This window comes from Ictalurus furcatus, chromosome 8 (genome assembly GCF_023375685.1).
Source record: "Ictalurus furcatus strain D&B chromosome 8, Billie_1.0, whole genome shotgun sequence".
NCBI lineage: Eukaryota > Metazoa > Chordata > Actinopteri > Siluriformes > Ictaluridae > Ictalurus > Ictalurus furcatus.
In genome coordinates this window covers 10451748-11028463 of record NC_071262.1, presented here as the reverse complement: position 1 = coordinate 11028463, position 576716 = coordinate 10451748, and the positions used below count along the sequence as shown (strand labels likewise).

At 39.6% G+C, this 576716-nt stretch overlaps 7 protein-coding genes across 11 annotated transcripts; 2 read left to right on the top strand and 5 right to left on the bottom strand.

Moving 5' to 3' along the window:
- Positions 1 to 27398: 27398 nt before the first annotated feature.
- On the bottom strand, positions 27399 to 37571 carry LOC128611325 (cytochrome P450 4V2). The gene is made up of 11 exons (XM_053630722.1): positions 37301 to 37571; positions 37079 to 37191; positions 36741 to 36826; positions 35213 to 35403; positions 34981 to 35050; positions 33823 to 33949; positions 31505 to 31675; positions 31322 to 31424; positions 30662 to 30796; positions 29128 to 29307; positions 27399 to 28415 (listed from the first exon to the last, which is right to left on the bottom strand). Exons 1-11 carry the CDS (start codon positions 37491 to 37493, stop codon positions 28252 to 28254), a joined length of 1533 nt encoding a protein of 510 aa, XP_053486697.1. The 5' UTR covers positions 37494 to 37571; the 3' UTR covers positions 27399 to 28251.
- A 669-nt stretch (positions 37572 to 38240) lies between these two features.
- fam149a (family with sequence similarity 149 member A) lies at positions 38241 to 68148 on the bottom strand. The gene is made up of 15 exons (XM_053630721.1): positions 67539 to 68148; positions 58766 to 58858; positions 58460 to 58592; positions 56913 to 57055; positions 54214 to 54339; positions 52110 to 52277; positions 49355 to 49539; positions 48694 to 48845; positions 48493 to 48587; positions 47820 to 47987; positions 45753 to 45876; positions 45361 to 45480; positions 43732 to 43828; positions 43089 to 43247; positions 38241 to 38625 (listed from the first exon to the last, which is right to left on the bottom strand). Exons 1-15 carry the CDS (start codon positions 67727 to 67729, stop codon positions 38549 to 38551), a joined length of 2031 nt encoding a protein of 676 aa, XP_053486696.1. The 5' UTR covers positions 67730 to 68148; the 3' UTR covers positions 38241 to 38548.
- Positions 68149 to 104943: 36795 nt separating this feature from the next.
- Positions 104944 to 155722, top strand: sorbs2b (sorbin and SH3 domain containing 2b). Its single transcript, XM_053630715.1, has 28 exons — positions 104944 to 105238; positions 109069 to 109210; positions 121897 to 121950; positions 123286 to 123381; positions 124664 to 124690; positions 124838 to 124962; positions 127081 to 127404; positions 128529 to 128670; positions 129341 to 129495; positions 129867 to 129933; positions 130642 to 130692; positions 130950 to 131151; positions 131417 to 131531; positions 133628 to 133711; positions 134260 to 134301; positions 135824 to 135873; positions 136735 to 136937; positions 139721 to 139806; positions 143160 to 143206; positions 143346 to 143460; positions 143559 to 143687; positions 145005 to 145190; positions 147418 to 148230; positions 148408 to 148593; positions 150818 to 150931; positions 152077 to 152114; positions 152310 to 152416; positions 152781 to 155722. The coding sequence occupies exons 2-28, from the start codon at positions 109204 to 109206 to the stop codon at positions 152840 to 152842; spliced, it is 3627 nt and encodes a 1208-aa protein (XP_053486690.1). The 5' UTR covers positions 104944 to 105238; positions 109069 to 109203; the 3' UTR covers positions 152843 to 155722.
- A 3413-nt stretch (positions 155723 to 159135) lies between these two features.
- Positions 159136 to 170170, top strand: pdlim3b (PDZ and LIM domain 3b). Of its 3 annotated transcripts, none has more exons than XM_053630716.1 (8): positions 159136 to 159379; positions 163903 to 164054; positions 164421 to 164505; positions 166791 to 166978; positions 167788 to 167979; positions 168221 to 168348; positions 168856 to 168967; positions 169143 to 170170. In XM_053630716.1, the coding sequence occupies exons 1-8, from the start codon at positions 159287 to 159289 to the stop codon at positions 169330 to 169332; spliced, it is 1140 nt and encodes a 379-aa protein (XP_053486691.1). In that variant the 5' UTR covers positions 159136 to 159286; the 3' UTR covers positions 169333 to 170170. The 3 variants fall into 3 exon arrangements, with proteins under 3 accessions (XP_053486691.1, XP_053486692.1, XP_053486693.1); XM_053630717.1 differs by lacking the exon at positions 166791 to 166978 and adding an exon at positions 167420 to 167487 and having other exon boundaries at positions 159137 to 159379; XM_053630718.1 differs by lacking the exon at positions 167788 to 167979 and having other exon boundaries at positions 159137 to 159379.
- A 180-nt stretch (positions 170171 to 170350) lies between these two features.
- On the bottom strand, positions 170351 to 174655 carry c8h4orf47 (chromosome 8 C4orf47 homolog). 2 transcript variants are annotated; one of them, XM_053630719.1, is made up of 8 exons: positions 174514 to 174655; positions 174188 to 174322; positions 173775 to 173994; positions 172961 to 173098; positions 172505 to 172580; positions 172211 to 172393; positions 171949 to 172127; positions 170351 to 170567 (listed from the first exon to the last, which is right to left on the bottom strand). In XM_053630719.1, the coding sequence occupies exons 2-8, from the start codon at positions 174279 to 174281 to the stop codon at positions 170516 to 170518; spliced, it is 942 nt and encodes a 313-aa protein (XP_053486694.1). In that variant the 5' UTR covers positions 174282 to 174322; positions 174514 to 174655; the 3' UTR covers positions 170351 to 170515. The 2 variants fall into 2 exon arrangements, with proteins under 2 accessions (XP_053486694.1, XP_053486695.1); XM_053630720.1 differs by having other exon boundaries at positions 174188 to 174309.
- An 835-nt stretch (positions 174656 to 175490) lies between these two features.
- Positions 175491 to 182684, bottom strand: tstd1 (thiosulfate sulfurtransferase like domain containing 1). Of its 2 annotated transcripts, XR_008386627.1 has the most exons (7): positions 182531 to 182684; positions 181256 to 181381; positions 179622 to 179784; positions 178546 to 179230; positions 178221 to 178320; positions 175999 to 176127; positions 175491 to 175910 (listed from the first exon to the last, which is right to left on the bottom strand). XR_008386627.1 is itself a non-coding variant. In XM_053631655.1 (4 exons), the coding sequence occupies exons 1-4, from the start codon at positions 182541 to 182543 to the stop codon at positions 179176 to 179178; spliced, it is 357 nt and encodes a 118-aa protein (XP_053487630.1). In that variant the 5' UTR covers positions 182544 to 182684; the 3' UTR covers positions 178359 to 179175. The 2 variants fall into 2 exon arrangements, 1 of the variants encoding a protein (XP_053487630.1); XM_053631655.1 differs by lacking the exons at positions 175491 to 175910; positions 175999 to 176127; positions 178221 to 178320 and having other exon boundaries at positions 178359 to 179230.
- A 2113-nt stretch (positions 182685 to 184797) lies between these two features.
- On the bottom strand, positions 184798 to 437057 carry tenm2a (teneurin transmembrane protein 2a). The gene is made up of 29 exons (XM_053630714.1): positions 436572 to 437057; positions 412317 to 412589; positions 277392 to 277601; positions 257690 to 257924; positions 243278 to 243516; positions 225097 to 225222; positions 222299 to 222504; positions 221756 to 221951; positions 219343 to 219444; positions 213002 to 213196; positions 210030 to 210230; positions 208480 to 208665; positions 203084 to 203230; positions 200090 to 200300; positions 199793 to 199912; positions 199114 to 199375; positions 198427 to 198694; positions 196557 to 196700; positions 195901 to 196150; positions 195773 to 195793; positions 195438 to 195667; positions 193403 to 193557; positions 192238 to 193127; positions 191232 to 191407; positions 189672 to 189907; positions 189240 to 189536; positions 187384 to 189001; positions 187084 to 187214; positions 184798 to 186525 (listed from the first exon to the last, which is right to left on the bottom strand). Exons 1-29 carry the CDS (start codon positions 436897 to 436899, stop codon positions 185785 to 185787), a joined length of 8394 nt encoding a protein of 2797 aa, XP_053486689.1. The 5' UTR covers positions 436900 to 437057; the 3' UTR covers positions 184798 to 185784.
- Positions 437058 to 576716: the final 139659 nt, after the last annotated feature.

The window sequence follows — 576716 nt, the reverse complement described above, 5'->3', positions numbered from 1 at the left end:
TAACAAGTTAATAATTTAATTGGGTATTCTTAAACAAGTCCTGTTTAATCAGGGTTTAATAGTTAAAAAGAGCTGATGCGCTGACTTCCACGATTTTTTTCTGAGCTTGTCCTCACAAGTACCATTGCATTATGGGGATTTTTGACTCGCGTAGTGTCCATTAGTTGCATTCTGCGAAATCTCGCTGGAAGCAGTACGCTATCCGGGTATTTCTCGCTCACTGACAATTCGGATGTACTATACCTCTGGCATACTGCTCTTTGCCTAATGTGTAGCAGGGTAGTATGCCATTTCGGACGCAGCCCCGGTGTCTGTGTGGGTTTCTTCCCACTGTCCAAAAACATGCTAGTACAGGTGGATTGGCTATGCTAAATTCTCCCAGATATAATAAGATGTGAATAAGTGAGAATGTGTGTGTATGTGATGTCCTCCAGTGAACTGATGATCTATCCCCGACTTTTTACCACCATATTGAGATGCACATATCAGTATCAGTATAAATAATAAACAAATGGAATGGCAAACAAATTGGCAAACAAATGGAACATGACATTTCTAACATTTCTAAGACTGAACTGTCTGTCTTTGGCCTAGCTTTAGGTTTTGAAGCAGATGGCCGATTATACTTAATATTTCCTTTAAAAGATGCTATTGTTGTTATAACTCAAACAATTCTCTCAAGTATTAGTCAGAAATCAATCTCGCTCAGTCTGCATGAGTGCTTATTCATAATTATTTTCATGTTGAGTTTTCTTTGCCTTGCCTTGCCTTGCCTTGCCTCAGTCTAGTCCTTTGTTTTAGTTTTTCTAGTTTTTGGGTTCTTTTCCAGTCTTTGTTTAATAATAAAACAACTGAAAAATAAAGACTTTTGCAATTGCAACTGACATGGGATTTCGTGACCGTGAACGTGCCTTGCAGTAGGGCTCTTAAAAATGTATGAAACTTATGTATTTGGATGATTTATTAATATGCATCTGGACAAAAGAGGTTGTAGTTATGCCGTTTTCTGCTGCTGGAAACACTTGCACATCCCAATAAATAGAGCACATGCAAGATGAAGGCAGGAAACAGCTGTACACATGACGCTCTCTCAATTAGCTTGTGTATCATGACCTCTGGCATGTTTGCCTTTGGGACCAGCCCCATCATTTCACCAAACATGACATTCTTAGCTTCATCCTTATTTGTCTCTACCACTTTACCGCCTTTAACTCCCTTTAGGTATCTCTCTTTATTAATTTCTCTTCTTCCATGTTTTCAACCGAGCCGTATTTTGTATCTCTAGACACATCATTAGTGAGAACAAATACTGTGCACCCGGGCATCTTTGATAGAGTTCTGTGTGTGTGTGTGTGTGTGTGTGTGTGTGTGTAGAGTAGATTATTCATAAAGATGCCTCATTCACAGGCTGTGCTGTTACCACATGATTAACCTAATTAAATCTTAATTTAAATTGAAAATATAATATCCTTTCATGCATGTGGCTTTGGGACTGTATAATTCTGGATGCTTGCAAAACTGAAACCCATATAAGCACATCCTGCATAGTTCACCATATCTGCTTGTTTTAATACAAAATATTTTGTCATATTGAGACATGTTTGCTCCAGGACTACAGACTGATTCCACGCTCAGTGTCATTCCTATATTTGCTCTGTGTTACACTAATATCTTCTCCACTCCAATAAGCTGTCTCTAAAACAGCTCACAAAAGAGTTCTCACAAATGCATACTATCATTTGTCATCATACTTAATCTTCATTCAGAAGATCACATTTAAAAGATAAAAGAGTTGAATGAGTGTTTTAAGAGAATGATTGCTTGTGTAAGTTGTATTTTCAACAAGTATGTTACACAAGTTTATTTAACTGGAGGAATGACGGGACTAAATTCTGTCAAAAGCTGTTACACTATTAAAAATGACAACTGAAGACTGACCAGGGAATTCCTGTAAACCTAGGACTGGACTGGATATATGTTAATAATGTACACACCCTAGTTCAGAACTATACACCTACATAAACATATCATGGTGCCTAGCAGGCCCTCTCTAAGGTCGAAACATGCACATTGTGCAAAGCCTTGCATCACCATCCTGGCTCCAGTTATAAAGCTCACAATGGTTCAGTGCCATCATGAGCTTATTCCTTATGGCAAAGGCAAAGTTCTGCCTTTCCTCTTCTGTCAGTAAGTAGGATTGGGGAGGTCTTAATGCTGGTGCCAAAACGGATAGTTTTGGTTCTAAAATCAAATTTGCTGAGCTGTTGTCAAGTACTTGATGTATACTCATCTGTATTAAATGCACCAGATTTTAAACAAATAAAACGGTTACACTTGAGCCATTGTTCTGTTCATAGAATACCCTATTCAATGAATGCCCATTATGTTGCTTAGCAACTGTGGGAATACAAATGTAAAATCTCAGTATCTGAGGCTATCACCTCTTGCCTACTGTATGTTGGCTCTTAGTGCCCCTGTCCCATTCTTTGAATTGTTGGCCATTGCTCATGATCATCAATGCTTGAGTTAAGTGTAAATGCAATGCCCTAGGTGTGGACATTTATTTATTTATTTTTTATCTCTATGATAATGAAAGTTATGAGTCTGAGTTATATAGTTATGCTGATTGGATTAAGACTGGTGAAACTCCAGAGCCTGGGGCAAATTCCTATAACTGTTTACTTCCTTTGCATATATTGTTTAAGGCCATCACCTGAGTGCTTTGTCTCCACCTCTAAGCACTAACCCCTAAAATGTATATAAAACTACAATGCATAGCTCATTGCTTTAGACTTGATGACTCCAGTGCAACACAGCACATTCTGACCTGTAGCCTGATGCTCCTGATGTTCTACAATAAAGAATCCTGCTGAAGTTTTACCCGAGTCTCCTGGTCTTCACTTCTGAATTACTAACAGGTTCGGTGCCTTGACCCGGATAGAGTTTGACTGCTGACATCGATCCGACTGAAGTTACTCAAGCTCAACTACGATTTAGTGAGTGCCACTCTATCCAAAGAACCGCTACAGACCAGTACATGTGGTTATCCTCTGCAAAGTGTTCCTCTGTCTTACCGGAGATAAAAGATTTATCCTCTGTTTCATCAGGCAAGGTTAACAACAGTTGTTTGTGTTAACAAATTGGTTATCCTCTGCTTTGTCAGGGAGGTGTTAGAGGGTCCAGTTTTTGTCAGAGAAACACTGCAAAAATGTTTAAAAGAAATGCTAGACTTATTCCAACAACTGAGAAAGGTAGACTACTGTAGCTACCCCTTTTATGGTCGGACAATGAGTTCAAAGTCTTGTAAGGAGAACACATGGACTCCTAGCAGTAAGGGATTCAGTCAGACAGAATCTAAATAAAAAAAATATATAGTATTCATCCAGAGAAAACATGGTCACTGGAAGAATTCAAGGTGTTGGTTGCATGTATTAGGAAATAAAATACAAAAAGCATTATCTGTTGCCATAGAGAATTCAGCTTAGCTAAAGTTGTAGAGCAAACTCAGCATATTGCCGAACTAGAAGAGCAAAATAAAGAATTGCGAGCCAGAGTATCTTCCTTAACAAAGAAGCTGGGCCATAACAAATCATCAAACAAAGCTAATGAGAGATAAAATGTGCAGCCAGATAAGATTTTTCCTGATTTACAGATTTATTTAGAACTGAGGGCAATGATTTGTTTATCACTGACACTGTTGGACTAATTGATAAAACAGTTAGTGCTGTTGAAGTGTGTGGAGCAAGGAGAAAAGCTCAGGGTGGAACAGAAGAGACTGAAAATGTTCCCTCCAGATCTCCTAGTGTCCAGGTGCAAACAGTCATCAAAGCCCTTGGCCCTGAGACAATAGAGAGGCTCGCTCAGAAATTGCCATCGGCTCGTGCTAACTTTTCTGAGTTTAGGATAGCTTTAAGTAGCTTGAAGTCACCCAGCTAATGTCGTAGAATTTGACAGAGACAGAATTCATTGATTTTTAAACTGCTGTAAATAATTCTGAATTTTACCAGCAAAGATGAACTGATAGAAGGAGTTCTGACAGTGTTAAAGAACATTGTTGGACCAAAGGTAGACTGGTCAAGGGTCACTAGTGGTGTACAGAAGAAAGATGAAACTGTAAGTGAGTACACTGAAAGGTTTTGTCAAGTAGCTGCTGTATACTGTGGTATACTGTAGCTAACACTCCTGAGAAGGTACTAGATGATAATGGTCCACTCCGTACTTGGACTGATGACCTTTCATCAGAGTATAGAAATGCACTGCCCTTCATAAATGTCACATAACCCAATGAAACTCTGCGGAAAAACTTGGGCGGGTTGGCTACTTGGAAAAGACACTCTGATGTCAAAGCAAAGGTAAAGACTGCAGCAGCATCCTTTAAGGTAAATACAGAGAACAAACAAATGCACTAAGAAGGAGGGCAGATGTCATTACTGAGGTAAACCTGGTCATTGGATGAAAGAGTGTAGAAAAAACAAAAAGATATTAGGAGAAATTAACAGCATTACTCAGCTCCTACTCAGTCTCCTTACAACTCTGCAGCAGCCCCACCTCTCTACATTAAACTCGTGGGGCAACTTACTGAGCCACTAACTTTTAGGGCTTAGAGTGCTTATCTTTTCCTGCAGTTTACAACAAGGATGAAAGACTCTTTGTAAATAGAACAAAAGGAAGCTGACTGTCACTTCCTCCAATTGGACATTAAGGTTAAGTACGCTCACAGCCTTAAATGTTGTACTACAGCACAGTCCAGTCACTCACCCATCCTCTGTTATGATGTCTCCTATGATAGTCTGTTATGATTGTCTAAACACTAAACACAGGTTAAAATTCCAGCACTTCTACAAACTAACAGCTGAATCTTCAGATAATGAATACTTGCACATGTGCATTACGTGTTTTGTATTGCTGCACATGAAGAGTCAACATCAAGAGTGTCTGCTAAATGACTAAAGGTAAAGCTTAATGATTTTGATGTCTGTACCTGCTTTCATGAATCCTCACTCATTTTCTCAGTTGCATTGTATATTCAATCTAAATTCCTTTTAGCTGTGCAGGCAGGGATTAAATTAGGATTTAGGAGGTGGGGGCGTCCTACAATATAGGTACAGTACTGTTCAATTTCTGTGTTACTGGGTCAACAGCTCAACAAAAGAATTTAACCCCCTTTAAGGTCATCAGATTCATCTGGATTACAGATGACACTTTGATATTGTGTGATGTGTGATATATTATTTTAAAAGCCTGACCCACAAAACTAATTACAGTAATATTGGTTTTATGTAAGAGAATGTTCTCTGACAAAAAAACAAACAAAACGTACTAACTAGAAAAATGCGGACACAAGTGGCCTCTATCTGTGAATCATTAAAAAAGTTTACCTCTTCTGGATACATTCAAGTACCATTGACAACCTGTGAAGGTTTGTGGTCAGATCAGACATCAATTGAGATTCCTGGCCAAAATTCAAAATGCTATGTTTGTCGCAAACCTAACACTGCCCATTCTACAACAAATCCCATCCCAACATTAAAGCATGGAGGTGGCATAATCATGATGTGGGGGTGCTTTTCCATCCACAGCAGGGACTGAGCATCTTGTTAAAATTGAAGGATGGAAGGATGGTGCAAAATACGGGGAGATACTGCAAGACAACCTGCTTTAGTCTGCTAAAAAAACAAACAAAAAAACAACAACTAAAGCACGAAGCACAGAACAATCATTCCAAGCACAAGGCCAAAGCAACACAGGAGTAGTTTAACAACAAGAAGGTGACTATTCTACAATGGCCAAGTTAAAATCCAAATCTCAATACAGTTGAGAATCTGTGACTGTTGGAAAATTGCAGTCCACAAGTGTCATCCAATCGACCTGAAGCACCTACAGCAAATCTGCCAGGAATATCAGGCGAAAATCACTCACAAACAGATTGCAAAGCTGGTAGAAACTGGTAGGAGTCCCTCCAAAATTATTGGAACAGCAAGGCCAATTGTATTGTTTTCAATATACATTGAAGAACTTTGGGTTTGAGATCAAAAGATGAATATGAGATGATAGATCACAATTTCAGCTTCCATTTACATCTAGATGTGTTAAACAACTCAAAATATGTCACCTTTGGTGGAAGACCACCCAATTTATAGGTGTGCAAAAGTATAGGAACAGAGTGTCTTAAAGTAAAATAAAGTACTGTAAATAACACTTAATATTCGGTTGCATATCCCTTGCTTGCAATAACTACATAAAGCTGGTGACTCATTAACATCAATCACCAGACTGTTGCAGATCCAGTCTTTCTCCACACGTTAGCCTTTCCATCACTTCAGTAGAGGTTAATCTTGGTTCCAGAACTTTTGTGGTTCATCTCTGTATTTCTTTTGTGAAGGGAACTGTATGCAAGTGTTGTCATTAGTTTTCACCAAGATACATGGTCCCTTAAAGCCTTTATACTAAGAAAAAATAATACATTTTACTTAAATGATAAAAGTACTATATGCCATATTGTGGTTTACATTGTAGAGGTTTACACAGTATGTACTTGGTTGTGGACGTGTGAGTTTTATTTTGACAGTGTACGTATCTAATGGCTGTTATTTTGTAATCTTATAAGGAGAAGCCTTTGTTTTAATTGTTGGGTCTAAATGAAAGTATTCTTTCATGACTAGCATGTCTTATTTGCAGCGGTCATGTAAAGAGGCTGAGACAAATGCAATTGCAGGTCACTGGGCTGTAATGATGAACAGTTCAACAAATACAAGACGCAAGGCAGAATCAAAGTCATACAACAGGCAGAGATCAGCTGATTGGGCAAATAGGGTTTAGCTGGGCAAAGACAAAAAATGTGAATGAAGAAACTTAGCGTGGACAAACTAGAACAGCAAACATGGGGAACAGGCTTGGTATAGTCAGGTGGACAGAGATAAAACTGTATACTTTGCCACAAACAAAGAAATATGAGGGTATAAACAAACAATCTAATCAAGGGGCAAACTGAAAACAGGTGAGAATACTCAGGAAATATGCAGGAGACAAGAAATGACAATACAGAAGAGGAGACAGGACATGAACCAAAACAAAAACATACATGGAAGCATAAACAAACATGACAACACAGAGGAGTGTGCCGTAATGCCTCTTCTCGCAACGCTTGATGTGAGGGGGAATACATGACAGCAGCCATTCTCCCTAACCAGACCTTCCTGGGCATATTAGTTGTTCAGTTGACAGTTACAGTATTGTGAGTGTGTGTATTTTATATATATATATAATATATATATATATATATATATATATATATATATATATATATATATATATATAAAAACAACAACTATCGTTTACTAATCACACTCAAACCTTTACATAAACAACTTACCTAGAAAACAATGAAAAATGACTATAGTTTTATAGGTGCCACATTTCCTGTTTTTCAGAGATGTGTTTGTATTGTTACATACCACAGTTTGATCAAATAAGAAAATATCATAATTTTTTTTTTATTTTTCTTAAATGAATGAATGAATAAATAAATAAATAAATAAATAAAAAAGCCAGTGTTTATTGCTCTGAAGCCTAAATGAAAATCCTGTGCATATCTGCATGGACAGTGCCAATAAATTGCTATGTATTGTTGACTCAGCTAGCACTTGTCAATATACAAGAGGCAGTTTGTTAGTCGTCCATTTTACAACTTTTACAACACCCATCTGTCACTGTCTCAGAGAAACATAACCTCACTTTGCAGCTTTTCTTTCAGCATAAATTGGGTTTTTCCCCTGCAGGGCAGTGATGAAGATTAAAACTTGAATGTGCAGTCTGGTGGAAAAATGGCACAAAGAGAACTATGAGAAATTATTAGGATTTAATTTTATTTGTCTCACCTTGTTACTTCACTGTTATTGTTTTCTGATCTGAATTTACTGAAAAGAATAATGTTTTATTAGAAAGGTTTTTGCTGATGGTCTATGAAATAAAATAGCCTGAATGGTATATGAAATAAAAATCTGCTTATTAGATCAGGATTCTTCAACCTGTAAACCATCGACAGCCTTCAAAGAAATTATCTATAGTGTAGATCACTGCAACACATGTTTCCGTGACTTTCTTTTCTGAGTTGAGAATATTCACTGTAATTTTTATCCTGTGGTACACCAGTTTAATAAACATGACTGCTATACTATGTTTTTGTTAGGCTCCCACATGTTTCAGCATTAATCTAGGCCAATTAAATGGTCTGCATGTACAGTAAATGAGTTTCACAATCTTGCATCAGAAATTCGATTTTTGTTTAGAACAATGTAACAATTAGCATTAGACCTTCTTTCATGTTGAGTTGTGCATGTTGTACATACTTTATTGATGAACATTAAAATGCATTTTTGCAGCACAAAAGGATTGGTGTATTGAACTATTTGTGTTCAGTATTGATACACTTCATTCATTTGATACATGAATGTTCATAAACTGCTTACCTTCTTTATTCTCCAGAAACATTGTTGAATCATGCACATTTACAATTGCAGTAATTCTTACAACAATGGTATTTACTGTGAATATGTGAATGTGTAATTTATAAAAAGATTAGAAAACATGCAGGTGATACACATGACAGACTTAACTGAACATGAATATAAGCTTAGACCAAACAAAGTAGCGCAAGAGCAAACCAATTGGCCTTAAGACAAAAACAATCAGAAATGCACAAACATAGAGCAAATACAACCAATGGAAACCTGACCAATAGAAAAGGTATGCAGCCCTAGAGTTTTCAGGCAGATAAATACAATTTTTAGTATTTACAAATGGTGATTTTATAATGTCTGACATCTACTGTATAGCTACATTATGTACAGTACATGTACAGTATCTCACAAAAGTGAGTACACCCCTCACATTTTTGTAAATATTTGATTATATATTTTCATGTGACAACACTGAAGGAATGACAGTTTGCTGCAATGTAAAGTAGTGAGTGTACAGCTTGTGTAACAGTGTAAATTTGCTGTCTCCTCAAAATAACTCAACACACAGCCATTAATGTTTAAACCACTGGCAACAAAAGTGAGTAAATCCCTAAGTGAAAATGTCCAAATTGGGCCCAATTAGCCATTTTCCCTCCCCGGTGTCATGTGACTTGTTAGTGTTACAAGGTCTCAGGTGTGAATGGGGAGCAGGGGTGTTAAAGGGGGTGTCATCGCTCTCACACTCCCTCATATTGGTCACTGGAAGTTCAACATGGAACCTCATGGCAAAGAACTCTCTGCGGATCTGAAAAAAAGAATTGTTGCTCTACATAAAGATGGCCTAGGCTATAAGAAGATTGCCAAGACCCTGACACTGAGCTGCAGCACGGTGGCCAAGACCATACAGCGGTTTAACAGGACAGGTTCCACTCAGAACAGGCCTCACCATGGTCGACCAAAGAAGTTGAGTGCACGTGCTCACTTCATATGCAGAGGTTGTCTTTGGGAAATAGACATATGAGTGCTGCCAGCATTGCTGCAGAGGTTGAAGGTGTGGGGGGTCAGCCTGTCAGTGCTCAGACCATACGCCGCACACTGCATCAAATTGGTCTGCATGGCTGTCGTCCCAGAACGAAGCCCCTTCTAAAGATGATGCACAAGAAAGCCCCAAACAGTTTGCTGAAGACAAGCAGACTAAGGACATAGATTACTGGAACCATGTCCTGTGGTCTGATGACACCAAGATAAACTTATTTGGTTCAGATGGTGTCAAGCGAGTGTGGCAGCAACCAGGTGAGGAGAAAAAAAACAAGTGTGTCTTGCCTACAGTCAAGCATGGTAGTGAGAGTGTCATGTTCTGGGGCTGCATGAGTGCTGCCGGTACTGGGGAGCTACAGTTCATTGAGGGAACCATGAATGCCAACATGTACTGTGACATACTGAAGCAAAGCATGATCCCCTCCCTTCGGAGACTGGGCCGCAGGGCAGTATTCTAGCATAATAACAACCCCAAACACACCACCAAGATGACCACTGCCTTGCTAAAGGACTGGCCAAGCATGTCTCCAGACCTAAACCCTATTGAGCATCTGTGGGGTATCCTCAAACGGAAGGTGGAGGAGCACAAGGTCTCTAACCTCCACCAGCTCCGTGATGTCGTCATGGAGGAGTGGAAGAGGACTCCAGTGGCAACCTGTGAAGCTCTGGTGAACTCCATGCCCAAGAGGGTTAAGGTAGTGCTGGAAAATAATGATGGCCACACAAAATATTGACACTTTGGGCCCAATTTGGACATTTTCACTTCGGGGTGTACTCACTTTTGTTGCCAGCGGTTTAGACATTAATGGCTGTGTGTTGAGTTATTTTGAGGAGACAGCAAATTTACACTGTTACACAAGCTGTACACTCACTACTTTATATTGTAGCAAAGTGTCATTTCTTCAGTGTTGTCACATTAAAAGATATAATCAAATATTTACACAAATGTGAGGGGTGTACTCACTTTTGTGAGACACTGTATGTTTATGGGATTTATTTTCAAAGGATGACAAATCTGAGAAAGCAGACAACTAGTATAAATCCGGAATACACAAGGGCTGTTGGCTGTAATTTATTATTGAAACACTAATCACCATTATTCTCTTGCTTTTCATATCCAACTTCAACACCTTGACCTCACTCTTTGTAATTCAGAGTTAGATAGCAACAAAAGCGGCACTATCTCACATTTCTTATCTCTCACCATCCATTCCCTTTAAATCTACTCTGCTGTTCAGAGGATTATCTCTTCGACTCAGTCTTCACCCCTTACCTCCAAACTGACTGCTTGCCCCAAGTCATGCCTGTGGAATTAGTGTGGGAATGGCTTTGTGGAATGCCTATAAATTAACTGTGGGCATTTCCTTCTAAAATTTGACTGCTGTTCTGCAGACATAGACAGCAACTATACATTCACAGCGACAATTACTGTTATAATATGAAAAATATTGATTGAAATGGCCTATATTGCTAAGGACTGCATCACTGAAGTCAGTCTGTGTGGTGCAGAATATTTCATAGTTGAGAAACAGTATACTTACCAATATTATCTATGGGATCTAGGTATATAGTCATGAGGTCAGCCAAGAATCTTGATAGGCTGCATAAAATGTTATGACTGATGAAAGCTCCATATCTGAGGTATTAAATTAGGAATAATGATAAATGCAACTAGTGCATTTCCGCAATCCAGTACCAGGAACCTAGTATGTGCATTTTTGGGTTCTGTAAAGTACTACTGCAAGCTTGTTCCTCCCAGCACTGTGGCCTACCATACCTGACCAGGAAGGTCCAGCACAGTATGCAAACCTTGCATAGATACTCACGGTCTTTGAACCTTTCTACATTTTGTAATGGCTAACATTAGTAGGTGCAAATTATTTTTATTGAGACCAAAACTTAATTAAACAAACATTTGGTTACAACTGCCAGTCTTCTGGGATCAGCTTCTGAATCTTCTGGACAAATTTGCTCAAGCTCGGTCAGATTGGACAGAGGCAATTTGTGAAGAGGCAAGGTGAACAGCAATTTTCAGGTCTTCTAACAGATTGTCCATTGGATTGAAGTCTGGGCTTTGACTGGGTCATTCAAACACATTCAGCTTCTTTGTTTTGAACCACTCCAGTGTAACTTTGTCAGCTTGTTGTCATTGTCCAGTTGGAAGGTGAACTTTCACCGCAATCTCATTTCTCTTGCAGACTAGAACAAATTTTCTTCTAGGATTGCTGTGCTCCATCCATAATGCCCTTAGCTGTATAATTCAATTCAATGCAGTTTTATTTGTATAGCACTTTTAACAATGGACATTGTCCCAAAGAAGCTTTACAGAAATATATAAATTTAGGATATAGATTTTAAATATATGAATTTATGCATAATGAGCAAGCCAGAGGTGACGGTGGCAAGGAAAAAGTCTCTGAGACGATATAAGGAAGAAACCTTGAGACGAACCAAACTGAAAAGGGTACCCATCCTCTTCTAGGTATCAATGGATAGTGCAATTATAAATAAGTAAATCCCTTCTATAATTGTGCTAATACTACATCGTCAAAAAGTGCAGTTGTGTAAACAGGAAAATTTATTACAGTTTTTTTTTTTTTTTTTTTTTTTTTTTTTACACGAAGTCTGTCTTGTTGAACTTCTCCACTGTTCACTGATGGAGGCATGAGTGCAAAACTGTTTGTGGCAATTTTAGTCCTAGCGATCATAGATAGCATAACTCTTCATATGAATTGAGATCCAAAGCCATCTTATGGTTTTTAAGTGGTACCATCCTCAGTAATCTCTCAATGATCTTTAGGCTGCACCATCCTCAGCAGCAGCATGTGACTTCCAATTGATTAGAACTCCAACCAGAAGTAGGGCATCAGGATCAGGCAGTCAGGTCCGGAGAGCAGAAGTGGTCAGGAACACTGGTCTCTCTCATATGTAGCTCGACAGAAAGCGAGAAGGAGAGAGAGGGAAAGAGAGGTAGAGATTATTAGGTATGCTTATTGTCCCGTAATAAAACTGTATACCCAGTCCCTGCTTATTAAAAGAATCTTTTCACCGATCTTTAGCTTCAAGATTTTGTCTAGCCTCTCATATTTCATACTGACATTAGACTGCTTCAGTGACTGCTCCCTTGTGCCAGCAACAACAATAGAATGGAAAATAGGAATAAAAAGGTAATCAATTTAACATGCCCTTATTATAAAGGTAAGCAATTTAACCTCACACTTACCTAGTGCACCAGAGACTGAGATAGGGATTTAAAAAAATACTTTGCTTCCATTACTACACCATATGTCATACATTGCAAGGAGGGGAAGCAAAAAAATATTAACAGAAAATAACAGACAGCAGTGCTAAACAGAGCAGAAAAATAAGGGCATTGGCATCCCAAGAGAAACAGACAGTAAAGTACCAAAGATTAAAATCCTCCCATTCTCGCAACATCTCAGAAATCGATTAGACTGGAAGTAATGAAAGTCCATGGGAAGTCTTAGGATAAAGGCCTTTGCACTGTAGTTCCACAGGACCTTATTTATTTATTTATATTTTAGATCCTATTCATATCAACAAAAAAAGTGAGGGAATGACTGTTTTTAGCTGCTATGACATAAGCAGTGTTGGGTATATTAGTCAAAAAAAAAAAGTAATCCACTACAGATTACTAATTACTACTTTAAAATTGTAATCTGATTACATTACTGATTACTGCATGTAAAAAGTAATCAATTACTAAGTACTTTACTTTCACGTTGCTTTCAAAACCTGTCAAACCTACAAAAATACACTACAAAGTGAAAGTCATAGTTCTTTCAGTAATCTTAGCGCATGTCAATGTATGACATGATCAGAAAAAGTTGGATTTATCATTAAACTTGCCTCAGGTATTGTCGCTGTTTGTGGAACTACCAGACTGATGAAATATAAAACTTTTTTTAACTAGGCTAGTTTGGTGTCGCTAGCCAAGGGGAGGCACAACTAAACTATCATTGTATGGGTTTAGCTGATACAGAGCCATGCAAAGTATATTATCTTTCCTTATGCTCTGCTCATATCATGTTCATGTGAACTGGAACTCATATACAGTAGACATTTACACATCTTGTTTTCCTGCTCAGCATGAAAACCCTGAAAAAGGTTTTCCTGTAAACCTGTCTGATTGATCTCGTCTCCGTTCACTGAAAATATAAAATTACAACACCGCCGTCTTCTTTTACTGACGTTCAGTTAAATAGTGACAAACCTCTCCAAGTGGAGAATTATTGGGGGCTAAAGAAAAAATCTTCGGTGCAAAACGTGATTTATTTTCAAGATGCATTTTATATTGTTTTCGTAACAATAAATTTGTAATGCAAGTTATGTAATTTTATAGACATCAATAACTGTACTCGTATTACATAAATTGAAAATGTAATGCGTTACATTACTGCGTCATCAGAAAAACTACTGTAATTAGATTACAGTAACCCGTTTACACCCAGCTCTGAACATAAGTGATAACAGGAGCTAATTTGGACGTTTCATAGGTGCTGTACAGGATTACATGGAACTATCCACTTTATTCCTGAAACTTATACTGTAGAAATCATTAGGGATGAAACTTCCAGTAACTAGCACAAGTGACAGTAATAGCTGATGTTGGATGAAGTGAGGTTTGTGGTGGTTTTGATAAATTACTATTGTTTACTCTGCACCTTCTCTGTATTTTTACGGATAGTCAAAATTTCATTACAGAGTTTTGGGACAACTTGTGCCATTAACGGCTGTACTAGCAATCAGACTAAGCTATGAACATAGCACAGTCAAAACAGGAATGAGCCTATCAGCAATTGGGCAGTTTTTACTGTGTACTTAAATGAGAATGAACAAAGAAGAACATGGCTGAAGAATCTAAACATAAAGAGTACACCCAGAACTCTGTATGTGTGATCATTTCATTTATTATTTTTTTTTTGACAGTAAGCCAGCACAAAAAGAATCTGAATCCTATGCTGTGGCTAGGCTAGAGACGCTGGTGAAGAGACGATGAGTCATCTAGAACATTGATATGATGTTTCTTGAGCTTTCAGCGTAACAGAAATACTTGTAGAATGAGAATTTTTACATTGTGCTTTTATTTCCTCTACAGATGAAATAAATGTACAAACCAGTTTTGTTTGTGCACTGCATACTGATAACATTTATGTTAAATGTCAGAATCAACAGAATAAATGAAGAAGCTAAATATGCTACTGTAGGTTATCTGAGGCCATTGCTTTATATCGATCATCCTCCCATTCCACCACAAATGAAGTCATAGGAAAGACCAGGTTATAGAGTAGGAGGTTTGAAAAGATTGTGCACCCACATTATTTACTTTCCTAACCACCAAACACCATTACCACCTTTAGCATAACCGCTAGCTTTACTGGGGCCAACTGGATACCAACAAGTAATCATAAATTGTACCCATAATTGAAATAAGGAATCATGGGGCATAGGAATAAGGTGGATAAATGGGGAAAAAAGTATGATGTGTCATTCATTAATAAATAGAGAAATGTAAATCTTGGCAAATTACTGTAATACAAGAGGAATATAATTCTTTGGGATGAGCTTTTATAGGAAAATAATTAACTTTAAGAGTTGCATTATACAACTCTATTGTTGATTTTTCTGCAGCACATTCTGTTTTGTTTTATTCCTTACTTCATATTTAGCCTGAAGGCAAAATCATTGAAGGTATTACATACATTTAAAAGGTAACAGATAGAATGAAGTATCTAGTCCTTTTATACATCTGAGCAGAAAAAAAAGAACAACAACAAATACAGTAGCTTCTGGTCAGCCATTAGGTTACTGATGAGGTTTGCAATAAAATGGGGAAGCAACAATTAAATACAAATTTCTGCAGCAGCATAGAACAAGAACACAACATTTCTACTAAGAACCCTGATGCTACAGTATAAACACTCACACTGTCTGAACAGCTGTTACTTCCCTGGCCCTCAACATGAAATCATTAGCTCCAGTTGGAGAAAATGTAAATCAAGCATTTTAGTGGGTTTTAGTTTGATGACAGTTTGATGCATTAGTTTTAAATTCAAATGCATACATTGCATATTAGGGTTCATTCTGCATGTAACAGAGGACCACATGCACTATATGGCCAAAAGTCTGTGGACACTTGACCATCACACCTATGTGTGCTTTTTGAACATCCCATTCCATTAGTCCACCCTTGCTGTTATAATAATCTTCTAGGAAGGCTTTCCATTAGATATTGGTGCACGGCTGTGGGGATTTGCTCATTCAGCCACAAAAGCATTAGTGATATTAGGCACTGATGTCGGGTCAGGAAGCCTGGTGAGTTGTTGACATTCCAGTTCATCCGAAAGGTGTTCGAGGGATTAAAGTGGCAGGCCACTCCTTCCACTCAAACCTTGTTTTCATTTAGCTCATTTTGTGCACAGTGGCATTTTCATGCTGGAACATGTTTGAGCCCCTTAGTTCCAGTGAAGGGAAATTGTAATTCTACAGCATACAAGGCATACAATCTTTTGTGTGCTTTTAACTTTGTGGCAACAGTTTAGGGAAGGCCCACTCAGGTGTCTCCAAATCTTTGGCCATATAGTGTGTGACAAATCATACTTTGATGGTTGAATCATTTGGTCAATTTTATTAGCTGGAATTCAAGTGGAGTTTTTTTTGTCTTGTTTTTTGTCTACTGTGTGGAAATGATGCAGTGAATGTTTCTGAGAACATATCTGATTAGCAGCATAATGTGAAGTCACAAGACAAGTAATGAACTATAATGGTCTTACGGCAAAATGCCTGAACTAACAATTCTTCAAGTTTTTATGTGAAGTATACTGTGTGTATGTATATATCTATCTCTCTATATCGATATGTATATACACACATTATATATGTACACTACCGGTCAAAAGTTTGGAGACACTTGACAGAAATGTTTCTCATGATCTTAAAAATCTTTTGATCTAAAGGTGTATGATTAAAGGTTTGAAATTTGTGTTGTACACAAAAATATAATTGTACCAACATATTTGTTTCTTTCATTAAAAAAAACTAACATTTTATTTACAAAGTGTTTATTTATTTTTTTTTAATGGATGACTCGGAGAGAAATATTCTGAAAAGCATCTGTAAGTGTCCAGCATCGGTATGAACTCCTGTAATACTGTTTAAAAAGCATCTCAGGGGGATTCCTCAAGAAATCGGTTGAGAAAATACCAAGAATACATCTCTGGAAATTCTGGGCAAAAAAGGCCTAGTCTACTTTGAAGATGCTAAAATATTATGTTATTTTTTATTTAATTCCCAAAGCTCCATTTGTGTTATTATAGAGTTTTTATCACTTTATTATTATTCTAAAATGGGGGGGGGGAAAATAAAAATATAGAATGAGTGTGTCTAAATCAAAACATGGAGACCAGTCTCATTAATGGTGTCTCATGGAGACACATTTGGATTTGCAGTCTGGAATTAACCTTAACTGAATGCGAGTAAAATTAAATAATTTCTGTTGAAGATTCAAAGATTTATTTGTCACATGTGTGTCCATACTGTAGCATGTACAGAGGTGCAGTGAAATGGGAGCTGCCACATCCCATTTCACTGCACCTTTGTACCTGCTATGAAGTTGCTTCTGTAAGTTTTAATCATTGTACACTATTCTCAGGTAATTGTCTTGAGTTCTATTATAGTTGACAGATGATGCAGATGTGTTGCAATTCTGCTGATTTTTAATTTTTTAAAAAAAAAATTACAATAGTGCATCTGAATTGATTGTCAATTGATTATTGATACTTTTCTAAATAGTTTAAATGGAGCTCAGAATCTGACAAATGTATTTGCAAATGAATTTCTGAGACATTATTTATTTTTAAAAAATACTGTATAGCTTTCACTTCCTTGGCTTTTCCCAAGTCAGGTTGTGTGACAGAGGTGCGTTTTCTCAGCTCCAGCTCCTGCTCTGCCCTGTCTATATCAGGGTTTGCAATTGTTTTTGGTAAGTAGTTCAATCTTGAAACCAACCAGTGAGAGAGTAAATTAACAGCTTGACAATATGAGGAAAATCTATGGGACTCTTAAATATGCCAGAAGCTTAACTATTGATTTCAATACATGTTGCTATTGTAAACACCATGCTCCAGTCTGAGGTAAGGCACCTTTCTATATTGTACCGTAAATAAATATAACTTACTGAATGACAGACAATTAGATTGTTTGGATCTCTACTGCTAAAGCATGCTACATGACAGGTCCGACCTCAACACCTACCAATGAGAATAAATCAATGTGTAAAATGTGGGTTTAGTATTCATACAAATAATCTAAATCCAAGTTATTATTAGAAATTTTCATTTTCTGTAGCCTCGTAGGTCCCTAAATATTTGAAAATAAGAAAATCAGTTAAATCAGCAATGAGTAAATCTCAATTTATTGTCCATTTGTCAGAATAGCATACCTTTCTCAGCTTTAAAATGGGCATTTATTTTGAGTATGATTGATAACATCTTTCTTTTCAAATGATCTATAGACCGGCTGTATTGACCATGCATATCACTATCATTTATAAACCATAGTACAGCCATGGCCAAAAGTATTGGCAGGGTCATAAATTTTGTGTTTCGTAAAGTTTGCCGCTTCAGTTGTTGTCATGTTGATTTACATTGTTTCTAGATCATTGTGCAGAGTGATCAGATGCATTTTAAATAATTGCCAGCTTCACTGGCCAAAAAAAAAAAAAAAATGAACTATATAACAAAAACCCAAATTTCAGTCATTTTCCATACCACTTATTCTACACAGGGTTACTGGGAGTCTGGAGCCTATCCCAGGAAACTCGGGGCACGAGGCAGGGGACACCCTGCACGGGGTGCTAAATCATCACAGGGCACAACAGCACACACATGCACACAAACAACTGGCAGACAAGTTTTTGTGTTTCAACCCCCTTGGCGTTCTTATTTTGTAAAAAGATTGCTTCACGACAAGGATGAGCAAATATTGCAAACTATTTATTGATTATTACATTATAATGAAAATAATTAAAAACATCTTAAATCTTGTGTCTGATTTTTGTAACAAAACCCTGATGTTTACCAGACAAACTGTGGCATTTACACAAACATCAATAAGGTCCTGATTATCTTCCCAGGCTTTAAGCTAAAAAAAGTGACTGTAGGAAACAAGGGATGGGCACCTAATGTTAAAATTAAGTCAATGGACTTCTTTTAAAATCAGAGTGTGTGTCCATACAAGTGCATCTCAAAAAATTTGAATATCATGAAAATATCAAAATTTGAATAATTTTTCCGTAATTTAATTCAAAAAGGGAAACTTTCATATATTCTAGATTCATTACACATAAAGTGAAATATTTCAAGCCTTTTTTTTTTTAAATGTTGATGGTTACAGCTTACAGCTCATGGAAATCAAAAATCCAGTATCTCAAAATATAGGAATAAAGAATTTATAATACAGAAATGTCGACCTTCTGAAAAGCATGTTCATTTATGCACTCAGTACTTGGTCAGGGCTCCTTTTGTACTAATTACTACATGAATGCGGTGTGGCATGGAGGCAATCAGCCTGTGACACTGCTGAGGTGTTATGGAAGCTCAGGTTGCTTTGATAGCGGCCTTCAGCTCGTCTGTATTGTTGGGTCTGGTGTCTCTCAGAGATTCTCTATGGGGTTCAGGTCAGGCGAGTTGGCTGACCAATCAAGCACAGTAATACCATGGTCAGCAAACCAGTTACTAGTAGTTTTGGCACTGTGGGCAGGTGCCAAGTCCTGCTGGAAAAGGAAATCAGCAACTCCATAAAGCTTGTCAGCATATGGAAGCATGAAGTGATCTAAAATCTCCTGGTAGACGCTGCATTGACTCTCGACTTGAGTGGACCAACACCAGCAGATGACATGGCACCCCAAATCATCACTGACTGTGGAAACTTCACACTGGACTTCAAGCAACTTGGATTCTCTGCCTCTCCACTCTTCCTCCAACTCTGGGACGATGATTTCCAAATGAAATGCAAATTTTACTTTCCTCTTCCCCATGATTGTGCTTGTGTACTGAACCAGACTGAGAGATTAAAGGCTCAGGAAACCTTTGCAGGTGTTTTGAGTTAATTAGCTCATTAGAGCTCTTCTCAGGTTGACATTTCTGTATTATAAATTCTTTATTCTAATATTTTGAGACACTGGATTTTTGATTTTCATGAGCTGTAAGCCGTAGTCATCAAGATTAAAACAAAAGAAGTCTTGAAATATAACTTTTCCAAGGTATTAAATTTTTTTTTTTTAGATGCACCTGTACTCTAAGAACATCTAATCAGCCATGGGTATAAATTATAGAACTGTCTCAACATATGTAATAGATATATTGTAGTATTTTTGTGTGTTGCACCAATAAAAGCCTTTACCAATTTATTTGAAAATATTCAGAACACCACCCGAATAAGCCTGCAATCAATTTGGGAACATGTACACTTCACTACTTCTATTCAATGAGAAAGCCGGCCTTTAATTTGATTCGTATTGCTTTATTTAACTATCAAACGGTTTAAGACTGAATTCTCAAATCTAGACTAAGTTTACCAAAAATAAAAATAAAAGGTAAAGGTAAATAAAGTGTGCAAAATGGCAGGAGTTTGGTGCCAATAGATACTCTATAAAACGGGGTCTTATGCCAGGAGCAGAAATGAATTGCAATATAAAAGTTACTGCATGTTTGCTATTAACAGAAGTCATGACAGGTTTGTACAGTTTGGATTTTACAATAAGTCTTTATTGGTCACAGCACAGTAAAATTCTTCTCTTCGCATATCCCAGTATGCTAGGAAGTTGTGTTCAGAGCGCAGGGTCAGCCATGATACAGCACCCCTGGAGCAGCGGCAGTGGCGACAGTGGCAGCGCCAGGGCTTGAACCCCAGACCTTCCGATCAGTAACCCAGAGCCTTAACCGCCAAGCCACCACTGCCCCAGGAGGCTGAATTTGTATATTCCAGGACTTAATTTACTGTGCTTACATTTTCTATATAGAATAAGTGCAGCTTTGGAGAGGCCAAAGGCAGGCATAAAAACATGATCAACGGATTTAGCCAAGACAGAAAAAAAAAGCAGTAGCATGGGTTCAGTTTTAAAAGCTGAGCCCCACATCTAATTTATTTTCCCTTCTCTTTCAACAGTTCAGCGCCTTTGTTTTTGTATTCCCCCACTAAACCCACTGCCCTTTGGTAAAAAGGGTTGAAGTGCTAAAGGAAAATGCAAGATATACAGTAGCCTGGGAATGAAAGATAAAATACAGATTTTTTTGTGCTTAAGTGATGACATTTATATGTCATATTATTCACCACACTTCTTAACCAGGCCTGTGATTTCAAGAAGTGCAATGGTGTTTTTTACAGTTTACTATCATTTACCATGAGTCACACTAGTCCTCACTAGATATAGGAGATACCCGATATATACAATGCTGTGATTTCTTCTGTTTTTGTGTCTGATAAACTACATTGAATACTAAAACCCCAATTCCAAAATAGTTGGGATGCTGTGTAAAATGTAAATAAAAACAGAATGCAATGATTTGCAAATATCATAAACCCATATGTTATTCACAACAGAACATAGAAAACATATCAAATGTTTAAACTGAGTAAATGTACCATTTTAACAAAAAAATAAGGTCATTCTGAATTTGATGGACGCAACATGTCTCAAAAGTTTGGACGGTGGCAACAAAAGGCTGGAAAAGTAAGTGTTAATTGGCAACAGGTCAGTAACATGATTGGGCATAAAAAGAGTATCTTAGAGAGGCAGAGTCTTTCAGAAGTAAAAATGGGCAGAGGTTCACCAGTCTGCGAAAGACTGCGTCTACAATTTGTGCCACAATTATATACACATCTAATCATGAATATCTCATCTATGAATAGACTATGAATATTAATAGTCTATGAATATCTCATCATCTACAGTACATAATATCATCAAAAGATTCTGAGAATCTGGAGAAATCTCTGTTTACGAGGGACAAGGGTGAAAATCAATATTGCATGCTCGTGATCTTCGGGCACTGCAGTAAAAACAGTCATGATTCGGTAATGGAATCACTGCATGGGCTCAGAATTACATCCAGAACTCATTGTCTGTGAACACAGTTCGCCGTGCCATCCATAAATTCTGGTTACAGCTCCATCATGCAAAGAAGAAGACATATGTGAACATGATCCAGAAACACTGCAGTCTTCTCTGGGCCGAAGCTCATTTAAAATGGACTAAGGCAAAGTGGAAAACTGTTCTGTGGTCAGACGAATCGAAATTTGAAATTCTTTTTGGAAACCATGGACACCGTGTCCTCTAAACTAAAGAGGACTAAAGAGGAGAGGGACCATCCGGCTTTTTTATCAGCACTCAGTTCAAAAGCCTGCATCTCTGATGATATGGGGTTGCAGTAGTGACTATGGAATGGGCAGCTTGCACATCTGGATAGACACCATCAATGCAACTAATTAGGTTAATTGGCAACAGGTCAGCAACATGACTGGGTATAAAAAGAGTATCTTAGAGAGGAAGAGTCTCTCAAAAATAAAGATGGGATGGAATCTGGGTGGAAACATATGTTGCTCTCAAACCTTTCTGTATTGATGCTGCCTTGCTAGATGTGCACATTCTATTCTGTGCACACAAAATACAGTTTTGAAATTATAGTTATTTACTGAAGCAAAACAAGTTATCCAATATCAACTGGGCCTGTGTGCAAATCGATTTTTCCGTAGTTACTAATTCCACAAATCTATGAAACGGCATTCATATTGGGGTTCAAATGGACTAGACACAACAAGGTCTGATTACTGCAAACCCTGTTCAATCAAATCAGCAATTTAGAAAAAGTTTTTGCTGTTTATCACACAAATACTTTAGATCTTCCCTTTAAACTACATGAACGGATTAATGTATATATAGAAATTGTTCTGCTAAATATTAGTTTTAATTCTTATTAAAATAACAGTGTTAATAGCTAAGGTTAAGTCATGGCTGCAAAGCCTGTCAGTCTCCCTCTACTCCATATACTGATCCTAGTAAGTATTTTTCAGAAGAAGGGGATTTGATATCTTCCTTTATTTATTGGATAACATTGAGCTCTTTTTATACCAGGGCAGATGTAGGTACAGCCATGTGATGAGGCACACTCTTTGAAGAATGGCACACTTAATACCTGGTAATCTCCTGTGTCTGTCACTCACCTAAACCAAACACCACATGGTCACCTTCCCACCACACATCATTGACAGCTGTCACCATCATTTGTGCTTGTGTGTACTTGCCATACATGGGGAGACTTTGTTGTCATTTTGAAATGATCATAGTAACTGAGGATGTGCTACAACGACAGCGAGAACACCAAAACAACCAGGAACCTGGAAACATTACGGCTTTCAATAAGAGAGAATTTATTTTGGTTTGTTTGTTTTCAAAGACGTCTAATAATAGACAGAATATTATCTTCTCTATAATCCTTTGAGAGGGGGAAAAATATTAATCTTGCATATAGTGAGTCTAATAATTTCTTTCCTTGATTTTTACCATTCTTTTTTCTTCCTTGTGCGTGCAAACATTTTAGTCCTTAGTGTAAATGTCATCAGTTTGCCACCCTGTGAGATTCACACAATTGGTCTGTTCATTTCCAACTGTTCTTCGTTTCTACACTTGTTAACAGACACATATTACATGAACTCACTGGACAGTTTATTAGGAACACCGGAATACCCACACATTCATTCAATTAACCAATCAGTTATTCATGTAGCAGCAACATGATGCATGGGGTATGTCTCAACCAGCTCCCTAGTTCAGTAGTTAGGGCACTGATCAGCAAGTCGGCCATTTTAAGGGCTGTCTCAATATTCGCTCCCTAAAAAAATCCCACAATGCACAGCAAAAACCAGGGAGCATCAATGCTCACCATGTTCCCTTACTGGAAATGATGTCATATTTTCGGAAGCCTCTCAGTTCCAAAAAAAAAAAAAAAAAAAAAAAAAAAAAAAATGGGGGACGAACTCAGCCAACTCATGCTACAAATGTAAGTCTCTTGTTACTGTTGTAGATCTCAAATGATTACTTACATTAGAGATTTTTTTCATTTGACGTTCTATATATGGTTTGTTTGAGTCTAATGACTTAAGTGTTTAATGATTTAAAAAAAACAAAAAACAAAAAAAACCACACTAGCTTCCCTATGATCCTGTGTCACATATTATGACAGAAATACATGTGAATAATCTAACAAATTTACGAGACATATAAAACTTTAAATTTAAGTTTTATATGTAACTTAATATGTTTAAGTTTTTAATTTTTGGTGATGTAGTCATGTTGCCAGAAATTGAGTCATCAGTGTCCCACTGTGTAGTGAGCCAGGGTCCTTACCATTGCCCGAACTCATGCACACCACTGCTTCACTACATCCTGAACTAGGGAGCTACTTGGAGAAACACCCATGCACATGCAAGTAAAGAGCTTCAGTTAAGTTTCATATCAAATATCAGAAAACGAAAAAAAGAAAAAAAAAAGTGATGAGTTTTTTTTGGGCCAGACTGTCTTGGTTGAGTATTTCAGAAACTGTTGATTTCCTGGGAATTTTACACATAACAGTCTCTAGAGTTTACAGAAGAAGGTGCAAAAAATAAAACACACCCAGTGAGCAGCAGGAGGCAATGCCTTGTTGTTGATAGAAGTCAGAGAAGAATGACCAGACTGAATCTGAGGCTACATGGCATGCTACCAAAGCTGGACAGTTGAAGATCTTTTGTCTGGTCTTTTTCCAATCTTTTCCAACAACACTGGGCCCACTATAGCCTCAGATTGCTGCTCTTGGATAACAGGAGAGGAATCTGATGTGGCCTACGGTTTTGTAGCCCATTAACCTCGAGGTTCAATATTTTGTGCATTCTGAGATGCGTTTCTGCTCACCATGTTCGTAAAGAGTGGTTATGTCACATTACAAGCAAACATCTGTTTAAAGAGTTGAGAGATCTCTGACACGTCTGTGTTTTTAAAATAATAATCAGTTGCTACATATTGCAGATAAATTTCACAATTTAGAATGTAAACAGGTTTATTTATGTTGGTGCACATACAGTAGATCTTCTATACTTGTATGGGGGCAATATAAATAATGAACATCCACAAACCAAGGTTGTAAGAAATTGGATAATGCTTGTAAGGTTGCACTTGAAGTCTTATCCCTGTGCATGTGTCTCAGCTCTTGGGAGGAGATAAGGTGTGTGCATGTTTGAAAATTCTCCCTGTGTTAGTGGATTTTGGATGAAGACTGGAGACTGACGTGGTCACGGCCAAACTCGTTTAGAAAAAAAATATTCTCTCTTTATTGTGCCTTGTGTATCAGATTGTTGTCTTTTTGCAGGACACAACCACGTTTCATTTTTGACTTCTGGGATTTTTTTTTTTTAGATCGTACAGATTGTATCCCCCCCAAAAGCAAAGGGGGATGCACAGTTTTGCACTCAACTGTACACATGTACATATTTTTAAATAAGATCAAACAGAGTACAAATGGCACCAATCTTGTGTTTTTGCAACCTTTATGAAAAAGAGAAAGAAAATGATCTGACTTCATCTCTATATCTTTCCATTAGAAGCAGTTAAGATCACCTTAAGCCAGTTTTAACAGATTTTATTTTACCAGTTTTTCTATTCTATTGTGTATAGATAAAAAAAAAAAATTCACGTAGCCTCTAAGTGTCAGGTCTTTCCAAGAACTTCATTAATCTTTTGAGAATTGAGTTCAGGTTTAGCCCACGAACCAGGCCTGCCCTCTTCTCACTAAGCTGAACAGGGAGGTGACGAGGTGCAACACTGCCTCTGTGTGGAGGAGCTACAATGTGTGTGTTCCCTCAGCATCCTGAACCCTGGATGAAAGGTACAGAATGAGCAAGGCTACAGTAATTCTCTCTTCTGATATTCTATTAACTGCAGTTCTGTAGTAACACAGCAAAGCTGATTTAAAGGTTCTATTGGAATTCAGAAGAACTGATTTTGATATTTGAGTTGAGAGGAAACAAAATAATCTAGCATTGGAACTTGATGATGATGGTGATGATGATAGTAGCTCAAAGCAGATGTTTTTGATTTTGTGTTTATCTCTAGACAGTGACTAAGTTTACATGGACAGCGGTAATCTAATTATTGATCTTATTCTGAATAAGACGATATCCTGATTAAGGTGTTTACATGAGTCGCATTTAGAATATTCCTTTCATGTTCCCGTGTTACATGTTATAGAACGTAGAGGAATTAACTGCACACGTCATTACGTCCCCACGCCACGCCGTCCGACGTTCCCTCCAGAATTTCACGTATCGTACGGTTCGTTATGGTACCGTATACAGTTTTGCGTGTTTCATTTTTTAATTTTACGAAAGCTTCAAGTGCAGTTCATTATTTGTCATGCTGTACGTGCTAATAGACGACTGCTTGAAGCCGTGGGGTGCGTCCGAAACCGCATACTTACCTACTGTATAGTAGCCGAAATAAGTGTATTTCTCCTACCATACAGTAGGTAAGTGTGCAGTTTCGGATGCAGCCGTGCTCTCTTTTTGCCATCAAATGGTTGAGCACTGCCGTGTGTGTGTACGTGTCCTGTCGCAAAATGCGGTAAAAACTCCCACACGACATTAATAGTGTGATTAAGGTGTGTACATGTCTGTAATGCATGTCGATAATGCAACTAAAATAGGAATACTCCACATGTCTTAATTCCATTTGTGTTTACTTCAAGTATGACTTTAGTCAGGTTAAGGTCATCAATAATTGCTGTTTACCTGCTAGTTTCTTAATCAGAGTATCGTCTTAATCAGTTTAATATCGGATTATCATTGTCCATGTAAACTTGCTGACTGAAAATGGCTAACTTTATGCAATTTCCTTGTGCTCACCAGCTCTGATGAATATGCATTGAATTCTGAGCTGAGGTTTTATTGTACTGTTACCTTCAGTCAGTAACAGTGTTTAAACAGTTATGACTCACACTAAAGGACATATGTAACTATTCCATTGTAATCAACAGCAAAGGAATTATTGTGCTGAACTTGATTTTTCAAGATCTGTTGTATATTGCAATTTCCAACAAACAGGTGTTGAAGCATGCTTCAGCTTATTTAAAAAGTTTGGATCACACATTATGGAAAAACCCCTCTGACAATTTTTGTGGAATGATTTTCAGCTCAAAGAAATTCATAGTCAGGCATATGACCTTCACGGAATGATATGAAAATACACAGTGAATCATTTTATAATGAAATCCACATGGATAAAATGTTACGAATACTGGAAAATCTGCTATATTAAAGCAAAGATGAATATCAGGATGGAAGGTCACACACACACATTTTAAGTCCTTTTCTCCTGCAAGAGGTTTATTTTTTATCCACAGAAAGCCAATCTTGAAACTGGACCAAAAATGAAGCCTGCATGACTACATTGCCAAAAGCTGTATTGTTTGGATCATGCACAGCTCATCTAGGGAGGAGAGGAATTTGAGAAGTTAGCAGTTTGTTTAATAGTGAAACTATGCAGGAAGTCATTTCAAGAAGTTATATCAGAGCTAACACGCTGATTTGCCAGAGTTTATATGGTACCTATGACTTTAGTCGGGTCAGTGGTGGCTCAGTGGTTAAGATGTCGGACAACTGATCGGAAGGTCGTGAATTCAAATCCTAGCACTGTCAAGCTACTACTGATGGGCCCTTGAGCAAGGCCCTTAACCCTCATATGCTATAAATATGACATAAATGTAAGTCACTCTGAATAATGGCATCTGCCAAATGCTGTAAATGTAATGTAATGTACCTAATAAAAAGGTATGTTAGGATAAAATAAATACACAGAGTTGACAGTTTATTCTGCACTAGGTCAGTGTACATAAAAGAAATCATACATTTACATTAACACGGATGGTCAGGAAACATCTCAGGAAACATCAGGAATATCACATAAAACATTTGCGAATGAAGCACCCTTTCCTTTCCATGTGAACAAAATTGTAACTTCTGGGGAAACTGGTGCATCTCGCTCTCTGCCATTTTTACTTTTCTGAGGCGATTATCCAATCACATGATTTGTTGAGGCAAAGTCACATGACTTTTTGGATGCGCATCGAGGAAACCTATTCAGTAAATGTGTTTCCATCGTAGTTTATGCGCAGGTCTTCGTAATAAAAAATTTAAATAAATTATCAACCTTAACTGAGCGCAGTAAGCTTATGTGCATTTTGGAGATTTTATTCACAGCTGGAGTTTCCATCCCAGCGTTTTTTTTCTTTTTTTTACCTTAATAGTAATATTTTGTTTTATGAATTATGATCAGCTTATCCATTCAATATGTTGGCAGATCATTTTATGTACCTTAAGACAATGATTCAAAGTAGCAATCGTTATTGATGCAGTTTGTTTTTATTTTTTTTTTAAATATCTTGTTAACTAATGTATATACAGTGTGCTACAGAAAAGAGCAAATATCTCTCACTGTATGATATTTAAGGCATGGAAAACTGTAGGTTTCTACTGGATGCACGGGAACACACAAAGTAGTGACTCAAAGTCTACAGTTTGAGTACAAGAGAATTCCTATGCCATACATGTGTGTGTGCTGACTGTAATGTACCACAAATGACAGCCAATATCTCTCTGCCCCATACCTGAAGAACTACATACATTGCATGCAAGACGTGACTTGGGTTTAGTTGGCCCTCTTGTCTAGTCGGATCCAGATGCCCTTCTCTGGACGGAGGATGAGCTCCCCCAGGGGTCTCAGCTCTTCACGACTCTGACACGCCTGCACTTCAAAGTGACGTAACACTGTGGCAAGAACTACCTTCTCTTCCATCATAGCAAATCGCTGGCCTGGAGTTACACAAACACACAGAGACAGAGAGAGAGAGAGAGAGAGAGAGAGAGAGAGAGAGAGAGAGAGAGAGAGAGAGAGAGAGAGAAATATCTGTCATGTACTACAATTCTACATCACATTATATACCACATTATATTCTACCTCACATTATATCTTTGTATTCTGATTTTCAATTCAGTGCTGGAAGGCAGCAGACAGAGGGCTGCAACGATTAATCTCCGAAGGCATATCACATTCTTTTACACACTCTCTCTCCTCTCTTTTGCACATGCAGTGATGCTCCCTTTTGAGTGGCCAGTGGGCAGGAACTGCCAGCACCACTTGAGAGACACTCTGTCTCAGTCAACAGTGGAAGACAGGTCTGTGCTCTCTGGAGATAAATGCAGGAGGAAAGTTAGCAATTCCTCTGTTGTAGCCGGTCATGCTAAATGGGTGATTGATTCTGGGTGGAGTATAGCTGCGGGTCCATGAATTGCAATGTAATGGTACTGGGACACCATATCATAACAAGTGGGCTTGCTAATATAATGTGACCTGCCTGATAAAACAAAATAACCCTGACCCAGAAATTTAGCACCCCGAAGTTTTTCACTTCTTCACTAAGAGTTGTGGAAGTGGTTTACAAAGTTATGGGTCACAGGCTGTTTTGGTGTGATTGGAATGGTGTGCGATTGTTTTATGCTTCAGCATCTTTCTTTTGTCTCTTACCAATGCAGTTTCGAGCACCAGCGGAGAACGGGATGTATGCATACGGGTGTCTTCCTGTGCTGTTCTCTGGAAGGAAGCGCTCTGGTCTAAACTCCTCAGGCTCCGGAAAGAAACGAGGATCGCGATGGAGAGCATATGGGATGATCACAGCATTTACTCCTTCTGGAACTTTGAAACCATCTGCGGAAAAATAGTAGTTTTTTACAACGATCATTTTTGTAATTAATGATTAGTGACCAATTTTTTTTGTCTGTCCTCCAGTGTCGATGTAAATCCAAGGGTGATCAGGCTTTTTCTGTGGCCAGACCCAAACTTTGGAATAGTCTCCGATTTCATGTGAGGTCTGCTCCATCATTAGCTATTTTTCCTGACCCCTTCTGTTCTCCGGACCTGCCTGATCCATCCTGATGCCCTACTTCTGGTTGTAGTTCTCATCAATTGGAAGTTACATGCTGTTGCTGAGGATGTCCCCACATGGTGCAGCCTAAAGATCATTGAGATTACTGAGGATGGTACCACTTAATACCATAAAGATAGCTTTGGTCCTCAATTCATATGAACAGTTATGCTATGATGGTTCAGGACTACAATTGCTATGATAGCTTCAGGATTGCAGTTGCCACAAACAATTTTGCCCTTAAGTCTCCAACAATGGAGACGTTCAACAAAACATACTTCATGTAAAAAAAAAAAGAAAAAAAAAAAACTGTAATGAATTTCCTGGTTACCCAATTGCACTATTTGACCATGTAGTATTAGCACAATTATAGAAAGGATTTACTTATTTATAATTGCACTAGCCGGTGTCACCCAGATGATGATGGGTTCCCTTTTAAGCCTGGTTCCTCTCAAGGTTTCTTCCTTATATCGTCTCAGAGACTTTTTCCTTGCCAGAATCACCTCTGACTTGCTCATTAGGGATAAATTCAGATATATAAAATCTATATCCTGAATTTATATATTTCTGTAAAGCTGCTTTGGGACAATGTCCATTGTTAAAAGCGCTAGACAAATAAAATTGAATTGGAATTTTTTAACCTTCCCTTAAATCATATTTTTATTCTTTAGCTTTTGAAAATGTCTAGATGTTCTTGTTTTTATTGGTTTACTTTTCCTATTGTACAGCACTTCAGATCAACATGTTTAAATGTGCTTTAAAAATATGTTGGTTGATTGATTGAACAATCAGTCTTTGATTTAAAAAAAAAACAAAAAACAAAAAAAAAAAAAAAGCAGCGAACAGTATGTCACAATGAGTAATTCCGTCATGAATCCCTGAAAAGTTTTCTCTCTGTTTTCGACATTTTCAACAACAGTGCTCATTAAGTGCGTTATCTTTCAGTTGTAATTCCATTTAGTTTCACACAGAATGTGATGTAACTGAAGCAGCTGAAAGTTTTCATTCAGGAAGGTGAAAAGATTGTAGCCGCTTAGAATCATCTGCTGTTTCACTGAGATACAAATAGTGGCAGTGACTTCGATGAGCCACGTTTTGGTGCACCAAATGACATGATGACAATGTGCTGTAACCTACTTATTGTACAATCCTCACAGATGCTACGCGCAAACAGCGGCACTGCAGGGAAGATTCGCAGACTTTCCTTGATCACACACTCCAGGTAGCGCAGTCTTTTTAGATCCTCCACTCCCACATGGCGCTGTGATGAACCTGTCCGACAGTGCAGAGAGAGAAAGAGGGGAAGAGGGGTAAGTACGAGATTTCTCATAGCCACATTTACCAATTAGTATGGTTTTCTGTCTACAGAAAAAAATTTTAAAGTGACATTTGAAATAAAAGCTGCATAATATTTTTTTAATGTGAAATTTTATAGTTTATTTTACAGTTTATTATATTCACATTATTTGGACCTGGGATTAGCAAGGCAAAATGTGTTAAAATGATTGTTCTTAATATTTAGTCTTAAATATTAAACAAAAGTTGGTCCCTGTCACATTTCATCTCTTATTTACACTCTTTCCTTCAGCATGTGAAGGGGACTTGCAAGTCACTACCATAAATATTGTTTTTATTGCTAATAATGATTTGTTCAATTATTAGTAATAAAAAAACAACAATTAAACAGTTAACACATACTTTCCATCAACATGTGAATGGGTTTTCTGTATTAACTACCACGAATATTGTTTTGACAGCTAATAATGGAACAGAACATGACGGTATAAGTGGTGTTACCAAACACCTCCTGTAGCTCTGCCTGTACTTTCTTCTGGACTTCTGGATGAGAGCCGATCAGATGTAAGGCCCAGTTCATGGAAGCTGCTGTGGTGTCGTGCCCCTATTAAAGATGCCATAAAAGGCTGGTATCAGGCACACGCTTGTCCACTTCTGGTGTAGTGTAGTGTATTTTGCTCCCACCTCAAACATGAAGGTGTCCACTTCCTCCTGAATGTCCTCATGGCTCAGCACAGCACCAGCATCATCTTTGGCTTTTAACAGCATGTCCAAGAAGGCCCTTCTCTTTCTTGAGCCACGGTCTGAATCATTGTCAGATCCTTCACTCGCATGCTCTGCTCTCTCTTTGATCACCTTCCAAACACAAACAGCATGAAAGACTCAAACACACGGAGACTTTGGGTAAAAGTCCATCAGCTATATTTTCCATCAAATGGTTTACTGTTTTGGCTCCAAGCTGTGGGTGCTTAAAATAAATAAATAAACAAATAAATGCAATAAAGAGTAGGATCTACCAAAAAAACAACTTTTTTTTTTAATTTATCATGTACTTTTGGCATTTTATTGTATTAATGAATTGCTGACATTTATTATTTGAGAATGCTTTATGTCAATGATATATGACTGCATCATTTGTAGTTTGAGTGTGTTGCAATAGGTGTAAAACTGGGCAGCACAATTTCCTCCAAGAGCTTCAGTTAACGTTCACATCAAGCATCAGAATGAAGAAAATGTGTGATCTGTGACTTTGATCGTGGAATGAATATCGGTACCAGAAGAGCTGGTTTGAATATTTCAAAAACTACAGATCTCCTGGGAGTGAGTGAGTGAATGAGTGAGTGACAGTTCTGTGGGTGGTAACGTCTTGTTGATAAGATAAGGAAAATGGCCAGATTGGTTCAAGCTGCAGGAAGGATATAGTAACTCAAATAATCACTCTTTACAACCGTGGTGAGCAAAAAAAAATCATCTCAGCATTCACAAAAACATTGAACCTTGAGGTGTATGGGCTACAACAGCAGAAGTTAAAAGAAAGAAAGGACAGCACACTGCTATAACGCTCTCACAAACAGCTAATAATAAATAGGGAAAGACAATCTTTTGACCATAATAGCCTTCGTCAGGCAGTAAAAACATTTTAATTCTGAAAATCTTAAAGTACACACCTGACAATGGGTGTGGATTCCACATTGGATTCCACTCCTGTCAGCCAAGAACAAGCATCTGATGTTATTATGGGCAGAGGCTTACCCAAACTGGACAGTTGATCACCTGGTCTTTTTCTAGTCATCAACTGTCTAGTTTTGGTGAGTCTGTGAGCTCAGACCAGTCTGATCATTCTTCTCTGATCTCTCATGTTTCAGGTGTTTCAGCCTGCATACAGAATGTTTTTTTGCAGCAATCTGTGTAAACTGTGTGCGCGAAAATCCCTGGAGATCAGCAATTTGAAATGAAATACTCAAACCAGCCTATCTGGCACCATACGATGATCAAAAATAATTTTTATCCCCCATTCTGATCTTTGATCTCAACATTAACTGACACTCATAACTTATACCTGCATGATTTTACTCACTGCCCTGCTGCCACATGATTGGCTGATTGGACAACTGCATAAATGAGCAGTTGTACAGGTATTCCGTTAAAAGTAACCGGTGAGTGTATATCCCAAACACATGCTGGTATTTGGTTTTGCAACTCCATCGCTTGGGCTTACATGGCTGCTTCTGAAACAGGCTCACTAATCTTTATTGAAGATATAACTCATAATGGTAAGAGCAGAATAAATTCAGAAGTGTACAAGAATATTTTGTCTGCCAATTTACAGAGAAATGCATCCAAATGAATCAGGAGGAACTTCATCATGCAGCAAAAAATGATCCAAAAAATACTGCCAACTCAACAAAGGACTTCATCAGGTGGGAAAAGTAGAAGGCTTTAAACTGGCCAAGTCAATTACCAGACCTTAACTCAATTGAGCATGCATTTCACCTCTTGAAGAGGAGACTAAAGAGAGAAACCTCGGCTGCAAATATCACCTGAAACATGCTGTGTTAAAAGCATCACAAAAGAAGAGGAGGTCAATGGTGAGGTCAATGACTTGCAGACTTGATGCAGTTATTGTAAGCAAGTGATATGCATCCAAATACCAAGTGTTATTTACTTTCAGACTTATTTGTTCCTACTTCTTTTAAAAATAGGGTGGTCTGATACAAAAGGTTCTATCTGTTATGTTGTTCAACACATCTAGATTTAAATACCAGGAAATAAAAGTTAAAATCCTAAACTCTCGTCTCATATCAATCTTTTGATCTGAAACCTAAATGTCTTTGGTGTAGAACACAAACAAATGAATTGGCTTTGTCATTGCAATAGTTTTGGAGGGGACTGTATATTAAATGATCTTCAGCACAATCATTTAATTACTAAGGGCCATACAAAATATATGGATCAAAATGCTCACGCCTTAAGGTTAATAAAAAATGAGAAAAGTTACTTACACCTGCAGTGAAGGAGTGTAAAATCTTGAGTCTCTTTGCATGCTCTTTACCCTCTCCTAACACGTTATAAATCCAGTCAGGCCACCACCACGGTGCTCTCTGTCTCCGAGTGATGATGTCACTCATCCTGCAGGAAGGTTAAGGGAAGTTTTGATTACATTGTACAGAGTGTAAATATATTCCCCCCACTGCATGGCATAAATTTTCCGCAGCATAATTCAATGACCAGTCACAAACACCATGTCCGAGTACTAATCCTGCAGGCCAGTCTTCCATTTACTCACTTCCTGAAATATCCGGACTTTCACACACATACATTAAGCAGTCTTGCTTGTGTGATTCCATGAGCTCTTGTGTGTGAGATCTTTGCTGTTATTCATAGCCAAGTACAAGTATTTTAGTATTGCTTAATCTAGCCTTTCTGATGATCACTGTTTGTCTGTTTTTAAATTTGTCTGTGTCTGCTTGACTGCATTGTGGTTTTCAATAAACACCCTGCACTTGCATAGAGTTTGCTGCATCATACTTGACAAGTACAGTTTACGATGTGGCCTTGTGACCTCTTTAGTTTTTTTTTTTTATAATAAAAAATAAAAATTTTATTTGGTGTATGCTCAAATACTTAATTTAGTTTTGCTTATTCAGTCACACTGACATATACGTTTAACTGATTTGTTTAATAGGAAATGACTATAGAGGCTTGTTTGTGATTATTATGTTTTAGCAAGGCTTAACCTGAACCAAAAGCAAAAAAAATTATCACTAATATATGAAAATTCTACATATGTTGTACATTTCTACATATTATAAATTCTACATATTGTAAAGTTAGACCTACAGAGGTCCCTAAATAAGAGCTACAAAAACAGCAGCCTCCCTTTATTCTAGCCATTCAAAGGGACCACTATAGGACTACCACTGAACAGATATCACCGTAGTGCATAATACATTAATACCAGCGCAACACACACTACACTGTTACTACAGTCAGTGTCATGATGGGAATGATATACCACTCAAATGACAGCTGGACATTGGTGGTCCATTTCCAGTGAGTAGAGGGGGTAAGAAACAGACAATAATTTCATTTCATCATCCTACAAAACACACTATATAGTAGATGTACCCATTTATGCATATATGAATATAAATACTTACTTATACACCGTCTGGACATATTCAGAGTCAGCATTACTCTGTGCATAGATACTTTTGCCCATTGCAGTTTCTGTTTTGTGAGGAAAATCAGAGAAAATTAAAATTGCTGCATAGATCTATCTGCATAGACAGATGTATCTCTCAAGTTCCCAATTACCCAAGTGTTAAATTTCAAAGAATACTGGTGATTCGAAGGTATTGAAATGGCAGGCAGTGGAAAGAAAATACCAACCACATATAATGTCCAAGGCACAGAGTGTAATGTAGCTGAAGCAGTTAAATGGTTCTCCGCCTACATGTTTCAGCATCTTCTGGGTCAAAATATCACTCTGCTCATTCATGACCTCCAGGAAGTCAGTGAGAATAGAAAAGTGAAATGTCGGGGTCAGCATTTTGCGTCGACTGCGCCACTTGTCTCCCGTACTGCAATGTGTGGGAGGCAAATCATGAATTCCACATAGATTCGCTTTCTGGAATATTTGAATAATGTTTTTTAATGCTTGTAGAGAACTGCTGTCAAAAGCATTCTTGGCATTTCAGTCGTGACTATACAAAGCTGCCAAGTTATATAAGAAGAGTAAACATTTTATATCACTTCTCAGTACTTATCACCTCAAAGTCTTAGTACTGGAATTCCCTAGAGTTCATTTTGTGGTCCAGTCTTCTCTTTGTATACCAGACATCTGACATAAGTGGTCAAATCTCATTGCTTCTTCCAAAACTGCTACTCTGACGACACACAACTTGGGTCTTCAACTAGGAAGAATTGTCTGAAAGGCAGTCGGAGGTCTTCTGAAAGACCAATAATCTGAAACTCAACATTCACAAAACTGAAGCAATTTAGAAATCCTCTATGTGGGACCTATCAATCATCTCTGACACCCTTGGCTAAATATCTGTGTGTGGATGGACTCAACCTCTCCAATCACATCAAATCAACAGATCCTATTGATTTGTCTTTACAATACCAGAAGAATATGACCTTTTCTGTCTAGGGATTCTCATACTAACTCCAGTCCTCCAATTTCCAGACCTAACGACCGCAACTTGCTACTTGTTGGACGCCCTTCATATGTCATAAATCCTCTCAATGCATTTAGAATGCAGCTGCTTGCCTGGCTCAGAACTTCCCCAAATTCTGTCATAAGACTGAAGCCCCCTTCTCCCACTGGTGACCTGCTGCAGGAAAGATTTAATTTAAAACGGTTGTCCTCACATTCCAGGCATCAAAAGGGCTATGCACCTTTATCTATGCAGTGGTTCAAAACTACATACCTGCACACCAACTCAGATCTTCAAACTCTGTGCAACTGAAAAATCCATCTCTGAGGTCACATCCTGCTCATAACAAAAAACTCACTGCTTCAGTATCCTGCTTCTCACTGGAATAACTTTCTCTCCACTTTGACTAGGCCCACTGTTTCTTCATAAAGTCTAAACAATATCTAAGATAATCTTTCTTTTGCTCCTGCACATACTTTGTATTGGTTGTCTTTTGTAATATCACGGTTTTCTGAACGTTGTGTACTGAAGTTTAAAATTCACACAGGCATTACACACTCTAACCATTTGTTTTTGCCTAGATGATTCTAGCACTTGTACAAACCAGCATTAGTCTCAGCATTAGCGGATCTGGATCAGAGCATCGGTAAATTGACTTGAATGTAAAGCTATTAACTAAAAGAGCTTATGAACCCAAATGTCGAATCCAGCCTTAAATCCATGCAATTCACAGTAGACAGGTGGTTTTGTATCTGTACCTGGTGAGTAAACCTGTGCCAAGCCAGGGGTGCAGAAATCTGTAGGGATAAGATTTATCTAGATGCTTGGAATTGCCGAGGACCGCCTGGAGGGGAAAAAAAAAGAAAAGAAAAGAAAAAAGAAGCAACAAGAATTTAAACAAGAAGAAAAGAAATGTATTGCTTAAACAAGCCGTTAATAAACTGTTGACATTGTTACTAATTTTTAATGTGGAACAAATGCTGCAGTACTTGGCACTTTTCCAGCATCACAGAGTGACCATACTGTATGAACATGAATCATCACTTTCTGTTGCCAGAAGAGCAGGTATTGTGACTAATGGTTTAATTATACACACCTCAATTGTCTCTGCATGAAATAAAACAAGGAAGGGGATGGGTCCCACCCAGACCTTCACGAGAGGCCTGTGTCTGTTTTCATTAGTCCCCTCAACAATCTGGTTGAAAAATTCTTTAAACGACATACAGATATAAAATGCAATGCACCAATTCTACAAACACTGAAACTCTATTCAACAAGCAAAACATGATAAAATAACCACACGGTTACAACACCATACCTCCTGCATTAGCTTTGAACTGCAAAGCATTACCAATGAATGGGAAGGCATGCTCCATTCCTGGAATTGGTTTCATCTCCCTCCATTTATGTATGTAGCTTTTAATTGGAGAATATAACATACACATCAGAAGAATAAGCAGGACGATGGAAGTTATGCTCCCCAGGGTGTGTAATCCAAACAGAATTTCCATTCTGCAGTAATGGAATTGGCATCAGTGAATGTTCTGAAAAGGTAGATAAATCCCGCTCACATGAACTTCAACCTTAACTTTCACTGGTTCACAAACAAAGCCAAAGATTATCGGGTCATGCTAGTTTATTTACGGCCTCCAGTTAAATGATTGACAGGAGAAGAGCAACACATCACATATTGTGTTGCCATGCAATCGTCTCTTCAATCTGGATAATTGAAAAAGTGGTGCGTTTGTGTTTAACACAGCTAGTGTTTAACAACATGTGCTTTACTAACCATTTCACTGCTCAGCCAGGACAGAAACTGAGAAGAATAAAAATGCAGGAATATGGAGTACACTGCTACTATGCTTGCATATGAATGGTAAATATTGAAGTTACTGCAATTCATATTCTGGTAGAAACATCTGGTAGTAATATCACTGAAGGCTAACCGGGGACAAAATACAGAAAAATATATTTATGTGCGCAGGTATAGGTATTGTGTCAAAATCTTACTCAAACACATGAAAACATATTTTATTATACTCAAGTGAAATTATACTCAAGTGAAAATGTCAACACTTAAATGTAGTCTAGTATTTCAGATATAAAAAAAAGTCAAGTAAAAAGAAGTTTTCTTTTTTTATATAAATAAAATCAAAAGTTCAAGATCAATTCATATTAAGGTTAGAGCTGAAGCCTTACTAATAGACTACAAGTGAGCTGTTCAAATATCTCTAGGTAAAACAACATACAATACACAGTTCTATAAAAATAAATTTATTGGACTACATAACCATAGTCATTTTCACATATACATTGACTTAGCATTTAAGACAGGCATGTATTACAAAATCAGTGAACACAAATGCGAACACAGGTTAATTTTAAATATGGTCAGCATAATTGCTAACATTATACATTTCCAATGTATATAAAATATCTGGCCATAAAGCAACAAGTTCTGTTAGTGCAAATGCACTGTAAAGCACCAAATTATTTTATTCTTCCACACTGTTACAGTCGGAGATGAGATGCACTCTGCGGTGTCCTTCAACATTGTAAACATTGTTTAACTGTGTTGTGGCATTACCACATGAAACTTCTTCCTCCCATGTATTGGAAACCGATTCAATGCCTTCCGAGCTCCTGAGAAATGTTAAGATTGATTTGCATTTGTTACTGATAAATCAAAGAACAATGCACTGCTCTTGGTTTGTGTGTTTGTCCTTCAACTCTCCTCATTAAAACACATTAATTAAATCCCAGTAACTCAAACAAAACAATATTTCATCTTATGCATTATTCTAGAAAGTTTCTCATACTTAAAAGCCCCTCTTGTATTTTTGATTACTTACAATTTAGTTAGAAATAATGCACTGTATATATTATATCTATGGAGACAAAAATTCAGTTCTACTTGCCTCCTGCCTGAGCTAGGTTAAGCTAAAACAGCTAAGATCAGGATCACATTAGACAGGCCACATTACATTTTAATACGATTTTCTGATGCCACTAATACAACCGTGATAACAGTGCAATGCGTGGCTCTGTTGTCCAGCATACTGAATTGGAAATGAGACACAGTCTATGAAGTTGCAGAATATCAGCTTTAACTTGACATACTTACTTCAATATACTTTGGTATTGTGTGTCCTGCTACAAATCTTTCCACTGGGTTCAGTAACATTTACTTCAGAATTTATCTTACTGGTGGTCATCACAACATTAATGACAAGAGAACCTGTTCCACTTGAGTGGAATGAGTGGCGAGTTGGCATGGTGGTGCAGTGGGTAGCATTGCTACCTCACAGCTTGAGGGTACCCGACAAGGTTGGGATTGTGATAATACGCATGTTCGATTTTGCATGGAGATCCGTGGAACCTCTAACACCCACTTGAATGTTTAACAGTGAAGCAACCGAGACAAAAATCAGCACTTCCTGGTCCGATCCCAAGGATGACCTCCTCTTTAAAAAAAAAAAATAAACAAATAAATAAATAAAGAACGGGATGTTCCCTATAGCTGAGGGGACAGATCTTGCTACAAGGACAGAACCTTGGGATCTTATTCATGAGTGATGAGAGATTAACAAATGGATTGTGTTCACATCAGTAGTGTTGGAGTCTCTTTATCAGTCTTTAGAGATGAAGTTGGGTGTCAGATGAGGTTCTCCGTTTACCGGTCAATCTACGTGTCTGTACTCACCTATGGTCATGATCTAGGGGTAGTGAGTGAATTAATGAATGGTATACTATCCATGATAGGATGAAGAAGCAATCTTGGAGAGCCTTGGAGTAAAGCTGCTGCTCCATAGTATCGAAAGGAGCCAGACGACATGGTTCAGGGACCTTAAAAGGATGCCCCTGGTCAGCTCCCTCCCTAGAGCTGTATTAGGCATGTCCAACTGGACAGACACCGCAAGACAGACCCAGGACCAACAGGTGAGATATGTATCTCATGGTTTGGGAATATCTGGGGAGCCCTCAAGAGGAACTAGAGACTGTGGCTGTGGACAGAGAAGTCTGGGCTGACCTTCTCATTCTGTTTTTATACTGCAACCCCCAGCAGGAAAAGTGCAAGGACAATGAATGAATGAACATCCCAGAATTTACAGTTTTGTACGACTGCTATAACAATTTTTTCAATACTTTTAACAATTTTCCTAAACTCTTAATACAGTTAGCACAACATCTGTCTGTGTACAATTAACACATTTCTTGTTGCTTTAAAACAAAATGCATACAGTTAACACAAATTTAAAATGCTTGAACTTCTTTTAAACACAAGCTCAACCAAGACCAAACAATGGATTTTTACTGCCAAGTTTACAAATGCTTTCACACTGCATGTCAGAACAGATAACATGTTCTAAACCTAACTTATAGGGTAAAGTCAAAATGAACAGCTGTTCATATGGTGAACTGAAACACAAATATATCCCCTGTATTTTACTCGATTGCTACTGAGAAACAGCTGATTGAAGTTATGCAAAAAGATCAATCACAGCCGATTCCCATCTAGGAAACACACTCAGGTGTTGAGGATTTTTCAATCGCATGACCATATGGTATATAGTAAAAGAGGAACTCTTTGGGTTGATCTTGTGTGGAAAAGGAACAATATAGAGCAACACAAAGAAAGGAAGAAAAATGCCTCAACAAGCGAGAGGAAGACGAGTACCAGGACAAGGGAGACCACTGGGCGGCTGTGGCTCAGGTGGTAGAGCGGGTTGTCCACTAATTGTAGGGTTGGCGGGTTTGATTCCCGGCCCACATGACTCCACATACCGAAGTGTCCTTGGGTGAGACACTGAACCCAAAGTTGCTCTCGATGGCAAGTTAGCGCCTTGCATGGCAGCTCTGCTACCATTGGTGTGTGAATGGGTGAATGAGGTGTAAAGCGCTTTGGATAAAAGCGCTATATAAGTGCAGACCATTTACTAATGTCTGGACGAGGATAAGATAGAGGGAGAGGAGTTAGAATGCGTGGTGGCTCCCAAAGAAGGGAAAGAGCTAGGGTAACTGATGAAACCACAGGCTATCATACAGAGAGGCTGGTGAACGAGTACAGCTAAATCTCAACTGGGGCACACTGGGATTTTTCAAGAAATTAACAGGTAGGATCTTGTATAAGGGCTCCTCCTACTGCAAAGTGTAAATACAGTAATTTTACCATGTATTACTGTACAGTGACCGTATGCCTCCGGTCTCTAATATGTAACTGTATTTTGTCTCTCTAAGGATTCAACGTCTACCTCCCTCAGGGGGCTGAGGAAAGCTCCTAAATGAAGAACAGGAACTTGCTATTGTCAACATATTGATTGTTGACAATGAAATAAAACTGAAGGACATTCAGTCCAGAGTTGTAGAGGACAACCTTGTCTTTGGGAACATTGCAGCAATCAGCATAACATCCATTTCTCGGACTCTAGCTAAACACAGAGTCCGAATGAAACAACTATATAAAAGTTCCTTTTGAAAGGAACGCTGAGGTCATCAAAGAACTCAGTCGCCAATACGTCCAGGTAAGGTCATGCAATACAGTCATTACTATACTATACATAGTGTGTTTTGCAGTAAACTACTCTATAAACCTGGAGTACAATAGGACATACAGTAGGTAATACAGCAAAGCATTTACACACAACATGTCTGATTACTTTCAGAGAATCATGGAGTTGGAGGCCAATGTCCCATATCAAATGATCTATTTTGACGAGGATGGCTTCAACTTGTCGAAAAAGCATTGTTGCGGAAAAAACATAATTGGCAAAAGGGCTGCAGTTACCATGCCGGGCCAGAGAGGAGCCAACATCACCATGTGTGCCGCATAAATGTGAGACTGGCCCCTTCTCCAGTTTTTAGAAGACCTGTACGAAAGACAGGTGCCAGAGGCAGAAAGGGGACAAGTGGGAGACCACTTGCCAATATATATGACCACATGGGATAATGTGGCATTCCACCATTCCCATGCAGTCACAGCCTGGTTTGATGCCCATCCGAAGATGATGTCCCTTTTCCTTGCCCCTTACTACCTTTTCCTCAACCCTATTGAGGAGTTGTTCTCAGCCTGGAGATGGAAGGTTTTTGACCATCGTCCACAATACCAAATGTCCCCCCTAGATGAAATGGATGCTGCATGCCAAGACATCACAGCTGAACACTGCCAGGGGTGGATAAGGCATGCCAAGAGATTCTTCCCAAGATGCCTTGCCAGAGATGATATCAGGTGTGATGTGGATGAGAACATATGGCCAAATGCAGAATACTGGGTAGATTAGAAGATGACTTTTTTTTTAATTATTATTATTCTGTGGCTTTTCCTGTTTGTATATTTTGTATTTTCGCATAATAAATGGAAGCTATATTGCATATTTATGTTATCTTGCAGTAATGTCCTGTTGCAAATAGAGCCTTTACTGCAGCAATTCTGTCTCGGTCTTCTCCCCCCCCAATTCATGTTTTGCATTGAATTTATGCAGCAAAAGAAACAAAATGCATGCATTTGCTAAACCCGACAAAACAAAAATGTAGAGAGGCTTCAAAAGAAACTGCAGTGCAAAGCACAATCTATGATCAATACAATACAGCATACTGTCTATTGTATAAGGGCAGACCTGACGCATATAAAATAACGCGGTATCTGTAATTCCATCTAATGTTAGTGCTTTTATGACATTGTACTATGATTGACTAAATTTTCCTGTTGGAAGAGAACATGTATTAGTGTTTTGGAAGAATTATTTGATTTTGAGACATGTTTGCAGTGTTTTGGTAGACATGGTGTATTGTTTTAGTGTATTATTGTATTTTGAAAATTACTGTTTGAGTTTAGTTTACAATGTGTGGATTTTGAGCATGTAATGAACCGTTTTGAAAATTGTGTGTTGGTGTGTTAAGAGTTTAGGAAAATTGTTAAAAGTATTTTTAAAAAATTGTCGATCATAAAAAATTGTCTGCAAATATAGTCCGTCTGCATCGTTTCATTTCAAATCCAGAGTGCTGTATTAGAAAAACAGAAACCTAACTGCCAGTGTCCAAAGATATGTTGCTTAAGCATAAATAATATTGAATAAACTCATTCATAATTATTATTGCTTTATATTTACCCACTGATCCAAGTACAGTTATGTTCCCCCCTTCCCCATCAGAGGAAGAGAGAAGATGTGTGCGTCTCTTTGGTGGTGTGGCACAGTCAGAAAAGCCATTTGCTGTAGAAGAAGTGATGCCCATGCTGAAGCCTGTTACACCCATAGGTGTGCCTTCACCTAAGACACAAATTCAACATACAATTTAGTAACACATGAGACACAAACAAAACTCAGCTCACAATGACCATACATACACATCTACCAAGTAATAATAGTTACTTATGAGTTATATGTAATAATGAGCATGTAATAATAACCCCCCCACCCAAGAATCAGAATTTCAGCTTTCATTTCCTGATATTTACACCTAGGTGTGTTAAACAACTTAGAGCATGACACCTTTAGTGGCAGACCACCTAATTTTAAGTGAGCAAAAGTATTGGAACAAAGTCTTACTGTCTGATCTATCATCTTAGTCATCTTTTGAGCTCAAAACCAAATGTCTTCATTGTACAGAAAAAAAAATAATGAGTTGGCTCGCCATTCCAATACTTTTGGAGGGGACTATATGTAATATTAATGGTCAGAAACAAGTAAGATTAATGTGTGCGAGTGTGAGATAGGCTACATGTGTGTTACTGTTACACACATGCATAATCACCTGTTTTGGAGATGATTCCAGTGAAAAGGCTTTTCCCGGTCCTCATACTAAAGGAAAAATCCATGGCTGTGTAAGAACTTTTCATCGGTGTGTCTGACTGCAGAATGTAACAAGACATGAATTACACCAGACCTTTTAAATTTTACCCTCCACATACAACACCTGCTATAACATTCCTATCTTTATCTATGAAGTTGAGTGATCCCTGCTCATGCAAGGCTGTTATGATTGGGCATTAGGAATTGACAAAGGGGGAGCTGTCTTTAATTTAAAATACCTTCCCAATAAAATATATGGTAAATGTTTGTGGATAATATGCACTTTTGAAAATCCCATTCCAGACTTAGTCCCCCCTTTGCTGTTATAATATCCTCCACTCTTTTTAGAAAGGCTTCCCACTAGATTTTGAAACATAGCTGTGGAGATTTTTCCATTCATTACATTTATGTCACATTCATACATCTGAGCAATTGTGGGCAAAGGGCCTTGCTCAAGGGCCCAACAGTTACAGATTGGCAGTGCTGGGGTTTGAACTCACAACCTTCTGAGAAGTAGACCAACGCCTTAACCACTGAGCTATCACTCCCCTACATGCCCATTCAGCCACAAAAGCATTAGCGAGGTCAGGCACTAATGTGCCTGGGCAAGGAGGTCGGGGTCAGTGTTCCAGTTCATCCCAAAGGTGTTCAGTGGGGTTGAGGTCAGGGTTCTGTGCAGGCCACTTGTGCATGCAACTTCCATTCTTCCACTCCAACCTTGGGAAACCATGTATTTATGGACCTCGCTTTGTGCACAGGGGCATTGTCATGGAACAGGTTTGGACCCCTTAGTTACAGTGAAGACAAACTGTAATGGTATGGCATACAAAAACATTCTAGATAATTGTGTGCTACCAACTTTGCAGCAACAGCTTGGAGAAAACCCACATATGGGTGCGATGGTCAGGTGTCCACAAATGTTAGGCCATATAGTGTAACAGCAGAATAAGCACTCCCAATTCTACATCTCTCTACAGGTCTGCATACCAGCAGGTCTCACAGGGCATTATGAAGTCTGATTTAACTAAAATTGTTGTTAAACTGCTTTCAAAACGAACATTCCATAATCCTAGTCCAAACATATTCAAATCCAGTTTCACTAGCACTTCAGGTGTTTTTGTGCTTCAAACATCTGAAATTTTTCAAAAATTGTCTATTACTATGGGTGCAGGTAGCACAGGAGAGCAAAAGTCCCCAACTTTGATTTACGTGAAGGAAGCAGAACCGAGCGCCAGCATTTCTATGTGCATGTTTTTTTTCTTCTTGTCATGTTTCATTGTAATTTGTACCTTAGTAAAGGTGTTGGGCCACCACAAGCATGGAATGATATGGCATCCACAGTCACCGCAACTCTGAGCAAATATATACTTATTAGAGATTTTGGAGTCACATGATAAAAGTGCTCTCTATTGCAATCATCAAAACCCACATGAGGGAATATATTTTGGAAGAATGGTGTTTTTCACTCCAGTTCAGTTCCAGATTATTGTGCCAAATGCATTAAAGTTGTATTGGTGGCTCATGATGGCCCAATACCTTATAAGTCACTCCATCAGTGAGCTCTACAAACGGCTCCTTTAAGGACTCTTACTCTGAACATGTGGTTGGTGTTGGGGCGGGATAGGGACTCCAGCAGTAGGGTGGGCTCTTTCAGTGGTGGAAGGTTGGACACTGTGTGCACTGCACCACCTCTCATGATCCGACCCCTGAGCTAAAAATGGTGAAGGACATATCACACTGCCATTCATTCAGTTTCATAAACATCACTATGCATTGAACCATGAAAAAAAAGGGGAAGTAAACATACAGAGTAACCAGAGTTATGAATCAACGTTACATAAAATATATGCAAATTAGTTCTTTTTGCAGCCTCAAAAGAGACATGTACTACATTGTGTAAATAGTAGATGTGTATGTCACAACATTATATAAAAATCAATCAAAAAGCAATTGGATCAGGCCACCTGTGACAATGTATGTTACCTGTGTATGTCTGAGAGCAGGAATGTTACAATCTTGCTCGGCAGAGTCGGCTTGGATGAGAGGAAGTCTGTGGTTCTGAACTGCACTCACAGGTGGGGTGAGCAGGTCCTCAGCCACAGTGGATCTACAGCACAAACACAGTCAACAACTAACAGAGGTATGATAACTCCTGATATGTCTGCAAATGCTCCGAGCTAGCTCTTCAGTCATTCCAGAGGTCTACAAATAAAACAGTTTCACAATTAATAAGGTTGGTTTAGGGGCAAATTTAATAAGCATTGTCTGTGAATACAGAGATACTCAGAAGACCTTCTAGTGTGTAAATCTTGTTATATTGTTTTAAATTTGCATTATGTATTAAATCCGCATTTGACATGAAAAAAAATCCTTTTTTAAAAATGGTTTTAAACACACTGACAAAAAAGGGAATAAAGGCATAAATACAGTGCCATCCACTAATATTGACTCCCTTGGTAAATATGAGCATAGAAGGCTGTGAGAAATTGTCTTTATTGTTATCCATTTGATCTTTTGTTAAAAAAAATACATTAAAAAAAATATAAATAAATCACAAATACTTAGCGCTCATGGATATCAAAAGAATTTCAAACAACAGGTTTATTTTTAAAAAAAATCTTTGTTAAATGTGTGCGCAACAATTATTGTCACTCCTATGAATTCGTATAAGAAAAATATATTTTGTATATTCCATTGATATTTCCATTTTTTAGTACACCTGGGTAAGCCAGGAAATTGTTCACCCATGACTTCCTGTTTCACAGGGGTATAAATATGAGGTAACACATAGGCCAAATTCCCTTGGTCATTATTCATAACAATGGGTAAGACCAAGGAATATAGCTGTGATGTGTAGCAAAAGGTTGTTAAGCTTCACAAAATGGGAAGTGGCTATAAGAAAATAGCACAAGCATTGAAAATGCCCATTTCCACCATCAGGGCAATAATTAAGAAGTTCCAGTCAACTGGAAATGTTATGAATCAACCTGGAAGAGGACGTGTGTCTATATTCTCTCAACGCACTGTGAAGAGTATGGTTCGAGTGGCCAAAAAGTCTCCAAGGATCACAGCTGGAGAATTGAAGTTAGTTGCATCTTGGGGTCAGAAAGCCTCCAAAACTACAATCCGAAGTCACCTACATCACCACAAGTTGTTTGGAAGGGTTTCAAGAAAAAAGCCCCTACTCTCATCCAAAAACAAACTCAAGAGTCTTCAGTTTTCCAGACACTACTGGAACTTCAAATGGGAACGGGTTATATGGACAGATGAAACCAAAATAGAGCTTTTTGGCAATGAACACCAGAGATGGCTTTGGCACAAACAGAGAGGTAGCCATATGGAAAAATATCTCATGCCCACGGTTAAATATAGTGGTGGCTCTTTAATGTTTTTCTGCCCGTGAATCTGGACAGTTTGTTAGGATACATGGCATCATGGACTGTAAAATATCAACAGATTAAATGAAAACCTGACTGCCTCTGCCAGAAAGCTTAAAATGAGCCGTGGTTGGATCTTCCAGCAGGACAATGATCCAAAACATTAATCAAAATTAACACAAAAATGGTTTACTGACCACAAAATCAACGTCCTGCCATGGCCATCCCAGTCCCCTGACTTGAAACCCATAGAAAACCTATGGGGTGAACTGAAAAGGACAGTCCACCAGCATGGACCTTGAAATGTGAAGGATCTGGAGAGATTCTGTATGGAGGAATGGTCTCAGATCCCTTGCCATGTATTCTCTGGATAAATCTCTGGTTTTGGATAAACCATGTTTTGGATATGTTTTCTTTGCAATTGTTTGATATCCATGAGACGAGAGTATTTTTGTGAATTCTTTTAGCACAATATCACAATGTTAAACAAAAACAGCCTTCTTTGCTCATATTAACCAAGGATGCCAATATTAGTGCAGGACACAGAACTGCCACAGCAATGGGTTTTTATTTGGTAACTTTAGTTCCCACTAACTAGCAAAATTAGATACTGTTGAGTATCATCTCGTTTTGTGAGGCAGCATCAGTGGGTAAATCTGGGATTATGACTAACAGCCTGGTTCCTCGCAGGGAGCTTTGTGCTGGGAAGTTATGACACAGAAGAGCTCTGCCATTGAGTTTGGGGAGAATCCGCTGGCCAGAGGGTTTGTGCGAGTGTGTACTCATTCCACTTTGGGCCTTCAGTGTGGCGAGTGTAGTGCTTCCGTCGTCTGAGTCACACCTTCAACAGAATCAACACAAAAGCAAAAAAACAAAAAATTGTTGGCAAAATGTAACTTTTGGTAACTGAATCAGAACCCCTTTGACTAAACCACATATAATAATGCATTTTTTTCCATTACCAGTTATGGATACCAAGATAATTAAGTGCAGCTAGATTTTGAGTGTGGTATACCAGACAGTATAATGAAATATGATCATCCCCTGATATTTTATATATTGTGAATGAAAAGAACATGTACATCATAGAAATAATAGAATACTGTAAATATTAGGAAGCACTCTGTCAGCATAGTTATAAAAGCATTACAGTCAGAGGTGTGTGTATATATATATATATATATATATATATATATAGATAGATAGATAGATAGATAGATATACACATATACATAAAAAATAGTGCAAATGATCAAAAGAAGAGCACTGCTCAACCAGTATTATATATCGGTTTTGCAAGTGCTGCAATGATTTTGTCTGAGATTTTGTAACTATATGAGACTTACAATGACCTTTCGCCATATCCCTGCTGTCTTTGTTGCAAAGGCTTTGCTTGGATTGTCATAACACCGTTTAAATTAGTCTTAAAGACATTTGAGTCCTAATCAAACACAAAATAAGAGAGTTTCATTTAGAAGCGCAGAACTGTATTGCTCAAATAACAGCATTCTGTATTTCTGTCTTGTGTTTTTGTTGTAGGTTGGTACCTGCCCATTATAGGTGTTTGTCCATAGAAACATGCTCCTGCTATTAGAGCCTCTGCTAGGAGAAATGTGGCTTCCTCTTGATGGGAGATGTGATGAAGGTTCACAGAAGATTTGGCTTGTACTCTCCATCATCCATCTCTGTGTTGCTCCGTCTGATGCCATAATAATGAAGGCAAGGGAAAAGTCTCGTAGTGATCTTAAGTACTAGCAAAATAGTAACTTAATTTAATTTATTTTTTAAAAAAATATATAGAACTATATTTAAAAAAAAAAAAAAAAAAAAAAAAAAAAAAAAAAAAGATACATCATAGGTCCAAAGAAGTTCAAACACACTGCTATATACGATATTCACTTTGCATGCATACATTACATCAGTCAAGATCACTTGGTCGTCTATATAATACTCTTGTTACACAGAGCCTTTGTAAATATTTAATCATGAGCCTAGTTTTCCTTAATTCCAAATAAATTACTTCATGCCTTCCATTTCTTTCTTTCTGTTCAGACTGTGTCTATTATTGCACCTTGGTACAAATATGAATTAAGGATTGCCTTCACAATGCTTCCTAAAATTTATGGGGGGGAAAAAAAAATAAAAATGATAGAAGAACTGGCATACAAATGTAAGCATCTCTGTCAGTATTAATTAAATTAGACCCACCAGAATGTTGCTTCTCCCAGTGTTTACGCAACAGCTCTTCCAGTAAGCTCACTACCTCCCGCCATACATCATCAAACAGTGAATCAGCCACAGCATCACGGATGCAGGCGTTGGGGGACACGCGGGGTATACCATCCCAGGAGGCAACAGCTGAAGCCTTCCTCTGATCCATTCCCTCATTTTCCCTAACATAAAAGAACCATGCACATCCTTATACACTTCATCCTCAATGTGTACACAATTCTCTACTGGTGTAATAAAATATGAAATAAATTTGGTCACTGAAACAGTGCTATTTAAGTGCTTATCTTTTTTTCTAGGCCAAAATTGTACTAAATATGAAGCAATATTAAAACTGATTTTTACATCATCAAATTTTATGAGTTTGGATCATTTTATATACAATTTATTTTATATAGTCATTGTAAAATTCCTGATATCTTTAACTATACAGACACCTGCCATCCCAGAGTGTAAAGGTTTTGTCTATGTCGAAAGCCAGAGGCCTCGGTCAATGTGACGTTTATTTCCATGTACATTCTGTGTGTGTGTATAAAAAAAATAATAATAATAATAATTAATTAAAAAAGTTCCGTGTAACCACAATGTCTTTTCTTTAGTCAATAACAACAATGCACTGAATGTACACTGAATGCATTCAAAACTATTATAGTTTGCTTTAATTACAGTAACTCTTTTGAGGGGAACACTACTGTTAAAAAAGTTCTTAAAAGAATTATGATTTGCAGGTAAAAAAAATATTTTCTCCAAATATTTTTTTTTATTGGATATTAGTAATTATTATCAAAAATTCACATTTTTACTGTAGCCACTGCTCATAATATTTGCTTCATGCAATATTTTCTGCCAATTCTATTAATGAATTAATTTTATTAGAATTAATTCTATCAATTCTATTACCCACCAATAATTCCGTACAGGGTTCCCACTCAAAGTCAAATGTAAAATTCCATGACTTTTCCCTGACTTTCCCTGACCAAAATCTTGAATTTCCATGACCTATTGTACGAAGAATGGTAAAATGTATTGCCTGGATACTGAGCAGAAATAAACTAACTATTTTAACCCATTAAATCTGTAAGCTCGATTTCCTGGTCAGCAGACATTTTCAGTGGAAAACTTAGTTTTCATTGCTTAAAAAGAACATATACTTATCTCATGACTAGTGTTTACATCTCAAACAAAATGGTCCTTATAAAACAAAATATATTTCTTTAATGGAAATAAAAATCCATCCATTTACAAGGTACCATAAGCCATTTTAAGTACATTACTACCCATAAAACCATGTCACATTCAGCAAATGAGCACACTGTTTTGTTTTGTTTTTAAAAAGAAAAGACTGATTTTATATTATCTATCTATCTCTCTCTCTCTCATATATATATATATATATATATATATATATATATATATATATATATATATATATATATATATGTCATATATTTGCAAAATTTATAAACAATATTCCCCGATATTCCTGGACTTCAACCCCAAAATGATACAATTCCCTGACTTTCCATGACTGGAATAGACTTTATTAAATTTCCATGACATTCCAGAAATTCCATGACCAGTGGGAACCCTGTCTGTATGTTGAATCATCAGGAAGCCTTTTTTTTTTTTTTTTTTTTTTTTTTTTTTTTTTTTTTAAAGTGTAGTCAACAGAACAGAAATCTGTGTGCCTGTATTTAATGTGGGGGGGGACTCTAGGAACATAAAGGCTTGTTCAATTTTCCCTGTGAAAGAACCCTTTATTAGGGGCCAAGCACAGAAGGTACATAGGCACCTATTGTATCAGTTAGTTTTCTTATTATTCTGCTTCTACCCCACTGGGAGCACCACCACTAGTACAAAAATTCACTTTTCAAATGGTTATAGTTGTTGAACACTGTCCTAGAGAAAAGAAATTGAATTAATCATATTACTCTCCACATGGTGACCGCAGTCCATATCTTAGATTAAGACTCCACCCATTACAGTTAACATTTTGAAATGTACAGTATTGAGGGTTTTTTTGCTACTTCTCTTTCAAATTTGGTCCAAGTCTTGCCATTATTGGCTCAGATAATCAGTGGACAGAGCCACACAAATCATTGAACATAATTTTGATATTCATACTATTCAAAAGTTATGATCCAGTATCTGTTAACATTCTAACTAATGCTTCTGTGTGCTTGTTCTTGCCTTGGAAGCTCTCCTCAACATCAAACCAAACTTGTGTTCTCTGTGTGGTGCACTAGAATAAACAACAAGCTTCAGTTCTAAAGTGCCTGTGGTCGATTCCCATGTGGTCTTCTAAAAAGTGTCTGTAATCTTGTGTCATTCAGTTCCTTTCTTTTGTGGTTCAGAATTTCAATAACCTTTCAACCTGTTGGCATGCAAATACATGCCTCTGTTATGTTCATTTCCTGTTCAACCTTATTCTCAGCTGTGCTTCTGAACCTATCTTTTATTCATTCATGTACATTCCATTTCTCCTCTTCATGTTCTTCAGGCTCTACATTATGCTTGCTGTGCCTTTCGTGCTTGGCCCCCTTAAACGCTGCTTGCAGCTTTTCTAAGGTTGTTATTGAGAACCTTACAAGATTCCATTTTAAGAAATGCATTTCTTATTTATTGTACTTACTGTTGCTCACTTAGTTATTTTCTACATAGTGCACAGTGAATGTATAAATAAGTCATACATAAATTGAATGTGGACAAACAGAAGATTCATTGTGTGGCTTACGTTTCTCTCCCATCATAAGCTAGAAACTCCTCTATCCTGCCCTCTACCGCATACATCTCCTCCTCTTGTGGGATAAGCAAGGATGATAGCTCTGAAATAGGTAACCCAGAGTGTACAGACTGACCAGACCAGGATCCTGGGGCTAGTCGGTAGCCCTCCACACATAGCCTGCAGAAAGGGAGGGGAAAAAAGAGGAAGGAGTATAAGACAAAGAATTAGTGAGGGGGAGAGAGAGAAAATAACTGATCATAAATGGGCCAGACTGATAAATGCAGCACTTATGGGCATTTTTACAGCAATCTCATCCCATTACTCCACAAAGCACTGTATATTTTAAATCAGGTGTGAAGCATTCTGCGAGAGGGCTGGTATGTGACGGTGCATGTAAAATAAAACATCATTTTTGTGCTGCACACTGATGAATGCATTCTAGTGAAGTAGAAAACAGCCCTGAAACCAATCAATAGCATGAATCCATGCATCAAGGGCTAACACATTAGAGGCCAGAAATGGAAAGAAAAGCAAAAGCAAAACAAACAAAGTACTTTTTAAAAAGTTTACTAGCTTCAGAAATTCTAAAGAAAATGATGAAGAAAAAAAAAATATATCACCACACAAGACAACAGTTAAGGGCATACAGTGGTAAAGATATTGAGGTATTACAACCCCAATTGTGAAACAGTTGGGAAAGTACGGAAAATGGAGAGAGAGAGAGAGAGAGAGGGGGGAAAAAAAAAAAAAAAAAGCCACACAACAAGAAGGGTCATTTGAAAATTCAATTCACCCTGTACTATATTGAAACACATTATTAACATTATTTTATATTTTACTTTGTGAATTTAATTTATTTTTGAAAATATACACTCATTTGAAATCTGATGACTGCAATGCACTTTAAAAAAGTTGGGACAGTTGACTGTTTAAGACAGTGACGTCTGAGGGATCAGAGATCACGCGCATTCACAAGTGGTTTACCCCAACACATGCAAACTACATGACCAAAAGCTTTGATGGCATACATGCAATGTAACCTTTCCACTCCATAGTGCTGGTTCTGAGATAACAACTACAACAAAACTACAAAATTATTCATTCACTTTTAACTTGCATAAATTATGGGCAAATTGTCAAATTTATTTATATAAAAAATAAATGAATATTTAAATAAATACATAAATAATTTTTTTTTAAAAAGACTGAATGTAGAACTTCACACCACAAGATATCTGTGGCAAGCTCTCAAAGCACTGAAATGTCCAGAGGGGATGGATATCTTGGGTAGGCTGTGTTCTTTATCTGGTCACTTCCCGCTCTGTCACACGTGCGTTCCTTATCCATCTGTCTTATCTGTCTGTTGTTGGCCTTGTGCCTACCGGAGCCAGTCATCATTACTCTCCGCTATCAGAAACTCCCACAGAGCTGGTCATCACTCTCATTCTCTCAAACACGGAACATCACTCTTCAACTGGGACTCTAATAAGCCTTCTACACTGGAATGTAATACCAGTCAATTAGCACTGCTTCTTTCATTATGAACTGCTTAAGCATAATTTGCTCATAAAGATTAAACATTCATACCATGAAACATTATATCCTTGGCTTATTTTATGCAATACATGACTTTTATATAGACAAAAGTTTATTATGAGAAATATATGTTTTAATTTAAGATGTATTCAAAATCATGACATTACTCGAGTTTATTTATTAACTCACACCTGCTATCAGAAAGATTTTCAAGCATGTTAAGGGATTTTGTGCATCTATTTTCAGATACATGTATTCTCCTAATAAATGAGACAGTAATAAATAATGGATTTTTTTTATAAATATGTAATAAAAATTATTATTTAAGTAGTTTTTCTTTAGTAACCAGTTTGATTTGGTCAGGGTTATGGTGGATCCAGAGCCTATCACAGTAACACTCAGTTCAAGATAGGAAAACCTGTCAATCTATCAAAGGGGACACACACACACACAAAATTAGTCTTAATCAGACTAATTTAGGTGTGCTGTCAGCAAACGTGTTGTGACACAAAGCTTTGTGTTACATAATAACAGTCGGTTCTAGTGTGTGTGGACTGGAAGATAAGTAAGAGCTTACTCGCTGTGGTTGTCTCTTGGATCCAGGCATGGAGGTGATGATGCTGCAGTCCTAGTGCTAGTGGGTGTCCAGTGCACATATTGAATTCCCTCTTGCTTTGGAGGCGCCAGTTGATTGCCTAAAATCCTGGAGCATCACCACACACAGTTTGCTTACCTATCCATTTCTAGTTATTTTTTCTGTTACATGAAAATGTTGAAGGATAATACAATTCAACATAGACATTTAAATATGATACACTATTTCAATCAAAAAAAAAGTAAATAAAAAAAAAATTTAATTTTAAAAAAATGTGCATTTCTACAATCTAGAATACACTCTCATTAAGGAATCTGCACATGTAAGATACACACACACTGTAAGATACACACACAGTGTCATGCAAAAGTTTGGGCATCCCTTGTCAAAATTTCTGTTACTGTGAATATATAATTTCAAAAGCCAAATGTTTTTGGCACCCTGTATGTTCAATACTAATAAGTAACACCGCTTTTGGCAAGTATCAAAGCTGTAAATGCTTTTTCCTGTCAGGTAAGAGTCTTTCCATTCTTGTTTGGGGGACTTTTGCCCATTTTTCTTTGCAAAAGGCTTCTAGTTCTGTGAGATTCTTGAGGCGTCTTGCATGCACTGATCTTAATCAGTTCACAGGACTTGCATCAGGCTTGTTAAGATGTTCCTTTGAATTTGTGGTTAGGAAAATTCAACCCCCCCGATTAATCTTTCATGAAGGTAATATTTGTGCATATTTCAGAACAGTGCACCACCATGCCAAAGTCTGCTAAGTCTTCCTGAAAGCATTTTGCAGGCAAACAGAGGTTTTGATTTGCCTTTCTAGCAATCACACGAGCAGCTCCCTGAAAGTTTTCTTGGTCTTCCAGACCTCAAAAAAAACATAGACCTCCAAAATTCCTGTTAACTGTGATTTCTTAATTACATTACAAACTAAGGAAATGGCAACTTAAACACTTCGCTGTCTTCTTATAGCCTTCTCCTGCTTTGTGGGCATCAATTATTTACATTTTCAGAATGCTAGGCAGCTTCTTAGAGGAGCCCATTGCTGCGGATTGTTGGGACAAAGCTTTAATTAGCATTAGAAATTAGCATCACCTAGACTTTCCTAACGATGATTGTGAACAATCCATAAATGTAATGAGTTAATTAAGGATTTAAGAGACCTTGGTAAAAGTTATCCGAGAGCTCAAATCTCTTGGGGTGCCCAAACTTTTGCATGGTGCTCCTTTCCTTTTTTTTATTAACACTAAATTTGTGTAAAAATTTATATATATATATATATATATATATATATATATATATATATATATATATATATACACACACACACACACACACACATACATTCACATACATACACACACACAAAGAATGTTTCCTCTTTAACTTCATGACTCAATCAACTATTCACAGTAACAGAATTTTTGACTAAGGGTGCCCAAACTTTTGCATGCTACTGTGTGTGTGTATAATATATGATGCAGTAGGTGATTTTTTTAAATAAATACTTTTGTAAATAATAAATAATTACATGTGCTATTTTTATTTATTTATTTTAATTTGTAATTATTTAAATATAATAATTAAATGATCAGCACCCCCACAATAAACACAATGTGGACTGGTCTCTTTAATGCAGACCACACATTTTCTTTCATTCATTCATCTACATTAACTGCTTCATGGCATTATCCTTTGGACAGTGGGAAGAAACCAGAAAACCTGGAGGAAACCCACATGGACATGGGAAGAACTCCACACAGACGGTCACCGGAGGTCAGAATCGAACCCAGCGTTTAGTTTGTGTCCCAATACCATTTCTGTGCTGATTTGGAAGCATGTTTGAGGTCATTGTACTATAGACTATAGACAGGGCTAAACCTCCTGGCAGTGGCATCCAGGTTTGGAGCTAAAATATTGTAGTAGTTAGCAGAATTTATAATACGATCCATCTTCATAAAAAAAATCTTCCTAGATCACCTGCCACAAAACAGACCCAAAGCACCAATGATCTGACCTAGTATACTACAGTGGGTGTCTGTGATATAGTGGGATTTGTTCTTGTTTGCTGAACACAAACAAGAACATGTCAATAGTGTGCATGGCCGACACGTTTGATTTTGATCTCATTGTAATTCCAGTAATGCTTGGTGAAGTTCAATCACTGTATTTTCTGGGTTGCTCTGAAGAAAGGCTTTTTAATTCATTCTTTCTGAGCAGCTTGCTGTGGCATGAGTAGTTTAGAACTACAGCCTCAGGCTGTATTAATGCCTCAGGAATCAACAAAAACTTTCAGCTATTCTTTAATGGTATTTTAAACTGCGTCTGTTTTTATATCCATTACCTAACGTGCAGGTTAAGAACCAATGGTCTCTTTATTACTGAAAACTCTTTGGTTTTCTCCATGATGATAGATGACAATTTGTTTACATTTATTTGAAATATTCTTTATGTAGGTCAGTGATTTTGACTTTTACTATTATTTGTTGTACCATTAATCAGTGTGTGTAATCTTTATATTATAAAATCATTTTGACAAATCTCTTCAAGGGTGCCAATAATTCTGGAGTTGACTGTATTTCTCCCACTTCATTTCCAAGAACAGAACAGTAATCGCACTCTAAAGTCAGAAAGACACAAGCACATACAGGTGCTGAAGTACTGAGAACATGTAGATGGGTGTGTACCTGAGGTGGGGGGAGTGCGTGTTCCACTCCTCACACTCCTTGCGTAGAGACTCAGATTTACTGCACATTTTACCTTCATACAGCAGTTCATCCAGGGCGCTAAAGAGCTGCCGTACATGCTGAGTATTTTCCCGGTCAAATTCCTGCATGCATAGTGCAGAACATATCTCACACCACCACCCCGATGGACCAGTAACATGCTCATAGTCAGTTAATCATCAGTATATTGTGATAATCCCTACGCAATATGTTTTCTTCAGCTGAAAATATTGTTATTGCCCTTGTGTTCCATTTGGAAGACAAAGCGTGTCCAGTTTGGATGCCAGCATATGGACAGCTGTCTTCTATTTCAGCAGTGCATGTATTTTTCTTGGCAAAGGCAATCGTATAATTTTGCACTGGCAAGTGTTCCATGTTTGAGAAGCATGGCCAACAGAACTGGCTCTCTGTCTGCCTTTCAGTGACGTATGGGTGACAACAAATGATGGGTGACAAATGATGATTTCGAGGCCTGTGAATATTAACTGTGACTGTGTTAATAACAAACTTGTCGATTATCTAGAATGGCTGCATGCAAGTGTGCTCTAATCTATTAGACAAATCATTTATTTCACTCCTGACATGTATAGTCAGGTCCGTAAGTATTTGGACAGTGACACAATTTTGGTCGTTTTACCTCTGTGCACCAACACAATGGATTAATATGAAGCAATCGAGATGTGAATGAAGTGTAGACTTTTAGCTTTAAGTCAAAGGATGTAACAAAAAATATTTCATTAACCGTTTAGGAATTATAGCCATTTTCACCGGCTCAAAAGTAATTGGACAAGCTAACAATTATAAATTAAAATACATCATAAAAAAAATAATGTTAAAATATAATAATACAATGATTATTTTCTTGACTACTCCCTTGAATTAAGGCTGGATGTCTACACTTCAGTTAAATCTTGCTTGTTTCATTTCAAATCCACTGCGGTGGTGCACAGAAGCAACATTAGAAAAATTGTCGCTGTCCAAATACTTATGAACCCAACTGTAAATCCAGCTAATTAAAAGCATCAACCATGTGACTGATATATGGCAGAATCAAAACCACCCTATATTTTAGATCAGTGGTCACCAACCCTGTTGCTTCAGATCTACCTTCCTGCATGGTTCATCTCCAACCAAAATCTAAACACACCTGTTTTAGCTGATCAAGAACTTCTTAAGGAAATGATTAGGTGATCAGGTTTGTACGATTATGGTTGGAACTTCAGGAAGGTAGATCTCCAGGAACAGGGTTGGTGACCACTGTTTTAGATGATAACTAACAGCCTTTTGTACTTGAGTGTGTTTAATATGCATTTGAAATACATGCTACTTGAAACATGCTACTTGAAACAAATGTCAAGCATAAGCTTTCAGATCAAAATGGTGTCGTGATTCATTGCAGATTAGAGATACTTGATGGAGAGATGCTTTAGCCATTTTAGTTGGTTACATATTCACATACTAAACAGGGCTGGGATATACCGAGCAACAGATGGCATCAACATTCTTACATCGTATCTCCAGGAGTAGATGGAGCTGTGTTCGGTGGAGAAGCCTGTAGCGTAGCCAGCACTGCATGAACACGTTGTGAGAAGGCTGGCTGGGCTACAGTCACCAGTGGAGCTCTGAGAACACACCGAGACACTGAAACACAACAGAACCATAAAAGTCCCAATTACGCCACTGCTTGCTAGAGGATATTTATTTGGACATGAAGCTAAAACTGTACAACACTAGTCATGAAAGAAACACAATATGTCCTTCTTCTCCAGTGAAAGCTGAGAGAATGCAAGTCTATTTAGACATGGACAAATTACCTTTGGTCATTCGATAGGCCTCTGTTAGAACTTCTGGCGAGTTGGACAGGACCTGAACAACTGTATTTGTTTGGTTCTCTGAGAAGCTTTTTCCTAGAGCATAAAAAAATAAAAAATAAAAAATAAAAACACCGACAGGAACATAAATACATACAATGGATCAGTTTTATATCAAAGTGTAAAGTTAGTCATTGCTGTGGTAAAATTCCCGTCAGCTCAGAGTATAATTTTCCATTAAAAATATAAATTTATTGGAAATGAATTTGTAATGGGTTACAGTGTGCTGCTCCAAGTTTTCACTCTGATGAAGCTAGTCTTTCCTCAGCTGATTATTGTAAGTAATGAATAATTCAGATAGAACAAGAACAAAATACAAAAATGCAGGCATGCGACACATGGAGTGTCGCAAGCAAATGAAATCTTCTGACTTTTTCAAATTATAATAAAGAACATTAACATTAGATTTTAGCAGTAGGAAATAATCTGTAAACTGTATCTGTATTTAAAAAAGTCAAAATCTAAAATGTAATACCACACTAATCTCTCACACATTTGGAGAGAATAACACTTACATAAGAAATCACATTAAATAATGAATGTATGAAAAATAATTCCTCCAGATTTCCACAAACAAAGGGGCTCTGAAATTCAATAAATGCACCAACTTACCCAATAACAATGAGTCCTACATTCCTGCTGGACCACCCTGTCCTGTAGCAGTCTGTGTAAACGCGAGTGGGCAGAGAGCGCAAACTGGGTACTGAAGTAGAATACCCAAAACTACCCAACATTGCATTCATGGGTGCAACTCGTTATAGTGTCAAGGACCAGGATGGATTTACAGGCAGCATCCTCACCTGTGCATCCACATAAACCCTCAGACGCTGTAGGAGGATCTGTTTACCTGTCTGCTCTCTCAGCTTGAAAAGGTCAAAGCAAACCCCAGGGTTAAAAGACAGCCTCATCCAGCTCAGAAACTCATCTCTCTCTTTCAAATTCCTTCCTTTCCTGTCCCAGTCTTCACACATATCTATGGTCCATTAATGAACAATGCTCTTCCTTGTTGCTCTCATGGCTACTCTTCTGTACCACAGTTGATCCAGGCTTGGATAACTTGAGATGACTTTGTGGTTCTTGGGGAGTTTTCCTTTGTCCACTCTTTCTCCCTCCCTCCCTCCCTTTCAATCTTTCGGCCCTCCCGTTTTCCTTCTTTTTATTTATTTTTTTATTTGCATTCCCACATGACCCTAATACACTGCACTGAAATGCACATATGTGGTCTCTATTAGGGCTGGGAAATATGAGAAAAATATCATATAATACTTCAGGACATTTCTACAGTACATGATGCATAACACAAATTACAATTTGGCTAAAAAACTGTTTGCAAAACAGTAGCAAAATAAACAAAAACTGTTAAACTGACTTTGATGGTACTTTTCTTTAAAACCTACAAAGACAAAGAATACTTAAAAAAACACCAAATAAATTACATCAAAACAATTAATTTGTAATTATTAAAAACCTAAAAAACGATCTCAGAAAAGTGTACTGCATAATTTATCATTATATCGATATATCGCCCAGCCCTAGTCTCTACTGTCACATAAAATACCTGCTAAATTAGGTAATCCAAAATTTTAAAACTGATAAAGCAAATCTAATTTGCAGCATTGCACATGCAGCAAGATTTAAATCAAGATGTAGACAAAGCTGCAAACTAATTAAAATATTGGCAAATAAAATTTTGTTTTGTTTTTTTTTAAATCACAAAAATTGATGTACGCGTCTCTGTTGAAAGAACCACAGATGCAGTTCTGTTGAGTTTAAAGGGCTAAGGAATTCCAAAACCTGATAATACCAGAGTTTCACATTTCACATAGTCAAAACTTACACAGTGGGTCTCCCAAAAGAGTGTGCACAATTGTCTAAGGTTTCTGATAACCCTGCCATCGAGACATTGAGAGTTTGACTCTCGACATTGCTACTGCCATTCAAGAGAACATCATTTCACCCTATACTCAGTCAAAAATGGCTCCAAAATGTTCCTTTGGATGTTCACTCATTTTAGGATTTCCTTAATAAATAAATAAATAAATAAATAAAAATAAAATAAAATTATACCACCTTTTGCAAATTATCTACAGTGGTTGTTTAAATTAGCATCACACTAATGAAAGCGATTTTCTATACAAAATTTATAGGGGCATTCTTAATTAATTACACATTAAAGTTTTTGTTTTTTTTTTGGTTTGAGCCTCTGCAAGACCCTTTAAACGATCCACTTTAGAAAGTAACTATCTAAAGATCCCTTGAGAAACCCTTTTCTTATTGTCGAACAATGACAAACAGCCTGGGGAACCATATGTTGGCTGACTGCTGACAGCCTACAAAATTATTTAGCTATCTGCTGAACTTTCACACTAAAGTCCAACACAGAAGTAACATGGCAGCCAAGAAACAGTGAAAAGAAAACTAATTAGCAGAAGAGTTTTGGCTTTGGCGGGTGATGGAGACTGAAGAGAAACCTTTGGCACTGGTGACAGATCATGTTTCCCCTAGAGAGCAAACAGCAAATAATTTCAGCAGCTTGCTTGCCAGGCCTTTATGAAACATGCATGACCTTCATGAAAGCCACAGTAGGCAGCTGACTGATGTGGATTCAGTTTATCATCAACCTTTTACCACCAAAAACAAAGGTGTCGTTATTTAACAGAAAATACATGATGTAAAGTCACTGTTCATTTTCTTAGACATAGCTTTCACATGACTGAACGGAAGTAAATGGGTTAAATTTAGGTTCTTTTTGTGGGTGTAATGTGGGCCATTCTGGTTAGTAACTCCCAAGGGTCACATTTTGGCTCAGTATGTTCTGGAAAATGTCCTAACACTAGCACATCAATCTATTACTAATCTCACTTACCAGTTCATTCACCATTTGCACCAGCAAAGAATAAATGAGTAGAATTAAACAAGCAAGTGAATATTTTATCAAAAATGCTTTATGTTTAAGCATCCACCAATTACTCATTCTGATTAAATCAAAGCACATCCAGCCATGTTTTTCCCCCAGAGCTATGGCCCTTATTAACGACAGAAGACACTTTTTTTTAGCCTGAAATCACCAATCTGCATAATTCAGCAGCACTTAAAACACAAAACAATCTGTACCAATCATCATTGTACAAAAGCCCATATAAACGTGCAATAAGGGCAGTGACGGCTCAGTGGTTAAAACGCTGGACTACCGATCAGGTCATGAGTTCAAATCCCAGGCTGCCACTGCTGGTCCCTTGAGCAAGGCTCTTAACCCTCAACTGATCAGTTGTATAACATGAGATAAATGCAAGTCACTCTGGATAAGAGTGTCTGCCAAATTCCATAAATGTAAATATACACATACAAACCTCAAGCATTTAGATTTTTTTGCGTATACACTATATGACCAAAAGTATGTGAACACACCCATCACACCCTTATGAAGGCCTTCCTCAAATGGATGCCACAAAGTTAGTATGTCTTTGTATACTGTAGCATTACAATTTCCCATCACTGGAACCAAGAGCCCCAAACCTGTTCCAGCATGAAAATGCGCCTGTGCACAAAGCCAGATCCATAGATCCGGGCAGCTGGGGCTCAGGTGGTAGAGCGGGTTGTCCGCTAATTGTAGGGTTGGCGGTTCGATTCACGGCCCACGACTCCACATACCGAAGTGTCCTTGGGCAAGACACTGAACCTCAAGTTGCTCTCGATTGCAAGTTAGCACCTTGCAAGGTAGCTCTGCTACCACTGGTGTCTGTGTGTGAGAATGGGTGAATGAGACACAGTGTAAAGTGCTTTGGATAAAAGTGATATACAATTGCAGAACATTTACCATAAATACATGGCTTTTCTGGGTGAAATTACTTGAGTGCCCTGCACAAAGTCCAGACCTCAACCTCACTAAACACCTTTGGGATGAAATGAACACCAACCATGCGCCAGGCCTCCTCGCCTTACATCAATGCCTGGGGTGCTTCTCATTTCTTATTTCCTTTCTTCACATCATTCCTTGCATCTTAGCTCCACCCCCTTTGGATGTGAGAGAAGGATGAGATGTGAGGAGCGAAGAATCGAAGCAAGTCAAATGGAATATCCTCACTTTCTCAAGCGACGTCAATTAATGATGACTGTGCTCAGCTGGATGACGTCACTGCGCTTCAGGGGTCTGCCGTTATGCTTATTTTTTTGATGCGCTGTTATGTTGTTGGAGCTTGGTTAATAACATTCTTAATAAAGCTAAATGCACTGATTGTATGTGAAATGACATTCAACAATGAATTAATGAACAATACATAAATTATTGCATCTTTTGTGCAGCTTTACTTATCCAAACATGCCTTGATTCTTTACAACTCTCAATGTAAGCATATTAGGGCTGCAACTAACGATTATTTTCATAATTGATTAGTTGCCCAATTATTTGGGGGGGGGGGGGTGCAAACCTTCAGTACCATTTTTTTTCGTTTGATTAAAATAACATCCACAAACACAGACTTCAGACTAAAACTTTACACAACTATTTGTCCACAACAGAAAAGAACCCAATACATGCAGATACACACCAGAACATATATTATTAATTTAGGACTGCGGTTTAATTCAGTTCTTTTTGTGCATCCATAAAACATTATGCATAAATACTTGTATATAATGTAAACTAATATACAAGTTTATATTATATAATAGTACTTATGCATTACTTTTTATAAAAAGGTAATGTTGACAACAGTAAACTGAGGAAAGTCATCGTCGTTGACTCTGGGTATCTGCTAAAGCTAGCTGCGTCACATTACGTGCGTATGACGTCATGCGCCGTCGACTAGGAAGTGGCTTATATTTCTGGTTAGTAAAAAAAAAATAAAAAATGCTAGTGTTCCTTTTGAGATGACATTACCTTTCTAAAATCCACACACTAAATGGTAGAGTACACAGTGTATAGTGTAAGTGTATAGTACGCCATTTGGGACACAACTTTAGTATTTACTCTCCGAAACGTGTTTTCGGAACAGAAGTAACGTAATGAGTAAATCTCCCCCGTGCCGCGCGCAGACCAACTAATCGATAATGAGAGTCGTTGACAACGATTTTCATAATCGATTGTTATCGATTTTATCCATTAGTTGTTGCAGCTCTGTCTCTATCCCATTTTTACTTTATCTTCATTATACCATTAAATTATATAGCTTAGTTAACTTTAGATAAGTTTATTCCTTTATCTATTTTTTGTACCATACATATCAATAATACTCATGTGAGCAACATACCAGGCAACAAAATTGCAACTGTATTTAAATAATTTTATGATTTAAAAAAAAAAAAAAAACTTATTTGGGCACTGACTTAATAATGCTTCTTTATGTGGTTTTGTTAGATAACACACACTGTACTGAGCTTAGAGACAAGTGTGACCTACAGTGCTGTGAAAAAATATTTGCCCTGATTTCTTCTGTTTCTATGTATCCCTCATAGGGATGTCACGATACCAAAAATCTAGTAGTTGGGACCGATACCACCAAAAGTACACGATACTCAATACCAAGGTGTGGTATAAAAAAAAATTTTTTTTTAAATAATTAAACTCTTCTGGAGGACATCCTCCTCTGGCTGATACTGGCAAAGAGAGAGAGAGGGGGGTATTTTAGTTATCAAACACTGTCTGACAATGAGTGGAGGTGCACTCCTAAACGCGCGGGTGCATACACCATACACTCTGAATGCAAGCATTAGTTTAAATTCACTGATATGTTGGCAGGCCAAAAAGATTCATTAAAAGCATGAACATTTGAATAATTATTAGTGACATCAGGCTACATTTAGCTGGCAGGACCATGGCTGAATGGTGATGCATGGTGGCCCATTCGGAGGTAGTTTATAACACTGCAATGTGTTAGCATCGTTAACAAATAACTGGCTATCGCTAACATTACATGGAGCATAACGTTAGCTGGTTTCATGGCCACAATGCAGCTGCCTCAAACAAACATAATATAGGACCATTGTTAAGCTGAGTTAATCTTCTGTAGTTTTTCCCGTGTGCTTGTAGGAGTTATTCTTCTTCACCACTTGTGGACCGACTAAAACACTTGCACGTATTTGCTGCCCCCATCAGGTCCGGAAGAATTGCAACCTCGGTACCTCCATTAGAAATGGTTCCAACACTGGTGCAGAAAAACAAGTACCGTCACGTTTTAAGAATGTTGGCACCGACTTGGTACCGAAAGTATCGGTTCTCGTGACATCCCTAATCAGTCATACTAAATAGTTTTAGATCTTCAAACAAAATGCAACAAAACAAAGGGAACCTGAATAAATAATAAGTTTTTATTTTTTATTGAAGCAAAAAAAAAGTTATCAAAACACCTATCACCTATGTGAAAAACTAATTGCCCTCTTAAAATCTGGTTGTGCTACCATTAGCAGCAATAACTGCAACCAAATGCTTCAAATAACTGGAGATCAGTCTTTCACAGCACTGAGGTTCAATTTTGGCCCACTCTTCCTTACAGAACTGCTTTATTTCAGCCACACTGGAGGGTTTTCAGGCATGAACTGCCCATTTAAGGTCCTGCCACAGCATTTCAATTGGTTCCAGTCAAGACTTTGACTAGGCCACTCCAAAATTGCTGCTTCTTTTTTTTTTTTTTTAGATCATTGTCTTGCTGCATAATCCAGCTGCGCTTGAATTTCAACTTATGGACTGAAGACTGGACAGTCTCCTTTAGGATTTTCTGGTAGAGAGCAGAATTCATGTTTCCCTCAATTACTGTAAGTTGCCCAGGCCCTGAAGCAGTGAAGCATCCCCACACCATCACACGTCCACCACCATGCTGGACTGTAGGTATGATGTTCTTTTTGTGGAATTCTGTGATTGGTTTACACCAGATGTAACGGGACCCCAGTCTTCCAAACAGTTCCACTTTTGACTCCTCAATCCACAGAACATTCTCCCAAAAGGTTTGAGGATCATCAAGGTGTGTTTTGCAAAATTCAGAGGAGTCTTAATGTTCTTCTGGGTTAGCAGTGGTTTTCACATCGCCACGCTTCCATGGACGCCATTTTTTGCCCAGTGTCTTTCTGATAGTGGAGTCATGAACAGTGATCTTTACTGATTCGAGAGAGGGCTGTAGGTCCTTTAATGTTGTCCTTGGCTCTTTTGTGACTTCCAGGAGGAGTAATCATTGTGCCCTTGGAGGAATTTTGGAAGGTTGGCCACTTCTGGGTAGGTTCACTACTGTGCCGAGTTTTTCCATTTGGAGATAATGGCTCTCCCTGTGGTTGTTTGGAGTCCCAGACCCTTTGAAACAGCTTTGTAACCTTCCGAGACTGATAGATTTTAATCACCTTCTTCCTCATCATTTCTGGAATTTCTTTCAACTTTGGCATAGTGTGTTACTAGCGAAGACCTTTTAACCCAGTGGTTTTCAAAGTGGGGGCCGCCAGGGGGGCCTCAACAATTTGGTGTGAAAAATAAATTCTCACTCTCAGACAACCACACACACACACACACAATCAATTCCTAATGTAATGTAATGTAAAGATGTAAGGTGTAATTATTCATTTTAAAAAAGGGGATATATTCAGAAGTCTGTATTTTTAATGTGTTTTAAAGACATCTTGCAAAAGTGGGGCCTCGGTCAAATGTTAAAGCCATTTGGGGGGCCTTGCCCTGGAAAAGTTTGGGAACCCCATTTTAACCAACTTCATGCTGTTGAAAAAGTTCTATTTAAGTGTTGATTTGATTGAACAGGGTTTACAGTAATCAGGCCTAGTCCATCTGAACCCCATTATGAATGCAGTTTCATAGATTTGTGGAATTATTAACTTCGGGGGAAAATACATTTTCACACTATTTTCCTTCAATAAATAAACATTTAATAACTATATTGTGTGTTTAATCAGATTACCTTCGATTTATCTTAGATTTTGTTTGAATTTCTGAAACAATTTAGTATGAGAGATACACAAAAACAGAAGAAATCAGATATTTTTTCACAACACTGTATGTGATGGACATTGATCAATACAATGTATTATAAATAAGCAAACTTGATTTTGCAGTTATAACCACAGAATGCACAAGGAAATTCTAATAAAATGTACATACTTAAGATCAGTGCTATGAAGTATTTAATTTTATAAAAGATAGCCTAATTCAAGCTGATCAAATGTTATTATTTATCCTTGATTACTACATAACTTTAATTAAGCTCAAACAAGTGGCCTTGTGAAAAGATATGCATATTCTGCATCTTCAACAAATCAATTATATAGAAAATGAAAACTGAAGCCTGTCCATGTTTCCAAAGAAGGGCTAAAATTAGACCAAAGGCGAAACTAAATGCTGGTGTAGATGCAGCAATTAGATATGCTAGGCCCAAAGGAAAGACAATACTTGCACATTCACTGACATGAGGCTTGCATGTGTAGCACTGCCAAGGAAAAGTCTTGGTTGGTGACAATAACTACAATAAATAAAAATTACAATACATTTTGGTCTAAAAGATGCCGTGTAGCACTGCTTTTATTTTCTTTCCATCAGTTACGTCACAAGTCACTAATGACAAAACAAGTAGAGGTTAAAAAACAAAAAAACAAACAAACAAACAAACAAACAAATTAGTTGTTTAGCTTATTAGTTGTTTAGCACATTTAGTTCAACAGGATTCAACTAATAAAGCACTTAATACACCTGATTCTTCTTCATCATCTTTCGAAAGAAGTGTAGTCTTACCTTAGACTGCTGTCTTGGCTCGAGTTCATTGTGTCTGGCTCCTTCCTCATCTTTTTCCCCGGAAATGTCCGGCTAAGGTGCGACTGGTGCTTTTCCAGGTTGGAGACTGAACTTCTGGCCAACGAACCAAAGCACTTGGAGGCGACAGAGGCGCTCCGTGGCGCCGGGATGTGCTCCACGGTCACTTGCATTTAAAAAGTTTCTACATGTAAAGATCTGTGGTCATGAGCTGTAAGCCGACTGCCTCATACAGGCAAGGGAGAAAAAAGGTAGCTAATGACGCTTAAAGTCAAAACCTTCCCTCCATGCGTCACTGATTGAGTTCCTCAACGATCTCAATGTTTCTGTAGAGCTGAATATGGCTGTATCTGATTGGTTCTCATGGCTTCCGTTGCTTGTCTGTCAAGAAATGTCCCGCCCTAACTTTTACAAGTCGACACACACCATAAAAGCACTGTTGATGGGAGATTCGCGAGGGAATCGGTTCCTTTGAACCACCCATGTGAATCGATTCTTAAGTACTATTCAAAATAATAGGTCTTTTTGAACGAGTGAACAAACTGGTATCAGTCTGAAACTTGGAAGCCTAAGCATTCAATTTCCATACACACCCTGCTGGAAAAATAATGGTTTTAATGGTTAGCTATAATGGGAATTGTATTTGTTTTAATTGAAGTTATAATGGTTGCTGTGGGATTCTACTGGTAATTTGCTGCCTCCTGTTATGTAGAGAAGATACCATTAAGGACCAATAATGGGAAATGGTAACGGTTTTATAGCTGATTGTTTGTAATGTTATTTGTAGTGAAAACCTTTAGAATTTCTGATGGTTTTCACTGGTTTCTATTTTTTGATGGTTTCTATTTTTTTTCTCAGCAGGCACAACCGACGTCATAACTAGCAAACAGATGTTTTAGTAGCTTTGAGTTATGTGTATCTGCAGGTGTATGGAATCAAAAATTAAAATCAAAGATTTACATTTAAAAAAAAAAGTGTCATTGAATTCTTAATATTGTTTCAGTGTTCAGACGCAGTTCACATTTTAAAATTCAGATTTTCAAAAAAAAAAAATAATAATCAATTATCTATATACAAATATACTTGTTTCAGTGTTCACAAATTCAGACACAATAATAAATGTATTCGGGTTATTAAATTCGGCGCTCAAATTCAACCATTCAAAATCAGCTTGCAAAATTCAATGCGGGAAAAAAGTTTACGTTTTTTGTTTTCGGTTTAGTTCGGTTTGGTTGTTTTGGTTTGGTTTTGGTATGATTTTATTTAGTTGACATTTTTACCCCAGTTTTTCTTCCCAATGTTTTAGTCATTGCAAGCTTCCACCCACTAGCTAGGCCAGACACAGCAAAGTTATTCATTTGTATTCTTCCAATGCTCCAACACTGAGGCCTATTTGTTGGAGCATGTGTTGGATATACCAACAAATGTGCAGTGGTATTACATCAATAAAATGAGTCTATAAAATGTGTTTGCCGTTGCCCAGCTGGTCACAGCACAAACGTCATGGACAGACACACCACAAATCAAGGCGCTGGATGTCACTATGCTGTTTGGACTGAGCTCTCAGCATGGTCTTCTATGCTAAACCAGTCAATCAACCATCTAATGGTGTAAACTGCTCAGACCACAAAAAGTAAATTCCTAAAGGCTTTCATTCAGGCTTTTTTATTTAAATAAATAAATAAATAAATAACCTGGGGACAGAAGAAGAATTAAGAATTAATAATGCATGAAATGTGCTTATTCACTTAGTAGACACCAGGCCAATTATCAAACACAACTTTCAGCGAAAGCTTAGTATAATAACACAAATTAAAAGGTATGTTTCCACAATGTTTCCACATTGTTGGCAGCCATGAAATCCCAATTAACCCATTTTACACTGTATGTCCAGGATCCAGAGAGCTTATCATGTTGATAGTTTAAAAGTAATTGTTTTTAACAGGTGTATTATCAACTGTATTATAGCAGGCACACTGTAATGAATTTTTACAGCTATGGAGTACAAACTGTCCCTCTCCTGAAATATCTCACCCCTGAAGGATAATGAAAATGGAGTCAAGAGAGTGTGTGGTATCAGAGACAGCCACGTCCACTCTAGTTTTTTCTAGTCTCATAATTGTTTGTGTGTGTGTGTGTGTGTGTGTGTGTGTGTGTGTGTGTGTGTGTGTGTTAGATCAGTGTCTCATTACTGCTTCTCTTATACCTGTGCTTTTAAAAATAACTCTGCTGGTGTCATGTTGCTCAGAAGATAAAAAATCCTTCCAGGATTGAAATGAAACTTGATTTATATCGATTTAAAATTACAAATATAGTGCATTGTATTTTCAATTTGTTATGCATTTGTGCATGTTATTGTTCTTTTTATTATCTAAGAAAATTACAGTGTTTATTATTATATGTAGGCTTGTCTTGTTAATAGACATTGTAACAACCAGAAAATGATCTTTTTTCTCATTCTTTTTTCTTTATTTTCAGTGATACTTTGATATTGACTGATGACTGACTTGCTCTGAAAGTGCAACCACGTTACCCAAAAGACTGAAAGTAAAATATTTATTTAAAATAAATATTTTAAGTATAGATTTAGAATGTCATTAATTTCCTCACACCATGATCATGGATTCACTGTCATTTTGTATTTGCTAATTATATGGGGGAAAAAACAACATCTTAACTCTATTACTTATTTAGCAACAAATAAAAAACAAAAGACTGTTGCCTGAGATGGTTAAACATCTTTCAATGTTCATTCAATGTTGATGTTAATGTTCATTTACAAGGGTTAAATGGCACCCCTGTCATGGAAACCCCAGCATACACTGCAGTACAACTCTTGTAAAATGCACTATAATATTCAAATTATAATATGCAATAAAATATAATGAGGCCGTATTAAAAATACAGTACTTCCTCTGTCAGAATTTGAACAGCTCACAGTCCTCTCCAAGCCCATCTTATGGTGCAGAATGTCCTACTGACACACACGGAGTTCTTTTTAATTATACAGCTTCATGCTGATTTAGTTTTTAGCTCTTCCATCATTTAGAGTATAAAGCCTTAATGCCCTTTGAGAAAGCCAAGGCAAGAGTGACAGGGTAAGGAGGAGAATCCTTGGGTGAAACCAAGACTCAGAGGAGGTAAGCAAGAGGAACTGACTGTCTCTCCTATGCTTTTAATGTAGTACCTGCCTCATCATCTTCACCACTGGAATCAGTTAATCCAGGTTACACACAATTGAAAGGGTAAAATATAGTAATTTTACTCTAGGAAAATGTGACAGGTTGATCAGTCAACAGTCGATCAACAAAGAGAGAGTAGGAGTTTGTGGGCTACAGGATGACTGGATGATTTTTATAATAAAGGAGTTTCATGCATCATCACCCATTCTCTCTATGTTTTGTGTGTATATGTATGTAAAATAGTACTTGTGCAAAATATGTACTTGAGCATTGCATTCTTCTCATTGTTCTGGACCATCAGCTTAACACAATGCCTGTAATTGTATTTTACTATTAAGGTTTGTTTCAAATGTAATCTTTTCTATTAAGTGCTGTTACATATTTACTTGCATTTAAAATAGATGAAATGTATACAACTTTAGTGTGATTGGTGTAAAATACCAACACGTTCTCACTCCCAACTCATCACATGTGGACGCGTGGTCAGGACCCCTTGGCATCACTGCTTCTTGTGCCGCAGCCGTGTTCACCAGACGGGGGTCTCTCTGCCCTCCACCTCTCTGAAAAAATACTTTGTCTTGTGCTCCAGTTCGAGGAAGCCAGAATAGGATCGCTTGGGGTTCCAAGAGGTAAAGCCTCATCACCTGAGGAATCGCTCAGTAAGTGCTGGAGATCTTGTAGAAAACAGTCTTAAAATAGTATGGAGTATTCAAAAACAATACTTTTCTATTTCCTCCTATATACATATATATTTTTTCTTACAATATTAACGTGTACTCCATGGAGTGGCTTTGGCTGTGAAAGGTCCGGTATTCTGGCAAAGTTTAAAATGGAAACATTTATTTACATTCTAACCCACAGTCAGATATATGTACAGATACAAGGGCTACTGGATACGCGATAAAGTACACACCAACAGTCTCTGGAACAAAGGCCACCTCATAGGAAGTCTCAGGAGCATTGAACGGGGGGTCAGTGTTCCAAATGTGATCATAATATTCAAATTTCCAACTTGTCCCAAGGTTAGTGGTACATTTTTAGCTTGGTTACCAGCCTGAAATGGCGTAAGCTCACTCATTTAACTAGAGAGAAGACTAGTAGACTTTTTATTTCCCAAACCCTAATGTGGACAGTCCAATTACTGTTGGTTATCTGCCTAGAAAGTGTCATATAGATGGTGACAGCAAATAGGAATGCTTTTGAAAAAACAAGCTGTTTCAAACACAGCCTTGCCAAGACCAATAACTTGCATGAGATTTAGTGTTGTGGTAACCAGGCTAGAACATTTTACGGTTTTACCACAGTTTAAAAGGATTTTCAATGCATTCACTCTTTGCTAAGTATTACGTGAGTTTTCTGTATACCAAGCGTTTGTTTCTTGCCCTTGTTTATGCCCATTTGCCAATCGCCTGACCTATTGCCTGTTTTTTGACTACGCTATTGTCTCATGTTTTGGATTTGTCTACCTGCCTCTCTTTAATAACACTCTTATCTGCATTTGTATCCGTCCTAACATCCATTACGTTCAGTTACGTGACACCTCTGCAATGCAGGGGATGTCATCAGTGCCTCTTTGCAGGCATTGAAAGATATGCAGGCAAATAGTACATGGGATCAAACAAATAAAACAGATCCAACCACTGAAAGAAAGAGACAGAGAACAATGAGCAAGCAACTTGGTGATAGTGTTGTTCTGTCCACTATAGGTCAGGGTGATCACTCTGAGATACCTATACAATCTCTGAAAAGAGCTTTGCTTAACATTATTGACACAGCCATTGCTGAAATTGAAAACCGTTTCTCAAAGCGAAACCTTGACCTGATGAAGGCAGTGAATTGCCTTCATTCTCAGTCTAGATCTTTTTCTGGATTTGACAGGTCGGAGCCCCCTGCAGCTGCTTGCAGGTGCAAAATATGATGCTCTGAGATATGAAATTCTTGTGGCCAGGCCCATGTTAAGCAAAAAATTCACAGATGTTACACAGGTGGACCCCTCTAATATGTGCAAAGAGCTCAGTGGCTACAAGGAAGCATTTCCTGGGCTGCATACACTACACTATACTATACTTTTAAAATTTATATATATATATATATATATATATATATATATATATATATATATATATATATATATATATATATATATACATACATTTTAAAATTCAACAGTATTGATATATATAATATATAATATATATATATAATATTAGACAATTTTTTATATTACTTTAATCTTCAAATAGGCATTGGACAGTTTTTCACTAGTGTAGCTACTTCCTGTCATCATTTATCACCACGCACCTCGGTGTGATAGACACTGTTCACATGACGTCATGCAACTTCTGTTCTGACTCAAAGCAGTGTGTGGTTACTTTGTGAAAAGAGTCTATTAGGGATTTCTGCATACTTCTGGATTTTCACCTAATTTCCGCCCATTTCTGAAATCCCGCCTACTTGCGGTGTAAGTACGCGGGCTGCAGCAATACAGACTTGCTGTGACCGGGCTTTGGAATGTTTAAGTTTAAATCTTTGGAATTTTATTTTCAAAAAACTTTCAAACAAGCTCAAGATCACATATGCGACATTTACACTGCGATTATTTCTGCATCACTTGGATTATTCCTGCACCACCTCTGAGATTATTAATGTACCACCTCTGGGATTATTCCTGCAACACTTTGATTATTACTGCACCTCCTCTGGGATTATTCCTGCACCACCTCTGGGATTTTTCCTGCACCACCTCTGGGATTGTTCCTGCACCACCTCTGCAATTATTTCTGCACCACCTCTGGGATTATTCCTGCACCACCTCTGCATCGTCAACGATGAACTTCGTGGGAGAAGAGTTCCTTGGAGCTCCAGGAAGAAGACCCTCAGCCCGGATGGTGCAGACTGTACGACCCCTGGAACGGTGAGCTAGCTGTTAACATTAGCTTATTGCTGTTTGAGTATTATAGTAATAACGGTTACAACACTGCAGACAGTTTTAAGAGCCTTAAAACATACAAACACGCTTAAAATGTCATTAAATGTGTTAAAGTACAAGCAGTAAACTACAGGGAAACAAACAGGAAAGAGGAAAACAGTGTAAATGTTTTCAGAAATGTTAATGTGGGTAGAAATGAACCATTTGGCTAATGGTTTAAGATTCTTAATAGTTAGTCGAATGTTAGAGGGCTTGTTAGCACTTCTTTTGTGTTTGCTATATTGTTAGAAAAGTCTGATGTTTTTCTTAAAGTTTACTAAAAATTTACTAAAGTCTAATCGTTACGCTGATGAGGAATATGAGCTAAGCTAAGATTAGCTAGCCGGCTAGTTAGCATGGCTAGTGTTGCTAAATAATTGTTTTTCTGTGTTCAGGGTTTTTGTCTGATTTTTATCGGGCTGTAAACCATGAATAGAGACTCCGGAAAGTAATAACCGTGTTAAAACAGCTATAAATACTCACAATAACATGAAATGTGTAATAGCTTATCCCTTTGATAATTTAATTTTGCCATTGATTTTGCTTTGCTGTATTAAACCACATTGCAAATGTTTTTTTTAAACATTTAAGTGTTTTGTATCATTTTTATTTTCAGCACAACTTCAGCTTTAAGAATATTTTATTACTTTTTAAATATTACCGTAGATACTGTATTGATAAGTGCTTCCATAATACATAAAAAAGAAGAAGAAAAAAAACCACCCATAAAAAACTCACATTTTATTTAAAAAATTAAGAAAACAAGCTAAACAATTTTTTTTTCAATAATCTTTTTTTTTTTTCGACACCAGAAATGCAAAATATCAACTTTAGAAGTGAAAAACAAATAACTCTAGTGAGCTATTTTACAAATAAAACAGATTAGTCACAGAAGTTTTTTCAGTCTGGTCAGTCCTTCCTTTTTCAGAAACAAGAAACTGTAGTGAATTATTTACAAGTAAAACATTTTTTTTCCCAGTCTGTGCAGTCCACCATAAATTCAAAATATAAATTTTAAAAATGAGAAACAAGACACTGTAGTGAATTATTTACATTTTCTTTTTATCCACCTTTCAGCAGCATTCACAGGTCCTGCGTCCTTGTGTGGCCTCCATGCTTGTGTCTGTGGGGTTGGAAATGGCCACAGGCAAGTGCTGCACTGTCCGCTTGGTATTTCTGCTGGGACACCCAGTAATCTCTGTCCCACACAGCTGGGAAGGGAGCTCCTCCATAAAAACTTTGTGTGTCAGGGGGGTCAATCTCCCAGTGCAGAAGATACGTGTTTGTGTTGGCAATGTCCAGAAAGTGAAAAAAAGAGTGTCTGGTACCAACGAAATGTCTTATGTTGCGTGGTATAATATTGCAACAGTTTGTCATACAAGTCAACTCTATCCATATATCTGTTGTATGCTACAATTGCAGCAGGGCAGGGCACATTTTCCACAGTCCAGTTCTTCTCTGTTTTTGACGGTCCTTCGGACAGTATGCCCTGAGAATGCCTGGTAAATTGTAGAGCATATAGACACTTCTCCATCTGTGTCCATCCACTTCACAAAAAGAGAGGGTCCTCTCTGATCCATCTTGAGGGATCCCCTGGGGGATTTTTGGTGCAGAGCATTCTGCCTATTTTGGGGGAAGCCTTTCCGGTTGTCTCTATACAGTGGGGGAAATAAGTATTGAACATGACAGCATTGTTTTCAGTAAATATATTTCCAATGAGGCTATTCCCATGAAATTTTCACCAGGCTTGAATATTAACTCAAGAAATCCACACATTAAAGTTCATAAATGAAGTTATGTGTAATAAAATGGAATGACACAGGAGTATTGAACAGGAGTATTGAAGTATTGAACATGCTAACTGAAATTTATTTAATACTTAGTGGAGAAATGTTTGTTTGTAATGACAGCTTCAAGATGCTTCCTGTATGAAGAAATTAATCTGCCGCAGTATTCAGGTGTTACGGTACCTTGTGTGGAGACAAGCATGGGCGGTGCAATAACAGGAAGACGAGGATCAGGCTGAAGACGAAATCCGGAAAAAGATGAAGGTCAGGCAATCAGGCGAACAATCCAAACTGGGCAAGGCAGGGAATCGTAATCCAAAACAGGCAGTAAATCCGAGAATCAGGGAAATCCAACACAGAGACAACGGCTTGGTGAAATGTCAGAGTTACGACTGCTGAGCGTTTCCTTCGCAAATACCTTCACCTGACCTAAATACTCTGTGTGAGCGTGATTGAGTGCCGGTGTCTGCAATCAGAACTCCGGAGAATGCGAGCACGTGCGTGTATAGGAAGTGCAGTCCTCGGCGGCCATGTTTGTAGTTCGCGCTGCACTCTTGAAACTGTAGTCGCTAGTCCGCCGCGATGTGACAGAGCCCCCTCCCGAAGGGCTCACTCCAGGAGCCGAATCCCTTCAAGACCTCCTTCTCCTCCGCGGTCCTGGCTTTGCTGGGTGAGTGGCATGAAAGTCCCTACTCAGGCTTGGGTCCAGAATGTCCCAGGCCGGGATCCAGCACTGCTCCTCTATATCTGCCATATCCTTCCCAGTCCACCAGGTACTCTAGTTTACCTCTCCGATGCCTGGAGTTTAGGATGGTCTGGATGTGGTAAGCTGGTTGGCTGTTGATTTCCAACGGCTCCGGCGAGGAGTCACCCGGCACTGCCGTGGCTAATGGGTCCTGGATAACTGGTTTCAGGAGAGATACATGAAATGTTGGGGCGATGCGGCTGTGCCTGGGCAATTCTAGTCGGCACGTGACCTCATTAATCTGTTCCTTGATTTTGAAGGGGCCGATATACCTGGGGTTTAGTTTCCTACATGGGAATGGCTGTTTCAGGTCTTTCGTGGAGAGCCATACTCCGTCCCTGGGTTGGTAATTGGGATGATCCCTTCGGTGGCGATCCGCCTTTCATTTGGCGGTGCATGAAGCTTGCACTAGATGTTGGTGTGTGCGTTCCCAGACCTGCTGACTCCGGTGGAACCACTCATCTACCACTGGCGAGTCAGTGGGGTTGGTGTTCCAGGGGAATAAGGGTGGCTGGTAGCCCAAGACACACTAAAAAGGGGTGAGCTGTGTTGCCGAGTGTCGCAGGGAGTTCTGAGCATACTCCACCCATGAGAGGAATTGGCTCCAGTCCTCCAGGTTCATGGCACAGAAGGTCCAGAGGAACATTGAGATCTCTTGGTTAGCCCGCTCTACTTGTCCGTTAGCCTGGGGGCGGTAACCTGAGGTGAGACTAACTGTGACCCCCATCTACTCCATGAAGCTGGCCCAGACTCGTGACGTGAATTGCGGCCCCTATCGCTCACAATCTCTTCCAGGATCCCAAAGTACCTGAACACATGCTGGAACAGTAATTCGGTGGTGGCAAAGGCGGATGGGATGGCAGGAAGTGGGATGAGGCGCAGGGACTTTGAAAAGTGATCAATGATCACCAGAATCGTGGTTTCCCCTGTGAGTCCGGTAAGTCAGTGATAAAGTCAAGGGCTAGGTGGGACCATGGCCGTGCCGGGATGGGTAAGGGCTTGAGCTTACGGGCTGTCCATGTCCATGGTACCTTGGACTGGGCGCACGTAGGGCCACCAGTACTTCTCGGCCAATAACTGGTAGGTACGATGTATTCCTGGGTGGACCATTGCTAGTGCCGTGTGGGCCCAGGTGGTGAGCTCCAGTCGGTGTCGCTTTGGGACAAACTGGTGGGCATGCTGGCGGGATTTGCAACCTGGGGAGGCATGCTAGGGCTTGGTCCAGCACCTGTTCGATGGCGCTGACGATGCAGGAGGGGGGCAGGATATAATCACCGTGGTCCGCTCGGCTTTCCAGACAATGGAGCCGCGAGAGGGCGTCGGCCTTGGTGTTCTTCGCTCCTGGACGATAGGGCAAGGTAAACTGGAACCTGGACAAGAACAGGGACCAGCGGGCATGGCGAGGCGTGAGACGTTTGGCCGTCCGCAGGTACTCGAGGTTCTTATGGTCCGTGTAGATAACGACCGGGTGCCTGGCACCCTCCAGCCAGGGCCGGTTTGACTGCCAGGAGCTGTCAGTTCTCTACATCATAGTTGCATTCTGCTGGTGATAACTTGCGAGAGAATAACGCCACGGGGTGGAGCTTGGGCTTGTCCCTGAGCCTCTGTGACAGAATGGCCCCTACTCCTGCTTCCGAGGCATCAACCTCCACTATGAAGGGTCTGGAGAGATCTGGGTGCCTGAGGAGAGGAGCCGTTTTAAGGCACTCTCGAGCTTGTCCAGGACCTCCTGGGAGGCTGGGGTCAACACGAGCCGCCTTGGCTTACCCCGTAGGAGGGACGTTAGAGGGTGTGCTATGGTACTAAACCCTCGAATGACCCATTGGTAAAAATTTGCAAAGCCGAGGAACTGTTGTAACTCCTTGACGGTTCGAGGCGTGGGCCATTCCACCACCGATTGAACTTTATGTCGGTCCATGGTGACCCCCCTCAGGCTGATGACATTTCCCAGGAAGGAGATTGTGTGTTGGTGAAATTCAGACTTCTCACAGTCGTAGGGGCAGTGTGGTGGTAATCTGCTTGCTTTCTCCTTGCTGAATACCTCACTGAGGTCCTGATATTTGGGAGGAACCGAGACTGGGACGAGAGTCGTGGGGCTCTCCACTGTCGTGGCAGCCAAAGAGACAGTGGGGAAGTTCAGGCAGTTACTAAGGCAGTATGGTGACCACTGGGTAACCTGCTTGTCCACCCAAGAAACCTGGGGGTTGTGGAGCTCCAGCCAGGGCAGGCCTAGAATGATGGGGTGCCAGGCAGAGACAGTGATGTACAGGACTATGGTTTCGTGGTGTAGGTCACTAACTTGGAGTACCCAGGGCGCTGTACAGTGGAAGATGATTCCCCCGCCTATGGGAGACCCGTCGGTGGACTGAATCTGATGTGGCTGGAGCAGAGGGTGAACAGGAAGGCCGAGGTTCTGCGCAGTTTTCTGGTCTATGAAGTTGCCGGCAGCTCCTGAGTCGATCAGCACTGAAAGCACAATAGACAGCCTTGAATGTTCTATCTTGACAGGTAACACGAATACATGTGAGGTGTGTGCTTGGGTTTGACTCATCATTTGATGACGGGGTCGGCTGTCCGCACTCCCCTCGGCCTGGGTCACAGCTTCTTGAGGGGGCACTGACGGATGAGGTGGTTGCCTTCACCACAGTAGAAGCAGCGGGACTCACTCCGCCACCTCTCCCTCTCCTACTTGCAAAGGTCTGGCCTAGCTGCATGGGCTCCGCTGCGGCTGCTGGCTCGGGTGGCAGGGGACCCCACAGCATGGGGTGGTTGGTACAGCATAATTGGTCCAGCCAGATCGCAAGGTCAATGAGTGCATCGAGGGTGAGTTGTTCATTCCGACATGCCAACTCCTTCACCAACTCAGGATTCAGCCCCTGAAGGAACGCGGTCTCGAGGGCCGACTCGTTCCACCCGCTCCGTGCCGCGATGGTGCAGAACTCCACGTACTCCACCGTGTCATGCGAGCCTTGCGTGATCTTCATGAGCTCCTGGCTGGACTCAAATCTGTCAGGGGAATGATCGAAAGCACTCTGGAAGTGGGAAAGGAAGTCCGCAAGCGAGGGGCGGGTGCCGCCCCCTCGTTCCCACTCGGCCGTAGCCCAGAGCAGGGCACGTCCAGTTAGGCGCTCCATGAAGGATCCATGAAGGATCTTACGAACCTCCGGCATATCAGGGTAACTATCAAAAAACAGTGAACACTGGAGTAAGAAGCCCTTAAAGTGCTCCGGCTCCCCTACACACCTCTCCGGCATGGGAAGTGGCGGAAAGTGCGCAGCTGGTGGTGGCTGAACATGCACCGGCGCAGGGGGTGGAATGTGCGCAGGCCGCGGTAACGCGAAGGGGAGTGTGGGTTGCCCCATGCGCGTCAATTGCTCCCCTAAGCATGAGATTTGTTCTTGCTTCTGTTCTAAAATATAACGTTGCCATTCCGGGGCGCCCGCTGCCTCCATAAGAGGGCGAAGTAATCTGTTACGGTACCTTGTGTGGAGATAAGTGCGGTCGGTGTAATAACAGGAAGACGAGGATCAGGCTGAAGATGAAATCCGGAAACAGACTAAGGTCAGGTGATCGGGTGAACAATCCAAACTGGGCAAGGCAGGGAATCGTAATCTAAAACAGGCAGTAAATCCTAGAATCAGGGAAATCCAACACAGAGACAATGGCTTGGTGAAATGACAGAGTTACGACTGCTGAGCGTTTACTCCACAAACCTCCATTGTTCTTAGCCTGACCTAAATACTCTGTGTGAGCGTCTGTGATTGAGTGCAGGTGTCCGCAATCAGAACTCCGGAGAATGCGAGCACATGAGTGTATGGGAAGTGCAGTCCTCGGCAGCCATGTTTGTAGTTCGCGCTGCACTCTGGGAACTGTAGTCGCTAGTTCGCCGTGACGTAACATCAGGTGTGATTTCGGCTCATTCTCCTAAACATAGTCTTTAAATCTTTTTCAATTGGATTCAAGTCAGGTGATTGTCTGGGCCATACTAACACCTTGATTTTTTTTCTCTGAAACCAAGAGTTTCCTTTGCCGTATACTTTGGATCGTTGTTTGCTGGAGGGTCCACCCACGTCTCATCTTCATCATCCTGGTGGATGGCAGCAGATTCTTCTCAAGAATCTCCTGGTAAAGGGCTCCATTCATTGTTCCTTCAATCATATGAAGTCTGCTAGTACCATATGATGAAAAACAGCCCCACACCATAATGCTTCGACCTCCAAGCTTCACGGTTGGTATTGTGTTTTTAGGGTGATGTGCAGTGCCATTTCTTCTCCAAACATGGTGTGAAGTATGACAGCCAAAAAGTTCAATTTTGCGCTCGTCTGACCAGAGTACACTCTCCCAGTATTTCATAGGCTTGTCCAAATGAGTTGTATCAAACTTTAAACCAGCTTCAATATGCCTTTTCTTTAGTAATGGACTCTTGCGGGGTGAGCGAGAGCAGTGGAATGTATTGCCTATTGTTTTCTCTGTAACAATGGTACCTGCTGCCTCCAAATGTTTCTGGAGCTCTTTCCGAGTGGTCCTTGGCTCTTGGGCTTCTCTTCTGACTATTCTTCTGACTCCCTGGTCCGAGATCTTGTGAGGAGCTCCTGTGCGTGGCCAGTTGATGACAGAGTGATGTTGCTTCCACTTGCTGATAATGGCCCCAATGGTTCTTACTGGAGGATTCAGAAGTTTTGAAATACATCTGTATCCGATTCCATCAATGTTTCGCAGCAATAAGGTTGCGAAGGTCTTGGGAGAACTCTTTGCTTTTACCCATCATGAGATGTTTCTTGTGTGACACCTTGGTAAAGAAAAGCCTTTTTATAGACCATCAATTTATTAAACCAGCTTATATTAATTTTCACAGATAGAAGGTATGGCTACTTTCTAACTACTTACCGATTTCAGCTGGTTCCTTGCCTTACCTTGCCATGGAGAACTGCTTTTTTTTAGTGTGTTCAATACTTTTTTCCTGTGTCATTCCACTTTATTACACATAACTTTATTTATGGACTTATGGTCGGGTGTGCTGTGGATAAAAATGACATGAAATAAACAGGAGGGAGACCTAGTATGAGTAATATGTAATTTTATTGAAAATTCACAGGACTGGTTGGATTCACACTTTAAGATCTTTAAGAGTAACACACTATGATTTATTAGTCACAGAGAAATATAAGAGCTGAGGAGGGCAGGCTGAGAAACACACACACTCTCGTACAGTCAAGGGCAGGCGTGCAGACATAACACACACAAAGGCCCAACGCACACACATAACATTATGAGATAACAACATGAGACTAAGGTCTCTCTATAATTGTTTTCTCTCTCTCCCACTTTCAATCCTAATGGTAGTCAGAAAGTCCTCTTTCAAAATATAATGGTAGTCAGAAAGTCCTCTTTCAAAACATAATGGTAAATTTGATAAGCCTCTTTTTAAACATCATGGTAATGTAGATGAGCTCTGTTTTTAACTCTATTGGTATTGATATCATAGTCTTTCTAAAATATATTGGTTATCTACTGTGTAAATACAGTATAAATACTGGAGCTTGAGCTCCAGGTGTCAGATCACTTCTGAGAATTCTCATCGGTGTGGATCTCGTGTGGTGGAACGGAACCAATAAATCTGGACCCTTGCTTCTTCTCACTCACGGCTGGTGTCTTTTTTCTATCTCCAACTGGGTTTACAGATGTGAGTATTTGCTTCTATGTTGAATTTTAAGTGTCTTTGGGTGATAGGCTAAATTTGGGCCAGCATTTGGCACCCCAGATGGGACTGGGTTAAGATCTATATTGGTCTGTAATCTCTCCCGTGGGGCTTCACTCTCTAAGCAACAGATAGGCCGTGTAGGGGAAAAGGTATTGCAGATGCCTGTTATTTCAAAATTCTGTTTTAGTGATCTGCTGTTACAAGTGGGAAGCCCCGGGGTGGGAAGAAAGACTAAAGTTGGTCTCCAAAAGAACCTTGGGTGAGTGAGAAGAGGTAAGAGAAGTGTAAACCGATTGTAATTGTATAAGGGCTATGTATAAGGTTCATAAGACTGTTTAATGAAATTGTATGTGTTGTGTGAGTGAAAGTCCTGCAATACCGCTGGTTAAAAATTCCAGGGCTGGATAGGAAGCAGGTGGATATGAGGCTTCAAACCCCAGATACCGGCCACTCGAGGTGGCGGCTGCTTTGGTGGGGGACCCCTAATACCGCTGGTGAAAGATTCCAGGGCTGGATAGAGAGGGGTTAAATCTTGGGCCCAGGTCCGGGTCACGCAACTCGGGGAAAGGACCCGTCAAGAGAAGCGTGCCCGGTGTATGAATGTGTATTAACAAATGTGTGTGTGATAATATAAATAGGTGTAACAGTGTGTGAATATAATATTGGTGTGAGAGCTTGCATGCATGTGTGATAAACTCCAAAAATTAGTTTTGGAGATAAGTGAGAGTGAGAGTGTGTTCTTTTCTGTGCAGGCCTGCTTCTGTGTGAAAGGAAAAAAAAAAAAACCACACACACTATGTGTGTGCTCTTCAGATTTAGACGGGTAACACAGAACGTTGTGAGATATTTCTGCTTTTTCATTGAATGTTTTGAATTTGGTACAGACTTTGTGTGAGTCGGGTGGGACTGTTTGTATTATAATTACTTTGGTATCAATAACTGCTGTTTGAATGTTTTAAAAATTGGAGAGCAGTCAAGAACATTGTAAATATTTTAGACATCTGCCTGATTGCCCGTTGTGTAAATCATAACTTCTAGACCTGTAATATATAAAAACATATTCCCAGATTGTATGATCCAGGGAAAAAGGAAGACTGAAGGTGGAAAAAAGTGTGCATTTTCAGGCCCCAGAAGCCATTGTTGAGAAATGAGTGAGTCTGACGCTCGAAATGTGGAGGAGAAAGTCCATTGGGACCTTTCATTTATATTCCATAAATTAAGTTATAATAAAGGGTTTCTCTTTTATGACGTGTGAGCAGAAAGATAAAAAAGGAATAGTTTTCTGTAGGCCTAAAAGGAGGTCTTAGTCCAGATTATAGAATACATGGTTTGGTTTGTCATTCACACATACAGCCTTATAATCTCAATAGCTCAATTGTAGTTAGCTTGCTCTTTCAGCATCCTTTGGGCTGTGGATAGTCCTATGGGAGATAAAAAGTAGTCGACACAGAGTGTTTTTTGTCTATATTGCTCATTTCATTCAGTGCCTTGTCTATAAATCCTGCAGAGATGTTAGGTATAATATTTGTAGTATTTTAGTTACTATTGTTATACAACTTGAAGTTAGTAAGTTATAAAAAATTGTGTTCACAATTATGGTAATTAAGTACATAAGACTTAAATTCCTTTTAAATAATGTGGAAAAACTAGTTGGAACAACATGATTTTTATGAGTAATCAAGTTAAAAACTTGATTATTATATTATACAGATTATTAAATGAGTTTTAATTGAATACATTTGACTGTAGAGGAAAAGGTGATTTCTCCAACTCAGTGTGGTTCGTTGGCTGAAATTAATTTAAAGTTGTCATAACTCAAAAATGATTGGTGTTTTGCAAAACTGTCTGTGTGGTTCGCCTGAAAGGGTTTTATGTGTGTTTATTGTTTGTTTAGTATTATGGTGTTACTGTGCGTGTTCCAAGTTATGAGGGAGGGTCTCCATCCGGCCCGGCTCCTCAGTCTCCTGGCATGACACCAGACTGGATTGAGACCGTGTTGAGCGGATTGTATACAGTTCCATATTTAGGTTGTGTACACGGCTGGTCAGAAGCATGCGCGCCGGAGCTCCAAATCATTCTTTTAATTTTAATTTTAATTCCGTGTGTTTCCCTGTTTGGAAACTGAATGAAAGTGTTTTGAGCTCCATGATGACGTTCATCTAAACACAGAGCGCGCAAGAGAGGGAGAGAGCGCGTGTGAGAGATCTTTTTTTTTTCTTCTCCTTTTATCTTCCCCTTTTTACAATCCTTTAGTTATCAAACTTCACACTACACATTAAAGTCAAGGTGACTCAATATATATATATATATATATATATATATATATATATATATATATATATATATATATATATAAATGCTTAAACATATTTCTGTACAAATTAAAATCAATCAGTATTTTTTGATGTTATCAGTCCGGAGAGAATTTTACTGGCAGTTTATGTGTTGTGCCACTTTGTTTCTTCTGCATAGGCATATCGACATCTTTGCCTGACTAATGATAAAATTGATCAGCTGACATTTGAACCTGTTCCTTGTGAGTGATGTACTTAACAAATTAATAAAAACCTGAAAAGTAAAACAGACCCGAGGTTACAGTCTCTGCCTAACTCTGAGGCCAAATCACAAGGACCGAAGTGAGACATGTGCAATGTGGTCTGTATCAGGCTAGGTCACATCCTCCCTGTTGAGATAATGTTGAGCCTAAACATTTGGTTTTAGAGAGCACTGTACCTTCACAGCAGTATTAAATGTAGGTAAGTCAAATGAACTGACTCACTAACAAGAGCTGGAATAACCATAACTAATTTGTGTATCTGTGATTCCTATACGGGTACTTGTCTATACATTGTTAAGCAGTGTAAGTGTGAGTTCTTCTGGTGTGTGGTATTCATGTTGCATAATGATGAATAATTTCTTCATATTTTCTCTTTGAATGTTGGTTATGTCCAGTGATGAATAATTAGTAAGATCAGATGGCAGTAGTAGTCTGCACATTTTAAACTCTCTGTAAGGTGCTGTACGCCTGTTACAGATGTGATATCTGACTCCGTAATATTAGAATAAGGTGCTGATTACTTAATGTGGAATTCGGGTTTTGCAGGGAGTACGAGTATCTGGATTAGGCAGCCTTGCATAATGGTTCCTTTTGCTGACATGTTGTGCTGATGTGAGTTTGTAAGTTAGTTTAATTACAGTCTCTTTGCAACAGTGTAGTTTGAAGTGATTTGTTTCTTTTCCGAACCGTAGATGGTGAATAGAATAAAGTAGTTGTGTAAATATACAAATATATACATACATATATGCATTATACGGCGTGCTATGGATATGTCATACAAAGTATACGAGTTGCAATATTTAAATAATACAGAGCAGTGGTCACAAACTCGAGGAATGGAGCATATACTGCACAATCTGTGAAGTGGATTGATAAATCTTTATATGGTAGCTGTGACTGAGCTGTGACCTGGATGCAGGTGTGTGTGATCTGGGAATTGCAGTCCATGGCAGCCATGTTTGTGGACCGCAGTGCAGGATGGGAAATGTGGTTTGTGACATGAGTAGATTTAACACTACCTTAATATGGTCAAATACAGTTTAAATGAAATGGATACATTCATAGAAGGAATCTTATGCTTTTTCACAAATGGGCGCTCAGCCAAGGAAACAAATTGGTGGTAAATTGAAACAAAGCTCATAGATGATAAATTTTATTTTAGACTAAGTTAAATACATATTCACATTACTCCTAATTAGATACATTTAAATAAAGTGAACAAAATTTAAATGTCATGTATGAAGGGTCTGAGTGATATTTTGAGTGTGGTACAGTTATAAGTTAATAAGGGACAAAGGGGTGCATGCATGTCTACCATTTAGACTAAACACTATTGTTGTACACATAAAACCAAATTCACTAGGTTGTTTTGAATAAAAATTAGTGGGATAAAAGTGACTAGAGAACTGTAAATGCATGTCTAAATCTCAACCTCACTTACTCTATTTTTTAGTTCTGTATTATTGGGATTATCACTCGTTAACACAGATGGGATATTAACATGTTAGGTTAGTGTACATCACAAATAGTCCTAGACTAAAGGATTTTGTTTTTCATATTAAGAAAGGAAATCAGGAAGGGATAAGAATGAATCTTTGCCTATTGGGTTTGTATTTTTTAAAGTCAACAGACTAGAACTCTTTTACAGATTAACTAAACATGAGAGTAGAAGACCCCTTTATGAGAGGTGTTATTCCTTTGATTAGAGAAGTTGAGATTACTTCAATAATTTTTAAATGATTTGATAGACCAACATTATTTAATCTCTGCAGCAATATTTCATGATCCACTGTGTCGAAAGCTTTTGATAAATCGACAAACAGGGAAGTGCAGAAGGTACCGTGACATTGTTTTAGGACTTTCAAATGACCTTAGACTTTTTTGCAAACTGATAACATGTCAACGGTTCACTGAAAAGGCTTTCTAAAAGGGACATAGGACAGGAGGCTTTGGGATTGGACTGTAATGATCTAATATAGTGGGATTTCCCTGGTTTAATAATAATAAAAAAATAATAATAATAAAAAATTAATTAAAAAAAAAGCTGATTTCCAAATTTCTGGTATAACCCCGTTGTGTAATGAAAGATTAAAAAGATAAGTTAAAAGAGATGAAATAATATCAGCTGCTAAGTTTAGAAATACAGACTCCACACAATCAGGGCCTTGTGATTGATTCATATCGAACAATGTGTGTGCTCTGTAAACATCAGAAGTCTCCTCATTTTGAATGTTTAATGGCTTTCTGCATTATTAAAATCAGTATACAGTGAATCACTTGAAAAGTATTCACCATTTGTAATAGGCCTAGATCTGGGGCATAAATTGAACATTTAATGATGGGTTTTGCAGTTGTGTGTTCCCAGTTGTCTGTCTCCAGTTTCCAAATTGGACAGTGATGGTGGCATCCCTCATCCTGAACTTGGTAACATACCTGGCACATTATGGGCTACATAAGGTTGAAGCACGGCAAGTAAGATGTACACTGTATTAAGCTAAAGTGAAGTATAGTCATCCTGTGTCCTGTAAACAATATCCTCCATCCTCAGAAAAGGATGAAGGAGCATGCCCACTTAGTCTAGCATTATTACAGCAAGCTGTGATAACAACTGCGATAATTTCTGCAATACAACCTACCCAGTAACCAATGTTTAAGGCTGGAAGAGGATGGCATTTTACACAAAAGTTGCATAGTCAACTAACTAGTCATCCCAGTAGCTCCATTATTTATAGTATGTTGTATATAGAATATATATATATATATATATATATATATATATATATATATATATATATATATATATATATATATATATATATATAAGATGTCCCTACTGTAACCCATCCCATTCCACATGATATTATTATTGATCAGCACTTTTTCCAAGTGACTGCATGTGAGAGCTCAAGGCCTTTACTCCCCTTAACATTCCTAGATCAGTAGTACACCTGGGAGCGTCTCCTTCGGGGGCTGTGGGATCCCCTGCGGTGTACTCCTTTGTGGTCATAGACTCCCTTGCACGCTCCCAAGGCCGACAGGACATGATTGGGGTCATCCTCCGCCCCATAAAGCACAACAAATGTTCCTGGACGTTATCAAGTATGGTCTGCAGTGGATCACTGATTGCTCTCTACATGACAAAATCCTGAGATCTGGGTGTTCTTTGGACCAGCCTGACATTGAATGGACTTATGCTCTGCACCTGTGCTATGGCTGGCAAACGTCAACAAAGACTGTGTCTTACATGTGACTGAGGAGGGGGGGCACCGCTGGGGGGGTCCTGGCTCAGGAATGTGGGGCGCTTGCAGGGCTGTAGTTTATGTATTGAAAACATTGGATTTGGTAGCACAAGGATTGCCAGCACAGTGCGTGCCGCGGCTGGAGATGCTCTCTTAGTGCAGATCACTGGGAAAATTGCTCTCTCACACATCGATCTTACACTCATCACACCAGGTCATTACTATTTTGAAAGAACAGGATATGGGGATATGGGGTTAGTCTATGTGCCACCCAAAATGAAACTCTTAAACCTATTAGTGTGCTTAACACACCAACTGTAGTGTTGTATTTCCTAATTAATTCTGTGGAGCCAGTCTCTGAGAACACTCACGATTGCCTAGCCGAAATTCATTTTTCCTCGAGCTTAAAAGTCTGAAGTTTCAAGTCTGAAATTTCACAAACATTATGAGCACCCTGATCTGCCCAATTGGCTGAATTAAAAGCTATCACTACAGAGTGCAACCTGGTTAAGGGTAGAATTGCTAATATATAAATATATAGATAAATATTGACGTTTATGCCCATGGATTGTATCACCGGTTTGGAGTTGTGCGAATGCAGTGAGGTTTTAGAATAAGTTGGAACGCCACTTTAACATACCGAGCAAATAGTTAATTGAATTCTAATTGTACCTTCTGCACTTTGCACTGTATGTATTACAGATGCCCATGATTTTAACCAGTGTGCGAGGGGGAAGGTAGAGGAATGATCTCTGTACTTACAGGCAACGGTGGAGGATAATCTGAGTGTGAGATTTGTGCTCAAAAAATTTTTTTTTCTTGACCAGGGATAGGTCCTAGATCTGGCATACCATCTCAAGTTTAACGTAATTTGTGCTGATACTAAACATATTTCGGTAGATGCTCTACCTCTTGCACTAATGACCTATCACATGCAGACTAACAGCAATATGTATCTAACACCACATGAAATGCTTACGGGTCGACCCATGTCTGTGTCTGTTCCTTATGAAGGACTGCCACTGGAGTAATTGCAGATGGATCAAAAAACATATATGAGACAACTAACTGTTATGTATGAAGCTATCTATTCACAGGAAAAGAGCTGGGTGCATTGTTATGGGTGAGGCGTTACCGCCTCAACGGGGGGAGGTGTTCACCCGGAGGAGGGAGACCAGGAGCTGAAGCTGACTACAAGAACTACAAGGCAGCAGCTGACTACAAGAACATGCGACCCCCGATCCCCGAGGATGCTCGGTCCTCCAATGACGAGGTGGTGGGGAACACGTGAAGGTCCGATACGAAGCTGCTGTCAATGGGGGGTCTGCCCTCAAGAGAGAGAACTCTCGTCTATCGTAGAACTCTCAAGTCAATGGCAGACTAGGATGAGAAGATGTGATGATCCATACCCTGGGTGTAAGTGCTAGCCTAACCTCTCCCCAAAGGGTGGCTCTCTACAGTATGTAAAGTGCTTTAACTGAAGACAACCAGCATACAGAGAGATACTGCCAACAGAGACTGTCAAGTTGTATTGTTATAAAATGTTTGTGATATGACCCGTGACATGTGATGTGCAACAAAGTGTGACGCTCTCAGGCACGAGAAAAGTATAATGGTGCTGTCGAGCACATAGTGATGGCAGGGTGGGAATTTTTCCTCATAGGAGGTTTTTTCGCCCACCCCTGACTGCGAAGGATTGGGGTTTGTTTTTTTGGGGGGAAGCAAGACTCTGCAGGTCCCGACAAAGACAAAACTGTGGGCTGACAGGCCCAGTTGAGAAAGATAGGGACGTGTAGATCCAATCCTGATCAGTGTAGCATAGAAGTGGTTACTGTAAGGGACCCATTTGATTACGAGGATGAGCGCAGGAATTATGGCTTCGTTAGAGTAATCCTCCGACAGCTAGTGGGGGACGGCCATGGGGTGTGGCAGAACCAGTTTCTCCACAGATACCTGCTTAATTAAGGTAGTTTATGAGGCTTTATAGCCTCAGATGGGGGAATGTTGTGGATAAAAATGACATGAAATAAACAGGAGGGAGACGTAGTATGAATATGTAATTTTATTGAAAATTCACAGGACTGGTTGGATTCACACTTTAAGATCTTTAAGAGTAACACACTATGGTTTATTAGTCACAGAGAAATATAAGAGCTGAGGAGGGCAGGCTGAGAAACACACACACTCTCGTACAGTCAAGGGCAGGCGTGCAGACATAACACACACAAAGGCCCAACGCACACACATAACATTATGAGATAACAACATGAGACTAAGGTCTCTCTATAATTGTTTTCTCTCTCTCCCACTTTCAATCCTAATGGTAGTCAGAAAGTCCTCTTTCAAAATATAATGGTAAATTTGATAAGCCTCTTTTTAAACATCGTGGTAATGTAGATGAGCTCTGTTTTTAACTCTATTGGTATTGATATCATAGTCTTTCTAAAATATATTGGTTATCTACTGTGTAAATACAGTATAAATACTGGAGCTTGAGCTCCAGGTGTCAGATCACTTCTGAGAATTCTCATCGGTGTGGATCTCGTGTGGTGGAACGGAACCAATAAATCTGGACCCTTGCTTCTTCTCACTCACGGCTGGTGTCTTTTTTCTATCTCCAACTGGGTTTACAGATGTGAGTATTTGCTTCTATGTTGAATTTTAAGTGTCTTTGGATGATAGGCTAAATTGGGGCCAGCAGGTGTCTCCTTCTTCCTGTCGTTCACCACATCTTTTGTCTGGGTCACTCATGTGAATGCTCCATGAAATAGTTCTGAACCTATCCAACATCATAATTGTTGCTGAAAAACGTAATAGAGTAGATGCGGTTCTCTCCCTGATAATCTTGGATATGTTTTAGAGGAACCATTGCTGTATAGCTGACCAGACCAATGAATTTGTAAAACTTTTTTGCCCTTGTCCAGACTTCTCTTGGTCTAGCTGCCTGTTTGTTGGTATTTATTCAAAGTGTCTGCACAGAAGCCTTTGAAAAATATAGCTGAAAGAGGTCCAGTGGGGTGTAGTGCTCTGATGCATCAACCTGGACTCCAGGAGTTCTGTGTGGCTGAAACCGATGGAGTGTAGGTGCAACATCTGGGTCCCTTTCTGTTTTCCACGGCTGTGCTGTATTTAAGGCTGGCTGTGTTTGGCGTGAACGCTTTGTTGGTGCAATTTAGCAGTATCAGGTCTTTTTTCCTTCCTCTTCCCCAGAAGGTTGGGATATGGGGGTAAAGCTGAGCAAGTTTGTGGATCAGCACTGTAAAGATATATATTATAGATATATATTAGGGCTGTCAATGTTAACATGTTAACACATGCGATTAATCAAAAAAATTTAACTTGTTATTATTTTTTTTAACGCAAATTAATCATTTGACAATCAAGTTTGACTCCAACTTCTTTCTGTTATCACAGCGCGGATGGTTACCTAGCTTTGTGTGATTAGGGCATGGCAAACGCGAGTAATGATGACAGAGGAGACGGTGTTGAACGGCCAGTTTCGTTATAAAAAGCTTCCAGATGGAATTTTTGATAAAACCAAAGTTGTGTGCACGTTTTGCAGTGATGAACTGTCCTTCCACTGAAGCACGACAAGCTTGAAGTACTATCTTCGGGCGAAACACATTTTTGCTGATGTTAGCAAAGATGCTAGTGCTGAGACAGGGTCAACAAGCCGTGCTTGTCAAACAACTCTGGCGGAGTGTAGCCGAGGCAAGTTTGTCATCAAACCGACAACAGCAAAGCTAACTAGTGCAATGGCTAAATGGATTGCCATAGACTGCAGGCCCATCAACATAGTTCAGGACCGGGGGCTTCAAGACATCATTCAGCTCGCCACAGGCGACCCATCATACAAGCTACCTTCGAGGGGAACTATTGTTAGGAGAATACATGAACTGTGCGATGCTGAAAAAGCTACGAAAGTGAGGCAGTTGGCAGAAGGTACTTTTATTGCACTTATTGGAGACCACTGGACATCAGTAAGTAACCATCACTAGCTCGGTGTAACAGCACACATAATCGATGACAACTGGCAGCTGCACTCATTCACTTTAAGTAATATGATAGCCACTGCAAGGAGTCTACCATTCAAGCATGTGCTGTGTGTAGCGCATATGATACAAAGGATGATCACTGTGGCTTTACGGGACAGCAGATTTGACAGCATTTTAGCCAAAATAGTGCTGTAAAATAGTAGGACACTTCAGACACAGTCCCGCAAACACCGCAGAGCTGAAAGCTCAGCAAGCCTCTCATGGACTAATAGACGAGTCGCTCGTCAAGGATGTACCGATGTGCTGGAATTCAACTCTTAAAAAGATAAGGCGGATTAAACCCAACAAAGATCCACTGAAAGCAACGCTGGCACAGCAGAAGCACAACTTCGCCATGCTAACCTCAGCTGAATATGACAGGCTGGCAAAGTTGGAAACGGTGCTGGAGCCCTGCAGGTAATGTGATTTCTCTGTCTACTCCAATTTTACTGATAAAAATAAGTAATTTGTAAGTCATCTAGAAATAGTTTAAGGCCTATATCCTAAATAGATGCCATCTGAATGAAAACTGTAGTCATTAAGTCAATTGTGTGATGCTCTGTTTGAACTGTAGGTACATCACTGAGCTCCTAGGTGGTGAAAAGTATGTATCGTGCTTCGTGGTGCTACCTGCACTATGTCATCTCCTGTGTACAATGGAGGTCTCTGATGTTGACCCTGCCTACATAGCGCACTTCAAGGCTGCAATCACAAAGGACCTCAACGGGTGAAAGGAGAACTCAAACCTGTGGTGGTTAAAGCTCACAATCGCTCTAGATCCTAGGTTCAAAAACCTTAGGTGCTTGCCCAGAGCAGAGAGGGGAGAGGTGTGGCAAAAGCTGAGTGAGATGCTGAAGGATAGAGAACCTGCACCACAGACCTCTGGAGAAAAAGTGGAACCAGAGCCACCAAAGAAGAAGATGGCCCTCCTACTCATGGGATCAGAGTTGGATTCTGATGAAGAGGTACTGGCCACAGATAAATCTCTAGAGAGGTACAAGCAGAGCCCTGTGTCAGCATAGAAACATGCCCACTACAGTGGTGGTCATCACACGCAGGTACATATTGTAAGTTGGCCCATATTGCAAAAAGGAACTTGGCTATACCTGCCTCAACAGTGCCATGTGAGAGACTGTTCTCTTTGGCAGGCCACATTCTGCAGAAGAAGAGGTCAGCTCTATCATCTGAAAATGTGAACAAGCTAGTCTGCCTGATCAACTGGTTGAAAGAAGAGTAAACTGTATGATTGGTTGACAGGAGGCATGTTGCACAGATGCACACTCACTGAAGTAATTATCTTTAAACAAGAATGTAGAGATTGTTCACTCCATCTCTTCATAGACATTATGGCATTCCATTTCTAAAATAGGCCTACTTATTGTTGCATTCATTTGAGTTGATGACACTATGCAAAAAAAGTACAGGTAAGCTATTTGTGACTTTGTAGCAGACATTACTTTGTAACATTTGTTGGTTTCTGCTAAATATGTCTGCAGTTCAAATGGATACCTTAACAATTTAAGAGATTGTTATTGAACACTTGTTAAACATGTTAATGTTAATGGTTGCGATAATAAAACTGAAGAATCTGTTTCCTTAAACCAGTTTCTCATGCGTTTATTTATTTCAACACTGCACATTTACAAGGAAATCCTAGTATTTTAAATTTGCGATTAATCCTGATTAATCACAGCCCATGACTGTGATTAACTCGATTAATTTTTTTAATCGATTGACAGCGCACAGACACACACACACACACACACACACACACACATAATCAGGTTACACTCCAAGGGCATCTTTATCGCAAGACAGTAATGACAGACGCCTCCCTCACGGGCTGCGGCGTGGTCTTAGACAGCTGTCCAGCTCACGGTCTTTGGAGTGGCCTTCATCTGGAGTGGCATATAAATCACCTAGAAATTCGGGCCATATTTCTAGCACTGAAATTCTTTCTTCTTCAATTAAGAAGTCACTATGTGTTAGTTGTGACAGACAAGACAGCTGTGGTCTCATATATCAACCACCAGGGAGGGTTACGTTTGCACCCCCTGTTCAGGCAGGTGCAACTACTTCTTCTGTGGGCAGAGGGAAAGTTCTTGTCAGTGTGTTCAATGTACATTCCGGGCAACAGGAATGTATGGGCAGACATCCTGTTGAGGCAGGGACTGAGGCCCTGGGGTTGGAGGCTCCATCCACAAGTGGTGGAGTCCATATGGCGGAGGAGAAGCTTCGGCCAAGCAGAAATGGATGTGTTTGCCTCCCAGGAGATAACACACTGCCCGCTGTGGTTTGCCATTTCGGCCAGCCATGCCCCTATTGATGACCCTATCCTCTAACTTCGAGGTTTATGCGTGGTGTCAGGTGGCCCATCTGCAGACAACACATACATTCCTGTGACCTTTCTGTGGTACTGTCAGGTGCCCCATTTGAGCCCTTAGAGTCAGCCTCAGAGAAGCTTCTGACTCTTAAGGTAGCTCTTCTGCTACTAGGAAATCTACAAGCTCTCTCTGTTTCCCCTTCCTTCCTTGGCTTTGCTAGTGGATTAGCCAAGGCCTTCCTATATCCTAGGCCGGATTATATTCCTCAAGTGCTTACATCTGCTGCCCAGCCCGCAGTGTTGCCGGATTTCTGCCCTCCTCCATTCCTCACACTGGAACAAGAGAAATTGCACCTGCTGTGTCCTGTAAGGGCTCTCTGTACTTACGTCCACCGCTCTGGCTAGTGGCGTAAGTCAGAGCAGCTGCTGGTCTGCTTTGGTGGCTACAGTATGGGTGATGCTGTGTCGAAGCAGCGCATCTCTAATTGGATAGTGGAAGCAATCTCTATCGCTTATGAGGCGTACGGTCGCACTACGCCTCTAAGCATAAGGGCTCATTCCACTGGGGGGGGTTTCCTCCTCGAAGGCTTTGTCTAAAGGGTTACCCTTACAAGATGTGTGTGCTGTGGCAGGGTGGTCAATGACGCACACATTCATTCAATATTGCAGCCTGAATATACATTCCACCCCGGGCTTGAGTGTCTTGCAGTGACCCTCGGGCTCGGACCTTATGAACTGGCCATGCCCTCAGTATGACGGAGTGGGTATTCTCGTTCTCAGAGTGTAAGGCTCACGCAATGTTGAATTCCCTTTAAAAGGGAACATCTGGGTTACATATGTAACTCTGTTCCCTGAGAAGGGAACGAGATGTTGCATAGCTTTATCATACTGGGGCATGCCTGTGATTTGTGTCTTTGCTTCAGATAATAGAGGCGGACTATGCGGTTCACAGCTGCCGTTTTTATATCACGCGACGCATTTAATTGCCATGTCACCTGATCACAGCAGACCTATAAATAGACATGATGTTACACAAGCTTCAGATGTCGGTCACGAGCGAGGGCGCTTCGCACAGCATGAAGCTCACGCAATCCCTCGTTCCCTTCTCAGGGGACACAGGGTTACAACCCAGATGTTCTATAAAAGTCTATTGGACTACCCTGCATGTGGAAAATACTAATACAATGTATGCACTGGTGAATTATTTATATTAACATCTGTATTCTGTATGTCTGTGTCTTTGTGTTTGTGTGTGTGTGTGTGTGTGTCTGTCTGTCTGTCTGAACTCAGACCAGAGCTTGCGCCCCTCGTTTCTCCTAAATAACACTGCTGGAGAAGCACGCACCAAGTCCACTACAAAGCACAAGTCTGAAGCTCCCTCGGTAGGAGCTAAGGACATGAAAATGTAAAGCAAAATGAACTTTAGGCTTATGAGCTGGCTTTCAACACTCATGCCTTAGATTAATAGCTTGCACATTTGATTTCTGTGGATGGTCCTATATCGATAACCTAATCTATTATTGCACATCCCAATAACTTATATTTACATTTATGGCATTTGGCAGACGTCCTTATCCAGAGCGACTTACAGAAGTGCTTTGAAGTCTCTATCAATAAAAAAATTTTCACAGCCTTCTTTGCTCATATTGACAAACAATGCCAATATTAGTGGAGGGCACTGTTGCTGTGTGTGGCTTGTATAATTCCATTTAGCATAATTTAGTAGGGGCGGCTATGGTTCAGGTGGTAGAGCAGGTTGTAGAGTTGGCGGTTTGATTCCCCGGCCCATATGACTCCACATGCCAAAGTGTCCTTGGGAAAGACACTGAACCCCAAGTTGCTCCCAATGGCAAGTTAGCGCCTTGCTGGCAGCTCTGCTACCATTGGTGTGTGGGCGTGTGTGTGTGTGTGTGTGTGTGTGTGTGTGTGTGTGTGTGTGAATGGGTGAATGAGACACAGTGTAAAACACTTTGGAACTGCTAAGGTTAAAAAAGCGTTATATAAGTGCAAACCATTTACCATTACTAAAAATGAACGGTGTGAATTATGTAATTTTCAAGCTTGTTGAATTCGAGCTGCAAAGTAGGGAAAAACATGGACACCTACATTAACGCCTACATGTGCTTTGTTAACAACAAGCTAGCCAGCTAACATTACTGAACATGAGTGGATCATGTTTACTTTCAACAGTGAACTGTATGTGAAGTGAACTGTGCTATAGATTTAGTCAACTTATGTGTCAGTGTTGATTGATCTAAAGTAAAAGCTACTATAAACTCATTTAAAGTAATAAAGTGATATTTTATTCACTTGACTGTGTATTGCATTTAGTAAATTGTGTGAGCAGGCATGTTGACATGACGTCATGTGTTCAACTGGGGGCGGCATACTTATGTTGATAGGGGCATTTTCTTTGGGTTATGAGTTTAATTGAACACAGCAATAGACATGGAAAACCAAGAAATTCCAGTTTGTCTCGCATGAGTCTGTAGAAAGTCTTACTCACCACTAGGGTGAGCCACAGTATTGGAAACTGCAAATCAAAACCTTCATGCTGTAGAAGAGCCCAATAGAAGAGCTTCAATAGAAACTAGTAAAATAGTTATCTGATTTTGCTATTTTCAGTTAATTTAAACTATGCACATTTAAAAGACCACAAAGGCAAGAAAAAAATCTTAACTCACTTTGCATTATTAGGAATATATCCTAACACTGTAACAGCTGGTTACGTATGTTGGCCTGCTGCCAACATGTCTTGGGTGTGAAACAAACACACATGTCCTACAACACTGTGAACACGAGGCTACTCCTTACACAAATGTGCAACATATGTGCAAGTGATCCCTTCATCTGCCTGTCAAATTTGTTAGGCATTACACAGGCATTCATTAATTGCTTCCACAGCTGGGGTCTCAGAAGTGCCTGCAGGTGCAATAATTGTTTATATGCGTGCAGAATAAATCTAATGGATACCTTGAAATGTACATATTTGCTATAAGTCGTGAAAAAAAAGAAAAAAAGAAAAGATAAGTATGTAATATTTACAGCTGTCTGCATATATGGTTCAGTGCTATTGGTACTGTGTGTTTGTGTTTGTGATTGAAGTTGGCGCTGTTATATCTTAAACAACACAGATGTTATTAACATAAGAGTTATCAATGGACAAGAGTCATCCATCATAAAGGCTATAATATGAAATATAGCAAGCATTTAATTATAATAGTAATTATGCATTTAATTATTATTTAAATATGTAATATAGCTTGAATTTCTATAATTTGGATTAAAAATAATGTGAGATATGACAGTAATAACTGTACAAAAACATTACCTTGATTTGTCTTTGTACAAAACCTTTATTGACCTAAAATAAACAAATGACCCACATACGCCAGCGATATACAGATACGTCTGTTAGGGCCATGATAGGGAGCTCTTGTTTTTAAGGTGTCTTTAGTGGCAGGATTATTTATGAAAGCAGGTATAAATAGAGCAAGGAGATACAGTGTGATCAGGGTTGTGGGGTAAGGGCTGCGAATCCTGGGAGATGGAGAGATGAGAGAGCTGGCGTCACTTTGGGAGGGCCTGTGTTGAGAGGTATTAAAAGGTCATGTTGAAATTGATAGGGCCATAATTCAAGCCCCTCATCCAGACATCATCCAGCACTCTGTGGATGCCACATTACGTCTTTGTTAAACATAGGCAGTAACCATGAGAGGTGTGATGTAATCCAAATGAATCAGATGAGCTTAACTGCCCTCAAGCCAACATGATATATTATATATGAATAGATTTCTGATCATACTTGTATTTGGTTTTTGTTTCTTTTTTATTTCTTTTTTAGTACTGTGTATACAGTTTGGTAAGGACACATTATTTTAGTAAGGAAAATATTCATTAATCCATAGTGTAATTCCTGTAAATTCGTCTCATTCTGTTTAGTTTGTGTTGCACTGAATATTCATCAGTGGTGTTCATTTTTAATACATACTGTACAGTTCATAGCATACCAGTCACATCACAACTGACTAAAATGTTACTGTGAAAGCAAATTAATAGTTCTGGTGAACCTCCATGGTAATTGGGAAGAATTAATGCTTTTGAAGTATAGTGCTAGTAAAATGGATTATTCCTACTTGCACACACTGAGCACTTATAACCTTCACTGATATATTCAGTCAGCCTGCTTTGATTTAATACCGATTACCCAGCCTACCCCACTGCCTCTCAGCTCTGATTGGTCGACAGCTGTGCTAATCCCAGACAGCTTATCGTATTTGTATAACGTGAGACACAAAGAGCATGTTTGTTCCATTTGTTGGAAGGCTCTGTCTGATGCTGCATTGTATACGATGCTCCTCATAGCTGAAAACCAACTCATCTCCTGCTTGCACTCCAATCTGAGTCAGAACGCAGCATCATAGAGCAGCAATGGGCAATTAGGTCTGTGTGAACGCTTCTGGGAGCTTTGTCCTCAGCTGAAGGTTAAACACAAAGGAGATAGATTCCAGTGACACGGTGAAAAGGAGAAGACAAGCAGGCATCTCAGTTTGGATAGCTGGCAAAAGAGCACTTGGGGTGACAGACACGTGTTTGGGATAGCAGCAGAAGGGGCCGATATGATTCCCCATGCAGAGAAGATAACCAGAGGGCTTTGGATTTATCAGTGACTTTGGGTTTGTGTTCATTTGTGTGTCCCTGTGCCAGAACTAACAGCCCTTAATGATAATACACAGCCAGAATGCCTTCATACGAAGGTAAGTGTAAACATGTGGGATTTATTAGTTATTTGATTTTTTTCCCCCTTGTAATTGTATTATTTCTATTAATTAATTATATAATTAAGCATTCTAATAATTTGAATTACTTCATTGTAATTATCCACAATTTTCACAAGAAGCACAACAATTTAATAAAATGGCTACAAAGTTAAAGATAGTAGACTTCATTTAGAAAAAAAAAGATTGCAAATTTAATAGGAATCAATAAGAATTACTTATATAGCTTGTTTAAAAAAAACTATGGCTTGGATACAAGTTAATAAAACATCAAATTGAAATATAGAAATGTAAACATATAAATGAAAAATGTAAACACAATCAGCACAATGTTCATTAAGATATTCAGTGTACTCTAAATGCTGTTGCCTATATCCAGACACAGGGCCACATACTGGCTTTGTAATTTCTGAATTATTGTTCAGTTTAAAACTTAAAGGACTGCATGATACAACATCACTTGGTGGCACAGTTAAATGTTGTATAAGTCATTTGGCACTTTGACTTATACATTAGTCTTATATAGACAGCTGTGTTTTTAACATTTATATTTCTGGGCAACTTGATTTACATTTCAAAGTGACTATCATTCAAAGGTTCTCATTCCCTGTGCCAAGTTTAATCTTACACTGGAATCCAATACGTCTTTAAATAAGTTCTGGTTAATGGGTGTGAGTCAAGTGTAGTCATCAATAAACCATAGTATAATTATCTGCTGACTGTTAACGTCTGGTGATATGTGAACTGACTTAATGTGTGAGTACTGAATAATGTATGTTTTTGTGATATATGACTTTCATATATCATTCTACCAGCATGATGTAAATTGCTGTTTACAGGCAGGCTGTTGTGAGTGTAAACATATGAAATATAGAGAGAATGTGAGATGTTGTAATGTTGTGACATATTATTGGGCTACTAATGCCGGGCTAGACAGCATTTCCTCTATAAGACCAGGCAAATTGTGAGTTGCTAGAATTGTGAGTTGCTTTTGTGTGCAGGTGTAGTCCACAGTAACTATATACCTTCCCTTTGTGAAACTATCTGAACTGAATCAGCCCAATTTAATAATTAACTTAGGTTTGGAATGGTCTGATATCAAACATTGTGACCTATGGATTTTATGGTTTACATTAGGGCATTATACATTTATTGAAATTATTATCTGCACCAAAAAAGCTATACTCTACCAAAGCAGTAGATCACTATTAAGAAGCACTAATTTATAAGGAACAAGGCTACCTCTGTGTATTAGCCACATATCCTGTGTGTTTTATCCAGCTCTAAAGTGAGCTTTTCCCCCCCTGAACTTAGTGTTCCTTGAATAGCATTCCAGGGAACTGCTCACTGTTTCATCTTATTCACAGAACATGTGAAACAGAGGTTTTATTTATGCCACATTGACAAATCCCAAGCATGTTGACAAGCCATTAACCTGATTATTTACCCCGGCTGAACTGATAAAAAAAAATGTACAGAACACAAAACTATGTGCACTCTGACCTCTGGATATCATTTCTTTTTAATTGCGAATATGTCTTATATTTATTTTGAGTATATTTTAAATGGAAATACTATGTAGATACTGTAGTACTATGTACTATAGATTTCCATTGTGCTACACTCTGCAGGTAAAATTCACATTAGGGTCACACATGTCTTCAGCAATTTGTGCAGTTGCAAGAACATACTAATACCCATTTGACAACTAATAATGTTTGTGAAACTCAATAGCCTACCTGGATACAGTTACAAATTCACTTGGTCTAGTTTCCTGTTAACTCCAGGGCTTGGTGTGCCTTTGTGACCATTGTGCAAAAGGAGTATGGACAAATATGACCTGTTTTTCCCAGCCTGTGGCTCCAGAGCAACCGTGCTTGTCTCCTGTGTCATTGTACTCAAGTAAATTCCAGTTTCGACAAAGTGGGTGTGTTAGTGGGAAAATATAAAAGAAGAATGGCATGGAAGCCACCTCTTTAGTGAACAGAGACGTCTCTGTCCTCAGGTAAACCTATCCTTTTGGGGGTCCCCCAGCGATCAGGAGCGACAGGCCTTCATCGGGTCAGGGTAGCGATGGTTTCCTACACCTCTCATCAGAGATGCTTTTCTTACTATGTACTCCAAAGAACAATGAAAGGAATCCTGTTGGATGTGTTGGCTGATATTGTAGTTTTGGTAGCCTGTAGACATGGTGAAAGTGAACTTTAATGTGTTTCATTCCATAGTGTCTGTTTCAGTACAGATTGAAATATTAAGAATGTGCTCTATGTATCTGTGTCATTCCAAAAAATATAAGGACAAAAAAATCTCTTTAAAGCTGAAACTGCTAAAAGAATTTGGTTCAGTGGACATTTCCCTGACTGTTCTTCTAGAATTCAAGGACAGGATGGATTCCAGTACCTAAAAGACAACAGTCCTGCACAATTTCCCTGTTTAAAGACACCTGATTGACCAATTAATTACTAGTTTTAGCAGGTCTGTTAGACCAGGGAAACTGCGCTGGACAAAAGCCCTCCTGAGTCAGAGTCCTCTGTAATTGGCCATTACGTTTTGTGGCAACATTAAACTCGGTCAATCAGTTAAATGTATCTCTAATAGTTTGACTCGTTTGTGGGTTATTTCAGGACATCATTAAGTAGTATGTCTCAATTGGATAGAACAAATGTAGGGCATCATGCAAAAAATAATAAAAGCATACTATACATAGTGCTGGTAGTACTCTATATTTGGCTATAACAGTCATGGTGTTATTCACATAATAATGTCATGAGCGGCACACAAATAATACTTTGACAGTGTGTATAATACTGAGGTTTACTCCACCTACAGCTGGATCAAAATATCTCTGTTTATCCCTTTATATGTACGTGATATTACATAAGGCTACTGAGTTGGCCTATTAGTCTCTGCCAGTTGTTTGTGCTTGGCAGGAAATCCTAAAAAGAGAACAAATATTTCCTTTGAACCAGATTAACGGGTGGCATTCCTATGATCTTAAAGAGCTGAATAAAGCTTTTGAGCTGAATTCTGAACACTAAGTAAACATGCTCCGCTTTGGGGAAATAACTATTTTGATGGTTAACCGCTTAAACTCACAGGACCTGTTGGTTGGTGAGACTTGCATTCCTTACTCTTGTAACCACATACCTTTCCTATTAGTTTCAGCAACTGAATAATATAAATTAGTTACTATGCATAACTACTTTGAGGACTGATTGAAGCAGGTGTAATACATACATGAGGTAAATCTCAGCTTTTAAACTTTGTTATGCAAACCTTTAAATGTAAACAAGTGTGTTTCTAATACTGGCCATTATCCACCGCTTTCTTATCAGCAGTGTCTGGTCTTCTTATCAATTGTGGCTCTGTGTCTAAGATATAATTATGCCCCTCTTTGGTAGCACATGTAGTAAAGGGTTGTTGACAGTTCTGTTAAATTTAGATATGAATTTATCAGGCCCAGAGTGCTCCTTGGTGAAATTCTGTACACTTTGTATTTAGATGGTGTTCATAGTAAGCTAACACTATCCACTTATGTGGCTTTCATATATCATTATTTGTATATTGCACATGTGACAAAGTGTACAAAGAATTAATGTTTAACCTTAAAAACACAAACGTTCCATATTCGGCATTACGCCTAGGTCTAAGTATGTAATAGGAGTGCTTCTGATATAATATGTTAACTCTTACAGAAATGTCACATAAACTTCACATGTTAATAATCTCATGCTTTACATGTACATTTTAAAGATGGGATTTAGACATCTCACATGTCTTTTCACATATAGTGCCCTCCACTAATTATTTCCACTCTTGGAAAATATGAGCAAAGAAGGCTGTGAAAAAATGTCTTTATTGTTTAACCTTTTGATCTTTTGTTAAAGATTTTTCACAAACTCTGCTCTCATGGATATCAAGCAATTGCAAACAAAACACAGGTTTATATATATATATATATATATATAAAATTTGTTAAATATAGGTGTGCAACAATTATTGGCATCCTTTTTAGTCAATACTTTGTTCTACGTCCCTTTGCCAAGATAACAGCTCTGAGTCTTCTCCTATAATGCCTGATGAGGTTGGAGAATACATGGCAAGGAATCGGAGACCATTCCTCCATACAGAATCTCTCCAGATCCTTCAAATTTCCAGGTCCATGCTCGTGGACTCAAAAGGTTAAATAATAAAGGCAATTTTTCACAGCCTTCTTCGCTCATATTTACCAAAGATGCTAATATTAGTGGAGAGCACTGCACATGTAGTTTTTGTTTTTCCATGTGTTTTTTCACACAAGAAATTTATTTGCACATGTTACCTTTTCTGTTTCTGACATGCTGTTTATTCGTTTATTTTCACACGTCAGGCGTGGTGGTTTCATTTTTCATGTGCTCACATGCATGGTCTCTGTAAACTTTATAGGGTTTATCATATCAGAATTAATTTTTTTTCATCAGTCATCAAACAATCATTCATTAGTTTGGATGAACCAAGTAGTTACTTGTGTTTAGCCTATTAATATTTAATATCAATTTTGATGCAGGAAAAACACTGTAATAATAATATTAGGTTTGTATAAGTTCTCTTGGATATAAAAGCACAACACTTACCAAATTTATAAATCTAGATCCACTTGCTAGTCATTTTCATCAATAACAAGTCATTAGACAACCATTCCTGACTGTAAATGGGTTAAGTTGCTTGCATTTACATTAATATTTGCTATGGCTTTTGATGCAGGAACAAAATTGGAACAATAATATTAGAAATGTTAGGTAGAGCATTTTCGAACACAAAGGTAAAAACAATTTTAAGTTTTTATACCACAATTTATACCACAGTTATTTGTTGAATAACTCATATAAGATAAAAATGAAGAATAGATTGCATAAATGTGAAGTGAGGACTGGAATGCTGTACTGCATTTACATATTGCTGTTTCTGGGCACAAACACAAAGCCAGACAGGTATAAATTGGCTTGAGATCATTTTAGAAGCCATTGCTCATGCAGAAATTGCCCTAAACACAGCTCACAATTATACTGATTGTTTGATTGATTGATTGATTGATTGATTTATTGATTGAACTTTATCGTCCACCAAGGTGGAAATTCTTCTATGGAATATATTCTTCTGTCAGGAAGATCTCTCTCTCTCTCTCTCTCTCTCTCTCTCTCTCTCTCTCTCTCTCCAGAAATTTCAGAAAACTGTTGATTCCAAAATCCCAAAAGCTGTGTAAACCAAGCCATACTCAGTGCTTCATTCCCAAATCTGGTCCAAAGCAACTCATCTGGTGTGTTAAGACCAACACATGCATTTCTCTAATCCACATATAATACACAAATAATAATACACACATACATGCATGCATAAATGCATGCATCAACAAACAAGGAACTCCTTCTTATAATCTAAAGTCAATTTCAGCTATTATATGTATACATATAGAGGTCCTGTAATTTTATTGTACGCACAATTATTTATTTTTTCTATCTATGTATATCAATCAAACATATCTATTTATAGATTTTGTTCCCCCACAGTGTATAAGTCCTCTTATACACAACAGTGTACTAAAGAGCATTAGTTTTCCTCATTAACACTTAAGTCATTAGACAATCATTGATTACTTTGGATAGGACAAGTAGTTGCGTGTGTTTAGACTGAAAATGTTTATCGCTATACATTTTACACAGGAGAAAAAAAAATAAAACAAGAATCTTCGGAATTTTAGGGTAAATAAATAAACAAACAAACAAATAAACAAACTATTTTCTTGTGTGTGTGTAGGGGGGGGGGGGTCTCTTCAATATTAAAGCCCTCTCATGTAGTCTATAATACATTTGAACAATTTATAGAAACTTACTACAGACTACAGTACTAAAGAGCATAGCTGTAGCAAAACCCTCGAATAAGTAGTATTTTGGCATACTGCTTAGTAGGCTAGTCTCCAGTACGCATTCCTGTGTGCGGTGTCCTGCGCCATCTTCGAGCGCGCGACAAGCCAAGCACGCTGGTGGACGTCTCTATGGCAACCAGGATCCTCTTCACACCAATGAGAAGGTTCTTGAGTAGCGTTAAAGCCAGGCGGGGTCGCCATGCCGCCTCACTGATGCTCGTTTCTGCTTCTCAGCAGGAAAACACGCGGGAGACTGAATACTAATCAGGAGAAGGATGGTTCGGAGAGCTGTAGTCGGTTAGCTGTTAGCTCCAGCACCCTCACTTGTCCGTAAACGTGTTGAGTTCTAGTTACATATGCGCGCGACGCTGTCTGTATTTGCGTCTTTTTATGTGTGTCTGCCTGGAGGATATGGACCTGTGGGGTTACTCAGGCTCATTTTCTTTGGCTACACAGCTTATTTAAGGTAGGTAAAAACGAATCATGCACACCTGGCTATGCGCATAACGCATAATGCATGTGAATAATGTCAACACAAACAAAGTGAATTACTGACGCAGGACAATTTCAACAGCGCGTTCCGTTTATTCAGAATGGATATTTGTGTTGAACTCCAGCAGGCGGTTGTTTAAACATTAACCAACAGACGGTTGCTGAGCAGCTGTCATTAATGTGTAACACACCGTGTAGTTCATCCGGCTTACTGCAGGTTCAGGAGTCTTTAAAGCTCCAGCATCAAACTCGAAGGTAATGATACAGTCATGCAGCTGCGTGACGTCACGAGTGAGCTGCAGTGACAGCCGGCGGAGTTCATGACAACATAAAAACAAAGAAAACTGCTAGCAAAAGTTAACAGAAGAGAAATGCATGTTAATAGTGAACCATGCTCTCAGCTGACAAAAAAAGGTCCACAGGACCTTTCCTAAATGGCCTCCACGAAAGTCCTCCGAACATCCATGTGTAGGGTCCCCTTGAGGTCCTACAGACGTTCAAGAGGATGTTCACAGGACGCCCATCGGCCATTCGGGACGCTTAGGGGACTTTCGCTGAAATAAACACATTCAGTAGTGTTATGATTTGATATCCTCTGATGTCCTTGGAATGTCCACCAGCGAACGTTATAAACCAGACCTAAGTGGACGTTCGCAACGTCCGGGGGACGTCCCCTGTTTGCTGGGTTCATCCTGTGCTTCAGGGATTTCCTCCGGGTATGCCGATTTCCGCCCCCAGTCCAAAGACATGCATTGTAGGCTGATTGGCATTTCCAAATTGCCCGTAGTGTGTGAATGGGTGCGATTGTGCCCTGCGATGGGTTGTTGCTCCGTCCAGGGTGTCCCCTGCCTTGTTCCCAGAGTTCCCTGTGAATTGTCTCCAGGCTCCCTGTGACCCTGTGTAGGATAATTGGTTTGGAAAATGGATGGATGGCAAAAATAAAATTAAAAATTGTAGCAAAAGTTAACAGAAGAGAAAAGCATTTAAATAGTCAATGATGGGAACCCTGTTCTCCCTGTTACTGTGTGGGTTTCCTCCAGTTCTCCGAATTCTTCCCCTCTCAAAAACATACCGGTGGATTCGTTTCTCTAAATTGCCCTAGGTGTAAGAGAGAGAGAGTGTGTGGGTGTGAATGTGATGGACTGGGTGACGCAGGGTGTATTCCTTCTGCTTCATGCCCAGTGATTCAAGGAATGGCCTCCGGATTCCAGTCCGTACAGCATTTTGTCGAGGTTTTTTCAAAATGTGCAGAGTTCTTTGTGCTTTTTTTGCAGGAAAACTACTTGAATTGGCGAAATTGCTCTTGCACAAAACTTTTGCGCGGTCGTTTGCAGTGATATCTGTTGGTAAATGAGACCTTTTAGCTGTACTCATGTTTGACACACTTGAAAATGAATGCGCGTTGTGATGACGTCAAATGACCAAAATTACCTGCGGTAATTTTGAAAAAAATTCAAGCTCCTCAAAATATTATGGCATTTGCTTGATTTTACACTAATTTCTGCGATTTGCACAAACCTGGACGGGACTAGCATTCACTGCAACCCCAGCCTGGATACTGGCTAGTTGTAACTGAAGATAAATGAATAAATAATGTGAACCTGTGGCTGCCAAAGTGCTCTAACACTGTAAGACATTGTAACCAATGTAAGACATTTGTTTTTGCATTTAAATAAAAGCATGCAAAATCTCTATTCGTTGTTTTCAAAGAAAATTTTCATTGTGCTCAATAGGCAGTTTAGTAAAATAATTTTTTTTAGTTTGTTCCCACAGTGAGAATTAATAATAATAAATGTGTTTACACTGAAAAAGCAAAGCAGTTTTTTTTTCTTAAAGTGCACCTATTATGTTTTTTCAAATATTACCTTTCATGTGGTGTGTAATACAGCTGTTTGTAAATGTAAAACATCTGCAAAGTTTCAAAAATCAAAGCACACAACAAACGGAGTTATTGACTCCCAAAAGAAGGAACCGATTCTGAACAGCTGAAACGAGTCGTTCGTAATTCCAGACTTACTTCCTGTAAAAACCTATATAGGTTAGTAACAAAAAGCCCAGCCTCTGGTCTTCATTGGCTGCTCGCGAACAGACGGAGCTGAAACTCGTTATGGTAGTGGGCGTTTCCTTTTTGAAAAACGCTGACAGCAGTATACCAATCTCAACAGACTGGGACATCTGACCAATCAGAGCAGAGTATGCTCTCTGAAACGAGGAGATTAGAATGAATCCTTTAGAACGAGACGTTTTTGACACTAGGGGAAAAAAGGTAATTCTGAAATTTAAATTATGAGAACATTATAGTGTTTTTTGACCTTGGATGCATGTAAATCTGATGAGACCTTTGAGACCATTAAAACAAAATTAGGCACGTTTCAAAGCCATAAAAATGTTTTACTTTCTAAAGCACATAGCTGTAATTGCAGTATTGTAAAAGTTTAAAAAGTGACGTGTAAGAGGAGACACAATGTGCGATTCACTGACAAAATGCAAATCTGAATAAACAGCAGCAGATGTTTTGGGAGAACATATGAAGTTAATGTAGTGATGCAACACAAATGAGCCTTTTTTAGGAAACATTGTGGTTTTTATTGTAGCCATCAATATATTTGATAACAGGGTTAATATTTTAAATGCCATAATCATATCGGGTTGCATCTAGCATATGTTTATTGACCTTGTCGCTTTTTGAGCAACCAAACGAAACTAATGTTCTTCATGTGTCATGTGTGCATGTCCATTTTTGGAAAGAGGCATAGATGCGTATCAGAGCCTATCAGTATCAGTTTTAAGGGTTGGTCTGGCGTAACACTGCAGCCATCTTTGGTATGAGAATATGAGTGATGTTAGGTTTGCGGGGTGGTTTTCTTTGGCTCAGGTTTGTGCTGACACCTTCAGACGTGCTGCATTTCTGAGCACCTGGGTGATGCTTCCTAAACCTTCTATCTATTAGGTTTCCAGGTGACTAATCTCGAGTGTAAATAGTTTTCTTTCTTGTGCTACAAGCGGCTTAATACGACGTCATGCACCTTGTTATGAGGATCGATTCAAAATGGTAGTTTGATGCACATGTTCATGCTTTGAGACATATTCCTGAAGGAGTGTGTGTGCACTTGCTTTTTTTTCTTTTCGTCATTTTGTTCAACATTCCTCTGCAAACATCTGGAATTCATGTCAAATCTATGTAATATTGCAGGTATAATGAACGTATTTAAGTAGCATCATAAATTGTTTTGAAATTGATGCATAATGGAGTGTCCTTTGACTGAAGGTTGTTGCTTACATGATAAATGAGAACTGTCATCACAAACAAACTTTCCAAGCAAAAACCAGAGGTTTTCACTAGAGCTGAACACGGTTTCTCCCGAGGTTGTTTTTCCAAGTGTGAGCCCTTGACTTTGTTTGCTTTTTTCATATCTATATTTATGTTACATGCTTTTCCATGTTTGCTTCCTCAGAGGTTAAACTACTAGATAATGTGATCAGAAAAAGAAAAAAGAAAAAGCATACTTTTTTTTTTGGCTTAGGGGAAACTGTAACACTTCAGAGACAGTGATTGATTTTGGCTAACTTGCCAGTTAGCGTTAGTGTTTTCAGCTCGTACACAGCATGTGGCATGCCGAGGCCCCAGCCGAGCTCAGATGTTTGTCCTCCTTCTGTGCACTTTAAGTGTTGTCAGTTTCCCTTCCTGAGGCACGGAGTAACTTTCAAGCCTCCAGACATGCATGTCTCCATCTGAAAATAGCTCAAACCACAGGACTTGCGCTCTGGAGCGGGGGCTTACTTTCTCCCCTCTTCTGCCTCCAGAAACCTACCAGTTTAACGCTGAAAATCTCAGAGTCCTCCTGGGCTGAAGGCTGAAGAGGAAGAAGGGGAAGTGGAGATTGCTGCCTGGCGGCACAGATGTCTGTCAGCTCTAATGCATAACCTGGCTTGCTCTTAATGCCTGGTAAGGAGTGTGTCCTCTCTGCCTTTCATGCTTGATAAATTAGCATGTTTAAAGGAGGCTCAAAGGATTTATAACAGTCTTATCTTTACATTAGCTCCTATTTATATTCTGTCATGGAATGGGAAAGGGCACTTCTTCATGGACAAGGTCTAATATTTCTTATCTTGTGTATCTCCACATTTTTTTTTTTATATGAATACAATAATATTGTTAGTGTTGCTAATAGGGCTTTAACCTTTATTTGATTATATTATGTTTTGTATATGTAAAAAAAAAAAAAAAAAGATACAGTACATTTTTATCCAGAATAGTATTTTTAGATCAGGGCAGCGTGACTTAAACATTTAATTAACACCATTAATTTTTATTTATTTATATATATTTTTAGGTGACAGTTTTTGTTAAAAGGGTTATTTAGTCGGGATCTTTAAAATCTAGCTAAGTAAATCATGTATGAAAAAGCAGGGGAGTATTGGTACTACAGCTGTATTGGGATCATCCACATAAACATGCAGGTTGAACTGTACCAAAATGCATTTTAAAATATCTTCAGGACATCAGATGTTATGCATCCAGCTCCCCAAGCCACATTCCTTCCCAAAACATTACATAATAATGAGCGTGGTACATAACTACTGAACTATTGAAGTAGAAAGGAATGAGAGGAGGCTAATTCCACCTACACAGCAGGTTACCTGCAGCTCAGGCTGTGGTCACAAGCTATTAAGCCAGGGGTTCCCAACCATTTGGTCAAATAACCCCAAACCTTGACCACATTACATCTTCCGTATATCAGATTTACTATTTAGTACTTTCAATAAATGTTTTGGCATATTTTTGTGTTTTGTTTTCTTGACTTCTGTTGTTCTGCTGAGTCAGAGTCACTGGATGTTTTCGAGGAACTAGTGGCAGTAGATGGACAGAGAAATCGGAACATTTTATTGCTTATCTCCAACAAGAATTCCATGTGTTAGGGTAGTGAAAAAGACTACAACAGCATGTTCACTTTTAATTGAAATATTGCTTGTTTGGCTGCCACTCACAGTGACATTTCAGAATAGTTGCACATAAAATTCATCTTCATAGATAGTGACATTTGTAATATTAATTTATAAAACAAATTAATATGGCCAAAGAGGAGATTGCAATACTCACTACCCCATTTGTAATTCAAGAGACCCCACATGGGGTCACAACCCCTAGTTTGGAAACCTGTGTTAAGCAGATAGCCCCATGCCATTTTCATGTAGTCTGAAATGCACACAGTGAGAATGAGAAAGGGAATGATGCGTGCTAGTTGTTGTTGTAGCGAGTACTACACCATACGTCACTATGTGACCTTGTTAGAATATATCTGTATGTTGTATGCACTTGTTATTCACAGCACCTGGTGGTTAGGAGAGGAGAAATTGAGCAGTATCTGACTCCCCATTCCACCAAGTAAGATAATGTGCCTCTGATTTTTGACTGCTGGTAAGAGATACATGCAGTACTGCTTGATATTCTTTGAATGTTTGAATGTTGAATTCTTTGACTCATTATTAACATAAAAGCTCTCAAAACAAAGGTCAATTCTCCTGTAAAGGGTAAATTTCTAGTTAATAGTTAATTTTATTTCTAATCAATAGACTGTTGTTCTTAACCATTGGACTTTATTTATATATTTGCCACAAAGCACAGATCTGAAAGTGCCACTGTTCATGAATGTTAAGTGGTTTGTAGGTAGTTCTTCTGGTCTGTGTCTGCACTGGTGGTTCAATTTATTTCTCATGTATGACACCATGTCCGAGCTTTTCTCTCAGAGTTAAATAACACCAAACCAGAATAATGATAATTAGTTCAATGTGATGCGTGAGCTGTGAAGCATTTTGGGATTTTCTTCTACTATGTAAATGCCACAGTAATACTTTGGCACTGCGCCCAGGTATGTTGATGACTGCCCAAGTATACACATTTTATTGATTAATTCCTTCCAAGAAATTAACATTCCTTGTTCTTAATTTGGCAGAGCAACAGTAACTGATGAGCTGAGTCACCCACCACCCTCAGGCATGATGCATAATATATTTCAACATTTCCATGTTCTAATTGTTGGTGATTGAGTATGAGTTCAGCGCTAATGAACAAGCACTCGTTATAAACCCAAACCGCAGGTTCGACTCCCTCATGCTTGATGTTCCAGTGCCTATGGGTGAGAGGGGGAGGGAACTAAAAGTGGTTGATGCAAAAGAGTAAGTGTAAAAAAAATAGTCTTAGACTTTCTTAATTGCTATACCTGCAATATCTGTAAAATATATCTGTAAAAACAAACTAGGACATGCCCCCCCCGCCCCCCCACCCCCCTTCAGTCTGCTGATCTCCACCCAAGTATATTTCAGATATGTGGGAAACATTGAATTCTCTAAGCATTAATGAGTGTGACCTAATAAGATTAAAGAAAGGCAGTGCAGTCCCTCATAGCTAATAACACTAGTCTACACCTGATACAATACAAAATAATCCATAGAAATCATTACACAGGTCATAGGATGTATAGAAAATAAACAAGACGATTACATACATACCATATGGGATTGTGCACCACTTAAGCTCTTCTGGAAACAAATCACTGAGGAAATATCTTGTTTAACCATCACCAAGAAAACCATACTAACAAATTTGAATTCAAAGAACAATATTAATATCACACATTGGAAAAACCTAATAATCATGACAATGGAAAAACTCTCTGCCTGAATCACAAATAAAACTATGAAATGTAACTCTATTTGAACACCACTGATCACCTACATACACCAGCGAATCACCTTTCAATAGCCAACAGTACAGCTTCTACAGACCAACCACATAATTAAAGCCATACCACGCATCTCAAACAGGATGCTCACGTAAATAAACACACGTAAATGAACTAAACATACATGCATACAACATTCACAGAATCCAAAGTCGGTGTTATACATATTGATTAACTCAACTAACACTTCAAATATTTCTCTCTGCTCACCCTTCACACATTTTCCCCCAAACTCATCTCTATGATAAGTACCATATCCCAATTGCATCTACAGTCTTGTCTTGTCTACTACTCCGTCTTAATAACTGTCTTCTCAATGTCCTGCACCCACCACTCACCCATAATAACCTTTAAATACAATGTACAACACATCTGAAAACATGAATAAAATAAAATAAATAAAGTCTTAATGGTCCCCCAGAGTAAAGGAAGAAAGGAAAAAAAAATGCATGTGGGGAAAAAAGCAAGAAAGTCAGTGAAGTGGCACTATAGACTGAAGCCTTCCTAAAGCCAATCATGTATTAATCATGCTGTAACAGTCAAATAAAGGAATGTCCCTGTTAGAAACCTATGCTTGAAAATAATCACATGTGCTCATATTAACACTCACTATTTGATGATATAGATTGATCTTCTATTTCACATGCACGTGTTACAGTGTGAACATACGTGAGCATGTGATGTTACCCCAAGAAAGAATCTCGCAGACATCATTTCTCCTGCTCTGAATACCTTGCACGTTTGAGAGAAGTGCTTGATATGTGTTGAAATGTTTGCTTACTGCTCAGCAACTTTGTGCTGTTGATTTAGTTTGCTAAGTAGCTCAGTAGTACATATTGCATATTCTTATAAATTTTAATTATACCGTTGTCTGTCTGAATACTCGATTCTGATTGGCTGGAAGATGTGCGTTCAGTTCATATAATGCACAGTTAGTTCCAGTCAGTTTAATCACTGTTTTAAATTAATGCACTGCCTGTAAACAACTGTAAGCATAGTAACATTCTGTTACAGTAGCTAAACTCACAGCTACATTATTATTAGGGATGCGGCACAGACACAAGTAATTCACGCACAATCTCTCTCTCTCTCTCTCGCTTGCTAATAACTGTTTATTATAATTCATTCAAATAAATGTATTCATATTGCACTACTTTATCTCTGTGTATGATTTCGAGTGGGCAGAAATCTAGAGCTAACCATCCTTATATAAAATTAACTAACGAAAATTAACCATTATTTTTATCCTGTCCGTCAGGTTTTCACTGATTTTCACTGTGCATTACATGGTTTTTAACACACATGTATTATCCCTTAAGGAACTTAAAGCTCCTTGCTGTTGTCCTGTCATTGTTCTGTGTAAGCCCTGTATAAATGTAACCCCTGTTCTGTTATATATTTATGTGTAAATATTTCAAATAAATATTTCAAAAATGATCACAGCAGCATACTTTTAAATCGAATTATTTATTTTTCCATTCTTCTGGGATCTGTTCTCAAGTGGCAACTTTTCCCTCTAACATGATAACCACTTCATACAAACACTTCATACCCAGTAATAAACTTCTGGTTAATTTATTTCCTTAATAATGTTCCTCCACTTCCCAGAATCATTACCGTGGCCACAGTTACTAACTATGAGATGAGTCTGAAGCTGGCGATGTTTTGTTTATGAGGACAGGAGGACCCACAATAGCTTAAGTAGCCAAATAAGTGACTTTGCAGGTTCTCAGTAGGCTCCTTTTAATTCCCCAACCCTATTTATAAAGTTGCTTAAAAGAAATTTTATCTGTGAGTGCTGCAATCAGCATTCACCATGGCCCAAACATAGCTCCGTGTCGCGCCATGCTTTGAATTCCATACAGAAATAAATAACACTATCAGAGCCAAGCTTGACTTTTCTCAGAAGCTCTTGAACTCTGTGTGTGTGGCTGTGTGTGATTGAGGCAGATTGTCAAACTGAGGGAGGCTCAGTGACTTACACTCAAGCTGTTTGAATGTTAAGTGGCTGTCTCTGAGATTCCGAGGCTCTCCGCAGCATTGGCTAGTCCCCCTCGGCTCTTCACTAGCACCTGCCCACTCTGCCAGCTGGACCACTCAGGCTTGGCATGTATTCCCGCCTTTTCCTAGCCCAGCAGCCTAACAGTGCCCAGCTGGAGCCTGGTTCTCACTTTCTCACCCATCCCTGCAGACACCAGCCATAGAGATATTTGCACAAAATTTGCTGCATAATCAGTTGAGGGTTTGAATTCAGTCTCTATCTTAGGCAGCTGCATCAAGAGGCATGTAGTTTTCATGGTCACTTAACCCCAGCAGAGAGACTGCAGTGTGCCAGGCCACAAACACAACCATGCCTTATTTGGATATTTTCAGCTTGTGTCCTGTATTCTAATAATGTATTGATGAGCTGAAATAGTAGATCTAAGAATTTACAGCCTGTTACTTAAATTAAAACTTAACAGAGCAAAATGTCACTTTAATAAAAATTCTTGTTATGTTTATTTACACTGTCCAGAGAAAGGTACTATATGATATGGTACGATTTCGATTCGTAAGACAACCATTTGATGTTTGACAGTATCACTGAATCTGCTACAATATGATTTCACTTATTACCCACCAATCGATATGTGACCAGCTTTGTTCACAATCTGAATTAGCTGCTGTTCATTTGTGAATGATGCTTTACAGGTCTATTTTAAGTATCAGAGTTATGGGCTACATCACCTTGCTATCCTATTTTCAGGCTTCCTGTATCAGATTTTAAAAATAGATAGTTTTTGTACACTAATTGTCTGTCCTTTTTTTTTTTTTTATAATAATTTATCAAAAAATGGTTTATAATTATTATGCATAATAATCGGGTTATGATTGTTGCCTCGATTAATTTCAATCACTGCCTTTTAAATTGATGCATCAATCCAAATTGTCCAAATTGCTTTTCCAGGTGACACCACAGAAAAAAGTGATGTTCTAGCCAATAAACCATGTCACAACAAATATTTCTTTTAATATACTTTTGACTGAGAAGCTGCTTTTTAAAACCACACAGGCCATCTTGTGTCCTCACAAAAATGTTAATATAAATAGCTCAACTGCAAATCCCAGATGAGAAGAAGATTCTTCCTATTTTGGCTTTAGTAACATGGCAAGGATCCTGAGCTCTTTTTGGCTTTTGACAGAGAGCACAGTTTGGCACACTTTATTTTACATGTTTCATTTTACTGTGTTGTTTGAGAGGCAACACTTTCTCAGTGTAAATTTGTAGATTTTTTCATGAGGACGACCCAGGCAAGGAATTTGTTATAATAGCAGTACCAGGTAGGATTAGTTTGTGTTGCAGAGCATGTGATATGGCTAGGATGTGTTTATGAACAGTATAAGAAAAGTTTGGAAGTGATACAAGATGCACATTATGCATGATGTCTTATTCTGTGAAAATTTGTTCTTGTTATTTGTTGTCTGTATATTAGTAGTCTTAGTGATTACCAAGGTAGAGTCCATGTCTTACATATATATTTTCATATACAAACACTGTGGTAAATAACCATGTTTATGTAGAAACAATGATCAGTTCATGTTAAAATGTTGCAGAGCTTTAAGCTGTGAGAACCACCCTCGTGTGTGACTGGTATCTGAAGCTGGTGTGACATCATGCGTATTTATTGGCCTGCCGTGATCAGGTGACGTGGCAATTAAGAGCGTTGCATAATATAAAAGCAGAACCTGTGAACCATGCCGTCAGCCTCTATTATCTTCAGCGAGACTGCATGTTGGTCATTTGTGTAATGCTCGCAAAAGACTCATCATTTCTTCTCTATCTTTTCCAAAAAAAAGGAGAAAAATCTGTTTACTTTTCTGTCCCTTAAAAAAAAAGAGAGAGAGAAGTATGAGCGAGATAGAATTCAGGAAGTGTGTTACGCCTTGCTCCCGTTTCATCAAGGGGGGAGACACTTTCTGTGTGAAGTGTCTAGGGATGGAGCAAGCCAGGGCATCCCTCGAGAGGTCTAACTGTGTGCATTGTGAACGCCTTACAATTAGGCAGCTCCGCTCACTGCTTGCTTTCTTCTCGGGCTAAAGGAGTTGGGTTTCAGAACCTCGTGGATCAGGTCCTGTGGATCTCGTATGGATCTGGAAGAGGAGCTGGAGATGAGCTCTGCTCTATCACTTCTGGGTCCATCTCTCTGCCGGATTTGGGAACTTGCGTTGCGACTCCTCCTTCCGCTTTGGAAAGCCAAAAAATCCTCTCTGACTCCGAGGAGCTAGAGGTGTGTGCTAAAAACGGAGAGCAGCCCTCAAGCATATAAAGATCTGCTTGAAGTGATTACTAAGTCCTATGTGGCAATGGGTCTTGCTTGTGGGTCACTGCATGCAATAGCAGTTTTGCAGGCCTACCAAGCAGACCTGCTGAGTAAGCTCGACATACGGCAGCATTCAGCTCCGTCGTGTTAAGTTCGCCCGGGCATCCATGAGTGGAGCCTGGGCCAGCGTTAGTGTGAAGGAGACACAGAAGGCAAGTGTGTTGGCCCGCCTTGCCCTGCAGAGAGCCAGGGGATCTGGGCAGTCACAGTCGCAGCCTGCTAATAGGGCTGATCTGAAAATGGTCATAAAGGCCAAGCAGACAAAGGAGGAGTGTTCCTGAGGGGCTGGGGATTAATGTATCAGGGGACATGAGGTTGTTAGGGCAGTTAGTCCCCAGTACTACTATAGGGCCTCCCTAAGCCAAGGCTGTCCCAAGTTTTCAGTGTTCTCTGGTCAGCGAGCTGTCACAAGGTAACGAAAATCTGATGCTTTTTCTCCATGGGTTCTGTCTACCCTTCTTCCAATCAGGCTAGTTTTATCCCCTCACACCTTCACAAAGTGCATGGATTCTGGCTCCCTTGCGACTCCAGGGCATCCGTGTACTAAACTACCTGGATGACTGGTTAATTCTAGCACGATCCAGAGAACTGGTGATTCAACATTGAGATGTTGTTCTTACCCACATGAAGAGCTTGGGGCTCAGGTTGAACCTCAAGAAAACTATGCTTTCTCCAGTGCAGAGCACATCTTTTCTAGGGGTTATATAGGATTTTACTAGGATAAGGGCATTTCTATCTGCAACATGCATAGGCTCAATCAACATTGAGCAAGATAAAGATGGATCTGGGCATCCCCTCCAGTCTCTATGGGAGACTGTTGGGGCTTATGGCAGCAGCAGCCAACATCATACAGTTGGGCCTATTGCACATGAGACTGTTTCAGTGGTGGCTGAAAAATTGGGGGTTTTGTCCTAGGACGAAACCTCAGAGTAATCAGTGTCAGGCGGCAATGGCTACGTGCTCTGAGAATTTGGAGTTGTCCCCAGTTTCTAACCTTGGTCACACTCTAGGGGTGTGTCCTTATCGCAAGACGGTAATGACAGATGCCTCCCTCATGGGCTGAGGTGTGGTCTTAGACAGCTGTCCAGCTTGCGGTCTTTGGAGTGGCCCTCATCTGGAGGGCATATAAATTGCCTAGGAACGCGGGCTGTATTTCTAGCACCAAGAGGTCACCATGTGTTAGTTGTGACAGACAACGCAGTGGTGGTCTCATATATCAACCTCCAGGGAGGGTTACATTCACGCCCCCTGTTCAGGTAGGTGCAACAAATTCTTCTCTGGGCAGAGGGAAAGTTGTCAGTGAATTCAATGTACATTCCGGGCAAGCAGAATGTGGGGGCAGACATCCTGTCAAGGCAGGGGCTGAGGCTCCATCCTCAAGAGGAGACAACACACTGCCCTCTGTGGTTTGCCCTCACTCCTCCTGCACCACTGGGGCTGGACGCTATGATGCACACGTGGCCGAGGTCACATCTGTATGCTTTCCCCCCAATCGCTCTGCTCCCACAAGTTCTAGCGAGAGTTCGCCAAGACCATCTACGTCTGCTGCTAGTAGCAGCTTATTGGCCAGCTCAAACATGGTTCTTGAGATAATATCCCTGCTAGATGGCACTCCATGGGAGATTCCCGTTGCAGGGATCTACTGTCTCAGGCCGGAGGGCTGATTTATCACTCTTGGCCGGAACTATGGAAACTGTGGGTCCGGCCTCTGAGGGGCACCAGCTCATAGATTCTGGTCTCACGACTGAGGTTGTAGAGACCATGTTGAACACTAGAGCACCATCCACGAGGAAATTGTATGTGCTCAAGTGGCGACTTTTTGTCTCATGGTGTGAGGAACGTCAGCTAGACCAAGTGAACTGCACAATAGCTGCAGTCCTGGTGTTCTTTCAAGGAAGTTTCTCAGCAGGGTTGGCTCCTCCTACAATCAGGGTCTATGTGGCCGCCATTTCGGCCTCCCACGCCCCTATTGATGGAGCCTCTGTGGGGCAACTTTGAGGTTTATGCATGGTGTCAGGTGGCTGAGGCCCATCTGCAGACCACGCAAACCTTTCCGGGACCTTTCTGTGGTCCTGGAAGGTCTGTCAGGGGCCCCTTTTGAGCCCTTAGAGTCAGCCTCTGGGAAGCTTCTGACTCTAAAGGTAGCTCTTCTGCTGGCCCTGACATCTCTCAAGCAAGTAGGAAATCTACAAGCTCTCTCTGTTGCCCCTTCCTTCCTTGACTTTGCCTCTGGATTATCCAAGGCTTTTATATATCCTAGTTCAGAATATATTCATTAAGTGCCTACATCTGCTGCCCAGCCAGTAGTGTTGCAGGCTTTTCAGTCTTCACATCGGAACAAGTGAAATTGCACCTACTGTGTCCAGTAAGGGCTGTCCGTCCACCGCTCTGGCCAGTGGCGTAAGTCAGAGCAGCTGCTGGTCTGCTTCGGCGGTGACAGTAGGGGTGATGCTGTGTTGAACTTGTTAATCTCTAATTAGATAGTGGATGCAATCTCTATCTCTAATGAGGCTCTGGGCATAAGGGCTCATGCCACTAGGGGGGTCGCCTCCTCGACGGCTTTGTCCAAAGGGGTACCCTTACAGTATGTATGTTCTGGGGTGGTCTATGCCGCACATATTCATTTGCTATTACAACCTGTATATACGTTCCCACCTGGGCTTTAGTGTCTTGCAGTGACCCTCGGGCTTGGACCTTTTGAACAGGCCATGCCCTCAGTATGACGGAGTGGGTATTCTCGTTTCCACAGCGTAAAGCTCACACAACACTGAGTTCCCTTTGAAAGGGAACGTCTGGGTTACGCATGTAACCCTGTTCCCTGAGAAGGGAACGAGATGTTGTGTAGCTGTGTCATACTGGGGCATGCATGTGAACTGCATCTTCGCTTCAGCTAATAGAGGCTGACTGCATGGTTCACAGCTGCCGTTTTTTTTATCACGCGACACGCTTAATTGCCACGTCACCTGATCACGGCAGGCCTATAAATAGACATGATGTTACACAAGCTTCAGATATCGGCCACGTACGAGGGTGCTTCCCACAGCGTAAAGCTCACACGTCTCGTTCCCTTCTCAGGGAACAGGGTTACATGTGTAACCCAGAAAGTTTTGTGCAGGTTTTCAATTCGAATATATGAAATACCCAGCAATCTGCATGCTATTTTGTGTATGAGTGTGATTCTGTGTCTTTCCAAAGTGCATATAACTACTATTTAAGCCTGTGGCATGATAATTTATCCTAATCCCATCACAACCTATTGATCTATACTTTTGGTTGTCTATGGATATATATATATATATTTTTCCCCTACTCATAGTAAATGAAAATTAGTGTTAATGTATGAGCTTTAATGGTGCATGTTGTGATGTTGTAGATAGTGTGACATGTCACCATGAGGCATTTAGTCCTGTATCAACACTTAGCTGATTGTCAATGAGGTGTGAGGTATGACACTCACGCGTCTCCTGCCAAGAGCAATCAGGTCTGTGGGGTTCAGTTTCCTGTCTCTCCAATACATTGCAGCCATAAATCAGAGCTAAACATAAGCTGCTATCAACAAGAGACAATACTATTTACCCTTAGCCAGCTATGTTTACAATGCTTTCTGCTGTTTTAGCTCAGTAAGCTCAATGCATACTAAAGCCTGTCACAGTTATTACATACTTGTCTAATCCATTATTAGAGCTGTCTGGGATTATTTGATCTGATTGTGATTAACTGTTAGACTCCACAATTATGATTCCATCTATATCCATGTAGTCACTAAACATGTAAACAGACACTCTTTCTCAACTGATTTCCTGTGGCTGCACCATTATGTGGTAATCATTATTCTTAGTTTTGAGCTATGAACTATTTGTAACTGTGTTTTGGAATGTAACATTAGTATTTAGTGAAGTTGTAAAGTTGTTGTTTTTTCTTCCCTTTGTTGGCAGACTTTTACTGTTCGTAATTAGCTCTCGTGTGATTATTGTACTAGTGCTATAATTACATATATTTTAAGAAAGGCATAAAGTCATATAGTTAGTATAGGTCAGTTAAGTGTCAGACAAAAGTAGTTACACATTAAAATATCAACTTTAATATCCTACCAGCGTATTTGGTGTCATGTTTTCTCATGAGTTATTCAAGTGTTTAAAAGAAGCCACAGCTGAGGGCTTTAGTCCTGGTCATACATGTGGCTTCTTGGGTGACTGTCCTGTTCCCATCCCAGCTGTTCTGTCGCCACTAGTCTGCCCTCTTGAAACCCAACTCCATAATCTCCTCTTCATTTACTGCTGCCAGGCCATTACAACTTTTGATTTACCCCATGTCCGGCGGTGTGACAGGCAATGAGACAAATGTGTCCCCTGTGTATTTCAGCTTCGATTTATCGGCCACGCTGGTTAAAGATTTGTTTTGAGCTTGACACCCAAACTCTCTTTTAACTGGAGTAATAGGAGATGGTGCCATATTTTATTACGGGTCAAAAGAAATATATAGTGCTTCTCTTTAATCTGAGATTGGAAAGAGCACATGAATTTGTTATCTGGCAGGATTTAACTTGAAGCTTTGATGAGGATGGCCAGTAAATCATACATCACTGACTCTGCAGGATATCATCTTGTATAGCATTTGACCTCTAAGATAATATGTGATGTGCTGTTTCCTAGATAGACTGTCATGTTGGCCAGGTGCCTGGGTATACAAACATACAGGTGCACCTTGTCTTGAAGTGCTTACATATTGCTGTTTATTTATTAAGAATTACATAGGTAATAGAATAAAGTAATGAAATGACATCCCCACGTAGACTCTCCTAGAAATGTCCGGCTCATACCAAAATAAACTGGATATTTTAGGAACAGGGTCATAAGAGCTGTCAATCTGTCACCCAAAAGTGATCAATCTAGGACAAACGGAATTGGAGTAAAATTCTGTGAGGCTGCTCAGCTGGACAAGTGGCTATAGTGCTTGTTTTTCAGATATTCAGTCAGGTGTTAAGCTGTGACATGCCAAACGTAGTAATATGTTTCTTTCCCTGTGTGTGTGTGTGTGTGTGTGTGTGTGTGTGTGTGTGTGTGTGCGTGTATTTTGAAACTAGCTGCATGTTTCAAAGCACAAATGCTGGGCTTGTATTACCTTTCACATGGGATTGAACAGCCACACACGTAATGAGGACTTGCAGCCCCAAGTTGCACAGTCATGAAACTGGGAGGCTCACAAAGCTCTTTACATTATCTATACTTACTGTGTGGCTGGTACCAGGTTCTGGGTTACTGATCGGAAGATCAGGGGTTCAAGCCCCAGCACTGCCAAGCTGCCACTGTTGGGCTCTTGAGCAAGGCCCTTAACCCTCTCTGCTCCAGGGGCACCGTATCATGGCTGACCCTGCATTCTGACCTCAACCCCCTAACATGCTGGGATATGCGAAAAAAAAATTATTTCACTGTGCTGTTATGTATATGTGACCAATAGAGACTCATAATCATCATTTATTTGCTTATACGTTTTACAACAACACATTAATAGACTTTGTGGTTTTTCAGGACCGTGTGATTTTAAGACCACACTAGAGGAAGAGTTCTTCAACATGAATACAGGTATGATGAAGCCTTCATTAAGGCTGTTACTGTGAAAATGAATTGCTCAAGCGTTACCATTATTCCACAGCAAGTTAAGTTTTTATTATTTATTTATTTATTTAAATGTGGACCTTTGGCTTGATTTGCAAGTTTTATATAATCAAAATCCATGTGTAGCATCTGTAAAGAGTCTTTATTAAAAATATAATTACAGTATTTTAACTGTTATGTTAAAATAGGTTTCTCGGCTAAAGAGAAATGTTTTAGGGGGGAAATAAAACTGAGCAGTGTTATTCATTATTCAGATGCATAAATTCTTGGATGTTATTGGATGGATCACTTGATTCCTCAGTGAAACCGAGTGAAAGTGGTTCATTCCTCTGCCACCCATGTCATCATGTAGTGTCTTTGAGATTTGTGTCTGTAGCACGCTAATGTGCATTCATCTCAGGGTTTCTGTGAAGTGCTATACAATGCTCCTTGTTAATGTGCTGATTTTTTTTAATAAGAAAAGAAGATGCTAGATAACTATAGTGCTAGGCTGACACACTAACCCTTCTTGAGACACAGAACCACACATGGGATTCAGGAAGGAAACCACCAGGCACTGTCTGGCACTGTTAGCACCTCACCCTGGCTCTCTGCAAAACACTGTCTCACGCTGTTATACAGCTTCATTTTCTTCACACAGACTCAGACATAAATGTTGCTGAAGCACTGACATGTTGATTGTTCATAGTAGGGATGCAAAACAATTATAATTTAATTGTGATCATTAGTCAAGCATAATCAACTGTGATATTGATCAGGTTTTATCTATTTGCCTAGTGTTAGATAGCAGTGTTTATTGCCTTCGGTGCATTTAATTACAAACTCCCCATTCATATGATTTAACTGTCTGGTTAGAATGTAATTGTGTTCATGTCTGTAGAAGTTATTAACACGATAGCATGAGTATGAAGCAGGGTTATTTTGATTGAACGATTTATACATGTGAAGGGATCCAGCAGTATAATGTACAAGCATTCTAGCTATCATGCAGCCATATTTTAGGGGATCATAGCATTTTATTAGATTCTCTTGACAGCCGGGGATTTTATCAACAGCTAGTGAGCAGCAGTTTATTAAACTTGTGGACAGCATTTTAAAGTCTTTCGAAACATTTTAAGTCATTACTTATGTGTCACGTAATCAAATGCTTTGCATGCAGTTTCATTTGAAGAAATCATAACATGCTTGCATGGTTGCAATTTGTATTTTTTTTTTCATGATTGTGCCAGAAAGTGTTTTTGATGCATGTGCTTTGGCCCCGTGTGGGATATTTGTATGTGTGTGCTGCCACACTTCTCACAGACAGCGGAGGACGAGCTCACAAGAGCACCACGCTCTCACTCACTCTAACCCCTATGAAGAGAGTCCAGAGTTCCCCAAACCTATGTGGGCTTGCAGGTACTCCTTCTACCCGCTGCAAACTCACACACCCACTACTTCGCTGTACTACTAAGCAATAGATGTATATACAGTAGGATGAGTTTTCCCAAAGCACTATAACACAAAAATCTAAATACTCTCTATAATCTTTAAGCTGGACCAAGACTGGTTTAGAACTAAATTATTACTTGTTTATAATGGAGCAATTTCTCAATTCTGTCACCAGAAAAGAAATAAAAGTTAATAAGTGCATTGCTAAAGAGCTGCTGATCAAGCTGGCTCGACTGTTTATATAATTGATGTCTTTTGGTCCCGTACATGTAAGATCAGTGTTTGCATGTAAATTGACAACCTCTGGCCAAGAGTCAGTCTATGTTTAATCAGCAGGCAGGAATTCCTCTTCACTCGATAAGCATCATTCACTCCTGTCTCCTGCATCTCCCTCGCTCTCTCTGTCTCTCACTCCATCTAACCAGCACTCATGGTAGTTTGCTTTGGGTTTCAGTAGCTGCAACTGTTCCTCCCCATTACTTAAAAGGAAACAGACTTTCACAGGAGATGGATTGTTGCCATATTTGTGCCGCTCCATGGCAACAATTGTGTAGCCTGTTGCTTTTTTTTCCTCCCTGTTTTTGCAGCCTTATTCCATTTGGCGGTGACCCTTTTTGTTTGAACGGCTTTATCGACTATGACCTCACACACACAGTCTTCATTGTTTAATTATTCTGCCCGTGGGGCTACGAGACGAGTTAAAGGTAATGAATATGCTCAGTAGCTTTGCTTTAGGTGAAAGAAAAGTTATTAAGATAAAAAAAAAGTAAAAGTCGATAACAAATAACACACAAGTGTGTTTGTCTTTCAGACAGAGTTTCAATAATGTATGCGTATTTGGATGTGTGACCTCACCAAGAGTAAGGTCTTGGCTTGACTTTGTATTCTGATCTAAATATTTGTTTTACTTTACTTAGTTTTACTTGATCTGGAATAAGAGTGAAAACTCTCTTTCATCACTCCATGTAGTCCATCCAAATCTCTTCCTCTCTCATGTTCTCCTGTGAGCTGGAGCAGTGGTCTGGAATGCAGCCAGCAATTATATCTGATGAATCACACAATAGTCACACACAATGGACACTGATGAGTGTTATAGAGCTTTAGTCATCTGTGCAGGTGCTGTGTAGCTTCTAATGTTTGAAGACTGCAAAGCCATATTCAATACATGGTCAGGTACAGTAGAAGCTTTCCGTATTTCTTTTATAAGCATCTCAAACACTTAACTGCCTGTTTTCTTTTTATGGTTTAGGCACAGAATCTTCACTGACGGATTCGGGTAAACCATTTTAGCAATATTATTTTTAGAATCAATATTCATAGTCCTAGATTAGACAACAGTTATTTGATAATCATATTGTGATGGTTTATGTTAAATTAAAATGGAGCTTTTGGTGCTGTGTTTGTTTTGTGTGGAATGTTCTAGATATGTGGTGGCACTACACCGCTGGAGATACTCTAAGAAATGGCAACATGGCGACTTCCTCTTTGGCTGCTAAAGGATTCAGAAGTGTTAGGCCCAACCTGCAGGATAAAAAATCGCCCACACTGGTAGGTTAAGCTCCACTCTGTTTGGCTCATATATCAGGAAGTTGGTTTTTTTTTCCCCTTCCGCAGGACATGCTTGTGGAAATGCAGCGGACAAGCGTCACTAAATTTATTGTTCTCTGTTGGGCAAAGGTAGCAAACATGTATGTCTCAACTTGTTCCTAACACAGTGGTTAAATTTGTAGTGCTATTATTAATTGCTTTTTTGCTCTCAGTTACAGTTGCATGAGTGATAACTATGACTGAGTTGCCTATTGCTAAATTGCAAGTCTGGAATGATGAAGGGCCTTATTTTCATGATCATGGAGAGTAGGGTTGTGATGGTAGCACCGTTGGTGCAGACGGCAGCCTGGTGATGGGAGAAGAGGCATAGTTGTAAAATGGGGTTGACTTGAATGATGTATCATCAAAAGGTGTTAGAAATGCTACTTTGATATTTAATTCAATCAACTCTGTTCATTCCTTTTTGAAAAACTTTGTAATGATTAGAATTCATTTACAGATTTCATGTTAGTAGAAATAACCAGATGGAAGACTAATGTGTGAATAACAAATGCATTTTCTTGCTTTTCATGTGCTTTTGTGGCTGTTTGCACATGTGTGAACCTCTTAGAGATAGTGTTTATGTTGTCTAATTCCTTATCTCAATGATGGCAATAAATTTGGCCACTATGCTATTTAATTTGTGGGTTGTTTTAAAAAAATATATTTTTAGACATTTTATTGATCCTATAAAATACATTATGTTTTGACCATAAAATGGCAAATTAGCACAAAAATAGCTCATGTCTAAGCTGTGTGTTTTTATTTGTTATGGATAAAATAATTCAACTAGAGATTAAATAGTAACTAAATAATAATAATAATAATAATAATAATAATAAAATAATTATACCCACATTTTGATACTTGTATGTGATTAGAAGTAGAACACTATGATGTTCTGGATATTTTCCCACTATAAATGGACAGGTTTTTTTTTTTAACTTGAATTTCCTTGTGAATAAGTACATTTGGCTCATAATATATATATATATATATATATATATATATATATATATATATATATATATATATATTTTTTTTTTTTTTCTTCTGCTGTCTTATTTCTTGCTTGTTTGCATGTTTTTATGGCTATACAGGGCCTCGCTCCTCACAGAGAGAGCTCTCAGCTGCATCCTGCTGACTGTAATCCAGGAAAATTTAGCCTCCATAATTATCCCACACAATATGATGATGGCCCACTGCTCATAACACACAGCTCATTCTCCAGGGGAGCAATGTCTGCAAGCTCAGAGCAGAGCTCCAGAGGCAACCAATCCTCTGACTCCAACACCAATGACTCTAAACAGCCTCTCAGTTTTAGCAGTTTCCCCAGTGTATGTGGCCCTGAGAAACCTAGGATCCGTCCATCCCCCTTAGATCACCTTAACTCACACGCTCCAGTTAGGCAGAAAAAGAGACATGTAGCCTCTCTGTCCATATGCATCACACCACGGCATCAGACAGAAGCCAGATATACACAGACTCTGTCTCTCAGCCCCCATACTTCACCTAAAAGAAAGGACCCTCTGGATTCCAGAACAGTCTTTCACCCTTCACCGCCCCCTGCAGTCCAACAAGTGGTATTCATGTTTATATTCGTAGTTGCTATTTCATCAACATAATAGAACATAATGTCATTCAATCCTATCGTATCTTAGTATAAAAAAATCTGAAGTCTTTTGGATTTTGTTTTATTTATTTCATTTTGGTACTTGTTCACACAGCACTTACAAGGCATTTTCATATTCATAGTAATCATCATCTTTATTTTATGTTCATGGCATTTATTGCAAGTGCAAAATTATTACTGCTGAAATCTGATAGATTTACAATATAAAACCTCCATCATAGAAATGAAGACATCTTTCCTAAGGCTGTAATAATTATTAACCGATTGTTGTTCTGCAATGCAATGTTCTTTTACCCATCTAGCAATCAACTATCCCCCCCCCCCCCAAAGCAGATGGCATGACTCTCACAGCACTGTGTCATACATGGCAATCATCTCCATCAAACTGTTACTTTCTTCCACTGTTTAAGTCACTGAAGCTCACCTCCCACTCTCCTCTGTGTCAGGCCTACCCAGGACCACCACTGGCCTCCCACTCGCCCCATAACAGGCCAAGCTTCTCCACCGACTACACCTGCTCTAGGCCCTCTGACCACCATTCACATCCTCTTTCTCATGGGCTTGCCTATTCCAACTTGGATCCATATTCAGCTCCGAGTGGCTGCTCTTCTCGTGCTCAGAGCGTGTCTTCCATGGCCATGCTGGAGGAGCTGAGAACGTGTGGAATAGACTTGGAGGGAGGTTCTGAGACCTCTTCATCCACCCACTGCCAGCTGAGCAGTTACACTGACAACATGGCGATAGACGTCCCTACAGCTAGCTCTGCTAATGTAACTATTCCGCAGGGCTCAGATCTCTGAACAGCTCTCTCATTCTATTTTACCTTTCTGTATTTTCAATAGTGGACCTCAGGCTTTTACCTGCTCTGACTCCCAATGTCTAACGCTTCACTCGGTTGACCTAAGTGTTGACCAACATGCTCATGTTTCAAATATTTTCAACTTTACTACATTCTTAGTTTCCTCTGTTTTTTTCCCTCTCTTCTTGAATCCCTCCAGTTATGTTTTGTACTTTTTCCCACACTTTCCCTTTGACCTTTCTCTCCATCTCTTACTCTGTTTGATTGGTTAGTGCCCTCCCTCCATCCATTGCTCTTTCTCCCTCCCCATTCACTCTCTCCTGCCTTCTTTTATTTAGAATTCAAAGGCTTAATCCACAGACACCAACCACCCTGTGATTCACATTGACTGGTTTTACCGCCTTTGGCCTCTGGAATGTTTGTGTGTGGAACAATACTAATGATAGTCTAGTTCCAGGGCCACATTTACTTTTTCTCAGGACTCTGCTAACTGCATTTGCCTTTCATCTTCCCTTAATCTCATAGTTCACTCCAGTGCAAGGATTCTTAAGTGATAGCCTTTATAGAGAGACCTTTGGTTTGGGTACAGGATGAGATCATGGTGGAATTGTGATTGTGCCTAAACAATACCAGTGTCGGGGGAAATAGCTGTAGCAAAAGCATACCACACCCTGCTTCCTGTCTGTACTCTTATTCTTTGTCTTTAACACTTTGTCTTTATACTTTTGACGTAATTGTTTCCTGATTAAAGCCTTAATAACATATTAAATGTACTGCTCAAATCAATTTATTAAATGTTTTCATCTCCTGACTACGTTTTTTAAATTCAGCATTTCTTACACTGCTAATAGCATAGTGTTTTGTTTCTTCTTTCTTGAATCTAACATTGTCTTTAGTCACTCCACAGGGTTTTGCTACTCTGTGCTCTTTTGAAGTTTGTCTCAAACCTTCATATTTAGAACACACAATATGGATCAGTGATAAAAGTGCTATAGTGATGAATGCCTGTACATTGTGTTACATTAATACCATCTTTATTTATTTATTTATTTATTTATTTATTTATTTATTTTTACCCTTTTCTCTTTTACCAAGGGCCAAATGACTGTAAATGGAAGTGTAGGTGTGACTGCAGGCCTAAAGAGTCATCTCCAAAGACCCTTCTCCCCTTCCACGTACCCTTCTCTTCCCTCTTTCAGCCCTACTCTCACAGCCATGCAACAGGGCCGGAGCACTCGTGAGTACAAGCTAGAGACAAACTGGAATTTGCTAAAGTGATTAGAAATATGTTTATCCTTTTACCTTTAATCCCGAAAATCTGAAACTGATAACTTTTAAGCACATGAAAAGGTTTATCCGGTTAAAGAGAAAGTGTCTGCGGTTCTTATGTTTAGAAATGTATACAGCCAAATGCAACATCTACCACAAAGGAAAGGTGAATGAGTCGCCCCTCACACTTCTTGATAAGTCACTTGTGTGGCATGTCAAGCTGCTATGCATTCCTAATAAGTGTAAACATGCAGCCACAATTTAGTCCACTGACAGCACAAACGACGGTTCCTTGTTCAGTTCACGTCAGATGATCTCTCTAATCCCAAGCGGCAAGTGAGATCTGTGTTAGGAAGTGTTTGAAGGTAGATAAAAAGGGATTAACACAATTTACATACATATTGAGGCTGTATCAGAATAAGAGCCTATTCAAAACTCCAGGCAATGCACTCGTGTATGGAGACAGATTTAGAGATGGAGCATTGTGTTGGTGTTTGTGAATTTATTCTATTCATTTGATCTCTTGAGATGTACTCTAGGTTCCCAAATTTTATTAAGTAAAACTGTTGCATCGATTACTACTAATAGCATTCTTGAGAATGTGAACTTGTCCATCTGACCCCCCTTTCCCCCTCCAGCTGCTGAATCCATTTCCCCAGTCTATGCCACTGTGGGTTCAGTGACTTCTATGCATGCACCAGATGATGAGAGGAGAGATACAGTGGGAAAATCTTCCCATTACTCAGGCATTGGCCCTGTGGATGAGTCTGGAATTCCCATCGCCAGCAGGACTGTAAGCAGAGTTATGAACTTTGTGTTATCAGTCTTGTTGTGTTTGTACATCTATGTATAAATTGATATTATATAGTCAAACATCGATTTTGTACCCTTACATTATGAAAGTACAATTGTGTTGCCTCAAACATTCATATGAATCTAGTTTATGGGCCTAGAGTATTTGAGATTGGCTGTTTCTCATGTTTATCCTCAGGGAAGCAGGTGACAGCATTATTGAACAGCCAGACAGCAGTGTTAATTTCCTCATCTCAACATAATATTAGCATCTGTTTTTTTTCATCAGACTCACATTTTATCAGCAATTATTTTATTGAGTGCAGAGCAAGAACACCTGAGAAACTACTGTTTTGTTTGTTGTTAACTTAGACTGTGGACAAGCCAAAAGACTGGTACAAGACTATGTTCAAGCAGATTCACGTGGTGCATAAACCAGGTGGGATGAAATCTTTTACATAATTATATCCAATTATATCGATAATTATAATCAAATCCATATCATGAAACTTTTATAGTGTCACTTCCATAATATGCAAACATAAAGGAACTTCTGCCATTGTTACGTAGTATGTTCAATATACTGAAACTGCTCAGATTAGATACGTGTGTCCTCTGTCCACCCTTAGCATAATCAGTTACTTTATTGTTTTTCATGTGCAACAAATCTGTAATCCTTTCAATATTTTTAAAATATTCTCTGTGACCTTTATTACTTCTGTAATAAAGTGAGCAGTAGATGCATGGCTTTAGGTGATTCCCGGTATATGTAGGGCATTTGCTCTTGCCATGTGTTTATGGCTCAAGCGTTCTAAGATCAATCTGCAGATAGATGAATTGACGAGTTTTTTTAAACGGTGCGATATTAAAAGAGCTTCACTCAGCAGACTGTGGATTAGAGCTGAATCATTCCTGGAACCTGACTGCGCAGCCCCACTGGTAGAATGTTGTCCTGGGGATTACAGAGGTCAAAGGGACATGTGCACTGAGCAGGAATGACAACTGATCTCTATGCCTAACTAATTATGAGCTTTAAATTAGATTACATTAAGTCTCATAGTGCTGAAAAAATAGGACTATTTGCTTGAATAACACTATTAGGTTGTGACTAATTATTTTTATTTCTCTTTATAATCTGTTTTTACAGAGTTTGAATATTCTGGTTCCCGTACTGCCACTCAGCCTATTACGAATGATGGTGTGTGTCCTGTTCACTTTCTCTAGAATTACACAATTATAAGTAATTGTTCATGATTACCCAGAGGTACTGCTAACACATTTTGTAACTAATAATAAAGAGGAAATGGTACTTTTGTCCACAGCAAAATTCCCAGTGTTACATTAAAATATGCAGTTTAAAGTCCAGCTGGTGACAAATAAGCAATATAAAAATTAATTCAAGTTTGAATGTATTTGCAAATGGATTATTATTTTTACTATGGGCTGTTTTTACAGAGAAGCATAGTCCACCTAATAATCTCCAGGCACACCCTGCACCTAAGAGCAGTACATACAGACCCATAACCAAGAGCATCTCTGATAATGGCACATGTGGATTCAGACCATCCACCTCCTCTTCCCTGCCAAGTTCATCATCGGCTCAGCCAATGTCTCACAACCGTAATATCCACCAGAGTGGCAGCAGCACTCCGGACATGTGAGATCCAATTCCTTCTCTGTCTCATACGTACTGTTCAAAAGCATAGGTGGATTTGTCTAATGTAATGTTGAGCCTGATAGTAAGATTGAGCAGACTAAGACATAACTGTGTGTAGTCTCCACAGAGTATTATACATCTAGACATTGAAGTCTGAAGTAGATATAGCATACATACTGTAGTCGCCTGTCAGAGTCTCAGGCTTTTATGAAACTGTGGTTTTATATTATTTAAAAGCATTTTATTGCTTCTCTTACACTCTTAGGAATCAGTGGGGTCCTCAAGATAGAAAAGTGGATACTCGCAAATACAGAGCAGAGCCCAGGAGTATCTTTGACTACGAGCCAGGGAAATCCTCTATTCTAGATCAAGAGAAAGCAGTAAGTATACTCTGATTTTTTTTTATATCCCCATTTTATAATACTACAAACAGTTAAGATAGTGTTACCAGTTGTATTTGAAATGATTTCAGCTTCAGAAAAAAGAATGCATAGAGACAATACAGAGCTCACAAAGTGTTTAGTGTTTTGTATTCCTCTGGAAATTATAATAAACAATATTAATACAATGTGATCCTAGCAGGCATTGTTAAATAAATAACTTAAAATGTGTCATCGGTAGCAGAGACCATTATTAATGTTAATGTTACACCATCTTTTGATAGTCTAAGCTGTTAACATACAATAGCAAGTCTGTCTCAGAAATACATTTTCCATTATCTTGATAATGAGTATTCCTAGGGATACCTTCAATATTCCTTAGTTACATTGTTATTTATAGCACCAAGTAGGCCATGTAGTGGTTTCTTCACTCTCTGTAGTGTATGTTCAAATCATGAGCTGTTTGAGATTCACTAATGTGTAGATCATTTCCTGGAACACTGTCACTACTTAATAACTACTGATCAAAGATAAATGTATCCCTCAATCAAAGTTATAATATCCAGGGACTCAAGCCGGACGCACAAGATTAATACCTACATCCCTTATTGAAAATTTTGTTTACTATGTCATTGTTGCATGGCTACTGAAACCAGTACTGCTTTTAGACTGTATTTTTGAGTTCCCTGAAGGTCAACAGGCTATTGTTGATATAACATTATTGGTGTTATCTCATATGTGTTAGCTGATTTCAGTTTATTCACGCTGCCACCAATATCTACTATCAAGACATTATTGCCATCTACTGGATATATTTGGACCTGCAATAACATACAGTGGGGGAAATAAGTATTGGATGCGTCAACATTTTTTTCAGTAAATATATTTCCAATGAGGCTATTCACATGAAATTTTCACCAGACATCAGTATTAACTCAAGAAATCCGGAAATATAAAGAATTCAATATTGGGCCGTCCAGTGCTTATTTCGCCCACTGTATATACAGCAAAGTTTGGTTATTTATAAAATGTAAATATTACTGTTTTTTAGAGTGGTATTTCGGAACTCGTTTGGATGCACCAATGAGTATTCAAAGCCTGTAAAATGCTTACTTATTTTAAATGACTCCTAAATGATTATTTCTTAAAAAACTTTGTATAGGGTTTGTATTATTGGCAAATGATTGGCAAATTTCTAAGACAACTGTAATCTTCCAGAGTTTAGAATTTTGAAATGCAAAAGGAGGACATATTGTAGTTAGTTATTATGTGGTCTGACTAAAGCTGGGTTCACACTGTACGATTTTTGTCATGATTTGGTTGTCTGAGACAAATTTTGAGAATCCTAAAAGATTCCTATAATCCTAGGCCAAAATCTGTAGTCTTTGATCGCTAGTTTGACAGCCAATTAATGGTCATTGTGATCAAATTGTACTTCTGATTAAATTCTGGAAGTGTCAGAAGATTTGAGGCACAGTCCTGTAGTGTGGCTTCTTCTACTCCGTACGAGTCTTCTTGCGCGTGTCCGTTTTCGTGTCTTGACTGTCATACAGTCTGACATTAATGACAACTGAGATCTTACAGTGTGACATGGCTTACAGCGGGGATCATGTTGGTACAGTCTGACAAGCAACAGTCGCAAAGGACTATTAAAAATCGCACAGTGTGCACCCGACTGAGGTGGTGGGAAAAGGTCTGTTATTGCTCTCTGTTGGAATGGGAAGGGTAGTGCAGCTGACCATTTAACTGCAACACATCTTTTTAGCTGTATTATTTATTAATATTTAGGATGTTGTAGAAATAATGCACTTGCCTTAACAAATATTCATGTTTCACAGTTTCTGTCTTGTCAAAGCCATTCCTTATGTTGACACTTAGTCATTTTTATTTCTGTAGCACCTTTCTAGAACAGACATCACACACTGCTTAACATTCACAATATAAAAACAAAGAAGCATAAAAATAAAATAAAAACAAAGAGAAAAACAAAACAAAACAGAAAACATGCATGTAATTGCAGGCCATTACGCCTTTTCATTCCTGTTCCCTCTCTCATCCCTCTCCTCTTTCCCCACTTTTGTCTATTCTACAACCAGAAGAGTAACTTAACACCAGAAGAGCTAGCTTTAGAGAATGAGCCCTGGTATAAGTTCTTTGCAGAGCTGGAGTTTGGACGGCCGGTAAGTGGGGTGTAGTTGTGTGTGCTTGGTTTGATGCTGCTAGCATGGCACATACAGTACAGTGGGAAGCTTGTTGGCTTCCACAGTAGTTGCCTTACTGCTGTGGTCAGGTCTGGAATGACTGGTTGGAATGAGCAGAAGCATTTAGGGGAGCCTCTTGATAATGAGTGAAAATCAAGTGATCATTCAATTAACTGTAACTTGACCCGTTCTGCTCCAACCTTCCAACATTTTAGCCTTGTGTCTCAATGTGTCAGCAAGTGCCTCTGTTCTTCACACATCCAGCTCTGCGGTCTTTAGCTCATGCAAATGGCATGTTTGATTTTGAGACCACTTGCATGATTGCATATTGCTTTGGTGAAAGGTATAAGGGCTAATTGTAGTGACTAGTGATTGGTACTGTGTGTAGTGATGCTAATCGTGTGCTGGTGTGTAGTGGCATGACATCTGATTCTTCTACTACTGTCAGGTAACTGCTTCCTCCTCTTTTCCTTTCATTTCTGGCTCACCTTGACTCCTTCTGCTCCTTCTTCCTCCTCTGGGTCAAGCCTCCTAAAAAACGTCTGGATTATGATCCAATCCGTAATGAGGTAATGAGGGAGTGGGCAAGAGAATGAGTGATAAATAAATGAATGAAAAAAAATCGATGGGAAAATAAGTAGTAGTGCATGGAAAATCTATCACCCTATTGTTGGGAGATTGCAAGTTTGAATCCCAACGATGCTACAACTATTCGTGGCCGGGAGTCATTACTGTCAATCAGTGCAACTCTAACCAATTATAGGTGTCGGTGAGATCATGTATACAGCAGAGGGCAATTAGAGCTTTCCTCCAGGTTGTGTTAAGCTGCCCTGTGACGTAGCATGAGCGTTAGTTGGAAAAGATACAGTTGTTCCTCAAGGGAAGCACATGTCAACCTTTACCCGCCCTAGTTGGTAGCTGTCGTATGATATGGGAGAGATAGTTGATGGGAATGCACAGTGACCACAATTGTGTGAAAATGAGGTAAAAAATAAAAAAGGAAATGAGTAAGAGATGGATGGATTTCCGAATATGAGATAAAGCAAGCATACAGTAAGACTAAATATCAATTCATGTTACTTCATTTTTCATCACCTATTAATCATGCTCTGTCAAAAACATCTTTCTTTTTTGTTAAAACTATCTAATTAGAAACAAGATGTTATATAACAAATGGGCATTGGTTGTATGCACAAAAATGTCCCAGTGTACATGGTTCATGAGTTCCTGTGCTAGGTGTTTTGTTGTGAGACAAGAGAACTAGTTGTAGTATTTCAAGGATGTGGGCATGCTTCATTAAGTATCAAATTACATCCCATTTCACATAGGCTGTGTGGATAAAATTAGCCTGCTGCCACCTCTGTCATTTAAAAACTACTTAGCCCCTTTGTTAATGTTTCTGCTTATAGTATATTTACAACTCACATATGTGTGCAGATAAAGTAACCTTTCTGAGTAATCGTTTTCTTTATAATTAACAATTACATGAATACATCACCAATTACAGAGGAACATGAGATGATGGTAAGAGCTAGACCTTGCAAGATGGTGGATTGCAAAGATAGTGGGTGTTCACAATTACATTTATGTTTGGAAGACTGCTATAATGCCATGCAGAGAGCTACTTTGTAAAATTGTAGTGGGGTTCACGGTCCTATTAAGAGCTTGCCCTCGAGGTAGCTGTCACTTGCTCCTGTTATGTTGACTGGCCACAAATGTGTCACAGCAAGTGGACATTCCTGCCACCTCACAGAGGCTACTTTTAAAGCCTGTTAAAAAAAATAGATGACCAGCTCACACAGCTCCAGAGAATAACTCCAGTTGAGCCTTCTCAGAGCTTCAGTAGAAGGGAAAATGGTTATTTACTACAGCCATGTGCACAAGGAATTCCCTGCTTCATTTGATATCGAAACACTTGTAAGTGTTCTGCAAGCAGCTGAGCTTTTCTTCTCAAGCAAATGTGTAATTTGGGGAACGATGGCAAATATAGCATTTGGGGTAACTTGGTCAGCGTTAGTGTACTGGGAAATAATTGGATCTATAAGATTCTACAAGTAAAGGAATCCCTTTACTCTTTATTCTCTGTTTCAGACCTTTCTTTATCAGCCGTCTGCTGACAGAAGCTTTGAACGGCCTTCAAGGTAAGTTGTTTTCCCCATCTACTGTACAGCAGCCATTATTCATTAGAAATATTCATTAGAAATATGTCTATACTTTCACATTTAGTTATTCTGAATAATTGTTTGATTGTTTATGTACAGTAATTGTATGACTGTGGTCGATCTGAAAAAGCCTTGTCCTTGTGGACTAATAATCAATTAGTGTCCCCTGACCCTACCCTCTGATCTGGCCACAGCCTGTCCTCACTGTCCTTTTTTAACTGTATAGTAGTGTTTGGTTCTGATTTCATCGTAGTGTTCTTTTGAATCAGGATGTTTAATAGCCAAGATGTTTTATCTGGCTAGATTACCCTAATAGCTGTTGATTTCTATAATTCATCCTTCTGGTAGAGGCAGTTGATCTGTACTCAATATAATTAATATTGAACTGTTTCAATTGGGCTGATGTTTAGAGTGGAAATTATGAAATAGTTGTTTCAAAACACTAAAAACTGAAATGTTCTCATTATCATTTAAAAAGCTGCTTAATGGTTCATCTAAGGTACAAGTAATACTGAGAATAATTTACCTTGTATTGAAAATGGATTACAGTTCTATACATTTAAATGCAAAGAGTGAATTCTACAAATCCTGTGAAAACCGAAGCCCTACATTTTTATAACAGAAGACTGTAAAACAAATCACCGAAGACTTCTCAGTCTCCTATATACGTGTATTTATCAAATGGAAGAGTCTGATTTTGTGGCTGTTTGGGTGCCATCTGGATACATGGTCAATTTGCTAAGTGAAAATATTATATTCAAATCTCAAATACTCTACCACATTTGAAAATTAACTTATTTCATATATACTGTATGTGCCCTTTCCTCTTACCATTTTTAGTTCTGCCAGTGATAACAGGACAAGAAGGAAGTCAGAGCCTACAGCCACTCAGTCCCAGCCTCAAAGCTCACTAAGATCCACCCAGAGCATTGGAAAAACATCCGAGGTTCATGCTGCTCACCTTCCGGAACCAACCAGGACCAGCAGTACCCAAAGAAAGCCCTTTAACACCCCTTCCACTTCCTCCTTGTCCAGATCAAAAGGTAGACGTCACAGACAGTACTAGGCAAAAGTTTAAGCTTTCATTTTTGCCTCATGTCAGTACATTACAGAGACAGAATCTTAAAAAGTTGCTCTGATTGCATGAATCAGATTTATCATTTTTTGTTGGTCGCAGTTTTTCACTATTTCAGTCATATTTGATGTATAAAAATGAGCCTTATAGCAGAGTTTCTTTGTTGTGGGAAAATATTTTGAAAGTATAAAGTAGAAAATATTTAGTTTTTCTTCCATTTTGATAGATGTGCTGCTGTAGCAAGCTCAAATCCATTCTTCTCTGCTAAGGTCTTGTTAATGTCTTCTCTCATGTCTCTCTCTTGTCATGCTGCTCATGGTGGATATATAAAGGTGGGGATATTAGCACACTGCACTCAGCACATTTAAATGGTCAAAATCCGAGCCATGATACCTCATTTGAAGTAGTGGAATCATATGGAAATAATAACCAAAATGAGGACTTATTCATCCAAAATTCGAACAATGATACCTCACATGTTTCAGTAGCCACATTTCAAAATGATGACCAAAATGAAGACTCAATCATTCTATCTGCCTCAGAGGACTTAAAGAATGGCTGGCAATCAGAGCAAGAGAATCTGGAGCTCTCTCCTAAGCCCAGATCCTGGAGCTATGATGATCTCCTCTCTGAGGGTCAGGATAATGGAATGGGAAAATGGCCTGAAAGCATTGTCTCTGTGATGCAGAATGGAGAACAAAACGTTTTTTCCCACAGTGACAATAGGAATTCTGAGGAATGCAGAGAGCGTAGCCGACACTGCTCAGCCCATACTGCACCAGGTTTCCTCAAATTGTACAAGAATATGCACCACATCAACCGGCAAGAGCTTAACAATTCACGAGTTTGCTCTGTCAAAGCCAGGATTCAGAATTATGAGAGTGAGCAGCGCAAGGACCATTGCTTGAGCAACAATGGTACCAACAGTGAGATACCTCATGATATGGTGCACAATAGGATCTCTGAATTTGAGAGTCTAATCCAGAAATCCAAATCCATGCCAAACCTAGAGAGTGATTGGCAGAAAATAGGTCCTTCAAGAAGGATTACCAACCAAAATCGCAGCTACTCCATTGAGTCCTTGCTGGACGAAGAGCCACCAGCCAGAAATCCTCCACAGTCACAGCCACAGTACCACAAGATTCATGCTAATGTGCCAATTCACATCCAAGTGTCCAACAACCACATAAGATGCCCTAATGTCCAGCAAGATTTCTCAGACAGTGACCATGACGCCGCTGTGTCTGATGTTGGTGACTTAATTCAGAATGAGGGCTCATCCTACTGCAGTGAGAGTGACTTTGACCACTGCTCCTTCACATCCTCTGAGAGCTTCTGTGGATCAGGTCGTCATCATTGCTACAACAGGCAGCTAGTGGGCTCCTGCAAAGGCATGTGCCCAGCCTCCTTCACACGCTTTACTACCCTGATCAAACATGAGAGGGCTAAGAAAGACAAAAGTCATCAGCTGCAAATGGAGGAGTCTGACAGCAGCCTCAGCAAACTGGCCTTTCTGGTCAGCCCAGTGCCTTTTTGCAGAAAGAAGAGCTCCCACATTCCACAATCCAAGAGGTGCATGTACAAAGCTCTTGACTCAGCCCTGAAGGACATCTATGAACACATTTGCACTGAAAAACACAGGGGCAGTTTGCCAGAAAACAGCATCCTCCACAGGCTTCTGGCAGAGTTGTTAACTGAACTTCCTGAGAGGAAGTCCTCTCTTCAGACTCTGGACCAATCCAGTCCAGCCCAGGTTTCCTCTTGCAATGCCCTGCCTGATGGCATGTACATAGCGGACCAGCCAGAGTACTCCCATCCGGACTGCAGTGCCTCCTGCCACAACAACCAGAAGAATCATAATACTCCAAGATGCTCTCAAGGTGGATTCTGTTGATCAGTCACCAATGTTCCCATATTCTTTTTTGTGTTTGGGCTGTCATTCTTCCACCCACCTTCCATGCCCTGCACTCAAATGATTTACATGTTTTTGTGAATGTGTTTTGTGGTAGAAAATGTTTTGCCATTCTTCATTGGATGTCTTTTTGAACCATGATTTCACTGACATTTTTTTATTTGTATAATAATTGCTTGCAATATCTTTTCACTGGACCTGCTGTATATGTGGGCCTTTCCTGAAAAAATGGAAAAGTGTAGGTTGCAGTCTAAAACTCTCTATGTCAACCTACTACTGGATAGCCGACCTGTGATTGATTTCTATGTCTTGTGAAATGCATGATATATCTTTAATTTATTGGCACAAGGTATAGCGTTCCACAATCTTTAAATAAACCTAATGGACATGAAGTCCTGTTTACTTTTGAAAGTAGCCAAGAGCTTTTAAATCACTACTCCCCTGAGCAAAGAGCCATGCAAGCATTTGGCAGTGAGAAATCTTTGCCATGTGAGACTCGCATAAATACATTTGTTCCATGCAGGGGATCTGTTTCCAGTGCTAGATTATAAATCTGCCCGAGTTGACTGGTACAAGCCATTCAACAGAGATCAAATAGATTATAGCAATGGCTTTGCAGGAAGATCAGATTTCTGTGTATATTTTGTTGTTCTTTGTGTATTAGTGAATTAGCTTCTTTCTTTCAAACAATTTGTTATATTATTTCTGTGACTGTTCTGAATAAGCACACCATAACTTCACCACTCCATACATTCTGCATGGAATTGTAGTAGGTCTTCTGTCTGGAGGAACTGAATTTCTTCTTCTTCATTTTTTTTTTGCTCGTCTCTTCTCTCTAGATCAAGACACGGCCAGAGGTTACTCCTATCCTGACGTAGGCCGACAAACTCCACAGAGCAGGAGGCTTACACCTGAAGTCAGAGAGGTTAGTGGCTCAACAGCTCATCACTCTTTAGCATTAAAAAACAAAGCTCAGAAAACAAAAGTTTTAAAAGAAAAAAGAAAAAAAAAGCAAAACTATTCATAATATAATTGATGATCTAATGGATAATTTAATCTAATTTAATCTGTTATTTTAATTACTAAATAGAAAAGCTTTGAACTGAATAATCGAGCAGTTGTGGTATTACACTGTTTCACACACACACACGCACACACACACACACACACACTACTTATACAATATGAGCCAGTCTTCCCTTTGTTTCTCTAAAGTAAAGCTGATTGCATCCCAGGCAGGAAAGAGAATAAACAGCTGGTCATGCATGAGGAGTGATGAGGGACAAAACCAGTCCTTTAGACCATACTTATTAATAATTATTATACTATGTGCCATACATATTATTACACTGATCATGTAGTTCACTCCTTATGGGCATGTCTATGATGTTTTTAAATATCATCTATAAGAAATAATTGGAGGTTCCTTAAAAAAAGGAAGTAGTCTGGGGACCATCCTGGAGGATTTGGAGGTTTTGAAGGATAATTTCTGCCACTGATTTATTAGTAGGTTAGGTGAGCAAGGAATTCTATGTGACTTCTGTTTACTCAACAGTCGTGACCTGAGCCATGGCCTTATCTACGACCTTCTTAGAAATTCCACAGTTATAAAAAATAATAATCTCCATTTCCTTACTTTTCATAAAGTAAATATGTTTAAGTCTCAGGAACAATGCTTTGCTTGGGATGGGAGGAGATTTACTGTAAAGACTTCACTGACGTGTCCAAAAGGTTTTTCTCGAGTTTCTAACGTCAAACATTTGTAATATAAACTGGTTTCTACGGATCCCCCCTAATGTCAGGTAAGAAAAAAAAAATACAGCCATGTGTAAACCGTACCCTCAGTTTTGAAATCCGTACCCTCAGTTTTGTAATCCGTGCCCTCAAATTTGTAAACGTGCCCTCAGATTTGTAAACTGTACCCTCAGATTTGTAATCCGTGCCCTCGGTTTTGTAATCCGTGGCTTCAGATTTGTAATCTGTGCCCTCGGTTTTGTAATCCGTGCCCTCAGTTTTGTAATCCGTACCCTCAGATTTGTAATCCGTGCCCTCAGTTTTGTAAACTGTACCCTCAGATTTGTAAACCGCGCACTAAAGTTGGGTTTATATTGGACATTTGCTGTACATTCAAGCTTCTCTCTTCTATTTCTCAAGAAATAAACACACAAAAAGGACATACTGTGTATTGTCTTAATAATGTGTATTGAGTGGACATAGAACCAATACAACTGAATATATTTTTAAATTTGGTAAATGGCACACTTGTATAGCACTTTTATTCAAAGCGCATTACACTGTGTCTCATTCATCCATTCACACACACACCAATGGTAGCAGAGCTGCCATGCAAGGCGCTAACTTGCCATCAGGAGCAACTTGGGGTTCAGTGTCTTGCCCAAGGACACTTCGGCATGTGGAGTCATGTGGGCCGAGAATCGAACCCCCAACCCTATGATTAGTGGATAACCTGCTCTACCACCTGAGCCACAGCCGCCCCCATTTTCTCCCGTTAAAGCCCACGGAAGCCAATCTTTGGAAAACGCAGGTCATCAGCACGTTATAGTAATGAAGTCAGTAAGGGACCATATAAAAAGTGCATGACCTGGGCAACTGTATAAGATTCTACTAAGTTTATAGTCGTCTACTTCACAGGATATCTAACTTATTGCAGTGTTAGGATACAGTATGGATAAAGAATTAGTTTTTTTATAGCATATATATTATTAATGATATACCTTTTTTATTACAAATATAAACTTATTGTGCCATATAAAAATGTTATACAGTTTCCCAGGTCATGCACTTTTTAGATGGTCCCTTAGTGACCATTACTATAAAGTGCTGATAACCTGCGTTTCCCAAAGATCGGCTTCCGCAGGCTTTAACGGGAGAAAATTGAAAAATATATTCAGTTGTATTGGTTCTATGTCCACTCAATACACATTATTAAGACAATACACATTATGTCCTTTTTGTGTGTTTATTTCTTGAGAAATAGACGCTCGAATGTACAGCGAATGTCCAATATAAACCCAACTTTAATGTGGAGTGTGGTTTACAAATCTGAGGGCACGGATTACAAATCTGAGGGCACGGATTACAAAACTGAGGGCACGGATTACAAATCTGAGGGCACGGATTACAAAATTGAGGGCACGGATTACAAATCTGAGGGTATGGTTTACAAATCTGAGGGCACGGATTACAAAATTTAGGGTACGGTTTACAAATCTGAGGGCACAGTTTACACATGGCTGTATTTTTTTTTCTTACCTGACACTAGGGGGGCTCCATAGGTTTCACCTCCTACAGCCTCCGAAGCAATTTGCTTGCACAACTGATAAAGGAATTTTGTCCAAAACATCCTGATTCTCTGGAAACTTTGCATACCTTAAACAATGACTGTATCTACTGTTACAACTGAAGTACATAATGAAGGTTGTCTGGTTTTACCTGAGAAAACAGAAGCAAATGTAATAGTCAAAGTCTCCAGAAAAAACTGTAGCAGGTTCTCCTAGATCAGGGTGGGCAATCTTATCCGGAAAGGGCCGGTGTGGGTGCAGGTTTTCATTCCAACCAAGCAGAAGCCACACCTGAATCTATTGAAAGCCAAGATCTTCAGCAGAAATGTTCAGCAGAAATGTTCAGCAGAAATGTTCAACAGAAATGTTCAGTAGAAATGTTCAGCAGAAATGTACAGCAGAAATTTTCAATAAAAATGAAACTGAAAAAAAAAGAAAGAAAGAAAGCCAAGATCAACTGATTAAACAGGTGGAATCAGGTGTGCCTCCTGCTTGGTTGGAATGAAAACCTGCACCCACACGGGCCCTTTCCGGATAAGATTGCCCACCCCGTCCTAGATGCTTAAAACAACCAATCAGACAATATTCTCATAAAACTGTATTAAGTTCATCTGAGACAACCAATTAAAGCAAAGAGTCACACCAAAGATTGACTTTATTTAGTTCCGTGCTGTCTACTGCTATTTACAATAGATTTTCTTTTCATGTAGAAAATGTTTCATTTAATGTTGAATAATTTTGGAAGGCATCTTTGCCTAAGACTTGCACAGTTCTGTACATATAGAAAACTGAGCTTGTTATCCATTTATTCATTTTTTAAGTATATTATACAGTAACTGCAATGAAACTAATAGGCATGTAGTTACAGTGGGAGAGTGAGGAAAGTCTTTAAGGGGTTAAATTCTTAAGTCATGGATTACAGGAAATCTATTGTAATAGTAGACAGTTTAATCCCTGTACTTTTCTTATCACACAGAAACTGCCAGCCAGAGCAATATACGACTTCAAGGCACTGACAGCAAAGTAAGTAATGTTCAAAATTCTGTGCATTTACAAATTTCAGTTTACTTTTTGTTCAAGCAAATGATATTTTACAGTCATTGTGCCATAGTCATTCTTTAGCATAAAATAACTTTTTGTTTATCTTAAATGACCTGTACAGAGAGCTGTCATTCAATAAAGGGGAGATTGTGTACATCACCCGGAAGATAGATAATAACTGGTTTGAAGGAGAACACCATGGGAAAGTGGGAATCTTTCCTATCTCTTATGTGGAGGTTTGTGATATTCATGCATAGCTTGAGCCCATGTCAATACCGATTTTGATTTGTGCATGCTGATTAACTCTCTATGCTTTGTGTGTTGCTGTTGTCAGAAAATCTCTCCATCAGACAGACACCAGCCTGCAAGGCCTCCTCCTCCAACCCAGAGCACAGAAATTGGTGAAGCTGTGGCTCGCTACAACTTCAGCGCTGACACTAATGTGGAACTTTCCTTAAGAAAGGCAAGACTCAGTCAGTGTTGTAGAATATGGTGTTGCTGTTTGTTTTGCAGCTACAAAATATTGGAGATAACATGAATTCTCCTATGTACCAGATGTAAAACCTGTTTGTTTCTGCCAGGATGTTGGATTTTAAGCCTGTTGAAAACCTGTGGTCTGAAGTAAGGAGGGCAGGGTTAGGGTTAGACTATAACATCAAATATAAAGAATATAAAGTCGCTGCAAATGTCCTACCTGATTAGTGGAGTGTCTAAGATCCCTCTACAAGTGTATTCAATCTTTTAATTGGAAGAGGCTCAGTGCTGTTATTCTCTCCAGACAGGTCTTCACCAAATATTAGTTGTTCGATTGCAGCTCATTTTAAAGCCAATACAGAAATATGTTTATGCTACTTAACAAAAGTCCCAATATATTTAAGTCAGAAACATCATTCTTGCATTATGTTATGCATCTTATGTATAAATTTGATGCTAATTATTATGAAGGGTGTCAGTACTTCTGCAGTCGGTAGAATACATCTCTATAATATTACATTATGCACATGTAGTTACTATACACATGCTGTATTCAGCTATGTGTGTGTTGTGAGGAGAATTGGATTTCTACACATCCATATTCAAACCTCAGGTCTCAGAAGTTATGTGGGAGTTGCACATGGTGCAGGGTTTGCCAAAAAAGAGGTGTGTGACCTTGGACTTAAGCGAATTTTTCTTGTGTGATATGACTGTAAGCCAGGAGCACCACTGTAAATCCAGCACCACTGACAGATTAACATAACCACAATATAGAAAAAAAAACCTATGGAATGGCATTCAAGGACAATATTAAAAACATAAATATAACTATTAATTAATGAACTGAATAAAAAAGAAAACAACTACTTTTGAACATTTACTTAACATGTGCTGTAAATGTAGCAGATGATTGCTTGGTCATCTTATCCTTTAAATCATGGACACGTTTTATTTTTGGCAGGTGAGCTCATCAAATTATCCACAACACTGGCATTATTTTTTTTAATCCAAGCACTCAAAATAGTGACTGAAAATAAAGATTAAATATCCTACATCCCATGCACAAATGAACTGATGACAGATGATCTAAAATAATGTGCATAATCTAAATAATAGTCGAATGCTATAATAAGCTGCTGAATAATGGTGAATAATTTGAAGGTTTACCATCTTCTCCTTGTTTATCATTGTATTAGTTTTTCTTTTCATTTGTTTATTTTAACATTTTCTCATGCTTGTATATTACATAGTATTGTCTCCAACTCTAAATGCAATCTTAAGTGAAAATTGCCTCAAACTCTTTCAGGGTGAGCGTGTTATAGTGCTGCGCCAAGTGGACCAGAACTGGTTCGCAGGAAAGATCCCTGGGACAAACAAACAGGGCATATTTCCAGTGTCTTACGTCGACATAATCAAGAAATCTCCTACGAAAAGTCCTAGCCAGTCCACAGGAGTTGCACATAGTTCCTTCAGCGACCGAAATCACAGCAGGGTAAGTATGAGTGAACACTGCATATGGGCTATATATCTTGCTAGCTACAGTCCCCGCCAAAAGTATTGTAACAGCTAGGCCAATTCTCTTCTTTTCGCTATATACATGGAAGAAATGGAAGGTTTTAGACTGGCCAAGTCAATCACAAGACCTAATTGAGCATGCATTTCACCTCCTGAAGAGGAGACTGAAGGGAGAACCCCCCCAAAAACAAATAATGACTTAAAGAAGCTGCAGTACAAGCTTGGAAAAGCAACACAAATGAAAAAAATGCAACAGTTTGGTGATGTCAGTGGGTCATACAAGGTATATGCAACCAAATATTAAGTGTTATTTACTTTAATACTATCTGTTCCTATACTTTTGTGCAACAACATATTGGATGGTCTGCCACCCAAGTTTCTATGTTTTAAGTTGTTTAACAGATCTAGAAGTAAATGGAAGCTGAAATTCTCATCTATTGTCTCATATTCAGCTTTTGATTTCAAACCCAAATGTCTTCATTGTATAGTGAAAACAAGAGAACTGGCCTTGTTGTTCCAATACTTTCAGAGGGGACTGTATATAGATCAAGGTGTGGGAACATTCAAAACTATAAACTATAATTTTTCAGTTTGCATAAGAGAAATGCAGTGGCGATGGTCACAGTTCAAATGCCTAAGTAAATGTGACAAAAATAACACGTCACAAGGGTGATTCAGTAGGGTTCTTATGCCCTGGATTAATGGGACCTTGTCTGGCTGAGCGCCAAATACTTCATTACAGCCACCCTATGGACTAGCTCTGTGTTAACTGTCATTAACGTGAAATTGAATTGTAATGCTATCTGAAGCACGGAGCAGTAGACACTTGACCCTCTGCTCACATGACCCATGTTAAGACAGACCTAGCTTAGCCCAGATAAATTACCCAGCCTGTGCAATCATTATCTTAGGCTAATTATATGCTGCAAATGTCAAGTATTACTTCTGCATGTGCTGATTGGGCTGTTGTGTCCTTCAGTTTGCTGTTTCTAAAGAGAGAGGTGGAAGTGACATCTTGGGTACGCAATCTTCATGAATTGAGAGTACAAATTCAGAGTATACAGCATCTCAGATTTGGTGGCAAATTATATACATTTGTACCAGTGCAAAACACACTACCATATCAATGTCATTTCTGTGTTGAAAATGATTCATCATCCAAATAATATCTCAGTGGTTGTCCACCAGTGGTTCCTTTCAATTGATAGAGAGGATAAAGAGGTTCTGACAAATTGTACATAGCAGCAAATGGGCAGCAATCCATCAATCAATGTCCTGGAAATGCTCTACCATAAACCCATAACTGTTATTCCACAGATTTTGTGAAAAACAATGTAGCAGACAAACTACAGGGCAGGGAAATACTCAGGTCAGGCAATCATCAAACAGGCATAAGCTAGACATGACTAAATCAGTAAGCATAAAGCAGGCACTAATCAAGACAGGCAGATAACACATACTTGGCCTCATCACAGACATGATGCTGGAATGAGATTAAGCAAAGTAATGCTGATTATTTAAAGGGAGCAAACAGGTGTCATTAGTAAACTGGTGCAGTGGAGCTTGACTGGATAACATGTGAAGGTATCATGGGAGCTGTCTGGAACATTGAGATTTGCAGACATTTGTGGAATTTTGTGCTGGATTTTTATTATTGTTTTTATTTAGATAAACTTTTAAATAGAGGTTTATTTTTTATTTATTCTTTTACCCACAAAGCAAAGGGGATGCCTGGTGGTCATATTCTACACTGCACAATTTTTATGTACTTTTTATTTTTTTTATTTTGTCATCTACCTTTATTAATTGGACACCTACTATGTACAAACTGAGTTTTCAAAGGCAGTGTAGTTGTTTTTGTGTTAAGACTTACTTCTTTTTTTATTGTTGTTAAAATAGTAGGTAGTACATTAGCTAGAAAGGTTTCTCACAGGAAGCTAGAAACTATTGCACTTTTCTAAACTAATGCTGAAGGGCACCATGGTTTATTAATAATGATATAATGCGCCTGTAGTGCAGTGTAATCATCACAGGGCCAGGAGAGTCTGGTCTGGTGTATTGATATGCTTTTTTCCTCTCTGAATCCATGTTGTTTTCAGAAAACAAAGGTATGCTGTTTCATATTTCCTATTTTCCCATGTTACCTTTTCCTTCCTGCTTCTTTTTCAATCTATGCTTTCGCTTTCTCTCTCTGTTTTTCTAAGCCATCATCTGCACGCCTCATGACCTGCTCTCCCTTATCCACTCCCCGCCAGCACACCTCACCCTGCCTCAGCTCCCAGAGAGCAGCTCATCTGCAGGCAGTGACTGGCGAATGGCTCGCCCTCACCCTTGGTCGGTCTCCCTCAGGCACTCCTGCCCCTACACCTCCCCCTTTACCCTCTCATGTTCAGCTAGATTATGAAAGGCTGTACTCTCCTGCTGCCTCTACACTGGGCCCCTTCCCTTCCCTCACCCCCCCACTCAAAGAGGGTCACTTTGTTCCCATCAGCTCTCCGAAATCATACATGTCACCTGAGCCCAGTCCCTCACCTCAGGCCTACCTCACCTCAGCGTCCTTTACCCCGTCCCCCATCTCCCCCACTTTTGACTCCAGCCCCAAGTGTGGCAGCGTGATAGAAGTGAACACGAGTCTCAAGCCTGGTCCGCTTGAGAAAGAGCAACATTTTTCAGATAGGTGTGGCTTTGATAAGTTGGACTCATCCAGATCTTGCTGCCCAATTGACCTGGTTGTGTATGAGCCTGATGAACAACCCTCAAAGTTCCCCTTACCCTCCAGTGAAACTGAGGAGGATATCTGTGAAGAGCTTGTGTCCATCATCCAGGCCAGCCAGGCAAAGTACCCCACTGTGGAGAAAGCTGAGTTTCATAGGGAAGAGCTGACTGCTTCAGAGGATCTACCCAAACTGTTCATAGAGGAGGATCCAGGTGAAGACAACAGGGCTTATTCAGACTCCCAGTCATCAAATACCTTCACTCCAGTCCACCCGGTTTGTAGTGGGATGTCAGAACATGAGGTAGTGTTCGGTTTGGTTGTGTGATTTGGTTAGTGTGTCTATACTAATAAGAGTAGAAAGTATTCTTGACTAACTCATACTTACTTGGAATACATACTTCTCAGAGATTGCTAGATGCTGAATTTATTCACTTCTTCAATCTGCCCTGAATGTAAGTACATCATTTCTTCCTGTTAGCAGGCTGAAGTTACACAAAGCCCCCCTATGTGTCCGTCATCTCCTGTCTCTTCAAAGCCTTCGAGTGCCACGCCCCCTGCATCTCCCAGCTTCTCTTCCCCTACCCCCCACTCCACCCCTCCACTCCCCGGGGTGTCTCACTCCCCTCCTCCTTCCTCCAAACAGCTCCGCTCCCCCAAGGTCAAGGTAAAGAGGAGATGCTCGACAGTAACTTCCCTTAAAAACCCATCTCTACTCAAATAGTGTCTCTAACTCAGACAATAACAAGTTTAAAGTGTTAAAGATTAAAGTGTTGTGTCTGTATCCAGTCCTACGCAGTATATTGGAAGTAAATATATTGTTACTGGATGCAGCTGCCGTATGGTGTTTCTATACCATCAAAACAATTTCACAATACTCATCGCAAGTTTATAGTTTTCATTTTCATCTGTCTCATTCTTGGTTCAGCATGCCTCAGTGTCCCTTTATTGGCTTTACAGGCATGCTCCTTAAAACAGTGTCCACTGGCAAGGAAATAATGGCCATAGTGCGCAGAGCCTGTAGAGTATGATGAGATGGGCAGATGGATACATAGAGCCTATTCAGAGTTGGTGACAGGTCCAAAAGTGATGTCAGTATTTACACTGGTAAAGTTCCTGACATTCAGAGAAGGGTTATGCAGGTGCTTCCACTGATTTTCTGGGTGGCCCATTCAGATTATGCAAATGCCTGTGTGTAGTTCACGCCTCTGAGGTTTCCAGATTTTTCTTGTGTAGAGGTATCTGAGACAGGAGCTGCGTCCGAAACCACGTACTGTGACAGTACGTACTGCATTTGATGTAGTACCTCCAACCTTAAAGGGACCACCAAGATGCACATCAGGAAAGTTAACTGAATTAGCAGTTTAATGTGAGTAGTGTTAACAGGCTGAGGTAAATCCGTTACCGTTAGCTTGGATTGCTAAGGCATGATGGAGATCACAAAAAAAGGTTTCAAACACTGTGACAACTGTTTTCTTGTTTAAACCTTCAAAAAGTTAACAATTTCTTGTGGTATAGTTAAACAAGTCATGTTTAAACAATGTTTAAATGTTTATAAACAACATTAAACATTTAAACCAGCCGATGTGCCATCTTCTGCGATTTTTTTTTTCTTTTTCTGAGCACGTCCACACCAGTCCCGTTGCATTATATGATTTTTGACTTGCACAGTGTCCATCAAGCAGTACGCCATCCGGGTATTTCTCACCTACTGTTTCTCGCCTACTGATAATTCGGACATACTACCCCTCTGGGTACTGCTTTTCACCGAATGTATAGTAGGGTAGTACGTTGGAGGGATAGAAATTGTGGACTGAAGATACAAAGTAGACTGAAGAAATATTTAACAGCCATGTTAAAAGTTCACCACTAAACAGGTATTGTTAAATGTAATATAAAATGAAAAAGAAACCTCTAATAGGAGTCTAGTATATTGCTAATATATTGCTGCGTGAATAGTCCTAGTTGCAGCTGTCACATTAATCACTGAAAATTTCATTTGAATTTAAAATGTGGTTTCCAACTTCATTATTTGGCAGTTAAGAAAAACGTCAAACATAAAAAAGCCCTATATTTGTTTATATTGTGCGCTGACATCTACTTGTACAGTCAATTTAATGTAGCCAATCATAATGTGTTCACATTATGATGTTGAAGTCTTTACAAGATGTAGGCTATTTTATTGTACTTTTAATTAGAGATCAAATGAAAATAGTAATGAAATTATTTTATTCATGATTTTATCCTTAAAAATGAAGGGATGTTTGTATTAAATAATTCATAGTGTCATATTTATGTATTTAGTTTGGCCTCAAATGACATTCTATAGTTATTTTTAGTTTATTTACAGCTCAAAACTTGAATTTCAGCATGGCATATTATGGTTACATCAAACTGTCAGAGAGTGGCGCAGGACCTCATGCTGCTACTCACTCGAGTTGATATTGTGCAAGAAAAATGCGCTCAGAATTTCAGAATCTGAGACACGCCTCTGTTTTTGGCTTGTGCATCTCCTAAACAACTACTTAATAGGCCATATGTCTGTAGTTACTGCTGAGGTCTGAATACCTATGTGCACAATGTCAGCACTAACTGCTCACTATGTGTGCAGAACTGAATGTGTAAAGAAATAAATGTACACAGATTACTTCAGTCTCTGCATGCAAAATTGCGAATAACCACATAATGTACATAATGGCCATATACCAAAAATAGGTTCATTCTTTAATTTAAATTCGAATGCTTGGTTCATTTGTACGTAAAGTTTTCTAGTTAACCAAACCATTGCCCCTGCAATATGTACCGCATATTTCTCTTTCTGTTTATTTTTGTGTGGGTGGTGTGTGTGTGTCAACCCTGATGGAAGACTCTTCTGGCTCTGGTTCTTACAGCCTGTGTTAAGGCATGATGTTGTGGTTATCGGTAAGCCCCCCCGTAGCCCTGTGATGTCTAGGAGATCCTGTGGCTCGCCTGTTAAAGGGCAAAACTACTCACCAGCTCATAGGGTACGAAACCATGTGCACTTTGTGGAAATGGATCCAAGTTGTGTCTAAACCTACGCTAGTGTTTGTCATGTCAGACCATATACATGCTGTATACATGTTCTAATATATCTGTATGTTATCTAAAACTAATGCATTGTCTTGGTTATTTCTATGCATGACATTAACATTGGATTTATTTTTTTTTAAGAACATTGGGCACTGACACTGAATTTTGCATTCATGCATGATAAAGAAAGCTATGTCTAGAATTAATTACCCATCTGTTTCACTGTAATTTAAAGTAATAATAATAATAGTAATAACAATAATAATAAATCCTTAAATTTTATAGTGCTTTTCTAGGCACTCAAAGTGCTTTACATTGTATGGGGGGGGAGGGATCAACCTGGATGATGCAATGGCAGCCATAGTGCAAGTAAAAAAAAAAAATTTAAAATATTTAATCAGGAGCAAATAAGCAATTACGACTGCAACAGTACGTGTTTATTGTGCATGTTGTGTTTGTGTATGTAGATGTTGTTGCACAAGCATCACGATGGCTGTTTGGTCAGAAGCTGCGAGTGTGTGACCTGGATGTGTCTGCACATTACAAATAGCCTTTAGCTGAGCAGTTGAAATGTACATAAGGGACTCTTGTGCTGTGTAGTGAGATGAACAATGAGTACAAGTGCTTGGCCTACATGGGATTGCTTGTAGGAATGTCCAATGATTTTTCCTGTGTACACAGCTTAAGCAAGGTGTTCTCCCCAGAGCTAGACAAGTGGCTCATTCCCCCAAAGTCCAGCCACACAAGGGGAGTACAGTCCTCATTTTTGCGATCTCAGACACGACTGTGCGGAGGGTCAACTAGAAAAATCAGTGGATATGTTACCACAGTCTGGTGCAATGCTAAGAAACTATCCTTAGCCCCTAGTGGACCTCGATTTCATGTGTATATGAACTTTCAGTGGTGTTGTTCTTTTGTCGCTCCAAATTCATTTCAATGTGATGGAATGATTGGTTAATTCTGTGTGCTCATGTACACATTTAATCCAGGCAGACATTACTATATGAGTTACTGTGCGCTGGATACCTTTTTATAAGCTGGGCATATAATTCAATGAAGTATGCAACATTTTTATATCAGGCCTGGTTTTTTTTTTCAGCATCCAGCACGGGATCCTCTGGAAGATGGTGGAGAACCGTGAGTGTCTTATTATTTCATAATAATACCAAAGGATCCCCATTGTAAATCCATTTTGTTTATTTGTTGTTGTATTTGAAGTTGGATTGTGTTGTATCGCTTTAACATTGTAATTGCTAAACGATTAGTGTGAAAAACAGATGACATTGTCCTGTTCCACTCTGAGGATAACTGTTTGAATATATAAACCACCAGGTTTCAGGCCCTGTATAATTACATGCCACGCAATGAAGATGAGTTGGAACTGAAAGAAGGAGACATCGTGGATGTGATGGAGAAATGTGATGATGGCTGGTTTGTGGGTAAGTCTTCACCACATGGGGGCACTGTTCTCCAGGTAATATCTACTGGCTCAGGGTGTCCAGTCTTATCCGGATAGGGCCGGTGTGGGTGCAAGTTTTTATTTCAACCAAGCAGAAGCCACATCTCAGTCTAGTGAAAGCCAAAACAACTGGTTAAACAGGTGGAATCAGGTGTGGCTCCTGCTTGGATAGAATGAAAACCTGCACCCACACCGGCCCTTTCCGGATAACATTGGACACCCCTGATACGGCTTGAGAAGCTGCTCTTAAAAGAAATAGAATAACAGTCTAAACAAGATCTGGATCTACTATTCAAACTCTGTCCAACAAGGTCACTTCACACATTATTTTGTAATATTTTCAGGAACGTCCAGGAGGAGCAAGTTTTTTGGAAGCTTTCCTGGAAACTATGTGAAGAGGCTCTAAGCTGACCGTCTCTGTGCATTCGCCTCTGCTGATATGAAGCCGCAAAGAGTAGACGGAGAATGTCACCTATTTGTCAGCTTCATTATATTAACATCAGCCCAATACTGCATGAGAAAAGTGTGTGGAAACTAGTCTCATTGGTCTTGGAGTGAATTATTACACCTTGTAAGTTAGCTGAAGGACATGGAATCCCTCAGTTCTCAAGCAATCATACAGAAACATGGAATTGCATCAAAGACTTTAAAAGATGGCTTTTTGATTGCCTAAATTTTTAACATTATTTTTCATTAATGAAAATCAGCATACCTGCCTTTTTAGTAAAGTTGATGAATTTCAAAGGAAAGACAAACAAAGTGCCCTATTTATCTTTATTTATTGAGAGGCATATATATTTTTTATTGTTTTAGGGTACATCGGAAGGTTTAGAGATTAGACTAGAAATGCTCTGTTGTTTTGGAGATGAGGGCATGCCCCTGCTAATCTGAACCTACAGTCTGATCTAATCTACTGTACATCTAGATTGAACAGTATTGATGTGTCATGCTGAGTAGGATACTTCTCTACTGCATGCACATGCACAAACAACGTGATTCATAATAAACGCCCTCTGATTTTCTATAGTTTCTGTCCCTCCAGACATTCCTATAAATATCTAAAGGATTTTCTAAATGCTGATGGTATTTTTAGGGCAGAGAATGTCACATTTTATACAATGCAAACAAGTCATTAACATTGATTTTGTAGAATAACTGTGCATTGTGTAACAACTTAAGCACTGTAATGGTATAATTGAATTGAACCACAATATTGACTACTGCCTAACACTAATATTTAATGCCATATGATCATGCACACTGTAATCTCTTATTTATAATTCAACATGATATAGCTTATATGTAATATGACCATTTTAATATGTATGTATCTGAGTGAAAAGTGTATTTAAAAAAAAAAAAAAAGAAATCTATTATTTTAATTCATTAGACAGAAGTGTTATTCTCTTTCAAAATGATATATTTTGATACATTTTAATCTTCAGCATGTGTTTTGTTCAGGCTTTAAGATTGATTTAGGAAATAAACGTTTGCCCTCTATTTTTTCCCACAATTTGGTCTTGCCAAATTCCACCCACAAGCTCAGGCTTATATTTCTTCCCCTATCACATGACACCTACAGTAGCAACTGAGGAGGGTGTAGCAAACACATGCTTCCTCAGAGACACATGAAGCCTCCACATCTTTTCAATCTGCTACTCATGGAGTGTCACAGGGCAGCTTTACATACTTGGCGGAAAGCGCTATCTGCCCTGTTACGCATACATGAGCTCACAGATGGCTATGATTGCCTAGTGCCACTCTGATTGACAGGAGAGTCAGTAATGCCGTCTTTCCCACCTTGACTCCTGGCCACGGATGGCTGTGGCATCATAGGGACTAGAGTGCTCAATCTCCTGACGATCGAAAAAGCAAATGCTTTTCGGGAGCCCCCCAAAACATATACTTTGACTCAAGCACAAAAGTCATCCGAAAGCATTTGCATTATTGGGAGTGTTACTTTTATTTTTGCAGACTTAACTGTGTTGTCATACCGTTTGGTTTACCACCTTCTTCCAGTTTCACATTAATTCGTAAAACCATAACAATCAGTGCAAATTCATTCTAAAATCCACAAAATGTGTTCAGTGCCATAATAATGACACAGTTCTACTGTGGAGAGGAAGATACTTAGCACTAAACGGAGCAATAGCTTCATTATCACTGACCTCAACTAGTATTAAAGTCACCCAATAAACACTACAGTGATTTGTGTTGGTGTCTTAGTGACATGAGAACTGTGTGCTTATTTCAACTAGATCCCTAGTCTTCCATCTTTTAGTAGCAGGTCTAGCAAAGTGAGGTGGATTTATTTGCTATTCTCGTGTACTCGGTGAATAACTACCAAAATGTCCTTTATGCAATTCAATGTAGAATGTAACACAAAATTTCTATCTGTCCAGGAAATGAAGTGTCCACGTGTTAACTGTGTAAAAGATGGAAATGTATAGAAGAGTTGATCTTATGCAGGTAATATGACACTATGTTTAGACAGACTATGTGGTATATAAGATACAAATCAAAACATGAATCGAATCAATGTGATTTAATTATCCAGGCTTTCATCTTAAATTTTTGTCTTGCTAATACTGTTTAACTGAACACTTAACTGATTAAAGGTGCAGTATTTTTGCATACTGTGATTATCTGATGCTGACTAAATTCAATAAATCGGCGATGTAATTAGATGGTACCGCTTTACAGTATTGAGATGTCATATATGTACACTACAGGCCAAAACGTTTGAAAGCAACACCAGCAATGTAAAGCACAATCCTTTTTAAAGGATAAAAAAAAAAAAACTGTGTTTATTAACTTAGATCAAAAGAGTTGGCTGAATGCCTGCAGCAGTAGTGTACAACTGAGTGAATCGTAAATTTAAATGGTTTTAAATTCATCAAAAAAATACGCTCCTTTTTTAAAATGACTCCAGACCTCCTTTTATGAAGTTTCATCATGTACGTTGCTGGTATAACATTCCAAGCCTTTGTAAGTCCTTTATAAATCATTTTCTGACACATATTTTTTTTCTCATAAAAAAAAAAAAAAAAAAAAATCACAACTTGTTTCCACACTTTTGGCCTGTAGTATATATGTGTGTATGTATATACTGTAGTAAATATCACAGTGTCTTCCCATCTGTGCACAGTATATGCAGACATCCAGCAGGACATTATCTCTAAAAGCAATCTGTTAAACCCAAGGCCAATGTTTATTTTTTTATTTTATATTTCTTTCTTCTTTCTCTCTGTGGAATTGTACATTTAATAAACAGTCGCTAATGTAATCTAATTCTCAATGTGATTTCTTCACGTACAGTTTGAGCTCATACGAACAGCACTCTTGACATTGCTGAGCTACAGCTATTGGTGTTTCAGGTAGGGAAGTATTTAAAAGGAACTATGAAGTTTTGTGAACTTACCATTACAGCTTCATTAAAAATCACAGCCCAATGTTTTTTATCTGCTCAGGATGATTAGACAGCGCTGATATTAAGGGACTGTCTAGACAGAAACTGAATTTAAAAAATTGTAATTCAATTTTGTTTCCAAACAGAACCATTTCCAGTTCAATCCTTTATCCAGATTGAACAAATTAAAATGTTCTCTTATGTTCATATGTATTTTTTAGTTAGAGCTGCAGTCATGCATTACCACTGTCTGGTAGTGTTGAGCAGTGCTTTAAGCCCTGGCTATTAATATCCTCAGTCCTTCCTATAGTTGTCTATTCACCACCATGGCAACCCCATCAACAGAGAGTTGTGGGGAACAGCCTGGGTTTCCTCTTGCTGAGAAAGAATCAGAGGCATCTGTTGTCCTGATGGGGGATGCCAAAGCTTATATCCACACTTGGAGCTTTTTTACTGTAGGCTTTTTAATATGAAGCAAATCCTCCCAGCATTCTATTAATCACTCAGTAATGAAAGCTGAGAAGTGAGCTTTAACTGAGGCTCAATTGGAATATTGTGTTTTATTGAGTTCCAGTTTGCCAGGTTTCAGATGATTTTTTCAAGCATTCATATCAGTATCTCACTATGGGACATGCCCACTCCTGTTGTCGCCCAGAAGTAATATGGCAGACAAGATGTGTGCATTGCAGAGGCTGTACTTCCTTTTGTCTTATAACTCATGATGCAACGTCATCTATTTAGTCTAAACCTGTTCTCACTCTCTGATGATGAGCACAACATGTGGGTTAGCTAAACTGTTCATCAGAGAGAGTCAGTGAACACTGCCTGTACCAGTGTCATCTCACCAGAGAGCATTCATCTGGTTGCAGCTAGCCTGGCTTTAAACAGTAGCCTTAGTCAGCTTGTTACCACAATATGAAAGAAAAGCATGTTTGATGGAGAACATCTGTATCGAAAATCTTGAATACTCCATAGGATTTACTGTAGTTATAGTGCTGAGGTATTGAACATTTAGATGCTTTTGCTGAAAATGGTTCTATTGCTGGTAATGGTCTTAGCAGAGCATGTTCGTGACAGGGTTTTACTTAAACATAACCCTTCATTTATAGTTATCAGCATATTGCTGACCTCTTCAGCCCTTCGTATCATGGGATGTGCCTCATGAAAGAGCACTGTTCACAAAGAAGTATGGAAGTTGTTGTTTTGGCCTATTGCTACATGTGCATGCATGCCTATTCCACATGTCGATGGCCATGACCAGGGCCTTGTTTTGGGGAATATAGGTAGAGGCCATTTGCATTGCAGTGAGTTGGTCATTACTACCTATGTGAGATTTTATAAACTTGATGTGATTAAGCCCAGAAACAAACATGTCAGCTTGATCAGCTACATTTGGCATCAGTCTTCGAGATAAGACTGTACAGCTATTCAGTGGTTACAATATCTCATAACAAGATATCAAAACAAATGTTTAAAAGAGAACATTACATTTAACCCTGCTTCTCTGATAGCTACACTATATGGCTATGTGGACACCTGAACATCACACCGATATGTGGACCTTCCCCAAATTGTTGCTACAACGTTAGAAGCACTCAACTGTCTAGAATGTCTTTGTATGCTGTAGAATGTCTTTCCTTCCACTGGAGTTAAGAGGCTCAAATCTGTTACAGCATGACAATACCACTGTGCACAAAGCAAGGTCCATAAAGACATGGTTTAACAAGGTTGGGGTGAATGAACTTGAGTGGCTTGCACAGAGCCCTGACCTCAAACCCTTTGAATACCTTCGGGGTGCATTACGACTCCAACTGTGAACCAGGCCTTCTTGCCCAAGACTGAATAGAAGACCTTGCAGCATGCACGTCATGTCTTATTGCTTCTGGAGGACACCACAAGAGGGAAGTGTCCCATATTTAGATACGTTACTCATTTTATGAGAGAACCAGGGTTACAGTTGTTTGCTTATGGTAAATTTCCACTTGCAAGTTCAACACGCAACTTCCTACTCATTAAAGAACCACTCTGCAAGATCCTCATGGCAAAATCTGTCGAGTTGTTCTCTGGGAAATGTTCAGCAATGTTAAACTTAAATGTTCAACTGCAGCAGCGATGTTGCGTTTAGCTAAATAGGCGATGGCTTCATGAAGGTACTGACTTTTAATTCACCATAACCAATAACCAAATCTGTCAGTGGATATGTCACAAAACACTAAAAATATTTTACATAATGAGGAATGTAACTGTTTCATTAGCACCTTATGGAATTACAAAAAACACTTATCAGGGAAATAAAACTCCAAAAAGTTTTGTCCTAGTCCAGCATCATCCATTCTCATCAGAGAGAGACACTAGTTTAGTTCTGTAACCTGAAGGCTCAACCAAATAAGGAGTTGTTCAAGTCTGAAATACAATCAAGGAGATCTCTATTCATAAACAGAACAGCCACCCTTTAACATCTCATACATGACCCTCGCTTGCCGTAAAATACTGTACAGAGTGACGCTTGGTTTACTTTGTTGAAACTTGGGTTTCATTTGGTGAGCATATGATAAATCAATATTATAATATTATAAATCAGGGAGATTTCCACGGATAATATAATTTCAACAGATTAGACACACAAGCACGGCTTAAGATGAATGGCGAGTTAGACATCTTATGTGGTAGCTCCAGGCAGGAAACCACATAGACGATCATGCAGGAATGTTGAATAGGTAAAAAAAAAATACTAAAATGTCAGCACTGATCTTTGGTGCCATGTGATACCTGCATGATATTACTGTGGCATGCAGCCTTTGAAACAGGAGCTCATGGTTCGCTCTAGGTGATCCATTGACCGCCGTTACTAAATCAGAATTCGTGTCAGAGCAGTTTGAGCAGCTACCTAATTTCTGACACCTTCAAGCTTGCATCGAACAGCTGAGATGCTTTTGCCTGGTCTTCTCTGTAGTCCAAGTCTATGACTCATGTCATATCTTTGATATAGTGAGTGATGTGTACGTGATGTTCCTGTCAGATCTACACGGATGTCTGTCTGAGGGAGAGAAAAAAAAACTCTTGAGTAGACGGCTAGAGTGGCATATAGTAGAGTGAGAGATAGAGTAGGAGAGTGAGTGGATGAATAGAAAGATAAATTGGGAAAGGGGGGGGAGAGAGAGAGAGAGAAACATGCTCTATTGCACTACCTCAGACCTTCAGTTTGCTTCATGATCTCACTCTGAGAGGTGGGGCATCCTGGCATCCACCTCACACTCACTGACACACACATAAAAGGGATTTAGGCACAGGCACTGACTGCCAATCAGTGTTGGTGTGTCTAGATACAGAGGAACAGCTGATTCTTGCAGTTGTGCAGCTGCTGCTCCTGCTCCCCTTTGCTCGGGTAAAGAGCGAAAGACGAGAAAAAAAAAAGAGGAACAAGCAGAACGAAGTAGAGACATGCCGCAGAACGTGCTGCTGGACGGGCCTGCCCCATGGGGATTTCGACTGTGTGGTGGCAAAGATTTCAACCAACCTCTAACCATCACCAGGGTGAGTGATAATAAGCAGACACTTTGCTACAGTCTGGGCTTCATCACACACTCCAGCAGGGGTCAAGAGTCTTACAGAGATAGGAATGACTTAGAAGAGCTGGGCAGGAGAGGTACAGGCAGGAGAAATGTGTGGGTTGAACTGAAAAACAATACAGCTTTTCTCTTTAAGTCCTGGACAAGACACAACTGAGGATTGTCAAGTCAAAGGGCTGGAATGCATACGGAGTACGTAGATCTGAACCACACGAAGCATGAGTGCATATATTTATGTTGTGCATTTTATATATATACACTACTCGAACTAAAGATGATACACAACATCTACATTCTTTTATGGATCAACTGAATTTGTACTCACCAATTCAGGATCGAGTCATGTCTGTGGAATAGCAATATTTCACATTAGGGGAGTGATAATATACAGGATGGTGCTCGAAGTGGGACAAAATCTAAAATAGTTACACAGCATAGAAAAATATCATAAAGTATATGCAAGTTTGGATTATATTGAAAGAACAAAACAATCTACTAGTAGTTTCATCAGCCAAATAATAGAATATATGGACTGCAGTGTTATGTTAATTAATGTCATCTTCTTTGAACAAAGGTGTAAGCATAGACTTAAAAAATGGTTTTAAACCCTCTATGTTTCACATATGATACCTATAGAGTATAAATCATATGTTGTTGTGATTTCAGGTGATGAATCAGTCACGGATGGCTCCACTTTTTTATGAATATAAGCTTGTCTGGCTGGTTTTCATAACATCTGTTACACTGGAAATGCATGGATTGTCTACCCTCATGGTACTGCTAATTATAGGGTAGGACTATACTATCACTGCACCAAACTAATGCTGTCTCTCTCTCTCTCTCTCTCTCTCTCTCTCTCTCTCTCTCTCTCTCTAGCCTTGTGAGGACCTTCCTCTGACATCATAATTAATAATTAACTAATTAGCTACAGTAATAAACAATTAATGCTATGCCTATACCTAACCATAACCTTTACCTCAGTAACCAATTTATTTTTTTTTTAATAGTTTGGCTGATTAGTTTTTGTTAAAAAATAAATATATAAATAAATTATATATATATATATATATATATATATATATATATATATATATATATATATATATATATATATATATATATATTAAAAATTAAAAAATAAAATATAATTTTTTAAATTTAAATTTATTTATTTATTTATTATTTTTTTTAAAGCATTTTTTTCTCAACAAGGTCAAAACTGTCTGATATTCCTGTCCTATCTCTGGTAGGCATATTTGGTCCCCACTAAGTAATAAAACCATACCTGCCCCCCCACACCCAAACATACACATGTCTACAATTTGGCTCCAGAGGGCTTCTCCACACCTGTTGCTCAGTGATTTGTTGGTCCCTGAAGCCCACAGCTCCTTAGCCATCTGCTGAAGGAGGAAATTCAGGAAAGGTGGAAGGTTAACTAAGTGGCAGTAGATACAGTTACTTTGGGTGAAAGAAAACTTTATCCAGTTTGTTCGATTGAGGAATTTGGAGCTAATACTTAGATACAGCTCTGTATCTATAAAATGCCAACTATACGTCCTGCTACCGTCTAACCCCTCTTAGCATCCTGCAGTTGACAGACAGTTGCTGTTACTCGGTGCAGCTGGATCAGATGTTACATTCACTTTGTCTCAATTTAGTGTAAGTTGAATGGTTCTGATTAAAACTGTAACATAAAATTGGCTATTAGTACTGACCTTAGGTACCTGCAGTAAGTGGTGAAATCTGCATGCAGTTCCTTTCTCTATTATGTAACTTTGACGGACTTACTTTATCATGTATCGGGGTTACTTTATTATTATATCCCTATTTTATCATCAGTCAGGTGCTAATTTACAGTACCATAACAAAATGATAAAACTCTGAGTAGATTTGGAAACACTTTATAAGTGTATGAGGCTGTGTAAGCCTGTGTTCAACATGATAGAGCTTTATCCCTGAAGATAGCTGCAGTTTGGTACAATACATTCATAATATGTAAGACATAGTTCAGACCCATTCTGTTAAAACTCTCATCTCTTGTGACAGCTGGTGATTTTTTTTTATCCCTCCTACACAATGCACCATTCATAGACTTTTATGGACTAACAGTGTATGAAAACTGACCGTATAATGAATAGAATAATGCAAAGTGACTGTGGCAGCATGAGACCTGGTTTTCATTCAGTCTAGTTGTCCAAGTTTAGTTGAGTTCCACTGCTCTAGACTTTGTCTAGGGAATACTAATGATAGGTCTCTGGTTAAATCATAAATGAGAAGCCTTGTACAGTGGCCCAGTTGCAACATTTCATATAAATTGCATATAGTAATACTGGGGGGGGTTTACAAGTTTACAAACTTAAATTGTATCAGCATGTTTTAAATGTATCTAAATTAGAGAAAATCAGCAAGTAACCATAACATTATATTATGCAATAGCATAATACAGTCTGTTTCTGTCTGTGGTTGGTTGGACAGACGCGTTCAGCAGACAGAATTGGTGATGTCATTCTTTCAGTCTAATGCTTTTTCTTGCAGAATTTACTTCAGTCAAGTGGAAGATCAGATTCAAAGTAAACAGTATTCAGAAGTCTCGTTTAACATAATCGGTGATATAATACTATAATACAAATGAAAGACTCATTTACACAGCTGTGTTGCTTCTTTCCACAAAATACACCAAAAAAAAAAAACTCAATACTTAAGTGAGTTTTAACAATGATGCCTGTGTGATGACATCATGGCAAACTTCAGCTGTGAGTAGGCGGATATGTTTCTGCTGGTTTCTTCCCATGTCAACCTACATAAGCGAAATAAAGTGCAAGGAAAGAAAGAAAAGAATAAAAGAAAGAAAAGATATAACCACCATGAGTCCATGACAAATTCCTTCTCGTTTTTTTTCTCCTGCTGTAATATCATGCATTGACTCCAGTCATCATGATGGCATGGTTTAAAATGCAGTTTCAACATGTATCTCTTGCGCTGGACCTTTATGTTGTATTCCCCTCATCCTTTAAGTCTGAAGTCTGAAGTCTGAATACAGACAACAGGTGTTCTCTACAACCGAAATGGGCTTGTGTTTTTCTGTGATATTTACAGTCCAGCCTTGCTAGCAGCTGCTCTGTATCCTCATTTGCATCTGAGAAATCCGTGTTGGCCATTTGCTAGAGTGGTGTCATGGGCTCAATCTGATTTTCTGTGTTTGATCTAAAGTGCTGCTAATGCACATTTCTACAGGAATTATCTTCCATTTCAGCTAGCACAATAGTACCAGGTGTTTGCAATAAAACAAAGTGTCTAACAGACAACAGCCTATTTCCAATACAGCGAAGGCTCTGCTTATCACAGCCTATCTCATCAAAATCTTTGGTCTGGTGAGCAGATGGTGGTTCAATTCAATTCAATTTTATTTGTATAGTGGTTTTAACAATGGAGATTGTCTCAGAGCAGCTTTACAGAAACATATAAACACTGGATACAGATTTTAAGTGGGTAAATTTATCCCTATTGAGCAAGCCAGTGGTGATGGTGGCGAAGGAAAAACTCCCTAAGATGAAATGAGGAAGAAACCTTGAGAGGAACCAAACTCAGAAGGGATCCCATCCTCATCTGGGTAACAACGGATAGTGTGAAAGTAAAAGAAAGTTCATTATGGTTTTTATATGGAGTCTGTTTGTTGAACTAGTCCAGTGTTCACCAAAGGAGACTTGAGTGCAAAACTGCATGTGGTAAATGTAGTCCCATGTGGAATTGACATTCTCGCTGATCATTTTTATGTCAGGCTATATAACAGAGAATTCAACATGTTGTCAGTGAACATGCTAAATACACAAGAGTATGTATTGCACTGTTTTACTGGGATCTATCTTCAGCTTATAAATCAGGAGGCCAAAATTAAAACCTCAAAAATGTTTAAGACATTAACACCAACAACGAGAAACTAAAACCTCTGGTCTTTAATAGTTGCCACGGAATAATTTAAATTCCTCTGGGGAGAGAGATAGAGCTGAAAGATGATGGGGAGTAGGATCGTATCAGTCTAGATTAGTCACAGCCTCAGGTGGAAGACCAACACATCAAGCAAATGAGATAAATGTCTGCAGGGGGAGAAAAATACCTGGGAAATGAGTTGGTCAGGGAAAAGAAGAGTGAAGGATGAGACAAGTAAGGAATGATGTCAGGATCCAGTAATGAAGCAGAAACAGATCTACTGGAGTGCAGTGAATGCCAGAGAGGTTAGATCAGCGAGCCACCAATGGGCTGAGCTTTAGCCCCTCTGCTGGTGATACTACACTTCAATTGACACATGCAGCTCACTATTTATAGATGACTTTCTGCATGGAAGAGCCAAGTGATAACTCTAAAATATCATTCTGCTTATGAGTTGCTTCATAGAAACGCAGCCTAATTATGGCTTTTCCTGAGATTATTACCTGTATGATCACTGTGCAGCTTTACAACTGTTAAGTACACCATTAAACACTGTTTTAGGTGACTCCTGGAAGCAAGGCCTCGCTGGTCAATTTGTGCCCGGGAGACGTCATCCTGGCTATCGAAGGAGCCCCAACAGATGGAATGACTCACGCTGAGGCCCAGAACAAGATAAAAGACTCTACTAATCAGCTCTGCCTCAAAATAGAAAGGTTAGCATGATGAAGGCATTTCATAATTAAAGTAAATGGTTGTTTTTTAAAAGATAATACTTTAATAATACACTTTGATTCAGAGCTAAACTGAAGGTTTGTGTCAGTTTACAATCTGTATCTTTCCTGTCATTACTCCACACCTGTTTTATTGCATCATGTACTAAAAGGTAAGAAAATAAAGAAAAGATGATGATGGCTGATGTGTGATGGTATAGCCAGGGCATGTTAGATATAATAAAGACCTTGTTGCCCTATAGATGTTTTGCTGATACAGGTTATAACATGTCTTCAAAATGGATAATATTGTTTTATGTGGCACATTTTGTACCAGACTGGACGTATACTGTACTTTATGTCTTGCAGGCCTGAAACCAAACTCTGGTCCCCACAAGTCATGGAGGAGGGAAAAGCACACCCATTCAAAGTCAACCTGGAAGCAGAGCAACAAGTAAGATTCACAATGCAAGCAGCAAAGAGCCATATGTACAACCATGCGTTTCTGCTTTCACATAATGTAACAGAGGCTTCTCTGTGTATTTCTTCTTGAATGTTTAAGTGCATGAGAAACATTAAAGAGATTGACTGCCATCGCTCTGGTTTATTTGATGGAAGGCAGCATTCGTTGATTTGCGAGCAGTGTAGTCTTACTCTTGGTTAATAGGAATAACAATAAAATCTTTACTGCCTGGATATTTCCTTTAATCCTCGCTAACAATTTGCTTCTAGGCAAACCCAGACTTGTGTTGTGCACGCATGCTTTTTCAATCAATTTCTTTTTATAAACACTAATGTTCTCTCATTTTCACACTTTTATCATCTCTAAGCAAATCCTGACTCTTTTTGTCTTTTTGTCATGTCCCCTTTGATTTGTTTGGAAATTGTTTCATGACTAAGTCATAGATCAGGTAATTAGAAACTGGTGAAAAAATGAGACTCTTAAAAGAGAACATTATGTCTTTTTGGCTATCAACGCTACACCAACAAGACTGCCCACCTCAGTCTAATGGAATCCAGACATAGACCATTGTGTATTGTTAGCAGCATGTAAAACACACATGGACCATACAAATAGTATTTAGAATTTCAGTCTAGCTTATAGCTATGGCTAACTTAATTTTAGCAAGTACAGTCATGGGAAAAAAGAAAGTAAACCCTCTTCATTTCTGTTTTTATTTATGATTTTATTTATCAGGGCCTAAATTGTGTGGGCCTCATCAACATCTATAAGCAAACAAATATCCTTGGTTTCCAAACATGGTGCTGTGCATGATGACTAAACATCTCTATATTGCTCCAGAACTTTTGTGGTTTGTTCAGATTCAAAGTTATAAACCATAGTCATGATACCATATTCTTTTTGGAAAAAATGGGACTTTTTCCTAGCTCCACCCTACTGTACTTGTTCAGTCTTTTTCTGATTGTGCTGTCATGAACATAAACATTTAAGGTACTTACTGAGGCCTGTAGTCCAAAAGGTGTAGCTTGTTCTATCTGAGCACAAAACGGTATGTTCTTGGACTGAATTTGCTGGAACCCCGACTCCTGGGAAGATTACCAGCTGTCTTGAAGGCTCTTTTTTGTATACATTCCTTCTCAGTGTTGAATGGTGAATTTAAAATTGTTTGGAGATGGCCTTATAACCCTTCCCAGATTGATGAGCAGCAACAGTTGCTTCTCTGAGGCCATGGCTGATGTCCTTTCCTCTTGGCATGATATAGACACACACCTGAGTGCTCCAGAGCTTCAAACTACCAACACCAAAGTTCTGCTTTTGTACAGGTAGTCACACTTCTTGATGATTAACTAATTTGTGCATTTCATTAATAACACTTGGCTGCTAATTACTCTCTTAATGATTGTGTAAGTATGAAGGTTGTACTTATTTTTTCCCCACCTGGTTTCTAAATATTGGCTTACTTTTTTGAAAATTTAAAATGAAATATGTTGTATTTTTTTTTTTTTTTGGGTTGTTGTCACCTGAGGTTGTTTATTTGTTTATAGAAGTTGGCTATTATTTGGAACCTGATACATAAAAACAGGGAATACTTTCTTTTTCCCATAACTTTATCTCTTGTTGCTATAGCACTGATATAAGTTTTGCTTCATTTCCAACCATTAGAGAGAAATCAGATGAACTAGTTGTTAGGTAATAATAATCTAAACTTCACTAACAATGTTTTTTTTGTTTGTTTTTTTAACAAAATTTTGTGATAATACATGTTTTTACTAAAATGATTTAAATATGACTAAATATGATTTATTCCAAGTAAGACTAAATAAGAAAAAAATAGGTGTAACATTCACAATGATTCAGTGATTATTTATGCATCATCATTTCTAAGACATAAATGGTGGACAGATTAAGGGCAACAAAAAGTGAATGAGATAGGACAACACTGCGGGTAGCATAGCCACCTTATACTGTAGTGCCCTATGATTGGCCCATTGGCTTTGGTTCCACCATGACGACTAGGCTTAAACAGCTACTTAAGATAAACGAATGAATGAATGAGAGGTGTGTGAGCAGAATTAATGACTTGTGATGGGAGAAATATCAGTTCTGAAGTAGTTGTTATTCTATAAGTAGATTAAAATGCAAAACATGATCATGACTAACAGCATAAATTTAAAATAATAAAAGGAAACCGTGCACTGTGTTGTGATTTTGCCTCAAAAATGTATGGTCCATGTAATGCTTCAGCATGTAGTGTGTGTATGTGTCCAAACGTACAGGAGTTTAAGCCAATAGGCACAGGCCATAACAGAAGAGCACAGCCGTTTGTGGCTGCTGCCAACCTGGATGACAAAAGGCAGGTGGTGAGCTCTTCTTACAACAGTCCCATAGGCCTCTACTCTGAGGGCAACATCCATGATGCCCTGCATGGACAAATCCGTGGCCTGGTGCATGACAGGCCCAATGGGTGAGTGACAGTCTGAATATCAGCAGCTATAGAAAGAACCTCACTATTCTCTCTTCATCCTGGAGTAACCTGCTTGAACTCTAACACATGTCTGTGTAATAACACATCTTCTGTTGGGGCAGAAGTTCTCCTAGGTCCTGCTAGATAGCCGATGTCCATCCGATCCAGGTTTGCAGCAAATAAGCAATTCAGGGTGCATCAAATTTATGCTGTTTGGATTGAAGAGAGGAAAGTAAAACTAGAAAAAACGGAACTAAATTATTCTATTTCACACCAAAGTTATAGTTTTTGTTTACCCAGGTAGTTTCAACTGAGTTTGCTTAGTCCATCAATAGACCAGATCTCTTTATGAAAGAAATGTCAGACCTAGGAGGACTTCTGCTCCTGGCAACTTCTAACTGGCTCTCTAAACTCTCCATCCTCCCTTCTTATGTCTTGCAGGACCTTGGCTATTTTGAACACAAGTTTAATGTCAGGCCAAAGCCCTTCACACCTGGGGGTCAAAACAGGTTATTAGACTATTACTAGATTACAACATTCTCCTGTTTTTTTTTTTAATGAGAAACAACATAAAATTCAAACCTTGAATTCAACTGTAATCCAATGAAATCTGTCAAATTCAGACAGTGTATTATGTTGAACAACATATTTTCCTATAGATGTTAAAGTCTTCATTTGGACTTTTCTAACCTTCTTTTTTCATTATCTCCTGTCCTTTTGGTCCTTCTCCTCCCTGTCCTCCTTGCTGTCCCCTTTGACCAACACTATTTTCACCATGGCTTTCTATAACCCAAACTGTTCAACTTCAGAGATAACACATCTCAGAGGGTGACACCGAATGTATTTAAGGGGACTGCACCAGTTACTAATCGGAGTCAGATTGAAGCCCTGGCTCGGTCCACTCTGTATAATTCCCCCATTAACTTGTACTCAGATGCCAATCTATCAGAAGCTCTACAGCACACTCAGTTATCTGCTGTAGCTGATAAACCAGCAATCAGGTAACCCATGCTTGGTTAAACTTCCCATTATCTCAACTTAACCTACTCACACATCTACAATAAACATCATATTGATAAATATTAAAGGATATGCATTTTTTAATAATTATAATGATGTGTTTTGGTTCACTAACATGCCTGTAGTTAGTGTTTAGGACATGTATTATTGATGTAGATTATACTGCAGATGTCAACCCTACATGGAACATTAAGTGCGCTTTTGTCCTGTTTTTGTTCTCAGTGGAAAAGCCCTGACATCCATTGAGGATTCTGACGTGTACCGAATGTTGCAGGAGGATGATGAAACTCCTCATGAGCCTCGCCAGTCCGGCTCTTTCAAAGCCCTGCAGGACTACATAGAGAGTGACGGTCAGTTACCTGAACACATTTGACTGATAAAAAATGGATCATCTATAGTATCTTGTTGCTATTTTATATCTAGCATACCCTTACCTAAATGTGCAGCATGGTGGCACAGTGGATAGCATTGCTACCTTACAGCTCCAGGGTTCAATCCTGGTTCAATCCTGACCTAGGTTTACTGCCTGTGTAGGGCTTTGCATGGTCTCACTGTTCCTGTGTCGGTTTCCTCCCACTGTCCAAAACTATGCTAGTAGGTGGATTGGCTACTCTAAATTACCTGTGAATGTGTGTGCTTGTGCCCTGTGATGATCTGGGGTGAATTCCGGCCTCTTTCCCAGTGTTCAAGATCCACCATGTTCTTTACCAGGACAAAGTGCTTACTAAAGATGAATGAATGCTATAAATGAATGAACTAAATGTTGAGTACCACCTGAGTGTGGCAAAGATTGTCGTATTTTAAAAGACTTTTCTAAGAACACATTGTTCATAACAACTCACTGGACTTTTTGACAGGTACAAAGCCTATGGTAACCAGAAGTGTCAAAGCTCCAGTGACGAAGCCCCAAGCAGCCTCAGCCACGCTACAGAAACTGCCTCTTTGTGACAAATGTGGCAATGGCATTGTGTGAGTCTGGCCTCAAATATATGAATTCAATATGAATCCAACCTATTGTAAGAAACCACAGTGTAATACAAGGCTCTGTATAACCTCCAATCCCTCCACAGTACAGCACCCTTTTAAAATGTAATTCTAAGCTGTGATGTAAATTCTAATGTTAACTCATATGGCTGTTTGACAGGGGTACCGTGGTCAAAGCCCGGGACAAGTTCCGCCACCCTGCGTGTTTTGTGTGCTCCGACTGTGGCATGAACCTGAAGCAGAAAGGATACTTCTTTGTGGAGGGACAGCTGTATTGCGAGACTCATGCTCGGATCCGAATCAGACCTCCAGAGGGACATGACCTGGTCACCGTGTACCCTAACGCTTAAAAGACATTACAGCTCCAGTCTTCACTGCCTATTGATGCTGCAACCCATTGAAACATGTAGGAATGTTTATTAATTGTTGAACCAAGGTCTGGCGTGTCTGCTCTAAGGGAAATATTTACATTTTGTTGCTTGATGGGCTCTCTTTAGCGTAAAAGAGAATGCTTGCTTGACAGTTTCAGTACCTCAGTTAGGTACCAAATGAGAAACAGCAAGCGATCAAACATAGTCTCATTTTTGCAGTGCTGTTATGCTAGATTGACAAAACTGGTTCTTTCAGGTGTAACATCTTGATTGTTATTCCTTTAATGTATGAAAATTCTGATGACTTTTTTTAAAACAACTAATATTTCTTAACATTAACATTAACACTTTAATGTAATTGTCAATGTAAGAAAGAACAAAAACCCCACAATGTCCTTAAAAATAATCTCCCACCTGAAAGAACTAATAATTCTTTCAGGTGGGGTGGATAGTCATCTATTCTTGACTATTACTGTTTTATAATAAAGCTATTGGGATTTGTTTTTACCACTTCCTAACAATCAGTATACAGAGCATAGTTAATTTCAAATCTATACTAACTGCCCTTTAAACAACTGGTGGTGGCCAGCCCTCACATGGGATATTTAGCTACTAGGCCTGCTGCACTACATAGCTCTGTCCACAGGGTGGCAGTATTTCAGCTTTAATATGTTGTAATTAAAATCACCAAAACTTTTACAAAATAGTTCCTTTGGGTGTTTTTATTACATGACTGATGAAAGAGCATGCACTAAACAACAAACTTTGGGAAGGCAGGGTAATATTAACACTGTGTCTTCTAAATACAGCCTCAGCTTCCACGTACATGTTCTGCAAGTGAAAATATTCCAGGCATGTTCCAGTTATGGTATGCAATCTGTTTTGCAAATCTGACCACAGTGAGCTCTCTTGCCTTGCCCTGCTTTGTTGCCCTATCTTCTAAACCGACAACATACTGCAGAATATAATAATGATGAGAAGATAAAAGAAGTTTGTAAGAAATGTATGACAGGTATGGTTTACTTTTGTGCACCTCCAACCACAATAACATTCTCGTCTGGCATTAATGAAATTATACTTGCATCAGTACGTTGCTGGAAGATAGAATTCATCTTCAGATTTCCAATTGCATCATCAAATGGTTCAGGCCAGACATCGCCACTTAATATGCTAACACAGAGGGGACTTGATTGTAGTTGGTGGCATTCACAAACCTGCAAATAGAATAGTGAAAATGTCTTTAATTTATGATCCTGCCTTGGCTGACATCCTGCAAAGATCATGTTCGATAAGGAGCCAGTTTAACAAATGTGGTGGTAAAAGCAGTCAGTCTGCTTGAAGACGCCTAAAAGCTAGCCAGGTTTTCCTCACACAGTGAATGTTCTGCTTTTATCACGTTAGTTACATGTACTAATAAAACGTGCACAAGCCTAATCAATTCATACCAGATATCAGCTGTCAAAATGTCTGTGATGCTCCTGCGCTGCTGTCGCAATGGGATCTTTAAAGGTAATGCTTTTCAATTTAGGTTTAACCAAACTTTAAATTACTTTATACCACAGTGCTGGTGAATTCTTGAATCTGATTGGTCAGAAGGTGTTGATTAATTTTCTATAACAGCACCTCTGACAGCTGTTCTAGCTGCAATTCAAATCACATGTTTATGTTAATTCACAGTTTCTAATACTTATGTGACCCTCTCTATAGTAACAACTCATTCACAGGGACTAGTATAGCAGATACTCCACATAATCTAAGTCTAATAATAAGCAGATTTTTTAAAAATGTGGTGTTATATAACAAATAATAATGATTAATCTAAGTTTTCTGTAAGGAGACATTTATTTCACATTTATGAAACAGTTATAGAGGTGTTAGTGCTTTGTAAGGTCAGTAAGTTTTCAGCCACAGGAGAGTCTTTTCTTATGTGCTTTCTTGTTTCTCTGTAACACAGTAGGGTTTTTTTTATATTAGGCCTATTAAAGAGAGATAAAAAGACAGGCTGGTGAGAGAATGACTATTTATAGCTATTATAATGTAAGTGGTAACAGGAATTAACTTGACTCATGGAGGTTCCACAACATTACAAGTAATTATAATAGGTTAAAAAGCGCAATGTATCATTTATTAATAAATGTAAAAAAGCAGTGGTTAGCTGAGGTATGAAAGGAATAAAATTCACTCTGAGGTGGTAACGTTAACTCTTATTGCTTCTTCCTACAACAGCACGCTCTGTCACGTATTATTCCTTACATTTAGTTCTGGTTGAGATATACACAAACAGGAAAACCTTTCAGTTTAGGAGTTTGAAAAACTATATATAGTAATAGTAGAAAATGTCAAACTTTCATCATGTGAAGGGGTTTTCCAAGCAGATCCACACATACATATCTGGTATTTGCTTTTTCAACAGCTTATACAATACAATTTTCATATTAACATCAAAAAGAATGATCTTATTAATATGTTGTTATGACAAGCTGATTTCTATATGACAATACTGTAAGTATGCTTTGTCAGTTTATTTAAATTGTATGGTATAAGCTTAAATCATTCTTATTCTGCATATCATGCTTGTTTTAACAGGAGTCTTACCTGTTCACATTGAGAGAGATAATGCTCTTCACTGGAGTGCTCTTCGGGCCGGCCGATGGGTGGAAGATTTTCACCCCTTTATTTGCGCTCACTGAATCTGACTTCGGCTTCTTAATGACGTAAGGGTCTGTGGAATGGGACGGATATGGATCGAATGTTCCTGCTTTCATTCCTCCAATCTAACATGTGAAGAGAAAATAAATTAATCTATCACTAAAAAGAAATGTATTGGTGTTTAGAGCTTGCGTATAGCATGCCTTACCATTTTGCTAGGAGACGTTGGTTTGAAAGGCACAGCAAAGTGCGTCTTTTTTTCTTCTGCCATGTTTGAAAGTGCCAGAGGTTTATTAAGCTTGTAAGGATTGCTATCGAAACATTCCTTTGGATGAAGGTTCAAACGAAATGGCCCCCCTTTCATCTGAGTTTTGTGAGATGCCACCTCACGCTGGAAAACAGATTATCCCTCTTTCATTTGCAATGCAGAAGTATGGTGACCTGTACTCAAAATGCAACATTAGAGTTTTTTTGTTTTTCTTTAAATTTCATAATTGTATACCTTTAGCAGCTCTCTCACTCGGTCATAGGGTTCAGAAGAATACAATTCCAATTTGGATAGTGTGACATCTGGAAAGCTATTGAACAGATGGGAATATAACTCAGTCTCAGTTCCAGTTACTGTATGTCTGAATCGAAAGCTCTTTCCTCAGGCTCGATTGTAGTGGAATTAAAAATGGTTAAGCGAATTCCCCATGAGAGGAAATTCCCTAAGCAACAGTACTGATCTCTAACTCCCAGTCTTTCATTCTAAATCACATCCATGCGGTTATGAGATGAGTTAGATCAATAATGGATTGTGCCTGAGATATCCTCGAGAGGAAAAGTGTCATTCTAACAGCACATGGAGTCAAGACAACATAAGCACACTGAGATCAAGGAACTGTCTTTATATTAGTTCACTCACACACAAAAAAGTAAAAATCATGCCAGTAGGAATGACAAAGTCCTTACTGACCTATATCCACTCCCTTTCTTGGGTGGACTGGTGTATATGTTCTTGCCAGGGGATTTGTATGTCTTCTTGGGAATCTCCAAGGGACTCATAGCCTTAACTGGACCCCCGAGTGTTCCATAGTAACTGCCAATACCTGAGCTACACAGAAATAACAAATATACATGACTTATTTGGAAGGCACAGAAATAGTAAATTGCAGAAAAAACTGTCCAATAAGAGGATGTTTAGAGAAAAAAAAAACAACAAAACTTCACTATAGTTTAATATTCATTGGACCAAAATGCACCTGACACATCAGGGGTTTAATTCTTAAGTATTAATGTGTATTGTATTATGTGGTAGTGTGGTAGTATGAGAACATGGGCAGAGTGTGGTTTGTCCTCATTAAGATCATGACGATACCTTGGCTGGAGTTCAGTATTTGGGCCAGACTCCAGACCTGTAAGGCCCATGATGGAATGGAAATTCTGAGTGTTGGCTCTTCTCAGTGAAAATGAGATTACATCATATTGCCCTCTGTGGCCTCACATTCATGTCATGTGCCTAAGTACTACTTAGGGTAAACTTTTAATGAGTCTACCACCGTGTCATAATATATATTAAAATGTGTAAGATCCCATTTTGCATCAGTCTATGCCAAATGTGGCTGCTATAACATTTTTATCTAATGAAATGTCTCACGAAAATTGGAATGCAATAAGATCCTGTAAGTTACTTTGGTCTAATAGCGACATTATTATTCACTCTGCCCTCCAATCACTGTGAAATTCAAATGTACACTTTCTCAAAAGAAAATAAATACTGCATTTCTTACGATTTCTTTTCCCCACTGCTGGGCAAAAATGCCTTTGCTAAGTTCTTCTTCGCCTGCTGAATCTGGTACTGCCTTTGGATTTTGATACGGTCCGTCATTGCCTCGTTCTCAAAGATCCGCTTGAACTGAGTGTCAAAGTAGCCAGCCTGGAGTGCTGATTTCTTCTTTGGCCCACTCACCAACATCTGCTTGTTTTTATGTGCAGCTTCATTAAACGGACCTTTCCAGAAAATATATCAAAGGAATACACACCACGGTTCCTCTTAGAGAAACGATCAAACAAAGTTCAAATTCAGGTTTAAGATGATAAGAAAGATCACCATGTTAAATCCTATACAATTCCAGCACCAACAACACTGATCAGTATGTGATTTTCTTACAGTGGGATTTAGCGGTATAGTATTTAGACCTACGATAAGTAAAGGGTCTGTATTTGTCCCCTATGGAGATGTAGCCCATTTCCTTAAAGAGCCCAACTCGCTCCATGTCAGACTTTGCATCAGGCATGTTTGCATCAGGCTCCTGCAGGAACTTCCTGTAAGAAACAGCTATATAAATAGAAACATAATATTAACTATGTTTCTATACTATACTAAATATATCAAACATAGTAATTACATTTTTTTTTTAAATACTCCAGTTACACATTCAAGAAATTTGTCAATTTATTTGAAAACCCTGCCCCCAGACTACCAAACATTAAATACAAATGAATTCATTAGTTACTGTAATAACCTACCTTTAATATCCACGAGTCTTGTTCACCGCGTTACATAACTGGTTGGTAGTCTGGATTAAATTGTTGCTTGTGTGTTTTCGTGGTTGTTGAGGTATTTGTGTACGGTTGTCTCCTTGGTACCGAGTGTAAACTAACCGCTAACCATCACCCTGAGCTGAGCTGAGCTGTCACACCGGTCAGCTACTGTTAGCACTCACACAGCGGGGGGGGGGGGGGCGGGGGGGGGTACACACAATAACTAGCAATAACGCGAAAAGGGTTTTAGTTTATCACATGACATTAATACACGACTACAAGCTTTTCAAACACTTAGCCATGTAATACGGCAGGGCTGGTAGGAACTCTGGGTCTTATAGTGACACAGCGCTTTAACCCTTTCATGCTCTTGGACAGCCGATGTTTTCAGGAAAAAAAATTAATTGTAATCGCCTCCAAATCATTTGAGACCATCACTGCAATTAATCATAAATTATTATTCTTACTTCTGTTTCTCTCTTGATTGTTTCTCATTTGAATGTAGCATGTCTCTGGTATATCTTTACAAAGTTTTGACGCAAAATTAAAAATTATCTGGGAAAAAAAAAACATACATACATAAACACACACACACACACACACACACACACACACACACACGTATATATATATATATATATATATATATATATATATATATAAACATACATACATACATACATAAACACACACACACACATATATATATGTGTGTGTGTGTGTATTTATGTATGTATGTTTATATATATATATATATATATATATATATATATTTTTTTTTTTTTTGCCACATTCCACTAAAAAAATGTTATTTATTAAATATTTTTATTGAAGGTTATTTTTTTTAACCACAGAGATCAACATGCAACAGTGCTAAACTTTTGTACATTAAGAATATTGTCCAAAAATATATATATTTTCTATATTTTTTTTCACAAATTTTGGTCAATAAATGCTAACCATTTTTGTTTATAAACATATTGTAAGATTTTTATTTATTTACTTTTGCTGTTCTTAAATTCAGGTATACATTTTTATCATTTTTTCCCCCACATGGTATTTCAAATGGACATGGACAAATGGAATTTCTTTTTAATTCATATATATATGTATACACACATACAGTGATTTTGCTGTGTGTGTGTGTGTGTGTATATATATATATATATATATATGCATGCTACTCAACTTTATTGAAACTTTATTGAAAACCAGTCAACATGCACAGGGGAAACAAGATTGCATTGATCAAAAACAAATGTAACATTAACATTAACATTTCACACAAATGATAACAGTTGTTAGATTTGCTCCTGGTCTGTCTAACAGCTCTGATCAGCCGAACTCACACGCTTTAGGTCGTCCATGGTGACAGCGACCACCTGAAAAGAGAAAACACATGACGAAAAAAATGCTATTTGCATTCACTAAACTACCTGCATTCAGACTGATGGTTTTTGTGAAGTTTACGTTTTGATGTTGCGGGTCGTGATAGTCACAGATTTCCTCAGGGAAGGCGGCGCGGATCAGCTGCTTCACTTCAGCCGGATAAATGTACGTGGGTTTGTGCAGCTTGTCGCATCCAACACCGTGATGCAGCTGACAGCGGGACGGACACAAGTGTTTATTTAGGACAAAAGCAGCACTTTGGTGTTGGGAGATATAGCCAGAAGCACAGCTAGGTGCGGGATTTTAAGTTTAAACCCCTTGAATGTTTAATGACCGTTCCAAATGCTATTCGGGGTTAATGTAATACACATACAGCGCAGATAATTATATACAGGTGCATCTAAAAAACTAAAAGCTAAAAATTAAAAACTTTTTGTGGAAAAGTTCATTTTTTCCCCACAATTTAATTCAAAAAGTGAAGCTTTCATATATTCTAGATTCATTACACATAAAGTGAAATATTTCAAGCTTTTTTTGTTTTAATCTTCATGATTATGGCTTATATCTCATGGAATTCAAAAATCCAGTATCTCTAAATATTAGAATAAAGAATTTATAATACAGAAATGTCAAACCTGAGAAGAGCTCTAATCAGCTAATTAACTCAAAACACCTGCAAAGGTTTCCTGGGCCTTTAATCTCTCAGTCTGGTTCAGTACACAACCACAATCATGGGGAAGAGGAAAGTAAATCTTGCATTTCATCTGGAAATCAAGGTCCCAGAGTCTGGAGGAAGAGTGGAGAGGCACAGAATCCAAGTTGCTTGAAGTCCAGTGTGAAGTTTCTTACTGCTGGTGTTGGTCTACTGTGTTTTCTCAAGTCGAGAGTCAGTGCAATATCTACCAGGAGATTTTAGAGCACTTCATGCTTCCATCTGCTGACAAGCTATATGGAGATGCTGATTTCCTTTTCCAGCAGGACTTGGCACCTGCCCACAGTGCCAAAACTACTAGTAACTGGTTTGCTGACCATGGTATTACTGTGCTTGATTGGCCAGCCGACTCGCCTGACCTGAACCCCATAGAGAATCTCTGAGAGACACCAGACCCAACAATACAGACGAGCTGAAGGCCGCTATCAAAGCAACCTGGGCTTCCATAACACCTCAGCAGTGCCACAGGCTGATTGCCTCCATGCCACGCTGCATTCATGCAGTAATTCATGCAAAAGGAGCCCCGACCATGTACTGAGTGCATAAATGAACATACTTTTCAGAAGGTTGACATTTCTGTATTATATTCTGTATTTGATTTCCATGAACTGTAAGCTATAATCATCAAGATTTACAAAAAAAGGCTTGAAATATTTCACTTTATGTGTAATGAATCTAGAATATATGAAAGTTCCACTTTTTGAATTAAATTATGGAAAAAACCGAACTTTTCCACGATATTCTAAAATTTTATTGCACCTGTACATGTTAAATAACATTTTTCTGCGCAATAAATGCGATATAATGATGCTTATAAAGGTCAATCATTCAGGTCATCTTTACGATACCATGGCTGCGTCCCAAACCGCATACTTACCTATTATATAGTAGACAGTACGCCAAAGGGGTAGTATGTCCGAATTCTAAGTATGCGAGAACCAGTATGCGAGAAATACCCGAATAAATTTTTAACTTGTTTAAGATGTTTGTGTTTATAATGGCATCGAAGGTCACATGACAATGTCAACATGGCGGATGTAGTATGTCCGGGATTGAAGTCATAAATACACACACATACTGATTAATACGTACTGTCATAGTATGCGATTTCGGACGCAGCCCATATTTATCCGTCAATGGATTACTAACATTTCATTGGCTACCAGCTGCTATGGTGAGAAACAGAATTAACCAATCAGAATCATGGACTCTTGTTTCTGTGAGCTGGCTACACTCTGAGCGCAGGAGTATCCAGGTGACTGGCGGTTTACTTGCAGGTGGAAATAAATGTATATCTTCTTTGGTAAAATAAGATGTCCGTTTCCCCTGTTTCTAGTATGCTATTTTAATAATCACCAGAGGGATTGACATAACTGTATTTTCTCTCCTACGCCTATAAACGTTATTAATATTGCAGGAATCACCCAAAAGGCACGAGCGCGTCACAGTTCATCAATAAAAGTTTACATAACCTATAACGCTGTTTTTTTTATTATTATTATTAAAACATATCATCATCCCCGCTGAAATTAATTCCTAGTGAATATATATATGGATATAGAGCAAATAACCGTTGTCCTCGTTTTCTTACTAATCTCCGCTGGATGAGGCGGTAGGCTTTCCTCCGCCTGGCCGGGTCACCCTTCAGTCTGGACGCGGCGTGCAGTAATGGCGCCACCCAGAGAGGAACACTGTGTAGTGAGTACACAACCGACAACCACACCAAGCACACAGCAGGAAGGACGTGTTTAATTGATCTCATTGTCTTCACACAACTTACAAGAGGAAACAGTTACTAAATGACATTTTGGAGTGATGTTCATAACCGTGTGTGAATTTAATTAACGGTAAAACAGCGTCCAGTTTCGTAAATAAAATAAAAAGTGATTTGTGACATGGTCAAAGCATGTTATTACCTGAAAGAAGAACACAGAGCAAAGTAAATGTCCATCTTTCTGATGTCGGCCACTGTAACAATATAGATGAACAATCTACTTCACGAAAAGCAACATATAACCTGGTTACTTTTACAGGTTACAGTTTAACAGGCTAGACGTTTGTGCGCATGCGCACAACAACAACCGCACCGCGGTAGGAAAACAGATGAAAACATACAAAAAATAACGCTACAGTTAAAAACAAACAAACAAACAAACAAACAAACAAACAAACAAACAAAAAAAAACAACAACAAAGGCACTGGTCGTCTTGAACCCCATGATTTTTTTTTTTTTTTACAAAAATTAATTTGAACATTTGTATGGGTTTAGTACAATAGTACAAATTTTGCAATTACACGATTACAAATTCCTGAGTTATTCAAATTTAAAAATCTAATAAGTGAAATATATTTAGGTGTGTGTATATATATATATATATATATATATATATATATATATATATATATATATATATATTTAGATAAATATCTATATTATACAGTTTGACTGAGCTACACATGGTTGACAATCCTGTGAGAGGAACATTGTCCAAATGTCACTAAAACTACTCTATTAGATGTCCTGGAGCTGTGTGCGGAAGCAGCATCATTTGCCTTCCTTCTCTGACCATTCCTTGTAACCTCCTGCATAGTTCCGTGCACTGGAGAGAGAGAGAGAGAGAGAGAGAGAGAGAGAGAGAGCACACGCGCACACACACACACACACACACACACACACACACTGACTATATAAGTCAGGAAATTATCAGTCGAAACAAGGTTTTCCAGTATGACCCATGTTTCTATAAACACTGACAGTATTATAGTCCCTCCAGGATTTTGCGATCGCAGAAATCAAGGAAACTGCAACATTAGCAGGAGCTTGTAAATTTCACCAATTCAGTTTTCTGCAAAAAGCACAAAAAACTTTAAAAAAAACCCTCAGCAAAATCAAGCATTTTTGGCCGCAACAAACACACAAAAAAAATCACAAAATCCCGTATGGACTGTCCTTAGCTGCTAACACAATAACACATTTAATCCTGATCATACTTGGTGAAGCCGAGGCTTCTGGCTTTCTCTGTAGCAGTGTCTCCACGCCGTCCCATTTGGCAGTGAAACACCAGTTCATGGCTATCCAGAAGGGGCTTGGGGACACCGAATTTCTCTTGAAAAGCATGTTCATCCAAAGAGAATTCCTTTTCCACATTTTCCACTACAAGACACAGTAAGGACAATAAGGACATGGTATATAGTAATCATGGGTTAATAACAGTATCTTATTAAAAGACAAGTCCACCATGAAACACATTAAATATGCTTACACTGAAATATTTATGATATGCTTAGCTATTCTTGTACTAACGTTTTTTGGTTGATGCTGTATTTTGATTCATTTCTGTGAGAAGTTAGTGGTTGTGTGTCACACTGACTTCAAAGGGGGTGTTATGGGGATGTTTAATATAAAGAGCAAAAAAGAACAAGAGCTTCTTTTCTCATTCAGAATTTTCCAGTGACGTTCAGTGCCGTATTAATGGAAATATAACAGATGTAGGGGGAAGGTTAGAAGGTAAGAAGTAATAGGAAGGGAACAGTTGCAGAGACTTGGCTTGGCTAGTTAGTAGTTGAGATGAAAATTAATGACAGTTGACGTTTCAGAGCCTGATCATTTTTTTCTTCCCCCAAGCCATCAGATTCCTCAATACCCAGAGACTGGATCAACACCAACTCACACACACACACACGCACAGACACACACACACACACACACACACACACACACACACACTCAGCTGAACACCATTCCACTACTTCTGCATTTTTTGCACATTTCTTTCTTAAAGTCCCCGTAAAGTGCCTTGAAACAAACAGCATTATTCGATATGTTGACGTAATTTTCACTGAAACAGGAAGCCAGGGTGGGCCATATCGAGTGGCCCCTCCCCCTTTTTAAATAACCAGTAATATTTAGCTTACCTCACAGCCAGGGCTAAACCATACTTGACAGTTAGTACCATGGATTTTTATAATGTTGGGGACGGGACACTTCAGATTTTAGAGAGCATTTGATTGGACAGAAAATCTGTTGAGAAACTGAAGTGCATAATGATGTCATCAGGAGTGTTGGTCCGTATTGGTGGCATAGAGAGACTGCGAATTTTGTTATTGTTCTGGAGCACACCAGCTTATAGATATCCTTAAGGCTAACATATTCATATTAAAAGCCACGAAACTTACATTTTGAGTTCATGGTATTGACCACTTGCGTTCTTGCGGCTAGTTACTATGTTATGTTTATGCACCGTCCTTTACTGTGCCTCGTGTCCTCGTTTAGTAATCGCTGTACTGTCTTGTCTTTATGTAGTCCTGTGTATGTCTTTGTAGTCTTATTTAGCTATGTATTGTTTTATGTAGCACCATGGTCCTGGAGGAACGTTGTTTAGTTTCAGTGTACTGTACCAACTGTATATGGTTGAAATGACAATAAAGCCACTTGAACATGAAAACAGGTCAACATGTATGTGAAAGAAGAATAAAAAAATAGTCGATTCAGAAAACCATTACAAAATAAATCTTGGACACCTCTGTAGATCGGTATTAATTATAAAAGGTAACATTCCTTTAGTAATGAATTAATAACTGTGGTAGTACTGGGCAGTATTACAGTTTATTGCTCTGTAACTCACCTGGGACATGGATGGAGCCTGGGATGCATCCTCTGTCCACTTCATCTTTGGAGCGCACATCCACAAGCAGAAGGTCTTTACTTTTCTCTTTGAGGGATTTGAGATCGCTGTAGGAGATAACTTTATCTAGAAATATATTTTTAAAAAAGTGTCACATGCAGAGTCTTGCTTAGCTGCGAAACAGTGGTTCTCAAAGTGGGGTCTGCAAAGCATAGCCAAACGAGTCTGTGATTTTTTTTATTATTATTAATTTTTTTACAGTGGTAGAAATCACAAACTAGGCTACAATTATCAAAACTATTATTATATTCCTTATAGTTATTAGCCTTAATTCAATGTTCTTAACCCAAAACCTCAATAACTCATGAACAAGCATGTCTATAAAGAATGTATAAATGTATAAATAATCGGACCTAATGTGATGTAAATCCTCATTTGTAAGTCGCTTTGGATAAAAGCATCTGCTAAATGAATAAATGTAAATGTAATGTGTCCAAAATATTATTGTACACATTTGAACAATGAGTCTAATATTTGTTTAGTTGGATCATATTCATAAAATAAATCTGTACTTAAGGAGTCACCAGAATTTATTTTCACTTTACAGTTTTTATTTTTCACTTTACAGTTTTTTTTTGTTTTTTTTTCTTCCACTTTACAAACCCAAGCTCCTGCATGGCCAGCCTGAAAAACAGGAAACGCAGGCTCTTTGACGGGGACAATTTGTAAATACAGTAATATGCAGAAATCTACATTGTATTAAGAACACAATGGTTATTCTGGAGTATATCTAACTTTAAAGTGAGCAGTGTGTCATTCTGTAAAACAGTGATTTCACCATATCTATAAAACCCCAACTGGCAAAAACTGCAAGTCATTATGCTCTGACGTCACTAATCTTCAGGGATCACTTATAATATCAGAGAAAAACAACTGATGGAAAAAAACAATTACAGCAGTATAAATTCATCAAAGACTATAAAGACAAGAATAAAAAGTAACAAGGGCCATGATAACTGCAACATTTGTAGTCTAAATAAAATCACTAATGTGTACTAATTATGAACCTGAGCAGAGTTAAGGATACAGGCAGTGTTCCAAGGATACAGAAAGCTTTGATCTTATTCCTTAATCCCAAATCAGATATCACTGATAGTGCATAGCCGGTAATGCATAGCGCTAATGCAGTATTAGTCACGGTTTTACTTGACATAAGCATCGTGCTGTGTTGGTGAAAATAAAATGTAGTAGAAGTTGTAGAATGAATGTACTTACCTGTATTTGCCATGTTGACGGTTTAACCTGCTCGGTAAGCAAGAGTTACAGCACTGTACAACTACACTTCCTCGTTCTTGTATTCATATGCTGGTGGGCGTGGCATAAACGCGGGCCGTCCAATAGCCGTCTGCTTAATATTAATATTCAAAATAGACCTACCCCCTTACGCAACTTATATAGAAACTGAAAGTCACATACGACGGTTTAGGAGTCAACAATGAAACAAACAAATAAAAAAATACAAACAAACAAAAAACATGTAAAATAAATACAGGGCTTACATACTGTGTGTTTTTATTTTATTTTTATTGTTATAGTAGGCTAGGCGTATAATTCAGTCCATACAGGATTTCGTGTTTGACGCACGTGAAGAGGTCTTGTTGTGATGACATCACATGACGCGTCTTGGCACAAGTCTGCGGTAATTTTGAATAATTGCAAGCTCCTCTGAAAATTGTGGAGCTTGCTTGATTTTGAGTTAACTTCTGCGATCATAAAATCCTGGAGGGACTGGTATGGATACTGTGTCTGTGAAATGGAGCAAGAAATGATGTATACTCATGACCTGGTGTTATAATCATTTACACAGGCACCAAGTAAAATTAACTTTTTTTTGTGGTTAGCATGTTTGCCTCACACCGCTAGGGTTGGGGGTTCGATTCCCACTGCTGCCCTGTGTGGGCAGTTTGCATGTTCTCCCAGTGCTGCGGGGGTTTCCTCCGTGTACTCCGGTTTCCTCCCCCAGTCCAAAGACATGCATGGTAGGCTGATTGGCATGTCCAAAGTGTCCGTAATGCATGAGTGGGTGTGTGAATGTGTGTGATTGTGCCCTGTGATGGATTGGCACCCTGTCTAGGGTGTACCCTGACTTGTGCCTGATGTTCCCTGAGATAGGCTCCAGGTTTCCCGCGACCCTGAATGATAAGCGGTATAGAAGATGGATGGATGGATCCTATCTAATTACTGCGAAATGAATGCCTTTACTTCCCCCCCTTCAACAACTTTATCTTCACTTTATATTAACTGATCAGGTTTCAGGATTTGTGGTTGTTGCTCTTACTCTTTAATTTTGGAAAAGTCTTCCCTAATAACATACTGGATAGCTAAAGATATGGAGTATGTATATATATAGTACATTAAGTGTATGGTGTGTAGGGTGCTATTTGAGACAGCCTTACTGTCTTAAAAAAGTGACCTGTCATTATGCTAGACTTTTAAATGCTTTTGAAATGAATAAGACAATAAACATAGCTTATCAGGTTACAGAGAATCCAGAATGCGCAAACTCCTCTGTCCTGAAGACATGTTTTTAATGTGATAATAGTTTTAGATTTTATGGTACATCCCTGTGACTGAGTTGTTACTATGGAAATGATAGCATATTAGATTGAATGCATTAAAATAAATATTAATATTAACCATAATATTAATCATTCGGATTGCAGCTGACATTAGCATCAGAGCTGCTGTTATAGAAAATTAATTAACACCCTCTGACCAGTCAGATTTGAGAGTTCAGTGGCATTGTTCTATAATTAAATTGATATTTATTCCAGAACTTTTTGAAGGCTACACTTAGGCATGCATCACAATCAGATTGATTGATTGATTTGTTTGTTTCTTTATTTAGGTTACAGCTCTGTCATATCTTCAGAGTTGGAGTAATAAAAAAACCCCAACTTTTTCCAGTATTCAGAAATGCAACAGACAAATCAAACTCACATGAAGTAAACCTTTTATTGATAAGGTCTCAGAGAAGACTTGCTTAAGTGTACGAATCCCTCAATACTGATTTGGTACATAATGACATCCATAATGAGTCTCTTCACAGTGGATAGAATCCATTTCTACGGTTTTGGGTTCTAGTACAGCAACTTTGCATAAAAACAAACCTAATCAAACAAAACATCAAACTGGGGATCAATACTGTTTATCTGGAATATTGGAGTGCCACAAATCCTAGCGTCTTTATACCAGCTATAAGGTTTGCACATTACAAGCCACCTTTTATTAGAAATATAAAATGTGATATTATGAACAATATTCTACTGCATAAAGGAAAATCTATACACTGTACATAGACATATTTCGAAAAAAGCAAGTTTCACAGTTTTAAACTTTATTTAAAGTATAAACAATTTTGAACACTTTACATAAATTATTTTTGTCTATGACTAATTTGCTTAAGCAACTCAAAATTAATATAAAAACTTAATGAACATTTCTTACATATATTACAAAAGAAAATACTCTGTTTTCTTGGCTAAAAATGGTGACGTCTTCATGATTGTCATAGAGTACTAAGAATAATAAATACATAAATAAGAAGAATGAACATAAAATAAAAATGAATCATTTCTTACACTAGTTACAGTTAAGCAGGTAATCTTGATAGCATGAATGTTTGTTTCTTTTTTTTTTTCTTTTTTTTCTTTTCTCTCTGATGTTTCTGTACAGAAGTGCCCGGGTGAGAGTCTCACAAATCTACTGCAACTGAGATGTACAAAACTATCTCATCTAAAGTCCACTCGGAACATCAGTGTTATCTGACACACCACAGATATTATTCTAATCTTCCAGTGACAAAACAAAACTATGCTGGACATTGACCTTATGCAAATATAGCCATAATTTTTTCCTTGTTTAAAAAAAAAAATCAAACAGACAAACAGTTATCCTTTGTTGGGGTTCTGCTTTCATGAAGGAACATAAAGCAGTTTGTGGATGGGACTTGCCGCAGCCGCAGTTGGCAGTCCTGTTATTTAGAATATGAGGCCTGAGACTGATATGACTGATAATCCACTTTGTGGACATTGCTCAGTTTCAGCGTGGGGACTAGGCCTCTGTAACAACTCGTGAGAACCGTCCTCTCTGCAATCTGGATCACACAGGAACATATAGTACCATCTGGCACCAACATCCTCGCCGAACCCAAAAAATATGGGTAAAAATAGTATTTCTTTTTTAAAAAGGGGATTTTTTTTATATTAACAGCCGATCTGTTTTATTTTCAGTTATTTGCAGTGCACAAAAACAAAGACAAGTTCTTGCAAAGTATTTTTTGCCCATGGCAGTAATAATAATATTCTTTTTAAAAGTCCCTGCAGCGTTCAGAGAGTTACCCCTTAAGTTTATTTATTCTCCGTGGGTAAAGGAGATATAGGTAAAAGGAGAACCGGGGTGAGACAAAGAGTGATGCAGAGAAAGAGAGAATGAAGAATGCAGAAGATAAGAATGCGCTCATAGTTCTGTTACCTCTTGCCCATCTCATTCTGTCTGAGGAACTGGATGTTGGTGCTGCTGTCAGCCAGTTCAGGGTATTGCTCCACGGGTAGCACATAGTAACCATCATAGCCCTGAACTCTCCCTGTGGAGAGGAGCTGTTGCCTCTCACCCTCGGTCCACAGGCGGCTGCCTTCCTTACCATCCCGTGTCCTCTGCTGCTCTCGCAGCCAGGCACCTGCCAGTGCCCGCTGGCGTGCCAGCTCTAGCAGCCGGGCGCGTTCCTCATCCAGTGTATCCTGCGCCAGGCCATATCGCACGCTCAGGGACAATGCAGTCGACCGCAGCTCTACAGTGACGCCCCGCCGTGAACGTCCACTCACTGTAACATTGATACCAGCTCCCTCCAGCACCCTGCGCCCATTGCTGAGGCCCAGTGCCAGCAGGTCTGCATCAGCTGAGCCGATCTTCACAAAAAAGTGGCAGTCATGGCCATCCTGCACGTAATGCGTGCCCTCCAGGTAGATGGCGTTGTTGAGAACTAGAGCCACCTTACTGCTGTTGTCACTGGCTGTACTAGAGACACCCGTCACTACATGCCCCTCTTTCACAGCCAGCATCATGCCCCGCCCAATGATGGATGGCACTGTGCCAAACCAGTGACCTGGTTTATCACGCTTGTTCTGTCGATCTTTATTGAGCAGCTGACCCTCTAAAGCCATGAAGGCCTGGTTGTGTCTCTCAGCCTCCTGCTGAACTCCAGACATGAGCTGCAGGGAAAAGTACATGGCTGGAGTTTAATGGCAGTGCCCTTAAAGAATATGGATAATTACCACAGACAAGAATTCCAAACATCTAAGGACAGTGGTTAGGGCAGTCAAAGAAATATTTATGAGAAACATTTTGTAGTATGCTTTCATTACTTCATTAAAGGGTGTTTGCGCATTCATTTCTAAACCTGTTTAACTGATCATTTCAGAGATCATTTGTAGTTATCCCTTAGCAATGTAAGTAGTGCCTCATTTTCCAGCTGATCACATGTCAAAAAGTTAGAGAATACCTTAATATCCAAAATAACTTTCCTACTGTATTGATTTCATGTTTGCAGTTCGGTTACGGTTGTAGAGTTTGCATTATATAATCATTTATTGATGGAATTGTCATTATAAGTGAGTTTTGCTTTGGCAGGTTTTTACATATTTTTCTGAGTACATGGAAACTATTGTCAGTGTTAATATGCACTGAAGGTTATGTTTTCCTATCTAAAGCATTTTCCCCTCAAGAATATGATGATTATGTTTTACTGTGGCTTTAACTTGAAAACTCACCTGGCCATTTTCACACTCCTGACTGGCTTGTAGCTCATATGGTGGATCCACAAAGTATAATATATGTTTAGGAAAGCCAGGGATGATGTTACTGAGCTGGAAGCCGAACATCACCAACCAACTCTTTACATCTGAGCAAGAAAGATAAAAACCTTAAGTCACAGAAACCCACTTAAAAAGACAGTTTTTTCATTTGATATACTGATGTCAAAAGCTCAAATTCAATGAGTCTCATTAAATGGTCTCATTCTGTGTTACCTGCATCAGTCTATTCACCCTGCTGTAAGACCAGACACTTACCTGTGACATAATTCTTCACATCCAGCATATCGCTGAGAGGATTATTGTTCTTGAACATGTACAAGTTAAACGGAGCCAGGTCCTTGCTGATCTTCTGCCACATGGTATAATCAGGCGATGTCCATCTGGCAGCTAATACATCATAGTCCCTCTGTGTGAAGTGCACTAGCTTGGTCAGCGAATCATAGAGGCCACCGTGGAATCCGATTACCAGCTGGAACTCAGGATTGGAGTCGTGGTACACCTCGCCGTAGGCCGTGTACTGCACCTGCTTGATCATCTGCCCATTGCTGCTAAAGACGGCCAGTGGTGTTCCTGTGTTGTCCGAGGCGATATAGTACTCTTCACCGCTGCTCACCTCCATGGCGAACAGATGGCCTTGCAGGTCATAGTAGAGCGAAGTGATTTCTGAGCTTGAGTGGTTGAACACATGTGTGACTCGCACCGGGTTGTTCAGATCAGCGTAGAAAAACTGCAGGTGCTGGCCCAGGCTGTTCTTGGTAGAGACTCGTCGTCCGAGGCCATCGTAACGGTACTGCACACTCCATCCTCCTCCTACACGGCTGTAGGCTCTCACCAACTGTCCTTTGGAGTTATAGTCAAAGATGTCGGAGCCCCTCTGGCTGAGAAAGCCATCCTCGTCCAGCTTGTACTGCACATCTCCCAGGCGTGTGATTCGGTCACGTAGGTCGTAACGTAGTGGCATGAGACGGGCACTGTTGCCAGGGTTCAGTAGGTGCAGATTGCCATTGAGGTCATAGCTGTAGCGCCAGGTGGACCAGTCATTGACCTTGACCCCACTGAGCTGCCCATCACCATCATACTCATAGCGGTATTGTGTGGTATTGGCATATGGCCCAATCTTCAGCTCGCGTTTGATCACGCGACCCATGTTGTCATACTGCACTGTCATCCAGTACATGAGTGAGCGAAAGATTTCATACTGCACCTCTTTTATGCGGCCGTGTGCATCAAAGTGCTTGCTGAGTGTCATTACCGCGGTGGTGATGATCTGATTGATATCATAATAAATGACACCGAACTTGCCGAAATGCTCCACTTTGCCAGAAATCTCATCATAGCGGTACAGGTCCACAGGTAGTGGTGTCTCACTGATGACTGGCTTCATGCTTGCTATGCGGAAACTGTTGTCATGATAGGTGTAGTCAAAGCGGGCATTCACCATGCCTTCTTCAGAGAAGCGGTAGATCTGTTTGTCCACTAGGGGTCCCATCTTACGATATCTTATAGTGCAAGAGAAGCCTCCGCTCTGCAGATTGACCATCTTGAGTACACCAGATGTTTCATCATAGCCAAAAGTGACAGCAGTGCTATCATACAAAATCTCAGAGAGCTTGGCCAGTTTTCCATATTTGTAAAGGACACGACGTCCCGTACCCAGGAAGTATGTGGCCTGGGGGCGGCCATCTTCACTGAAGTCATAAATGATGGAGGCATTGCTTTCAGGGGGGTTATAAGTGTTTCGGATATAGCCGATGGAGACATGGGTAAACATCGTGTGCCGAGCCACGCTAGGCATGGTGACCGCAGTGATACGATCAGATGGATCAAACTCAAAGATGTACTGCCTCTGACTCTGCAGGAGCAGCACCATGGACTGTAAACAGAAAGAAATACATAAGATATTATCTTTATTGCAATCACTGATTATATAAATACCCAACTTTTTTGGAATTGGGGTTGAAATATGAAATCTCATAACACTATAGCAACCATTAGTAATACAAACAAATCCAGTATACAATACTACACATAGCATTAAAGCCATTTGCTGACATAGAGGTGATCTGAAATTGCATTGAAGGGATTTGAAATTGCCATGAATTGACAATTACCTTGTCCAGGTAGCTGTAGCTCCACACCTTGCCATCAACAAATGCGCGGGAGAGGATGCGTCCTTGTTGGTCAAACTCTGTCCTCTCACTCATACTGCCACGGTGCAGACCCACCAGCCGTCCCGTGGAGGAGTAGGACACGTTTACCACAGCCAGGCTACTGCTGGGCTGCCAAATAGCAGGTCTACCCTGAGCATCATAAGTGATCCTTAGTGTGAACTTCCTGTGGTCATCGTAAATCTTCTCTGTCCGTGTGTTCCTGTCAAAGTCGATGGAGAGCAGGTTGCGTCCGTGGGCCTGAAAAAGAGACGTCAGTGAAAGGTAATTTCCATGAAGGGACTCTGTTGCTGCGGACACAAGCCTCCGGACATAGCTGTCCACATCAATTGAGAATGTTTGATGAAATCCAAGCAATGCGTCATCTTTACTCACCCTTAGTTTCCTGCCAAACACTGTGACCTTGCCCTTGGTCAGCTCCTTGCGCAGTCGCCACTCTATGGAGTTGAGTCCATTGTCGGTGGGCAGGGTGATATTTCTGCGGCCGATGGTAGGGCTCACTGAACCGGCCAGAATGTGAGGTTCTGTGTGGTAGCTGATACCCATCCCATTAGCATAGATCACTCTCAGCGTGCCATTATTACACAGCTGGTAGCTGTTCCGTACTTGATCTGCAGAGGCCAACAGAGTACCACAGATTTAGAATAAAGTACATACAGTTGTAAATAGTACAAACTTTGTAATAGATTTTTTATTTTATGACTCCTACATTATCAAGTCAGTACAAAAACCATGTTAGACTTCCAAACATTAAATTTCGAATTAAATTAAATTTAAGCAAAATTAAATGTTACAGAAAAATGTTTGTATGTCAGTAAAGAAAGCAGCATATTATGTAAGAGACACTTTTCAGACACACAAAAAAAACCCACAATGAAAGCTGCTGGGTTTTGCTGCAAAAATAAGAAGTGAGTGCGACAGTCAGAAGTCTCCAGAAGAGCTGTGGCTGGTTCTGCAAGATGCTCAGTACAACTTACAGCTCATTTCCTTATAAAACTGCACTCATTGTACCAGAGACTACTATTTTTTTTTTTTTTTTTTTGTCACCCCAAATATTGACTTTGTTTCATTTACTACTGTTTATTGCTCTTTACAGCATTTTTTGAATGGAGAAACATTTAATTTCATTATTTTTGAAAGCATCTTTGCTCTACAGCATTTCTTTGCATGTGTCTAAGACTTTTGCACAGTACTGTAGGTATATATATATATATATATATATATATATATATATATATATATATATATATATATATATATCACAGCGATTAGAAATGCTCTTCATCTAACAGACTGAATGTTTTATAAATACCGATTTTCGCTTATCTGTTTTACTAAGTTCTACAGTAAATTAAGAGGTGGAAGTAGGGTTTTAATGAGAAATCTGTGTGAACAGATGTCGAGCAGGAAACATCTGGACATTTTAATGATTCTCAACTTCAGCTAGCTGAAAGTTCTCCTCTGGGCCGGCTCCTTAATTAAACTCGTACATGTTCCCTCTCCAGGCCCCTAGAATGCACACTAATGGTATTACTTTAGGCTCGGTCTCATCTGGTGTATGGGTCAGGGAAAAGGGGTCCAATTGTTCCTGTTCTCTAGTTGTGAATCTCTTACTTGTTACACACACACACTCTCACTCTCTCTTTCGCTCATTCACCCAAATCATATTTTGGTGTAACAGAGGCATAGGAGACAAATATACAATTTATACAGGACACATTTCGTACATTTTATGAATCTACATGCTGTAGAAAATTAATACCTCAGAAAATAGTCCCCATAGAATTCTGAGGATTTCTGAAGAATCTGCAAACCCTACAATCTTAACAGAGTTCATTAAAATAATAATAATAAAAAAAATTAAGATACAGCATGGAAATAAGGGCACGTTATCTGACAGACTTTAGTTTAATAAAACATTCTTAGTGCACACACCTTGTACTACAGTGTAGGATGCCTCTACCGATGAAAGATTGGTAATGACAGTGATGTCATCATCTCTGTTTGAGCTCTCGATGTCAATGTTAATGGATTTCTCAATCTCTCTGTGCAGGCTTGTCACCATTCCAGTCGGATAGGTCATATTGGTAAGTCTCCCCTCGCTATCATACCTGCAGGCACAACAAGAAGTTCACAAAACTAAACTTCACAAAAAAAACAAAAAACAACAAAACAAACAATTCTGAAATAAACAATGGAAACACAATCAAGTTCTGTGAGTTCTACGAGTTTCCCCATATAAATGCATCATTGCATCATTTGGGTCTGAATGATTTTTATCATCAGTAGCACAGCAGACAGTGTGTGAGTATGACAATTCTGTCACATGAAAGCAGGCAGCTGTTGCTCTCATGTGAACTTGTAGGGTAACATCTGAGATCAAAAGATTAGAAAGCGTCTCGTATGGAGTGGGTCTCTATATTGGCTGGCATGTCCCTAACCTTCTCTCTCACTTTTGTTTTCTTCATCTCTGTCTGGAATTCCATGGAAACCATGTTTAGAGCCTATCACAGATCTGTTCCAGACTAACTGATGCCTGTTTCAGTGAATGCAGTGGAGGGAACACATTCTCCTGGTTTAGCTTCTTCTTTTTAATTATTTATTTTTTTGCAGATGGGTGCATTTACATAGGCAGACAGCAGATGGAAGCAATGTTTCACATAATTCCCATTATGTAGGGATGATCCTGAATACAAATATTTACACATCCTGATTTCACACAGTCATCGGGGAATAGACACATCATGCAAACCTCCGCAACCCATTTTTATTCAGAGGAAATTGAATCTGAACCTTATTAAAATGCTGAGTTCTTGAGTGTGTCTTTCTAAACAGAATACTGAATAGAAAATTCACACTAAATGACTCTGTAGCATTACACACACAAACACACACTCTCTGTCTCTCTCTAACTCACTCACTCACTCACTCACTCACTTACTCGTAAAATGTGGTCCAGCCTGTCTCGTCAGCCTTACTGGCCAGCAGGCCTGTGCTGCCACTGTAGCTGAGCTGTACAATCTCCTGCTCGGCAGTGGAGATGGAGCGAAGGCTGCCTCCTACATCCATTCCCAGAGTTAACACCTTGTTATCAGGCAGTAGGTGGAGTCTAACTGTGCTAGCTCCACCCAGGCCACCACCCTCCCTGCGCACTAGCACAGTGTTGTTACAGTTATCCACGACAGCAGCAAGCTCTCCGTCAGGCGTGTAGCTAAAGTTGTAGAGACTCATTCCACTGACCAGACTGATGGTATGCAGGTGGAGTCCCTCCTCACTGAATACATAGAGCTCTTGTTCTCGTGGTGATGCCACCTCATATTGGCCAGCTGCGTTTGGGCCTGGGCGGTTGGCGTGCACAGCTCGAATGCGGATGTTGTTGAGATCAGCGATGTAGAGTGTGCCATCAGGAGCCACTGCTAGTGAGGTGGGGGCATTGAGGCTGGCATCGGTGGCATAGCCTTCATCGCCAGCAAAGCAGTTGCAGTTGACATCGTTCTTGCAGTCACACTCAGAGGTGGCACCAGCCAGCAATGAGATCTCTCCGTTGGCACTGACCTGGCGCACACGGTTGATTTTTTTCTCATCGCTCTCAGCAATGTACAGCACACCGGAATGGGAGACAGCGATGGCAGTGGCACTCTCCAGTGCTGAGTGGATAGCCAGCCTGCTGAGGGAATAGTCGATGCCTGGAACCTGGCAGTGCATGGGCCGCCCAGCTACAATGCTTACCTGATGGTTTTCAGTAATGCGTAGGATGACATTGTTCTCTAAAACGTACAAGGAATTGTCCATGGGGTTGACTGCCAGGTCAGTGGGCCACTCCAAACGCACCTAAGACAAAGTAGAAGTCATGGTACATATGCCAAATAGATACCCATTTTCAAGCATTATTCAAGACTCATGGTTACTAGCCTACCAATCAGAATTCATAGCATGTATTTTGGTCGAGCTTCTATAGAGCTGCCTTCTGACCAGCTAAAAGTAATTTAAGCTCCTACAGCTTGAGAACCTGGAGCCAGTTCAATACACAAAAGCATGGGCAAGAAAAAAAGGGAGGATTTGTGTGATCCCCTGAGCATGCAAGGATTATAGACTTCTTGGCGCACCTGGCTGACATCCATGCTGGCGTCACAGCTGAGCGGTCGTACAGCAGTGAGATCATTAGCTCCCAGCAGTGTGGAGATGATTCCATTCTGGTCCACCTTCCTGATCATGGTGGCATCCACAAAAAACATCAGCCCATTTTTGTCAACTGCAATACCTAAGACAGAGAGTGTAAAGAAGAGAAATAGTCTGCCAAGGAGTTTTGTTTTTCAAATGTGCCATCAGTCGTTTTAAATGTTCGACGCTCCTATCCCATTTCCTCTCCAGCAAATAATATCCGTCCATCAAATGTCACCTTCATCAGAGCACATCAGCTCATATACGGGGGCGGAAGATGACATTGAGACAATGAAAAACAAATAGAGGAACCTGTGTAGGTGTCTGTTGTATGGAGGTCAAAGCTACTTTTCAGCTGTACTGTGACTAAACTGAGAGGCAGAAAGACAGGGAGATAGAACCAAAGAGAGCAAATGCAGAGCACAGTAGATGCAAGAGTGCCTCTGCTGATGCTTCACTGCTCACAGTCATCTGGGAGTTAAGAATCAGGCCCTGTAGTCTGCTACCCTCTCTATTCATGATTCCATGTCAAAGATAAAAAAAAAGTGACAGTGTGACATTTCTGACAGTTTGGTGTCAAGTTTCTTTTCTTTTTTTTCCTCTCTTCATTCAGTTACCCAATGCACAGTTCAGGCCTCCATGGTTGCCATATTTTTCTTGTTAAGAGCTTTTGGGACAGGAGATTTTATTGGTTGTGTCTAGCATACCACCTTTCAGGACAAGCATTACAAAGTGTGGACTGACAAAGCAGATTGCATTATTTCCTCTGCTGTCAATATGCTGCAATATGATGTGCCAAGCAAGAGATGAAAAGCAAGAGCCAATACAAATACAGTTTACATTGAGTTAATATTGTGTAATATGCAAATGGGAAGAAAGCAATGATTCAAATAAACATCTAATAGCCGGATATATTAAGGCTGATATTGATATCAAGGATGAAAAGATCGTAGTTGGTAATCATGCAATCGCCGCAATTTTTCAAATTTGACAATATGGGTTCCACCCACGTTAAGTGGCTACAAGCCACTTAAAAGCTCTTGATACAGCACATCCTAATTTCTGCATGATGAACTAGAAATAGTTTCATATTTGGTAATGACAGTAGCATAAGGCAAGAAACAGGCAGAAGTGAAAATGCAATGGTTCATGAATCATTAATCGAATCATGAAAATAATCATTATTCATTTCTTATTCCATGTCTCAATGTAGTAAATGAGACATAACTTAATATGACAACAAGAAACTGAGGTCATGTGTTCGAGGTCATGTGAGCATTTATTTCACGCTTTCATTATTATTTTGAATTGTCATCATGAATAAATTAACCCCATGGTTTGGTTAATTTGCACAGTCCTCAAAAGAAAATGTGTCCATGGTTAAATGGATAAACTGTAGTCAGGTATGAGGTCTAAATCCGGATGTGCACAATATTCGGTGTTAACTCCTCACTATGCGCACATAGCTCAACTCTGAATATGGTACATGATGTATTAATATTAGAATGTATTTATATTAACTGTGATTCTTACCTGCGATTTAATCTTTCATATTTCACATTCAGTATTTTTTTTTTCCACTTTATGCTGTGTTGGATTGTATTCATTTTAAGACATTTTAAATTGTCCACTATTAGATGTTCAAATCAATAGGTATTCCATAAATATATTTAATACAAAAATGTAGCTCTCAGTGCTAGTTAAATGTTTAAAGCCCAAGCCCAAGCTGGAACAACGACTTATCCTAGAGAGACAGCAAAGACTATGAGGCTGCATTGGCTGGGGCCAGCTACTTTGATTCCTAACAGCAGACCTAAAAAATAATTAATAGCTTATGGTTGAATATTCAATTCCATTGAAACAGGTCTCTATTATACATGCTAGATGTCAAAGGCAAGAGAACCAAGACAAATCTAATATCACCTCTGCCTGCTGTGTAACTGAATTTACCTAGTTTCTCTTCTTTTCTTTTCTCTTTACCTTTTGGGCTCATAAGAGTAGCCTCCACAGCTTTTCCTCCATCCCCACACCGCTCGTCAAAGGGTAGACACTGCTCTCCTGTTCCTGCTACCACCTCAGCATTGTCAGCAAGAAGCCGACCCCCAGTGAGCGAACGCACTTTGTAAATTCTTCGAGAGTTTGTGTCGGAGATGAACAAAGCCCCTGTAACTGGGTCTACAGCCAGGAAGTACTTATGTGTTGGGTTGTTGCTACAGGAAATGATGAAGAGAGGGTCAACACCAGATTTAATTTTTATATATAATTCAAGAATCGACACTTAAGTTATTTAAGTTGGCGAAAAAGCCAAGGCTCACCTGTGACGAAAATCCTTATTTCTATAGGGCGGAAAAATGGAAGATAAGAAAATATAATTCTGACACGTACAACTACGGTGAATATTAGAAAGTATATGCAAGAAAAATATGAAATCCTCTTGTTATACCTGAGTTCTAGCACACGAGTAGTATTGAGAGATGGATACACCCTGCGCACAAAATTCAGGTCACCCACGTACAGGCTGCCATCAATACCCGCTGCCAGTGCGACTGGTGCCAACAGTTTATTCCCATCTGCCAATCCGTTACAGCTCGGACACGAGATACTCCGTCGACGCCCATTACCCATAATGCTGGTGATGACTGGGGGCTGTTGGCAAACAAAGACGTTCTCCCCACAGCCTTTATGAAGGATCCCTGGAATATAAAAGAAAGCAGAATGTGTAAAAATTTGATAGTAAAAAGAATAAAAAAAAAGTATTTTCAAAAAGTCAATTTCAATAAAAGCAGTTTATAAACTGCATTTTATAAGCTTTGCGTTTTCACTGCTGCAGCCACATTGTGAGACTGTGCATTAGGTTATTGATTGACTCAGGTTAGGGGGATTTCACTGCTACGCTCAGTTCTATCTGCAATTGAGCACTGTCAATCAGTGTCAGCCATAAATCTATTTTTATACTGCCAGAATTCAAAACCCATGCATTTATTTATCAGGTTAATTTATAGACCTAAGTACTACTCAAGATGTTAAAAACACAAGAGAATGCATGACAAGTAGGCATGATTGAACATGGGTAGAATTTGTACTAGAAAGAGGGCATACCACTGCGCAGGTTGAGGATGTGATGTTTGTCCAGAGACCATCCTCCAAGGTTAGAAGGCTCAAGTTCATACCCCTGCAGCGCAGCTGTCCTCTTCTCCCATAAGACCAGACTAGGACATGTCTCATACTCATAACCCACAGAGACTGCAAAGGGAGCAAAGTGGAGAGGAACATAGACAGTGCATGTCATTCAAAAGACATCAAACCCACATTTAACTGATTAAGTGTCAAGGCCCACATTAAAGATGAATCATTTGACAATGACATTAGCTGATAGATAACTCCAACAGTTCCAAATCTGAAGGAGGAGAACCAACATAACTACAAAAACTCAGAATTCATATAATGTAACCTTTATTTGACCAGGTAAAAGTCTTGGTGAAAAATAGAGACTTGGCCAAGAGTGCAGCATACAAGGTTTCTACAAGCAAACGGACAAAGCAAACACGCAATACGATCAACAAAGCATCATTTAACATTTGCTGTGGCTTTTTTCCAAATTTATGATGCAACTTGCAGAATTTTTTCTGCTTTTGTTTTGCAAAAAGCAATTCTACTTGAATTGGCTAAATTACAGTTGCATTAAATTGTTTTGCACCGTTTATTGCAGTGATATTTTTTGGTAAATGAGACCTTTTAGCTGTACTCGTATTCCACGCACGTGAATCAAAGAGGGTTTTGACGGAATGCACGCAGTGATGACATCACATGACATGTCTAGTCCCGAATCTGTGAAAAATCTCTAGTAATTTTGAAAAATTCCAAACGCCATTCACATGTTGTGGAGTTTGCTTGATTTTGCGTTAATTACTGCGATCGCAAAAATCAAGAAATCCTGGAAGGACTGATATCTTCTTACATCCTTAAAATCCTCATAGAACACATAGACTTGGGTCTCTCTACCCTCTCCGCATGGACCTGTCCAATTTTGCATGTAACAGGCGCATGTATTGCATGTTAATACTAATATAAAAAGAAGGCTTCCAGAACCCACTCCAGCTCCTCCATCGCAGTACTTCCGGCTTCTTGTTGAAACGATTACTATTGGTGCTTGGATAATGCCTCGTTCTCTGAAGACAGCCCACAGTCTACCTCACTCTGGCTCACAATGGACTATTTCCATTCATTTGCATTCACGTGTATCTGACTGCTCCTACTATACCTAATGTTCTTCTCCCTGACTGATTTTTAAAAAGTTTGGTATTCCCACAATATTGATCTGGATGCTGACATCACATTTTGAAACAACTTCAAAATATACTTTTTGTCTTTCTCACATAGATAAGACATATTCCTGTCATCATGTTGCTGTGTAACTATTTAACTATTGAACTTTCTTAAATATTTATGTAAATGATCACTTGCTTATTCAATCTGATAAAAATACATGTACAGCGTCAATTATTTTATGCATAAATGGAAATGCACCTCCACACATTGTAATAATGCGATGCCGGACCCAACTGCAAGATTTTTCATACATTAGTATAAATCTATTATAGAGTAAGACACATTTCTGTACTAGAAATTGCCAAGATACGGTATGTACTGTAGCTACAATGAGATGAAGAGAGAGGCAGCGTAAATAAAGCCAAGCAGATAAAGGGGGTGGAGTTGCTATCACACTGTTTGCACACACCAAATCAGACACATGCTCAGCAATTTCCTCCTAGCACTGACAGCAGCATGGATACCTGAAACCATTCCCCAAAGTCAGTGCTGACAGAGGCTATAGGCAGAGTGCTTCCTTATATCACACTGAATCCCTGGTTAACATGGCTGAGCGCCGATCTTCTTTATGTGTAAAAAAACTAATTGTGTGCCCATATTACATAGATATATTCAGAGGTATTTGAACCAGTTTACTCACCCACTGCCTCAGAAAGGCCATAGACTCGCTGGCCATAAGCATCTGTCTTATCCCATATGAAAGTGTAAGCTAGGTTGGGCGAGGCGTGGAACCATTTTTGGAAGAGGTGACCTTCCACAGCCACCATCAGGTGCACCTTGATCAGGCTGAGGGGCACCACCGCCTGTGTCATGGTGATCTTCAGCAGTGAGCGGTAGCCTGCTGCCCGTGAGCTCAGGTGACACAATTTCAGATTGGTGTTTGGTATTTCAATCAGTTCATGAAGAACCTGCAGAACATAAAGAACAAAAGGCCAGAGTTAGCAGGCCTTTTGTTAATAGAAATTGGTGGAAGAATTTCTCCCTCAGGGATAATGAAAAATAGATTAAGCTCGGCAAAAAGGGAAAAGTATGATGGAAAAGAAAACAAGATGGGATAAGGGAAAAAAAAGTTAAAAACTCCATCAGGTTCAGAAGTAGCTCGTTGATGCATACTCTAGTTAAAATGAAATACCCTGTAGTCTCTGCAATGTCAAAGGCTGCTACTCGAGAGAAGCCTGGTTAACTGAACAGCAATATAATATCTGAAAAAGTAAAGAGCTTTGACAGAGAAGGGCTCTGGCAGAAAAAAAAAAACCCAGCTTATATCCAGTTACCTTGGCAAAAAATAAAACATGACCCAGAACATTTTGAAGAACCTTGTTCTGACCTGAGTCTCGGGGATAATGGACCTTTCTCCGGGTCGAGAGCTAAAGAACGAGGACAGGGGTGAAGCCACCACAACTGGATCGGGCCTCACAAAGCCACTCAGGTCGCAGCCTGGGATTGTGTTCTCCTCTGTTTTCATCATGAGCGTGTCCATGGCATAGAAGCTGTTCCATGGTAGCCACACTGTGCGCTCTTGGCTCAGGAACGGCGCACGCTCGAAATGCAGCGTGAGAGAAGCGCCTCCGTTAGCGATGAGGTCAAAGCTGTTGGAAAGAGCCGAGAAGAGGAAAGCGTGGAGAAAGAAGAAAAACATAATTACTTGTGCTGTACACGTTATTGATGTCACTATTATACTCTAAATGATTTTACAAGTCAAAACAGCAGTTTTCTGGGGGGTATAATTAATTTCATTGATAAATTACAGCCATTTCAGCAGAAAAGCTCTGGGTTTACATGACTCCTAATGAATGTAATAAACATTTGTTCTGTATTTGTTTTTAATGCCGTGGTATACATCATCAGCACTTGAAGCTGTAATAAACAACAGCGTAGTAGGGGTTTAAAAAAATGTCATAAGTAAGCTAAACTCCTAACAATGAAGAGGGTGGGAGGAAAGTATTAAAACCAGTTAATGGTTGCTGATGGAGAAATTTGAATGTTAACGCTTCGAAGTCACTCACGTTCCATCCTGCCGTGTAAGGGTATATCCATAGTGAGGGTGCTTAACAAAAGACACGTTGACACCCACCAGGGGGGTTCCGTCTGTAGTCAGAACCTGGCCTCTTATCAGAGATGCCAGACTGAAAAAAAAAAGTGCATTTAACTGGTAAAACTTCTTTAAACAAGTTGCGAAAAAGAAAATATGAACAAAAAAAAAAAAAAAAAACACCTTCTATCCCTTGTAATAAGTCAAAATCAATCACATAGATGCCCTAGTGACACAATTCAATGCATTTAGAGTAAAGCTGTTGCTGTACCTGGCATTGAAAGGGTTTTCTCCTTGTATAATATGTGTGCTATCCCGGCCCACCAGCATGTTCACACGCTCATAGAAGGAGCGAACCTTCTGCACTGGCAGCTGGCTCTGCTGGATCACCTGCAATGGGTCTCGAGAACCACGACACAGTGGGCTGTTCTGACACGGGCTCTGGATACAGCAATCTGGGTCCATGCAGTCTGTCAGACCATCTACAGGAAGAGAGGAAAACCCAAAGAGTCGCAGGCATTATAATCATTTAATTTGTTCTTTGCTTTTACTTATCCTCTCTTTTAAAATATGAACTGATGCTAAGCAATAGCGCAAAAGCATTTTTTTTGTTCAGTTACTGCACCTTTATATTCCACCAAATTATCTGGTGTGTCCCTGATGTTTTTACTTAGCTAAATAAAGAGGATAGCTGAAATGATGCAAGCGCAAGCACTTTACATCTTCTATTCAGCAGTCCTTTTCTAAAGCCAAATTATTTTCTGTTGCTGTAGCTTAAAGAGAAAGGGAGAAGTGAGAATAAGAGAGGGAGAGAGAGAGAGAGAGAGAGAGAGAGAGCTAGAGAGAGAGAGAGAGAGAGAAAGGTGAATACATAAGGTGGGCCCAGAAAAAGGCACCTTGGGTCAGAGTAAGCATTTATCTCTTTAAATGCATCCCACTGAGACGAGCTGTCCATTCAAAGTCACTCTGACCCTTGAGTGGGTAGTCTTTCAAGGCCACCATACACACATAATACACACGTAGATAACACCGTGCTAGACCACAACCTACATGTAATGACATTAAATTTCCTGCTTGACCTATTTTACTAAAAGTGGAACCATAATAATAATAAAAAATGTCCAATCTGTAACTTTATGTGCTTGGTGCATATATATATATATATATATATATATATATATATATATATATATATATATATATATATATATATATGTGTGTGTGTGTGTGTGTGTGTGTGTGTGTGTGTTCAGGGCATCTCAGCCCAAGGGCAACAAGGTGAAATAAAAAGTGATTATAAATTAAGTTCTCGGTACAAATTGAACATCCAAGTGGTTTTAGTTTCTGACCCAGTCCTTCTACCATCTTTTATTCATACCTTCACACTTCTATGATTCACAGACAGAGGAATACAAGTGCAGGTCAAGATTAATTAAAAGCTACAAGCAAACAAGGCAGCAGGATTAGTAAATACTTTAAAACTGGAAAACATTAAACAAAAAAAAAGTCAGATGATCAGCTAACAGGCATAAAATGAGAAAAGGGGTATATGTTTATCTTGTGGCCAATGAGGTGAAATATTGAAAAACTGGAGAGCTTGGATTATCTCTCTGATGGCTACAAAACATGACTCTGGTCTGACTGGTTTCGGACTAGACAGCATGTAAGTTTTGAAGTTCTTGGAACCTGGATAATATGAAAATGGAGACCTTGAAAAGTGAAATGCCCATATAGCTTGTTGAGGTGTAAGGCATTTTTTGTAGCATTCAAGGTTCTTCAATGATCTATGTATATAGCGAATAAGTGTTTAACCCCCTCTAGCCGTTGAAGAGTATTGGTTTCACAGCCAATACTTCTCTATTAACAATTTTGTAATTCGTTCTGGCAGGTGCAGGTTTATGGGAAAGAAGGCGATAGGGTACATTTTGGTTAGGGACCCCTTGATGCTGGCAGAGAGCTCTGACCCCTTCTTCAGAAGCATCTACTTAATCCATGAAAGGTGTTAGGTCTTAGTGTTTTATAATACAGGGCAAGTGCACAAAGGTTTCTAATAAAACATTGGGAAAAGTTGGTGAAACCTAAAAATCTTTGGCGATTATGCAAAGCTAGTCATTCTGTGATAGCACATAGAGTTGTAGACTCCCTCTCTGTTGATGATATAACCCAGGGTTACAACTTGGGGTACATAGAGCTTGCACTTTCAGCCTTCACAAACAAATGACTTTCCATTAACCTCTGCAGCACTCTCTTTAATTCACTGGTGAATGTGTTCTTCTAGTGAAGTCATGCATATTAAGATATTTTGTATCCAAATCATGAGAAATCTGTTCAATAAATCTCTGTGGAGGACATTTATGAATACATTAAATATGGAAGAAATTTTAACCAAGCCATATAGCCTCACTGAATATTGATAGAGTTATTCACATCGTTACTAGAAACTATCTTCCATTCTTCTTCCTCTTGTATGTGAATCAGACTGTAGGAACTTGGGAGGTCTAGTTTCATGAATATGGTAGATACCTTCATTTGTTGTATTAGAATCTGCTGTCTTGGCATAGCTGATCTGTATGGGTTCAGGGCTTGAACATGTTTATGGGACTTGAAAAGGAGCATACTTTCTTCTACCAGGGAATAGTTTATCAAGATTAACTGCAAAGCCAATGAGAGAGTGCAAAGAAAAAAGACTGCCTCTATAGGCTCCTTCAGTGACTACATCCCTTTTAAGCCCTTGACAAAAAGTGATGATGAGAGCTGGGTTGCCCCACCACCTGCAGCCAGTGTTCTGAACTCCAAGGTGAACTCTGCCACTGTGTCCTGTTCCTGCATTCAAGTTAATAGGTGCTCATCTGCTTCTTTGCCCTTGGGTAACGTTTGAAGACAAAATAAGCTAACAAACAACCATATGAGCAGTGACAGCTTGCCATGAATCTATGTAACCTCCTGCATCCATTCTTGCAGTGAAGTCATCTGTCAGACAGAGGGATGCGAGCAATACACTATTACACAAGGTGAGAATCATGCTAGTGTAATTTGACTATTTAGTGAAGAGGCAAAGATGCCACACACACCTGCCATCATCCAGGCATGTTTAATTCCACTTAGTAATACTGCTTACAGTTTTAAAAATCGAAATGCAGACAATTTATTTATTTTTAATTGGGTATTTACTGCATTGCTGTAAAAAATGACTTGTGTGTGGGTTTTTTTTAATAGTTTGTAATGGTGAATGCCAGCTATGCTGGTTTGTTTGGCACTGTCTGACCTCCTTCATTGTCTTTGTTGTCTGCACAGGAGGTTTCCATGGCGACGTTGCACCCACTGCCCCTCCAGCCTGTCTTGCACTCACAGTGCCAGCTGTTCTGTCCCATTGTGCACTGCCCATTGCCACTGCACAGGTTAGGACAGCCGTCTGCAAAAGATGTAGGGCACAGGGAAAAGAAAAGAGGGAGGGACAGAGGGTACAGTCGGAGTAAGAGTAAAGTAAGCCACAAAATGGCAAAAGTTAATTCAGGTCACTGGTTGACATGTTCTATAGTGCCTATAGGGCATGCAGTAACATGCACACTCACACACATGCAATGAAGACAAACACACTTGCAGCACTCCCTCGAGTTCTTGTTGATTTGAGAATACTTGATAAGAACACGTATAGGAGCTCCCAGTGGGTTAATTTGGGGGAGATGATTAGATTCCCTTGGCTTGCGCACACAGCTCTCCATGTGCGAATGTGATTAGGAGAAGCTAGAGACAGATCAGATCAGATTAGAAGTCTTGTGTGTATCTAGGTGAGAGAGTGTGCATGGGTGAACTTGAGATAGTAGGCAGATTTAGCAAGAGAGATGAGTGGGAGCAAGGTGACAGAGTAGGTGAGAGCCTTGGGTTATGTGATGAGCTACATGTAAGAGTGGGAATACATTTGTGTGAGTGATTTTGTCAAATGTATGCCAGAGGCTGAGATATGCCTTAGAATTAAGTTTAGAGTTCCTACTTAATAACTTCATAAAGCATTTATAAGATATATATTTATAACTTCATAACATCTAAAACTGCAAATGGTGTTTCCATAGAGTCAGAAGAGATGCATTTTTTTTTTATTTGGAGAGTTTATAAACAAGTTAAAAATTTGTGTTTATATATTTGTTGGAATGGGAAATCAAAGACAGTAAAAGAAAGTGAAATAGCCGAGATATTTTCTTATTTTCTTTATAAAAGAATACCTGGAAAGGTCCAAAATTAAAGTGAAAACAAACCTGTCACAGCTGTTTCATATGAGGTCACCACATGTATTTGTGGATGCTCTGGGGAGAGGCTGTGTTTATGACTGATTGCTGAGCACACCATCCCATGAAAAGGGCAAACTCTGTATTCCTGCTCCTTTACCCGGCCATAATTAAGCACCCTGGAGTTGTGACCTGTCATTCCTTCGTAATCTGGCACTTTGATAATTAAAACAACAAATATTTTACCCAACAGTGACAAGATTAATGCTAGGAATCAAGTATTACCAATTATATTCTAATATACACCAAAATTTCAAGCATGGAGGAAACTGACGCTCAGTTTGTATTACTATAAGAGGATTATCTCATATGTCAGTGTGAGTTCAGCCATGCTTAGGCCAAAAGCCCCAAGATTAACCTTAAACAGTTAACACCTTAGCATGTCGGTGACTTCGCTGTTGGTCACCATGAAGATATGGCCTTTTGGAGCAGGACAGTATCTTTTATCATATGGTCATTAGTTCTGCCTGATTTAGCACAGGTGACATTTCAATGGAGATGGTGGTTAGGGAGGACGTCATGGGCAAAAGAGCATGAAAATCCTTGAATGCACTAAGGCCCATTTACCCTTCATGAATCAAATGCAATGCAGCTTTAATTAATACAATTTTCGACATCTGAAGTCCTTGAGATGCCACATTAACAGCCCACTATGCATAGATTGTCACACTATATTGAGTTGAGAGAAAAGTCAGTTAGAAATGATTGCTTTTTAAATTAAGTTGCCATTTTAGACCGCCAAATACTTATGAAGCACCAAGACAGCAGAATCTATAGTGGCCATTGATCGTTTTCGTTGGGCAGGACGGAGCACGGCCCCTCTTTTATGCCAAAGGCCAGTCAATTCTCCCCAGTGTACCTAAAATAAAGTGAGGCTTCACAAAGTATTAAGACACCAAGCTAAAGTAATGTGATTGGACATCATTGTAATCCCTTGAAAAAAGAGGTGAAATTGCCTTGGGTTATGGGTCAGTACACATTCTCAGAGAAGGAGAGATGAAGGTGGAGGGAAGGCAGAGAGAATCCCGTACATAGTTAGAAGACAGAAGGTCTATGAAGTACAGTATACTACACAATGCAGTTAAAGCAAAGGAAAGATAAGGAACGAAAGGACGGAAGGAAGGAAGGAAGGAAGGAAGGAAGGAAGGAAAGAAGAAGAAAACAAGTCTGAGAGCATGTGACAGTGCAAGAAACAGACCGGGAGGGAAAATCTGCTCTCCGCCACATTCCACAATCTGTTTGTGTGCAGCTCTATCCCCTTTAAAGGTCATAAAACTAAAGGTTAGATTCATAAATCCTTGAAACTATCCTTAGGATGGGACTGATAAAAATCAAATAGTGAGAGAACCTATAAAATACCCTCCAGTGGGACTGGCCTCAGCATCATAGTTTTACTACTACAAAGTCAAATTTCTCCCTGAACTTCTCCTAGACAGAAACTACTAGAAGGTTAGATGAGTGTTTTCACAAAGCTCAGATAGTCCACACAGATAATATCACATGGAAGAGAAGTATGAAGAAATGTACAGTATATCTGAGAGCTGTCTGAATTCATAAACACAGATATGAAACAATTCTGGGACAACTCATAAAATAATGGCACAATGTATGGGACATTGTAAATGATATGGCTTCTTGTTCAATTGCCTTAAACGTGTCAAATGTAAATCTAATTCCCGAGCTTTGACTGAACATTGATAGACAAATTGAGAAATGCACATTTGTCTCGCATGCGTCTTCATCCCCAGTGAGCATGGCTTACACATGTGGTCCAATCATGCATTTGATCAAGTGTAAACCACGTTCACCTGGAGTGCACCAGCATGTAAAGTCAATGTGCACACTGAACACGTTTCTGCAATCAGTCTTTTCACACTTTTTTTCTCTTCCTATCCTCTCATTTAATTTTTATTTCAATATATTTACAATTAAATGATAATGCATGATATTTTGGAAGAATATACCAGGAGGAATTCAGCACTGGGTTTTCTCCGTTCTCTAATTTAAATGTTAAAGGCCCCACTGATGCATCCTAATGGGGTGATTACTGAAAGTCCATCCTGCACCCCACAGTTGCTTCTAACACACTGCTGGAGTGCAACACCCTCCACAATCCCTCCATTAGTAGACACTGAGACAAAGTCATTACAATGTCTTGCTATGGCCCTGTGCCCTGCGAGCAAAAATATTACAGAAAAAAAATTCTGCACCATCTCCCTGCCCTCAAAACTCTGCACCACTGGCTCATGAAATTCAGCAATTACCTCAGGATCTGTGCTTTCCCTGTGCCTTTAACCTCAGCTATAGTCCACCAATTCCATCCTTTGCAAATCTGCTGCACATGTTCCAGCCCCACCTTAGTTTGTTTTCTCTAATTCAGTGCTTTTAGTTTGAGCTCTACTCTGCAGTGCAAATAGGGGGGAAAAAGGCTCCCATGTTCTTTTATGAGAGAACACTACAGCAGGTTCACAGACTGCTAAGAGTTCCTGAAGAGACACATCATCATGTTTGATTTGTATTACTCTGCCAGAGATGAACTCTCAGTGACCACTGAGTCCTTTCCTTGCACTTTGTCTTGTGATGGGTACCATGTGGAGATATATATGAATACTGGAAACCTGGAAACATTAACGGATAGGTAGAAACTACCCATTATCGATGTACCGGACCACTGGAGATTCACCAGTGGTTATTTGAGAGGCATGTGAAGTTTAAATTATAAACTAAAAGCTTAAATCCATTTGCATTAGAAAATCTCACACATCACAGAAAGACAGAGAATGAACTGAGGCTTTATAACCTTCGTGGTTATAATAAACTGGTACAAGAAAAAACACGGACGTGAAGAAACACACACACCTGCTCTACACAGCTAGGCGCTCTATTGTACACCACCAAACTCTAGTCTACAGGACACACTGTGGGAAGCACACAATCTCTACACAGCCAAGCTGTCAGGAGAAGTGCTTGCGGCCAGTGCTACGGTGCAGCTAGCACTAGGACATAGTGCGGACGAGGTACAATACCTTCTTTAGTCTCATCCCAATAGTCTGCAATAGAGAGAGCACGCAAAGAGGGGGGAACAAGAGGGCGAAGTGAGAGGCAGGAGACATGCACACATGCAGTTATTTTGGAATATACTGTATGAGAGATTTCTGAAGCGATGCTGCTTGGCTGTGAAAAGGGTTTAAGGGACCATATGTGGAACGTGATGGCTGACCATTACAGAGGAGGTATGATGACAATTGCCAAACAAGCTCTCTGAAAAACTGTAGGGGGGGATGAACTAAAATCAAGAGATGTTCAGACAGGTAAGTTTTCATTTGAGATACTTGTGTCATCCCTCAAGTGACAGACTCTCTTTCTCTCTCTGGCTCAGACATGTATGCACACATACACACTCGCATACAAAAGTACACTCACACCGAGACTTCTAGACACTGACAGAAAGACATGCTCATGCTCATAGATTTTTTTTATATCTATTTTTATGAGAGAGAAGCAGTAAGCTAAGCGGTAAGCTTCAGCGGTAAGCTAAAAGTGTGATCGTTTTCCGGGGAAGAGCTTTCACTTGCTGTTCTATTATGTGAGTCAACACACCTGTCTGTATTGTTTGGCATGTGAAATTATTCTCTCATTCAAACAAAACACAGTTCGAATGCTCCCCAATTCCTCGATCCACTATAATTCCTTCAACTGTTTTACCCCCAGTCCAAACTTTCAAACAGACTTGATCAAATACTCTCGTAAATACCACTGCCGACTTTGAAGTGTGTCTCATTATTGACATTAAAACGGCCCAAAGCAAACTCCCCTCAACATTCTGTATATCTTCCACTTTAAAACTCAGATATTCTGTGCTTATTATGTAGGTTTTCTGTGTAAGTCTCAAATTGGACTGTGTAATTGGGCTTTTTTTAATGTATTATTCCTTTTAATTTCATTAGAGTCCCATTCCTACATGTGTCTCCTACAGATCTCATCATGTATAAGGAAAAGTGAAAGACTCAACAGAATAACTTTTACTCCAGCTTCTCCAACAGCTAGAAAACCCAGAAAACCCAGAAAACCACTTTGAACCAGTGGTTTTCAATCTCAGATCTAGGGAAACCATTTCTGTTGTCAGTGCTCTTTCACCCTGTATCCAGACCACAATGGGCTTGCTATTGAGATGATGAGCTGCATTGGACAAGTGCAAAGACAGGAGTTCTTATGACTACAAAACATTGCTGTAGCTGATCACTTTTGTACTAAAGAAGGACATTGTCCCTCCCAATGCTCTGTTGCTTTGAATGAATGTGACAAGACAGGCAGGGTGTCTACTGAGAGTACTGGGTGTGTATAAATGGAAAGAGGGACACTCTGGCCATATACCTACCGATGGTGCAGTGCTCTCCATTCCATCCCTGGTGACACTCGCACTTGCCATCCTTGCAGGTGCCATGCTTTACACACAGGGGACTGCACACACGCTGATCACATGCCTCCCCTGTCCAGCCCTCTTCACAGCGGCATGAGCCACCCATACACACGCCGTGAGTCCCGCAGTCCACCGAGCACACCTCTGTAGACACATACCGGAGACGTGCTATATTTCTATTTTTAACAATAAGATACTTTGAACAACCACGAAGCAAAGCAATTTTCAGCTCATTATCAAATGATGATATTATCAGGTCTCTTGATGTTTACAAATTAAATATCAACACCATTTTTTCCCCCCAACCAGAATTATTTAAAAGGCAGCATCCAGCTAAATATCTCAACAATTTAATGACATATTATCACATATCCCATATCTGTGATAAAGTTGATCACAAGTTATAATGTCTCATTGCAGAAGCTGCTTAGACGTTCCGGTTCAGATCCTAATTAAGTTGCTGTGAATACTATGTCAGACTGGGGTACTTTAACATCCATGCAACATCCTGCGGAGTCCCACAAGGCTAAATCATGGGTCCCTTATTCCTTAATCTAAACATGCTGCCCCAAGCTAGTCGAATTAACAAATAGATTTGCTTTCATCAGTATGCAGTATGCAGCTCTATTTGGCTTTAGCACCAAATGCCTACAAGACAATCAGCTTCTTGTTTGATCACATTATCCAGTACAAGTTTGACCTACCAGTATCTGACCTCCCCAATAAATCTGCTCCTAAGTCAAATGTTCACAATGCTGCTGCCAGAATCCTCACATGCTTGAGAACAAGGCATCACGTTACACAAGCTCTTAAATCCTGTTGTTGTCTAACCATATCCTGATTTAAGAATTGATAGATGATTCTGGTATTAATTTCGAAAGCTATTCATATTCCTCGTGTCAACCAGCCCAAGAGAACCCATGTCACACCCCTCTTCATCTCCCTCCACTGGCTTCCTGTAGTCGCCCGTATCAAATTCAAGGCCTTGATGCTCACGTACAAGACCTTGTCTGGAACTGCACCGCCCTACCTCAACTCTCTCCTGAAGGGTTACGTTCCCTCACGCAATCTGCGATCGATCAACGACGGACGCTTAGTAGTACCTACTCAGCATGGCTCAAGGTACCATTCCAGAACTTTCAAACTAACTGTTCCTCAGTAGGGGAATAAACTTCCAACCTCAATCCGGACCTCAGAATCTGTCAACATCTTCAAAAAATAGCTAAATTCCCACAATTCCATGAACATGTAACCAACCCATAAAAAACAAAACACTGTGTTTCACTGTGTTTTAATTGCTCTGTAAAGCACTTTGTAAGCTTCATTTTTGTTAAGTGCCAAATAAGTCAGTATTACTATTCACAACTGCAATCCTAACACTGAAATAACCCTAAATTTGAGATAAAGTGTATAAACCTAATAAGAAAATAACATCAAAGGTGGCTCATATATTACTGACATCTTATTCAAGTGAAAAAAACCTTCAAAAGGAGTGAGATGGTACTGACCAGTGGAGCAGTCTGGGCCCATCCAGTTAGGGTCGCAGCTGCATAGGCCCGTGTCAGGAATAAAGGCACCATGACCGTGACACTGATCAGGGCATTGGGCTCTGGGCAGCTCACAGTGTGTTCCTCCCCAGCCTGGTTTACAGTGGCACTCACCACTCACACAAATACCATTATTCGAGCAGGAAGGGTCCAGGCAGTCCACTGCACACAAAACACACCGCACCAAGTGCTAATGTCATAAAAGAGAATTAACCATTAGATCGCGTCGCCATTACCAGAGGATTGATTTGGGAATTACAATAAATGATCCTAATACATGAACTGTATAAAGTAATAGTAGAATATATTTGAAGATTGTAAGTGAAAATCTAATATGCACATGAGAAAAGCGGAGACAGTGGACTTGAGTCCAGGGGGTTTGTGACAATAACAATCATACACACACACACACACACACACACACACACACACACACACAAAACCTTTCATCTGAGCATGAAAAATCAATATCCTCCACACTGAGGGTCTGTGAATGAGTCTTTCCTCTCAAATGCTTTTTTCCATTTCCCCCCTCTTTCCTTCCCCAATCTATCTCCTTCTCTAGTCTTTCGGAATCGTCTAGCCTGCTCTTTGCACACTAGCTTGGGATGTTCAAGAGAAAATGACATTAACTACTAAGCTGCCAAGGTGATTGGACTGCTTAAATAAAGTGAAAGCTATTTGACAAATGGGCTGCCCCTAGCCTCAGTTTGGGTGTAGGAGGTGATCCTCTCTGTACAACACTCTCTCACCCTTTACTTTCATACCACAAAGCCATTTGTGGAAGGCTGTTCTTTTTAGGCTGCAGAAATGGTGCATCACGTTTATTGATTTTTGTGCTTCTGCCACTCCAGATAAATTGTCTGAGCAACTATATTGTGATGAAAATCTGACATGAGGGAAGAAAGACAGAGAAAAAGGTGCTGTTAAAAAAGGAATAAGTGCCAACCTTGTACTCGAAACAAACTCCAGTTCTTTTCATCGCTGATGTGTTCTCTCTTTCTCTCGCTACCTGGCCTCCTCTGAACCCAGTATCACCTCTTACCTTCACCTATTTTTGTATGTAACCCTCTCTTGCACAATTTTCTTGTCGGAGTGAAAAACATACAACTCCTCGAGCTTCCACTCATCTCTCACCTCTCCAATCAAAAAACATTATTCTCATGAGAATATCTTTATTGAAGTAATACTGTATTCTGTCAAAACTAAGTGACATACTTGTAGAATATGTAAAACAATCACTGATCCCTTGGAGCTGTTTTGTGGCTATTGGTCCAAGTGTTCTTGTAAAGATTGTTGATGGCATGAGCATATAGTACTGTGAAAAAGTATCTGACATCATCTGTTTTTGTGTACATCTCATACTAAATAGGTTTAGATCTTCAACCGAAATACAACATAAAACAAAGCCAACCTGAGTAAACACACAATACAATTTTTATTATTATTATTTTTTTACTGAAGCAAAAAAAAAAAAAAAAAAAAATGTAACCAATGTCAATGTATCACCAATGTAAAAAACTAATTTCCTCTCTTTAATTGGGGCCTCCTTTAGCAGCAATAACTGCAAACAAATGCTTCCGATAACTGGAGATCAGTCTTTCACTTACTTCATAGGACTACTCCTATGCTCTGGATCATTGTCTTGCTGCATAATCCAGTTGCGCTTGAGTTTCAACTTATGGACTGTAGACCGGACATTTACCTTTAGGATTTTCTGGTAGAGAGAAGAATTCATGATTCCCTCAATTATTGCAAGTTGACCAGACCCTGAAGTAGCAAAGCATCCCCACACCATCACACTTCCACCACCATGCTTGACTATAGGTATCATGTTCTTTTTATTTAATTCTGTGTTTGGTCTATGCCAGTTGTAAAGGGACCCCATCTTCCAAATAGTTCCACTTTCTACTCATCAAACCACAGAACATTCTCCCAAAAGGTTTGAGGATCATCAAGGTGTTTTTGGCAAAATTCAGATGAGTCTTAATGTTCTTCTGGGTTAGCAGTGGTTTTCACATCGCCACGCTTCCATGGATGCCATTTTTGCCCAGTGTCTTTCTGATAGAGTAGTTCTGAACAGTGACCTTTGTTGATGCAAGAGAGGCCTGTAGGTCCTTTGATGTTGTGATTTGGTCTTTTGTGTCGTGCTGGATGAGTGGATGCTGAATTGTGCTCTTGGAGGAATTCTGGAAGGTCCGCCACTTCTGGGAAGGTTCACTACTGTGCAGAGTTTTTCCATTTGGAGATAATGGCATTGTGGTCCTTTGGAGTCCCAGAGCCTTTGAAATAGCTTTGTAACCCTTCCCAGACTGATGTATTTCAATTACCTTCTTCCTCATCATTTCTGGAATTTCTTTCAACTTTGGCATAATGTATTACTGTGTAAGTTTTAACCAACTTCATGCTGTTGAAAAGTTCTTTTTAAGTATTGATTTGATTGAACGGGGTTTGCAGTAATCAGGCCAAGTCCATCTGAAGCCCATTATGAATGCAGTTTTATAGATTTGGGGAATTAGTAAATATGGGGGCAAATTTTCACACAGGCCCAGTTGGTACTGGATAACTTTTTTGCTTCAATAAATAATGTTATCATTTAAAAACTGTTTGTTGTGTTTACTCAGGTTGCATTTGTTTTAATTTCTGAAACAATTTAGTATGAGATACACACAAAAATAGAGGAAATCAGGAATGGGTAAATACTTTTTCACAGCACTGTACATGCCAAGCAACACAGAAATGCTTATGGGAACACTAAAACAATGTTTAGACTCTGGATTTGTATACCCCAGTGAAAAATTGAGATATTCAGTCTCTGGATTTTTGAACCTTACTGAAAAATTTTACTATTTAAGAAAAAATTTCAAGTTTCTAAAAAAAAAAAAAAATACAAATAAAAATAGCATTTAAAACGTACACACACACATACATACCTTCAGCACAGTTCTCTCCCTTGTAACCCAGCGAACAGACACACGTGCCCTCCTTGCAGGTTCCATGGCCACCACACTGAGGATCAATGCACTGATTTATTGGAATATCACACTCTGGCCCCTTCCATCCACTGTAGCATGTACATGAGCCTTTATCATACTGTCCATTACCACTGCAGAGCACTGGACATGCAGCTGAGAGAGAGAGAGAGAGAGAGAGAGAGAGAGAGAGAGAGAGAGAGAGAGAGAGAGGGAATGAATTCACTGACACATGATGGATTTATAGTATTCTCCCAGACAAGTATGTTTAGTAAATCCCTGAAACACAATAAGTATTAAAAAAATCACAAGAAAACAAGATCTCTAGTTTGTGTAAGCAGTTTCCAAAGAGCTCACAGACCCCACTGATGACAGATGGAGAAAAATCCTTGATTGCAGAAAACGTGCCTGTGATTGCAGCGATGTAGAAACAGAGTATATGAGGAACAAAGAAATAATGGGCATGCACAACCTGCATACATGACAGGAGAAGAACAGCAGGGAACCATTCCAACACATTTTTTAATGGACCTGCTTATGATTGCGGCACAGATTTATTTTTAATTCATTCGTCTTTGTAATTATCTTCAGTAACCGATTATCCCAGTCAGGGTCACAGCAGATTCCAGGAGCACAGAGTGCAGGGGGCGCCATCCCATTACAGGCCACCCTGTTCAGGCCTGATGTCACAAAAACAATACACACAGACACACTGGGTGCTTCTCATTTCCTTTCCTCGCTTCCATTCCTTGCGTCTTAGCTCCACCCCCTTAAGATGCGAGAGAAGGATGAGATGTGAGGAGAGAAGAAGCGAAGCAAGTCAAATGGAATATCCTCACTCTCTCAAGCGTCAATTCAAAGCCATATCAATTAATGATGACTGTGCTCAGCTGGATGACCTCACTGCGCTTCAGGGGTCTGCCATTATTTTTTTTTGATGGAGCTTGGTTAATAACAACATTCTTAATAAAGCTAAATGCACTGATAGTATGTGAAATCTCTGGGTTATTCAACAATGAATTAATGAACAATACATAAATTATAACATCTTTTGTGTGGCTTTGCATATCCAAACATGCAAGGATCAATTCATTACAATACTCATTGTAGTCATATTATTATTAATTATATTTCATACAAAATTCCATCCCGTCATCAAAGGACTTTTTGTTTGAGATTGTGGCAGATGTAAAGGAGGAGGGGAATTTATACGTTCATCCAGTTTTTTGACAAGAAACACTTCCGCATAGGATACACCTGTGTATCCTCGCTCCAAGCTCCTCTGGACGCTTCCTCACTCCTTGTTCCTCACTTCCTCGTGGTGCAATTAGAGGATTGATATGTCCTTCAAGATGGTTGATGTCGATCAATTTCCGGGTCATGGGCTGGAGGACGGAGGAGCGAGGAAACAAGGAAGCATCAATTTGAGTATTGAGAAGCACCCACTCATTCACACCCAGTGGTAATTTAGCATCGCCAATTCACCTAGCAGCATCTCTTTAGAAGAAACCTGGTGTACCCAGAGAACATGCACAGAAACTCAGACAGTAAGTGTGGACCCTGTAGCCATGCTGCCTTTATTTTAATTTCCCCTTTTAAATTATTAAGTACAAAAATGGCAAAAATATACAACCATAATTACTTACTGGCGCCACTGGGGCTTTTTTATTGCTGAACTTTTCACTCATAAAACACAAACCAGTAGATTGTGATATAGATCTTAAACCTTTTATATCACAATAACTGCATTTTTCTAGTTCTTACAATGTGATTCGAGCTGACATTATTTATACATGTTTCTATATTACTGAGCTTTAGATAAAATCCATTTCATTGTAGCTAGCAGTCAAGTCCGCTTTTAATTATAACAAATAATAACTACATCAATTATAATCAACCACTAATCAATGCAAACTAAAAACCAACAAACAAATAAATAAGGCTATATGTCACAGGCCCCACTTTTGTAATGAATTCCCCATCTGAGCGTGTGCTGTGGGTCTCGATGTGCATTGTGGCTCCCAGCACAAACAGCACTGCTTCTTTGTTTTGTATTTAGTTTCGGTCATGTTTTGTTAGAATAGTCATGTGCTTTTGTTTACGTAATGTCATAGTACAAGTGCATTATTTTATGATTCAGTCTTGTCTCCACCCCTGCCCTCTGAATGGTAAGTCCCTTGATCGTTCTCACCTGTTTTCAGTTCATTCCTGATTAGTTTGTGTATTTTAGCCCTGATGCTTCATTACCTCAATGAGGAGTCTTATTGTGCATATTATGTCACCAAGCCTTGCAACAAAAAGCTTTAAGTCCATGCCTTGTTATGCTGTTTCCTGATTTCTGTTTGTTTCCTGGTTATAACTTATGCTCCTGTTTCTGTCATGGCCCCCAGGGACAACTCCATCTTTGGCCAATAGAGGGCACCCTGACTGCCTTTGCAGAACAACAACTTCTGTTGTCTCAGTCCATTTCGTATCTTAACTATTCTCATGTGTTTTCATTTTCCTGATTGATTGGTGCTCTATTTAAGATACCTGTTTTTCCTTCGCAGTTGTTGGAGCATTGATTCAAGTCAGGTCATGTTTGTGGTGGGCCTGTCATGGTTATTATTTTTAAGTATTTTGATTATTTAATACCTCTTTCTTAGGGTTTATTTTCTAGTTCCTATGTTTGACAACACTGGTTCCTAGTGTGTCTTTCCTCATGTGTGTTTCCCTGAGCCTGTTTCCCTGAGCCTGTTTCCCTGTTATCTGTCAATAAATCAAGAAGTTCTGCATTTGCTTCCGCCTCCATGGACTCACTTCATGAACGAATGCTCCATCCACTCATGGATGCAGCAGAACTCCAGTGCTGTGATGGGAGTGGGTGTCGCGGGGATACCTTAAGAGCCTGTTCATCAACAGTTGGGGGTGGTGGGATAGACTAGACCAAGAGCGGGTTTGTGCTCTGAGATGGATGCTCTCTGCTACCCTCCCATCCTGCCCCACTGAGATTATTGGCTCCCCCATCACCTCCACCAGCTGAGGATGGTGCTCGGCTTCCATGTTCCCCTGGGGACATCAATTGGCTTCCGGGTTCTGCTGAAGACATTGCCCTGTTTCCCTGTCTTGTTGAGGATGTCACTCTGCCTCTGTGTTCCACTGAGGACATTGCTCTGCTCCGTGGTCTTGTTATGGCCATTGACCCTGCCCTTCCCAGCTGGTGTAATTTCAAGTCCACCCACCCCTGTTGGTGGCACAGCACTGCTCTCTTGCTTGGCTGGCGACGTCTCGCTGCCTCCTGTCTCAGCTGGTGACGTCGCTCCTCCATCTCAGCTGGTGACGTCGCTCCTCCACAACCCAACCCCCGGGCCTTGTCATTGTTGCTGCTTCCCCCTCGGGCCTCACCGCTCATCGAGTCTCTTGGACTAGTGGCAACCTCAGGAGCCGCACCTTGGGGGATGGGATCTGTCGTGTCCCTCAGGGACAACTCCCTCTTTGGCCACTAGAGGGAACCCTGGCTGCCTTTGAATAATGCTTCTGTTGTCTCCTTCCATTTCATGTCTTAACCATTCTTGTGTGTTTTTCATTTTCCTGACTGGTGCTGTATTCATGTTGCCTGTTTTTCCTCCTCAGTTGCTGGAGCATTGATTCAAGTCGGGACATGTTTGTGTTGGTCCTCATTATTATTATTATTATTATTATTATTATTATTATGCACAGTATTTTGATTTGGTACCTTTCTTTTCTTAGTGTTTATTTTCTAGTTTCTATGTTTGACAATACTGGTTCCTAGTTTGTCTTTCCTGAGCCTGTTCCTGGTGTCAAATCAAGAAGTTCTGCATTTGCATCCGCCTCCATGGACTCACTTCATGACAGTTTACTATTCATGGATTACCTCAGTTTGTTTCTGCCTGTCAGTTCTTTGACCTACGCTACAGATATTGAGGATGATGTATTGATCTACCCAAATAAAACATGTGTTGAATATCTGCTCTTGCATCCCTCCTCATCTCACCACATCTAACATCACAGCTTTGAGAACAATGGGTCTAAAAAACCTGCACAAATAAAGTTTGCTCTATAATCTTTGAAGTCAGAATAATCTCTTGTTAACAGACAAAATTTGATAAGGCAATATGAAGCACACTGCTCTTGTGTGCGGATGACCATAATTGGTTGGGACTTGTGAATAGTGTGTATGTAAGCGAATATGAGTCTCTCACTAAGTGTCAGTGTGTGCTCATTAATGAGTTGTGATGGATGAGTGTAGGGATGTGAGAACAGCTGTGCTCATTGGTGGGGTTTTTTTGGTCTCATAAGTCTGCAACCATATAGAGTGAACTCCTTCCTTTCAAACACCCCTGACAACCCCCCCCCCAGCCCACCCCCCTACATACACACACACACACACAATGTATAGTGCAGTAGTACACCAGCCTGTTACAAGCTGTGGTGTTGAGATGGTTGCCTTTGGTGATGCCTTTGCAATTTACTTTAATGAATGCTTCTCAAGCATGTCCCCCAGTTGCATTTGACAACAGCTGACAATAGCAGATTCACCATCAGCAATGTGCCCCAAGTACATTACCCATAACCCTGCCTTAGATCTGTGCATCTCTCGCTGGTGTAATTTCTAACTTTTATTAGCGCATTTGGGGTGAAGGAGGAAGCCGATAGTGTCCGATGTTTTCAGCACGCACACACATGCAAATTTGCACAGATGGAGGGGAAAGAAGAGGAATAGAGATAAATAGATGTGTAGCTATGCAGTGAGAGAAGAAGGGAGGTCAGAGCTTAGAAAGGAGGAGAAGGGATGGCAGAAGGGTTAAGATGAAGAAAACTGTAATGAAACAAAATGTAATCTAACAGTGAGGTAACTAAACTATTAATCACAAGGCTCCCAGGTGAACAATGGGAGATATTGGCTTGCATGAACTCACATCCATCATCGCAATACCTTAGAGACGCCTGCGCGCGCAACCATACCCTCCCCTCTTTCCCGCAACACACACACACACACGCACATGCACAGAGAGACCCAGGGAGAGAGCTATGACTAAATACAAGAGCTATTTTTTAATACTGAAATGGGATGTGTTTATTTCGAGCAGCCTGTTTCAGTACACAAATTTTGTGAATGCACAGCAGAGATATTATCTAATAAGACTCTATTTTACTTGAACGTGCACAGTGCTACTCTGGAAGTTCCAAGGGTTGCAAGGGATGGGGCTAACACTTATCCCTGGGACATACAGTGAATTAAAAGCCTCTAATTTCAGGGGTTAGATTAGACAGGAGTGCACGTTGCAACCCCTAGACACATTTTATCTAATTGATGGATGCAGGCTATGCTACTAACCCCCATCCTTCCCCTGCTGATGTTCCAAGATCGTTCCAATCCCCAGTGTTTACAGCTATGTTTGGTGTGAGGCAAGAATAAAGTATGGATGGGACACCAATCCACCAAATTAGAGTATCAAATCCACCTATTGGCATATTTTTGAGAGTTGGTGGGAGGAAACCCACACAGACATGGGGAGAACATGCAAAACTCTGTGCACACAGTAACATGAGATCCGGATCAAACCGAGAACCTGAGAGCTGTGACCACCATCATGCTGACAATTTTCCCCAGAACAAGGTAACTGTTTATACAAAAGCAGTTGTTAACAGCTGTGTATAGATTTGATCATTGAAGCAAAGTGTGCACATTTTGCAGGTTTAAATGCTTTACTGTATCATGTGTCATTGCAAGAACATAATCAGGAAATATATTGATGCCAAAACGTACAAAACAAAACAAAACAAAACAAACAAAACATTGAGCACCTAAGCTCTGGACACACAACTGCAGTTTGTTAAATGAAACCCTTAGGAAAGAAAAGGATATAATATCAAAAACTTTACATTTACATGATACCAGTGTTGAGATCCCCAAATAATAACACCCATGAAAGAAGTACAGCTCCCCTAATTTCCTCACGCCGAAGGTGTTTTAATATAAGAAATATTTCAACAAGGTCTCCCACTCTTATTTATAGCCCAAATAAACAAAACAAACTCTCACTTCTTTTCTCCTTTTATGATCATCAGTGGCGTTTTCTACTTTATATCTCATCTCATGTTTTCCTCCTTTTCACTGTCTTGCTCATGACTTTGTTATCTCAGCCTTTTATAAAACCACTGGACACACTATTTCCTCAGCGCGTAACCTTCTTACTTCTTTGACTCTAGCATGTACCAGGGGATTGTAAGCTTTCCCCTGCCAGTCTTCATGTGTACACTTATGACAGAGGTCACACGTAAATTGGAAGGTCTCCTACCTTTCGAGCAGTCCATGCCATGGAAGCCGGGGAAGCAGTGACACACTCCTGACACACATTCGCCGTTTCCATGACAATTCCTTGGGCACTCTTGCACTGAGTCTGTGAAAGGGAGGACACTTGTCTGAGAAATGGTGGTTATGACAGGGAAGACGACTGAAACCTCAATAGTTGTGTGAAAGGAACCTCCTATTACACTGATCCTATTTTTTGTTCATCTTTCCAACCCTTCATCTCGACCTCGTCCTTCTCTAATCTTAAAATAGATGGAAACTGTTTAAAAAAAAAAATAAATTATGTTCCAAGGTCATTATATATATATATATATATATATATATATATATATATATATATATATATATATATAAAAGCTCTAGCTGAGTCCTTGGCAGAGCCCTCTTTGTTAAGTGAGCATTATTGAAAATTCGTGACATTGATAATATTCCACCAGACTGAACAAAAAGAAACATTAGTCACGTGTGTGCGTGTATCCTTCAGGCTTTGTACACTTATTATGATGGTGATTTGATGACTGATTTCCCTAGTGGGTATCAAATGTCATTTTAAGCCACTGCCAGTATGTGTCTGTGCTCTTGCACCCCAAGGGTCAACCAAACAAAGTGCCCAGGGCTGTAAAGTGGATTGGATTCTTTCTCTCTCTCTCTCTGTCTCTCTAGAGCCCTGCATCATTATTGTTACAACCAATTCAAACCTCAAAGCATTTAATTAGTCATGTTCAGCAGCACAACTGATGTGCATAATGTTAATTGGTGTGATATCACTTATTAAAGTTATCTGTTCATGTGTGAATAATATTTCTGTATGTGCAAGGTGTGCGTCTCACTCAAAGTTAAAAGGCTGTGAAGTATTTAATTTATTTAAATGCTTTACAATATCTTGGTATTAATGATGGAAAAAACGTGTCAGAGGCATGTTCCTTATGCCCAGACTGCACCCAAAACACAAGACATTCAATACATCTGGGCAGTGGTGGCTCAGTGGTTAAAGGCTCTGGGTTACGGATTAGAAGGTCAGGAGTTCAAGCCTCAAGACTGCCAAGCTGGGCCCCTGGGCACGGCCCTTAACCCTCAACTGCTCAGTTGTATGAATGAGATAAATGTAAGTCGCGCTGGATAAGGGCGTCTGCCAAATGTAAATGTAATCTTTTGTTTAAGGTTTTTCTCCATCTACCTTATTACATCTCTTCTGTTTAATCCTGACGCATGATCTTTGACTTTTACTCTCTGTTTATCCATATATACAACAATGTTTTATAAGACAGCGATCTGAATGGCATCTTATTTATTTATTTAAGTAAATATGATGACGTTTTCAGTGAGGAGATGTTTCATTTGCATTTTTGAAAGGAGTCTCTAGTGTCAGAGATTTGAAACCGTCAAGAGTTAAAGCTTCCGTTAAGTTCAGGACAGAGGGCTTCATGCTAACATTTAACAAATGACATTTTTTGTGTCTTATTAACTTAGTAACTTTTGTCCTGTTAACAAGAAAGAGAAAAAAAAAGAGAGGCTGGTGAGAGAACAACTGTTTACAGCTGCTACAATGTAAATCAGGGCTTCTCAAACATTCTGAAACAGGGAAATGAATGAAACGTACACATTCCATGTACAGATGTATTTTATGAATATAAATCAGACTATTAGGAATTTTCTGGCTAGTTATTGGAGCCATAGTGCTTTTTATTTTGTAAATTTCCATACACAGCACATGAGGTTCAAACTGACATTATTCATAAGACCTACCTGTTTTTGATTTTTGGATTAAATAATAATGATAATAATAATAAACATAATAGGTTTGCTGAAGGTGGGACATAATTTACACCAAAACAACAACAGCAACAAAACATTTTTAAAAAAGCATAGACACCCCCTGACTATGCTTCACAAACCATTTCACTTTCAGAACCACTGATGTAAGTGATAACAGGAACTTACTTGTAGACAGTCCACAAAATTAAATGTTACTATAAACAAATAAAATGTATGATGTGTCAAAAAAAAAAAAGAAAAGAAAAAAAAAAAGAATCATTGCCATGTTACTGATAGAAAAAGTATAATACACTTGAGTCATGCTGTTATTGGAAAATAATTCCTTACTCAATATTGCTAAACCCAAACAGCTGTATTCTATATTGACAGCTGTATTAGAGATTCCAGTCTCTGTAGCCTTAAATGACTGTGGAAAGGGTAGAAGAAAAAAAATATATATATAGAAGCACCCACCCTCTACCCCTTTGCTTTTGCTCTACTACTCTTCAAACCTCTCTGCACTCTCCAAATGGAAGTGAAAAACAACTCTGAGTGAATTTATTGGCCAGTGGGAGATAAAGGCACAGAGAGTGAGTGACATGCACGTGTGCGTGAGTGGATGTGAGTGCGAGAAGCCAACTGACCTAATATAGCTGTGCTGAAGGACACAGACTCTTTTTCCTTGCCGTCATTGTAAAAGGCCAGGTGCCATGTGCCTGGATCCAGATACTGCACGAACACGGCTTCGTTCAGCACCACTGTCTGGATACTGCGTCGCTCTCGCGGAGACTCCACCACGCTCCATTTCTCCTTCCCATCTAAGCGCTCCATATAGTCATACTACAGAGAGAGAGAGAGACCCAAAAAAATTCAAGCTGGGATCTATGGGTATATACAAGTGATGTACAGAAGTTTAAAAAAAATCAACACTGATCCCTAGATTAAAACCTTGAATCCTGTGTGTAACCTGGACATAGAGTACATATTTAATGAATCATTCTGTCCATGTCAACTTTTTATAATTGAGCCACTATGATTGGCTGTAGTGCAACCTACCTGAGCCAGATAACATACACACACTACATAAAACTGATCTGTATCCAAAAATCACAGAAAAAGCAATACCACTCAAACAAGGCAGATTCTCACTGTTTACACGCTGCAGGCAGTACACTAAATAAAATTACCTGCGCATGAGATGGGGGCAGGCCTTTGCGGATATACACCCCGAAAAGTGCATCTTTTCCCAGGGAAATGTTGAATTTGAGAAACTGGGGCTGGCTGAGATGAAGCAGGGATCTCCAGAACACGCCTGGTGGCACCTCCTGGGTCACGCGCCTGCCTACCTCCAGATTTCCTGTATCTATGCTGCTGTTTCGAAACACACCAGGCCCTAAGATGGACAGAAATGTGGAAAGATTAACCTCTCTCTCCTCCCTTATGGGAGGAGAATAGAGAATATCAAAGGACGCATTCTCTATTTCTCTCAGAAATAAAGCAATCTTAGCCTCAGAGCTGATTCAAAATGGATGAAAAAGAAACCGCTTCCTCCCAGTGCTGGGTTTCTGGAGCTCCACCTGACTGTACAGTGAAAAAAAAAAAAAAAAAAAAAGAAGCGAACTGTTAGAGAGTTGAAGAAAAAGAAAGAAAGGGGTTGATATTTTATTTAAAGTGATTTATTAAGTGATAGTTACATGGTGCATGTTTTGCCACTTTTTAATTTAGCATACAATCTGCCATGTTCTACTGTACAGAAGATCAGGGATGTATCATGCATGCAGTATCTTCAGCTAATACAGAGTGTCATCATTTAACCTAAGCAATAAACTCTAAGGCACCATGCTACTGTCTATAGTGTCACATTTCAAACTTTCAACATAGGCTGAAGGATATGTTTGTCAATATGGTACAACTAAGAGGAGATCATTTGTAGCTGCAAGATAAAGAAAGCCAAGAAAACGTATCAGTTTTAATGAATCCATAGGGATGATGTGAATTAGACCTCTGCAATACCCCCCTCTTCTAATAGCAGCTCCAGATAGGAAAAGCAGGAAATAGGAAATGACACACTCTGGCAACTACAATATCTGTCTCTCAGTCCCGCTCTCTCTCTCACTCACTCTTGTCCATCTCCTCCGAGACGCCATCAAAGTTTAAAGAGAGCTTCAACATGATAAGAGCATGTATATTCTCCAGCCTGAGGCCTGTAGTGCACGTCAACGAAACACAGTCCCTGTTTACCCTCCTAATGACACATGCTGTTATCCACTTCTGATTTAATGGAAAATGCTCATGTGCGCTCTCTCTCTCTCTCTCTCTCACACACACACACTCAATCTATCACTCTTTTTGTTGCTCCCAATGATGGTTGAGTGTAAATGGATGCAGAATACAGCCAACTCTTACTCTCTCTTTGGCTTATGTGTGAGGGAGAACACACACACACACACACACACACACACACACACACACACACAGTCCTGCTGTAATCAGGTCAGTTCGACGCAGGAGACCACTGGCCTGACAGAGTAAAGCTGTGAAAAATGGCAAAGGAATAAAGAACAATGAAAACACAATCAGGAAAAAGTGGCTATCACAAGAGTGGAGTGAGCCACTGCTCATTAATACAGGGCAGCGGAGAGCAGGGCGAGAAATGGAGCAACGGCGGGAGGAAAAATAAAGAGTTTTGTCGGGAAGAAGGAGACTCCTCTGGGATAGCTTGGTGGCGCTGCACTGAAAAAACAATAGTCCGCCTCTATTTCCTAGGAAAGTATTCTTTAGTTAGGGCACAGTCAAATAACAGACATAAAAGTTGGCTAGGAAAAAAGAAAACATAATAGCAGACATAAAAGTTGGCTAGAAAAAAAGAAAAGAAAAAAAAAAAGAACAAAAGTACACAACACTGCAACTGATTACCCTGAACAATAAGAAACATGAAAAGCCACAGTAATAGAGGAATATAGTAAAGCCCAGAGAAACACAGATGAAATACTGCATAGAGGAGAACAAAAGCATCGTTAAACAGCTGAGATCAATCAGAAATCAGACGAATAAGACATGCCTGAAATGCATATTCATAAAGCGCACATGTGCAGGTGTGAGTAAGCCTGATGCAACCGCGTTGAAAGGTGGAGATTTGAGGCTCTTGAAATGGAGTGCGTTTTTTTTCCCAGCCCACACTTCCAGAGGAGAGCACTTCCAACTCATCACACACTCACTCAGATAGCACTGTGTGGAGAGGGAGAATGAATGTAAAACTGAATAGAGGGGGGAAAGAGAGAGAGAGCGAGAGAGAAATTCGTGCTCAACACGGCTATGAAGTTAAGCGCTTGAAGATTATGATTGGGGAAACTGTTCTGCTGTCTTTTCGCATAAGAGGGAACGTACTGTGACGGAAAGTGTGTGAGAGTGTGTGAACTGCGAGAGAGAGGCTGCAAGACTGAGGTGCGATTATAGAGCGCAAGGTGAGTGAGTGTCTGTTTGACTAAATGCTAGAGCGACACTGTACTTGTCAATGTGCGACGTCTGTCAAGAACTTGGAGACATTTTCTAAGAGACTTGAAAGAGATTTTGAGATTATCTCAAGCATACTGTACCAACACACCTCTGTTCTTCTCAGACAACCTGCAGGAGTACCAGAGCTGCAGCTAAAGGAATTACATATGGAGAGAGACTTTTGCAAAGGCTTTTGTGTGCGAGGAAGAGTGGTCGAGAGAGGCAGTGGGAAGGCTTGAGAGAAAGAGAGAGAGAGGGAGAGAGAGGGAGAAAGAGATCTTCCTCAGTAGCTTCGCCAAAATGTTGTGTGGTTCAGATGAGAGTGTGAGAGAGCAGCAATCATTAACCCTCATTAATCATAACCAAAGGACATGTGCTGCTCTGTCAGAGAAGTCCAAATCTACAACATGTGGCGCTTGTTCCCACCTAAATGCTACCTCATTGAGTGTTTAGACCACAGTCCTGCCATTCCACAGACTGTGTTGCTTACCTCTGCCTCCAGAGGGCCCCGTGGTATCATCATTGGTGCCAGGCATTCCTGCTGTGCCCAAGCCATGGCTCAGTACGGGAGCTTCCACAGGCTTCAGCTGCCAGGTCAACCCCAACACGTTTAAAGCTGCGAGTATGAGGGAAAGAACAGAGCAAAAAAGACAAGGAAAGAAAAGTGTCAGTGAAAACAGGGCTGAGGACAAAAACGCCTACCCCAAGGGTGTCAGACTCCAGTCCTGGAGGGTTGCAGCACTGCAGAGTTGAGCTTTCTTTCTACCTCATTTAACATACTTGATTCAACACATAAGCTAATTCCCACAGCTTTCATGGTCTGAATTTGCTGTGTGTTAGAAGGCAAAGACAAATCTCTGTAGGACTGGATGCCGTCCAGGACGTGAGTTCGATACGCCTGCATCTACACCCATAGTTCTGGTGAGCATTTCATTTCGTTCCAAAGAATGGAAGGTGTACGTGAAAGATAAAAAGCAACATGAAGTGCACAGATTAATATCTGGAGGGATGCGAATCCGATCTCAGCGGAGACCGGATGACAAACACATGCGATGGTTGAATGAATTCTTGACAGAAACTTCTGATTATACATTTGGTGGGACTAATGGGAACGCTTTAAGTCTCTGTTCAGACTTAATTGCAATTGCTAACCATTTCTCTACCTATTTCAAATTCTCCCAGCACAGTCCTGGCTTTTGTATGCTCAGCTGTATGCATTTTTTTTTTTTTTGTATGCTCAGCTGTATCTTTCCCAATAGCTGACCACTAAACAAAAAACACTTAACTTTACATTGATTTATTTGAGTAATACATTTGCTATTTTCCACATTGCAGAAACTGACATCTTACCACGTGAAAATATCTCAAATGTAGTCAAATATATCTAGTATTTCCTTTTATAAGATTACAGTAACCCAAATATGAGAGTGTTAAAGCCATTTCGAGACAATTTTGCTCATTTTAAGCATCACATTTTCATATTCTATTATTCGTTCTAGAAATAAAGGCTTAAAATAAGCATTAAAATGATCTGCCAATAGAGCATGACCTTTTTGAAAACTTTCAAAATGGCTAGAAATAGAATCGATAATCTTATATTTGGTTTATGGTAATGTTACGATAGGAAATACTACATAAACCTGACTATATTCAATATATATATATATTTTTACTTGCTAAGATGTCTGGCTTTTTTAATGTGTTTTATACACATTAAGTCAACAGAATTCAGGAAGCAAGATATATCACTTTTCTGAGGGGGCAAGGTTGGCACCTGTGGCTTGGACAATGGTGGAAGCGATCTCGAACACATCTGATTCTCACCCATTTGGAAATCTTTGCAAATCTGTCTTTGTAAGCAGAATGACAATTATGACTCTCTGCTCTGTATTATTTTCCGCTTGCAGATGTTGGGAAAATAGACGGTAATTGGCACTTTTCACAAAATGCCTCAACGCTCGTATTTTTGTGGAGGAAATCAGGGACTGGTGGGAAAAAGCGAGAGAGAGAGAGAGAGAGAGAGAGAGGAGCAAAACAACAACCAAAGCTAAAAAGTATCTGAAAGACGGGAGATAAAAATAGACTTCCTCACACAACAAGAAACTTGAAGACACCTCTTTTTGTGTAAGAGCTGACACCATTTTGAGTACGCAGTAAGCGACAGGCAAAAAGCAGGCGGTTTCTCTTTCTACCCTTTCCTTCAGTTCTCACTCTGAAGCCATTTGATTTGTTTGAGGCCCGAGTTCAATCAGCGGCTCTGCATCTCCTCAGCTTCTTCTTTCAACTGCTGCCAAGTAACTTTAGCAGAAAGGCACGGAAAGACAAAGCTAACTTCCCTAAATGCGCCAAAGCGGCACGGAAAATAGACATACCGCCAGGCTTATTTGTGGGTCTTTGGTCTGAATTTCTGTCTCCAGCTCCTCCTCCTTAATTAAAGCAGACTTGCTTCGGAGAAAATGTCCTTCGGCATGTCGATCTTCTTTACTGTTGATATCATTCACAATAAAAGTTGACTCTCAAGACCACGAGCGACAGAAAACAGGATGAAAATTTCATTGCCAAATATCATCTCATTGGTCATGCCCAATGGAAATACAGGGATGCTCTACCAATCACTGAGACATATGATGTCTCCACTGACAAATCTGTACACTTTTTTATAGTGACTGGGTTAGCAGAGTAAGGTGAAAGATTAAACTATTTTCTTGTGAATCTTTTTCCGCCTATTTGCTCAGTCAGTCATTTCCTTTCACACACACACACACACACTCAAACGCATGCACACATCCACGCTCCAGCCCCATCTTCCCCGCAGTGATGGCGTGGATAGCAGGCTGTGTGTTAATGACTCCCGCCCCTTTGCTCACCTTCATTCTGCTTGCCTATCACACCTAAATCTCATCCCAGAAAATCAATTTTCTCTCTTGTCAAATTCCATCTCCCCTCTGTCTGTGCCTCAGAGAGAACAGCCCCCCTCCACCCCCCTACCGTCTTTCTCAGCTGAAGGAAAGAGCTGACACACATAGAGAGTGTGCAAATATACTGCGCTAGCTTTGTGCTTCTCACTTCTCTCTCGTTTCACTGATGCACCTTTCCTCTCTTTCTTTCATCCTTCATCCTCCATTTTTCCCCCCTCTCCTTCTCCTGTGTCGCTCCGTTATGCTGGTGTTCTGCTGAAGATTGCAGATATAGGTTAAATGGAAATTATATAACCAGCGGATGAATTAGGAAATGAATCAGTAACACACAATGAGCAGCATCTGTGGCGGCATAAAGAGATCAGACACAGAGAGATTAACTGCAGTTTAGACACTTTGGCTCTCTGTGCTAAGCTATATATATTTGTGTGTGTGTGTGTGTGTGTGTGTGTGTGTGTGTGTGTAATTGCTGTTTCAGTAGATGGCAGTGTTGAGTTGACGTCACACTGTGGAATGCAACAGGCGATTGTGAAAACAAGGAGTGAGTGAAAACGATGAAGAAAGAGAAAGCAAGGAAAAGAGTTTGAGGCACCCTTGTGTCATGCTATAACGCACATACCCTCAGATACACACACACACACACACACACACACACACACACACATATCCACACACACGCACAGATGTTTTATGGATAAATATAGATAGATAAATCGATCCTGTACATATTACACGGCACGCCTTAACTATAAAATGTATCCTGTTTAAAAATGAATAACTTGCACATTTTAGGTAATACTCCTGTATAATTCAGTGTGTATTATGCGTGTGTGTGTGTGTGTGTGTGTGTGTGTGTGTGTGTGTGTGTGTGTATTTGTTAAATGATACAGCAGCAGATGGGAGACTTTACGAGTGTTGACTGCGAGCCGAATCCTGCGGTTTACCGAGCACACTTGCCATCAAGGATGCGAGAGGGAGAAACGGATATGCCATGCGCGAGTGTGCGAGCGTGAGCGTGTGTGTATTTTGGCCGCACTGCTGTATGACACTGCCGTGCCAGGTGTTTGCATCTGGAGCATTCCAGAAAGACAAAGCCTGGCTGGATGGATGGCTATCTGGAAGTCTTTCCACAAGGTTACACTGGTCAGAGAGAGAGAGAGAGAGAGAGAGAGAGAGAGAGAGAGAGAGAGAGAGAGAGAGAGAGAGAGAGCACGCGTGAGATCGATGTGGAAAACGATAGAGAGATAGAGCTGTTTTGGTATTGTGTGGTTTAATACACGAGATAACAGAGAGGGCTGCTTCCTGGAGAAGGCAGTCATCCTTTAGAAAAGGGAGACCCAGAGGAACCGTCTGGCTATAGCTAGGGGTTTGTTTATTTATATACATATGTGTGTGTGTGTATGTGAGAAAGAAAGAATATGTGCATACTGAGTGCTGAGAAAATGCCCATCTGTGATTGAACTCCACCTGTCATCACCGGTTAGACCCCTATGTCCAGATCATGTATTCACAAAAATGCAAACACACCCAGGTGGCTGGTGGCTAATAGTGGAACAGGCCCATATGCCTGCGTCCAGTGCTGTTGTTGGCGGTCTGTTTCTATGCTGATGAGAGAAAATCGTGTGCTAGAGGATCCCAGGGTCCAACTCCACACTGAGCCGGAGCTAAAAATAATAGCACAGAGAGCCAATGCTGGCCTCGCACTCTGCCACACACATACACGTGCACATGCTGAAAGCGTCAGGAGGCTCTTCTACTCAACCAACACCAGCTGGATGAATTTCGGAGAGTTCAACACAACGTGTCCACGATAAACACTGCAATGAGGTGAAACACTAATTCTTCAAAGATTCAGATTTAATGCTGGTGATAGACCAGGATCAAGTGCATCAATGAATCAATATTTTGTATCGCCATGTATTTGAATTCTAATGAGCCTGTGTTATCATGTACTGCATACGGTGAAAACTGTGCGGCATTCTTAAATAAAGAAAACTTTATTAAAGGAAGTAATGTAACATTATTCCATCCATCTCAAGGCAGGGGATGCCCTGGACAGGGTGCCAATCCATCGCAGGGCACAATCACACACACACTACAGACAATTTGGAAATGCCCATCAGTCTACAACACGTCTTTGGACTAGGGGAGAAAAAAGGCATACCTGAAAGGAAACCCCTGATGCACGAGGAGAACATGCAAGCTCCGCACACACAGGGTTGCGACTTGAATCGAACCCTCAACCCTGGACGTGTGAGGCAAACATGCTAACCACAAACCACCAAGCCAGGTTTCTAATTCCCCCCATCTAAACCACAGTAACACTGAATCAACTAAAATAATTCACTAAATTCATAGCTCACTCAATATGCTCACGGCAGAGAGTATAATATAATGTATATAGCCATTGAGATTCATGGCAGAATGAGTCACTCCAATAATTGACTCCTCATTACAATTACATTTTTAATTGCTTCATTAAATCAAAGCATTACTTAATTACGTTAGAATTGATTACAAGTGATCTAGCATTCAAATATGAGAAGAGAAAGTATGCCATAAATGACCTGTATTTATTTCATCTCCTTTTCCCATGCGAGGCAGCATGAGTCATTTGGCTGTCGTGAACTGCAGACGGGAGGACACATGACTTCAGAGACTATTCCAGGAACACTGGGCATGAGGCGGGAATCCATATGGAATGGGATGCCAGTCTATCACAAAGGCAACATGCCCATGCACATGCGCACACACACACACACACACACACACACGCTCATACCTAGGGGTAATTTACACCATCCAGTTCACCTACAGGCATATTTTAGGGAGGTGGGAGGAAACCAGAGACCCTGAAGGAAACCCAGACAAACATGGGAAGCTCGAGCTCCAGCAGATTGAACCGGGAAACCCTGGAGGTATGAGGAGGCAATGCTACCTCCTGAGACGCCAAGCCACCCAGGAAATATTATAAAAAGATTCAATTCAACTCTCAAACAGTGAAATGATTTCTGACAGCTCTACAACACACCGAGTTGTCCTCAAGTGCTCAGGCATTAGCTGGAAATTATCTGTAGAACGTTATCTGTGTTGCTGTAATTACTAGCTGACAGATTTCCAATTAGGAATATTATTATAGGATAACGAATAAGAAAATGATCCTACTATTAACAAAAGAATAAATGATAAATAATAATACATGAACGGAGACGCTTGGAGATGCATGCCACGAAACGTCATGTACGCCATCGCCGGTTGTCGCGATCTGCTCTCGTATCCACGCACACACACATCGTGGCAAATGTGTCACTAGATTTACTCTAGCTCCCTGTCATATGTGTTGCATATGAGCGTACATATCCTATTTCTAAATAAAAAAAATAAATCGCATCATGTGCTCACATCCCAGGAGAGAGCGGATGGGAATATGAGTTTTGGCAAGCATTTGCTATATGCATACGTATCCATTATTCATAAAACACATCATCCCTCCCATCCCTGTCTCAAGCTGTCTCACACAGAGAACACACTAACAGGTTTTCACTTCTACACCTGTGGTACACAGTATGCTTCCGTGAATTTGTGTGTGTGTGTGTGTGTGTGTGTGTGTGTGTGTGTGTGTGTAAGGTAGAGAAAGGAGGAAGGTAGAGAAGGGATGTGTAATTGCTTCCCGCTTTTTGTGTTGTGTGCACACATATCGAGCACTGCGGGTCCTATTTTGTGTTTGCCGTCTTATGTGCCTATTTCTGTAAGTAAACGTTCTATGCAGCAACCGATCTGCCTATGTAGTGAATGTGTGTGAGTGGGAGAAAAAAAATCTGTTTGACTGGGATGTGTGTGTGTGTGCGTATGTATGTGTGTGTGTCTGTGTGTATGTGTATGTGTGTGTATGTGTGTCTGTATGTTTGTGTATGTGTGTGTGTGTGTTCTTGTATGTGTGTGTGTGTCTGTATGTTTGTGTGTGTGTGTGTATGTGTGTGTGTGTCTGTTCTTTTATGTGTGTGTCTGTATGTTTGTGTATGTGTTTGTTTGTATGTGTGTGTGTGTGTATGTGGGTGTGCGTGTGTGTCTGTGTGTGTGTGTGTGCCACAGATGAAGGACAGTGTTGGGTCGTCCTTCTCTATCACAGAAACCAGGACATCCCATCCATTCCTCTACTCCTCACTCCACCCATCACGCTGTTACAGTAGCATAATTGGAGCAGGAAAAAGACCTTCGTAGTACTTAAAAGGTAATTTTCCCCTTACCTTATTTTTACAATCTCCCTTGGCCATCCTAATATATGCATATTAACTGTTCTAATTTACCACTAAATTAACAAGACTGACCTCAATTAGGGCAGTAAATGTAAGCGGATGCTCGCAGGATAGCGCGCGCAACTGGTTTACGAATCTTGGCACATATAAAAAAAAAAAAAAGAGAGAGAAAGAAATTGCTCGTTTAATCCATTGCCTTTACACAAAGGACTCACGTTTAATCAAGAGCTCTCACGCCTTCTCGCTTCGTCCCAAAGAGGCGCCTCTGTTTGGCACAAACAAACAGTCCTGCTTCTGTGGCTATTAGCATCTCCCAAACTGTCAAACTGAAAGCTAACGTTTTAATGACTGCTGGCTGAGGGTTTGTCACACATATGTGGTGAGATGCAGGCGAGGAGGCCCCGGGAAACTGAACGCCTGAGACGGAGGTGGTTCATCTGAAACTACCAGACACAGAGGTCAAAGCTTGGACCATAAATAGGATTTTCGATATGTGTGTGTGTGTGTGTGTGTGTGTGTGTGTGAGAGAGAGAGAGAGAGAAAAAGGGCAACACTGGAAGCAGATTCATCATAAATGAAGAGCATAGACATAGAGCTTTGAAGTTTGGTTCTTACAAAGCTTGGGAAAGACCCAGGGGTACTGTGTAGTTGAGTGTGTGTGTGTGTGTGTGTGTGTGTGTGTGTGTGTGTGTGTGTGTGTGAGCACAAGTCCTAGCCAGTGCCCCTAGGGAGAGAGCAACTTCAAATGCACAGTTAATGAGAGAAGCAATAAGTAGCATCCTAACCCATCAGCGCTCCAGCCGTAACACACACCCTCCTCCTGCGCCTCCAGGGACGAGTGCAGCCTAATGATGAAACCAAAACCTCATTGACTGTAATTCAAAGGTTAGAGCAATTGTCCTTTGACTCTGTTAGCAACACACACATGCATGAATGCTGCAGATGAATGTCACATTTTTGATATAAGAACACGTCATATTTTTTAGACGTGGAAAACAGGTGTGTGTGTGTGTGTATGTGTGATAGATTCTGTTAGCTATGAGAATCAGTTTGTATTGCTGTACATCACTGCAAGTTGATTGGTCTCTGGCACACGCACACCTTATTTCCAGCTTAGATTGAGAGACAGTGAGTAGGCTCTATATTACAGTGTGCGTGTGCGCGTGTGCGTGTGTCCGCCCCATGGTTCATCTATTCACATTAGTGACAGGAAATGAGAGGCAGCTGAAATCCTGAGCTAGATCAATGCTACAGTCAGACAGCGAGACAGCAGCATCCGCACCGTCTGCCTTTATTATCAGGTCCTAACTCACAGTCTGCCTTTATTATCAGGTCCTAACTCACAGTCTGCCTTTATTATCAGGTCCTAACTCATCAAAAAAAAATAAAAATAAAATAAAAATTATATATATACATATACACACACACACACACACACACACACACACACACACACACACATATATATATACACACATATATAACACTGGAAGTGTTGCGGGCCGACCGAGAAGTGGACGTCCACGAACGTCCACTGACAAAGACATGACCGACATGGTCCTCTATGCATGGACACTTTTGGGACACACTGTATAACTGTAACACGTTAACACTAAGACCAACAATGGGATGGGACAGACTTTTCAGAATAACTTAAAAACAAGTTCTTATGTTGATTTATTCCAATATTTGAAAACTGGATCAATATAGTAATTCTGGTCAGCTGAGCTGTACTTAAGCTTTTATGATATCTATGCATCTTCAGACCCCTGCAATGGCATTAGCAATGCAGAACCACACGTTCTTTCTATGCAAGTAGTCTCATCTCTATATTGAGAAATTACACATTGTATTCTTAATTTATGAATACTTTTAACTGAAATATCTCTATCGTTCTGCAAAAATATGTATTTCGCATATACTTCTACACCTGTCCTTAGACTTTTATTACAAATGAGCTTCAGTGAATGGGGTTTCCATTCAATTCTCAGTACACAGGTATGTGTGAAAACTTTTCCTTTACTCTTCTATGCCTGTATACAGTACTTTAATGATTTATAACACCACTCTCCAGTGTCACCCAAAAGATGATATTATGTGAGGGGAGCCTGAGAAGTTAGCACACTTGCCTCGCACCTCTGGGCTTAAATTCCGCCTCCACCTTGCATGCATGGATCCTGCATGTTCAACCCGTGCTTCGGGGGCTTCCTCCGGGTTTCCTCTCACAGACCAAAGACATGCGTTGTAGGCTGATTAACATTTCCAAATTTTCCCTAGTGTGTGAATGGGTATGTGCATGTGTGTGCGATTGTGCCCTGCGATGGGTTGGCACCCTGTCCAGTGTGTGCCCCACCTTGTGCCCCAAGTTCCTGGGGATAGGCTCAGGGCTCCACACCTGTATAGATAGAGATAAGGTTTAAAGTGCCAGACAAACCTGTTCCTCACTTTTATTTGTGTGCTTGTTCAAGTGAGCTTTATTAAGAAAGAGTTATGAAGTATGAAAGTAATGAATGTGTATGTGTGGGTTTAGAGGCCTCAGCTCTCTTTGTAGTCTCAGTGATGTTCTTTGCATGTCTTCTGCTCTCTCTAGTTATACAGCAATTTATTGACACTGGAGAAAAATGCTTTTTGAGAGGTGTTTTGTCAAACAAAACAACAACAACAAAAAAATACTGTGCAACCTGAAGTGGATGTAGATCATTGAAAAAAAAAAAAATCATATCTGCTGCTGGTTATGTGAACATAACCGCTATCAATCTTGCAAAATGTTGCAACAGACATGCAAACTTGGATATAGATAGACAGGCAGACTGACAGCCAAGCAGACAGACAAAGCAGACCAAATGACACATGCAAATACCAATGCTGTACAAATCCAGAGCTAGCTTGCCAAGCATGATTGATTGGAAACATCACCGGACCAGAAGAGGCTACATTTCATCACTGACTATTAACGGATTGGCACGGTGAGCCAGAAATCAATGTAACGGCCTCTCAAGGACTCATTAATTCTTTACAACTAGCCGCTGAGGTAATCTTTAGTGGGGCCTTTGGACCGCGGGTTTCGCATGGACCCTTGATCTGAAGGAAGCCACCAGTAAGTCAATGACAGACAGTAGGGGAGGGGGGAAAAGATCAAAAAGCTTCTCTTCAGAGATGACACACTCTGGTTTTGTTTCAGAGGAACAGTCGGCGAGAGAGGTGTGTAAAAGAGGACATGAAGCTGACACACAACGGGTCAGCCAGAACATCAGGGAGCTCTTCACCTAAAGGCCATATAGCTGGGAACCTTGGATTACCATAAGTACTACTAGACATTTCAGTCAAATCTGACAAAGACGAGAGAGAGAGAGAGAGAGAGAGAGAGAGAGAGAGAGAGAAAAGGTAGGGGGAAAGCAAACGGTTGCATCCTTCCTAGTCCCTTCAGGGAAACAGGGATGTAATTTGAGTGCACTATCGTCCTTCCCTGGCCTGTTGTGTCCCTCCTGTTATTTCGCCCTTGACTCCTTTTGCCCTGCTGCATCTGTTAATAGTGACCCGTTTAGCAACTGATATTGAAACAGACACACTATACAGAACATATGCTTCCTGTTTCATATGCACCATATGCTAATCTCTCTCTCTCTCTCTCTCTCTCTCTCTCTCTCTGGCCTTTAGTGCTCTTATGAAATGACATTCTATTCTTGCACTCAACGCTACAATTTGGCACATGCACAAACCCCATACACACGTTTTCACACGTTACTTTCTGAACGAAATGGAAAACTCCTCCTAAAAGTGCTTTCACGTTCGCCGTATTTGTGTTCTCCGTAGCCAGCTCATGTTTTACATTTTAAGCCGCTTCTACGGGAAACGGCTAAAAGGCAGGTGGAACATGGCCGCTTTAATAAAACAAAAAAAAAACAAACAACAATAAAAAAACACGAGCGCAAGCAGTTTTTCAGTCACAGTGGAGTACTTCCAAAGGTGGGAAAAGAAAAGGTCAAAAGTACAGAGTAATCTCAAGTGCTTTTTTAACCTCCTGACCAATCAGGTCGCAAGTTGAGCCAGAAGTTTTTTTTTTTTTTTTTTTTTTAAATCTTAGTGAGTGAATATAAAGCCATACTGAAATGGAAACATTTCATTACCAGTATTCCGACACTGCAATATAACTAAAACGAACAATTAAGCTGGTTTTGGTACATTTCCAGACGTGTGATGTGATGTCCCACTTTAACTTTAGAGGCATTCAGTCATATCAGCAGACAAGCAACTCCTCTGTTTTTGATTTGCTGCGTCCTTATCCTCCTTTCTTCCTCCTTTCTACCTCCTTATCACTGCAGTTTAATCTTTTATAAATAATATAAAATAATAAATCTAATCTATATAGAAAGCTGGGATATAAGCGATATTATGGTTATTGTGTGCGCTTTGTGTGAGTGAATTTTTCTCCCCCACAGCAGCAGGTAAGGCCCCCGGGCGAGCGTTATTTCTGTAAAAAGAAGACACAAATGTGAAAGCACCCTAAGCCTGTCAGAACAAATTTCAGTACTCAAGTATGATTTACATTTTTGTCTCATTATGTATACAAAGGCAATAAACCCATGCTCAATTATTTTAGAATCTTTATGATGTTATAATAATTTTAATTTTTTTGCACAATGTAGTTTTTTTTTTTTTTCTTAAGCTTTTTGGCCTTCTTCCTCGATGCAGGAAAAAAAAAACAACCTTGCTCTGAATATTAATTGTGTACTTAATTACAATATATGATTATGAATACATTTTCCAATGATATCTCTGTTAAAAATGATATGGTTAACAATTTCCAACAGAGCAGTGTGATACTACTGCTCATTTTAGTTCTATCTCTGCCAGTATAAAATTATAGGCTAATACATTTTTAAATGCAATGTAATAAATAAATAAATAAATAAATATATAAATTGACAGCAGTAGTACCCTCAAGCTGCCATAAAGTGTGTGGGATTGGAGATGTGTGTGTGACATGCTCTAATCAGTAGTGAGCAGATAGGGTAAGCGGTGTAATAACACAGCGACGCTGGGTGCATGGCATTACAGATAGAGGAGAAAAAGCAGCCCGGTGAGAAGGTTATGGAGTTACACAGAGTGCTCATGGAGCTCGAGATAAGTCGTTGGTGGGCAGGGGGAAAAAAAGTGATGATGAAGCTAAAAATATAGGTGGAAGGGATAGAGACAGGGAGGAAGAATAAGAGAGAGAGAGAGAGAGAGAGAGAGAGAGAGAGAGAGAGAGAGAGAGAGAGGAAGAGCAAGGGTGGAAAAAGAGGAAGCAGGGCAGGAAAGAAAGAGCTTTCATGACACTCGCCACATGGCCTGTCTCTATTGATGTATGAGGAGCCACTATGTCCCAGCTTGCATAGAGGTGACACTACACACACTACACTACACTATACACACATACACACACCCCTTCCAAGCTCAAGGGCACCAACACAGTAATAATGGTGTATAATTTATTATGCACCTGCATGTGTGTGTGTGTGTGTGTGTGTATGGGTGTGCCATACAGATTCATACCCTGGCCTTTGTTTTTTGATGTTAAACCCTCTACGTCTGTGTCTGGACTAATCCTGATCCACGAGTATCGTGCGTGAACCGATCGTTGCCTTGCTGCCTTGTCCGTCTGCTGTCTAGACGAGAGCACATCAAATCAGAGTGGAAGCCTGAAGGGGCCTAAACCTCGTTATAGCTATTACACGTTCCATCTGTCCCTGTCCTTTCCCTCTCCCTCTCTCTATCTCTCTGTATGTTTGATCATAGTTGATCCCCAGGAATCAGGCAAGCTTTAGAGCAGACACACCTCGCGGGAGCCGGATAGCGCTTTGTCTCCTTCACAACACATGATGACAGACCTGCTCTTCTTTTGCATCAGGACCGCTCACCTGTATCCTAGCAACCGCCTCCCTGCTGTGGCGGCCACTCCATGCAGAGATAAGCGAGCGATCAAGAGGGCACGGAATGAGTTATACGTCTCAATTTTTTTCTTTCACCTTTTTCTTTATGGGTCACCGTTTCTTTACTTATTTATGTCACCCTGTTAGCACATTCTCTTAGAACCAAATCAATTCTATATGAATTCCTCTTTTACATATTCAAAATACAAGAAGAAGAAGAAAAAAAAGAGTGCCCTGAATGATAACTTCTCTTTGGTTCTGTTCTTTTCTTTGCTCTCCTCTACTTCCTGTATGCGATTATGATTATTGCCCATATGAGAGTGCGCATATTATGATTCTCTTCGAGCACATACAGTACATCTCTTTCCTGACTGTAGTTTCTGCTGAAGTACCTGGGATTGTAATTCATCCCTGTAGAGAAGGTAAGGCAAAGTGGGATCTTTTAAGCATCTGCAAAGAATGAAAAAACAACAAAAAAAAACCCCGCCATCTCCTCTCCTCAATGCACTTTTGTCATCTCTATGGTGCCAGGATTACGGGGCCGGTCTCAGTGGAGCCACACTCGGTGTCTTCACTGAGCAAAGTGCTGCAGCAGCACATTTCACCATGTTCAGTTACACATGCACGCAGCCACTGAAGGCCAAAGACAGTCTCAGTTGGCCTACAATTAAGTCCGCTAGGTCTTAGCAGAGAAAATTCAAATAAGCAAATCTATCTAACACATCTCCATGTTGAATGCATATTTAAATTGCTTACTATCTCAAAACAGTAAGTGAGTTGCGACAGGCATTGTCTTAAATCCAGCTCTTTATCTAAATGCACGAAATGCTAAATTAGCCCAAGGATCTTTGCTGAAATAAAGAACTACTTAGACGAGATAAGATTTCCAAACATATGTCGGTTAACTAATGATGCCGGAGGATGTTGTAATAATTATGATCAATTCACACGGGATAACAGAGCTCTGTATAAATCACACAGACAGATGTGCCTTCACTTGTATACACTAAAAAATACATGTATACTAAACATACGCCTCGTTTTATTACATCGCTTGTTTTGTCCTTTTTCATAGCCACTTGTTTTAGGTCACATGACCATAGCAGATACACTATATGGCCAAAAGTATGTAGACATCTGACCATCACACCCATATGTAGGTCTTCCCAAAACTCTTGCCACAAAGTTTGAAGCAAACAATTGTATATGATGTCTTTTTATGCTGTAGCATTACAATTTCCCTTCAAAGGAACTAAGGAGTCCAAACCTGCTCCAGTGCAAAGACAATGCCCCTGTGCACAAAGTGAAGTCCTAGAAGACATGGCTTGCCAAGGTTGGTGTGGCCTGCACAGATCCTCAATCCCACTGAACACCTTTGCAATGAACTGGAACTCCACCTGCACCCCAGACCTCCTTCAGATGACTACAGTGCCTGACCTCACTAATACTCTTGTGACCGTATGTGCAAAAATACCCACAGCCGCGCTCCAAAATCTAGTGGAAAGTCTTCCCAGAAGAGTGGAGGTTGTTATAACAGTAAAGATGGACTAAAGCTGGATGATTTAAATATGGCTGCAATGTCAGGTGTCCACAAACTTTTGGCCAAATAGTCTATACGTAGGATTTATCTGCACTAAAGAAATCAGCAATGCACCTAAAACCCTAAGAAGTGTCATTTCTCCAACACATCCTTTTAAACACTGTCTACATTTTATTGTTCTATCTTTTACATTCGGTCGATACATACAGTCGATACCTGCTTTCGTTTCTGTGGGAGTCGACAGAACAGAGCATTTCCTGCAGTGTCTTATACAGATGAAAAATTGCAAAACGGATTTTCCGACAAGATAAAATAGAATCTTTTCCAACATCTCAGTTTGGATGGGGTATACTGCATACTACATGGGGTAGCATCTACTGGTTATTTTATTGAAAGTAAAGAAGAAGAAGTTTTCAAATGTGACGTAATCTTTCCAGATGTGTGCGCACACAGTCCATAATAAAGACTAAAATCCCAGAGGTAGTAATTACATTACCCCACCTCACCATGTAAAACTAGTTCAATCCGAATAGGGCTTAAAACAAGTGACACACAACACAAAAGAAATACCCTTGTTTTTGTCCTGGAAGCTGCAACAAGCCTTATTCTTGTTCACAACACAAAGCTACCACCTGCTTCCCTCCGGCTATGATGGACAAATCTCAGGCATTGGTATTTGTGATTCGTTCACTGAGCTTTTCAGTTAAGCCGCCACTGCATTCGGCTAGGCAGGAAGGCGGCTCTGTAAAGCAGAGGGGGGCCGGGTGGAGCCTGAGGGACTGGCGGCGGATCCGGCACAACATTACACGGACGACTCAAGGACGAAGAAAAGATGTGCAGATATTTGAATACAAGAGCAGAGACAGAGGGGGAGAGATCGGGTGGGGGGTGGTGGGTGGGAAGGGGACACTTGTGCTGATTCCTGCACTTGCTGACTGGCCCATCTGTTGAGCACAGTCTCCAGGGAGGGGAGTGCAACGCAGGGCTATGTGACACATCTGCCCTTAACCGAGGGCTTTTAGAGAGGGGACAGAGGTACAGACATAGGGTTCAGCTCCATGGCTCAGGTGGGGGCTTCTAATGAGAGCCATCGAAAACTAATGTCTCTCTTATATTCGCTTTGTTTCTTTGTCTCCATCAGTCAGTGTGGCATTCACTAGTTTTATATAATAATAATAATAATAATAATAATAATAATAATACGTTTCTTTTTATAGCGCCATTCTACACACTATATGTTCCTTTTTTCCTAATTCATTCCGTTCATATTCTCAATATCAGGCCCATGACCTGAGCACTGTAAGGACATAATATATATTTAAAAAGATTTTTTTTTTCTATAAGCTCTAACCATATGGCGAGATCAAACATAAAACCATATCCGAGAGGGCAAAGAGTGTTTGCAGAAAATAGTTACACTCTTAAAGATGTCCTTCACAGCACCAGTCTGGAAGCATTTTGGAAGCCGTGAGCTGTAATAAAGCATACAATATCCATGAGTGAGTCACTAGCTAATGGAGATTATCAAAGGCTACTACCAGAGGAAGACTGCTGGGAACCAGCGGGAGAAAATTCCCATTCCCCATCAGACAAATCAAATAACGAGTGGAAGCATGTAGATTAATGAGTATAGTCACTTAAACACAAATGCATACAATACACACCAGTGAATGCAAACCAGAGTCAGTAAAGCCAATTCAAACAGGAAGTCGCATTGTTTGAGACTATTTTGAAAGAATCAGAGTTATAGCCAAATCCATTGTGCTTAGCCTATTGAATGATTTACACATCTGTTTAAAAATATGAATTATTATTTTTTTTTTTACACACCAGATGTTTGTCCCATTTCGATAATAATCCGTTTATGATTGTTGCATCAATTCATTTCGATTATTGCCTTTTATATCAATGCATCGATCCAAATCATCATATTGTAACACCCCTACATGCATCTCAACAATTTTCATTTTCCATAACAGTTCTGTGGACTCACGACATCTGCCGACCCCATGTGTCCTGTGCATTTCTTCAGGCTATCATTTCGACATAAAAATCCCACTCTCACACTTTTTATATGTGGCAATCTAAATGAAATCATGATCCACAACATCCATAATCATGACTGTGAAGCCTGTAGTTGAGCAACAGTAATGATACTCATGACACAAACATCTATACTACTACTACTACTACTAGCTACTGCTACTGCTGCTTCTACTACTACTTCTACTACTACTGCTAGCTACTGCTACTACTACTGCTAGCTACTGCTTCTACTACGACTACTACTGCTAGCTACTACTACTACTGCTTCTACTACTGCTACTACTGCTTCTACTACTACTGCTACTACTACTACTGATTCTACTACTGCTGCTTCTACTACTACTGCTGCTAGCTACTGCTACTGCTACTACTTCTACTACTACTACTACTGCTACTGCTTCTACTGCTACTACTACTACTTCTATTGCTTCTACTACTACTACTACTACTACTGCTTCTACTACTACTGCTTCTACTACTACTACTGCTAGCTACTACTATTACTGCTTCTACTACTGCTACTACTACTACTGCTACTTCTTCTACTGCTTCTGCTTCTACTTCTACTACTACTACTACTACTACTACTGCTGCTTCTGTAACGGGTATTGAAAGTATTCCATACATTTAATGTGTAGAATTACACAAAAGGAAACATATACCTGATGTAGATGTCTACTTGTGTGAGTATTTTCCCTTTTAATTGTCATGATGTCATTGGTCTGTGTAATTTCCTGTTTTGGCTCCTCCTCTTTCCTTTCGCATTGTAATTGAATGGGAGAGGTAGGTTTCATTTTGAGTTCTCAATAATCTTGTTTCATCTTTATTTAAATCATCATTTATATACATATATACTCATTTTAATTTGTGTGTATAATGTTATTTTACTTACCTATGTGATTATTTTTGTTGTTTTACCCTCCTTTTTGAGTAATTTTTTTTGTGTTTAGTTTCGGAATGTGGAGATGAGAGCACATGGTGACCATTGCATGTGTTTATTTTGTAGAGCACAGTGTAAGGGTGATTCACTTAGGGAGGCTGCTTGTTTATCAGGTATGGTTTTTGTTTTATATTATTTTAATTTGTTACTTGGGTGAATTCCGCCCTTTCGCATTGTAATTGAATGGGAGAGAGCACAGTGTAATGCTTGTTTGCTACTACTACTACTACTAATAATGACAAATACTGTATGCTGCTTGTTTATCGTTCCACTATCTCATGTCGCATTTGACCTATATTATAATTACAGGTGACCAGACTTTGACGGGAAATTTGAATCTCTTTAACAAATCTCTTCAATTGAATCTCTTAAAAAAACACACACACAAACCAGCTCTCCCCTATTACACGACAACCAGAAAGGATGAAGACTAACATGTGCTTCCACTGAGACTCACAAATCCAACACATGACAAGTTAAAGCACTCGGATGAAAGCGCTAGCTACCCTCTTCCGCATACATGAGCGTACAGACGCTCACGATTTTCCAGTGTCAATGTGATTGACAGGGAAGAGACAGTAATGCCATCCCTCTCACCCTGAGAGCACAGATAATTTTGCCCTCTTGGACTCCCAGACACAGATGGCTGTGGCATTGTCGGGATTCAAACTTACGGACAAGAGGGTGAGTGCTTTTTCGTTGTGCCACTCGGGAGGAGTTTTTTTGAGCAGGATTTTTATGACAAATGTGATTATGTGCATTCGGATAAAATACACTTTTAAAGCTGTGAATGTTAATACGCAAACCCCAAACCATTACCTGTAAAGGTATGCTGATACAGTTCTCTACACCAAATATACTCAAGGTTACTGCTAACCATTTATCAGTAACCATACTACTAAATCCCAAATGATTTTGCTTGTAGTACAGTCTCTGATTTCACCACGCTGCAATGACATGACCTGTACTGTGTTTGTAGGTTGAAGATACTGTATGCTACATGTGTGTTACGCGAGGCTTTAAATCACTGATAGAGTCGGTTACTGTGACAGTGTTTACCGATGAAGTAGGACAGCAAGATGGCCAGCAGGGCGGCGCCAGCAATGGCTGTAACGGCGGCACATTTCCAGCTGCAATACTTGGAGGGCTTCTTCAGTTTGAAGGCGCTTCGGGAGAAGGTGTTTCTGGGTAGGAGCCGTGGCGGGGGCGAGTACACTGTGCCCGACGTCAGTGGATAACCTGGAGACGAGCTGCTGAAGAGTGGTGTGGTTCCTGATGACGTCTTAAACAGGAAGTGCCTGTTGGAGAAAGAGCGAGTTAACAATTTGTTGAGTAAAAAGCATTCGTGGTCTCAGTGATGAGGCAATAAGTGTAGTGGAGATAGAGGACACAATGAAAGAGAGTCAGAGGTCAAATCAATCTCAGGTTCAGAACGACCATCATTGTCTCTGACATTGTGAGTAGCTTCGTATACTCTGTAACTGTGTGTGTGTGTGTGTGTGGACACAGAGGGGTGCAGAGTGCTGCAGGGATGCAGTGGGGTGAAGGATACTGTGTCCAAAGCTCCTCAGTGCGGCTCTGTGGACATATGGCACACGGACATACAGTGCTGCAGGCTGCTGCTGGCCCAATGAGGGACACAACACAAACACTCAATAATTCAGGATGCTTTGCTCTATGCATGTCCAGCACACACTCACACAGCCCGTATTCTGATGGGGACATTAGTGACAATAAAGCTCGGAGGAAGCTGGTGGTGCCACGGGGTGCCAATGATAATGAACTGATCCAATTTTTTTTTTTTTTTTTTACGTTTTATGGTGCTAAATAATCTTTGTTCCATTGAGACCCACTTTAAAATAGAAAACCGCTAAACACCACTCTGTCCTTTCTCCTTTCTTGAGCATGAGAGCATTCAGTGCTTAAGGCATTTTTAACACCGCTTTCGAAACAGAAAATAATCCAAACAATTAAAGATAGACGACCAAAACAAAGCAAAAATAAATAAATAAATCTATTTCGCTTGCAGTGATGCCACTCTTTGATTCAACATGAAAGAAGTGCCTGGATTTAGATTTCTTTGTTTGATTGATTGATCGGTGCTGACAATGCAAAGGAGCTGAATAAGCTAATCAAGAAAGCTGGCAAAACTAGACATCCTGGCGGTGGTGGTGGTGGAAATTCGGATGGTGGACAAAATTAAGAGGATCATGGACAATAGCAAACACCCGCTCCATGCCACACTGGCCAAAAAGCGGAGCTTCTCCAGTAGATTACGGCAGCTTCGCTGTAACAAAGAAAAGTACAGGAAGTCATTCTTTCCCACTGCTCTCTGACTCTACAATGAGTCATCAATGAGGTTTGGACATTGAAGACGATGGACATGTCTTCTGATTTTGCATATCTGTCTACTACACTGCATATTGCACAACAATTTTTTACAGAGGGTCACTGCACATTCTGACACACGCCCTGCCACTTTACGCATGACTTATTTCTTATGACTACTGTACATTTTTATATATACATTAACAAAACTGTTCATCACACTGTACAATTTTAAACCTGCCAACCTATAATATATTTCATACTGTTAATCTGTACAGGAATCCTACACTGTAAGTAACTTGGAGCCCTATTTATATGCATATTTTTTATCCCCTCTTATTTGCAGTGTATATTTTGAATTTATTGTGCATTTTTTAAAGTCTGGTGAACTTTTAAGTCTAGTCCTCACTGTTGCTCGTGTTGTGGCTGAACCTTGGGGATCAATAAAGTACTCTCTCTCTCTCTCTCACTCTCTCTGTTTAGTTAAACAAAAAGTCAATTAATATGAAGTGAAAATGTGGTAAAACAAAAAACATTTTCAATGCACTTACAATCCATTTGATCAAAACCATTATTTGTTCATGTGCCAGTACTCTTTGGAAAAATAAAACCGCACAGGCATTGCTTTGAAAGCACTAACATTGGCATCAGTGAACCCTGATCACTAAGATTTGTCATGTTTAAATTAGTGTGCTTCAAGTGTGACTGAATTTTGCATAACCAGACAGCAACAAGCATTGCTCCAAGGTTCAATGCAGAGTACCGTGCCGAGTACCATTAACTACTCTTAGTAGCAATATTGAGCCGGAGTTAAAATAAATACTGTTAATAATAACAACTGTTATTGAACCCAAGGGCAACGAAAACTGAACAGTTTTGTTGTGCCAAAAGTTGCAGTAAATTGTGAAGTCAAAAATGTATCGATTTTAAAAAATAATAATTCATAAATTAATAAAAAAATAATTAGAAATCTCATTGATTTATTTCCCCCTCAGTGATGTAGTGGCAAACACTTGAAGTCAAGAGCAATAATTCAGTAATGATCCCGCTGGAGGAATGCATGAATACTCTTGAAATGAGAATTACTGTAAAAACAATCATCCTTCAAGATATAAAGCCATACTACTTAAGATTTGTAAGTGCATTCAAACACATCTTTATATTGCTATAATAAATAGAGAAACATCATTAAATGAAGTCCTCTGTAAAGCCTGGCTTTCTGTATACTACACTGAAATTCCATAAAGCACATCCAGGCTCACTGCAGCTGTAAAGGCACGCAGGTGCGAACGGGTGTTGCACAAAGCGCTTAAATGTTTCCTCTCAATCTCTCAAAGCAGCATAACCACTTGAAAAATCCGAACAGGATCCTGCATTGCGTAGTTTGTGTAACTTCTGTGACACCTGCATGCAGAATGATCACTGGCATCAACGCTGCTCATCTACCCCGCCCAGACAAAGCCGCACTCCCATTAGCACACACTCCCGAGGAGATCGCACGCTACATTACATTATAGATGGAACTTGTGGTTTTTCGAGCTTTGTGTAAAAAAAAAAAAAATCATTTAGCCTTTAATTACAGCACCCTGAGCAGCACCCCATGCCTTCACCTCAGTAAATGAAGGCTCTCAGATACTGGTGCCTTGGGGAAAGCAGCAGTAGAGAAGGCCGCTCTAAATATATTATCTGCAGCAATCAGCCAGGCTTGGGTCACCGGGTCCGTCAGTTTCATTAGGCCCCGGCCTCGATTAAGACTCTGATGGGAGCTAAAGTGAGAGGCTGAAAGCTTTCCTGGCCTCTGAGTGCTTGCCTGGAAGGTGTGTCCTGCCCTGGCCTTGGCACATAGATCTCTCCGGCCCCTTAACACTTAAACACCGCGCGAGCCACCTTAATAACAACTTTCCACAAGATGGATTCCAATATTTCCAAACATGATCCCATTTTCCAGGGCTGAGCTGTGGTGCGTTTGGCTCAAAGCCCAGCTGTCTGTAGGGGTGTTTGCACTCCTGTCACTCCCACACCAATCCATCAGCACGGCTTCAGATCCCTCCATCCTCAGCCCCAGTGGGGTCAAAGCCCTAGGACCAGATCAGTCAGGTGTTCTTAGCCATTATCTCTGGCTGCACCTGACCACCTGCAGCTCCACACACACACACTCACACACACACACACACACACACACACACACAAACTCTATACAGTGACACACAGGCCAACCCATGATTGTCTAGGAAAACCTGTATAAAATCATAGCGTGAGAAGAGACGAGGAAGAGATAGGATGCCTTTGTCCTCTCTTCTGACCAGTGAGGGGGAAGAGAGTGACTAATTCACTAATGAATGGTAATAAATGATAATAATGCAGTAGGAATAATGAAGGCAAGGCAGTGGAAGATACCACGTGCAGCTTTACATAACAAAGCTATTTCTCACTGCTGTGTCTGAAATTTCTGTCACCTCAGGCATTACTAATCATGCGCACACACACACACACACACACACACACACACACACACAAAGAGAAGGAGTTGGGAGGAGAATTGTAATTGTGTGTTTGAGCTGTTGTGTGCTGAGCTGGGAGTCTGGGTCACTGATGGAAAAAGCTAGCACTTACTCTCTCATTCTATTCATCTCCTGCTTTCTTGTGTCTTTTGCTCCTTTCTTCTTACATCTTCAATTGACAGTGTGCCACACACATACACTTCACCCTTTCCTCCTTCCCAATCCTCTTATTTATCTTCCTCTCCCTCCTTTCCCTCCGTCCCTTCACCCTCCCCTCCCGTTTCTCCTGATACGCACAGTGAAACAGCCTCAACGGGCAGGAGGAGGAAGATCTCAAATCAGTCTCACACCGAAGGGCAATACGATGGACAGGGTGTAAAGGTGCCTGTCCAAAAATACCACACTACTTCCTCCAGGCCTCCTCTCTCTGTCACCGCTCCTCTCGCTTCTCCGTGACGGAGTGAGTTAGCCGCCACCCAGGCACCACTCGTGAGGTTGAGCGAGTCATCTTGAAATGCCACAGTATTTTTACCAGCGCACGGGGTTGTTGCTACGCATTTAGCCGCTGACAGGGGTGATGCCGAGAAATTAATTAAGGTGATTTTGGGGTGGGAGAGAGTTGGAGGCAGTTTGTATGCTTGTGTGTGTGTGTGTCAGGGAGTGTGTGTGCAATCTACTGTGTGACACTTATTCCATTAGTTCAATGTCTGTCTGTGAGGTTCATTTAATTTCCATTTGCAAGGGAAAGTGAGAGTGTTGACTAGGTGTCGTAATTGTGAAATGAAATTAGAGAGCTTGATTTTTTTTTTTTTTTTTTTTTTGCCTCCGTGGCTAATTGACAGTGATTTATGTCGAGCATTGTTTGGGAGGAGCGTGGGAAGACATGTCAACACCAGCTGGGACAGGAGACAGAAAGGAAGAGAGAGAGAGATTCAGATTCATACAATCCAATGAGTAATAAAAAATATAGACCAGATAAAATTTGCCTCATAGTGATACAGATCAGTTATAGTGTCTGTCTTGGCAGTGAGGCATGAGGTCCATTCACATAATGGATTAAAAAATAAAAATAAAAAAAATTGACATACCCATCAAATATATTTTAAATGAAAAAGAATAAATAAATAAAAAGGAGGCACATTGGCTTAGTGCTTAGCACTGTTATATCGCACCTCTGGTTTCCTCTCCCAGTCCAAAGACATGCATTGTAGGCTGATTGGCATATCCAAATTGTCCGTGGTGTGTGAATGCGTGTGTGATTGTGCCCTGTGATGGGATGGTCCCCTGTCCAGGGTGTCCCCCACCTTTTGCCCCGAATTCCCTGGGATAGGCTCCTGGCTTCCCACGACCCTCTGTAGGATAACTGTGACAGAAAATGGATGGATGGATTATAATAACAATAATAATTCACTGACATAAAATACTGCATGCAGAGCAATTTGTCTTAATTATCAATAATTAAGCTGAAATAACCAGAAATAAGTGACTCCACTCCCCACTACAGAAGCTTTGAAACATAAGTTCTGGAATTTTTTTTGTTTGTTTGTTTTTTGAAGCATGATGTCATTTCCATTTAATACCTTGTTATTTTGACTTAATTTATTTCAAAATCTTATCATTATATTAAACTATTATGTGCTATTTTGATATAAATAACTAAATGAAGATACTGTGTTGTTACTTTGGCTCAATAACTCATTATTTCAGGTTCTCTCATTATTTTGACAATCTCCATCAATAACAAAAATGTATTAAATTTTACCTTACATTTTTATTCTACCTGCAGATTTTGCTTTCGTGGAATTTATGTGACACACACATATCCGTCTGATAATTGGTCATTCATGTAAAATATGTTCAAGGTACGGCAAATTCGAACAGTAAAAATGTCCACTATGACCATTATATGGAATTAAATAATGTGTCAAAATAATGAGGTGATAACTCAGAATAATGAGATATTAAGTCAAAATAATGAGATACAACGTACGTCAAAATAAGGATATTTTGCACTTTTTAAATGATAAGTTGCCGTTCAGGGTTTCTATAACATAAGCCGCTTAAATCAAAAAGAAAATCAATGTAGAAGACTGTTCAAATCACCTCATCATGAAGCTGACTAGTTCAATCCTTACAGTATGTTCGCCTCGATCTCTATTCCAGTCAAATGTCTATTAAATGAGCGAAAGGAATACATCTCCCATTAAATGCGTTTGGCCTTAATCATGGATAAACAACAGCAGCACACTTTACTCCATAGAGTAACAGAAAATGCTTCGGTAAATGGTAAAGCACTGCTAATGGAATAAACAAAATTGGACAGGGAGCCTATGGTTATGTAAGCTGACAAAACCCCCCAAAATGATTAATTTATTAGAAATATATTATATTTTTTAGAAAAATCTCAAAAATCAGTGATGTAGTGATATTAATGTTCATTTTGTGGGAGAGGAGTAAAATTGTGTCCAGATTGGTGCATCCTGCCATTGCCGGAGGAAAATCCAATGAAAAGAGATATCAAATGTTTCCAATAATAACTCCTTTTTACATTTTAGTTTTGTTTCAAATCTGAGCCAATCACCTTCTCCTTTCATTTCTACCACAGTTTCAATCTTCTATACTAACACAGAATTTTTGAACTAGACTGAAAGCCAGGTAAATACAAGATAAGGGACAGAGGGAAGGTAAGGGAGAGAGAACGACGGAAAGATGAGTCCGGAAGAGATAGTGGACCAAGAATGATTGGTATACAGCTAGGAGAAACGGTGAGAATCAGGAAGAAAGAACAGGTCTACCCAAAAAAGGATAGCTGACACCACAAGGGGAAGTGGAGGTCAGTGTCAAGGCTTTGGCAGTTTTGCAGTTTTCTAAAAACCCTGGGGAATTTTTAAAAAAGGAATAATGCTGGAGGGAAGACTCATGAGGGAGCAGTAAATGTAAAGAGAGAAGAAGAAGCTTGGTGTGACAGCTAGCTCGCTCGCTCGCTCTCTCTCTCTCTCTCTCTCTCTCACTCTCTCCCCTGATGGAGATGTAGGTGAGGTCATCCTGTCGTTCCTCTGAGCTGGCTGATTAATGACCTGTCTGAGTTGGACAAATGTGCATGCTCTCTCTCTCTCTCTCTCTCTCTCTCTCTCTCTCTCTCTCTCTCTCTCGCTCTCTCACTGTATCTGTGTATCTGCATGTGTGTATGTTAACATCCTGTTAAATAATGCAGCTCTCCAAACATATTTTGCCAGTCATTAGTTGTGACACAGGTGGTAAACCCCTCATCACCAAACATCCACTTAGTGTCAAACACTGGGCTGTTTACTTATTTAGCCCTTAAGGTTTTCATTTGCACAGATTTATCTATTTCTCTCTCTCTCTCTCTCTCTCTCTCTATTTCTCTCTCTCTCTCTCTCTCTCTCTCTCTCATTTTGCAGTCTGACTCCACTGACACTCGGTGCTGGCTTCCGGAGCATCACTTTCTCCTCTTGTAATGAGAAACCAATTTAATCAGGATCACGCTGAGGTGGTAATACACCTTGTATATTTTGTAAAATACATTTTGCCTGCATACATGCAGCCTGAAACGACAGTAACCAGTGATGGGGTGGAGAATCTTTTCTGCGTTGATCCATGCGTATACACGGTCATGCCATAAATAATGCATCAGGACTTACAGTACGGTGATAATGGATCAGTATTACGGGGAGGCTACTTAACCTTCTGCAATGCTACAAAGCTTTATCAGAGCCATCCAATCACTAAATCCTAAACTCCTCCATAAACAAAAACATCTGCTCATCAGCTCATCTGAACACACTATTTTGATAAGCCCATCTCAGTGCCCCTTTTCCTATAAATACCTGCAGCTTCTGTGGATTCACAATCCACAGCTGCTGATTTTCTAAATACACCAGCAAAAGTCCCTGAAATGTTTTCTAATTACAGCAGCTTCGGTTTGTATGCCATGCCCAGTATTCAATCTGTGCGGTGAACAAGGAGAGAAATAGCTCATAAATCTTCACTGAGCCACAGGCTCCTGCCTTCTGATTGGCTCCTGTTAGGATGTTAGGATAACAAATTGGCCTCGGTGTGCAGCAGAGAATGTAAATGTGCCCCCACACAAATACCTTGGCAACACACAGAGAGAGAGAGAGAGAGAGAGAGAGAGAGTGAGTTCACAGTGAATGCCTGGTGACTCTGAATTAAGGAGCTAAAGAGAGTTAGAGATAATTACCAGGATGTAAACAGGGGGCGGCACTTCTCTTTCTCTTACACCCCTACTAAAGGTTTTTGCTTAACAAAAGTTACACCAAGTGCACAATTACAGTTGCCTTCACTCGCATTATAATCCTCATTACACCACAGTGTTGTTAAATTCTCAAATCTGATTGGTCAGTAGGTGTTGATTCATTTTCTAAAACAGCAGGGACTTGTATGGCAGATTGTCTTCATAATCTAAAGCTAACTATAACCAGATTTTAAAATAAAATCCTGTTAGTTTAACCTGGTTATACAGTGAAATTGTCTGAGACATTTATTTAACATTTATGGACGGAGTCTTGGGGGTCAGCTCTTTGTAACGGTCGGTATGTTTTCCGCCATGGAAGAGTCTCTTCCGGACAGATGTCTTTGCGCTTTCTTGGCAACATGATACACTGGATTTTTACTCTTTTTCGTTTTTTGGTCTTATAAACATCAAGAGAGAGTAAGAGAGGGTGGTGATAGAACACTTTAAAGCTGCTTGTATTGTGGATATTCCACAACACATAACTATAAATCCATTTTGTATCAGGCTGTATCACACCACCTCATTATCGATCCTTTTCCAAAAAAACAGCATGCTACAAAGTGTATTATTGTTCACTTAATTAACGTGCTGCTAAACTGGCAAGTGTTACTGCATCTGTTGATTTAGCAATTTTCCGAACGCAAATTCAAAGACACTCTGCAATATTCGGAGGAGCTTGCAATTTTTCAAAATTATCGCAGATTTTTCCACAGATTTGGGCCAAGACGTATCATGTGATGTCATCACGACGCTCATTCTGCCAAAGCCGTCTTCGATTCACGTGTGTCGAACATGAGTACAGCTAAAAGATCTAATTACCTCATAAACATGAGTGCGAACAACATCCATGCATCTTCTACCGCTTATTCCTTTTCAGGGTCATGGGGAACCTGGAGCCTATCCCAGGGAGCATTTGGCACAAGGTGGGGTACACCCTGGACAGGGTGCCAATCCATCGCAGGGCACAATCACATACCCATTCATACACTACGGACACTTTAGACACGCCAATCAGCCTACCATGCATGTCTTTGGATTGGGGGAGGAAACTGGATTACCCGGAGGAAACCCCCGCAGCACGGGGAGAACATGCAAACTCCGCACACATAGGGCCCAGGCAGGACTCTAACCACGGACCCTGGAACATGCTAACCACTAAGCCACCGTGCGCCCCTGCGAAAAACAGTGCAAAACAATTTCATGAAATTGAGATTTTGCCAATTCAAGCAGTTTTCTGCATAAAAGCAGAAAAAACTCAGCAGATTGAATCTCATATTTCAAAAAAAGCAAGCATTTTTGGCTGCAACAATCACAAAAAACTTGCAATTGAAACTGGACACAATTGTTGACGCTTAAGCAACTTATGTAAGAGCCCACCAGTGGTAGCTTAGCAGTGATGAGAGTTGAATTTGTAACCAACCGTTCAGCAGCACAAAGCCTTAACCACTGAACCACCATTTCTCCACGCATCTTGTATCCCATATCGATCCGATATTTTGTCTTACTGTCATTAAAATATAGTAACATTTGTCAAATTTAATTTCTGTAGCAGAACATCTAAACGTCCAAATCCCTGACAGCTCAATTCAGTTCAATTCAATTTTATTTGTATAGCGCTTTTTACAATGGACATTGTCTCAAAGCAGCTTTACAGAAAAATATAAACACAGGATAGAGATTTTAAGTGTGTGGATTAATCCCTGTTGAGCGAGCTGGTGGCGACGGTGGCATGGAAAAACTCCCTAAGATGATAGGGAGCACCATTCAAAATACGAAATATGTCATACAAACAGTTTGTGCACCTGAAGAAGTTAGGGGAAAGTCCCCATGCTCAGACTGTTCACACACATACACACACACACACACACACACACACTCACACACACACGGTGGGAGTCAACTACACTATAATCGCTGAACTACAGTATCCCTAAAGGTATCTCATATGCTATGCATGCAAATGGGATTTTTTTTTCACTGCCTAAACTGCAATACTGTGACCCTCTCAGGGATCTTATATTGGAGCTGGTGTGTGTGGGTGTGTGTGTGTGTAAGTACGTACAGAGAGGGATAGCGAAGTGCACTGTGTACCGAGATGAGAGTGGAATTGAAACTGGCATCAGCTGGTGAAGAGGCTTCGCTCTGCGATTGGAAATCATCCGTTGCAGCCCTGCATGGCCTCAGCCATCTTTAGTCATTTATGCCACTGCAAACTGATTCCTTTCCGTTCTTGCTTCTCTGCCTGTCTCGCTCTCTCTCTTCCTCTAAACCCAGACAGCCCAGGTCTCTTTCACTTTCTTTCAGCTCTCCAATCCAAGAGGAGAGACTTGATCAATCAAAACTTTTTAAGTTTTAACAGCACACACAAATATCTCTCCCATTTCCAGTAACCAAGTGACCTTTGTAATAAACAAAAAATAAAAAAGTACTTTAAATATAAATATCATGCTTTTTTTTTATGTACAAAGCACTGTTTCTGATTGAGATTTTGAGGTTCCTGTATTGAACACACACTCACTGTCTCCCTCCATCACCCCTCTACATTTCACCGTTTACTCCAGAGACACTTTGCTTTCTATTTTCCTGAGATTCATTTCATTTCAAAGTCTCTGAGCAGATATCGACTAAAGATAGCGATCAATCCAGAGAGAACGAGAGTGTGGGGAAGAGAAAAACCTTCCTTTAATAGGCCTACAGGGAGGCTGGTTGCTCTAGAGCGCTCCTGTTCCTGCACCTTTGCTCAGCTAGTGGATGTCCCATTCGCCGTAATAGAGATCTCGAGCTTTTTTTTTCCCTCGTGGAAGAAGAGGGGTTTGATAAATGTCCCTTTCCTGTACAGTCAGAACCAGGGCACTGGTAAGAATGCCCCTCTTCCCTGCTACTGTAGATACAGAAATAAAAATAGATAATATTAACTTTTGTGCAGTGCATGCGTAACATTCGACCTGGAGGGGAGGAGGTAAAGGGGATGAACGGACTAACCTGGAAAAGTCTCACTATCTCAGACTGCCTTAAACAACTTTAATCTGCCAGCAAGAGACGAGTTATCATCAAGGCTCAGCACCACAACGTTCTTATTTGAGATACAATTAACAGCCTTGATCACTTTGAGGGCATTCAGCCATGTAAGATGCCTGTTATTACACCACTTAAGAGGTCTGAAAGCATGGATTCATTGGAGGAAAATATTTTATTTTAATAGCTCTACCACTTTACTTGCTGCATGTTATCAGGCTCATGCAGGTAAATGAAGGCGACCTGCTCGGAAATGGACTAAAGTGTTTTCACTGGAGTCTGTAGTCAGATTCTGCATTTACATTTACTCCCTTACCCAGAGCAACGTACATTTATCTCATTTAAACATCTGAGCAGTTGAGGGATAAGGGCCTTGCTCCAGGGCCCAGCAGTGGCAGCTTGGTGGTGCTGGGATTAGGTTGGGAACTCACAACCTGATCAGAAGTTCAATGTTTTAACCCTTTTTTATTTTTACATCCCTTTATTTTTCTTGTTAATGATGATGTTATGTATTATTGATTTCATTTGTGCTTTGTGTTTTAATTTGTTTTAATCAGCGCTTCAGGTGAAGCCTTCTAGTCAAGGTTTCTTAGCAAACTCGCAGTCTTTCACTCCATACTTCTAGCACTGGCACTGAAAAAGGACAATAGATCGCATTCTATCCCCTTTTGTAGAACACAACATTCTTTTCCCTGTCGATGTAAAACTCGAAACAGGAACTAGTGTGACAAATTCAACCGATCGTGTTATTTGCCTCCTGGCCTTGTGAGCGGATCGTTTTCACGCATGGTGCTTTCAACACCTGAGTTCACTTGAAGCAAATCTGGAAACCCAGGTTTTCAGGTGGACCGACCAGTATACGAGCGTTTTGGAAAACAGCTTTCGCGCTTGATTAAACGGACGGACGTTTCAGTGCAAGTGGCGTCGGTTTTGTAAATATACACAAGTGTGAAAAGAATATAGACAGACTGAGCAGGTAAAGTGTGCCGTGATGGGCAGTGCCAAGAGAGATTCTGGCTCGGATGATCTCCATCATCCATGCACACACTTCCTCCACCAATCTAACCAGCTAATGAATTAGAATATAGTGGAAACAAAATGAATTATGGGTGTGTGATGGTGCGTCTGTGTGTACAGTATGTCAGGTGGTCCATTTGCACTGACAGAACGTCAGTTAAAAAGCAGATGAAATAAACGTAGTCCATGCTAGCAGGGAGAAACATAAGAGTTTATTGCTGTTTGCTGGCACAGGGATCCGTTACGGGCAGTGGAGTCTCAACAGATGGAGGCTCGAGATTACCAAGCCTGGTCCCTTAACAATGTTTAAAATGGAGATGCTTTGGCACACAAATAAATGCGGACAGTCCTTTTCATTTAGCGCGGACATTTCGTAATACATATCGAACTTCAAATTCTGTTTACTCGTTGCTCAGTGTAGCTTTGTTTAGCTTGACAACTTTAGAAACACCAGAGAGTTGAAAAATGGATTTCTGTTGAAGATGATACAATAAAGCCCTAGACAAATTTCCAAATACAGACAGTAATAACAAGCTTGGCATTTAAAGCATGTTAGCAACCCTGCTAATGAAACTTTGAGCCTCAGCAGTCGTCTCCTAACTCCTTTTTGAAATCTGATAAGACTAGTTGTCAACTTAATTTGATGTTTCATATCCAACGGGAACTGTAATGCACGCTGCACTGCAAATAAAGATGGGGAGCCCAGGAGCTCGTATTGTGTTCTGTAATGCCTCGTGCATCTACAATGTAGGGCAGTAATATCGATCACTTCACAAAACAAAATGAGTTGAAACCCAAGTCACAACACAGCCAGATTTAATATATTATATATATATATATATATATATATATATATATATATAGATTGATACATAGATAGATAGGAAGATAGATAGATAGATATATGCTGAACTTTTAATAGCCTTTGAAATAATAAGTATTTTCTCATTCAATCTGCATTTTTCACTTTAAACGTCCTACTCATTTTCTATTCAAATGACCATCTTTTTTAAGTATCTACTAGCATTTATTTGTTATAAGAAAGTGATTTGATCAAGTATTTATCGTATATCGCTGTATGACAATATAGCAGTATGGCTGTCATGATAAAATGTTCCTACTGTAAGAAAGAAACTTTCTTGAGATATCATGCCAAAAAATATTCAGTTCCTCTGGCAACACCCGCAGCTTTGGAAGTTACAAGTGAAAAAAATTCGAAGTACAATGACAGCTCTGGCTACACAGCTGCAAATAATGACAGGGTGAAAGAATGTGCCATTCAAGCTCAATGGATAGTTAAGAGCAGAGAGCAGTGTGTATGAGTGTGTGTACGTGTGACACTCCTGCACATGCCCCTAAGCGCAATAAAGGCCTGCCACTCTCTTGCCCTGAACACAGAGAGCCCAGCAGTCCCACTGCATTCATGTCGGAGCTGTGGCTGGAACTGATGACATACAGTACAGACTATCAGGCCTGCTTTAATTACGTGCCAGTCAGGCACCTGCAGTTCCTACAGACCTGAGCTCTGTCCAGCTGAATTAAACATGCCGCCCCGGGCTCATGAATATTGCAAGCACCCGCGTACTGCTCTGATCCAAGACCAGTGGGGGAGGCCCAAGGACCAGCAGGGGACTAGAACAATGGTCTGAGAGAGAGAGACAGAGAGAGAGAGAGAGAGAGATATGTGTGTGTGTATGTGTGTGTGTGTTTGCATCTTAGAGGCCTATATGCAAAATCTCTACACCTCAAATAGTGCATATATTGTATAATGGTAAGTCATTATCAGTTCATTTCAGTTCATTTTAGCCATTGATCCAGACAAAAAGGAAATTCATTCGGAATGTAAACAAGCTTACATCTGTAAAATGCCAGTTATATCAGATCTAGGTTGGCCCTCTATTGTTTGTGAATGACCACTTTTGTCATGTGTGGGTTTTTTTTTGGTTTGCTTAACTGTCATCAATCCAGTTGTCTCAGTAGAAAATAGCCCATGTGACAGTATCAGGCCATTTAAAAAAATAAATAAATAAATAAAAATAACACCGCAAATATTAGAGTCATTATAGTGAGAGGAACTCATTACTCATTTTGACTGTTTTTCATTTGACTGATTTTCCCTCATAAATTGAAAGCTGACTCTCATCTTCAGGGCCTGTGGGCATTTTACAATCTAGGAAATTAACTCCAAAATAATTTAAAGCTTTGTAATGTTAGGGTAACACTTAGTAGATAGAACTGAAGTGAGATACTACTCTGCCACAGTGCATGGAAACCATTGTGTGTGTGTGTGTGTGTGTGTGTGTGTGAGAGAGAGAGAGAAAAGCTGGACTTGACCTGGTCTCCAGAGGAACGTTGCTGTTGAGCACCCAGCTGTCCTGCAGCTGCACTGACTCCGGTGTGGTGGGTGCGTCCCCCGGGGCGCTGGGTGGAGCATGGACAGGGTTGCGTCTGCTGCTTAGTGTGTTGCGGTTGAGAGAGTTGGCCGAGGTCTGATGGTGAGACAGGGCCTGGGTGTTGTGTGGCGGAGGCAGCGGAGGCCGCAGTGTCGACTGGCTGTGATGGTTTGCTCCTGTGCACAAACACACAATCACAAACACTTCAGCACAGAGGAAACCTTTCCATTTTATTAAATTGGCCCTGAGATATTCGAGCAAAGAGGAGAAAAAAAAACCCCACAGCACTGGCATTTGCCATGATGGATAGAGGGAATATTCAGAACTGGTATTCCTCAGCAGGGAGGATAAAATGCAATCAGAAAGGAGAGGATAAATCACAGAGGGAAACTGGTGGACATAGGATGCCTCTGCGGTTCCTGTTTTGCACTTAAATGGCTATGCAGTCCTGGAGTTCTGAATACACAGTGACACTCGGCCAGTTAAGACACTCATTAGAAGGGAACGTCTTTTGTTCTCCTGCTCTTAAGCTGTGCTAATGTTGCTGGAAGCAGCTCATGCATACTTTATGAGGCATCATTAACTGACATGATTGTTTGCTTGGGTGTAATCCTTAATGTGGCTAGAAATGGGAATGTGTGTGTGTACAAGCATAAGTTCCTCCTGAATGTGATATTACACACTACCATTCACCTGCACAACGTCCAAAAACAGCAGAGAGTTGTCTCCTTTCTTGATCGTGTCAGTGGAAGTGTTTGCTTTATGGGGATGCACTGATTCTGATCCAGGTATTGGGTATGGGTCTGATACCGTGCTCATTTACTCATTAAAAATGCTCTAATACCAACATAAAACCAATACCAGATAATACTATGTGACATAAACCTAGTGTGCTGTGTCGCGCTAATGAATAGACTAAACAAAATGACAACGATCTTGAAGTATCTTACAATTAATGATGCCAATCAAAGCAAAACAGCTTGCAAACTCTGTGTGCTCTGTGAAAATAGCAAGAGGACGAACTACAGCACTTGATTAAACATCTTAAACATAAAACTCAGCATGAGGAGTTCTTTGCAAGCAGCTCACAGCAGGAACCATCACCCCAGCAAACACTGGCTGGGCGAGTAAAAAATGTCTACAGACAATTCTAGGTGAGTAAAAAAAAATCCGTACAGGATTTTGCAGTTTTTTGTGATTGTTGCGTCCAAAAATGCTTGATTTTTCTGTGGGGTTTTGCAAAATATGCTACTCAACTGTTTGTTTGTTTTTTTTGCAGAAAACTACTTGAATTGGCAAAAAATCGGTTTGCGCGGTCTTTCGCAGTAATGTTTGTTGGTAAATGAGACCTTTTAGGTGTACTCATGTTCACCACATGTGAATCGAAGAAGGCTTTTGATGAATGCGTGTTGTGATGCTGTCCAAAGACGCGTCTTGGTTAAAATCTGCGGAAAATTAGCAGTAATATCAAAAAATTTCGAGTCCCTCCGAATATTGAAGAGTTTTCTCGAGTCTGCATTCATTTCTGCTTTCGCAGAATCATGAAATCCTGGAGGGACCATCTTATTCGGTATAGTGTACTTGACGATCGGTCATTGTCACTCATTAACAAAGAGGGATTCTCCATCCATCCATCCATCTTCTATACCGCTTATCCTTCCTTCAGGGTCACAGGGAACCTGGAGCCTATCCCAGGGAGCATCGGGCACAAGGCGGGGTACACCCTGGACAGGGTGCCAATCCATCACAGGGCACAATCACATACACATTCACACACCCATTCATACACTACGGACACTTTGGACATGCCAATCCGCCTACCATGCATGTCTTTGGACTGGGGGAGGAAACCGGAGCACCCGGAGGAAACCCCCGTAGCACGGGGAGAACATGCAAACTCTGCACACACAGGACCACGGCAGGAATCGAACCCCCGACCCTGGAGGTGTGAGGCGAACGTGCTAACCACTAAGCCACCATGTGCCCAAGAGGGATTCTGATGCAATAAAATCAATAAAAGTTAAATAAATAATAATAAAAAAAATGTGTTACTTTCAACTGTACAACAGCACTTTTCCAAAGAGGAAATATAAACAGACCCAAATAGCACGTTCCATTAATTGATTAATGCTAAACTGGTTACTCATTTTGATATCGGTATCTCTATCTTTATTGACGAGGATAAGTGTGCTCATTCTTGTACTCGGTTTTAAAAAATAGTATTGTTGCATCCCTAAGTTGAATGCGATATTAGAAAATCTGAGAGAACTTGTTCTCATGTTACATTTATTGCCTGTGACTGGTGACAAGAAAAAAAGGGGGGCGAGGAAAGCAGATCTACAGCCCTAAATCCTACAGTAATGATGGTCATCATAACCCCCACCCCCTCAAAAAAAACAAAACAAAACAAAAAAACAACACTACCAAAGATCAACAACACAGTCCATATCTTTCCTACACGTAAACAAGCATTAGTGCTATCTCTCTCTCTCTCTCTCTCTCTCTTTCTCAATTCTCCTGCTTATCTCTTGCTAGTTGATCCATGACAGCAGACAGGGGACGATATCCACTGCTTGATCCTGTCTGTCACAGCCAGACATCAGCTTCTTTCCGGCAACCGCAGTCTGAACAGCGGAGGTGTGAGAAAAGAGGACGAGATTTAAACCCTAACATATCCACACATCACGGAGCACCAGCACATCCCTGCATGCAACAAAAGATTACATGAAAACAGTAATGTTGCAAAGACGGTACATTGCGGGTAAATAGAACTAGATCGATGTACTGCAATAACTCTTTCGTTACATCAGAAAATAGGATTATGGGCTTAATATTTGAACAACATAATTAATACACATAATTGCATTCTCCGGAATCTAAATAGACTGGCCTTTGGCGATGCAATGACATTCATTTCCTGTTTTGCTTTGGAAAATGAGATCACAAGTTTTTATTTATAGATAATTTCACACGCCTTCAATTAGATTTTTTTTTTTTTCTGCGAGTCTAAATCCATATCAATAAAAAGAAGGCCTCTTCAATTATCTTGGACTAAGAGAATTAAGAAAAGAAAATGGGTAAATGTGCATATGTTTCTGTGAGAGAGCAGCAGTGAGTGAAAAAGAGAGAGAGAGAGACAGAGAGAGAGAGAGAGCGCAAAGAAATATGGGATTAAATTCATAAATGAATTTTCAGACAGGATCAACAAAAAATCTCAAGTCAATATAATAATAACCAACAAAACAAAACAAACAGGAACAGGTCTTAATCTTACCAAAGCAAGAAAAAGCCAGTGTGTGTTTGTTTGTGTATGTGTGCGTCTGTGTGTGTTTCATCAGAGCGGATCAGTGGCGTATTGTAATGGTCAGGCCTGCTTTAGAAAGCAAAGCCAGCGCTGGTTCAGGGTGCGAATAAGCAATAAGCTCATTGCAACCTGTAATGCACTGGTGGCTTAGAGTGATGAAGGTCCCTGAGGCACAGTAGTCCCGGGCATTGAACTTATTACCTTGAAGAATAAAACACGACATACAACTGATCTGATCTGTCATCAGTGGCTGGCGATCAGAGAGGAAATGTTGCTCGCTCCAGTGTTGCTCTGATACCTCCACATGCCAGCACTGAGATTACGCACATTAAATCAAACCCTTTAGGCAATAATGTACTATACAAAGCCAAATGCTTAGACACACATACACATTTAGGACTGTTATTACAAGTCCTTGTGAAGGAGTCGAGACATCGAAAGCATTTCGTCAGCCGCTTAGACCCGAAATAGGGCCAGACATCATTAACGTGTGTGCTAGTCTGTGTTTAAGTCTATGTGTGGCTCGTCTCCAGGTGGAAGATGAATGCATCCTGTCCTCTGAAGCCATGTTCCCAGTGGTAGGATTGTAGTGGAAATGCATGTCAGCATGCTTCTATAATAGTAAAGCTGGTAGAAATGACCTGATTGTTGGGCCAGGTGCAAGGGGAAAAAAAAGAGAGCACATTACAGATGATTCGTGTAAAGGAGATGAGTAAATGATGAAGAGAGTAAAGCGAGGAGAGGCGAATGAATCTGAAGCCTTGCTTATGCTTTATTAAAAAGGCTTTTGAGAATGAACGAACTTCTTAAAGCTAAGGAAGTTCATGCAATTTCCAGAATACTAAACTCTCAGAATAAATGGCACTCAACTGTACATTTCCTTGCCATTGGTGTGGTACCCTCAAGTGTACATGTTTTGTACATTGCATATGCAACGTTCATGTGGAAATGAGGATCTAGTGTAACTTTAAAAATGATTTAGGTTACATAAATGAACCATGAATCTTTTTTAGAGTACTATTTTACACACAAGAATGAAGATACACACCAACGGTTCAAAATGGTGAACCCTCGAGCGTACCACACCAGCGACAAGGAAAGGTACACTTTAGTGACCCCCTTTGTCTCATAGTGGAACATAAGGTATAGGGGTGTAGGAGAGTTGCTAGCAAAAAAAGCTAAACGTTGACACTGAGAAACACATTCATTATTTTTACTTTGAAAAAAAAGTGAACCTGAAAAGTGCCTCAAATTGACAAGAACTATACAGCTTGATGGAAATGTCCATCAACACAGCCCTCCAGCCTCTCCAAGGTGCTTTTCCAAACTTTCTAAAGCTTCAGAAAGAACTATATTTTTACTACAGCTCTACCAAAAGAGAAACATCTTCCTCAGTACACCTTCAGGCTAGACATAACCACATTACCTCAGGTGACTTGCATCCCTTGACACTCCATCCCATCCCTCCTCCCAGGCGTTCACAGTTTCAGAAACTCACAACCCACACCAACAAGGAAAGAACTCAGCCGGTTCTTCATTAACACCATAGATTTAGTAGCTGATGAGCACCGTGACTTTCTGACCTGCTACCCTTCCATCTGGGGAAAAAAGTGCTGCTTCACTTTGACAGAAAAGACTATTTAGAGCTCTCGCTGTTCTAAATTTCTCTGATATTTCTTTCTGAATATGCCCATTACGGTGTGCTTAATTTAAACGCACACAGTGGCTCATTCACATTACCGGCCTCAAGCAGTGAGTGTAATACGCATCGTTAAAATGATGAAGTGCGTTTACTTTCCTGGTTCGGCAGAAACGTGCCAGCATTCAGGCAGAGAACCTTAAGGTGATGCTTTCAGGATTGCAGCAAAGACAAATCTTCTGTTTTCTCTAAGCCGGGGAAAAGCATGAGCAGGGCAGGCAAATAGAAGGAGAGGGAAACAGAGCAAAGACAGGAAGGGAGGGAGATGCTTCACTGTATCCCATCAGCCCTTTCAAGACTGTTGAAAAAGTTGTTTTTATATTCATGAAGAAGCATTCTTCATATGCAATCTCTGCACGCATCATCAGCTTTCACCGCACAAGTGGCTGCATGTGAAATGGCTGTGTAGCCACTATTTGTGTGTTTGCGTGTGTGTGTGTGTGTGTGTGTGTGTGTGTGTGTGTGCGTGCATAAAGTCTGACACCAGCAGCATACAGATAGCTTTCTGTCCTTCTTCACCTCCCTGCCTCTCTGGCAGAAAGAACACCTTTACTCACAAATGAAAAGCTTTACACTTTCATTGTGTAAATATAAAAAGACACGGAAGTTCATTACGCTAGATGTACAAAGCAGATTTCAGTGACAATCTTGTAAAATGTGACGAGATATAGATTTCAAAGACAATTCTAAAATACATAGTTGAATGAATATTTTGTTTTTCTGGGTAAATGGTCTGTACTTATATAGCGCTTTTATCCAAAGCGCTTTACATAGTCTCATTCACCCACACACCAATGGTAGCAGAGCTACCATACAAGGTGCTAACTTGCCATCGGGAGCAACTTGGGGTTCAGTGTCTTGCCCAAGGACACTTCAGTATGTGGAGTCACGTGGGCCGGGAATCGAACCGCCAACCCTACGATTAGTGGACAGCCTGCTCTACCACCTGAGCCACAGCCGCCCTGCCTCTTATACATATTTACCCATATTCATCTAAACTGTGAACAGAATGACATGAATGACATAAAAAAATTAATCAGTGTCTAATTTTACAAAAGAGATGATTTGATTCATCAACTGATGAACCTGCTTCAGGTGCATGGACACAAGCTCCTGCCCACGGGTCTCTTCTTTACATGTCATATGCATGCAGTAATCCTTAACCTCTAAAAAAAGAGCTAATAAAAAGAAATTATTCAGTAAGCCACAGTTATTCCAGATGCAAACAAACAAGTAAATGGACAAAGGAAAAGCTGAGTCCGTACCAAGCACCGACTCTGGGCTCGTTTGCGAGCAAGGCTCATTATTGCAGGTTTGCACTGACACTGAAGAATTCCTCCTGAACAATGGCTCGATTGCACAGTACCATATTTCACATTTGTGCATGCAGGTTTGTGAAATTTGTTTAGTATTTTCCTTTGATACCAACACAAATGCAGCAACGCACAGTGCATTTTGGAAGTATGGCATGTCATCGAGCAGAAATGCCTGCAAAATAAGGAGCTGCTCTTGTATAAGATTTTTTGCTATGAAGGCTGGCACCAGACGTGTGTATTTCATGATGCTCTCAATGCAAGCACTGGCGGCACAAAGGTCAGCTAATTACTGTAATCCATTGTACTCGACTGTGCTCCAGTCCAATGATAGACTATTTTAAATATCAGTGCTCATAACAAGCTATTTCTTCTACTTCACCATACTTGAAACAGGAAATAAGGTCACAAGATTGCTTGGTATGCGGTGTCAGGCGTGGATAGCTTCGACACCTGATGCAGAGCATGGAACCCCAGACCACTATTTTCTCCACGGACCAGGGATCCATTCTCTGGTATTCTCCTGGGCTCGTAAACGGCTTTCACACTTCACCATCATACTGAGCTCACAAACACAGACAGACTAAGAGGTGCTTATGTCTGCAAATAAATATACCCTTCTTTCCAAAATGGCATAATATCCATCCATCCAGCCATCCATCCATCCATTTTTTATAACGCTTATCCTGGTCAGGGTAATGGGGGAGCCTGGATCCTATCCCAGGAAAGTCGGGCACAAAACGGGGGGACATCCTGGACGGGGTGCCAACCGATCACAGGGCACAATCGCACACACACTCATTCACACACTACGTACAATTTGGAAAAGTCAATTAACCTACTACATTCCATGTATTTGGACTGAGGGAGGAAACTGGAGTTCCTGGAGGAAACCCCTGAAGCACAGGGAGAACATGCCTGCTTGGTGCACACAGGACGGAGGCAGGATTTGAACCCACAAACACCAGAGATGCGAGACAATGGCCAATGCCATTGGCCATCAGTGTCTTGCCCAAGGACCGGGAATTGAACCACCAACCCTACGATTAGTGGACAACCTGCTCTACCACCTGAGCCACAGCCACCCTCCAATCCTCTAGAATAGGGATTTTCACTTTGATTGTTCTTTTTAGCATTCCACTTGACAGAAAACTCAGGCAGCCCAGTCAGCAGCATTATAAATGGTCTGCACTTATATAGCGCTTTCATCCAAAGCACTTTACACGGTGTCTCATTCACCCACTCACACACCAATGGTAGCAGTGGTGGCAGAGCTGCCACGCAAGACGCTAACTTGCCATCGGGAGCAACTTGGGGCTCGGCATGTGGAGTCATGTGGGCCGGGAATCGAACTGCCAACCCTACGATTAGCGAACAACCCGCTCTACCACCTGAGCCACAGCCGCCCGATGGATTATGATAGCATCACAATGGTTGGACAGGTGAACTGACAGCACTGCAGTAGAAGAGCTAAACAATGAGAATTAAGCTGGTGTGTTTGTACTGCCCCTAACCACTAAGCCACATCTGATCCCAAATACCACCTGTCGCAACACCATTATTCCTCCTTGATATTTCAATATGACACAAATGGCAGTACACTGCGGTCTGTCAGCCTCTGGGAATAAGCAATTTGGAATCAGAATACACAGCTGTTTATATCACTCAACTGTAATGTGAGAATACATTAGGCTGGTGTTTTAAATGCACTGTAACTTCACAGGAGTTTGCATCTTTTTAACACATCGAGGTTGTACTAACACTTTGCAGTCCTACTATCACGACTACATAAACACTGAATATCTTCATATCAAGCTTTAAATATACTTAGGGACTTTAGAAAACAGGGCAGCGACTGATGAGAAGAGCTACAGCTAGAAGGTGTAGTGTTAGAAAAGGCACAGTAGTTAGCGGAGGTGGTTATTGAGGAAAGATCATCTCTCTCTCTCTTGTCCTCTCTCTGTTGCTCTTTCCGTTCATCTGTGGCCGAACAGTGGTGACGGAATGAGTGAGAAGTAGGGCATCATGGGACACTCGGCCAAGTGACACAAATGAAAACAAATCGTCAGGCGCGAGCATCCCGAAACCCGAGAAACAATAGGAGTAAAAGCATAAATGTCAATTTGGGATGATGAAAGATCCAATCTAAAGGTAATGGGGAGAAGCCCCTCGACAGCGGGCGCTAATAGACACTGCGATTTCAGCAGGCCTCCGTCTGCTCCACAATAAATGAAAGAGCGTAATTAGAAAACAGCCACTGAGGTCGTCCTCCGCACCGACACTCTCTCTGTCTCTGATAACGAGGTGTTTTTCTCATGGCAGGAAGTGAATATGGAGCCTCTCTCAGCGCTACGTTTGTGCCACTGCAACACACACTGGTCCGTTTACATTATGACCAGTGGATTAACAGGAACTCATTTGAACCCGACGCTGCCTGGTGCACCAGCTGAATATAAACTCTATCGTAGTCGAGTTGAACATGGCAGCTATATTCAAGTTAAGGAACTATTTAAAAAAATGATCATTTGTCACACATGACATAGTTTCAACGTAACCATCCATCTTCTACCGCTTACTCCTTTTCGTGGGGAACCTGGAGCCTATCCCAGGGAGCATCGGGCACAAGGCAGGGTGCCAGTCCATCGCAGGGCACAATCACATACACACTCACACACCCATTCATACTCTACAGACACTTTAGACACGCCAATCAGCCTACAATGCATGTCTTTGGGGAGGAAACCGGAGTACCCAGAGGAAACCCCCACAGTACGGTGAGAACATGCAAACTCCGCACACACATGGCCCCAGCGGGACTCGAACCCCGGACCCTGGAGGTGTGAGGCAGATGTGCTAACCACTAAACCACTAAGCTAAATTTTGTTCAGAGGATTTCTCTATGTGGATAGTTACACTCTATGATCACTGGACATGGATACTTCATAGAAACATACTTTCTATAATGGTGTATATAAACAGGACGGACTATAAGACTACAAATAGCCTATTTCATATCAGCCAGTGTGGCGAGCTCTTTCTTCAGGTAGTAAAACATGTCATTAAATTGAGATATTGGCAAGTTATTATACTCCTGTCAGCGATTTCCTGTCATGCCGAGCACCAGAGCGAGCAGTGCGCTCAGCAGCCCGAAGCACAGCAGCAGCAGCAGCATGCACTTCCGGCTTTTTGACATTGACTTTGTTTACTGTTACACGTGTGTTTTGTTTTGGTTTCTGTCCTGTCTCCACCCTGTTATGTTACTGGTTGTTGTTTATGTTTTACGCTTGATTATGTTTAATATTTAAACTAGAGATGCACCGATACTAAATTTCTCATCCGATACCGATAAACTATTCAGTGTGATATCGGCAGATACCGATAACCGATACCGATAGTTCTGCCTTTTATGCATTCTTTTAAATTAACAATAATTAATTCCACAATTCTGAAAGAAATGCAAATAAAAACTTTATTCTCTCCATTTCAACAAGTAGTTTCACAGTAACTGTTCTCATAAACCGATATGAAATATACTACTCTACAAATATATTTTTCTGTGCAATACATACCGTTTTTTTTTGTCAACTCCTCTTCATTTAAATCTTTCTACGGTGTACTGGCACTTTAATTCAGCACGAGCAGTGTGGCAAAAAATAAATTAGACTCGACACCGAAACTCCCGCTTCACTGCTGCAACGTCCGTTGTAAAATTTTAGCAGTGCAGAGATTACAGAGATTACAAACTGCAGTTTTGTCGTCATTCCACACAAGAGACATCTTTACACACAGCATGAAATGGATGTGTTTTCCTGCCCTCTTTTGATTGACAGGATATAATCGGCCCTGATCACCGGATGTTTTTAAACTTGAAAAATTGCCTTTATCGGCCAATACATCGGTGCATCTCTAATTTAAACCACTTGTGTGTCTTTGTTCGGGGCGAAGTATTGTGTGTTTCTGTGTTTTCCGCCAGACCCGTACCAAGCCTTTGATCATTGTGTTTCTCATCGCATGGTTTTTGATCCTGTTTTCGTCCTCGTGTTTCTGATTCTTGTTCTGTTAAACTTACCCTATTTGCCGATCACCTGACCCCTCACCTGTCTTGACCTTGAAATTGCCTTGGATTTGTCTGCCTCTCTGTAATCAAAGCTTAATCTGCACTTGCTTCCATATCTGATGTCATTACATGACAACTCCTCAGTAGATTTGAAAAGTTGAACTCTATACCCTTACATTCAGCTGGTGCAACAGACCTCTGAGGTCTGGTGCTATCTATGTTGTTTTGCTAGATTTTTATAATACACGGCAATAAAATACAATTTTATTTATAAAATAAATTTCATGTGCAATCTGACTCTGACCTCATTTTTATGCTTGCTACCATGAGCAATGAAATTACCGCATACATATTGCCGTCTCCTGACACCTCCTGTTTCAAAAAGTTAAAGTAACATGACTTTAGATTATTTATCATTATGGATCTTACATATCTGCAGCAGAAAATGACTATGGAATTTGGAGGGAGTGGAGAATATTGATGGAGTGTGGCACGAGGTGTGCATCAGTGCCATTACAGAAAATCACACACACACACACACATTGCGATGGAAAGTGTGCAAACATGGCCACATTGCTGAGCTCAGGCCCCAAGTGGAAAGCCATGCATAAGCAGACCACTAAAAGCCTGCTGGCTCACCATGAACATGTTTGTGTGTTTATGTGCGTGCGTGCGTGCGTGCGTGTGTGTTTGAGTCCATATTCAACTGTTAAAAACTACGCAAAGCACTGAGCTATGAGGATGGATTTCCAGAGACAGCCGAAACGCAGTTCTAGACCTACATCTGTCTCGTTTTCAATAACTGGGGTTTCACACAGATCTGTAGTCTGCCTCGGGACAGCATTAAATAGCTAGCTCTAGCTCTCTCTCTCTCTCTCTCTCTCCGAGTCTGTGTTATAGGGTGAGGGAGGCTGAAGAAGAGTGGGTTTTCACCACCCTGCATTAATCTTGCAGTGATGCTTTGAAAACCTACTGGCAACAGGAACAAGGTTCAAGTTCTCGATCTTGGCTTGAGCTCAATAAACTGTTTATTGACATTTTCTGGAGCGCAACACACGCATCACAGGCACAAGGCGAGAAAAGATGCCCGCTCAGCAGGCAATAGAAGGACCCCTCTTTCTTTCAGTCACAGTAATTTGGTTATGTTTAAATAGACTTTCTCTCAGCTGCAACTGTATGCAAACCTGCAAGTGTTTTCAGTGCATATATGGCTACATAACTCGCTGTGTAAAAAAAAAAAATCTTTCCGAAGGACAAAAACTTGTTTGCAAAGTGGCCTCCTTAACTCCTTCTCCTTCATTTCTCCTTTTTCTCGGCGAGCTTTGGTTAAAACACTGGATGCCATCGCAGCGATAGGGTGGAGGGACAGGAGCGGCGGCCGGCCTAAATATTCCACCCACAGCCGGCATCTGCCTGGCCTGCTCATCTGCTCTAATGAGCAGTAATAGCCTGTCTGAGAGTGTCCTCAAAATCAACCTAAAAATAAACAGCCTTTTTAAACACCTCTCCAAAACTTAGTCACACACACACATGCATAAACACACACCAGCACACACTCATGCATGCGTGGCAATATACAATATTTGGCATAACGAGAAGTGCCAGACTTCTCGCACAATTATAATTGTAAAGCTAGCATTAGCTATAAAAGATGTTATGAAAAGACAATGAGGATGCGCTTCTCAAAACATGATAAATAGTGTAAACATTCGTATAATGATTAACATAGGATGATTTAACTGGCAGGGTTATACCACTTCATGGTTTGCAGGCAAAGAAAAAAAAGACAGAATTCCAATTTATAACGAATGGCCAGAGACACATGCCTGTGCTCTAGCTCTCTCAGCATTCTCAGGACACTTTTCAGCATTGCGATGCTCCAAATCAGTAGACAGAGGCCTGCAGTCACTCTTCTCTACTCCTGATAGCCTCTCTTGCCAATGCTCCTGGTCCTACTCACTCGCAATCTTTAGCAGGAAAATCTCTTTCACCCCGGTATTGGGATACACGCTGACTGTACCATGTTAGTCCAGATAACAAATAATGACATTATTTAAATTCAGTCCATGCTCTCCACACCAGGGCTGAGAAAGCACAGCTGCATGATACAGCCCATTGCTAAAACAAATCCCGGAGCCCAGTGTGCAGCAATGGGGGATGCAAATCAAATACTCAGTGTTTATCACGCACCAGCAACTACTCAGTGTCTAATGGCTAGGGTCTGAATGCATTGTTTTAAAATCAGTAAAATGATTGGTTGTGTTATACAACCCCAATTCCAAAAAAGTTGGGACGCTGTGTAAAATGTAAATAAAAACAGAATGCAATGATTTGCAAATCTCATAAACCCATACATTATTTACAATAGAACATGTAGTATTTTATGAAAAAAAAAAAAGGTCATTTTGAATTTGATGGCCGCAACACGTCTCATCAAAGTTGCGACGGGGCTAAAAAAGGCTGGAAACGTAAGTGTTACTAAAAAGAAACAGCTGGAGGTTAATTGGCAACAGGACAGTACCATGATTGGGAATAAAAAGCGTTTCTTAGAGAGGCAGAGTCTTTCAGAAGTAAAGATGGGCAGAGGATCGCCAATCTGCCAAAAACTGCATCTACAATTTCAGAATAATTTTCCTCGACATAAAATTGTGCAGACTATGAAAAGATTCCAAGAATCTGGAGAAAGGACAAGGAACAAGGGTGAAAATCAGTATTGCATGCCGGTGATCTTCGGGCCCTCAGGCGGCACTGCATTAAAAACAGGCTTCTGTATGATTCTGTAATGGAAATCACTGCACGGGCTCAGAAACACCTCCAGAACTCATTGTCTGTGAACACAGTTCCCCGTGCCATCCATAAATTCTGGTTAAAGCTCCATCATGCAAAGAAGAAGCCATATGTGAACATGATCCAGAAACTCTGCAGTCTTCTCTGGGCCAAAGCTCATTTAAAATGGACTGAGGCAAAGTGCAAAACTGTTCTGTAGTCAGACGAATCGAAATTTGAAATTCTTTTTGGAAACCATGGACGCTGCGTCCTATAAACCATAGAGGACTAAAGAGGAGAGGGACCATTCATTCATTTTATCAGTTCAAAAGTCTACATCTCCGACGTTAGTTCCTATGGAATGGGCAGCTTGCATATCTGGAAAGGCACCATCAACGCTGAAAGGTATATACAGGTTTTAGACCAATAAATGCTTCCAGCCAGATTCCATCCTATCATTACTTCTGAAAGACTCTGCCTCTCTAAGATACTCTTTCTATACCAAATCACGTTACTGACCTGTTGCCAATTAACCTAAATAGTTACAAAATGTTCCTCTAGCTGTTTCTTTTTAAATAACACTTACTTTTCCAGACTTTTGTTGCTCCCGTCCCAACTTTTTTGAGACGTGTTGCGGCCATCAAATTCAAAATTCCCTTATTTTTTTCTTAAAATGGTACATTTCCTCAGTTCAAACATTTGATATGTTTCCTATGTTCTGTTGTGAATAATATATGGGTTTATGAGATTTGAAAATCACTGCATGCTGATTTTATTTACATTTTACACAGCGTCCCAACTTTATTTGGTAAGTTTGGGATTGTAAAAAATACAGGTCTAAGAAATGAAAACAAACACAATAAACAAGAAATAATTTACTTAAAAGGAAAGGAAAACGTAAACTATTCTTCATTGTGCTGGAATGGAACATTAACATGGAACATTATACTAAGTTTATAACATTATTTGGGAACACTTTAGTGGAGGAGTACATACACTACACCTTCACAATACATTCACAGCATTTCAGAAATCTTTTATGAAGCACCACTGAAGGATTATGTAAGGCTTATTTCAGAACCTTATTTCATGGCTTAGTTCATGAGACTATATGACACTACAAAATGCATTATGTATAGTGTCTACAAATTTCACAAAAAGCAGACAAATTATAATGATCTGCAAGGTTATTATGTGCAAAGAAATAACACCTCTCTCTTCTCTCTTCCATGTAAATACAAAATCACATAAAACCTGTAATGTCACCTCATGAGTTTTGACGAAAGCCTTTCATCAATTCTGCAACACTGCTATCTAAAAGATTTATGTATAGCTTATGAAAAGCCCTATGGAGATACCCTTCAAATAAAGTACTACCCATTATTTTTTCATTCCATGTAGCCTACAACTTAAAGATATAATCAGTGATTTTGGCAGAAGTTAGCTAAAGACATTTGGAAACACAAGCTGGGGGTATGCTTGACTCGACACATAACTCCATGTACATGTGAGCACACAATACTTGCCTGAGTACATTTTGTACAACTGTAGGATTGAAAACAGAATCCACAATAGGTCATGTCAAGAGCTAGAGTCAAGAGTCAGTTACGATGCTGTGAAAAATGATTTTTTGTTTTTGTGTATATCTCATACTAAATAGTTTTAGATCTTCATATGAAATACAACATAAAACAAAGGCAACTCATCAATCCAGAGAACATTCTCCCAAAAGGTTTGAGGATTATCAAGGTGTGCTTTGGCAAAATTTAGACAAGCCTTAATGTTCTTCTGGGTTAGCAGTGGTTTTCACCTCGACACTCTTCCATGGGCGCCATTTTTGCCCAGTGTCTTTCTGATAGTGGAGTCATGAACAGTGACCTTTATTGATGCAAGAGAGGCCTGTAGGTCCTTTGATGTTGTCCTTGGGTCTTTTGTGACTTCCTGGATGGATTTTTGGAAGGTTGGCCACTTCTGGGAAGGTTCTCTACTGTGTAAAGTTTTTCCATTTGGAGATAATGGCTTTCACTGTGGTCCTTGGGAGTCCCAGAGCCTTTGAAATAGCTCTGTAACCTTCCCAGACTGATGTATTTCAATCACCTTCTTCCTCATCATTTCTGGAATTTCATTCAACTTTGGCATAGTGTGTTACTGGGTAAGACCTTTTAACCAACTTCAACCTGCTGAAAAAGTTCTATTTAAGTGTTGATTTGATTGGACAGGGTTTGCAGTAATCAGGCCTAGTCCAGCTGAACCCCATTATGAATTGCAGTTTCATAGATTTGTGGATTAAGTAACTATGGGGGCAAATACATTTTCACACAGGCCCACTGGATAACTTTGTTGCATCAATAAATAACATTATCATTTTGTGTTTCCTCAGGTTGCCTTTGTTTTTATCTTAGATTTTGTTTTAATTTCAGAAACAATTTAGTATGAGATATACACAAAAAAACAGAAGAAATACTTTTTCACAGCACTATATGTTGCCGTGTTGACCTAGAAAATGTTTACCGATTTTATATAAAATATTTTGGGACACATAGGCCCTGTGCACACCTGGCATTAATATACTTCCTGGTTCCTCTGACTGTAAGGGGACAGCACAGTTGTGAACAAGGTCCAATCTCAAAGATGCATTGTGATCCCATCACTCAAACCACATTCAGTGGAGGCCAGGGATGCATATGACCACATAACATTTGTAGTGTGAATGTGATGTGTCCTGGACAGCAACGAAGTTGTCATTACCCTACCCTAATCATTGTAAATAATAATAATAATAATAATAATTTTACAAATCATGCTGAACAATAGATCTCTCCCTCACTAGACTAATTTATAAGGTTTTATTTGCAGACTATGCAGTTAAAATGTTTGAAACAGCCCATAAAGGTACAAGAGATAGGATTCGTGAGAAATTTCTGCCTGTAAATATATGCAGTTCAAGACAGGCTTAATAAATGTGCGTGATACCCATGATGTATGATATCCGATCACCAGTGGTCACTGGAAAGCCATTCAGAATGGCAGATTTAAATGGCTATGTGTTTTGCTATCCACTCGTGATTGGTTCACATGAAATGGATGTTAAAGCCAGGTATAAACAAGGCCATAGTTGTCTCTGTGCAGCTTCATGGACACGCAGATGAGGCGTGTTAATTTGTGTTTAAAACACTATCTGCCATTGTTGAGTTTACGATTAGGTTATATTTAAAAATAAATACTAGTCTAGATGATCTGTAACAGATTGTTTCGGTAGGTTTATAGGATGTCTTAGGAGAAATTAGAAAACATTAGTCAAAATTTGGTAAAATTAGGTCTGTAAAAGTTAAATAGGTGGAGTTGAATAAGATTTAAATAATTTTTTTTTTTTTTTAAATTCTCAACATTTTACGCTAAGCTCGTCCCCAGAAGCTATAGTAGTTCAACTAGACTTAGCGTTAGCAAAGCCTATCAAGCCTATCACTTTCAACTGCACTCACACGAACACTCACCTGCTTGAAACTCAAGTTATAACACTACAACCACGCTCATAAAATAAGCTTCATAATGATTTAAGAGGATGTTCACGAGCACAGTTTGTTTCTTTGTAATAAAGTCTTAAGAGCTATAATCTCTGGTATTAACATGTTAGCATTGTTAGCTCCAGCTTCAAGACAGGCCATTCAGCCTTGAAAGCAAAGTTATGACACTATAAACATGCAAAATTCAGCTCATAATCATTTATGATGATGGTCACAAGTGTCATCAGCATTCTTTTTTCTTTGTAATAATATCATGTTCTACATATTGTTCCAGGTTATTTGTACTTGTAAGAAATAAAAATGACTATTACACCTTTAAATCAAACAATTCCCTTTAAAATGAAATGATTTAGTGCTAATACACAAAAGCTGTATAGTCCATATAGTATGTAATTTGAGACACAAACAGAGATGCCTTAATGATTGGTCAGATCTTTAACATGTGCGACATGTTACACCATATGCCGCATTCCTTTTTGCAAACAGAATCAAGAAACAGGAGGAAATATTATATATGTAATAGCCTTTCATCTATATGCTCTATAAAACATCTGATGCACAATGTGACTGCAACCAATTAGGCCACTTTGCTGAAATGATAACATGCTCCATCAACAGCTTTGCTTGGTTCTTGTTAAAATTTTAGTTTTATATAATGAAAAAATATTGTTCTTTTTTTTTGTAGCCTCAAAAAAGATTTTCTCCCCGTTTTTGAAAACTGAGAGAGACTAGGCTGTATTCACTCAACTTGAATGACAATAAAAACAATTTTGAGGCTCCAAAAAAAAAAAAAAAACAACAACAATATTTTTTAATTACATAAAACTAAAACTAAGAATAACAAATGTTAAAATTTTACCTTAACGGTTCATTTATACTACTAATTGGCACAGAAAAGAAAAAGTAGTGGAAATCTGCTTAATGCACAGTAAATGCCATTAGTATCGATTTAGCATAAAAGCAGACATGGACAGACACACACACACACACGCACACACACACACACACACACACATATACAGACACACTTCGTAGCACACTTTCTCTTTATAATCGTGTCTATCTTTCAGCCTCAGTGGGCTGGGTTATTGGGCAGAAACCTCATTTCCTGCACAGCGATCTCCCTCAACAAGATCACAGGACATTTAATTGAACTTGAAAACACACGCGCACACTCACTCAGCCACATACGTCACGACTCATACGACACACAAGTCAAAAGCATAAACAAAGACACTTGCTAGGGCTACTTGACAATAAGCCAATTATTTACTGAGCTGTTTTTAAACCACATGTAAGCGTTTAAAGTGTTTTCAAGTGAACGCTTATTCCGGGAAAATGTTAATCAAATCTGTAAATAATTCACGGCGTTCTATATTCAAAAGAATTATTTTCATAAGGCAACGTTATGTTATAAAGTAAGAAAGATAAATTACATAGCCGAAGAAAAAAGTAAACAGAAAAAAAAGCAAGTCTAAGCTACTCTTATTATTACAGCGTGTATGAGGAAGTACACAAACACATTTTTTATTAAAAAAATGTGCAGGCAAGATACATTTATACTCCGAAACGTTAATGAACTTTAAGGTGACATCGGCTATAATGCAGATGGTAGAGTAATTCCATATAGAAATGAGGCTATATATAAACGCAATATTATGTGCAATTTCTTGTCTCACATCTGTCAAGGCTCTGAATCATTCCAGCCATTTTTTTTCCCCAGAACTGTTACGCTGCTGATCCTGGAGTGAATTTATTTACAGCGTGGATTAGCCTGCCAGTGATTGATGTTACTCCACCAAACAGTAAACCAATTAGTGGCATGATGTAATGTCATTTTAAAAGGGTTATAATCATGTTGCTCTTGAACTTGGGGCCCTGATCAGGCGTAATAAAGATTTATAGCAGATCAAAGGAGAGGCTAATACCATTAACAATAGATTATATTCCAACAGAAATTACATTAACAGCTTTTTCTCCCTCCCCTTTGCTAAATATATCACCGGAATTGGAGATTTTGATGCAGGAGGAGAGTTTAGAGGACTGTGCAGCACAGAGAGGGCATTAATAACTCAAAAAAAAAAGAGAGAGTGCAGCTGTGCTCCAGCAACTCATCGGCTTGTTCCATTTGGAGGACATTAACCAAACCTTGTGCCAGAATCCAGGGCAGACCTTACAGGAGGCATTCTTAACTTTAATGGTTGCAACATTTCATTCATTGAATCACAGTATAATTTAATTGTCTTGTTCTTCTTCCAATTCTAAGTTACACAGGCTTTTATGTGTTTGTTAACTAGCCATACGCATGACCTAACATACTTTTTTTTTTACGTTCCATATATCAAATTTACTTTGAAAACCGCGATCATCTTGATAAAGTGATGCCAGAATGTATCCTACTGTGCGGAAAAACTTGAATTCAGATTCAGACATCAGACTGAACTCAGAGGAGCTGAGGAGAACTTAAGTTGTACAAAACACTACGCTTCCAGGCTTGAAGTTCTTGTTGACAAGCATGCAAAGCACATATCATAGACTGACAACCTGACAACGTGGACCTCAGAAAAATTTTAATCCGAGTTACGGCTTTGAAGGGCGTTTTTTTTTTTTTTTTTTTTGAGGTTGGGGGTGAATTTGCGTGCGATGTATGTTCCTTTTTGGGTTTAAAAAAAATGCAATGCTGTTAAGAGATTCAAGTGTACCTGTGGTCAAAAATGCACTGAACTCATCCATCCATCCATCCATCTATCTATCTATCTATCTATCTATCTGTTTATTTTTTTATTTATTAAACATTTTGTGCCAGTGTTCTGTGTGCATTATATATTTTTTTTCTGCATGGGAGAATCATCAGACGTGTATGACCTGACATGTGTGCAGCTTAGAGGGAACAGTAGCTACCACCATATCATATACAAATGATGGCACATAAGCAAGGGTGGTATGGATATGGGAAGTAACCCGAGAAGGTGGAGTTTACCTGTGGTGGACTGGGCCCTTAGAAGGTATGAGTTGGGGGAGATTTGGTCCTCTGGGTGGGGCTCCAGCATGGTGTGGGCGGAGCTGCTGTCCAGCAGGGGCACCTGGCACTCTCTGATGGTGGGTGGAGCTTGGTGGAGTGGCGCAGTTGGAGGAGAGGGTGCCGGTGGTAGAAGGCTGGAGGAGGCAGTGGAAGGAGGGAGGGGACGACCTGAAAAAAGGAGAGATAGAAAGAAAAGATGTAAACCATGAGGAATGGGTACAGCTTTACATCTCATCATACATATTATCATACAAACATTCACTGGAGTTAAACGCGTTTCCACGGACACTTCATCACATGCAAACTGGGAGAAAATAAAATGTCACACCATTCAAAATGTATATTACTTGTGAGCCTCTTGTGACTTAAGCTGTACATGGGATCCCCAAGCAACTGCATAAATCGACAGAGGAGACAGAAGAATGCACAACAGTGCAGAATGGAAATGCTGCTCCCAGTATTTTTGTCCTGCACAAACTCCCCACACACAGACACACACACGCACACACACTCTCTCTCTCCCTTGACATTACTCTAATATAGATGTCCTGCATGTGATTTCCCTAAGGATCCCACACCAGACCTACATAATATACGACTACAAGAACAGGCCATCTCTCACAAACCCCACAGTGTTTTTAAAGCTAGAAAACCACAAAAGGGACAAGTCATTATTTCTATTACAAGCACCTTTAGCTTTTGCTATAATTGGACTGACGTTGGAGGTAAAACTGTGACCATTTTCTGTCTTTTTAAAAATAAGTACGTTAAGTCAATCGTCATAAAAGCTGATGAATTATGCTTCTATTACCGTTCTTAATTACTCAGAGAAAACAATTATGGCTTGAGATAAAGTAACAAGTCTACCTTTTTTTTTTTTTTTTTTTTTTTTTTTACCTCTTAACGCACGAGTGTTTTGGTTGATGCATTTCTTTGAGATTCTTGTCAGTGTAGATACGGACCTCAGAGTCGAGATGATCACATATTGTCCTTCATCTTCTTAATTAGAATTAAGAAGCGGAGAGAAATTATAATGCTTTTGCAGTCCATATTGTCAAGAGGATTGATGCGTCACACACACAGAGGTCTGCATTACACTTTCATGCATCTTTAAGCCTTTAAGTCTGTAAGTGTTTTCATGTACATCAAGACTGAAGAAAAAGAAAAAAGAGACCAGACAGACTTTAAAAGAGTATAAAAGACTTTGAATGCTGAAGTACATTGAGACTACTTCATACAACTTTCATCCATACATGCATCTCTCTCTCTCTCTCTCTCTCTCTCTCTCTCTCTCTCTCTCTCTCTCTGCAGAGACCAGGCTCACTGAAAGCATGACTGCTACCAGCCAATACACATGTGACTGTGAGCAGTCAAATATGCTGTTATTGATTTAAGACTCTACTGGTCTATAGCTCAGACATACCCACATGCTCAGTGTCAGAGCAGGGTTTGTGACATCCTCACGCCAGAAACCATAGACAAACACACACACACACACACACACACACACACACACACACACACAGGACCGATACCTTTCTTTTACTTCTTTCTAGTGCCCCCCTACTTAAGACACACTTTGACCTCAGATGCCTCCAGATGAAGTACTGTTAATGCATATACTGAATTCCTGCTGTGTAAGGAAGTATATGCAGAGCTAAGCAGACCCCAGGGATGCGGCTCTGCGTCCTGTTAGATAACGAAAGATGAGAAAAGGAGGAGAGCACTCTATGTTTACAGCCAGCGTGCGATTACTGAGATCTAAGTAACTCAATCCTGAAACATATGGGAATTCAGAGAGTCAATTCAATAAGAGAGAGAGAGAGAGAGAGAGAGGGAGAGAGAGATAGAGGGAGAGAGAGAGAGAAAGGGAGAGAGTTGAATATTTTAGAATAATTCTTTTAAAAAAATAGATTAAATACCTGAATTAAAAAAAAAAAAAATCAGTAGCTGACATCAAAGAGACAAGGGTTCAGAGAGGGTAGACACCTTGGAACAGTCATTAAAATAATTGAACACATTATTAAGCTAGAAAAAAATAATAGGGGAAAAAAAAAACCTTCTTAAGTTAGAAAAAAATGCTTGAGATGAAACCTAACACAAGTGCTAGGAGCAATCACAAAATACAACCTTACAGTGAAGCCGTTATTTTACAGATTTCCTGATGCAAGGCATCAGGTGCAGGAAGAGAAGCCTTCTGTTTTGCAGAACATCATGTTTTTAGATCCCCATAAGAAAGATGATGTATTGTAGCTGACCATTGGGCTTAGTCATCTTTTTTTGACACTGTCAAGGTGCTAATTTTCATTCTCCCAAAGCCATGTTTCAGCAACAGGCAAGCAACTGAAACAATGAACTGTGTATTATTTGTATTTCATGTATGACATGCATGTATGTGAAATATATTTCAATAATATATGTACAAGTTCATTTGGTAAAAAAGCTACAGTCTTATCCAAGTAAAAGAAAACATACCCACTTCATTTACACAGTTAAGTGAAGTGACATTCAAATATAAAATATTCAAAAGATGCCTCAGACCAACCAAACAGTACAGACTTTAGACTGTAAATATAATCATTTCCTGAGGAAAATAAGTCAAACTAATTAAATCATTAAACTGTATAAGAGAAGGGATAGTTTTTTTCACTACAGACTTGTTTCTACTTATTCTTAATGGCATTTTATTACTCCTTATATCTTGATGACTGACGGTTCATGATTTCTGACAATTGTTCTACAAAAATACAAATAACATTATATACGGTTCTATATAAATACCTGTCCTTATTGATGAAAAGTTACATTTATATTTATACAAAATTACCAGTATGTGATTTATTATTGTTTTGAAATATTCCATCACATTTATTACCGTTCACAGTGGGGTCCAAAAGTCTGAGAGCACAAGTAAAAATGCTTCTAATTTGTATTCTTTTCTAGCTTAACACAACAATTTTCATTACAAATGATGATATTGACAAAAACTTGAGTGAAAAGTGGAATCTTTAAACTATTTATATGAATTTCAGAGCCTCTTAGTATTTGGTATGTCCCATGTTTTGCTTTAATGGTTGTGCAAAACTTTTTGATCCATTTTAGATAAATTCCTTCAGAGTGCGCCTGAACACATGCTTCAATATGCTTAAAACTAGTGCAGAATCTTGAGTATGAAATATTCAAGATGTTTGTCAGGTCATCGCAAGCCAGCGACATTTCCCAGAATGCACCACTAACTACAAGCATGGCTGAGGACAACTACACTTCCCAAACACACACACACGGACACGTTCACCATCTCCAGAGTTCTAATTAGTGACACCTGTTTACAATCACACATACACTCCAACCACCCTTGATAAGAGACTGCTCGTTCACACATACTTTGTGAAGTAAACATTGAGTTGCCATTGTCTATTTCGTTACCAGGCCTTTCAATCGTGTTGTGTTATTCTGGGTTTGACTTTGTTTACGCTCTCGACTTTGTATATCTGACTTGCCTGCTTTGGACTGTTTGCCTGATCACATGACCGCTGCCTGTTTATGTTTATTGACTTCTGTCTACTGCTTTGGATTTGTTATGCCATTAAACTGCCACACCTACATGTGCTTCTGTGCCTCCATTACCTGACAATGTTGAATATTTTCTTTCTTTGTTTTAAATGTTTTAAAATTTTAGAACCTTCTGTTTATTGATGCATGCAACAGGTTAGAAATAAAGTTGGGACAGGGGCAATTTAGGACTAATAGCGATGTGACAAGTTGAAATGAGAAGGTGATGTGAAACAGGTGAGGCAATCATCTAATCATAGTATATAAGGAACCTCCAAAAAACTCCTAGCCCTTCAAGAGTAGCGATGGTTCAAGGCCAAAAACCACTTCTAAATGTGCGTGATCGCCGATCCCTCAGATGTCACTATCTTAAAAACACTCATGAGTCTGTAATGATATCCTGACATGGGCTCGGGAATACTTTGGTAAACCTTTGTAAGTCGACACCATTCGCCGCTGCATCCTCAGATGCAAGTTAAGGCTTTACTATGCAAAGCAGAAGCCATACATCAACATTGTTCAGAAGTGTCGACTTCCCTGGGCTCGGTCTCATCTGAGATGGACAGTAGCACAGTGGAATCGTGTTTTGTGGTCTGACGAGTCAACATTTCAAATAGTTTTTGGACAAAACAGCCGTCGTGTTCTCCGGGCCAAAGAGGAAAAGGACCATACAAGCTGTTATCAGCATCAGGTCCAATAGCCAGCATCTGTCATGGTATGGGGGTGTGTTAGTGCCCATGGGTAACTTGCACATCTGAGAGGGCACCATTAATGCAGAAAGATATGTACACATTTTGGAGCAACATATGCTGCCATCCAGAGCAGGACAAAGCCAAACCACATTCTGCCCGCATTACAAGCGTATGGTTGGGTAAGCAGAGTGTGCGGGTGCTAGCCTCCCTGCAGTCCTGACCTACACAGTATTAAACAGTCGGCTGTCCCAACTTTTTTGGCATGTGTTGCAATCATCAGATTTGAAATGAGTGTATATTTTCAAAAACAAATTAAATTCATAAAGTAAAACATCAAATAATATGTTAAGAATGTGTTTTCAATATAGTACGGGGTGAATTGAATTTTCAAATGACTCTTTTTGTGTGTTATTTTATTTATTTATTTATTTTTTTGCATTTTCCATGCTATCCCAACTTTTTCTGAATTGGTGTTGTATCTAGAACAGTCCTGAACATGTTCAAAATAGTTTTACATATATTTATACCCATAAAATCTATATTTAGAGCAGTGACTATTATTATTATTATTATTATTATTATTATTACATTAGTACTATCATGTGTATTAGTTAGTTATTAGTAAGTTAGTAAGTGTATTAGTAATAATAATGCAATTATTACTACAGTGTATGTTTATATGTGTGATTTTTACAAACTTATTATTTGTGATCTCTCCAATTAGCATCGTACCCCTTTGAACTAACTCTATAATGTTCTTTACAGATAATGAAATGCACAGAGGTGCTCTTTTGCCAGGCAAACACCTTTTGGCATGACAGCAGGCACTGCAGGTCTTAAAGCGGTGGGGCGAAAAGTGTGATTCTGATTCAGAAAGTAACAGACTTTCAGCCAGTAGGATTCCTTGCTCTTTTGGAAACATAGAAATTCAGGAAGCCACACTCATTTAACATGTACCACAGGTCGAACGTCTTTCTTTTTATGATGACTTTAGAGAGAAAGTACATGAATATGAATTACTGATCTGGTGATCTGGTGTTAGATAACATCACGGCTCAAAGTTGCCTTGTAATTAAAAGGAATAAACCCAACATTGCCCAAATTAATCAAATTCTGCAGAGGACCAGAGTAGCATGATCCTGAGCAGTGCTTTCTATTCTAGCTATACAGTACCTCATCCACTTGTCTTCTTGAATTAATTGGGAAAATTTCTCTAACAGATGTTGTTTATACTACTTCAAATGACATTTTATCACACAGAATCATGTTGGACCTTCATGGGAAACTGACTGCATAATAAAATTACAGATAAGAGTAATAAGTGTAGTGGCAGTAGACAAAAAAATATGGATGCATTAATTCAAATATTGGGTCTTGGCCTGATATTGTCCTCATTAGCTAAAAAACTTCTCAGAATCCAACATCTGATACTATGTGATATAATATACATTACAGCGGTAATGAACAGATGACATGGAATGGCACAGATTTTAATGATGGCAATCACAGCATACCTACAAGTAACCTTATAAAACACCAGTCTTTTTAATAGAGAGTGTGAGAGCAGCTGACCCGAGTGTGCAGACCAGGATCAGTAAGCGTGGTCATTTAAAATGAGCGCAAGGCACCGTGAATTGTGCATGCAGTAAGCACAGTCTTTTAAACTAAGCAGGCAGAGAAACTGTCACGTGTAAGAGTTTGGAGACTTCGGTTCTGCAAGCACTGAGCACTGAGATATGCATGCTTCCAGGGTTTACACTCATGCTCGTGAGTCAAGATACAATTCATTTTTAATGACCGCGCTTGCCGATACTCTTCTGCACACTCAGGTCAGCCGCTCTCTATTAATGATACTGTTTAAATGCCATACCATCTTAACATAACATTTATTTGCTAGCAGCACATCGCAGTGACCAACATAAACTGAGCGAAATAAAATGTTCCATGTTGCTACGGATTGATTAATACTAAGCAGGATACTCATTTCTCTATTAATATCAAGACCCAAAAACATGTATCCCTGCAACAAACACAGAAGTAATGCATGTATATGTGTATGTTTGTAGTATGTGCACTGTATACCGTGTGTGTGTGTGTGTGTACACTGAATGAGGGTTATTAAATTCTTAAATCACCTTAATCACAAAAAAAAAAAAAAAAAAACCAAAAAAATTGCATTAGATGGCCAAAAGCAATTATGGGAAACTTAATCTCCTTTGCAATTAGGCTCAGGGGCATTTCTTAACTATTGTAATTTACTTTTGGTACATTTCTATAAAGGTCAGTGTAAATTGCTTTGTGTTATTAGAGCAAAAGGTTGGGAGGGGGACATATGATCCTCTAGATGATTCTTTTTTTCTTTTCTGTCCGTCCTTTTCTGTACTTCCAATCTCTTCATCAAGAGAAGGCTGTTCCGGTTATTGAAAGCTCTGATGTGGATATGACCTTGGATGTCTCTCCAGATAGAGTAATGCGATGGAATCTTTGCTATGATGCTGTGACAAAAGCAGCCGAGCTCTGAAGAATTTCACGCTTCTGATTGGAAAATCATAGCTAAATAGAGCTGCCAGCCACACATTGACCTCTATCACTTTTAAGCCACGAGGACTCGGCTATCCATTACTTTGGTTGAACACTGTTTCACTAAGTTGATTTTGCAGAACTAAGACTAAGGAGTATTATTATTATTATTATTATTATTATTATTATAGCAAAAGCTATAGGTGGTTCTGAAATACTGAATGCAAGGCTAAAATTTCTATTATGGGATGTTTAATTCCTATTTCACACACAAACATCTCACACATCCCGGTCTGGTACAAGGCCACAACGCTCCCTCTCTCCGCCCATCTGTCCAGTGTGGAGATGGAGAGCCAAAGAGGCCAAAAAGCACAAGGAGTGACAGCTGGAGCCCAGTCACACGGAAAGTGACAAATTACTACCTTAATGAGTGCAATTTATCATCTCTTCCCCATATTCTCCCTCCCTTTCTCTCATTCGCATTCTTTCTTTCCGCTTTCCTCTATATTCTTCAGTAAATTACATGACCACCTTGAATTCTACTACAACAAACCAGCAGTGGACCAGGATGATTAAATTGAAGAAACAAGTCACCTGAGACAACTGAAAACAAGTCTACTTCCAATGGCTAAACAGTTGCCAAGGAAAATGAGACAAGCAGAAGGAGATAAAAAGGAGGGAGACAAAAATTTGACTGCATCACTGCATCCCTACATCACCGCGTTCCTACATCACGGCGTCCCTACATGACCGCGTCCCTACATCCTCACGTCCCTACATCACCGCGTCCCTACATCCCCACGTCCCTACATCACCGCGTTCCCTACATCATCGCGTCCCTACGTCACCACGTCCCTACATCACCGCATCCATACATGACTGTCACTGCATAACTGTCCCACTGCATTACTATCAGACCTCATTGTGTCATTGTATTGCTAATAGCACTGCAAATATCTCACTGCAACCTTGCATATCTGTATTACTGTATTACTCTCAGAACTGCACGTTTCACTGTATCACCTGTATAACTACATCACTGTCAGATCTGTGGATATCTCACTGTATCACTGTCTGAATACATTTACGCCATGCAAATACGTTTACATTTATGGAATTTGGCAGAAGCCCTTATCCAGGGCAACTTTTCTCTCATTTATACAATAGAGCAGTTGAAGGCTAAGGGCCTTGCTTAAGGGTTCAGCAGTGGCAGCCTGGGAGTGCTGGGATTTCAACTAACGATCTTCCAATCAGTAGTCTAACATCTTAAACACTTAGCTACCACCTCCCTATACTGTACCTCACTGTGTCCATGTCAGAACTGCAAGTATCTCACTGTTACCACTGCATCCCAAATCACTGTATCACTACAACACTATCAGCCCTCCAGCCTCATGAACACTTTGAAGCTATCTTGCTGATGCAAATGACTGCATTCATGCTTGGAGTCCACATGTGTTAGTGTGGTTACCACAGTGCTGTACAACAGGACTGACAACTGTGTGTGTGTGAGTGAGTGTGTGTGTGAGTGAGTGTGTGTGTGTGTGGGTATGAAAGATAGAGAGTAAATATAGAGAGTAAGCACTATTCTGACCATAGCAAAGCTTGAGCATAAAAAACTGTTTGCTTTAATTAAAAAGTTGCCATTTATTTTCTTAAATCTTTGTTCTTACCAGATAATTTACACATTATTCCCCAAACAATTACTTTTGATATTTGACTTCCTTTACTCAGAACATGCAACCCCTCTAGCTTACAACTATACCGTAATCCTCCCAAAACAACTCAGCATAAGACCAACTGGAGGAAATACAAATCAAATCCACTTATCTGAAGCTGAACAGCACTTCACAGCACTACTGTGGCTCTTCAGAAAATTTATAGGTGGAAACAAAGAAATAAAAAAGGAAATGTAAACATATGCAAACGCAATGGGAATACCTGCACACTATACATGCTCACTGAAATTATTTTCAGTAATTTAACAGAACATGTCTCCTCATGAGGCTGTGAAGAATACCTGTGAGGAATCTTGCAAACAAAGTTTATATTTTGTAGAGAAAAAAGGGATATGTATGGCTTTACATAGTCAAACAAGAAAGAAAAAGAAAGCAAGAATGAAAGAACTGAGACCTGCACACACAGAGAGCACAATAAAGAACTAATGGAACTAACATCATGATCTACTATACTGTACTGGTAGTGCTGCATGTGTTTTAAATTTGTATGTATGTACAACCCCAATTCCAAAAAACTTGGGATGCTAAAATATAAATAAAAACAGAATGCAATGATTTGCAAATCTCATAAACCCAGATGTTATTGACAACAGAATATAGAAAACATATCAAATGCTTAAACTGAGTAAATGTACCATTTTACATAAAAAAAACCAAAACAAACAAAAAACAAAAACAAGGTAATTTTGAATTTGATGGCCATAACACAGGGACGGGGCAACAAAAGGCTGGAAAAGTACGTGTTGCTGAAAAGAAACAGCTGGAGATAAATTGGCAACAGGTCAGTGACATGATTGGGTATAAAAAGAGTATCTTAGAGAGGCAGAGTCTATCAGAAGTAAAGATGGGCAGAGGATTGCCAATCTGCCAAAAACTACGTCTACAATTTGTGGAACAATTTCAGAATAATCTTCCTCAATGTAAAATTGCTAAGAATATAAATATATCATCATCTACAGTACATATCATCATCAAAAGATTCTGAGAATCTGGAGGAGTCTCTGTGCACGAGGGACAAGGATGAAAATCAGTATTGCATGCCGGTGATCTTCGCGCCCTCAGGCGGCACTGCATTAAAAACAGGCTTCTGTATGATTCTGTAATGGAAATCACTGCACGGGCTCAGAACTCATTGTCTGTGAACACAGTTTGCCGTGCCATCCATAAATTCTGGTTAAAGCTCCATCATGCAAAGAAGAAGCCATATGTGAACATGATCCAGAAACTCTGCAGTCTTCTCTGGGCCAAAGCTCATTTAAAATGGACTGAGGCAAAGTGGAAAACTGTTCTGTGGTCAGACGAATCAAAATTTGAAATTCTTTTTGGAAACCATGGACACCGCGTCCTCTAAACTAAAGAGGACTAAAGAGAGGGACCATCCGGCTTTTTATCAGCGCTCAGTTCAAAAGCCTGCATCTCTGATGGTATGGGGTTGCAGTAGTGCCTATGGAATAGGCAGCTTGCACATCTGGAAAGACACCATCAATGCTGAAAGGTATATACAGGTTTCTGAGCAACAAATGCTTCCATCCAGATTCCATCCCATCTTTACTTCTGAAAGGCTCTGCCTCTCTAAGATACTCTCTCTATACCAAATCACGTTACTGACCTGTTGCCAATTTACTTAAATAGTTACAAAATGTTCCTCCAGCTGTTTCTTTTTAGTAACATTTACTTTTCCAGACTTTTGTTGCCCCGTCCCAACTTATTTGAGACGTGTTGCAGCCATCAAATTCTAAATTATCTTATTTTTTTTCTTAAAATGGTACATTTCCTCACTTTAAACATTTGATATGTTTTCTATGTTCTATTGTGAACAACATATGATTTTATGCGATTTCATTGCAATGAAAATCATTGCATTCTGTTTTTATTTACATTTTACATTACAGCGTCCCAACTTTTTTGGAATTGCTGTTGTATATAAACCGTTTTATTAATTTCTCATGTTGCGTTTGTGTGAGCTGCTACAAACTGGATATAGGCAAACATTTTATTGAAGGAAGGACAATTATAACAAACAAAGACTTGTCTCTAAATGTCAAATCCATCCTTTAGGACAAGCACCAGCCTTTACACAGATCTTTTGTATTACTTTAAAAGAAAATTCCATCTAGGTAAAGCCTTGTGCAACTGGAAGACGCGTGTCAAGGAGAAGCGGTCCTTGTAACTGAATGGCCAAACAGATCTCTGGAGATAAATGGAGATCTAGGCTTACCAAGAAAGCTTACCTTTTCAACAATGCTGAAATAACAGAACTGCTAATTGTTTCCTTTTTTCTCACTTATTCACCGATTTAAATATCTCCTTTAAAGCTGCTAAGATCTTACAGAGACCGTCTCTGTATCCATAGCCCACGATGACTAACCAGGAGTGGGTACTCAGGAGAAGATTCCATTTCATGCACATATAGTCACCATCACATATGTTCACATTCACACTGCTGATTATCTATTATGCTCAAGCCACTTCTCTCACTGTATTACCATATAAATTACATCCGAGTTGTTGATGTGGATTGTTGATATAACTATGGATTGTACACGGTCCTTTTAATGAACAGAATGGAAATAAGCGACCACCTAACTCCGCCTCAGAAGTGGGAGATACACATCCGTTCACTTAAGTGTTAAATCTTCTCCTCAGTCTAAAACTGGTCTGTCTTTAAGCCTCACAAATTCTCTATTTATCTTTCTCACACTGTGGGTTTGTGTATGCGCGCACACACACACACGCATACAATTGCTTGGCAACAGTTTACAGTTTCCTCTCAAGACTAGATATGTTGCATCATATATTAGCAACAAAATGTTTACTTTTTAAACACTGTTGTGAAAGAGTTTTTAATAAAGCATTTAATGGGCCATCCAGCTGTGCTCTCAAACTGTAAAATTTCACATTTCTCTTTGTGTTAGAACAACAATAAACCATTTTTTGTCAGCTACACTGAGGGGGCATTCATACTGGCAGTTTAGTCTGAAACAGAGCACGGTTTGCATAAAAAAATCGATAATGTGAAAGCTGTCATGCGGACCAGGAAGCGCACAACGGTTCCGAACCCGCCTGAGACCACCTGTAGGAGGTGGTCTGAGTTCGGTTGCACTGTAACTGTGCCACGATTCCCCTGAATATGAAAGCAACTTGTACTCGGGTCCGCAATTGTTCAGGAAGTAAAGCAACCTGTGTGTGTGTTTTTGGCAATCACGACAGCATTCATTTCCACAACACGTGTACCATGAGTGGCACGGGAACGTTGTGGGACACAGAAGAGGTACATAATATCAGCTGTGCATAAAAAAAGGTGAGTCATGTTGTGTTGTCAATGCGTGTTTGTGATGATGTAGGATGAATGCAAATGCACCAGGGCTCGATAGAATCAAGTAAGTCTGAAACCAGACCAAGGCTGAGGGCGGGCACTGTGAACAATCGCACTCGGATTCAGACTGCCGCAAACGTGCCAAGTGTGAAAACTACCTAAGTCTCATGTGCGTCTCTGCAACTTGTTTGTTAACAAAAACGTGACCAAAAGAGAGGAAAAAAGTATGTGAAAACAGGACTATTTTAATCATGATCAATCATGGCGTTTCATGACATGACAACCATGACAATTTACTCAGTAGATTAAACAGAATCAACTATGATATTAGTGTTCAAGTGAGATAAATGAGCGATGTGAGTGTTTTGTATTGATTCGGTGCATTACATCATAGCACATTTTGTAAAGTCAAATTGTGTTCATAGTGAATTTACAATTTGATGTGACTAAAGGGCTGTCAGTCACCTGGAAAGCTTACAGTCTAAAAGATGTGAAAGATTTGTATGTTTTGTTTCAAAGAAATGATGCGTTTTAAAAGAACTGAGGCATTATAACGTACTAGGTGAAATATATGGATGTGTCTGTTGAAGATTTGAAGATACAATGTTGGAAGTGCAATTAAACCATCAGCAAAGTGAAGCATGGTGGTGGTAGTGACCATGTTAAAAGTTGCCTCCTTGGTTGCTTGTCTGACTGATCCATACGAGTTACCCGGTTCTTACCGATCAATGAATGTTGGTCGACTTTCTGACCTGCGGATGGCGCATATATTATATATATATATATATATATATATATATATATATATATATATATATATATATATATAAATAAAATCAGATTTAATGGTGTTCTGTGAGCTGTTCGAATTCGGGGATATTTTCTTATAACCAAACCAGAACTTTGCCCCAGACTTATCTGGATAGCTCTTTGATGCTGTTTGATGCCTTCATGTTAATGTCAGTGCTGCGTGGAATAACTCTGGTATTCTTCTTGGTGCTACTTTACATGTGAGCTTTCTCTGTATCTCGGTGAGTGTGGAGGTAACGTGTGAGCTTCCTTTTAGTCACACACTATACTCCACACTCTATACAGCTCCCAATCTGCATTGTGTAGAACATAGAAGGTGTGAGTCAAACTGGAAGCTATGAACATGTGTCTCCTAACTGTAGTCACTACCAGATACTGAGATACAGTCAAACTCATGCTGACAGATCATGATATCACAGCTACAGCGCCACAGTGCTGCTGAATAAACCGAGCTCTGGTTCAAACTGCTGACTCCACGCTCACCGAGTCCTCTCACGGCACCATTTCTCTCATCACTTCTCTCTAGGCCCTTAAAATGTTTGCTTATGTCAGCCACTCATGAGAACGCATCGTGGATCTGAATTGCTAATTGCGTTCTAGCCCGCTTTTATGGTCTCTGGCGTACCACTCTATTTTTTATGATCGCAAAAAGACATGAGAATGAAAAAAAAAAACATCTTCAGATTCCTTGCTCTGTCTCCTGCCCTACATCTCTTCAAGTCTTGTCTCTAGAACCCCCTTTCTGTCATTTCTAAAAACAAAACCCCTTTTTTGTCAGTTTAAGAAAATTCCAGCGTGACGATTTTGCCCTACCTTTCCTTAAAGTGTTAGAGACTTGTTTTCCACGTGACGGTCCTTGATTTTCTGTACTGTTTTCTTTGCCCTCCGTCATCATCCATTTTCTTTCATTTCTCACCAGGCCCTTAAAATATTGGTTTTTATTATTATTACTCTCTCACGAGTAGGTAATGATGATAATCCATGGATACAGAATAACTGAACTGACGTGATGGCTGTGAAGTGTTTGGTCACGGTTGCAGCACATCACTGAATTTGGGAGTCGGATCTCGGTAATGTAATATTCAGCGGTAATAAGCTAGAGTGGGCTGAGGAAAGCTTTGAATCGGTGTGTCTTACTAAAACTGTGGGAAGGATGGACATGCTCTAGTTATTTAATATAATAAAAAATATTGAGTAATGAGTAATAGATAAAGACCTAGCAGGTCTTTTTTTTCTCATTAATGGAATACTTCAGTCTTTTTCAGTCTAGCCTGAAGTGTGGATGTATAGTATACTGCGAGAGAGAGAGAGAGAGAGAGAGAGAGCACAGAAGACCCATTTACTAAAACTTAATGGTGGTTGTTGGGGCAGTCAATGAGCATTTACTCAAAACACATTTCTTTTTCCGAATGCTTTCATGAAGTCTTCAGTTAAAAGTATTATGTGGTTATGCATTGCTAATGTTGTGGTGCTCTGATTACAAATGCACATCCCAAACCTTTAGGATATCTTAAATAACTGGAATTAAGAGCTGTATGACATTCTTTCATAACTCTCTCATCCTTTCTTGTTAAAGATCTTTCTTGTTAATGCGTAACAGTTGTAGTCATTGTACGTAATTGCATATCGAAACATTTTATTGTAATTCAGCAACAGATTTCTATTGTTCTAAGTATATACATGCTTTTAAATTTACTCTCCGTGGTAACACGAACGGGATCAATTAGGTCGTTTAAAGAGAACAGGCTCAAAAATGCACTGTTTAATCCATAGTGATCAATCTATGTTCTTAATACAGACACACACGTACTATAGGTAACAGTAGAGTCATGATTTAAATGCAGTAGCACTTTGCATCAGCTGACCCTGAGGAGAGATCCTGCTCCCTGTGCACAGATGTTTGTTTAATGGTGTACACCTGATGCAACATCCCTGATATGGTGCTCTCACACACAGACACACAAACACACAGAAGTAACCTGAGAGAATACAGAACAAATAAGAGATAAGACACCCCCCCCCCCCCCCCCGGTCAGCCCTACGTCATCGCCCCCACCTCCCTTCCAGACCCCTGCAGTACATGATATACAGTTAAGATGAAGGAGCGTCAGAGCCTTCTAAGCTCAGAGTTGAAAATGAGATTTTTAATTACTGCATGACCCGGGGTATATTAGCAACATATTAATGTGCGTCATTAACCTAGTGGTAACTAACCCCATCTGCTGATTAACTACATGTGATTGGACCTGACTGAGGGGGAAACTCACACAGACAGAGCAGCGAGTCTCATTAGAGTGACCTGCCATGGCACAGCTTATCTCCTAATTACACAAGTCTTAATGTGCCTATGAGTCATCATCAGCTCATGATAAACAACAACAACAATAATAATAATAAAGGTGCACAGTAGTCTTTATTTACAATGTAGAAGACTGGCAATATATACATACATACACACACACTGTATATATATATATATATATATGTCATGTAAATGTGTCATTTGTTTTTAATTCCAACACACACACATGCATTTATCTAAAATAAATCCTAATTGCATAGCTTTGTGTTTACATTGCATATCAAGGCATAATCAGACCTTTACTGAGAAATGCATTCTAGCACAATAGCACACTCGAATCAATATTGTCTAAGCCTTGAATCGATATCTGCAAACAAAACAGAAGGAGCATGGAGATGACTTTAGAGCGCAACATGCTGTTTTATATCCTGCTGTTTTATCAGGGACTACATATCCCACAATCCCACACCAATAACCACCATCATCTTGATCATGATGCCTACCAAAACAATTTCCAGCCTGTCTTTCCCCTCAATCAATAATTTCCCAGAATGCGTCATTAACTCGAAATCAGCTTGAGACGTACTTCGCAGAATAACAAACGTGATCTGTAATTAAAGATGCACAAATCAAACTTCTACCAACACTACAAGTCTCTTACCATCTCCTGTCTCCATAGTGACTTTATTTCACCCATCCATAATAAGAGCAGAGGATGTGAGCCACATGTGTCCCCTCGCTGTCTGTCTTTGTCTCACCCGTTTCCACTCTCACACTCTCACACGCTGCCTCATCGGCATCTGTAACACACACTTGTCTCCTCGTGCACTCCTTCTGTCAGCTAAGAGCTGAGTGTGAGAAAGCTGGAAACCCTCCCTCCTTCCATTTCTCTCTCTCTCTTTTTCTCTCTCTCTCCCTCATCCTCTCTCTCTGCCTCTTCCTCTCTTGGGTGCAGCTCCGGTGCTGTGCTGCCATTAGCCGATGCTCTGTGGGAATGGATAGATGCTTTTATCAGTGTTGTGTGTGTGTGTGTGTGTGTATGTGTGTGTGTGAGAGAGAGAGAGAGAGAGAGAGAGAGAGAGAGAGAGTGAGTAGGGGGATTCACTTCGTATATGCACTCAATCTTCGCGTGCCAAAGTCAACTCTTAAAAACTTTCCCTATTTTTCTATTGGTGTTGCATAAAAGTGGTTTAGACCAGCACAATTAGTCACCTGCATGACTAGCAAGCATCTTGCTAGTTAGTCAGCATGGTCATGCACTAACCAGCTGGAATTAGCTTGGAATTCATGCTGACCTGAGCTGGTTTAGTCAGCTCGGTCGTTCAGCTTGCATTCAAGATCCTCACACTTTTAATACAGCATGCTCCCTAATCCTCCATTTCAACGTAGAATAAAAAAGCTGAATACATACACACTTTTGCATTCCACAAATAACTTGCTAGAATGCATTAAACATGCTCTTAGATGTTTTCGACCATTGCTTGCTAGGTTTAACTACTGCACATAACCAGAAGACTTATCAAGAAGCAATGGCTGCATTGGTGGCTTCCAATTCTCCTCCTCCTCTCTATGGTTCGACCGTCAGCTCTGTGTATGCTGTATACTAGTCCTTCATATATCCAGAGAATTAGCAAGAACAACCCCCATCCCAAAAAAAAAGAAAAGATTTCAAGCGTCCTGTCTGAGAAGAATGACCGCAAAAGGTCTTCCATCTTTCCAGGAGTTAAGGATACCATGCAATGCTTCAGATTAACTTTGTTGCTCACCGGCCAGTGCGGCTTTAAGTAACTCGGTTAAAACACTGCCATGCCAAATGTAAAAAAATATACAGGTATACAGCTTATAAAATGCCTGCACAATACATTTGTAAGAGTCAAATCAATCAGTTAATATATTAATTATTCATTTATTCTCTGCTGCTGAAACAAACATACAGCTCATTACAGAAATAACATTTGTGCAAATTTGCTCTCCAGCTAAGTTAGATAATTAATTGAATATTTTAAAAACCCCACATAGCTAACACTGACAGTTTTGGCAAATATATTAGCTTGTCAGCTGAGTTTGCATACCTGAGACACCATGTTTTATTGAAGGAGCTTCATTATGCCCTTCTTCTTGCTTTTCATTATGATTTTCCTCTTCAGACTCTTCTCTAATCTCCTAATCTGTCTCCTAAACTGACTCGCAGAAGGAGATTCATTCATTCATTCATTCATTCAATCAATCATCTTTATCCTGGTCAGGGGCACGGTAGATCCGGATCCTATCCCAGGAACACTGGGCATGAGGCAGTAGTACACCTGGGATGGTCCATCACATACACACACAAATTCATATCTGGGGCAATTTATAATTTATTGATAGAGAGGTCAAAGCACGTCTGTAAATTGCTCTGGATAAGGGCGTCTGCCAAATGCCATAAATGTAAATGTACAGCAAATGTATCAATCCATGCATGTTTTGAGAGGTGGGAAGAAATTCATGTGCACACATGGAGAACATGTACAGAAACCCTTCACTGACAGTAATCTGAGCTCAGGACCCTGGAGCTGTGAGGCAGCAACACTACATGCTGACCTACTGTGCTGCCCATGTACAAAGAGATGTAATGCCAAAAACAGACTTCATAATAAAGATCATTTTTATCTGATAAGCAGCACCATAAAGCTACCAGCTAAAGGTATCTGAGCATCACATACATTCACCTGCATTTATTGAGTCACCAGGTGTTAATCTCAAAGTGCTAATTCCTTAAATTTTTTTATGGACACGTGTGTATGTGTATAGAAGTGGATGGTGGTGGGTGTTAATTGCCATTCGCATGTGTGTGTGAGACAGACAATATAAAACCAGTGGGACGTCTCCACCTTCATTAGGTTCTGCTGATGATCCAGCTGCATGTTGCGAAAGAGCCGCTTTCATTCCGTCCTCACGCCGTTCTCGTTATTATCTGGGATTCATTTCTCCAAGAGTGTTTTGGCGAGCACAATGCGAGCTCAAAAGGCCTACCAAGGTTCCTTCCTGCCCAATCACTAGAACAGTTCTCCAAGATAAAGCCTTATGTCTGCACTGCCTCTAAACTGCACCCTTAATGCACTTCTCTTCCATAAACCACTCCCCCACCAAAAAACAACACCACCACCATCACCATACACACCCACCCACACCAGTCTTCCAGCACCCAGCTGGAAGCTATGCGTACTATACCCAATTATGATGCTGTAGAGCCCCCAAAAATCTGGTAATTAGTGCTAATTCAGAGACAGACAATTTATTCTCGAATAGCACTCCTTGTTGAAATAGCTATAGAGAGCCACACAGCAATATGCTGGTTACATTAAAGCAGCTGGTTTGGGGAAGAATACTGTGTAAAAAAGAAAAGAAAAAAAAAGCCTTCATAGCCAGGCACAAAGATACTGGGTGAGTGCCAAGGAGTGCACCACTCCACTCCACTCTACTCAAAGAAAAGATGCAAAACACTGGGACGAGTGAGCAACAGAGAGAGAGAGAGAGAGAGAGAGAAAGAGCAATAATAGGGTCGAGACAGTACTCGAGATAAATAATTCATCCATCCATCCACTGTACCGCTTATCCTGCACAGGGTTGTGGGGAGGCCTGGAGTATATCCCAGGGAACTTGTGGCATGAGGTGGAGGACACCTTGGATGGGGTGCCAACCCATCGCAGGGCAAAATCACCACACACTCACACACACATTCATACAATATGGACAATTTGGAAATGCCAATCAGCCCACAGCATGTCTGTGGACTGGAGAGGAAACCGATGTACCGAGAGGAAACCCCCAAAGCACATGGAGAACATGCAAGCTCTGCATACAAAGGGTGATGGTGGGAATAGAACCCCCAACCCTGGAGGTGTGAGGCAAACATGCAAACCACTAAGCCACCATGGTCCCAGTATAATAAATAAATACATAATAATAATAAATAATAATAATAATAAAAAACTACAGGACAGGGGTTGAGTGAAACCACAAAATAAGATGAAAAAGTACATGACAACCTAGAAAAAAAGTAAATTCTTGTAGGATATTTAACAAAACTACGAATAGTCTGATCTTCAGATTCATCTACAGAAAGCAAGTGTTCCTCTAACTGACACAAGATTTAATCGAGAGTGACAAATAGCGGTCAGAGCATCGCAGGGACACTTCTTCAACGCAGCTTGGTTAATTTGACCATCATCTGCTCCAGACATGACCGCATAAAGGACGCTGTATTCTCTCATGCCTCCTATGTCTCCATAATGAGTGCTAAACATCTGAAAAGACTACAGGGAATAGGTATAATGATTCATGTCTGGGAGAGTTAATGTCCAAATTTTCAAACACAGCAGTGACTGTTTAGCACCATGACAGTTAGAGATGAGACATCTACTAACCTGATAGGAATTTCCTGGTGCCTTACTATACATCATGTTGGATTTTCTTTTTTACAGCATGAAGCATAGTTCTTATTTAGGTAATGTATTTTTGTTCAGGAATGCACTAATTCCTAATTCATATCAGCTTGCTGGCAGATGAGGCTGGTGGAAGTGGTGAAGGAAAGTGTGAATAAGAGAAAGAAATAAAGAAGAATAAAAGTGACACTTCCATAACGTGCAGCACATTCAGCACTGCCATCTCTATTTGTCTCTACTGTTCTAATTTTATGTTGCTCGCCTCTGCCTCTTCATATATATTCATTCTCTCTCTCTCTCTCTCTCTCTCTCTCTCTCTCCAACATTAATGTTGTTAATGCTGGTCCTAATGACAGTCAGCACTGAAGACATTAGACACAGAGAGAGGTGGATGAATTCCCCAAGGCTTCTCTCTCTCTCTCTCTCTCTCTCTCTCTCTCAGATCCTACAGGAATGCAATCACGATCAGTTAGCACAGCGCTTTGGTATACTCAATTGCTCTCTATGCAGGGTGAGCCAAGCAGAAAATTGTTTTGGACATGGTGATGAGAAAAATGCTTTATTTATTTATTATTATTATTTTTTTTTTTACATTTTTAATGCAAAAAGAAAAAAAAAATCATAAAAAAAACCTTGGATGTCAAAGTTATGCATTTCATTACAGTGCACTGATAAAATGCATATCTATTACCTGAATTCCAGCTCTTTCCATCCACAACCTACATACTATACATCTTTTTCTCACCGTGGCACCTGCCCTCCAACTTTATTGCTTCCCTGAGAGCATTAAGAGGCATGATAATCAAAGCAGCAGTCACAAAATCATCCATGTGGGTATGATTTGTGAAACCCGACACACACGGCCTACACACACACTTGTTGACATCTTCTCCATTATCTTCCTGTTTTTCAAATAGGTCAATATTGTGTAACTCTTTAAATGTAGCGGAAGAGCATTATATCTCAGACGTACACACACACACACACATACATACATAAACACACATTTCATCACTTCACACATGCTCAAGACACACACTCCTGTCTAGGGCTGCTGGCGGGAAACGTCTTGACGCCTCACTCCAATCTCCACGGATCCGTTGAGTGGAACCATTCGGAAGCTGACGTTAATTAACCTCTCAGGGCTTCACAGCAAATTTAAAAGACTAATTAATAAAGTAAACAACGTAGAGGAGATGTGGCGGCCTGTTTTAGATGAGTACACATGCAGACCACCTCTCTTTTACACAGCAAGGGACCTGAAGCAGATGCTCATGGAGAATTTACTTCCATTCTAACCCCTAAGTAACAGGCGTGAAGGTCAACATTCATGCCTGGATTTCTTTAAGGGTGAATCTCCTAAAACATCTCATTCATTCATTCTCTCTCTCTCTCTCTCTCTCTCTCTCTCTCTTTCTCGAGCTACACATGCTACTCCTGAGATACCAGTGTTCCTGACCCTTTCTGCTCTCCGGACCTGCCTGATCCATCCTGATGCCGTACGTCTGGTTGGAGTTCTCATCACTGAGAAATCACTCGCTGTTGCTGAGGATGGAACCACACGGACAGTCTAAAGATACATGAGATTACTGTGGATGGTACCATTTAAAAAGCATGAAAATGGATTTGGACTGTAATTGCTACAAACAGTTTTGCAACAATGGCTTAGGACTACAATTGCTATGCTATGATAGCTTTAGGATTGCAATTGCCACGAACAGTTTTGCACTCAAGTTTCCATCAGTGAACAGTTGATAACTTCAACAAAATAAACTTCATGTGAAAACCATGATGAATTTCTTGGTTACACAACTGCACATTTTAACCATATGAAAGTCATGTGAAAAAATAGGTATACCCCATGGAAATTGTTGGCTTTTTTAAAAAATTTTTTTTTACCTATTTGGAAAGTAAATATTTGATTCTCTTTGAAACAGTGCTTATTAATAAAGGTGATACACTATCAAATGACACATAAAATTGACATTTTGTAGTAATTTTCACAATTTAAATGAACAAAAAATGCTTTAAAAAAGTAAGTACACCCCTACATTTATCACACCTTCAAATCCATAAAATTATAATCAGGTGTTCAGGATTGGGATTGGTGACAGTGATTAGAACCTGCTTAGGGAGTGCAGGTGGAGCCTGTCTTATTTATACTGCTCTCATATCTAGTGTCTGGTGTTCATTTTGATATTGAGGTGTGTAGTGTCATCATGCCAAGATCTAGAGTTCTGTAAGGCCTTTAGAAAAAACGTTGTGAATGTCTAAGAGTCTGGCAAGGGATTTAAAAAGATCTCCAAATTATTTGAAATACATTATTCCCATGTAAGGAAAATCATCTACAAATGGTGCAGATTTCAAACAACTGCCAATTTGTCCAGGACTGGCCGTCTCAGCAAATTCAGCCCAAGAGCAGACCATCTGATGCAAAAGGAAATCTCCAATAACCCCAAAATTTCATTACAGGATCTGCTAGTAAGTCTTGCAACTGTTTGTGTCAAAGTGCATGCTTCTTCAATCAGAAAGATATTGCACAAATTTGACCTGCCTGGGAGGCGTGCCAGGAAAAAGCCTTTGCTGTCTAAAAGGACATTAGAGCAAGACTACAGTTTGCCAGTGAGCATACAGGCAAAGACCAGGCCTTTTGGAATAATGTGCTCTGGACAGACGAATCAAAGATATAATTGTTTGGCCACAATAACAGCATACATGTTTGGCACAGCTTTTCAGGAGAAGCACCTCATACCAACTGTGAAGCACAGTGGTGGAAATGTTATGGTTTGGGGTTCTTCACTGCCTCAAAAACTGAACAGCTTGCATTTGTTGATTCAACTATGAATTCTACATCATATCAAAGAATTCTTAGAGATAATCTGAGGCCATCTGTCTAAAAGATCAAGTTAAACTGAAAGTGAACCTTTCAACAGGATAATGATCCTAAGCACAGTAGCAAATCCACTAAGGAATGGTTATAGAATGTTCTAGTCAAAGCATAGATTTTAATCCCAATTAAATGTTGTGGAGGGATTTGAAACAGGCAATATATGCAAGAAAACCCTCAAACATCTTGCAACTGAAAGAATATTGCATGGAAGAGTGGTTAAAAATTCCAGCAAGCAATTATGTAAAAGCCTACAAGAAGTTATTCCTGCTAAAGGGGGCAATACTAGCTTCTGAGGTCAAGGGTGTACTTATTTTTTTCCACAGAAGAATATCACATCTATTGATATTTCTTTTGAATAAATTATTGAAAAGGCTAATATTCCTTGTGATTTTGTTCAAGTATATCAACATTATTAATAGGCACTGTTTCAAAGATGATCAAATGTTTGCTTGTTCAAATATGTAAAAAAGCCAACAATTTCCATGGGGTGTACTTATTTTTTCACATGACTGTAGTACACAGTTATAGAAGGGAATTATATATAATTGCACTATTCGTTGTCACCTATGAGGACGGGTTCCCTTCTGAGTCTGGTTCCTCTTTAGGTTTCTTCCACATATTGTCTCAGGGAGTTTTTCCTTACTATTGTCGCCTCTGGCTTGCTCATTAGTGATACATTTATAAATTGAAAATTTATGTCCTGAATTTATATATATTTGTAAAGCTGCTTTTTTTTGACAATGTCCATTGTTAAAACCGCTATACAAATAAAACTGAATTGAATCTCTTATAGAATCCCTACTATCTCTCTCTCTCTCTCTCTCGCTCTCTCTCTCTCTCTCTCAAAAAGCGTATCTAAAAGTGTATGGAAAAAACATGGTCACATAGTTCCAGACTTTCATCAACTGAAATTGGTATCTTATTTCCACATATCTCAAACATAAGAAAGGTTCTAGCATTATAAACTATAAACGATAAGCCTTCCTCTACATTTATAACCTGATCTACTTATGTTAGATATCCTCCATCATCCACAAAATATATGTTTGTTTTCTGTATAATATGTGCACAAAAACTCAATTTTAGTCAAAACCTCACATTAAAGATTTCATCTTTTTGAATTGATTTTGTTTTTCAGACTTTTCAGATGCAGCGATATCCGAATTTTTCCAGAGACCGCCACACAAATATGAAAACATGAGCGGCTTGAGTGGGTGTGCCCTGAAGTCCAAAGATGGGAATGTTATCGTTCTGTCCATATATATAAATATTTCAGTAGGAAAAAGGAAGCCAAAGGCATTCATATAGTATATGTGCATGCATTTTCACAGATTTTGTCGTGACTGGATTATTGAGATTATTAAATCATATCCATACATTTTCATGAACTTTACTGCTAACACTTTGAGTGTAATCATGACCTTACACCAGGCAGATCCTCAGAAACATGTGAAAGGCTGTGTATTTGAGTTCTCATATATGACTAAAAGGCACACCCACTATCTGTAGATAGACCCTTCTCTGATAGTCGGTCTCACTCGGACTGTACTTGTGACACTCCATGGGATAACACACACACACACACACACACACACACACACACACACTCAAGTACTCTACTAATAGCCACAGACACTCCACTACCCACACTCAAGGCACTGATCTACTGTGTAAAATGCACCTAATGAATGGTTCTGTAAGCATGAAAGCACACAGTGTAGTTATGCTAAAAGCTCTGTGTTCATTTGTCCTCTTTCAACAGCCGAGTGAGATCAGGGCCTGGCACTGTCGGCTGTCAGATCCTCCTATCTCAAGTTCTCATTACCTCTCTTTCTAGCTTTCCTTCTTTCTCTCTCATCTTTCTCTCTCGCACATTTCCCTCTCTTGTGTCTTTGGTTTTAGTTCGTCTATTTCCTGAAAGTGAGGCGCCACTGCAGGAAGGTGATTGGTGTCCTGTTGTCTCATGCTGTGACACTGTGAAACACACACACACACACACACACAAACACACACACATTCTCTCTTCGCTTTCATATACAGTCCCCTCTGAAACTATTGGAATGGCAAAGCCAGTTCTTTAGAAGAGAGTTTAGAATTTCAGCTTTTATTTCCTGATTGTTATATGTAGATGTGTTAAACAACATAGAACATAACACATTTTCTATCAGACCACCCGATTTGTAGGCAAGCAAAAGTAAGGGAACATGTGACTGATGGGTTTCTTATTACCCAGGTGTGTCCTGTTGTCTTGGTTTCTCCTGTGAAGACTGCATTTGTTGTTAGAAAGGATAAGCCAACATGAAGATCAGAGAGCTGTCTATGGGAGAAAAACAAGCCATTTTGAAGCTGAGAAAATAGGGAAAATCAATCAGCCAATGCAACAATTTGGAATGTCCTGAAAAAGAAAGAAACCACCGATGTACTGAGCAACAGATACCAAATGGGTTGGCCAAGGTAAACAATAGCTGACAGAAACATGTTGTGAGCTCTGAGGAAAACCCCCAAAACAACTGTCAATGACATCACCAACAACCTCCACAGGGCAGGAGTGAAGGTATTGCAGTCCACCTTTCGAAGAAGACTTAAGTAGAAATATAGAGGCCATACTACAAGATGCAAACCACTCATGAGCAGTAAGGATCAGAAGCCAGATTATAAATACAGAGATGAGCCACAAATGTTCTGGAACCAAGATTAACCTCTACAGTGATGGACAAGCCAAAATGTGGAGAAAGTATGGATCTGCTCATGATCCAAAACATAGACATTCATCACTCAAGCACAGTGGAGGGAGTGTCATGGCTTGGGCTTGCATGTCTGTTCATGGAATGGGCTCAATAATCTATATTGATGATGGTAGTAGCAGAATGAATTCAGACATCTACACGAACATTTTGTCTGCCAATTTACACAGAAATGCAACCAAATTGATCGGGAGGAAGAATATCATGCAACAAGACAATGATCCAAAACACACCACCAACTCCACAAAGGACTTAGAAGGTTTTTGACTGGTCAAGTCAATTACCAGATCCCTATTGAGTATGCATTTCACCTCCTGAAGAGGAGACTGAAAGAAGAAACCCCCCTAAAACAAACAAACAAACATGTTGCTGTAAAAGCCTGGAAAATCAACATAAAAGAAGAAACCAACAATTTGGTGATGTCAATTAGTCGCAGACTTGATGCAGCAAGGGATATGCAACCAAATATTAAGTGTTATTTACTTTAATTGACTTCATGACTTATCTGTTCCTATACTTTTGCTCACCTAGAAATTGGGTTGTTTAACACAGCTAGATGTAAATACCAGGAAATAAAAGCTGAAATCCTAAACTCTCGTCTCATATCATCACTTTTATCCCAAACCCAAATGTATAGCACAAACAAATGAATTGGCCTTGTCGTTTCAGTACTTTCAGAGGGGACTGTGGTGATTCTATTTCAAAAGTACACATACTGTATGTGGACAGGCTCGTGAAGAAAAACAAAACAAAACATATATTAAAACACACATACACACGCACCTTGAAAAGCGCCTTTCAGACCGACGTTCAACCCACATAGCTTCCAACTTCTGAAGCGTTACTGATGGGAATCTTTTCTGGCAACTCCTCAAATTTCAATTATCAGTAAACATGAGGAATTGTGAGACAGTAGGACAGTGAACAAACAGCATATTGTGTTTATTCTGCTTCCCTATGTGGGTGTAATGAGTAACACTGCTGTACAAACACTTTGCTTTGAAGCTACAGGGTGCACAATCATAACATTGTTGTAGATTATGTCTTTAAATATGGTTCATAATGTATAGAATATGTCTGTGTGAGTGATTTCAGTGTAACACGTTGGCGTCTACACTTCAGTCACTTGGAGTGGAAAAGAAATGCTGTGGGATGGATGGGGTGGCCTTGTGATGGACTCAAATCACATGTATTATTCCTCACAAGCTAGTGTAGACTGAAATGTTAAAATGACTGTTCTGTGAGATGTGCATGAGACAGGCAGAGGCATTATCAGTGTGATTTGGCCTTAAGATGGTGGTCTGTATGTGTGTGTCATGTCTGTTGGTACAGTGATCCTCTACTCCTTCTGCAGCAAATCTCTCTTTCTCTCTCTCTCTCTCTCTTTCTCACCCTGCCCCTTTCTTACTCCCCCTGACCTCTCTCTTGCTGTCTCCATCACTTTCTCTCTCACATCCCTCTGAACGTAACTTGCTGATGCTCTTATTTTTTATTTCCCTTTATTTTCTGCAGGTTGGTAGAGATTTTGTGTATTTTGGCTTGCTTTATGCTGAGCAATGGTGCCACATTTTTCTTTCTACTGCTACACACACACACACACACACCCTGACACCAAAGCCTCATGCTTCATATACCCATGATCGTTTCAGTATCTCCCACCTCCTCCAAGAGTGCTCCATTTTAGATAAACGGATGTGGTGGGATCATTAGCCGTGCTAAGCTAATGGAGAAGAACCCATCTTGCCCCAGCTTCTTTCAGACAGAGGACTCAGGCCACTCTCAGATGCCATAATGTTTAATGAACGATAAACCGCGCATCTGCCGGAATACAGACAGTGGGTGTGTTTAGCTGTTGTTTAACCAACCCCACTGCAGAACCTGAGCTAAATATCTACAGTGGGCCTTATTATCATTTAGCAGTATTGTGTCTAAATGTTTTCTTAGGCCAAACAAATATTTTCAAAAGTCCTGGCAGATTTAGAAAAGTTTTGGTAACACTGATTTTTTAATATTCATGTGCATATGTTGATGATAGCTAATGTTATTTGGCATAATTTATGAATTTGTTTTGGATTGCTTTCTTTCAGATCATTAATATGAAAGGACTGAGTTTGCGTATATAATTGATATAAATAAGAGTTTTAAATGTCACAAAATATGTAAAACTGCAGTAATTCATCAGCAATTAAACGATTTGAAGCCTGACAGATGAAGTTTACATTAGTGAGTCTTCTTATATTTAAATTTACACAAACTCAGATGGTATTGTGTACAAATGTTTGATTTTCATGAATAACAGTTCTTGTGTAAATGCTAAAATGATTTACACATTTTTTTTTTTAGTACCCAGCTTCATAAATGAACTCAAATGACAATATGATGTTATTATGTTCTATATTCTATATGTAATGAAAATTCACTTCATCATTCACACTATATAGCCAAAGGTTTATGGTCACCTGACCATCCCACTCATGTGCTTTTGAACATCCTATTCCAGATTTATTCCCCTTTGTTGTTCTAATAACCTCCACTCTTCTGGGACGGCTTTCCACTAGATTTTTGAGTGTGGCTGTTGGGATTTGTGCTCATTAATGCAGAAGAGCATTAGTGAGATCAGGCACTGATGTTGAGTGAGTAGGCCTGATGCTCAGTCAGTATTCCAGTTCATCCCAAAGGTGTTCAGTTGGGTTATGGTCAGGGTTCTGTGCAGGCCATTTGAGTTCTTCCACTCCAACCTTGGCAAACCATGTCTTCATGGACCTCTAACCATGGGCCACAGGGGCACTGTCATGTCATGTTTGGGCCTCTTAGTTCCTGTGAAGGGAAAACTTCAAGCCACAGCATACAAAGACATTCTAGACAATTCTGTGCTTCCAACATTGTGGCAACATTTTGGGGAAGAACCACATATGGGTGTGATGGTAAGGTGTTCACATATGGCCTGGTTTGGCCATATAGTGTACACTCCATTTATATTACATCATAATGACTATCTTTATTTAATTTGAATTGCATTGCTTTCTAGTAATGGCCAAGCATGATGATGGTGCATAACCCCCCCCCCACACACACACTAAATGATGCATCATCTGAAGGTGGCACTAAGGGACATATTTCCCTTAGTCACCCAGCCTGGAGCTCCTTATCCCCCCCTCCCCCCCACACACACAGTAAGAAAGACTAAGAGGAAAAAAGCAGACATATTTTATTTTATTTTTTTCATTTTCAACAAAATATAGAAAGAAATTTCCCCAAAGGGCTGATTTATACTTTGCAAGAAGTGCTGCTGAGAATGGTCAGAAACAGTTTTTGGAACACTCAGTTATTCCTTTAACAAACATTCTTATACATATGCAGCAAGCTGTCAATCAAACAAGGGTGGGGTGGTGTACTAAACAACAAGTATAGGGGAAAAAACCCCCAGACATTTTGTAGTTCGTAGTCTAGCTCTTTTGTGAGACGATAGAGATGATACGGAATTGCATGGTAGTCCTGGTAATGTTAGGTAAGCCCTTAAACACTGACTCAATAAGAAACAACTTCATTGCAAGGACTTGCAAGAAATACAACAGTCAATAAAATCTTTCATGTTCTCATATGCTACATGATTTGTAAATGAATGATGATGCCACTTTGTAACTGTGAAATGTAGCTTGATGAATTGCTCTGCTACTGGTAGAGATGCTCCTGTCCCACACTGAGTCTTGAACAAACATTCATCACAGCAGCAGAATCAAAGCTCCCATCAATTCTCACCCTCCTTCGTACTTCCAGCCAATATCTGCAGAGGTGGGTGGCAAATTCAGACATTTCTGCTCTAGAGGGTGGCTTTTCTGAATTTCCTCAAATGCCCTTTTCTTGGAAGTGCTTTTGTGAGCTACTAAAGCTTTGGAAACCTGATTAAAAGGAGCCATGAACTAGCTTTTGCATTGTGTAGTAATGCAATCTCATGTCTGGTTAAGTGCAAAAGATATTTACATCCATCCATCCATCTTACATACCGCTTATCCTACACAGGGTCATAGGAGAGCTTGGAGCGTATCCCAGGGAACTTGGGGCACAAGGTGGGGGACACCCTGGACATGGTGCCAAGCCATCACTGTGCACAATTGCGCACACACACCACAGAAAATTTATAAATGCCAATCAGACTACAATGCATGTCTTTGGACTGGGGGAGGATAGCGGAGTACCCGGAGGAAGGCCCCCCACCCCCCCAGCACAGGGAGAACATACAAGCTCCGAGTACGGAGGCAGGAATCTAACCCCCAACCCTCGAGGTGGATGGCACGCGTGCTAAACACTAAGCCACCATGCACCCAGTTATTTGCATTTACAAACCAAAAACACAACAGAAAAACAAAAAAAACGACAGCAAATTCAAAAAAACACCACAGCAAATTCAAAAACACATCAACATGAATTTGAATGAAACACATATAACACATATAAACCCTGTTAAATGAGAAGGGAACGAGATGTTGCGTGAGCTTCACGCTGTGTGAAGCACCCTCGCGCATGACCAGGGTCTGAAGTCTGTGTAAAATCATGCCTATTTATAGGCCGTGGTCAGGTGACATGGCATTTCATGCGTCGCGTGACTAAACGGCACCTGTAAACCACATCATCAGCCTCTATTATCTGAAGTGAAGACAAGATTCACAGGCATGCCCAGTATGGAACAGGGTTACATGCATAACCCAGATGTTCCCTTTCAAAGAGAGCTCAACGTTGCATGCGCTTCACCCAGTGGGAATGAGTATACCTACTCCGTCATACTGAGGGTATGGCCTGTCACAGAGGCTCCATCAATAAGGGCATGGCTGGCCGAAATGGCGGAATAATCCAGCTGAGGATATAGGGAGACCTTGGCTAATCTGAGGCAAAGTCAAGGCAGGAAGAGGCAACAGAGATGTCAAGACTTGCAAAAAGAGCTAGCTTTAGAGATCATGCTACATCTACTTCTAGTAGCACCGGATTGGCCAGCTCAAATTTTCTTCTCAGAGATAATTTCTCTGCTGGACAGCACTCCCTGGGAGATTCCCATTCACAGGGATCTATTGTCTCAAGCTAGAGGGTTGATTTATCACCCTGGGTCAGAACTATGGAAACTGTGAGTCTGGCCCCTGAGGGGCACTAGCTCATAGATTCCGAGGTTGTAGAGACCATGTTAAATGCTAGAGCACCATCCATGTGAAAATTTTGTGCATTCAAGTAGCAACTTTATTATCATGGTGTGAGAAACCCCATTGAGACCCAGTAACTGTGCAATAGCCACAGTCCTGGAGTGTTCCCTTTCAAAGGGAACTTTGACGTTGCATTTAGCATAACAGTATGGGAAGCGCCCTTGCGCGCGTGACCGGTATCTGAAGCTTGTGTAAAATCATGCCTCTACTTATAGGCCTGCCATGATCAGGTGACGTGGCAATCAAGCACATCGCATGATATATATATGGCACCTGTGAACCACACCGCCAGCCTTATTATTTTCAGCGAAACTGCATGTCTGTTGTTTGTGTGACAAAAAACGCTTCATTTCCACTCTATATTTTCTCAAAATCTCTAAACTTTTCTATCCCTTTTTTAGAAAGAAAGAAAAGAAAAGAGAGGGAAATAATGAGCGAGAAAGAATTCAGAAATTGTGTTACGCCTTGCTCCCGTTTCATCATGGGAGGAGATGGACACGCTTTCTGTGTGAAGTGTTTGGGCATAGAGCATGCAACAGCAGCCCTTGAGGAGTCTGACTGCCAGCATTGTGAACATTTCACGATTAGGCAGCTCCGCTCGACTCGCTCTCTTCTCGTCCGAAGGGAGTTGGGTTTCAGAGCCTCGCGGATCTGGGCCGGCCGCTGCCGAGGCAGCCAGCCGGCTAAGGTCGTGGGGTTCCCGTATGGATTTGGATGAGGAGCTCTCCGCCTGACTTTGGAGCTCGCATCGTGACTCCTCCTTCCCCTATGGAAAGCCAAAACACCCTTGCTGACTCCGAGGAGTCGGTAGGGGGTGCCACTGCACCAAAAACCGACAGCAGCTCTCAAGCATATAAAGAGCTGCTTGAGGTGATTACTAGGGCAGTTGAAAAGTTGAATATAGACTGGCCCGGGGAAGAGGAAGTGGCTCGTAGCAGGCTGGATGAGCGCTTCCTCTCCAGTGAAAATAAATATAAAGCTCCCTCACACCGCAGAAAACTCCCCTTTTTTCCAGAAGTGCATAATGAGATATCACGCTTCTGGAGAAAACCATACACTAGCCGTGTTTATAACCCCGCGACGTCTGATTACGTTTGATTAGCCATCATGGGGAGTGAGCAGCATGGCTATTTAGCGATGCCAAAGATGGAGGAGGCGCTTGCGAGCCACCTCTCTCCATCAACGGCAGGTAATTAAGGGAGGCCAACTTTACCTTCTAAGCCATGTAAGGCCACCTCGGCATTGGTGGGCAAAGCCTATGCGGCAGTGGGTCTTGCTTGTGGGTCACTGTGGCATTGTTGCAGGCCTACCAAGCAGACCTGCTGAGTGAGCTCAATACTGGGGAGGGAATTGGGCCCGAGGCAGTGGCAGAGCTGCACCGTGCCACAGATTTATCTCTCCGGGTGACCAAACAAACGGCCCATCATATCGACCATTCAATGGGTAGCCTGGTTGTGGCGGAGAGGCACCTATGGCTCAACCTCTCAGGGATCGGGGACAAAGATAAGGTCTATTTGCTGAACGCCCCTGTTAAACCTTCCGGCCTATTTGGCGGCACGGTTAATGCCATCGCTGACAGGTTTCACGAGTCAAAACAGCAAACAGCGGCGTTCAGCCAGTTCCTTCCCCATCATGTCGAGTTCGCCTGGGCCTCCATGAGTGGAGCCCAGGCCAGTGCTAGTGCGAGGGAGGTGCAGAAGGTGAGTGTGACAGCCCGCCTCCCCCCGCAGAAAGCCAGGGGGATCGGGAGGCCACAGCCACAGCCTGCTAAGAGGCCTGATCTAAGAATGATCATAAAAGCAAAGCAGGCAAGGAAGGAACGGTCCTGATGGGCCACGGAGGGACGTATCAGGGGACATGAGGTTGTTAGGGCAGATAGCCCCCAGTGCTACTGTAGGGCCTGCCCTGGCCAAGGCCATCCCACGTTTTCAGCCTTCTCTGGTCAGTGAGCTGTCACAGGGTGACAGAAATCTGATGCTTTCCCTCCAACGAAATGTGGAAAAGCTAACGTCACTGAAATACCATTTTGCAGCGTGGAAACTACTGCCAAATATGTCTCCATGGGTTCTGTCTACCATAGAAAAGGGTTACCGGGTCCAGTTCAGAGCTCAACCCCCTGGTTCGGAGGTGTGCTCACCACAGTTGTCAGCACAGAGCAGAGCCCTATGTTAGCGCAGTAAGTAAGTTCCCTTTTGGACAAAGGGGCCATAGAACATGTACCCCGTTCCCTAAGGGATGGAGAATTTTACAGCCGTTATTTCCTGGTCCGCAAAAAAGATGGGAGTATGCGGCCAATTTTAGATCTGCGTCATCTGAACCGTACTCTTTGGACATACAGGTTCAAGATGCTGACGCTCAAACTTATCGTGCCACAGATTCAGTCCGAGGACTGGTTTGTGACGATAGATCTGAAAGATGCATATTTCCACATAGGAATATCGCCCAGTCACAGGAAGTTTCTGAGGTTTGCATTTGGAGACAACATATACCAATTTCGGGTTCTTCCCTTCAGGCTAGCTTTATCCCCTCGCACCTTCACAAAGTGCATGGGATGCCGCTCTGACTCCCTTGCGACTCCAGGGCATCCGTGTACTAAACTACCTGGACGACTGGTTAATTCTAGCACGATCCAGGGAACAGGCGGTTCAACATCGAGATGTTGTTCTCATCCACACGAGGAGCTTGGGGCTCAGGTTAAACCTCAAGAAAAGTATGCTTTCTCCAGTGCAGAGGACAACTGTTCTAGCGGTTATATGGGATTCTACTACGATGAGGGTGTTTCTATCCCCAACACACGTTGGATCGATCCTATCAACTTTGAGCAAGATAAAGCTAGGTCTAGGCATCCCCTCCAGTCTCTACGAGAGACTGTTGGGCCTTATGTCAGCAGCAGCCATTGGGCCTATTGCACATGAGACCGTTTCAGTGGTGGCTGAAAAGTTGGGGGTTTCATCCTCGGATGAAACCTCTGAGAGTAATCAGTGTCACGCGGTGATGCCTACGTGCTCTGAGTATTTGGAGGTGCCCGCAGTTTCTAGCCTCGGGTCACACTCTAGGGGCGTCTCCTTACTGCAAGATGGTAATGACAGACGCGTCCCTCACGGGCTGGGGTGCAGTCTTAAATGACTGTCCAGCTCATGGTCTTTGGAGCGGCCCTCATCTGGAGTGGCATGTAAATCGCCTAGAGATGCGGGCCGTATTCCTAGCACTGAAATTAATTCTTCCTCAGTTGAGAGGTCACCATGTGCTAGTTGTGTCAGACAACAAAGCGGTGGTCTCATATATCAACCACCAGGGAGGGTTACATTCACTCCCCCTGTTCAGGCAGGTGCAACTAATCCTTCTCTGGGCAGAGGGAAAGTTCTTGTCAGTGATTACAATGTACATTCCGGGCTGCTGGAATGTAGGGGCAGACATCCTGTTGAGGCAGGGGCTGAGGCCCAGGGGTTGGAGGCTCCATCCACAAGTGGTGGAGTCCATATGGCGGAGGTTCGGACAAGCGGAAGTGGATGTGTTCGCCTCCGAAGAGACAACACACTGCCCTCTGTGGTTTGCCCTCACTCCTCCCACACCATTGGGGCTGGACGCCATGGTGCACACTTGGCCGAGGTCACGCCTATATGCTTTTCCCCGATTGCTCTGCTCCCACAAGTTCTAGCGAGATTTCGCCAAGACCGTCTATGTCTGCTGCAAGTAGCACCTTATTGGCCAGCTTGAATATGGTTCTTGGAGATAATTTCCATGCTCAATGGTACTCCCTGGGAGATTCCCATCCGCAGGGATCTACTGTATCAAGCCGGAGGGCTGATTTATCACCCTCGGCCAGAACTATGGAAACTGTGGGTCTGGCCCCTGAGGGGCACCAACTCATAGATTCTGGTCTCACAACTGAGGTTGTAGAGACCATGGTAAACGCTACAGCACCATCCACAAGGAAATTGTATGCGCTCAAGTGGTGGCTTTTTGTCTTGTGGTGTGAGGAACGTCAGCTAGACCCAGTGAACTGCGCAATAGCTACAGTCGTACAGAGTTCTTACAAGAACGTTTCTCAGCAGAGTTGGCTTCTACAATCAGGGTTTATGTGGCTGCTGTTTCAGCCAGCCACACCCCTGTTGATAGAGCCTCTGTGGGGCAACATCATCTAACTTCGAGGTTCATGCGTGGTGTCAGATAGCTGAGGCTCATCTGTAGGCCGCGCATACCTTCCTGGGACCTTTCTGTGGTCTTGGAAGGTCTGTCAGGGGCCCTATTTGAGCCCTTAGAGTCAGCCTCTGAGAAGCTTCTGACTCTAAAGGTAGCTCTTCTACTGGCCCTGACATCTCTCAAGCGAGTGGGAGATCTACAAGCTCTCTCTGTTGCCCCTTCCTGCCTTGACTTTGCCCCTGGATTAGCCAAGGCCTTCCTGTATCCTAGGCCGGATTATATTCCTAAAGTGCCTACATCGGCTGCCCACCCTGTGGTGTTGCAGGCTTTCTGCCCTCCTCTGTTCCTCACACCGGAACAAGAGAGGATGCACCTGCTGTGCCCAGTGGCTCTGGCCAGCGGCATAAGTCGGAGAAGCTGCTGGTCTGCTTTGGCAGCGACAGAAAAGGTGATGCTGTGTCAAAGCAGCGCATCTCTAATCGGATAGTGGTACGATCTCTATGGCTTATGAGGCGCACAGTCTCGCCACGCCTCTGGGCATAAGAGCTCATTCCACTAGGGCGGTTGCCTCCTCAAAGGCTTTGTCCAAAGGGGTATCCTTGCAGGATGTGTGTGCTGCTGCAGGATGGTCTATGCTATACACATTCATTCGTTATTACAGCCTGGATATTCATTCCACCCCGGGCTCGAGTGTCTTGCAGTGACCCTTGGGCTTGGGTCTTTTTGAACAGGCCGTACCCTCAGTATGACGGAGTGGGTATTCCCGTTCCCATACTGTTATGATAAATGCAACGTCGAAGTTCCCTTCTCGGGGAACGTCGGGGTTACACATGTAACCCTGTTCCCTGAGAAGGGAACGAGACGTTGCATAGCTTTGTCATACCAGGGCAGGCCCGTGAAGTGCGTCTTCACATCAGACAATAGAGGCTGGAGGCATGGTTCACAGGTGCCATATATATAATCACGCAACGCGCTTAACTGCCTCGTCATTTGATCATGGCAGGCCTATTAGTAGAGGCATGATTTTACACAAGTTTCAGATACCGGTAACGCACGCAAGGGCGCTTCACATACTGTTATGCTAAATGCAATGTCTCGTTCCCTTCTCAGGGAACAGGGTTACATGCGTAACCCCGACGTTTCTCAGCAGGGTTGGCTCCTTCTACAATTAGGGTCTACATGGCCGCCATTTCGGCCAGCCACGCCCCTATTGATGGAGCTTCTCATAGCTTCAGAGAAGCTAACTCCAAGGGCTCAAATGGGGCACCTGACAGACCTTTCTGGATCACAGATGGTCCCTGGAAGGTATGTGTGGTCTGCAGATGGGCCTCAGTCTTCTGACACCTAGAAGTTAAAGGATTTTGCCCCTCAGAGGCTTCATTAATAGGGGCGTGGCTGGCCGAAATGGTGGCCATGTAGACCTTAATTGTAGAAGGAGCCAACCCTTCGGAGAAACATTCCTGTAAGAACTCCAGGTGTTCTCACTGGCACCCCATCTGGCTCCTTTGTGGCAGGTTGACGAGAGCTCCAGTTTCCTTTTTTTGTTGAAAACATAGAGGAAGTGAAGAGTTTTTAGGAGCGTTCACACAAACAGTCCGACATGCGGTCTTTTGCTGAAGATACTAAGGCTGAGGACATGGTTTACAGGCACTGTTTTATAGTCATGCGATGCTCGAAATGCCATGTTACCTGACCTTGGCAGGCCTATAAAGGTGTGATTGTACACAGACTTCAGATACTGCATGAGGGTGCTTCCGACAGTGTGAAGCTTACGCAATGTTGAGTTCCCTTTGAAAGGGAACAGGAAGGGTAGGTCCAAAGAGAACATCCCTTGCTCACTGCTGATTAGTCACAATGTATGACTTTGGCAATTTTTCACCCTTTTACCAAGTTAGCCTAGCCAAATGTTACACACGATGCAAAGTAAATTATGTTATATACATTATAAGCACATTATACTTAGGTATAGTGAGGAGTAATTCTTTCTTCTGAATAAACTGACTTCCTTTAGGCAGATTCCTTTCAGCATTCGCATGCTCATACTTCCTATTAGTGTAAACATCCTCAATTCTAACTTTTATGTGGTCTCTCAGACTGATGTGAGCTGTAGCCAGTCAGGAATGAGCATGTGATGTTTCACAAAGACCTACCTTTACATTTTGAGTTATTGTTGATGTGTTTATGATATTGCTGCCATGTTTTGACAAATTTGCTGCCGTGTTGCCGAATTTGCTGTCGTCTTTTCCGAAATTGATCATATTTCTGAATTTACTATTGTCTTTCTGAATTTGATGCCATGCTCTCAAATTTGCTGTCACATTTAAAATTTGGCTGTCATTTTTTCTTTAATGTTTACGAAATGATTACGTTGCTGTTTTTTGGTTATGTTGTTGTGTTTTTGCTTTGGTTATTTAGTTTTTTTTTTGGTTTTCTTGTTGTGTTATTGCTTTGGTTATTTATTTATTTTTATGGTTTTGTTGTGTTTTCTGATTTACTGTCTTGATTTTGGTTATGCTGTTTTGTTTTTGTTGTTGCATTTCTTGATTTGCTGTTGTGTCCTGATTTGTTAATGCATTCATGTATGTGCCACTGTATTCAGAACCAGACACTTTGAAATATCACAAAGACATCTACGCATAGCGACACAGATGACACATTAAGGGCCGTGCTGAAGGCATGACGTAATGGCTTATACAGTATCTCTTAGCAGCAACTTGGAATATAACTGTTAAAACATTTTTCTCTGAACGACAGATGTGGGGGTGTGTTTTTCCTAGCAGCCTTTATTTAATGTTAAAATTATCTGTGGAATTATTGAGTTAAAGGCTACAAAAAGTGTTTCTTGCTAAATTGCTATGATGATAAATGGAATTATACTAAGTGCATATAGAAAGATGCTTTTTAAAGTTTCACTTGCACTTGATGTGAGTTCCAATGAGTTTTTAAGTAAATGTTTGAAGTATTAGGCATGACTTCTGTAATTAAGCTAAGTTCTATGGAGACTTTTATCGAATGCCAACAAATCCATCTTTCAATCCTCTTATACACTATATATGTCCAAAAGTATGTGGACGCCGTACCATCACACCCATATGTAGGTCTTCCCAAAACTGCTGCCACAAAATTGGAACCACTTGATTGTCTAGAAGGTCTTTGTATGCTGTAGCTTGAAGATTTAGATTAATTGGTAGTAAGGGGCGCAAACCTGTTCCAGCATGACGATGTGCCTGTGCAAAAAGCGAGGTGCATGAAGATGTGGTTTGCCAAGGTTGGAGTGGTCTTCACAGAGCCCTGACCACAACCCCACTGAACACCTTTGAGATGAACTGGAATGTCGACTACGTGCCAGGCCTCCTCACCCAACATCAGTCCCTGACCTCACTAATTGTGGCTGAATGGGCACAAATCCCAACAGCCATGCTCTAAATCAAGTGGATAGCCTTCCCAGAAGAATGGAGCTGATGTAACAGTGACTGGGGGACTAAATCTGGAATGGTTCAATTGGATGTTAATCTGGATGTTCAACAAGCACATATGACTGTGATTTTCTTGATCTGATTTCATCCCGATTAGGTTTCTGAATCCAGCAGATATTTTGTCACCTGCAATTCAAGGTGGATGAGTTAAGAGTTGATTGGCTGTCTTTCAATGAAGTACAGCAGACAGAATCGGATTACTCCTTCTCCCTCTCTCTCCACTAGACCAGCTGGGGGAATAATCCCATTAAGACAACAGTATGGGCTGCTGAGCATCCTTTTTCTCAAGCAATTATAAAGCACCAGAGACAAGCACAAGCCCATTCCTTTCTCCTCTCATCCCATCCATCATCTGTTTAGCTGCTGATGAAGGCTCACTGCTCTAAGCTTTGTTTGGGTTAGTGTTGCCTGTCTCACTATGTTTAGGAGCAGATGAGCAGTTTTTTTTTTTTTTTTTTTTTTTTTAAATAGATTATGTTCAGGCTAAGTCATACTTTCAGAAAGAGAAAGAAGTGACTGATATCACTTCTACTGAGAGAAGCTAACGAAGGAGAAATTACTCTAAGTAGCTACACGGTGATTCTTAATAATAAGCCAAATGACATAACATACAGATAAACAGTTGCAACAAGACTTAAGAAAGAATAGCCAGAAGTAAAAGAAATAAAGAAAAGAATGTTGAGTTATTAATGCAGTAAAGTTCAAAAGTAGCTTATTTATTTATTTTTTTTAAATGATGGACACAAAGTCATCATAGTACCTTTGTAAGAGAGCGGGAGAGAGAGAGAGAGAGAGAGAGAGAGAGAGAGAGAGGGAGAGAGAGAGTGAGACAGAGAAAGGGAGAGAGAGGGAAAGAGAGAGAGGGAAAGAGGGAAAGAGAGACAGAGAGACAGGGAGAGCAAGAGAGAGAGGGAGAGAGAGAAAGGGAGAGAGAGGGAAAGAGAGAGAGAGGGAGAGACAGAGAGAGAGGGAGAGAGAGAGCGAGACAGAGAGAGTGGGAGGGAGAGCGAGACAGAGAGAGAGGGAGAGAGAGTAAGACAGAGAGAGAGAGGGAGAGAGCCAGAGAGAGGGGGAGAGCGAGAGAGAGAGAGCGGGAGAGAGCGAGAGAGAGGGAGAGAGGGAGACAGAGAGAGGGGGAGAGAGGGAAAGAGAGAGGGAGAGCGAGACAGAGAAAGGGAGCGAGAGGGAAAGAGAGAGAGAGGGAGAGAGAGAGGGAGAGAGAGCGAGACAGAGAGAGAGGGGGAGAGAGAGTGAGACAGAAAGAGAGGGGGAGAGAGTAAGAGAGACAGAGAGAGAGGTAGAGAGGGGGAGAGAGGGAAAGAGAGAGCGAGAGAGAGACAGAGAGCGAGACAGAAAGAGAGGGAGAGAGTGTAAGAGAGAGAGAGACAGAGAGAGGGGGAGCGAGAGAGGGAGAGAGGGAGAGAGAGACAGAGAGCGAGACAGAAAGAGAGGGAGAGAGTGTAAGAGAGAGAGAGAGGGAGAGAGAGAGGGAGAGAGAGAGACAGAGAGAGAGGGAGAGAGAGACAGAGAGAGGGGGAGAGAGAGACAGAGAGAGGGGGAGACAGAGAGGGAGAGAGAGAGACAGAGAGGGGGGAGAGAGAGAGACAGAGAGAGAGAGAGACAGGGGGAGAGAGACAGGGGGGGGGAGACAGAGGGAGAGAGAGTAAGAGAGAGAGAGAGAGAGCGAGAGCGAGAGAGCGATCTGGATGACATTGAGTAGCTGTGACACTGATGAGATGAGATGTGATATGCCCACACACCAGCAGTGGCACTTTAATTAAAACTGCCAGCCACACAGCCATTTCATTACAGACGGGCACAGAGACAGAGAAAGCGGGGTGACACCATGGCTGTCTATGACCTTTGCTTTCTAAAACTATTCATATGAACAAACATATGAGGGTTAAGTGATTACAGCTACAGAGAACATGAGCAACACTAAAGAGAGAGTACAGCAGTGTATCCTTGGCACTCACACAAGCCATCAAATGCAGAACCACACGTTGGCTTTTTTATTTGTACATGTACCCTTGGCATGGTAGAAAAACAGTAACATAAATTCTTATCTGAAACAAATAACAAACTCTGCAGCTTTCCAGCTCGCTCGCCACTTTCTGTTCAGCTTTCACATTGTTGCCCATGTCCACACACACACACACACACGCTTAGCTCATTACTCAGGGAGAGAGAGAGAAATCACATAACTATACATGGGATAACAGGGTGCCATGTTAGACATTACCCCACTACCTCATCCTCAAACACCTTCATTCCAGTACCGATACGTGCTGAACCACAGCGCCATTATTAATACACAGCCTCTTCTAGACTTTTCCATCTCCAAACATACAGAGTATATAATTTCTTAAAAATTTTTTTTATCTCCGCTTCAACACCCTTCCCCTGAAATAAGTGAGAGTCAGCCAAGACACACCAATGAGGTGTTGCACAGCAAGTTACTCTAAGGGGACACGCCAGATGTGAAGCCACAGCGGTTCAGTTTTAATCCCCTCTATCTCCATGGGTAACACTTCAGTGCTAGCTCTAAACCTCCAGCTCAAGCAGAGAAACAGATTGGAAGACCGAAGCAACAAAAGCTTTTTTTTAATTTAAAGGTGCAGTAGTTGATTTTTCTGTCATTTGGTAGTACAAATAATGAGGAAAACTATGAAGAACATGATAAAAAATAATGGTTTAAGCCATTGCCTCAGCTCAGGTGTATTACATGGCTGAGAAAACCCGTTTGGATAAACTAGCTTCTGGACCGGGAGGTTTGTTTGTGTTGGATGGACCTCTTGTCAACCATTTTATAGACACTCATAAAATGTCAGCCCCATCTCATGATAAAATCAGCAAGTGCCCAGTGCAACCATGTAATATTCCTTTGAGGAAATCAACAACAACAAAAGCAGCAACCAACAAAGACAATATAACTTGAATAATTCCCTCCACTAATATTGGCAACCTTAGTAAATATGAGCAAAGGCGGCTGTGAAAAATTGTCTTTATTGTTTAACCTTTTGTTAAAAAAATCACAAAAATATTCTGCTCTCATGGAGATCAAACAATTGCAAACAAAACACAGGTTTATCCAAAAAAATAAAATAATCTTTGTTAAATATAGGTGTGCAACAATTATTGGCACCCATTTAGTCAATATTTGTGCTCCCTCCCTTTGCCAAGATAACAGCTCTGAGTCTTCTCCTATAATGCCTGGTGAGGTTGGAGAATACATGGCAAGGGATCTGAGATCATTCCTCCATACAGAATCTCTCCAGATCCTTCACATTTCAAGATCCACGCCGGTGGACTGTCCTCTTTGGTTCACCCTACAGGTTTTCTATGGGTTTCAAGTCAGGGGACTGGGATGGTCATGGCAGGACCTTGATTTTGTGGTCAGTAAACCATTTTTGTGTTGATTTTGATGTATGTTTTGGATCATTGTCCTGCTGGAAAATCCAACCATGGCCTGTTTTAAGCTTTCTGGCAGAGGCAGACACTTTTTTCATTTAAAAACTGTTGAGTCTATTATGCCATGTATCCTAACAAAATGTCCTAGTCCTCTGGCAGAAAGACAGACCCAAAACATTAAAGAGCCTCCACCATATTTAACCGTCGGCATGAGGTACTTTTCCATATGGCTACCTCTCTGTGTGTGCCAAAACCACCTCTGGTGTTTATTGCCAAAAAGCTCTATTTTGGTTTCATCTGTCCATATAACCCATTCCCATTTGAAGTTCCAGTAGTGTCTGGAAAACTGAAGACTCTTGAGTTTGTTTTTGGATGAGAGTAGAGACTTTTTTCTTGAAACAGTTCCAAACAACTTGTGGTGATGTAGGTGACTTCGGATTGTAGTTTTTGAAAGTTTCTGACCCCAAGACACTACTAACTTCTGCAATTCTCCAGCTGTGATACTTGGAGATTTTTTGGCCACTCGAACCATCCTCTTCAGAGTGCGTTTAGACAATATAGACACACTAGCAGTGTTGCCATTTTCTTATAGCCACTTTCCATTTTGTGAAGCTCAATAACCTTTTGTCACAAGTTACAGCGATATTCCTTGGTCATACCCATTGTTATGAATGACTAAGAGAATTTGGCATATGTGTTACTCCATATTTATACCCCTGTAAACAGGAAGTCATGGTTGAACAATTTCCTGTTCCTAGTCACCCAAGTGTACTAAAGAAAATGTAAAATATCAATGGGAATATACTTCAAATATATATATTCCCATATGAATTCATAGGGGTGCCAATAATTGCTGCACACCTATATTTAACAAATAATTTTTTGGATAAACCTGTGTTGTGTTTGCAGTTGTTTGATATCCATGAGAACAGAGTATTTTTGTGAATTGTTTGAACAAAAGAGCAAAAGGTTAAACAATAAAGAATTTTTCACAGTCTTCTTTGCTCATATTTACCAAGGGTACCAATATTAGTGGAGGGCATTGTATTGAAACAAATTCTATACAGAAGTCTCTTCCATGGTAAATAAATAAATAAATAAATAAATAAATAAATAACCAGTGCTTTCATTTCCAATTTATAGTGAAAGCAAAAGGAGAAGCATGGGGGGAAAAACCCCTAAACATGTAAAGGTAGTCATCATATACTTTGCAAGCTGCTAACTGTGCATTTAACATTTAATACAATTAGATGATGGCTAAATGGCATTAAACGTCTGCAGGTCATATGAGGTAGCAGACTATTTGATTTTACATCAGCAAAAATTATGTCTTAGGTTTATGCAGTAAGTAGGCTTTCAGTAAAGTTAAAGGCTATGACAGAAATAAATAAATAAGGCAAATTGATTGTGATGGCCTATATATATATATATATATATATATATATATATATATATATATATATATATATATATATATATATATATATATATAGAGTACAGTATAGCTGATCTTATTTAAATCCTAATAAAATTAATCAATGAAAAATTCTGATCTTAGTCTTCACATAAGTCGTCTAGGTGTTGGCTTTGACTTGATCTCAGCTCTATTGTTCATGACAAGAGTGCTACAGATTAGCCTGCTCCTTTTGTTTGAACAGAACTAAATGATGCAGATACACACTTAATAATTGTCAAACAGCTACTAATATGTGTCATACAGTTACTAAGTGTAGCCATTATGAAACTCCAGAGGGACGTTATCACTTTTTAAATAGCTGGTGCATTGGGAAAGACTTGGCTGAGTACAAAACAGCTCTCTATTTAAAATTTAGTGCACTATTTAGGATAATCCATGCTGTGCACTACATAGGGCATAGGGAGCCATTATCTACTGAAATTGAAAGGCTCATTAGTTTTAGAAAAAAAAAAAAAAAAAAAAAAAAAAGGAACATTTACAGTAAGTAATGGCACAGTTTCTGTAGAAACTGGCATGATCAGCCAAACGAAAGTGTTCAGAGATGTTCAGCTAGTGAAGGGACCTGTTTAAAATTTCCCTTCTCAGTCAAGCATCATTTGAGCTGAAAAAAAAAAGCACCCTTTTAATCTACTGTCTCCCAAACTCAGATTACATTTACAAGACTCTAGAAAACAGGCTGCTCAGCAAACCAATAATTTTCCTCTCCTACATGACAGAAAGAGAAGATAACACAGGCAGCAAATTGCAGTCAATTCAAAGCGTGTATGTCAGGCTTCTCCTCATTATTTAAAACAAAGCTTTCTCTGTGCTCCTGTCCCTTATGCACAGACTGCGTGTGTAAAAGTGGAGATTGCCTGTCATTCTTAGACGATATACACATGGCTCACACAATCAACATTATGACAACTTCAGGGAATGTCCAGGAGGAGCACGCATCAGTTTGTCTTTCTTGAAGCAAAAGCGAGAGGATAAAATAGAAAGAAGAATAATAGGAATTCATTGAACGGAACAGAAAATATTAAACATGTAGAGGAATGTAGGAAATCATTCACCGATTCAAACATGGCGAGGAGGAATGGGGATTGGGTTTAGGAGGACCGGAAGACTGACAGTGCAGGAAAGTAAAAAGTAAGGATGATGAGTGAGGTAAAGGCAGATATAAAATACAGTGGCAGAAGAACTTTCCTGGTATGTGAGGACTGGGCACTGATGCGACTCTGGGTACATGACTGACAGGGAGTAATGAGATGGGTGACCTATTGATCGCCCGCTGGGTAAGAGTAAAAAAAAAAAACAGCCTGATGCTTTCATCTGATACAGACCAAGATGAGGATCCACAATAACACACACAGACACAGTCTGTCCAGCACAAGAGCAGGAAATATTTGACATGATATTCATCTATTGCAACATACATATACTGTACCTTTGGATAAATGGAGTGTAACGTTATGCCTTTATCTGTATCTGTTTAGTACTCCAAATATCTATATCTATATTCAGATTTAAACCCAAAGTGGGTGTGTCCTAAACTATAAGTTTTTTTAATTAAATACTTGCTCCTCAATCTCAACCACATCACTCTAGTTAATAACTGAAGATGAACAGATGAAGACTAGACAAACATTGCCTGGTCTGTTCCATCTTCAATTACCCTGTTTAGGTGAACCTCAGATTCCTGTTCTTGGCTGAGAGGAACATGGTGTAGTCCCCTCATATTGTCGTCCATCCGCCTCAAACTCACTACAGTTGTAAAGATTAGTTATTAAAGAAGGGAGGCTTCAACAAAAAAATCAGGAAAGAGATGACATGAAACACGTAACCGATTTCTTTTGCTGCTTATATTAAAATAGTGTTCTCAAATGTTTTACAATGTAGTTCTGATCTGTAAGCCATCTCAGGAATCATGTCTACAAATCTGTTGACAGCTAGCTTCAAATAACATCTTCTTTTCTACACTGGTATCTTAAAGGCTTCCTTGGTGGTAATATACTAACACTCAGCCTTTTCTAGACTATAGAACAGCAGCAAGTGGATTGGACTTGATTTGGAAGACAGGAGAGACAGCTGGAGCATGAGGGAGTGTGGGGGCTACGTATTAACAAGAGACAGACGTCCTTAGACTGACATTCTAATTAAAGGATTTTTCCTGTTGTGGTGGAGAAAAAAATTACTCCATTAGAGGAGAGAATTCCCCATCAGCAACCCAAACACACACACACACACACACAGACCTGCTATCTATACATGCAGTGATATAATGCATTCTGACACATTTTCTTTGCTATTTAACATACTTTTATTGCATATATTTAGTTCAAATTCACACATATCTTTTAACATTGTTCTTAAACAAAATTGTATGTATTCATTAGCATAAGCAAAAATACGTGTCAAACAAGAAATTGATAAGGAAATACGTATTCTGACACCAGATATTACCAACATTATTACTTTGATGCAAAAAATTCTGTTGCCTATTTAGAGGTGGACTGATTGTGGATATTACAGATACCGATAACTAAGTTGGGCAGTACCTGCCGAAACCGATTAATCTACTGATAAGTTGATACTGAATGAAAACATAATATTCAAAGTAAAATATTGCTGAACTTTATTCCAAAAATAAACAGTACTGACTGTACCATGAAAATCTACTGTACTTTTTAAAATGAAACACATATATAAATATGCATGTATTCATTTTTATTAAATCCATCCATCCATCGTCTTCCGCTTACTCCTTTTCAGGGTCACGGGGAACCTGCAGCCTATCCCAGGGAGCATCGGGCACAAGGCGGGGTGCACTCTGGACAGGGTGCCAGTCCATCGCAGGGCACAATCACATACACACTCACACACCCATTCATACACCTTAGACACGCCAATCAGCCTAACATGCATGTCTTTGGACTGGACTTCTGGTCTTCTGGACTTTAATAAATATTAAAATAAATAAAAGATATACATCCAAACTGAACTAAAAAAAACACCAAAAAAACAAATAAAAATAGAAACATCCAAAATGAAACAAAAACACTTCAAATAACACAACAAAATTTGTCAGTGATAGTTTTTATTTCGCTTCTAGAGGCCGTTCTCGTGCTGTAGAATGACAGTGGACCCTTCTCAGCCGTTTTGATGCCGTAATTGATGCCGCTTAATCGATCGATGTATATTGCCAATTACAGCTTTGAAATTTCTATAGTAATAAGTAATTAGGTTTTTCAGAATTTTGGTTAAATTTTAGCCCAATCCTCTTGCCAAATTATCTTCAATTGACAAATGTTATGAGGATCCCTCTAATGGACTCGCAATTTCAAAATCCTCCATAAATTTCCAAGCACTTTTTGAGTTTTTTTGGCTGTATGTTTGCGGTTGTTTGAAACTTTGAAATGTCCATCTTCTCCCTAACTTCAGTTTCTTGGCCATAGAGATGCAGTTCTCCCTTAAAATTTCCCAGAAATGTTTGTGGTGCAGTTCATGGCATAGTGTTCTCTATGTAACGGTTGTTCCAGCCACTTTCAGGTCATCCTACAACTCTTTTAATGAGACTGCTGGCTTCTGTCTTACATTAGTCTGAGAGTGTGTTGTGAATCTTTCATGACACACCTACCCTGGGATGATTAGTTGTGGTTCCATGAAATTTCTATCTGCATATTATTGAACCACTGTACTGGCTGGGATGTTTAACATCTTTGTTATGGCTCTTTAGCTTTTTCCATTTGAGTGTTGCTTTATAATGTCCTTCCGAAATACTTATTTCTCCTCACTGTAACATTTTAAGTATAACACACACACACCCACACACACTTATTATAGCTCCATAGAGCCCCGCCCAGAGTCACAGTCATCATATTAGATGACAGGTCTGACCTCTTTGCCATGCTGCTGGTGCTGGACTCACTTAGCCCACATATTTAGCCAATGGGCTCCTGCCAATGGGCTCCTGCAGGCGCTTGTGCGCTAATCTATGTAAAATGCTCAAGAGCTTTACACTGCCGAGGTGCATGGAAGTAGAAAGAGTGTGTGTTTGAGTGTATGAGACTCATACATATGTGTGTGCATTTGTGACAGGACCTTGCAGACTCCAAGTCTGTAGCAGCCAGCTCTCTAACTGATTAAGTCTGCGATGTCAAGGCCAAGCTTTTATGTCTGAAAAAGATTGATTCTGGCTGTCCTAGACCGACGCTGATTGATGAGCCATCGATAAACAAATGTGACTAACTGAGTTTATTTTGAAGAAAACTTCATCGCAAGTGAAAATATGTGACCCGCTGCCATGACTCTTGAAGGACATAATAATAACAACAACAACAATAATAATAATAACAATAATAATAATAATAATATGCAGCTCAAAGTGATTTACAGTGAAGTTAAAAACAAACCTAGAGACCAAAAATAGTCAAAAATAATATATTTTATATATATATATATATATATATATATATATATATATATATATATATATATATATATATATATCTCCAAGTAATACTACTACTACTTCTACTACTACTACTACTACTAATAATAATAATAATAAGAAGAAGAAGAAGAAGAAGAAGAAGAAGGTGTACATAAGCAATAAATGTACAATAATTCAAATTCTATAAAAGGAATGTGCCAGTAAAATCAAGGCACCTCAAGGCAATAATCAAGGGGTTAATGATTAAGCATCACTCAGAGGATAAAAGTGTCCCCAAAAGTTTGATGGGTGTATATACAAAGTCTTGCCAAAAATACGGACTCCTTTATGGATGCTCGACTTTGTGACTGCCTAATGAATAATTGAGAGAGTGCTTGCTATTCAGAGATTGAGGTAGTGAGGGAATCAGTGTCAACTCGCTCTCTTTTTCCCCTCTCCCTCACTCTATCCTTCTTTCCCCCTCTATTTGTCTTTCCCGCTCACTTCCGCTTACTCTCTAACAAAGCTACAGATCGCTGTCTTTTCCTCACTAACCTTGTCCTGACTCTTCCTTCCTCTCTCGCTCGCTGATTCTCCAGTTTCTCGGTTCCTACTTTTTTAGTTTCTCTCTCTTGCCTCCCCCCCTCACTCTCTCTCTCCCTCTAGAGATCCATGATTAAAAGTAGTGCAATTTGCATACATAGCTTTAGAGGTGTGCATTGGGACTGTGATCTCAGGGGGGAACCGACGGTTTGTACGATCATGTGTGGAGGAGAGGGCGATCACACATGACACTTGTGGGACAAATAAAGGACATGATCATTAACATGGGAACGTATTGGACATGGTGGATTGCACATGTGCTTGTTTGCCGCATTTGTTCTTTTGTCTTTAGTAACTAGTGTTACTTTATGGTTACTAGTGTTACTTTACTTGATTTTAATAAGCAGTTTATATTTTGGGAAATAAAAACAGAGTTCAACAGAACATATCACAGGTGAGTTCTTGCAAAAATTACTGTGGGCAGGATTGGTCCTTCAGAAATGTGCAGGAGTCAGATTAAAAACAAAACAAAACAACAACACAACTTTAGATGGCATTATCCTGGTTTCAAATATGATCATAGCACCCTGCTATGATTCATGGGCCAAAAAAGTAACAAACAGAAGTAACAAATATGAGCACTGCACCTCTTTCCATCATAGGTGTCTCTACGTGCAGAATTCTCTACTCTCTGTGTATGTGATGGACAGAATACTGGGGCATCTCTGTGCCGCTTTTACTTCTTGGAACATGCCAAATCACCCAATACAGTTCATAGCTTGCTGCATTGAGGAGGAAAAAGTCCAGTTAAAATCAGCTGGCCAAATTAAAGGTCTGTTCTCTCTGCATCTCAGCCCAGACTTGCGCAGAAAAAAGAAAAAAAAAATCAGAGGCCAGACAGAATTAGACAGATGTGCCTTGGATATGGATATCTGGTTGAGTCACACTCACCCATCAGTCATAAATTCACCAATACGTCCAAAACCATACACAGATCCGGGCACAACCGTCGACCAAGCAAAGGCAGAGAAAGCACTGGGCATCAGGTACAAAGAGAGGAAAGCCACAGCCGAGCCAAAACAAAGAGGCCAAATCAGATGATAAATGACATGCTATTTCTGTGGCGAGATTTATGTACTGTCAACATTACCTGCTCTATTATAGAGAATGGAATTGTTCTGTGTTTTCCAGAAGAGGCATAAAACAACAAACTGGCTGATATCAAGAGAGAGAACTGGGAACGGGGCAGGCGGGGGGGGGGGGATTTATGCAACTTCATTTAAATATGGAAAATGTCGAGGCAAGCAGTATGAACCCTCAGAGATAAACAAGAAAACATATTCTAACGTGTCATTACTTCTGCTCTAAAACCAATCATTATTGGTCGTTTCATTAGAGTGCTTTAATACAAAGCTAATAATATGCCATCTGTGATTGCTTGGGTTGTTAAGAAATGACTGCATTTGAATTTAGCTTTAGCTTCTAAATGAGTCAGAGTGACCTTAATGAAGGTTTGAAGCAGACGGCTATAAGCAGCCTGGCTATGCCTCTGCACACTGACACTCTCCATCTATCTGAGAGCAGAGATAAAGAGACTCTTCTTTCCGCCCAGCCCGCCTAATTGTGAGCAATAATGATTACTGAACCACATGAGACATTTGCATTCAGTGACCAAAAAAAACAAAGCAAAACATAAAATCAAAAAGAAAAACTGAGACTCATCTTAATTTAGGGTTTGTTTCCTAGTCTTTAAAGTGATTATAAATACAGTGTTGGGAGGATTGCTTTAAAAAATTGATTCTGTTACAATTATAAATTACATCATAAAAAAATGTAATCGGTAACGTTATCCAAGTATCACAATATGAAAGTAATGGAATCTGATTATTTTTGGATTACTTCAAGGTCACATATGCAAATAAAGTCAAGAGAAAAGCAGTATGATCGAAAATATGTTTATTTAGAGCTTATTTAAAACATTAAAGCATGTTCAATATTTGGATTTGTTTTAATAAAATAAATAAATTAATTAAAGATCACTGTCCCCTTTACGGGTAACATTACATCACAAAAGCTAGGGTGCTTTATATATATATATATATATATATAGGCTTCACTCTGCCCATGTTTTACATTTTTTCCTACATTCGTTTGAATGTCCATGGAATAAAATATCAGATGCCACATGTGTACCTTCTGCCTTCATTTACACATTTGAATGGTCATTTAATACAAAGCAATGTGATAACATGACATTAAAAATGACCTTATATGGCCATGAGCATTGTTTCAACTCAGGACAGCTGTCATTTGCTGCTATTGTCAAGCAACTGTTTGATGCCTTCGCGTGTTCGCTGAGAGGCTAATGATTGAGAGGCAGGAATTTGCCCAATAGTTGCTGCAAGCCTTTTATGATCAACTAATTGTTGTGTGAGAAGGCAGGAATTACAGAGAGAGGTTAAAGCTTGCTTGTAAACTTTGCTTGTATTTTCTCATTTGTAAGTCGCTTTGGATAAAAGCGTCTGCTAAATGAATAAATGTAAAGCAATGCAAACATGCAGACGCATGATGCAGTATTAGACCATAAGCACATCATAATGAAACTAAAGCTGGCTCGAAGACATTTTCTCAAATGTAAAAATCCCAGCCGGACGCTTTTTTAAGGTCTAAAAAAGAGGACATGTCTGTTAAAAAATGGACATATGGTCAACCTAACAAAAGCATTTCAGAGAACAAGATGTGTTCATTTCAACCAAATTAACTTTGCGCAAAATTGATTTGCGCATGCACCAGGAGGTTGCTCATGTGAGTCCCGACTGGCAAGAAAGAACCAGAACTATAATCAAGCAGCTGTCTATATTGTGTTATATCAAAAGATTAATTTCTTTGATTTTAAATGAAAAATTTGCAATCCTGATAGTATTCTCATTTTTTACAAACTGTACCCATAATCTGATTACATTCTTTTTTGACGTAACTGTAACAGATTACAGTTAGCAGTTTTTTTGTATCCTGGTTACGTGTATTCAGTTGCTCCCTAAGTCTGCTGAAATACTACTGTAGCTGAGATGTTTACTCTTTCTTTTTTTGCCCTTCTTTTATCGTCTTTTAGCCCTAGCATTTTCTTTCACATTCACATCATATTACATCTGCTACATTACATTTTTATCTACTCATGCAGCTGCTGTAAATTAATGACTGGGGATTCAGCAGGGTTATATAATGTTTGATAAATTTCCTGGATGACAGTGATGTTTGTAGGAAAATCTCTATATGATATACAGTGCCTTGAATAAGTGTTCATCCCCTTGAACTTTTCCACATCAGACGCAACTGGGATTATGTTTCATGAATCTACACATAATAGCCAATAATACTGAAGGGGCTGAGTGTGTGTGGTCTATATAGTTCGCGACACTATTTACAAATATAAAATACTAAAGCTGTGATTACATTCACCCATATTATTGTGAAATCCCTTTTCACAATAGAATTGTAAATTTTGCGACCATTTACCCTGAGATGTCACATAATTAGCTGACAGGAGTTCTTGTGTGTGCAATTAAAGTGTCACATGATCTCAGTTTAAGTACACTTGTTCCATGAAGGACATAGAATTGGTTAGAGACCATGCCTACACAAACAGCTTCATCATGATGAATAAGGAGCTACCAAAACAATTCTTTGCCTAGAGAACCATGACTCTGCCTAAATTAAGCCATCCACCAAAGTCAACCATAGTTTTAACACCATTAAGTTTGATGGAAAAATAGCGAGAAGAAACTTATTATTGAAAAAAATAATAAGAACCTCCATCTGGGTTTATATGAATATCCAGAGGATGCAAATGATATAGTTGGTAAAGAAATGAGCAAATGGGAATACTCCATTAATTCCAAAGGAAACCACCTTGGTGGACCTCCATTTAGCCATACAGCCACAGTTCCATACATAATCTTTCAAAGTCTTGCCTAGTCATTTGCCTCCATCCAAGCATCTTGTATCTTCAAGGTGGATAGATGATATTATTAATGTAATTAATTTGTGCTAACTGATATTCAGGCATTTCTGTTTCAGTAATTGTGTCCCTCGCTTTTGTTGCTTCCCCTGAGCCAAGGTCGCAAAAGTGTGTGCACGGCAATGACATCCCCTTTAAGTAAGGTCATGTAAATTAAGTATTTAAATAAGCAAGAGTGAAAGAGAGATGAAGAGAGGGTTAGAGATGACTATCGTGGCCTGGGGGAAATGCTTGATGGTGCCTCTGTTGTTTGATGTAGATGGAGTTCAGTGAAGTTCTCAGATTCATTCCCCTTGGATGGATTTTTATCTCAAAGTCGACATGTTCAAAGCCTGCTTAATAATGGAGCACATACTAAATTCTAGGCCAGATTCATATGCAGGCCATTTTTCCAATTATAGCTGTCGGACTCCTACAGAGCAACACATTCTTGGGGAATGACAGTTAGAGAGACACATTCAACTGTGCAACACATATTTCTGTTAGGTTACCATAAACACGTCTTCTTCTCTTTCTAAGATGTACTAGGTAAATATCGCTTAATTTTACTGTATGTTCAAATATATTGCCTCAATTGGTGTTTTGATGATGGTGGTTGAGAGTGCTACTGTATCTAAGTCACGCTGGTTCAAACACACCTGCCCAAAATCTCCCATAGGTCTTTGTGTTGCCATCTGGTGACTGCAAAGGCCATAGAATATGATCGAGATCATTTTCATATGCACTCTGCCCTGTAGATGGAAACATGGAAATGTTTTGTCATAAGATGAAGGTGATCAGTTACAATAGCTTTGTATTCATTTGCAGTGATTTATTCTATGGGGACAAGTGGACCTAAAACACCACGACCCCATGCATATTTTCCCAGATAGGATTTGATAAGAAGTAGGATTATGAGAGAGTTTCTGCTGTCTATGCTAGAGTAACATTCCGGTGAATCGGGAGCCTCTCCCGGGAACACCAGGCATGCCGAAGTACTGTACATTAGAATACACGCTGGATTAGATGCTAGTCTATATCAGGGCACCATGTCCACACACATTCACACACTCACTCACACCTAGGGGTAATTTACCTTAGTCAATCCGCCTACTGGCATGTTTCTGGGAAGTGGGAGGAAACCGGAGACCACAGAAGAAACTCACACTGACACGGGAAGAAAATGCATGGAATTTCCAAAGTAACCCGAGCTCAGGATAAACCCCAGGACACCTGGAGCTGTGAGGCGGCAACTCTACCTGCTGCACCACCATGCTGCTTAAATCACAATCTTTTTTTTCTTTAAAACTATCCTACTTTTTTTCTAACCATTATTTGTGGTAAAAGGATGTGAATAGTTTTCTACAAAATGCACACATGTGGATCAGACACCACATGCTGTTCCTGTCGATCAGGAACGAAACAATTAAGAACCTTGGCTGAACATTGTAGTTGTCGGGATACTAAAAAAAACAGCAACAAAAAAAAAACAAACTCCGGGTACATCTTTCTAGACCGCTCTGATAGGGGGTGCAGACTTGTTTTGACAGGACTGTGAACTGAGCAACCTTCATAACATCACAGCGTTGCCAGTTCGGTGTTGCCTCTGACTACTTTTGTACTGCTCCCAAGAGCATGTCTGTATGTGTAACACCCCTTATTAAAATGTATTGCATGGCATTCCTTTTAAACATCACAGGTCCATTTGCAACATTAACCATGTTGTTAGACTGTATATGGTATGAAAGGGTCATAGTTTAAGCAGTGGGCTAATTTTGAACTGCTTTTTGACATGACAGCCCTGTCAAACTGAACATATAAACAAAAAAACAGCATTGTCCTCTGTGACAGAGTCATGAAAGTTGCATTGTTTAATGATAATAGGCAGAGAAGAATGTTTGAGTTGTCCCTGGAATTATACAACTGTCTGCAGTGACAAGCAACCATGCAATATTTAGATGACTCTTAAACAGCAACAGGTCTCAGAATAACAACAAACTCTCTCAAAAGATGTTTTTTTTTTTCCTTGAAACATTTGAAGAAACATTTTTCATTTGAAGTATGCCTCTATCTTAAGGTACACTTAGTATATATGCTCTACTTTCGATGTATTAAACTCCATGCTTGATCTTTTAAATTCTGATGCCGCACAGTCCGGCATAATCCCCTGCTTGGCAGAGAAATAAAGGTCAATTTCCTGCTAACCCACTGTCCTAAGATCTGAACTGATTGATTTGACACATTAACCCATTGAGGCTACTCTTGCGAAATAGGAGTAGAGTAAGGTAGACAGAGAGCATCATATTGTTAACGCTTGTTCTACTGAGACATACATAGTGTGATGTATATAAAAGGTTCTGGATTGGAGAAGCTGAGACATAGCAGAGATTGACAGTCCAAGCACATCTTTCTCCTCAGAGGGAGCTCTCCATTATTAAACACTATGAGAAATGTGAGATATGTCTATACCACTCACACATTTCCACAGAGGGATCTGTTCACTCGCAAGATGTTTACTCCATTACAGGCTGTATCAGATCAATGCAGTATCACTCCTTCCTACCACTCTGGGTGAGATGTGTTCATTATTCACCAGATTGCTGATGGAAGATGCAAAAAGGGAGAAAAAAGGAAAGAAATACTAGAGGGAGAAGAATTGGGCCATTTGTGCATGCATTTTTATGGTTCAAAGTTATGTAGGTCAGTTTTATACTCCAGAGGGAGGAATTTGTAATCTGACATAATAATGCATTTAGCCCTTGGTGATGCCTTCATGGTGTTTCTCGTTTTGGTTTTCGTTGTGCTGATCCTCCAGAATAAATCAATATCTCAGCACCCGGCCACAGAATGAGGCCATGCAGGTGTTGCCAGCTGGGGAAGGTCCTACCAGGCACAGCACATATGTATGTATGCGCTGTCTAAATTGGCCTAAAACTAAGTGACTTTCCTAGTGCCATTTCAGGGAAACATCTGCATGACCTACTAACCACTAGCCAAAGGGGTAACAAAGTTTTACTTGGTGGAAGAGGAAACATTTCAGTCCTGATAGCCTGCTCATCCATCCGTCAGCTTTGGAAAAGACAGAGTGCTGTGCAAAAACCCAATTCATCAATAATTCACCACTCATGCAGAACATCAAATCAGTGCTTTCTCCTGATGTTAATGCCTGGTGTGTTTTAAAGTGAGACCATCTCTCCCTTTTCATGACCTAAAGCATCTAAATAATGGGGAAAAAATCCCCAAGCAGTACTCCATTGCTCCATAGACTACTCCATAGCTTTCGCTTAAGTCTGAGACTGGGTTTTGCATGTGACCTTGGAAGAGTAGAGAGCAAAGACAGACTGTTAGACAGGGCATGTGTATTTGTGCCTCTGTGTGCTTTTGCATGTCCCAGAAGACAGAGACCTTACTGTAGCTCTAAAGAAAGACCAGTGGTGGAGAGAGCTCGATCTCTCCTGAGTACCTCTAAAAGCTCTAAAGCAAGACTGCTGAAAATGCACACCAAGAGAGGAGAGGAAATGGAAAGAGAGTAGGAAGGAAGGAGCACAATAACATTGGAAAGTTTGGGGAGATGGAAAAGAGGAAAAGAGATGAGTTTGGAAAAGAATATATTTACCAATAATACTACTATATAAAAGGGTTTAATGAATAGTGAATGTTCATGTTTCCAGATTTGATAAATATTGCTCATATTATAAATAATCAGCATTTGACAAATTCATACATTGTAGTTATTTGACATAATAAAGTCGAGTAAAATATCCCAAAAATGATGTACTCCATATGGTCCACAATTTTACTCTATATCCAAACTGTCAAAACAGGAGTCAAGATAGAGCAAAAAAAAAAAGAAAAAAAGAAAAATGGAGGGCTCATCTGGAGGGCTCAGAGGACTGGCTTTATGGATACTGCATCATCATGACTGATATTACTACGTATTCACAAATGATTCCCAATTTCTAAGATCTGTAGCTGATTCTGTTCCCACTGTTGTGAAAATGGAGGATGAAGAAAATCCTTGATCTACCTGTGACAATCATTCCTCAGAATTACAAAAGCACTAATGGGAGTCATTGTGGTTCTGCTGCCGGATCCTTCCATCCACTCAGCCACCACTGTGATTAGCTCAAAGTCTTCAATCAGCATAAGCTCCCCTCCAGTGCCTCGATCTAATTATCACTGACATTCAGCTACAGAAGTGAATAGGATACCATAATCCATCATGTTTCATAGCAGGGCAAGATATACTAATCTCTAAAGTTATTTCCAATCCTAAGTTAACACACCAACCCTAGCTAATCCAGGACTTCATGAGCATCTGAGCATTAGATTAGGGGTGACCAGTAGCTTTGGCACTTTCTGTTGGAATGATATAAACTCCAAATATCAATATGTAGTCGGCTAATAGCCCTTTTGACAGAAGGGACATCTTCACAGTGATGATATCACTGCCACACAAAGGCAGGGCCCATGTCTCAGGGGGGTTTTAGATTTTTCCTTGGCTTTGGACAAATGTCTGTTACTCTATGGACTGGATGTGGTTAAAACAAACAGGGGTGTTGCTGTTGGAACAGTTTAGTGCTGATGTCAGATCAATATTCTGTTCCCAAACCTTAAAAGTTGGTAGGATGTAAAATTTTGGGCTCATTTCTATAAATACTGCATACCTGATATGGGCAGTCATGTCAAAACAGGAAGCAGAGTATAGGCATCTAATGACCATTTGGACATATCCAAATATCTCAAGTGGTAACTTGACTAGAGAGCTTTCTTTGTATGCGTTTAAGATCGGCCCTGACAGCTCTCTCCATGCTTTGGGCTCTAAATGAGATTTCTAGCAAAGCAACAGCCTTTCTGATCCAGTCACGCTAATTTCCTTGCTGCTCCTGTCTCAGTGGGGAATTCAAATTACACCCGCCATCATGTTGCCCTCTGCTGCCATGTTCCTGCTTTGACTGCACTGAAAGCACAGATAAACAAACTTCCATGCTTGAGTGGCAGCCTGATGAAGGTAAACAGGTCTCTTACGCAACCCATCCAATAGTCTGTGTTGAAGAAGGCTTGAAACCGGACTGACCCTCACTCACTGCAGCCTCCCTATCTCCACAAAGTGAGCTGCAGTACTTAAAGTGTTCTAGGATCCATAAAAAAGTCATCCATCCAGAAAGCACTGCTTTGTTCTTCTGACTGTGAAGGGGGGGGGGGGCAAGACTGGAATAAAACCAAGTGAAGCCTTCTCAATTCCCTATTTCCAAAAGCATAAATGGTGCATTATCAAGACTACATAGTGTCATACTCTACATTTTCTCTAGTGACAGTACCAAAGTGAAATGGGGATTTTTCTAGTGGTAGTACCACTGCACTGAAAAATGCATTTCACCCGGATGCCCATGAGCAGGCACTTCAAACAGACACTCTTAAGATTGCAGAGGGAGTTCTCAGTGCGTACACGCCGCCTGATCTGCTGCAGCTTTACTCAGTTTGAACTTATCTACCTGCACCATCCTCTTAAGCCTCACAGCAAGTCTCACAGGTGGAGCACAGGGAGAAAGCAAAAAATAGATGACTTTAGATGACAATGCAGTGTCAGACGCAGACAATATTCTTTTTTCTACACTTTAACTCAAAGCAGGTAGGCATGCCTGGCAAATGTCTGCACACATACCGTACACAAACATGTATACTGGGGTGTAAAGCAATGCCGCGATCTCTATCTGCATTTGTATCTTTTTAATGCCCTAAATATTCATATCTGTACTCATTGGTACTATTTCCCAAAATAGAAATAAAATAGAAAACCCATACCTGTAGTCTTAAAATAATCCTATTCATATGTGTATTTGTCTCTTTTTAAAACAAGTTATCTGTTCAATCTGAATAACGTATTTGTATTTGGTTGCATCTCTATTGTACACTCGTGGACACACACTGATTCAGGCAACAAAATAAACATTACATTTCAAGTCCCTGGAAAGTGTAAAAAAAATTGTAGACGAGACAACGTTAAACTTTATAATTACAATGAATAAATTGTGTGTGTGCGTGTCTGATAAACAATCCCAATCATCTAATCAAGGATTAGAGTGATGCTATTGTTTGCACCCCTTGGCGAGATCTGAATCTCCAGGAAGGAATGTAGGAGCAGCAGGTTGAGAGAGGGGAGGAACATAGGGAGAAATGTCCAACCGATCTCTCACTCCTTCTCTCTCTCTCTCCATAATCATCCGTACAGAGAAAACCCACTGAGATAAGCCTTCCACCATGGTTCTTTCACACACCTCCTTTCCACCTCTCACTGTTACAGCCTCCTCCAATCGTTCACACACATATGCAGAAACACGCAAACTCACTAATGACATACTGCAACGTGGGTCACGGCTCTGCCAATATCTGGGAAAGGGGGATGGTTGGCATGGCAACAACAGGCTGACGGTACACCTCCTTCTCCCCCCGACCCGAATGGTGCCTGACAAACTCGCTGCTTCCCAGAAAGCACTAGGAGACCAGGAATCTCAGCTACATGTATTTTCACACCTCCCACTCCTCATAGGGATCAATGCACGGGTGATTATGGAGCAGGAAGGAGGGATGAATATGTGGAGAGCATGCTGATGATAAGGCTGATATTAATCACTTGTTTGTCACCCACTAATTGTGCCAGCTGAGTGCTATCTGGAGACACAGCATGTGGGTAGTATGTAGGAATGCTCAATGGAGTCATGTGTAATTATGTCAGGCTTTGTCCAGAAAAACAAAACGAAACACTTTGTACATAATGGAAAAGCTTCATTTGACATACGGTCTATAGAGATGAGGTTGTAACTCTAAAATTTAGTAACAGAATTTTTGCTTATCCTGAACAAAATCGTTAAAAAAAAAAGAGTTATAAAATTGATCTTTAGATCATAATACATTCTGCACAGTCCCATGCCCAGTCTCACTCAAAGAAACTAGCATTAGAAATTAAGCAAAACCCATAATGTAAACTGCCTTAGTAACAAAAGAGTTCCAGAGAAAGAGAGAGAGAGTGAGAGACTGAAAGAGATAAAGTGAGAGACAGAAAGAAAGACAGAGAGGCAGACAGGAATGAAGAGCTAAAGGAAGCCTGTTGACTGTAGGCCTGAAACCCCCCGCCCCCGGCCCCCAGCCCGATAACCTACTGATTACACAAACACATTTCCGTATCATTTGCAATGTTTGAAAATCACAACACCCATCCGACTGAGAGAGGCCTTTAGAGGGAAATTACACAGTAGCATGTGCGCTTACAGGCCATTATCAAGAGGGAATAGTGCAAAAACCATAAATAACCTGCCAATGCAGGGAGAATAATTATGTGAGTGAGTGTGTGTGTGTGTGTGTGTGTGTGTGTGTGTGTGTGTGTTCTTAATGTCATGTGTCTCCTCTCTGAATGGTCTTGACATTTTGACACTAAATATTGTGGTGGCAGTCACTTACTACTAAATACATTTCTAGTATAGCATTTGCAGAACTACAGAATCTGGTAAGTATATGCATAAATATTCATAATTAGGCCATGATTGACTAAAAATAATGATCTCTAATTTACTTGTGCAGTGGGATAAACTGTGCATGCAAGCACATGATGTGTTTTGTTGGTGATTTACAAAGAACAACTGTATGGATTACATCATGAAATTTTTACGAGTGCTAAATCCCGGAAGCCGTGACGAGTTCAGATATCAAACAGACTCCTGGATGAGTAAAGTGAATTTGAGACTCGAGTACAGTGCTGACTAAAGGCATTGTTCAAAATATGCTATAAATAAATGAATAAATGCATGTAGACATAAGCGTGCATGATGTTAATAGTGTAAATGTGAGTTAAAATCTTGTGAAAGGCTCTGTTTAAAGGGTGCTGGCACTTTCTGGCCAATATGTGGTAAATATACTGTATAAGAAACCAAAATTATTGCTACATTAATATATAATATTAATGTCATATATATAATATCATAGTGAGAAACTGTGATATTATTTTACTAAGGCGTAATTTAGAAGAAATTTCTCATTATTAAGAAAAAAAATGCAAATTTAGTTCCTGCCCATCGGTTGTATTAATTTGTGCATGCAAATGGAATTTCCAAAGAGTCTTACATGCTTGGTCAATAACATTAATCTGTTTGCACTAAAATTTCCATATACTTTGTACCTTTAGAAACAATAAGCCCAAACTGCATGGTCAGTAATCCAAATGCACAGAATGGACACAACATGCCATTTTGCTCATTTGAAAGACACAAGGCTCCAGGGTTGGGGGTTCAATTCCCGCCAAGGCGCTGTGTGTGCGGAGTTTGCATGTTCTCCCCCGTGCTGCGGGGGCTTCCTCTGGATACTCCGGTTTCCTAACCCAGTCCAAAGACATGCATGGTAGGCTGATTAGCATGTCCAAAGTGTCTGTAGTGTATGAATGGGTGTGTGCCTCATGCATCCTGGGATAGGCTCCAGGTTCCCCGTGAACCTGAAGGATAAGCAGTATAGAAAATGGATGGGATGGATGGGTGCACAAGTCCCTAATTAGTAGCTTTTAACTGTCTGTATGCTTGCGTACTGTGGCGGCGTATTTACTAGCATATTTATTTAAGTCTATTTTGCTTAGATTTAGCATTAACTTAAAGTCCCTGTGAAGTGCCTTGAAACATGCAGCGTTAATGGATCTGTTGACGTAATTTCCACTGAAACAGGAGGTCAGGTTGGGACCTATCGTGTGGCTCCTCCTCCTTTTAAAATATCCAATAACTTTTAGGTAAGGTGATTTTTATAATGTTAAGGGTGGGACGCTTCAGATTCTAGAGAGCATTTGATTGTAAAAAAAAAAATCTGATGATGTGCAGAATGACAATCAAAACTGTTGATCCATATTGGTGGTAGAGAGAGACTGTAAATTTTGAATGCATATATATTCTAAATGCGGATTTTGTCATTGTTTTGGAGCACGCTAACTTATAGATAACCTTAAGGCTAACATATTCATACTAAAAGCCACAAAACTTGGGGACTAAAACTAAAAAAATAAATAAAATACAGTAATATGCAATGTCAAAGAATATTCTGTTCCAAAAATTGACTCAAATTGTGATGGAGTATTAGTGAAATCAGTACTGAGTGACATTATTATGTGGCTGTAGTCTGGAAATATGCATATTACAGAACGCGTGTGTGTGTGTGTGTGTGTACGTATAGAGTATGTACATATGTCTGCCTGTATATAAATGAGTGCATGCATGTGTTATGTGGGCTACAGAGTAAGAGACCAGAAGACAAGAGTAATGGGGTAGTGGGGTAGGCCAGGCTGTGCTTAATGAGACAGCAGGAGAATGATTCATCCCCATCAGCTGTGAGGCCTGTCACGGCCAACCCAGAGTGCTAATGCTCCTGATCTCAGTGGCGCACACATCTGCACCTCTCTCTATCGGTCTATCTATCTCTGTCTCTCTCGTGCCATCCTAGTGCTGCCTCTCATTTGAGCCTGCTTCATTCTCAATCTCTTTTTTCATTTATTTCCCCAGTCTCTGCCTCTCTCTCTCTTTTGTCTTGTTTTAGAACTAACACTAATGCCATTATCTTTCTTCTCTCGCTCCACCTCCTCTTTTATAACCCTCCACTCAGCTCCCGCCATTCCTTTTGTCCACGTTTTTCTCTTCGGCTTTTTAGCTACTGAATATAAAGCATCCAGCAGGTCTTACTGAAGCGCAATCCTTCTTTGTGTGTGTGTTTGTGTGTTGCTTTCTGTGATTGTGTGTTTGTGCGTTTACACAGTGCCAGAGATCATCATCAGAGCAGGAGCCCATATGCGCTGCTGCCATCATTCTGCACATAGCTGCAGGACACAGTGCCTGCGCAAGATGAATATGACATTCTGAGGTGAAGCCACCCCTAGCCATGCAGATTTGCATTTGTCATTTCCAGCATGCGTTCTCTTTCTTTCTCTCGGTCCCCTCCTTCTTCCCCCTTTTCTCTTTTCCCTCATGCTCTTTCTTTTACTCCACACCACGTTCCAAGCTGAAGAAGTGATGATTTAGGAGAAGCTGGCATATCTACCTGCAGGATTAGCCAGCATTACACAGTTAATCCTCCTGTCCTTGTCCTCAAAAAGAAAAAAAAAGTGGCAGAGAGGGAAGGAGGGGAATATTTAAGAGGAAATATTTAAATGATATTGAATGTTGGAGCTGTGGATGATAACCGACCAAGGGGCTGCCCAGAGTGTAGAATGGAAATCGCCAAGCAAAGCAACACACACATATTTTTCCTAGGCCTTGTCACATTTGCATCAAGATTCCATTAACTTTGGTACGCTTTTTCCGAACCTGGGTGTAGTGCAGAAACCAGAAAACTGATCTCTGGGCCAGCTAAAAATGGAGGCCTGGAGTTCCCTTTGAGTGAATTCAGATGTAGACCGCATTACACTGCATGCGTGTGTGTGTGTGTGTGTGTGTGTGTGCGCAGTGGCATTCACATATCAATTTGTCAAGACATCAACAGTGAGACAGCTGTAAACACTCCTGCAGTGAGTTTCCCACCGATCAGGAACACTTCTCACCAAATATAACTACAGTCCTGGCTCACACAACACACAATACACCACAGTGGCAGTCGTACAGAATGTATGAAGCCTGCTGTTGTACACAGAGGCAGAGGGGAAAACCTCAGTCACCCATCATGTCGCACAGAACTGGATGTGAGCCCCTGTGGCTGAAGCAGCACACAGCAAGCAGCACCCTGCACACCGCTTCAATACCACGCAGAAATGTGAGAGAGCGTGCAGCTTAATAGGAACAGTGGGTTAATAACGGCTCCAGCAGTAGCGCTTCAGGGTGTGTGTGTGTGTGTGTGTGCGTGCATGTATATGTAGAGCCACATACTCGGACCCTGTCTTCCAACCATCGATCTGTTTGAAATGCAAAGCTCTGCCACTGACCTACTCCGGCTAAAAGAATGGCTCGTGCATATGCACACACTTAATTATGCACAAACTGGAGAAGTAAAGAAAAAGGGGATAAAAAAAACCTTCTTCCGATATCTCTAAAAGGAAAGGGTATTTCATTTTTTCCCCCCACTAGGTATTCCAGAGGTTTAGGCAACCTCTCTCAGGTTACAAGAAAGCACATAATAGGATAAAATCCAAATGCAAAGTCCAGAGTGTTCAGCTTGAGGATTATCGCTGCTCTTGGTTTCTGGGCTGCTGTGGTTCTGTGAATGAAATGAACTGTAGGAGCAAAGGAAGCAGCTTTACTCTGTATTCTGTATATCATTTTGAATCATTAAATTCCTCCAAAAAAAACCTGCATTTGAATATTCAAATAAACGATTCTGTATGACTGATGGAGGTCATTTTGTTTGAGAGAACCTGTAATGTGTACGTTTTGTGTGCGTGTGTGTGTGTGTACTGGCATGAGCTCCCCAGACAATTGGCTATGAACAGATCTGATGGCAGATCAATAGCAATCTGGAGATGGTGTGAGCAATGCTAATCTCCTGCTTTTCCATCTGGCAGTGGTTCTGCAAACTATACACACTCAATTCTACCAAAAAGGAGACCCCTTTATGTACATCTAGTTACTGATAAAAGCATGGGTGTATACAGGTAGACAAAAGAACAGGGCATGTTTTTTTTATTATTATTATTTATTTAGAGAGCATGTGTGCCTGAATATGTTTCTATGCTTGTATGTGTGAGTGTGAAGTGAACGAAAGGCAGATGTGAGGATGATATCACTGGGTAATCAGGAACGATGGATTGAATAGAGCCTTTCCCCGCCCATTTAACGGAGAGCCATACCTCAGAGTCATACAAACAGAGATGCAGGGGACAGCACTTCATGCTTTTGTTGTCTCCAAGGCAAGGTCACATTTCTATCACCTCACTTCCCTGTATTAGCTCCTTGTCAAATCATGGCTCCATGGATCCACACACACACACACACTTCACTTAAACACAGTCTTTTTCTTCTTCCCCTGTCAATCTCTCAGCAAAGTGTATGAGGAAAGAAAAACAATTTTGCTCCATGTATGTCACATTCACGCACTCCGTGTGTGTGTATATGTGTGTGTGTGTGTGTGTGTGTGTGTGTGTGTGTGTGTGTGTGTGTGTGACCTTTCTCTGTGATGCTGTTCTTCTGGCTCGCCAGCACTAATCTCACCTTATGTCCAGGTAGTGTGAGGACGCGAGATAACAAAACTCCATACAGCTAACTTTCTCCTTAAGGGCTGTCAGTGGTTGACAGGGTGGGAACGGCTAAGCTCGAGAGTCATTTTCGCCTACTTCCTCTCTTTTAGGTGTGGCTTCCCACCTGTTCATCCGAACAAAGGATGGAAGGAGGAAGCGACAGAAAGCTACCTTTGTGATTATCGAGAGCAGTTGCGCTTTTCAATAAGAAGGCAGCAGGACATACACAAGGAGGTCCTTCTGCCTGAAGAGTGAAGGAGTCAGAATTTAAAATAATGAATAAATTGAGTCAAAAACTGTCCATGGATGTATATAGTCGCATCATTTTTGACGGGTATTTTACCTTTAATATTTAATATATCTAGGACAGCATCCACTGTAAAATGTCCATGTTTCTTTCAAATTACAATGACCGATGTAAATCTGGACCTGTCCACTGCTGCAGTAAATACATAAAGTATAACCCTAACTAAATATAAACATTATATACAGATAAAATAACGCTCCTAAAGTCTTTATCTACATCAAAATATTAAATAAATAAATAAACAAACAAATAAATAGTGTACTTATTGTGCATATTGTGTATAACACTGCAATGAATATTAATCAGAAATAATTAATTATTGCAAAATATACATTTAATTATTTCACAATTGAATTTTTGTTTGTTTTAATTATAATAAATTTATGTTGCATGTGACAAAAGATAACAAGACTGCCAATTAATTGCTGCTGAATGGATGCAGGTGATTTGATGTCATTTTTTTTTTGTTTATGTAATAATTAAAGTATCATCAGACTCAGATTATCATTGTTTGTTTATTTTACTAATAAAATGTGTTAACTAGAATATATATCGTGATACACATCGTGTATCGTAGAAATGTCCTCAAATATCGTTATATGATATTTTTGTTATATTGCCCAGCCCTAATTATTTGAAAAAAATATTTCATGAAAAATCCGGTTATTTGAATTAGACATATTTGATGTGTCAACTCTGCAGTTATGGTTTATCTTAATAGAATTTACAGCAGAGGTAACATATTTACCTAAGGTAACCTAGCTGACTGGATTTTTTTTTTTTAAAAAAGTGCACACTGCCCATCAGCCAAGCAGACTGATTGCCTCACTCAGATTCTAATATCACTGTTATTAAAAGACATCTTGTTTAGGAATAACTGCAGGAAAAACAAATGTTATATTAAAGTTTTTTTTTTTTTCTCTCTCCTTACAGTGTAGCTGCTTCTGTTATTGTTAAAAATCAATGTCTGGGGGATATCAAATTCTAGATATTAGTTTGATGCCCATTTTACCGACCACAAGACCACAAAAACAAATAAAAGAAATTTTATTCTGCCTCAATGGGTTTATTCCATTCTGTGTAATAAACAAGCATTTCCAACTGAGCAGCTGTATCTACATTTAGATAATGCTCTTTGTACAGGATGCTTGCTATCTATCTATCTATCTATCTATCTATCTATCTATCCACAGTGCCCTCCACTAATATCGGCACCCTTGGTAAATATAAGCAAAGAAGGCTGTGAAAATTGTCTTTATTGTTTAACCAAAACCTTTTGTTGAAAAAAGTCACAAAAATACTCTGCTCTCATGGATATCAAACAATTGCAAACAAAACACAGGTTTATCAAATAAAAAATATTTGTTAAATATAGCTGTGCAACAATTATTGGCACCCTTTTAGTCAATACTTCGTGCTACCTCCCTTTGCCAAGATAACAGCTCTGAGTCTTCTCCTATAATGCCTGATGATGTTGGAGAACACATGGCAAGGGATCTGAGACCATTCGTCCATACAGAATCTCCCCAGATCCTTCAAATTTCAAGGTCCACGCTGGTGGACGCTCCTCTTCAGTTCACCCCACAGGTTTTCTATGGGTTTCAAGTCAGGGGAATGGGATGACCATGGCAGGAACTTGATTTTGTGGTCCAGTAAACCATTTTTGTGTTGATTTTGATGTATGTTTTGGATGTATGAAGGATCACTGTCCTGCTGGAAAATCCAACCACGGCCCATTTTAAGCTTTCTAGAAGAGGCAGTCAGGTTTTCATTTAATATCTGTTGATATCTGATAGAGTCCATGATACCATGTATCCTAACATAATGTGCAGGTCCTCTGGCAGAAAAACAGCCCCAAAATATTAAAGAGCCTCCACCATATTTAACCGTGGCCATGAGGTACTTTCCATATGACTTTTCCACCTCTCTGTGTGCGCCAAAACCACCTCTGGTGTTTACTGCCAAAAAGCTCTATTTTGGTTTCATCTGACCATAGAACCATAGAACTCAATCGTTGTTGCACACCTATACTTAAAGATTTGTTTTTTGATAAACCTGTGTTGTGTTTGCAATTGTTTGATATCCATGAGAGCACAGTATTTTTGGGAATTTTCATAACAGAAGATCAAAAGATTAAACAATAAAGACGTTTTTTCACAACCTTCTTTTATATTATTTACCAAGGGTGCCAATATTAGTGGAGGGCACTCTATCTATCTATCTATCTATCTATCTATCTCTCTATCTATCTATTAGTTATCTATCTCTTAGCTGTCGAATATAATCTGAAATATACCAAAGCTGACTCAAGGAAACGCTAAACAGCTTCACTATTACAGCTTTTGACACTGCTGCATTACTCAGTACACAACTGTCCAACGTGGACAAGGACGTCTAGCTTAACGTCATCATAACACTGTAGTATATATAATGACATCGAATTATACTTAGATGGTGATATATCAGCAGTGCAGAATGGCAGGGTTAAAAAAAAATCAACTAAAATCACCTTTTTATGGAAAAACTTATTTAGATAATTATGCATATAAAGTTCAGAAATATTGAACACATTAAGATCACACAATCATTGCAATGAATGCAACTGTAACCAAATGTACCAACACTCACAGTTCACTGAAAAATCACCACTCGCATGCTCAACGATTGTAAAATAGCTGCATCAGGAAGCTCTCTCCTAACCATCAGTCTGCGGCCACCTGTACAAGGAGGCACTGCAATATCGAAACACTCACTACATCTGGCCCACAGAGCAATAAATAACCTTTCTAAATCTGACCATATGTAACACAACGGAGCACATTTCATCACCGTTGGAGGAAAGAAGAGAAACTGATGGAGAGAACAACAGACAAGAATAGAGAGGATAATAGAAGGATGACGTCAGACAGGGCTGGTCCATTGCATAGGTGACACAGCCTGCCATGTAAGGTGCAAAATAATCAGATGTCCACTGCCAAAAAGGTGTTTATAATTTATTTTCTTTTTATTTATTTTGTTGTGCCATACAACATTTAACACCCACCCCTTTCTCTGAACAAATTAAAAATGACCTGACAGGCAGATAACATACTTAACAAGGCATGAGTTGTGAGCCACGTGTAGCCTATCAAGAGAGCTTTTTAGCATTGCAATCAGATTGTGATGCTAAAAGTGTGATAAGATTTCAAAATAATAATAATTACAGTCAGGTACACAGTCTGCAAAAAGAGTACAGATGTCTCATCCAAACTATTTGCACCTTGTTCAAACATATTGTTCCCTATTATTAGCTTTATGTTCATAAAGTGCTATTACTATAATGTACCGAACCTAGCCTAACTATACAGCAATTAATATAATGGAATGGATTAATTTGCATATTCAGTGACTTGCCATGCTAATTTACATATCAAGGCATGTTACATGAAGAAGGAAGGCTCTCAGAAAACAGACTAGAACAGGGCTTTTTTTCAGAATAGAAAATGGATAGATTATATTTGGAACAATGGTGATCAGTGATTGGTCAATTGGAACAATGGAGATTGGTGATTGGTCATTGGGAACTGTGGTGATCAGTGAACGGTCATTGGGGACAATGGTAATCAGTTTTTGGTCATTAGGAACTGTGGTGATCAGTGATTGGTCACTGGGGACAATGGTGATCAGTGAATGGCCATTGTGAACAATGGATATCAGTTGTTGGTCATTGGGAACAATGGCCCACTGCATATGTTCCTTTTGCTGATACTTTTGTTCAAAATGACTTACAATTGAGGCAGGATAAAACTGAGCGGTTGAATGTTAAAGGTCATACCCAAGGACCCAGCTATGGCAGTTTGGCAGTGTAGGGATTTGCACGTCCTGATCTGTAGCTCAAAGCCTTAACCACTGAGTCACCACTTCCCTCATGGTGGCAATGGTAATCAGGGATTAAGCGTTGAGAAACCTGCTGATCAGTGATTGCCCATTCAGCATAATTATGATTGGTGTGGGAAACAACGACAATCCGTGATTTGTTGTTGGGAACACTAGTGATCAGTGATTGGTCCTTGGGAACACTAGTGATCAGTGATCGGTCGTTGTGAATACTGGTAATCAGTGATTGGTCGTTGGGAACATAGGCTTGCCCAACTCATATAACTAGCAGCTGTGATGTGAAATACGGAGCTGTATTGGATGCAGGACCGTTGCTAACATCTGCCCAAAATATCACTTAATTAATTAGACTCCTTTTTTTTTTTTTTTTTTTTTTTTAAAATAATGTCACTGTAGGGGTCTAAAGGGGAAATAAAGGGGTCTAGAATGTCACACCAAATCTACCAAAAAGTAGCTAAATTGGCACCATTAATCCATCTCTCCATGTCACAACTGAAAACCAAAACACTGCCCAATACATTCTAGGATACAGGACATGCTCCATGATTTCCAAAACGGTTGCCTTTAAGGAAACTTAAGGAAGCCCACAGGAACTAGAAGTGTAAATGCATGTGTTCAGAATCTTATCACAACACAATCTAGACACAAGCCACAGGGTCTTTGTTTCTGTCAATATAGACAATCAGAAAAGAGTGTTTAGTCCAAGGTCAGACCTGCCACCGGAATGACACAGTGAGGGATGGAGGGAGTATAAGAAGCCTCCTTGGCAATGGTAATGGCAGGGCCAGAACTCTCATGACCTGTCCACATGCAGCTGTGGTGCTTGAGTTACTATGAAGGCAAGCCAAACGCCTGAGATGGCCAACTGGCCCAAATCACCATAAGAAAATTAATACCTCCATCCATTCATCTTAACAAGCCAGGCCCAGATAAACACACATTCTTAAATACACAGCCATTCATCAGCCTGCTTGCTATCAACACAAGTAAAACAAGCTAAACAAGTATCATGTGAGCAAACACACACATAGACACACATGCTATCATAAATATCCTGCCGGAAGAAAGGACCACATCAACCTCCTTTGTCTGTACATTTTAATTAATTACAACCACAATTCCGAAATAGTTGGGACAGTATGGAAAATGCTAATAAAAACAAAGAGGAGTGATTTGTAAATGTACTTTGACTTGTATTTATAAAAAAAATATATATATAAAGACAAGGGACTCGATGTTTTACCTAATCAACTGTATAATTTTTTTTTTTTTTTTTTTTTTTTTTTGAAGATAAAGGTTTATTTTGAAATTGATGCACACAACACGTTCCAAAAAATTTGAGACAAGGGCAATTTTGGACTAATAGCGATGTGACAAGTTGAACTAAGGTGGTGATGTGAAACAGGTGAGGCAATCATCTAATCATAGTATATAAAGAACCTCCAAAAAAGGCCTTGTCCTTCAAGAGCAAGAATGGGTTGAGGCTCGCCAATATACCAACAGATGTGTCAGCGAATAATCCAACACTTTGAGAACAATATCCCCCCCCCCAAAAAAAAATCGGTAGGATTTTGGGAATTTCACCTTCTACAGTGCACAATATAATTAAAAGATTCAAGGAATCCGGTCAAATCTCAGTGCAAAAAGGGCAAGGGCGAAAACCACTTCTGAATGCGCGTGACCTCCGATCCCTCAGACGTCACTGTCTTAAAAACCGTCATGAGTCTGTAATGATATCCTGACATGGGCTCGGGAATACTTTGGCAAACCTTTGTAAATCGACACCATTTGCCGCTGCATCCACAGATGCAAGTTAAGGCTTTACTATGCAAAGCAGAAGCCATACATCAACACTGTCCAGAAGCACCGCCAACTTCTCTGGACTTGGTCTCATCTTAGATGGACAGTGGCACAGTGGAGTCGTGTTTTGTGGTCTGACGAGTCAACATTTCAAATAGTTTTTGGACAAAACAGCCGTCGTGTTCTCCGGGCCAAAGAGGAAAAGGACCATCCAAGCTGTTATCAGCATCAGGTCCAAAAGCCAGCATCTGTCATGGTATGGGGGTGTGTCAGTGCATGGGTAACTTGTATATCTGTGAGGGCACCATTAATACAGAAACATATGTACACATTTTGGATCAACATATGCTGCCATCCAGAGCAGGACAACGCCAAACCACATTCTGTCCGGATTACAAGCGCATGGTTGCGTAAGCAGAACGTGCAGGTTCTAGCATGGCCTGCCTGCAGTCCTGACCTGTCTCCGATTGACAACAAAGGCCTCGTACAGTTGCATAGCTGAAGAAATGCATAATGGATGAATGGAGGAAAATTCTGCCTGCTAAAATTAACCAACTGGTGTCTTCAGCACCCAAGCTCTTAATAAGTGTTATTAAAAGAAAAGGTAATGTTGCACAGTATTAAACAAACGACTGTCCCAACTTTTTTGGACTGTACTGAAATCATCAGATTTGAAAGTGTGTATATTTATATATTTGTATAGTGAATGAGTGTATATTTTCAAAAATAAATTAAATTCACAAAGTAAAACATCAAATAATGTGTTTTCAATAAAGTACAGGGTGAACTGAATATTCAAATGACTCTTCTTTTTTTTTTTTTTTTTTTTGCATTTTCCGTACTGTCCCAACTTTTTCAGAATGTGGTTTTAAATATTAAATGTACATATGATTTACAAACAATCAGAAACAAGAGCTTACTTAAGAATATGTGAAATTATTTAACTCAACAGAGTTGTCCATATTATTCTTTATCATGCTTTATTATTCAGGTGCATAATAACAATGATATTAGAATAACCAATGCTTTAAATCAGTTTTCCTGTGTTACACACACACACACACACTCTCACACACACACACACACACACACACACACACACACACCATACACCCAGATGTGATTACGCGTGTGTGCTCTGAATCTGAGAAATTCACTCTGCTGTATCTCAAGGGCATATTAAGCAATGGAGAGCTTAATGGTTTTACTGAGCTAATGACTCAAGTGAGGAGTCACCTCACTTGACCGTGTGCTCCACATGCTAATCAATAGCACATTTACAGAGTCTCCTACCCTTCTTCATTAAACATGTCAACACCTGCATGTACAGTCACTCCACCGGTCGAGCGAAGTTCACAGAGTAAAATTCAGTACAAAAGTATACTGTACATGATATGTCACAAGTGATTCTTTTTGTTTGTACCTGCCTGCAATATTCTCACAAATGTAGTTGGTTTTATTTCTAAAAATGTAAACAATCTAGCAGATCACTACCCTGATCAGTCAGTTACTAAGGATTGCCACATGATCATGTTAAAGTCTCCATACTTTAACATGAACATGTGGCGGTCCTTAGTAACAGCCTCTTAACTGTGATTTGATTCCGTATCTTGATGTATTTCCTCCTGAAATAGGAAGTCAGTGTGATGTCATGTTGAACTATTTGAGTACGAGATACATCACACTGCCAAATCTAAACAAACCTGACACTAACTTAGTGAGCTAAGTACATACAGAGAACTGTGAAGAAACAATGGAGAGCTTATTACTTACTCTTACTGATGTAGAAGCTCTGATGGTTTATAAAGATGGAATCATGCTCTCAAGCATTCAGAGGAAGTGACATTCCAGAACCGAACAGCCCCCATGTCGCTTCCTCAGAGAACGTTAAGCCCAAGAACACCGAAATCATGTATAGATGCGACTACATAAAGTCCAAATCCAGTTTTTTCTTAATCAAGCAACGATTAGGAAAGTGAACAGTATGCGGGAAGTCGCACAGCGAGCAACACAGATAAAACCATGTTTGCTGCTTACGAGCTAACGAGTCCTACAGAGCACGGAATTGGACTATTACAAAATAGTGCTAGTTATGAATAATCAAAACCCCTTGTTTGTTTACCCAGAAGTACGGAGCCCTTACGCAAGCCCTTTAGCTTTCAATGCTTTTGCGTTCACCTTAGAAATTTTGCATTCTCTTGCACAGTATTTGAAAGAAACATTTTTCATAATAATCTTTCGAGTTCCAGGTTACACTTGCTTTTCGAAGTGTAAATAAAAAGCAAAGAGCAAAAGAAAAAAAAAAGGGGGCGGTGCCATGTGCAGTACCGGAAACAAAAACAGTGTCAATATACGGCAGATTTTGGAATAGTTTTAGCTAGGAAAGGGATTTGTTTGAGTAAACACAGCCATTAAGCTGTTACTCTCCAATTACTAAGTGTCAAATTAAAATGACAGTCCTGGCTAAAACATTGCCTGTGACTAGAAGAGGGCTTATGTGACCAGACATGAAATTAGAATGATGACAGGCTTCACAAAGCCTTATTGTGTGGAGAAACTAAAAGCAAGAGTGAGCGGGGAAATTTGAGCCAATACACTCACGGCAGAGCGGAGAACTGAGGGGTGTGTATATGTTTAAATCTGTTTGACAGAGCTGACTGAGCTTTCCTCCCAGATTGGCCTTTTTTTAACTAACAAAAACCTTTACGTAAAAAAAAAATGTTTTGTTTGTCTATATGTGTGTGCCTTGTTTTCTCTCTCTTTCTCTGCAAGACAAGAATGATTTACAACATGACTCCAGGTCCACACCTACTAAAAGACACAGGGAGCTGAATCCAATCTTCCTCTGACCTTGGACCTCAAGGAGAGACAGAGAGTGACAAAAAGATGGAAGTGCTACAGGCTGAAGAGTAAGGAGAACAAAGCAAAAGTGCATCTGCCTCTTCTGGCATCCAAGAAAAAAAAAAAAAGATCAGGGTATACAGGTGCAATGTACTTCACCGACTCAGATATTTTCATTCTGTGTTCAATAAGCTGCAACAACAGCAACCATAACAGCAAATAGTGGCAGGAAATGAACACTGGGCCAGCTTGGTATGAGAATGGCCAAGTGAGTGAGGGAAAAAGTCATATGTTTATGCATGGAGGGTTCAGTGCGTGAGTCAGGAAGAGATAGACTCGTAAACACGTTCAGTGTTATCATTTGCGACCCAGTCTGGAACTCTCAGCCCTTGAAAAAAGAACGAAAAAAGACTGTGTGTGAGAGCGAGCGAGGGAGTGAGTGTATGTGTGTATGAGTGTAAGTGTGCGAGGGGCTGCGGAGGCAGCGCCGCGCTGAGATCCAAATGAAGTGGGCGCCCACATCACACGGAGTTTTATTACCATCTGCTCATACACATGCTTATTAGCTTAGCCATGACATGCACGTCCCCCTGCAAAAAGGAGCACAAAAGAAACACACCTACTCAAGCTTATGTCCTGGAAACCTGTACACGCTAATCGTACAGCCAAACTGCAGGTCAGACTGCAATGACTCATAAGAGGAATCAAAGCATACAATACTGGAAATATGAACTGTGGATTAAAATTATTAAGAGCTATAGAGCATAGAGTGGTTAAAAGCACATCTGTTTGCATGTGGATGTGGATGCTGTGCTTGCAGGGTCCAGTAGGGGGGGCTGGTGTCTGGCTAAAGGCAAGCAGGAAAAGCCACGGACGAATACCAGAGGCCACAGGTAAAGAAAAACGACAGGGGCAGAAGAAGAAGAAGAAGAAGAAGAAAATAAAGAAACACATCAAGACCTAAGTGTTTTGAGACGCCACATGCGGTATGACTGAGTGTGTGTCACTCAAAATCAGCATGAAATTTATATAATATATATATCGGGGACACATTTCATTACATTTTGAGAGGAATGATTGATTTGCAGCAACCCCGCATGTAAAAGCTGTGCAAAAGAAGAAAAAAACAAGCAGTGCTGTTCTGTTTAGTTTTTTTTTTTTCTTTTTCAAGTCACCTGATCGTAACCCAATCAAGCCGATCTTGAAAGGAGTCTGATTAAACAGTTTAAAGAAAGGCATGCTTCAGAACAGGAATGACAGACCATAAATGAGTAATTAAAATAAAGAAATAAATAAATCAACAAATATATCACTGTGCAGGCTCTGAAATAAAGTATTCTATCCTTTAGAGATCTGCAAAGTATTTTCTGCTTAAATAATTTCTCAATAATATTCAAAAACAAGTAGCATGCCAGCCATCTCCAACTTCTGAGCTCTCAGATTCTTATTCAATGATTACTAAATATTCAGCAAATACAGTAAAATGAATGCAGTAGTTACATGAAAGTAGTTACATGATGGAAAGAATGTCTGGACTTGTGACGGGGTCCTGGAGCTCTGCATCCCTATTTCCTCGCTCACGTGTGGGCAAAGTGTGAGAACACGAGTGTATGAGGTATCAGCGCGTGTCTGATCCTGGTCATTCTCCAGCATTAAGAACCAGTAAGAAATGATACAGGGATTGAGTCATCTGAAGATGAGCTATGAGACTTCTAGACAGAAGAATCCTAGACAGCGCACTCATGTGAAAAGACTAGATTTTAAACCTGATTGTTTTACTGAAAATAAAGATGGTTTGCTTTAGAGCAGAGATATCAAACTCATCACAAACAAACAAACAAATAAATAAATAAATGAAATCTGTGTGGCAGTCTAATAGCAAATCAACACCTCCTCTGAAATGTTTTCTTTTACTGGCATTTATCTGAAAGGTGTGTATTAAAAAAAAAACAACAACAACAACAACAAAAAAACCAACAACATAAAAACTGTTATTGCATAATTAATCACCATCATTGCTGTAACTGGCATCACATTTTTAACTCGCTAATGAAGAATTACGGCACTAGCACATAGTTTTGAGTAGTTGATTTTATTTTATTTATTTTTATATTTCAAGTAAAATTTAATATTTAAATATTTAAAGTACAATCCACAAATTATTTCTGTATAGAGAGCATGGATTGTAAATGTATTTAGTGGGCTGGATTGGAACCGTTATCTCCGTTATCCTTGCTGTGGACTGTATGTTTGACGCCCATGCTTTAGAGTGTTGACCTACTGCAAATTTAGCAAAAATAAATAAATAAATAAATAAATAAATAAATAAGTTAATTAAAAAAAGTGTATGTTGTGTGTGTGTAACAGTGTTGTGTCACTGTGATCTGATCCATAATGACAAACAATTTGACCATAAAGAAGAAGCAGCATTTACATTCTGGACCCTGTCAATGGAATTTGTGCTGCTTCTTCTTCTTCTTCTTTTTCTGTTTCTTGTTCTTTACTTCTGCTCTGCACTAATGAGATGCTAATTAGCCGCCCTGGGCTGCAGGGTTAATGGAATCCATATTTCCAATTAAAATCTCACCCCTTCCCTCTCACACAGGAGAGAACAACAGTGTCCCCATTGCCATAAACAGACCCTTGATCATTGAAGTAAACAGACCCAATTAATTGTCTCTCCATCTCGGATTCCATCATGCTCTCATTCTCTCGCTCTGTCTGAACGTGCGAGATTCATTGTGTATCGTGGAGTCGCGCAGAAATGTGATCAAATGAGCTGGCATCTGAGTCACTGACTCCAGCACAGAGGCCCACTTATCAGCAACACGACCAAAGCCCATTAAAGAGACAGAGTGAGAGAAGCGCAGGAAGAGAGTCTAATCCTTAAAAGTATCAGTTCCAGCTGTGTTACACGGATCCTGTGCGCTCTAATTTTGGATCACAGCGGCTTCAAATAGCACCGGTCCCATCAGGCCGACTTGCAGCAGCTTTCTGATAGCGGATGGCGAATTGCGTTGCATGCTTTTGCTGAGATCAGCTGCTAGAAGGTCCCATGATGCTCCACCATCTCCTCGCCAAGTCGTGTTACTTTTATTCTGCCCACCTGATCTGCACATTGCTACAACAAGATGGGAGTTTGAGCTCCTCTGTAACTTCTTTTACCTCTCAGACATACAAAAAAATAAAGATGGGCGATGAATTAAAGGTGTTGGACCACCATGAGCAGCCAGGATTGATTTGAACTGTACTGTACTGGAGCGATGAACACCGTTCTTCAAAAAGATTTTCCAGCTGATCTTTTGATGATCGCACTGAAGGACACGTCACTATTCAACAGGCTTGCAAACACCACGGCATATGATTCACATCAATCTCATTCTCATGAAACAATTCGGTAAGCCCTCGCGCTCTTCTGTCATCCCGGATGAGACCACTCCTATCAGTATAGGAAATGGTAAGTGAAATAAAAGTGATAAGAACAACGTTGTATTGATTTGTAGCGATGCTTCAACTCTCGCTCTCACCACCTACTCACTGTAGGGGTTCACTTGGCATGCACCATGTGTTTGCCACTCGGACAGACTCTATTATCTGACAGTCCGATCCCGTCCTGATCACGTTCTCACCTGAAGAACGTCTCACAAGCATTTCCGATCAACGTTCCGACTCGATTTACTGTCATTCCCGCAAATCTGAGTGCACTTTAGTTACTGTTCCTACTGAAAATCAGCAAGTCTTTGAGACTAAAACTCCTGTCCTGATAATGAACCCTCTTTCAAAGTCGCTTATATATTTTCCTTTTGCCGTCTTGAGCAAAAGTTGACATCAGCTGGGCCTGCTCAGCATTTCTATACATGCCACAGCATGGCAGGATGCTACGTGCTTAACTGTGTACGTGCTTAACACGCGTCAATCATTTATTCAGTTATCAATAATACTAATAATACCAACAACAACATCAAAAAAGAAGGAATACAAAATGGATTAAAAAAACAAACAAAACAAGGCCACCCAGAACTTCAGTCCGTAATTGCCACCATGAGAACATGTGGCCACAGCAGATTGGATCATGCCAATCACATGCCATCTGTGTTGTCAATGTGCTGCAGACACCCCTTGCTGTTCTCTGATTCTGCTCCACTTACACACTTAGACACTCGCACACTCCTCCTCTACCCGCAGTCATTCTCACAGGCTTCATTCTCTCAGCGTTATTCTGAATTCAGAGTTTCTCACTTGAACAATCCCTTTCCCAAGTGTGTACATTTCTAAACAAAGCATCACCATCACTCACGCATTCTTTAATTATTCATCATTCTGAAGCCTCAGACAGAACAAGCACTTTGTTTCTCCAATGGAATGCAAATCGTATAAATATTGGCAATTTGGCCAATTTACTCTGGAAGGCGAATTAAACTAAACTGCGGGCTTGTAAATACTTAAATGCACACACACACACACACACGAACAGGAATATTCATATGTAGGTATGCATGCGCACACTCACACAAACATAAACGAATCAGTGATTAAGAGAAGACGTTTGGAATTGGTGACACGTCTGGAGGATGTCTGTGTCACTCATCGTAATCACCATTATCTCACGTCTCTGCCTCAAATGCCAGAGCTTTTTTTGCGTGACCTTCAAGCGGCATGCAAACACATTTACATGAGAAGAGTGTTGCACAGCTTGGCGCTGATGGATTCGAGATATTGTCAGATGTAATTCCATAGTTAAACCTTAAACTAGCTCAATAAGCCCGGGCTGATTAGTGTAATCTCCTGCACTTTAGATGCCACTGTCCCAGAGTCTGAGACATGCATTTCCAGCCACACGCATGCAGATAGTTGTGGTGACTCTCCACACTCTCTCTACAGGGTCTTACCTGTCTCCTGTGGCAGCATTTTAGCCCTGATGCCAATGCTGCCTGTGTGATGCATGGCTCCGTACATGCAATCTTCTCTCCTATTTTCTTTTCCTCTCCTCTCTGTCTGTCCTCTCCACAGAAGACAGCGGCACAGCAGTGGACAGCGGCAGCAAACACGTGATAATGAGCCTCAACGTTCAACAGTGAGCAGCAGTCCTGCTCTCTCAACTTCTCTCTCTCTCTCTCTCTCTCCCCCTCACACACACATAGAGAATGCACACACTCTTTTGTCTTCCCCAGACACGCGATGTATGAGTGCTTCTCTGTAGTAGTCCACCGATTAAGAGGTTGCGCAGGGCTAGAGATGCAGATGAAAGGTGGGGAAAAGGAGGGAGGGATGGACTTGAAAGAAAAGGGAAAAAAAGGAGAGGGGAGTAAAAAAAAAAAAAAAAAAAAGAAGAGTGCCGGCTCCTTTCAGCCTCTATAAGGCTGAAAGCGGGGAGGAGAGCAGAGACGAGTTCTCAGAGCTGTGGATGCACATGGCTGTGCCTACGAGCACTGCCTGAGCCACAAGAATTATACAGGCTCTCCGCTGAGTGAGAGAGAGAAAGCGAGCAAAGGAGGGGTGAGTGAGAGAGTGGGAGTGTGAGGAGAGCAAAAGGGAGGAGGGTGACAGGGAGGCTGAGAGAGCAATAGAGAGAGAGAGAACGAAAGAGAGAATAAAAGAGAAAGAGGGGTAAAATCAACGAAACTGTGACAAAACGATCATCAAAGGCAAAGGGACGAGGGGAATGAGAGAGAATATGAGACATAAAACAAGTGCTACTTTGTTGTGGTTAGAATACAGAGGTGCACTGCTAACAGGAAAATCAAGCAGAGATTAAAAGCAGAATTTTACCATTAACAAAAAAAAACCCCGGCGCACGTCGGTACATGTATCTGCTCAATGCTAACAGCATAAATAACAAAATGTATTGGTTAAACTGAAATTTAACTGCAATTTGCAGAAATGTTTGTATTTCTAATCAACCAACTGAGTGTAGAAGTGTATATTATAAAAATGAATTAATATAAGTGCACATCCAGTCTAATATTTGTAGACATTTTCACTACAGTATAAAAAAAAATGCTTTTTTGCACATTTATTATTGATATGAAAGGAAAATATGAAGCAAATCAAACAACTTGTCTGCCTAAAGAGAAAGACAAAATACTCATTTTTTACATTTAAAGTAATGATTCTTTTTAAAAAGAAGAAAATTATTCCAGGCTACATAAAATATTAAATCCTACTCTATTCTTTTATTATTGAACAACCATGAAAGCATGTAATCTGTTACAGGAATTCAAAATACATCTTTATTATTATTATTTTAATAATAAAAGAGAGCCAACACATTCCACCTGTATGGAGTGTAACAATCGGTCACATCCTAATGATGTGCTCAGGGTCTAAGGATGACATCTATCATATCTACAGCATATTATACTGCCGTATCGCCCGGTCCTATAAACACAACAGAAGTACAAACTGCAATAAATCCATAGCTAGAACTGCTGAGGGTAGATTTATTTACCTCATTTGGTGTCAACTTACCTTTAACAGCCTAATGCGGCACAAAACATTTAAACTAAATTCGACAAATGACTGGATATACAGCTTCGACCACACAAATCCCCACGATGCAAATAAAATGAAAAACAGAGCCGAGATGATCCGTAGGAAAAGAATAAGGCTTGCTCTCGATTTAAAGCTTTGCTGTGAGGTGAAAACTAGACTGCTGAAGCTTCTGAACCGAGCTCGGGCTGTCCAACAGAGGGCAGGCAAACTGATCAGTCAGAGACTGATGGCATCCCAGTCCAGCTCTACTCAGCTCAGCACTAGTCTGCTTCCTGTCTCAGCAGGAGCCAGACCACACACAGACAAAATCAGACACACAGACCGCATTCTTCAAACCTCTGTAGAGCCATCTGACCAGAAGCTCCTATTCCCTTTTCATTGATGTATAGCTGATTTCATGTCAGTCTCCGTTAAACTGCTTCCAGTGATAAACATTGAAATCCTTATAACCACCTTTTAGATTGCACTCTATGTGAACCACAATTCCTAGACAGATATAAAAATAACTCCCAGTGCCAGTCCCAGATTCCCAATGGCAGCCAGAGGAGAATTGGTGATTAGTCTTGGTTCCTACCAAAGTTTTTTTCCTCCCAGCTCCTAGGGAGCTTTTGCTTGCCGCCCTTGGCTTGCTCGCCGAGGGTTAACGCGCTGATGCATAGAAAGCCACTTTTGTTTTTTTTTAAAGTGCTACAAAAGTCTATTCTATGATGGGGTACGCTGTTAATAATCTGCATTACCACTCAGAAGTGTGATATTTTTCAATAACAGTATGTCCTGTAGTGTTTTATTTCTCTAAAACAATAGCACTTTTTACCAAGAATTAACTGTTATTTTGAATTTAGAAATAAACGCTATTCTTTTCTTTTCTCTTTTTTTGGTCATGTCATGCTCTTTAGCTGTTTATAGCTACAATTAATGTTGTGGAACCTCCTGTGAATGAGGCTAATTCTTGTTATCACTCACATTAGAGCAGCTGTAAATAGCTGTTCCCTCACCAGCCTCTCTTTTTCCTGTCTCTGGATGTTAATAAGAGGAAAAAATATATATATAGCTTGTCATGTTAACGAGAAACCACAAACTCATCTGTCCTAGAGTCCAATTCCTTTCAATTCAATTTGATCTGTGTAGCACTTTTAACAACAGACATTGTCACAAAGCAGCATTCCAGCGATCCAGATATAACATTTTTAATTTAAATTTATCTCTAATGAGCAAGGCAGAGATGGCAGGGAAAAACTCCCTGAAGTAGCAAGAGGAAGAAACTTTAAGAGGAACCAGACTCTAAAGCAAACCCATCCTCAACTGGGTGACAGTGGAAAGTGGAGTGTTAGTCTCCTGTGTTAGGACATTTACTGACCGTTACAAAGTGCCAACACTCGAGAGTCTTTCCACAAGCTTAAGTACATGAAATTACAGAAAGCTTCAAAATATCAATGATTTTATGTTTTTTTTAAAAATCTATTCATTATTACCATTAGATTATGTAGATTGTCCACTATATACAGTAAGTCCTTGTGAACGAGCTGTTACTATAGAAACGATGCTGTATTATAATCACCACATTAATATGAACATATTTGAATTACAGCCGGCACTCATGTCAGAACCGCTGTTACAGAAAATCAATCAAAACCTTCTGACCAATCAGATTCGAGAATTCAACAGTGCTGCGGTATAAATTTGATTGATGCGGCCAGTCAGAGTAAAAGGTTGCTCAAGTTTGGGAAATAACATGGGTCAGTTCCATTTAAATCTGGATATAAAAACAAATGTAAACACTCCACATTGACTCTGAGGCATGACGAGTGAGCTCCACACATACCGACTGTAGTGCATTCAGCTGGAGTATTGTGCAGTCTCCCGTGCCCTTGGCCTTTCACACATGCATCACACTGATCATTAATGTGTAAAATAATACGCAAATTACAGGAATGGCCACTGTGGCTTTTATTTCATGATGCTTATTATAAGGGATATTAGCATTTCTATTATAACATGTTGTCCACCCACTCTTGTAATGATTCAGTAAAAAAGACACACACACACTGTACATACTGTATACAGGACAGAACTATCAACTGAAACATATTTCCCTGGCTGAGTATAGCTCCAGCTTCACACCGCTGAAAAGCAAGGAGGGAGATTTCTGGAGCTCTCTGGGCTCTCTCTAATCAGCATAGTCTAAGTCTGGCTGGAGCATAAGAGGCTCTCATTACAGGCTGCGGCAAGCACACAAGCAGACCAGACAGCAAATCTCCTGCATAGACACACCAGTGCAAACCACAGCACCACAGTCTGAAGTCAGGGCAGACCACAGCACAACTACACAATTCTCCATTCACCACTTATTATTCAAAACAAATTTTACATGCAGACATACAAGACATCCATCCATTGTCTGTACCGCTTATCCTGCACAGGGTCAGTGGGGAGCCTGGAGCCTATCCCCGGGAACTCGGGGCATGAGGTCGGGGAAACACTGGTCAGGTGTGCAAACCCACACACACATTCACACACTACAGACAATTTGGAAATGCCAATCAGCCTACAGTGCATGTCTTTGCACTGGAGGAGGAAACTGGGGTACCTGGAGGAAACCCCTGAATCACAGGGAGTACATGAAAACTCGGCACACACAGGGTGGAGGCAGGAATTCGAAGCCCCAATAATGGAGGTGCGAGGCAAATGTGCTAACCACTAAGCCAGCATGCCCCCCTCCATACAGCAAATATTTAAAAAGAAGATATACATGCAGTATTATTGAAAAAACATGCCTAATTGTAAGGGCTGTCAGGCATTGGATGGAATCAGACGTTGATGGTTACCCATCACCTGTAGTTGTTTGGTGTTTCATGCACAAATGGCACTAATCGATCCTTTAAAGCCCCCACTAACACTGATTGAGTATGCAGAATTGGCATTGATGTCTAGCAAATCTATTACAGCTACTGCTTAGCACATTTTTGGCTGAGCACACTTTTGAAATTGAGAAAACGCTAGCTAGGTTACTTTGTCCCAAACAGCATATACACACGAAAAATAGCAAAATATTTCCCCATATTATTTAGTACAGTAGTTTGAGAAGCTGGCTTTGTTATTTATTTGTTGACAACTAATACACACAAATGCTACCTGCTTAAAGGGTAAGTTAGTTCTACTCATGCATGCGCCTCTATGATCTTCACTGGTCAAACTGCTTATTACAGAAGATGAAAGGCAATGGGAGACCATCATCAGTCAGTCTGGTATGTCAATCAACATGGTACGTCTTGACACTTAGACCTAGACTTCAAAGTTAGCATATTAATAACTGATAATTAATCAACGAGAATTTTGAATATCTGTGAATGCTGCACATGCACAGACCAACACACACAGTATGAGAGAAGCTGCTGATGTATTTTCAAAAAAAGGATGTAGAATATAAAACTGAACTAAAGCAGTATAATGATCTCAGTACACCTCCACACACCACTACTACCACATCTCTTTTAAAGTACTTTTTTTTTTCAACTTCTCCTTTTGGCCTCTTTCTTTCAGTCACCTTTTCATTGTCCCCTCTCTCTCTCTCTGTCTCTCTCTGTCTCTCTCTCTCTCTCTCTCTCTCTCTCTCTCACCAGGAGAACAGTGGAATGAGGCAGTGGGGGAATAAGATGTGTGATGGGGGGGACCCATGAGGTGAGCATGGCGATTTGTCTTCCAGTGAAGGCTTAAGAAAAGACTAGTTAACCTTTACTGCAAAGACCTCAGGGAGAATTCAGGCTGGAAGGAAAAAAAAAACAACCAAGAAAAACATCTGTAGATTAATGGATGGCCAGCAGTGCTCTGAGACTCATGTGCAAAGTGCTGCAATAGACACTTTTGACATCTGGGTCGCCTGCACATACCAACAAGGACAAGGTGACTCAATATATATAGTCTTGTATCATGATAAATAAATGGAATAAAGAAAAAGACTATCCTATACTGCAGAAGAGCTTGATCAGTCATTTATCAAGTTGTCAATTTTATGCACCGTGCCTGACAGCACCCAGTTGAAGACTTATTTGAGATGCATTGTGATTGTGCGGGCTATAGTTCTGAGGATGAGTCTCCTTTCCTGTATATGGATTGTCACTGGACTGCCCTGTGATTGGCTAATCGCTATGCAGTGGCAGCTGCTGTTGTCATTCACCTCAACCAACCCTGAACATGTCAATCAAGAGCATATCCCTGCAGCCAATCAAGCGCCTGCAGTGCTGTGGAGTTTGCAGCTTCTGTGAGTGACAAAGCCATTCAGCTAGGTTTAATGCACGGTGTGGACACAAAGAACCGTGGATATATAAACTCGGTAAAAAAACGAAATGTCCCTTTTTCAGGAGACTGTATTTTAAAGATAATTTTGTCAAATCCAAATAAGCTTTACAGATCTTTATTGGAAAGGGGTTAAACAATGTTTTTCATGCTTGTTCAATGAACCATAAACAATTATTGCACTTGCACCTGTGGAACAGTCCTTAAGACACTAACAGTTTACAGGTGGTAGGCAATTAAGGTCACAGTTACAATAACTTAGGACACTAAAGAGACCTTTCTACTGACTCTGAAAAACACCAGAAGAAAGATGTCTAGGGTTCCTGCTCACCTGCATATCATATCATATACCTACTGCAGAGAGGCATGAGGACTGCAGATGTGTCCAGAGCAATAAACTGCAATGTCTGTAATGTAAGACGTCTAAGTCAGTGCTCCAGGGAGACAGGAAGGACAGCTGATCGTCCTTGCAGTGGAAAATTACGTGTAACCGTGTATCCCCACCAGATGTGATCAAGAAGTTGAAAATGCCTTGGTGGAAGAGTGGAGTAACATCTCACAGCAAGAACTGACAAATATGGTACAGTCCATGAGAATGAGATGCACTGTAGTACTTAAAGCAGCTGGAGGACAACACATACTGACTGTTACTTTTAATATTGCCCCCCCCCCCCCCCTTTGTTCAGGGACTCATTATTCCATTTCTGTTCGTCAAATGTCTGTGAAACTCGTTTAGTTTATGTCTCAGTTGTTGAATATTATATTAATACAAATATTTACACGTTAAGAAATTTGCTGGAAATAAAAGCAGTAAAAGCATTATTTTTTGATATATAAAATCAAGTAGCAAGAGAGAAGGTGTGTATTCACAGTACAGAGTGTGTTCAACTGGATGAAGCATAAACAGACTGGATGGATAAGGTTATGACAGGCCAAAGTTGGGGAGAAGTGTCTGGTTTTAACAAGGAATGGGAAAGAAACATTTGGGAAGGAACTCTCATAGCTACCTTTGATTCCTGCTCACTATTATCCCTCACTTCTTGTTCTCTTTTGTCTTTGTCTTGTAGACACAATCTGTATGGCTCTCCTTCACACTCCTTATACTCTCCAGAGAAAGCCGTAATAAGGGGAGGAAAAGCAAAGAAAGTGAAAGAGATACTGAGATACAGAATGGGGGTCTGAAGGAGGTATCAGGGGGTTCGAGCTTGGCCCTATCTCTGTGGTTCTGATTACAGAGGAGTTGGCCAGGCCTATGTAGACTCGCTGGAGCTTAAAGCAGGACTGTCTTAAAGAAATATTCGAATACTTACTAAAAAGACAGACAATGTAACTCTGAAAATATAAATGAACAAGGCTGGAAACTAATCACATGGTTCCTCTGCAACATCACTGCTTGTCTGTAGAACTTCACATTTAATAACAAATGACTAACGAACAAATGAACATTACATATGCACATATATGAACACACACTCATTATCCCACTCCATTTCCATCTCTCTCACACACACACACACACACACACACACACACACACACACACTCACACACAACCTATCATCCACAACCTCTATCCAGTGAATGATTAATCACCTCATGCTAATGAGTTATTTACTAATTAGGGTCTGACGTGCAAGGGGAAGAAGAGAGCAGCCCTGGCGTGTTGACATGGCTGCCTGTGATGCTTAGCATACACTCAGCCCAACTGTTCAGCGATTAGGAGCGCGTGTACATGTGTGTTAACGTGTCGCATGTTCATGTGTGGGAAGGTCTCCTTTTAAAACCCTCCATCCTCCTGTTCCGATAATAAAAAGCAGCACTAGTATTTAGCATCTGCTCATGATGGACATATGCTGAGATAAAGCCAGAGCGCTAGCTCTTTTATTGCAGCAGCTCTCTTGTATGCTAATATTTGGCATTTAATGTGGGGAGATGAGAGACAGCTGAATATGGGAATATAGCTGTCAATCAAGTGTGGCTGCAGTCGTGGCAGAGAAAACAGATTCGTCAGTTGAGCCAGTTGAGAACTCTGACGCACTGAAAGCATTAAAGCCGAGCTGGCCTCTCAACCCACAATCATAATGGCTCTCATACAGGTGCCATGCAACAGGTCAGAATCAATCTCCCACCTTCTATTTCTTGACACAAAGGCAGCCAGGATATATATGTGTGTGTGTGTGTGTGTGTGTGTGTGTGTGTGTGTGTGTGTGTGTGTGTGTGTGTTTGTGTGCCATTCAAGCTCTCAAACTTGGGAGGTTCTCAGTACCATGGACAGCGCCAGTGACTGTCTCATCAGGACTCTGATAAAGGAGAGAAGACTGCTATCTCTATCTTTCTCTCTTTCATCAACAGGTGCTTCTAACTGTGGTTGGTTTAACCGGAATCCAAGAGTCGATGGAGGTGCAAGCTGCCTCTCAGATTGCTTAATGCCTTATTGTTCATATTGTCTTACATTTCTGTGCGTACATGCCAAAGTAAATTGGTGTGAGTGCACACAAAACAAATGAATGACAGAATGACAATTAGTCCTGACAGAAACTGAGGAACGCAACATGGAAGGATAATACTAAAGAGAGAAATGCCTTCGTGAAACAGTAGCATGGCTACATGTCAGGTGATTTTTTTCTGGCCTGGAGTATCACTCAGACATGAGCTGTGTGATCCAAAGCGCCTTGAGGGAGCATGGCCCACAGGTGTGTGTCTGTGCCTGTCACTGAGCCATCTCCCTGTGCCTCAGGCCTAAAATCTGCCCCTCATGCATCTGGAGCGAGGAGGAAGGCACCAGACTCCATGCTCCCCTCAGAGAAAGCGTAGCCACCCACGGCCACCTGGGATCTGTCAAACTCCGCTCCAAACATGCGTGCACCTGCAGACCGAGATCTTTCAGAATGATCGGTGTGCGCGCAAGGGTGAGTCGCAGAGCATTTTCCTCAATGTCAGTGTCACACAGATGTGTGAGGAGAGTGAGTGGGAATGAGGCTTGATGTGATTAGATTAGCTGGAGCAGAATGAAGACTTGGGTGATTAGGTTACTACTCATAAATGACCCAGCAAATCCGATCTGCACTGATCTTTCACATTCAGTCACAGAACAGATGTAAAGTCTGCATGACTCGAGCATACAGGGAATGTGAGGTGTAAGGAGCAGATCCAGATGCTGGGCTGACTACGATATATGCTAATATTGGCACCCTTGGTAAATATGAGCAAAGAAGACTGTGACTTTATTTTTTAACCTTTGGCTAAAACAAATCACAAGAATACTCTGCTTTTATGGATAGCAAAACAATTGCAAACACAACACAGGTTTATCCAAAACAAATATCTTTGTTGAATATAGGTGTGCAACAATTATTGGCAGCCTTTTAGTCAATACTTTGTGCTACCTCCCTTTGCCAAGATAACAGCTCTGAGTCTTCTCCTATAATGCCTGATGAGGTTGGAGAATACATGGCAAGGGATTCTTCAATAGCATTTGGGAGGTGTCCTTATCCAGAGAGACTTACAAAAGTGCTTTGTTGAAAAAAGAAAAAAAAAAACACACTCGTGCTAGTATAAATAATCGAATGTAACAGTGCTATTAAACTAAAGCCTACACACTCTTAGAGAGAAGTACGTGTTAGTACACCAGATCCAGATCTGAAGACAGATACGATAAAAACAAACATCTGATGCAACAAATCTTGCATTCTCCATATCTCCTCCCATTACAAAACAGGCTAGCCAAACAGCATGGCTTTTATCACATCAAAGGTCTTGCACTATCCTCCTGTCTTGCAAAGTGCTTCACTCATAAATAGGAAGGACATTGGTCATGGAGGTTATTGAACTCACTCTGGAGTCACAGGATGCAGTTCTTAATGTGCTTACATAAAGATGTTGTGTGCCTCTCAAGGACAATAACGTCCCTGCCATTTTGCAATACATTTAGAATTAAATGGAAAACTTACTCACATGTTCTCTCTCTCTCTCTCGCTCTCTCTCTCTCTCTCACACACACACACACACATAACAGTAACATATTTAACATACGGTAACATATTTTGGCACATTATGATAAGCAGTTGTTAGTCACATCCGCCCTGCGGTTCACGCATGTCACAGCTGTTAAAGTCTGTCATTTTACCATATGCACATGACACTGATATGACCTGAGTCTCACACATGAGCTTTAACACTAGTGACTCATCCTGTCATATGCGTTTATCAAAAAGAACTGGTAATGTGTACACAACAGATTGAGTAGTGATACTGAAATACATTATACACATGTTTTGTAAATGCAGAGGAAAGAGAGGTAAGAGAAAGGTGACTCTTGGTGAGCCAGGGGGAGACAGAACACTACAATAAACAGCAGCACATACAGGGACATATTTATCAAGGGTAGTGCTAATTACTTTACAGACTATTTAACAACCAATTGCTGTGGTGGTGCTGGCTCATGTAATGGGTGATCTAAGAACTTGAATGGAAATGAACACACGTGCATTTCAAGAGTTTCAAACAACAGAATGGGGGGAAATGCGTTCCCTTTTAAAGAGAACTTAACGTTGCATGAGCTTCACACTGTGGGAAACGCCCTCGCGCTTGACCGTTATCTAAAGTCTGTGTAAAATATCTATTCTCAGGGAACAAGGTTACATACATAACCCAGAAAATCTCGGTGACTTTGACTGTAGCCCTATTGTTGGTGACAGACTGAGAAGTTTGAATGTTTCAGAAGCTGCTGATGTCCAGGGATTTTCATGCATAACAATCTCTAGAATTTACACAGAATTATGCGACAAATAAATAATAATAATAACAAAAACACATCCAGTGAGCAGCAGTTCTGCAACCAGAAATGGCTTGTTGATGAGATAGGTCAGAGGAGAATGGCTAGACTGGTTTGAGCTAAAGTAACTCAAATAGGAAGTCTACAGTCTACAGTACAGTAATTCAAATAGGAAGTCTACAATCTACAGTACAGTAACTCAAATAGGAAGTCTACAGTACAGTAACTCAAATAGGAAGTCTACAGTCTACAGTACAGTAACTCAAATAGGAAGTCTACAGTACAGTAACTCAAATAGGAAGTCTACAATCTACAGTACAGTAACTCAAATAGGAAGTCTACAGTACAGTAACTCAAATAGGAAGTCTACAGTCTACAGTACAGTAACTCAAATAGGAAGTCTACAGTCTACAGTACAGTAACTCAAATAGGAAGTCTACAGTCTACAGTACAGTAACTCAAATAGGAAGTCTACAGTCTACAGTACCTCAAATAGGAAGTCTACAATCTACAGTACAGTAACTCAAATAGGAAGTCTACAGCACAGTAACTCAAATAGGAAGTCTACAGTACAGTAACTCAAATAGGAAGTCTACAGTCTACAGTACAGTAACTCAAATAGGAAGTCTACAGTCTACAGTACAGTAACTCAAATAGGAAGTCTACAGTCTACAGTACAGTAACTCAAATAGGAAGTCTACAGTCTACAGTACCTCAAATAGGAAGTCTACAATCTACAGTATAGTAACTCAAATAGGAAGTCTACAGTTTACAGTACATTAACTCAAATAGCAGTATATATGCTGCTGTTGTCGAGTTAAACTGCAGCCTAATAATATGAAACATAACATAATGGAAATAAAAATAAGGTTATTCGTCCATAATGTGAGCCTTGTGCCTGCTTCCAAGGGGTTAGATGGTTATAGTGTGGTGTTTTGTGGTTCTGTGAGTGACAAGTGTGTTTTGTTTTTGTTAATCCAATGTTTTACAAAGTCATATTTTGGTGTCTGTTAAGGCTGAAACCCCCCGAACTCTTACACGTATGTGAATGAAGAAAGATGGGATTGACTGTGATGTCAATAAAGTCCTTAATTCTCATTTTATGCTTTTAGATCCAATTGTGTGCCTGTAAGGCAGTTTGCCATTGGAAACCCCTACCAAGATAGAAACACTTTTAGTGGCTGTGTGAGTGTGAGGTTTTTACTTTAATGTTGATCTTTAAAGAAGAGATCACTGAAGCAACAAAAGACCTGAACCAAGCCCAAAATGTTTGGGAATAGGGTAAGGTACATATATATTTAAAAATTTTCTATGTCTTCTCAGCAGAAACAAGTCAACTATACATATCTGCAATATGAGGATCTTGGAGGAACCTGGCAACCATGATCCCAGAGCTTATATATAAATGCACTATTCAGTTTCTGCCTTACACAGCTCCAAATTAAACCAGTTTTTTTTTTTCTTTTAAGAATATTTCTGTACAAAGAAAAGAAATATGCTTTCATATATTATGACGCCACTCCATACAGCTTATGCAAACTGTGCACTGTTCACAGAGCTGCAGACCTCTGCTTTAAAAAATTGTACTTTCATTGCGCATGTTTTTGGTAAATGACCGTTGTGCCATGTTATTAAAAGAAAATATTCTCAGAATATTAGGCACTATAATGAAATTTAAGCATCAATCTAATTTTGAGAGCAGCAGTGTAACTGCATCCCAGCTTTATAGTACAGTAAATCCTGATCACGTGTCCCGAGAACTTTTCTGATCTTTCAGAAATTTAAGAAACGCAAAAGCTAAGGTAAAGCTGATACAATATTATTAGAGGGCTACTCTTGTTAACTGTAGCATAAACAACAGATTATCGATTTAGGAAAGTTGTTTGAAACATAGTTAGCTTGAAGTACACGCCCATCTTCAGCTTGAATCTGAATACGAAAGCATATATGAATATTTTGTGCACTACACAGACACTGGTATAAATATAGACCATTGTGGTTCACCCGTTATGTGCTTAATACATTTGTTCAAACAAACAAGTGAACACGCTTTGACAAAATGTATAATCGGAACCATACCATTCAGTAAAGTGTTAAAGTTCTGATGATAGGTTCTTGCTTGTCAGCATCTCAGAATGAAGAACACTGTGAGTGTAGTTTGCACTTTTTCACTCTGGTTATCGGTGCACGCAACACAGAAAGCCCAGCTGAGTTTCCCGGACGTGTATTTATTCACAGATCTATTCCCTTTCCATTTTGGTTGATGGTGCTATATGGATAGATGTATCGCACAAACACATACCGTTGAGGTCATAAGTTTGTATACACCTTGCTGAATGTGCAAAATTTTAATAATTTAGAAGAAAAAAAAAAAAATTTTCGCACTGCCCTGAATTAGCTATTTCACATAACAGACATTTACATATAGTCCACAAGACACAATAATAACTGAATTTACACAAATGATTGAATTCTTAATACTGTATTGTTACCTGGAAGATCTTTTTTATGTTTTGTGATAGTTGTTCATGAGTCCCTTGTTTGTCCTGAGCAGTTAAATTACCCACTGTTCTTCAGAAAAATTCTCCAGGTCCTGCACATTCTTTACTTTTCTAGCATCTTCTGCATAATTGAGCCCTTTCCAACAGCGGGTATGTGATGTTGAGATCCATCTGTTCACACTGAGGACAACTAAGGGACTCGTACATGACTACTCTATTACAAAAGGTGCAAGCATTCACTGATTCTCAAGAAGAAAACACGATATATTAAGAGGCAGGGGGGTGTACAATTTTGAACAGAACGATCAGTATAAACCGTTAGCCCACTGGTGTGGGGATTTGAACTCCCTGTCCTTCCTATCAGTAGGCCAACATCTTAACCACTGAGCTACCACTTCACTAAAAATAATCAAGCTTGAAATATCGCCATTACAGGTATTAAATCATGTGTGCAATTACAAAGTCAGTAATTCTATTATTCTTAATAAATTTCACTATGTGATTAATGGCAATAATCTCTGCCCAGTATTCTGTGCTTTGCATATCCAATGAAGTAAAACACTCATGTACTTTTTTGTAAATGGCACAAATTGTTAGTAAATATGCCGTGCAGTGGTGAATTCCCAGACATCTAAGCAATATGGCTTTATAACACCTTCCCACCCCTACTAACAAAGCTGTGGAGAGAAGAAATAGCTGGCCTGTACACTCCTTTCTCTCTTCTTGCTAATGGTGATAAATTTGACTGAGAAAAACTCAATTCCAATCTGATGGCTCTGAATCCTCAGCGGAGTCCGAACACATGCTCGCTGCCTTTCTGTGGCCTGTGTTTCTGTCACAGCATCAGATATAGGCTCTCGCCTGGACATATTTAACATGGCCATTGATTTCCCCTGCACTCCCCTCCTACATACCTACAAACATAAGTCAAAGTCATTCATGAAATCTGCCTTTATATAAAGTGGAATGCATTATGTTGCTTATCCTGCTTGGATCAATAAATGTAAGCAATGGACAAATTAATTGTTTGTGACATAAAAAGGTAGACCGCATGCGTTATTTGGAGTGTAGAGAGGGAAAGGGAGAGAAAAAGTAAAAAAACAAAAAAAAACAAACAAAAGAGATATAGCAAAACCATGCAGGCTGGAGGAAGAAAAAAAAGCTTTAGATTAAGGTTATGTTACATTACAGATCATCGGCATTGCGTTGACATGCTTGGCCTTGGCAGGAGACCAGGCATAGAAACTTAAGATCAACAGAACATCATTGATTGGTGGTTTGGTGAACCACACTATATACACTATATGGCCAAATGTTTGTGGACACCTGACCATCACACCCATATGTGGGTCTTCCCCATACTGTTGCCACAAAGTACAATTTCCATTCACGGGCACTATGAAGCCCAAACATGTTCCAGTATGACACTGCTCCTGTGCACAAAGCACGGTCCTATAAAGACATGGTTTACCAAGGTTGACGTGGAAAAACTTGAGTGGCCTGCACAGAGCCCCACTGAACACTTTTGAGATTAACTGGAATGCAAACTGTGCCCCAGGTCTCCTCACCCTGACATCAGGGCCTGACTTCACTAATGATCTTGTAGCTGAACGGACAAATCCCCACAGCCACACTCCAAAATCTATTGGAAAAGCTTCCCAGAAGAAAATGTGGTCACTGGTGGCAACATTGCAAGGAGTCATGCAGATCAAATTAACAGGAAGTTCGGGGGGGGGGGGGGGGGGTGTAAATGTGCATTCATAGAATGTGTACAAACTGTAGTAAAATAGTGATGGGAAAAAAATTATGGAAATCCCTCCGACAGAACAAACTCTAAAACAGAATCAGGTCCAGGAGTCGAAGCACATTTTCCCGAGTCCACACTCGAATATTCTGGGCTCATAGTCAGAGTAGAGCTCACGATCACAGGTTTGCGTTCACGTTAAAGAATTCCTTTTGAACCGTGGGTCGAGTGTGCAGTACCATACATCACTTTTATGTACACAGGTTTGCAAAATGGTAAACACTAAATTCATCCATTTGCTGTTTTTAAAAATCATTTCCTGTTGTACACTCAAAAGAGGCAAAGAACAGAGCTTTTTGGATGGATGGCACTGCATCGTACAGGAATACCTGCAAACGACGAGCTGTTCTCATGTAAGATTTGTACTCGTGCAGGTTGGCACGAGACATGCGTTTCTCATGATGCTCTCAGTGCAAGCACTTGCACCATAAAGGTGAGTCAATTACAATGTTTGAATTGATAAAAGTCTGGTTTTATATATCAATAAATAATAATAACCCTTTCCTTGGGATCATGAAAGTTGAAACAGGAAGTAAAGTGACAAGTTTAGTCTTATAAAGTTCACATTAATGGCATGTGGCCTCGAACATGGAGAGCAACCGCTATTCTAAGGCTATGCTTAAATTAATTGCGGTAAACACATTAGCTAATAATCACTCTAGAAAACAACAGTGTGGGTTTATCTCAATATTGAGTCACATTTGCCTTAACTGTAATTATCACTCCTAACTGTGATATTTCTGAATAAACACAGCTGTAAGTGTTTTACGTTCATTTGGAGAATGCCTCCGCTGCTTTCAAAGAGAATTGTACAAGATGTTTATTTGGCATGTAGACATACAAGCTGCAGTTGATTTCTTTTATGACTTTAATTAGGCATTATTAATATTTTCGCTATGCAAATGTTTGCAGTACCTGTTGTAAGGAATAAGCTGATGTGGCGAAAGAGCACAGTGTAAGTGAAAAAGCATCGCGGTGCAGGGAAAAGGGAGGAGAGAAGGGAAGGAAGGAAGGAAAAAGAACAAAGGGACAGAGAGTAAGGAAATACAAATAGAGATGGTACATCTGCTTCAAGTTGCTCGTGCTCTCTCCCTCCCTCTATAGAGCATTAAGATGGATAACAGCATGCCAGAGGGGCTCCCAGCAGAGAGCTGCAAAAATAGCAACTCACTCCTCCTTCAACACTTCTCTTCTCCCATCTCTCTTTTTCATTTCATCCCTCATTTCGCCTCTGTGTCTAACCTTTGGCCCCTTTTCTTTGTTATCCTGATCTCTCCCTCGTCCTGGCACTGGAAGCACTGTGCCAACAGCTGTAAAACACGTAGGTAGGTCACGGCCTCTTGACCCTATCGACGGCCTTTTTAAGTATGCACCCCTCTGTCCTGTCTTCGTCTCATCATCACACTCCTCACTGTGCAAACAAGAGCGTACGAGAAGGTTAGACACAAAACAGAGGAGGTATGTTATAGGTAAGACTCATCTCTGTATGTGCGAGTGAGTGTGTGAGTGGGTGTGTGTGTGTGTGTGTGTGTATGTGTGAGGGAAAGCTCAACTCAGCACAGGTGTCTCAAATAGGAGTGAGAATCAAACAAAGAGAACCAAAGGAAGCGAGAGAGAATCACTTCATGATCCTGCATGCCAGAATATAACACCACCTTTACTTCTCTCTGTGGCTTCACTTGTTTTTAATTAACAATAGAGCGATTCAGAGCTTTATTTTTCTTCTTTCTTTGCTCGGTTTGTTTTGTGTTGCCTGCCATTCCCTGCCATATCTGATTTGTAACATTAGAAAATGAGTAAGAAATGATGGAGAAGGTGGCAAGAAAACAAATCTGGAATATGTACATGTAAACTCAAAAAAATCCAGGAATCTAGATGAGCTAATGTTATTTTAAGGCTATGCCTACATTTCTTCACTGTTTTCCACTGCAGTAAAAAAACATAAGCTAATCAGTCTAGAGAAGAAGACGGACAGTTTATCACGATGAGTGGCCACAAAATAACATCACTGAATTCCCTAATGACTTAAATCAAAAATCTAAATCATAGGAAGTACTTCATCTGGTCTTTTTCCAATCTTCAGCTGTCCAGTATTAGTGAATCTGTTCCCACTCTAGCATCCTGTTCTTGATTTACAAGAGTTGAACTTAGTGTGGTGATCTACTGTTGTAGCCTGTCTGACGTGCAGTGCATTCTGAGATGCTTTTCTGTTCTGCATGGTGGTAAAGAGTGATTATTTCAGGGTGTTTTCAGACCTGTAGATCTGTGCTTTATTCCAAAACGGCGGCTTCAATTGTTACCATGTTGAATTTTCTCCTTGACTCGGTTCGGTTTCACAAGGGAACATTTCCAAACGTAGCAAAATGTGCTTATGCACGTCACATGTGAGTAAAAAAATGCATAGACAGCAGCTCTGAGAGCTAATTGGCTTTCATTTTAGCTGTAGTTATTATAACGTATCTAATTGATATGGTCCACGGAGCGATTAAATACCATCTCCTTGAGATGCTTGCTAAACACCTTGTAAACCTCAGTGTTTTTGTGCATTTTTGAAAGTTGGTCAGAAATACGTTGGACAGACCAAATTTCAATGAGGCACTTTACCTCATTTTTGGTCCACGTTAAACCGTGATTTAGCAAAACAAACGCAATTTTTACGTAACGCAATTCCCATCATGCATCGCGGTACAGGTTGGTTCATTAGATCGAATTGCTTTCTCACTACAAGCGAACCGCTCCAGAGTTTGCTTGCAATCGGGCCCGACTGTTTTGGTTCGGATCCAAGCACGATTGGCGTGTTCGTATATGTCGAAACGAACCGAACCAAGCGAGAAAACGCACCAGGTTCCGAAACAAACACTCCAAAGGAGCCAGATGTGAAAACACCTGAAAGTGTGAAAGAGTTACTGCAGTCTTTGGTTAGCTCAAACCTCCACTGACATATAAAATCAACAAAGTCTTTGCTGCATCAACTATAGGTTGCATAAACTTTTATGATAATGAGTCTTTATTTACGACCTATACCTATGCACAGTGAAATTCTTTGTATACCCCAGTATGTCAGGAAGCTGGGGTCAGAGCACAGGGTCAGCCATGATACAGCACCCCTGGAGCAGAGAGGGTTAAGGGCCTTGCTCAAGGGCCCAACAGTGGTAGCTTGGCAGTGCTGGGGCTTGAACCCCCAACCTTCCAATCAGTAACCCAGAGCTTTAACCCCCAAGCCACCACTGCCCCATATAGTGCACAGATTATAGAAATTGTGGCTTTGTGATTTCAGTGGATTTCTATGGAATTTACACCTCACTCTAATTTGCCTTTCACGCAGCCTGTCTGGATTGAAACGCTTGTCAAAATGGAACTGAATGCGGTTTTGCTGCGATGCTTCCCTCAATGTTTGATGTGATTCGTCTAGTGTGAATTGGCCTTTAGAGTTGGGATGTGGCTGCACCCCTGCACTGGGACACTACTGTTCACTAATACCCAAATAAAGACTACAGATGGCCACTCCATATTGAGAGTACTGTACATTAATGCCCCACTAAATGCTACAACCACTTTGGGGGAAAAAAGGGTTTCTCAGGGGTTATTTGGATAGCTAGTGATTTTCAAAGGGTCTACATTTAGAGACTACTGCAAATTAACGTGTGATGAACTTAAAATGAATGTAAAAAAAAAAAAAAAAAAAAAAAAAAAGACTCTAAAAAGAACACTTCAAGGTTATGCGGATTGGTAAGGGTTCTTTTCTTCTACAACGAAAGATGTGTTGTCACAGAGAGACAACCAAAGAACAGCAAAAATCTAGCAAGGTTCCAGATTTATAAACTATTGTACATGAAAGTCATATTAAAAACAACAATGATAATAGAAAGATTGTTATACTTTTATGTCCAACTAATCACTACATAGTGACATTATGTAGGATGACTTTTGTGGATGTCTGAGAGAGAGAGAGAGAGAGGACACCTGCACCAGATCAATAATGCATATGCAAAGATCATATCGCCACCCAGCCCTCTGTCAAGGTGAAAAGGGAGCAGAACAAAAGAACGAGAGAGAGTGAGAGAGAGAGAGAGAGAGAGAGAGAGAGAGAGAGAGAGAGAAACGGGGGGTCGAGACATGGCCAGAGATGCAGACAGAAGGAGCAGAGTGGAGAAGTGGAGATGAGTGTGATAGGGAGAACATTACAGCCATCAGAAGTGTAGGTGACCTGTGCTGATGGCTGATGAGAATGAATCCTCACGTCTCCCTCTGCACACTCACTCACACAGCAACACAACCAATCAAACTAAACTGGCCACAAAGTTAGAGAGGTTGCCATGGAGATGTGGGGACAAAGCTTTTTATTACTCTTTAAAGCACTGAACATGCAGCAACAAAGAGAGAGAGAGAGAGAGAGAGAGAGAGAGAGAGAGAGAGAGAGAGAGAGAAAGAAAGATACAGCTAGGTGGAGACAGACAGGCTGTCAGCAGTACTGAATCCAGGGCACTCAAAACTATTTATTATGGAGAGCCACAGAAATGAGGCCAAAACATCGCACATACTAATGCTGATTGATGTGTTATAAAACTCTCTCTCTCTCACTGATGTTTCATGTTTTAAAAAGTAGACAGCATGTAATAAAAGACATACAGTGATCATTAGGTTTCATTATTAAGGGGGGGGGGGGGGGGTAAGCTCACATTGGAGGGAATATGTCATTTCTCATACTCAATAATATTGTATTTACTTCAGTAATAAAAATTATAAAACAAAGCCAATATTTTTTTTTAAAAAATAACTGTGGATAGGCATAACAAAAAAAACCAAAACAATATAAACACAATTTTACCTTATTATATGCTCAATACAAAGCAAGTGCTAAGATTTTTACATTTACAGAAGGAAAAAATTAATAATAAAGAACAAAACAAACATAACAATGCAGTATATACTGTAATGTAAACACTGTGCTGTACCTGCATTCGTTTCAAGTAATGTGTGCTTTTAGAATTTTACTTTTCTGGCCTTCCTTGCTGCAAAATCATTAATAATGTCGTCATATGAGATTTGACAATGTGATGGTTAATGGCGATCACAGCCAGACCGCTGAGACTCTCCTGTGACATGGTTGAGCTCCCGATGGTTTCTGTCGCTTCATTTTGCATCTCGAATAACAATCTTGATTGTGTCTGCCGTTAATACGTCGGCAGCATTAGCATAACAATCATACCACGATCATTATCGTCTATAATGCCGTATAAAAACAAAATCATCATCATCACTGACACTCGCACACAGTTCAGTCACACAGACACACCAACAGTGATGACTGATAAGTATGTTGTACTTTTTAATTTTATTAAAGAAAAAAAAAATAAACCGGCGATAAGTGTCCTGTTGCGCTTAATACAGCCTTGCACACACTGCCACTTATCGGCACTAGGGGGCACCAACAAACCAATTTGACCAAACAAACTTTTATGAGGTAATAAAAGACATGAGGAACGTTAAATCAGTTTCAGTGGGGTGGCACCCCAAATACGGTTACGCCCTAGACGGCTGCCTATGACACCTAATGGATTGACCGGCCCTGTGTGTGTCTGTGTGTGGGGTATGACTGTAAACAAACTGCCACATTCTCTCACAGGAACGCAACAGATGAACGACTCTGACCTTACATTCATTTCCAGTTCTTGCTCCATTCCTCTACGGCTCCTCTCATAATCTCCACACAGATTTGCTCATATCTTTATCAAACGTCTGCATTGTGCGGGTTGAACGAGTGGAGCACGCGTTATTGAAATCCCAGTCAGCGATCGATGTTCAAACCTACTTTAATTTCCTCGAGGCGTGTGAGGAGAATATCGGCTCTGAGCAGAACGGTTAAGGAATAGAAAAGGATACTTGAATAAATTGTGCTTCTGGCTTTCAGGAACTATTTTACCATTCAATACCAAATAATTCAGTCTCTATAGGCAGCACACAGACAACAATCATGCACAAGATCAGGGATATTTTGCTTGTTATATAGCTTTAGCTGATTAAACCAAGTTTCGCATGTAGCTTCTACTGAGCTTGTTGAAACTGCCAGTCATTTCTTCTTCAAACCCTTGAAATATTCATTTTGTCAGCGATAATTCCGAGGACTCAGTAATAAGCCTGTAATAGTTTGTGAATTTTCCAATAAAATATCCATTCAGACCACGTGGCCTCTGTGGTGTCCCAGGTTTGACAGAAAAGCATGAGACCCGGCCCACTAATATCCAACCAAACAGGGTAAATTTGCATCCATACTCAGCTGTTCATTCAGAAAGATCCACTACTCCTGGCTTAGTACTGTTGTCTGGATCTGGCTTTAGATAGAATACTAAAGGGAAAGACTTCACGCATTCAATTTGTAAGTTTCACTTAAAATTTCAAAACAGCTGGATCACATAACTACCTTCAGATTTATGGACTATACCTTTAATGGAGATCTTGTAATTAACTTTAGTTACCATGCTAAAATAACCCGAGCCACCAGTAACACCAGGTAGTATTGTGGTGGTCGGGACAAAACAGATTTTCTTGTGGTGGAAACATGTCCGGCATTAGGTCTGTAAGAGAGATGATAAGTGGGGTTTTGGGATGAAGGAACACTTCCGACTCTATTTTATGATTCTGCTTTTAAGTCATGCTCACAACAGCAGCAACTTGCTTTTGGGTTTCAGTTGCTGTTATGCTTCTGTGGTTAGGCGCATATCAGTTTGGGGTTTGTGTGCGTGTGTGTAAAATCTTGCTACATGTCCGTGTGTGTGTGTGTGGGTGTGTGTGCGTTTTGGCAGGCAGATCAAATAGAGTTTTTTGGGGGGGAGACAGACATGAAAGGGAAGCGGCTGTGAGTGTGTTTGATGTGCAGTGAGAGCAGTCTGCTGAACGGCTGCCAGCTCTCTATCAACAGCGCAACACATTGCCAATCGTCTGGGAGGAGGAAGGAGCGCGCCGTTGTGTGCTAATGTGTCTGTTTGTGTGTGACCTGATTAACAGGAGAACTCCAAAAGGGCCAGCACAATCGGCCTCTGTGTCTTTGCGGGATTGGCTTCTCTCCGTCTCTAAGCGTGGATGCATATGTGTGTGTATTTGAATTTCTTTTCTTTAGGGATGGTTTGAATTCATTTTGAAGTGCTTACTTCCAAATACGCAGCCAGACTAAATAAAAGCCGGGGTACAACCTGATGTTGAAGAACTAATAACTTCCTGTCACGTTGCATCTTGGGAGTACATATAGTATAATAACGAGTCTTTATTGGTCACGTATACATTACAGCATAGTGAAATTCTTTCCTTCGCATACCCCAGCATGTTAGGAAGCTGGGGTCAGAGCGCAGGATCAGCCATGATACGGTGCGCTTATGCCTGTGCACTGTATATTTGCGTAAATATGTGTAATATGTGCAATTAAGCGTATCGATCCGGTGTAAGTCACGGCACAACTAATCACACATTCTCAGTAGAGTTAAGAGGATTGATCTGAGGTCGTTGCAGCTAAAAGATGTTAAAAGTACAGTACGTGTGGGAGAACCAGAGCTGAGTTAAGAGCATTTGTGCAGAAGTGATTTGGAGCACTCAGGGAAAAGTGGCTCGGTGGACTAATGGACAAAATTACCACGAGATTCAAAAACACACACACACACACACACATTGGTTTGTCTTCATATTCTCAGCGTAGAATGGAGAACAGCAGTAGATTCACAGAGACACTGCTGTTTGTGTTGTGTGTACTCGCATGCAGTTGCATGACAGAAGAAATTATGTGTATGTGTGTGTGTGTGTGTGTGAGAGAGAGAGAGAGAGAGAGAGAGCAAAGGAAGATGGTGAAATCCTGAGGGAAATGCATCTCTCTCAGATCGCTCAGACATTGGTTGGCTGGCTCATGGAGGCTAGCACAGACGGGGATCATTAAGCCCCAATTTTCTAATCTGTCTCTTTACACCATTATTACACATTAGCCATCTTTCTCTCTCTCTCTTTTTCTCTCTCGCTCATACACACACACATCCCACAGTCTGCTCTATAAATCATCATTGGAGGCAAACCACTGGCCCTCCATCAGCTGAATAGCATCAGCACACTGACCAATTAGCAAAGCTTTCTGACCAATTCCCTTCAGCCTCATGCCACAAACTAATACTGTATGATTGATGTAACTAGTCTCTTGGGAGACACACTCCCTTTCTAGATATCCATGAGGCGGCACAGCTTTAGGACTTGCATTTCTTGGTCATAGCCCAATATTCCACAGGATGGCTATCCTACGTGTCCTGCAGGTCACATTGCTCATTTACATCTTTACAAATTAATGCTAAACATCTGCATGGTTTTATATTCATATAAATGGTTATGGCAGTATAGCGCAATGTTTCTTGACAAACTAAAGCTATGGACTATTCTAGATTTTTCTAGTTTATATCACATATATTTCAATAGCTCGGTTCCCTGGTGCACTATAGTGGCTAGCATGTGGTGCTCTCACCGTCGCAGCCCGGGTTCGATTCCTGGTCAGGGAACCGACCCCAGTCACTGGACGGTTGCACAAGCTAGTGCACTCTCAGTGCCAGTCGCAGAAAATGGGGAGGGTTGCGTCAGGAAAGGCATCTGGTGTAATACTTGTGCCAAAATCAAAACATGCGGACGGGTGAGCCACTGTGGCGACCCCGAACGTGAGCGGCCGAAAGAGGAAAAGAAAAAGAAAAATTTCAGTAGCTCAAATTTCACATGAGGACCATATTATATACTATAAGAACAAACTGGAAGGTCTGTCAATTTAACAACCCCTCCTAAAAAAAAACTACAATAATTCTGGATAGTCTAAACTGGTGCACAGCAAATAAGTTTAAAAAGTGTATAAAGTCAGCCTGTGAAATCTGATACACTGCTAATGACAATAACCACAGTAACAGAGGATAATTTCTGCATTTGTAATGGGTATTAAAAGATTTGAGAAATTGGAGATGGAGATTATGTGTAGGTATCCAGACAAGTATGCATACAACAGCTGGGCGCACACATGTATGCACTGTTACACTTTAAGTATAACACACACACACAGCTGAGAAAAAATAGCTTTTTATATCCTGTAACACATCCTGTTTGTGCCTCTGTCGCTCATAAACACATACTCTCTCTCTCTCACTCTCTCTCTCTCTGTCTCTGTTGTCTTTCTCCTACATCCCCCAGGAGCTCCTCTAAAGAGCACTGTGTATATCTGCGTGCGTGTGTATGTGTGTGTGTTAGAATGCCTGGCACAGGCGGAGGTGGGATGTTGCTCTGAAAGTCTGCTTCCTCTCTAGTGCATTCGCGCTGCGCTGTAACCTGAGCCTCCACACCTCAGCGCCTCTCCACAAACGCTTAACACACAGAGTCAAGCACACTTATTAGCAATTACCTTTTTCCCCATGTGTATGCATGTTTTTTTTTTTCTGTGCTTCAGCATTTCTATTCCACTGCTATTCCAGACAATGTACAATCTGCAGAAACCAATGTCACTAATTAAATGCTTAAGTCAGGCATTAATGAAAAGGTAAACAGCTACAGAGCAGCCTAATAACTCACAGAGCTATTTAAAAGCAACGATAAGGTTAATTCATATGATATTTGTTGCTAATTACGGCACAATGTTGTGAAAGGAGTGTGGCTTTTAATTAGGTTTTTCTTTTGCATATAAATTATTATTCATTTTGAGGAGCTGAGTTCTGTGAAACAGCTACACTAATAAAGTATGTGTGTGTGTGTGTGTGTGTGTGTGTGCGTCTGCAGATCAAAGGTTTCTCTTTCTGCACGCAATCAAACTCCTCATCCTTTTTCTGTTACAAAAGTTCTTCACAGAATGTGAGGTCTTATTTGGTTTCAAAAGCCTTTGTAAGGGTAGAGGACATTTGTTTCTTTTCAGTTCTACGCCTGTTTCACTACATTTCACTGTAACAACATACCATCAATGTATATATGAAGAAAAGCATAATTTTAGGAAAAAACAATACACACAAAAAACACTAATATATATATATATATATATATATATATATATATATATATATATATATATATATATATATATATATACACATATACATACACTCTGTATGTAACTGTCATCAATGTACCGTACTTTACCAGAATACTTTCTTGTGTGTGCACGCATAAACTCAAAATTTAGGAATTGGACATAGTTTTTGATAGACTGTAAATACTGTATTCAAATGCCCATAATTTCTTTGTAACCTTCTTGCTGAGTTCCTGTTGGGTCAGTGCTGGTTCTGAATGACAGGGAACCCTGGCGGTTACTTTACCACTCATAACTGCCAGGTGTGGAGAATACTATCTAGATAACATATGTCACATTGTAATTAAAAGTCAACCAACTATATGAAATGGTGTTAGGAAATGAGTGATGCACTCACACCGCTGTAGAACTTGGAACACTAAAAAAAATTATTAGTTGGCCCAACGACCATTACGTATATATACGAATAGATTCATTTCAAAAACATACATTTTTTATAAAAACATTTTAGCTTTACTTAACATACATTAATGTCCATCCATCCATCCATCTTCTATACCGCTTATCCTTTTCAGGGTCATGCGGAACCTGGACCCTATCCCAGGGAGCATTGGGCACATACATTAACGTGTGCAACACAAAAAAATATTAATGACAAGGTATGCATAAAGTGAATTAAAAAAATGAATGAAAAGTAGTCAAGTCAACTATAATTACAGTAAGCTTAAGGTTAAGAAACATTAACGTAAAATCTGACTGTGAGTGACGTGATACGGCATGCAAATATCCAGCGAAAAACTTGGAGCCATTTTCTCAAGTGCAACGTGATGAAGACGGTGAAAACATTTTCAGGTAAGCTGTCTTTAAATAAACTAAGTAAAATATTTTAGATTTTAACATCAGTTAACACTCGTTTATTGTGTTTGTGGTCAAGGGGGTAGTTTTTTAACTGAATATTTGAATTGCTACGAATGTTAGTACTTCAACCATTAGAAACTTGTTAAATACTTAGGAATATTTAGTTTAAAAAAGCAGTGCATTGAGTTTCTGCAAGTGTTTCGTGAGTGCATCGAGTAACAAGAACTTTTTTTTTTTTTTTTTCCAGAGTAGTATTGCAATCTCTTAGTACAAAACCCCTTCATTTTTGTACTAATTGTATGAAAACTTTTTTGTAAACTTGTGTTGAATGAAGTGATATTTTTTTCTTATTGAGCTGTGCTCAATTCATTATGTTTAACCATAGTATTGCAACCTCTGTCCAAAAATAAAGTAAAAAAATATGCTTTATTTTGTGCTAATTATGTTGTTTATTTTACGATATTGAATGTTCGGGAGCAGTGCAGTAAGCAGAGTAGTTTTATTAAATAGTTAGGTTCAACTAAATCACTTACCTTGTGTTCATGTAAAATGAGCTACATAAATAGCTTAAATGTTAATTTGAATCAACTTGCAATTACTTGCTAGATTCTATTGGTTACTTTTTTAAGTAATGAATGTTGAGTGAACTCATATTTATGTATACATAAAGGTTTTCTTGTTGATTTTACTTAAAATTACTTCAAGTTGAATTTACTTTAAAAAAGTATGAAGCAAAAATGGTGTGCATATATATATATATATATATATATACACACATATATATATATATATATATATATATATATATATACACATATATATATATATATATATATATATATATATATATATATATATATATATATATATATATATATATATATATATATATATATATATATAAAGTAAACCCAATACATCATTTTTTCAGTGTACCAGCAGTAGATTTCCTGGAATGGCATGCCGCTAAGTAATACCCACAAGTAAAAGACATTCTGTGTAGAGTCATTTTATGTTAGGGGCCAGGAAGTCAACCTGTAGGCTAATGTGTATTTAGACAAAGGAGCTCATCATGCCTTCCCTTTATGGCATCTATCCAGTACAAATAAAACCTGCATGCTATTAACAAGGAATTATCAGTGGGTTCCACCTCAAGGAATGCTGAAAGGTCAATTGATTGGTTAACAAAAGTGGGTGATATGACTTTGGTGAGTTCAACCAGCAGGTCACTCTGGAGTTTTTAGAGAGCCCTATTTTAGTTTAGCATCATGCATTGGCTCATAAGGGGAGGTCTTAAAGGTACAAGAGTGAGATCCTGCACCAGGCTCTTGGTGGTCAAAGGCACCTTGATCCATTTTTGAGGTAGTGAGAAGTTTATGAGCTTCCAGAGAGACTCTATCAAAGGCCCTTGCATTCAAGTGCCTCCTGGACTGCTGGTCCTAATCCTCAGTGTTCACTTCACTCCCAAACCCACAGACGCAGAACAGCTGGCCAAATCTTCCCATCCATTTGTGACAACCAATCTATTCAGGTAGGAAGCTGCAAAGGTGTTCTTACCACTAGCAAGAGCAGAGGGCTAGCAGACCAAAAGCAGGACTCTGTTGTCTGACTGCTGTGAAATCAACACACAGAGACATCTGAACCTGAGACGGTTTCCCTAGGATGGCCAATGCTGAGGCAGCAGACATATAGCTGGTGTTCGTCCATGGTTTTCAAGGACCTTAAACACTGGCTGCATGAGCATGATTCCTGCAGCATGGCTCATTAGTCACTCAGAGCCAATACTGTGTACAGTGTATCCCCAGCCAGTGAGGGAAGTGTCTGTGCTGATTGTCTCAGATGGAACATGGCTCCCAGACAGACCCCTAGCTGAGATGAGTGTGTGTCTCTGTCTGTCGTATTTAGTATAACCAACTTCTAAAATTTTCTTAATTCCAATAGGTCCAAGGGAATGACGGCTGCAACGGTGGTTAGCAATTCTAGCATCCTCAGCAAGAGCTGGTATTCTACATAGAAACCAGCCCGAATTCGATTGGCAAGCATTATAATGTTTGTCAGACGTAGGGGTGACCGAGTGACAAGCATTCTCAATGAATCAGATGAATTTTTTGGCCGGTATTAGGAACTGCTTTTCTGAGTTCGCAGTGAGACTGAGCACAATAATATGTGCAAGGAGGGTGGATGTCCCAGACGGCCTGCAACTTGGTGTGGGTACACAGAAGCCAGTCAATATCCTGATGCCTTTGACCATTAGAGGCAACAGGGCCAGCTGCATAAATCATGAGAACACCCAGACAGAGAGAGGCTGAAGGGTAGAACTTTGAATTGGAATGCTTGCTCTGGGAAGACAAACCTTCAAAAGTATGTCTCCAGACCAGTGGGAACATAAAAATATGCATTGTGCAGATCCACTGACATAAACCATCCGTGTGGCTGCACAGCATGAATAACATATGATGGCCTTACAATCAGAAACAGGGGGGCTTTGGGAATCAGTTTAGGAACAGTGTTGGAAAGTTGAATAAAACTACATAATTATTATTTTTTTAAGGTTAGTTTTAAGGCCGTGATTAGTGTTCACAACTTCTCTTACAAATGTATTCATGTGAAACTGAATAATGACATTGCCCATCCTTGCTCTTTTGAATTTGTGTGAATTTTTCATGAGCGCGGGTTCAGTCACACTTTATTATCATTCAGTTATTTGGCAGATGGTTTGATCCAGGGTGACTGATTAAAAAGTGCAAGTCCCAAAGGTAACTGCACTGCAGTTTACTTCTTGATACTCCTTACTTAATGAATCTTTATGTACAGAAGATTGCATAACTGTTTGACATGGCATATAAACCACCTCATAAGGTCAGGCGAAAAGAAGAAAATTAAAATGCAAGGAAAAAAAATCCAGGGGAAAAAAAAAAAGCAGGAAGTTCACATTTATATGCAAAAAAACATTGTGCACCTGTAGCAAAAAGCCTTGACGGTCGAATCGCACACTTTTGCTGGATGTGAACTTAGAACAACTTTTAATGCAACAGGCTAGAGGAGAAAGATCCAGTGAGGGAGAAAGACAGACGGAGAGAAAGAGAAAAGGATGACCCATGAAATGAAAAGCTTTTTGTTACTGTAACTAGGAGAAAGTAAGAGTGAGAGAAAGGTGTTTGCTGGATGTTATTGCTCGTGTATTAAACACTTTGCTTGTTCTCCTGCATTGCTGGCAAAGGTCATTCCATTTTACAGGGAGAGTTGATGTAGGGACCAAGAGAGCCATGCTACATTTTTAGACTTCTGTTTTTGAAAGGACTTGATTCAATTAAGTTGCAAGTACAGAAAGCCAAATCGGTGCAGCTCAAAATATCTACTCGCACTTTGGCATGCCCGGCTAGTCCAGGTTGAACAGATGGAGGGAATATGATTAGATGCATTTATCAAAGACTCTCATATTTTTAATGAGCAACCAGAAAGAGAGATGAGCAACCAGAAAGGGGGGCAGAAAAAAAAGGAAAAAAAAAAATAGGATCCCTTTAGCATGCTCTGTGGAGTGTAAGCAGAGATGCAAACCCATAAACGCAAGCTTAGAGCTTCCTAAAATTCACTGAGTATCTGGCATGAATGCACAAACACATAGGCAAGGTACGTTATCTTCTGCATTTCCATAGCTTTGTGAAGTGTTTAGGCCACATGGCAGCTTAGCTATCATGTCTTAGGTGTGAAACTGGAAGTTTAGTTCTTTTGAAAGGTCCTCCCATAGTCACCTAGGCCACTGCCACACTTTGAGCTTCACTGCTTTGCAATAATAAAGACAACCTGTTTGTGTTTTTGCACTGCTTTCACTTTCACTCGGCTTCCTATGTCTTCTCTCTCTCTCACACACACACAGGATGTGCCTGCTGACCGAAAGCAGGTGATAGAACTGATAAAGTCAGAGAGAACATTGTCTCAGATTGCAGTGAAAATTTAGACCAATGCCTCATAGTACATTTAATTAGCTCTAGGAAATATGGTCCCTATATATGCCACACCACCGAATGAATATTTGGCCTGACTACACATGGCTCCTCTTATCTTACATAAAGCCTTATGCTTTTCTTTGGATTTGCTAATAATTTATATCATTGTGATTGCTTCTATTGGAATTTCTAGTTTCATTTTAAGCTGACTGAGTACTATGGTTACATGAGGAATGTTTATTAAGTCTCACCAATTTAATCAGCAGTGCACAGTCATGTACAATTCACAACAGGTGGTAATACAGTGCAACCCCATCCACAATCAGCTGGTGTTAGGGGAATTACTTTGATCAAGTGAATGTGTGGGGAATTTAACCTGTCCTTGCCAGATGACGCATTATGCTTGGGCTAAAATTAGAGAGAATGGAGTTGTTCCAATGAACCTGGTAGATAGAAATATTCTCCAAACGTGAAGTGGCACAGGGCTGTTGGCATTGTTTTCATATGTTTAAAAATTGATAGTTCTCCTCCAGGTTTTAGGGTTCGCAGCCAGGTCATGATTTTTGAGCATTTCTATGTAAGCAGAGATGTTCAAAGTGGTGTTTTGTTAAACGATTTAAATCTTGGCCTCTGTTAAGTCAGACGTATGATATACTGGTTTTGACTTTGTGTTTGGTCAGGTAAAAATGACAATAACCTTCTTGAATAATACCCTGAGTCACTTAACCTTCACTATTTTAGAGGCTTGATTTCTGCATGCCTTAGGGTACAATATGCATATTATGGATGTGCTTTAATTGTAAATTAAAAGAAGTTACAGCTTTGGCCTGTGCTCTTAGTTAATTATGAAAGTTCTCAATTAATTAATGTGATTTTATAATAAAGTACTTAATCACAGTCAGGAATTCCTAGTTATGATCAGCATTAGAATATAATCAGTCAGTTAGTTTAGTATGCTGTGTCAAAACACTGCCCATTTGCTAATATTCTATTCTTTGAGAGCTTTTTGCGACTGGTTTCAAGTGCAATTACGAGGCATTTTGCTTGTAAACTATGAGTGTTTTGTACAAAAGCAGCATACAAGCCTAGTTCATGTGCCCTTTACAAGGCAACATGCAAAATGGTTTCTCTCCCTCATACATATTAATTTCATAAAAAAAGTGAAAAGCCAGTGCAAAATAATGATGGAGATAGGATAGGATGTGCTGATTACATATTTCTTTCGATTTACTAAAGCTTCGACAGCTAGCGGCAGCCAGTTTGGCATGTGATTTTCTCCTCCTCTATAACACCAGACATATAATGGCAAAAATGCTAGACAGAGGCGCAGGTCTTGAGGACATGCTGAAGAAATGTTTGGTGATGGAATAATGCTATGTTAGCTCTCAGAACAACAAATCACCAAAAACATGTACACACAATGTTTCCATTCCTTATCTGCAATTGTGAAGCTGTACAAACTGTATTATTTTAATTACCAATAATAACTGTTATGAACTCGCAAGTGAGAGATTATGTTGATGCATAACGTTCACACAGCTCAGCAAATATTTAAGAAATTATGTCTGGGTCCAATCAGGTTGAGACAGCCATTTCAAACTCACAAAATCACAGATGTACAACTACATTTTTATGACTCAGTCTCTTCATGTTTTATTGACTAGACCCCAAAACAGATAGCAGATGGTATGGCCTTTTTGCTTATTTAGAGTGTAATGTGTCTGTGATTGTATGTATTGAGTGAGACACCTTGAACAGCTGGATCTAAAAACAGTACGGTGAATTATATGCTTGTTTCTGATGCTGCAAAAATCAACAGAAGAGCAGCAGGGAACAGTGTGTGATGTATTAATGTGTCTTTTGTCCTTGACATTTACACAGGCCAGAGCAAGGGTCGCTGCATCGTGCTGAACGCTGCTATTTCACTTACCGTGTGTGATGGGTGTGTGTGCCTGTGTGTGTATGAAAGATCACGTGTCAAAACTGACCATTCACCTTTAATGGTGGAGTAAATGACTCATTGATTGGTGAAAAGGTGGAAAGGTGAAGAAGCTAATCCAATAATTAAGTATAGGGTGAGTGGAGGCAACCTTTGATTGGGGACTTGAGGGAGTAACCCATTTATTTGAGACCAGGGTCAGTGGATCAACCCACTGATTCAAAGGAGTACTGTATAGAATGATGGACAGAGGGAGTTGATGGGTAAACATAATCTAACATCAATTTTCAGTATGCAAAATAAGGATTTATTTGGTAGCTATGAGTTATAGATCAAAAGGAAGTTCACTGGGCTAAATGGAAAAGGAAATTGGTTTTATATACACCATAATACCAAAAGTTTGCGGACTGTGTTGTGGCTGTGGGGATTTGTCCATACAGAGACAAGAGTATTAGTGAGGTCAGGCACTGATGTCGGGCGAGGAGGCCTGGGATGCAGTCGGAGTTCCAGTTCATCCCAAAGGTGTTCAGTGGGGCTGAGGTCAGGGCTCTATGCAGGCCATTTGAATTCTTCCACTCCAACCTTGGCAAACAATATCTTCATGGACCTCAATTTGTGCACTCTGTAATGCTGAAATAGGTTTGGGCCTCTTAGATCCAGTGAAAGAAAACTGCAATGCTACAGCAAACAAAGCCATTTTGTTTGTGTTTCCGACATAATGGAAACAGTTTGGAGAAGACCTACATGGTCAGGTGGTCAAATACTTTTGGCCATATAGTGTATCTCATCTTATAATAGAAAAAGCAATACAATAGAAGAGCTGAAGTCTATACCATGTGCACTTGGATACCAAGTTTATCCAAGTCATATTCAAGCCTGGCTATCAGGCTTCAACTAAGGATATAACACTACTGATCTGGCAGCTTGGTACAGACCACATAAAGAAAACTGAGCACATTTATAAACAAAGGCCCAGTTTCTGCTGCCATGTGAGCTCTGCTGAGACAGCATTTCAATTCCGTCATTGCATAATTACCCATAAGTACCCAAATCTATTTGTTTAGAGTACGGTTGAATTCAGTGACCTATTGATTCCTAAAAGATGGGAAGGTACCCGTAGCCAAAGGGTGTCTCCTAGATTTCCAAGATGGAGTACAGTAGCTGGAGATGGTAGTAATCAGGGATTGGGATTGATTGTGGTTGTGCTAATGGAGACTGAGGTATCCATCAGCGGCAGAGAGAAATTCCCTGGCCTACAATGCAGCCATGATAGTAATGGAGAGTGAGCACCCTGGGAACAAGGATGCAAAGGCTTTCCTTCTAGACAAAATGAAAAAGAAACTTTCATCACAGGGCACTTTTTTTATGCTGCATGATACGGTTTCTTTCCCAGGGGACAGACACAGAGTAAAATATGGAGATCAACGCCTTCAGGACCTGAACCATGCTGTTTAAATGAAATAATATATGAGATTCCTGATGGCATTGAAGGTGTAGAAATCCATATGACTATACAATAGCAATAATAGTTTTGTGTACATTTATGATTTGTGAGTTATCTACTAAACTACTAATTTTGACAAGTGTTTTAGAGTTTCAGAGTTTCATGGCAAGCACGAAGGCTGTAGTTATGCCATGTTTTACTTTTTTAACACAAGACTCTAGACAGGTTATTGATTAAGACATATGCCATTTAAACAGCAGCTTTTCTGTTGAATGATGTCTTCCTTGACAATGTTGTGTTCCATCCATATATTGATGATGATTTGTCTGCCAAGTTTGAATGTGCAAATGAATGTGCATTGGATTTTGCTGTTGTTTCAATTACAAGTCCCTCTAGCACCAGAGATAATGCATTAGATCCAGTTCTGGGTGAGAATTAAAATGGATTCGTGGATTTTCAGTGTAGTCAAGCTTTTCTCAAGTAAACAAAAGTCAAGAGACAAGAGTGGAGCAGTTGGAAAAGCAAGACAGGAAACTTTGAAAAGAGTGTATTGATCAAAGAGAGGTAATACACCTTTGTGTGTCAACACTGGCCTTTGGAGAATTCCACTTTATCCTAGATGTGTGAGGTTAGGTTTTTTTTGTGGAATTCAATTTAGGGAAAGTTTTCTTACTAAATACTGCATTTGTCCCACTGATTATGTATACATAGTGCCTTCAAACAAGCGCAATGAAGCAAAGCTACTCAGTTCCCTGAACTGAGCAAATACTTCCTCTTTTCTTTTTTCAAAACATATAGTCTCAACAGAAACCCTTTTCCCAGGGTTTATAAGTCACAAAGATCACTAAACCCAATTAGGTAACGATTTGCTTATTGACTGGGAATGATGGGATAAGATTAGCCTGAGCACGAGCCCCAGTGGGCTTGGCCTCTTGGCCTCTTCAGATTAAGATGAAGAGTTTGTGCCTGGGGTGAGAGCAGGGGTCATTCTCACACAAAATTACACACAAAAGAACAAATGCATATCTACACACAAGTCTGAGGAAGCAGTGCAAACACACTGCAAAAACCTACATCTAAGCAAGTAGAAATATCTTGAATATAATCAAAATTATCTAATATTTCCTATTATAAAATTTCCATAAAACGAATACAAGATTACTAATGACTGACTCTATTTAAGATATTATCATTTGATATTTTTTTTTTGGCAGTACTTGGACTGCAAGACCTGAACACTTTGTACACTTTGTATTAGGGTGCTGCCAGGAGGCACACCAACTCCAACTACCTTAGTGCAATGACATAAGCTGACCAGCAGGAGACCTCAGGCCCAGCCTCAGGAAGAGTGCAGTGATAAAATGCCAAAATGTTGTGTTGTGCCAGTCCTCAAAAAAGAAAGCACACAGCATTGAAGTCAGTTGTGTAACTGAAATCACACAGGGCAGAACTGTGGAGTTTAGCATACTGATATGAGATGTCCATCTCCAGCACAAGCAGAAAAAGTAAATAAGTAATGTGAGAAAAGCAGTCAGAAAAACAGAGCTATGTTTTCACGCAAACATTATACAAGTATAATATGGTGGTATAATGCTGTCCTACTGCTAATTTGGTTGGGAGTAAGCCATTTTTTCCTCACTCTCCGCCAGTTGCTATGTACTGACCATAAATGAACATGCCGGTGCTGACGAGCAGTGCAACACAGATGCGACATCCAAAATCTGCTGGTGCAGTGGTATTTTCAAATCTGCCAAAATAATCCTTTATTTCATTATGAAAATGTCACTATGCTGAGCTACTAGTGCACACACTCAGTTTTAAAAGATATAAAGAGGAGTTGATTTGAATTAATATCAAAGTAGCTTGCATAATTATTACTTTGGATGAAGTAATGTAAGGCGTGATCTTGAACCTTACTGTCATTCATTCATTGTCATGGTTGTAGTGGATCCTGAGCCAATCCTGGGAACACTGGATGGGACATAAGTCCATACAAGGTGCCTTATTTTCTCAATTGTGTGTCATATTATATGAAGATTCTAGTAGATAAGTCTGATCCAGTAAGGTACACCTGCCTGTCCCAGTGGGTGGCCATGGAGAGCAAGTGAAGTTATTGACAAGGTATGTCATTTTGCGCCATGAATGGCAGGTAAGCCGATGAGGTTTGAATAGCAATCTGGGCCCTAGAGCAGAATCTTTATAATTCTGTAGTCAATGTATCACAGGCCCAGGCCATTGCACTGTTTGCTGATTTACTCCTGCATGGCCTGGCAAGCTAAGCAGATCAGACATTAGATTCTTGCTGCTGGAGCTAAACTCATTGAAAGACCCTGGGGCTTTTGGTAGACTAGCTCAAGGCAGTGTTGGAATTCCAATTGTCTTTATAGGTTGGGGGGGAAACGCCAAGCACAGATATGGCTATGTGTAAAAGAAAGAAATGTTATGAAGAACTGAAGCATTTAGGTGAGGTCTACCAGCAAAACTGGCAATGTTTTGAAATTTTGTACTCCACTATGGGCCAATTTTGTACAAAGCCCATTTCTATAACATGTAATGGAGGACTTGTTGTGTGTGATTAGCTCATGTAGCCTTCTAAGACCAAACACCTGTGATAATTATCCTTTCATCGCTTCATTAATTAACGGAGTCTGAGCCTCTGGCTGTGGCAAACAAAGCCAAGTCATTAGATGCACAGGAGAAAATCATAAAAAAAATAAAAAATAAACAAAACATTCCCATTGACAACAAATTAAGGTGTAGCACTTACAAATCAAGCTTTAACTATATTAACCAGGACATTGAAATAATATTTGCTAGTGATATTATTTCAGAAAACTATAAACCTGAAACAATGTAATGGCAGTAGCTGGCTCAAACTGTCACCGTGCAACGGTAGCCAGATGGCTTTGACAGTATAATTAGTTGGTAGTGTTCGTACTGAGAGATCCTTTAGAGGTTCGAAAAAAATGGGACACCTGAACATGAGGGCCTGGTCTCAGTTAACTCCAGTCAGCCTGTCTGAATTTCCATATCCACCATATTCCCTGCTGATGTTTAGGCAACTGATAGAATACTGAGATATATTAAGAAGTCTAGGAACAAAATAAGTAAACATTATTATTGATGGTTCCTTTCCAATCAAAATGCAGTACACAAATTAAGCTGTCACTGTGGTTCCATTCATAATTGTGTAAAGAAAAAAAAAACATGGCCCTTTTTATATCCTTGATAGAAGGCAGGAATACAATACGCTCTGCCGAGGAAGTAATTGTACTAATAATTGTACAATGCCCATGATAAATGAACGGAAAACACAGTGATTGCCAAAAAAAAAAAAAAAATCAGAGACTAATTGACTATGAAGCTGTTTAAAATATGTGATTAATGAAGTTCATAACATGCAGGCTTTCCTTGAAACACCATCTGTCATAAAAAGAGAGAGGAGCACATAATGCCATGTAATATTTTAATGACATTTACTGCCTGTCTTTGTGTGTGTGATTCATGTTTGAGTTGATCTTATTGCATAACAAACGCCTAAGAGTTAAGTGTCATTGCATATCACCAAGGAAGACCATGTGACTGTTTGAATCAGTTCATATTCACCATGTAACTGAGCGCAAATGTAAACCTGAGAATGTAACAATAAATACTTCCCCATGAATCTATGCTTCAAGAAAACACAAATAAGATTTGGATTTGAAAGCAAAGGGGGAAAAGGGAGAACCTGTGGGGAAATTTTCTTGAAATGACTGAAAACAAATATGTAATAGAATTGGAGTGGATGAGTTGGAGAACAACATGACCACTGCTTCAACATAACATGGCAGGGAAAATAAAGTGAAATCCCACACATCCAACAAACACAGATTTTAGACCAGAACGCACCTTTTCAAAAGACACAAAAGCATGGACTTCTTTCTTAGGAGGTCCACAGGAAAGGATTACAAACATAAAAGACCAAGAAAATGTAAGGCCGCTGACTGGTAAGCACAGGACTGAATAGCACACTGTAGGTTCATTTATGGCAGAGTCTGTCTTGTGGGCAGTTAGGAGGGCTAGTGTGCACAGAAGCAGATGGTTTGAGTTAATAGAGGTGACTGATGTATTGAACCTTATTTATTTCTTCCTTGGAAAAATGCTTCAGACCCATCAAATTGTGAAGGGATCTCCTGCGCACACATTCCACAGGGTTTCGATAGGATTTAGATCTGGGTTCTGGCTGGACAATTCAAAAAAGCTGAGCATCTTCTTCTAAAGCAATCCCGTTGCTGACTTGGATTTGTGCTTTGGGTTGTTATTGTGCTAGGAGGTGAAATTGTTTTGTGCCAAAATAGATAGGTACAGGTATTTGGAGCTATACATGATGCCCTCTATCTAGACTAGAGCCCCGGTCACAGCTGAAGAGAAGCAGCCCCTTAGTATGATGTTGCCATCACTATGCTTCACCATGGGTTTGTTGTTCTTTGGTTGATAAGCTCTTGTCTTTGCGCCAAACATATCTTTTAGAATTGTGCACAAAATCCACATTTTCTCCATGGGTTGATGATGACATTCAGTGTTCTAAGGTTTTGGAAATTATTTTGTACCCCTCTCCTTATCAATACGAGTTTGATTGTAATTGTAATTGGTTGATCCTGAGTCACAGTCACATGCCCCATTACAAAAGGGTGTGCACGTTTGTTTTTGTTTTTTCCCCAGCTAAAACATTTCTGTTTGTTTGTGGCTTGAATTTAGTTGGTTGCGACAGTGCCCTCCACTAATATTGGCATTCTTGATAAATATGAGCAAAGAAGGCTGTGAAAATTTGTCTTTATTGTTTAACCTTTTGATCTTTAATTCTAAAAAAATCACAAAAATACTCTGCTCTCATGGATATCAAACAATTGCAAACAAAACACAGGTTTATAAAAATAAATATCTTTGTTAAATATAGGTGTGTAACAATTATTGGCACCCTTTTAGCCAATACATTGTGCTACTTCCCTTTGCCAAGATGACAGCTCTGAGTCTTATATATATATAGTCTATAATACCTGATGAGGTTGGAGAATACATGGTAAGGGATCTGAGACCATTCCTCCATACAGAATCTCTCCAGGCCCTTCAAATTTCAAGGTCCACGCTGGTGGACCCTTCAGTTCACCCCACAGGTTTTCTATGGGTTTCAGGTCAGGGGACTGGGATGGCCTTGGCAGGACCTTGATTTTGTGGTCCAGTAAATCATTTTTGTGTTGATTTTGTTGTATGTTTTGGATCATTGTCCTGCTGGAAAATCCAACCATGGCCCATTTTAAGCTTTCTGGCAGAGGCATTCAGGATTTCATTTAATATCTGTTGATATTTGATAGAGTCCATGATGCCATGTATACAGACAAAATATCCAGGTCTTCTGGCAGAAAGACAGACCCAAAACATTAAAGAGCCACCACCGTATTTAACCATGGGCATGAGGTAAAGTACTTGCAAAATTTTTAGTTTAAGGCATCCTATTTTTTAGTAAAAACTTTGTTATAGATTTTTTTTATTTTATGACTTCTACATTATCAAGTCACTATGAAAACATTTTAGATTCCCAAACATTAGTTTTCCAGCACAGAATTTAATGTTACAGAAAAATGTTTGTATGTCAGTAAAGAAAGCAGCATATGACGTAAGAGACCACTTTTCAGACAGGAAAACACAATTAAGGTTGCTGGGTTTTGCTGGAAAAATAAAAAGCAAGTGCTACAGTCAAAGTCTCCAGAAGAACTGTGGCTGGTTCGGCAAGATTATCAATAAAACTTACAGTTCATTTCCTTATAAAACTGAACAAATTGTACCAGAGACTAGTATTTTTATTTTATTTTGTCACACAAATATTGTTTCATTTATTGTTTCATTTAATACTGTTTACTGCTCTTTACAGTATTTTTTTTTAAATGTAGAAACATTTAATTTCATTATTTTTAAGGCAGGGCGCATGATGGCTTAGTGGTTTGCACATTCACCTCACACCTCCAGGGTCTGGGGTTTGAGTCCCTCCAGGGCCATGTGTGTGCGGAGTTTGCATGTTCTCCCCGTGCTGCGGGGGTTTCCTCCGGGTACTCCGGTTTCCTCCCCCAGTCCAAAGACAGGCATGGTAGGCTGATTGGCATGTCCAAATTGTCCGTAGTGTATGAATGGGTGTGTGAATGTGTGTGTGATTGTGCCCTGCGATGGACTGGCACCCTGTCCAGGGTGTACCCCGCCGTGTGCCTGATACTCCCTGAGATTGGCTCCAGGTTCCCTGTGACCCTGAAAATGAGTAAGCGGTAGAAGATGGATGGATGGATGGATTTTTAAGGCATCTTTGTTGTACATCATTTCTTTGCACGTGACTAAAACTTTTGAACAGTACTGTACTTTGTGCGCCAAAAGCACCTCTGGTGTTTATTGCCAAAAAGCTCTATTTTGGTTTCATCTGACCATATAACCTGTTCCCATTTGAAGTTCCAGTAGTGTCTGGAAAACTGAAGACGCTTGAGTTTGTTTTTGGATGCGAGTAGAGACTTTTTTCTTGAAACCCTTCCAAACAACATGTGGTGATGTAGGTGACTTCAGATTGTAGTTTTGGAGGCTTTCTGACCCCAAGATGCAACTAACTTCTTCAATTCTCCAGCTGTGATCCTTGGAGACTTTTTGGCCACTCGAACCATCCTCTTCACAGTGCGTTGAGAGAATATAGACACACGTCCTCTTCCAGGTTGATTCATAACATTTCCAGTTGACTGGAACTTCTTAATTATTGCCCTGATGGTGGAAATGGGCATTTTCAATGCTTGTGCTATTTTCTTATAGCCACTTCCCATTTTGTGAAGCTCAACAACCTTTTGCCGCACATCACAGCTATATTCCTTGGTCTTACCCATTGTTATGAATGACTAAGGGAATTTGGCCTATGTGTTACCCCATATTTATACCCTTGTGAACCAGGAAGTCATGGTTGAACAATTTCTTGTTCCAGATGTACTAAAATAAATGTAAAATATCAATGGGAATATACTTCAAATATATTTTTCTCCTATGAATTCATAGGGTTGACAATAATTGTTGCACACCTATATGTAACAAAGATATTTTTGATAAACCTGTGTTGTGTTTGCAGTTGTTTGAAATCCATGAGAGCAGAGTATTTTTGTGAATGTTTTGTACAAAAGATCAAAAGGTTACACAATAAAGACAAATTTTCAGAGCCTTCTTTGCTCATATTTACCAAGGTTGCCAATATTAGTAGAGAGTATTGTATATCACATTAAAGGTGAAAAAGATCTGGTATAATTTAACAAAACCTGCAATTTTAACAGGAGTTAAACAGAATATCACCATATCATCTTCATCACCATCATCATTAACATATGCCTTATGGGTGGAATAAAGTAAAGCAAAGTAAAAAATAATAATAATTTTAAATAAATAGTGCCCGCAGTTTAGTATATGATATACACTCTGACTTACTCAGAAGAAGGTTGACCACTTGTCTGTCTACTTTCTCAATGCACAAGTACACTCAGTGTCCTGTTGCTTGCTTGACTGCCTCTGCTGTTCTCCTCACTTAAATTAATAGAGATTGTTGATTATATCACATAGAAGTTTCACAATGCTTCTAATTTAAGGCTGATGAAAAGTTGCTTGCTCTCACCTCCAAATATAAGAGGGCTAGGGCCCTGTTGCCTATCTCAATTAACTGGCTGCATTTGCTGCGATGAGAACACTGCTCAATGTGCATCTTGTTATCCAGGCACTAAGAGGTAGGTCTCTGCTGAAGCAGCATTTGAATGGAGTTTAGCTCTCACAGTGTTTGTACCACACCTTCTTAAGTGCAGTGAATGTATTTCTCTATAGCCTAGGGAAGGAAGTGCATTTTACAGTAGGGTCAGGACCAGTTAATGCAACAAATAAGCAATAAACCATTGCATGTGTGCTGATCTGATTTTAGATAGTTCTGATCTTAGATCACAATTATTGCCATGAGATTTAACATACAGGTGCATCTCAAAACATTAGAATATCTTGGAAAAGTTCATTTTTTCCCATAATTTAATTCAAAAAAGTTGAACTTTCATATATTCTAGACTCATTACACATAAAGTGAAATGTTTCAAGCATTTTTTTTTATCTTGGTGATTAAAACAAATCCAGTATCTCAAAATATCAGAATAAATAATTTATAATACAGAAATGTCGACCTGAGAAGAGCTCTAATCAGCTAATTATCTCAAAACACCTGCAAAGGTTTCTTGAACCTTTAATCTCTCAGTCTGGTTCAGTACACAACCACACTCATGGGGAAGATGAAAGTAAATTTTGCAGTTCATTTGGAAATCAAGGTCCCAGAGTCTGGAGGAAGAGTGGAGAGGCACAGAATCCAAGTTGCTTGAAGTCCAGTGTGACGTTTCCACAGTCAGTGATGATTTGGAGTACCATGTCATCTGCTGATGTTGGTCTACTGTGTTTTCTCAAGTCGAGAGTCAATGCAGCGTCTATCAGGGGATTTTAGAGCACTTCATGCTTCCATCTGCTGACAAGCTTTATGGAGATGCTGATTTCCTTTTCCAGCAGGACTTGGCACCTGCCCACAGTGCCAAAACTACTAGTAACTGGTTTGCTAACCATGGTATTACTGTGCTTGATTGGCCAGCCGACTCGCCTGACCTGAACCCCATAGAGAATTTCTGAGAGACACCAGACCCAACAATACAGACGAGCTGAAGGCCACTATCAAAGCAACCTGGGCTTCCAGAACACTTCAGCAGTGCCACAGGCTGATTGCCTCCATGCCACACTGCATTCATGCAGCAATTTGTGCAAAAGGAGCCCTGACCAAGTACTGAGTGCATAAATTAAGATAGTTTTCAGAATGTCTACATTTCTGTATTATAAATTCTGTATTCCAATATTTTGAGATACTGGATTTTTGATTTCCATGAGCTATAAGCCATAATCATCAAGATTGCAATATTTCACTTTATGTGTAATGAATCTAGAATATATGAAAGTTCCACTTTTTAAATTAAATTATGGAAAAAAAAATACTTTTCCACGATATTCATTTTTTTTTTTAGACGCACCTGTATACACAAACTGTAAAAGAAAAGAAAAAAGTGCAGCTCATTGGTAGATTTATCAGTAAGCCTCATTTGATCAAAGGCCTCCCAAGGGGACTAGTTAAAGGAGGTGAGAAAACGCTTTGAGACGGCCTCTAACCCCCACACAACAAATAATTAGAGCATCACCACAGCTATCCATCTGTGTCAGCCCAACTCACTGCACACTGACATGGAGCAGGAGCCATCATCACACAGCTTATACCACAGAGACAGGAAACACACCACGCAGTACAATTACCCAAGCCCTATAACCCATGCAACACCAGAAACACAAGAGTGCACATATGGGAGAATGAAAGGGGACCTAAATCACATTTACAGCATTATTAGCTGCCTATCATGTTATACATATCGCTGCTTTTCTGTTTGACAATACTCAAATGGTCCACAGAGGATTAAAAATATGCTGATTTAAGTCATTTAAGTGTTTCTATAAATAATAATAAAACATACTGAAAAATGTGTAGCTGCTATGTTAAAGCTTGCTGAAAATAGCTTTTCAATGACATCAGAAAGTTCACATACTTTCTTCTAGAGGACAAACTTAGCTTCTTTTTTTGTTTGTTTGTTTTTAGGTTGTTCTAAATAAGATTGAATACAACCTTATATAAAATGATATACTTCCCAAAAGCCCCAAAACATTATAAGGCTGATGACCCACTCCACTAGCAGGGAATTTCCTGGTAGGAAATGTTTCTCTAGGTACAAATCCAGCAATATAGCAACGCTCACAAATTCTGAAGCAAAACACAACTTTAACTCTTACATCATAGAGTAGTTACACCAAATATTTTGTCCCATGCATAACAAAATGAGACATACAGTACAAATGAAAGTCAACTCCCTTTGCTGCCAATCCACCCATCATGAGGACATGAATCTAAAAAGTTCAATATAGCCTAACATGACTCAATCCTGATGCACACTCTGTCTGCCATTCTCTGACATTTACAGACTTCATTAAGGCCAAACTACTGCTTGCTAAATGAGGCTGGCTGCATCAGTGCTGCTGTAAGCAGAGTATGATAAGTCATTATTGCCCAGTAAATTCTCAATTAGCCGGGTTCTGTTGCAGTCAGCATGTTTTGGATAAATGTTGGGTAATATTTTACTACTGTTACTGCTCCCAAGGAGGCAGCCATAAAGGAGCCACAATTGCAAAGCACCATCCCTTCCACTGCTGAGGCTTCCGGATGTCTGTATTGCTTGTGTAGTCATAATTGCACTCTATAACGGGTGGGGAGATGCTATGAGACCAAGAGAATGTTCAGCTGTGGTCCTGTTAGCCTGGTATTGCTGTCACCCTGGGCTTTTCTAGGATGGAGGAGCTCATATTGTCGTGGTGCTGATGGCTTGTTATCTTGCCCATCTAATAGAGAGTTGATGAAACTTGCATTGATGAGCAAATGCAGCTCAGTCCTCTCAAGGTCACTTATGGAAGCTATGAATACCAATAATAAAGAACCTTCAAAAAAGTTATACACGAAACAGTATGTGCATGATTTCTAAATAGCGCTTAAGTAAGCAGGCATTTAGTGTCTTGAGGCATTTGTGTATGCTCAAGCAGCAGGGGGAGAGGAACCCATACTGTTTTCCCCCCATAAGTTCTCTCTCTCTCTCTCTCTCTCTCTTTCTCTCTCTCTCTCTCTTTCTCTCTCTCAGAATGATTCTGATGTTCTGACCTTGCATGGACTCCATCCAAACACAACTCACACCTTTTATTTATTTATTTATGGAAATACAGTGTTTCTTCTGAGAGCACACTAGGGAAACATAACGTAACATATAACAGAGCATAACGTAACAAAATATATGGAAATCTTAACCTTAAATCATGCTTACCATTTACCAAAGCGCATTAAAAACATTCTCATCCAAAACACATTTTTGCTGTTTGGACAGGGTGTTGTAAGGCACCACCTCATGATTAAATGGGTCCTCACTTGAGGGAATTATAACATTACAAGGTAGGAACATAAAAAAGAAAATATAAAACCTTGCAATTAAACACAGGAGCAAAAACAGTGCTGTGGCAGGTAGCATTGCTGCTTCACAGATCCAGGGTCTGTGGTTCGATTTTGAGCTTGGGTTAATGTCTGTGTGGAGTTTTGCATTCTCTCCATCTGTCCATGTGGGTTTTCTCCTGGTTCCCTTTCCTCCCAACTCCCAAAAACATGCCAGTACATGGACTGGTTGATTGGCTATGCTAATGTCATGTCAGCACCGGATTCAACCATGAACACTGATTCCCAGAATCCACCACAGTATCACAACATCTCTGACCCAGACTCAATTTTCACATTACATACAGCCAATATCATGTTCACATTCACCTGAATACTGATTGCACACCCCTGGACACGGACACACACACACACACATAAAAAGCCTGGACTCACACACACTCAATGTGAAATCTCTTTCTGAATTTACTTAACAACGATTCCAAGCCTTTGTATTTTGTGTATGCTATCTGGTATTTATTTTTGTCCTGTTTTCCCCTTGGAAGTCTGAGACAAACCTGTTTTTTGATGCTGTTTTTTTTTTATTGTTCATTTGAATTTCTCTTCCTGTTGCAATAAAGCCTGCCTGCACTTGCAGGTGTATTCCTGCTGTATTCCTATCCTGGGATTGGTCCAGATATACTGTGACCCTGAGCAGGATAACGCACATATTGAAGATGAATGAGTGAATAGTTAGACCTGTACCAGGTAATTTAAATGTCTCTATACACTTTGAAGAATTGTATTTATTCTTTAGTATAAATTGCTCTACCACTGATTAATGAGCACTGTTACCACAGAGTTATGCCATTTTATCTATCCTAAGCTTTTTTAATAGTGTTTTTTCATCCAGTGGAACATTGTTTTATATTACCTTCAGAGGTTTTTTTCCCCCTCCATTTGGTCAATGGTGTATAGAGAGAACATTTTTTTTTTCATAAAAGGGCAATAAAACAAACCAGCAGCAACAAGCATAGAGCAAGAAAAGGCCTTCTGTCCTTCATCATATCTCAGAACCCAACAAATAACTTGCACCACTGCAAGGGGAAAATGGCATAAACAGTCCAGACCTTCAGGATTGATCAGTGGTAATGGTTTGTGAAGACACATGTGGCAATGTATGGAAAATGTAAAGGAAATGTCTGACTTTCTCTTAGAAGCCATGTATAGGCTAACAGGTTTACTAATTAATCAAATGAAATGATGAGGCCTAGAATATAGCAGCATCTATTCTATGACCTAGAACACTTCAGCAGAGCCTACCCTGTAGTGACTATGGTACAGTATGGTTCCGATTACGCAAAGTGGTGTATCAAACACAAGGGTCAGCTATATTGGGGTTACAGCATATAACTTTGCTTTGCTTATAGACACAATTCACTGTTTGTGCTGAGTTTGTGCTGGTTGGCTCTAATCTGTAGGTTTCTGGGGCAGTCAGAGTAGTTGGCACTGAAGATTAAGAACTGAAGAGCACAGACTCTAATCTCATTCCTGCTCCCCAATCTAGTTTCAGGCCAGTCTGGGCCAGTCTTTAAACAACTCAGGACATATTCTGTAATTAAATCACCTACAGCACGTACGTATGCTGGGAGATGTTAGAAAGAAAGTGAAAGTAAACCAAAGAGTGTGATCCCCACAGGCTGATTAAACTGGCAGTCAGTATAAAACCTCTTTATAATCTTTGTGTTAATATTCCGATTTTATTTTTATTCACAAATTAATGATCTATACAACAGATTAAGTATCCCCATTGTAAATTATGCCTAATCTGCATTTTGCCAGATTAATAATCACTGCTAAGCAACATAAGTAGATGGATATCAACTGACAGCCACAGGATGCCTAGACTGTGACAGAGGCAACTAGTGTGTATCAGTTGCACTGGGGGGGGGGGGGGGGGGGGGGTTGGGGGTAATGGAGGGTACCAGCTCTAATACCAGGACCACACCAGGCAGGCCTAACCCAGTCCACTGGCTCTTTATGGCAAGACTCATGCAGGAAATGGCAGCCACGATCAATAATATCCCCTACTAAATTACAGCAGCCTAAGCAAACCCATTAAAGAGTGGTTTATGCATGTAATTCCTTCAGCCCAGAAGGTTTGCTCCAACATGAACTCTTCTGCATCCTTATTGAATTTGAACTTGAATTAGTATTCCTGTTCAGATTTGTCCTGTAAGCTGTTATTGTTCTGTTGTCTGTGGTACATTCATCTGTGCTTCTATCATTGATTCTGACCAGGGTAGAGTTGGGTATCCTCCAGGATTTTACCTCTATACCTTTCCTACTTGCAAAAATCCACCATTTCAGAAAAGATAGTCAGAAAAGCCACAACTGAACTTACAAGCACAACAATATTAGAAATACATCCAGCCTAAAGTCACTATCTTAGACCATACTCTCAGGAGGATCAAAAAAAAAAAAAAACGTAAGGGGATATTTCTTAAATTCTTCACCTGCAATACAATAGTAGATATTTGTGTGTGTGTGTGTGTTCAGCTTGAATGTACAGCATATGACAATGAAAAAGTACAGAAAATTGTTTATGCTAACCTGAATATAATAAAAGAAAAGTTCTCAACTTCCAAATGAGTTTGGGCTGCATAGCTCATAAAGCTACAGGCCTGCCAGTGCAATGTTTTGGCATAATTCATCATGGTGCATTAATTCTATAATAACATTACATAACCCTTCACACAACACACTGCACTATCAGCAAACTTAATCAGTTTGTTTAGGTTCTGACTTCAAACAACACACACTCCTCAGGGTGTCCTCAATTGGCAGCAGAACACAATCAAACAATCATGGTTTTGGATTTGATCACAGTTGACAATCAGATGTAACATCATTCTTTCTTCAGAATCCATTCTATCAAGAATGACTACACAGTATGAATGCCATGGAAGGTACAGGGCACTGTGCTCAGGAAATCAGTAATGCTTTACTGAGATTATTTAACATGTTCCTTAACTTGACCTTTAGTATGTTTACCTCCAGTTCAGTTCCTCCTTAGGAGCAATTCCCAAACAACTGAAGCTACCATGACTAGCTGTAGAAACAACTATATGCTAATACAAAAATCTTGGATCCACAAAAGCTCTGCATCATTTAGGAAAGAGGCACAAATTAACTCTCAGTGATGAAGGAACTTTGCTCGTAAAGGTTCAACTGAACACCAAGAAAACAACTGGTTGAAGGAATTGGAGGCATCAGGTACCAAAGTATGTAAGTCCACCATTAAGAGAGTCCTACATCGCCACGGCCTGAAAGGATGTCAGGCAAGGAAGAACACCCTCCTCCAAGATAACCTAACGATGCCAGACTGAAGTTTGCAGCTGATTACCACCCTTTTGGAGGAGTGTCATTTGGTCAGATGAAATAAAAGGGTAAGGCTTTTAATACGAACACCATCCAAACTGTGAAGCATGGGGGTGGCAGCGTGCTGTGGGGATGTTTTGCTGAATGAGGAAATAGGTTTATTGAAGCAACACCTCAAGACATCAGCCAGAAATTTTAAACTTGGTCACAACTGCGTCTTCCAGGAGGACAATGATCCTAAGCATACCTCCAAAGTTTAAAGAAAATAAAAGTGAAGGTATTAGAGTGGCCATCACAAAGCCCTGAACTGAATCCCATAGAAACTTTATGGACTGAACTGAAAAATCATGTCCAAGCAAGGAGATCCACAAACCTGACTGAGATATAAACCATCAGGAGGATTGGGCAAATATTCTAAATTATCCATACATTATCGGCATTAATAGCATGCTGTAATTTTTCTAAAGCTTTTGCTAATGTATGTGAACTTATTTTTACTCATAGACTGAATAAACATTAGTTAATGCAGGTGTGTTTTGTTAAGATTTAAACAAAGGCCAATTAAAATGTGTTAACTTTGTTACTTTTTTAAAAATTACTTATGGTTCACATTAACTAATGTAATAAGCTACAAACGCAAAGCGTTTACTGGGAAAATATGCAGGGTATGATTATAATGAGTATTATAAATATACACACAAATTATAGTCAAATTGTTCTCATACACTTCAGACAGGATAGAGAATAAAAATACGAGATTTACTATTGACTCTGAGCAGTGGGCATCTGGTGTCTGAGAAGCGCTGGCTAAAGAAAAATCACAGTCTTTTGTCACAAATCAAAGGTGAGAATTAGTACTGATGAATCTATTACTAAACAGCACATTGTACCCATCAAATGTTCCACTAAGTAATCACATTCGGCAGCTGCACACACTGCTCTCGCACAATGAAAACTTCTGTTTCTATCAAGTGTGACAAATGAACTATGACGTGCTGTGGCCATGTGTGTTTTGTAATTAGCACAAAGAAGTGCTGCTCTTGAATCGGTGTATTCATAACATTAAAAGCCTATGACCAGTGCCTTTGGAGCCTGACGCAGTGAACTGTTCCAGATATGAATAAACACGCCAGTAAAACACTACTTTACCAAAGTAAGTAACTTTACCATATGTGAGTGGGTAAATGTGTATTTTTATCCATCAGACATGTAAAGTATGAACAGCAGTGTTGGGTAAGATACTCAAAAAAAAAAAAAAAAAAGTAATCCACTTCAGATTACTAATTACTGTTTTAAAATTGTCATTTGTTTACATTACTGATTACTGCATGTAAAAAGTAATCAGATTACTAATTACAATGTACGACATGATCAGAAAAAAGTTGGATTTATCATAAAACTTGCCTCAGGTGTTGTCACAGTTTGTAGAACTACCAGACCGATAAAATATAAAACTCTTCTAATTAGGCTCGTTTGGTGTTAAGGGGAAGCACAACTAAGCTATTGTATGAATTATGAATTTAGCAGCTACAGTGCCGTGCAAAGTACATTATCTTTCCTTATGCTCTGATCATATGTTCACGTAAACTGGAACTCATATAGATATTTACACACCTTGTTTTCCTGCTCAGCATGACAGAATGTTAATGTTTCAGTTTCAACCCCTTTACTGCTTTAAAAAAAAATCGGCATATCTTCACTTCACACTGACTGTGAGAGCTAGCGCTCGGCAGAATTGAGAGCTGTTAGCCAATAAGACACGAATGTTTCCACGTATTTTCCGTCTGATTGGGCTCACCTCCGAATATATAAAAGATATAAAGATATAAAATAACAACACCGCCGTCTCCATTTACTGACATTCAGTTACGTAGTGACAAACTGCTCAAAATGGATAAATATACAGGGCTAAAGAAAAAATCTTCACGGCTACAGCCCTGAATGCCCATGCCAGGTTATGCCCCTGGCAGCCGTGCAAAACATGATTTATTTTTAAAATGCATTTTACGTAGTATTGTTTTTTTAACAATAAATTTGCAATGCAAGTAGCGTAATCAAATGACAAATTTAAAATGTAATGAGTTACAGTACTCTGTTATCAGAAACGCATTACATGGGTATAACGCGTTATACCCAACTCTTATGAACATGTTCATACTCTAGTCACTTATAATCTTATATACACATATTGTAATCACAACATTTATCCATTGTGACATCCAACTCAGGACCCTTTCTATGACGTATTATTCCCCAGGGCAGTGGGTTAGTTGACAGTTGCCCCACACAGCCCTTCAGACAGGATAGGATGAAGGCTCGTTTTCGATTTACTGAGGACCCCATTGATCTGTGCACATTAAAGACCTCTAACATGTTCTGGGCTTGTTTCATTAACTAAAGCTGGCCTTTAATGAACAGCTATATCAGTTCTGACTTTTAGCAGGAAGGAGAGCTCAGTGGGACAGGCTGACAGAGAGAGCGAGAGAGCACGAAAGGCCCAGGAGTGTAAAAGCCTGGGACATTTTATGCCTAAATCAATGCCTGAGCTGGCTCTTATTCCATCTAATTCATCTTCATTTTTTCCCAAGATCGATGTTATTTGGATTTGAGAAGCCGGCACAGCCACAAAAATGTACGTGTATCCTCCTTTTGGTTGAGAAAGGTGATAAGATTGGCAGTTTTACAAGTACGTCCACTAAGCGAGCATAAATATACTGAACGCTAAGGGATAATGAAAAAGAATTTCCTCTTTATTGTCAGTGCTGCTTAAATTAAATAACCCACAGAAAACAAAATCTGCTGGACCTATACGATGAATATCTATGTTCTGTCACAAGCATACGTTGCACATCAACATATCAAATACTCACTCCAATGCTATGCATGCTACATTCTGCATCATAATTTAACTGAGCCAAGCTATACGACTATGCTGTTTGAATCAGATCGACATGTAATAAACAATTTTACCTTATTTAAAAAAAAATTAAGAATATTATATTTTCAGAGAAGAGTAGAAGTTGTTGTGAAAAGCATTAAGTGCTCAAAATGTTTAAAAAAAAAAAAAAAGAGATACAATTACTAATTACATATTAATCTTATTCAAACAGAGTATTGGTAGATGTGGGTATGGTTACATTACATTACATGGACAAAAGGGTCCTTTGTGGGCCTTCACCACAATTGTGTTGGAAACACACAATTATCTAGAATGTAATTGTATGCTGTAGCATTAAAATTTCCCCTTCAATGGATCTAAAATGGCCCAAACATGTTCCAGCATGACAATGCCCCTGTGCACAAAGTGAGGTCCATGAAGACATGGTTTGCCAAGGTTGAAGTGGAAGAACTCGAGTGGCTGAATACTGAACACCTTTGGGATGAATAGGAACACCAAATGCACGCCAGACCTCCTCGCCCGACATCAATAACTGACTTCACTATTGCTCTTGTGGCTGAATGAGCAAATCTCCATAGCCACATTCCAAAAATTCAGTGTAAAGTCTTCCCAGAAGAGCAGAGGCTGTTATAGCAGCAAAGGGGGCAACAAACTCTGGAATTGGATGTTCAACAAGTACATATGATTGGGATGGTTAGGTGTCCACATAGTTTTGGCCAAACAGTGTACATTTGTCCAGAACGTACACTACAGAACATTGATATGCAATGTACTGTATGTTTGTGACAGAACAATGGTATTCATCATACAGTACATCATCTATAATCATATAGAACAAGCTGCAAGTTCTATTCAAAAGTGGTTTTGTTTTTCAGGCAAGGTTGAAATACAAGTATTATTGTATCACATTTGTTCTCCTTTTTTGATATAAATAAATAAAAACAATCAATAAATGACAATGACAATATGATTTTGTTTTCAATTTCCAAAGGTGCCAAAATTGATAATAGTTCTATATTTAGCACTCCATCTTATGTTGTGTTAATGACCACAGTGAATTTTGTTGTGTGTGTCTGTGTGTGTGCGCGCGCTCTTTAATATTGACACCCATGCAGGCAGACAGAAAAGCAAAAAGGTTTAACTATGTGAAATCAGTCATTGGATGTCCTTTGCTAAATGTGCCAAAGAAAAGAGCTTTCTGCCTCCTTCACACAAACCAGTCCCTTTTCTTCCCTTTCATGGTTTTAGTGGAGGAAGTCAATATGACCTTTGTGAAACTCAAAAACAGCTTTTGGTGCTTTCCCTCTCCAACCTCTCACTCTGAGAGAAAAACACAAGCGGGAGAAGAGAGGGGAGGTCATAAGTAAATGCCTGTATGCTGGGGAAAAGTGCCACCTCGACTCTCCATTATTGATGTCTAAACAGGTGCATGGCATTGACTCATGCTGTCAAGTCTCGTCATGTGAAGATGTGAAAGTATGAAGGTCGTTAAAGCTTGTCAACATTAATTGGAAGGTGTGAGGAAACTTTTTTCTTTCATAAAGAATATATAATTGCATCCTAGCATAAACTGCTTTACAGTTATAAATTTGAAACTTCAACATATTCTAGATTATACTCGAATACATTAATGAAAGGTGGAAGGTGTGTTGTCTCTCCGTGTGTGAGAGGTATGTGGGTGAGAAACATAACACACAGTACCTTTAATGAATACTCCAAGGAAGGGAAGGGTGACACTGTCAATCAGAGTTGAGAGTGGGGGAAGAAAAGGAAATAAAAAAAAAAAAAAGAAAAAAAACACGCCACAGGGATACACCTCAAATCTTATTAAGGGACTATGCAATACTCACCTAAATAATCTCTCAAACAAAATAAAACAGACTAGCAACTTGCACCGTACAAAACAAACAATAACTCCTTTTTCTCCTCCATGAGTAGCTTTACACAGATTCACTTATTTAATGAGACTTATTCATTCATCTTCCTTAAGTAATATAATTGACTGTATTAAATCTTGTTGATTTAACGTATCTACCTCATCAATGCGAGCTAAAATTACTCAAAGCTTGATTTATGATTATCCAAATGTTTTCCACTGACTCGTGGTACATAAATGATTTATTATGTTTGCTTAGTGCAAGTTTAGTAGTGCAGATTTACAAAGTCACATGGTTATATAATTCTTCTACCTCCTTATACGCATGCTACAAAACACACACACACAGACACACACAAACACAGACACACAGAAAGATCTGTCTCTGTCTACACATTCATAACCGACAAAAAACATGCAATAAGAAAACACATCATTATCTCAGAAGTTTTTATCGTTCTATAAAACTGACATTTTTTTTTCTGATTCTCCAACAAAGCTTCGTAAATGCTTAGTGACACAGATCAGTGACGGAGAATACAAACAATCCAGCAGGCAAAAAACTCCCCACTCTCCTCTCAGCATGAGGCACTTGGGCTTCTTTGTTTGCCGAACGTGATGTGCAATGCTGATCAGCCAACACTGCCCGTTGCCAGTCATGGGGGACTGCAATTGAATGATGGGATAATTTTTAGCTCTTGTCTGTGTACACCTATGCAAACAAACAGATGCAACAGAGTGTGGCGATGACGAACACATTCTTATGCGGCCTGCTTGGGGCCTGAGGGTGTTACTACGCCTCAGCATAGCCACGAATAAGATGGTAAACTGAAACGCAGCAGACGTACTGGAAGAGAGCTTGTTTTAAAAGTCCTGTCAGACTCCAACTGTTCTGATGCATGTACTTGCGTCCAATAAAATCTTTGCAAAAGTGATGGCTTCGACTCATTAAAGTGCAACACAGGGTGCTGGAACATGGTTGGAGCTTGAGACAGAACACACACAGTTTGAGGCGGAGCAGGAGCACAAAGGGAGCAGTGGTGTCGGAGACGCCGATGTCCGTGTCCTTGTGAGGTGAGGACATCTGAGTCATTTCTCTGAGTGGAATAGTTGGCCTTAATCAATCACTCAGGAGCAGGCAGCTCAGAAGCAAAGGCCAAGAGAACCGGTATCCAGGCTGCTTAATTAGACAATCAGCTAGACATGAGGCCTCATTACCAACCTCCTCACTGTCCTGTCTACTCTCTGGCCTCTGCAGATGATACAAGAGGCAAGAATATACTTCAATAATATGCGTCAAAATATGGAATATATACATTATATACAGTAAACAAATAAAGAAACATTAATCAGAGAGCTGGCTTCAGTCTTAGCAAGCATAGTAACTATTTATTTACTTTAAAAAAAAATTCCCCATAAACTAAAAGATCTGCTCAAACACTGCTCCTGTGTGGCTGCCTGGAAGCATCAATTTTCAAATGTACCAGTCGGTTTTTAGATGATAGGCTCTGTATACTGGCCAGTTTACTTCACTATTCTCACCGTATGGTCACAGACTGCGGGTAGTGACTGAAATCTGGAAGATCCTCGGAGGAGATTCGGTGCTCCTCCAAATCGAGAGGAGAGAGTGCGGTGTTTTGGGTAACTTACAATCTGCATCTTCCAACAAAATGGGAGAAACATCAACATCGTTTGCCAAATTAACTGCTTTGTCCTGGTCACAGTCTCGGTGGATCTCAGGAACACTGGGTGTGAGCCAGGAATACACCCTGGGTGGGATGCCAGTCCATGGCAGGACACCATGTTCACACACTCTCACACACATTCACACCTATGGGCAATTTAGCACAGACAATCCACCTACATGCATGTTTTTGGGAAGTAAGAGGAAAACCCCGGAGGACACAGGGAGAACATGCAAATCTCCATATTAGGTAATTACCTGGCACGTTTTAAAACCAAAGACGCACAGGTTGTGATTGAGTAAGTGGTGTAAAACAGCTAATTTAGTTAGTCACGTAATTACTTGAATGGAGTGCTGTGCAAATTGTCTGGTGATCTCAATATAGCTGTTTTTCAAAATGCTGGTAGGCATATAGCTACTTAGTGTTTATGAAAGCGGCCAAAAAAAAAAAAAGAGATAATGAATGGAAATCTTTACTTGACCCCATTCATGCTACCACATCCTAAAGCCACTGTGAGTGACACCCGTCAGTCAAAATGACTGGCAGTGCCGACATATCCATATTGAAGTGATAGGAGAAGACAGAGTGAGAGAAAGACAGTTTTTGCATCTCTATGCACAAACAAAGAGACAGCGAGAGGATGAAAGAAATCTTAAAGCATCTTTGTTGGGGGAAAAAAAAAAAGGAGAAGAGGCAGGTTCACTTAATCTCGTTCCTATATTCCCTCCACTCCTCAGGAGGGAAAAAAAAATATTTCCATATTCAGCATATCGGTTTAGAGAATTGGTCTTGTTCTTAAACTACTTTTTAATTCATTTATTATTACTGATTTATTTTACATTTTTAACCTCATTGATCACAAGATTTCAGTAATACATACACTGCAAATATAATACAAGTATGAATATCAGTTTTAAGAAATACTCTACGATATAAACTGCCTCAGTAAAGACAGGCCCATGTGGTGGCTGGTAGACTCTGTGTCCTTGCGCAGTCCTGAGCTACAAAACAAGAATCATGCTAATAATCTGTGGATAAGAGATTAGCATGGCAATTAGCTGAGACGCAATTATCAGCTAGTGAGATGAAAGTGACTTCTTTTCCAAGGTGTTTTTTATGCATTCAATAGCTGTTGAGGAGTTTGATAAATTGGGCGAGTTTTTTTTTTTTCCCTGATGTTGGAGTTCACAGCTGACGGAACTGCTACAGTTGCATGTGAATCTTGCTAATTAGGCGAGGTTTTTTTTGTATTTTCATTAACCCCGTTTGACACCTCCTGCAAGCCAAGCAAGGGTTTAGGATGGCATCGAATTAACACGGAAACATGGAATCGGAGGATGTGATGCACAAGAACTGCCAGGGGAAACACTAGAGAGAAAATATAAACTGCACTCATAAAATCAAATGAAACAGATGCGTAAATGAAAACTTTTATAGGAAAATAGTCCCATTCTGAGGCACTTAATAAGAGCCTCCGGTCAGGCCGGATACCAGTTAGAGATATTTTCCACTGTTTAATGAACATTTATCAACTGAAACGATTTTTTTTTTTCCATTGGCAAGCACTCCAGTTACTTGCTGAAAATTGCCACCAACAGGATCTTACACCAATCTTACTAAATATTTTAATCTAATAATATCCACACTGTATTACCAAAAAATTGTGAACACCTCACCATCAAACCCATAAGTGGGCCTTCGACAAACTGTTGCCACAAAGTTGGAAGCATACCATTGTATAGGATACTTTTGTATGCTGTAGCATTACAGTTTACCTTCACTGTAACCAAGAGGTCCAAACCTGTTTCAGTGGCCTGCACAGGGCACTGACTTCAACCCCACTGGACACCTTTAGTATGAACTGAAATGCCGACTTAGCACCATTCTTTCTCACTCGACATCAGTGTCTGACCTCATTAATGCTTCTGTGACTGAATGAGCAAATCCCCACAGCCACTTTCCAAAATCTAGTGGAAAGCCTTCCCAGAAGAGTGGAGGTTATTATAACAGCCAAGTTGGTACTAAATCTAGAATGGGATGTTCAAAAAGCACATGTGTGTGTCTGGTATCCACAGACATTTGGTCATAAAGTGTATTTCAAGACTCCAGATGTTCTGTGAGGAGGTAGGCACAGTCAGTGATAACATCATTGCATGCAGAACTCATAATGCTGTCACTTTTACTGCCATCAATGTAAACATCTAGTTGTCTTTCAAGGTGGAGGGAAATTAACTATGAGCGGAAGTTGTACTTGTTCCTATTTGGGCAAATTCAATTCAATTCAGATCAATTTTATCTGTATGGCACTTTTAACAATAGACATTTTCACAAAGCAGCTTTACAGAAATCACTATTCAGATTCAGATTTCCCTAATAAGCAAGCAACAGGTAAAGGTGGCAAGAAAAAAAAAAAACCCTGAGAGGATAGGAGGTAGAAACCATGAGCGGAACCAGGCTCAAAAGGGAACATGTTCTGCCTGACTACAAATAGTGGATTATAAATCATTACATTTCTACAACTGTATAACAATGTTCATCAGTACTAAGTGTGTTAAAAAGATGTTCTATATGAGTAATTTGTGAATAAGAGTCCTGGGATGTGCACAGAACAGTATTTATGATTCCAGTAGCAGGTCTTAGGTCTATATGTAGGGTATGCAGGTGAGAATGTGGGGAAAGAAGAAGAAAAGGTCTTCTGAGGAAAAGATAAGACTTGAGTATACTTGAACTGTTTTTTTGGGAAGTACAAATCTTTAGGGTATCTATGTGGGACAGCAGCAAAAGTTGAGTCACAAGTGTAGAAGCTCCAAGCAGAATTAGAACATTTGGATGAACCAGCCAGATCCAGAGGGCAGTTTTGTCTAAATCTTTACCTACTCTTATCAGGTTATTAGGTCTTACCTACTCTTAAATCTGGTTTTAAAAAAAGAACAAAAAAAAAATCCACCTGATATAATTGAGTCACTTACTGTAGTGTACAATTCATTTGAAACGGTGTTGCTGTTACAATAAAATGTGCTCCCAAGGCAGCTTACTTTACTTCATTATTGAGCAACAGTGAACCACAAACACAAAGAATGCAAATGAAGTAAAACCTTCAATCAAAAATTTAAATCCTTGCATTTTTATTTTTATTTTTATATAGTGTTGCACTAAAATGGATTCTGAAAATCACTCAGCGAGAGCCTCAACCACTTTTTCTCTACCCTGTCTTAGTCGCTTGCTTACTCCTATCCTCATTCACTCCCACCTACCTGACTCGTCATCAGACTTGTTCTCGTTTTCAGAATCAGTGAGGGTCAGGGCCGAGTTCTCGTGACTGGACTGACCGGAGCTGTGGCGGGACTTGACGTTGCGGGTGCTCCACAGCTGCATGGCTCTTTCTGGAGAGATGGGACCTTCAGGATCTGAGTCAGCATCAGAGCCTGCGCTCAGAGTATAGCTGTGAAGTAGACCAAGGTTGGGGCAGTAGGTGTTCTGGTGGGAGGTGGGTTCACAGATTCCTAACTCTGCCAGAGTGAAGTTTCCTAAAATCACAAATGGAGAGAGGCAACTCAATTAATGTTAAGTTGTACCATCTTTCAGGCCATGGAGAGGCACAATGTGAACTGGATAAACAACCTAGATGTCTTAAACCAGACATCTTTAGTCTAAGTAATATTTTGATTACCAGAGGGCATTAGCCCAAACTACAGGAACATCAACAATCGTCATAAACACTTAATTTATATATGATTAACTACCAGGTTAACCCATTCCACCTATATGCTATAGAGTTCCTATTTAATATTCTGAGGCTTTTGTCTAATCTTCTCACAGTTATTTCTCTTCCAGATTTTATTTGATACAGTAAATTATCTGTAAGTACATAATCCATTTTCTGTCTCATAAACAAGCAAGGAACTTCATGAAACTTCACAATGTTGATTGAAACAATATTGTTGACAAGATACTACACAGTGCTGTTTAACCACTGTTGACACTTCTGGCTACAATTACCATATTTCATATGAATCGTCTCTGTAGTCACTTAGCTTAAACACACCCTTCATTATTAGGCTTGTAGAATAGTAGCAATAGACAAGACACTTGACCAAACATACACTATATTCCCAAAAGCATTCCAACCCCTCTCCATCATTCCCATATGTGGTTGTTGAAGATCCAATTCCAAATTTGAGGCAGCATTTTGGGAAGACCCATGTGTGGGTGTGGTGGTTAGGTGTCCACATACTGTACTTTTGACCAAATAGTGTACACGCTCAAATCTATAGACCCAGTAAAAAGGAGCTAAGAGGTTTAAAGGAGCAGATCTGAACGCAGACACTGGACCACGTGAATAGCAAGGATACCTGTTTGGACTGTTCTGTGCCCAGACCCCCCCTCACCAGATAAATATATAGCATAACATCTTTTACATTAAAGCACATCAAACTAAATCAATAAACACAATGGAGACCCAATTACAGCCAATCCAAGGGAAAAGCAATTAAGAGAAAAAGCCATGCACAGCGACTTTCTCCTCTCTAGTAATTAAATGAGGATTGTCAGTGCAATCCCTCACAATCAGCAAGGAAATAATGCACAATTTTAATTGTTAGTAGTGTTAAGTCTTACCCCATAAGTACTTTTAAGATCTGGCTACATAATATGTTTACTAAAACTGCTTCAATCGTTTAGACTGCGTAACAATTACTAAACAATTTGTTTTAAGAAATCATAATCGAAAGGAAAAAAAAAATCATCAAATATAGTTAGCATAAGTGACCAGACGGCTAATGGTCATAGAAAATAAAATCAACTAGACTATTACATTTAGATACAGTGGAAGTACAATTGAGAGCTCAGATTGAAATGCCATTTGCAGCTATTTGCAATACTAATGTAAAATGAAAAACAGAGTACTTACAGCCTTACAGTCTGCAGAGCTGATACGTGTCCACTGCAGTCTGAGTTTTAATGGGCTTGCACTAAACAAAATGTATCACTCTTTTATCGTGCAAGATTCATATCTGACCTGCTCCCACTGCTCCCACCCTCATGAAGGAAAAAAAAAACATGCACTGTTTTCTCATGTGGACATAGGAAATAACGAATACCCAGATATTGATTTTACACGGGTATAATAATACACAATAGCTCAATATGTGCCTTACTTTTCCATTTTCAATTGATTAAAACATTCAACATTACAACAATTGAAACTTAATGACAGTGTTTACATGGTCCATTCAAACACTTAAAACAAAATGGTACACATAATGTAACGTAACAGAATTAAAAATGGAGAAGATGTGAGCATGACTCACAAGGGGAGGCGAGTCTGGGGATTTTCTTAATCTGCTGTTCGCTAGTTGTGCTCTCAGAGTCACGCAGCTCTCAGTAGCACTAGGTGTGTTTTTTAATCTAGCTTTCTCCTCTATCAGATTTGAACTTTCCGATTACCTCTGTGATTTCTTTGAATTTCTTTCCTGAATGAGTTTGCTGCACAAATGTGTGTGTGAGCGCACGCGCATGCATCATATTAGCCATATATCTGGCTGTAAATGTAAACAAATCGAAACGTCTGTCTGCAGGACTAAACATACCTGGTGGCTTCAGTCTACTGCAATCTCATGCAATTTCAATGCAATTTCAATCCATGATTCAGCGTCGTAACAAACCAGGAAGCCAAAGTGCTCCCAAACACCAAACGTTAAAGACTTGGTGGAATCTTCCAGCTCTTGTTTGGTGCTGAACATCGGAGATAGTATGCTAGCATACTGTCTTGTGAAAATAGCATGGCTAAGAAATGCATACTTTTTATAAAAAAAACAAACAAACAAACAAACAAAAAAAAAAAACCTATAGCCTCTCCTGAATCGAGATAGGATTATGACGTGCCTGTTTCAAAGGAGTTGTGTGGGCTGGATTAAGTTTAAATGTTTATTACACATAAGGTAATACAATACTATTTTATGATGAATAGCCTACTTTATTTTGCAATCTGCTGAATGTGTAAGTACTCTGAAATATCAAATCAAGAACCTCGTATCAACTGAAATGATACAGCCATATGATTTTACTATTTGATTACTGGCATTCAATAAATAAATAAATGTGCACTGATATATGATAAGATGTATTGTACAAACACAGGGGAAAGCTGTCCAGTCAAAGACCTGTGGGGGAAATGATTCTGTTTCTACAGGAAGCACTGGAAATGCAAGAAAAATACACAGTAGGTGCTTCAGTGTAAATTGAACTAATCAGTCTCATCAAATGATCAGTCTCATTAGGTAGTCAGTCTCAAAGTATTCCCTTTTAGAATTAAAATTGAATTTAAAATTACCAGCATGTAAATAAATCAAAATGATTAAAACCTCAATTTTAGTTCAGAACTATAATAATCAATGACTTGGTTTCTGAAGACTTAGTTCTGAATAGTTTAGGTTCTTGCAATATCAAAGTCAATAAATACAACACAATAAATACATGTTACTTATTGGAATAGTTTGACCAACTAGGAATTTAATTCTAAACAGGGACAGACAAAGAAAAAGTTTTGTGTGTGAAAGAGAGAGGAAAGGAATGTGTGCGTTCATTCGCTGAGCTTATGAAAATGTATAACACAAAAACCATGTGAGATACGTGACCTCGCCTTCTGGTATGTGTTTTTCTCGACATATATGGAGATCACTGACTGAGTAACCGTGTTAGTAAGCACAGAGTGAGATCACATGCAAAGATAAAAGAGAACTCTCGTAGAGAAGAAAGAAGAGTCACGGTGGTGCATGCGATTCCCTTTGTTTAAAATAATGCTTACTTTACCAAACTGTTTGCAGCTTCAAATTACTCAACAGAGTAAAACATAGAAAGTATCATTAGTGAACACGATCTTTTTCCTGCCCTGATGTACAGTCTTACTTGGAGTTTGTCGCAAGCATAAAAGGAATGTAGCTCAAGACTTTGACGTGTGATCGTGTGCATTGAATGAACACAGATGTCTTTAGAAGAGTTTGTCCTTGTGCTGATTCTGCTATTGGTGAATGGCGATGCAACATATTTGAGTCTGTCTTCATGTATATGTACAGGTTGATCCGTCCATGGATTCTCTCCCGGACAAAAGTTCATTCAGCTTTTTAACTTGCAGAGGTCTGGTCATCCAACCAAGTTGAAATCAGTTGTTTCACATATTGTTAAAAGTGAAAGTAAACTTGCACAAACAAAATGAAAGCCAAAAAAAAACCCATTTGCGATGCTCCTGGGTAGCACTGACTGATTTTACATCATGGAGTGGGACAAACTAGGGAAATAAGTAGGAACCATCTCTTTGCAGCCAGACTGAAGGTGGATCAGCCTAAGAGAGATGCAATTTCCTCCCTTTAATGGTCCACCCTGTGAGGCTGCACCAGCAGAGAGACTGAGCAAAGGCTGATAGTCCTTCTGATAGTTCACGGGGGTGACGTGTACTTGTCTAACGTACTTCCGGTTGCTGTAAGAGTACTTTAATACAGGTATGCCCCGTATCTGTGGATGCATGGTACCTACGGCCCTATGCCTTTTATGCCTCTGGCCCTGATTCTTAAGGTGATAGAGCACGGTCACCGAATAAAGAAATACATCAAGATGGAATCCCCATCTAATAAAAGGTGAGATGAAAGCTTTTTGCATTACGATCAAATCAAGTATGTTCTCCTCAGACAGATAAAAAAAGAATCAGGCTTTCCAGAGACAAGAAACAAGGTGATTCCAATAGTCACTGAAGTGAATTATATCTGCCCATGAGAAGGAGCAAAGACGGCCATGACCAGGATGATTAGAGATGATTTTCCATCTCCATTCTAACAATGCAATCTACTTTTTTCTTAAAAAGAGGTATAGAGTCTAAGTATACTTTAGAAAAGAAAAAGGGGCTGTATCTGGCACTCCACAGGGGGAACACACAGTCCTGCTGTGCTTTTAATCTCTTTTTTGCAGTTCTGAGAGAAGTCGAGCCAGAGCAGCTCACCCTCTCCTACAAATAGTTTAAAAGGTTGCTTTGAGATCCTACATTAGAAATAACCATTACAACAATCTGACACGGGGTTTTATTTTAGCCGTGACTTTGCCACAGGCAATCTCCGCAACATTGCTTTGAGAGTGCGTTCATAAAATATTAAATTCTGGTCCCCCGTTTAAAAGGAGGCATCCCTGGTATTCTCTTGAATGAAACTATTGCAATATTCAGCTGAACAATAACAAATGGTGAACCTAGGACCAGAATCTAGCAATGTGTAAATCTTTATGGAGTTTAACACTCTTCTTTCTGACTTTTGAACATTTGAGGCTATTCTGATGGATTTATATAAAATAAAAGTTTTCATTTTCAGTGCATATTTTCCCCATACATAATGATGGATATTTTATGCATTATAAATAATATGAATAAATGTAACTTAAATATTTACCTAAATTTTATATTTTAAATGTAAATATTAAATGTAAAGGTAAATGTTAAATAAAAGTCTAAATGGTAAATGTACTCCCCTGGGCAAAAAAAAGAAAAAGAAAAAAAGAAAAAATAAATAAATACAAAAAGGGGCCAAGCACAAAATGGCATATTATTAAGCTTTTAATGGTCTTAACAAATAATTGGTCAGAAAATTAGCATTTTTGGGGAACTTTTGGGGGGAAAGATAGAAACAGGGAAATTCACTTATATAGTCTTCTTGTACGCAAAGGTTAAATCATGATAATGATTACAATGTCTGATGTAAAATTCAAACTAACATGCCTGGGTGTAAAAAATGAAAATAAAGTCAAAATAAAATGAAATAAGTATATATGGCTTAAATATTTAAGAAATCAAAGGGAAAAGCTATCCCATAATAAGTTACTTTGTCTATTTGTTTAATTCTTGCTAATTTCTTGACCAATGATTTGTTAAGCAATGGGTGTGTGAGTGTGTATGTGATCGTGCCCTGCGATGGACTAGCACCCTGTCCAGGGTGTACCCCGCCATGTGCCCGATGGTCCCTGGGATTGGCTCCAGGTTCCCCCGCCACCCTGAAGAAGGAGTAAGCGGTAGAAGATGGATGGATGGATGGATGGATTTGTTAAGCTTAATATAATATTTAGCCAATTTTGGCTTGGCTCTTTCTTTTTTTTTTCCCCAGGAATGTAAAGGTTAAATGTAAATGTTAAAAATGAATGTTAAATGAAAGTATTAAATGTAAATGTTACACAAATACTTGTGTAGCAAAATGTAAAACATATTTTCATTGAATCCCTATCTAAATGTGTCAGAATGGCCTCAAATATTCAAAAAATGCTGGCAGCCTGTAACATTTCATTACATAAAATTTACATTCAGAGAATTTCCTAACCTACATCTGTGTTTTTATCTTCCGTCGTTTTTGCCTCTGTCTATTCTGGTCTCATAGTTGTCATGACAGCCTCAGTTAATTTTAATTTTGTATTTAATAATTAATTTAATTTTGAAAGACACTGCATTTTGATGTCCCAGCTTCCTGCTGAATGGAAGTTCTGATGTGGAGCATGGTGACTGTTAACTCTACTGCAGAAGTCAGAAGAGGTGAGGTACTGGGCGATGCTGATGGAGACAGTTTGATAGCGGTGAGCTGCTCACAGCTCTGGGGAGCCTGGAAGAGTCATAAAGATAAGTGCAAGGAGTGGCTGATGATGGCAAATGAAAAGAGTGGTACTGAACCCTTGCTGTAATTGAGTAAACAGCAACAAGGACTCACAGGAAAGCTTCCCTCCACCTGAGACTTGTCACTGCAGTTTTTAGTGGAGTAGGCAGGAGGGAATGAGAAAGGAGGTGGAGGGGAGAGAAGCTGGTGGTAGATTTTTATACTAAAGCTAAACAATTTGATTAAGAGTTGGAATAATATTAGGCTTCAGAGTGAAAAAATTAGGTGCAATTAACACAGCGAGTGTGGATGTGTTTTAGAGGTGGGGTATATCTGTTGGTAATCATCACATCTGTATGACTGATCAGGAGCCAGCTGTGCAGGTTGAGATTTTGTGAGACATGGCTTTGTTATTATACTGCTTGTGGCTCTTTTTTAAATCGGACAATTCTGGCTGTCTGCTGGCTGGCTTATCAGGATTATCTGACCCATATATTCCCTCTCAGACAAGCACAAATATTGTCATGTTCTCTTACAATAAATCGCTCAAACAGATCGAATTGGCTGTAACCGGCCGTGTAAAAAGTCAGGAGTTTGTCTCCTTTTTTTTTTGTATTTTGTTTTAGCTTTGTGTCATTCTGCCTTTTAACAAGAGTTTAAATTTAGCTTTAAAGATAAACACAGATGAGATTTTAAAAAAAATCCCTCATATCCCATAACCCTAAAATAACTTTATAATAGGACCTAATTAGTAATATGTGACACGAATGCCTAGACAGTATCTGAACAAATGTATTTTAAAATACATTTGACTTATGATTTTCCAGCCATGGAGGAGCTGCCTTTGAGTCATGCTTGCCTGCAATGGCATCTTTCTCTGGAGCCGGAACACACACTGAGGTAATATGCCACCGCAGCTTAGCCTTGAAGCCTGGGTAAAGCTCATTGTAGGCCCCAGGGGTAGAAATTGCACATCATTATGCTTCATCAGACTCATTAAAGAGCCATTTGGAGAGACTGTGAGAGGTAGGCAGACTGGCCAATCGGACAGAATAAAATAGCACCTGCTCCAGCAAGGGGGGGAGGAGCTGGCCTCTAGTCACAGACCAGTAGAACCCTCAAGCCACCTGGAACCCCCCGCTGCTGATTGATAATGCCTGATAATGTCCATTTTCAATTTGCTCCATTTGTTAGTTGCTTTGTACATTTCACAAAGGCCTAAAAGCCCAACCCCCCCCCATAGAATGCTGAGAACTGTGGAAACGTGTCATTGAAAACATTGAACTTCCAAATCAACTTGCATTTATTGCAGAGCAAACTTTTAAGAACATAAGATACAACGAATGTATGCATAATATCCACGTCCATCACTGAAACAAGTGCGGGGGAAATATAACACACTTGGAATGGACAGCCATGTTGTTTCACCCCTCAAGCAGCTGAGAACTGCTTTTGGCATCATGGAACTGAAATGGGATGGATGCCGAACAGACAAAACATATAGCAAAAAATAAATAAATAAAATGTCATTAAAAGAGTGACAGCGTGAATGATGCAACACATCATTCATGCAAAGCAAAGAGGAAATGCATGTTTAGAGGAGAAGAAAGTAGTAGTCCAAGCACAGGACTATAATGCAATCACATGATAAGAAAAGAACAGATAAACCCATGGATGTTCTCTTCGGCTACATCCTCTGGAGTTTGTGGGCATCACCTGATAAATACTTCAAAGTGACAGACTTCTACATAGGAAATGAATACCCTCAGTCTGGCTCACAGAGAGTTATTGCTGTTTTTTTTTTTTTTTTCCCAGAGAAGGAAGAAGGCTGCTCTAAAGAGAGCACTTTTCTTTCCTTTGGGGCCACCAGTGAGGATCCAAAGCCTACCTTTAATGTGGCTTTGAGGTACTTACAAAGCCTTGATCACAGACAGTCGTTACCACAATAACACCACACTTTCCTGTGCGTTGGTCTGCTTCTTCCCTACTTCTCTATCTTTCTGACTTGCTGCATGCAAGACTAGTGCATTTATTGGCAGGAAGCTAAATTCTATATACAAAGTAGGAAAATTTATATTAAATTGATGAATCACAGCATGGTTTATGGCTCAGTGTGGCAGCTGATGATTTCCAGCTGAGAGTGATTGACTTTAGTCAAAGTGTGGCAGAGCAGTGATGGAAAGTGTGACGAATGAATAATTGCCTATGATCTATATGCAGTTCAAGAAACTGAAAGGTACAGTATAGTCAGTGATTTAGATAGAAACTAACTGAAGCTCCACTTGAATACAGCACCCTTCTTCAGTGTTCCTTCCAAAAGCATGGTCCCAAAGCACACACCTACAGAAAGCTAAAATGCCTGAATGCTAATGTAGGACAGAGGGCTTTCTAAACAGACAGGCAAGTGGAAATACCTCCTGCTGACTTGGCTGTAGGTGGTCCATCTAATTTGTTTTTCCAAATGAGCAGTCTGGAGCAGTAAATGGATAGTTTACAGACAGCAATGCTGCAACTGCTCATGATCCTCAGCCCCTGACCTCATCACATGATTATACATCAAGCACCTATCCACGTTCACCAACACTTGATTACTGATTGGAATAACCTGTTCACAATTACCTTCACTCCCATAAATAACTTGCATCCCAATTGGTATACTATGGTATACCAATGTAGGTATACTATGTACTAAAAGTATGTACTCTTTTTGTGAAGAAAAAGTACATACTTTTGAGTGTGTATTAAAAGAGTATGCAAATATTGGGACATACTAACACATCGGGTGGCTGTGGCTCAGGTGGTAGAGCGGGTTGTCTGCTAATCGTAGGGTTGGCAGTTCAATTCCCCGCCCACATGACTCCACATACTTTAAGTGTCCTTGGGCAAAACACTGAACTCCAAGTTGCTCCCGATGGCAAGTTAGCACCTTGCATGGCAGCTCTGCTACCATTGGTGTGTGTGTGAATGGGTGAATGAGACACAGTGTAAAAGTGCTTTGGATAAAAGTGCTATATAAGCACAGACCATTTACAATATATATCGTGTAACGGAAGAGACTGTTGTTGCCCGGAAGAGAACACTGTCAGCATACACAAACTCCTCGTTGCATTTTGGCCTTTCTTCTTCCATTATTCCTTATATAACTTATCCTATATAATTTCATTTATTGTTCCCTTGATTTAATTTTTAAACATCTCATTTACACCTCTCTAAAATGCATCCTTGAATTAGGTGAAGCAAAACCTCACAAAACCCATTGTGTAAGGAGTTGTGGGAAATATTAGCTGGAAAAGTGTCCATGGATCCACATTTACTACGATTTGGGACACAGTAATTCTCATCTTGGATACAATTTAGTATGGATCGTATGCCAATTGGGATGCAGGGCATGACTCTCCTTCCATCATTGTGTAGTATAGTTCTAGCATTATGCCTGTAGTTTTGACCATAGTGCTCTTACTGTTTACCCGGTCTTGCCTAGTTTATACCCTTTTTCCAATCATCTGATCATTGGCCTGTCTCTATTTTTGAGCATTGTCTAACCACTTTGTTTGTCTTCTATCCCTCATAATATCTAGAAATAATTTTTGTTCGCATTTTTACCTCCATTTTCACCCAATTTTTCTCATTTCCTAATAGCAAGCAGGAAGGATGAAGGCTAGCATGTGCTTCCTTTGAGACACATGAAGTCACCCACTGCATCTTTTCAAACTGCTGCTCATGCTACATCGCAGGCCAGCGCTAAATACTCTCTACCACATACATGAGCTCAGACACACCCATAATTGGCTAGTGTTGTAGAGTTCTTCTGAGTAACTTTTTTTAAACATAAAAATCACTGATGTTTCATTTAATAAAATCTGGTGAACATGCCAGTGGAGAGGATAAAACCGATTTTGTTCACAGATTTCAGGTTTACAAAGTGTTTTATCCGGCAAAACATTCCCAGTTGGGGTTAGGTTCCTTATATATTCAGTGGCCTTCAAATTGAAATTTAAATTGGAATGGAAAAGCCAGTTTCTGTCAGTTTTTGTTAAGAACTTGCCTGAACAAATTAGGGGGAAAAAAGGGTGACCAGGCTGCTTCAAAAAGAAAAGGCAGAGAGGGTTGTGGCTAGTGGGAAAAATATTATGAAAAGTTGGGGATAAAGTGAGAGAGGAATAAAGAGGAAGGAATAAATCAAGGTCAACCCGCTGAGTTTTCCACCATGATGCAATGCTGTGAAAAAGATTGCATTATTGTAGGATTGCGGTTCCATTAATAAAATTATACAGCTGTTTACATGTCTTTTTGGATCGCCTAACAGTCTGATCCTTTTTCAGAGCCACGAATCAAGCAGCTATTGCACACGCACACGCACACGCACACACACACACACACACACACACACACACACACACACACACACACACACAGAGCACCGTCAGCATTAGTCTGCCATCCAACAATTACTAACAAGTACTCTGCAATTACATCTCAGTGGAGACCCCACTTGGGTTCTTCATCACCTACTCCTGACAGCTACAGCTGCATGTAATGGAGATGCACATTCCCTGAATCACTGTCATTGACAGATGCACAGACACTGATATATATGAGATAATAACTTGTGGACTGCACAGTCCATGCTAAATCTGTAAGGACTCAACATCTGAACCTCCCATCTTACATACTGCAGAGAACTTTCTTCCTTTTGGTGTGATGTGCTTCCTGTGCAGGACATGTCAGGACGGCGGGTGGTGTATTGTCACTAGTGGACTCAGGAGGGCAGGGTGTTAATTGCAAGCACTAACATGCCGGGGTGGGTGTCCAACTTTCACACAACACACCAGTCCCCAGACACATGGAACATCATTAGGGTCCCTATTAGAGCTGGGCCGTGGAGTTAAAAGCATGTCTCGAACATGGCCCTGTCATTGTCAAATGCACCAGCCCTGATGAGCCACCTGCACTACACGGCCACTCAACACTTATTAATTGGGCCTCCAAAATAGATCTGACTCTATGAGGAATGGTGTCACCTCTGAAATACCACCTGACTTCAATTAATGTTTACATAAACTTATGGCATGGATGGGTCTTAAAAACCAAAAAAGACAGATAAGAAATGATAACTGGATAAAGTGTGTTAAAACGTTTGCAGTGTGGAAAGATGAAGATATTGATGCTTAATAACTGCAGACTGATTGACAGTTTGCAAGGTGAAGATGACCCAAACATTCTACCATAGCCTAAGCATTGGGATGTTTAATCATCATGCATTATTTATTAAACATCACACAACAATAAGACACTTAAACTTATTGGTAAGTACTTTCATAATTTTTAATGCACTAATGGCTCTTCAATATTTCTAATAGAGATCACTGTCTCCATCAGATCCTGAGCAATAGTCCTCCAGGCAATACTGCTAAAGATGCCACCATTTTAGGAAACAGAATAGATTTGACAAAGTATTAAATACCCTGCACTCAGCAGCCCTTTCTAGTAATTGAACCCAAGGGCAAGTTCCTTCAAATGGGCCTGCACTCACTACAACTCAGTTTATCTGCCTTGTAGCAAATGGCTTTAATCAAACTGATTATTTCCATTGGAGAAGAAAGCAATGACATGGGTAGTATATTACATAGCATATAGGATTAGGCATTGCTTTGCAGGGAGACTGTTAGAAAAGGTGACACAGATAGCCCACTATGAGTGTGGTCAGCTTGTCAGTAGTCTTCCCACTTCTGTTTCATCCTCTTATTAACTGATCCCCCCAGTGTTCCAGGAAGGTTAACAAACCAACTCTTGACAGGTCCATAATCTTTATATCCAATGCCACAGTGTCAGGTGTTAATAAAGCCCTGTAACGACAAGGGGTATCCAAGCCTTCTTTTTGGTCTCTTCCAGCTAGACCCCCAAACCATGTGCTGTTCTCCACACATAAGCACTAGGGCTTATGAGTCCTGACTAATCCAGACAACTCCTCTTTGGGGTAAAACATAGAAGCCATGGTCCACTGAATGGCACACGTCAGTCTCTGATGAGGCCTAGTGAGTGGAAAGCTTCCTGAGTGCCTTCTGCTGTTGATAGTGAACAAAAGGGGGGAAAAAGTGTCTCAAGTTAATCTGAGGAGAGTAATTTTATCTGCAGAACCGGATGTCTGCAATGTCAGGGTAATATGCAGGTTAAGTGCTAAATTGTTCTGCCTTTTCATCCTCCACACATAAAATCAAACATATGATCCCTCATCTCTTAGTCTGCTCGAGATATTATCTAAAGATGAACTCTGCCTACTTCTCTTGTTGGTTTAAAGAAATAGAGATATGGGATGGATAGACAGATACAAAATGTAAGAACACTCAAAACCAATTCCCAAGCTACCAACCAGCCAACTAGATACCTCTCAGCTGTCACTTACTTCATTCAACAATTGGTTTCTAGGTGTTTTGGAGTGTTGACTCAACTTGGGGTACACAAGCAATAGGCAGAAATCAAGAAGGGGAAAAGAGGGACAGAAGGAGAGAGAATGTGTGTCAGGGAGAGTGCATTTAATCTCAGAGTCATTTATTTTTAATACCCACCAGCTTCCTTGTTCTCTCTTTGATCTTCAGCTGCCTGGATTTATTGCAATGCACAGACAAAGCACAGAACTAACAAAATAAAACGATGAATGAAATGCATGACTTGACAGCTAATTTCACATCAAAACGGCAACTGTGAAAAGAAATAACTGAGGGAGAGATTAAGAGAAGGACTAAGTGAAGTCAAGCACATGGTCCTTAATAAAGTGCCGTGAGGTGTCTGAGAAGCTTCAGACAGAAATACCTTATGCGCAGTTCTGACTTTTTTTTTTTCTCTCAAAGGAAACCTCATTACTTTATAAGTAACATAAAGCTGAATACGGTTTAAGATGTACCTGTGTCACAAGCAGCGATGCATCTGAAAACAGGATCAGATCGAAAGAGATCAAACATCCACATTCCAGAAGTGAAACAATGGACCAATACACTGGCTGATCCTTTGATTTTATCAAGAATGATAAGCAACACATAAATCTTCCATCTGATTAAAGTTATGTATAAAAGCCACTTTGATAAGGCTAGGCATGTCAGGAAGCATACATGAAAGCCTGTATTCTTCTGAGGAAAGAGTGAAAAAAGAACAGATCAGTGCAGCAGACTTTAAACACAGCGTGATGCGATCAATGCAGAGAGCTGGGTCTGCCCTGGCACTACAGGAGGCTCGAGTGAAGGCCTGTGCATAGGCAGGCCCAGACATGCTTCTGATCTGTGGAGCGGTGACTATGTTCGATCCACCAAGCTCTTCCAAGTGGCCTAGGTTTTTAGCCTGCCTTGCAGGTTTGGAGTGCGAGCGATAACTGGGAATGCAATGTTCAATTTTTTTCCTTTACACCTGCGGAGGAGTGAGCATGGGGTTGTCTGACACATCCAGATCAGCAGAGGACAGGGCAGGTCAATATGCATTCTGGTGCAGAATAACAGGAAGTAATATTGATATTGTCTTGTTGTTTAAAACAGGAAGATCTTTTAGACAAACAAGTTAATAGCTACAGCAGAAAAAAAAGTGGAAAATTTAAATGCTTTATATTTTGCCCAGCAATGCCATGGGCATCCATAGCCAGGACTACAAGACAGCATAACTGATCCATCTACCTGGCTGAGTCGAATGGCATTACTGTCAGTCAGTTCAAGACTAGCCAATTGGTCTCATGTATGTGGAAGAGAGCAGATAATGTTTTCCTTCAAATGTGATAAGTTGCCCTGTGAGGCTGCAGACTGTATGCAGAGGTTAAAAGATGTAGTTGCTGGCTATTTTAGAGTATACTACATGGCCAAACATTTGTGGGCACTCATAATGTGTGCTTTTTGAATATCCCATTCTAGATTTAGTCCCCCCCTTTGCTGTTATAATAACCTCCACTCTTCTATAAAGGCTTTCCGCTAGATTTTGGAACATGGCTATGGGGATTTGCTGATCCGGCCACAAGAGCATTAGTGAGGTCAGGCACTGATGTTGGGTGAGAATGCCTGGGGTGCTGGTGTTCCAATTCATCCAAAAGGTGTTCAGTGGGGTCGAGGTCAGGGATCTATGCAGGTCACCTGAGTTTTTTTCCACTAGAGCTTTGTCCACTCTAAACATGTCTTCATGGACCTCGCTTTGTGCCCAGGGGTATTCTGGAACATGTTTGGACCCCTTACTTCCAGTGGACAGAAATCTTAAAGCTAAAACATACACATATATTCTGGACAATTGTGTGCGTCCAACTTTGTGGCAAAAGTTTAGGGAAGGCCCACGTATGGCTGTAATGGTCAGGTTTCCACAATCTTTTGGCAATACAGTGTATCTTCAAATGAAGCACATGCTAACTTTCGCCTTCTTTGTTTGTTGCGTGATGGGGAACCAATAGGCAAAATGTTTTATTGTTTATTATTAAATTGTAAATTCATGATTAAAAAGAAAATGATTCAAGACCAAAGTCTAAAATAACAAAGTAATATTCAGCTTCTCATGGACTACTGTATATGACAGATTTCCCCATGACCTTTGAGTGCCATTAAATATGGTCTCTGCACACTGTTAGTCTCCCGTGGCAACACAACCTACCGATGTGTCAGTGGTGGCTGAGCTATGAAACCATCAAGTGACTTATCCAAAGAATACATCAAGCTGACAACTTGTAGTTCTGTACCTGACTACTCTTCCCTGCTCTTTCTCTCCATGAACCCCACACCTCCTGTCCACCCTTCACCCCACCGCATCCAGTCCATTTCAGCCACTTGGTGGCTATCTTGACTATCTTTGCTAGAGCTTTGTCCCATTCACCCTGTGCTGGGAAAAATTGCAGTCTGCATCACTTTCAGATGGCTGAGCCCTGGGTCATCTGTCACGAACACTGAGATCAGATGCAGTGAGAAAAAGGACGAGAAACAGACTGTGTTCCATCTGTAGTGAAAACAGGGTTCAAGACCGATCATGATGTTATCGACTAGAAATCCACTTCAGGCAAGAGAATCAATGCAGGATGGGGCAGATGAGGTCTAACAACTGGATGGCACCTTTTCAAGATGACCTATTTACACCATCGCTCTGGATCAATTATAGCTGACTCATTAGGATGCTGTATTAGGTTGTATTGCATTTTGCCAGAACATACAACTCGCCCTCTCTTTTCTTCTGATTCATCTCTAAAGCTCCAGGCTCCTTTTATTTTTCCTGTCACAAGGCAAAGTGGTTGACTGTTCTCATTAGTGTGATCAAATACACTGGGAAAAAAAAGAAGCATATAAGGTTTACAGAGTGAAAAAAGCGTGAGATGTAGTAAGGAGGCAGTGCCCCCTATGGTTGTTTACTTTACTGAACAGATTCCTGATTCTGAAAGCAGTAGAAAGGAAACCTAGAAAAGGCTCAGTTTTGACTATATGACAGATTTCGATAAAAACCTGTTGCTTGTATCAAAGTCAGTAAGAAAGAAAGTCATCTTCCACAAGAATTAATGCTGGTATAAATGTCAGGTGCTTTAAATCAAGACACTAAAGACAGAAACAACTATTTTGGTTATGTCAATCATTTTTTCAGATGTTTGGGTAAACTGCATATAAAACCAAACACACATGTTTGCTTTTCACTGTTTTTGTCCACTTGTAGCCAGAAATTATACTTAAGAGTAAACACAGATGTCCATATCTTACTCAATTAAAAATGGAAGTATCCATGGAAAAAAAAATGTGCAAGTAAACATTTTTAACTGATTCAATTAATTCACATCAAGTTTTCATAACTTTTATTACTTACTGTATATACAACTTTTTTTTTAAAGTTTTTTTTCGAGTTTTAAAGCAACTATGCTGTTTTACCTAAAAATAACATTCCCTCTCTGCAAGTCTGCCTATGCTTGTGAGATTGTTTGTAATATGCCATTGTCCTATCGTGCCCCATAACTATCGCTGATTGGCTACACATGTGTACACATGTGTTGAACAGCAGTGGATATAAAGTATTTACTGAACTATTACAGCATAGTCACACTGATAAACAATACACTGTTTATTTTTTCTTAATTTAAGCCTCCGTTCATGTTCTGAGAGTGAAGACATTCACAGCTTTATCTGTTTGGCAGCACGGACAAGGGAAGCTAAGATGCATCAGAGAAAGATGTTTTGTTGTTCTGCTCTGAAGTCAGACATGCTGGTTTAGGATACAAAGTAGGCCAAAAGGGCACACACATTACAAAATTCAACACGCTTTATTTTTGTCGATTTTAAAACTGCAGACTCCCTGCTTTCTGACAGACATGTTAAATCGTCTAACCTTTTTAGCTGTCGTGACAGATGGATTCTATTGCCGATTCCTGATAGTATCGTCACTCGTGCTCTTGACTGGGTGCTAGGCTAAAACGATGCTAAATGGAACCCATTTAGTTGATATATAGCGTACAGTCATTGGCTCGATGACAGAAGAACAGACCTCTGAGATTGGGAATGAGCATTTTGAAGATCTAAAGAAAAAAATGTAAGGAGTAAGGTTGTTGTTTTTTTCTTGAAAATATAATAATAAGAAAAAGAGTACAATTATTAAATTTCAACAATAATCAAGTAAGTACTCAAGTGCAAATACCACAATTCTAAAGAAGCTTTAAGCTCCACCCACTTGGCACAATCACATCATGTCATATATCCACAAAAAGCTTGCTTCCTAATACATGTCATTATGATATACAGTGTATTTATCATATACATTTATAAACCCCACAAACTAGAGTGGAAGCATATGAAATAACATCAAAATAAAGAAACAAAATCAGCTTTTTTCTATTTTCAGAACCAAAATGTTTAGTTACTTAATGACCTGTATTCATGAAAATCACTTGTTTATTCATATCCCCAATTAAAATGTTGTGTTGATGATAGATTTTATACAGGAAATGGTGAAAATATTTTTATATCAGCACACAATATTTTCTTGATTAACCAATAAAGAAATAACATGCCAGCAAACCCCCCACCGTGGCTCTGTGTGTGTGTGGAGTTTGCATGTTCTCCCCGTACTGCAGGGGTTTCCTCCGGGTACTCCGGTTTCCTCCCCCAGTCCAAAGACATGCATGGTAGGCTGATTGGCATGTCCAAAGTGTCTGTAGTGTATAAATGGGTGTGTGAATGTGTGTGTGAGTGTGCCCTGCGATGGACTGGCACCCTGTCCAGGGTGTACCCCGCCTCGTGCCCGATGCTCCCTGGGATAGGCTCCAGGTTTCCCTGTGACCCTGAAAAGGATTAAGTAGTATAGAAGATGGATGGATGGATGAATGGATGCCAACAAACCTTTCTGTCTTTGTCTTGAGAGTGCCTTCATAGTGAAATGCATATTTTAATTCTAACAATATCATAAAACTAGATTTTTGCCTTCATCAAATTTTGATAAAAGTTTGTAAAAGTTCCAATATGTCATGATTTGGAGCTCGCAGCGTGCTCTGAAACCTGAAGCATGAGCTGATAGCATGACACGTGTGCATTTGTTATGATTTCTGTCCTGTCACCGCCCCTGTTACGAAACGGGACTGGAGGCGGATGCAGGTGCAGGTCAAAGTCTTTATTAGTTAGCAGACAAACAAACACAGGGAGCGCGGTCTCTACTGACTATACAAACTCTGGACATCTAGCTACGACCGCTAGCATGCTACATGTTAGCACATACCATCATACTTCCTCGACATGATAAATGTAAACCAAATAATACTGCGTGAAGTGCGCAGTCACCGAGGGGTTTAAATAGTCAACATAATCAAACCAAAACATGGACACCTGGGGCAAATCAGAGACATGATCAGACTTAAATCAATGTCCAAGCAGGAAGCAAACGAAAACAAAAGAGTCACGTGACCAGTCAGAAGCCGTGCCGCAGTGCCCTCTGCTGGCCGTGGCGTAACAGAACCCCCCTCCAAAGGGTGCTCCTCCCGGAGCACCAAGAACCCCCCTCCAACGGGGGTCCCGGGCCCCTGTGCGAACTGTCTCTCGCTGCCACAGAAAGCGAGGCAGCCTCCGTCGGGCAGCAGAGAGGCGGAGCAGCACCCCCACCGGGGTTGAAAGTCGGAGCACTGCCCCCGGCGGCACTGGAACGCTGGGCGGCGGCTCTGGAACGCAGGGTGCCACCCCCGGCGGCTCTGGAACGCTAGACGCCGGCTCTGGAACGCAGGGTGCCACCCCCGGCGGCTCTGGAACGCTGGATGCTGGCTCTGGAAAGCAGGGCACTGCCCCCGGCGGCTCTGGAAGGCTGGGCGCCGGCTCTGGAATGCAGGGTGCCGCCCCCAAATCAGAGACATGATTAGACTTAAATCAGTGTCCAAGCAGGAAGCAAACGAAAACAAAAGAGTCATGTGACCAGTCAGAAGCCGTGCCGCAGTGCCCTCTGCTGGCCGTGGCGTAACAGCCCCTGTATTGTCACTGGTTGTCCCCTTATGTGTCATCATTGTATTCAGCTGTTCTGTGTTATCCCCCTGATTACGTTTGGTACTTAAGCACCTTGTGTGTCTATGTTTAGTGTGAAGTATTTTTTGTGCATCCGTAATGTACCAAGCCTTTGATCCTTATTCTTTTGTTTCATGGTTTTGATCCTGTTCTTGTCCTCGTTTTACGATTCCTGTCTTAGCCTGGTTTATCCTGTTTGCTGACTGCCTGACCCATTGCCTGTTTTGGACCACGCTTGATTCATGATTTGGATTTGTCTGCCTGCCTCTCTTTAATAAATCTCTTATCTGCACTTGCATCCATCTCAACCTCCATTACATGGCAGAAAACTTCGCCTCAGCATGAAAGCAGCAGGAGAGCGAGGAGAGTGTCACACCAGAGTACATGGGGATGTCTGGCCACCATTCATGTCAGTCCAGTTTCCCCAGTGGACTGACATAGACCTCCCGGATCTGAATTATGGATTGTGTGACTACCCGAGGCAGTTCATGTTCCACTGGCAAATGTACTTTTCAAGCCTGGCGAACCCCAAGCCAGACAAGAAGCAATGGCTAGGTTTCAGTGTGTCCTGGCTTTATCGCCCGGCCTACCAATGGGCAGAGCATCTAGCCAGTACAGGGTCCACGGCCCTCACCAATGTAACTCAGTTTGCAGAACTATTTCTAAAGGAGTTTGGGAATCCAGGGCAGAACTACAACCTGGATGAACTTTTGAGAGGAGTCAGTTTGACGGCCAAGCCTGATCTGCCATTCCACACTTTCTATGAGTGGATCAGCAGGGCAGCCTCCACAGCTCAGCTTCAGCCCCGACAGGGCAGTGATGGAGGTGACACAGACCTGCAAGACCGAGGGCTGCTGTAAAGAAGCCCAGCTAAAGTGTCCAACCTGTATTAAACTCGGGATACCTGGATCATATTTCTGCTCTCAGGAATGTTTCAAGCGCAGCTGGCATGCCCACAAATGGCTCCACAAGAGAGCAAGAGCGGAGCTCTAGCTTGAGACCAACGAGGTGGTCTCACCGGCAGAGCTTCAGCCGTGGTTCAACGTGGTGTCCTCCTCTCCGGAGCTCAAGTCTGAGATCCACGAGGTGGTCTCCCATGCAGAGCTCAAGCTGGAGGTCAGCGTGGCGACCTCATCTCCAGAGCTCCAACCTGAGACCCACAAGGTGGTCTCACCTCCTGGACTCACGTTAGAGGTCAACAAGGTGAGCTCCTCCCCAGAGCCCCAGTCAGAGGTCGATGAGGCGACCTCCCAAGCCACGTTCCCGTCCGAGGTCGATGAGGCGGCCTCCCAAGCCACGTTCCTGTCCGAGGTCAACGAGGCGGCCTCCCAAGCCACATTCCTGTCTGAGGGTGACAAAACAACCTCCCACGCCAGGTACCTGTCTGAGGGCAACATCACAACCAACCATGTTCTGCTCACACCTGAGTCTGTTGATATGGCCAACCAAGTTCTGCCTTCCTGTCCCACCGAGGATGTCGCTCTACCTTCCTGTCCGGCTGAGGACATCGCTCCACCTTCCTGTCCCGCCGAGGACGTCGCTCTGCCTTCCTGTCCCGCTGAGGACGTCACTTCGCCTTCTTGTCCCACTGAGGACGTCACTCCGCCTTCTTGTCCCGCTGAGGACGTCGCTCCGCCTTCCTGTCCTGCTGAGGACATCGCTTCGCCTTCCTGTCCCGCTGAGGACGTCACTTCACCTTCCTGTCCCTCTGAGGACATCGCTCCACCTACCTGTCCCGCTGAGGATATCGCTCCACCTTCCTCTTCCTGTCCCTCTGAGGAAGCTGCTCTGCCTTCCTGTTCCAACGGAGCTGAAGATCCAGCTTCCCATGCCTGGGTGCTGCTTAGGGACCCCGGCGAGCTCGCAGCGCACTCTGAAACCCAAAGCACAAGCTGAAAGCACGAGCGTGCACTTCCGGGTTTTACAGTGACATTGACTTTGTTTACTTTTGACATGTGTGCATTTGTTATGATTTCTGTCTTGTCTACGCCCCTGTATTGTCATTGGTTGTTCCCTTATGTGTCATCATTGTATTCAGCTGTTCTGTGTTATCCCCATGATTACGATCCTAGCACTTTTGTTTCATGGTTTTGATCCTTTTCTTGTCCTCGTTTCACGATTCCTGTCTTAGCCTGGTTTATCCTGTTTGCCGATCGTCTGACTCATTTCCTGTTTTGGACCACGCCTGTTCTGATTCACAATTTGGATTTGTCTGCCAGCCTCTCTTTAATAAAGCTCTTATTTATCTGCACTTGCATCTGTCACAACCTCCATTACGTGACACAATAGAACAAATACTTGTAGGAATATCAGCAATCAACTAGCGACAACTGATTTTGATATCTGTTTTAAAAAAAAAGCAAAACTCTACTCACCTATAGTGCCTTGCCATAAATATACATTCAACTCTAGTTTATATTTAATAATAATATATTGATACAGGTACAGGTCTATAACTAAAGACACAAAGCAGAGGCCCTGACTGCCCTGTGATTGAGACACTCTAAATGAGAGGTGATGCAAAGTAACAGGTGACAGCTAATCAGGGGCATCAAGTAGGAGGATGTCTGATAAACAGGTGACATATTCAGAGCAGCACTAGGTTCAATGAAAGGTGTCTACTGTAACTCAAGAGTGTGTACTGAGATCAGCTTACACACCTTTCCTGTAGCGTGCAGGAGCACAGATCTCAGAGATTAGCCACAGTGAGCTACCATTACAAGAACGGTGGAACAAGCCTGTTATGAGCGTATGTTTTACACCTTTACCATTGAACACACTTGCACGTGAGTTCAGGTGTTAGTCAGGGCATCGGTCATGGAACAGGAAAAAAATAGAATTCAGGAATACATAGATTACAAAAGTACCCAGATAAGAGGTAACATTTATTCAATTTGGTAGATGGTTAATCCAAAGCAAAGAGTTTACAATCTAAGCATACAGCTTAGCAACTGAGATCAGCCTAGCATCAGACCTGGGATTTGATCGCACAATCTGCTGCATCCATCTGCACTTTCTTGAACACGCTCATCTTCATACAATGATTTTTTTTTTTTAAATAACTTTGAGTTGCGACCATTCAGTAAACATGTTTTCCAATAATAAAAAGGTTTGAGCTGTATCTGAGAAAAAAACTAAATGCTTGTTTTTTTCTTCACAGCTTTTTATAAAGCTGTAAGCGTATCTATTATCACTTAATATGTACTCTAAATACTTAAATTAATAAATAAGATGATGCTTGCACTTTACTAAAAATACAGCTTTTTAAATTCCTAATGCAAATATTCGCTAATGTATTTTTTTACATATATACACATTATAAAACAAATGAGAGTATGCCCATGTTCAATATAATTATAATGTCATAAGATTCAAAACTATCATACTATCATATTAAAATAACTACATCTATTTTAATTTAAACAATAGGTTATATGCTGTTATGTATAATTAAAACATTCAGTTAGGACAGACCATTCTGAAATTACAGACTCCACTGTAGAAACTCAGTGAAACAAAAGGGAGTACACATGTAATTTTCCAATTAAGGTTAATTGCATACACCCTGTTTTCAACAAAATGTATATGGCTGGTTGGCTGCCTGTTTGCCAAATTGCATATGCAAAACATGCTGTTAACACCAGAGTTTTTTTTTTTTTAAATGTTGGTCTTTTATGGGCTCTGTTTGATCCATAATGGCTCCCCATGGGAAGGAATTGCCTGAAAATTTAAGAAACCAGAACCAGAACATTAGTAAACTGTTAAACATAAGCTGAAACTCAATTGCTGCAGTTAACGAGAAGCATAAGAAGAGCCACACTACCAGTTACTAAATTACTAATATTCAAACAAGATAATGATCCTAAACACTACAAAAGTTTTTTTTTCTTTTCTTTTCTTTTTTTTTAAAGAGGGAAGTGAAAACCATCACCTGACTTGAATCCCATAGAACATCTTTGGGCAATCCTAAAGCAGAAGATAGAGAAGCAAAACCCTACAAGCAAATAGGAGCTAAAAAAGAATCATCTGTGAAGAATGGCAATACATCTCTCCAAGGCTTTGTGCTAGACTGGTGTCATCCATAACAATGAGGCTTCAATACATTATCAGCAACAACGGTGGACACAAACATATTAGAAAAACAAACAATTGAACTCCCACTAGTGTGGATGTAATGACTTTTGTTGCAGTTTCTATTAATGTATGGACCCTTCATTACAGTTTAACCAGTTAAACATTTATGGTTTTTTTTTATATTAATTTGCTGTAATCAATTTGTTCTTCAAATAAAAAACAAAAACAAATAGAAAATTAAATTAAAACCAAAAACATTTAAATTTCTCACATTTTCCTGATATTCAACAAGGGTTTACTCACTTTTGTTACATACTTTAAATATATATATAAAGTCTTAACTTTAACACAATATAAACTTTTAAAATACAATCATTATGGTTCACTAATTAGCGATAGTGCAGTGTGCTAACAGTAACCACCTTTCAAAGTTGTCTCAGAACAGCTACCAAAAATAGCATGATTAAAACCAAGAAGTGTGAAACTGTGAAACAGAAAGGTACTATAATTTACACAGAAGTACTCAGCTTAGCTATTGATGTAGAAGCAGCAGTAAAAAAAATTGCATGAAAACAATGAAATGTGGCATTATGTCCAGTAAAGAGTGGCCTATAAAGAGCCTGGTCTATGAGGGGTTTGTCCTGCTAGACCAAAAGACACCATCTAACAGTTGTGTACCTGTTGCTTTTGCCATTAAATTTGGCAAATTAAAAAAAATTATAGAGGACAGTCATTTTTAAGCCATAAGCCTAGTGTGTGTGTACAGAACCTGAGGGATATAGCCGAGTACAAACACATAATTTGGATTGAACAGATAATGTGTTCTAACCGAATCCAAATGCAGATATGAATAGAAGGTGCATTATTCCTATTTATAGAAAGCTTGCATGTTAAACAAAGACCATGGATGTGTGGAAATGCTGTGAAATATAGTTACAACGTTCATCCTTTGGAACTGTCTGACCAATGCTGGAAATTAGAGCCAATTAAATTTGTTAGAAAACATAAATGACAGGTACAAACAAAAATAATAACTGTGTAATTGAGATAAAAAAAACAACAAAAAAAACAAACAAACAAAAGAAAACAGTTGCACATCTCACGCTGAGACCAAATATTAACTGTCAGAGCTGGAATTCACAGACTATGCTGATAGGGCTGGAATTTCTACCTCTTGATTGTTTTTTTCCCCCAGCAGCATAATGGAATGGTTCAGTGAAGTAAGAAAAAAAACCCCAGAAAAATATATATTTAGCCCACACCCACAAATACATACACATAGTGGTATTGCGTTACACCACAAATGTACAAGTATGATGATGCTTGTGTGCACACATTAGCACAGAGATAAACTTACCCATTCCTTGTCTGGAGTATTCTTCTGCTTCATGGTGTACTAAGTCAGTCACACAGCCTCCATAAGGCAGACGAGCCTCATGCTCAAATGCCTTAAGTGTCTCACTGGAGCTGTAAGATTTCTGAGTGGGCACATCCAGAGTCGAAGTAGTGAACTGGAGCTCTTTGGCACAACGGTTGCGGGTCAGAGAGCGGTGTCTGCGCTCTTTCAGGTCCATGGCTGCAGTAGCCACTTCTAGAGGTGAAGCTCCAAGCAAGCCTTCTACTCCTTCACCTACAAGAAACATGAAAAATGAAAACCATGAAAGGTCTACACACACATACACCATTACCGTACTACTGAACTGCTGACAGTCAGTAGAATTCTTCCGTTATTAGAGGGTGTTGGGAGTCATGGCTTGATGCTAACAAGGGACTAGAGGCAGAAGTGAGGAAACACATGATGGGAGAGGATATGACTTCCAGGCATTGCACGTCTCTCATTCATTATTGGGAGCCGAATGAGGGGAGCTCCTTCGGAGGCCAGGCCAGACAGAACGGGGCTCAGTACAACCCTCTCACCATGTTAATCTAATGGCCTCAATAACACACCGCCACTGATACACCTGGAGGCAGCTATGCTGTGTCATTGACAAAAAGTCAGTCCAAGCATACGTCCTCCAAAACCATAAACCATGAACCAGTCAAGTGCTGACAGTAATGAGACAATAATTAAAAGCAACTTGAAATACACCAGTAGAGCTTTAGGCATGACAGGTGGTGCAAACCCACACAAATACGCACACAGACCCACACACATACAGACACACACTATTCTTAGCAGAGAACCTTTCAGCAGAATACGTCTGAGATCTGATCTCAGTGATAATCAGTATCATTATCTTAGGGTGCATTCATATACATATGCAACACTTAGTCCATTTGAATAGAACCCAGGTGTGTTTACTCCATCAATGAGGTTCATTTCAGCAGGTCAGAACAGCAATTGCACTTGGAGGCAGATCAAAACAACGATTCAACAACCTAAAAAAAAGAGAAGTGCTCTCGGTCCACTTCCAAGGCGAACTCCAGCCCAGTGGGATTGCCGTGACAAACTGATTCGACCCTGAATTTACCAAACTGCAGGAACTAAACCAAACATGCTGTATTTTTGTTTTATATGTACACAAACAAAACAACTTTAACAGCTCCAAGGTCCCTGGTTCAATCCTGAGCTAGGGTTACTGTCTGTGTAGAGCTTTGCATGTTCTTCCTGTGTCTGCATGGGTTTCCTCCTGGTTCTCCGGTTTCCTCCCACCTCCCAGAAACATTAGTATGCAGGTGGATTGACTACACGAAGTGGCTACTAGGTGTGAATGAGTGTGTGAATGAGTATACATCATGCTCTGCAATGGACTGGCGTCCCATATACAGTAGGGTGTATTCCTACCTCCTACCTCCTGGGATAGGGTCATCCACTACGATTCTGACCAGGATAAAATGTTTACTGAATATGAATGGATGAATGGATACCAAACGGTAAGAACAAAACTAAAACAACATGAGTGCATCACATACTGTATCTTGATATAGTACTACTTTGTGGATGTGTTTTCCGTTTTAGCTCGTGTGAGTGTGATTCAAAGCAGCTACGTCTGTCCTAAACCCTAAAATCCTGTCCTGAAATGGGGTTGGATCCAGAGCCAGCATTTGATCGCAAACCCTTTCGACACTTTTCCACCAACAACAAGTCACGTCTGTCAGCCAGCAAAACTGGCACTGTTCCAGTACTAAAATGCTTCTCAAATGGAACCACTGACCAGGATGTACTAGCTAAACTAAAAAAAATAAAAAATTCTTTGAGGATAAATAGCTGAAAGCAATAAAACCATGTAACTGTTATATTGCATGAAATTGTCGTCTATGATAATGTTGTTGTGCTGGTAATAGACAAAGATAGACAAATAGATTTGACATAAAACTATGTAAAATATTCCTAAAGATTGGTATTTTTTTTTTATTTTTTATGATCCATTAGAAAATCCCGACATCTGATTATGTTATTGGTAGACATTTACTTTATAGGGTGGCGTTATGCGAGACAGTTCCTTAAAAGCACCAGTACCTTAATAGGAGACTCAGTCCCCAAAAAAGAACAATAATATGAAGCAAAAATCATTAGGTTAGAAGCAAAAGCAAGCCATAGCAATGGAGAGAGTAGTGAGTGAGAGAGAGAGAGAGAGAGAGAGAGAGAGAGAGAGAGCAGACTGTAGTCAACACAATGTAGCAGATGATGCTTTTAATAAGGATTCATTACGGGAATACTCCAAGGTCAGTTTGAGATCTGCTGGCAACGACCATTGATTAACTGCTGGCATTAATGTGTAAAAGATGTCATTAAGGAATGAAATATAGCATTCATCAACAAGGCCACTAATTATTTATAATTTCTGTAATGAATGCAAAATAAAAAAATAATAATAAAAAATAAAAACTGATGAATATACTGGACTCCAGAATATATTGATGTGTCTTCATATCAGACAAATAGACAAATAAGCAGTTTGTCTGCAGGGGAAGTTGTGTCAGGAGCGCTCAGATGGTGGAGCTGAGGGGCCTTTTACACTCCAGTTGAAAGGAGTGTGATGACATGCTAGGTCTCTGTTAGTGCAGTAGGAGGCTTTTGGAGTGGAGAAACAGAGAAGCTGTGGTGTCAAGGCGGTAAGATGATGGCGGTGAGATGGCTTGGAGGAGAACCAAATCAGCACACGCCCAAACTGCAGCATAACCAGGTCACTTCTCCAATCCACTCCAGACAGAGGAAGAAAAGACAGAGCCTAGGGGTAGGAGCGAACTGGAGCAGTCCTGCATGCTCTCCCATTCCGATGATCCAGCCCGGGAGAACAGGACAGGAGAGCCAGAGAGAGGGAGGGAGAGATGGTGAAATTTAGGACAGCAGATCAATCACTGAGCTCTCACTCAAGTGAGCACGGCAAGGTTAATGGTAACCGGCGTCTGGCATGGGGAATGCATGTGATCTCAAACACACACACACACATACGCACACGCACACACGCACATCGAACTTATAAACAGCGCACAAGCAGAAAGTAACATTTAAAGTAAAAATGTATTATGAATTCTTTGCATAAAAAAGTGTATTTACATATCTAACAAAAACCAAAAGGAAAAAAAAAAAACATTATTTTTAACAAGATCTTTTTTGAGAACAACTTTTCCATAAAGTGGCTTACATTGGACTACATTTATCAATATTTCAGTAAAGTTTTTAAGTGTTCACATGTTTGTGCAAGCCAAACAGAACTAAAAAATGGTGGATCCTGGATTTACAAAAGTTTTGGAAAGCCTGATTTTCTTCGTACTTGTGTGCGTATGTTGATCACATGCTCATTTGCATCTAGTTCAAGTGCACAGGCAGCTGGAAACACGACATGAACAATCAGGGTAAAGATGGAAAAGCAGAAGTGGAAGTTTGACTCATTTCTATACCAATAAAAATATATAATAATATTAATACTGTACCCCAAGTCCCCTGGGATATGCTCTAGGCTCAGATAGGCCCGTCCTCCATTTATACTGCACCATTTCTTTTGTTATTATAGTTTTATTTGTCTTAATTTATGCGTTTGTGTTCGCTCGCTTTCTTTCTTTTTTTATATTCTTTAATTAATGGCAATAATATAAAGCAACTGGTTTTCACCAAGTGTTCTTATTCCCTGTCCTAGTGAACTAGGATGAGGATGTGTTTTTGATAGAGACTCCAAAGCACTTTTATAATTTGCTCTCAATAAGGCCGTTTGCAAAATGCTGTAAACATCATAAAAATCAGCAATTTAAACTCAACTTGAGAATAATCCGTATGTAAAAGTGCAGTAATCCATACAAATTATATGACTTGAAGCCGCCGAGTTATTTACACATAAATCTGTTTGAGTCCAGCTTGATGAATGAGGACTAAAGTCAGTATCACCGTCAGTATTTGTCGTGGCGGCAGACCTAGCAATGTAACGTGTTTACAACAGTAGTACAACAAGCAAAGGGTTTACAGTGCAGTCCACATCCCCTGCATGGAGATATGTAGTCCAGAGCTTCCAGATGAAGAAGCTTTTGTGGAGACACAAAAGAGATGAGTGCCTTTATCAGGTTAAAAAAAGAAAGGTGATAACCGATGCAAATGCATTTTAATTTGTGTTTTGATAAAAACTTTTTTGTGTGTTTTGAAAGATGTATAAAAACAATTAGTTGTATGATTTCGTCTTGAGTGATGTTGAGATGGATTAAACACCTGTGGTGCCTGTGTTCCATCCCTCTCCAGACATCTTGACCAAAACGAGTGCAATGACGAAGAATCAGGAACAAACCTAGCCATGGCGTGAATTCTCGGCCTCAACTTTCTAGTCTGCTGCATTGAATAACCTCTGAACATCAACTTCTCTAATCCAACCACCTCAAAAACATCTATTACCTGAGTCATCTAATTTAATAACGGCAAAATTAACAACCCATAACGGCAGCCACGGCTCCTAGCACATCAGCGAATTCAAGCAGCAAAAAAGGTATTTTGTCTGAGCTCACTTTATTCCCTGCATGTGGGCCTGCGTTCACCATATAATTCTAAATCTGAATTTGTATAAATCTGAATTTTTAAATAATATAGCAATCAGCATACAAAGCCTGTTATCACAAACTGCAGAGCTTAATAATAAACAATTTTGTGTTGGTCCTCTACGGTGCTGTAAAATTACAGCCGTACTGACACTTTGTCTGCTGTGGGAAACTATTTTGTTACACTGGTGATGGATATGCGTTTGAGGTTAGCGCCCTGAATTATCACACTGATATGTTTTGGCTGACGGCTTTGCACTGGTCTCACTTTAATGAGAACATATATTTTGGCTTTGGGTTGTGTAGGTTTGCAGCAGGCAAAGACAGCACTTCTTTTTTTTTTCTTTTTCTTCTGTGAACACATTTTGGCTCCAGTACAGATCGCTTTCACTGAACAGCATAATACAATCTTCAGTTAGACAACACACTGATTATGACAGGGTAGAGACTGATACAGAATATAGTGTGTTCAGTCTTTCTGGACTCAAAGGCCATGAAATAAACACCTCTGATGAAACTGATTTGCTGTTTTGAACTTTCTCATTTTTATGATTTTAAGTTAAATGCTACATTTTTGTAATTATATCTTCAAAAATTTGAATTCTGCAATACAGCCCCCCAAAAAAATATCAGGTTTTCAAAATCCAAAATTTTCTAACAATAAATACTTTAACACCTTGACTTTAATCCAATATAAATATATTTTTACCAAAATGTCATGTATGGGGTGGGGGGCATGGTGGATTAAGGGGCTGTCACACTAAACTTTTTGTTCCATTGACTTCCATTCATATACATGCGAATGCTGGAGACCGAATATGCCAGCTCATTAGGGATATGACGGTGAGATTTTCCCAATGGTTAATCGATGTATGACAACACCGGTAATACTTAACCCAACCTTGATAAACAAATGTGCTTTTCTCATGATCAGGTGTTTGTATATTTATGCGGTACAATGAAATGGATATAAGCCTAAGCAGTTCAGTTTGTGAATCATCACCAAAAAGAGCAGAGCATTTCTCTGTACACTCTGTACTGTACTGATCCTGGGCATTGATTTAAACAGGTTTAAATGACCTAATAAAGAAGCGTTAATAAAAGAAATTCAGTCAACAGAACTGAACTGACTGAATTAATCAGTAATTATTTCCCCACTGATGTAAGAGCAACCAGAGATTAGTTGAGTAAGTGATGAGTTGATGATGAGACTCATGTTTAAATGCTGCGAGTGACTTTTAGCTCAGGTGATGAAACAGACTGATGAGGATGAGGCTGACAATCAAAGTCACAAATTTTCCACGTACGCTTATAATTGTTTAAAATGTGCCATGTTATAAGTATATGTGTAAAAGTAAGTGGGGCAGAAAAGGTTTTTTTTTGTAAAACATATTTTTTCCCCCTTTTCATCTTTTGGGAGTAACTAGATTTTAAAATGCTAGAACTTATGCTTTTAAATACAAGCAAAAGAGAAACACAGGCTGAGTTCGAAATCATATAAACATACAGTGATAGTACCCACTGCTCGGTCATTGATACAGTACGTACCGATCAGTATATGTGTGTAGTATGAATACAATCTGGACATACTACATCCAGCATGTTGGCATTGTCATGTGACCTACAACTTAAAAAGAGCCGACGCGCTGCCTTATACCATTTTTGATTCTGACATCTCTTCATGCCATACGTCGACTGGTTCCATACTGTAGAATCTGAACGTAAGCAGTAGGTCATCCAGGTATTTCTCGCCTACTGTTTTATGAATACTGAGAATTTGGACATACGGCTCCTTTGGCATACTGCCTTTTGCCTACTGTACAGTAGAATAGCAAGGATATTCAGACACAGCAATATTCTGCAGCTCTCAGAATGATATCTAGTAGAAAATGTCCAAATTTGACCGTGTGAAAGTTCCCAGGCCACCACACAGGACCTTATTATAATTTTATACTTTAATACTGTATTTAAAAATTGAATTTAATAAAGTATCTGTTTGTGCCAGAAATTGGACAAATCCAACTATATTAAAAATGCAACACTGAAAATGTCTCCTAATTCATAATCCATTATACAATATCTAATGTTATTGCTGGTGCCTTTTTCTTGCAACATCCTTAATATGCCAATAAAACAAAAATATGATTTATGTAATGCATTACAATTCATCACTCCTATTAAACCATAAGGATTATACATGTGCATGTAAAAAATATTCTGTTTTTCTCCACTTTCTCTTCGCTGCATTTTCTGTTTGCAAGTTATCCAGCATCAGGAGCACAGGTAAAGGCTTGTGCATTAATTTTAGCAAGGAGGACACAGAGATTTATCTTAAGAGGAATTAGCTGTCCGGACAGCACACAAAAAATACTAAGGCAACTAATGCCTAATTGCATCCTACTGGGACAAACTGCTCACTCGCCTTTCAAGATGGTAAAAATAGAGGGCGGTAGGTGTCTTTCCAGCATGGAAGGAATACAAGATGGGGTTATTTGCCAGGGTGCTCATCTGCTGTCATTCTTACATATGTTATTAATTACCCTACGTGCCTCTGGCTTAGACCACAAGAACAAATGTGAAATTGTGTCACAGCATTGGTGGTGAGCAAAGGCAGAACACAGAAGCATTGTGTGGCCTTCGATTGAGATTTTAATGAGTGAATCCTCTCCCGGGCAGGGGTCATTAATCACACCCAATATGGAGGTGCAGTCGATGGGGCAGAGTCTGGCCATGGCACTCCTTCAGCTGGAACAAGGCGGCCATTTTGAGTCCAAACAAAGAGCAGTGCCAAGCCATAACCAGCTCACAATGTGCAGCTCTACAGTGTGATTAGGCTTCATCTGTCTCACTCATTCTGCCTTTCTCTCTCTCTGGATCATTCTTCTCCCCCTCTCTGTTTCTTTCTACCTGCTGACAGCTCCCCAGGGAATCTCCTTGTGTCACATACTGTTCAAATAGACATTACAATATCCAGCAAATACATCCAGTCTGGATCATATTATAAAACATATCAGAACTGCCACTTACAGTGATATGGCCTGAGCAGAATGTGTAAAACATAAATTGATGTGCTTTCACATTCACAGTTAATCTGTCTGAATCATTGATACTCTTGGTATACTTTTGGCTTTACACTGCACATAGGGCTGGGCGATATATCAATATAATATCAATATTGTGATCAATGGTTACGTAAATACACTGTTCTGAGATATTGTTGATATGCTGATACATTTAAAAAAAAAATGTTTTTAATAATTACACATTAGATGGTACTGAATGGATGTCGTTGATTTAACGTAATTTTTAAAAAATGTAATCTTCTTTGTCTTTGAAGGCATTAAAGAAATGTATTGTCAAACCCAGTTTAACAGTTTTTGGTTTATTTTACTACTGTTTTGCAGAGAGTTTGTTAGCTAAATTATATATTGTGATATACACTGTGTATCATAGAAATGTCCTCATGTATCGTGATATTATATTTTTTGTCACATCGCCCAGCCCTAACTGCACATGATTTAAAACAACAACAACAACAACAACAACAACAAAACACTAAGGGGTGTGTAGAGCTGATGTCCTCATAAATTTCTGTCATTCATTGGCCAGAAATACACTGATGGAAAAAGGTGAACAAAACCATTCCCAAGTGCACGTAGGTTTTTTTGGATATGCCATAGTCCATAGTAAAAATACATAAGAGCGCTCAACACTTAATACAACCCCATTCCAAAAAAGTTGGGACGCTGTGTAAAATGTAAATAAAAACAGAATGCAATGATTTGCAAATCTCATAAACCCATATGTCAAGCATATCAAAAACATATCAAATGAAATTCTGAAATTGCTCCACAATTTGTAGATATTTTTTTGCAGATTGGTTAGACTCTGTCTCTTTTTATACCCAATCATGTTACTGACCTGTTGCCAACCTAATTAGTTGCAAAATGTTCCTCCAGCTGTTTCATTTTAGTAGCACTTACTTATCCAGCCTTTTGTTGCCCCGTCCCAGCTTTTTTGAGACTCGTTGCTGCCATCAAATTCAAAATTACCTTATTTTTTCCTTAAAATAGCACATTTCCTCAGTTTAAACATTTGATATGTTTTCTGCGTTCTTTTGTGAATAACATATGGGTTTATGAGATTGGCAAATCATTGCATTCTGTTTTTAATTACATCTTACACATCATCCCAACTTTTTTGGAACTGGGGTTGTAGATAATTATATAAATAATGATCATTAAAGCATAAAATCATTATGTGTATGCATTGTGTATGCTTGGGTTTGTTTTGTTTTGTTTGTCTGTTCAAATATCCATAATGCATTGAATTTCTACACTGCTTGAGCTATATGCTTTGGCCGGTTATTTTGCTCTACACCCTGGTGCAAGTGTAGGGTTTGTGGTCACATGTTTAAATGAACCACACTAATGGGAAAAACACATCAGGGTTCAATTCAAACAAACTAAACCTATATAGATTTTCTTAACTCTATTTAAAACAAATAAATAAATAAATGCAACAAAAGTGGCTGTTTTTAGACTAATCTCAAAATCCACATTCATCCCGAGCTATGAACTCCCTAATCTGCCTGAAAAGAAAGGGATTTGAGGCAGTCAAATATTCCATGCAGGCACGCTGATGATCTGAAACTAGCTGTCACAGGATGACAATTTGCAACAACCATGATGCAACTACACACCGTAATTAAGAGAGCAGCCACTATTGCAGAAAGCAGATAGAGACAAAGATCAAATCGGTTTCATAGGAACAGGCTTCAGACACCTCTAGAGATAACACAGAGACTAAACCAGACCTGCATCTTGATGCCTTGACAGAGATGACTAGATCAAGGAGAAGGAGATTGATTTCCTGTTGTTTTAAATAGGGTTAAAAATAGTATTGCTCAAGCTCTTCTTGACATAAACAGAGCCAACTGTGTTTTCTCGCCTTTAAACTGAGAGCACGTGTTGAGGCTGGGTGGGAACGCTCAGGAGCCGAGAGAGGATAACGAGGCTAACGCCTGCAACAACGGAGCAGATGAAGGCATACGCGGTTGCACTTAAACGTAGATACGGTCACAGCCCTACACTCTTGAGTTCAACCTTGAAAAAAAAAAGTCTAAAAGGTGCTGGGATTTCAGCACGGCTGGGATTATGGAAAAGAGAAGGTGTTACGACCTCCAGGTGGTAGCAGCAGTGCAAAAATCCATACGAATCAGCATGGAACGCAGTATTATTAAAACAATGCAGCACTGACAGGCTCATAGCTTCCACCCGGGGGAAAAGGGTAAAGATAAATAAATCAGTGTCACTGCTTGACATTCTTACCATCTGCTAGGTGAATTATTCAAATTTGCGATAAATGCTAGCACAGAAAATGGTGATGCCGAGTAATTAGCTCCCTGACAGAGGTGATGCGTGACAGCTCGTTATGAATTTTCCTAGCTGATGTGTTTTTGACTTTTGTTAAAGCATCAGGACCACATAGCCCACTACAATGCTACTGCTGCGGTATTTAAGCCCCTGTGCCCCAGGGGGATAAATGACAACTGCGATCAGGTTATGTGACCCCTCTACGCTGATTAAATGCCAACCCCAAAAAATGTCAGTACCAGTGCCAAGAGCAGTCAGCTCATATCTAACCTTCATCAGGTGAAAAGGACATACTGCAGCTCTCTGTCATCCTAAATCGATTAAAAAAAAAAAAAAAAAAAAAAAAAAAAAACAAGATTAGGGTGTATACAGACATCAAGTGACAAAAGTTGTAACACAAATGAATCTTGTCTCAAAATCAGAAATCCAATAAAATTTCATTATAATTAAAATGAATCCCAAAAGTGATTAGTTCGTTAAAAGAAAGTGGGGTCTTCCACTACTTAAATTGGCTTGTACAGACGTTAATAAGTGTCTCATGGGCACTGGAAGAAATAGAGCAGGTCATTTGGTCAACAGGTGATCTTTTTTAAGCATGCATTGCCAAAAGGCCTATTGGTCCTGTGAGACTAAGCCGCATTGCACTCATGACATCAGTACGAGGAATCGAAAAAAATTAAAACTGAAGTAATGTCTCAGACTGAGCAGGCCGTTATCTTTAAATGCTAGACCTTATTTGTAACATAAATACCAAATATCAGAGGATATATACACAAAATATCCAATTTGATAACTAAGTAAACACAATCAGTCATCTTTCTGAATGAACTGAAAATGTTTCATGTAAAGAAGCAGGACTGCCACATCATGTATTTAATTATAAACATGTTCTCTTCCATACACCAGGGGTTCACAAACGTTTTGCAGCCACGGATAACTTTAATTGTATAACAAATTCCAAAGACCCCCATCAGCAAAAATGAACTTTATGAACATAATCAAGCTATTCAAATACAGAATTAGGCTTGCTATTTACAGTAAATGTGTATAAAAGTATGTGGACTATTTATCGGAGCTATAAAGTTTTTGTAATCCATATAAATAAAGTATATAAAGTACGGTCACCACTGATAGAACAAATTAGGTCCAAGTTGACATTATTTGTCAAGTGACCAGTCAAAGAGACTAATAGCTATAAGTACTTAATAATAAATATCATAGTTTTGATAATGATGTGTTGTAATTTTCAGCACTGTAACAAATAAAAAAAACAACAACAACAACAACAACAACACCTATGGTTTATGGCCCCCTGTGAGTCTCTGAACCCAACTTTCAGAATCTCTGCTATACACAATACTTCTCAGTTCAGCAGTGCTGTCTTGCATGCCTACTTGCCCATCTACACTCCAGGGTGTACAAGAGACTGTTGTTCGGATGCGCTCTAATAAAGAGAATGAAAGCAAAGTGTAACATATTTTGTTCAGGATGCTGCAGGTTGCCGTTGTTTCTGAAGGGTACTCCACGCTGCCCAGCTGTTCTACACATATTATGGGTGTCAATTACATTATGCAATTACACTCCGTATAAAAGCCAGTCATGGAGGCTGAAGATCATACTCTATAGACCTGCACATTAATATGTTCATTCACTCCTATTGTCTTTCAAACTCTCTCTCTCTCTCTGCTACGTGCCAATGGACCAAGACTGCTCCAGGCATCGATAGAAATTCAGTTCCAGCTCTAATGATATAGTTCACTGGTCGAATTAAGCATGGTAGATTTAGTATCATTAAAACAAGCATTTTCGGGAAGGAATGGAATCAGGATTAAATGAAGGGTAAGTGAGAACGATTCCCTATCCATCTGTGAAGAATGGGAAAGAACTGCAGGCCTTCCCCAAATCAGGCCACATTAGTTTACACTCCAATAAAAAAAGATCCCAGAGAATGTAGACAAAATATATAGGCTACAATAATGCCTCTTTAGAATTTAAAGAAGGGAATCTGTTTATTTTTTTCCATGGTACAGACGTCTGTGTACATTGCTTAAAATTATACTTCTATACAAATGTTATAATATGTTTTGGTTCTTCTTAGTATACACTAAAATGGGAAATTAATTAATTTATCATCATATTATATATATATATATATATATATATATATATATATATATATATATATATATATATATATATATATATACACCTTGAAGTACAAGTAGGCTGTTTTGCAAGCTGGAAACTTGAACCTTATACTGTTGTCTTAAAAATGAAAAAAGATAAAAATGGGATTGATATATGTAAAATAAATTTTGGGTGATTGTAATGTTCATAAATTGCTGCACCTGGAAAATCCTGATGATTTATCGTTGGTTATCAGACGTCCTCCTTTATCATCTCCCATTTGCTATTTTTAAAAAGCACATAGTGTTCCACATTAGCATCAGGCATTAATGGCAATCTGTAATTTACCCTTCTCTCTACAACCCAGTAATTGTAAATATGCATTTGGGTCATTCCATTCATGCATTCATCCATCCATCCATCCCAGGGAACTCAGGCACAAGGCAAGGGTCACCCTGGATGGGGTGCCAACCCATTGCAGAGGGTCATTCAGGATTGTTCACTGATTTAAATTTTCACTAAAATGCTGAAAAACCATCAAATAAGAGAGCTTATTATACAATTTATTGCTTTAAAACCAAAACTGTTTTCAACACCTTCACGAATGAAACATAGACGGGCTCACAAGATAAGCAATACAGGCCACTCCTAGTACTTCCCCTGGACCACACGTGATGTCCTATTTTTCTGTCTGACTCTAAGCACAGCAGGAGATGATGACAATGGAAGTTTAACCTTGACTGGGACCTTGCGAGAGGCCTAACTGCATGAGTTTGAAAGCATTTGACCCTTAGCTATTAGAAGGAGGTGGACACTACAGGGACCTCCATTGTGCCAGATCAGTATAATTTTGTCCTATAGTGGAAAACAAATGTGCGTGTTTCTTTTGGACACGGTAGCATCCAGATGATACGTTAGAGAATATTACAGCCCAAAAGTCCAGTAAAGTCACATCAAAACTCCATAACATGAGTCCCAGCTGACGTAAACCAACAGCAGAAGTTCTCTGGTAACAATGTGTGCAACTGCGTTAGTGATTTAAAGTGTTTTAAAAGCAGTTGTAGTGTCAGCAGCAGTTATTTTGATTGCGCCAGTGGAGTGCTAGAACAAGTGGTTCTAACAGTAAAAGTACTACTGCAAGTCTGGGCAGCACATATCGATGGGAATGATAGCAAAAATGCCTCTTGCCTCCTTCCCCCTCCACATAGGGATCCGTTGGATTTTTATGGTCATTGCACACCCACCAGTCACAGGAGTGCATTAGTTTGCCACTAGAGCCTGCAGGCAATAGTGCTTTTTTATTTGTTTATAATGTCAAAGCATTCCACAAATGGCTGAGGCTGTGGCGTAAATTGTGCATACTTACATTTAGGCAATTGACAGCTCGTTACAACAAAACAGGGCCTCAATTCATTCTGAATGGACAGAAAATCCAACGTCAGGAGAGGTGCAGAAAGGGGGGAGAATGAGGCCAAGGAAGCGAGGCAGTTAAGGCCGATGCTGTGAAGGTATATTGAAAAAGAAAATGAGGATTGAATGTTCTGTACTAGGTTTGTCGCATTACAAAAGCAAAACGCAGGTAAAATGAAACTATATATTAGCGCAGAAAGATAGCATGACATAATATCATAATAAATGTTAACATACACTTTTCACAAACACTGTGAATATCGTCAGTACTTTTAATATTAACCTCTATCATTACTCACTGTAATAATACATTGGGCAGCAAATACATGTTTGTACAAAATGCTTAAATAAAGGAATCATTTCTGATGCAGCACCACTGTTGTGCTGGCGCTCAGTTGGCAAAATAAGCTGCTTGCCATCATCACAGGTCTGCTTTATTATCGGCACATTTAGTGCTATTCCTCACATATGAGGTCTATGGCGCAGGTGTGAGACACAAAGGAAGCAACACATTCTGTCTTTATGATCTAAGACTTTGCCGTATATTCTATAAAGGGGTTGATGGCTCAACAACGACCAACAAAGACTGATGATATGATTAACTCTGTTGCCTTTATGTTGTTGTTGTTTTTTTATGGACAATGTGGTTATCTGGGACATGAAGCAAGACTAGAGATTGTGCCGGAGTGTAATATCAGCATAATCAGCAGAAGCACTATGGTCTGCACATGCAAAGCCTAAGATCTCTCCTCTTCTTTCTTAACCATCTGTCATGTTCACTCCGTTTGTTCCAGATGTCACTCACATCTGTTGCTATGATCTTGCTCGTCTATCTCTCAATATCAGCATATTCCAGTGATATCTAATTTTCTACACATTGCTTTTGATGAACTGAAAGAATTTTTTCTCTGCTGTGAATACTGTATATCAGTGGCAGCCTGGGAAAACCCCTCGGATTTAGACACTTCGGACTTATAACACTTCGGATATATATATACATACATATATAGATACACACACACACACACACACACACACACACACACACACACACACACATATATATATATATATATATTTCCCCACTGTATGTATGTGTGTGTTGAAACTGGAATAAAATCTGGTAACCTCCAACATTTACAAGAGAGAATATCACATCTACATATTTCATTCTGATTAAGACCCTAGCTCTACATTAATAACCTATTTATATTACTGAAAAAATTTAAAGAATTATATGTTTAAAATGGTTCCGTGAGATAGGCTCCAGGCTCCCCGCGACCCTGTGTAGGATAACCCATATAGAAATTGTATGGATGAATAGAAAATGAGTTATCACTTTGTTTATCAGCATCAACCACGTTAATCTCTGCCTCATCACCTGAGCTAAAAGTCACTCATGGCATTTAAACACAAAGTCTCATTTCGCCTCTTTACTCCACCAATCTCTGTTCAATCTGTGTCTTTTTATTAGGTCTGTTACACATTTGAAAACTTTGCCTGCTATTATCTGTACAGAGTGTGTAAGTGCATATTCCTCTCTGTTTTGATATGATGGTGCAGAAGCATCGTGGACATTTAGACAGCTGCTCTCTCATTACATTTAAAATGTAATCAAACGAGTCTCCCGGGTGGCACAACAGCGTATGCCTGAACATTGGGAGGACAAACCGAATTCCGACAATGCTACTGCCATCTATGGCTGGGAGTCAAGAGAGCAACGCTGGCCATCCTTTCTAGATGGGAGACATGGCATTACTGTAATATAATGATCATATAATAAGAAAAGCACACTCAACAAGATTTTAGATATCTTTAGTGTGACGGCTGGTCTACAGCACACACACACACAACATGAAGCGCGCTCCTCACACAACTGCTGACGAGGTGCTGAACGGACAGCGCCATTTCAGCACCTCGATTGTTTTGGACAGCAAGAGTGCACATGGCTGCAAGGCAGGGCGGCAGAAACACACACGGTTGGTGGCCAATGAGTGGAGGAGCTTCTCTCTACCATCCAGCAGAAGAGCTGCCACTATAAAATGGAGCAGCGGCCGCAGAGGGGTGAGTTTGCGGTCCATATGTATGTGTACTAACCCGTCTCTCTCTCTCTCTCTCTCTCTCTCTCTCTCTCACTCTCACACACATTCCAGACGCTGATGTGAAAGACGACAATGAGGACAGTGGATAAGAATCTCCCCGGCTGCACTGCACCTCTCCCGACCCTCCACGGCCTCCTCTATGGCTCCAGCCCCCTCATCGCACCCCTCACTTGCAAGACAGCATCTTCCCCAATCTCACTCCTCTCCCTTGCACTCACACTCCTAACCTTTAATAAATAACTGTTTTTGGCACCACCTTGGCCTCCCAGTGTCTGTGTTCTGCCTGTCCCGGCCTAGAAGGCTCACATTAGACAGACTGATTTTGACTGTTTTCCAGAATTCAGCCATAACAGGTTTTCCCAGACTGCCACACATATATCACATACGATGATAAACACAATTATTTAAAACTCCTCTTTCCTTTGTGAAGGTTTTTCTTTCATAATTACAGAATAACAAGTTGGATAATGTTATGACAAATGTAAATCTACTGTAATTACCTTTCTAATTTTATCTGAGTACAATGTTGCCTACACACTCTTATTTTTCTTTGTATAAATCTCCTTCAGTGTACCACCAGCGAACAATATTCATAAGAAAGTTGAGAAAGAACATTTCCTGTTAAGGAATGTCAGCACAGATGAAGAATATAAAATAGGATTTGAGCTAATTATGCTTATATCCTACTCCCAAGTGAATCCGCACCACATTCTTATTAGTGTAACAAAATGTCCTTGCAAAGTCAGTGTCTGCTGTCTTGGGAACTAAGCGTCTGAAGGGCCAATTGCAATTTTAAGAAATAAAACCTCAAGCATCTCTGAGGTCTTAAGGAGATGACTGATGTAAAGAGAGCTTAAAAAGTGAAAGAGAATAGAAAGGTAGACAAAAGTGTTTGATGGCATCTCCGGAGAGAGCAATTGACCTCTAAAATACATGAATTAATTGATTTTTTTTATTATTATTGTAAGTTAAAGTCCACTGTTTATGACAAGCACATTTTCCCTTAACCTCAAACACAAGTATACAGAACATATTTCTACTGACAATGAATATTAAATGAATTAAATGAGGATGGACTTTGGAACTTTGCTTTAGCCTTGTCTTTAATAATGAACATAAAGTGTGCCACAGTTAATTTTACCTGTGTTCACGCAACAACAACAACAACAACAACAACAACAACAATAATAATAATAATAATAATAATAATAATAATAATAATATGAATTTTTAAAGCCCACAGACCACATCTGAATCTCCACACACTACTGTCCTCTTATCATTATTCTTTAGGTGTGTACTCTCTCCCCTCTCGTGTTGTCCCTATGCTTAGAGTCTAAGATGTCTAAGATTCAATGTCTATGATTCATATTGATCATACTAAGAGTTTACATAAATTAAACAGATCCATCAAGAACACAGCAGTCTCAAAAATGAAAGCAGAGGAATATTTCCAGGGAATCAAAGAAAGTGATAAACATCTAGACAAATAAATGAAGGGAGGAAAGGAAGGAAGGAAGGAAGGAAGGAAGGAAGCTAACTGGCTCAGAGGTCTCTGAATAATTCTAATAAATCTTCTACAACTTTGTAATGAATCACAGCCTTCACAATTAGTTAAGAGTAACATGAAAGTTAATAGTAATTAAAGGCTGAATTCATGATCTCAGTATATAATGTTTATGATGGTTTATATGTATGGTGTTATTGTGTTTATGTTTTTCCACACACCCATGGTGGAAACAAATTTCCTCCTTGAGGACAAACAAATTATCTATCTATATATCTATCTATCTAAGACTATATCTGTCATTTTGTTTGCAAATGAGTTACCTACATACATTTCATCACTAGTGGGATACTTTATTCTTGTGTGGTACTATGATTAGGGGCAAAGCACTGAAGGTATGTAGGCACCTATTGTATCCGTTTGTTTTCTTCTTATTATTTTGCTTCTTCTACCCCACAGGGAGTCTATGGCAGCCCTATGAAGTGCAAGTTGGAAAATGATGCAATCTGGCACACTCATAGATATGACGATAAATAGCATCTGGACCAATTATGGGCTCTCTATGACTAACCCTATAGCGCCACCACCAGTTCAAAAATTCACTATTCAAATGGTTATAATTGTTGAACACTTTGTCCTCGGGAAAAGAAATGTAGTTCATCAGATTACTCTCCTCATGCTGATCACAAGCCATATTTTACATTAAGACTCCACCCATGACAGTAGTCACAATTTTGAAATGTACAGTATTCAGTTTTTTTGCTACTCCTTCTTCAAATTTTGTCCAATTCTTACCAAAATTGGCTCAGATCATTACTGAACAGAATTTTTATATTCATATCTGTTCAAAAGTTATAATGTCGCAAATTTAATGATGTTGACCCAAAATTGGATCGGAGGCTGTATCTTGGCCAGACTTTAATCAATTATAACGAAACTTGGTACCCTTCATCAGCAGCATGATCCAAGGGTCCATGCCAAATTTGAGAACAGCACCACAAACAGATCAGGAGATTTGAAACATTTATATTTTTGCTTATAACTTGAATACTTGACAGAAAATTATGATGTCTACGGATTCATTGCGTCATGGCGAATCCAGTGATACCAATTTTGCCAGGATCGGACAAACTGGCTATCCTCCATTTTGAAATTTGTCATATATTGTAATATTTTTGAAAAATATTTGACATATCGGCACAAAAGTTCGTAGGGATCATTGATAGTATGTCCTCTAGGTACCTGAAACATTTGAACACAGCGCCACCCAGTGTTCTAGAGATATACGATTTTTTGTAAAACCATAACTTTTGAAAACATTATCCAAAATGTGTTTTTTCAGTGTCATTACATGTGTGGTGCATCTTTTATTCATTTGTGTATATTCTATCTCTCCCCTTCATGTTCTTCAGGCTCCACATTGCGCTTGCTTCGCCTTTGGTGCTTGGCCCCTTTAAACGCTGCTTGTTGATTTAATTATTATTATTTTTGCAATGTTTTCTGTGTAATATTTGAAAATTATATATTTGTCCTCACTAATAAGTAAGGAATAACACACAGAAGACTGTGCTGTTATACAAAAATAATACACACCAGGGTGATGTGATAGCATTACCACCCTAAAGTGAATTATTTTCATGTAACAGCACAGCCTCGGGTGTGTTGTTCTCCTTAAACCACAACAATTTGCCAACGATTACAATGATTCATTTATTAATGAACAACATGCTGTGCTTTTTTTTTTTTTTTTTTTTTACAGTTTATAGTTTCGATTTAATGATGTGGAATGTCCATGAGACAAATTAGTTCCTGTTCACTTATACAATAACAGCTATAAACAGTCAATCACCAGCATCTCTTCTCTCTCTTCTCTCTCTCTCTCTCTCTCAGCTTGTCCTTTTACCTAGAAACTCCTCTGTGAGTGCTGCCACCTGAGACTCATAACTGCTACATAAGTGACTCCTAACAAAAACCTTCACAACACGTTTTTTTAAAAAATTTTTTTAAATGTATTTATTTATTTTAAATCCATTTATTATTATTCTTAGATTATGTGGAGAATCTGTCATACATGTCCCTGTGTATTAGCTGTTACTGTAGAAACAATAACATATTAGATCAAGTGCTTAAATACACCGTACGTAATCCTATCATATGTACATATTACAGCTGGAACTACTGTCCAAGCTGTGTTGTTCTATACAATTAATCAACGCCTTCGGACCAATCAGATTCAAGAATTCAACTGCGCTGTGGTATCAACTATTTTATAATGTTCTATCTGCCAGCCAATCTTCATCCAGGAAGAAAATAAGAACACAATGTAGATGGCCTTGGCCAATAGACATCCACATACTATTTACACTCTGAAAGAAAAGATCAGGATAGTGAGCCTGAGAAAACATGATTTTTAGCTGTTGCTATTATATATATCCTCCATAACAGTGTTAAAAAGTAAGTGTACAAACCAGGTACATTACAAGTCTACTGTACACACTCATAGCTACATGCAAAGTGCTTAATAAACTGAACTTCCCAGATTAGCCAGGGACTGGAGGTTAGCTAGTAAGACATGTTTGTATGGTTGTGCAAGAAGGTACTGTATTTTCTGTTCTATTTTATTTAATATTGACAATTGCTTTACAATTAAATTTCATTAAATTAGGAACAATGTCAAGTTTTAAAATATCTTACAACTTCGAAAATATATTGAGGAAAATAAAACATTAAAAAAGCATTCATGATCATAATTTGGCCTGAATAGGTTCAAAATGTCTTTTTCTCCCATGTTATGATTTTTATTATTTATTTAATGAGATTAATAAGAAACAACCTGACAGTGAAGAAAAGTCAATCTTAAAAGTCAACATACTAATAGTGTTTGCCTGTACTTGCCCACTGTTTAAAAAAAACCAAAAAAACAAAAAAACAAAAACACAGAATGGTCTTAGAATTTTAATAATGTCAATTTGAAGTAACCTTATAGTGTAGACCCTGAGCTGTAAATATAAATTTTAGTACTTTACAGTTATGCTAGCTGGAAGGTCAAGGAGGTCTTGTATATCTAAACTTCTCTTTACCCAGATAGAACCTTATAGTACAAAGGTCACAAATCACTGCTTTTCTATTTCAGCAAACTGCTATAGGTAGATTTTATCATAACTTCTATGGTCCAATCGTCACCATCTAACAAGGATTCAGTCAGTGACAGAGAAACAGCACAGAAGGATTGAAGTTCACACGGTGTTGCTGAGTGGGCAGGGACTCCGTGGATTGTCAGACAGAATACAACAGTAATGATATGGCATAAATATCGACAAGGAATGGCTCAATCTAAATTTCTACTGAGAAATGCAATTACAAGTGAATAGTGAATAAAATGGTGTTTTGCTCTACATACTCACAAATAAAGATGGGTCAATATAAATTTTTGCTGCACTGGGTAATTTTTTCACACTGAGGAAAGATGATCACCTTGCCGCTCATGATGACAAGAACACACACACACACACACACACACACACTAGCTATCCTCTTCACATTTCTGGCTGTCAGGACCTTACATGACTTTCAGTCTCAGTGAGTAAGTGCCTCAGAATCTACCGCGTTCTTTCACTTTTTGTGTCAGCGCAATACTCAGCCTCATAAATACTGACCATATCAAGCCACCCCACTATAGCACACCTCATGTATCACCAAACACAAGTATAGTCACTCAAGCTGCATGAAACACTACCCTATCATCCTGAGGGAATGTGGATAAACATATTGAAATATTAAAAACACTGTAATCTTCATGATGAAATGCAAAAGAATTGGTCTTGTGGTACAGAGTATTAAAGCCCGCTACAGACTACCATCACATTTAGAAAAGATCACATTCAGTCAATGATAGAGGGCACAAACTTCCCAGATGTTTTGTGACAGAGTGGATTAGACTAAGTGTTACAGTCTACTAGACAATGATCCAAAACACACTTCCAACTCAACAAAAGACTTTATCTGGGGAAAATGTGGAAGGTTTTAGACAGGCCAAGTCAATCACCAGACCTTAACACAACTGAGTATGCATTTCACCTCCTGAAGAGAAGACTGAAGAGAGACACCCTCCAAAATAAACAACAACTGAAAGAGGCTGCGGTAAAAGCCTGGAAATGCATCACAAAAGAAAAAAAAACAACAATTTAGTGATGCTAATGAGTTGCAGGTTTGATACAGTTACTGCAAGCAAGGGATATGCAACCAAATACTAAGTGTTATTTACTTTAATTGACTTCAAGACGTGTCTGTTCCTATAGTTTTGTTCGCCTACAAATTGGGTGGTCTGATACAAAATGTGGTATATTCTATGTCATTTAACACACACATATATACTCAGCAAAAAAGAAATGTCCCTTTTTCAGGAGACTGTATTTTAAAGATAATTTTGTCAAAGCCAAATAAGCTTTACAGATCTTTATTGGAAAGGGTTTACATAATGTTTTTCAAGCTTGTTCAATGAACCATAAACAATTATTACACCTGTACCTGTGGAACAGTCCTTAAGACACTAACGGTTTACAGGCGGTAGAAATTATGGTCCCAGTTACAATAACTTAGGACACTAAAGAGACCTTTCTAGTGACTCTGAAAAACACCAGAAGAAAGATGCCTAGGGTTCCTGCTCACCTGCGTGAACATGTCATAGACCTGCTGCAGGGAGGCATGAGGACTGCAGATGTGGCCAGAGCAATAAACTGCAATGTCTGTAATGTAAGACGTCTAAGACAGTGCTCCAGGGAGACAGGAAGGACAGCTGATCGTCCTTACATTTGAAAATTACATGGAACCCTGTGTCCCCAAGAACTTGCAAATGCCTTGGTGGAAGAGTGGAGTAACATCTCACAGTAACTGATAAATCTGGTGCAGTCCATGAGGATGAGATGTACTTTAGTACTTAAAGCAGCTGGAGGACACACCAGATACTGACTGTTACTTTTGATATTGACACCCCCCGCCCCACTCCTTAGTTCACAGACTCATCATTCCATTTCTGTTTGTCAAATGTCTGTGAAACATACACACACCAGGAAAAGCTGACATTCTAAACTCTCTTTCATATTCATTTTTAGATCTCAAAATCTCAAACGCAAAAGTTAAAAAAAAAATAATTGCTGTTCCAATCATTTCGGATGGGACTGGATATCTAACAGAATTTAGTACACAGTGTCAAAGAAATGGTATAGCAGATGTATTCAAGCTCCATGTGAATGAAACATGAAGGCATGTGAGAGACAGAAGGAGTGCAAAGATAACACACTCCTCATGGTTTATTTAAGTCTTGTTGTAGTAACAAACTCCCAGAGATGAACACCTTTCACAAGCTTCACTTTAAAAATCAACATCAACAACAACAATTGTGTATATACAGTGGGTATGTGCATTGACAATAGGTAAATTAGGCATCCAACATGTTGGTTATATGAACTCCCCAATGCAGTGCAGCTAAAAGGAAACTCTCAGGATATCTGCAGGTTTGATGTATGGAATATGCCTAAGTAAGACATTGAGATGTTGCAGAAGCTGTTGTTAAGTGAATGCTAAGCAGGTGCTGGCACAGTGAAGGCAGGCCATACAGTGAGGTGGGAGCTAATGGCAGACATTAGTTTTAAGATCCAGACACTAATGCACCTCGTGTCAGATTAAAGAGAAATTTATCAGCAGAGGTAGCTATCAGTAGATGGGGAATATAGAGATCTCCCATTAGACAGTTATTATGGGTGTCCTGCATTGTCTCAGGGTAATATTACCATGTACTTTGTTATAGATTAAAAGAATACTGGACAGGCCCTATTCCAAAAAGTTTCACTCTAAATGGAACCCTTGTCCTGTGGTGCCAAGCCAGAGCCAGATTTATTTTGCTTTTTGCACCTAACCTACCTACGATTGAGTTGCGAAACCTAAAAGTGCCACAAGGACAGTCAGTGTGGCCATGCTGGTTTTGTGGTTCTGAAACCTGCGCTCTCATTTCCAGGGCCTCTTTGGTGGCAGGCCCAAAGTACAACCCTGGAACACATTTCACAGGGTTGATTTGCACATCTGGCACAGAGGATTGTGCTAACCACACCTGGTGCTGTGGATAAGCCAGGTTGGTGGAAAGTTATCCTGGCCTAGGTGTTCCACCACAATGAGAAAGACCTAGCCCTGACCATACTGCTTGTGCAGTGTCATATTCGTTAGAACATGAAACCACAGAGCCCAGGTGCATTTGAACTTTCTGTTCAAATCTTCCTTAAAAGCTCTGAATAAAACTCTTGTACTGAAGCATGGTGAATTATGTTGCAGCTGGTGCTGTTCAAAAAAGCAGATTGAGTGTCACAGGTTGTGCAGTACTATCCAACCCTACTCAGGACATTTGTTCAGTGGCTGCCAAAGCTAGTTTAGAGCCTGTCAGTGGCACCTGCAAGATCAGACTGACCAACTCACTTTAGGCATTGCTGAAGATGTAGTTGAACGTGGTGGTTTTAGAATCTTTGCACTCTTCCAATAAGGTACAGGGACTGTGACTAATCATTAGGTAATAAGCAGGACTGGTGGATGACAATCCCAGAGAAGTATGGTCTCATGTGTGATTGGTTTCACGGCTCCGTGTTATGTTTATTATTTGCCGCAAGATGTGAAATTGGCAACTATTGAGCTCCTTAGTCTGCAGTGTTTGGGTCAGATTCGACTCCAAATCAGGGTTGAAATTTGCCAGCATACTGTGTTGGCATAGTGATCACCGCACAGTCAGCGCAGAGGAAGTCCAAGCCAAAAACTGTGTCCTTTAGATGAACCAAGCAGAGGCAGTGAGCTCATGCATGTCTTCAGCGTCCAGGCAGTTCAGACATTGAGTCGTTCAGCATGGCCTTGTAAACTGCTTGGTGTATTATAAAAGAAAATTGGTCAATAAATGGAATTCTAGCTAACTTAGCAGAATAAACCAAGAACAGCTTGTGGTATAACACAGGAAAACAATTTAACCACAATACCAGTTTGTAACTACAGGCCCACATGGGTCAATGGTGGGAATGGCGGGAACCCTGGCGGGAACCCTGAGTTCAGTCTTGTTACTACTAGAGGAAGTTAGAGGAATCTAGCTAACTTAGCAGCCTCAGTAGTAAAAGTGTGTGGTATGGCAAGGGTAAACCACTAAACCATGCTAGCAGCACACAGTCACAGCTCCATGGGCTGATTGAATGGTAGTTAGATTTGAAATGGTCAGCTGAGGTTGAGCCAAGGAAGAATTGAACCTAGCAAGCAGAATGCGAGGTGAGTGCAACTAATTGAGCAACAACACAAATTTGTTAACTAATGAACAGAATGATGAATACTATCTATTAAAGGCTAGCAATTCTAACAAGAAAATTAACCTTGATGCTAATGGATGCCATAGAGTTTTCACTATAACACCATAGTGCATGAATTAAAAATATACTCACCTTGGCAGAACAGATAAGAGGAGGTAATCACCAGATTTGGAGGACAGGTTACCTGTAGTTCAGACCATAGTCACAAGCTGCTAAGCTGTTAGGTCCATATGGTGTACATGTGGTCCAACAGACAGGGAAAGATGGCTCTATGACGATGGTATTTATCACATATACTGTATCATTACTATGTACGAAGGTCTTGTCACGCATTTCCATGCAAAGAATTTGGTATCCAGGTGATTTTCACCATCACTGGCAGTTAGGAGTGGTAAAATACAATCTGTGCTTCCTATATGTGATAAAGAGTGCTATTTTCTGGCAACTGTACCATTAAATATGGTCATATACAGTATAATTGTACAAAACGAACCGTACCTTGTCTTCCATGATGAATTGCACATGGCTGTGTCACACTGCTCTGAATTTTAGCTACAAATTTGCTGCTTTATTGTTGATGACACCAAAAGGTAAAGTTACATCAGACATACTGTATTATAAAGACAGAATAAGTCTATAGCTACACAGAGGCATTCCTTACCTAGTTATTAAAGTATTCTCTAATTTCCTTTAGTCTGTATGAATGCACTTCTCCCAGTGTAGGCATGGGTTTATGTTGGGTTCTTCCCTCCTCCCAAAACATATGATATTAGGTAGAATCTCCATGCCCCTTGGTGTAAATGAGTGTGTCAATGTGTGTGTATGGTGCTCGATGATGACCTTGCATCTCATTTAGGGTGTATTCCCACCTTATGCCCACAGACCTTGTGATAGACTCTGGATCCACTATGACCCTGACCAGGATAAAGTGGATACTGAAGATGAATGAATGAATGGATTTTTTAAATTAATTAATTAATAAATTTAATGCACTTATCTAACATATATAGTAGCTAAGTAGATTGCCATTTACATTATTTTAGTCACCATTTTAGTCTAGTTAACCAAAACATGGGATTAGGACATGAGACTAGGTGGTCCAGCTTTTTATTAACTTGATCTAAAGCAGCAAATAATAAACTGTAACAGGGCAGAAAAAGAAAAAAGTGGGTTTTAACTTGATGCTGAAAGAAGGCTGTTAAGAAGGCTCAGCACACAGGGTATACTGTAAGTGGGTTACATTTAGTTTGTGTAGAACACACTGTTTCATTGGGTACATATACAGTGGTGCTTTGACATTTGTAAATCCTTTAGAATCTTCTATATAACCGCATAAATACGACCTAAAACAACATCAGATTTCCACATGAGTCCTAAAATTAGACAAAGAGAACCCAATTAAACAAATGAGACAAAAACATTATACTTGCTCATTTATTTATTGAAGGAAATTGTGCAATATTACATATCTGTGAGTGGCAAAAGTATGTGAACCTCAGTTTAATTTGAAGGTGAAATTAGAGTCAGGTGATTTCAATCAATGGGATGACAATCAGGTGTGAGTGAGCATCCTGTTTTATTTAAAGAACACGGATCTTTCAAAGTCTGATCTTCACAACACATGTTTGTGGAAGCGTATCATGGCATGAACAAAGGAGATTTCCGAGGACCTCAGAAAAAGAGTTCTTGATGCTCATGAGGCTGAAAAAGGTTATAAAACTTTCTCTAAATAGTTTAGACTCACCAATCCACAATCAGCAAATGTAAGACCATTGTTAGCTTCCCCAGGAGTGGTTGACCAACAAAGATCACTTCAGCAAGAAGTGTAATAGTCGGCAAGGTCACAAAGGAGCCAGGGAAACTTCTAAGAAACTAAAGACCTCTCTCACATTGGCTAATGTTAATATTCATGAGTAATATTCATCAGGCGAATACTGAACTACAATGGTGCGCATGGCAGGGTTGCAACGAGAAAGCCACTGCTCTCCAAAAAGAACACTGTTACATGTTTGCTAACAAGTTTGCAAACAATCACTTGGACAAGCCAGAAGGCTACTGGAACAATATTTACTAAAGAGATGAGACCAAAATAGATTTTTTGGTTTAAATGAGAAGAGATGTTTGGAGAAAGGGAAACACTGCATTCCAGCATAAGAACTTTACCCCATCTGTGACATATACTGGTGGTAGTATTATGGTTTGAGCCTTTTTTACTGCATCTCGGTCAGGACAACTTGCCATCATTGATGGAACAATGAATTCTGAGTTATACCAGCAAATTCTAAAGGAAAATGCCAGGATATCTGTCCATGAACTGAATCTCAAGAGAAAGTGGGTGATGCAGCAAGACAATGACCAAAAGCACACAAGTCATTCTACCAAAAAATGGTTAAAGAAGAATGAAGTTAATGTTTTGGAATGGCCAAATCAAAGTCCTGACAATAATTCAATAGAAATGTTGTGGAAGGACCTGAAGCAATCAATTCATTGAGGAAACCCACCAACATCCCAGAGTTAAAGCTGTTCTGTACTGAGGAATGGGCTAAAATTCATCCAAGCCGATGTGCAGGACTAATCAATAGTTACCACAGACATTTAGTTGCTGCACAAGCAGGTCACACCAGATACTGAAAGCAAAGGTTCATATACTTTTACCACTCACAGATATGTAATATTGGATCATTTTCCTCAATAAATAAATGACCAAGTATAATATTTTTGTTTCATTTGTTTAACTGGGTTCTCTTTATCTACTTTTAGGACTTTGATTATGTTTATTATGTTTATCAAATTTTGAAATTTGAGTATGTTTTAGGTCATATTTGTGCAGAAATATAGAAATTTCTAAAGGGTTCACAAACTTTCAAGCACCCTTGTACACATGTATATGTGTATTCTTGACAGGAAAACAATGTGCTCGATCATCTCTTTTTCATTCAGCCTAGGGAGTGATGGGGGAGGATGCAGCAGAAAACAAAAGCTGAGTGAGCATGCTGATAGAAGATATCACCAAGCCCAATCATTAACTGGACCTGGGAGAGAGGGTAAGACAACAGCTATTTTACAAGATGTCTTTCTCAGAATAACAATGTGTCATCCGACGAATTGCAGTTGCAGTTAGATACAGATTGCTGATTTCCACTCTTAAAAAGGTACAATTCGTAGAAATAATGCACAAAGAAAGTCTCAAAGACTTTATTATTACTTTTTAAATATCAAAATATCAAGGACAAAATCTACTTGTTTACTATTTCCATTTGAAAGCCCCTGGGCCATTTCGGTTGTAAAGGTAAATGTTTTGACTAGGTGTCTGCATCATTTTAGTAAAATGTCAACACACCGTCAGCACTATTACTGAGACTGTTAGAGCCTCATAACCTGAATTCATTGTTGTGCCTCATTATTATTCAGCCTAAATAAAGCCATAAGATTGCTGATCTGCAATGAGTTTCTCTCAGGCATGAATAACGACCTGTTTTATAACACCAGTCCTCCCTGGCGAGCATAGACGGAGTCTGCTAGTGATGTAAAGTATGGTCCACACATAATTGTAGTGAATTTTTTATATGATTTCTTTCTTTTTTTTCCACACAGAAATAGTAGCATTCATGGACAAAACTGCACTTGACAACTTCTGGTTATAAAGAATGATAGTCCAAGGATGGACACTTATAACTCTTCAGCATCCAGAAAAAAAAACAAACAAAAAAAAGCACTGGTTGTGCAATCTGACTGCAATAAGCAAGTATTAGGGGTGTAATGCAGTGCCATTATTAATTATCTCTGTCTGTATTTGTTTACTGAATTTACTGGGTGTGGCATCAACCGCTTTTTAAAAATATTTATTTATTTATTTATTTATTTTCTGAATCCTACCAGGGGGTATGGTGGCTTAGTGGTTAGCACGTTTGCCTTACACCTCTGGGTTGGGGGTTTAATTCCTGCCTCCACCCTGTGTGCACGAAGCTTGCATGTTCTCCCTGTGCTTCAGAGGTTCCTCCGGGTACCCCAGATTCCTCCCCAGTCCAAAGACATGCATTGTAGGCTGATTGGCATTTCCAAACCTGTAGTGTGGGAACGCATGGGATTGTGCCCTGCAATGTATTGGCACCCCATCCAGGGTGTCCCCCACCTTGTGCCCCGAGTTCCTTGGGATAGGATCCAGACTCTCCGTGACCCTGTGTAGAATAAGCGGTACAGAAAATGGATGGATGGTTGAATCCTACCACTATGCCCCTGCCACTGGAAGTCATTGGGAAAGTTCATAATTGGTCTAAACTAGATTTGATGTGTGCAGGACTGTTATTATTATTATTAGTAGTAGTAGTAGTAGTAGCAGTAGTAGTAGTAGTAGTAGTATTTTTGTGCACCTGTCTGCGATATTTTCTAAAAAATTTAGCTGGTTCTATTCCCCAAAATATAAACACTATAGTAACCTAATGTAAGCCACAGCAAACATGACCAGACTGTAAATGCTGTAGGTGCTGTAAATGCATCATGCAGATTATTACATTAAAACATGTTGATTTTTTTATCGCGTCATGTAGGATCCCAATCCCAATGCACACCTCTAGTCTCAACAAGGTGCCTTGTGACCTTGCTTTTACTGCCAAGCTTTCTAAAAATGAATGGAGCACCTCCAATTCACATCTGTATTTGTATTCAGTTACATTAACTACATTAATCTATGTGACTTTAGCTGGCTTAAATTATGTAATAATGAAGTAATCAAGAATAAAACCTTTATTTGGCTTCTCTGTTTCCCTAGCTCGTTTTAAGTTCTCTCTTTGGTTGTTACCATTTATAAAAACACACTTTCTCACACAAAGGATGTATTGTAGGACTGTTTATCCAGACCACACAGTAAGCAGATGGTGCTACTGAACATGGATTTACTCCACTCTTACACATTTGTGAAAAATAAAGACAAATAAAACATTTGTCTGTGCCATTCTTAACATATGGCACACTAATATGCTTTCAAAAGAATCTTAAAAAAAAAAAAAGAGTTAACACAAGCTATGGTGTAAGAATACCGCTGCATGAAGCAAGGTCCAACATCTATGTTGACAAATTCTCCAGGCAGACCGAAAAGCCCAGCGGAAGGCTTCAGCTCAATGTTCCATCCACAACACGCAGTTCAAGCTGCGCTAAAGCCTCCCACAGCAACCCTGCTGTCAGTATGTATCCACATGCCTCATTCTACCTAGTACTATACACTGCCTAAACTGATTCACTCTGATTCATCTAGATGTGCTGTTCTTGGAAAGCTATCCTGGGCCACATGCTGACGCATTCCGCACACTGCTTGTAACGTGACCGGGTTCAGGGTGATTCATTTGTAAGGAGAACATTACAGAAACGCATCTGAAACACATGCTCAGATGGCCTCCATGCCCTCATTGTGCAGTTCATTTTGATTCAAGCTGGCACTTCACATACGACAAATTGAAGCAGCCCTGGGAAACACGACTTCCAGAGTTAGACCTGGAGTCCTACTGGGAGCTGAGACAAGAGGCTCAACTCTGGAACAGCAGTGGCACTCTCCAATTACTGACGTTCTCCTGCACAGATCAACAGGGAGTGCCCCTGATACAAGACTGATCTGACAGACTCTCAGAAGGAAAGTGAGAGGCCAGAGAGAGTCATGCCGCATTCATATTCTTTTGCCTCCCTACAGACGTGCTGCTCCCAGCTCTACCCAAAATTATTCTCCCGGGGTGGATGACAAAAAAAAAAAAACAGGCAAAGCATTTCAGTTTTTGTTGTGTGACAAGCTGAACTTGGCCCTTACTTTATAGCTGATAGAGGTGATAGAAGACAGAAGACACAGACTGAGGGACTATGATGGAAAACTTACGTACTATTCAGACGGAATATTCAGTCTGTTAAATAATATTGCTGGAGGACATCTGTAGTAATTATTATCGAATCACATGGGATAAGAGATCTAATATATCAGTTTATATTCAAATTTCCATTTTAATGCAGACTGATTGCTTTGTCCTTTATTATCGTCACTTGTTGTACGGCTTGTACCTGCGCAGGTTGCCTTTAATCATTAGTAGGTCACATGACCGTAACATACAGTATATGTAAGATTTGCCTGTATTAGGAACCCCTAGAAGTGTCATTTCTTTCAAACATCCTTTTAGAAATCATCCATACTTTATTGCACTGTGTTTGAAACTCAGTCAGTACTTGGATTCATTTTAGTTTCAGTGGGAGGTGATAGAAAAGAGTACTTACTGAAGTGTCCTTGTAATAAAGAAATTGCCCTTTTTTCCCCACACAATATATATTGCCTGGAGTTATTTCTATTTTATAAAAGGTAAAATATGGTGTTCTAGTTCTAGACATGTGCATGTGCATGCTGTAAAATAAATTCTGACATTGCATATTCAGACAAGACTAAAATCTTACAGGAAATAATTACATTACCCCACCTCCTCATGTAAAACTAGCTCAATCCAAACCTGCGCAAGTAACAACAACAAAAAACAGCTACTTGCCTATTTGTTGTAAATGTCACTTGAATCTAAATTAGACCTACTGGACTACCTCAGCCCAAGTTAGGTCCACTCTGACTCATTTCCTTCTTACATCAGAGGTGCTCCATTCGACAATATGCCATCCTTACTCCAGTCTATGTACAGCCCCAGTTAGGAGAATATTTCACAGTGTTATGTGGGATAGTCAAGGCTCTTACTCATGCTGATGGTTAGTCCTATAGTGAGGAGAGCAGCACACTGAAGTAAGATGTGTATTTTTAGCATGTGGCCTTGGGCATTGCAAAGGCCCAACATGTCAGTGAGTAATCCAAACGTAAAAAAAAAAAAAAAAAAAAAAAAAACACAACCAAAAAAAAACCAAAAAAAAAAAAAACCAAAAAAAAAAAAAAAAACCAGTCAGAGATATATGAGGGCTGGTTGTTGCTGCTGTCTGGAATATATTACCACATAAGTCATGTGCTATAGCTTTACTATGTTTTTCTCTTTAGCAGTGTGTCAGAATAGATGGTAGTAGACTGTACAACTGGTCATGAGACTCACACAAAGCAGACTGGATTAAAGGCATGACTTTTAGAAACCCAAGCAAGGGCATGAATATTGTATGTTGCTCATATTATATGAGAGCAAAGATCAGGTTTAAGTTCAATATACATACATTAGTATTATTGTGACCACATCTCTCTCTCTGTCTCTCTCTCTTAATAATTTGTGACCACAAAAAAAAGTACTGAACTCCTGATTCCTGTGTTCTTACAAGTCAATGCAGCAGCACAGTACACCTGACCTCCAAGGGGAAAAAAAGGCCCTAGCTAAGTTTCACCTGCCCTAAAATATTTATCTGAGCTGAAAAAAAGAAAAAAAGAAAAACACTTTTAATGATCATGAAACCGAATGCTGCTTACTTTGCTGGTGCTCTCATTTTATCTCTTCCGCTCTCTCTCTCTCACTGTTCTCATTCTCTCTCCCCCTTTCTTCCACTTCATGAATAATGCAGGGAAAACATCCAGCTTGTCTGTTTGGAAGAATACACGGCTCTCAGTAGTTGATCAAATAAGGTATACTAAATAATTGAAGGCAGCCCTTTTATCATGCAAATAAATGGACTATAAGGAAGTCTGGGTCGGATGTGAATGCCCCGAGAGTTTGTTTGTTAGCTTCTGAGTAAGGTTTTACAGGGGCATTCAAGAATTGTTTGTGTGTTTGCTTGTGCAGCTGATGAAAGACTTCTTTCCTGTTTCCCTGGAAACTTTGTACAATTAACTTTTACTACTATCACTACTACTGCTATTACTACTATCTACTATTATAACTGTTCAAGCACATTAGAGTTACATCCTGGATTCCTCACATGTAGAGGTGCATATGTGTATATGTGTATATACTGTATGTGTACATCTGCACATTCGTGCTGTAGGGAAAGCATTAGTTCAAAGGGAATATTTATTAACTAAGGGGAAATATTATAAGAATTAACTTACAACATCTAACCAACTTATCCATCCAGTGAAAATTTTAGTGAGGGCGTGCATTAATTCTGGAAGGTTACTACTCTTGTGACTGTCACGATCTCGCCGGCAGATGGCACTGCGGCGTCGACGTGCACGGACAGCTGGAGAGCGTGCGTGTGCACAAGATTACGTGATGAGGACCGTTTCCTATGGACACGTGCCTTTGTTTTGGTTTTGTTCTCTTCCTGTTCAGGTATTGGTTGATGTTCGAGGGTATGTCATTATTGGTCCCAGTTGTCTGTGTTCAAGGGTGATTATGTTTGTTATTTAAAGCCCTCGTGTTGCTGTGCACTTCGCGCAGTATTAACTGAATAAATGAATGTAAAGGTGAATACGTTTAAGAATGTTAAGCGGTCGTGTTTTCGTGTCCTGTTCTTGTTCCATGCCTCGCATTCAGTTTCATGCTTACACCTTGTTTATCTCTTCCAGTCTAGACCGCGTTTCATGCTTATTGACTTCCGTTTGAAAATAAAGACTTTGATCTGCACTTGCTTCCGCTCATAGTCTCATTACGTAACAGTGGCCTTGGACAGTAATACCTTAATATGATGACAACACTATTTCCTAGCATAGTAATGTGACCGGGCAGTTTAGGAGCTTTATTATACTATTCTAATCCACCACATAGAAACAAATCTAACACATGTACACACACACACACACACACACACACACACACACACACACACATACACATACAGGAATGACAGAGCAGTGGAAAAATTATAGAATGCTAGATTTTATGGCAATATATGGGATTCAGTTAAACCATGATCTGTGCGAACCATCAATACATTAACATCCAGGGTTTTCCCTAGGTTTTCAGAGGGCTTAGGTGCTGTCTTGGTTGAAGGGGATGGTGGTGGTTGTGGGGTTTGAAATTATTCAAAGGAAATTTTAAGTTGTTTTTTATTTTTTCCCCCACTTTGTTTTCGATCATTATCCTTACCATATTTGTGAAAGAAAGAAAGCTGGCAATGTTCTTAGCTTTTACTGCACCAGCTTAATGAGTGTTGGGAAGTCTCATACTTGCGCTGCCTTAGTTAATTCGAGGAGAGTATCGAGATGTCATCAGCAGTCAAGGAGATCTAGTTTAATCTGGATCTGAGATCTGAAGAAGTTGATCACAGCTGAAGGTTAGTTTCAGTCTAAGACTTCCGTGTAGAATTAACCAAAAAGTCTTTGTAGAAAACAAAATTCACTTGAGTGGATAAAGAAACATAAAGACAAGATGAAGACGATGACTGGACAGCGAGACGGTAAAGACAAACAAGACGAAAATTAACAAAACTTGACTCTGCCGCCACCACCACCAGCTTCAAATCAATGATTTGCTCAGTCATGGAGTTTCAAACAGCCCTCTAGGGAATCCAGCGAATCAGAAGTTATCTTTAGGACAACTTTTTGGTGGCATAACTTGCCAGGTATGATGGAAAAAATACAAGCTAATAAAAAGCACATTTTGTAAAGGTTATATTTTGGTTATAGTCATGGGTAATAAAGGTTACAGGTCATAATAACATAATTTTCAGGGTTATCACCAGGCTAGGCCCTATGTAAGACCCTATGGCTAGGGTCTTTGTAATGTGCTCTGTGGGGTCCAATGGCTTAATTTGACAGGTGGTCTCTTTTGTCTCACTGTCCAGATCTCCCTTGGAATTACCCCCCCCCCCTTTAACCAGCCATTTGGTACTGGTGCTTTGCCTGAATTTGCAGCTTAAATGAGTGATTAATCTGGGTTATATACTTAAGTAAATAAAACAAAGATATATGTAATGAAGAGTGTTCATCAAGTCTGTGTCTTTTTAGGGCTGAAGTGAGATTCTGCAAAATGCAGTCAGAGTGTTACTCTGCCTAGTTCGCTCTGAAGTCCTACAGTGTAATTATCTAATTAAATCAGTAGCTACAAGTCAAAAGCTTCAGTTAATGTTCACATTGAACATCAAAATGGGGGTGTTTTTAACCGTGGAATGGTTGTTGGTGCTAGAAAGGTTTAAGTATTTCAGAAAGAGATTTTCACAAACAGTAGTCTCTAGAGCAGGGGTCTTAAATTTTATCCGCAAAGTGCCGGTGTGGCTGCAGGCTTTTATTCCATCCAAATTGGAGGCGCACTTGATAGTTTAATGAAGACCAAGATGAACTGATTAAACAAGTGGAATCAGGTACAAGGGTACAAAAGGGTACGAAAAACTAAAAACTTCGAATGAGCAGCAGTTTTATCTTGAGCTTGTTAATAAGAGCGCTGTCCGAGGAGAATAACCAGTGTGGTTCGAGCTGACAGGAAGTCTATAGTAACTCAAAAACACTCTTTAAACGTTGGTCAACAAAAACGCATCTCAGCCATGCACCAACCTGCACCAACATCCATGCCAAATATCACATTTTTCCCCCATTCTAATATTTGACGTCAACATCAACTGAAGCTGTTGATCTGTATCTGCATGATTTTATGCACTGTGCTGCTGCCACATGATAGGAGCAGGTAATAAAGTGAATGGTGAGTGTATACATGCATTTAGTTTGCTAGATTAAAAAAAAAAAATCTATGCAAACTGAGTGATATACACTATATATAAAAATGACACTTAGAAAAGCTGAATTATTCCTCTTTTACAAATACGATAAAGTACTCCCATGCTAAATGGCAATCATAGCCACCTTTGTCACACATTACTGGTCATATCCATGACTACCTATGCCAGTCCAGACCCCTGTAGCAGGTCACGACACACACTAAGTATAGTTGAGACTGCTCTGACATTAGGCAGGCCAGTGATTAAACAGAGAGTGAACGAACATGAGCCAACATGAACAGAGCAATTATACCAGCAGATAAAAGCTCATTACACAATCAATGAGCTGCTTTGTTTCAGAGACCTACTAAACCCTGTTATCCTTTGCTGGAAGCTCTCCCTTCCTCCCTCCTTTTTATTTACTCCACTTGTCTCTGTCCCCGGCAATGTCAGACGAACGATAAATAAATGAAACGGTGTAGTGAAAGGGAAAGAAAACAATACAACAAGCAGGGCGAGACAAAATTTTTCTACAAACACAGCCTTTGCTAACAGATCTGATCGAACCGTCCCTTTGAAAGAAAAATGGCTTAGAGAAGATGTGATTGAACATCGATATTCTTTTTTTTACCCATTTGCTAACTCTGCTTCTACACACACACACACACACACACAAATGTTTGTCTTACTGTCCTTGTGATGACCTTCCTTTGACAATTATTAACGCAGTTAATTAATACCATGTCTACACCTAACCATTTGGCTCTTTGTTTTTGTAAAAAAAACTGTTTTCCTCATGGGGGCCAGCTAAAGGTCACAATTGATGGATATTCCAATCTTTGTGGGGACATTTGGTCCCCACCAAGATATACAAACATGTCTCCACACAGGCATGCGCACATATATATGAACAGTTCAACTAGCAAACAAATACAGACAAATGTTTGTCATCAGCATCTTATATACAGAAACACAAATATGTACACAAAAGATATAATCATAGAAACAAGAAAGCAGTGAAGCTTTGCACGCAATAATACGACAACATGAACGTTGTGTACTCAGTTCACAAAGCTGTGACAGTAATGTTTCTGAGATCACTCAATCATGGCCTGTATGCATATGCCCTTGATCCTCCAAGTGTGACTGGCCTTATGTGTCCTCTTCCTGGAAATGGCACTCTGATTACACTGAGATACAGTAAATATCTCTCTCTCTCTCTCTCTCTCTCTCTCTCTCTTGCTCTCTCACTATCTTCTTTCTCTCACATACGCACACACACACAAACTCATCAGCCTTTTCTCCACAGACTGGTGAGCAACACTGATTTATGAGGTTAGACTTAAAGATGCACCACTAAGAACACACACACACACACACACTCACACAGGAAAACAGACTTCGACTGTTCATGCAACAAAGCACCATGAATATTACAGGCTGTATCTCTCCTGCGCATTACCCTCATCTCGGCAACCAGTGGTTCCTTCATTTTCTGCGTCCTCCTCGATTTCATTATGCTAATTAAAATCCATTGTGTGGATTACAGCAACAGAGCTTTCTGTTCCGCTGATCATTTCATCACCATACTGGTTCTCGAGAGGCACTGCCGTGAGCTCACAAGCTGCTTAAGCGTGACTCCAGAGCACACGGCTATCCTCTTATGTCAAAACTTTTGTAGTGTTGCTCCATGTCACCAATACCCAGGTCTCCTCTCCATTTTCCCTAAACCCAGTTAACCATTTAAAGAGGCTCAGGCTTTACAGCTAAGCCCAAGTTGCTCCTCATTGCTGCCTTTACACACACACACACACACAAACTCTGCATAAACAGGGCTGCTTCCTGTTAATTACTGAAAGAGCCATTTTGACTGACAAATGTGTTCATCGTCAGTAAGCGCTTTATCCTGGTCAGGGTCATGGTGGAACTGGAGCCTATCCCTGGAACACTGTGCACAATGGGGGAATACACCTTAGGAGGGGGGGCAGTCCATTACAGGGCACCACGCATGCACACATGCACACATTCATTCACAGCTAGGGACACATTAGCTGTATTCCTCACAGACAGAACCGGAGCTCAGGATCAAACTGTGAGGCATCAACGCAGATGTATTCCAGGGGTGCAGAAATACTAAATTCTAAAGTTGACTCTCTAATCAGTCCCTCCAGGATTTTGTGATCGCAGAAATCAACGGAAAATCAAGGAAACTCTGCAATATTTGCAGGAGCTTGCAATTTTTCAAAATTACCCCAGATGTCCTGCAGATTTGGGCCTTCTCCAAACTTTAGCCAATAGGGTGGAGGCACAGGGTTGGAGAAGAATGGAGTCTATAGTAGGAGCGACTCCTAGTAATGCCATGACTTTGGAATAGGATGTCACCGCTGTGAAGTTCATTAGGTTTAAACAGGGACTAGATACCAAATGCAAAAGTCCACAATGAAGCGCTAAATGTGTACAATGTTTTTATAACTGCTAAGAAATACTACAGTTGCATTAGAATTATGGAAAGGCCATTATTGACGATAAAGCTTGTATTACAATACGAGTATTAGTCATCAAGGGATTACTTTATTTTAGCTTTATGAGGCATTACTTGAGTTTATACAAAATGCTTACAAGAAATTGTTAGTAACTTACCAATAATTATAAGCACAGTTATAATGGCCTCATAGATAGTGTTACTGATTTGGTTTCTTTTCTCTGGTTATTAAACCTTTACTGGGCATCTATGAATAAAAAAACTGACAGCCCAGACACGAAATCTGCTTGTCCCAGGCGACCGAGCTTGTCCATTTGTCAACCCCTATATTAGATCTATGTTTTAGGGTGGACTGCAGCAGACATACCTGCTGATTTCTGAATAGCAAAAGCAGATAAATATAACTTAACCGTCAATAGAGTGGTGGCGCTTCTCGGCACTGCAGAGCGCTGGGGGTGTGGTTTTCCAGACAGGAATGGTTATTTGTTAAATCACAGGGTGAAATCCCACAGAGTGGCTATTGCTATATGTTAACATGGGAAAATTGAACTCCAGTAAGTGCTTGTGAGGAAAAAAAAAAGCTGCAACACCCCCGCCCCACCTCAGTGTGATTATTAGTTAACAGCGGATCCGGGGCTGTGGTGCTGCCAGCTTGGCCATTGTTGTAAAATCAGCAGGGAGCTGGCAGTTATTAGTTACCTGACTGGTGTATCTAATAAACTCTACACAGGATATATTTGTGCAATCCATAGACATGTTAATTCTTGTGTCATACCTCCTCTAACGCGAGTCTCATGGAAAAGTCCAGTGTGTTGGACACCAGATATTTGTGGTTTTGAAGATGACAGTGTACTCTATGCCACAAATAACATGCACTCTTAAAAAAAAAAAAAAAAAATTCTATCTATGCCTCCTTCGTGGTATTGCCAATAAACAACAATTCTAGTCATATTCACAAATCAATTGTAACATACAATGAGATGAGGTAGGATACAAGTGCGGCAGCTCCGCATAATATTTACTGTGGGCAAGCCAGAAATTATAGCCAGAGTCCATAGCCGGCACAGAACACAGGCATAACAATAGAACAATTCATGAGCATAAAACAGGCATGGGTCTGAACCAGAAAACAGGAACAAGGACCAAGGAAGAAGGGACAGTGCTCAGACTTAAAGAAACAAATACACAATAAAAGTTTGCACAGAACAAGGATACAATGGGGCATAACTAGAGGAACTAATCTTTGGCTAATTCAAACCAGATGAATGAAATCCAAGACAAAACCATTGACAGGACAGGGGCCAGAGACAGAACCAAAACAGAAACCTAAACAAAAGCACACGGCACTTGTCACCACAGGTACAATTTCGTGATGAGAACAGGAATTCGTATCGTTAATCCTGTGAATGTACACAGGGCATCTGGGAAAGTACAGCAACCACTGAATAGCCATACTATAAATACTCACTTTCAGTAACCACTTTATCTTGGTCATGCAGTGGTAGCAGTGGATCCAGAGCCTATCTTGGGAATAGGGGCAGGGGTACACCCCGGATGCACACACACATTCACACCTAAGAGCAATTTATCTTAGCCAATCCACCCACGGAGAACCTTCTTCTTACTAATTTGTATGCCTCAAATACACTTAAAATATACCTAGACCAAATTTGGATCACTGCCAAAATGTAATTAATTCATCTGGTGGTAGCAAGGAGAAGTCCAGATAAATCCTACATTTAAGCGCTTATTTTTGAGATGTATTGTAAAGACGTCAAAAATCAAAAAGATAGCCAGAAAATGGGCCTTGAGTTTCTGAACCTGAAATATGGTAATAATATCTCTGTATGACAAACAGGAAGGAATGCATTTAAGAAAAACTATTTCAGACATTTTACATTGCTGTGAAGTTTATGTTCTTTGGATCAATTACAAAATGTAATCTATTATTGGTTACAGTAATAATTCCATTTAAATACTACAGACATTCAACCACTCGTTCTTGAGATGACAAGAATATTGTGAATAATGCACTAAGGATAATCTTGGACTGACACACGGATGGATGCATGAACATGCGGACAACCTGAAAACATAATACCTCCACCACCTAGTGTCAGTGGCATATAGTCCTAATCACCTGTGACTCCATATACTGCTATATACCTGTGCATTCACTGTGCACCGTTAACAGCATGCAAAGATCTCAGAGCTGAACAAATCAGGCAACACCGGATTTTTAATGTAATGCTAACAAGGGTGGCTGGCCTCTGTGTATGAGGAGCCCCCTTCGTTTGGCTGAGGTTCTTTGGACGGCTTACCAGTGAGGTTGCAGAAGTTGAGGTCAGCCTTTTCACATGCTCTCTAATTGGGTTGATAAGGAGTGAGCTCTGCCACAGGGTCTTTCCTGTAAATAAACACCATCCAGGGTCCAGAGTGCAGCATGTTAATGCAAGCTGACTCCATATCCCTGTCTTTCACTCTTTCTTTCTTGACTTCCGGCTCTAGCTCACCCTTTCACAACCCATACTGTCCAACAGCATTTGATATGAATGAGGCACTGAGATTATGCTTGTACCATTGCATACTTTTTAGAAATACAGAATTACAAAACTGCAAGGTAGTAAAATACACCCATAAAATTGTAAGACTTTGGGATGCAAAAGCAGCACAGATCACCTTGTGCTTGCAGCAGTTGAATACTATGCGGTTAGAATTGTTTCACAAATCCACAAATAGTTGGACTCCGCCCACCGTCTACTCAAGCCAATCGGATAACCGCCACATTGCACTCACCAATCATAGCATGTTCTTGCTCCAACCAATCATGTTTTGTTTTACAATCAGGACAAGAACAGAGTCAAATTGCACCGAACTCGCATATTATGAAGGATCTCCAACATGGTCGATCAGGAGGAATGATGACAGGAGAGTGGTTCTAACCATCTAACAGCATCACTGTAACAACATTTAAAGAAAACAAGCAAGATTATCTGTTATAAATTCTTTATTTTAAGGGAATATATGTGTTTTCACCAGTGTTTCGTGCATCACTACCGAATCCATGGCGAAACCCAAGTTGTGATTGTACAGTAAATTGAGTGTGGTGAGATTAAAAGACTGTGTATCAGGAAAAGATGGCATTGGCAAGAAAATGTTGTCCTCATAGGCAGCCTGCCAAAACACAGCACAACCAGTGTCATCCAAGTCACACGATATTGATTACATTCTCTAAACGAACCGTGCTAAAAGACTAACGAAACTTAGGAGTTAACGGTTTGAATCAGTCCAACGAATCCTTACTGAATCACTGAACCAATCATTACTAATCCATCAAACCACTCATCTATAATAACAGTGCATTTATGACCCATAATGTTGCTGGTTTTCTTTTAGATGTTGTTACAATGATGCTGTTAGATGATATATGCGAGTTCGGCGCAATACGACTCTGTTCCTGTCCTGACTGTAAAACAAAATGTGATTGGTTGGAGTGAGAACGTGCTATAATTGGTCAGTGCAGTGTGGTAGTTATCCGACTGGCTTGAGTAGACGGTGGGCGGAGTCCAACTATTTGTGGATTTGTGTGCACTTTTGACACTAGAAATGTTTCAAAATCCACAAATGCACAGGACGCGATCCACAAATGAATGCAAGGCAGAGTTGTGTTTGTGACATAAAAACATATTCATATATATATATAAAAAAATTTGCAAATCTCATTTTATTTATTTCAATTGAATTTATTTTTGTGAAACTACTAATATACATTTGTGGATCTTATTCAATGCGTTTGTGAATTTGTTTAATTTATGTAAATCTCACTACATTTATTTGTGGATTGTAATCTATTCATTTGGAATTATGAAACAATTCTAACCCCATAGAATATAGCTAGTGTTTTGCATAGTGTTAAAGCGATTTACCTTCATATGCACTCTCTTTCCTGTTTCATTCAGTTTACTCCATTCTTGTTATTTCCCCCCTCATTTCCTAGGAGGAGAATACTTACATACACTTATTTATTGTGTTGAAATTTTAATTTAATCAAGTTATTAAATTTAACTGAAAACACTCTAGAGTGTGGATACTTTCCCATCAAGTTAAAGACATACGATCATTATTTCATCTTTAAGGCATTTTGATACCGTGTGTCCTAGCTTGTGGGTTCTGAAGCGATCGCAATAGGAGACACTACTATTCCTTACTACAAGTTTCAAAGTAAACCAGAGACAACTCTCTTTCCCTTTGTTTATGTGGCCAATGAAAATAGAGGACACATACTATATACAGAATATATTCTTTGACCAACCAAACGGTGCTGTTTCCTGTACTGAAGCCCATGATCTGCTTGTGTTTGGCCCACGGATCTGTGAACCTTGCATAATTGAATCTTAATTAGTAATCTTGTAATCCCCCGCTATATCACACACATCCTGTGTGTCCTGGACAAAGCTTTCGAGGAGGCGACACCCCTAGTGGAATGAGCCCTTATGCCCAGAGGTGTAGAGAGACCGCGCCTCATAAGCGATAGAGATTCTTTCCACTATCCAATTAGAGATGCGCTGCTTCGACACAGCATCACCTCTACTGTTGCCGCCAAAGCAGACCAGAAGCTGCTCCAACGTACACCACTGGCCAGAGCGGTGGACCTAAGTACAGAGAGCCCTTACTGGAAACAGTAGGTTCTCTTGTTCTGGTGTGAGGAACGGAGGAGGGCAGAAAGCCTGTAACATTACTTGCTAGGCAGCAGACATAGGCTCTTTAGGAATATAATCCCACCTAGGATATAGGAAGACCTTGGCTAATCCAGGGGCAAAGTCAAGGCAGGAAGGGGCAACAGAGAGATCTTGTAGATCTCCTACTCACTTGAAAGATGTCAGGGCCAGCAAAAGAGCTCTTTTTAGAGTCAGAACTTCTCAGAGGATGATTCTAAGGGCTCAAATGGAGCAACTGACAGACCTTCCAGGACCACAGAAAGGTCCCAGGAAGGTATGCAAATGGGCCTCAGCCGCCTGACACCACGCATAAACCTCGAAGTTAGAGGATGTTGCCCCACAGAGGCTCCATCAATAGGGGCGTGACTAACCAAAATGTTGGCCATGTTGACCCCGATTGTAAAAGGAGCCAACCCTGCTGAAAAACATCCTCGTAAGAACTCCAGGACTGTAGCTATTGTGCAGTTCACTGAGTCTAGCTGACATTCCTCACACGATGAGACAGAAAGTCCCCACTTGACCACATACAATTTCCTTGTGAATAGTGCTGTAGCATTCAACAGGGTCTCTACAATCTCAGTTGCGAGACCAGAATCTATGAGCTCGTGCCTCTCAAGGGCCAGACCTACAGTTTCCATAGTTCCAGCCGAGGGTGATAAATCAGCCCTCTGGCTTGAGACAGTAGATCCCTGCGGATGGGAATCTCCCAAGGAGTGCCATCCAGTAGAGATATTATCTCTGAGAACCATATTCGAGCTGGCCAATAAGGTGCTACTAGCAGCAGATGTAGACAGTCTTGGCGGACTCTTACTAGAACTTGTGGGAGCAGAGCGATCATGCGAAAAACATACAGATGTGACCTCAGCTATGTGTGCACCATAGCGTCCAGCCCCAATGTTGTGGAAGGAGTGAGGGCGAACCACAACGGGCAGTGTGTTGTCTCATCGGAGGCAAACACATCCACTTCCACTTGGCCAAACCTACGCCATATGGACTCCAACACTTGCGGATGGAACCTCCAATCTTTGGGTCTCAGCCCCTGCCTCAACAGGATATCTGCCCCCACATTCCAGTTGCCCAGAATGTACATTGCACTCAAAGACAAAAACTTTCCCTCTGCCCAGAGAAGAATTAGTTGCACCTGCCTGAACAGGGGGCGCAAACATAATCCTCCCATGAGGAAGATGTCTGTCATTACCGACTTGCGATAAGGAGATGCCCCTAGAGTGTGACCCAAGGCTAGAAACCGGGGACACCTCCACATTCTCAGAGCACGTAGGCATCGCCGCGTGACACTGATTACTCTCAGTGCATTCATCCTCGGGCGAAACCCCTGACTTTTCAGCCACTACTGAAATCTGAAATGGTCTCCTGTGCAATAGGCCCAATGGTATGACGTTTGCTGCTGCTGCCACAAGCCCCAACAGTCTCTCATAGAGACTCTAGGGGCTGCCCAAATCCAGCTTTATCTTGCTCATTGTTGATAGGATTGACCATACGCATGATGGGGATAGAAACGCCCTCATCGTTGTAGAATCCTTATAACCTCTAGAAAAGTTGTCCTCTGCAGTGGAGAAAGCATACTTTTCTTGAGGTTCAGTCTGAGTCCCAAGCTCTTCATGTGGGCAAGAACAACATCTCAGTGTTGACTCGCCAGTTCCCTGGATCATGCTAGAATTAACTAGTAGTCCAAGTAGTTTAGTGCATGGATGTACTGGAGTCACATAAGAGCCAGAAAAGCATCCATGCACTTTGTGAAACTGTGAGGGGATAAAGCTAGCCCAAAGGGAAGAACCCGATATTGGTTTGTGTTGCTTCCAAACGCAAACCTCAGGAACTTCCTGTGATGGGGCAATATTTCTATCTAGAAATATGCGTCTTTTAGCTCTTTCGTCACAAACTAGTCCTCAAACTGAATCTGTGGAACAATAAGTTTGAGCTTCAGCATCTTGAACCTGTATGTCCAAAGAGTACGGTTCAGATGACACAGATCTAAAATTGGCCGCATACTCCCATAATTTTTGCAGTCCAAGAAATAACGGCTGTAAAAACCTCCCTCCCTCAGGGAATGGGTTGCATATTCCATTGCCCCTTTGTCCAAGAGGGATCTTACTTCCTGCACTAACGTTGGGCTCTGCTCTATGCTGATTACTGTGATAAGCACACCTCTGAACCAGGGGGGTCGAGCTCTGACCTGGACCCGGTAACCCTTTTCTACTGTAGACAGAACCCATGGAGACACATTTGGCAGTAGTGTCCAATCTGCCAGATGGTCTTTTAGTGACGTTAACTTTTCCACATTCTATTGGAGGGAAAGCATCAGATTTTTGTTGTCCTGTGACAGCTCGCTAACCATAGAACACTGAAAACTTGGGACAGCCTTGGCTAGGGGAGGCCCTACAGTAGTACTGGGGGCTAACTACCCTAACAACCTCATGTCCCCTGATTCGTCCCTCTGTGCCCCCTCAGGACCACTCCTTCTTTGCCTGCTCGGCCTTTATAATCATTCTCAGATCAGGCCTATTAGCAAGCTGCGACTGTAGTCATCCAGTTCCGCTGTCTCTCTGCAGGGTGAGGTGGGCCACCACACTAGCCTTCTGTGCCTCCCTTGCACTAGCGCTGGCCTGTGCATCCACAAGTGGAACCCGGTGAACGGTGAACTCAACACAACGGGGAAGGAACTGGCCGAACACCGCCGTATGTCGAGCTCACACAGCAGGTCTGCTTGGTAGGCCTGCAACACTGCCATTGTATGCAGTGACCCACAAGCAACTCGCAAGTGCCTCCTCCACCTTCGGCATAGCTAAATAGCCGTGCCATTCATTCCCCACAATGGGGTTATAAACATGGCTTATGTATGGTTTTCCCCAGAAGCATGATATTTTTTTCATGCACTTCTGGAAAAAAAAAAGGGCAGTTTCCTGCAGTGCAAGGGAGACTAATTTTCACTGGGGAGAAAAAGCTCATCCAACCTTAGTAATCACTTCAGGCAGCTCCATTTTTGGCACACCCTTCTGTCTTTTCAGAGTCAGAATTAAAAAATATATATTTTTTGGCTTTCCATAACAGACGGAGGAGTCACGAAGCGAGCTCCAAAATCCGACAGAGAGCCGGACTCGGAAGATAGAGCAAGAGATAGAGCAGCACTTGTCTCCGGCTCCTCTTCCAGATCCATACGAGATCCAGGACCTGAGCTGGCTCCCAGCCTTGCTAGCAACCCGCCCAGATCTGTGAGGCTCTGAAACCCAACTTCCTTCAGCCACAAAGCGAGCGAGCCGGGAGTGGAGCTGCCTGATTGTAAGGCTTTCACAATGCGCACAGTCACACCTCTCGAGGGCTGCCCTGGTGTGCTCCATCCCTAGACACTTCACACAGAAAGTGAAGTTAAACAAATGAGCGACATGCAGTCTCGCTGAAGATAATAAGGCTGACAGCGCGGTTCATAGCTGCCGTTTTTATATCACGCAACGCACTTAATTGCCACGTCACCTGATCATGGCAGGCCTATAAATTGGAATTGATGTTACACAAGCTCCAAATGCCAGTCACATGTGAGGGCGCTTCCCACAGCATGTAGCTCATGCAACATTGAGTTCCCTTTAAAAGGGAATGTGCATTCTTAAAGGCCTGTAGATGCACTTCAACTGTTAGCGATTCAATACTCATAGGTAAACATAACAGCAACAGAATCTAGAAGTACTCTTTTCACTATAGTTAGGATATTATTGCTGGTGGCCATGGAGGTATTATCTTATGCATAATTAATAAATACACTAATTTCAACTTATCGCTGGTCAAATAGTCATCTATTTAATCAACTATTTCATCAAATTATTAGTTAATTATTATCTATTAGTCATCAAATAATCAACTATTTAAATATTAAGTTATCAAAATTTCCCCTTCTAAGCTGATCTGCTAATCTCTTCTACATATTTTGGTGGAGAAGGCTCCAAATGGGCAGCTGTGGCTCAGGTGGTGGAGCAGGTTGTACACTAATCGTAGGGTTAGCGGTTTGATTCCTGGCCCACATGACCCCACATACCGAAGTGTCCTTGGGCAAGACACTAAACCCGAAGTTGCTCCTGATGGCAAGTTAGCGCCTTTCATGGCAGCTCTGCTACCATTGGTGTGTGCGTGTGAATGGATGAATGAGACACAGTGTAAAGTGTTTTGGATGAAAGCGCTATATAAGTGCAGACCATTTGCCATTTACAAGGCAGGCAGCTTAATCTAAAATCACTAATTTCCCTACAAAATCATAAACCCACAATTTCTTGCACATTGAGCAAATAGTTTCAAATGTCAAATCAGTGTCTATCCTCTGTGTCACTGAGCTGTTAACTGTTTTTTTCTAAACTGTTCATTAAGCAACATGCTGTCTTATTGCTATTGTCACGCCTATTTTGACATAAAAACAACATGATATTTTCATCCCAGATTAGTATTTTCATCAACCAGATGCGCAGGCTCCAATACACACTTAAACATGGCTTTTTTTGCTGCTATAATCCACAGTTTCTGCCATCCTAAAAATAGGCCTAATCATTGGTCCCAATCCTTGACAGACTAAATGTTGCACAAATATTTACATTAAAATGAAATGTGCTTATGATACAAATAAGAAAACAGCAGCTTGTCAAAATATTCCAGGGTTTGTTTTTAATGAAAATATATAATTATAGTGATTATTATTATAATTTTTTTTTTTTTTTAGATATTTCCCAGCCTTATTTTGTTATAACATGGTGGAGAGTTCCTCTGGTGCAGTGTTGCCTGTTTGAATAGATGATCAATAACCAGAGCAGAGCAATGAAAATATATTTGACCAAAATATTCAGCGTTATTACTGATTCGACCACAAACAAAATATACAAATTTTCATTTTGTTATAAACAAATACAATCTACATCCAAAAGTATTTGGACACCTGGCCATCACACCCATATGTGGGCCTTTCCAAAACTGTTGTCATAAAGCTGGAAACATACAACTGTATAGAATGTCATTGAATCCTGCAGCATTAAGATTTTCCTTCACTGGAACTAAGAAGCCTGGCATGACAATGCCCCTGTGCACAAAGCGAAGTCCACAAAGACATTGTTTGCCCTGACATCAGTGCCTTACCTCACTAATGCTCTTGTGGCAGAATGGGCAAATTCCCACAGCCACACTCCAAAATCCAGTGGAAAGCCTTCCCAGAAGAGTGGTGGTTATTATAACAGCAAAGGGGGACTAAATCTGGCATAGGATGTTCAGAAAGCACATGAGTGTTTGATCAGGTGTCACAAACTTTTGTCCATACAGTGTATGTATAGCAGCATGTCAGCAGAGGCTGAATTCTGAGGAATTGAATTCTGAAACAGTCCTCCAGAATTCCTCCATAACTGTCTGCCTGTAATGAACAGACTCTCCCACTCCACATACCCGCTTACTGTACTGACAAACATCAGTCACAGATCAACTGCACAGTACTACAGAATACAGACAGCGTCTAAAACTACATCGACCTCCTAGTACTGTTATAAATACTGCTGTTACTTTGCATATCTAAAGTTATTGCACTATAATTATAAAAATGTATTTGCTGCTTATGGTAAATATGCTGCACTTATATAGCTATATAGCGCCTTTTAACCTACAAAGCGCTTTACACTGTTTCTCACTGACTCATTCTCACACACGCACACACGCACACACACACACACACACACACACACTCACACACTCCCTCTACCATGCAAGGTGCTAGCCTGCCATTGGGAGCAACATGGGGTTCAGTGCCTTAGTAGACAACCTGCTCTACCTCCTGAGCCACAGACGCCCAGTGGCTTATATTTCTACATTGTTTGCATTTCCATACAGGAATAAACATTATTTATGTTAGTATATTTATAAACCAACTCTCATCGCTGTTAATGACTTTATTGTAGCAAGTTGCAATTAATTGAATTAGCGATTATTTCAGTACTGAGGTGATCAGAATAAATGCCTTGAGATAAGACTGATGTGTGAATTGCATATCTTATTTCTTGCATGTTAAACTGAAATATGCAAATAAAATGAATAAACAGTTGTTGTTTTTTTGACAACCAATGCATTGGTGTGTCTTGAGTAAAGTTGCAATGTTAGTTTTAAAAGCAATTTTCTCCTTTTCAACTTTTGGGGTAAACAGACTTTACAATGCTATTTATATAGAACTTTACCTCTGGTTCAGGTCTGGTCAGTGGCTATTCGGTGTAACACCCTATGCCGTGCTGTTTATAATTTGTAGGACATAAACATACGTTGGCCAATATAACATTCCTGAAATTTCAATCAGTAGGTCCCACAGTCCCCCTGGAATCCCCAGAGTAAAATGATCTTTTGATTTGGTTTTAATTATAAATTAATTGAAGACTATGCTGTCAGTCAGCTGTTTTTATGTCAAAATTTTCAACCTTGAGGCAGCTGGGGAATTACAGCGTACATGCTTCAACTTGATTCTCCATGAAAGAAAGTGTCACATCTATAGACTCCACTTGCCACTCAATGGTTACTCATTTCTGTCACCTCTTCTTAATTGTGCTGTCAGTGAGGACGAGCGGAGCATGCCAATTTGGTCACTAAGTATTGATTTACTTACAAATATCATGTTCATCCCACTTGACATGGACCATGATTTGTGGAACATCCCGAATAAAACTCTGCTAATGGATCCTCTAGTCTGTCCCGGTCATTTTGCAGCATGTCACTGATACATAAAAAGAGCAATGACTGATATATTCATTACTCAATTGAAAGCCTGAATACAGGTATGTGTCCCACTCCAGGGCCCTCATGTTGTCCGCAGTGATCAGCTGAAGTTACCTGTGACCTTCAAACATTAACAGACAACCTCTCAAGTGGCAAGCAGCATGGTAGCCTGTGTGTGCTTGTTTCAAACATCTGTGTGAAGTGTGAAAACTCAAGGTGTGATCTCATTAATCCTGACAGCCCCACCCACATGCAGAAAAAGGAGTGTCCACTATAGTGATACCTGCTGATGTCTGACTGCAGGTTCTACAAATTCCCCATCAATCACACACCTGCTATGCTCACATTAGTGTCTTTATGTTGCCAAGACACAATCCGTTTACGTCTTTCGATGTACTTGATGTATGCCATTTGAGAACCAGAAAAGACTCTAACCTGCCACTGCTAAGATTTGTGTATAGACATTCTCTATTTGGTCATCTTTCTGTCTCTCTCTCTCTCTCTCTCTCTCTCTCTCTCTCTCTCTCTCTCTCTCACACACACACACACACGCACACACACACACACACACAACCTGGGCATGAAATGGAGACGAAAACAGCCAGAGGGAAACATAATACACCTGCAGGGCATTTACTACCCTTAAGGCTGGAACTAGCAAGTAAATAAATAACTAAAGCATTAAGTAAATAAGAATAGAAAGAAAGAAAAGAAAAAAAGGTTTAATAATAATAATAATAATAATAAAATACAGTTTACAGAGTACAGAATAGGCATATATGTATATACACAATACGTCTTAAAGCATTGTTGCCACACACGCATATATATATATATATATATATATATATATATATATATATATATATATATATATATATACACACACACACACACACAGGTGCATCTCAAAAAATTAGAATATCATGGAAAAGTGAATTATATTCTGAAATTTAATTCAAAAAGTGGAACTTTCATATATTCTAGATTCATTACACAAGGCAACCTGGGCTTCCAGAACACCTCAGCAGTGCCACAGGCTGATTTCCTCCATGCCACGCCACATTCATGCAGTAATTTGTGCAAAAGGATCCCCGACCAAGCACTGAGTGCATAAATGAACATACTTTTCAGAAGGTTGACATTTCTGTATTATAAATTCTTTATTCTAATATTTTGAGATACTGGCTTATTAATTTCCATGAGCTGAAAGCCATAATCATCAAGATTAAAACAAAAAAAAGGCTTGAAATAATTCACTTTTAGTGTATTGAATCTAGAATATATACTATGAAAGTTCCAACTTATTGAATTAAAATAAGGAAAAAAAAAACTTTTCCAAGATATTACAATTTTTTGAGATGCATGTGTGTGTGTGTGTGTGTGTGTGTGTGTGTGTGTGTATATATATATATATATATATATATATATATATATATATATATATATATATATATATGTACATATATACATACACACATTCTGTACATACATATACATATACCTACACACACGCAGCATTTAAGTATTTACGCTGCTTCCAGACACCTTAATAAATTGCATTTCTCTAAAGTTTGCTTGAATGAGAACATCAATATACCTAAGTCCACAGAATGGCAATTTAAGCAAAATGCTGAAATTACATTGGAATGCGAGAACTATCTGATTGCTATGACAACCATGGGATTTAAAAAAAAAAACCAAACAAAAAACCAAACAAAGTGAATTAAGCTGCACCGTTAGACTTGTAATCGACAGTGCTAATGCATATTGATGGAGTTACTCAGTTAAACAGGGGAACAATTATATTTCTTTCTACTCCAGACAAAGCCTTCCAGCTTTTAGCACATTCTTCATCATCGAGTCTCTGCATCCTGCTGTAAGTGCACTTCCTCTCTCACTAGGGATTAAAAAGTAGGACTGAAACGCATTGTAGGAATAGCGGGAAAAGACAGCACCACCTCAGGGACTTAAATGCACTGCACACCAGAGGTGTTCTCTATGCTGCAATGGCCTGTGTTTCACTAAGAACCCTACACTTCGTATGTGGCCTGTGCTAGCCACTGGATTTGAAAGAAGGGTGTGTGGGGACAGACACTGAATGAACATTTGCATGATAGATGAAAACCAACTGGACATAGAGCAAAAGAATGTCCAGGAGGTGAATTGCTCTGTGACGCATAACCTCAAGGAAGGAGTGTGAGAAAAAGAAAGAGGAGAGAGAGAGAAAACAGGTGTTTTATAAGATGGAGCTGCAGACAACATCTCTGTCTTGTGTTGTGTTATGTAGCCTGGAGCTAAGGCAGGAATCTGTGTGTTTGTGTGTTTGTCTGTCTTTGAGCACACACACACACACAGTCAGGAGGACCTGTTGTACGTCCTGAGGTGACACTGCTTTCACTGTAGGACATCTTTCATGTCAGATGTTTACACTCGGGTGCCTGAAACCCCCAAAGAAAAGGTCCTCGTGTATAATCCTGATCCAGTGGGACGGAAAAGTTCCCCATGAAAATTCTTCTGCTTCATTCCTAAGCTCAGCACTTACTAAGTACACACTGTGTTCATAATTGATACCATTCTGGTGCCACAGCTTGAGCCCTTTCTCTGCAAAAGAGACGCTGTGTGTCAAATCAGCCGCTTTCGTCCAGCTGAAGCTAAACACTAACACTGGGCATGCGATGAGCCTGCTCTTAGGACTGGAGCCAAAACCTGCCAAACACTCAGCGCGAGCTTTAGATGTCCCAATTTAGCGGTTTTCTCATCTGGTGAGTGGAATGGGGACAGAGGGTCATTGTGAGTGGGATAGAATGGCGCAAAGGAAATGAAAATAGATAGGCTTTGATGGGTTAACCTGTTGCTTTGCAGTAAAGATATTTGGAAATATGGAAGATCTTCTGGGTCCTTTTTTGCCTCAGATAATTCAACAAAGGAGCATCTCCAGTGCTTTTGTAACAGCCATATACCTCACTGACTAGTAATTAATAGAAGTGACTCTATCCATTTGTGCTACATCCTTTTTCACATAAAAAGAGGACCAGATCAACCCATTTTTTTTAAAGTAAAAATGGTCATTGCTATTGTGGAAGAGGTGCAGAATGTCACAGTTATTACAGGGATTAAGGTGGAAACACTTTTAGGACTGTAACTTCAAGGGACAGTTGTTTTGATGGACTAAACAAATTATGCAGTAATATGAAAGTAAGATTTTTTTTTTATACCAACACATTTTCCATTTGTTTTGCCAATTACCAATAATACACTAAGAGGTAACAGAACAGTATGCAACATGCTTTGGTTTAACTTAACCTGTGAAAATTTGCTCTTAGCTAGCAAAAGCACAGCACTCATGCATATTTTGCATCATGAAAATTTTTTCGCTGAGAGTTGAAAAATGCTCAACTTTGGGTAAAACACAGCGCTCGTCACTGTCACTTTTTACCCAGCTCTCCAATCACAGTGGAAGAGGGGCGGGACCAAACCATGGTACTCGCAGAGATGTTTCCTTGCCCACAAAATCTCAGGAACCCACAGAGACCGGAGGGTCCATCCTCTCTACATGCTTTAGACATCCCTTCATACAAAGCAAGGGCTAGAGCATGTACTTTACCTTGTGTTGACAATTTTGTATTCAGTAATTGCTGATAAAACAAACTATCTGTGAAATCAGATACTAGTAACAATACTTCCGCAGATATTCTGTATCATAGCAACCAAAGCGTCTTAGTTGAAAAAGCACTATGCCTCCAAAGAGCCCTTCAGGCATTTTCAGAAGAACACCTGGCATTTTCAGCTGACTAAAAACAGTTTGATGGACACACAGCCTAATGATAGGGATTGCAGCTTCCTGTATTTTCTTCCACAACAATGGTATAATGCATACATGAAACATGTTACTTATATCTGGCCACACCCCCAACATTTACATTTATGGCATTTGGCAGATGCCCTTATCCAAAGTGACTTACATTTATCTCATTTATACACCTGAGCAGTTGGCCTTGGGCCTTGCTCAGGGGCCCAATGGTTGTAACTTGGCAGTACTGTGACTTGAACTCATGAACTTCCAATCAGTAGGACCACTAATCGATTAATTGTGCAGCCTTTCCATACTGATGTCTCAGAGGTCAAAGTTTGGTAGTTTAAATACCCACTAGAGGTCTCTGTTAAAGATTTTACAGCATTTTATATGCTTTTCCATAGTCAGGTAAGTACCGCTTTCAGAACTGTCACGTAACAGAGAGATGCCACATCCATAACAATGGGTTTTCCTCATAAATGCGAAAACGAAAATTAAAATAAAATAAATATTTTATGTTCTATGGAGAGCCAACCCTTCTCCATTCCGTTTGTATTAATACTTCTGATTTGTGCATTCTATTTCACAGAATTCCTACAAAGGATGTTGTCTCCCAAAAACTTGTGTCCTTTTTTGTCACGTCCGTAATGCAGGTATATTTCCCTCATATAAAATAGAAAACATGTGTATAGACTGATATTTTTCATATCATCAAGGGTTTAAGAAAATATTAAAAGATGGTTCAATATACTGATAATAAATACATTCTGAGAATTTATATTTCAAGTTTTGACTGTAAATGTCACATCCATAATGCTGGAATTGCTCAGTCCAACATCTTAACCACTAAGCTGCCACTGTCCACCACCTTCCTTCCTAACCTTAGAGCCACAGACAATACTATCATCAATCAGCGATAGTTGGGGATAAAGCTGCAACAACTAATAGATAAAATCGATAATAATTGATTATGAAAATCGTTGTCAACGAATCTCATTATCGATTAGTCAGTCTGCACGCAGCACATTTAATCATTACGTTACTCCTGTTCCGAAAACACGCTTCGGAGAGTAAATACTAAAGTTGTCCTAAATGACGTACTATACACTCACACTATGCATGACGTACTCCACCGTCTAGCGCAGTGTTTCCACGGAAAGTTTTACAAATGTTTAAATAATATTATATATTTTTTGTTAAATGTACCAAAATATATTCAAATGAGATGTTGTAAAATTAATCAATTTGGTTATTCGCATGCATTCACAAATATCGTGTTAGCTGAGCTGACGATCGTTCATTGATGGATTTATTTTAAATTTATTTACAAATGAAATGACAATTTGCAAAAACCTATGAGTGTCGCATTGATGGATAAAATAAACAAAAGATAATTCAGTAAGTCAAATTAAATGTCACACAAACAATAAAATACAATTATTTATGTATTACTTTTTATAGAATAAAAAAAAAGCACGGAATTAAACTACAGTCCTAAATGAATAATATATATTCTAGTGTGTGTGTGTGTTGGGTCCTTTTCAGTCTTATATAATTGGACAAACAGTTGTGTAAAGTTTTAGTCTTAAGTTTATATTTGTAACACTGGAAATCCCCCCCCCCCCCCCGATTAATCGATTAATCGAAAATAATCGAAAATAATCATTAGTTGCAGCCCTAGTTGAGAGACACCATAGGATGAAGGCATATTACCCATAATCTCACAACATTAGTTTTTTTTTTTGTTTGTTTATTATTTTTAATAAACTGTTGCTGAGCATGCTATGAAAGAAAAACACATTTTTGGTTTGTTGGATTTATCCACTCATCACCTGCAACCCACACTAAGAATTTGTTTCTTGCAAATAAATACAGCATGTCCCAATCGTCTCCATACATAGGGGAAATTAAAACTTTTAAGCAAAATATAACTTTTTTGTTTTTTACAAAACATCCATCTATAACATCTATCAGCTATTTCTTTTTAAACACACATGGAGTCGTCTCTCCAACTCATGATGACCTCGTTTAAACACATCTAGTGTTATGCATGTAATTGCATGTCCAAAGCACATTTGTGACGGCTTCCCGATCCAGCCATGAGAATGACTTCGACACTTTTGTCAAAGGCATTCTTAAAGGGTATCTGAAAAAAATATCTATATAATATAAACTAAGTGTGAAAAATTTTGGAAGACATTTTGCTAAAAAGTGTTTCCACTATATTTGGTGACTTTGGGGACACCCTGTAGAAATATATATCAAAATGTCTTAAATAAGATTAATATGGTGGGGGTCTCCCATCATGCTAACAGAGAACGTAAAGGCAGTAACGCGAGGTCAAGATCGAACCATGGAATTATGAAGCAGCAACGCTATCCACTGCATCACCATGCCGCATATGAGAACCTAAACCCGTGTCATTATGATCTACTGTAGAGCCTTGACTCTCAGAGTTGTCCTGATTGTAAAAGGATAGAGCAGGTGCTCTGCGGGGAATTCAAATAACAATATCCTCAATATGTAATACTCAGATAAATCAAAGCCGCAGTGAGACAGTTAAAATGGCATCAGGATTGATATAATTAAGCAGCCTGTGCACAGGTGGCAAAGGAAGCCTGGCCCTGCCTCAGGGAGATCGCTTTGACTGACACCTTCCTCATATTTAATGGTTTGCTATAAATTACGAGAGCTTCCCTGAAACGATTCGCTTTGGACGACTTCATTTAAGCTGCACTGAAGGAACAACTCCAGCATCAGTCCATCTGCCAATAAATCATTATTTTAATCAGGAAGAAAACTTTCACAGCACATCAAACCCAGCAGAGCATGACTCTATCTACATACACACACACACACACACACACACACATACACACACAGGCTTCACAAAATTCCAGCAGGCCTCAGTTTGTCCACTTAACCTTCTGGGAGTCAGAAGTGGCATATGAGGACACGGGCTGTTTAAACAAAGCAGTACTACGCATTCTTAATGAGATTTTGCATCCTGGACTTGGTGTAGTTCAAAAAGCTAACATTTTCTTGTTCAAGTGGTCAGGAGTGCATGCTTGTTGGCTGCTCATGTGCTTTGTTAAGCAAGAAAGAAACGCGCCGAGCCTTGCGCTCTTGGGGTTCAGTACATATTTTAAACCAAGAGCTTCTCAGCTTCTTCAGAGCAAATTTTAAACTGCACAGAAACCACACACACACAAACACACACACACACACACACACAACAGTGCACATAGACTGCTAATGCATGCTAGCTAGTCTTTCGCCTCTCCAGTAAGCAGCCAGTGGAGCATATATCTTGCATTACAGAAGGCACAAATTACTGAAACTGCATAAAAATATCTGTGAATCCAGACTTATATTCCTCTTGTACATAACTTTCCTAATAGTTTCATTGTTACTGAATAATTCATATTTATTATTCAATTTAATGAATATTATGCTTTAAATCATTTAAGAGATTAAAAATATATAAATATACCTTCAAGTGTGTGCTGTTAATGTCCTCTGGAATGCTATTTCAGCGTTTAGGAGAGATTTAGGAGTGCAGTTCAGGCTCAGTATTCTGATTAATCTCTCTATGGAGCTTTACCTTCTATGCTGAGACAGCGTGATATAAGCTATAGTGATGTGCAGGGAAAGAAAAGGCATTGCACAAGCACACATAATGATATGATTGGACATGGGGTGATATAATGTAGCAACTCTTACTAAGCCCAAATCAAATAGTCTCAGCTGAAGGGAGCCAATTGGTGCTGTATGATGCTTCTGTTTTTAAATGAAACATAACCTTCGAAATGTAATTACATTCAGGGCAGGCCAGTTCAGCAGAGGATGTGGCTGTAGTAAAGGATTTACAGCATATAGGATCTAGGTCCTTAAGGCTATTATTGCATGCTTAGCACCAAAATACAACTATTAACATATATACATATATGCAGGGTGCGATTTGTGAAAAAATAAGGTGGCGGCGGGGGGCATTATTCTTGCAGCTGTTAAAGAATCTGGGCTCAGCACCGGATGATTAACAGTCCAGCTAATGCCCCTGGTTTAATTACTAATTTTTTCAAATAAATTTCAATAAATTAATAAAAGGCACAGCCTGTAACAAAATATCACCCACAAATATCATAATTATTAGCGGTACTACTGTAATTGAGGCATTTATTCAAGGAATGTATTACAAACAGTAACAAGTAAACTACAGAAAAATTTCATGCCGGAGTGGGATGTGAGCTTAGTTTTTTTTGTTTTACTGGTAAGCGCGAGTGGTACATGAGTGAAGCGTTGGGCGTGGGCTGTGACCAATTGAGCAGAGCGCATGCGAATAGAGTGGAATATTGAGGGGAGTGGTACTATCACGTTGCAGCATTTTACTTAGCTATAGTTTAAAAGTTCGATATTTTAGGTATTTTATATGGTCTATTAGTGAAGTAGCATTAATCACTGATGGGGGGGGGGGTAAATTTAGTCATTTTTTTTGTTCTTGATATATACAATCATTGTTCTTGATTAATATACAGTATAAACCAGAGGGTGGGGGGGGGGGGGGGGGACTGACAGACACGTTTACTGTCTTGTGCCTAGTTGTATATTATTTAATTTTACTTTTCACTTCTATTTATTAGGAACAAGATCGCCTGCTACTTTCCAATCTTCAGATGTTCAGTTTCAGTGACCTTGTACCCACTGTACCCTCAGATTCCTGTTCTTGGGCTAAATGTGGTCTTCTGCTCTTGCAGCCTGTTTGCCTCAAAGTGTGACGTGTTGTACATTATGATAGGCTTTTCAGCTCATCATGGTTGTAACGATGAGTTATTTGAATTAGCATAGCACTCCGGTCAAGTTGAACCAGTCTTGCCAACAAGGCTTTTCCACCCAGAGCTTCCGCTTACTGGACTTTTTAAAGTATTTTTCCCGCTGTATTATGTGTGAACTCTGAATGACTCAACCCAGCCTGTCTGGCACCAACAACCATGCCACAGAAAGTCACTAAGTTTACATTTGATGTTTGATGTAAACATTAGCTGAAGCTCTTGACCTGTATCTGCATGACTTTATGCATTGTGCTGCTGCCACATGGTTTGCTGAATGGATATTTGCATAAATGTTCAGGTGCATGGGTGTTGCAAATAAAGTAGCTTACTTCCTAAGTACCAGAGGAAAAATGTCTCTATCTGCATGTGTTGTGTAGCAGATCACAGCAGAGCACAATTCCTCGTTTCACATGAACCTAGGACCACTGGATTCTCCTTCACTCCTTCTTTTTTCAACAAAATAGATTCACAAAACCTCAGGCCGTGGATAACACTGGTTCCCCATCAGCGTCTTAATGAAAGCTTAACTACAGACCTCTGTTCACAGCCATTCTGCTAATCCAATGTTAATTTGAGATCAATGTGACTAATGTGTATAAAATGATGCAACCAAATTAAGGCTGGGAAGCTAATTTTTTTAGTATTGGCTTTCAATTGCTATGTAGTTATTAACTAAATGCATATGCTAAAAGACAGACAATTCTTTGATTTGATCCATGTGCAATCATTAATAACAGACTTTTGTGATCACTTTCAAAAGGTCAATGAAAACAATTTTTCCCTTCAAAATGATTCTTTCTGTAGTTGTATAAATCAATCAGTTTTGTCCAACTTGTGTTGCAGTGTAGCATGTTAGGTTGAGGAGAGTGCTGCGTGAATGAGTGCTGAATGATAAGTTTGCCTTGACTTTACTGAAGCCGACAATCTTGTTGACCTCTCCAGCTCTTACCCTGGAGGAACCATTAGTCATATGTCAAAGATTGCATTTCAAGTTTGGACTAAGAGCATGCCCCTCTCACCTTTGATGACTAGCCTGACTTAGAATAGGTTTTTTCTGCTAACCCTGAGACAGACACTAATGTAGCAACCCTCTGGCACTTCTCAGAATACCATGTTTAAGAAAACTGCCATGAGCATGTTCACACATTGTCAGACAATTCTGCAAATTCCTGGCCAAATCATTATGCAAAGTATTTCAACGCAATTGCCAAGGAGCTATGTAAAACCAGCTTTAGACTATTTCTTCTTTAAACTAATGAAAACTGTTATGCTTAATCTATTGTATCTGTAAATGCTGGTTGTATAAAAAGTGTGCTGTCATAGGAACTGAAGCCAGCAGTGAGGTTCTTTATGGAGGGATTACAATAGAAAGGGGACTAACTCCTTTCCAGAGCGACCCACCTGTAGCCAAGCTTTGAAGCTTTTTTGATGCACACAGTTACTGCAATACACCTTCTTGGTCCTGTGGGTGCATCTTCACCTTTACCTCTTGGTCCATTCTGAAAGTATCCATTCTGAAAGTATAGCTTTTGAAAGTACACTAAAGCATAAACTATAACCATACATCTACACTCTGATTAGCACCGTGGAGATTTTTATTGTGTTTAACCACTTGCCGTGTCTGAATCAGAATCATTTGATACTTTCAGTCCATTTCTATATATAGTTTCTATTTTCTATTGGGGTGACTGTGGCTCAGGTGGTTGAGTGGGTTGTCCACTAATTATAGGGTTGGCGGTTCGGTTCCTGGCCCACATTACTATTGCCAATGGCAAGCTAACACCTTGCATGGCAGCTTATTGCTTGCCATTGGCAATAGTCATGTGGGCCAGGAACCAAACCACCAACCCTACAATTAGCACCTTGTATGGCAGCTCTGCTACCATTGGTGTGTCTGAATGGGTGAATGAGAAACAGTGTAAAGTGCTTTAGAACCGCTAAGGTTAAAAGGCACTATATAAGTGCAGACCATTTAACATCAATTTGGATTAGTTTGTTTTCTCAGTCCAGAAATACAAAAATCACAAAAACCACATGAGCATGAAGGACACACAGCCGGTGCTCAATAAATGATTAGATAATTATATAAACAAATAGTTTAAAGCATTTTGTGTCACGTCCACTGTTTCTCTTTTCGTTTCCTAGCCCACATCTACAGAAAAACATCCCCTGCAACCCAAAATACACAACTTCATACAGTTGGGTCGACGCAGGTGTGAATCGCTTTCAAGCCATGAATCTGAGCGAGGTGGGCTCAGACTGGTTGTTTTGGTCCACACATGAGTCTATTTGCTCACCTGTCCATGTCTACCAGTACCAGTGTTCCACCAGTGTTAGTGTTATGCTTCACTGGGAAATCATGCAGAACAGCCAAGATAATGCAATCTAAAGGTCAATCCACACAATTCAGTTACTACAAAATTACACTTCCGATATGTGAACCTTATTTAAAGTCAGAATTTACTAAGATGTCATGACTGTGCAAATTCATTATGCAGTTGTGCAATTCTTGCATATTGAGCTGTGTTGTAATTATCGCTGCCCAGCTTCAGCTGTCCCCAATGTATCATTTACACAGTTGGGCATTAGTATTCTTGATTATGGTTTTACTGTCCTCGTATCTTCACTAGAGTTTATCTTCACCTAGACCTTCTCTCATAGGTAACTCGGAGCAGTTCTGTTAACTCCAGTGTGATTCCTGTGTATTATTATGATTGCTGTGTTCATGAGATTCTAAAATTCCTCAATTGCACAGCTGGATTGAGAACAGTCCACCAACCACCAACAGTCCACCAACCTCTAGACTAACATGAATTGTCTAGAGAAAAATAAGCTATACACTTATAGGTGTCCCCGAAGGTACACATTTAGAAGAAAGTGGCTTTTAATGCTACATTCACGTTGAAGCAAAATGAAACACTTTCCTCACCTGCAGTTGGCCATTTTAGGTTTGTGCTGCTAAAAAAACAAGCAAGTTTAGCTGTCAGGAGCGACGTGCATGCAAATGTGATGGAAGGCCTGCAGCCCCCTCGATACAAACACCGCACGGTCCTCACGCGACTGCCTCACAGGTGCTGAATGGACAGCGCCATTTCAGCACCCCCAATGTTGTGGAAAGCGTGAGAGCACGCGGCTGCAAAGTAGGGGGGCAGAAACACACAGCTGGCAGACAATGATTGAAGCAGCAGCTCTTCACCCTCCTGGAAATCTGGGGAGAGTATAAAAGGGCACAGCAGGGACAACAAGTTGAGTGAGTCTTATCTTCATGATATTGCTGATCCCATCCTCCCTGCCTCTCTCTCGCTCTCTCTCATAGAGACCGACAACAGCGAAGAAGACCACGCTCCCCTTCAGCGACGTGTTGACAGTGTGCAGCCTGGCAGCCAGAGAAGCTCCCTGGGTCCTGCCTGGAGGCTGCTCACCCATGCTCACCGCGCCCCCAGACCAGATGACCATGACACTGCACTATTCCAGCCACCTTTCCAATAATATCTGATCAGTGGTGATTGCATGGTGGATGGCACCGCATAGCACCAGATAGTAACAAACAGCTACAGAAAATAACTATTGCTGTTTATATACAGGGTTCATGCACATTTTTACCAATACATTTCCATTACTTTTACTTTTACCATGACTTTTCCATGACTTTTGAGGCAAATATTCATGATCATACATGTGAAATAAGAATAAAAATCCATGTCAAAATTTGCCACAGCGTATCTTAACTAAAATTAAACCAAAACCAAAATAACTACAGTAAGGTCAGTGTGTATTGAATAGGGATGCTCCGATCAGGATTTTTTCAGCCAATACCAATTACCGATTTCTTGTCATAATGATCGGCCGATACCGATCCTGATCGCTCAAACTCCATATAAGTGATATGTATGCTTTCTGTTGACAGTCACTGTTAACCTTTTTTCCAGATAAAGTAATACCACAGAAGTTGCCTTGGTTATATTATTTACAGTAATGTTGTAGATTGTTGTTTTAATTGAGAATCAAGTAAATAAGCACAACAAATATTCATTTTACAATGAACATTTTAATAGGCCTTTACAAATACACCGCAAATGGCGAATTTTTAATTGTTTTTTGAAACCTTGTAATAATTCCACACTGGTGATGACATGACTGTTGCGCTAAAGAATAACGTCATCGTGTGTTTTATGTCCTCACATGTTTTACATCATCAAATTGCGATAGGTTCGTGAGATCCACCAAATTTAGAGACTACCGATCGAGTTGTAGAATGTGATCAGCTGATACCGTTTAGCAGCCGATCGATCAGAGCATCCCTAGTATTGAAGAATGTTTACACAGCAATACTATAAAAGCAGTTCATGGCCACTTGGAGTAGAGTTTTTACAGTGCAGCTTTAAAGCTCATGATTACTATCTTCTGCAGTTTTATGGAATAGAGCTGTAATAAAGTGGAAAAGAGTGGGAAAATATTCTTTATATTTTATAAATGATACCAGAATTTAAATTTTTAGGTGAACTATCCTTTTAACTTTTTGAGCACAGACTAGCATAAAAATACACTTGGGGGTTTATTGTCCAGAAAAGAGAATTAAAGGAATAACGAAAAATCACCTTTAATGCCTATGGTGGTTATAGCCCTGACTCAAATTACTCAAAGTAACGTTACATGATGTGACTGATCACTCGAACATTAAGTATTGTTAATGTAACCAATATTAACAATTAAACATATATTCTATTATACAGGTATTTGTGAAAAACTTTCTGGGTTTATGTATTTTTCCAAAATGTCCCCAGGCCTGGAAATTGCTATTTTAAAATTCCATGACTTTTCCAGGTTTTTCATGACTGTACGAATCCTGATAGAAGATTTACCCTATAAACTGGACTGAGTGTATATCAGCATTTATTCAGTCAGTGTATTGAATTCTATGTATAGAATGTACTACACACACCACTGATATACACTGGTTATAGCTCATAACATGTTTTCATTTGGGGCTGCACTTTCTTTGCACTGTGTCTAGCTGAGCTTACAGTGAACTTTAATACAGGTGCTGTAAAGCCCACTTCACTCATTCATGCTGTCAGAGAAGGCCTACGGCACCTCTTCAGGCCAAGCCAATACACACAGTGCAGAACCGCACAAACACTAATGCAGCATGGCGGGCACGTTGTCAGTGATTGGATCTGATCCGATCTGATCTGACGGGCTCTGGCACTGCAGCCCTCCTGTTTTTTTTTTTCCCTTTCTCATGCCCCTGACAGCTGCAGAAAAGCATGGTAGCAAAGCTCACACACACACACACAAAGCTCACACATTGTACATCATGCTGCCTTACTAAGATAGAGACCTGACGTGTTTTTTTGCTTATAATACTTTGAAAAAAGGGAAAAACTTTATACAATACACCTAATTATTTTATTCTTTTAGAAGAGTTGTGACTAAATGTTTTCATAGACCAAACCAAAAAACCAAAAAAAAAATCTAGACTTTAAAGGTTTGGCTAACACTGATTTACTTTGTACTCATGAGCACATTTTGATGAATGCCAAACACACGTAAAATACCAAGCGTATTCACAGCACAGCTGATTTACATTTCATGTCGTCTACTAAACTCGATAAAACACAAAACTCATAGGTCTGAAAACAACAAAATGACAATTAAATATTGAACGGTTGCATCCTACATGCAGCGTGCACTACATCATCCAGTAATGCAGCTCAGCCATTGCAGCAAGTCGGCCACAATAAGCCACAATTTCTTTTTTTTCCCTAATTGAATGGCTAGTCATATTTATCTTTCATTTATGGATTTATTTTAGCTTGTTTTCATTTCAAGTGAATAATGACAGAGTTTCACAAAATATTCATAAAATTTATGTGCGTAATTGACATAAATAAGCGACTTAAACTTAACAGTGTAATCAGTAAATTTGCAGTAACTAACAACAATTATATGACAAACTCAAAAGCTTTCATAGGATACATTTGTTCCCAAACTAACTAGATTTTCATTTCGATTTTTCATTTCTTGTATAAATGATCTTTAAGAATAAATGAATTTGTATACAGCTTGTTAAATGAAATTCACTCTGCATAAAAGAGGATCCAGTAAAGGATCAAGTAGCGAAAGACAGGAGAATGTTTAAGGCCATGCCGACGCACACACTCCGCCATTAAAAAAAAAAAATCCCATCCACGCAAACAGCATTTCAGAAAATATCTACATGAATACAGCATCTACATGAACACACAGCAACTGATTTGAAACCACTTGTGTGAGCACACAGAAAAAAAAACAGGCCATTTAATTTACATGATTCGTGTGGCTCCACATGAATGAGTTGAGTTTCATTAACACATTTGTTTTCCTACAGCTAACAAGGTTTAATCTAGAGCTGCAACAACTAATTGATAAAATCGATAATAATTGACTATGAAAATCGTCGTCAACGAATCTCATTATCGATTAGTTGGTCTACGCACGGCACGGGATACATTTACTCACTACGTTACTTCTGTTCCAAAAACATGCCTCGGAGAATAAATACTAAAGTTGTGTGCCAAATGACGTACTGTACACTTACACTATGCACTGTATACTCTACCGTCTAGTTGATGAATTTTAGAACGGTAATATCATCTCAAATATATCATTAGTGGGTTTTTTAACTAACTGAAAGTATAAGCCGCTTCCTAGTCAATGGTGCATGACGTCATATGCATGTAATGTGACGCCACTAGCCAGAATACCCAGAGTCACCGACAATAACTTTCTTCAGTTTACTGTTTATGTGAATGTTACCTTTTATTCCCAACATGACCTCACTCTCCATCAGACGGAGACGCAATCATCAAATAACGGAGGAAGAAAGTGTGCGACCTCCAAGTCCTCTAAGGCAGGGGTACATTTTATATTAAACACTGCGGAGAAGATCAAACATTATAAAGCAGAGTTTGTGTAGCACGGAAGAATGACAGTGATGCTGTCTCGAGTTGCTTAAAAGGTTTCGTTTAATTTAAGTTTATTGTCATTATATGCTCTATCAGTGTAACTTCTGTTCTTTATTATAACGGAAGTGATCTCTTAGTAACAAGGCCGTGTTGCTCCTCACGTGCGGTGATACACAGTGGGAGCACGAGTAAGATCTGTAATGTCTAATTAAAACATTATGATCAAAAGTAAACACAAGTAAACAATTTACCTAAAGGCAGTGAGTAACAGAAACCATAAGGGGCAGTGAAAGTGAGATTTTATTATTAATTTAGGACTGTAGTTTAATTCAGTGCTTTTTGTGCATCCATAAAAAATAATGCATATACTCTTATATAATATAAACTTATATATGTGTGTGTATATATATATATATATATATATATATATATATATATATATATATATATATTTATATATATATATATATGTGTGTGTGTGTGTGTGTGTGTGTGTGTATGATTTTAACATATATGTTAACTTTAATTTTTTATATATATATATATATATATATATATATATATATATATATATATATATATATGAGTATATGCATTATTTTTTATTGATGCACAAAAAGCACTGAATCAAACTACCATCCTAAATTAATAATATATATTCTGGTGTGTGTACTGTGTTTATTCAGTCTTATGTAATTGGACAAACAGTTGTGTAAAGTTTTTGTCTGAAGTTTATATTTGTAACACTCAGTTTGTGGTTATTTATTTTAAATAAACAAAAAAAGTTACCGAAAGTTTGCCCCCCAGTTCGATTAATATCGGAAAAATAATCGGCCAACAATTATGAAAATAATCATTAGTTGCAGCCCTAGTTTAATCATGTATTTTCATAACCCCTCATGACTGAAGGCATTGGGAGGTGGTGTCGCTGCCCTCTATGCTGACATGCCACACAGGATTAAGCTAATATACTACTAATGTGCGTCCCAAAACGCATACTTATGCACTATTCTACACCATTTTGTAGTATAAATACTGTGAGTAGTGTGTTCACACTAAAAAAAAAAAACAACAAGCCAGTGATAGCTCTGTGGTTAAGATGGATTACTGATCGTAAGATTGTCACTTTGAATTCCAGCAACCTCTGTTGGACCCTTGAGCAAGGCCCTTAACCATCAACTGCTCAATTGTATAAATGAGATAAATGTAAGTTGCTCTGGATAAAGGTGTCTCCTAAATGCCATAAAATGTAAAGCAAGAAGTGGACTTGCAGTGCACTTGAAGTACCTGTATGATGTACTTATTCACCTGAAAAAAAACAGTGTGGAATGACTCTTCATGCACTCAAGGATCACAGCTTTGCTTACATAGTGGAAGTGGGGAAGGGCTACAATACCAGGTGCTGATGCTGGCTCAAAATTGCTCAGAATCAAAAGAAGGTCATGTTGGCCATTAAAAGTAACATTGACATAAACAGTAAAATGAATACATTTATTTTTGTTGACTCTGCATATTCTGCTAAACCTAGCAGTACTGCATTATGTGCATTTGATATAATTTCAAATAGTCTGAATCTCCAAACCAAAAACTATAGCAAAACAGTTATGAACAGAATAGCAAACATGGTAACAAAAGGCTTGGTACATAAAGATCACAAGTTCACTAAACGATACTTAGTGAGTGCTTATATAGAGGTGAGTGGTGATTGGGTCCAGGTGTGTGTGGGAACCGGTTAGGTGGTTTTTACACTGGGCCGAATCTGAGCGCAATTGTTCCCGGTGCCCCCCGCACCGTCTTAGTCTGGTTTCAGACTCACTTGATTCTATCGGACCCCAGTTCATCAGAAACATACATGAGGAATACAATGCGACCATATTTTTTGTTTTTTTATTTTGGTGTGATTATGTGCAGCAGATATTATGTGCAACAGTGGAGCTCTTCTGTGTCCCACAATGTTCCCCTACCACTCATCATACACGTGTGTTGTGGAAACTAACAATGTCATCATCCGAACAAACGCGGACCCGAGCACAAGTTGCATTAATATTCACAGGAATCGCAGCGCAGTTCCAGTGTAACTGAACTTAGCCAACCTCCTACAGTGAATGTGCATGTTGGGCATTAGAGTCCAAGGTGGCCGTTTCTGGGCTGTGCCTTTGGAAATGGAGTTTGTGGAGGCCATGTTTGTGGGCTCTGAGACAGTGTGGGAAATGTAGTTAGACTCTGATTCTGGTGTATACATGACAGCTACAGATTGACATCTCTAAATTGTCTGCAGTTTATGAATGGGCATGTGAGTGTGTTGGCGATTGTGCCCTGAGATGTGTTGGCATCCCGTCCAGGATGTCCCTTGCCTTGTGCTCAGAGTCCCCTGGGATAGGCTCCAGGTTCCCCGCCAATTATAATTCGCAGGCAAGTGTAACGTGGCAAGAGCATGTACATAGTCGTGTATTACCACCCACCCATTTTCTACCATTTATGGTGAATACATTCCTGATATAATGCACCATTATGGAATTATGGAAAACAAATATTTATGTGGATATGTGAATGTGCATAATTGACAAAACAGGGGCACAGGACAAAATTTAAATTAGTTTTTTTTTTTTAATTTATTTATTCCAGACTGCACCTGGAACAGTGCAGCATTAACTATGCAGATTTTGGGGCAGTTAGAACTTAGGAATGGAAATCATCTATATTGATTGACAGAATTAAAGTGTGCTTTTGTACAACCGAGAAAATAAGTTTGTCTCCTTTTTCCCCTTTCCTTATAGACAGCAGTAAATAATGGAACAAGTTAACACAGTCAATCTAGATAACAGATTACATCGACAACGGTAGCAGCCTCCTATCCTAGAGAACAACATACACATACAAATATAATATTTGTATACATGAAAGACCATACAAGGCTGCTTCAGTTAAAAAAAAAGTGTCAATTAAAATTAAATATGCAATTAACCATTACATTATTGGTTATAACTAATACATTTTAAACACTGCAAAGATTTTGGCTAGTTATCAATCACATTAGTGAACAAACACTCTAGTGCCACTTTGGAAATTAATTAGATGATTTAAATTTCCTGCTCATCATCACACTGGCACATGTACACACTGTCACACAGCATTTGCTGAACTCCTTTCTCTCAGTACATTTACATGGACAACAATAGTCCAATATTAACCTGCTTAAGACAATACTCTGATTAAGAACCTACCATGTAAAGACAAATCGAATTAATACAGTAATCACAAATCAAAGTAAACGGAAATCGAATTAAGACATGTGGTGTATTCCTATTTTAGTCGCATTACCGATGTGCATTATAGACATGTAAACACCTTAATCACACTATTAATGTCGTGTGGGAGTTTTCACCACATTTTGCAACAGGACACGTGTACACACACACACACACACACACACACACACACACACACACACACACACACGGCAGTGCTCAACCGTTTGACAGCAAACAAGAGAGCACGGCTGCATCCGAAACCGCACACTTACCTACAATATAGTAGGAGAAATACATGTATACATGGCAAGTACGTGGTTTCAGACGCAGCCCGTGGCTCAAGCAGTCGTATATTTGCACGTACAGCATGACAAATAATTAACTGCACTTGAAGCTTTCATAAAATTAAAACTGAAAACACCTCAAACTGTATATGGTACCATAATGAAGACAAACTGTATGTTGATACGTGAAATTCTGGAGGGAATGTCGGACGGCGTGGCATGGGGACGTAACGACGTGTACCTTCAATATATCTATGTTCTATAACATGTAAAATGGGAACATGAAAGGAGTATTCTTAACGCGACTCATTAAACACCTTAATCACAATATTGTCTTATTCAGAATAAGGCCAATAATTAGATTGTTGCTGTCCATGTAAACGTAGTCAGTGTTCAGCAAAAGACCAACTACAAAACCTCAACAGCTTGAAAACATGAATTTACTAGAACCTTATTATTTCACTCCTTTTAGGAAATACACTTTTTTCATGGGCATAAACACTTCTAAAATCAATACAAGTGAATAAAACTCTCTCTGATGCGTCACACCCACTCTGAAATACACACAGAGGGCCTATTGAGCACTAATTTTCTCCCCTCTTTATCAAACAAGAAAAACACACTTAAACAACCCAAATTAACTTACAATTGTGCACAAAATGATTCCAATATTACTTTAATACTGCATCAACTTCCATTTGCTTTCAAATGTCTCAACACAAACCAGCATCAATCGGGAAGACACACAGCCATCCGTTTTATAAATATACGCATAAGAACCATGTGCACCGCGTTGAAAATCGCACTGCTCGCATGTGAACTATTGCGATTCTGCTGGGCAGAACGGTAACTCACATTCCTGCTTCTTAAAGGGCCAGAGTAAGATTTTATCACTAGATGAGAAGGACATCTGTGCACACTGCATGGACAATACACTTAATTAAGGGCTTTATGAACCAGTTTCAAAATTTGAATCTTATTTTTTACCTGGTTACATTTAGATAGTGAACATACTGTATTCCAAAAAGAAATGAAATTACTACATATCACTACATAAATTCACATACCAACAACTTGTTATTTTACATTCACTAGTCAGGTCTGTTTTGATGCACAATCTCAAATCATTAATCTATTTCTGCTATATTCCATAGTCTGAGCTAGGGCTGCAACAACTAATCTATAAAATCGATAATTAAAATAATCAACAATGAATTTCATTATGAATTAGTTGGGTCTGTGACATCACTGTGGATAACCCCCCTGTCAGTGACTTCACTTCACAAAGGTGAAAAACGCATTTGTATGAATAAAACACATCTGAAAAACAGCGGAGGTCACAGAGTGAGCTGCTGATGGAAAAGTGCACGATCCAGGTTGTCCAAAACAAAGCGCTTCAAACAGACTCGTAAGTGTATTAATGCGGCTTGTCGTATCAGATGCTGTGACAGGTACATGTGCTGTTTAGTGTGTTCCAGACATGTTTTCTTCAGTGCAGAAATTAAACGTTTACCTTTATATCTTTACCTGTAAATGTTAGAAATTCACGCCAGTACTTTCATTTTACATAAAGCCTCATCCTGACAGCGATTGAGCCTCCATTAAACTTCACTGAATGAGAGCAAGTCCACGCATACGCATCAATCAAACAGCATGCGATAGAAAGGAAGCGCAGTAACTCTGACTAAAATATTCATTTTGATCAAATATTTAGTTTGATGCTATATTTAGTGATATTTAGAAACAAAATTAATTGGGTTTTTTTATGAGAGGAGTAACTGTAATGGGGTTAGAACATGTAATTGTATATAAATGTAAGACGTGTCATACATTTACAGAAGAAAGTAACGTTATAAGAGTGAATGTATGTGTTACTGCAGAACATTCAACCTCTTACCAGTTACTTTTTTTATTTTTTTATTTATTTTTTTTAGCATTTTTAATATAGTGATATAACTTCTGCTTTAAAGCTTGTGGATAATCAGTTGTTTTGTTTTTTGTTTTTTTCCAAAATATAATGTTTACAATTCCTTTGCACAATGTAAAGAATAGCCCATGTAGGTACATTTAATACCTTTTTCATAGCCATCAATTTGCACAATGTTTTAAGGACAACATTGGGCTGAATGTGAATTAACATGTTTTTTCGAAGTACAGAAAATAAAAATTGGACTTTTAATCCAACTAATTGATCAATCGAAGAAATAATCGACAGATTAATCGATTATCAAAATAATTGTTAGTTGCAGCCCTAGTCTGATCAAATTATTGATAAACAGTCTGGTCCATAAGTATTTGGACAGTGACACACCTCATAATTTTGCCTTTGTACACCACCACAACGGATGCAATGAAAATAAGCAATCAAGATGTGACTTAAATGTAGACTTTCAGCTTTAATTCAAGGGATGTAACAAAAATATTGCATTAACCATTTAGGAATTACAGCCATTTTTTACATAGTCCCTCCATTTTCATAGGCGCAAAAGTAATTGGATAATTAACTAATAAAGCTGTTTTATGGCCGGGTGTGGCCTGTTTCCTTGTTATTTCAAGGAGATAAAAGGTCTGGAGTTGATTCCAAGTGTCCAATTTGCATTCAGTAGCTGTTCATGGGAACTCTCAATATGCAGTCCAAACAGGTGGTAACGCAAGTGAAGAAAGCCATCATTAAGCTGAAAAAAAAAAAATACAGACCTATCAGAGAGGTAGCAGAAACTGTAGGGGTGGTCAAATCAATAATTTGGTACATTCTTTAAAAGAAGGAATGCACGTACGAGCTCAACAACACCAAAAGTCCTGAAAGATCACCGAAGACAACTAAAGTGGATGATCGCAGAATTCTTTCCTTGGTGAAGAAAAACCCCTTCACAACATCTAGTCAAGTCAAGAGCAGACTCAAAGGCACAGTCTACAATCAAGAGATGCTTTTATGAAAGTAAGCACAGAGGGTTTACCTCAAGATGCAAACCACTGGTAACACCCAAGAACAGAAAGACCAGATTAGACTTTGCTAGAAAACATCTAACAAAGCCTGCATAGTTCTAGAAGGAAATTCTTACAAGATTAACTTGTACCATAATGATGGGTAGTGAAGAGTACAAGGAGAAGGAAAGGAAGGGCTCATGAACCAAAGCATATCAAATCATTTGTCAAACATGTGGAGGGAGTGTTGTGGCATGGGCATGTATGGCTGCTGGGTCACTAGTGTTTATTGATGATGTGACTGCAGATAGAAATAGCAGGATGAATTATGAAGCATATATAGCTATACTTTGTGCTCAGATTCAGTCAAATGCTGCAAAACTGACAGGATAGCACTTCACAGTACAGATGGATAATGACCCAAAACATACTGCAAAAGCAACCCAAGAGTTTCTTAAAGCAAAAAAAATGTAATGTTCCTAAATGGCCAAGTTAAAGCTGAAAGTCTACACTTCAATCACATCTTGATTGCTTCATTTCAACACCACTGTGGTGGTGTACAGAGGTAAAATTTAAAAAAATGTGCCGCTGTCCTCATACTTATGGACCCAAATGTATGTATAATGTATGTGGGGTTTACTAAAACGTCTCAGTTTGGTGAGAATAGCTGCATTCAAATGCAAATATAATCTTCACACAGTGAAATTTATGCAAATATGTTAGGAATAGTGTTCTAATTCAATTTTACTTACTTATGTAGGTTGTTTATTTAACCTGTTTGCATTGCTGTGTAGCAATTATATGCAGAATACGCCACAGCTAAATCTCTTGTCAGCAAGCACACAGAATCAAAAACACTTTTCCCTGAGATCACTCACTAACGCCCAGCCCAGCCTGATACAATTTGACAAGGTCATTATTGAAATGTGGAGAAATATTAAATTAAATTTGCAATTACTGAACCAACACCATCATGCACACGCCACCACCACCATCATCCACATGCTCAAAGAGTAAAGTAAAGCAACAAAAGCAAAATATGTTATTTTCACTGCCTAAATTCCACAGTCAATCTGTCAATTAGAATAAATCCATGCTGCATATTCATTCATTCATTCATCTTCATTATGAATTTATTCTAATCAGATTGGCTGTGGATCCAGATCCTGGCAAAAGCTGGGCAAGATTTTGGGGCTCAAAAATTTTATTTCTCAAATGGTTACTTAGGAACAGATAAGTGATGTTGCTAAGTAGAAAGGATAACCATGTGCCTAAACATAGAACACGTACATGTACAGTACAGGATGTTTCTGAACAAAACTGCCAGCTGCTAAAGTAACTTCTCTGAGACATTGTCATCTGGCACATGCATGTTCAATGGAACATTAATCTGAATGTGAAATTAATCTGAAAATAGGACTTTCCTTAGGTTATTTATTTAAAATTCCTGTAACCAGGGCCTATTCTGAACCTTTGGGGCCCTAAGTGACAGCTTACTCAACACCCACACCAATCATATTATCGTATATGCAAGAATGAACAGAATTAATACTGAATCATCTTGGATGATGGAACAACAGTTTAATGAACAATAATATAAAATTAACTGATCAATAACTATATACACGAGGAATTAAATGATGAGTTTGGCTTAAATCTGCATTACTTTCAGTTTGTTCGAACACCCAAAATATCTTCTTATAGAACCTGAAAAATTACCATTAGTCCATTATGATGGGCATTACTTACCATGGTTAATTTGAGTTCAAGAAAATCATTTCTTTATTGGTTGTGATCGTCTGAGATCTCTGATAATATCAGAGAAGGAACTCTGGACTACAGTTCCCAGCAGCCATTGCACGTCACTGCATCATGGTCACATGACCACCTGCACCTAAATCATGTTCATATTAACGAGCACTTGTGTATATTAGCCACAGTTTGTACTGTACTCCTTGTCTCGTGTTTGTCTTTCTTTACCGTTGTCTCTGTGGCTGTGTTTATGGTCTTTGTTTTATGTCTATTCCTAGTCTTAGTGTTTTTTGCCACTAGTTCTAAGTTCCTGTTTTGTGTTTGGTGTTGTTTGTTTTAAAGCTATCTGCACTTGCATTCATCTTTAATTCGTGACACTAATAACTAAACTGTATTATCTTAACACTTCTTAATTTAAATATTAGCTAGCGAGCTATTTAGTTAATGATCGTTTTCATGTCAATTACCTCAACAAGTAAAAGCAAGAAAATTAATAATCAAACTGACTAGCAGTTTTAATTAGCATTAAATTAATTAGCATTAATTTCTTACTGACATTTTGGGTTTTGCTTTTTTATTTTTTATTTGTCTACCCCAGATAGATATGAATGCTTCATTATTGCTGCTTCATAAACTTCTGACATTAGTTACCTCATTTACTGATGTAAATCCCAGTTTCTATTGTATTCGCACCACAAGGGAGCCCCTTGTGATTGCCGGATACATAAACTTTTTCAACAAATAATGAAGTGTGTATTTTTGCAAATCTGTTTTAAAAATAATTTGGCCCCCTGGTGGTCCAAAGGCCTTAAGCAACCATCCATTTTCTGTACCGCTTATCCTACACAGTGTCGCTGGGAGCCTGGAGCCTATCTCAGGGGATTCAGGGCACTAAGTGGGTGCCAACCCATCACAGGGCACCACTGCACACACATTCACAACGGACAATTTAGAGATGCCAGTCAGCCTACAATACGTCTTTGGACTGGTGGAGGAAACTGGAGTACCCAGAGGAAACCCCTGAAGCACAGGGAGAACATGCAAACTCCATACACACAGGGCAGAGGCAGGAATTGAACCCCCAACCCTGGAGATGTGAGGCAAATGTACTAAACACTAATCCACCATGCTCCCACCTAAGCAACCACATACCACTTATAACTCATGTTATACCTGTAACAAGAGGAAATGTGTCATATATAGCAATAACAAGGTCTGATTTCAATCTTCTGCAGGAAAATATAAACATAAATGTGATGAGGTGATGCACACTGGAAAGTGTCATGACTGTTACGAGTGTTACAGGCAATGTCCACAATGACATTGTTTGGAGTGCCCTCTCAGGAAAATTGAATGAGAGAGAATGGCTAAACGTTGCTGTCAGAGACTATTTTGAGCCACAGAGTCACAAAGTGTGAGCATTTAAATTGATAGGAGAAAGCCTATGCAGTTAGTGGGATCAGGGAAGAGTAAAGTCTTGAGGCAGAAACCAAACAGCGATTATAGCAGAGGACAAAAAGACAGCGGAGAACTTGGACTGGTGGTATTGCGTGGGTCTGCTGGGTAAAGAGACAAAAAAATGCCTGGAAGCAACGGATCAATACAGACACTAAGCTGAGTCATGCACACACAAACCACACAATCTGTAGAGGCCACAGACTAAATAAACACACAGGCCCATTCTATATGCAATGAACCTACAGAGAATATGTGAAATCAATCAATAAATAAATAAATAAATAAATATACATATACATAATATAAAATTACAAAGATAAACTTAATACACTTAATATAAACTTACAGAACCTACAGAGAATATGTTATATATATATATATATATATATATATATATATATATATATATATATATATATATATATATATAAAGCCATTGTCAGCAAATATTGAAATCAATTAGCATGAAAAATCAATAGTAACCATTCATAAATTTTGTGCACAGACAAGTAGCTCATGCTTTGGAGGAATCTACTGGTCAATCATTTTTTATACTATTTATACACATCAATATATTGAGCTAACATATGGTACTACTTACAGTCTCATTTCCAAACAAGCAAATTAAATTCTTGATTGAGAACAATTTTGTTATGCATGTTAAGTTATGCACATATGAGCACAGGCACACAAACACTTCAACAACCAGCGCCTATTTATTTATTAAAATCCAGGCTATTAAACATTTTGTTAAACAGGATGCAGTATTTGTGCACTTACACAGAGCATAAAATTGCACTGAAAATCCTGTAATGGGAAGCCATGTGGGGGAAAAGGTCTCGGGCTTTTCAGTAGCTTTTCTGAAAATTATGGCTGCAACTAATGATTATTTTGATAATCGATTAATCTGTCGAATATTTCTTTGATTAATTAGTTAGTTGGAGTAAAAGGCCGGTTTTTATTATCTGTATTTTTGGGGGGAATATATGTTATTTCACATTCAGCCCAATGTTGTCCTTAAAACACTGTACAAATTGAAGGCTATGAAAAAGGTATTAAACGTATCTATGTGGGCTATGCTATACATTGTGCAAAGGAATTTTAAAAATATTAACATTATATTTTGAAAACAAACAAGCAAAAAAAATGATTGTCCACAAGCTTTAAAGCAGTTATATCACTATATTAAAAATGCAAAAAAACAAACAACTATATTAAAAAACAAAAGCACAGACTAAGTGTTAACTGGTACAAGACTGAATATTCTACAGTAACACACACATTCACTCATTTGAACACAGTAACATGTTTCTTCATTCTGTAAATGTATAACACTTCTTACATTTATATACAATTACATGTTCTAACCCCATTACAGTTACTCCTCTCATAAAAAAACACAATTACTTTTGTTTCTAAATATCGCTAAATATAGCATCAAACTACAAATTTGATCAAAATGAATATTTTCATCAGAGTTACTGCGCTTCCTTTCTATTGCGTACTGTTTGATTGACGCGTACGCGTGGACTTGCTCTCATTGTGAAGTTTAATTGAGACTTGCTTGCTGTCAGAACAAGCCTTTAAGTTAAATGGAAATACTGATGTGAATTTCTATCATTTACAGATAAGGATATAAACATAAAAATGTCATTTCTGTGCTGAAGAAAACATGAGTGGAACACATTAAACACCACACGCATCTGTCGCGGCATCTGATATGACAAGCTGCGTTAATACACACGAGTCTGTTTGAAGCGCTTAATATAAAACATTCTCATGTGCTGGATGACCTGGAAATGCACTTTTTCTGTAGCAGCTCACTCTGTGACCTCCGCTGTTTTTAAGACGTGTTTTATTCATAGAAATGCATTTTTCACCATTGTGACAGAGGGCTATCCACAGCGATGTCACAGACGCAACTAATCCTTAATGAAATTCGCTGTCGATGATTTTAATTATCGATTATTATCGATTAGTTGTTGCAGACCTACTGAAAATATTAAAAATGAATAGCACATCTTTACAGAGGATGGGTAATTTATTTAATCTATTCAGTCCCTGACAGACTGATCCAATTGTACAAGGCTGCAATGATACCACAGAGCTTTCATGTGGGATTAAATTATGCCTTTTGATTCCAAAATGTCTAAATTTGCTTATTTATGTTGTTAGTTATTTAGTTAGTTAATTAGTTAGTTAGTTAGTTATTGCATTTAGAGATTGAAAAGTGACAGTTCAACTTAACAACAAAGAGGAATCCTAGGAGAGTTGCTAGACAAAAAGTACCAATCAGTCCCTTCAGGATTTTGCAGTTTTTGAAATCGCAGAAATTAATGTAAAATCAAGCAAACGCCACAATATTTGTAGGAGTTTGCTATTTTTCAAAATTAATACAGATTTGGGCCAAAGCCATGTTCGATGTATGTGCTTCAAACATGAGTACAGCTAAAAGCTCTCATTTGCCAACATATACCACTGTGAAAGACTGTGCAAAACAATTTAGTGCAATTGCAATTTCACCAATTCAACTAGTTTTCCACAAAAAAAAAAAAAAAAAAAATCTGCAAATTGCATAGCAAATTTTGAAAAGAGCCGCAGCAAAGTCAGGCATTTTTGCTTTGCTTTTCTTTCAAGCATCACAGAAAAACTCAGTGAAGTCTGCTTTGGCTTGACCAATATGGTCTCCTGAATGGTGCAACAGAAAAGCGTTTGTCCTATCATCCAGAGATCGCAAGTTTGAATTCCAATGATGCCACAGCCGTCCATATCCAGCAGTATGAGAGAACAAAACTGGTAGTGCTCTCTCTCCCCTGTCAATCACAGCCACACTAACCAATCATGAGCATGGGCCAATCGTGCATGTCAAAGTGGGCAGATACTTTCCTCTGAGTGTGTTACACAGCATGAGCAGAGGTTCGAAAATATGTGGTGGGCTGGCTTCTCAAGTCTCAGAGGAAGTACGTGGTAGCTGTTGTGTGATGGAAATTTGTAGGTAGGAATTGGCCAGGATTAATTTAGGGAGAAAATTGATGGGAGGGTTGGTGGTTGAAGTACCAATACATTTATATTGATAAACAAAAATAAAGATTTTTCTTAACAAGTGCATTTTAAAAAATGTAATTATAAATATTCATTATTTAACTACATTTGCAATGTAAAATAACATGAATCCTAACCCTGTTGCTACAGTGCTATATGGCATTCAATGTAACTGTATTCTTAAATGTACTGTTATTAGGCTGTGCTGCTCAGGGAAATTTGCCTAGAAATAATGAAATTAATGTTTATTAATTCATATTTTTTTATCATTAGGTTGTACAAGGAATACTATGAATGGTAATATGGAGCAATTATGGAGAGTTGTCATGGTTGCATGTGGTCCACCAGTATAATTAGCTAACTACTTGTGATTAATGGAGAGAAGAGAACCATTAGTAACTCAGGTAACAGTTAAGCCACCTGCGTTTGTTTTTGCATTTAGTCTTAAAAGGGTTGTGGTAGGGTGCTTATACAGGGATATACCAAAAACCGTGCTATCAGGTGGTACAGTTATCAGAATGTGAAATTCCATTCCAGCCCTAATCATAAGAGAAGGGATAATACCAACTGAGCTGGACGGTGTGATAAGGAACAAAAACAAGAAAAAAATATATATTCCTGTGTTGTCATTAGAGATAATAGAGGCATTAACATTGAGCAATGTTCCTCTGTGACTCTTTGAAACGCACTTTACCTTTTTTCAGCACAAAAATCAAACCGCCACATGCTTCCCATATCAATTTTTTACAGTCTGTTTAATGTGAATTTAATGATACCAATCTCCTATTTAACATCGGTGTGTTCTGTAATGGAAGACTGGTAGTGGGAGGTCACTGTATGATGGGGAGACAGTGGAAAGAGGAGTTGGCTCCTGAAAAAGGTGGAGCTACTCAAATCCAATGCTGTAATTATCAATCCTCCTGAGTTAGTCAGTCATGACAGCAGCCATTAAGCAGGTAGGTGATGAAGACTAGCTTACATTGAGCTAATTGGGATTGCTTAGGTAGCCTTTACTAGATGTGGGTAGACAAAGAAGGAGAGGAGATACATAGTAAATGGTCTGCACTTATATAGCACTTTTTTTTACCTTAGTGGTTCCAAAGCACTTTACACTGTGTCTCATTCACCCATTCACACACACACTAAGATCTCTCTCTCTGTCTCTCTCACCTTCACATGATCTACTGCAACAGGAAGCTGTTTGACCACAAGCCAATACATAAAGAGTGATGCATTCATGGGAACTGTTCATTAATGAGTACATGCTAAATAGAAAAACACATAATACATACATCCAAGACGAGACATTGTGACGAGATGTTGTGATGAGACTTTGTGACAAGACGTTGTGATGAGACTTTGTGACAAGACGTTGCGACAAGACATTGTGACAAGACGTTGTGACGAGACATTGTAACGAGACGTTGTGATGAGCCTTTGTGACAAGACGTTGTGACGAGACATTGTGATGAGACTTTGTGATGAGACGTTGTGATGAGACTTTGTGACAAGACATTTTGACGAGACATTGTGATGAGACTTTGTGACGAGACATTGTGACGAGACGTTGTGACGAGACTTTGTGATGAGACGTTGTGATGAGAGGTTGTGACGAGACGTTGCGCGAGACTTTGTGACGAGACATTGTGACGAGACATTGTAACAAGACATTGTGACGAGACGTTGTGATGAGCCTTTGTGACGAGACATTGTGATGAGATGTTGTGATGAGACATTGGGATGAGACGTTGTGAAGAGACTATGTGACGAGACATTGTGACGAGACGTTGTGACGAGACTTTGTGATGAGACGTTGTGACGAGAGGTTGTGACGAGACGTTGCGCGAGACTTTGTGACGAGACATTGTGACGAGACATTGTAACAAGACATTGTGACGAGACGTTGTGATGAGCCTTTGTGACGAGACATTGTGATGAGATGTTGTGATGAGACATTGGGATGAGACGTTGTGAAGAGACTATGTGACGAGACATTGTGACGAGACGTTGTGACGAGACTTTGTGACGAGACATTGTGATGAGACTTTGTGACAAGACGTTGTGACAAGACGTTGTGACTCCTCTTCCACAGGTTACAAAGGCCATTATAATTCCTTAATCTGACTGCAAACCTGCCATCGCTCAAGTGCAGCGCTATAATGAGCACAACTCTCTGTGCTGATGTGGTCGACTTTAAAACCTGATAGCATGCTAGCGGTGATTTAGAACCTGGAAGTAGGTAGTCGTTTTCTGTGTTATCACATGCACCTCACATGCACCCTTTTTCTCCATTCATTCTGCAGTGAAATCTGAGATGTTCATTTTGTGTCTCATTTCTTGCCTCCTAGTGGATACATTCACATTACATATTAGTAGCACACTCCAGTATGATCTCCTTTGCACAACGCCCTCAAGTGTTCCCAAAAACACAGACGCAGACACAGAAGTATAAAACAGGCTTCACTAATGCACTAACCTATAATACAGTGCAATCTCAAAACTTCAAATCAGAGTAAAACAAATGATTAGCATATTTGGAAAACTGGAACAATAAGCTATAAAGAATATAAATTGGCAGAGCCTCTCTCCATGATCCAAATCGTCATCAGATATTGACCAAGTGCAGGCTCAGATTAATGTGAGTTGAAGACAGAGGTACACTTGCTCCTTATGGGAAATATATTATTATTATTATTATTATTATTATTATTATTAATGTTCTGAAAGAAAGAAAGAAAGGTCACACACAAGTTCATACCTGAAGATGGGAAGATAACAGACTGTTGATTATTTTGGGAGTGAGGCACACAGTAATGTTTTCTGCTCAAGAGTAATAACAAGTGTTCTACATCTTCAGTCTTCCTCAAAATATTTTGTACAAGTGAATGTGTAAGTGTTCTTATACACACAGTATTGAAAAAGAGGAACACTTGTCAACGGTACCTTGAATATTATAGTTTTATTACAGTAATAGCAGTTTACTGGCATTCTTTTGTTTGTTTGTATGCTGATAATCTTATAATTGACTTGGCAATACTGTAAAGAAATGGCGTGCCAGTTGTGTCAATAATGCAAACAATGAAATGAATTGAGGGAGCGAAAGAGTAGGCAATGTCCTGGCAAAAAAAAGTGTAGGAAGAAAAGAGTGTGAGAAACAGAGAAATCTTAGTGCGATTGAGAAGCTTTAGGGAATATACTGGATGGATATCAAAGCTCTTCCCACAAGACCAACAACACAAAATAAAGAGACACTTTTCGTTTCACCTCTTTTCTGTGGGGGTGGGTGACAAAATAAGAAGAAAAGGTGAAAGTATCTAGACATTATAAAATTAGGAAATATATTACTTTAATCCAAAATGATTCTAGCTTCTTTTTTAATGCTTTTCTTTTCATGAATTTTAAGGCTAGAGAGACAGAGTTATAGAGTCTGATATTGGTAGTCCAAGCCCCCAGTCAGGCTGATGCTCTTCTCCGCTCTGTACAACATCGCATAAAGCTTTTAGCACCTCGAACCCACAGAGCAGATCAAGCACACCAACACTGACTGCTGCTCTCATCAAAGTCTCCGTGTGCGTGGTACTACACAAATCATAGTGGATAAGCTTCAGAAGCTCCACAGTAGAGAAAAGCCATTAGAGCTTCTCAGCAACACACTCACACACACATACACACACTGAGTGTACTCAAGACAAGGATGTTTATAATAGTGAAAACTTACAGTTATTAAAACGGAAATTGAGCACACTGGTATTCAGATATCAATTAACCACAGAATTACGTTATACTTGAAAAGCTGTGAAGGATTTGTGTGTACACATATATAATATGTCAAAAACAGAGACGTTTCTCAATTACGCATGATTCTGACCTTGAACTTAAGTAAATTTTTTTTGCATGATCAAGCAACAAGCAGAATAAGTCCAGTGCCACTGTATGACCATTTATAGCACTGAAATTTATTTGGGCTGGAGTATTAAATAGGCACACTCAGGCTTATTGAAACTGGACAGTTGAAGGTCTTTTTCAAGTCTTCAACAGTCCAGTTTCAGTGAGTCTATGCCCATTATAGCCTCAGATTCTTGTTCTTGGCTGACAGGAGTGGAACCTGATGTGGTCTTCTGCTGTTGTAGCCCATCCACCTCAAGGTTTGATGTGTTGTGCGTTCTGAGATGATTTTCTGCTCACCATGGATGTACAGAGTGATTAAAGAGTAAAGAGTTACTATATCCTTCCTGTCAGCTCAAACTAGTCTGGTCATTATCCTCTGATCTCTCTCCTCAACAAGGTGTTTCAGCCTGCAGACCCTCCACTCACAGTTTGTTTTCTTATTGGTTTTTGCACCATTCTGTGTAAATTCTAGAGACTGTTATTTGTGAAAATCTCAGATCAGCAGTTTATGAAATCCTCAAACCAACCCTTATGGTACCAACAACCATGCCAAGAACAAAGTCACTGATATCACATTTTTTCTTCATTCTGAGGTTTGATGTGAACATTACCAAAAGCACCCACATGATTGGCTTATTCAGTAACTGCATGAATGAGCAGGTGTACAGGTGTTCCTAATAAAGTGGATGGTGATTGTAAATATGACACTATTATTTATTTAAAGTGCCCCTAATATGCTCTATAAAAGTGCCTAATTTTGTTTTAGAGGTCTCATACAATATGTTTACATGCATCCAAGATCAAAAAACATTTCATTTTCTCATAATCTACATTGCAGCATCACCTCTTTTTCTCAGTGTCACAAACGACTCGCTCAAATATCCGTTCACTCTAAACTCCTCCTCTCAGACAGCCTACTCTGCTCTGATTGGTCAGATGTCCCAGTCTGTTGTGATTGGTCTACCACTTACAGCGTGTGGTGGAAACACCCATTACCACATCTAAATTTCAGTTCAGTAAAAATGGCGTCAGTTTTACCTGAACAATTTGAGCCCAAGTCCGATAGTGATACATCGGAAGATCAACCCGAACCACCATCGCAAGCACGACGAGAACAGGACGTTTCTCAGTGGTAAGTTTGTATGTAGTTTGACACTAATGTGAGTTAGCCAGTTAGCAGTGGCTAACAGCTAACAAACTAACAGCTGTGCACTGGCTGTACACATATACAACACAAAACCATGAATTTGGAACACTCTGTAGAAAATATATACATAAATAATTCACATTTTAGGCACACACACTTATCCAAAGCAACTGATATAAAAGTTACACACACACATTTATACAACTGAGCAGTTGATGGTTAAGGGCCTTGCTCAATGGCCAGCAGCAGCAGCATGAGATTTGAACTCATGACCTTCTGAGAAGTCCAATGCCTTAATCACTGAGCTACCACTGCCACATACTTATAGGTTGTGATGCAGAGGTGCACAATGGTCCGAATAAAGTGGGTATGGCCCCATCTTTAATGAATAATCTTTGCACAATTCCCGTGTTGACTTCAGCAAGATTTGAGAAGCAGCGAGATGCCTCGAACACAAATGAAGGTCGGAGTTGAATTGCTGTGGCATCAATTTAAAATGAATTCTAACCACTGACGCTTTACATCCTCATCCTTTGGGAGTCCATGCAAAGAGGTTTTGCTTTTGCAGCGCAGAAAACGTCTTCTAGACACGAGCCTAACTTTATCAGGACGCAACCTCAACTGTAGTGTTTGAGGGCGGGTCAAAGTACACGTTGTTCTCAAGCAGCCGATGAAGACCTGAGGTGGGGTTTTTTGTTACAAACCTACGTAGGTTAGTACAGGAAGTAAGTCTTGATTTACTAACGACTCGTTTCAGCTGTTCAGAACCGGTTACTTCTTTTGGGAGTCAATAAGTCTGTTTGTCGTGATCTTTGATTTTTGAAACTTTTCAGTCATTTTTAAATTCACAAATAGCTCTATAACACGCTACATGAAAGGTAATATCTGAAAAAAGCATAACAGGGGCACTTTAATAGTATTGTCCATGGAAAAGGTTATATTTAATAGAGGAGATTTTTTATAGATGAAGAAACAGCACATTGAGCTTATCTCAAAGACTGAATTTTATATAAATTTAAATTATGAATAAGTGAGCTATAAGAATAGCAGATGAGTGCTTGGTCAGCTGATCCATTAAAACATTAATAAAATTATACCAAATGCCAAAGGGATGAAGTAGACTACATCACATGCACATATTATAATTTCATGACATCGATTTAGTATTAAAATACGTGTGTACCTTCAACTGTCTGCGCACAATATGAAAATATAAATATTTTCTGTCCAATGAACTGCTGCAAATCTCAACAAACAATCTACAGCATTTTTCCACATTTTCTGCCTCTGTACTAGTTCATTGTTCAAAAAATTGGATGAGCCGGATCAAGTGCTGTTTTATACATTGCTGAATAATGAGGAAGCCATATTGTTAAATTAGGAAATTTGATCAATGTGATCATTACAATTAGGACTATTCATGCAGCAATATTGCCAGTATATTAGACTCCTCTTAGATGTTTGTTTGAATGCCTGGCATCTCATGTATATATCTCTCTATTAGTGTTACTGTATATTTGCAGTTGTCAGCAAAGAAGCAAAAACCCCCCCCAAAACAATCTGCATCAGTTTGCATTTTCTGTCTAATTATTTTTTATGCTTCCATCACTAGGTAGTGGAGGCATTATGTTTCATGATGCCCATCCCGCCGTCCATCCATCTGTCCATCTGTGTGTCCGTCCAAGATTCTCGAGTGGTTGAATGTTTGTAGGATTTATAGGGAATTATCACTGTAGCCAGCAGATGATTAGATTTTGAAATTGATCCGAACATTATCAAGTTCATCGCAAGGTCAAATGTCTGAAATAGCTTTACTTCAATAGCTTTCTTCCTGTTTGAGGTATATTTTAAGGGAATTCGTAACAAGGACAAACTAATCTCAGACACCTCTTCTAAAAAAAATATGGCAACCTCAGAGCTATGAAGTACTTGCAGGTGATTTTAGGAACCTGAATGGACTGCACAGAAAATCAACGTAAGTACCTGCATATGTCAACTCTGACTACACCGAACTTTCCTCTACTCAGATTCTATTCTATGTTTTTATCTTTTATATTCTAAATGTACAAAACATTTGACAACTTTTGTTGTTTTAATTGTAAAAAATAAATTTGCTTACTTACTTGTGTAGGTAAGTAAGTAAATTTAAGACTAATGTGTCTTTTGAACACATGTATCACAGCAGGTTATATCTGCAATCAAATCGCCATAGAAAATACTGCATACATGAACGAAGACTTCACATATATAAATACACGGGTAAGGTGTGTCTTTAACAAGCCTCCAATAACTCCCACCTATGCCTGTGTTGTGTGTGTGTGTGTGTGTGTGTGTGTGTGTGTGTGTGTGTGTGTGTGTGTGTATGTGTATGTGTGTGTGTTTGTGGGGGAGGGAGGCAGAGGTTATACTTGTACTCTTCAAGTGTTCCCAGCAGAGATTAATCATTCTGTGCTGGAATGCAGCATCACAGCCATAAATCATCAAAAGCTGACCTCTCTCTCCCAAACAGGACAAACCAGACAGAGATCTTACCTCAGTTTTGAATGTCAAGTAGTAAAGTAAAAGATTGACTCTCTTTAATTAAATATATAGAAAAATATAAAATATTTGCATTCATTATAATGGCAGGACAAATCCGATTTGAATTCCCTTTACTCATCTAAAGTCAGTAAACAACAGCAACCAACGTAAACAACTTAAACCAATGTAAACAACTTAACCCTAATCAAACACTCAACTACTTTATATCAGACCTCATGAGATAACCTTCCTGTGTATAGATTTTAACATATGACCTATGGAGAGATCATTACCCTCTTTGAAACGAAGAGGGAAAATACAGCTAATATATGTGGGGGCTTAAGTCTTCTTTACAGTATGAAGTGAGAGTCAGAATTTATTTAATTACCTTTATGAAAAGCCCCTTGATATTATATGATCCTGGTGTTCCATTTCAAGTGCATGCCCCTTCCTCCTCCTTTCCAGCTGAACTTTCTAATACACAGTATACCTCATTTCATGCATTCAAAAAAAAGTACTGCTACACCACTGTGACAGTTTAATATTGGCAGTCATGTACTGGCAGTCAAAATGTGTACATCTCAGCAGAGTGGGATAAGACCAGATGTTTATGGCGTTTAGGATGCCGAGTTAAAGTGCTCCTGTCAGCTGCTAGGCAGATTTGTTTAAATGTGACCACCCACTCCGCTCTCCTCTCCTGTCGAAATGACAAAAAAACGCAAGCGTGATTGAAGGTGAAGTGCGAGGCCCTAAGCACTGCAATTACCACCGAGCCCTCTGCTGAGTCTGTGCATCCTAACACAAGGACACGGGAATAGTGGGAGGGCTAAATCACATCATTCACGCACAACTGGGTGGCAGAAGTAAAGGGTGGAGAAAACAGCAGAAACTGACTCAATGTCATTACACACTTATGCACCTGGTTGCTAATGTGGGTGCAATTTTTTGTCCTCTATCACTCAGTCCCTCCAGGATTTGCAGAAATGAATGCAAAATAAAGGAAACTCAGCAATATTCAGAGGAGTTTGCAATTTTTCAAAATTACTACAGATTCGGGCCAAGATGTGTCATGTGATGTCATCACAATGCTCAGTCAACCAAAACCCTCTTCAATTCACGTGCGTCGAACATGAGTACAACTAAAAGGTCTCATTTACCAACAAACATCACTGTGAAATTTTGCCAATTCAAGTAGTTTTCTGCGAAAAAAGCACAAAAAACACAGCAAATTACATAGCATACATTGGAGGGGGAAAAAAGCAACAGTATTTTTCAAGTATTATTGCAAAACCTCTGTGAAATCCTGTACAGACTGATCAATACCTAATAAAATGTTTCCCAGATATCTGGGGGGATTGTTAAAAGGAAAAATAGCCTGTTTCATACAGACATTTTAATGATATTTTGAGTCCAATAAACAACTTCAACTTTATTCATGCAATTATCCAATCATCAAATCACATGGCTGCAGCGCAATGCATACAAACATTCTGATATAGGTTAAGAGTTTCAGTTAATATTCACATCAAACATCAGAATGGGAGAAAAATGGGATCTCAGTGACTTTGACTGTGGCATGTTGGTGCTGGTCACCTCAGTATTTCAGAGACTGCTGATCTTCTGGTGTTTTCACGCATGACCATCTATAGAGGTTATACAGTGAGGGAAAAAAGTATTTGATCCCCTGATGATTTTGTATGTTTTCCCACTGACAAAGAAATGATCATTCTATAATTTTAATGGTAGATTTATTTGAACAGTGAGAGACAGAATAACAACAAAAAAAATCCAGAAAAACGCATGTCAAAAATGTTATAAATTGATTTGCATTTTAATGAGGGAAATATGTATTTGACCCCTCTGCAAAACATGACTTAGTACTTGGTGGCAAAACCCTTGTTGGCAATCACAGAGGTCAGACGTTTCTTGTAGTTGGCCACCAGGTTTGCACACATCTCAGGAGGGATTTTGTCCCACTCCTCTTTGCAGATCTTCTCCAAGTCATTAAGGTTTCGAGGCTGACGTTTGGCAACTCGAACCTTCAGCTCCCTCCACAGATTTTCTATGGGATTAAGGTCTGGAGACTGGCTAGGCCACTCCAGGACCTTAATGTGCTTCTTCTTGAGCCACTCCTTTGTTGCCTTGGCCGTGTGTTTTGGGTCATTGTCATGCTGGAATATCCATCCACGACCCATTTTCAATGCCCTGGCTGAGGGAAGGAGGTTCTCATCCAAGATTTGACGGTACATGGCCCCGTCCACCGTCCCTTTGATGCGGTGAAGTTGTCCTGTCCCCTTAGCAGAAAAACACCCCCAAAGCATAATGTTTCCACCTCCATGTTTGACGGTGGGGATGGTGTTCTTGGGGTCATAGGCAGCATTCCTCCTCCTCCAAACACGGCGAGTTGAGTTGATGCCAAAGAGCTCCATTTTGGTCTCATCTGACCACAACACTTTCACCCAGTTGTCCTCTGAATCATTCAGATGTTCATTGGCAAACTTCAGACGGGCATGTATATGTGCTTTCTTGAACAGGGGGACCTTGCGGGCGCTGCAGGATTTCAGTCCTTCACAGCGTAGTGTGTTACCAGTTGTTTTCTTGGTGACTATGGTCCTAGCTGCCTTGAGATCATTGACAAGATTCTCCCGTGTAGTTCTGGGCTGATTCCTCACTGTTCTCATGATCATTGCAACTCCACGAGGTGAGATCTTGCATGGAGCCCCAGGCCGAGGGAGATTTACAGTTCTTTTGTGTTTCTTCCATTTGCGAATAATCGCACCAACTGTTGTCACCTTCTCACCAAGCTGCTTGGCAATGGTCTTGTAGCCCATTCCAGACCTGTATAGGTCTACAATCTTGTCCCTGACATCCTTGGTGAGCTCTTTGGTCTTGGCCATGGTGGAGAGTTTGGAATCTGATTGATTGATTGCTTCTGTGGACAGGTGTCTTTTATACAGGTAACGAGCTGAGATTAGGAGCACTCCCTTTAAGAGTGTGCTCCTAATCTCAGCTCGTTACCTGTATAAAAGACACCTGGGAGCCAGAAATCTTTCTGATTGAGAGGGGGTCAAATACTTATTTCCCTCATTAAAATGCAAATCAATTTATAACATTTTTGACATGCGTTTTTTCAGGATTTTCTTGTTTCTTGTCTCTCACTGTTCAAATAAATCTACCATTAAAATTATAGACTGATCATTTCTTTGTCAGTGGGCAAACGTACAAAATCAGCAGGGGATCAAATACTTTTTTCCCTCACTGTATAGGATAGTGCAAAAAACAACATCTAGTAAGCTGCAGTTCTGCAGGAGGAAACACCTTTTTGATGAGAGAGGTCAGAGTAGAATTGCCAGATTGGTTATAACTGACAGGAAGGCTATGGTAACTCAAATAACCACTCTTTACAACTGTGGTGAGTAGAAAAGCATCTCAGAGCACACAACATGTCAAACCTTGAGACAAACGGACTACAGAAAGACTAACACTGTCCACTACTGTCAGGAATCAAAAGCTGCAATGGGCACAGGTTCACCTACTCAGGTTCACCGACACCTCATATTCCTGTTCTTGGCTGACAGAAGTGGAACCCGATGTGGTCTTCTGCTCCCACACGAGGAGAATTTGTCTTCTATCAAATATTTATCTCAAATAAACAAGCATTCTCTCTGAATATATTTTTAATTAGATTCATCTAGCAAATGAACAAATCAGAGGCGCAGCTGCTTTGTAGCATCTGGGAGAAATCTGATATAATCTAGATCGCACAACCATCTGAAATACTAAAAACAAAGGCATTGAAGTAGAAAAAAACATATATCTGCAGATTTATCTGTTTTCAGCTCTTGATCAAGTAGAAAGCAAGCTATGCCCCAGCTCCTCACTAACTACTCAAGTGCTGTTTAGTTCTAAGCAGTTTGAGGCAGCTGAAAGAGCATTCAAAGTGCCACCTCATATCATTGCAAGCAAGACCTATTTGAGTTTATCTATCGGTCATGCAATGTGTTGCGTGACCACATTAAGGTGGTTTATTCCACTGAGACGGGTAATGAGGGAGCTGTAGTCCTACTGCAGCACTGCACGCTCTGGATTTGATTCAAATCCAAACCTCATAAAACTTCTAACATTCATGGAGCAGTTTGAACCAGAGTGAATCTTGTTGAATTAACAATTAAGGTGATGATTTACAGTGGTAATTTAAGGTTACAAGATATTTGTTTGATATATTGACTAAACCCGGTGAAAGAAAGCACAGAAATGATTGCGCAACTCCCTGCGTAGGCTGCTTGATGCCCATAATCTGTGCCCAGTGTATTACAAAGTGTGAGCTATGGTGGCTTGTGGTGTTGTGTCTAGTTTCTGCAGTGTTGCGCTGCTCTGCCCTCACTCTTTCTTGCTCCTTGATCCCCTGACCCTGTGCTTTGTTCATGACACCACCAAATTGGAAATAAAGTGCATTGTTTTAAAAAAATAAATAAATAAAATGTGTTTAAAAAAAAATATATATATATATATTCAACAAAATATACTTGGTTGGTCACTAGTTTATTTGGGTGGGGCACCGAAGTGTTACCTATGTGTGGGAAACTGATAGCATCTGGTGCCCTTTAGTTCATTTAACTGAAAGAGGACACATGTTGTCCGGAATCAGGGTTTTATCAGGTTTATGGGAAGTCCTGCTGTAACTCAGTACACAGCCATGGTCATCAGGGAAAGTTGGACGTCCTGGTGACGGATGCCTGTGAGGTTGTTTCTCTTTGATTCAGGGTGAATATAGACCACTGGGCCAGAGCCAGCCTGGCATCGAGTTTTCCCTCACAATAAGACTCCATCAATCAGGTACTCCCTCCTTTCTTGCTCTAAATACACACACATACACACAGGAACACACTCGTACACACAGTGCTCAGCTCTGAAAGGTCAGCGCAATCGCCTGGCTCCTCCAATCAGCATGAGGGCCTGTTTAAGCCAAGTGCTCCCTTGTGGTATGCTGTTCTCCATTATATCACACTGCAATATAGGTCTGTCTCTGCTCTGAAACGCTAGCCAGGTGAGTGCCTGATGGAGCTCTGAGGTACTTAAAAAGGGCAAAATGTGGAGAAAGCTGCCCAGGTAGAGTAGGATTACACAGATCCTAAGGCTAAAGCATCCAGGCCCCGTGCTTTGACACATTGACGGAGTTAATGAGAATTAACGTATTATGTTAATGCATGCCACTGGGAATTCATGTATTATGGCTGTGTTTACGTGCAAAGATTTTCGTAGGAAGTTGTGGGAGCTTTAACTTTGATGTTGTGATGAGATAAATAAGATTGACAAGAGGTTGTCGGAGACTCAAACTCAAAATTACTTTTACTGAATTTCCCAGTAGGGCTATGCTAGTGCGCTTTCTTTTCGAATAAAGTAGCTTGTAAGCAAACAGCTAAACTATTCAGTCCCTCCAGGATTTTGCGACTGGAGTTTTTAGAGGTGTTCGGGTGGTTCTCAGAAGCATTCCGAAGAAGCAGAAATCTGTCTTTCATATTTAGGCCTGTCACAATAATTACATTTGTTGGATGATATATTGTCCCAGAAATAATTATGATAAACAATATTATTGTCATTTTAAGACCATTTTATGCCACTGATATAATGATAATATAATAGCATAATAATGCAAGTACACCCTTTCAAAGCGCAACAAACTTTTAATTCTTAAGAATATCCAAACATCGTAATACAATATTGTGAAGCCTTTATGCTTTAGTTATTCATTGTCTGTGTTTTAGTGCGTTGTTACGGAAAGAGCATGTTCACAACATGACTTACCATTCTACCTAGCGTGCTACTTAAGTTCAATGATGCATTCGCATAATTTTGTGCAGAAGCAAGCTGTAATATTATGTTTATGTTGTGTAGGCTATATCTCTGATTAATCGCATATGTGTATAGGATGTGTTTGGTAAAGCGCTTCAGTTTACCGCTGTTCATTCACTGTTCGGCTTCAGCTCACGCAGCTTAAGTGTCTCAGTCCCTGACACTATTGGCTTTATTTGAAACACTAGAACTATTCCTTCTAGATTTTTCTTCTTCGATAAAACTTTTCGAAGAATATTGTTAATATCTTGCGTGTCAGTTTTTAAGTGAAATGACACTTGACGCTAGTGCTTGCTACACATCTTAAATTCGATTGCACGGTTTTGCATCGGATTGTGCATTTATATCTTAAATTTGAAGAATATTCAAACTTCGAAATTTAATTTGACAGCCTTAGAGCAGGCGAGAAGATAGAAGCAGCACGAATAGCTAAAATGTTGGTGACATTCATTCTTATATAAACAAACATGCATGTAAACACAATGGGCAATGTCGAAGTCAGCAAAAATGATGTCCATATATCATAAGTCGATAACGTAATTATCATGACAGGCCTATTCATACATACACACACTCACGGACATATAAACACCTCAGCATTTTGTGAGCTCCAGCAATCTGCTTTTGAGGAAAGGGAGGTGATATATTGGAGTTGGCAGCTCGAGCCAAACCTATGGCCATCAGGTCCACCACTGACCAACATCAAACACATGCACGTATTCAGACACACACACACACGCATACACGCGCGCGCAGACGCACACCCAAAAACAAATTGCCTTGCACTTTCACCATCTATTATTGTGTTTCAACACTACCCCTCCCCTTCTCTAACCTATAAACAATACACCAAGGGCCTCACACTCCCTAGCTATCATATCTCCCCGTTCTCCTTCACACACAGCTGGTGTGGCTGAAGGACGCAGGGGCTTGAGCGGGAGCGGGATATTGATGCAGCTGTTCTGCACACTGCAAATACGCTCGTGCTCCAGGAGCTGCAGCTCAACAGTGCAGCAGTCCCGTACACGCCAGCCTGAATTTTGCCTAACAATGATAATTTGTTGAATGGAGTCAGGCTTCTGTGACACTAATGAAGATTGATGGCTTTTATGTGCACTTACAGACGCTGGAGGGGTGTGTATAAATGCGCACTGCGGGCTAACCCAGATCCTATGTTCTTTGTGTGAGAAGGTAGAGAGAACTGCCTCACTCTATCTCTCTTTCTGTCTCTCTCTCTCTCACACACACACACACACACACACACACACACACACACACACACAAACACAAGCAGGCATAGCCTTACTCATACCATGAACAATACTGAATATCTGCCAGTTGCCTTGAAAACAGTATGATGCACGACATAAAAATGTGCAGTCCAAGAGAGAGAAAAATGATTGATTTCTGCCAAGCTTTGATGTGCTCTGAAATGGATCATGTGAGACCCCTGTATCACAGGGCACACAGCTTCATGGAAAGTGAGAGGATTTACAATAAATTTCCTGATATTAGCACTTCATCATGTTAGCTTTTACATGAAGCTTTATGCGCACACATAAAATCTATAACGTTTACATATATTTAGGCTAAAGACATTCAAACTCAATTTGTCACAACTAAACACATTTGATGTTTTCGTACATTTTCTGTGTTAGGTCCATTTGGGTATCTACTTCATTTCCAGATTTACTATATCAGATTTTCAGTGGGTCAAAAGTTTACATACACTTTGTTAGAATTTGGTTGAATTGCTTAACTCAAACATCCATAAGCTTCTCACAATACTTTCCACATTCCTCATGAAAGATCTGGTGTAACTCAGTCAGGTTTGTGGGTCTCCTTGCTCGGGTATGCTTTTTCAGTTCAGTCTACAAATGTCTTATGGGATTCAGGTCAGGGCTTTGTAATGGCCACTCCAATACTTTCACTTAAGCCATTTTTCTTTAAGGTATGCTTAGGATCATTGCCCTGCTGGAAGACACAGTTATGAAATTTTAACTTTCTGGATGATGTCTTAAGCCATTACTTCAGCATTTAGATATCTGGATAAACTTCCTTCCTTGTGATGGCTTCTATTTTCTGAAGTGCATTCGTTCCTTTTCAAGCAAAACACCCCCGCAACACGATGCTCCCACCCCCATGCTTCACAATTAGGATGGTGTTTCTAGGATTAAAAAGCTGTACCCTTTTTTTCCCCTATACATAACGCTGATCATTATGGCCAATAGTGTTGTTTTTTTCTTTGTTTTTTTTTCATCTGACCAGAGAACACTCCTCCAAAAGGCTAGGTTTTGGTCCTGGTAATCACCTACAAACTTCAGTCTGGCATTTTATGCCCTTCTTGATGTAGGGGCTTCTTTCTTGTGCAAGATCCTTTCGAGCCCTCTCTGTCTCTAATCGATTGTTTAAAAAAATTACGTTTTAAAGTCTTTAGCCTAGTGAATGTACACATTTGGCCTCAAATGTAACATGAGTAACATTGATGCAGGTTCATGCAAGAACTGCATCTCCTCAAGTTTGAAGATACCTTAGAGGAACATGGTGTTAGAGAAGCAGTGATGCCCATGAGACCTTGTACGAGCTTAAGGGGCTTAGGGCCACCCACATGCATAGGGAGGCCAGTTTGCTCTTCTAGGCTGGTTGGAACCATGAAGTGCCAGCTGGGCTAGGCTGAGGGTTTGTATGCGACATGCACAATGGTCCAGCACTAAAGCTCCTATGCTGTTAGGGCTGAGGTACCATGCATGTGTGGTCATGTGAGTTATCCAGGTTGGAGAGTGTCCAAATCCACAACCTCAAGCAGTTTTCTCACAGACGAATGCATTCCTGCTAACAGCAGGCCAAGAACCAGGTCAGGTAGGTGTCAATAGGATTGAAGGCTTATCTGAGGAATCTTCAGTCCATTTTCAGTTCAGTATCTGTATGTTTATAAGCCTATTTGTGTGCTAGAATTGGTAATGAGGAAAATACATGTTTTTTTTTTTTTCTCTCCACGCATTTATTTCCCTTTTTCCAGCATCATGGAAAATAGCTCTAACTGAAGAGTGCGTTGTGAGCTGGTGCATGAGTGAGGGATCGGAAAATCTATGCTGGGATAAAAGTGTGAGGCCCAGCGGGGAACCGTCTCTCTTCATCGGTCGTCCTTTCTCCAGCCTGAACTATCGCCTCATCTGTGAGTGACAGCATGCACACGGCCGTTGGTGATGTCAATAAGCGGCTCGGTCTTGTGCAGATGTACCAAAGCACAGTGCATGTTTTACACGCGCACATGAAAGAAAGTTTGAGAGACAGTAACCTGGGCAGACACACAGAAATAAAGCTCTGGAGCCATCAAAATCAGGGAAGAGCATTCCAAAAGTGACAGAAGCAGAAAGGTTGTGATAGAGGTGCGCTTCCTCCCATGAAAAATTCCAAGACAAAAGTCATCTTCTTTAATGACTAGCAAAATAGCACATTTGTTACACTCTAACAGAGGATTAAAAAAATTATTATTGATTCTTTAAGAGCAACACGCGGCTGCTATTGCTGAACTGATTTAAATGTGAGCAATTGATTATTTTCTCTGAGCAGTTTGTCATTCCTGAAGATTTCAGTTTCGGTTGGAGATTTGATTAATTGTCGCATCGGCAGTGAACGAAAAATTAATCATAAAAATAGCCAAATTGATAGTTCAAAATAATTCAATTTCTTATATTGTAGGGCATATCACAATCACAAACTGTAGCACAAAAAAGGTAATATCCTAATTTTGTCCATACTGCCCATATCATTTTACTAATCTTCTAATTCGAGAGCATCTGTTCTTTTGTGTGACACTGATACTGTTACATTGTCCTTTGTCCCTTTCTCTGCTGTATATGAATTAATATTTGGTTTTGTTTAATATTAATATTATTATGATATTGTTATAATATTGCATATTAAGTTCATTCTATCCTATATATCAAGTATAGGATCAAAAATCTGCTTAGATGATTCACAAATAGGTTGTAAACAGTTATAAACATGCATCTGAATATTTTTTATAATTTGGGTGATAAAAGAACATCTATGAAGCATTATTAAAGTATTAAATATGTTGCTGATACAAATTCCTTTTTTTTATCCTAAGGAATGAAAACTTTGGATTAATTTAAATATATCATATATGAGAATAAATACAGGGTGTCCGAAATGTCTCCATACATAGTTGATTAACAATTAACACTTTTTAGCAAAATGTCTTACAAACTTTTACACACTTAGTTTATACACACACACACATACATTATATATATATATATATATATATATATATATATATATATATATATATATATATATATATATATATATATATATATAATTATTATTTCTTTTTTTCAGCCTTTAACAATAGACGAACATATTGAAATCATTCTCATGGCCGGCTCGGGAAGCTGTCGCATGGTTGTGATGGACTTTAACAGGAAACATGGCAGGCACATCACACACACGACACTATTGCCAAACTTTTTAACAAATTCAAAAAGACTGAAAGTGTTGCCGGACCGACCGAGAAGTGAACTGACGAAGGCACAACCGACGTGGTACTGGCACACATAGTCCCCTATATTTATGGAGACTTTTAGGACACCCTGTATTGCTTCACCTGTACTCTGGATACATTTCAGTACTATCTAACCTCCTGTCACATGTCCGAGGGTTTAACAATAATACGATAATAATATTTTCACTATTTACCAAGGTTAATCTGAGAATCTGTTCAAGTCACTTCTCCAATCCTGTCTTATCACTAATGTCCCAATCTATGTTTTAACCATCAACATTTTCTAGTTGCTGTTTGTCACTGCTACTTCTCTAGCATCTAAGTAGCCTTCCTTTGCATGATACGTGTCACTTGGTAGTGCCACATTGCTCTCTTGTGCTCCTTATCTATTATTACTCCGTCTGTTTGGTATCTATTACTTGTTTAGTTGTTGTAACGGCTGGTGTCACAGAATATTATCTTTGTGTTTCTACTGTACTCAGACTTGTACGTGGGACTGCCAGCCTGTAAATATATTTACACTAGAAATAAATGACTCGTGTATGTGTGTGTGTGTGTGAGAAAGAGAGACAGAGAGAGATGAGAATGAATGGGAAACAAGGAGATAGACATGCAGAACAGAGCTAGAGAAGGAGAGAAATATCGATGTCAACACGTTGCCCTGTGCGTGTTTGCCCTCTCTCCATTGGTAAATTGGTATGTTTGTTATGATTATTAGGAGCCGCTGCAGGAACAGCCTGAACGCGCGCGCCGTTCGTCCTGCACATAGTGACCGAGCGCGCCTGCAAGTTCCCGGGAGCTAATGGGAGACCTGGGGGAAAAACACAGCAGGGTGAAACAATATCAACCAAACAAACGAGAGCATCAGTACGCCGAAATGCACCTCCCTATTACAGCACACCTCTCACACTGGGACCGTCTGCTACTGTATGCGCATTCACTCAACGCCTCCTGAAAACACAGAAAGCGTCATAACGCTAATTGGCCTCATGTTTCCAATAATACGTAGAAGATATTCCTAACAACATAACAAGATTCATAAATCCTTATTTGTTTCAGATAAAATGTGTTTCAGGTACGCATCCCTCTTAGGTACACACACGGGACGCGTTTCTGTCAGACACACATACTGTACACACACACGCACGCACGCACACACACACACACACACACCGAAGCATCACCAAGCTGCAGGGTTTTATACCAGTATACTAGAAAACCGTTAACTCTTACCTGTACAGGACAGCGCGGGTTCTTCACAGGGCATTCATTTCCCTCAGGAAACTTTTTTTTTTTTCTGTCCCTCGGGGAACGCCTTTCCGTAAACACAATCGATCTGCAGCTACTTTTCTTCGCCCTCAGCTCACAACAAATTCGTCTACTTCAAAGGCGCTCGCGAAAGCAAACGCGCGCGCCAGTGAACTGCGGAAATATAAAGCGACCGTTAAGCGGCGGAACTGATGAGGGTGCAGCGTGAGGGTATAAAGAGTCAGAGGTGTCTAAGATGAGCTAAGCTAAATGTGTCTACAGCCTGTCTGTGTGTCTGTGGGAATAACACCCAAACAGGGAGCGCGTCGGAATGAGCGCGATGTCCGCTCCCCGAGCGGCGTGAGGTGACGGAGACTGGAAGCTACCACTGGCAGCGCGGGAAATTGGCCACAGCAGGTTGCGCGCGTGCGTGCACGTGCGTGTGCGTGCATGTGCGTGTGTGCACGGGCGTGTCTATTCGACTCATCTTTTGGTGATATTTTCACTAGGCTAATCATGTCCTGCCGCATAACTAGTCCTTCTCGGAATATGTTTTAAACAAAGAAAGTAAATGTTCAGTCAATAGCTTGAGTATTTCACAATATTCTATTTCTCTCAAGCTCTCTATTTAAATGCACGCGAATGTGTGATATTGGTTATGTTAACTGCTTTGTGCAGTACAAAAGGTCAGATTTTCCTCGTGCCGAATCTTTTCTATGGATGCACGTCTTCAGAGGACAAGTGCATTTGATGGAAACTGCTTTGCACAGCCTTGTCGAGTCCATGCCAGCTCGAGTAGACACTGTCATAAAAGCAAAAAATAAATAAATAAATAAATTAAATAAATATATAAGGGGGACATATCAAATACTAAGAAACTCTGAAATTCATGGAATTATTTCAGAGATTCTACTTGTAAATACTATTATAATTTGTAATGAAAATTGTTGCATTGAATTAGAAACAAATGCAAAATAGAAGCATTTTCACTAGTGCTCTCAGACTTTTGGACCCCACTTTATATACACTCATGGAGCACTTTATTAGGAACACCTGTACAACTACTTATTCATTCAACTATCTAATCAGTGGTGCAGTGCATAAAAACATGCAGATATGCCAGCAGCTTTTGGTACCATTCACATCAACCATCAGAATGGGGGGAGCTCAGTGAGTTTGACTGTGGCATGATTGTTGGTGCCAGACTAGCTGGTTTGAGTATTTCTGTAACTGCTGATCTGAGATTATCACACACAACAGTCTCTATAGTTTACTCTGAATGCTTCAATAAAGAAAAAGCCTCCAGTGAGCAGCAGTTCTGCAGACAGAAATGCCCTGTTGATGAGAGAGGTTAATGGAGAAAGGCAGGACTGGTTCAAGTTGACAGAAATTTCTGATAAATCTTGATTTCTGCTGAGGCATACAGAAAGTAGGGTCATAATTTGGTTTCAACAGCATGAATCCATGCACCCAACCTGCCTTGTGTCAACAGTCCAGACTGGTGGAGGCGGTATAATGGCATGGGGAACGTTTTCTCGGCACGTGAGATTCGCAGCATGACAGTGCACCTGAAATATCTGCAGGAACTGTGTGATACAATCATGTCAACATAACTCGACCAATATCTCTAAGGTATGATTCCAATATCTTGTGGAACCCATGCGACATAGAATTGAGGCTGATTTCAGAGCAAAGTGAGGCCCTACCCAGTATTAGTTTAGTTTTAATAATAAAGTGTTTGGCGAGTGTATATACATATGCAACTGTTACAGTAATGTGAGCTGATACAGTTAGTTAATTGTGATGGATGTAAACTCATTCACTGAGTTTATATTTACAAAAAAAAGGGTGGGGGTACTAAACCTTTCCATTTTCTTTTCACTTGTGGTACCCTCAAGGGTAGCCTACATCCTTTGTATCTTTAGTATATATTTGTTAATGTCTTCTGCCATTCTAAATGATTCAAGGTACATAATTGAGACCAATGACAAGGAAGGTACAGTGTAGTACCCTTTTTCTGAGAATGCATGATGTTACATTCATTGTAATTTCTCAGTAGTTTCTATGGAACCTAATCAAAGAATGCGCACGACGTGGTTCCCTACTCCAGAATAGTTTTTGCATAATTCAGCATCCTGCAAACTGCAACTGAAAAGATGAAAAGTTTTTACTTCGGAGGCCCTTTAAAATGCTTGTTTTCTAAGTAAACAACTGATGGTCACTTTGTTCCCAAACTTCTTTGCATAAACTGTATTTTGGTGTATTTGCTGAAATAATAATAATAATAATAATAATAATAATAATAATAATAATAATAATATGCTGAAATGAAAACAGAAGGTCATAGCAACAGGTGGGCAAGTTTAGGTCAAGTCCATGTAAGAAACATTATCCATTCATCTTCAGTAATAGCTTTATGCTGGTCAGGGTCAAGGAAGACCCAGAGCCTATCCTGGGAACACTGGGTGTAAGGTGGGATTGAACACTGGTTGACACCAGTCCATCAAAGCAGAAACATTACATTTTGTAATGTACATTTAATAATAAAATGTAAATAAAGTGAATAGCACAGCCTGAAAGTAGGGGTGTTTTTACCTTTACATGAGCTAATTTGCCTGATGCTTTTCTACAAAGCGATTTCTTGTTCTGAAACGATGCAACTGAACAGTTAAGGGTTAAAGGCAAAACAGAGGCAGCTTGGTGGTACAGCTCTGTCCTCATGTTTTATTTTCTATTTAATATTTAATTACTACCTCAAGTAAAGTCCATAATTTGTGCATTTGTTTGCCACTGTGTATTTACAAAATCAGACCAAGTGAACATCACCTCTTAAATATAACTGGTGGCCGTGTGGTGAAGGCTTTGCTGCTTAGTCCATTTGTTCATTATTAAATTGCAATACTTGTTTTTGCTTTCATAAGTTTATGATTATATTACAATAAGCACCTGCTTCAGCTTTATAAAGTGCATTCTATACAACATTTCATTTGAACCCCTACAGAGGGGACCCTGAAAATTCTCACTGTTAATGGTGGAGGATGATCATTTCAGAGTAGTCCACAGCTGGAATTGTTTAAACATTATCCCAATGCATTGTGGGATATTAGGGAGCTCTGTAAAAACTACATTATGTTTTCAGGCATATTTATATAAATAGAAGTCAGGCTATTTTAGGTAAAAGTGAAACCCCACTCCCCTCATATTAGGATATATAAGCAAGACAGTACTGTACTGTATTTTGCAGCAAATAAACGTGTCATTTAAATGTAACAATAGTTCAGTGCATCATTTACAGAAAATGATATAAAAAGTGAATTGCCCCCATTGTAAGGATGGAAATACTGAAGGCCTGTTGACTGTAAGCGGAATAATATATTTAAACCGAGTGTTTTAGGTATTTGTTACCATAGTTTTCATTAAGTTCAAAACACTTTTTGTATATCTGAAAATTAGGCACCTTTTGATTTTGTTCCCATCTTTTCCAATTATGTGTGCTAATGCATCAGTAATGACGCCTCTTTAATAGGACTGAGGTGGAGGCGTAATGGAAATGAGATGCAATTACAGACTATAAGTAGGATGTTATTGTTGAGAGGGTTTCCCCATTGCTCTAGGTCAAACAAAGCTGTGACTTCCTTGTCCAGTATCTGGAATGGTTTCGATGGTCTATGACTCAGGAATATTCAAATTGAGGACATACGACATTTAATAAATAGAAGTAGACAGCAAATCTATTAAACTAAATTTGAAACAGTACCTTACCCAGACAACCAAATTGTATTGTTTCAACAAATAAAAAAATAAATAAAATAGAAAACATAAGGGGGAATCCTTAAAGCTTCTGTGTAGACCTCTACAACAGATCTTAAAAGTAGAACACTTTAAGGAAACCCTTTAAAGAATAACAAGTTATGCATTTTTCGTGCATCTATTTTCAGATTTGTCAGGAAATTGTGGGTGGAAATAAAGTTTATTTCTGAAGGTTCACATTTGGTCAAGAAGTACTTGTTGGTATTTTTTGGTATAGGTAAAGCATGGTTAGATACTTCCTCTGTGTAGTTTAGCATTATCTCCCTGTGTTAGCATGGGTTTCCTCTGTGTTCTCTGGTTTTCCTTTCTATTGTCCAAAAACATGCAGGTGGGCAGATTAGCTATGTTAAATTGTCCCTAGGTGTGAATGAGTGTGTGAATGTTTGTCTGCATGGTGCCCTGAGATGGAGTGTCATCTCATCCAAGGTGAATTCTCCCATCTTGCGCTCAGTGTTCCTGATCCACATCCACCGTGACCTGTTTCCGCTAGTGTGGTTTAATGATTGGGTTGAAGTTTGACAACTTATGGAGCTCTGTGACAATGGGTACTTATGTCATGCAGTCTGTTGATGTGGTTCTGTCTCATAGATAGAGACAGAAATAGACAGGCAGGAGGTGTTCATTAGAGACAAGGTCAGGGTGCCAGCTGGCAGTTTTGCAGTCTGGAGACAGACCTGCTTCCACACCCACTCTGCACATGCTCTGTACATGCTTTATACAACAAAGTCTATTCCTTTGTCCTCCCAGAGCCCATCATAGGACACATTAAGCAACCTGTGCTATTATCTAAATCAGTTACTACATAAATAGAAATTTGGATTAAGAAACTAACCCTCAAATATATTTGTTTTAGTTTCAGAAAATATAGATAAAAAGAGCATTCATTCCTATGCAAATTATTGTGTATATTGTACTACACAGGCGCACATAAACACACTGGTAATGCTTCCATGAATATATGGATGCCTTACTCAGCAGAGGGGAGAGTACAGGACAAAGCTACCTTGCCACTCGACAGAGTTACAGCCAAGATATCAACTAGTAAATTGTGAAAGAAAACAAAAGCAATACAAAGCTGGTATTATGAGGAGCCATGAAATATTACACATTGTTTGGGTTCAGGTCGTTCAATATTTCACCCCTCAGTCCTATTCCGGTTCCAGTGCCAAATGCTGTATATTTATGAGCTGGTGGTTGTCCTCTGACTCTCAATGAGAAAGGCAACGTGATCCTCTCCCTGCATCTGTGCTCTCTGCTATTAGATTTTCACAGATACTCTTAGAGAGTGAGTGAGCTGCTCATAAGCAGATGCAGCACATACAAGGTGTATCAGTGAAAGTACGGAAAAGAGAGGTGCAGCATCTTCTGAGCCTTTATATTCTGTAGAGTTTATGAGAGTGGGATATCAAGGTGGTACAGAGATGCAGTAGCTTACTGCCCCCTGCTTCCCCATTCTGAAGCGCAAGGGCTGGCATCAGCAGTAATAAATCTGGGTTCTGAACATGTTACAGTCAAGGACATTTTGTGAAGGTTCTCAGGTCCTTCATCACAGCACTAATTCAGCAGTCTCACCACAGAGCTAGTTAACAATCGTGGATGGTAAGAGCTAGTATTCTGCCAACATCTTTTAAATGTCCCATTACAATGCTGAGCTTTTTATTGTGCATTTAGGTTCAGTTCATTTTTCAACCAGAACAGTGAACAATGGGTGTAACATTATTATTGCATATTATGCCTCTACATAGGAAGTGATTCAGGATTTTGGATGTTGGTGCAGTTCTCATCAGATCTAACTTAGTCACAGTTTATGATGATAGAATGAAAGGGGTAGAGGCTCATCTGCTGCATTTTGATTAAAATGATTGCATATTCAATGGCATTCATCAGGGTTTAGTAATAAATGGTGTCACTGAACTAAATGCACACGACCTTTGTTTTTATCATCCCAGTCCCAATTAACAACAGCTGAGAGGAAGATGCATTATACAGTTAATTGTTTAATCAAATGTGATTAAATCTCAAAATGCAATTTAGCTCATTGTTGAACCAGATTTTATTGAATTCTAAATGATTAGCTTGCTACCTTATGAATAGGGCAGATTAGTCGAATTCAACCTTTTTCTTCTTAGCACTTATATATCTAATGCAGTTACAAATGGTGTGACGCATATGGGGGTGGGGGGGCGGGGGGGTTGAACTTTAGCATTTAGCAAGGCTCTTGAGTGGTGCAACAGAAAAGTATTCATCCTATTGGAGATCATGAGTTTGAATCCTGACGATACCACAGATCTGTGGCTGGGAGCTAAGAGAGCAAAATTGGCCATTCTTCTGTTCTCTGGGTGGGAGGGGTGGCATTGCTCTCTCTCTCTCTCTCTCTTCCTCTTGTCAGTCACCTAGGCACATAGCCAAATGTGGGCATTTGTGAGCTCATGTATGCAGACCAGGTCATATAGCACTTTCCTCCAAGTGTGTTAAGCTACCCTGTGACGCAGCATGAGTATAAGATCGAAAAATATATGGTTGGCTGGCTTCATGTGTTTTGAAGGAAGAAAATGTTTGTTTCAACCCCCATTGCAAATCAGGTTTATTGTCAAAATTTACAGACTTTCAGCTGTTTGCAATGAACAAATCAATCAAAAGCTATTTAAATAGTTCAACACAACGAATGCTTCAAGTAGTTTCCCCAAATTCAACTGAAAATGCAACTTATAATGACTTCTCCAATTTCAAAATGATTCAACCCCTTCATGGTGAGCATCTTTAGTATTTAGTAGAGTACCCTTTTGCTATTATGACCTGCTGCAAATGAGATGCATAGCCAGACACCAGCTTCCTGAGGAATCTTAGCCCAGTCCTCATGAGCAATGGCCTCCAGTTCAGTTATATTTTTGTGTATGCATGCTGCAACTGCCTTCTTCAAATCCCACCAGAGATTTTCTATGGGGTTCAAGTCAGGTGACTGTGATGGTCCTATAGAATCTTCAAGGACTTCTTCTGCAACCAAGCCTTGGTGAAATTCGAGGTTTGCTTGGGATCCTTCCTGTTGGAAGGTCCAATGACGCCCAAGCTTCAGCTTCCTCACAGACGGCATGAGGATTTCTCCTAGGATTTCCTGATACTTCAATGAATCCATCTTGCCTTCCACACGCTGCGGGTTTCCAGTGCCAGAGGATGCAAAACAGCCCCAGAGCATCACCGATCCACCACCATGCTTGAATTTGGACAGTGTTCTTTCTTCATTCTTCTTTCTCCAGACATACCGCTGATCCATCATGCCGAAAAGGTCCAGTTTTGCTTCATTGCTCCACAGCCGACTTTTCTTCTGCATGAGCTGACTTTTCTTGTGCTTTTGGGTCAGTAGTGGTGTACGTCTTGGAGTTCTGGCATGGAAACCTTCTACGTTTAGTACATGCCTTACTGTGATCACTGAAACGTCATTGTCTGTTGCCACCAAGTCTTGCTGCAGATCTTTTGCAGTCACTACAAGGTTTTTCACAACCTGCCTTCACGGAAATCTGGTTGCTGTCGTTGAGAGCTTCCTGTTTCTGCCCCGTCCAGGTATTTCATACATTTTCTGCCCCTAGCCAGTTCAGGTATTTCATGTGTTCCAGCTCAAGCACACCTGGTACAACTAATGAAGTCGTTGATTAGTTGCATCACGTGTGCTTGAGACAACACCTGTTTTGCATGTTTGTGCGGTTGTGAGGGATTCTATTCAGGGGGTTGAATAATTTTGAAACTGGAGAAATCATTATAATTTGCATTTTCAGTTAAATTTGGGGAAACCACTTGAAGCATTTGTTGTGTTGAACTACTTCAACTGCTTTTGTTTGATTTGTTCATTGCAAACAGCTGAAAGTCTGTAAAGTTTGACAGTAAACCGGATTTGCAGTGGGGGTTGAATAATTTTGTTTGCAACGGTACGCTCTATGGTAATAGTAGGATGTCTGTTTCAGTAAGAGGTAGCAATGACTGGCAGGCAGAAGGAGGGTACAAGGTGAAAGAAGGGTGACAGAATGAGAATTAGAGAGCAGTGTGACAGGAAGAGCTAGCTGGAGGGAGATATGAAGCATACTGCACAGCTGGCTCTTAATTGAGTTTTCCCTCCCTTTTTTTTAGTCAGCATTTTTGCAGCTGTTTTACTAAGATGAATTAAAAGCTGATACCCTGTGTGTTTCCCCATAGAAACAGATGCACAGCCTTCCCCAGCCAAGTGCCTGAACTTAAACCAGGATCTGAAACTTTGGCTCCCCTCGGCTAATCAGTCTTCCAGTGATTAATATGGCCAGTTCATTTGAACAAGCCTGTTCATGGTGCACTTCGGAAAACCTATTAGAATAAAACCCAGCGGAAGTGTGTAATTGCTTATCCTACAGTTCTAAGGTCCTTTACAGAAAAGACACATGAAATGTAAATAATTTAATGATGCTCATGTAAATATGAAATTTTTAAATGTGAATCATTTAACTATTTACATTTCATGTACATCTCATGTTATTGACACATGCAGTTTTTAGACAATTCACATTAGAGTTGGGGTACTCAATCCTGGACTCGGACTCGAGTCCAGTTATGAATGAACTTGGATATATTTGTACTCAAACTTGACACAGACTCGGACATATCTGACACGGAAGTTTTTCAGAGTACAGTCGAGTCCGTGTCATGTGTAACATGAAAAGAAAGAATAAATAACTAAAATTAAGATAATAAGAAATTAATTAATGTCTCCCTGCCTGATCAGGGGACTTTCTGTGCGCACACACTTGAAATGCGTGCACAGAAAGCCCCCTGTGTCATGTAATATCAGAGAAGGAACTCTGGAATACAGTTCCCAACAGCCATTGCACTTCACTGCATCACGGTCACATGACCACCTGCACCTGAATCACGTTCATGTTAACGGGCACTTAAGTGTATATTAACCGCTGTTTGTACTGCACTCCTTGTCTTATGTTTGTCTTTCGTTGCTATTCGTGACACCCTGGTGCAAGTACGACCTCATCGTGCGAGTATCGAATTGAGTTCTCTTTAGTGGCTTATTACGCTTGTACGGTCAAATAAATACACACACATCATGTCAAAATGCAGGTCTGGCCAAGTATTCACACAAATACAGTCGGTTATGTCTCAAGTGAATGTAAACAGTTGGGAAAAATATCTGAGGTGTGTCAGTACAGTATACTGGATCTGTGCATTAAGTCTTGAAGTCACAGGAGTCTACTAAACCTGCTGCTGTGTGTCATTAATGCTAATAAAACAACAAAACAAAATCACTCACTCATTTGACTGAATAACTACAGTAAATTTAATAAGAATCACTTTATATGTCATACAGTGAAGTCTATTTTATTTTATCCGATTTACGTAGTATTTCTTACTTGAATACTACTAATACAAATACCCGAGAAAATGTATCGTTATCGTGAAATAAGATTGTAGTCATATCACCCACCCCTAAACATTAGCATTTGGTGATACCAATCTTTAATTTCATGTAAAAAGTGAAATGTACTTCTTAATGTAGTAAATATCATAAATCCTGCTGATAGGATTTTTTTTTTTATTAATTTTAGGAATTAAAATGTAAAAAGTTTCAAGAACATATCTGTGTTCAGAAATGACTTTGTTGTCATTCATAGTCAGATTAAAAGCAGTAATAAAGCATGAAGCTTGTTATGACATGCTGATAATGTAACTCTACTCTGTACTCTCTCTCTCTTAGCCTATAGATATAACTGTGGGGGAGAGGCATCAAATAATTGAAATGTCAAGTCGAACTGGAGAACACAACATAGTGTGATACAATATCAAAACAAATTCGTTTGTAGTTTCATACACTTGTAATATAATAAAAGTTCTACATGTACCTCTAAATCCCCTTTTTTTACCTTTGAAACCATTTTTATAGGAAACTAGTTGAGGTGCTGATGACATGAAATTAAAATATTAAATGGCAATGGCAAGATGTAATGGTGGTATTTTTATTTTTTTTTTTACATTTATGTTGCTATTGATTTGTGAAGGGTAAAATGTTCATTTAACAGCTCAGTGTTGAGTTTATAATTGCAATTTCATTTTTTTTTTCTGGACTCGGCCAGACTCGACTTCGACTCGACCATTAAGGACTCAGACTTGAGTTCAACTTGGCCCCTTTTGGATTGGTTAAGGACTTGTTCTCGACTCGAACTTGACAAAGGTGGACTCAGACCCAACACTACTTCACATATTAGGTGTTTCACATTGGGTAGTTCAGTGGTTAAGCTGTTAGATTACTGATCAGAAGGTCATGAGTTCAAATCATGGCATTATCAAGCTGCCACTGCTGGGTCCTTGAGCAGAGCCCTTAACCCTCAACTGCTCAGTTGTATAAAGGAGATAAATATGAGTTGCTTTGGATAAAGACATTTGCCAAATGTAAATACATTGTACTTTCACAAGTGATTATTACTATGATTTATTATTATTATTATTATTATTTTTTTTACACATGACTAATTTATTTTCATATGATAATTTTTCACATGTAGGTCAAGCAGTTTTCTTTTTTCAGTTGTGATTTTCTAACATGAATACTGTATTTTTTTCTTTTTACGTGTTCACATATTATTCACATGATATTACACGTATTACTTGAGTTCTCATGCAATTTCAGCCTGTAGCATGTTGAAATGCATGTTCACATTTTTCATGTGAGCTCATATTATTCATGTGTTCACATGTGAAAAACATATGATCATATGTGAAATGTATGGGTTTTGTCTGTAGGGAGCGCTCTAAGCTGTTGAAATGTATATCAATTAGAGCAAATGAAAAGAAACAGATGGTTTATTTGGCCAAATGTACAACTAAAACTCTATGAGCTAGTAACTACAAAATGTCACAAAACACACAGTAAAAAAAAAAATAAAAACATGTTTCCCAAATGAGTTATGAAGTCAATTTGTTTCTGTGTACTGTCAGGTATAAAATTTAATTTGCACAGTACCAGTGTGCAAAACAATGCTTTCTGAGCTTCGAGCTTATTTCATTGCTAGCCTCTTGTGCTTTTGTGTATTGAGGCAGAAAAATCACATTCAAGATGAAATTCATGAACTGTGAAAATATCACATTTACCCCTATTATAATCCCCAATGTCTTTTGTCAAGGTTTACTGACTTTAGATGTACTCTCTGTCCTGCAGTGTTATATGCCCCAATGTGTGCATTATTTTGGGTTGTATCACTGATCCGTCATGCCCTGCTTGGCTATTCTTGATCTGAGGCCTGTCAGCCTCTCCTCTGGACATCCCAAATGAGAACCAATTCTGCTTCATTTGAGTGATTCCTTCACAGTATAGTTGACATGAAAGGGAAGGCTGCCTATTAGTTTCTTTAGCCCTGAAGGTAAGAGGATACCAAGAAACTGCTTTGGCTTCATCTGCTAATTATTATAACAACATTACCTTGGGATCCATGGGAAGCTATCTGCTTCGCCTTGCAATTAATTTCATCAGAATCCCTTGAGAAAGCAGCCAGGAAATGTGTGCTAGGTAATTCTGGACATCAATGCCTTTTTGAGAACTCTTGTATGGTAAAGGACTTGGCCTTAGCACATAAGCAGCACACTGCTGATCAACCAGTGTAGCTCATGTGTCCAAGAGGGGACAAACTGTAGTGCAGCAGAGCAGTGGGATCAAGTGGAGGGTAAAAATCTGGAGGAAAGAAAGTCTGATAAAGGAGCAGTGAGAGGAAGAGGAGGAGATAGATGAACAACACAGATTGACACGCACCCCTGAGACAAGTGCCACAGAGAGGAGGAGCACTGACATTAGCCTCTTATCTCTCCCTTTCCCTTCCTTCCTGCTTTCAGGTTCTCATGCTGTGTATTTAAACACTCGGCCAAGCTCCAGAGGACGTTCTTCAATAAGACACAGGGGAATCTGCAGACTGGTGTTTATGTCTGCATGTGATCTGTGCAAACATAGGGTTATGTTTCACTGCCCAACTATTTAATTACTCCCGGTGACCAGCAGTAATCTTTGCTTCCTAGCTTTTTGTCTTTTGATGCAAATAATGAAGAACAAACACCTAATATGGTGTGTGACATCTGTCCTCAGAATGAAAGTGGAGAAATACACTTGAGTGTGCTATTGTTTTGTTTTTGTTTTTTTTATATATATAATTTTTTTTTAAGGATTAACTCAAGCACTATCAATGGGATTGCATCCCTCTGGTGAAGTGAACCTTTCAATTATTATAAACAAAGGAATTCTTGTCTTGTCCAACTGAATTATACTGAAGCAATCTTTTGAAAAAACAAAACATGGTATTAAGAAATTATTTTCTTTTCATTTTGCTTCATTCTGAACTGAAATGACATTTTCACATCCTGCTATAGCATTCCATCCCCCCCCCCCCCCCCATTGGTTAAAACCTGGTTAAAATTAAATAAAAGGAAGGTTAATAATTTTCTGTACATATGATAACCTGTTCTGCTTATAGGAAGTCTAGGGTATAAATAAGATCAAACACTGCATTGAACCAGAAATGTATATTTATTATTAACATTTTCAGATCATCATTTTACTTTGCAGTTTGGTTTGTTGCTTGCAGAATCATAGGAAAATTCATTTCCACATGATTTTCCTGCCGTGGCTCTATTATTCAAAACCCGGCTATAGCAGCTATCTTATGTCGTAACTTCATGCACTCCTGGCTGCAGGAAGTTACGACGTAAGATAGCTGCTATAGCCGGGTGACGAATTCTGGACAGGAAATTAAGCTTATTGGGAAAATTTTTAGCTTTTTGAATTTACACTGGAATGGAAATTAACGTTATTAACCAGCTAAGTACTGTAAAATAAAATTTTCTCTCTTTTTTTTTTCATTTTGAGTTACGTTAAAAGAAAAATTTCGTTTGTTTTTTGGTTTTCATTCCCTGTAACGTTTCTAATAGCTGAGGAAAACACATCTTATAGGATGCACTTTCTGTATTTGATTACCTTATATTTGCTAATACTCAATGCTTTAAAATCAAGGTTACACAAAAATCCCATCACACCATCTTTTGTAGAGAATGCTGAATCCATAAATATGGGTGACTGAAAACAAATGTATTGTATTTGGAATAATATGAGTAAAAAAGAACTAAATATATATTTTTAGTTCTATATATGTTCACTAATTACATATTATTACAGTATATGTAGAGGTGGGTAGTAATGCAATATATTTACTTTTACTTGAGTAACTTTTTGTACTTTTAAGTACTTTTTAGATTTAACTGGCCATACTTATACTCTTACTCAAGTTCATTTTTAATCACATAAATTTGCTTTAACTTCACTACATTCATTGGCGTTCCTCTGTTACTGTTAAATGTTAATGAATATATGTAGTTTTAATAATTAGTTTATATCACACACAGTATACTGAGGTCACAAGGCTTGCAATACGCTGCAGTGGTCTGAATGCAGACCCAACACCTGTTCAAGAAGAAGCGAGCAGGTTGATGGAGGCAGGGCCCACACACACACACACACACACACACACACACACACACACACACACACTCTTCTGTTCTGTTCCATAGTCTTTTATTTTGTTCTCTGTTTTCTTGTTTAAATGCAGATGTTGACAAGTTTGTGCTGTTAACATCTGAAAATAAAGTTAACTGTTGGGAAAATGTTTGTTTTTTGTTGTATGTGAGAGATTTTGTATTGAAAATGACAAGTTCTGTGTTACTGTACCCATCAAAGGACTCAGATATGCTGCTTCATCTTGAACCCAGGATTTATATCATATAAACAGAACAGACAGACTTTCAAGAAGAGGTGTGACAGTTCTCCATGTAGTCTGAGATTCGGGATTTTCCCTGTTTCTGAGTCCTTAGTTCCACAGCAATGTGATTCTGTGGTTTAACACGGTTTGTCTGTATTTGTAGTTAAAAATAAAGATTATGGACTGCCTCTGATTATCCTATCTGCCACTACGATAAATCTGTCTGCCCATGTTAATGACATATTACTTAGATGCCCGTATAAAGCTTACTTGCAGCGTATAGAAGTAGGGCATTACAGAGCTACAAGTTATTGTGTGCCTCAGTAGTATTGGGTATTGGAGAGGAGCATTAAGATGGAGTTTTAGGCCAGCTTAATTCACCTCCAGAAAAAAGTAGGATGCGCTCATATCAATGTCCAGATGAAATAGATACCTCCAAGATTGGATTTCCATAATGAATTCAGTGATGGTGTGGATTTATTTGAAACAGTGTCATTTATTTTGTCACAGGTGCCAGATATATTTCAGTACACATAACACATTTAAGGAATGTTATTCTCACAGTTTGAAGATGGCGTTATATCCAAACAACAGTAAGTCTCACATGTCTACAATGGCATTTCTTTTGAACATTAATGGGTTGGGAACTATAAAGAACCAAAACTGGTCATACAGTAGCTTATTAAAAGTATAAGTGGTTTATATATATATATATATATATATATATATATATAACTACTTTTCAGAGCATTTGTAAAATCTGTTTAAACATTGTTTAGCATTATTACAACTACTATGTTGATATAAGTTTGTATATCAGCACAAACATAATGATAAACAGATATTTGCCATGAATTAAAGAATATTATAATTATGTCCATACAAAGACAAATGCTTCAGTTTACCTTTTCTGAACATTTTGTCACCCCTATTAATCTTTCAGTACAGAATAGAAATCAGCCCTATTTATCATAGTGAAATTGGTTGCCAAAACTTAATAAGAAAAAGCACACATCTATCACACAGCACTTTTATAAATAAAAATATGTACATAATCTCTTTTATTTAATCATGTTAGGGCTAGTGAGCAGGCAGAACTCTTTTGCAATGGCTTGTTGAAGGGCTGAGAAGGACAAGGTTGCCTTGTTGCTGCAACCCTGGACCAAGTGAAGATTAAGTGCCTTGCTCAGGAGCATAATGCCAACGGTCAGCAAAAAAGCAGAGAAAATAGAATCTGCCATTCGGGAATGTAAGTCCATATTTGTTATGCCTTCTCTTATTTGCTGATTCACTTCAACAATACACCAAATCAGACCTCCGATCCATTCAGATATACAGTATCTCACAAAAGTAAGTACTCCCCTCACATTTTTGTAAATATTTGATTATATCTTTTCATGTGACAACACTGAAGAAATTACACTTTGCTACAATGTAAAGTAGTGAGTGTACAGCTTGTGTAACAGTGTAAATTTGCTGTCCCCTCAAAATAACTCAACACACAGCCATTAATGTCTAAACCGCTGGCAACAAAAGTGAGTATACCCCAAAGTGAAAATGTGTGAATGGGGAGCAGGTGTGTTAAATTTGGTGTCATGGCTCTCACACTCCCTCATACTGGTCACTGGAAGTTCAACATGGCACGTCAAGGCAAAGAACTCTCTGAGGATCTGAAAAAAAGAATTGTTGCTCTACATAAAGATGGCCTAGGCTATAAGAAGATTGCCAAGACCCTGACACTGAGCTGCAGCACGGTGGCCAAGGCCATACAGCGGTTTAACAGGACACGTTCCACTCAGAACAGGCCTCGCCATGGTCAACCAAAGAAGTTGAGTGCACGTGCTCAGCGGCATATCCAGAGGTTGTCTTTGGAAAATAGACGTATGAGTGCTGCCAGCATTGCTGCAGAGGTTGAAGGGGTTGGGAGTCAGCCTGTCAGTGCTCAGACCATACGCCATGCACTGCATCAAATTGGTCTGCATTGCTGTCGTCCCAGAAGGAAGCCTCTTCTAAAAATGATGCACAAGAAAGCCCGCAAACAGTTTGCTGAAGACAAGCAGACTAAGGACATGGATTACTGGAACCATGTCCTGTAGTCTGATGAGCCCAAGATAAACTTATTTGGTTCAGATAGTGTCAAGCATGTGTGGCGGCAACCAGGTGAGGAGTACAAAGACAAGTGTGTCTTGCCTACAGTCAAGCATGGTGGTGGGAGTGTCATGGTCTGGGGCTGCATGAGTGCTGCCAACACTGGGGAGCTACAGTTCATTGAGGGAACCATGAATGCCAACATGTACTGTGACATACTGAAGTAGAGCATGATCACCTCCCTTTGGAGACTGGACCGCAGGGCAGTATTCTAGCATAATAACAACCCCAAACACACCTCCAAGACGACCACTGCCTTGCTAAAGAAATTGAGGGTGAAGGTGATGGACTGGCCAAGCATGTCTCCAGACCTAAACCCTATTGAGCATCTATGGGGCATCCTTAAACGAAAGGTGGAGGAGCACAAGGTCTCTAATATCCACCAGCTCCATGATGTTGTCATGGAGGAGTGGAAGAGGACTCCAGTGGCAACCTGTGAAGCTCTGGTGAACTCCATGCGCAAGAGGGTTAAGCTAGTGCTGGAAAATAATTGTGGCCACACAAAATATTGACACTTTGAGCCCAATTTGGACATTTTCATTTAGGGTTGTAGTCACTTTTGTTGCCAGCAGTTTAGACATTAATGGCTGTGTGTTGAGTTATTTTGAGGGGACAGTAAATTTACACTGTTACACAAGCTGTTCACTCACTACTTTACATTGTAGCAAAGTGTCATTTCTTCAGTGTTGTCACATTAAAAGTTATAATCAAATATTTACAAAAAAGTGAGGGTGTACTCACTTTTGTGAGATACTGTATAAATATTCCCAATTTTAGAATATCACACTTTTTATTGGAATATACAGTCATGTAAAAAAATTGTGTGTGTGTGTATCTATCCATCTATCTATCTATCTATATATATACATATATATATATATATATATATATATATATATATATATACACACACACACACACACACACACACACACACACACATACATATACATATTTGGACAAGCAAATATTTGATCCTCTTTGAAACAGTGCATATTAATAAAGGTGATGCACTCTATCAAATGACACATAAATTTGACATTTTGTAGTAATTTTCACAATTTAAATGAACAAAAAACAGACTAGTCACATGGAACAAGTAAGTACACTCCTACATTTATTATACCTTCAAATTCATGAAATTACAATCAGGTATTCAAGATTGGGTAACAGTGATTAGAACCTGCTTAGGGAGTGCAGGTGGAACCTGTCTTATTTAAACCTCTCACATTCAGTATGTGGTGTTCCCTTTGATATTGATGTTTTGTGGTGTAATCATGCTAAGATCTAAAGAGTTCTATAAGGCCTTCAGAAAAAAAGGTTGTGGATGCCTATGAGTCTGGCAAGGGATTTAAATAGATCTCCAAATTAACAATGACTTGTCGGTCTGTCAGAGTTTTTTGGGTGGCATGCCTCCAGTGGCTGCAGGAGAGCCTCCATCGGCAGACCAGCTGCAAACAGACTCATTGGTCCACCAGCGTTTCTTGAGCGGCAGGCTGCTAATGTATATGTTAAAATGTTGGGGAAATAATAATAATAATAATAATAATAATAATAATAATTATTATTATTATTATTATTACTGGCCCACTGAACATATGTTTGCTTGTATCATTCCACTGTAAGGAAAATAATCTACAAATGGCACAGATTTCAAACGACTGCCAATTTGACCAGGACTGGCGGTCCCAGCAAATTCAGCTCAAGAGCAGACCCTCTGATGCAAAAAAGAAGTCTCCCAGTATTCCAAAATTTCATCACAGGATCTGCTAGTAAGTCTTGCAACTTTTGTTGTCAATGTGCATGCTTATACAATCAGAAAGATATTGCACAAATTTGACCTGCATGGGAGACATGCCAGGAAAAAGACTACAGTTTGCCAGTGAGCATATAGGCAAAGACCAGGCCTTTTGGAATAATGTTTTCTGGACAGATGAATCAAAGATAGAGTTGTTTGGCCACAGTAGCAGCAGACATGTTTGGTGCAAACCAAAGACACCTTTTCAGAAGAAGCACCTCATACCAACTATGAAGCACAGTGGTGGAACTGTTATGGTTTGAGGTTGCTTCGCTGCCTCAAGGACTGGATAGCTTGCATTCATTGATTCAACTATGAATTCTGCATCATACCAAAGTGCTTGAAGATAATATGAGGCCATCTGTCCAAAAGTTGAAGTTGAACCGTAAATTAAACTCATCTGTTTTCCTGGCAGTGTTCATGGCAGATACTTCCCATATAACATCATACACATGTTTAGTTCTTTTATCAAGTGCAAGTTTTACCATATCATCAGCAAGTGCTGTAAATTTTAACTGAAACCAAAAGAAGTCTCATGTAATACAGGAGCACTGTATCTGCAAAGTGGCACGATTGCATAACATCACATGGATTAATTGTAACACCACTCAAAAGAATTCTGTAAACTTGTACCTCAGGAAAATCATTATACCATGTTAAACCAATGGTATGCATTCATTACTCTGTATGACAGCTTGGGAAAAAAAGCAATAAAAGTATTCATGTACAAAAAAAGTATTTACAAAAGATCATTGCATGCCATTATGCATATGCAGAGAAGATCATACAGAACAATCAGATGTAACTGGTTGAAATTGAATAATGTTTTACTTGATTTTTTTCCATTTCATTTTTTGTTGTATCATAGTAACCATGATTACTTTGGTGTACTATATGTGTACTATGGTTTAACTATAATTCTATATTTTAAAAAAAGACAATGTATTTATGTGCACTACATTACAATTCATTCTCACAAGGGTGAAAATTAGTGTGTACTTCTTTTTTTCTCTCAGTGCTTTCACCTTTTGCTGCTCTTAACAGTTTGAGACCCTCTGAGGCAAGATTCTCTATAGTTATAACAGGCGTTACATACTGCACCCATCTCACAGTCTTACAAACAGAAGCAGCATACATAAAGTCTGAAGCTGCAATAACTGTTAGTGTAGAACTCATTGTTTACAAGTACACCGATTTCAGTTTCTGACCATGTAAGGAAAAAACATTACTTAAGAAAAAAAAAAAAGTTATTATTATTATTTTTTTTTTTTTTCCAGATGGAGAAGGAGACGTGATGTACTTGTCACAGTTGCATGTGTGCATTTACATAAATAAGGGTGTTACATTTGTTCTGTGTTACAATTGTGCCTGCTCATCCCTGTGCAGTTTATTCAGCAACTTGACTAATCATACATCACCCATCCTTTTCTTACCTCAGTTCTAATAAAATTCCTCTACAGAACAATCCAAAAATCTCCCTCATGTCCACCTTATTTCTGGTCTAGAAGGTTTATATTCATACTGTGAATGAGATTTTGTGACAATCATGGTGATATTTCATGAAATGGGTATTATCATTTTATTTTCTTTTTAACCAGAAAAAAAATCAACAGTTCAATTCAATTTATATAAAGTGCACCATCTATGTAGCGACTGCTCAGCCAATCAATAGTTCCTCTTAACTCTCTCCTATCTCCCTAACATATTGAAAATGAAGTTAGAAATATTGATTCAGTACATAGTTATGCAGGCCAATGGGAAATTACATAAAAATGTAAATGAAGGCTGCTCCTCTCAGGCTGCCCTAGGGAGGCCTTTGCTGTTCTCAGTTTGCATAATTTGTTATTTGCGACCATTCACAGATAAAGCATGACGCTTTATGAGTTGGGCTTGATCACTATTGACTTTCTGGCTAATGCACAGTCAAGCTCTTGTGTGAGGACAATGTGAAGACAAAAAGCAGGGCAGATACATTGAATTAAATTATATTATAGTCAAGTGCTATGCAGATTTGTTCACCTGTGGTTTTCACAGTGCTTTGTTCTGTAATTTCTTTCAGCATGTGCTTGCTCAGACCTGCTGGACGATATACTGTTTGGAGTAGTAGACAGCATGAAGGAAGCTAACTTGCTATACTACTAATCGCTCATTAGTTATTTAACATAACATAACACAACATAACACAACATAACATAACACAATATAATATAATAAAATATTAATTATGTCTTTATCTTTGTTTGCTTAGGAGGCAGAGATCAGCGTTGGCAGGTCTGAAAAATGAAATAGATATAAATATATAAATATATTACTGAAAATATAAGCTATAACAATGTAGTTATTTTGGGGAATGTTCTGTAAAGTAAGTGAATGTCTGTTGTTTATGAGCTGAAAGGTGTTACTTTAGCAAGAACAGTGTATTATGTAGCAAAGGACAATCAGTACTTAAAATAAGTCTCAGATGTAGCAAGGAGCTATCTTATTTGAACTATATATCTGCTTCCTTTCAAGCTCTTTCAATTAAGCAGATGAAAGAAAGAAATCTGACATAATTACCCAAAAGTAAGAGTTATACTTGAATTAAAATGTTTGAGGAAATGCAGAAGCAAGCCTGCCACTAAACCCTATTTAATCCACTCCAGGACATGACAGGATTGTTAGACTACAAGAGACATTTTGCAATAAGGATGTCCACTGGTGCCATTTTCAAATTAATTTCAAAGAGAACAAAATCCTTTGCCCTTTGTCAATCGCTGTTTCATTCCGGTAGGAATTCATGTCTTCCTTCACTTACATGGCCATGTTTAGATCTAATTTGGAAAGTATCAAAACTGGCCAGTTTTTCCAGCTTGGTCACCTTAGTGCAGCCCAAATACAGGACTTAGCAGATCAGCAGCCATGGTGGAAATCCCAAAACAGCAGTTAACATCAGTCTCTTCTCTTCTGCCTCACCTCATTTCTCAGTTCTACAATTGCAGCAGGCAATGGTCAGAAACATTGAATATATTGCTTCGGGAGCCTGGCTCATGCTCGGTGTTGAACCCAAACGTTATGGAGAATTTCTTTATCGGGATTTATCCTCTTCTTTAGCCTCACTTAGCATTTCTACAATCAGTCTGATCCTTTTTTCCCCCAAGACTTGCATAAGTCAGTGTCTGACGATTAAAAAGGAGTGCCTTCCGTCATCTGGATTTACTTTATCCAGGGTGAAAATGTGAAGATGCTAGCAATTTCTGTTTGGAGAAGGGAGAGGTGGATAATGCACTCTTTCTGTAAGCAGTGTGCAAACTGAACAGCCAAATAGAGACAAAGACAAAGAATAATCATAACCTTTGATTTGATCATTTCCTTCCGTACAAAACAATATAAAACACAGCATGGATGACTCAGACATGTTCAACACAGAGTGAAGAGAAGAACAACTTATGGAAATGTTTGTGGTTTATGATTTGTGGTTCATGATTTATGTAAAGTTTTATATTTGAATTTTTATTATACACTTCCAGTCAAAAGTATGTCAATATTCTATATTATAACATTTTGTTTAAATGAGCTCATTTCAAATACTCTAAAATTGTAACCATGGAATAGGACTAATTGAGTCAAGGAATATTCATTAGTAAATATTAGAAATGACTTAATGACTTTTGGAAATTGGAAAAATCTATATCTAATCTAATCTGAAAAGGCCAAAATCTTTCAGTCTAATTAGGAATTTAGGAGATATTTCTACATGTTCTACAGTTAATACTGTACTAGTGTTGTCTATGAGTCCTTTGTCTATAGGCTAAATAATTTTACCCTCCTAGTGTGTATGTCTTTTATAAAGCACTCAGTTATAGTTCCATTAGGATCTGAGAGCAACTACATATTTAGGTTTCATCATTTAATTGCTGTTCTGTATAATTCTGTTTGGTCTGTGGCAATAATAGTGATTAAAGTGAAATAAACCATAAGAAACTCCAGGATTCAAAAAACACTTCACTAGCCATGGATGTATATACACATTATCTTCTTTGGTTGCATTACAAAGTCTTCCTTTTCATTTAATAACTTTCTCTACAGTGTGTTGCCTTTGACTCTCTAGATTTTGTTTGTTACTGTGTTCATGAAAATGGATTATCTGAAATGTTTTATTATCTGCCCGGATTTATGAGATTTTCTGTAAACAGGGAAAATCCTGAATAAAGCCTTCTTGCATTACTGCTTCAATATTACACTCTAAAATTTAAGCTTGTATGTTTTCTGGATTACTAGCAACATTTGTGATTTGCTAAGGAGTATGCAAAAGCCATGAGAATTTTGTGTGAATGTTGGGTGTACTGTATGAGGTTCAGTGTTTGTAGGTGCATTATGAGGCTGAGAGCTGTGCCCAGCTGTCTCCTGGCTTCTGCTGCAGAGGATGAAAAAAAGATCCTGTAGACACTGCCATAATCTTCAACATGAGAAGCTGTTCATAAAAAGGACTAACTGGAGTTAACTGCCTCCTGCTATTGAAGGAAGCTCTTCTTGCAGATGGTGTGAGAAACCTGCTTACTGAACTCACTGTGTTTTCCTGCTGCATGCTATCAGCAGCTACTTCAGACACAAACAAAGTAATATTTATAGCACTCCAGTAATCAAAATCTTTGTGAATATGCCGTGAGCTTGTGAAGAAAGTAAACTTCCAGAGAAAGGACATTTGAAAGACAGAGAGAGAAAAGAAAATGGTTCCACAATGCTATTACACCAACCTACGCTTTCTAATTCTGAAAAGAAATTAACAGCAAACAGTAATGTTAATATATGCATTGATTTGGTAGCATTTTTCTCATGCGTGCAAATGAATGGTTATTAAATCAGGCCAGCTGCAAAAAGATATGAAAGACTTTGTGAAAGCCCATTAAAGTTAAGTAAATTGAGGGAGAGAGTCTTAGATTACGTAAAACTGTAGAAGCTTCTGGATGGGTGCAAGAGTTTCTGACCTAGTTTTGAGAACGGCAAGAGTGCGCCAAAGGAACATCAAAATACATCAAACGCTTGCCAGAGCCATATCTCCCTGCAGTTCTCGCCTGGTTTCCCACTGAAGCTAAGCAGGGTTGAGCCTGACCAGTACCTGGTTGGGAGACCTCCTAGAGAAAACTAAGGTTGCTGCTGGAAGTGGTATTAGTGTGGTCTGTGTGGGGCCTAATGTCCCAGTATAGTGATGGGGACACTATACTGTGAAAACAACACAGTCTTTTGGATGAGACCTTAAACCAAGGTCCTGACTCTCTGTGGTCATTAAAAATCCCAGGACAATTACCATAAAAGAGGTAGGGGTATAACCCCTGTGTCCTGGTGAAATTCCCCCATTGGCCATTCTCTATCATGGCCCCCTAATAATCCCCATCTCTGAATTGGCTACATCACTCTCTCCTCTATTAATAGCTGGTGTGTGGTGGGCGTTCTGGCGCAATATGGCTGCCGTTGCATCACCCAGGTGGAGGCTACACACTAGTGGTGGTTGAGGAGATCACCCATACTATGTAAAGTGCTTTCACTGTCTAAAAAAGTGCTATTTAACTGTAACTAACTAACTAACTTCCTTTGAATGCCTTGTTATTCCTATGTTGAAAACACACTCACTCACACACACACACACACACACAAACACACACAAACACATGCTTGAGTCTAATTTGCCAATAGTGTGAAGAGGTGAAAGCATAGCACAAGAAAGTGTTGAGGGAAGGTGAATGAGGGTTGATGATCAGTTAAGACTGGTGAGAACTGAAGGCCACCGAGTGACAGAAATTAAAGTTAAAGGACAGAAGAATTTAACACATTTTGCAGATCTAACTTAACCTGGGTTTAGGGTCCAAAGCTCCACACGCTGCTTAGGAAAATATGGAAAAAGTACAAAGATCACCCGTATGGGTACAATCTTTTGTCACAAGGAAGCAATTATACAGTACATGTGATTCAGTGTTTTAAAATGTAAAACATGAGCCTTTTATGTATTTAGCATTGATACATAGATACTTAGCAATGTCTGTAATATATACCCCAAATCCCTTGGAATGTGGTGAGTTGTAAACCTTCTTTTATGCATTTATTTATCCATCCATCCATCCATTTTCTGAACCGCTTATTCTACACATGGTCATGGGGAGCCTGGAACCTATTCCAGGAAATTCAGGGTACAAGGTGGGTGCTATCCCGTCAAAGGACACACACAAGGCAGACACACTATGGACAATTTAGAGATGCCAATCAGCCAACAGTACAGTAGATGTCTTTGCACTGGGGAAGGAAACCAGAATACCTGGAGGGAACCCCTGAAGCACAGGGAGAACATATAAACTTCGCACGAAGAGGGCAGAGACAGGAATCGAATTCCCAACCCCAGAGGTGTGAGGCAAATATGCTAACCACTAAACCACCATGCCCCCCCCTGTATTTATCGACACAATGATTTAAATAAAGAATGCATTTACACTGCACTTACATTAATTAATTTACCATACTACAGGGCTGTAGTCAGGACTACCATTTGTCAAGTCCATGATAAATCCAAGACCATAACTTGAAGGGGTCAAGACTCCCTCCAAGGCCCCCTGAAGGGGTCCCCCTCCAAATGAAAGTGAGACCAAGTCAAGATCAAGACCAAATTCATGTATTGTTAATAATTGGGCTATGTTTTCTATAAGAATGAAATTCTTCTTGTCAAACTTGTGCATGTGAAAAGAAAAGACAACAACAATATCTTGGTTGAGACCAATGCCATATTTAGCACGACCAATGGCCAGAAAGGCCAAGTACAAATGAATAAGTTTGAAATAAATTCAAGTCAATACTGAAATTCAAGACCAGACTTAAATCTGTGAAGGAGTGGTGTCTCATCCAGAGTATATTCCTGGTTCATGCCTAGTACTCCAGATTCACTACGACCCTGACCAGGATCAAACATTTACTGAAGATGAATGAATGAATTATTTTATCCAAAGAAACTACAACAGGTTATAGTGCATGACCAGATATAATTTAGCTTAATAGTGACCCAAGGACCCAACAGTGGCTCTCTGACAGTCCAAAAGTTTTATTTACAGTTTTATATTATTTATGCTGCAGTCATTAGCTCAGATCTATGTATCCTATGATTCAACTCTACAACATGTACAGTACATCAATGCAATAACTAATAAACTGGGAATGCAGTGTAAGTATAATGTATAAAAGTAATCAAGCCTCATTAGTGCATCTCTTTTACTGCATTCTTCCTCCTTTGCTGATTAATTCTATGGCCTCGCATCATTACAAATCCCATTGTTCAAATGTATTATTAATGTTAGTGCTGTTTTCTCATATTTCTCACCAGAAAACAAATTAAAAACTTATCCTGTGAGCTCTCCATGGTACTCATCACAACTCAAAAGTTTTTGATCACAGCTCGAAATAGTCAGAAGTTGAGCTGTTATGAACACCACTGAGAGCTCCTGTGGTGCTGTGGGTGGTGTGATACAGCACCTTGGACAGCTACAGCGGCCAGCAGAGCGACATGTGTGCATGTGTCAGTTTCACGCGGGTGAATGAGCTGTCAGGCCAAGTTTAGGGCGGCTGTGATATATTTGACAGCTTTTATATTTTGCAGATCATCTGAAAATTTCAGCACCAAATCAGATCACACTAACAGGCCAAGCTGACCTGTGAAAGAACAGGTCTGTGGACAGATGCTTCATTTGGTCTGGATAATACTATGGCTCCATATTTTTTCATCACTTCTTTGATCTTAGTGAAGAGAGCAAGTACTCATTACAGCAAATTGAAGAAGAAGAAAAATGTTTTCGCTTGATGATCAGTGCAGGAGTCTTAGTGCACCTGAGTGCAATAATATGTATGTGTGTGTGTGTGTGTGTGTGTGTGTGTGTGTGTGCATGTGCACACAGGAACCTACAACTATACTGCTCTTTGTACTATACATACAATCTCTGTCAAAATACAAGCATATTTTAAATTCCAGCTTGCTCAATTAAGACAATAAAATCATAAATATCAGATTCACAGATTCATGGTTTATGAATATTGGTTTGTATTTTTATGTTCTGCGAGGCGCACGGTGGCTTAGTGATTAGCATGTTTGTCTGACACCTCCAGGGTCGGGGGTTTGATTCCCACCGTGGCCCTGTGTGTGCGGAGTTTGCATGTTCTCCCCGTGCTGCGGGGGTTTCCTCCAGGTACTCCGGTTTCCTCCCCCAGTCCAAAGAAATGCATGGTAGGCAGATTGGCATGTCTAAAGTGTCCGTAGTGTACGAATGGGTGTGTGAATGTGTATGTGTGTATGTGTAATGTGTATGTGATTGTGCCCTGCGATGGATTGGCACCCTGTCCAGGGTGTATCCCGCCTCGTGCCCAATGCTCCCTGGGATAGGCTCCAAGTTTCCCCGAGACCCTGAAATGGATTAAGCAGTATAGAAGATGGATGGAGGGATAGATTTTTATGTTCTGCATTTTTTTAGTAATGGCAAATATAAAAGTATGCACACAGTATACACAGTCAGTATGCTTCCCCTTCCCATTTTTGTTTAATCTCTGTACCCAACCTCCCACTAACCACAACCACAAAATGAACCACCACCACCACCACCACCACCACCACCACCAACAACAACAACAACATTATTCAGCACTGTTTAAAGCTGGGTCTAATGTATCTGGAATAAAAGAATAAATTGTCTTTGAATAAAGAGAAACTTATGCCAAAACAGTGTCCAAAATTTAAGAGTGGATTTTATTTATTTACCTAGGGATTTTATTGTAGATCCTTAAATAGCATATTTAATGTTACTAGTGCTTGTAGATTACTGCATGTTGTCATACAGTAATCTACTTCTCACCAGTCGCTGTCTGGAGTCTGTTTGGTCCATATTTAATAAATAATAGATTTAAACTATTACGCTAACACTGCAGTAAACACAACACAAAAGCAATAGCAGGACTTACATGTGCTGAAAGAAAGAAATGAATGCAGTAAGCTGTAAACCTTCTGTTATGCATTAAGTTATCCTGAAATACTGAAGTTGAGCCTTTATCTAACATTTAAAAGCCTGTTTCTCTTATGGTTCATGCAGCCTGTTATATGAAGAGTGTCCTGTGAAACAGGGGTTGAAAGCACAGCTCTACTGTTCACTATGTTTTCACCTTGATATTCACATCTTTCGTTCACACCGCTGTTCATATTTCACTTTTTAGAACTGAAACTGCCAAGCTTGCCTCTGACTTTCCTCTGAAAAATTGAACTCCTGCTCAGCTCTAGAATATGTTTAAAAGTTTAATGATGTACATCACACGCATCTCCGCTGCAAAAAGCATACATACGTACACTTCAGTAACTTGCTTTTTTCTTCCCCTACTTTTTCAGGTTGAATTATAATAATAACTTTTGAAACTGTTGTTAGTTACTTTTCTACTTCTTAGTCTAGTAAACCAGAATCTCTGTACACATGAATGAGTGTCAATGTTTACAATTCATGCCAAATGAAATCTTTGAATATCTTCTCCTCTCTAATGGTAATCACAAATACTCTATAAAGTATAAGGGGACAAAGCTTTTGAAGTTTCTTGCATATGAAGCAAATGTCACAATGTATGACACATAGTACATGGATTTGGACTTAGAAATTAACTTGCATTGGAAAATAGACATCATATTAGAGAGCAAAGAAGGGTTGCAATTGGGGGTGGGGTGGCGTGGGGGTAGGGGGGGAGGTAATAGAAATATGAGAGTGGTTTAATAACACCAAATAGTACATGGATTTGGACTTAGAAATTAACTTGCATTGGAAAATAGACATCATATTAGAGAGCAAAGAAGGGTTGCAATTGGGGGTGGGGTGGCGTGGGGGTAGGGGGGGAGGTAATAGAAATATGAGAGTGGTTTAATAACACCAAATAGTACAGCTTGAAAAACATGCTCAGAGTTCACTGCACAGACGTTATACCTGCCAGTGATACCTGCCAACAGAAACTATGTGTTAGGAATGAGACAGTGAGAGAAAAAAATGTCTGTGTAGAATCAAATTTATTAAAATGCAGGCGGTCTGTGAAACTGCACACTTATATGTCACATTGCCGCTGAATTCTTTGTCGAATCAGATTGGTCAGAAGGTTTTTTTTTTTTTTTTTTTTTTTTTTTTTTTAAATCACAGCAGTTCTGGCAGTAGTTCTGGATGTAATTCAAGTGATATGCTTATATAAATGTGCTCATTCTAATACATTACCATTCTATAGTAACAGCTTATTCACATGAACTTGTATGGTGGCCAATCTACAATCTTAATAATAAACTGATTTTTAAATGTGCTGTTATTTAATGTCTAATCATATGTTAAAAGGTTTCTGTAAAGAGATGTTTAACATTTAAAGATGGAAATTCAAATTCATCATGTAAGGGCTTTGTAGCAGTAGGTTTTCCACCAGGAATTTCCATTTCCATCAAGATAGACAAGAAGAGAGGCTCATGAGGGGATGTCCCTTATGTTTATAGCTGCTATAATGTAAGTGATATCAACAAATAGCTCATCTCACCAGACATTCAACAGCATTTAATGTAACTAAATATCTAAAAAGGACAGAGTTGCTCATTAATAAGTGAAAAATTGCAATTGTTGGTAAATTGCTGTGGTGTAATAGGAATAAAACACTTAGGAAATGCAGTGGGCTCAGTTACATGACAGTGCTGGTTTTAAGCAAAAGGAAATTACATTTGAAACTAAGAAGGAAAGCAGTGCAATTTGTTGTTGGCATTTAAATTGTCTCCTATAGTTGTGTTTATTTATCTGGTTTGAACAGAGCAATTATTTGCACTCCCAGTAAACATCTATGAGCTCATCTGGCAGGCATAATCAGTGAATATGACAAGCTGGTTGCATTCAAAGTGTAAGAAATTACAGTAAAGACATAATTCAGGAAAAACAGGATCTAATTTTTTTTTTTTTTTTTTTTTTTTTTTTGCTTGACCCACTTGGGTAACATTATGAACTATTTGAGACTGTAAGATTATATACCAACTTGTCTTTAGAGCATTGCTGCACCTCAATAGTGAGAGACAGTTTTTTTTTCTTTTTTTCTGAAAATAGATTAGTAAACCTAAAAGACAAGCCTCAGTTTATCAATGTCAGTTTTCACTTTCTCATCAAATTATCAGGTAGATTTAAAAAGAAACTGGATGGTGCGCTATTTTCCCTGGCACTTATGGATCAATTCCCATCCATCATCTCTGATGATGTAACATGTAAGGATCACATTTCTGAATAGATTGTCTGTGGAATGCTGTGCCTCAATAAATCTGAGTGCTTGATTTGGAGATTTTAAAATGACAGATACATTTTGTCTGCAGAGCTAAAAATAAATAAATAAATAAAATAAATAATAATAAAAAAATAATGTGATGAAACACTGGCACTCAGAGAGTGTGTTACATGAGCCTAAAAACTCCAAAACAAACTTCTGGCATCGCTATGATAGAATCAGTCCACCAGATCTCATATACAGAAACAAAACCATACTGAATCAACAGACGGGGATTTCGCACTGAAAGAATGTGCTGTTCATTGTTCATGCCTTTGCTTTGTCAGTAGCCTGATGGGATAAGAATGTGTGACACTTTTTAAAGGTGGGGCAAGGAGAAGGAAGACAGAGGCAGGCCTGACACCCTCCCACGATTTATTATTTTTTCTCTTGTTGTGGGGTTTCTTTTATTTTTACACACACACACACACAAACACACACACACACACACACAAACAAACACACACACACTCAGCTCACGCTTGTCGTCGTGCTCTCTCGCTCTCCCGAGGCACATGACTCTCTCTCTCTCTCTCTCTTATCCTCACCTTGTTTCACTGAAACAAAGGACAATCATTAGTCAAAATTCCCCACAGGTGTGCACTCCTTACCACTCGCTTCTCCGGCTCCACCCTCCATTCACAAACCGGCGCTCGTTCACGCCTCCGCCTCCACAGAATGTAAATAGTAAAGCCTGTCTGAGGTATAGCAAGTCGATAAAAAGCCTGTCTCTGAGGCAGCCCATCCTAGGGCTACTTCACCCTATGTCTGCTGCCCTCCAGCCCTGCATGCTCGCGTCTCAGCTTCCAACCCCATTATTTCACTTCATACACATCCTCACTCGCATGTCACACACAGGGACTGCTCGTGCTGTAATGACAGGCCTGGCTCCTCAGGATGCTCTGATGCTGGCAGGGAGAATGAGCCAAGCACACAGACACCTCAGCCTTCCCTAGACAGTCTGAGAGAGATAATGAGTTGGGTGAAGATGCCTGTGGGCTGTTTGAGCGCCATCGCCTCATACCAGAACACAGTGGGGCACTCACACAGAGTGTGTAAACGCTCTGTTACACTCCATCTGTGTCTTGTACACATTCTGAAAAAATGAACTGAAGGATATATAATCATGGCAGAGAGGCTGAAAGGCATACCAGATGAGAAGAGATTTGGAGGTGTGCATGAAGAAAGTGTATATTATAAGAATGTAACAGAGAAAATAAAAAGACAGATAATAAATTATGTGTGTGTGTGTGTGTGTGTGTGTGTGTGTGTGTGTGTGTGAGTGAGTGAGTGAGTGAGTGAGTGAGTGAGTTTATATCTTGGTGCGGACCGAATGTTCTAATAAGCATAGGAATATCTGACAGGTTTGACCGTATGTGGACATTTGGCTGGTGCTCAGCCAATACAACTTATTTAAAAATGCTGCTGCTGGAGATGGCCCCACATGGTGCACCCTAAAGATCATTGAGAGATTACTGAGGATGGTACCACTTAAAAACCATAAGATGGCTTTGGACCTCAATTCATATGAAGAGTTATGCTATCTATGATCACTAGGACTAAAATTGCCACAAACAGTTTTGCACTCATGCCTCCATCAGTGAACAGTGAAGAAGTTCAACAAAACAGACTGCATGTTAAAAACTCGAATGAATTTCCTGTTTACCCAACTGCACTTTTTGACGATGTAGTATTAGCACAATTATAGAAGGGATTTACTTATTTATAATTGTACTATCCAGTGTCACCCAGATGATGACGGGTTCCCTTTTGAGTCTGGTTCCTCTCAAGGTTTCTTCCTCATATCATCTCAAGGAGTTTTTCCTTGCCACAGTTGCCTCTGCCTTGCTCATTATGGATAAATTCATATATATAAAATCTATATCCTGAATTTATATATTTCTTTAAAGCTAAGCTGCTTTGGGACAATGTCCATTGTTAAAAGTGCTATACAAATAAAACTGCATTGAATTGAATTGAAAAAGGTAGAAGGTACTCACAAGGACAGTTAGACAAACATGTGCATGTGTGTGTGTGTGTGTGTGTGTGTGTGTGTGTGTGTGTGTATGTGTGTGTGTGATGGAAATGCTGGATGAGTCTTGAGCCTCCACACACATCCCTCACTGTTTCCACTTATTTTGCCTCTGTTCAATCATCCTGTTCATCTCTCTCTCTCTCTCTCTCTCACACACTCTCTCTCACTCACTCACTCATACACGCACACACACACACACACACACACACACACACGAATGCATACACACCCAGGTACATTCAATGATACATTCACAGGCACATACATTCATAAAATTCAAGAAAGTTTTGAAGAATGTCAGAATTGTGCTATTTATTGTAATATTACTAACTAGATAATAAAATAGCAATAATTATTTGGTATGTCAGTTGATTATAGAGCTGTGGCAAAGCCAAGAATGTATATCTCAATATTGTAAATAAAATGCTTGCCTAAAATAATTCTATATGTTACATTTTGTATTCTTTCTGCCCGAATTCAATTCAAATACCCCCCCCCACACACACACACCTCTGTAGGTTTCAAGAAAGCAAAAAAAAAAAAAAAAAGAAACGCAATCAACATCAACAATATAATTATTACAGCAACCATGATTGCAGGTCCACAAAATAGCCACCTGATTTTATAGTGAATGCTTGATTATTATTTTTTTGAATCTTCAGAAAAATAAAGAAAAAAGGTCCCAGCAAAGCAATTTTCAGTAAAACACATTTATTCAAGACATTCAAGACTTGGTTGAATGAAAGCACTATTTAGGCCCATAAATTTGCATGTGCAGACAAAAATGTTCAATGTGCAATTTGTTTCGTACAGTACTTGCTGTCAGTCTACTAAAATGGTGTTTAAAACAGCATCTGCAAAGAGGCGGATTTGCATATTGAATTGCACCTTTGGTCAGTAAGCAGACTGAAATAAATAACTTTTTACTCCAAGTTAAAATCAGATTTTATAAACAAACCCAAACCCTGTGGTTACTGTGTTCATCTGCAGATAATCAAAAGCATGTACATATTGGGGGCAGTTGTGGCTTGGTGGTTAAGGCTCTGGATTACTTATTGGATGGTCGGGGATTCAAGCCCCAGCACTGACAAGCTGCCACTGTTAGGCCCCTGAGCAAGGCCCTTAATCCGCTGTACTCCAGGGGCGCTGCATCATGGCTGACCCTGTGCTCTGACCCCAGCTTCCTAACACACTGGGAAGAAATGTATGCAAAGAAAAGAATTTCACTGTGCTCTAATGTATATGTGATCAATAAAGACTCATTATCATTATTGTTATAGTGGATACTTAATTATAGGACAAGACAATGTTGTTAGGTGAACCAAAAATTCTAAAGCTACTGCTTCAACTAATGAATGATCTATAGGAATTTCTTTTTGAGTTGCTTTGATTTGACATGTTATGGATAATGATGCTTTTGCAACAAAACAACTCAAGTTTTTATTAAATAAAGAGATGAAACATTAAAAAAAAATTGTAAATAGAACAAACCAGTATTAAAACCAATACTGTCACAAATACCTTCTTACTTGTGTTTTGAGTGCATTTCTTTACATTGCCATGCGCCTTTGTCCTGCCATTGGTTTGTTACCTTACTGTTTTCACCTGTTCTGTGTTAGTCCTTCCTTAAGCCGGGTTCACACTGTATGATTTTGGTCATGATTTGGTCGTCTGAGACAAATTTTGAGAATCCTAAAAGATTCCTATAATCCTAGGTCAAAATCGGTAGTCTTCGATTGCTAGTTTGACGCGTTCCCCGACAGCCGATTAACGGCCGTTTAGATCAAATCTTTCCTCCTATTAAATTCTGGCAGTGTCAGAAGAGTTGAGGCACAGTCCTGTAGTGTGGCTTCTTCTACTCCATATGAGTGTTTTTGCATGCGTTCATTTTTTGTGTCTTGACTGTCGTACAGCCTGACATTAATGACAACTGAGATCCTACAGTGTGACAAGGCTTACATTGGGGATCATGTTGGTACAGTCTGACGAGCAACAGTCGCAAGTGTTGCATTCACCCAAATAAAGTCTCCCCTGAATTTATGTCCTCATAGCCTGCCTCGCAGTGCAATTTACATGTATAAGTTAGAGTATTCTGCTGCAAAATTTGAATTTATTTAATGTCAGGAGGTTTTTCATCTACAGTGATAAGTTAGAATCATACATCGAGGGAAAGGAAGGACCTCTCTGGGTGAGATTCACAGGTGGCCCAAATCTTTGGCAATTTATGTTGGTGACTACAGAGGTTGAATATTTTTTGCCTCTGGCATTACATCAAAGTTTGAATATATTTGCCTTGGGCATGACATCTAAAAACAGTGTCTGACACTAGATATGAATCTGCATGATAGACTAGACTTCTCTTCCATCTAGACTCCAATGATTCTTTGCAAATAAGAACAGACCTACCAGATAAACCCCTCAGTCCCTGGGAAGCTCAAGGGCTCTCTGTTGTAATCTTCATAAACCTCCAAACTATAATATCTGTTTGATATTTATCCATACATGGTGTGTGTAGGGGCATGATTTCATATCTTTGGGGGGACCAAACACCCCCATATGAATAAGAATATCAGACAGTTGTGACTTTGTGGGGACATTTGAAAAATTATAAGAGCTGGAATGTTTAGGGTTAGATCTTGGGGTAGTTATAACAGTAATTAACTTCATTAATAATTATGGCAGTGGAAGAGGTCCTCACAATGATAGTAAGACAAGTGTGTGTGTGTGTGTGTGTGTGTGTGTGTGTGTGTGTGTGAGAGAGAGAGAGAGAGAGAGAGAGAGATTGGTGTGCATATGTTTCAAGGTGACACTGCTGGAGGTCAGAATGAGCAGTGCAGTTGTTCCATGATATAAAGGGTTTCAGTATTTGGTCTGAAGTCCAGTTGCTGGATAGCCCACAGGGGAGAAAACACACACCCAAACTAGCAAGGATTGAAGTTGGAAATGGGGTGGGCTTGTACTGTAGATAGTAATGTATAATTCTTTTGATCTTTCAACCAATCATGATGTGTCTGGGATGTGATTGTGTTTGTGCATGCACTATGTTGATAATAGTGTTAATGTCAATGCCATGGATTGACAAGAATAATTCCAGGGATTGGTCTGTACCTGCAGTCACAACCCCCCTTTAATATGAGCCAAGGAGACTGTTATCACTCTAGACACCCACACAGCAGAAATACCCCCTCCCTTGTGTGTGTTAGGTGTCAGAGAGGATGAGGAAAAACCTAGGTGTCTCTGACCTTGAACAGCTAATCTCTGGCTGTGTGTGGGCAGTTCAAGGACACGGTGAAGAAAACAGTTTTCACAAAGCAGCATGACAGATAACACAAGCGGGAATGACAGAGCATAGCCTGCATTCTGCACACACACACACACACACACACACACACACACACACACACACACGCAAGCATACACCCTCCTTCTCTCAAACACATCTTAAATAACCTTAAATCATTAATCTGAAAAACAACCTGTGTGTCCAACCTTAGCATAGAAACGAATGTATTCAGATCATCCACCCTGCCTGCCAAAATGGCAAAAGGAAAGCCAAAAAATATATAGAATAATATAGAATAATATGTTACAATTCAGTCACTGACACTGTCTCTACATGACTAAGAGGATGGGAAAAGGAGCTATTGTTCCAGGATGCTGTTAGTACTGCAGCTCCTTTAGCTTCTCAGCCAGACACCCTCATTACCAAATTTCAGCAGTGATGAAAGACACAGGAAGAACTGAAGCACCGTGTTGCCTATAAATAGACTGGTCATGCCTTTAAACAATACACTGGGTCATGCTGGCAAGGTAACAGAAAAGGAAAGATGTATCTCATTATAAAGCCATAGAAATGACATCATACACACCAAAAAGACCACAGGAGAGTGTGAGGTGATGGTGATGGGCTGTCACTGGTTCAGCCAATCAAATACCACTGCTTAATCTGTGATTGGCTGGTGCTCCTGTAGCAACAGGTACAGTACAAGACATGGACCTGCTCATAACATAAAATGTTAGGCAATCTCATCTAAAAGTTTATGCTTGAAAATTAAATAGTCATGTTGATGAATATGTATGAATTTGCTTCCAGAAGAATTCATCTGAACAGACACTGCTAACAAGTGATATTTAAAACAAGCATAACAGGTCTCTACCTCATTAATCTGCTTGAGAAAATGCCAAAAGCTGCATCAAGACCAAACAATCTACAAAAGAATCTGAAGTTAAAAAAAGAAGTTCCAACTATGGTAATGTGTGTTCAAACATTTCGTGCTACTGCTATTGTATACTGTATATAGTCTGTTGCATATATATATATATATATATATATATATATATATATATATATATATATATATATATATATATATATATATATATATAAGAACTAAACACCACAACTTAAATGTATTTAAATAATCCACTTGAACCACTCTTTGATTGCTGCTTAATGTAGGAAATACAGTCACAGATAGAGAAGTTAGAAACTGTAATTCCCTGATCGTAATTATGCCACTGCAACAATACAACATTATGCACATTACACAGCAGGGGCATGGCAATCTTACAGCTCATAAACACAATCACTGTGCACACACTGTCAGTATGTATAGAACATTTGGTATACTGTATGCATACACAAACACACACACACACACACACACACACACACACACACACACACACACACACTGTTCTCCTGCTCTCAGGCAGCCCATGAAGAATGTTTTGACCTGCTCTCATTAGACATGCCCACAGGAGAGTGTAAAGGCTCAGCAAGAGCAAGATGGCTGCAGTCTCTCAAGGCAATCCAAAAGCCAGGTCATAAAAGAGAAGCTACCTACTACTACACTACACCTAGCAAATGCAGGGCTATTATGTGCCATTATACCTCAGCACTATTGAATTCTCAAATCAGAATGTGTGGATTAATTTTCTACACTTTTATAACAGCACAACTCTGAGTAGATCCATCGGTGACATAAATGAAAGATTTATATTAAGGCGCTCCTTCTAATATCTTATCTTTTCTATAGTAACAGCTCATACACAAGGACTTATATTTCCAAAGGGACAGATGCTCCACAGAATCTAAGGCTAATAATAAACGGATAAAATGTATTGTTGTTAACAAAGAAAAGCCTATATTTATTGATATGGGAAAGTTTTCTGTAAATGTCACGATTTCTCCTCGCACAAGCGCTGTAGCATGTAGTGTGCTCCAAAGCATGAGCGTGCACTTCCATTTATGTCCTGTTGTGGAGACAGGTTTATGTCCTGTCTCTGCAACTGTATTGTCATTGGCAGTTTCCCTCATGTGTCATCATTGTTCTCAGCTGTTCTGTGTTATCCCCCTGATTGCTTTTAGTATATAAACCCCTTGTGTCTCTTTGTTTGACACAAAGTATTGTTTGCAGTCAGTAATGTACCAAGCCTTTGAGCCTGGTCCTTCTCTTTCATGGTTTTGATTCTGGTCTCGTTTTTCAATTCTTGTTTTGCCTCATTTATGCCCGTTTGTTGATCGCCTGACCCTTTGCCTGTTTTTGACCACACCTGTGTTCCATGTTTTGGATTTGTCTGCCTGCCTCTCTTCATTAAAACTCTTATCTGCACTTACATCCATCCTAACTTACTTTATCTGACAGTAAGGAGGCATTTATGAAATGTTTTTCGAAGAAGACTTCAGTGTTCCAACACTTTGTAAGGCTCAATAATGTACAAACAGACAGAAAAAAGAAAGGCTGGTAGGGAAACTACTGTATACGTTTTTAAAAACAGTGTTGCTAATTATTGTTTTCATATAACAGCACAGCCTATCAGTCCTTGTTTAACACATATTAAGCTATGTGTTATTGCGTGTTACATATTATTGTTTATGTTGGTGACAAATAAAGATTCTAAAATTATATATCAATGGGCCTTAAAGTGTCCTTTAAATTAAAATTTGTGTTTAAGAGATTTTTGCTCCTGTCTCTTAGTGTTATGGACACCAGTACAATAGCATATGTAGAAAAGCATACAAACATAATTTTAGAGATGTTCTTGTTTAATTAAGATGCATTTTTGTCTGTGCATCTTCCTGTACACTATTCACTTTTCCAACCATCTTTGTTTAGGAAAAAAAGGAATTTATTTATTTTTTAATCAGTTTGGATTTTATGTGATAGGCACTTTTCTTAGCAGCTTGGGGTTGTTCAATACCTCAATGTTGTGCTACATCAGACTGATAGAGAACAACATTCTGTCTTTATACAAAATCTGCACTTCTCCATCAGTGAGTAAGTAATATCAATTAATATACAATTAAGATGAGTCAGATGACTTCTGACGACCCCGTGGCCCTCTGTCAACACTGGTAGCACTGACAGTAGACTTCAGCTCAAACATGTACACCAAACACACAGAATCTTGTCCTCATTAAAGTCGACAGGCATGGGTGAAGGTGACAGTGATATCCCACACAGTTGAAAAAAAGGCTCTCATTAAACTCTTTGCTGTTCTCCATACTGAGCTAGTTAGCTAAGTTACTGTCATGTTTGTTTAGATTCGGCGGGGATGTGGGGATGTGGTGGGATCTCGAATATTATTGGCTGTTGTGTAAATCTGTCAAGCACAACAATCATGCTGACTTCCCGCTTCATAGGGAAATACATCTACAAACGGAATCAGATCACCGCTCTCAAGCCAATTCAGGTGCAATTTAATAAGATATTGAGCATTGATAACAGGTCTGGTAAAAGGTACACTGTAGAAAATTTACAGAAATTGTACAGTAATTACAGTAATTTACTGACAAAAGGGTTGCCAATTAAGTACTGTAAAACAGCTGTAAACAACTGCAAATATATTTATAGTAAAGTACTCTAATGTATTGCATAGCATGAAATAACACATAATACAGGTCTTGCTCAAGGACCAAAACATAGCAACCTGGAAGTGCTGGGATTTGAACACACAACCTTATGAGCTGCATCTCAAAGCCTTAAACTCTGAGCCACCAAAACAAGCTCAACTAATTTGCATTGATTCAAGCACTTCTACCACTGAATTACTTTGTACTAAAAGATTGCATTGAAGCACTGTGAGTTAGTTGTGGTGGCTCAGTGGTTAAGGCCTTGAGTTACACAGCAGAAGGTCATGTATTCAAATCCCAACACTGTCAAACTGCTATGGTTGGGTCCTTGAGCAAAACCCTAATGTTCAGGTCAGTTGTATCTGGCATCAACTGTAAGTTGCTGTCTTAAAATACATCAGGCAAATGCACTGGGTTGTATGTTATTTAATACTATGTAAGATATTACAGTACTTTACAGTTCTGTAGTGTTAAAAATGTACAGTACTTTATTGGCAACCCTGTAAATTTTACAGTGCAATGTAAAAGACTATATATAGCTACTGTAACTAAGGTGTTTTTTTTTTTTGTTTTCTTTTTTTGGTGAGCTTTGCCTTTCATTTACTGCTAGTTGGTGTCTTGGTGGAGGTCAGGTGGATTGTGGTTGGTCAAATGTGGTTGGAGTGTGAGGAGCTGTCAGAAACACAAACTCCACTTTCCAGAACACACTGCAGCCTAGAAATTTGGCCTCTCCAGACTACCCTTCCCAGAAACCATGGCAATTTGCTCACTCCCAATCACCAAACTTTTGATCACATGCCTGTTTTCAATCACACACACACACACACACACACACACACACACACACTATATATATATATATATATATATATATATATATATATATATATATATATATTATAAAATACACACATGCACTACATTCTCCACACAGAAAACTCAGTTTGTGTCTCACTTCTGACTTTACCAAACCTTTTGCCTGTCTATGCCAATCTGTATTTGTTATTTTAGCCTGTCTCTCAATTGACATGTTTGCTGTGCCTAGTTAATAGCTCATTTCATGTCCCACGCCTTTGTTTCGGACAAGGAGCAGGAATGGCTTTGGAAGTTAGCTTGATGAAAGGTTTGTGAATGACCCTGGCAGGGGCAGATTTAGTGATTTGGGGTCCCTAAGCAAAATATAAGAATGGGGCCCTATTCAATTGGGGTTGGGGAAGGGAGTTTGCATCAACGCTGCTAAAATAACAGTGATATGAATCATTTCAATGTTTTAACATTGATATATACATTTTCAGAATGCATTGCTTAGCATTAATAATTAAAAATATAAACATTTGCCTTGTTAGGGGGCCTTTGGATTCTGGGGGCCCAAGGTGGTTGCCTAGTGCTAAGTACCCCCCTGGACCCTGGCGGCTTAAAATGGTACATCAACATATATAAGGTGCATCAGGAGCATATGTAGTTTGTGTCCAGTTCCCAGTTGTGGCTTATTGCAATTCGTAATCTAAACAAAATAGTAGTAAATTAACCATCTGTGAATGATAGAAAGAAAGAAAGAAAGAAAGAAAGAAAGAAAGATTGATTGAATGAATGACCAAATGAATGAATGAATCTTAATCATTGGGTTGAAAAATGATTGAAGCCTTTTTGATTTAAATTCCAGTATACACACACACACATCTAAAAAAATTAGAATACCATGGAAAAGTTTTTTTTTTTTTTTTCCGTAATTTAATTCAAAAAGTGGAAATTTCATATATTTCATTACATTACACATAAAGTGAAATATTTCAAGACTTTTTTGTTTTAATCTTGATGATTACGACTTAAAAATAAAATTATTTAGAGAGGCTTTTTTCTTGAAACCCTTCCAAACAACTTGTGGTGATGTAGGTGAATTCGGATTGTAGTTTTGGAGACTTTCTGACCCCAAGAGGCAAATAACTTCTGCAGTTCTCAAACTGGTATCCTTGAAGATTTTTTGGCCACTCGAACCATCCTCTTTGCAGTGCATTGAGACAATATTCAAATTCTAGGTTGATTCATAACATTTCCAGTTGACTGGAACTTCTTAATTATTGCCCTGATGGTGGAAATGAGCATTTTCAATGCTTGTGCTATTTTCTTATAGCCACTTCCCATTTTGTGAAGCTCAATAACCTTTTCCAGCAGATCACAGCTATAATCCTTATTCTTACCCATTGTTATGAATGACTAAGTGAATTTGGCCTATGTGTTACCTCATACTTATACCCCTTTAAAACAGGAAGTCATTGTTAAACAATTTCTTATTCCTAGTCACCCAAGTGTACTAAATAAAATGTAAAATATCAATGGTAATATACTTCAAATATATTTTTTCTCATATGAATTCATAGGGGTGCCAATAATTGTTGCACACCTATACTTAACAAAAATATTTCTTTTTGGATAAACCTGTGTTGTGTTTGTGTTTGTGTCTGTGCTGTGCAATTGTTTGATATCCATGACAGCAGAGTATTTTTGTGAATTTTTTGAAGAAATTATCAGAAGGTTAAACAATAAAGAATTTTTCAAAGACTTCTTTGCTCATATTTAATGGGGGTGCCAATATTAGTGGATCAAATCTAAAATCTAAATTTAATTAAAATGGACTGTTAAAAGGATTAAATTCACTTGATAGTTTGGTTGGATATCTGCACACTGTTCACTGACTCCACTGTAGTGTATGTATAAGAATATTGTTATTTATTTGTTTGTTTGTTTGTTTGTTTGTTTGTTTATTTTTACTATCCAAATGGATGTATTTTCCTGTTATCTTGTTTATTCCATTAATTGGAGTCACAGCACTCAGTGTGTGTAAATATCTGCGTATCACTTTATGTGCACATGTGTACAGTATGACTGATCTGCCTGAGCTCCTTACAAAGGGCTATCAGACTCACTGGAGTGACATATGCATTCATATCCTTTACTATCTTATCTCTGAAGGAATAGAACCTGCTTCTCCCAGCTAACAGTGATCTAAAGCTCATTGTTGCTTTTCCATGATCTGTTCATTACAACAAATGATATTCATTTCCACTTGTATGACCCTATAATAGCTACCAGTTTGATATTCACTAAGCCCTTCTCCTCTGAAGCATTATTGTGAATTTCAATCAGAATGGATATTTTGAATAGGATATTAAGACTCCAACAATATGCATAAGGAATATTAATGCTATAAACTGGTCAATCTAAGTATAATCAACTAAAATTTTATTTTTAAACACCACATCTGAATTTATCCAAACATTTCTAATTTTAAAAGTGTTATTTTGTAAAAATTATTGATTGGTTTTGTATATTTTTAATCTATATGAATTTGCAGCAAGACCTAGTGTTACCACAAACCCTATTTATAAAAAAAAAAATAATAAAAAACATCTATTTTCATACACCATCTGTCAAAAATCACAGACTTTATCTATGTTACACAAAAGATGTGTGGCTGGTCCCTACAGTGCTAGAGGCTATGTCTGAAATTGAATAAAATTGCTTGAAATGAAATAACAAATGTTGACATTGAAGTTTTGACATATTATTTACTTAGTAGTAGTGTTGGGTCCAAGTCCACCTCTATCGAGTTTGAGTCAAGCCCAAGTCCAAATTGGACTCAGGTACGAGTCCTTAATGGCTGAGTCCGAGTTGAGTCCGGCCAAGTTAAGGAAGCAATTAAATTTTAAAAGATTTGAAATTGCAATTGTGAACTCAACAGTTCAGAGTTGTTCAGAGTTGTTAAATTTATATTTTAACCTTCACAAACCAATGGCAACATAAATATAATAACAAATACCACTATTAAATCTTGCCATTTAATATTTTTTTTCGTGTCATCAGCACCTCAACTACTTTCCTATAAAAAAAAAAAAAATGGTTTCAAAGAAAAAAAGGGATATAGAGGTAAATGTAGAACTTTTCTTATATTAAGTGCATGAAAATACAAATTAACCTGTTTTGCTCTTGTATTACACTATATTGTGTCCTCCAGTTCGAGTTGACATTTCAAATATTTTCAGAGAGAGTACAGAGTAGAGTTATATTTAGCAGCATGTAATAAAAAGAAGCTTCATGCTATATTACTTTTAATCTTTCTATGAATGACAACAAACTCATTTCTGAACACAGCTCAGTTCTTATAACTTTTTTATTTTAATTCCTAAAATGAAAAAAAAAAAACAACAACAACAACAAAAAACACCCTATCAGCAGGGTTTATATTTACTACATTAAGAAATACATTTCAATTTGACATTCTTTTTGGAAACCGCGTACGCCGCGTCCTCTAAACTAAAGAGGACTAAAGAGGAGAGGGACCATCTGGCTTTTTATCAGCGCTCAGTTCAAAAGACTGCATCTCTGATGGTATGGGGGTGCATTAGTGCCTATGGAATGGGCAGCTTGCACATCTGGAAAGGCACCATCACTGCTGAAAGGTATACACAGGTTTTAAAGCAATATATGCTTCCATTCAGATTCCATCCCATCTTTATTTCTGAGAGACTCTGTCTCACTAAGATACTCTATATTCAGTCATGTTACTGACCTGTTGCCAATTAACCCAATTAGTTACAAAAGGTTCCTCCAGCCATTTTTTTTTTAGTAACACTTACCTTTCCAACCTTTTGTTGCCCCATCCCACATTCTTTGCTGCAATCAAATGAATAATTACCTTATTTTTTTTCTTAAAAAATGGTACATTTATATATATATATATATATATATATATATATATATATATATATATATATATATACACACACACACACACACACACACACACACACACACACATATATATATATATATATATATATATATATATAGTAATGGCTTCCAGAAAGTTAAAGATCAGTGCCAGGAAGACAGTAGTTCGGCCAAATATTGTTGTGTCCCATTTTGTGTAAATGTAATGAAGGTTAATGTTTTATTTAAAATACTCAAGTAAAAATACCATGATTTAACTATAATCAAAAAGGTACCATTACAGTGAACTACAGTGCATTCGGAAAGTATTCACAGCACTTCATTGTTTCCACATGTTGGTATGTTACAGCCTTATTCCAAAATGGATTAAATTCATTATTTTCCTTATAATTCTACAAACAATACCCCATAATGACAACGTGAAAGAAATTTCTTTGAAATCTTTGCAAATTTATTAAAAATAAAAAACAAAAAAGCACATGTACATAAGTATTCACAGCCTTTGCTCAATACATTGTTGAAGCACCTTTGGCACCAATTACAGCCTCAAGTCTTTTTGAGTATGATGCTACAAGCTTGGCACACTTATTTTTGGGCACTTTCTCCCATTCTTCTTTGCAGGACCTCTCAAGCTCCATCAGGTTGGATGGGGAGCGTCGATGCACAGACATTTTCAGATCTCTCCAGAGATGTTCAGTCGGGTTCAAGTCTGGGCTCTGGCTGGGCCACTCAAGGACATTCACAGAGTTGTCCTGTAGCCACTCCTTTGCTATCTTGGCTGTGTGCTTAGGGTCGTTGCCCTGTTGGAAGATAAACCTTCACCCCAGTCTGAGTTCCAGAGCACTCTGGAGCAGGTTTTCATCAAGGATGTCTCTGTACATTGCTCCATTCATCTTTCCCTCGATCCTGACTAGTCTCCCAGTTCCTGCCGCTGAAAAACATCCCCACAACATGATGCTGCCACCACCATTCTTCACTGTAGGGATGGTATTGGCCAGGCGATGACTGGTGCCTGGTTTCCTCCAGACATGACGCTTGCCATTCAGGCCAAAGAATTCAATCTTTGTTTCTCATGGTCTGAAAGTCGTTCAGGTGCCTTTTGGCAAACTCCAGGCGGGCTGTCATGTGCCTTTTATTGAGGAGTGGCTTCCGTCTGGCCACTCTACCATACAGGCCTGATTGTTGGAGTGCTGCAGAGATAGTTGTTCTTCTGGAACGTTCTCCTCTCTCCACAGAGACATGCTGGAGCTCTGTCAGAGTGACCATCAGGTTTTTGGTCACCTCCCTGACTAAGGCCCTTCTCCCCGATT

Bases quoted from the DNA above. Each gene is read 5' to 3' on its own strand.
- LOC128611325 (XM_053630722.1), bottom strand. From the start codon at position 37,493: ATGGAAATTCTGTTTGGATTACACACCCTGGGGAGCATAACTTCCATC. The intron at 30,797-31,321 runs GTAACACCACTT...ACTGTCGGACAG, and splicing joins AGAGCTACAGGAGGTGTTTG to GTTCATCACAGCGCCATGTG. The intron at 28,416-29,127 runs GTAAGAGACAAA...GTGTAACTCCAG, and splicing joins TGGTGCTCGAAACTGCATTG to GCCAGCGATTTGCTATGATG.
- fam149a (XM_053630721.1), bottom strand. From the start codon at position 67,729: ATGCAAGTGACCGTGGAGCACATCCCGGCGCCACGGAGCGCCTCTGTC. The intron at 47,988-48,492 runs GTAAGTCTCATA...ATTCTGTTGAAG, and splicing joins GGATATGGCGAAAGGTCATT to GTGTGACTCAGACGACGGAA. The intron at 45,877-47,819 runs GTTAGTCATAAT...TTTGTGCTGTAG, and splicing joins TCCCTGCGAGGAACCAGGCT to ATCCACTGTGGCTGAGGACC.
- sorbs2b (XM_053630715.1), top strand. The intron at 123,382-124,663 runs GTACTCCTTCTA...TTTATGGTTTAG, and splicing joins AAACCTATGTGGGCTTGCAG to GCACAGAATCTTCACTGACG. The intron at 131,532-133,627 runs GTAAGTATACTC...TTCTACAACCAG, and splicing joins TTCTAGATCAAGAGAAAGCA to AAGAGTAACTTAACACCAGA.
- pdlim3b (XM_053630716.1), top strand. From the start codon at position 159,287: ATGCCGCAGAACGTGCTGCTGGACGGGCCTGCCCCATGGGGATTTCGA. The intron at 159,380-163,902 runs GTGAGTGATAAT...ACACTGTTTTAG, and splicing joins AACCTCTAACCATCACCAGG to GTGACTCCTGGAAGCAAGGC. The intron at 168,349-168,855 runs GTCAGTTACCTG...ACTTTTTGACAG, and splicing joins GGACTACATAGAGAGTGACG to GTACAAAGCCTATGGTAACC.
- c8h4orf47 (XM_053630719.1), bottom strand. From the start codon at position 174,281: ATGCCTGATGCAAAGTCTGACATGGAGCGAGTTGGGCTCTTTAAGGAA. The intron at 173,099-173,774 runs GTAAGAAATGCA...ATTTCTGTGTAG, and splicing joins AGCAGTGGGGAAAAGAAATC to CTCAGGTATTGGCAGTTACT. The intron at 172,394-172,504 runs GTATACAATTAT...TCTGTTTTCCAG, and splicing joins GAGTGAGAGAGCTGCTAAAG to CGTGAGGTGGCATCTCACAA.
- tstd1 (XM_053631655.1), bottom strand. The intron at 179,785-181,255 runs GTGAGTTACAGA...TGTGTCTTGTAG, and splicing joins AGGCTCCATCCATGTCCCAG to TGGAAAATGTGGAAAAGGAA. The intron at 179,231-179,621 runs GTATGATCAGGA...CTCTCTCTCCAG, and splicing joins AGAAGCCTCGGCTTCACCAA to TGCACGGAACTATGCAGGAG.
- tenm2a (XM_053630714.1), bottom strand. From the start codon at position 436,899: ATGGTGTATGTGTGTGTAGACCTTTCATGGTTTTCATTTTTCATGTTT. The intron at 210,231-213,001 runs GTATGTATGTGT...TTTTGTGTGCAG, and splicing joins GGGAGAGAACTGTGCTGAAG to TGGACTGCCTGGACCCTTCC. The intron at 196,701-198,426 runs GTGAGTAAACTG...CTCCCTTTGCAG, and splicing joins TGGCCTTTCTGAGGCAGTGG to TCTCTGTGGGTTATGAGTAT.